At 44.0% G+C, this 576,716-nt stretch overlaps 2 protein-coding genes across 10 annotated transcripts; one reads left to right on the top strand and one right to left on the bottom strand.

Annotated features, from left to right (window-relative positions):
• Window positions 1-29,219: 29,219 nt before the first annotated feature.
• On the bottom strand, window positions 29,220-42,397 carry NIPA1 (NIPA magnesium transporter 1). Its single transcript, XM_068265274.1, has 5 exons — window positions 42,106-42,397; window positions 40,396-40,443; window positions 39,392-39,482; window positions 32,885-33,045; window positions 29,220-29,848 (listed from the first exon to the last, which is right to left on the bottom strand). The coding sequence occupies exons 1-5, from the start codon at window positions 42,221-42,223 to the stop codon at window positions 29,337-29,339; spliced, it is 930 nt and encodes a 309-aa protein (XP_068121375.1). The 5' UTR covers window positions 42,224-42,397; the 3' UTR covers window positions 29,220-29,336.
• Window positions 42,398-136,573: 94,176 nt separating this feature from the next.
• On the top strand, window positions 136,574-386,653 carry HERC2 (HECT and RLD domain containing E3 ubiquitin protein ligase 2). 9 transcript variants are annotated; one of them, XM_068268132.1, is made up of 93 exons: window positions 136,574-136,757; window positions 150,335-150,421; window positions 164,356-164,470; window positions 165,895-166,032; window positions 187,097-187,316; window positions 192,637-192,773; window positions 194,350-194,503; window positions 196,674-196,784; window positions 202,628-202,799; window positions 202,983-203,156; window positions 207,191-207,379; window positions 209,348-209,499; window positions 210,018-210,175; window positions 214,129-214,242; window positions 214,787-215,038; window positions 217,559-217,752; window positions 217,858-218,058; window positions 222,261-222,489; window positions 224,183-224,307; window positions 224,998-225,176; window positions 233,019-233,203; window positions 233,303-233,458; window positions 234,266-234,451; window positions 234,595-234,765; window positions 236,138-236,241; window positions 237,112-237,262; window positions 237,880-238,094; window positions 244,883-245,015; window positions 245,106-245,233; window positions 246,309-246,504; window positions 246,584-246,720; window positions 250,033-250,206; window positions 251,056-251,192; window positions 251,276-251,427; window positions 251,510-251,701; window positions 252,331-252,518; window positions 254,652-254,844; window positions 254,928-255,110; window positions 259,156-259,340; window positions 259,459-259,606; window positions 259,726-259,922; window positions 262,490-262,723; window positions 262,886-263,024; window positions 265,500-265,643; window positions 266,631-266,806; window positions 275,954-276,224; window positions 276,998-277,137; window positions 279,455-279,553; window positions 280,154-280,322; window positions 280,418-280,543; window positions 283,161-283,269; window positions 286,010-286,149; window positions 286,237-286,427; window positions 286,993-287,098; window positions 289,223-289,314; window positions 289,399-289,574; window positions 289,778-289,889; window positions 291,117-291,198; window positions 292,217-292,360; window positions 292,483-292,573; window positions 292,763-292,940; window positions 301,778-301,859; window positions 305,500-305,671; window positions 306,704-306,848; window positions 308,552-308,801; window positions 316,526-316,700; window positions 318,367-318,553; window positions 318,815-318,955; window positions 319,171-319,362; window positions 323,124-323,277; window positions 328,022-328,129; window positions 330,276-330,407; window positions 330,493-330,651; window positions 331,163-331,281; window positions 332,209-332,334; window positions 333,247-333,402; window positions 333,496-333,611; window positions 333,749-333,947; window positions 334,028-334,242; window positions 334,558-334,735; window positions 337,355-337,516; window positions 338,843-338,934; window positions 341,067-341,206; window positions 350,689-350,876; window positions 353,108-353,305; window positions 355,492-355,575; window positions 358,476-358,617; window positions 361,008-361,202; window positions 373,266-373,378; window positions 374,063-374,253; window positions 380,316-380,421; window positions 382,578-382,790; window positions 385,774-386,653. In XM_068268132.1, exons 2-93 carry the CDS (start codon window positions 150,350-150,352, stop codon window positions 386,044-386,046), a joined length of 14,619 nt encoding a protein of 4,872 aa, XP_068124233.1. In that variant the 5' UTR covers window positions 136,574-136,757; window positions 150,335-150,349; the 3' UTR covers window positions 386,047-386,653. The 9 variants fall into 9 exon arrangements, with proteins under 9 accessions (XP_068124233.1, XP_068124236.1, XP_068124234.1 ...); XM_068268135.1 differs by having other exon boundaries at window positions 308,552-308,777; XM_068268133.1 differs by having other exon boundaries at window positions 262,493-262,723.
• Window positions 386,654-576,716: the final 190,063 nt, after the last annotated feature.

The raw sequence follows: 576,716 nt of genomic DNA on the forward strand, positions 1-576,716 counted from the left end.
TATCCTTTAAACTTCCCCAGAACAGACCCGATGGACCTTCTGTTCCACTGATGCTGTCTCCAGCTGCGTGCGAGACAGCCCACCTCCAACCAGGCCAGAGGGATCAAGGACGCCATCTCGCTTTCTCCCTCCTCTTAAGGGAGCAAATACAAGGCAAGGTAAGAAACCTTGATGCTGCCAGACTGACCAACTCAGTCTCAGCAGCCCCCTACAAGGTTCCCCAGGCCCTACCTACCACAGACCTGGTTCACCTGAGGGAAAGAAACCTCCTTCTCGCGCAGGAAATATTTCAAACTGAGGGGAGATTCTCATGGCCTTTCTTTTATAGGGGAGGGATTGAAATATTTCCTGGAAGGGGCGTGGATCTCTCTCTCGGAGTCTTTTCCCAGAGGATCACTGGATAAAGAATGCCAAGAGTGTGCAAAGCAGTAATCAAAGCAAAAGGTGGCTACTTTGAAGAACCTAGAATATGACATATTTTCAGTTGTTTCACACTTTTTGGTTATGTACTATACTTCCACATGTGTTAATTCATAGTTTGTCTGTACTGTATGTCTACTTGATCGGGTATGTACCTATGTAGAGTCGCCATATGTGTGTACTGGTTTTTTTTTCATATGCAAAATTCAATAAAAAATCTGTTAAAAAAAAACAAAAACAAAAAAAAAAACAATGAAATTGTGCAGTGTTGCCAATATTACCCACACGATACGCTGCGCTATATTACCAATCTCATCCTCGAACAATATGTTCCTGATGCTGGAAATTACCGGTAAAATTTATGCTACTCAGAGTACCGAATATGAAGCTGCCTAATTCAGTTGCCCAATCCCAATCTGCTCTGGTATATAACCTTCCTCCTTGCAGACAGGGTAGCACAGTTGATGCAGCAGTCCCACACAGCTCTGGTCATACTCTAGCTCCAGGGAGCAGACACGACTGCCAGGCAGTCGTTTAGCTGACGGAACTCTTCTTTCTCCTGCAGCTGGCTGATGCGAGTGGGGGAAAGAAGGGTAGCAGCTCCCCAAGCTCGGGACTGGCCTACTGGAGGCAAAGGGGATTGATCTGGGAGCTCCCAATTTCGGCAGGCCTAGCGGAATTTGGCCACCTGATTTTGGCATGTCTGTGGAACACAGACACAACCGCTGCAGCAGCTCTTTCCAGCAGAATTTGGGCGTCTGATTTTGGCATGCACAGCCACAGCAGCTGTGTGTGTGATGAGAGTGCAGTGGCTATAGAGGCCTGCCAAAATCATACTTCCTGCGCCCAGATTACCCCCTTGACCCACTTGTATTTAGCACTGAAAGACTTCAGAATCTTGTCAGACTTCATTTGTAAGGCAGCCATTGAAATGATTTGCTGTGTTGCTCGTGTTATGCTTCATGCAGTGATTGCCAAGAGGGCATTGTGGCGAAGGGACACATCTATGTTCTTGGATATTTAACCTGTCATCACTACCTGAGGGGTTCCTCCTAGTCATAATGGACATGGAGAGTCTCTACACCTCCATCTCACATGATGGCAGTGCAAAGGCAGTGGAACACATCCTTATGACAGCTCCTGATCTTAGTAAGGCATAGGCTGACTTCATGTTTGAGCTTTTGACAATTGTGTTGGGTTCCAATTATTTAGATCAGTTTTATCTTCAGGTGAGAGATACGGTGATTAAATTGAATGTGGCCCCATCCTACACAAACATCATGAATGAGGCATGTGTACACAAATCAGTTGTTTACATAACATGCCCATTGTTGGCTACGCTACATAATGGTTTTTGCGTGTAGGTGGGGTCACAGTGCAGCAGTGTTCAGTGATTAAACTCACTGTATGTAGAGATGCTTCTTAAAGAGAAACTCCGACCAAGAATTTAACTTTATCCCAATCAGTAGCTGATACCCCTTTTTACATGAGAAATATATTCCTTTTCACAAACAGACCATCAGGGGGCTCTGTATGACTGATATTGTGGTGAAACCCCTCCCACAAGAAACTTGAGTACGTACTCCTGGCAGTTTCCTGTCTGGGAACCTTACTGCATTGTGGGAAATAGCTGTTTACATCTATTTCCAACTACCAAAAAAGCATGCAGCAGCTACATCACCTGCCAACAGTAAAAATGTCACCATGTAATAAATGTCAGAATGTAAATCAGGGATTTAAAAGATTTTACAATGGGCAAACACTGACTAAATCATTTATACATAATTATTGTAAAAATGAAGCACTTTTTTATTACATTATTTTCACTGGAGTTCCTCTTTACGTGAGCTTCCTTGATACAATGGTAAAATTGATTGATGGGCACTCGATTCCAACAGCTTTCAGCCACCTAGTAAAAACTGCCACTCTCCATTAGCCAATATCAGAAGGTGGCCAGAATAGTTTAGAATGAAGGCTACAGACTCAGGAGGCTAGAGGAGATGTAAATGAAATTTAGACAAAGGCACTATCAGGAGACTTTCTCAATAGAGGCAGAAACAGAGTTCGGGGAGCTTGTTCTGACAAACCGAAAAGGGGACGCAACAAGAGAATCCCATCTGTCAGCCATTTTATTGTGTATAGTGAAAGTAGAAGTATAGTCAAGATCATTAAAAAGTGTATCAATCTCCCTCAAGTCCAAGAGTTTCAGAGCCTCCCTTTAATGGCTTATAAAGGAGCACAGGCATTTTGTGATAAATTATTGTATGCAGGTTTTGGGTCATTTAGACCTAAATCTGTAGCTTCAATTGCAGGGACATTTCCCAACATGAATCGCGCACATTGTAACAGGATCATTAGGGGAGAAAAGTAGTTCATACCCATAAAGGTACTAAATTTCCAATTAAGGGCAGGCTTAGCTCTGACTCTAGTTTACTGCTATATGTCCTGAAGTGCCCCTGTGGCCTAATATATATATTTATTGTATTTATAAAGCGCCAACATATTAAGCAGCCCTGGACATTAGTTAAGGTCACAGTTTTGAGGGGTGGCATACAGCAATAAGACAATTCAGGAATACATGAAAACAGGGTCGGACTGGGACACCAAGGGCCCACCAAGGAAGTTTCAGCCTGGGGCCCGCCCGCCACCCTCTCCTCCTCCTCCAATCCCCCCCCCCATTTTGGGCTCACATACACATGTACTCTAGAAATTTTGCATGACTTTATGGTAGCAGTGTTTCTCAACATTTTATCGGTGTGTACCCCTTTTAAAACCCTATACTCACCAAGTACCCCCTAGCATAGTAAACATTATCACAAGTACCCCTTGACAAATATATATTTAATTGTAGTACATTATAATAGGTTCTAAACCATTTCCAAGCCTTTACTATTGCTTTTAATTAGCTAAAACACTAATTTGGGGTTGTTTAAAATAAGATTTATCATTTTCTAAAACTCTAAATTTGTTGTTCTTGGCTAAGTATATCAAGCCCGAGTACCCCCTGGAACCATTAGAAGTACCCCCTGGGGTACGCGTACCACACGTTGAGAACCTAGGTGGTAGGGAATAGATTGTGAGCAATTCTGAGGACAGTCTCCAATAGGGATATGTCTAAATGCGGCGCGCGCAGTGCGCCGCAGCGAAACTGAATGGGTGTCAGCACGCACTGGAACATCGGCATGGTCATGATGAGTCATGGGCAGACTTAAAAAAAAAATACAAAACACAAAATAAGTAGCGGTGTTATTCACAGAGATTAGGTCTAACCAGATACATTTTAGATAAAATATTTAAGTAGTTACATGCCTCATAATTCATCAAGTAGTCAAATGGAAGAAGATACCCCCACAAAATGCAATCAGGTTGGCTGCAGATACCCCCACAAAATGCAATCAGGTTGGCTGCAGATACCCCCACACAATGCAATCAGGTTGGTTGCAGATACCCCCACACAATGCAATCAGGTTGGTGGCAGATACCTCCACACAATGCAATCAGGTTGGCTGCAGATACTCCCACAAAATGCAAACAGGTTGGCTGCAGATATCCCCACAAAATGCAATCAGGTTGGCTGCAGATACCCCCACACAATGCAATCAGGTTGGCTGCAGATACCCCCACAAAATGCAAACAGGTTGGCTGCAGATACCCCCACAAAATGTAATCAGGTTGGCTGCAGATACCCCCACAAAATGTAATCAGGTTTGCTGCAGATACCCCTACACAATGCAATCAGGTTGGCTGCAGATACCCCCACAAAATATAATCAGGTTGGCTGCAGATACCCCCAGACAATGCAATCAGGTTGGCGGCAGATACCCCCACACAATGCAATCAGGTTGGCTGCAGATACCCCCACACAATGCAATCAGGTTGGTGGCAGATACCCCCACACAATGCAATCAGGTTGGCTGCAGATACCCCCACACAATGCAATCAGGTTGGCTGCAGATAACCCCACAAAATGCAAACAGGTTGGCTGCAGATACCCCCACAAAATGCAAACAGGTTGGCTGCAGATACCCCCACAAAATGTAATCAGATTGGCTGCAGATACCCCCACACAATGCAATCAGGTTGGTGGCAGATACCCCCACACAATGCAATCAGGTTGGCTGCAGATAACCCCACAAAATGCAAACAGGTTGGCTGCAGATACCCCCCCAAAATGTAATCAGGTTGGCTGCAGATACCCCCACAAAATGCAAACAGGTTGGCTGCAGATACCCCCACAAAATGTAATCAGGTTGGCTGCAGATACCCCCACAAAATGTAATCAGGTTGGCTGCAGATACCCCCACACAATGCAATCAGGTTGGTGGCAGATACCCCCACACAATACAATCAGGTTGGCTGCAGATACCCCCCCAAAATGTAATCAGGTTGACTGCAGATACCCCCACACAATGCAATCAGGTTGGTGGCAGATACCCCCCCCAAAATGTAATCAGGTTGGCTGCAGATACCCCCACACAATGCAATCAGGTTGGTGGCAGATACCCCCACACAATGCAATCAGGTTGGCTGCAGATACCCCCACACAATGCAATCAGGTTGGTGGCAGATACCCCACAAACTGTAATCAGGTTGGCTGCAGATACCCCCACACAATGCAATCAGGTTGGCTGCAGATACCCCCACAAAATGTGTGTGTGTGTGTGTGTGTGTGTATGTGTGTGTGTGTGTGTGTGTGTGTGTGTGTGTGTGTGTGTGTGTGTGTGTGTGTGTGTGTGTGTGTGTGTGTGTGTGTGTGTGTGTGTGTGTGTGTGTGTGTGTGTGTGTGTGTGTGTGTTATATTATATATACTGTATATATACACACACATGACCACCCAGAGATATTAGCCCACAAATATACTATCAGAAAGAATTTATTAGACCAAGTAGTACCCTTTCATTTATTTTAGGCCAATCAGTGAGTCAACTTAGATTTAAAATTTTGGAGGGAGTACTCCCATTGAGGAGAGGGGGTGATCGACACACAAAAAACTTTTGGATAGGGAAGCAGAATGGATACCCAAACTTGATACTCTCGAACCTAGGGACATGAACTGAGAATATGAAACGACCCCTTTTGTGTAACTGTAGTGCCTGCTTAGGATTTTTCTGTAGGGCTTTGCGTCTTATGAATGTCTTTACTGTACTTTGTGTCTTTACTGTAGTAATAATGTCTCTGTTTATATACACGTTGGCTCTCCCACTGTGTCACCCTGTTTATTCCATCTGTTGATCAGTCAGCATTGATGTTCATGTTACTCGGTTGCCTAGATTCAGACTTGAAGGCGGAGGGTGGATATTGTCACTGTCTGTTGATGTTTTAACATTTCACCACTGTATCCTACGCACAGCAATATTACCAGCAGTTAGTGCATCAACCACATCATGCTTTACGTGATGCAACACAGTAAAGTATACAGTATATGAAGAGTATGCTTCACTGTCCACTGTAAACACATTATTTGGTACCGTAAAAGCATGCATTGCCTTATTTTGATGTGTTCTGCTGCAGCTGCCCAGTTCAAAGACTGCATGTTAAAACAAACAAACACGATTAGTTAATCAGTTATAACATACAAATGAGGACCTGATGGGGAACCGGTCATTATATATGCAAAGGCCACCCACAAGTCTGTCCCAGCTATTCCCATAGATCAATAGTTGTTCTTGGCAATATTGCCAATACGACGAGAAAAAGCCAAAATGGGCAATCTAATAGTGGTCAAACCTTCACCTCCTAAGGGACTGAAAGCCTGCGGCAAAAAACGATTACGTCCGTCCACCCAAAAAACACAGAAACAACCCAATACGCCTCTGTAAACAAGGAACGGGTGCTCGACCCTGGTTTACCTCGGCAGTTCCCTGCACTTGACGTTTCAATTAAAGTCGTGATTAAACAGTGATGTTAATAGAGTCTCTTAGGCCACTTGGACACTGCAAATCACAAATCCGATTTGCGATTTACGATTCCAATTTTCCCAAATGCTATCAATGCAAGAAGAAAAATGCATCATGCAGAAGCGATTAAAAATCGGAGTAGATTAAAAAAAAAAATCGGAATACCATGTAAAATCGGGTTAAAATCGCAAGTAGTGTGCAAGAAGCTTTACTTGGACACAGTGGTTGTGAAGGTGTCCTGAAAAGAGGAACACAGAATGACCGCAGTTTGCAGCTAAAATGATAGAGACCAGGAATAAGGCGCAATAAAGGTGTTTATTGCCAAGGCACTATGGGTGAAAAACATGCATACAAAAACATCACCTGCAGTCACTCAATGCAAAATATATACAAAGAACCATCAGCCAAAGTAACACAACGTGCACACAGACCTCTGAAGCTAACTAAATAATCTAAAGTAATACAGTATATACAAAATATAAATCTACAACAGGCAGCAGTACAGGAGGGAACAGACAAGCTCACGGTCAGGACGAAATACGAGGTTCAGCAGCAGATTATCAGATACAGGCATGGTACAAGCATAAACAGAGACAAGGCAGATACAGGTTCGACTACAGGATCATCAGAAACAGAATCAGGTAACAGGTACAAGATCAGAATCAGGTTTTCAGGAGTGTCCAGAATACTCAGGCCTGGGAGCAACAAAGTTCTGCCAACTGGCAGTCTTTATATAGTCCAGGTAATTAGTGTGATTAGTAAACATTAGGATGCAGCTAGTGGAGTGAGTAGACGTGCTCCTGAAGCACCCGCAGGCTAGAACAGACACTGCAGTCCATGAGCACAATAGCAACAGGCCATGTGCTGGTGGATAGTGGAAGTCCAACTCAATACAACCACTAACAGGCAGGAAATGTCCGTACATGATTCCTAACAGAAGGAGAGTGGTAAGTTGGCTATGGATCTCTATAGGAAAGAAACGGATTGTAACTCAATTTTGCACTATAAGAGTTTTCATCCCTAACATATGATTTGCAACATCGCAGGTGTCCAGTTTTAGAGAATTGACAGGATAGCAAGTGAAGACTCAGTCCAGGAGTCTAGGCTTACTGAGACGGCAGATGGATTCAAGGCAAGGGGCTATCTTGGGGCAGTCCTTAATGAACAATTGGAAAGGAGGACTAGGAGGAAGAAAAATAAAAACGTTAGGGTGGCTTTTTGTCTACTTATAGTACTATTGGCCACAAGGTGGAGAAATGTGTAAGACGTAATTGGAGCCTGCCAGAATTCTAGCGGTTTTATTTATACAGGAAAAGCTGTCATATGTGTATGTTAAGTTTTAATGTGCTATGCAAAATTTCATTGTAAACTGTAAAGTTAGAGTACTTTTTTAAAATATTGCTATGTGACATCTCAGCATATTCCAAGCAGTGAAACTCATAATTGGATTATTCTAGTTACAAAAAGCCAGAACATTCTTGTTTATGTAAGTGTGTGGCCATGATATTTGAAAAATGTTTCTGTGTAAAGACTGGGAACAAGTTAAAATTCACATTACTGCAGTAATTATATATGCACATTCTTAATTATTACACATAGATATTATTAATCTAAATATTAATGATCAATACAGTCCTTCTAAAGAGATAATTATTGTTAAACCCTATATAATATAATTTAATACTTTGAAATACATTAGCTGTTTTCCACAAAGTTGTTTAGACTATAATTGTTCTTTGGAATGTCAATAATAAGCTCCAAGGTTTTTGTATTGTCCCGTATTTAGGACAAATGATGCCACCTGGCGGTTTCATAGTCTTATAAAATTAATATTAGTAATAGATTGTTATTCAAGATGAGATAGTGACATCTGCCGGTTGACATATTATATTTATTCATAAGAAAGGCAAATATATAGAACATGATTTTATATTATTAAGATTTTATATTATTAAGATTTAATATGCAATTATTTCTTATATGATTAATTGTTTTAAGAAGAATTATATAATAAGCTTTATATTTGAATAAGTATATTAGAAGCCCTGTATGTTTCAATAAGCCTTAAATTTCTGAAGGCTCTTACAGGTCTGTGTACAGTGTTATAGCGTCAACCTGACCTGTACAGACACATTCCAAAAACTAATTAGGAGAAGGGGAAATTATCAGAAATACATCATAAATGACATTGTTTAATGTTTTTGGAAGTCCATGTCTGGGGCAAAAAAGTCAGCCAGCAGACAAGATGGCTGGTGACGTCCATTTTTAATTAACTGCTTCAGAAATGACCTGATTAGAATGTGTAAACATTGCAAACCTACTGTACGTAGATTCTCTCAGTTAAGATAATTAAGGTATTCAAAACAAAAAAGTGTTATGGGTATTTTAAATGTCAAAGATAGCAAGCTACGCATGGAAGCTTTAGCCCATCAGAACCTGGGATTCAGGGAAATTCCAGATTAGGCAGCCATATTGCTTTCTATCCCTATAAAAAGGTAGGAGCTGAAAGCTCATAGTTAGCAGAAGCCCAACAATCTCCTGAGAAGACACATGAGACAGAAGCTACCTTCCCACATGTGGTTCTAGATGCTGAAGAGATGACAGAGAAGGGGTAATATGCTTAAAGTGGTTCTTTCGCGAAAAAAGTAGGCAGTTAAAAAATGTGACAGATGACAGGTTTTGGGCCAGTCCATCTTTTTATGGGGGATTCTCAGGGCTTTCTTTGTTTTCAACAGCATTTCCTAAACAACAGTTTAACTGCCAAAATAGCAAGATACCAGCCGGCCTCCCTAATCACTTGCACACTATTATGTCAGTTAAATTTTGCAACTGTTGTTCAGGAAATGCTGTTGAAAACAAAGAAACCCTGAGAATCCCCCTTAAAAAGATGGACTGGCCCAAAACCTGTCATCTGTCACATTTTTTAACTGCCTACTTTTTTCGCGAAAGAACTCCTTTAATATTCTGGTGATTTACTTTATTAATTTTTCAGCATTACGTTTTGTTAAGATGTTAGCAAGAGGTTTTTTAGAAGCTATTTTTTATGTTATTTCTTTAAGAAGATTACTATAAGTTTACACAGCTAATAGATACACAGCTATTGATACAGATGAGACTACTTTTGATCTTATTCTACATATGTAACGCAACGGTTATATTCTTTTTTGAATGTACTTGGAAGATTGATGATCGCTTGGCTATAAAGCCTTGATAAGATAGAATACTGTTAGAAGAAAACACTACTTGGAACTGTTCATATTTTGTATATATGCTGTATGATAAGCAAATACAATTTTTTATATAATATCATATACTGGAGTGCTCTGATTCATTTCAAGGTACACCGTCAATCTATAATTACTGTTATAGAGGGTTCAGACCCCGCTATGCCGGATTTATATGATAGCAATGCTTTAAAGTGAACCAAGCACCTTTTTTTCACTCAGGACATTTCTATAGCACATGAAAAATGTATGCCGACTATCTGTTTCATTATTAAAATAAACTTTAATTTTACCTTGTATTTTACATTCAAAGTTGTTAAATTGGCCTGTTTGAGCAGACCTGCCGACCGTCCCCATCCGCAGAAAGTTCAGTAACCTCTAATTGTTTTATTGCGCTAATTACCATGAGATAAACCATGCCTTTCATCAGCAAAGAGGGTGAATAATTAGGAGTGTGTTTTCAAAGCCATGCATTTTTCATGTGCTATAGAAATGTCCTGAGTGAAAAAAAGGTGCTCGGTTCACTTTAAGGGCTGGTCCTTTACTGAGTTAGCAATCATGAAAAAGGCAAGAACCGCTCAGGTTTTTGGCAAGCCTACTTGGTGATAGTGACTCACTTCCTCACATTAAAGGATACCACAACCGAATGGTTGTGGTAAAAATGATTGCTGCATTGTGTAGGGGGTGATGAGTGCATACCTGCATTTCCTCCCGCCCCCTCCGTCTGCCGCCGTTCATGCTCTATACACTCCGGTGTGTGGCGACTTGCTTGACCTCTGCCCCGGACATACTGCGCCCTGTGTGCGCAGTATGTCCTTCCCCCTTCGCTTCTGGCCAACGCATAGTGCCAGGCTCAGAAGCACGCTGTCCCCTTTTGCTGCGTGTGCGCTCCATTACACCGAGCGTCACATGCTAATCATGTGACGCTCGGTGTAATGGAGCGCACACGCAGCAAAAAGGGGACAGCGTGCTTCTGAGCCTGGCACTATGCGTTGGCCAGAAGCGAAGGGGGAAGGACATACTGCGCACACAGGGCGCAGTATGTCCGGGGCAGAGGTCAAGCAAGTCGCCGCACACCGGAGTGTATAGAGCATGAACGGCGGCAGACGGAGGGGGCGGGAGGAAATGCAGGTATGCGCTCATCACCCCCTACACAGTGCGGCAATCAATTTTACCACAACCATTCGGTTGTGGTATCCTTTAAGGAATACTCGCAGGCTCCACTTTTTAGCAACATAAGAGCATCTTTCCTTAGAATTAGACTATTTTCTGATTTTTGGGGTAAGAAACAACCAAAAGCATTGCAGGACATTCCCATGCCCAAGTTGCTACTTCTGCCATAACATCATTAACCACTTAACGACCACGGTCAGCCGATCGGCGGACCTAGGTGTTAAGTGAGTTTCCATGGAAAAGGCCACACGTACGAGCGGCCTTTCCATGTCAGTTCACGGAGGATGTCTCAGTGAACAGCCTGCGAGCCTCCGATCGCGGCTCGCAGGCGAAATGTAAACATGCAGGGAAGAAATCCCCGCTGTTTACATCGTACGGCGTTGCAGCCAGCTGCGCCGTAAAGCAGATCGGCGATCCCCGGCCTCTGATTGGCCGGGGATCGCCGGCATCTTATAGGCTGAACCTATCCTATAGTGAGAGGGAGGAAAAGGCAGAGGGCAGAAATCGCTCCAGAAGGGGGCTTTGAGGAGCCCCCCGCAGCACGCAGATAGCCGGCGGCGATCAGACCCCTCCAGCAGGGCATCCCCCTAGTGGGGAAAAAAAGGGGGGGGGGGAAGTCTGGTCGCCCTGCAGCAAACCTGATCTGTGCTGTGGGCTGGAGAGCCCACGCAGCACAGATCAGGTAAAAGGAGCCTGGTCCCTTAAGAAGTTAAGGGGGACACTTTTACGCAGCCTGCAACTGCTAAGAAGTAAGGTTATTGGCAGGTTTACACGTGAGCCAGTAGTGGACATGATTAAATGCCCTTGTGGCAAAATGTTACTTTGGTAAGACAACCCAGAAATTAAGGAACAGGCTGTCCTCACATAAATCTGCCATTTGTAATGGTAACATGGAACAGGCAGTTTCTGAGCATTTTGCAAAATATAGACATAATATGAGCCAGTTAAAGGTATGCGTGATTGGTGCGGTCCCCCTTAAAGTGAACCTGGTGTTTCTTTAACAGTTTCACAGCATCAGAACTTTGTTTCTCTTATACAAGCCTCATTTTTAGCTGCACAGAAGAAAACTGCCTGGGCATTTTTCCCCTGATGCTGTGCAAAGCATGATGGGATTTCTGATGTTGTTGCTCTCGTTCTGCTGTTTTTGTGCAATTTTTTTTTCTTAGATTTCGAATTTGACATTTGAAGCCTAGGGTGCGCAGCTGGGAGGGGTGATCAGGACACAGGACAGTTGGAACTGTGTCTCCTGCTCCCTGTCACCTCCTTTCAACCAAAAATATGGCTGCCCCCATGACAAAGATGGCAGCCCCCATGAATCACAAACATTTGCCTGTTCTTTTAAAACAGGGTAAGATATTATATTACCTATCTATTCTAATTAACATAACTAATGTAACTTAATGACAGTATGTTTGTTTAGGCTGAAGTTCCCCTTTAATAACGGGTGATGATAGCATGCACAATTACTTAAAACTGAATCAAGTTGGATTAGGGAGCTAGATACAATCAATAGTGGTTTAACCACCTTAGCGGTATGGACGAGCTCAGCTCGTCCATTACCGCCAGAGGGTGCCGCTCAGGCCCTGCTGGGCCGATTTTGATAAAATAAAAAGCAGCACACGCAGCCGGCACTTTGCCAGCCGCGTGTGCTACCTGATCGCCGCCGCTCTGCGGCAATCCGCCGCGTGCAGTGGCGAAAGAGGGTCCCCCCAGCCGCCCGAGCCCTGGCGCAGCCAGAACAAATAGTTCCGGCCAGCGCTAAGGGCTGGATCGGAGGCGGCTGACGTCAGGACATCGGCTGACGTCCATGACGTCACTCCGCTCGTCGCCATGGCGACGAGGAAAGCCAAACAAGGAAGGCTGCTCATTGCAGCCTTCCTTGTTACTTCTGATTGCCGGAGGCGATCAGAAGAATGCATTCGGAGCGCCCTCTAGTGGGATTTCCTGCAGCCAACTTTCAGTTGGCTGCATGAAATATTTTTTTTTTAATTTAAAAAAAACCCTCCCGCAGCCGCCCTGGCAATCTCAATAGAACGCCAGGGTGGTTAAATAAGGATTATGATGTTAATTTCAATTGGTAGTGCAGTCCCATTATCTGGGTGGATTGGGCTTTTTTGGAGGTATTTTGTGTATTTAGATTGCTATAATGGGTTTCTTTGTTTATATATTTTTATTTTCAACCAATTATGTGTTGCAGCGAGGGGTGTGATCTGTCTCTTAATGCAAACGGCGTGATGACGTGGTCGTATGGCAACAGATGGGCGTGAGTGTGCAAGCTACGTTGGTAGTAACAGGAGTGCTGATTGGTCGGCACCAGTTCCATTTCAAATTGACTTGTTTCTGCGATTGTTAGTGGACAGACCTAATCATTCTTTGGCTTTCAATCCCTTAGCAGGAAGAGAGAGAGAAAGAGAGAGAGAGAGAGTGTGTGTGTGTGTGTGTCCTGGTGGTTTTGGAGGGGATGGTTCTGTAACAGCGGCCCAATGAAAGAAGTTCGAAGTAACAACTGCCAGGGTCAGTGCAAGATCCTGGTGGCCCTGGTCATCATTCTGTAAGTATGGAGGATGTCCAAAGGTGGCAGGGGTGACCAGGTTATCTTCTCTGCAGCGTTGATTACCCTTTGGAGTTTGTTCCTGTCGCTTGTACTTGCACCTGTGTACCAGACAATAACAAAAGAGCAGAGGATGGATTAGATGGTGGTGGTGTAAAAACTGTTCAACAGATCTCACAGAAATTGAAACTTTTTTTAAGTTGATGCAGTAAGAACAACCTCTGCTGTGCCTTATGAATCTTGGTGGAATTTTGCCCCCATCTTAAGTCTTTAGTGATGGTGGTACAGAGGAAAAGGATGAATGGTACCCTGGTGATGAAGACCAGGTTGAGTGTGGGTGGGTGCTTTCTGAAGTCCAGTTTTACAATTTTAGCCGCGTTGAGGGTGAGCTTGTTGTCCTTCCACCAAATTGCAGATTCTCTAAGTCTCACTACAGTAAGCATGCTCTTTTTTTTCCAAATGTAATGACCTTGACAGAGTGTGGATGAGGTACAATTGTTGGTGTACACGGAGAAACAGGAACGGTGACAGTACACACCCTTTGGATGCATCTATGTTTGTGGTTCTTTCGCAGGAGCAGCAGCTGTCAAGCTTGACTTGTTGTGTCCTGTTGGAGAGAAAGTCCTTGATCCATGCACATAAAGTGGTGTCCACTCAGAGTTGCCCAAGGTTGTAAAGTCCAAGAACAGGATCCTGGCATGTCAGATCTATCAATGTGTTCTGTGATGTATGCCATACTGATGTTGATAGTGTCTTCTACAGACCTGTTTGCCATGTATGCAAATTGGTGTGGGTTTAGGAGTGTTGTTGGAGCGCCTCACATGGGCAAGAACCAGCCTTGCAAAGATCTTCATGATGGTGGGAGTTAGGATTATGGCCTGAAGTTATTGTATTCTGTGTTTCCTGGCTTTTTGGGAACTGGGATGATTGTAGACTTTTTAAGGCAGTAGGGTACTTTGCCTTCAGTTAGCAATCTAGTGCATATGGAGGTGAGGACAGGAGCCAGCTGCTTTGCACAGGTTCTCAAACAGATCGATGACACCCCATCTGGGCCTGAGGCTATCCCGGGGTTGAGTTTACAGAGGTGCCGTAGTATGTCCGCCTCCTGGACTGCTACCAGTGGTGGTGGGGGATGAGCTTCCTTTGGAGTGGTCACCTGGACCTTGAGCAGTGATATAATATAACTGTCACAGTAAACCTGTTTTTTGGTCCCTGCAGTATTTTGTATCCGCATATAGTGGAATGTGGGCAGGAGCATGCGTCATACATCATTCGGAGACCCATTAACCGTGGTCAAGCTGGCAGCCACTTGCCTGCTCGCTGTCTACACTACTCTGGGCCTGTGTGGGTCAATCTCAATTGTATGTATAATCAGTAAAGAAGAGTTATCGATTTTGAACTGGAAATCTGATATTTTCCTGCCACCACTCTCCAGATTGAAATGAGGTGGAGAGAGCTAAAAGGAAGTGGCTGGATAGTATAATGGTTAAGGGCTCTGCCTCTGACACAGGAGACCTGGGTTCAAATCTCGGCTTTGCCTGTTCAGTAAGCCAGCACCTATTCAGTAAGGAGTTTCTTGGGCAAGTCTCCCTAACACTGCTACTGCCTACTGAGTGCGCTCTAGTGGCTGCCTCGCAAGCGCTTTGAGTCCGACAGGAGAAAGGCGCTATACAAATACTGCAATTATTATTTGCAACCTAAATAGCAAACCAACAATTTATAAAGATAAATAATGCGGTAGTGTGTCTCTTCTGAGGACAGAGTTGTAGCATAGATTGGAATAATCAGGTAACATGGGCAAAAATTGTTTTATTATATAATCTATACACAAAAAATATACATTGAAACTGACAAATATATATAGCAGTTGAACAGATTGGTTTGATAGAAATACAGAAAAGTGAATGATGAAGAATTATCTGGAAAGTTCAAAATACTGCGTTTAGCTGTATCCAATAAGTGGTAATGTCTTTGTGCCGAGTAATCCTAAATATTGCATTTTGGCCAATGTCCAGCTGGCCCTTCAGTAGATGGGATTTGACAAATGATGAACAAAGGACACAGGGCTGAGTGGATCACTGGGTTTTACCCACTTTACTTGTCATAGTCACTCCCCAGCTGCAAAGTACAGCCTTTCTGCAATTGGAGCTGGGGCAGTCCTGCATCCAAGGATAGAGATCTTGCAGAATACCTGGTATGCGGATTGTATACAGTGGGTTGCAAAAGTATTCGGCCCCCTTGAAGTTTTCCACATTTTGTCACATTACTGCCACAAACATGCATCAATTTTATTGGAATTCCATGTGAAAGACCAATACAAAGTGGTGTACATGTGAGAAGTGGATCGAAAATCATACATCATTCCAAACATTTTTTTCAAATAAATAACTGCAAAGTGGGGTGTGCATAATTATTCGCCCCCCTAAGTCAATACTTTGTAGAACCACCTTTTGCTGCAATTACAGCTGCCAGTCTTTTAGGGTATGTCTCTACCAGCTTTGCACATCTAGAGACTGAAATCCTTGCCCATTCTTCTTTGCAAAACAGCTCCAGATCAGTCAGATTATATGGACAGCGTTTGTGAATAGCAGTTTTCAGATCTTACCACAGATTTTCGATTGGATTTAGATCTGGACTTTGACTGGGCCATTCTAACACATAGATATGTTTTGTTTTAAACCATTCCATTGTTGCCCTGGCTTTATGTTTAGGGTCATTGTCCTGCTGGAAGGTGAACCTCCGCCCCAGTCTCAAGTCTTTTGCAGTTTCCAAGAGGTTTTCTTCCACGTTTGCCCTGTATTTAGCTCCATCCATCTTCCCATCAACTCTGACCAGCTTCCCTGTCTCTGCTGAAGAGAAGCACCCCTCGAGCATGATGCTGCCACCACCATATTGGACAGTGGGGATGGTGTGTTCAGAGTGATGTGCAGTGTTAGTTTTCCGCCACACATAGCGTTTTGCATTTTGGCCAAAAAGTTCCATTTTGGTCTCATCTGACCAGAGCACCTTCTTCCACATGGTTGCTGTCCCCCACATGGCTTGTGGCAAACTGCCAACGGGACTTCTTATGCTTTCTGTTAACAATGCCTTTCTTCTTGCCACTATTCCATAAAGGACAAGTTTGTACAGTGCATGACTAATAGTTGTCCTTTGGACAGAGTCTCCCACCTGAGCTGTAGATCTCTGCAGCTCGTCCAGAGTCACCATGGGCCTCTTGACTGCAATTCTGATCAGTGCTCTCCTTGTTCGGCCTGCAAGTTTAGGTGGATGGCCTTGTCTTGGTACGTTAACAGTTGTGCCATACTCCTTCCATTTCTGAATGATCGCTTGAACAGTGCTCTGTGGGATGTACAAGGCTTTGGAAATCTTTTTGTAGCCTAAGCCTGCTTTAAATTTCTCAATAACTTGATCCCTGACCTGTTTGGTGTGTTCTTTGGACTTCACGGTGTTGTTGCTCCCAATATTCTCTTAGACAACCTCTGAGACCCTCACAGAGCAGCTGTATTTGTACTGACATTAGATTACACATAGGTGCACTCTAATAAGTCATTAGCACTCATCAGGCAATGTCTATAGGCAACTGACTGCACTCAGATCAAAGAGGGCTGAATAATTATGCACACTACACTTTGCAGTTATTTATTTGTAAAAAATGTTTGGAATCATGTATGATTTTCGTTCCACTTCTCACATGTACACCACTTTATGTTGGTCTTTCATGTGGAATTCCAATAAAATTGATTCATGTTTGTGGCAATAATATGACAAAATGTGGAAAACTTCAAGGAGGCCGAATACTTTTGCAACCCACTGTATTTGCATTCGGTAAGGCGTTACGAATTAAACTGTAAAGACTGGCTGTGAACTTGTACTGCACAGCAGCTGTATGTGCGATTTGTCTGGGAACTCCTCAGAATGTGTGTCAGACTGGCCTTCATAACACCGGTAAAGATGGGTTGGCTAGAATGCACTTAGGGCAGAGAAAAGCACGAATTATAAAAAAAATATGAATTTTCTGGGAGTTCACTTTCCCTTGTAAAAACAGCTATGTGGTGAAAACAGATAAGGATCTATTTGAGGCTTCTGACAAAAAAGTTTAGAGGTGTGAGGTTTGGAGACTATCAGGCTGGTAAGAGCCTTCTTTATGAGTTTCTGTCAGTGCCAACTCTGGGTTGATATCTTCTTAGTCAGCAGAAGGCTTGGAAGCCCAGGATGGCCTTTGATAAGAGCTGAGAGCTATTTAACTCTGCTGCTGTCTGTGATAGCTGTAAAGGTTCAACCCTATGCCAGCTGTGACACTGTGTAAGACTATATGAGGTTATGATGCATTTGATAAGAAATATAAGGAAAGGCGTCACAATCTGTGACTTGCTTGTGCATGACTGCAACACTGCAGTATCATCCAGGCTACACAGAAATATGGGCAGAGGAGCACAAAATAAGCACTGTACCTGCATTGACTGGTGAGACCTATGCAAGTTGTTTTATTATTCCATACAAATCCCTGCATATTAAGCATTTTGCTTACATGCTGTATGTGCTTGCTTGCTTAAGCATTGAAAAAGAAAAAAGGACTCCCAATTATTGACTAAATATAGATACAGTACTACAGCATACTTTGTGCTCGAGTATGACAATGTATGATATACAGTATTAAACTACTTTGCCTGGTCGCTTGGAGTTAACTATAAAAGTGATTCTCATGTATAAAACAAGTTTGTCCATGTTTATAAAACTGGTTTGTGGGGTTTCAGTTTCATGTTTGGCATGCAGTTGTAACCATGTTTGACTTATCGTAAATGCAGAATTGGCTGATTTGAAAGTTCATGAATACACCTTCCAGCTCAACACTGGTCTCTTTTGAATAACACCAAATGTTTTAACACCCCTTTCTGAAAATAGTACAATAAAAAAATGTGATAAAAAGCCTAGTCTGGCACTGGGGAGTGACATTGCACATCCTGCAACATAGGGCAAAATAGAACTTGCTGTATTGACTCTCGTCTATATAAAAATAGGTCAGATGTTCTAATTTTTCTGTGCTTTTATATTTTTTTTCCTAAGCACAAAAAACAAGGTAACACGTGTATAATCATCCCTCTAGCAAGTTTATACATAACAAAAAGGGACACAAATTACACAGAAGTCAAGAAAAAAAAGATTTATTCTACTAGTTTCCATCTTTAATATATTATCTAAAACTTGCATACAATTTGTGCAAAATATACAATGAAGCAATACTATTAAGTTTAAGATGCACAGCGAGATAGTATCTCCCTCTAAATGCATGCCATCAAGTATTACATATCTTAATATCTGTCTTTATATTATGGCTTCTCTAAAAACCTAGATTAGTGTTTAAAAATTCACAAAGCCACCGAGTCCTATTCTAGCTAAAGCTGACCAGTTTTTTTCCCCCTACAAGTTTGACTGTTACAATATCCTGACAAGTTGGGCCGGTCCTTCCATGGGGTCGAATTGGGCAATTGCCCAGAGCACCAAGATCCTTATGGCCCCACAAGTCAGAGGCTGTAGTGGTCACACATTTACTGTCAGTACAGTATGAAAATGTTAAGGGCCCCACATTTATTTTTGCCTCGGGCCCTATTTTCTCTAAAGCCATCCCTGAAAACAAGACAACTACATTGCCAGCCAAAATGTATACCATAATACAAGAAAGGTATAACAGAACTCTGCAACCTAGCGTACAGAAGCCTATCTCCAAACAAGTGCTTCATGTATGATTAGTGCTAGAAAGAAAACATATTGCCATACTTACCAATCAATTCTGTTTTGCTGGTTGCTAATAGTATGTCTTACACTTTACTTCTTCCATTTATATTAGGTTTCTGAAACTATAGTCTCTTGCTTAGCTTAAATATAAAATGGAAAATATACAGTGAATAGCCACTAGCTGACATGATGTTGTCAGCATTTTAACGTTGCTCCCAACGCTAGTGTCAGTGACCCGGGCAATAATCATGATGACAGCAAGGGACTCACCAACGTACGGTTTGTTCTTTCAGGATACCAAACTGTGTGCCCTACAGGTTATACCTGTGAATATTTTATCCCTGCTGGACTAAGGAAATGATTTAGCAGTTCTAATGTATATAACCATGACTGCATTCTGATGGGGACCTTAGGCCAGGGTTTCCAAAATCGGCCATAAAAGAGGAAAGAAGTTCATATTTTCTTGTTATATCAGATATGTACTTACAAAACAGGTCACTAATAAACACTATGTGTAGCAAAGTGTGAATAAAACTAATTTTGACATCTGAGGCATATATTTGATAACACTGCTTAAGGTAATATGCATATAGTACTGAGAACAAAACCAATATTCATTCATAATTAAAGGTACTTTTTATAACTTATAGGACCAACAGAGCACTGGCGGCCACTTGCTCACCACCTGACATCTTTCAGACATTTCTCACTAACCCCACCTCTGCCAGTAAACAATCCATCAGTGACACAGTCCATGTAATGGTGGGGAAGCCTCTCTAGTCATGGCCAGACAGTCAGAGAGTGCAACAGATCACATGGTCTTATTTTATTTAGGGGGGGGGGGGGGGCTCTAGCAAATGCAGCTTACATCCAATTAGCAAGTTACAACACCCATATCATTTAGGGAATGAAACTACAATCCTTGCCATAGCCACACCCCCTTAGTGACTGACGGCAAAGATTGTACCAGTCAGTAAATAGGCATGTATGCAGAAGGGGTTTATTTGTAAGAAGAGGCTGCAGAATGTCAGGTGGTGAGGAAGTGTCCACCAGTAATCCTGCAAGTTCACTGAGCTAGGTTTATAGAAGATCTGAAAAAGAAAATTAACTCATAGCATAGGGAGAATTAAGGCTAGGGGTGTAAAGTTACATGGCCAGATTAACCAGCTAGTCTACTGTGCTCCCCATAATATGAATAAAGGCATAAAGTGGGAAAAGTACACTGACCATAAACCATCCTAGTTGCAAGTTTTGGTCTGCAAACTCGGTAACCCACATTACCATAGCAACATGGGCGTTACCCTGGTAACATGGCTTGCAATAGTAGCCCGCTACACCCCTGGCATTGGTACAATTGCCAGGCATGTTGTGGCTTACAGACATATCGAGGCCTCTAGTTCCACCCATACATCTTGCACCAAGTGAGATTTGTAATTCACAGCACCAAAACTTAAAAATTTGGAATTACACACACATACACTTTTTTGAATAAAATTTCAAAAATAAGTGATAAAAATCAAAATTTTCAATAAATTAAATATGAAGGGACCCATTTATAACAACAGAGACAACAACCCATCCAACAATGATTACTATACACTCGTATACAGATTGCCATTTCAGAATCTGCTTCTTTTTTGGGGTGATGTTGGGTCTCTCTAGCCCATTAGGACAACTAGAACAAAAAAAAATTTAAATTTAAAATACAACCATATAAAGTGTAGATTTTTCTCAGAGTAAAATGCATTATAAATTGCCTTTTTCCCAGGTTACTGCATATTGCAGGGGTAGGGAACCTATGGCTTGGGAGCCAGAGCTCTTTTGATGGCTACATCTGGCTCACAGACAAATCAGTAGGGGTTGATTCACTAAGATACACTGCACAACCAGTGCAGCTTAGTGTGGCAGCGCAAGTCAAATTTTCAAAGTAGTGCATGCTACTGCTGCAGCATGCACTACCAACTTACTCGCGCTACCCCAAAATGAACAGCTGCTCCAATTGTCCCACTCTGGACCCTGTTAGTTCCAGTGACTTTGTAAAGCAAGATCTCAGCACTTTGATTTGCCCAATAGGCTGCCTGTCACTAGACATGCAGCCTATTGGGCCAAAGTGCGGGGATTTTGTCCTACAAAGTGAATCAAACCCCAAGTCATCTAGCAAATTGAACAAGCTGTTAGGGCTGGTGCACACCAAAACCCGCTAGCAGATCCGCAAAATGCTAGCAGATTTTTAAACGCTTTTTTTTATTTTTATGAGGCGTTTTGCGGATTGCTGCTGCGGTTTTCAGTATAGTAGATTTCATATATTGTTACAGTAAAGCTGTTACTGAACAGCTTCTGTAACAAAAACGCCTGCAAAACCGCTCTGAAGTGCCGTTTTTCAGAGCGGTTTGCGTTTTTCCTATACTTAACATTGAGGCAGAAACGCATCCGAAATCCAAAAAATGCCTCACCCAGGCATTTTTCGTTTCTGCAAAACGCCTGCCGCTCTGGTGTGCACCACCCCATTGAGATACATTGACCAAGCAGATCCGCAGCCGCAAGCGGATCTGAAAACGCCCAAAAAGCCGCTCGGTGTGCACCAGCCCTAAGTCGGTATTTTTCCTGTCTGGATCTCAGGGAAAGGTAGCGTATGCCTGCTCCCCTCATTTTTTTCCCTAAAAATTTCACCTCCTGTATCCTTTAAAGCCTTAGTTCAGCCTTGCATTGTTTAACATTCATTTGCATTAACAATTAGTGGTGTTGTGTGCATTGCACTTTTTGCAATAAGTGTATTAAAAATGATATGGCTGGTTGCATCCAGTAGCTCTATTTTCTGCTGAGGCAACAGTGCAATTTTACAGGCAAGAAGGTTGTCCAGACTCCACCCCTACCACATCATCATCCGCATGAGGCCATCAGGGAGGGGGCATAATCCAGTCTTCCCACGTCTGCACAGATCACATCCTCCCTCTGCTGGTAAGACCAGGGCCGGCCCGCTCATGAGGCGGGGTGAAACTTTTGCCTCAGGCGGCAAATTTCCAGGGGCGGCAGTGCGGCACCCGCCCGTCCGTGGGTGCGGGGAGCCGGCCCGCCGAGCTGGAGGGGTAGCTGGCAGGACGGGGGTATTGGGCCAGCGGCGGGGAGGGGGGTCGGACCCCCCCCTCCCTCGCCTGGGTCCCCGTCCTCCGCTCCCTTCTAGCCTAAATAGACGCAGCCGAAGTGTAAGAGGCACGGGCGGGGAGGACACTCACCTCCTCCTCGCTCCAGCGTGCGCTCCACTGACATCACTTCCTGCAGGACGCTGCAGGAAGTGACGTCAGTGGAGCGCACGCTAGGAAGAGGTGAGTGTCTTCCCCGCCCGTGCCTCTTACACTTCGGCTGCGTCTATTTAGGCTGGAAGGGAGCGGAGGACGGGGACCCAGGCGAGGGAGGGGGGGGGTCCGACCCCCCTCCCCGCCGCTGGCCCAATACCCCCGTCCTGCCAGCTACCCCTCCAGTTCGGCGGCCCCCCAGAGCGCGCCCCCCCCCCCTCTCGGGGGGGGGGGGGGGGAAGGGGCGGCGGTGGCAATTTTTTTAAAATTTGCCTCAGGCGGCAAAAAGTCTAGGGCCGGCCCTGGGTAAGACATTGTTTCCGGCCAGCTAGGCAGCTATAGCAAAGTCTCATGGGTGCTGGCCACAAACCAATTATTTGTAAGCAGCAGGAGGAGCAGTCATGGTAGCAGGCCATATACTCAATGGGGATGGTTAATGAGAAGTAATACATTCTGAGTTGATGTGGAATTATGCAATTTTTTTATGCAAATGTATGCAGCTTTAAAGTGGACCAATCAAATCACAACTTGTCTTCAAACTGTGCTGTTTCTGCCACTCTCTGCTGCAAACCTGGCTTGTAATTGCCAGTTTTAGGCAGTGTTTACAAACAAACTAACCAGCTTGTGATAGGCTCACATAAGCAGAGTGGGCGAGTCATACAGAGTGTAACGATTGTGGAACTTTCTCCGTGACCAGCGCACAACGCGTGCGCTGACACGGCGGAAATCCTCCACAAACGTATATTTGCAGGCACCCAGCAACAGGTGCTACGCACCTGTAGAGGGAAATTCCTGTTGGCAGATGGCGCTGGGGAGTGCAGAGGAACCAATCCTCTGTACCTTCACAAGTGCCAGACAGGAATTGTACGAAGCGCAGAACGCAATCGCAAGAGAGGCGATTGCGAATGAGATTGAGCAAAGGGATAGGTTGTATGTGTGTGCGCCAATCCAGTCGCCACCCCGCGACCGCGCACACACAACAGCAGATACGAAATAGGAACGCGATCGCGAGAGGTGCGATCGCCAGACGTGACACAAGGCAGAACAGAATAGAATACGAGGGTAGCAAAGGCACAGCAAATACAATAAGGAGATACGGAAAATAACAACCGCTAGCTAACCGCGAACACCGCACTCATTCGCAACAGTGCACGCGGTTATGCGCGATCTCAACGTGATAAGCACAATAGAGACAAGCACGCCTAACTAACCATAAACAGACAAACATGAAACAGAGGACGCGAGCGCTTGCTTAACGGTTACCTCACCGAGCCTGCAGCAAGCGTAGCGGACAAGACAGACACACGAAAACAGGGACAAACGAGAGATAGGATCCACAGCACTAGCGATAAGTGGCTAGCGTGATCCAGGTACAGAGTAGCAGAACAGAAGGATCCCCAGCGCTAGCGAAAAGTAGCTAGCGCGATCCCAGAAGACAGAACGGAAGGATCCCCAGCGCTAGCAAAAAGTAGCTAGCGCGATCCCAGGAGACAGAACAGAAGGATCCCCAGCGCTAGCAAAAAGTAGCTAGCGCGATCCCAGAAGACAGAACAGAGGAGATAGCTGGTAGCAACCGCTGCACCAGCTATACTCCAAGAACAGAGATCAGAACCATTTCCTGTCAACCACCATAGGGACAGGACAATGGCAAACAGGCAAGACAAGACAGAACAGGCAATACAGATAATGCAACCTGACTGGGCTAGAAGGGGAGCCAAAAGCAACCCCCAGGAATTAACTATACTAGATAGCAATGGCTGACACTCCAGCAGTGTCCATCAGGAACAGACCATGGAAAGGAAATGACCAGCGAAGCATTGTGGGAAAGACATAGTACTTATAGTACACGCCTCCAATGAATGTGGCCAGGCAATTTGCATGACAACGTATGCAAATTCCTCTGCAAGCACAAGCTGCAAAACTGACAGACGCTTCTTTCCAGAGTCCTGCAGCCTGCAAACCTACACAATGGTCAAAGGGCTGCCTGCCTGCACAGGCAGCTGAGCAAATCATCACACAGAGCCTGCAGGGGGCCTGGAGGGGGTGTGTATAGCTTCTACCAATCACAAGCAGCCCTGCACATTCCACACATTCCAGCCTTAGCCTGACTGTGCCGACAGAAGAAAACAGATTAGATCATATAACAGAGATAACACAGCCACTGTGCAATTAGGAAAAGCTGCAGTAAGCCAGAGCACATTAGAACAGGCAAAGGAACTTATAGGCTAGAAGAACTTAGGCTGAAAATGTTGTTACAGAGTCTCTTTAAGCGGCGTAAGAAATTGCATCAACTCAAGATTATTTGCATCTCATTGACCAAGCTTTTGTGAATGGTTGCTGGGTCGAGTGAATAAGTTTCCCACGGAATTTTCCTGGATTAGCTGCACCAAATTTGAAAAAAAAGAAGGAAAAAACCTTTACTGACATTTAAAAGTCTGGGATGGTGAACTAGGACTTACTGTAACATTTTAGTGAGTTACCAGTGATAGCAACATGTGGCTATCACAACAGACTAGCAACTCTAAAGTCTAGTACACACCTTCAATTACGATTGGCCAATCTCTGACCAATTTTACCATTTCCATGTAGTATGAGAGCTTACTTACTTATAGTAATCACAATCTGTTGACCCCATATTACAGGTAGGTGGTAAAATTGGCCAATCAAAATTGAAAGTGTTTATCAGACTTTTGGGATATCAAGCATGGTGAAATAAGCAAGTATCAGCTCATCTTCGTGAGAATAAAATAGAAGACTTCAAAGTATTATATTCTGTCCACTAAAATGACAGACTTTAGCAAGGCACAGTATAAAAGCTTATTGTATGATTAGATCCTCAGTTATAGTTCAGCCCTGCTGACAAGCTAAGAGCACCTGCTCTTAATATAGAACAGTTATACAGTACATAGCGGCAGTTTATTCCTAGATTACTACAATTCTATTGCAGGCTTCACGGTATCATCATGCTGAAGTCAACAGTGGAATTAGTCCATACTTCATTTATTATGTCCGTGCACAATTACTAACAAATTTCTTCATATTAAATACTTAATTTACCACTTAGAATACCATATATTATAAAGAAAATGAATACAGACTAGTTTACATAAATACTGAGTAGTTTTACATGTGTTACCTGAGAGTGGCTAATGTTGTACGACATTTCTCTCTTTCATAACAGTACAGTATATCACCCCTTTTAAAATGTACACTATACTAGCATTTAGAAAGTGGTCTTCCTTTTTATGCAAAAAAAGCCATTCCATGACAGACTTTTGCTTAAAGAAAACCTGAACTGAAAATAAACTTGTGAGATAATAAATTGTAAGTGTAGCAGCAACAGAGAAGAGAACCTTTCTGCAGTTTCATATTCCTGTCATTCATTTGAAGGATACCAGAGCTGAACGAAAAAAATAAAGTAAAAAGGGGGGGGGGGGGGGGGGGGTGTAGTGTTGGGGAAGCAGGCATGTCTATGAAGTAGTCCTCATGCCCACCGCCCCCCCATTCTCCTCCGCCCCCCTCATTTATCTGGCAAATGCCCCCCTGCAGCTACTTCCTTGTTGGCCAGATCGTGCATCAGTGCGCAGGAGCTAGCCCGTCTGCACGCTTCCTTGATTATGGGTCATGACTACATCATGCACAGAGCCGGGCCAGCACCTGCGCACTAATACCTGTCCGACCAGGAAGTGGCTGCGGGGGGCATTTACCAGGTAAAGGAGGGGGAGAAGAACCAAGGGGAAACGGTGGGCATGTAGACTACTTCATGAACATGCCTGCTCCCCCCCCCCCCCCCCATCTATACTTTTTCATTCAGCTCTTGTAACCTTTAAGGGGCTTTAATTTGAGTATATATCATAAACACACTGGGATAGTTCAGGGATCTCCCCTAGTTTCTAGAGTAGCTACTAGAGCTACTAAACTTTAACAAGGGGTTACATTTTAAGTCTGCACAGTAATTTTGTATGTATTTAAGCGACTTGAAATTCCTTGAAGAGATTTTATTGGTCCATTTTCAAGCTGCATATATTTGCATAATCCCACATCAACTCAGAATTGTTGAATCTAACTGATCACCCTTACTGCACAGCCGCCATTCCATTGTGTTACTAACACAAGGAAATAATGAAAATTTTTTGCTTTTCAGCTCCCTTTTGTTATAAGCAGTGTTTGCTCACCCAGGTAAAAATATTTTTTTTTGTTTACTCTGTGAAGTGCCTGTATTCGACTTGCTGTTGGACTGCTTCATGTGCATACAGATAACACTGCTTAATGATCTCTTTCAATGCAAAAAAATTAAATAGTGGATGTAACAGGCAAGTTCTGGAGTAGGAGGAGTAATATATACATATACACACACACACACACACACACACACACACACACACACACACACACACACACACACACACACACCACATTTATACTGCAAGAATGCTAATCTTAGGAAAAAAATAAAATAAGTGGTTCTGTAGACAAGGTACATCTGCTAATATACACTGAGACCAGGCCAAGCTATCATTCAAAGCTCAGTTAGTAATATGGTACGATTCATTACTGGAGTCATTTCAAATAACTTTTGGTGGACAGAATTACATTTAAAAACAAACATACAAACAAAAACAAAAAAACACAAAAAGGTTTTCACAACGAAACAGTATTCGCTGCATTTTCCTCACACCTGCATTTACTACCGGTATGAAATTTCCATTATACAGTACCACAGAAAAGGTCATAAACTAATGAATAGCATTCATAACACTGCATGAAGGCAGAACAATGAGAGTGCAGAAAAATACAGACTAGTACAGAGTGGATCCAGTGTTCTCCAAGACTTGAAGGGAACCGTAGCTTGCCAAGGGCTAATAAAGTATGGAACTATGGACCACATGAATTGACTTCATGGGGTTGTAGGCCGCCACAACAGTATTGTACAAAGTCACAGTAATACGGTGTGGCGTCAGAGGTACCGTAAGTTAAACATTACTCTATAAAAAATTAAAAATGAACCAACTCAGTTGCATTATGTCTTACAAGTGCTAAATTATATCAAATGTGCTATGTATATTGACTACTGGCTAAGTTTGAAGTGTAACTTAACCTGGTACTATGCCTAACCACAAAAACAATATTAAAAAGAAGAATACAGACAGTAAAAGGTCAAAACATAACATTCCTGAACACTTACAATATACTGTAGTTAATTTAATGACCTAGTTTGTTGGGCACTTCCAGGAGACCTCTAAGACAGTCACAATAACACTATCCCCCTAGTTATTGCACCTGATTTTGAAATATATATTATATATTGCTTATCCGATTTAATAGATTGCTATAAACAGGCTATCTTTTGCATAGCATGGTGTAAATGAACTCTAGGACGGCGTTTCAAATATCCTGCTTTGTTAAGTGATTCCGGGCAGCAGGCTCTGGCCCCGCAAGGACCAAAGCCTTTTTTAACGGTTTCTTTGTGATCACTGATTGGCTCATAGTGATCATCACAGGGTCAGGAGTGAATTTAAAGTCATCTGACAGCTGAGTGTAGCGGCGGCAGAAGCACGATTGCGTGTCAAGCGCATGGAGACGGGATATTAAAATTTGTGCCCTGGCAGAGATAAGAGGCTGAAAACAGGGCTTAGATTTAAATAATGTCCGTCCAGACCTGGTTAAAGGATACATCCGAGGAGCATAAAAATAAAACAATTGCACTTACCTGGAGCTTTCTCCAGCCCCTGGCAGACGTCCCGTGCCCTCGCCGCAGCTCCACTCCCCGCCAGTGGCCCAGAGTCCCTTACGGTACCAGAGACCTCCTTGCATCCCAACACTTGGCTTACGTCATCTGGACTGTACTGCGCAGGTGCAGTAGCTCTGCGCATTACAGTCCGGATGACATCAGTGGGACTCAGTGAGCCGCACGCTGAAGCGCAGGAGAAGCCGACCTGGCCAGGTCTGCTTTTCCACTGGAGGGGACCGGGAGCCACCGGAGCTGCGACAAGGGCACAGGACGGCTACCAGAGGCTGGAGGAAGCCCCAGGTAAGTGGATTTTTTATTTTTATACTTCTCTGACTAATAAGTAATAAGTAGCTGTAAACGTGTATCAAGGCTGCACAAAGGTCTTTTGTAATTTAAGGTTATTAAAATGACCTTCCACTTCAATCTGTGCCCAGTCATATTTCCAGGACTGCAAGCCTAAACTGCATACATGTTCTAGTCTAAAAGCTATACACAGTGTTGTTCTAGTTGTTAGTACATACAGCTTGTGTTTCTTCCCCTTCCTGAACCAATAATTAACAGAACAGGAACAATAGTTGCTGGTTTTCCATACCTGTGCAAACTGAGTTACTGACAGGAAGCTGTGACACTCCCTGCCCTGACAGTTTGTACAAACTGGTGTGGAGGAGCTGAGCATCTGAATATAAGCAATCTCGAATATGTGACATCAGTTCTAGCAATGTGTAAAGCTGAACTGCTCATTTATCAACAAAAATGGTACTTCACTCTAAAGATACAGTACACGTGCTACCATGGAGTTGATAGATAAGCAGCAACATGAGTCAGACAAAGGTAACTGCAGAACAGTACTAATACTGTTAGGCCATACCGTTTAACCACTTGCTTGTTTTTCAATACATTTATGCTCTCTGAAACATCATCTAAAGCCTCAGGGGCGTAAATATCACACAAGCTGGCAAGAGTGAACAGAAAATAAAATAATTACTGTCAAAAAATAAAGCTCAAAGAAAGTCTAGTTTGTCTTGAACTGTTCTGGTCCATAAGGTGAAAGTGGTTAAACAAAAACATTCTTACAAAAAGCTATAAATTACAAATATTATTCCTTTTTGATGCCCAAACCAATGTTACTTCTCAGAGTCAGAGATGCCCTCTAAGTGTAAAATGTGATCATGTCTACAATTGAAAGCTTCACAAAAATACTGACATACTGTATTTAATAAGTTTCTTTAGATTTTATGTGCAAGTTAGAGTATAATAGCTGCAGGTTATCTGACATGGAATAGCCAAGTCTGCAATATTTTTAGCCCATTTCGTTCACTCTTTTTTCTCTAGTGTCTTGTTCAGCTCTCGGAAACTGATATTAAACTCTTTAAACATCTGGATCAAAATAACTCCAGTGGACAAAGTGATAAAAGCACACAGTATGGCTAAGAAGTCCACTGCCCCTACATTAGTCCACTCCTGAAAGAGGATCGCTGTTGCCAGCAGTACCAGTGTTGTGAAAGTCACATAATAGATGGCACTAAATATGCAAGAGTCAAAGTCTTCCAGTGCTTTGTTTATATAGCGAAACTGAATGAGGATGCTACATCCCAATACCCCTAGTAGGCATAAGAAAACGTATGTAGCTCCTGGGCTGCTTGGATTGCTGGAGAAAGCATCTTGTGCAACCAGGCCAATGCCCTTAGTGCAAGGAACAGTGAATGTGCCCAACAGTGAGCACACACCAATGTAAACCATTATATTTTTCTTCCCATAAACTGGTGCTAACCAGAATATCAGCAAGATCAACATCAGGAGAACAACACAGAGGTAGCTCAGGAATACTGAAACAGAAAAAGGGGGAAAAAAAAAATGTGATTAATAATACTTTTCATAAGCGACTCCACTGTTATTCGGTTACATACATTCAAGGATTTTAAAGATATGTCATAAGACTGGTAATACTTGTCTTACTAAATATTTTGCCTAGGCATTCTCCACCACATTTACTGACAACATTAATCTTATGCTGGGCATACATGGTAAGTTTCTTGTTATCAATCGAGCCACCGATGCCTCGATTGATAATATCCGACGTGTCCGATCACCGCGGCCGATCAATTCTGTGCTCGATCTTCGCGGGCGGACAATAGAAAAAAAACGAGCGGCTGATAAGAAGCGGCTGATAAGAATCGATCCACGCACAGTGACGGAACATTTACCATGTATGCCCAGCATAAGGTTCCCATATATTGGCCAGGATGTAAGTCTGCTTGAATAATCATATCAAGTGTTTTCTTTTAAAGTAAGGACATTAGAACTACAAACTAAATATATTATTGACCAGAGAGGACTTGTAAAGCATTTTTAAAACCAAAGGACAGGATTGCAAATGCCAGGTGGCGCTTACAATTTCCTACCACTGCAATGAGAAAAGCTACCAGGCAGAGCCATAAAAAGAAACAATTTTGCGAAAAAGAAGCAATTTTGCTAATTTCCCCTCTTTTTCAGATGCTTTAGTTTTCTGGTCTGTAAGTTGCCACAAACTGAAATCCACTCAGGTTCTCTTTCACAGGCCTGCCGACCTGTTTATTGAAAGGTGTGGAGGTAGGAAGACTGCCATGTTAGCTGAACGTAAACTACAGCCCTGACGTTGTGCTGCCCTTTACAAAGTACACCAAACATTACCCCCATTCTAGTGTACATACACTTCAGAGCTTCAAGGCCTGGGTATTAGCCAAATGGCCACCATGCTACTTGGTATCGGTAACTGCATTAGCAGGAGTACTGTTAGGCTTCAGAAGTAAACTTTGATTAATGTTGTACACATTTTTTTGTGTCAGAGTCGGATCCACACAGATCTTAAAGGGAACCTAAATGGAGAGGGATATGGATGTTTCCTTTTAAACGATACCCGTTGCCAGGCAGTCCTTCTGATCTCTTTGGCTGCAGTAGTGGCTGAATCACACAGCTGAAATAACCATGCAGCTAATCCAGTCTGACTTCAGTCAGAACACCTGATCTGCATGCTTGTTCAGGGCTATGGCTAAAATTATTAGAGACACAGGATCAGCCGGAGAGTCAGGCGACTGGTATTATTTTAAAAGGAAAAATCCATATCCTTCTCAGTTTAGGTTCCCTTTAACAGTGTGGGGTGTATTCCAAAGATTGGAGAAGACTGGAGAGTATGACTGATCCAGCAAGTGTTTGCACTTAAGTGGGTCATATCAGGACTAGAAATGATCAATGACAGTCATTTTATCAGCATGATAGAAATTTCATTGCAGCTTGTCTGCAGACTTAAATTGTATAAATCTAAAAACGATAGCATCCGTATTTGATTTGTCCAGTGTCACTGCTGCATACAAACTGCACCACAATAAAAACTGTCGGTGAGTGGTGTGCTGTACTGGGACTTTAAAAACAGACCAGGTTTACTGGTACATTTACATTACCCTGAGTTCTCCAACCATAGTAAATCAACCCCCATAACTTGCAGCTACTGCATAGGTAAAGCCTGCTACACACATCTAATGTTGATTGACCAATGATTGGCCAATTTTTTACCTACACAATCTGCTCATAGTATTTAAAAATTGTTGGCCCCATGCTACCTGGAAGTAGTAAAATTGGTCAACGATTGCCCAATTAAAATTGCATGTGTGTATGCACCCTGAAGCTTGAATCTTTGTTTATACAATCACCTTAACCTACTTGGCAGAAAAAAGTACAGTTTTTAGGCCCTAAAATCAGGAAAGAACTACCACCAGGGAGGTTAACTACTTTACGACCGCGTCACGCCAATGGGCGTGACCGCGGTGGCAGCCCCAGGACCGCCTAATGCCAATTGGCGTCAAGTCCTGGGGCTGCAGTTTTCCAGGGAACGGCCGCGCGCATGCACGATCGTTCCTTGCCACTTCACGGAACGGAGTTCCGTGATTAGCCTGCTAGCCGCCGATCGCGGCTAGCAGGCTGCTTGTAAACGTAAGGGGAAATAAATCCCCTTTGTTTACAAGCGTACAGCGCTGCCAGGGGCTGCAGTGCTGTACAAGATCGGCGATCCCCGGCCTCTGATTGGCCAGGGGGCGGCCTCCTCTCATAGGCTGATGCCTATGAGAGGCGGAACAGGACAGATCGCCGTCCTGTTCCAATTCTTGTGGCGGAGGGGAGGAGGAAGGGGGACGGGGAGAGAGAGAGCCTCGCTGAGGCAAATGGAAAAAAATAAAAAAAGCCTGCAGCGATCGGACCCCCCCGGGGCATGTCCCCTTAGGGACAAAAAAAAGGAGGAGAGTCCAATCGCTGGGCTCCCAAGTTGGGCTGTGCAGAAGGCTGAAAAGCCTGCACAGCCCAGTACAGCATTAAATGGCCTGGTCTTTGGGGGGGGGGGGGGGGGGTACCACTGCGGTCATCAAGTGGTTAATTTCTCATAATCCCAGATTTACTCGAGCCTGGTAAACACATCCAATTTTTATTGGCCAATCACAGGCCAATTTTTCCACCTCCATGTAGTAAGAAGGGCAACAGTTTTTGCATGTTTTGAACAGATTATGTAGGCATGCCCTCATACTACATGAAAGTGGTCAAATTGGATGTGTGTACCAGGCTTTACAAGTCATTTCCAATAAAGCCTGGTACACACTTTCAATTACGATTGGCCAATCACTGACCAGTTTTACCACCTCCATGTAGAATGAGGGTTTCCCGCCACAATCTGCTCTTAGTATGCAATGTCTGTTGTCCATCATACTACATGGGCGGGGTAAAATTGGTTAATCATAAATTAAAGTATGTACCAGGCTTCAGTCCTTGGGATTCCAACCATCAGCCAGGAAAGCCATTCAGCTGGCTAAACATGGTTAGGCTATAGAAAAGCACTTTACCTGGGTTAGAAAGCTTTTCTTCAAATTCCGCCCTGGATGTCAGGTTTTCAGATTTAGGAGAATGAATAATTAGGATGATGGAGCCCACACAGCTGAGCAGACACCCCAGCTTGCCCAGGAAGTTCAGCCTTTCCTTCAGCACATATGAAGCTAAAATGGACCTTTAAAACAAAACAACATAACAAACATTAAGGCCTCTTTCACAGTGGGACGTTAAAGTTGCACGTTAGAAAAATGTTATAACGCAGACTAATGCACAGCACTACAAAGTCTGTGCGACATTCACAGTGCACACGTTGCATTGTGTGTAACGTGTAGCGATATTTAGAAAGTGCTGCATGCTGTGCGTTTAGCAATACAATTGCTGCGTTATGTGTCTTGCACATGCTCAGTAAGGTTTTTTTTTTTTTTAAAGTAACGCATGCGCCGTTTTCGTTCCATCAGTATGCGACGAAAACAGCGCACCGAGAGACACATAAGACAGTGCAAAATAACATCCAATTTCATAACCTACATGCCATGCGTTAGGGGCACGTTGTGCGACTTTAACGTCGCATCAAATGCAACGTCCCACTGTGAAAGAGGCCTAAAGGAACACTTTCAAACCAAGTGTCCTAAAAGGACAATGTTCAAATAATGTCTAAGTAGCTGTGTAAACATTTTCCTACTTTTCATGTTACATATCAGAGGCAAAAGCTGTAATTTATGGAGGGTAGGATTTAGCTATTATTGGGACAAATCAATTGCAGAAGGGGTGTCTGCTTCAATGCACAACCAGTGTTGCATTTCAGACTACAGCGTATTTTCCTCTGAAAGCAAAAAAAAAAAAAAAAAAAAAAAAGTATGAAAAGCTGTGGTGTCGCAATTACAAATGTTTCAAAAAAAAGTTGCATTTCCTCTGCTCTCTTCAGTCAGATACACAGGACACAGGCAGCTGCTGAGAGCTTTCGCTCTCAGGTCACGTTCACATCATGAAACGCAGATGGACGTGCGTTCGGAACGCAATGTGTACAACGAACGCCATCTGCGTTTGTATACGTTGTGTGGCTGATCCCATTCACTGAAAGTGAATGGGTCAGTCGTGCGTTTTGTTAAAACATGCATGCAGCATGCGTTCGCGGACCGCACTGGTTTGGAACGCATGCAGTGTGAACATCACAGTGCAGTCTATGTACTTTCTGATGTTGCACGTGTTTGCCTCCTGCACGCGTTGCTGAAATCCTGGTGGCAACGATTGTAGGGTGAACAGGGCCTAACACACAGGCTTAACAGATGAAGTGTGAGGGGAATTTCCCTCCCCTCATGGTTTATTCTGCCATCAGTTTTGGCGTCAGTAAAGTGTGAAAGTATTTTGATAACAGTAAACAAAGAGGTTGCCAGTGAAATGTATACACCTGTACTTAGCAGCACTTCCAAACAATTCCTATCACAATTTAAAAAAAAAAAAAACTTGGTAATCAATAGTGTTCCTTTAAATATACCCTCTTCATACAAAATACAATGAATCACTCCCTGGTCTGAGAGATCACAGCAGGGAAATGCTGGAAAGAACTTTCATTAACTACAGTATGTGGCCTCTCTAAAAACAGTGATGTGATGCTCTGGTGATGAAGATATGAAAGCTATAATTATTAGCCTTTGACAGGCTAGTTCTGCTGCTGAAGATACCGCTAATGATGAAGCAGTACATTGCTACTTTGCTAGCATACTATATTAGGAAAAACAAAAGTTTGCCTTCTTAAAATAGAAGGTATTTGCAATAATTCAGGTTGGAGTGAACATATGATGTCTCCCACGATGCATCACTGCTGAATATGCAAATCATTCTTTGTTGTCCCTGTAAGCTAACCACACCTGTGTCAGCTTGTTCAGAGCCACAATAATCCAACATGCATACAGACTGTTTCGGACTGGTTGATCCTCATCAGTGCATGCCGTGGACTAATGTGGCTCTATAAAGTAGGACTTGAAACACCCAGAGTTACAGACTATCACTACGTTAGCAAATAGAAGTTCATCCCTGCTATTCTATACCAAGTTTTCATGATCCTGATTTCCAGAGCTCTGCCTTCACTCCAATCAGAAGCGAAGGGAGGGGGTGGGCGAGGTGAGCACCATGCCCTCTCTCAGAAGTTAGAGATGAAGCCAGCCCTGTCTCCAGATGATGGCAACCTGTCTGTCATCTAATAAACTAAGGGGTTCCAGTGAAAACAGAGACCGTGTTGCCCCATTTACTGTTAGGAGAAGCTGGTCCCCAAAACCTTACCAATTTTACACGGCTTGTTGTTCCTTGATTTTAACCTTTCAGACAGTTGCTACATTACCAAAGTCAGAGCTTCCAGTCAGCAATAAAGCTGTACTTTGAACACTGATAAAATTGATTTTATACTGCGTGCGCAGATAATGGCTGACAAAAGGAGGATCATATTAGAAGCAAAAGTTGCCAGAGCCTCAGCAGAACTGAACTAATAAAAGCAAACAGACACACATCTACAGCCGAATTTCCAAGAGGGGAGGAGTGCTCATCTGAATAAAGATATTACAGCCGATGAAATAAGTAATGAACCCTGAGACCCCCAATCCTGCATCATTTAACCACTTAACGACCACGGTCAGCCGATCGGCGGACCTAGGTGTTAAGTGGTTTCCCATGGAAACGGCCTCTCGAGCGGCCTTTCCATGTCAGTTCACGGAGGGTGTCTCCGTGAACTGCCTGCGAGCTTCCAATTGTGGCTCGCAGGCGAAATGTAAACACGCGGGGAAGAAATCCCCGCTGTTTACATCAGCAGCGCCATAAAGGAGATCTGTAGCTGAAGCCTGTCAGAGGTGGTGCAGGACGGATCTCCGTTAGGGGGAGGAGGGGAGGGAGGGAAGGACAGGGAGGCCAAAAATCGATGCGGAGAGGGGCTTTGAGGAGCCCCCCACCCCCGCAAGGCAAAAATAGCCAGCGGCGATCAGACCCCCCCAGCAGGACATCCCCCTAGTGGGGAAAAAAAAGGGGGGGGGGGGAAGTCTGGTCGTCCTGGCTCTATCCTGATCTGTGCTGTGGGCTGGAAAGCCCACGCTTCACAGATCAGTCAAAAATGGCCTGGACCTTAAGTGGTTAGGTGGCCACACACTATACAACAAAATGATCCGATTTTACAGCAATTCGATAAAAACGATCTTATCTCCCAAAAAAACGAAAGCTTTTTTTAATTTCGACTGAAAAATCCAATCGGATTTCTCTATTTGTTTTTCGATTTATATTGATCCGGAATGCCAGATATTTCTTTTCAATTTTTTAAAGATTGTATGGTGTTTGTTGGATTGCTAATTTATTAATATACACACCTTAGCAATTTTCTCAGAGTTTCCAATCAGTTTTATCCTAATTGGGGAAAAATTTAACATAGGTGTGTGGTACATTGGTCAGATTTTTGAAATGTTACAATCAGTCAGAAAAATTGATTGCAATTCTTAAATTGAACAGATATTTTAAAAAAAATGTATGGTGTGTGTGTGGCCACCTTTGGACAGAGCCTGATATGACAGGTTCAATCTTTTATACTGGAGGGACCCCTTTCCAAGCTCAATTTATATCCTAGATGTTGCTCCCAGTAGTCATTTATCATATGAATAAATGTTATACAACATCTGCAAGTGCATTTCTTTTCACATATGCCGCACTATTGCCAAGTTGTTTTTCTCCATAAACAAACTGGTAGACTCCGTCAAAGTGTACGTATGTAGGCGTCGCCGGTAGTTGGCCGTCGGGAGAGCTAAATGACGGCGCTCTCCCTGTAAAATTCCCCCTATGAGTTGTCGCCACATGGAGGGAGATGTAATTCAGGGAGCGACAACCGCCGGAGCCCCGAATTACCCTTACATACCCCACGCAGCATTACATTGCTGCTATAGGGTGCCTGGTTTTGGTGCCTGTCGGTGAGAGCACTGCACCGAAACCATTTGCTTCACAGTCAAATACTCCCCCGAGTCTGCAGATCGAACCACTCCCAACCATTAACTTCAAGAGGAAGGCTGGGAGTACACATGTTTTGCCTCATAAGAGAAAAGGCATAGACTGTAGTGAAAGTCTATGGGCTGCACAGAAATTGCATGGATCCACGATTCACACTGCGATTTTAATTGAGAAGAAAGCCCTGCATACAGAGCTTACAAGTTGCAAGAGCTGGAGTGTAACAAACGTGGGTAGAAGCCTACGAGAAGGCACGTATATCTTAATGTGAGGCGGTTCTAGTCCGGGACAAAAATGGGGGGGGGGAGAATGTATTTGAAGTGGATGTAGTACAGTACAAAACTCACCCACTGCACATGGCCATGGCCCCTCTGCACTCCCTGCTGCTCAAAATATCAGAGCAAGGGCTTTGCCAATTCATGTTTGATCAACAAAACAATCCATCATTTGGGAGGGCCTTCATGTTTAAAGGGAACCCAAGGTGAGAGGGATATTGGCTGCCATGTTTATTTCCTTATAAACAATACTAGTGGCCTGGCAGCCATCCTGATCCTGTGTCTCTAATACTTTTAACCACCTATTCTTATAGGTTTTTACAGTAAAAAAAAAAACTTAACTTTGGCCCCTGAACAAGCATGCAGCAGATCAGGTGCTCTGACTCAGCTTTTACTAGATTAGCCATATGCTTGTTCCAGAGTTTTGACTCACACTACTTATGACAGACGTTTAACAGGGCTGCCAGGCAACTGGCATTGTGTACAAGGAAATAAATATGGCAGTCTTTATATCCCTCTCACCTCAGGTTCCCTTTAAGAGACAAGAAGAAGGGGAAAAGTTACTTCCAGCTTTGAGCAGTAAAGTAATTATGTTGAGGTGTATAGAAGGATGCCCTTCAGCAACCCCCCCTCCCCGGATGCCTAACCTTAAAAGATACCCCACCGACGCCTAACCTTAAAAGATACCCCACCGACTCCTGACCTTAAAGGGAAAATCCACGGAATTGTTTTAAAAAAAATAAAAATACTAATCCACTTACATGGGGCTTCTTCCACGTCCTGCCTGCCACAGACTGGAGGAAGCCCCAGGTAAGTGGATTAGTATTTTTATTTCTCCGTGAAGCCTCCCTTTAAAGGGGTTCTGTTGGGGGTGTTGAAGATAAAAACAGACACTAACCTGGGGCTTCAATCAGCTCCCTGTAGCAGTAATGTCCCACGCCGTCCTCCTCCGAATCCGCCGTTCCCCGCCGCACATGTCATCGGAAGCATACTGCGCCGACGCAGTACAAGGAAACTTTGTACTGCGCCTGTGCAGTAATCTTCGGATGACACGAGCGGGAGCGCGCATTATTCGTCTTGTTAGAAGAATAATTGCCCGGTGCTGGCGGCGGGGAATGGCGGATTGGAGGAGGACGGCGTGGGACATTACTGCTACAGGGGGCTGATAGAAGCCCCAGGTAAGTGTCTGTTTTTATCTTCAACATCCCCCCACAGAACCCTTTAAAAGATACCCCACCGATGCCTAACCTTAAAAGACACCTGATGCCTAACCTAAAATCTGAAGGCCCCCCTCCCCCCAAAACAAAACAGATACTCACCTATGGAAAGGATCTAGGTCCTATGGAGTATTCCCGTTCCTCTCATGGATCCCTCGTTCCAGCAATATCACCCGTTTGAATCCTCCGCCGTGAGAAACTTCTGAAGTCTTCAGGAGCCTGAGTGCTCCTAAAGATGGGTGACTCTGTACTGCTCCGCGCACGGGGCAGTCTTCAATCCATCGGTCAAAGACTGCTAATGGGGGAGACAGCGCTGGAACAAGGGGACCGTGAGAGGAACAGGGAGGCTCTATAGGACCCAGAACCCTCCCTCTCCATAGGTAAGTATCTGATTTCTATTTTAAAATCACTTCAGTGTTGCTTTAAAAGACACCCCACTGATGCCCAACCTTAAAAAACTGCCCCACGGATGCCTAACCTTATCCGCTCCTCCCGCACTGCAAACCACTAATATACGCACCACATAAAGATGAAAAATATTGGTTGCTGCAGAAGTTTGGGTGCCACTATAGGCACCCATAGATATTATGGCAATAGGGAAAAAATTTGAGCACCAGGGACACTTGCTATGCAAGATGCAGCTACAAATAGCGGATACAAGCTATTTTATTGGGTGCCTCCAGCCCAAATTTCCCCTACAGCCATAAGTTCTATGGTCTCCTATGGCGGCGCCCAGTCTTCTGCGGCAGATTACCTACCTGTGTGGACTTCCACAAAACATACACGGTTTGTAGGTGTGTGAGAGACAGGGTTGGGGAACGCTGCCCCACAGGGCTTCAAAGAAGAAACTTGGTAAAATATTAACTATACTGTCTAGGAGCCCTGTGACAGAGCCAAGAACCTTTTATCCATAGCAAAGGAATGTGTTCATTAAAACTTTACAGAGAGTCTTCTGAGAAGATCAAAGTTCTATTTAATGGCACTCTAATGTGCCTCCAGTTTAACACAAACAAAATCAAAATGTTTATGATAATGGTAGCAACATTGTGTTACTTACCCAAATGGAATGCCCAGAGCACCCAGAGGTGTTACAAGCACAGCTGGAGCAGCAGTATAAGCCAGGAAGTTTCCAATCTGCCCCAAAGCCACTGTAAAATATATATATATCACATATCAGTTATGAAGGTTATTATTATTTAGTATTTATATAGCGCCGCCATCTTCCACAGTGCTGTACTGAGTATGTTGTCTTGTCACTTAACTGTGGCTGGGAGGAGCTCACAATCTAATCCCAACCATAGTCATATGTCTATGTATGTATCGTAGCCTAGGGCTAATTTTACGGTGTAGGAGGAAACCGGAGTGCCCGGAGGAAACCCACACAGACATGAGAAGAGCATACAAACTCCGTGCACATAGTGCCCTGGCTGGGATTCAAGCTGGGGTCCCAGTGCTGCAAGGCGAGAGTGCTAAACACTACGCCACTGTCCTGCCATTTTTATTTGGGATTACTAAACCAGTTTTCCATCTATCAAGCAAAATATCCAAAACGTGTAGCTGAAAGTGTACCCAATGTGGTTTTGAAATGAAAAACATAACACAGGGGCATGTCCTTCAAATATGCCTCTGTGTGCCCTCCGCTCCGCTGTGCCCCGCTAGACATCCCCCCCCCCCCCCAAGAATTTGCAGATATGCAGGCAAAGTAATGGGGAAGGGCATCCCTCATAGGAGAGGAATTCCTACATAAAGCCCCTTCCCCATCTATCTAAGCCTTCTAACTGGCTCTCAGCTGCTTCCCCCCCCCCCCCCCCCCACCTACATGCCAGTAAGCGCTTTGTGCTCACGGAGGAGTAGAGAGTTGCTTCTGCAGCGTTGTGACGCTAAAGGTCACAGCAGAGAAAGTAAAGCATTGCAGGTGGGTAGAGGCAGCAATGGACGCTACTCAGGTAGCACGCTTTTTTTTTTACTTTAAACCTGGCTCGGGTTCTCTTTAAGGTTTCTACAAATAAAATATGAAAAAAATAATTTACTTAACTGTAAACCACAAAGTTTACCACTTACTTGTAATTGTGCCAATCCACCATATGAAGTCTGTAAGGTAAGATGTACCTGTAATAAACAGAAGATATGACCACACCACAAGCTATGATATGTCCATCGCCACAGAATTTGTTGGCACTTTATAAAATAATAATAACTAAAAAACAAATAGCTATGCAAGAAGCTCTAGAAATTATGTTAATGGAGCAGGAGGAGGATAATATCTGACCTAATATTACAAATACTTTAATGGCACTAGTGTTTAGAGCAATGAATACCCAGGATGACCATTATCTACTCAAATGCCATGGAAAAGTATGATTTCTCCCAAAAAGAGGGAGCACTGTATCATTTTTAATCTGTAATGCATACTGGTGCACTGTTCGTTACAGTGAAGCACACTTTGTATGCATTTAATATTCCACTGTATGCGCCATACACATAACACACAATTCCCAAGTGTAAAAATAGCCTTAGCAGGGGCTGAACCGGAAATTTGCACAGGGATAATTAAGGTGTGTACACACATCCAATTTTGATTGGCCAACAGATTTGATTCATTTGAACAAGCTCCCATACTCCATGGAAGTGGTAACATTGGCTAATCAAGATAGAAAGATCATAAAGATTCAATTAGGATGTCACTGACCAATTTTACCACCACCAAGTAGTATGAGGGTAAACAGATATTAAACACTATGGAGATTGTGGAGGTAAACTCTCATACTACATGGAGGTGGTAAATTGGTCGGTGATTGACCAATCATAATTGAAAGTATGTACCAGGCTTTAGACTCAGAAAGAGAATGAAGCTTTCCAAAATTTTTGGCAAGTTCCAGCTCAGCCATATTCTGGAAAACAAAATGGTACTTATCCGTTAGCCGGGCGCATCCGGCAGGTGGCGACAAAACTCCACCAGAGGTTACATCTTTCCCTACTATCCATGTCGGCCTGGAGGGGGAATAGTAATTAGCGCCACCTGCCGGATGCGCCCGGCTAATGATAAGTACCAACAAAATTAGCGGAGTAGTTAAATTTAAAATCACCTTCACCCCTGCAAATAGTATGGAGCTAGTCTAATTTAGGGGACACAATAGGAAACCTCATAGGGAACAGTTCTCTAAATCAGAGCATCGTGATTGGCTGAATAGTGTAGGTGTAGCTTACTACAACCTCCCTGAAACGTAGCATTTCGAGAGGCTGCCACCCATCCAATCACATTAGCGGAATGTCCCCATGAGGTTTCCTGCTGGGTCCCCTAAACTAGACTAGCCCATTTGTATTGTAATCTGTATTGAAACTGAAAATCTTCTCAGACTGCAACTCATAATGATGTGAATGATAATGCAAACCCAAATTCAAGCTTCTAAAACTACTGCACCCAAAACGAGGTCACTGAATAACAACAGCCACTGATGAACACTGTACATGAAAAAACGATGTTCATTATTATATTTACAGCAGCCTTCACACCAATCTGAGTCTTATATTAAATGTTTCCACTAGACTTTGTATTGACCAGATAATAAGCTCTCTGCTGTAAATGGCAGGCACAGCTGCTGCAGAATCTCTTAACCTGCTCTGCCAATGACATCAGTGCTAGTGATGCTGTGCCTGCGCAGGGTAGAAGTAGCACTGCACCAGTCTCAGGTTGCCAATAGCACTCCCAAGGTGCAGTCCATTGTGAGAGGCACATTAGTGCCAACCTGGCACCCTGCCCTCTTCCTTTACCTCGTGTGCGGGCTCGCAGGATGCCCTTCTTCTGCAGCACAAACGTGGAGCCATTGAGCAGGCTGGAGAAGACGGCAACACTCAGCCCCACAATAGGCAGCTCTGCCTGCATGTCCATCCTTCTTCACTCTGTATTGTGTCAGTCCCCAGCCGGCAGCCTTGTCATGCTCTCTCCCCTGCTGTCACCCTTTCCCGCAGACTGTCAATCTCCTTCCGGGATAATCGGTCCTCCTCCTGCTCTGGCAACCCGCTCTGAGCAACACAAACTCAGGCACATTGCAGGACTGGGCTGTGCTCATCAAGGTGCAATAGGGTTAAAAGTGTCTTTTTTTTCCTTTGTACAAACTTTATTATCAAGAAAACAAAGTGCTGCAAGACATTTGTACCAGGATAGCTGGCATGTTTGGGCATGCTATCACTTTCCTTCTTTTATGGTAAACGTGAAGCAAAAATAGCCTGATGAGATAAACATTTGTGTCTGTATAGTATTAGGTACACATTTGAAAATGTAGAAAACCATATTATTATTTTATATTTATTTAACACAGATATCTTCCTCATCAATGTACAAAGACTTTGGTCATGTCACTAGCTCCACGGTCTACATGTTCATCATGGTGCTGTTGCAATTGGCTGAACGGCATGATACGCATCCCGTGGGCACCTCAGTGCATGCAGCCCTGCTGTCAACAAGCCTGCAGCCATTGGAGGAGTGACGTTGTCCCATGTGCTCCTCAGTGAACGCAGCCCTGCGGTCCACAAGCCTACAGCCATGGGAGGCGTAACAATATCCGGTGTGCTCCTTAATGCATGCAGCCCTGCAGTCAACAAGCCTGCAGCTCCAGTAGGGTGATATCATACCGTGTGCCCCTAAGTGCACGCATCCCTACGTACAACAAGCCTGCAGCCCCGGGAGGGTGACATCATACCGTGTGCCCCTCAGTGCATGCAGCTCTGCGGTCAACAAGCCTGCAGCCCTGGGAGGGTGACATCATACCGTGTGCCCCTCAGTTCATGCAGGCCTGTGGTCAACAAGCCTGCAGACATGGGAGGATGACATCATACCATGTGCCCCTCAGTGAAAGCAGCCCTGCGGTCAACAAGTCTGCAGCTCTGGGAGGGGTGACGTAGATCACAAATTGTGGCAACCTGCAGAGCTGAACTCAGGGGTATATTTAAAATGATGTAAATATACCCCTAAGTATGGCCTCCTCCTCCCCTACAGCCACGCCAATCCTCTCCAAAAAAGTACAAACAAAGGATAAAAATCGCAAACCAAACAAAAATTCTGCAGGCTGACAATTGTGATTAGGGAAAACATGAATTACTCTAGTAATAAACCAGCACCACGGTCTACATGTTCATCATGGTGCTGTTGCAATTGGCTGAACGGCATGATACGCGTCCCGTAAGAACCTCAGTGCATGCAGCCCTGCTGTCAACAAGCCTGCAGCCATTGGAGGAGTGACGTCCCATGTGCTCCTCAGTGAACGCAGACCTGCGGTCCACAAGCCTACAGCCATGGGAGGGGTAAAGTCATCCTTTGTGCTCCTTAATGCATGCAGCCCTGCAGTCAACAAGCCTGCAGCTCCAGTAGGGTGATATCATACCGTGTGCCCCTAAGTGCACGCATCCCTACATACAACAAGCCGGCAGCCCTGGGAGGGTGACATCATACCGTGTGCCCCTCAGTGCATGCAGCTCTGCGGTCAACAAGCCTGCAGCCCTGGGAGGGTGACATCATACCGTGTGCCCCTCAGTTCATGCAGGCCTGTGGTCAACAAGCCTGCAGACATGGGAGGATGACATCATACTATGTGCCCCTCAGTGAAAGCAGCGCTGCGGTCAACAAGTCTGTGTCAGGCATAGACTCACCCCTCCGGCGGCTGGCAGTGTGGACGCCGCTCTCGGCTCTGACGTCACCGGATCCCCGAACTTCCGGCCCGCGTCAGCTGGCAGCGCCGGCGGTCGTTCCAGCCGCATGTCCTCATCTCAGGGCAGGGCAACGCGCTCACGCACGGAGCGTCAGGCCCTTTATGCCCTAAGGAGGAGGCTGCCTTGATCCGTCCTGCTGAGGCACTCCCCGCCCCTTGCTGACCTCATCTGGGGGGTGGGGGTTCCTGGACTGACAGTCTGCATTTAAGCAGCAGACTGCCAGTTCTCCTTGTCCGCTGTAGCGATCACACTCTGTGCTAGCTCTCGGATCCACAGTATACTTATATATTGGTTACGCCAATATATAAGTACTGGAAGAAATATACCATTGTATTTACCTGTGCCTTTGATCTTTTGCCTGTTCTCGACTCTGAGTTTGTCTAATCCTTTTGTACTGTTGCCTATCTGATTACCCGTTGCCTACCTTGCTGTGCCCTCGTTCACTCTCTTGCCTACCGTCTCTGTACCTCGTATCTCTGATCTCTGTTGCCGAACCCCGGCTAGCCCTCAAGACTCTGCCTCTGCCTCCTGATTCTGTACCTCGTATTTCTGATTACCTGTTGCCGACCCCTGCTTGTCGACCATCCCCGCCAGCGGGCCCTTGCCGCTGGACAATAGTCTGTGCTCTGTGGGCCCTCGCCACAGAGCAATACGCTATTTACTGTTTGCACCAATCATTACACTCCATTTTGGGTGGACAGAGGTTAGCATATATATCGGATTATCGGTGAGACTGCAGATCACTTATAATCAGGTATATCTGTATTTCTGGCGATACTGCAGATCTCCGGAGATCAGTCACTCTCTGTCCTCACTAGTTGTTACGGAACGTGACAGTACAGCGGACCAATTAACATGGAAGCCCTGGTCCAGCAGGTTAATACTCTGATGACGGTTGTTGCTCAATTGGATCAGACCATTAAAGACCAGCAGGTCCAGCTCAACCGATTAACAGAGATTGTGCAAAACTTGCAGGCGCCAGGTGTTCCCGCTCCTAAAGCACCTGTCGAACCTAAGATGCCGTTGCCCATACCGTTTTCAGGGGAACGTGCTGATTTCCGAAACTTTCGAGATCGCTGTCAGTCATATTTTTTGATGCGTCCCATTTCATCTGGTTCTGAATTACAAAAGGTCACGCTTATAAAGACCCTCCTACAGGGCAACTCACAGACCTGGGCCTATAGCTTACCCTTAGGTCATGAGGCCCTTACCTCTGTTGAGAAGTTTTTCGAAGCCATGGCGGTGGTATATGACGACCCAGATATTGCTGCCACGGCTGAAATGAAATTGAAAAGACTCAGACAGGGTCAGAACTCTGTTGAGACTTATGCTGCGGAGTTCCGCAAGTGGTCGTTCTCCACCAGGTGGGAGGCACAGTCTCTTCTAGATAGGTTTTTGACTGGGTTGGCTGACTCCGTATCTGAGTTGATGTTAAGTCATCCCGAACCCAGAACCCTGGATGAGGCCATAAGTCTTGCTATTAAGATCGATCGCAGGGTACGTTTTCACAAGTCATCTAGACAGCGACCCATTATGCGACTCCAGCCTCCCATGAGTCTTCCCAGTTCTCCTCCCTCTGACGAGCCCATGCAACTGGGTCACTCCAAACTATCGGAGACAGAAAAGTTAAGAAGGAGAAAAGAGGGTCTATGTCTTTATTGTGGGGAGAAAGGTCATATCGCGTCTGTTTGTTCCAGGAAGGCGGAAAACTTCTCCGCCTAGGGTTAGTCGGAGGTACTACCCTGGGCGAGAATTCTGTACCTCCCAGAGATAAGGTCCTATTACCCATTTCCATCTCCTGGAATAAACAAGACTATTTACTGCAGGCTTTTATTGACACAGGCGCTGCAGCCAATTTTATGGATTCTAACCTGGCTCTAAAGATGGGCATACCAGTCATTCCTTTAGAGAAGCATATCATAGTCACGGCCATTGACGATTCACCATTGCAGGATAGTTTGCCTGTCTCTGTCACACCTGAATTAACTTGTAATGTGGGGGTTCTACACTGTGAGAAGTTACGATTCTATCTCATTAGAATGCCATCCTGTCCTATTATTTTGGGCTTGCCATGGCTACGTCTGCATTCCCCACAGATTGATTGGGCCTCTGGGCAATTACTATCCTGGTCACCCTACTGTCAGGAGCATTGTATTTCCCAAATCCCGCTTCGTTCTACTCATTTAGTTCTTCAGGGCCTCCCTCAGCCTTATGTATCTTATGCCGATGTGTTTTGTCCACGGTCTGCTGATTCACTGCCACCTCACAGACCGTATGACTGCCCGATTGAACTCAGACCTGGAACCATGCCTCCCAGGGGTCACCTTTATAATCTCACTGGTCCCGAGAAAGTGGCCATGAGAGAATACATCCGGGAGAACTTGAAAAAGGGGTTCATTCGACCCTCTAGGTCACCCGCTGGGGCAGGGTTTTTTTTTGTGAAAAAAAAAGATGGTGGGCTACGTCCTTGTATTGACTACAGAGCTCTCAACGCAATCACGATTAAGAATCGTTACCCGCTTCCCCTGATCGACGATCTTTTTAATCAGGTCACCGGTGCCCAGATATTTACTAAGTTGGATCTTAGGGGAGCCTACAATTTGGTCAGAATTAGACAGGGGGACGAATGGAAGACGGCGTTCAACACTCAGGACGGGCATTACGAATATACGGTCATGCCTTTTGGCCTGTGTAATGCCCCTGCTGTCTTCCAGGAGCTGGTTAATGACATTTTCAGGGACGTTGTGGGGAGGTTTGTGGTCGTTTATTTAGATGACATTCTGATTTTTTCTCATGATATCAAGGAACATCGGTCACAGGTTCAGTATGTTTTGCTCAAATTACGTGAGAATTCATTATATGCCAAATTGGAAAAATGTTTGTTTGAGGTCACTGAGGTACCATTCTTAGGTTATATAATTTCTAGTTCCGGGTTATCAATGGATAACAGCAAGGTCACGGCTGTATTGAACTGGCCTCAACCGGTTGGGCTGAAGGCCTTACAACGGTTTTTGGGCTTTTCTAATTATTACAGAAAATTCATAAGAGGGTATGCCGCTTTGATAGCCCCTCTTACTGATATGACAAGAAAAGGGGCTAACACCGTCAATTGGTCTTCCGAGGCCATCTCCGCCTTTCAAAGCCTTAAGACAGCCTTCTGTTCCGCCCCCATTCTGCATCACGTCGATTCTTCCAGGCCGTTTATCGTGGAGGTGGACGCATCTGAGATTGGGGTTGGGGCAGTCTTATCACAATACACCGGGTCACAGGGAAGACTCCATCCTTGCGCTTTTTTTTCGAAAAATTTTTCTGAGGCAGAGAAAAATTATGATATCGGGAACAGGGAATTGCTTGCTGTGAAATTGGCTTTTGAGGAGTGGCGACACTGGCTTGAGGGGGCAGAACATGTGATCACAGTATATACGGATCATAAGAATTTAGAGTATCTGAAGGGGGCTAAGAGGTTAAATCCTAGACAGGCACGGTGGTCTTTATTTTTTTCCAGGTTTGATTTCATTATCACGTTTAAACCGGGAAGCAAAAATGTCAAAGCAGATGCTCTTTCCCGATGCTTTGACATAGAATCGGTATTGCCCTCTGAACCAGATCCAATTTTATCAGAGAAAGTGGTGTTGGCTTGTATAGACTCAAGGGAGGATCTGGCCTCTGTTCTTCTTCCTCATCAATCAGACAGTCCGGCAGGAAAACCTCCTGATCTGATGTTTGTTCCTTTACAGTTTAGGTTACAAGTGTTACAGCTGTTTCATTCATCCAAACTGGCAGGTCATCCTGGAGTAGCCAGAACCGGAGAATTGTTATCTAGAAGTGTCTGGTGGCCCAATTGGAGGAGGGATGTCGAGGAGTTTGTTGTCTCTTGTACAGTATGCTCACGGAGCAAACCCTCACATATATCTCCAGTAGGTACCCTCCAACCCCTACCCATACCCTCCGAGCCCTGGACTCACATATCCATGGATTTCGTAGGGGAATTACCTTCTTCAGATGGTAATACGGTGATTTGGGTTGTTGTCGATCGATTTTCTAAAATGGCTCATTTCGTGCCATTGAAAAAATTTCCTTCGGCCAAGGAACTGGCAGATCTGTTTGTGATCCACATCCTTCGCCTTCATGGGGTCCCGGAGAATATAGTGTCTGACAGGGGGGTGCAGTTTGTCTCGGAATTTTGGAAGGAATTTTGCAGAGTACTAGGAATCACGCTCTCATTTTCGTCTGGTTATCACCCTCAGACCAATGGTCAGACAGAGAGGGTGAACCAGTCACTGGAACAGTATCTCCGGTGTTATGTGGCAGACAATCAAACAGAATGGGTTCAATACTTACCATACTCCGAATTTGCCCACAACAATCTTCGGAGCTCTTCCTCAGGGTTTTCACCTTTTCAGATTGTTAATGGGAGATCTCCTAGGTTTTCCCCCCTTCCTGTCAGTTCCTCTCCTTTTCCTGCCCTGGAAACCTGGCAGGAGACGTTAAGATCTCGCTGGAGGGAAGTGAATGCCAATTTAAAGAAAACAGTTTCCCTCCAGAAACAACAGGCTGACCGAAAGCGTTCACCCGAGTGGGAGTTCTCTCCCGGGGATCTTGTCTGGATCTCCACTCGGCATATCGCTTTGCGGCAGCCATCAGCTAAACTTGGGCCTAAATTCGTAGGTCCATATCCGGTAGCTAAAAGAATCAATAAAGTATCTTATCAGATAACGTTACCCCAATCTATGCGTGGGGTAAGAACATTTCATGTGTCTTTATTGAAACCCGCGGTGCATGTGGACTCTGGCCCTCCTCCTGTTATTGTAGACGGTGAGCCTGAGTATGAGGTCGAGAGAATACTAGACTCTCGATTTGTTAGGAACTCTCTCCAGTATCTGGTTCATTGGAGAGGATACGGTCCTGAGGAGAGATCCTGGGTACCAGCACATCATTTCCATGCACAAGAACTCATACAGGAATTTCACGATTCCCATCCTGATAAACCTTCATTGGCGCGTTCGGAGACCACGCCTCAGGGGAGGGGTAATGTCAGGCATAGACTCACCCCTCCGGCGGCTGGCAGTGTGGATGCCGCTCTCGGCTCTGACGTCACCGGATCCCCGAACTTCCGGCCCGCGTCAGCTGGCAGCGCCGGCGGTCGTTCCAGCCGCATGTCCTCATCTCAGGGCAGGGCAACGCGCTCACGCACGGAGCGTCAGGCCCTTTATGCCCTAAGGAGGAGGCTGCCTTGATCCGTCCTGCTGAGGCACTCCCCGCCCCTTGCTGACCTCATCTGGGGGGTGGGGGTTCCTGGACTGACAGTCTGCATTTAAGCAGCAGACTGCCAGTTCTCCTTGTCCGCTGTAGCGATCACACTCTGTGCTAGCTCTCGGATCCACAGTATACTTATATATTGGTTACGCCAATATATAAGTACTGGAAGAAATATACCATTGTATTTACCTGTGCCTTTGATCTTTTGCCTGTTCTCGACTCTGAGTTTGTCTAATCCTTTTGTACTGTTGCCTATCTGATTACCCGTTGCCTACCTTGCTGTGCCCTCGTTCACTCTCTTGCCTACCGTCTCTGTACCTCGTATCTCTGATCTCTGTTGCCGAACCCCGGCTAGCCCTCAAGACTCTGCCTCTGCCTCCTGATTCTGTACCTCGTATTTCTGATTACCTGTTGCCGACCCCTGCTTGTCGACCATCCCCGCCAGCGGGCCCTTGCCGCTGGACAATAGTCTGTGCTCTGTGGGCCCTCGCCACAGAGCAATACGCTATTTACTGTTTGCACCAATCATTACACTCCATTTTGGGTGGACAGAGGTTAGCATATATATCGGATTATCGGTGAGACTGCAGATCACTTATAATCAGGTATATCTGTATTTCTGGCGATACTGCAGATCTCCGGAGATCAGTCACTCTCTGTCCTCACTAGTTGTTACGGAACGTGACAGTCTGCAGCTCTGGGAGGGGTGACTTAGATCACAAATTGTGGTACCCTGCAGAGCTGAACTCAGGAGTATATTTAAAATGATTTAAATATACTCCTAAGTATGGCCTCCTCCTCCCCTACAGCCATGCCAATCCTCTCCAAAAAAGTACAAAGGATAAAAATCGCAAACCAAACAAAAATTCTGCAGGCTGACAATTGTGATTAGGAAAAACATGAATTACTCTAGTAATAAACCAGCACCACGGTCTACATGTTCATCATGGTGCTGCTGCAATTGGCTGAACGGCATGATACGCGTCCCGTAAGCACCTCAGAGAAGCCTGCAGCCATTGGAGGAGTGACGTTGTCCCATGTGCTCCTCCGTGAACGCAGCCCTGCGGTCCACAAGCCTACAGCCATGGGAGGGGTAACGTTATCCCGTGTGCTCCTTAGAGCATGCAGCCCTGCGTTCAACAAGCCTGCAGCTCTGGGAGGGTGATATCATACCATGTGCCCCTAAGTGCACGCATCCCTGCGTTCAACAAGCCTGCAGCCCTTGGAAGGTGACATCATACCGTGTGCCTCTCAGTGCATGCAGCCCTGCGGTCAAAAAGCCTGCAGCCCTGGGAGGAGTAACATCATTTTTTGTGCCTCTCAGTGCATGCAGAAATGCGGTCAACATCATACCGTGTGCCCCTCAGTGGACGCAGCCCTGCGGTCAACAAGCCTGCTGGGAGGGTGACATCATACCGTGTTCCCATCATATCATGCAGGCCTGCGGTCAACAAGCCTGCCGACCTGGGAGGATGACATCATACCATGTGCTCCTCAGTGCATGCAGCCCTGCAGTCAATGTGCCTGCAGCCCTGGGAGGTGTAACGGCATCCTTTGTGACCCTCAGTGCATGCAGCTCTGTGGTTAACATCATACCGTGTGCCCCTTAGTGAATGCAGCACTACTGTCAACAAGCCTGCAGCCCTGGGAGGGTGAAATCATACCGTGTGCTCCTCAGTTCTTCCAGCCTTGTGGTCAACAAGCCGGCAGTCCTGGGAGGGTGAAATCATAAAGTGTGCCCCTCAGTGAACGCAGCCCTTCAGTCAACAAGCCTTCAGCACTGGGAGGATGTTATCATACCGTGTGCCCCTCAGTTCATGCAGGCCTGTGGTCAACAAGCCTGCAGACATGGGAGGATGACATCATACCATGTGCCCCTCAGTGAAAGCAGCCCTGCGGTCAACAAGTCTGCAGCTCTGGGAGGGTTGATGTAGATCACAAATTGTGGCAAAATGCAGGGCTGAACTCAGGGGTATATTTAAAATGATGTAAATATACCCCTAAGTATGGCCTCCTCCTCCCTTACAGCCATGCCAATCCTCTCCAAAAAAGTACAAAGGATAAAAATCGCAAACCAAACAAAAAATCTGCAGGCTGACAATTGTGATTAGGGAAAACATGAATTACTCTAGTAATAAACCAGCACCACGGTCTACGTGTTCATCATGGTGCTGTTGCAATTGGCTGAACGGCATGATACGCGTCCCGTGGGCACCTCAGTGTATGCAGCCCTGCTGTCAACAAGCCTGCAGCCATTGGAGGAGTGACGTTGTCCCATGTGCTCCTCAGTGAACGCAGCCCTGCGGTCCACAAGCCTACAGCCATGGAAGGGGTAAAGTCATCCTTTGTGCTCCTTAATGCATGCAGCCCTGCAGTCAACAAGCCTGCAGCTCCAGTAGGGGGATATCATACCGTGTGCCCCTAAGTGCACGCATCCCTACGTACAACAAGCCTGAAGCCCTGGGAGGGTGACATAATACCGTGTGCCCCTCAGTGCATGCAGCTCTGCGGTCAACAAGCCTGCAGCCCGGGGAGGGTGACATCATACCGTGTGCCCCTCAGTTCATGCAGGCCTGTGGTCAACAAGCCTGCAGACATGGGAGGATGACATCATACCATGTGCCCCTTAGTGAAAGCAGCACTGCGGTCAACAAGTCTGCAGCTCTGGGAGGGGTGACGTAGATCACAAATTGTGGCAACCTGCAGAGCTGAACTCAGGGGTATATTTAAAATGATTTAAATATACCCCTAAGTAAGGCCTCCTCCTCCCCTACAGCCATGCCAATCCTCTCCAAAAAAGTACAAAGGATAAAAATCGCAAACCAAACAAAAATTCTGCAGGCTGACAATTGTGATTAGAGAAAACATGAATTACTCTAGTAATAATCCAGCACCACGGTCTACATGTTCATCATGCTGCTGTTGCAATTGGCTGAACGGCATGATATGCGTCCCGTAAGCACCTCAGTGCATGCAGCCCTGCTGTCAACAAGCCTGCGGCAATTGGAGGAGTGACGTTGTCCCATGTGCTCCTCAGTGAACGCAGCCCTGCGATCCACAAGCCTACAGCCATGGGAGGGGTAAAGTCATCCTTTGTGCTCCTTACTGCATGCAGCCCTGCGGTCAACAAGCCTGCAGCTCCAGTAGGGTGATATCATGCCGTGTGCCCCTAAGTGCATGCATCCCTACATACAACAAGCCTGCAGCCCTGGGAGTGTGACATCATACCGTGTGCCCCTCAGTTCATGCAGCTCTGCGGTCAACAAGCCTGCAGCCCTGGGAGGGTGACATCATACCGTGTGCCCCTTAGTTCATGCAGGCCTGTGGTCAACAAGCCTGCAGACATGGGAGGATGACATCATACCATGTGCCCCTCAGTGAAAGCAGCGCTGCGGTCAACAAGTCTGCAGCTCTGGGAGAGGTGACGTAGATCACAAATTGTGGCAACCTGCAGAGCTGAACTCAGGAGTATATTTAAAGTGATTTAAATATAGCCCTAAGTAGGGCCTCCTCCCCTACAGCCATGCCAATCCTCTCCAAAAAAGTACAAAGGATAAAAATCGCAAACCAAACAAAAATTCTGCAGGCTGACAATTGTGATTAGAGAAAACATGAATTACTCTAGTAATAATCCAGCACCACGGTCTACATGTTCATCATGGTGCTGTTGCAATTGGCTGAACGGCATGATATGCGTCCCGTAAGCACCTCAGTGCATGCAGTCCTGCTGTCAACAAGCCTGCAGCAATTGGAGGAGTGACGTTGTCCCATGTGCTCCTCAGTGAACGCAGCCCTGCGATCCACAAGCCTACAGCCATGGGAGGGGTAAAGTCATCCTTTGTGCCCCTTAATGCATGCAGCCCTGCGGTCAACAAGCCTGCAGCTCCAGTAGGGTGATATCATACCGTGTGCCCCTAAGTGCACGCATCCCTACGTACAACAAGCCTGCAGTCCTGGGAGGGTGACATCATACCGTGTGCCCCTCAGTGCATGCAGCTCTGCGGTCAACAAGCCTGCAGCCCTGGGAGGGTGACATCATACCGTGTGCCCCTCAGTTCATGCAGGCCTGTGGTCAACAAGCCTGCAGACATGGGAGGATGACATCATACCATGTGCCCCTCAGTGAAAGCAGCGCTGCGGTCAACAAGTCTGCAGCTCTGGGAGGGGTGACGTAGATCACAAATTGTGGAAACCTGCAGAGCTGAACTCAGGGGTATATTTAAAATGATGTAAATATACCCCTAAGTATGGCCTCCTCCTCCCCTACAGCCATGCCAATCCTCTCCAAAAAAGTACAAACAAAGGATAAAAATCGCAAACCAAACAAAAATTCTGCAGGCTGACAATTGTGATTAGGGAAAACATGAATTACTCTAGTAATAAACCAGCACCACGGTCTACATGTTCATCATGGTGCTGTTGCAATTGGCTGAACGGCATGATACGCGTCCCGTAAGAACCTCAGTGCATGCAGCCCTGCTGTCAACAAGCCTGCAGCCATTGGAGGAGTGACGTTGTCCCATGTGCTCCTCAGTGAACGCAGACCTGCGGTCCACAAGCCTACAGCCATGGGAGGGGTAAAGTCATCCTTTGTGCTCCTTAATGCATGCAGCCCTGCAGTCAACAAGCCTGCAGCTCCAGTAGGGTGATATCATACCGTGTGCCCCTAAGTGCACGCATCCCTACATACAACAAGCCGGCAGCCCTGGGAGGGTGACATCATACCGTGTGCCCCTCAGTGCATGCAGCTCTGCGGTCAACAAGCCTGCAGCCCTGGGAGGGTGACATCATACCGTGTGCCCCTCAGTTCATGCAGGCCTGTGGTCAACAAGCCTGCAGACATGGGAGGATGACATCATACTATGTGCCCCTCAGTGAAAGCAGCGATGCGGTCAACAAGTCTGCAGCTCTGGGAGGGGTGACTTAGATCACAAATTGTGGTACCCTGCAGAGCTGAACTCAGGAGTATATTTAAAATGATTTAAATATACTCCTAAGTATGGCCTCCTCCTCCCCTACAGCCATGCCAATCCTCTCCAAAAAAGTACAAAGGATAAAAATCGCAAACCAAACAAAAATTCTGCAGGCTGACAATTGTGATTAGGAAAAACATGAATTACTCTAGTAATAAACCAGCACCACGGTCTACATGTTCATCATGGTGCTGCTGCAATTGGCTGAACGGCATGATACGCGTCCCGTAAGCACCTCAGAGAAGCCTGCAGCCATTGGAGGAGTGACGTTGTCCCATGTGCTCCTCCGTGAATGCAGCCCTGCGGTCCACAAGCCTACAGCCATGGGAGGGGTAACGTTATCCCGTGTGCTCCTTAGAGCATGCAGCCCTGCGTTCAACAAGCCTGCAGCTCTGGTAGGGTGATATCATACCATGTGCCCCTAAGTGCACGCATCCCTGCGTTCAACAAGCCTGCAGCCCTTGGAAGGTGACATCATACCGTGTGCCTCTCAGTGCATGCAGCCCTGCGGTCAAAAAGCCTGCAGCCCTGGGAGGAGTAACATCATTTTTTGTGCCTCTCAGTGCATGCAGAAATGCGGTCAACATCATACCGTGTGCCCCTCAGTGGACGCAGCCCTGCGGTCAACAAGCCTGCTGGGAGGGTGACATCATACCATGTGCTCCTCAGTGCATGCAGCCCTGCAGTCAATGTGCCTGCAGCCCTGGGAGGTGTAACGGCATCCTTTGTGACCCTCAGTGCATGCAGCTCTGTGGTTAACATCATACCGTGTGCCACTTAGTGAATGCAGCACTACTGTCAACAAGCCTGCAGCCCTGGGAGGGTGAAATCATACCGTGTGCTCCTCAGTTCTTCCAGCCTTGTGGTCAACAAGCCGGCAGTCCTGGGAGGGTGAAATCATAAAGTGTGCCCCTCAGTGAACGCAGCCCTTCAGTCAACAAGCCTTCAGCACTGGGAGGATGTTATCATACCGTGTGCCCCTCAGTTCATGCAGGCCTGTGGTCAACAAGCCTGCAGACATGGGAGGATGACATCATACCATGTGCCCCTCAGTGAAAGCAGCCCTGCGGTCAACAAGTCTGCAGCTCTGGGAGGGTTGATGTAGATCACAAATTGTGGCAAAATGCAGGGCTGAACTCAGGGGTATATTTAAAATGATGTAAATATACCCCTAAGTATGGCCTCCTCCTCCCTTACAGCCATGCCAATCCTCTCCAAAAAAGTACAAAGGATAAAAATCGCAAACCAAACAAAAATTCTGCAGGCTGACAATTGTGATTAGGGAAAACATGAATTACTCTAGTAATAAACCAGCACCACGGTCTACGTGTTCATCATGGTGCTGTTGCAATTGGCTGAACGGCATGATACGCGTCCCGTGGGCACCTCAGTGTATGCAGCCCTGCTGTCAACAAGCCTGCAGCCATTGGAGGAGTGACGTTGTCCCATGTGCTCCTCAGTGAACGCAGCCCTGCGGTCCACAAGCCTACAGCCATGGAAGGGGTAAAGTCATCCTTTGTGCTCCTTAATGCATGCAGCCCTGCAGTCAACAAGCCTGCAGCTCCAGTAGGGGGATATCATACCGTGTGCCCCTAAGTGCACGCATCCCTACGTACAACAAGCCTGAAGCCCTGGGAGGGTGACATCATACCGTGTGCCCCTTAGTTCATGCAGGCCTGTGGTCAACAAGCCTGCAGACATGGGAGGATGACATCATACCATGTGCCCCTCAGTGAAAGCAGCCCTGCGGTCAACAAGTCTGCAGCTCTGGGAGAGGTGACGTAGATCACAAATTGTGGCACCCTGCAGAGCTGAACTCAGGAGTATATTTAAAGTGATTTAAATATAGCCCTAAGTAGGGCCTCCTCCCCTACAGCCATGCCAATCCTCTCCAAAAAAGTACAAAGGATAAAAATCGCAAACCAAACAAAAATTCTGCAGGCTGACAATTGTGATTAGAGAAAACATGAATTACTCTAGTAATAAACCAGCACCACGGTCTACATGTTCATCATGGTGCTGTTGCAATTGGCTGAACGGCATGATATGCGTCCCGTAAGCACCTCAGTGCATACAGCCCTGCTGTCAACAAGCCTGCAGCAATTGGAGGCGTGACGTTGTCCCATGTGCTCCTCAGTGAACGCAGCCCTGTGATCCACAAGCCTACAGCCATGGGAGGGGTAAAATCATCCTTTGTGCCCCTTAATGCATGCAGCCCTGCGGTCAACAAGCCTGCAGCTCCAGTAGGGTGATATCATACCGTGTGCCCCTAAGTGCACGCATCCCTACGTACAACAAGCCTGCAGTCCTGGGAGGGTGACATCATACCGTGCGCCCCTCAGTGCATGCAGCTCTGCGGTCAACAAGCCTGCAGCCCTGGGAGGGTGACATCATACCGTGTGCCCCTCAGTTCATGCAGGCCTGTGGTCAACAAGCCTGCAGACATGGGAGGATGACATCATACCATGTGCCCCTCAGTGAAAGCAGCGCTGCGGTCAACAAGTCTGCAGCTCTGGGAGGGGTGACGTAGATCACAAATTGTGGCAACCCGCAGAGCTGAACTCAGGGGTATATTTAAAATGATTTAAATATACCCCTAAGTATGGTCTCCTCCTCCCCTATAGCCATGCCAATCCTCTCCAAAAAAGTAAGAAGGATAAAAATCGCAAACCAAACAAAAATTCTGCAGGCTGACAATTGTGATTAGGAAAAACATGAATTACTCTAGTAATAAACCAGCACCACGGTCTACATGTTCATCATGGTGCTGTTGCAATTGGCTGAACGGCATGATACGCATCCCGTAAGCACCTCAGTGAAGCCTGCAGCCATTGGAGGAGTGACGTTGTCCCATGTGCTCCTCCGTGAACGCAGCCCTGTGGTCCACAAGCCTACAGCCATGGGAGGGGTAACTTTATCCAGTGTGCTCCTTAGAGCATGCAGCCCTGCGTTCAACAAGCATGCAGCTCTGGGAGGGTGAAATCATAAAGTGTGCCCCTCAGTGAACGCAGCCCTGCAGTCAACAACCCTTCAGCACTGGGAGGATGTTATCATACCGTGTGCCCCTCAGTTCATGCAGGCCTGTGGTCAACAAGCCTGCAGACATGGGAGGATGACATCATACCATGTGCCCCTCAGTGAAAGCAGCGCTGCGGTCAACAAGTCTGCAGCTCTGGGAGGGGTGACGTAGATCACAAATTGTGGCAACCTGCAGAGCTGAACTCAGGGGTATGTTTAAAATGATGTAAATATACCCCTAAGTATGGCTTCCTCCTCCCCTACAGCCATGCCAATCCTCTCCAAAAAAGTACAAAGGATAAAAATCGCAAACCAAACAAAAATTCTGCAGGTTGACAATTGTGATTAGGGAAAACATGAATCCCGTGGGCACCTCAGTGCATGCAGCCCTGCTGTCAACAAGCCTGCAGCCATTGGAGGAGTGACGTTGTCCCATGTGCTCCTCAGTGAACGCAGCCCTGCGGTCCAGAAGTCTACAGCCATGGAAGGGGTAAAGTCATCCTTTGTGCTCCTTAATATAGCAAAGAAATGAACAGCGCTACTTAAAAACAGATGAATGCTTACCTGCAAAAAAGTGCAGACCCCACTCATGGGATACAAATACACAATGAGCACACATACAACCTGTCTACCACTTGGAGGATGTTAGTTTCCACTAACAGCTTGCATGCAATTTGTTAGGTACTTGTCCCTCCCACTGTCGAAGAAGTCTTTCCTCCATGGGAGGGGACCTAACACTAACTAAATCCTACCTGATGCGCTGATCCCACTTTTTTTGTGCTCCTTAATGCATGCAGCCCTGCGGTCAACAAGCCTGCAGCTCCAGTAGGGTGATATCATGCCGTGTGCCCCTAAGTGCATGCATCCCTACATACAACAAGCCTGCAGCCCTGGGAGTGTGACATCATACCGTGTGCCCCTCAGTTCATGCAGCTCTGCGGTCAACAAGCCTGCAGCCCTGGGAGGGTGACATCATACCGTGTGTGTAACGAAAAATCTGCAACGCCGGATGGATTGCGGAAATATGGTCGCATCCAGTCCGGCAAGCGGACCTTCCAACGCGGGATGCGGAAATTCGTCCGCATCCGCTGCGCACACCCGTCCGAGCACTCTGCTCCAAACTCACCAACATGCTGTTCACCAGGGTTCTGCCATCTTGCCTCTAGGGGGTGCGGCCGCACGCCAGACACGCCTTTATACTCTTAGAAAGCGTGTCAGCTGACCTGGAGGTCAGCTGACATTTTAGCCTGCTCTGATTGGTTGCTGCCTGGGGTGGAGACTTCTCTCCCAGGCAGTATATAAGGAAGTGCTTTTCAGTCACACTTCGTCTGTGTTTGCGATACCCTGTGTCAGCACTCAGACCTTAGACTAGATCCCAGGTGTTGAAACCAAGGACTTCACACCTAGACTAGGAGATTATTATTATTATTGTTATTGATTCTCTGTGTATGATTCTGTGCCTGTCTTGACTTCTCTTCTGCTTCCTGATTCTGTACTCTGCCAGCCCGTACCGTTAACGACTATTGGCTTGGTTCCTGACTATTCTCTCGTCTCACGTCTCTGTACTGTTGCCGCCTGTACTGTTGCCGAACCTCTTTCTGTCTGACCTTGCTCCCTTCAGTGGAACGTCTCCCACTGTTGGGTTATTATCTGAGGCTTGCCTCCCTGAGACGCCGGCCCTAGCAGACCGTTACTGCCAGAGGCCGAGATTCCTCCACTGCCACTTTGGGGGATCTCACACACGGGGATCCCATTCACAGGTAACCACACCTCTGAGGAATTGCCGTGTGGTGGATATTTCCACAACTTTGTGAATATTTACTGCTTTGTTTATTTCCATGTTGTTCGTGTGTCCACTGCTTTACATCTACCCGCATTATTAGCAATTCCGCAGATTGCTATATAATCGGGTCTATCCTTGTATTATTGGCGATACTGCGGATCCCCAATAATCAAGGTTCGGGGTGTGACACTGGTCTGAGAAGATCATTTCAGGCACTTACCGTGTTAGTGAGCCTTCCGCTGATTTACCATCAGGAAGATACTGACTATTTCACTCTAACATATCTGCATTAGTGGTGATTCTGTATATCACCACTTAATCAGATATTTGTGCCTCTTGCTGACACCAATCGTTACAGTGTGCCCCTTAGTTCATGCAGGCCTGTGGTCAACAAGCCTGCAGACATGGGAGGATGACATCATACCATGTGCCCCTCAGTGAAAGCAGCCCTGCGGTCAACAAGTCTGCAGCTCTGGGAGAGGTGACGTAGATCACAAATTGTGGCAACCTGCAGAGCTGAACTCAGGAGTATATTTAAAGTGATTTAAATATAGCCCTAAGTAGGGCCTCCTCCCCTACAGCCATGCCAATCCTCTCCAAAAAAGTACAAAGGATAAAAATCGCAAACCAAAAAAAAATTCTGCAGGCTGACAATTGTGATTAGAGAAAACATGAATTACTCTAGTAATAATCCAGCACCACGGTCTACATGTTCATCATGGTGCTGTTGCAATTGGCTGAACGGCATGATATGCATCCCGTAAGCACCTCAGTGCATGCAGCCCTGCTGTCAACAAGCCTGCAGCAATTGGAGGAGTGACGATGTCCCATGTGCTCCTCAGTGAACGCAGCCCTGCGGTCCACAAGCCTACAGCCATGGGAGGGGTAAAGTCATCCTTTGTGCTCCTTAATGCATGCAGCCCTGCGGTCAACAAGCCTGCAGCTCCAGTAGGGTGATATCATACCGTGTGCCCCTAAGTGCACGCATCCCTACGTACAACAAGCCTGCAGTCCTGGGAGGGTGACATCATACCGTGTGCCCCTCAGTGCATGCAGCTCTGCGGTCAACAAGCCTGCAGCCCTGGGAGGGTGACATCATACCGTGTGCCCCTCAGTTCATGCAGACCTGTGGTCAACAACCCTGCAGACATGGGAGGATGACATCATACCATGTGCCCCTCAGTGAAAGCAGCGCTGCGGTCAACAAGTCTGCAGCTCTGGGAGGGGTGACGTAGATCACAAATTGTGGCAACCTGCAGAGCTGAACTCAGGAGTATATTTAAAATGATTTAAATATACCCCTAAGTATGGCCTCCTCCTCCCCTATAGCCATGCCAATCCTCTCCAAAAAAGTAAGAAGGATAAAAATCGCAAACCAAACAAAAATTCTGCAGGCTGACAATTGTGATTAGGAAAAACATGAATTACTCTAGTAATAAACCAGCACCACGGTCTACATGTTCATCATGGTGCTGTTGCAATTGGCTGAACGGCATGATACGCATCCCGTAAGCACCTCAGCGAAGCCTGCAGCCATTGGAGGAGTGACGTTGTCCCATGTGCTCCTCCGTGAACGCAGCCCTGTGGTCCACAAGCCTACAGCCATGGGAGGGGTAACTTTATCCAGTGTGCTCCTTAGAGCATGCAGCCCTGCGTTCAACAAGCATGCAGCTCTGGGAGGGTGAAATCATAAAGTGTGCCCCTCAGTGAACGCAGCCCTGCAGTCAACAACCCTTCAGCACTGGGAGGATGTTATCATACCGTGTGCCCCTCAGTTCATGCAGGCCTGTGGTCAACAAGCCTGCAGACATGGGAGGATGACATCATACCATGTGCCCCTCAGTGAAAGCAGCGCTGCGGTCAACAAGTCTGCAGCTCTGGGAGGGGTGACGTAGATCACAAATTGTGGCAACCTGCAGAGCTGAACTCAGGGGTATGTTTAAAATGATTTAAATATACCCCTAAGTATGGCCTCCTCCTCCCCTACAGCCATGCCAATCCTCTCCAAAAAAGTACAAAGGATAAAAATCGCAAACCAAACAAAAATTCTGCAGGTTGACAATTGTGATTAGGGAAAACATGAATCCCGTGGGCACCTCAGTGCATGCAGCCCTGCTGTCAACAAGCCTGCAGCCATTGGAGGAGTGACGTTGTCCCATGTGCTCCTCAGTGAACGCAGCCCTGCGGTCCAGAAGTCTACAGCCATGGAAGGGGTAAAGTCATCTTTTGTGCTCCTTAATATAGCAAAGAAATGAACAGCGCTACTTAAAAACAGATGAATGCTTACCTGCAAAAAAGTGCAGACCCCACTCATGGGATACAAATACACAATGAGCACACATACAACCTGTCTACCACTTGGAGGATGTTAGTTTCCACCAACACCTTGCATGCAATTTGTTAGGTACTCGTCCCTCCCACTGTCGAAGAAGTCTTTCCTCCATGGGAGGGGACCTAACACTAACTAAATCCTACCTGATGCGCTGATCCCACTTTTTTTGTGCTCCTTAATGCATGCAGCCCTGCAGTCAACAAGCCTGCAGCTCCAGGTGGGTGATATCATACCGTGTGCCCCTAAGTGCACGCATCCCTACGTACAACAAGCCTGCAGCCCCGGGAGGGTGACATCATACCGTGTGCCCCTCAGTGCATGCAGCTCTGCGGTCAACAAGCCTGCAGCCCTGGGAGGGTGACATCATACCGTGTGCCCCTCAGTTCATGCAGGCCTGTGGTCAACAAGCCTGCAGACATGGGAGGATGACATCATACCATGTGCCCCTCAGTGAAAGCAGCCCTGCGGTCAACAAGTCTGCAGCTCTGGGAGGGGTGACGTAGATCACAAATTGTGGCAACCTGCAGAGCTGAACTCAGGGGTATATTTAAAATGATGTAAATATACCCCTAAGTATGGCCTCCTCCTCCCCTACAGCCATGCCAATCCTCTCCAAAAAAGTACAAAGGATAAAAATCGCAAACCAAACAAAAATGCTGCAGGCTGACAATTGTGATTAGGGAAAACATGAATTACTCTAGTAATAAACCAGCACCACGGTCTACATGTTCATCATGGTGCTGCTGCAATTGGCTGAACGGCATGATACGCGTCCCGTCAGCACCTCAGAGAAGCCTGCAGCCATTGGAGGAGTGACGTTGTCCCATGTGCTCCTCCGTGAACGCAGCCCTGCGGTCCACAAGCCTACAGCCATGGGAGGGGTAACGTTATCCCGTGTGCTCCTTAGAGCATGCAGCCCTGCGTTCAACAAGCCTGCAGCTCTGGGAGGGTGATATCATACCATGTGCCCCTAAGTGCACGCATCCCTGCGTTCAACAAGCCTGCAGCCCCTGGAAGGTGACATCATACCGTGTGCCTCTCAGTGCATGCAGCCCTGCGGTCAAAAAGCCTGCAGCCCTGGGAGGAGTAACATCATTTTTTGTGCCTCTCAGTGCATGCAGAAATGCGGTCAACATCATACCGTGTGCCCCTCAGTGGACGCAGCCCTGCGGTCAACAAGCCTGCTGAGAGGGAGACATCATACCGTGTTCCCATCATATCATGCAGGCCTGCGGTCAACAAGCCTGCCGACCTGGGAGGATGACATCATACCATGTGCTCCTCAGTGCATGCAGCCCTGCAGTCAATGTGCCTGCAGCCCTGGGAGGTGTAACGGCATCCTTTGTGACCCTCAGTGCATGCAGCTCTGTGGTTAACATCATACCGTGTGCCCCTTAGTGAATGCAGCACTACTGTCAACAAGCCTGCAGCCCTGGGAGGGTGAAATCATACCGTGTGCTCCTCAGTTCTTCCAGCCTTGTGGTCAACAAGCCGGCAGTCCTGGGAGGGTGAAATCATAAAGTGTGCCCCTTAGTGAACGCAGCCCTGCAGTCAACAAGCCTTCAGCACTTGGAGGATGTTATCATACCATGTGCCCCTCAGTTCATGCAGGCCTGTGGTCAACAAGCCTGCAGACATGGGAGGATGACATCATACCATGTGCCCCTCAGTGAAAGCAGCCCTGCGGTCAACAAGTCTGCAGCTCTGGGAGGGGTGATGTAGATCACAAATTGTGGCAAAATGCAGGGCTGAACTCAGGGGTATATTTAAAATGATGTAAATATACCCCTAAGTATGGCCTCCTCCTCCCCTACAGCCATGCCAATCCTCTCCAAAAAAGTACAAAGGATAAAAATCGCAAACCAAACAAAAATTCTGCAGGCTGACAATTGTGATTAGGAAAAACATGAATTACTCTAGTAATAAACCAGCACTACGGTCTACATGTTCATCATGGTGCTGCTGCAATTGGCTGAACGGCATGATACGCGTCCCGTAAGCACCTCAGAGAAGCCTGCAGCCATTGGAGGAGTGATGTTGTCCCATGTGCTCCTCCGTGAACGCAGCCCTGCGGTCCACAAGCCTACAGCCATGGGAGGGGTAACGTTATCCCGTGTGCTCCTTAGAGCATGCAGCCCTGCGTTCAACAAGCCTGCAGCTCTGGGAGGGTGATATCATACCATGTGCCCCTAAGTGCACGCATCCCTGCGTTCAACAAGCCTGCAGCCCTTGGAAGGTGACATCATACCGTGTGCCTCTCAGTGCATGCAGCCCTGCGGTCAAAAAGCCTGCAGCCCTGGGAGGAGTAACATCATTTTTTGTGCCTCTCAGTGCATGCAGAAATGCGGTCAACATCATACCGTGTGCCCCTCAGTGGACGCAGCCCTGCGGTCAACAAGCCTCCTGGGAGGGTGACATCATACCGTGTTCCCATCATATCATGCAGGCCTGCGGTCAACAAGCCTGCCGACCTGGGAGGATGACATCATACCATGTGCTCCTCAGTGCATGCAGCCCTGCAGTCAATGTGCCTGCAGCCCTGGGAGGTGTAACTGCATCCTTTGTGACCCTTAGTGCATGCAGCTCTGTGGTTACCATCATACCGTGTGCCCCTTAGTGAATGCAGCACTACTGTCAACAAGCCTGCAGCCCTGGGAGGGTGAAATCATACCGTGTGCTCCTCAGTTCTTCCAGCCTTGTGGTCAACAAGCCGGCAGTCCTGGGAGGGTGAAATCATAAAGTGTGCCCCTCAGTGAACGCAGCCCTGCAGTCAACAAGCCTTCAGCACTGGGAGGATGTTATTATCATACCGTGTGCCCCTCAGTTCATGCAGGCCTGTGGTCAAAAAGCCTGCAGACATGGGAGGATGACATCATACCATGTGCCCCTCAGTGAAAGCAGCCCTGCGGTCAACAAGTCTGCAGCTCTGGGAGGGGTGATGTAGATCACAAATTGTGGCAAAATGCAGGGCTAAACTCAGGGGTATATTTAAAATGATGTAAATATACCCCTAAGTATGGCCTCCTCCTCCCTTACAGCCATGCATATCCTCTCCAAAAAAGTACAAAGGATAAAAATCGCAAACCAAACAAAAATTCTGCAGGTTGACAATTGTGATTAGGGAAAACATGAATCCCGTGGGCACCTCAGTGCATGCAGCCCTGCTGTCAACAAGCCTGCAGCCATTGGAGGAGTGACGTTGTCCCATGTGCTCCTCAGTGAACGCAGCCCTGCGGTCCAAAAGTCTACAGCCATGGAAGGGGTAAAGTCATCCTTTGTGCTCCTTAATATAGCAAAGAAATGAACAGCGCTACTTAAAAACAGATGAATGCTTACCTGCAAAAAAGTGCAGACCCCACTCATGGGATACAAATACACAATGAGCACACATACAACCTGTCTACCACTTGGAGGATGTTAGTTTCCACCAACACCTTGCATGCAATTTGTTAGGTACTCGTCCCTCCCACTGTCGAAGAAGTCTTTCCTCCATGGGAGGGGACCTAACACTAACTAAATCCTACCTGATGCGCTGATCCCACTTTTTTTGTGCTCCTTAATGCATGCAGCCCTGCGGTCAACAAGCCTGCAGCTCCAGTAGGGTGATATCATGCCGTGTGCCCCTAAGTGCATGCATCCCTACATACAACAAGCCTGCAGCCCTGGGAGTGTGACATCATACCGTGTGACCCTCAGTTCATGCAGCTCTGCGGTCAACAAGCCTGCAGCCCTGGGAGGGTGACATCATACCGTGTGCCCCTTAGTTCATGCAGGCCTGTGGTCAACAAGCCTGCAGACATGGGAGGATGACATCATACCATGTGCCCCTCAGTGAAAGCAGCCCTGCGGTCAACAAGTCTGCAGCTCTGGGAGAGGTGACGTAGATCACAAATTGTGGCAACCTGCAGAGCTGAACTCAGGAGTATATTTAAAGTGATTTAAATATAGCCCTAAGTAGGGCCTCCTCCCCTACAGCCATGCCAATCCTCTCCAAAAAAGTACAAAGGATAAAAATCGCAAACCAAACAAAAATTCTGCAGGCTGACAATTGTGATTAGAGAAAACATGAATTACTCTAGTAATAATCCAGCACCACGGTCTACATGTTCATCATGGTGCTGTTGCAATTGGCTGAACGGCATGATATGCGTCCTGTAAGCACCTCAGTGCATGCAGCCCTGCTGTCAACAAGCCTGCAGCAATTGGAGGAGTGACGTTGTCCCATGTGCTCCTCAGTGAACGCAGCCCTGCGGTCCACAAGCCTACAGCCATGGGAGGGGTAAAGTAATCCGTTGTGCCCCTTAATGCATGCAGCCCTGCAGTCAACAAGCCTTCAGCACTGGGAGGATGTTATTATCATACCGTGTGCCCCTCAGTTCATGCAGGCCTGTGGTCAACAAGCCTGCAGACATGGGAGGATGACATCATACCATGTGCCCCTCAGTGAAAGCAGCCCTGCGGTCAACAAGTCTGCAACTCTGGGAGGGGTGATGTAGATCACAAATTGTGGCAAAATGCAGGGCTAAACTCAGGGGTATATTTAAAATGATGTAAATATACCCCTAAGTATGGCCTCCTCCTCCCCTACAGCCATGCATATCCTCTCCAAAAAAGTACAAAGGATAAAAATCGCAAACCAAACAAAAAATCTGCAGGCTGACATTTGTGATTAGGGAAAACATGAATTACTCTAGTAATAAACCAGCACCACGGTCTACATGTTCATCATGGTGCTGTTGCAATTGGCTGAACGGCATGATACGCGTCCCGTGGGCACCTCAGTGTATGCAGCCCTGCTGTCAACAAGCCTGCAGCCATTGGAGGAATGACGTTGTCCCATGTGCTCCTCAGTGAACGCAGCCCTGCGGTCCACAAGCCTACAGCCATGGAAGGGGTAAAGTCATCCTTTGTGCTCCTTAATGCATGCAGCCCTGCAGTCAACAAGCCTGCAGCTCCAGTAGGGGGATATCATACCGTGTGCCCCTAAGTGCACGCATCCCTACGTACAACAAGCCTGAAGCCCTGGGAGGGTGACATAATACCGTGTGCCCCTCAGTGCATGCAGCTCTGCGGTCAACAAGCCTGCAGCCCTGGGAGAGTGACATCATACCGTGTGACCCTCAGTTCATGCAGGCCTGTGGTCAACAAGCCTGCAGACATGGGAGGATGACATCATACCATGTGCCCCTCAGTGAAAGCAGCACTGCGGTCAACAAGTCTGCAGCTCTGGGAGGGGTGACGTAGATCACAAATTGTGGCAACCTGCAGAGCTGAACTCAGGAGTATATTTAAAATGATTTAAATATACCCCTAAGTAAGGCCTCCTCCTCCCCTACAGCCATGCCAATCCTCTCCAAAAAAGTAAGAAGGATAAAAATCGCAAACCAAACAAAAATTCTGCAGGCTGACAATTGTGATTAGAGAAAACATGAATTACTCTAGTAATAATCCAGCACCACGGTCTACATGTTCATCATGGTGCTGTTGCAATTGGCTGAACGGCATGATATGCGTCCCGTAAGCACCTCAGTGCATGCAGCCCTGCTGTCAACAAGCCTGCAGCAATTGGAGGAGTAACGTTGTCCCATGTGCTCCTCAGTGAACGCAGCCCTGCGATCCACAAGCCTACAGCCATGGGAGGGGTAAAGTCATCCTTTGTGCTCCTTAATGCATGCAGCCCTGTGGTCAACAAGCCTGCAGCTCCAGTAGGGTGATATCATGCCGTGTGCCCCTAAGTGCATGCATCCCTACATACAACAAGCCTGCAGCCCTGGGAGTGTGACATCATACCGTGTGCCCCTCAGTTCATGCAGCTCTGCGGTCAACAAGCCTGCAGCCCTGGGAGGGTGACATCATACCGTGTGCCCCTTAGTTCATGCAGGCCTGTGGTCAACAAGCCTGCAGACATGGGAGGATGACATCATACCATGTGCCCCTCAGTGAAAGCAGCGCTGCGGTCAACAAGTCTGCAGCTCTGGGAGAGGTGACGTAGATCACAAATTGTGGCAACCTGCAGAGCTGAACTCAGGAGTATATTTAAAGTGATTTAAATATAGCCCTAAGTAGGGCCTCCTCCCCTACAGCCATGCCAATCCTCTCCAAAAAAGTACAAAGGATAAAAATCGCAAACCAAACAAAAATTCTGCAGGCTGACAATTGTGATTAGGGAAAACATGAAATACTCTAGTAATAATCCAGCACCACGGTCTACATGTTCATCATGGTGCTGTTGCAATTGGCTGAACGGCATGATATGCGTCCTGTAAGCACCTCAGTGCATGCAGCCCTGCTGTCAACAAGCCTGCAGCAATTGGAGGAGTGACGTTGTCCCATGTGCTCCTCAGTGAACGCAGCCCTGCGGTCCACAAGCCTACAGCCATGGGAGGGGTAAAGTCATCCTTTGTGCCCCTTAATGCATGCAGCCCTGCGGTCAACAAGCCTGCAGCTCCAGTAGGGTGATATCATACCGTGTGCCCCTAAGTGCACGCATCCCTACGTACAACAAGCCTGCAGTCCTGGGAGGGTGACATCATACCGTGTGCCCCCTTAGTGCATGCAGCTCTGCGGTCAACAAGCCTGCAGCCCTGGGAGGGTGACATCATACCGTGTGCCCCTCAGTTCATGCAGGCCTGTGGTCAACAAGCCTGCAGACATGGGAGGATGACATCATACCATGTGCCCCTCAGTGAAAGCAGCACTGCGGTCAACAAGTCTGCAGCTCTGGGAGGGGTGACGTAGATCACAAATTGTGGCAACCTGCAGAGCTGAACTCAGGGGTATATTTAAAATGATTTAAATATACCTCTAAGTATGGCCTCCTCCTCCCCTATAGCCATGCCAATCCTCTCCAAAAAAGTAAGAAGGATAAAAATCGCAAACCAAACAAAAATGCTGCAGGCTGACATTTGTGATTAGGGAAAACATGAATTACTCTAGTAATAAACCAGCACCACGGTCTACATGTTCATCATGGTGCTGTTGCAATTGGCTGAACGGCATGATACGTGTCCCGTAAGCACCTCAGTGCATGCAGCCCTGCTGTCAACAAGCCTGCAGCAATTGGAGGAGTGACGTTGTCCCATGTGCTCCTCAGTGAACGCAGCCCTGCGATCCACAAGCCTACAGCCATGGGAGGGGTAAAGTCATCCTTTGTGCTCCTTAATGCATGCAGCCCTGTGGTCAACAAGCCTGCAGCTCCAGTAGGGTGATATCATGCCGTGTGCCCCTAAGTGCATGCATCCCTACATACAACAAGCCTGCAGCCCTGGGAGTGTGACATCGTACCGTGTGCCCCTCAGTTCATGCAGCTCTGCGGTCAACAAGCCTGCAGCCCTGAGAGGGTGACATCATACCGTGTGCCCCTTAGTTCATGCAGGCCTGTGGTCAACAAGCCTGCAGACATGGGAGGATGACATCATACCATGTGCCCCTCAGTGAAAGCAGCGCTGCGGTCAACAAGTCTGCAGCTCTGGGAGAGGTGACGTAGATCACAAATTGTGGCAACCTGCAGAGCTGAACTCAGGAGTATATTTAAAGTGATTTAAATATAGCCCTAAGTAGGGCCTCCTCCCCTACAGCCATGCCAATCCTCTCCAAAAAAGTACAAAGGATAAAAATCGCAAACCAAACAAAAATTCTGCAGGCTGACAATTGTGATTAGGGAAAACATGAAATACTCTAGTAATAATCCAGCACCACGGTCTACATGTTCATCATGGTGCTGTTGCAATTGGCTGAACGGCATGATATGCGTCCTGTAAGCACCTCAGTGCATGCAGCCCTGCTGTCAACAAGCCTGCAGCAATTGGAGGAGTGACGTTGTCCCATGTGCTCCTCAGTGAACGCAGCCCTGCGGTCCACAAGCCTACAGCCATGGGAGGGGTAAAGTCATCCTTTGTGCCCCTTAATGCATGCAGCCCTGCGGTCAACAAGCCTGCAGCTCCAGTAGGGTGATATCATACCGTGTGCCCCTAAGTGCACGCATCCCTACGTACAACAAGCCTGCAGTCCTGGGAGGGTGACATCATACCGTGTGCCCCCTTAGTGCATGCAGCTCTGCGGTCAACAAGCCTGCAGCCCTGGGAGGGTGACATCATACCGTGTGCCCCTCAGTTCATGCAGGCCTGTGGTCAACAAGCCTGCAGACATGGGAGGATGACATCATACCATGTGCCCCTCAGTGAAAGCAGCACTGCGGTCAACAAGTCTGCAGCTCTGGGAGGGGTGACGTAGATCACAAATTGTGGCAACCTGCAGAGCTGAACTCAGGGGTATATTTAAAATGATTTAAATATACCTCTAAGTATGGCCTCCTCCTCCCCTATAGCCATGCCAATCCTCTCCAAAAAAGTAAGAAGGATAAAAATCGCAAACCAAACAAAAATTCTGCAGGCTGACAATTGTGATTAGGAAAAACATGAATTACTCTAGTAATAAACCAGCACCACGGTCTACATGTTCATCATGGTGCTGTTGCAATTGGCTGAACGGCATGATATGCGTCCCGTAAGCACCTCAGTGCATGCAGCCCTGCTGTCAACAAGCCTGCAGCAATTGGAGGAGTGACGTTGTCCCATGTGCTCCTCAGTGAACGCAGCCCTGCGGTCCACAAGCCTACAGCCATGGGAGGGGTAAAGGCATCCTTTGTGCCCCTTAATGCATGCAGCCCTGCGGTAAACAAGCCTGCAGCTCCAGTAGGGTGATATCATACAATGTGCCCCTAAGTGCACGCATCCCTACGTACAACAAGCCTGCAGTCCTGGGAGGGTGACATCATACCGTGTGCCCCTCAGTGCATGCAGCTCTGCGGTCAACAAGCCTGCAGCCCTGGGAGGGTGACATCATACCGTGTGCCCCTCAGTTCATGCAGGCCTGTGGTCAACAAGCCTGCAGACATGGGAGGATGACATCATACCATGTGCCCCTCAGTGAAAGCAGCGCTGCGGTCAACAAGTCTGCAGCTCTGGGAGGGGTGACGTAGATCACAAATTGTGGCAACCTGCAGAGCTGAACTCAGGAGTATATTTAAAATGATTTAAATATACCCCTAAGTATGGCCTCCTCCTCCCCTATAGCCATGCCAATCCTCTCCTTTGCGCTCCTTAATGCATGCAGCCCTGCAGTCAACAAGCCTGCAGCTCCAGTAGGGGGATATCATACCGTGTGCCCCTAAGTGCACGCATCCCTACATACAACAAGCCTGCAGCCCTGGGAGGGTGACATCATACCGTGTGCACCTCAGTGCATGCAGCTCTGCGGTCAACAAGCCTGCAGCCCTGGGATGGTGACATCATACCGTGTGCCCCTCAGTTCATGCAGGCCTGTGGTCAACAAGCCTGCAGACATGGGAGGATGACATCATACTATGTGCCCCTCAGTGAAAGCAGCGCTGCGGTCAACAAGTCTGCAGCTCTGGGAGGGGTGACTTAGATCACAAATTGTGGTACCCTGCAGAGCTGAACTCAGGAGTATATTTAAAATGATTTAAATATACTCCTAAGTATGGCCTCCTCCTCCCCTACAGCCATGCCAATCCTCTCCAAAAAAGTACAAAGGATAAAAATCGCAAACCAAACAAAAATTCTGCAGGCTGACAATTGTGATTAGGAAAAACATGAATCCCGTGGGCACCTCAGTGCATGCAGCCCTGCTGTCAACAAGCCTGCAGCCATTGGAGGAGTGACGTTGTCCCATGTGCTCCTCAGTGAACGCAGCCCTGCGGTCCAGAAGTCTACAGCCATGGAAGGGGTAAAGTCATCCTTTGTGCTCCTTAATATAGCAAAGAAATGAACAGCGCTACTTAAAAACAGATGAATGCTTACCTGCAAAAAAGTGCAGACCCCACTCATGGGATACAAATACACAATGAGCACACATACAACCTGTCTACCACTTGGAGGATGTTAGTTTCCACCAACACCTTGCATGCAATTTGTTAGGTACTCGTCCCTCCCACTGTCGAAGAAGTCTTTCCTCCATGGGAGGGGACCTAACACTAACTAAATCCTACCTGATGCGCTGATCCCACTTTTTTTGTGCTCCTTAATGCATGCAGCCCTGCAGTCAACAAGCCTGCAGCTCCAGTAGGGGGATATCATACCATGTGCCCCTAAGTGCACGCATCCCTACGTACAACAAGCCTGAAGCCCTGGGAGGGTGACATAATACCGTGTGCCCCTCAGTGCATGCAGCTCTGCGGTCAACAAGCCTGCAGCCCTGGGAGGGTGACATCATACCGTGTGCCCCTCAGTTCATGCAGGCCTGTGGTCAACAAGCCTGCAGACATGGGAGGATGACATCATACCATGTGCCCCTTAGTGAAAGCAGCCCTGCGGTCAACAAGTCTGCAGCTCTGGGAGGGGTGACGTATATCACAAATTGTGGCAACCTGCAGAGCTGAACTCAGGGGTATATTTAAAATGATGTAAATATACCCCTAAGTATGGCCTCCTCCTCCCCTACAGCCATGCCAATCCTCTCCAAAAAAGTACAAAGGATAAAATCGCAAACCAAACAAAAATGCTGCAGGCTGACATTTGTGATTAGGGAAAACATAAATTACTCTAGTAATAAACCAGCACCACGGTCTACATGTTCATCATGGTGCTGTTGCAATTGGCTGAACGGCATGATACGTGTCCCGTAAGAATCTCAGTGCATGCAGCCCTGCTGTCAACAAGCCTGCAGCCATTGGAGGAGTGACGTTGTCCCATGTGCTCCTCAGTGAACGCAGCCCTGCGGTCCACAAGCCTACAGCCATGGGAGGGGTAAAGTCATCCTTTGTGCTCCTTAATGCATGCAGCCCTGCAGTCAACAAGCCTGCAGCTCCAGTAGGGGGATATCATACCGTGTGCCCCTAAGTGCACGCATCCCTACATACAACAAGCCTGCAGCCCTGGGAGGGTGACATCATACCGTGTGCCCCTAAGTTCATGCAGGCCTGTGGTCAACAAGCCTGCAGACATGGGAGGATGACATCATACTATGTGCCCCTCAGTGAAAGCAGCGCTGCGGTCAACAAGTCTGCAGCTCTGGGAGGGGTGACTTAGATCACAAATTGTGGTACCCTGCAGAGCTGAACTCAGGAGTATATTTAAAGTGATTTAAATATAGCCCTAAGTAAGGCCTCCTCCTCCCCTACAGCCATGCCAATCCTCTCCAAAAAAGTACAAAGGATAAAAATCGCAAACCAAACAAAAATTCTGCAGGCTGACAATTGTGATTAGAGAAAACATGAATTACTCTAGTAATAATCCAGCACCACGGTCTACATGTTCATCATGGTGCTGTTGCAATTGGCTGAACAGCATGATATGCGTCCCGTAAGCACCTCAGTGCATGCAGCCCTGCTGTCAACAAGCCTGCAGCAATTGGAGGAGTGACGTTGTCCCATGTGCTCCTCAGTGAACGCAGCCCTGCGGTCCACAAGCCTACAGCCATGGGAGGGGTAAAGTCATCCTTTGTGCTCCTTAATGCATGCAGCCCTGCGGTAAACAAGCCTGCAGCTCCAGTAGGGTGATATCATACAATGTGCCCCTAAGTGCACGCATCCCTACGTACAACAAGCCTGCAGTCCTGGGAGGGTGACATCATACCGTGTGCCCCTCAGTGCATGCAGCTCTGCGGTCAACAAGCCTGCAGCCCTGGGAGGGTGACATCATACCGTGTGCCCCTCAGTTCATGCAGGCCTGTGGTCAACAAGCCTGCAGACATGGGAGGATGACATCATACCATGTGCCCCTCAGTGAAAGCAGCGCTGCGGTCAACAAGTCTGCAGCTCTGGGAGGGGTGACGTAGATCACAAATTGTGGCAACCTGCAGAGCTGAACTCAGGAGTATATTTAAAATGATTTAAATATACCCCTAAGTATGGCCTCCTCCTCCCCTATAGCCATGCCAATCCTCTCCTTTGCGCTCCTTAATGCATGCAGCCCTGCAGTCAACAAGCCTGCAGCTCCAGTAGGGGGATATCATACCGTGTGCCCCTAAGTGCACGCATCCCTACATACAACAAGTCTGCAGCTCTGGGAGGGGTGACTTAGATCACAAATTGTGGTACCCTGCAGAGCTGAACTCAGGAGTATATTTAAAATGATTTAAATATACTCCTAAGTATGGCCTCCTCCTCCCCTACAGCCATGCCAATCCTCTCCAAAAAAGTACAAAGGATAAAAATCGCAAACCAAACAAAAATTCTGCAGGCTGACAATTGTGATTAGGAAAAACATGAATCCCGTGGGCACCTCAGTGCATGCAGCCCTGCTGTCAACAAGCCTGCAGCCATTGGAGGAGTGACGTTGTCCCATGTGCTCCTCAGTGAACGCAGCCCTGCGGTCCAGAAGTCTACAGCCATGGAAGGGGTAAAGTCATCCTTTGTGCTCCTTAATATAGCAAAGAAATGAACAGCGCTACTTAAAAACAGATGAATGCTTACCTGCAAAAAAGTGCAGACCCCACTCATGGGATACAAATACACAATGAGCACACATACAACCTGTCTACCACTTGGAGGATGTTAGTTTCCACCAACACCTTGCATGCAATTTGTTAGGTACTCGTCCCTCCCACTGTCGAAGAAGTCTTTCCTCCATGGGAGGGGACCTAACACTAACTAAATCCTACCTGATGCGCTGATCCCACTTTTTTTGTGCTCCTTAATGCATGCAGCCCTGCAGTCAACAAGCCTGCAGCTCCAGTAGGGTGATATCATACCGTGTGCCCCTAAGTGCACGCATCCCTACGTACAACAAGCCTGCAGCCCCGGGAGGGTGACATCATACCGTGTGCCCCTCAGTGCATGCAGCTCTGCGGTCAACAAGCCTGCAGCCCTGGGAGGGTGACATCATACCGTGTGCCCCTCAGTTCATGCAGGCCTGTGGTCAACAAGCCTGCAGACATGGGAGGATGACATCATACCATGTGCCCCTCAGTGAAAGCAGCCCTGCAGTCAACAAGTCTGCAGCTCTGGGAGGGGTGACGTATATCACAAATTGTGGCAACCTGCAGAGCTGAACTCAGGGGTATATTTAAAATGATGTAAATATACCCCTAAGTATGGCCTCCTCCTCCCCTACAGCCATGCCAATCCTCTCCAAAAAAGTACAAAGGATAAAATCGCAAACCAAACAAAAATGCTGCAGGCTGACATTTGTGATTAGGGAAAACATGAATTACTCTAGTAATAAACCAGCACCACGGTCTACATGTTCATCATGGTGCTGTTGCAATTGGCTGAACGGCATGATACGCGTCCCGTAAGAACCTCAGTGCATGCAGCCCTGCTGTCAACAAGCCTGCAGCCATTGGAGGAGTGACGTTGTCCCATGTGCTCCTCAGTGAACGCAGCCCTGCGGTCCACAAGCCTACAGCCATGGGAGGGGTAAAGTCATCCTTTGTGCTCCTTAATGCATGCAGCCCTGCAGTCAACAAGCCTGCAGCTCCAGTAGGGGGATATCATACCGTGTGCCCCTAAGTGCACGCATCCCTACATACAACAAGCCTGCAGCCCTGGGAGGGTGACATCATACCGTGTGCACCTCAGTGCATGCAGCTCTGCGGTCAACAAGCCTGCAGCCCTGGGAGGGTGACATCATACCGTGTGCCCCTCAGTTCATGCAGGCCTGCGGTTAACAAGCCTGCAGACATGGGAGGATGACATCGTACCATGTGCCCCTCAGTGAAAGCAGCGCTGCGGTCAACAAGTCTGCAGCTCTGGGAGGGGTGACGTAGATCACAAATTGTGGCAACCTGCAGAGCTGAACTCAGGGGTATATTTAAAATGATTTAAATATACCCCTAAGTATGGCCTCCTCCTCCCCTATAGCCATGCCAATCCTCTCCAAAAAAGTAAGAAGGATAAAAATTGCAAACCAAACAAAAATTCTGCAGGCTGACAATTGTGATTAGGAAAAACATGAATTACTCTAGTAATAAACCAGCACCACGGTCTACATGTTCATCATGGTGCTGTTGCAATTGGCTGAACGGCATGATACGCATCCCGTAAGCACCTCAGTGAAGCCTGCAGCCATTGGAGGAGTGACGTTGTCCCATGTGCTCCTCCGTGAACGCAGCCCTGTGGTCCACAAGCCTACAGCCATGGGAGGGGTAACTTTATCCTTTGTGCTCCTTAGAGCATGCAGCCCTGCGTTCAACAAGCCTGCAGCTCTGGGAGGGTGAAACCATAAAGTGTGCCCCTCAGTGAACGCAGCCCTGCAGTCAACAACCATTCAGCACTGGGAGGATGTTATCATACCGTGTGCCCCTCAGTTCATGCAGGCCTGTGGTCAACAAGCCTGCAGACATGGGAGGATGACATCATACCATGTGCCCCTCAGTGTATGCAGCCCTGCTGTCAACAAGCCTGCAGCCATTGGAGGAGTGACGTTGTCCCATGTGCTCCTCCGTGAACGCAGCCCTGCGGTCCACAAGCCTACAGCCATGGGAGGGGTAACGTTATCCCGTGTGCTCCTTAGAGCATGCAGCCCTGCGTTCAACAAGCCTGCAGCTCTGGGAGGGTGATATCATACCATGTGCCCCTAAGTGCACGCATCCCTGCGTTCAACAAGCCTGCAGCCCCTGGAAGATGACATCATACCGTGTGCCTCTCAGTGCATGCAGCCCTGCGGTCAAAAAGCCTGCAGCCCTGGGAGGAGTAACATCATTTTTTGTGCCTCTCAGTGCATGCAGAAATGCGGTCAACATCATACCGTGTGCCCCTCAGTGGACGCAGCCCTGCGGTCAACAAGCCTGCTGGGAGGGTGACATCATACCGTGTTCCCATCATATCATGCAGGCCTGCGATCAACAAGCCTGCCGACCTGGGAGGATGACATCATACCATGTGCTCCTCAGTGCATGCAGCCCTGCAGTCAATGTGCCTGCAGCCCCGGCATCCTTTGTGACCCTCAGTGCGTGCAGCTCTGTGGTTAACATCATACCGTGTGCCCCCTAATGAATGCAGCACTACTGTCAACAAGCCTGCAGCCCTGGGAGGGTGAAATCATACCGTGTGCTCCTTAGTTCTTCCAGCCTTGTGGTCAACAAGCCGGCAGTCGTGGGAGGGTGAAATCATAAAGTGTGCCCCTCAGTGAACGCAGCCCTGCAGTCAACAAGCCTTCAGCACTGGGAGGATGTTATTATACCGTGTGCCCCTCAGTTCATGCAGGCCTGTGGTCAACAAGCCTGTAGACATGGGAGGATGACATCATACCATGTGCCCCTCAGTGAAAGCAGCCCTGCGGTCAACAAGTCTGCAGCTCTGGGAGGGGTGATGTAGATCACAAATTGTGGCAAAATGCAGGGCTGAACTCAGGGGTATTTTTAAAATGATGTAAATATACCCCTAAGTATGGCCTCCTCCTCCCTTACAGCCATGCCAATCCTCTCCAAAAAAGTACAAAGGATAAAAATCGCAAACCAAAAAAAAAATCTGCAGGCTGACAATTGTGATTAGGGAAAACATGAATTACTCTAGTAATAAACCAGCACCACGGTCTACGTGTTCATCATGGTGCTGTTGCAATTGGCTGAATGGCATGATACGCGTCCCGTGGGAACCTCAGTGTATGCAGCCCTGCTGTCAACAAGCCTGCAGCCATTGGAGGAGTGACGTTGTCCCATGTGCTCCTCAGTGAACGCAGCCCTGCGGTCCACAAGCCTACAGCCATGGAAGGGGTAAAGTCATCCTTTGTGCTCCTTAATGCATGCAGCCCTGCAGTCAACAAGCCTGCAGCTCCAGTAGTAGGATATCATACCGTGTGCCCCTAAGTGCACTCATCCCTACGTACAACAAGCCTGAAGCCCTGGGAGGGTGACATCATACCGTGTGCCCCTCAGTGCATGCAGCTCTGCGGTCAACAAGCCTGCAGCCCTGGGAGGGTGACATCATACCGTGTGCCCCTTAGTTCATGCAGGCCTGTGGTCAACAAGCCTGCAGACATGGGAGGATGACATCATACCATGTGCCCCTCAGTGAAAGCAGCGCTGCGGTCAACAAGTCTGCAGCTCTGGGAGAGGTGACGTAGATCACAAATTGTGGCAACCTGCAGAGCTGAACTCAGGAGTATATTTAAAGTGATTTAAATATAGCCCTAAGTAGGGCCTCCTCCCCTACAGCCATGCCAATCCTCTCCAAAAAAGTACAAAGGATAAAAATCGCAAACCAAACAAAAATTCTGCAGGCTGACAATTGTGATTAGGGAAAACATGAAATACTCTAGTAATAATCCAGCACCACGGTCTACATGTTCATCATGGTGCTGTTGCAATTGGCTGAACGGCATGATATGCGTCCCGTAAGCACCTCAGTGCATGCAGCCCTGCTGTCAACAAGCCTGCAGCAATTGGAGGAGTGACGTTGTCCCATGTGCTCCTCAGTGAACGCAGCCCTGCGGTCCACAAGCCTACAGCCATGGGAGGGGTAAAGTCATCCTTTGTGCCCCTTAATGCATGCAGCCCTGCGGTCAACAAGCCTGCAGCTCCAGTAGGGTGATATCATACCGTGTGCCCCTCAGTGCATGCAGCTCTGCGGTCAACAAGCCTGCAGCCCTGGGAGGGTGACATCATACCGTGTGCCCCTCAGTTCATTCAGGCCTGTGGTCAACAAGCCTGCAGACATGGGAGGATGACATCATACCATGTGCCCCTCAGTGAAAGCAGCGCTGCGGTCAACAAGTCTGCAGCTCTGGGAGGGGTGACGTAGATCACAAATTGTGGCAACCTGCAGAGCTGAACTCAGGGGTATATTTAAAATGATGTGAATATACCCCTAAGTATGGCCTCCTCCTCCCCTACAGCCATGCCAATCCTCTCCAAAAAAGTACAAACAAAGGATAAAAATCGCAAACCAAACAAAAAAATCTGCAGGCTGACAATTGTGATTAGGGAAAACATGAATTACTCTAGTAATAAACCAGCACCACGGTCTACATGTTCATCATGGTGCTGTTGCAATTGGCTGAACGGCATGATACGCGTCCCGTAAGAACCTCAGTGCATGCAGCCCTGCTGTCAACAAGCCTGCAGCCATTGGAGGAGCGATGTTGTCCCATGTGCTCCTCAGTGAACGCAGCCCTGCGGTCCACAAGCCTACAGCCATGGGAGGGGTAAAGTCATCCTTTGTGCTCCTTAATGCATGCAGCCCTGCAGTCAACAAGCCTGCAGCTCCAGTAGGGGGATATCATACCGTGTGCCCCTAAGTGCACGCATCCCTACATACAACAAGCCTGCAGCCCTGGGAGTGTGACATCATACCGTGTGCCCCTCAGTTCATGCAGCACTGCGGTCAACAAGCCTGCAGCCCTGGGAGGGTGACATCATACCGTGTGCCCCTTAGTTCATGCAGGCCTGTGGTCAACAAGCCTGCAGACATGGGAGGATGACATCATACCATGTGCCCCTCAGTGAAAGCAGCGCTGCGGTCAACAAGTCTGCAGCTCTGGGAGAGGTGCCGTAGATCACAAATTGTGGCAAGTTGCAGAGCTGAACTCAGGAGTATATTTAAAGTGATTTAAATATAGCCCTAAGTAGGGCCTCCTCCCCTACAGCCATGCCAATCCTCTCCAAAAAAGTACAAAGGATAAAAATCGCAAACCAAACAAAAATTCTGCAGGCTGACAATTGTGATTAGGGAAAACATGAATTACTCTACTAATAAACCAGCACCACGGTCTACGTGTTCATCATGGTGCTGTTGCAATTGGCTGAACGGCATGATACGCGTCCCGTGGGCACCTCAGTGTATGCAGCCCTGCTGTCAACAAGCCTGCAGCCATTGGAGGAGTGACGTTGTCCCATGTGCTCCTCCGTGAACGCAGCCCTGCGGTCCACAAGCCTACAGCCATGGGAGGGGTAACGTTATCCCGTGTGCTCCTTAGAGCATGCAGCCCTGCGTTCAACAAGCCTGCAGCTCTGGGAGGGTGATATCATACCATGTGCCCCTAAGTGCACGCATCCCTGCGTTCAACAAGCCTGCAGCCCCTGGAAGGTGACATCATACCGTGTGCCTCTCAGTGCATGCAGCCCTGCGGTCAAAAAGCCTGCAGCCCTGGGAGGAGTAACATCATTTTTTGTGCCTCTCAGTGCATGCAGAAATGCGGTCAACATCATACCGTGTGCCCCTCAGTGGACGCAGCCCTGCGGTCAACAAGCCTGCTGGGAGGATGACATCATACCGTGTTCCCATCATATCATGCAGGCCTGCGATCAACAAGCCTGCCGACCTGGGAGGATGACATCATACCATGTGCTCCTCAGTGCATGCAGCCCTGCAGTCAATGTGCCTGCAGCCCCGGCATCCTTTGTGACCCTCAGTGCGTGCAGCTCTGTGGTTAACATCATACCGTGTGCCCCCTAGTGAATGCAGCACTACTGTCAACAAGCCTGCAGCCCTGGGAGGGTGAAATCATACCGTGTGCTCCTTAGTTCTTCCAGCCTTGTGGTCAACAAGCCGGCAGTCGTGGGAGGGTGAAATCATAAAGTGTGCCCCTCAGTGAACGCAGCCCTGCAGTCAACAAGCCTTCAGCACTGGGAGGATGTTATTATACCGTGTGCCCCTCAGTTCATGCAGGCCTGTGGTCAACAAGCCTGTAGACATGGGAGGATGACATCATACCATGTGCCCCTCAGTGAAAGCAGCCCTGCGGTCAACAAGTCTGCAGCTCTGGGAGGGGTGATGTAGATCACAAATTGTGGCAAAATGCAGGGCTGAACTCAGGGGTATATTTAAAATGATGTAAATATACCCCTAAGTATGGCCTCCTCCTCCCTTACAGCCATGCCAATCCTCTCCAAAAAAGTACAAAGGATAAAAATCGCAAACCAAAAAAAAAATCTGCAGGCTGACAATTGTGATTAGGGAAAACATGAATTACTCTAGTAATAAACCAGCACCACGGTCTACGTGTTCATCATGGTGCTGTTGCAATTGGCTGAATGGCATGATACGCGTCCCGTGGGAACCTCAGTGTATGCAGCCCTGCTGTCAACAAGCCTGCAGCCATTGGAGGAGTGACGTTGTCCCATGTGCTCCTCAGTGAACGCAGCCCTGCGGTCCACAAGCCTACAGCCATGGAAGGGGTAAAGTCATCCTTTGTGCTCCTTAATGCATGCAGCCCTGCAGTCAACAAGCCTGCAGCTCCAGTAGGGGGATATCATACCGTGTGCCCCTAAGTGCACTCATCCCTACGTACAACAAGCCTGAAGCCCTGGGAGGGTGACATCATACCGTGTGCCCCTCAGTGCATGCAGCTCTGCGGTCAACAAGCCTGCAGCCCTGGGAGGGTGACATCATACCGTGTGCCCCTTAGTTCATGCAGGCCTGTGGTCAACAAGCCTGCAGACATGGGAGGATGACATCATACCATGTGCCCCTCAGTGAAAGCAGCGCTGCGGTCAACAAGTCTGCAGCTCTGGGAGAGGTGACGTAGATCACAAATTGTGGCAACCTGCAGAGCTGAACTCAGGAGTATATTTAAAGTGATTTAAATATAGCCCTAAGTAGGGCCTCCTCCCCTACAGCCATGCCAATCCTCTCCAAAAAAGTACAAAGGATAAAAATCGCAAACCAAACAAAAATTCTGCAGGCTGACAATTGTGATTAGGGAAAACATGAAATACTCTAGTAATAATCCAGCACCACGGTCTACATGTTCATCATGGTGCTGTTGCAATTGGCTGAACGGCATGATATGCGTCCCGTAAGCACCTCAGTGCATGCAGCCCTGCTGTCAACAAGCCTGCAGCAATTGGAGGAGTGACGTTGTCCCATGTGCTCCTCAGTGAACGCAGCCCTGCGGTCCACAAGCCTACAGCCATGGGAGGGGTAAAGTCATCCTTTGTGCCCCTTAATGCATGCAGCCCTGCGGTCAACAAGCCTGCAGCTCCAGTAGGGTGATATCATACCGTGTGCCCCTCAGTGCATGCAGCTCTGCGGTCAACAAGCCTGCAGCCCTGGGAGGGTGACATCATACCGTGTGCCCCTCAGTTCATTCAGGCCTGTGGTCAACAAGCCTGCAGACATGGGAGGATGACATCATACCATGTGCCCCTCAGTGAAAGCAGCGCTGCGGTCAACAAGTCTGCAGCTCTGGGAGGGGTGACGTAGATCACAAATTGTGGCAACCTGCAGAGCTGAACTCAGGGGTATATTTAAAATGATTTAAATATACCCCTAAGTATGGCCTCCTCCTCCCCTATAGCCATGCCAATCCTCTCCAAAAAAGTAAGAAGGATAAAAATCGCAAACCAAACAAAAATTCTGCAGGCTGACAATTGTGATTAGAGAAAACATGAATTACTCTAGTAATAATCCAGCACCACGGTCTACATGTTCATCATGCTGCTGTTGCAATTGGCTGAACGGCATGATATGCGTCCCGTAAGCACCTCAGTGCATGCAGCCCTGCTGTCAACAAGCCTGCAGCAATTGGAGGAGTGACGTTGTCCCATGTGCTCCTTAGTGAACGCAGCCCTGCGGTCCACAAGCCTACAGCCATGGGAGGGGTAAAGTCATCCTTTTTGCCCCTTAATGCATGCAGCCCTGCGGTCAACAAGCCTGCAGCTCCAGTAGGGTGATATCATACCGTGTGCCCCTAAGTGCACGCATCCCTGCGTTCAACAAGCATGCAGCTCTGGGAGGGTGAAATCATAAAGTGTGCCCCTCAGTGAACGCAGCCCTGCAGTCAACAACCCTTCAGCACTGGGAGGATGTTATCATACCGTGTGCCCCTCAGTTCATGCAGGCCTGTGGTCAACAAGCCTGCAGACATGGGAGGATGACATCATACCATGTGCCCCTCAGTGAAAGCAGCGCTGCGGTCAACAAGTCTGCAGCTCTGGGAGGGGTGACGTAGATCACAAATTGTGGCAACCTGCAGAGCTGAACTCAGGGGTATGTTTAAAATGATTTAAATATACCCCTAAGTATGGCCTCCTCCTCCCCTACAGCCATGCCAATCCTCTCCAAAAAAAGTACAAAGGATAAAAATCGCAAACCAAACAAAAATTCTGCAGGTTGACAATTGTGATTAGGGAAAACATGAATCCCGTGGGCACCTCAGTGCATGCAGCCCTGCTGTCAACAAGCCTGCAGCCATTGGAGGAGTGACGTTGTCCCATGTGCTCCTCAGTGAACGCAGCCCTGCGGTCCAGAAGTCTACAGCCATGGAACGGGTAAAGTCATCCTTTGTGCTCCTTAATATAGCAAAGAAATGAACAGCGCTACTTAAAAACAGATGAATGCTTACCTGGAAAAAAGTGCAGACCCCACTCATGGGATACAAATACACAATGAGCACACATACAACCTGTCTACCACTTGGAGGATGTTAGTTTTCACCAACACCTTGCATGCAATTTGTTAGGTACTCGTCCCTCCCACTGTCGAAGAAGTCTTTCCTCCATGGGAGAGGACCTAACACTAACTAAATCCTACCTGATGCGCTGATCCCACTTTTTTTGTGCTCCTTAATGCATGCAGCCCTGCAGTCAACAAGCCTGCAGCTCCAGTAGGGTGATATCATACCGTGTGCCCCTAAGTGCACGCATCCCTACGTACAACAAGCCTGCAGCCTCGGGAGGGTGACATCATACCGTGTGCCCCTCAGTGCATGCAGCTCTGCGGTCAACAAGCCTGCAGCCCTGGGAGGGTGACATCATACCGTGTGCCCTTCAGTTCATGCAGGCCTGTGGTCAACAAGCCTGCAGACATGGGAGGATGACATCATACCATGTGCCCCTCAGTGAAAGCAGCCCTGCGGTCAACAAGTCTGCAGCTCTGGGAGGGGTGACGTAGATCACAAATTGTGGCAACCTGCAGAGCTGAACTCAGGGGTATATTTAAAATGATGTAAATATACCCCTAAGTATGGCCTCCTCCTCCCCTACAGCCATGCCAATCCTCTCCAAAAAAGTACAAACAAAGGATAAAAATCACAAACCAAACAAAAATTCTGCAGGCTGACAATTGTGATTAGGGAAAACATGAATTACTCTAGTAATAAACCAGCACCACAGTCTACATGTTCATCATGGTGCTGTTGCAATTGGCTGAACGGCATGATACGCGTCCCGTAAGAACCTCAGTGCAAGCAGCCCTGCTGTCAACAAGCCTGCAGCCATTGGAGGAGTGACGTTGTCCCATGTGCTCCTCAGTGAACGCAGCCCTGCGGTCCACAAGCCTACAGCCATGGGAGGGGTAAAGTCATCCTTTGTGCTCCTTAATGCATGCAGCCCTGCAGTCAACAAGCCTGCAGCTCCAGTAGGGGGATATCATACCGTGTGCCCCTAAGTGCACGCATCCCTATATACAACAAGCCTGCAGCCCTGGGAGGGTGACATCATACCGTGTGCCCCTCAGTGCATGCAGCTCTGCGGTCAACAAGCCTGCAGCCCTTGGAGGGTGACATCATACCGTGTGCCCCTCAGTTCATGCAGGCCTGTGGTCAACAAGCCTGCAGACATGGGAGGAAGACATCATACTATGTGCCCCTCAGTGAAAGCAGCGCTGCGGTCAACAAGTCTGCAGCTCTGGGAGGGGTGACTTAGATCACAAATTGTGGTACCCTGCAGAGCTGAACTCAGGAGTATATTTAAAATGATTTAAATATACTCCTAAGTATGGCCTCCTCCTCCCCTACAGCCATGCCAATCCTCTCCAAAAAAGTACAAAGGATAAAAATCGCAAACCAAACAAAAATTCTGCAGGCTGACAATTGTGATTAGGAAAAACATGAATTACTCTAGTAATAAACCAGCACTACGGTCTACATGTTCATCATGGTGCTGCTGCAATTGGCTGAACGGCATGATACGCGTCCCGTAAGCACCTCAGAGAAGCCTGCAGCCATTGGAGGAGTGACGTTGTCCCATGTGCTCCTCCGTGAACGCAGCCCTGCGGTCCACAAGCCTACAGCCATGGGAGGGGTAACGTTATCCCGTGTGCTCCTTAGAGCATGCAGCCCTGCGTTCAACAAGCCTGCAGCTCTGGGAGGGTGATATCATACCATGTGCCCCTAAGTGCACGCATCCCTGCGTTCAACAAGCCTGCAGCCCTTGGAAGGTGACATCATACCGTGTGCCTCTCAGTGCATACAGCCCTGCGGTCAAAAAGCCTGCAGCCCTGGGAGGAGTAACATCATTTTTTGTGCCTCTCAGTGCATGCAGAAATGCGGTCAACATCATACCGTGTGCCCCTCAGTGGACGCAGCCCTGCGGTCAACAAGCCTGCTGGGAGGGTGACATCATACCGTGTTCCCATCATATCATGCAGGCCTGCGGTCAACAAGCCTGCCGACCTGGGAGGATGACATCATACCATGTGCTCCTCAGTGCATACAGCCCTGCAGTCAATGTGCCTGCAGCCCTGGGAGGTGTAACGGCATCCTTTGTGACCCTCAGTGCATGCAGCTCTGTGGTTAACATCATACCGTGTGCCCCTCAGTGAATGCAGCACTACTGTCAACAAGCCTGCAGCCCTGGGAGGGTGAAATCATACCGTGTGCTCCTCAGTTCTTCCAGCCTTGAGGTCAACAAGCCGGCAGTCCTGGGAGGGTGACATCATAAAGTGTGCCCCTCAGTGAACGCAGCCCTGCAGTCAAAAAGCCTTCAGCACTGGGAGGATGTTATTATCATACCGTGTGCCCCTCAGTTCATGCAGGCCTGTGGTCAACAAGCCTGCAGACATGGGAGGATGACATCATACCATGTGCCCCTCAGTGAAAGCAGCCCTGCGGTCAACAAGTCTGCAGCTCTGGGAGGGGTGATGTAGATCACAAATTGTGGCAAAATGCAGGGTTGAACTCAGGGGTATATTTAAAATGATGTAAATATACCCCTAAGTATGGCCTCCTCCTCCCTTACAGCCATGCATATCCTCTCCAAAAAAGTACAAAGGATAAAAATCGCAAACCAAACAAAAAATCTGCAGGCTGACATTTGTGATTAGGGAAAACATGAATTACTCTAGTAATAAACCAGCACCATGGTCTACATGTTTATCATGGTGCTGTTGCAATTGGCTGAACGGCATGATACGCGTCCCGTGGGCACCTCAGTGTATGCAGCCCTGCTGTCAACAAGCCTGCAGCCATTGGAGGAGTGACGTTGTCCCATGTGCTCCTCAGTGAACGCAGCCCTGCGGTCCACAAGCCTACAGCCATGGAAGGGGTAAAGTCATCCTTTGTGCTCCTTAATGCATGCAGCCCTGCAGTCAACAAGCCTGCAGCTCCAGTAGGGGGATATCATACCGTGTGCCCCTAAGTGCACGCATCCCTACGTACAACAAGCCTGAAGCCCTGGGAGGGTGACATAATACCGTGTGCCCCTCAGTGCATGCAGCTCTGCGGTCAACAAGCCTGCAGCCCTGGGAGGGTGACATCATACCGTGTGCCCCTCAGTTCATACAGGCCTGTGGTCAACAAGCCTGCAGACATGGGAGGATGACATCATACCATGTGCCCCTCAGTGAAAGCAGCACTGCGGTCAACAAGTCTGCAGCTCTGGGAGGGGTGACGTAGATCACAAATTGTGGCAACCTGCAGAGCTGAACTCAGGGGTATATTTAAAATGATTTAAATATACCCCTAAGTAAGGCCTCCTCCTCCCCTACAGCCATGCCAATCCTCTCCAAAAAAAGTACAAAGGATAAAAATCGCAAACCAAACAAAAATTCTGCAGGCTGACAATTGTGATTAGAGAAAACATGAATTACTCTAGTAATAATCCAGCACCACGGTCTACATGTTCATCATGCTGCTGTTGCAATTGGCTGAACGGCATGATATGCGTCCCGTAAGCACCTCAGTGCATGCAGCCCTGCTGTCAACAAGCCTGCAGCAATTGGAGGAGTGACGTTGTCCCATGTGCTCCTCAGTGAACGCAGCCCTGCGACCCACAAGCCTACGGCCATGGGAGGCGAAAAGTCATCCTTTGTGCTCCTTAATGCATGCAGCCCTGCGGTCAACAAGCCTGCAGCTCCAGTAGGGTGATATCATGCCGTGTGCCCCTAAGTGCATGCATCCCTACATACAACAAGCCTGCAGCCCTGGGAGTGTGACATCATACCGTGTGCCCTTCAGTTCATGCAGCTCTGCGGTCAACAAGCCTGCAGCCCTGGGAGGGTGACATCATACCGTGTGCCCCTTAGTTCATGCAGGCCTGTGGTCAACAAGCCTGCAGACATGGGAGGATGACATCATACCATGTGCCCCTCAGTGAAAGCAGCGCTGCGGTCAACAAGTCTGCAGCTCTGGGAGAGGTGACGTAGATCACAAATTGTGGCAACATGCAGAGCTGAACTCAGGAGTATATTTAAAGTGATTTAAATATAGCCCTAAGTAGGGCCTCCTCCCCTACAGCCATGCCAATCCTCTCCAAAAAAGTACAAAGGATAAAAATCGCAAACCAAACAAAAATTCTGCAGGCTGACAATTGTGATTAGGGAAAACATGAAATACTCTAGTAATAATCCAGCACCACGGTCTACATGTTCATCATGGTGCTGTTGCAATTGGCTGAACGGCATGATATGCGTCCCGTAAGCACCTCAGTGCATGCAGCCCTGCTGTCAACAAGCCTGCAGCAATTGGAGGAGTGACATTGTCCCATGTGCTCCTCAGTGAACGCAGCCCAGCGGTCCACAAGCCTACAGCCATGGGAGGGGTAAAGTCATACTTTGTGCCCCTTAATGCATGCAGCCCTGCGGTCAACAAGCCTGCAGCTCCAGTAGGGTGATATCATACCGTGTGCCCCTAAGTGCACGCATTCCTACGTACAACAAGCCTGCAGTCCTGGGAGGGTGACATCATACCGTGTGCCCCTCAGTGCATGCAGCTCTGCGGTCAACAAGCCTGCAGCCCTGGGAGGGTGACATCATACCGTGTGCCCCTCAGTTCATGCAGGCCTGTGGTCAACAAGCCTGCAGACATGGGAGGATGACATCATACCATGTGCCCCTCAGTGAAAGCAGCGCTGCGGTCAACAAGTCTGCAGCTCTGGGAGGGGTGACGTAGATCACAAATTGTGGCAACCTGCAGAGCTGAACTCAGGGGTATATTTAAAATGATTTAAATATACCCCTAAGTATGGCCTCCTCCTCCCCTATAGCCATGCCAATCCTCTCCAAAAAAGTAAGAAGGATAAAAATCGCAAACCAAACAAAAATTCTGCAGGCTGACAATTGTGATTAGGAAAACATGAATTACTCTAGTAATAAACCAGCACCACGGTCTACATGTTCATCATGGTGCTGTTGCAATTGGCTGAACGGCATGATACGCATCCCGTAAGCACCTCAGTGAAGCCTGCAGCCATTGGAGGAGTGACGTTGTCCCATGTGCTCCTCCGTGAACGCAGCCCTGTGGTCCACAAGCCTACAGCCATGGGAGGGGTAACTTTATCCAGTGTGCTCCTTAGAGCATGCAGCCCTGCGTTCAACAAGCCTGCAGCTCTGGGAGGGTGAAATCATAAAGTGTGCCCCTCAGTGAACGCAGCCCTGCAGTCAACAACCCTTCAGCACTGGGAGGATGTTATCATACCGTGTGCCCCTCAGTTCATGCAGGCCTGTGGTCAACAAGCCTGCAGACATGGGAGGATGACATCATACCATGTGCCCTTCAGTGAAAGCAGCGCTGCGGTCAACAAGTCTGCAGCTCTGGGAGGGGTGACGTAGATCACAAATTGTGGCAACCTGCAGAGCTGAACTCAGGGGTATGTTTAAAATGATTTAAATATACCCCTAAGTATGGCCTCCTCCTCCCCTACAGCCATGCCAATCCTCTCCAAAAAAGTACAAAGGATAACAATCGCAAACCAAACAAAAATTCTGCAGGTTGACAATTGTGATTAGGGAAAACATGAATCCCGTGGGCACCTCAGTGCATGCAGCCCTGCTGTCAACAAGCCTGCAGCCATTGGAGGAGTGACGTTGTCCCATGTGCTCCTCAGTGAACGCAGCCCTGCGGTCCAGAAGTCTACAGCCATGGAAGGGGTAAAGTCATCCTTTGTGCTCCTTAATATAGCAAAGAAATGAACAGCGCTACTTTAAAACAGATGAATGCTTACCTGCAAAAAAGTGCAGACCCCACTCATGGGATAGAAATACACAATGAGCACACATACAACCTGTCTACCACTTGGAGGATGTTAGTTTCCACCAACACCTTGCATGCAATTTGTTAGGTACTCGTCCCTCCCACTGTCGAAGAAGTCTTTTCTCCATGGGAGGGGACCTAACACTAACTAAATCCTACCTGATGCGCTGATTCCACTTTTTTTGTGCTCCTTAATGCATGCAGCCCTGCAGTCAACAAGCCTGCAGCTCCAGTAGGGTGATATCATACCGTGTGCCCCTAAGTGCACGCATCCCTACGTACAACAAGCCTGCAGCCCCGGGAGGGTGACATCATACCGTGTGCCCCTCAGTGCATGCAGCTCTGCGGTCAACAAGCCTGCAGCCCTGGGAGGGTGACATCATACCGTGTGCCCCTCAGTTCATGCAGGCCTGTGGTCAACAAGCCTGCAGACATGGGAGGATGACATCATACCATGTGCCCCTCAGTGAAAGCAGCCCAGCGGTCAACAAGTCTGCAGCTCTGGGAGGGGTGACGTAGATCACAAATTGTGGCAACCTGCAGAGCTGAACTCAGGGGTATATTTAAAATGATGTAAATATACCCCTAAGTATGGCCTCCTCCTCCCCTACAGCCATGCCAATCCTCTCCAAAAAAGTACAAACAAAGGATAAAAATCGCAAACCAAACAAAAATTCTGCAGGCTGACAATTGAGATTAGGGAAAACATGAATTACTCTAGTAATAAACCAGCACCACGGTCTACATGTTCATCATGGTGCTGTTGCAATTGGCTGAACGGCATGATACGCGTCCCGTAAGAACCTCAGTGCATGCAGCCCTGCTGTCAACAAGCCTGCAGCCATTGGAGGACTGACGTTGTCCCATGTGCTCCTCCGTGAACGCAGCCCTGCGGTCCACAAGCCTACAGCCATGGGAGGGGTAACGTTATCCCGTGTGCTCCTTAGAGCATGCAGCCCTGCGTTCAACAAGCCTGCAGCTCTGGGAGGGTGATATCATACCATGTGCCCCTAAGTGCACGCATCCCTGCGTTCAACAAGCCTGCAGCCCTTGGAAGGTGACATCATACCGTGTGCCTCTCAGTGCATGCAGCCCTGCGGTCAAAAAGCCTGCAGCCCTGGGAGGAGTAACATCATTTTTTGTGCCTCTCAGTGCATGCAGAAATGCGGTCAACATCATACCGTGTGCCCCTCAGTGGACGAAGCCCTGCGGTCAACAAGCCTGCTGGGAGGGTGACATCATACCGTGTTCCCATCATATCATGCAGGCCTGCGGTCAACAAGCCTGCCGACCTGGGAGGATGACATCATACCATGTGCTCCTCAGTGCATACAGCCCTGCAGTCAATGTGCCTGCAGCCCTGGGAGGTGTAACGGCATCCTTTGTGACCCTCAGTGCATGCAGCTCTGTGGTTAACATCATACCGTGTGCCCCTCAGTGAATGCAGCACTACTGTCAACAAGCCTGCAGCCCTGGGAGGGTGAAATCATACCGTGTGCTCCTCAGTTCTTCCAGCCTTGAGGTCAACAAGCCGGCAGTCCTGGGAGGGTGACATCATAAAGTGTGCCCCTCAGTGAACGCAGCCCTGCAGTCAAAAAGCCTTCAGCACTGGGAGGATGTTATTATCATACCGTGTGCCCCTCAGTTCATGCAGGCCTGTGGTCAACAAGCCTGCAGACATGGGAGGATGACATCATACCATGTGCCCCTCAGTGAAAGCAGCCCTGCGGTCAACAAGTCTGCAGCTCTGGGAGGGGTGATGTAGATCACAAATTGTGGCAAAATGCAGGGTTGAACTCAGGGGTATATTTAAAATGATGTAAATATACCCCTAAGTATGGCCTCCTCCTCCCTTACAGCCATGCATATCCTCTCCAAAAAAGTACAAAGGATAAAAATCGCAAACCAAACAAAAAATCTGCAGGCTGACATTTGTGATTAGGGAAAACATGAATTACTCTAGTAATAAACCAGCACCATGGTCTACATGTTTATCATGGTGCTGTTGCAATTGGCTGAACGGCATGATACGCGTCCCGTGGGCACCTCAGTGTATGCAGCCCTGCTGTCAACAAGCCTGCAGCCATTGGAGGAGTGACGTTGTCCCATGTGCTCCTCAGTGAACGCAGCCCTGCGGTCCACAAGCCTACAGCCATGGAAGGGGTAAAGTCATCCTTTGTGCTCCTTAATGCATGCAGCCCTGCAGTCAACAAGCCTGCAGCTCCAGTAGGGGGATATCATACCGTGTGCCCCTAAGTGCACGCATCCCTACGTACAACAAGCCTGAAGCCCTGGGAGGGTGACATAATACCGTGTGCCCCTCAGTGCATGCAGCTCTGCGGTCAACAAGCCTGCAGCCCTGGGAGGGTGACATCATACCGTGTGCCCCTCAGTTCATACAGGCCTGTGGTCAACAAGCCTGCAGACATGGGAGGATGACATCATACCATGTGCCCCTCAGTGAAAGCAGCACTGCGGTCAACAAGTCTGCAGCTCTGGGAGGGGTGACGTAGATCACAAATTGTGGCAACCTGCAGAGCTGAACTCAGGGGTATATTTAAAATGATTTAAATATACCCCTAAGTAAGGCCTCCTCCTCCCCTACAGCCATGCCAATCCTCTCCAAAAAAAGTACAAAGGATAAAAATCGCAAACCAAACAAAAATTCTGCAGGCTGACAATTGTGATTAGAGAAAACATGAATTACTCTAGTAATAATCCAGCACCACGGTCTACATGTTCATCATGCTGCTGTTGCAATTGGCTGAACGGCATGATATGCGTCCCGTAAGCACCTCAGTGCATGCAGCCCTGCTGTCAACAAGCCTGCAGCAATTGGAGGAGTGACGTTGTCCCATGTGCTCCTCAGTGAACGCAGCCCTGCGACCCACAAGCCTACGGCCATGGGAGGCGAAAAGTCATCCTTTGTGCTCCTTAATGCATGCAGCCCTGCGGTCAACAAGCCTGCAGCTCCAGTAGGGTGATATCATGCCGTGTGCCCCTAAGTGCATGCATCCCTACATACAACAAGCCTGCAGCCCTGGGAGTGTGACATCATACCGTGTGCCCCTCAGTTCATGCAGCTCTGCGGTCAACAAGCCTGCAGCCCTGGGAGGGTGACATCATACTGTGTGCCCCTTAGTTCATGCAGGCCTGTGGTCAACAAGCCTGCAGACATCGGAGGATGACATCATACCATGTGCCCCTCAGTGAAAGCAGCGCTGCGGTCAACAAGTCTGCAGCTCTGGGAGAGGTGACGTAGATCACAAATTGTGGCAACATGCAGAGCTGAACTCAGGAGTATATTTAAAGTGATTTAAATATAGCCCTAAGTAGGGCCTCCTCCCCTACAGCCATGCCAATCCTCTCCAAAAAAGTACAAAGGATAAAAATCGCAAACCAAACAAAAATTCTGCAGGCTGACAATTGTGATTAGGGAAAACATGAAATACTCTAGTAATAATCCAGCACCACGGTCTACATGTTCATCATGGTGCTGTTGCAATTGGCTGAACGGCATGATATGCGTCCCGTAAGCACCTCAGTGCATGCAGCCCTGCTGTCAACAAGCCTGCAGCAATTGGAGGAGTGACGTTGTCCCATGTGCTCCTCAGTGAACGCAGCCCAGCGGTCCACAAGCCTACAGCCATGGGAGGGGTAAAGTCATACTTTGTGCCCCTTAATGCATGCAGCCCTGCGGTCAACAAGCCTGCAGCTCCAGTAGGGTGATATCATACCGTGTGCCCCTAAGTGCACGCATTCCTACGTACAACAAGCCTGCAGTCCTGGGAGGGTGACATCATACCGTGTGCCCCTCAGTGCATGCAGCTCTGCGGTCAACAAGCCTGCAGCCCTGGGAGGGTGACATCATACCGTGTGCCCCTCAGTTCATGCAGGCCTGTGGTCAACAAGCCTGCAGACATGGGAGGATGACATCATACCATGTGCCCCTCAGTGAAAGCAGCGCTGCGGTCAACAAGTCTGCAGCTCTGGGAGGGGTGACGTAGATCACAAATTGTGGCAACCTGCAGAGCTGAACTCAGGGGTATATTTAAAATGATTTAAATATACCCCTAAGTATGGCCTCCTCCTCCCCTATAGCCATGCCAATCCTCTCCAAAAAAGTAAGAAGGATAAAAATCGCAAACCAAACAAAAATTCTGCAGGCTGACAATTGTGATTAGGAAAACATGAATTACTCTAGTAATAAACCAGCACCACGGTCTACATGTTCATCATGGTGCTGTTGCAATTGGCTGAACGGCATGATACGCATCCCGTAAGCACCTCAGTGAAGCCTGCAGCCATTGGAGGAGTGACGTTGTCCCATGTGCTCCTCCGTGAACGCAGCCCTGTGGTCCACAAGCCTACAGCCATGGGAGGGGTAACTTTATCCAGTGTGCTCCTTAGAGCATGCAGCCCTGCGTTCAACAAGCCTGCAGCTCTGGGAGGGTGAAATCATAAAGTGTGCCCCTCAGTGAACGCAGCCCTGCAGTCAACAACCCTTCAGCACTGGGAGGATGTTATCATACCGTGTGCCCCTCAGTTCATGCAGGCCTGTGGTCAACAAGCCTGCAGACATGGGAGGATGACATCATACCATGTGCCCTTCAGTGAAAGCAGCGCTGCGGTCAACAAGTCTGCAGCTCTGGGAGGGGTGACGTAGATCACAAATTGTGGCAACCTGCAGAGCTGAACTCAGGGGTATGTTTAAAATGATTTAAATATACCCCTAAGTATGGCCTCCTCCTCCCCTACAGCCATGCCAATCCTCTCCAAAAAAGTACAAAGGATAACAATCGCAAACCAAACAAAAATTCTGCAGGTTGACAATTGTGATTAGGGAAAACATGAATCCCGTGGGCACCTCAGTGCATGCAGCCCTGCTGTCAACAAGCCTGCAGCCATTGGAGGAGTGACGTTGTCCCATGTGCTCCTCAGTGAACGCAGCCCTGCGGTCCAGAAGTCTACAGCCATGGAAGGGGTAAAGTCATCCTTTGTGCTCCTTAATATAGCAAAGAAATGAACAGCGCTACTTTAAAACAGATGAATGCTTACCTGCAAAAAAGTGCAGACCCCACTCATGGGATAGAAATACACAATGAGCACACATACAACCTGTCTACCACTTGGAGGATGTTAGTTTCCACCAACACCTTGCATGCAATTTGTTAGGTACTCGTCCCTCCCACTGTCGAAGAAGTCTTTCCTCCATGGGAGGGGACCTAACACTAACTAAATCCTACCTGATGCGCTGATTCCACTTTTTTTGTGCTCCTTAATGCATGCAGCCCTGCAGTCAACAAGCCTGCAGCTCCAGTAGGGTGATATCATACCGTGTGCCCCTAAGTGCACGCATCCCTACGTACAACAAGCCTGCAGCCCCGGGAGGGTGACATCATACCGTGTGCCCCTCAGTGCATGCAGCTCTGCGGTCAACAAGCCTGCAGCCCTGGGAGGGTGACATCATACCGTGTGCCCCTCAGTTCATGCAGGCCTGTGGTCAACAAGCCTGCAGACATGGGAGGATGACATCATACCATGTGCCCCTCAGTGAAAGCAGCCCAGCGGTCAACAAGTCTGCAGCTCTGGGAGGGGTGACGTAGATCACAAATTGTGGCAACCTGCAGAGCTGAACTCAGGGGTATATTTAAAATGATGTAAATATACCCCTAAGTATGGCCTCCTCCTCCCCTACAGCCATGCCAATCCTCTCCAAAAAAGTACAAACAAAGGATAAAAATCGCAAACCAAACAAAAATTCTGCAGGCTGACAATTGAGATTAGGGAAAACATGAATTACTCTAGTAATAAACCAGCACCACGGTCTACATGTTCATCATGGTGCTGTTGCAATTGGCTGAACGGCATGATACGCGTCCCGTAAGAACCTCAGTGCATGCAGCCCTGCTGTCAACAAGCCTGCAGCCATTGGAGGACTGACGTTGTCCCATGTGCTCCTCAGTGAACGCAGCCCTGCGGTCCACAAGCCTACAGCCATGGGAAGGGTAAAGTCATCCTTTGTGCTCCTTAATGCATGCAGCCCTGCAGTCAACAAGCCTGCAGCTCCAGTAGGGGGATATCATACCGTGTGCCCCTAAGTGCACGCATCCCTACATACAACAAGCCTGCAGCCCTGGCAGGGTGACATCATACCGTGTGCCCCTCAGCGCATGCAGCTCTGCGGTCAACAAGCCTGCAGCCCTGGGAGGGTGACATCATACCGTGTGCCCCTCAGTTCATGCAGGCCTGTGGTCAACAAGCCTGCAGACATGGGAGGATGACATCATACTATGTGCCTCTCAGTGAAAGCAGCGCTGCGGTCAACAAGTCTGCAGCTCTGGGAGGGGTGACTTAGATCACAAATTGCGGTACTCTGCAGAGCTGAACTCAGGAGTATATTTAAAATGATTTAAATATACTCCTAAGTATGGCCTCCTCCTCTCCTACAGCCATGCCAATCCTCTCCAAAAAAGTACAAAGGATAAAAATCGCAAACCAAACAAAAATTCTGCAGGCTGACAATTGTGATTAGGAAAAACATGAATTACTCTAGTAATAAACCAGCACTACGGTCTACATGTTCATCATGGTGCTGCTGCAATTGGCTGAACGGCATGATACGCGTCCCGTAAGCACCTCAGACAAGCCTGCAGCCATTGGAGGAGTGACGTTGTCCCATGTGCTCCTCCGTGAACGCAGCCCTGCGGTCCACAAGCCTACAGCCATGGGAGGGGTAACGTTATCCCGTGTGCTCCTTAGAGCATGCAGCCCTGCGTTCAACAAGCCTGCAGCTCTGGGAGGGTGAAATCATAAAGTGTGCCCCTCAGTGAACGCAGCCCTGCAGTCAACAACCCTTTAGCACTGGGAGGATGTTATCATACCGTGTGCCCCTCAGTTCATGCAGGCCTGTGGTCAACAAGCCTGCAGACATGGGAGGATGACATCATACCATGTGCCCCTCAGTGAAAGCAGCGCTGCGGTCAACAAGTCTGCAGCTCTGGGAGGGGTGACGTAGATCACAAATTGTGGCAACCTGCAGAGCTGAACTCAGGGGTATATTTAAAATGATTTAAATATACCCCTAAGTATGGCCTCCTCCTCCCCTACAGCCATGCCAATCCTCTCCAAAAAAGTACAAAGGATAAAAATCGCAAACCAAACAAAAATTCTGCAGGCTGACAATTGTGATTAGGGAAAACATGAATTACTCTAGTAATAATCCAGCACCACGGTCTACATGTTCATCATGGTGCTGTTGCAATTGGCTGAACGGCATGATACGCATCCCGTGGGCACCTCAGTGCATGCAGCCCTGCTGTCAACAAGCCTGCAGCCATTGGAGGAGTGACGTTGTCCCATGTGCTCCTCAGTGAACGCAGCCCTGCGGTCCACAAGCCTACAGCCATGGGAGGGGTAAAGTCATCCTTTGTGCTCCTTAATGCATGCAGCCCTGCAGTCAACAAGCCTGCAGCTCCAGTAGGGGGATATCATACCGTGTGCCCCTAAGTGCACGCATCCCTACATACAACAAGCCTGCAGCCCTGGGAGGGTGACATCATACCGTGTGCCCCTCAGTGCATGCAGCTCTGCGGTCAACAAGCCTGCAGCCCTGGGAGGGTGACATCATACCGTGTCCCCCTCAGTTCATGCAGGCCTGTGGTCAACAAGCCTGCAGACATGGGAGGATGACATCATACTATGTGCCCCTCAGTGAAAGCAGCGCTGCGGTCAACAAGTCTGCAGCTCTGGGAGGGGTGACGTAGATCACAAATTGTGGCAACCTGCAGAGCTGAACTCAGGGGTATATTTAAAATGATTTAAATATACCCCTAAGTATGGCCTCCTCCTCCCCTATAGCCATGCCAATCCTCTCCAAAAAAGTAAGAAGGATAAAAATCGCAAACCAAACAAAAATTCTGCAGGCTGACAATTGTGATTAGGAAAAACATGAATTACTCTAGTAATAAACCAGCACCACGGTCTACATGTTCATCATGGTGCTGTTGCAATTGGCTGAACGGCATGATACGCATCCCGTAAGCACCTCAGTGAAGCCTGCAGCCATTGGAGGAGTGACGTTGTCCCATGTGCTCCTCCGTGAACGCAGCCCTGTGGTCCACAAGCCTACAGCCATGGGAGGGGTAACTTTATCCAGTGTGCTCCTTAGAGCATGCAGCCCTGCGTTCAACAAGCATGCAGCTCTGGGAGGGTGAAATCATAAAGTGTGCCCCTCAGTGAACGCAGCCCTGCAGTCAACAACCCTTCAGCACTGGGAGGATGTTATCATACCGTGTGCCCCTCAGTTCATGCAGGCCTGTGGTCAACAAGCCTGCAGACATGGGAGGATGACATCATACCATGTGCCCCTCAGTGAAAGCAGCGCTGCGGTCAACAAGTCTGCAGCTCTGGGAGGGGTGACGTAGATCACAAATTGTGGCAACCTGCAGAGCTGAACTCAGGGGTATGTTTAAAATGATTTAAATATACCCCTAAGTATGGCCTCCTCCTCCCCTACAGCCATGCCAATCCTCTCCAAAAAAAGTACAAAGGATAAAAATCGCAAACCAAACAAAAATTCTGCAGGTTGACAATTGTGATTAGGGAAAACATGAATCCCGTGGGCACCTCAGTGCATGCAGCCCTGCTGTCAACAAGCCTGCAGCCATTGGAGGAGTGACGTTGTCCCATGTGCTCCTCAGTGAACGCAGCCCTGCGGTCCAGAAGTCTACAGCCATGGAACGGGTAAAGTCATCCTTTGTGCTCCTTAATATAGCAAAGAAATGAACAGCGCTACTTAAAAACAGATGAATGCTTACCTGCAAAAAAGTGCAGACCCCACTCATGGGATACAAATACACAATGAGCACACATACAACCTGTCTACCACTTGGAGGATGTTAGTTTTCACCAACACCTTGCATGCAATTTGTTAGGTACTCGGCCCTCCCACTGTCGAAGAAGTCTTTCCTCCATGGGAGAGGACCTAACACTAACTAAATCCTACCTGATGCGCTGATTCCACTTTTTTTGTGCTCCTTAATGCATGCAGCCCTGCAGTCAACAAGCCTGCAGCTCCAGTAGGGTGATATCATACCGTGTGCCCCTAAGTGCACGCATCCCTACGTACAACAAGCCTGCAGCCCCGGGAGGGTGACATCATACCGTGTGCCCCTCAGTGCATGCAGCTCTGCGGTCAACAAGCCTGCAGCCCTGGGAGGGTGACATCATACCGTGTGCCCCTCAGTTCATGCAGGCCTGTGGTCAACAAGCCTGCAGACATGGGAGGATGACATCATACCATGTGCCCCTCAGTGAAAGCAGCCCTGCGGTCAACAAGTCTGCAGCTCTGGGAGGGGTGACGTAGATCACAAATTGTGGCAACCTGCAGAGCTGTACTCAGGGGTATATTTAAAATGATGTAAATATACCCCTAAGTATGGCCTCCTCCTCCCCTACAGCCATGCCAATCCTCTCCAAAAAAGTACAAACAAAGGATAAAAATCACAAACCAAACAAAAATTCTGCAGGCTGACAATTGTGATTAGGGAAAAGATGAAATACTCTAGTAATAAACCAGCACCACAGTCTACATGTTCATCATGGTGCTGTTGCAATTGGCTGAACGGCATGATACGCGTCCCGTAAGAACCTCAGTGCAAGCAGCCCTGCTGTCAACAAGCCTGCAGCCATTGGAGGAGTGACGTTGTCCCATGTGCTCCTCAGTGAACGCAGCCCTGCGGTCCACAAGCCTACAGCCATGGGAGGGATAAAGTCATCCTTTGTGCTCCTTAATGCATGCAGCCCTGCAGTCAACAAGCCTGCAGCTCCAGTAGGGGGATATCATACCGTGTGCCCCTAAGTGCACGCATCCCTATATACAACAAGCCTGCAGCCCTGGGAGGGTGACATCATACCGTGTGCCCCTCAGTTCATGCAGGCCTGTGGTCAACAAGCCTGCAGACATGGGAGGATGACATCATACTATGTGCCCCTCAGTGAAAGCAGCGCTGCGGTCAACAAGTCTGCAGCTCTGGGAGGGGTGACTTAGATCACAAATTGTGGTACCCTGCAGAGCTGAACTCAGGAGTATATTTAAAATGATTTAAATATACTCCTAAGTATGGCCTCCTCCTCCCCTACAGCCATGCCAATCCTCTCCAAAAAAGTACAAAGGATAAAAATCGCAAACCAAACAAAAACTCTGCAGGCTGACAATTGTGATTAGGAAAAACATGAATTACTCTAGTAATAAACCAGCACTACGGTCTACATGTTCATCATGGTGCTGCTGCAATTGGCTGAACGGCATGATACGCGTCCCGTAAGCACCTCAGAGAAGCCTGCAGCCATTGGAGGAGTGACGTTGTCCCATGTGCTCCTCCGTGAACGCAGCCCTGTGGTCCACAAGCCTACAGCCATGGGAGGGGTAACGTTATCCCATGTGCTCCTTAGAGCATGCAGCCCTGCGTTCAACAAGCCTGCAGCTCTGGGAGGGTGATATCATACCATGTGCCCCTAAGTGCACGCATCCCTGCGTTTAACAAGCCTGCAGCCCTTGGAAGGTGACATCATACCGTGTGCCTCTCAGTGCATGCAGCCCTGCGGTCAAAAAGCCTGCAGCCCTGGGAGGAGTAACATCATTTTTTGTGCCTCTCAGTGCATGCAGAAATGCGGTCAACATCATACCGTGTGCCCCTCAGTGGACGCAGCCCTGCGGTCAACAAGCCTGCTGGGAGGTTGACATCATACCGTGTTCCCATCATATCATGCAGGCCTGCGGTCAACAAGCCTGCCGACCTGGGAGGATGACATCATACCATGTGCTCCTCAGTGCATACAGCCCTGCAGTCAATGTGCCTGCAGCCCTGGGAGGTGTAACGGCATCCTTTGTGACCCTCAGTGCATGCAGCTCTGTGGTTAACATCATACCGTGTGCCCCTCAGTGAATGCAGCACTACTGTCAACAAGCCTGCAGCCCTGGGAGGGTGAAATCATACCGTGTGCTCCTCAGTTCTTCCAGCCTTGAGGTCAACAAGCCGGCAGTCCTGGGAGGGTGACATCATAAAGTGTGCCCCTCAGTGAACGCAGCCCTGCAGTCAAAAAGCCTTCAGCACTGGGAGGATGTTATTATCATACCGTGTGCCCCTCAGTTCATGCAGGCCTGTGGTCAACAAGCCTGCAGACATGGGAGGATGACATCATACCATGTGCCCCTCAGTGAAAGCAGCCCTGCGGTCAACAAGTCTGCAGCTCTGGGAGGGGTGATGTAGATCACAAATTGTGGCAAAATGCAGGGTTGAACTCAGGGGTATATTTAAAATGATGTAAATATACCCCTAAGTATGGCCTCCTCCTCCCTTACAGCCATGCATATCCTCTCCAAAAAAGTACAAAGGATAAAAATCGCAAACCAAACAAAAAATCTGCAGGCTGACATTTGTGATTAGGGAAAACATGAATTACTCTAGTAATAAACCAGCACCATGGTCTACATGTTCATCATGGTGCTGTTGCAATTGGCTGAACGGCATGATACGCGTCCCGTGGGCACCTCAGTGTATGCAGCCCTGCTGTCAACAAGCCTGCAGCCATTGGAGGAGTGACGTTGTCCCATGTGCTCCTCAGTGAACGCAGCCCTGCGGTCCACAAGCCTACAGCCATGGAAGGGGTAAAGTCATCCTTTGTGCTCCTTAATGCATGCAGCCCTGCAGACAACAAGCCTGCAGCTCCAGTAGGGGGATATCATACCGTGTGCCCCTAAGTGCACGCATCCCTACGTACAACAAGCCTGAAGCCCTGGGAGGGTGACATAATACCGTGTGCCCCTCAGTGCATGCAGCTCTGCGGTCAACAAGCCTGCAGCCCTGGGAGGGTGACATCATACCGTGTGCCCCTCAGTTCATACAGGCCTGTGGTCAACAAGCCTGCAGACATGGGAGGATGACATCATACTATGTGCCCCTCAGTGAAAGCAGCGCTGCGGTCAACAAGTCTGCAGCTCTGGGAGGGGTGACTTAGATCACAAATTGCGGTACTCTGCAGAGCTGAACTCAGGAGTATATTTAAAATGATTTAAATATACTCCTAAGTATGGCCTCCTCCTCTCCTACAGCCATGCCAATCCTCTCCAAAAAAGTACAAAGGATAAAAATCGCAAACGAAACAAAAATTCTGCAGGCTGACAATTGTGATTAGGAAAAACATGAATTACTCTAGTAATAAACCAGCACTACGGTCTACATGTTCATCATGGTGCTGCTGCAATTGGCTGAACGGCATGATACGCGTCCCGTAAGCACCTCAGAGAAGCCTGCAGCCATTGAAGGAGTGACGTTGTCCCATGTGCTCCTCCGTGAACGCAGCCCTGCGGTCCACAAGCCTACAGCCATGGGAGGGGTAACGTTATCCCGTGTGCTCCTTAGAGCATGCAGCCCTGCGTTCAACAAGCCTGCAGCTCTGGGAGGGTGAAATCATAAAGTGTGCCCCTCAGTGAACGCAGCCCTGCAGTCAACAACCCTTTAGCACTGGGAGGATGTTATCATACCGTGTGCCCCTCAGTTCATGCAGGCCTGTGGTCAACAAGCCTGCAGACATGGGAGGATGACATCATACCATGTGCCCCTCAGTGAAAGCAGCGCTGCGGTCAACAAGTCTGCAGCTCTGGGAGGGGTGACGTAGATCACAAATTGTAGAAACCTGCAGAGCTGAACTCAGGGGTATATTTAAAATGATTTAAATATACCCCTAAGTATGGCCTCCTCCTCCCCTACAGCCATGCCAATCCTCTCCAAAAAAGTACAAAGGATAAAAATCGCAAACCAAACAAAAATTCTGCAGGCTGACAATTGTGATTAGGGAAAACATGAATTACTCTAGTAATAATCCAGCACCACGGTCTACATGTTCATCATGGTGCTGTTGCAATTGGCTGAACGGCATGATACGCATCCCGTGGGCACCTCAGTGCATGCAGCCCTGCTGTCAACAAGCCTGCAGCCATTGGAGGAGTGACGTTGTCCCATGTGCTCCTCAGTGAACGCAGCCCTGCGGTCCACAAGCCTACAGCCATGGGAGGGGTAAAGTCATCCTTTGTGCTCCTTAATGCATGCAGCCCTGCAGTCAACAAGCCTGCAGCTCCAGTAGGGGGATATCATACCGTGTGCCCCTAAGTGCACGCATCCCTACATACAACAAGCCTGCAGCCCTGGGAGGGTGACATCATACCGTGTGCCCCTCAGTGAAAGCAGCGCTGCGGTCAACAAGTCTGCAGCTCTGGGAGGGGTGACTTAGATCACAAATTGTGGTACCCTCCAGCGCTGAACTCAGGAGTATATTTAAAATGATTGAAAAATATACTCCTAAGTATGGCCTCCTCCTCCCCTATAGCCATGCCAATCCTCTCCAAAAAAGTAAGAAGGATAAAAATCGCAAACCAAAAAAAAATTCTGCAGGCTGACAATTGTGATTAGGAAAAACATGAATTACTCTAGTAATAAACCAGCACCACGGTCTACATGTTCATCATGGTGCTGTTGCAATTGGCTGAACGGCATGATACGCATCCCGTAAGTACCTCAGTGAAGCCTGCAGCCATTGGAGGAGTGACGTTGTCCCATGTGCTCCTCCGTGAACGCAGCCCTGTGGTCCACAAGCCTACAGCCATGGGAGGGGTAACTTTATCCAGTGTGCTCCTTAGAGCATGCAGCCCTGCGTTCAACAAGCCTGCAGCTCTGGGAGGGTGAAATCATAAAGTGTGCCCCTCAGTGAACGCAGCCCTGCAGTCAACAACCCTTCAGCACTGGGAGGATGTTATCATACCGTGTGCCCCTCAGTTCATGCAGGCCTGTGGTCAACAAGCCTGCAGACATGGGAGGATGACATCATACCATGTGCCCCTCAGTGAAAGCAGCGCTGCGGTCAACAAGTCTGCAGCTCTGGGAGGGGTGACGTAGATCACAAATTGTGGCAACCTGCAGAGCTGAACTCAGGGGTATATTTAAAATGATTTAAATATACCCCTAAGTATGGCCTCCTCCTCCCCTACAGCCATGCCAATCCTCTCCAAAAAAGTACAAAGGATAAAAATCACAAACCAAACAAAAATTCTGCAGGCTGACAAATGTGATTAGGGAAAACATGAATTACTCTAGTAATAAACCAGCACCATGGTCTACATGTTCATCATGGTGCTGTGGCAATTGGCTGAACGCCATGATATGCGTCCCATAAGCACCTCAGTGCATGCAGCCCTGCTGTCAACAAGCCTGCAGCCATTGGAGGAGTGACGTTGTCCCATGTGCTCCTCAGTGAACGCAGTCATGCGGTCCACAAGCCTACAGCCATGGGAGGGGTAAAGTCATCCTTTGTGCTCCTTAATGCATGCAGCCCTGCGGTCAACAAGCCTGCAGCTCCAGCAGGGTGATATCATACCGTGTGCCCCTAAGTGCATGCATCCCTACGTACAACAAGCCTGCAGCCCTGGGAGTGTGACATCATACCGTGTGCCCCTCAGTGCATGCAGCTCTGCGGTCAACAAGCCTGCAGCCCTGGGAGGAGTAACATCATTTTTTGTGCCTCTCAGTGCATGCAAAAATGCGGTCAACATCATACCGTGTGCCCCTCAGTGGACGCAGCCCTGCGGTCAACAAGCCTGCAGCCCTGGGAGGGTGACATCGTACCGTGTTCCCATCATATCATGCAGGCCTGCGGTCAACAAGCCTGCCGACCTGGGAGGATGACATCATACCATGTGCTCCTCAGTGCACGCAGCCCTGCAGTCAATGTGCCTGCAGCCCTGGGAGGTGTAACGGCATCCTTTGTGACCCTCAGTGCATGCAGCTCTGTGGTTAACATCATACCGTGTGCCCCTTAGTGAATGCAGCACTACTGTCAACAAGCCTGCAGCCCTGGGAGGGTGAAATCATACCGTGTGCTCCTCAGTTCTTCCAGCCTTCTGGTCAACAAGCCGGCAGTCCTGGGAGGGTGAAATCATAAAGTGTGCCCCTCAGTGAACGCAGCCCTGCAGTCAACAACCCTTCAGCACTGGTAGGATGTTATCATACCGTGTGCCCCTCAGTTCATGCAGGCCTGTGGTCAACAAGCCTGCAGACATGGGAGGATGACATCATACCATGTGCCCCTCAGTGAAAGCAGCCCTGCGGTCAACAAGTCTGCAGCTCTGGGAGTGGTGACGTAGATCACAAATTGTGGCAACCTGCAGAGCTGAACTCAGGGGTATATTTAAAATGATGTAAATATACCCCTAAGTATGGCCTCCTCCTCCCCTACAGCCATGCCAATCCTCTCCAAAAAAGTACAAAGGATAAAAATCACAAACCAAACAAAAATGCTGCAGGCTGACAATTGTGATTAGGGAAAACATGAATTACTCTAGTAATAATCCAGCACCACGGTCTACATGTTCATCATGGTGCTGTTGCAATTGGCTGAACGGCATGATATGCGTCCCGTAAGCACATCAGTGCATGCAGCCCTGCTGTCAACAAGCCTGAAGCAATTGGAGGAGTGACGTTGTCCTATGTGCTCCTCAGTGAACGCAGCCCTGCGGTCCACAAGCCTACAGCCATGGGAGGGGTAAAGTCATCCTTTGTGCTCCTTAATGCATGCAGCCCTGCGGTCAACAAGCCTGCAGCTCCAGTAGGGTGATATCATACCGTGTACCCCTAAGTGCACGCATCCCTACGTACAACAAGCCTGCAGCCCTGGGAGGGTGACATCATACCGTGTGCCCCTCAGTGCATGCAGCTCTGCGGTCAACAAGCCTGCAGCCCCGGGAGGGTGGCATCATACCGTGTGCCCCTCAGTTCATGCAGGCCTGTGGTCAACAAGCCTGCAGACATGGGAGAATGACATCATACCATGTGCCCCTCAGTGAAAGCAGCGCTGCGGTCAACAAGTCTGCAGCTCTGGGAGGGGTGATGTAGATCACAAATTGTGGCAACCTGCAGAGCTGAACTCAGGGGTATATTTAAAATGATTTAAATATACCCCTAAGTAGGGCCTCCTCCTCCCCTACAGCCATGCCAATCCTCTCCAAAAAAGTACAAAGGATAAAAATCGCAAACCAAACAAAAATTCTGCAGGCTGACAATTGTGATTAGGGAAAACATGAATTACTCAAGTAATAATCCAGCACCACGGTCCACATGTTCATCATGGTGCTGTTGCAATTGGCTGAACGGCATGATACGCGTCCCATAAGCAACTCAGTGCATGCAGCCCTGCTGTCAACAAGCCTGCAGCCATTGGAGGAGTGACGTTGTCCCATGTGCTCCTCAGTGAACGCAGCCCTGCGGTCCACAAGCCTACAGCCATGGGAGGGGTAAAGTCATCCTTTGTGCTCCTTAATGCATGCAGCCCTGTGGTCAACAAGCCTGCAGCTCCAGTAGGGTGATATCATTCCGTGTGCCCCTAAGTGCACGCATCCCTACGTACAACAAGCCTGCAGTCCTGGGAGGGTGACATCATACCGTGTGCCCCTCAGTTCATGCAGGCCTGTGGTCAACAAGCCTGCAGACATGGGAGGATGATATCATACCATGTGCCCCTCAGTGAAAGCAGCGCTGCGGTCAACAAGTCTGCAGCTCTGGGAGAGATGACGTAGATCACAAATTGTGGCAACCTGCAGAGCTGAACTCAGGGGTATATTTAAAATGATTTAAATATACCCCTACGTATTATGCAGCCATGCCAATCCTCTCCAAAAAAGTACAAAGGATAAAAATTGCAAACCAAACAAAAATTCTGCAGGCTGACAATTGTGATTAGGAAAAACATGAATTACTCTAGTAATAAACCAGCACCACGGTCTACATTTTCATCATGGTGCTGTTGCAATTGGCTGAACGGCATGATATGCGTCCCGTAAGCACCTCAGTGAAGCCTGCAGCCATTGGAGGAGTGACGTTGTCCCATGTGCTCCTCCGTGAACGCAGCCCTGCGGTCCACAAGCCTACAGACATGGGAGGGGTAACGTTATCCCGTGTGCGCCTTAGAGCATGCAGCCCTGCGTTCAACAAGTCTGCAGCTCTGGGAGGGTGATATCATACCATGTGCCCCTAAGTGCACGCATCCCTGCGTTCAACAAGCCTGCAGCCCTTGGAAGGTGACATCATACCGTGTGCCTCTCAGTGCATGCAGCCCTGCCACAGACGTGGCACAAGTGAAACAGACTTGACATGGGGACAAAAGAGGCCCACCGTGTGTATTTTGGGGAATACGTTGCCACATTATGTGTATTTGGGGGATACACAGTCGGATTGTGTGTATTTTGAGTGATACGCTGCTGCACAATGTGTGTTTTGGGGGATACACTGCTGGATTGTATTTTAGGGGATATGCTACTACACTATGTGTATTTTAGGGGATACACTGCCGGAGAAGTATTTGCTAGGGAAATACTGCCAAATTATTAGTATTTTGGTGAACTGCTTAACGCCGGGAGAATCCACTGTTTTTAACTATAGCCCATATAGAGTGCTGGGACTAACTCCGATCTCTTTGACAGCTCCCATCAAACTGCGCCAATATTGTGTCAATAGTTATATAGCACTGACATCTTCTACAGCGCTTTACAGAGCACATATAGTCATATCACTGATTGTCCCCAGAGTAGCTCCCAATCTAATCCTGCCATAGTCGAATGTCCTGCCATATTATTATTATGTATTTATATAGCACTGACAACTTCTTCAGCAATGGGGGCACCTACCTATATAACCTGTACTGGGGCACCCACTTATCTTGCCTATACTGGGGCACCTACCTATCCAACTTATACTGGGGGCACCTACCTATCTAGCCTATACTGGGGGCATCTAGCTATCTAACCTATGTTGCGGGCACCTACCTATCTAATCTATACTGGGGGCACCTACCTATTTAACCTATGCTGGTGGCAACTATTCTGGCTACCTATATTGGAGGCACCCACATAGCTAACCTGGCTGTACTGGGGGCACCTATCTAACCTACACCGGGGGCATCTGCCTATCTAACCTATACTGGGGCAACTATACTGGCTACCTATACTGGAGGCACCTACCTGGCTAACCTATACTGGGGGCAATTATACTGGGGCACTTATACCTGGCTACCTATACTGGGGGGACCTATAGCTGGCAACCTATACTGGCTACCAATTTTGAGTGCAACTAGACCTGGCTAAACTATACTGAGGGGGGCACCATTTTTACACGCTCGCCCTGGGTGCATTTTGGTCTAGAAACTGCCCTGATGTACACATATACTGTATCATTACATTACATTCATTTTATCAATATATTTGAAAGAGAATTGGTATAGGTGCGAGGCCCCGCCCCAAACCGTCACTGAGCTCCGCCCCCCAAACTCCACCCCCAGCCAAAGTACTTTATGTAATATAAACATGTACCATAACATTACATTCTTTATTTTCAATCTATTTGTAAGAGCTCTAAGACCAGTGCGAAGCCCAGCCCAAACCGCCTTTAAGCCCCGCCCCCAAATGGCATGAGGCCCCGCCTACAGCTCCCCTGGCCAAATGACTTTAGAATTGCCTATAGTATATATGGGGCATTTAGCTGTAATTTTCAGCAGTTCCCTGTTGCTGTGCAGCTCTGCATGCAGCCGCCCTATTCCCTTGTGTTCAGCAGCCTTATGTATGTAATTTCCCATAAGGCAGAAATAAGGCTGAGAATATCCGCTCACTGCTCATACCTCAATTGCCTCCCCGATATGTATTTCTATCTCCAGGGTATAAGACATTGTTACAGTAAGGTTACTTATCAGGTCCAGCAGGGGGCGCTCCGGCACAGCTAATGCCTCCTCTCTGCTGACATGCGGGATCCTGGCTGCTCCGTGAGGCCGCTGGCTGCTGCTCAGAGATGTCCCCTCCGCTGCAGCCACAGACACGTCCAGCTCCTTCGCCTGTCCCCGCGGAGGTTTGTTAACAGGAGACAGCTGCTCTACTATGACGTCACGCTGATGCCTCGAGCTTGTGATGTCACGCTGATGCCTCGAGCTTGTGGCATGATGGGAGCTGTGCAACCAGCCCCCCTGGCCAAAGTAATACATACACATACACACACATATACCATAGCATTACATGAATATATACTGTACCATAACACTGCATTCATTTTATTACCAATAGAGTTGAAAAAGCACTGGTGTAAAGCTCTTCTTCCCCCAAACCGTCACTAAGCCCCGCCCCCGGTTTCCCTGGCCAAAGTACTGTACTTTATGTAATATATACACAAATGCCATAACATTACATTAATATATACACATATACTGTATTATGACTTTACATTCATTTTATTATCAATACATTTGAAAGAGCATTGGTATGGTTGCGAGGCCCCGCCCCCAAACCGTCACTAAGCTCCGCCCCACCCCCAAACTCCACCCCAAGCCAAAGTACTTTATGTAATATAAACATGTACCATAACATTACATTCTTTATTTTCAATCTATTTGTAAGTGCTCTAAGACCAGTGCGAAGCCCCGCCCCAAACCGCCTTTAAGCCCCGCCCTTAATGGCACGAGACCCCGCCCACAGCTCCCCTGGCCAAATGACTTTAATATTGCCTATAGTATGTATGTGACATTTATTAGCTGTAATTTTCAGCAGTTCCCTGTTGCTGTGCAGCTCTGCATGCAGCCGCCCTATTCCCTTGTGTTCAGCAGCCTTATGTACGGAATTTCCCATAAGGCAGAAATAAGGCTGAGAATATCCGCTCACTGCTCATACCTCAATTGCCTTCCCGATATGTATTTCTATCTCCAGGGTATAAGACATTGTTACAGTAAGGTTACTTATCAGGTCCAGCAGGGGGCGCTCCGGCACAGCTAATGCCTCCTCTCTGCTGACATGCGGGCTCCTGGCTGCTCCGTGATGCCGCTGGCTGCTGCTCAGAGATGTCCCCTCCGCTGCAGCCACAAACACGTCCAGCTCCTTCGCCTGTCCCCGCTAGTGTCCCCGCGGAGGTTTGTTTACAGGGAGGCAGCTGCTCTACTATGACGTCACGCTGATGCCTCGAGCTTGTGACCTCACGCTGATGCCTCGAGCTTGTGGCATGATGGGAGCTGTGCAATCAGCCCCCCTGGCCAAAGTAATACATATATACACACACATATACCATAACATTACATGAATATATACTGTACCATAACACTGCATTCATTTTATTATCAATATATGTGAAAAAGCACTGTTGTAAAGCCCCGCCCCCAAACCGTCACTAAGCCCCGCCCCCAGTTTCCCTGGCCAAAGTACTGTACTTTATGTAATATATACACTAATACTATAACATTACATTAATATGTACACATATACTGTATCATTACATTACATTCATTTTATCAATATATTTGAAAGAGAATTGGTATAGGTGCGAGGCCCTGCCCTAAACCGTCACTAAGCTCCGCCCCCCAAACTCCACCCCCAGCCAAAGTACTTTATGTAATATAAACATGTACCATAACATTATTCTTTATTTTCTATCTATTTGTAAGAGCTCTAAGACCAGTGCGAAGCCCCGACCAAACTGCCTTTAAGCCCCGCCCCCAAATGGCACGAGACCCCGCCTACAGCTCCTCTGGCCAAATGACTTTAGAATTGCCTATAGCAGCGGTGGCGAACCTATGGCACGTGTGCTGGACCCGGCACGCGTAGCCTAATCTGCTGGCACGCCACCGCTGCTTATGAACTGGCCGCAGCGTCTACTAGACGCCGCCACGCCAGTTCATAGCCCGCAGCCCCGCAGTCTCCCGGGAAGCAGACCAGGGCTACGGCAAGATGGCTGCCGAAGCCCTGTACAGGAGACTATTTGTGTCTCCAGTGCAGGGCTTCGGGCGCCATCTTCCCGTAGCCCTGCACTCTGCCTGTCAGCGGCAGCGCGGGAGACTCAGCTGCAGAAGGAACGTCCGGGGCAGATGCGAGCCAGAGCCCAGCCGAAAGAGAAGACTTCTATCAGGTGAGTACATTACTTGTTTTTGCAGGTGAAATGCCGACCACTGTGTTATTTTCTGCTAAAATGTTTTGTCACATGTTTATGTCCTGTGAAATGCTTCCCACTGTGTTTGTTTTCTGGTGAAACTGCGTTTGTTTTCTGGTGAAATGTGGCCCGCTGCGTTTGTTTTCTGGTGAAATGTGGCCCGCTGCGTTTGTTTTCTGGTGAAATGTGGCCCACTGCGTTTGTTTTCTGATGAAATGTGGCCCACTGTGTTTGTTTTCTGATGAAATGTGGCGCACTGCGTTTGTTTTCTGGTGAAATGTGGCCCGCTGCGTTTGTTTTGTGGTGAAATGCGGCCCGCTGCGTTTGTTTTCTGATGAAATGTGGCCCGCTGCGTTTGTTTTCTGATGAAATGTGGCCCACTGCGTTTGTTTTCTGATGAAATGTGGCCCACTGCGTTTGTTTTCTGATGAAATGTGGCGCACTGCGTTTGTTTTCTGATGAAATGTGGCCCGCTGCGTTTGTTTTCTGGTGAAATGTGGCCCGCTGCGTTTGTTTTCTGGTGAAATGTGGCCCACTGCGTTTGTTTTCTGATGAAATGTGGCCCACTGCGTTTGTTTTCTGATGAAATGTGGTGCACTGCGTTTGTTTTCTGGTGAAATGTGGCCCGCTGCGTTTGTTTTCTGGTGAAATGTGGCCCACTGCGTTTGTTTTCTGATGAAATGTGGCCCACTGTGTTTGTTTTCTGATGAAATGTGGCGCACTGCGTTTGTTTTCTGGTGAAATGTGGCCCGCTGCGTTTGTTTTGTGGTGAAATGCGGCCCGCTGCGTTTGTTTTCTGATGAAATGTGGCCCGCTGCGTTTGTTTTCTGATGAAATGTGGCCCACTGCGTTTGTTTTCTGATGAAATGTGGCCCACTGCGTTTGTTTTCTGATGAAATGTGGCCCACTGCGTTTGTTTTCTGATGAAATGTGGCGCACTGCGTTTGTTTTCTGGTGAAATGTGGCGCACTGCGTTTGTTTTCTGGTGAAATGCGGCCCGCTGCGTTTGTTTTCTGATGAAATGTGGCCCACTGCGTTTGTTTTCTGATGAAATGTGGCCCACTGCGTTTGTTTTCTGATAAAATGTGGCGCACTGCGTTTGTTTTCTGGTGAAATGTGGCCCGCTGCGTTTGTTTTCTGGTGAAATGTGGCCCACTGCGTTTGTTTTCTGGTGAAATGCGGTCCGCTGCGTTTGTTTTCTGATGAAATGTGGTGCACTGCGTTTGTTTTCTGATGAAATGTGGCCCACTGCGTTTGTTTTCTGATGAAATGTGGCGCACTGCGTTTGTTTTCTGGTGAAATGTGGCCCACTGCGTTTGTTTTCTGATGAAATGTGGCCCACTGCGTTTGTTTTCTGATGAAATGTGTCGCACTGCGTTTGTTTTCTGGTGAAATGTGGCCCGCTGCGTTTGTTTTCTGGTGAAATGTGACCCACTGCGTTTGTTTTCTGGTGAAATGTGGCCCACATTGCATGATTTTCTGCTGAAATGTTGCACAAATTGCGTTTATTTTCTGGTGTCTGGGGTTACTGTTGCTGCATTTATTATTAAGGGCTCATTCACACTACAGAACGTATGCACGAATGCGATTTCATGCATGCGCTGCCAACGCACAGTGATCGCACTGAATGCACGTTGTGGTGCGCTAAATGTGGACGTCGGCAGCTGTACCCATCAGGGAAACGTATGCGTTGTGCGTTTAAATGTTCCCAGATGCGTTACACGCATGGGAACGCACACCTGTAGTGTGAATGGTAACATAGAAGTCTATTGACTCTTATGTTACCATATGAATCTTACATTATGTGCGTTGCGTCAAAACTGACAGCGCAGCACATAGTGTGAATGAGCCCTTAATGGTCATAGTTGGCTATATTTGCTGCTTGGGGGTTATGGTGGGTATAAATAGCATCATAGTTTCTGCACACTCATGATGCGAATCCTCGTTTCACCACATCATGGCGGAAACACTGCTTTCTTATGCCTCGCTGTTACATCATTACGTTAGCTCCGCCCATCCAATATCATGGCCACGCCCCCATTTTTCGCCGCAGCGCGCTAAGCGCGCCTCAACCCCCCCCCCCCCCCCATTGGCACTCGGAGATAAATAAGTCGATGTTTGGTCGCAATTTGGGCACTCGGCCTCTGAAAGGTTAGCCATCACTGGTCTATAGTATGTATGTGACATTTATTAGCTGTAATTTTCAGCAGTTCCCTGTTGCTGTGCAGCTCTGCATGCAGCCGCCCTATTCCCTTGTGTTCAGCAGCCTTATGTACGGAATTTCCCATAAGGCAGAAACAGGCCCGTTTCTTGGGCCGTGCGGCTGCCCTGAGCGCTGGGTGGGAGGGGCGCCGTGATGGAGGGGGAGCCGCAGCTGCACCCTCCCTCCCTGGTGTATATGGGACAAGTTGGGGTTGGCGGCCACGGGCGCAAAGGGGGGCGGAAAGGTGTTGGTGACGTACTGCTTAAGTGTCACTTATCCAGCGGCGAATCTCGCTGCTCTCCCCGCGCTGCCTGGGAGTCATCATGGTAAATCGATGCTAAGCGTTCAGTTACCATGGCGACTGTCACTGTTCCAGGCAGTGCAAGGAGAGCAGCGCAAGATTCGCCGCTGGCCTAGGGGACACGTGAGCAGTGTTCTCTCTCCCTCCCTGTTTCCCTCTAGTGTCGGCTTTTATTTATCGCGTCATTACGCGACCCCTTCAGGAAGCAGTGAGGGAGGGAGAGAGGTGAAGTGCTGCTGCTGCTCCCGGGCCCGGGGGGGCCGGAGGTACTAAAAATAGGGGGAACAGGCAGACCTACAAAGAGGACAGAGGTGACGCACCCGGTCAGCGAAACAGGTGGCACAAGGATGACCGAGGTGACACACAGGTGCAAACGTGTGACCAAGGTGACACACAGGGGAGCATATTGGAGGCATATAAACGACACAAGGAGGACAGAGGTGACACAGGGAAGAACAGGCACATAAGGGGAAAGAGGTGACACAGAGGCGGGACAGGTGGCACAAGAGGGGCACACAAGGGTGACCGAGGTGACACACACGGGAACACAGGCACACAAGGGGGACAGAGGTGACACACAGGGAAGAACAGGCACACAAGGGGGACAGAGGTGACACACAGGGAAGAACAGGCACATAAGGGGAAAGAGGTGACACAGAGGCGGGACAGGTGGCACAAGAGGGGCACACAAGGGTGACCGAGATGACACACACGGGAACACAGGCACACAAGGGGGACAGAGGTGACACACAGGGAAGAACAGGCACACAAGGGGGACAGAGGTGATACACAGGGAAGAACAGGCACATAAGGGGGACAGAGGTGACACACAGGGAAGAATAGGCACATAAGAGGGACAGAGGGGACACACAGGCAGGACAGGTGGCACAAGGGGGCACACAAGGGTGACCGAGGTGACACACACGGGAACACAGGCACATAAGGGGGACAGAGGTGACACACAGGGAAGAACAGGCACATAAGGGGGACAGAGGTGACACACAGGGAAGAACAGGCACATAAGGGGGACAGAGGTGACACACAGGCAGGACAGGTGGCACAAGGGGGCACACAAAGGTGACCGAGGTGACACACACAGAGAACACAGGCGCATAAGGGGGGCAGAGGTGACAGACAGGGAAGAACACGCACACAAGGGGGACTGAGGTGACACACAGGCGGGACAGGTGGCACAAGGGGGGCACACAAGGGTGACCGAGGTGACACACACGGGGAACACAGGCACACAAGGGGGACAGAGGTGACAGACAAGGGGGGGGGACAAGTACATAAGAGGGACATAGGTGATACACAAGGGAACACAGGCAGCACAAGGGTGACCGAGGTGACACATAGGGGGAAACACAGGCGGCACAAGGGAGACAGAGGTGATTCATGGGGGAACAGGGGAACAAGAGGGACAGAGGTGACACATGGGGGGGGAACAGACATACAAGGGGGACAGAGATGACACACGGGGAACAAAGGCGGCACAAGAAGGACATGGGTGACACAAAGAGGAGCATATGTGGCACAAGGGGGACAGAGTGACACAAAGGGAAACACAGGTCACAAAGGGGACAGAAGTCACACACAAGGGAAACAGAGGTGGCACACAGGGGTAACAGACGTGGCACAAGTGAAACAGACTTGACATGGGGACAATAGAGGCCCACCGTGTGTATTTTGGGGAATACGTTGCTACATTATGTGTATTTGGGGGATACACAGTCGGATTGTGTGTATTTTGAGTGATACGCTGCTGCACAATGTGTGTTTTGGGGGATACACTGCTGGATTGTATTTTAGGGGATATGCTACTACACTATGTGTATTTTAGGGGATACACTGCCAGAGAAGTATTTGCTAGGGAAATACTGCCAAATTATTAGTATTTTGGGGAACTGCTTAACGCCGGGAGAATCCACTGTTTTTAACTATAGCCCATATAGAGTGCTGGGACTAACTCCGATCTCTTTGACAGCTCCCATCAAACTGCGCCAATATTGTGTCAATAGTTATATAGCACTGACATCTTCTACAGCGCTTTACAGAGCACATATAGTCATATCACTGATTGTCCCCAGAGTAGCTCCCAATCTAATCCTGCCATAGTCGAATGTCCTGCCATATTATTATTATGTATTTATATAGCACTGACATCTTCTTCAGCAATGGGGGCACCTACCTATATAACCTGTACTGGGGCACCTACTTATCTTGCCTATACTGGGGCACCTACCTATCCAACTTATACTGGGGGCACCTACCTATCTAGCCTATACTGGGGGCATCTAGCTATCTAACCTATGTTGCGGGCACCTACCTATCTAATCTATACTGGGGGCACCTACCTATCTAACCTATGCTGGGGGCAACTATTCTGGCTACCTATATTGGAGGCACCCACATAGCTAACCTGGCTGTACTGGGGGCACCTACCTATCTAACCTACACCGGGGGCATCTGCCTATCTAACCTATACTGGGGCAACTATACTGGCTACCTATACTGGAGGCACCTACCTGGCTAACCTATACTGGGGGCAATTATACTGGGTCACCTATACCTGGCTACCTATACTGGGGGGACCTATAGCTGGCAACCTATACTGGCTACCAATTTTGAGTGCAACTAGACCTGGCTAAACTATACTGAGGGGGGGCACCATTTTTACACACTCGCCCTGGGTGCATTTTGGTCTAGAAACTGCCCTGCATGAATTACTCTAGTAATAAACCAGCACCACGGTCTACATGTTCATCATGGTGCTGTTGCAATCGGCTGAACGGCATGATACGCGTCCCATAAGCACCTCAGTGCATGCAGCCCTGCTGTCAACAAGCCTGCAGCCATTGGAGGAGTGACGTTGTCCCATGTGCTCCTCAGTGAACGCAGCCCTGCGGTCCACAAGCCTACAGCCATGGAAGGGGTAAAGTCATCCTTTGTGCTCCTTAATGCATGCAGCCCTGCAGTCAACAAGCCTGCAGCTCCAGTAGGGTGATATCATACCGTGTGCCCCTAAGTGCACGCATCCCTACATACAACAAGCCTGCAGCCCTGGGAGGGTGACATCATACCGTGTGCCCCTCAGTGCATGCAGCTCTGCGGTCAACAAGCCTGCAGCCCTGGGAGGGTGACATCATACCGTGTGCCCCTCAGTGCATGCAGCTCTGCGGTCAACAAGCCTGCAGCCCTGGGAGGGTGACATCATACCGTGTGCCCCTCAGTTCATGCAGGCCTGTGGTCAACAATAGGGCTGATCGGAACAGCTGAATTCCGATTTAATCGAAATTTCGTGTACCACATGCGAAAACCGAGTTTCGTGTTCTGAATTTTCGTGTTCCGAGTGCATTTCTATTGAATTAAATAGTGTAACTTCTGCGGTTAATTGTAAAGCCCCCGTACATGCTATCATTGCCAAATTTGCCATGTTTATTAACAATCCTGGCGGTTTGCAAAAAAATCGCCAGGGGGCAGCAAATCTTTTTTTTTTTAATTTTTTTTTTTTTTTTCATGTAGCGAGACAAAGTCTCGCTACATGATAGCCGCTCAGCGGCATCCCCCCAGCCCCTCCGATCGCCGCCGGCGATCGGAGATCCGGAGATCCCGTTCAAAGAACGGGATCTCCCGGAGGGCTTCCCCCGTCGCCATGGCGACGGGGCGGGATGACGTCATCGACGTCGTGACGTCAAAGGGGATTCCGATCCACCCCATAGAGCTGCCTGGCACTGATTGGCCAGGCAGCGCACGGGGTCTGGGGGGGGCGGCTGCGGCGCGACGGATAGCGGCGGATCGGCGGGTAGCGGCGGCGATCGGGCACTGCACGCAGCTAGCAAAAAAAAAATTATGCAAATCGGCCCAGCGGGGCCTGAGCGGTGCCTTCCGGCGGCTTACCCCGAGCTCAGCTCGGGCTTACCGCCAGGAAGGTTAAGCAGATGAGTAGGAACATGGTAAAAAATTTTTTTGTGAAAAGAGCTTACAGTGGAGGAAATAATTATTTGACCCCTCACTGATTTTGTAAGTTTGCCCTATGACAAAGAAATGAAAAGTCTCAGAACAGTATCATTTCAATGGTAGGTTTATTTTAACAGTGGCAGATAGCACATCAAAAGGAAAATCGAAAAAATAACCTTAAATAAAAGATAGCAACTGATTTGCATTTCATTGAGTGAAATAAGTTTTTGAACCCTCTAACAATAAAAGACTTAATACTTAGTGGAAAAACCCTTGTTTGCAAGCACAGAGGTCAAACGTTTCTTGTAATTGATGACCAAGTTTGCACACATTTTAGGAGGAATGTTGGTCCACTCCTCTGTGCAGATCATCTCTAAATCCCTAAGGTTTCGAGGCTGTCTCTGTGCAACTCTGAGCTTGAGCTCCCTCCATAGGTTTTCTATTGGATTAAGGTCCGGAGACTGACTAGGCCACTCCATGACCTTAATGTGCTTCTTCTTGAGCCACTCCTTTGTTGCCTTTGCTGTATGTTTTGGGTCATTGTCGTGCTGGGACACCCATCCACGACCCATTTTCAGTTTCCTGGCAGAGGGAAGGAGGTTGTCGTTCAGGATTTCACGATACATGGCTCCGTCCATTTTCCCGTTAATGCGATTAAGTTGTACTGTGCCCTTAGCAGAAAAACACCCCCAAAGCAAAATGTTTCCACCCCCATGCTTGACGGTGGGGACAGTGTTTTGGGGGTCATAGGCAGCATTTTTCTTCCTCCAAACACAGCGAGTTGAGTTAATGCCAAAGAGCTCTATTTTGGTCTCATCAGACCACAGCACCTTCTCCCAGTCACTCACAGAATCATTCAGGTGTTCATTGGCAAACTTCAGACGGGCCTGCACATGTGCCTTCTTGAGCAGGGGGACCTTGCGAGCCCTGCAGGATTTTAATCCATTGCGGTGTTATGTGTTTCCAATGGTTTTCTTGGTGACTGTGGTCCCTGCTAATTTGAGGTCATTCACTAACTCCTCCCGTGTAGTTCTAGGATGCTTTTTCACCTTTCTCAGAACCATTGACACCCCACGAGGTGAGATCTTGCGTGAAGCCCCAGAGCGAGGTCGATTAATGGTCATTTTGTGCTCCTTCCATTTTCGAACAATCGCACCAACAGTTGTCACCTTCTCTCCCAGCTTCTTGCTAATGGTTTTGTAGCCCATTCCAGCCTTGTGCAGGTCTACAATTTTGTCTCTGACATCCTTGGACAGCTCTTTGGTCTTTCCCATGTTGGAGAGTTTGGAGTCTGCTTGATTGATTGATTCTGTGGACAGGTGTCTTTTATACAGGTGACTAGTTAAGACAGGTGTCCTTAATGAGGGTGACTAATTGAGTAGAAGTGTCTAACCACTCTGTGGGAGCCAGAACTCTTAATGGTTGGTAGGGGTTCAAAAACTTATTTCACTCAATGAAATGCAAATCAGTTGCTATCTTTTATTTAAGGTTATTTTTTCGATTTTCCTTTTGATGTGCTATCTGCCACTGTTAAAATAAACCTACCATTGAAATTATACTGTTCTGAGACTTTTCATTTCTTTGTCATTGGACAAACTTAGAAAATCAGTGAAGGGTCAAATAATTATTTCCTCCACTGTATAGTTTTTGAGCAAATCGATTTCAAAGTTTCATAAGAAAAATGTTTTTTAAACTGTGTAAAATGACACTGCTGCAGAACAGGTTACTGCATTCCGAGTTCTGTATACATATTGTATACATTTCATGGAAACAGACAGCGTGGGGTCCCCCCTCCCAAGCCTCCTTAACCCCTTGTCCCCTATGCAGGCTGGGATAGCCAGAATGCGGAGTCCCGGCCACGTGGGGCTTCGCACCCTGTCGGGCGTTTTGTCAATGTTTGTATAACTTGTTTAAAAATAAATATAAAATCAAAAATGTAAATGTAACGCTCCTGGGAAAATAGGAGGAGCTAAAATACAAACATACGCCTAACTGTGTGAGCTTGTTTTCCGAGGTTTTACAGTACTGGTTTAAACATGCAAATAAATGTGGACCAATTTATAAAAATATCAATTTAATATCGAATAAATATTACAATATCAAAACAATATAATATTGCACTTTTGATATAAAACAAAACTCATAAGGTCATTCTTATAATAAGCAATGAGCTGGATAATAATTTCAGTAAAACATCAAAAGGTTATTATACTTATTCACCAATACAAAAGGCTTAAACCAATTAGCAGTCAACTCAAATACAGTGCGGAGTTATGACTCATCAAATATGGCCGTCGGCCCTGTTACTCAATTTACCACAGGGTCTCTGGAGACAAAATGGATGAATTGAACGACAACAAAATGGCTGTTATCAAAATCAAAATGGCTGCTATCAAAAACAAAATGGTGGCTATCAAAAACAAAATGGTGGCTATCAAAAACAAAATGGTGGCTATCAAAAATCAAAATTGCGCAGTCCAAAATCAAAAATGCGCTATCCAAAATAAACTGGCTGATGTCAGCTATACCATTCAATATAACAAATTTAGGATGACTCAGTGGATCTGACGACTGGGCGATGCCCCACAATCGCTATGCAATCAACTATAAATGACAGGAATTTTCCCTCTGTCTACACTTTAACCTCCGCTGGCCTGTGATACTACACAGAGCAAGCGGGTAAAATACATATAATTTTGGAATAAGATATCTATTGAGTCGTCCTAAATTTGGCTAGGTGTGGCTTGCACATGCTGCGGCAAAGTATCAAAATATCTAGAGGAGGTAGCTTGAAATATCTAGCGCTTTTATCCAAAACAAGTTATGGCATTCACAGTCAGCGATTCTTGAACGATTGATTGTGTTAATCTAAAGAAAAATATACCCACTGAATGGGTTTTATCAAATATGCGGAATGAGTAATTCCTGTGCACTGGAAGAACGCACTCCCTTTGGCTATAAATGACTATAAACTTAAGAAAGACAATGGTCAATAAATCAAACGTTCAGATATTTGTGCTGTGATAAGCCATATGCTTAAAAAGAAAAATCAGAACTGGTTTCAAATATAGTCACCAAGATGGCCTCTGGGCGTGTTCCTTTTAGGCGTGGCTGTGTTCAGATGGCATGAATCCTCTATGTCCTGGTCTGCTCAGATCTCCTGATGGTCTGATCCTCCTCATTGAATGACCCCTCTCATCTTATTCCCCTCACTACCTATGGTCCTGCCCAGGAGATTAAATCTTCTAGCCTATCACTGGGCAGTGGGAGTGATCAATGGGAGCTTCCTGTGACTAATCTTTAACCCAAGTGTAATACTGGCTTTCACCCTTTGTAGGTGCTGTTGGCTAACTAATCACAGACTTACTGGGATATTTGGCAAACTAAAGACAAAAATCATGTTTTATTATACCCCAACAGTGAATAAATCAATGTTATAAACATTTCATATCTTATGGATAGCTGATCTGGATGGGATCACTGGTTATTATTCAGGATACAGTGACCTTTTCTACCATATTTAAGATAGATTGGATTTTATCCAAAATCATAGTGGCATATTGAAAACCACCATGGACCTCCTTATATAAAACATTGTTTTTGTTAGCATGGTTTTATATCTCTAACATTATTGTTTAATATACAACACTGGTAACCATATAACATTTCTATACCATTCTGGATATATTCATTCAGGGAATCTTTATATTAACACGTATACATTTTCAATAACATTTTCATATTGTTACTGGTTTGCCCAGCTATAAGAAAAATAAAGGTATTTCCTAAGCCTTGTGTTTGTGTCTGGACTTTGGAAACACAAATATTGCATAGAAACCTTGCATGGGTTTTGGTTTCACATTCAATGTAGCCAGGTTTGAGCCATTGTATACAGATATTAGTCCATTTTTAAACACACTATTGTCACTCAGACTCCTCTTGTTTGCTATCTTGTCAAGTGTTTTGACCTAAAACAAAGAATGGTCTGATATCATTGTTCCCAGTAAGGTGAATGGGATTACCCATTGCAAATAGCACATCAGCTGACTGCCTGTTGTTCAACATCTGACCTTCCTTTAGAGACACATACAAGTCAGCCTTGCATGGCAATATTACATCGCCATATTAAAATATGCTCTGCCTTTCTCAATGATCAATGTATATGTTAACCTATAATCACCCTACATTAAGAAGTCTTTGTCTTCTGTAACCTAAGGAAAGGAAATTATTAGGTCTATGTGTATCTGATCATACACAGTTCAGTTTATTGGAAAAATGATATCCCGCCATATGGAAATCTCGACACATCCCCCTTTTCTTTTGGAATGTTCCAGGGTGTGACCATTTCAAAAGAACAACAAGGATTATTAAACGTTTTACGTTTTCTTCATTCCTGTGGGAACGCGTTGCGAACGAAGCTTTATGTTTTGTATTTGTAATCCAAGTACAGAGGGAAATGGACTTTAAAACATTGTCTTCATCATATTGAAGTTCATGTTTCATGCTTCAAGAAAAATAAACTTGGCAAATGATACTCCAGCTGTAAACAAACAGGTTTCCTCTTGTTGTAAAGGTAGCAAACAGCAACTGTAACAGCGATGAACTGCTTTGGCCTTTGGTTCAAATAAAAGGATTTTCCGGATCTGCTTCAAGATTTGAATAACTCACTCCTGTGAGCATCTGGTGTGCAACAGGTATCAGACTTGCATCTCCATCAAATGGACCTCGGATACATCAGCTCGTCATTTAACGACACATCGCGGGTTTAGGCTCATCTGGACCCTCTGGGATAGGAACGTCTATCTGGTCATGATGAACTCCGCGGTATCCGGTAACATCATGGATGCTGGACCTGGCACCACACTTGGCTCGGCACTCTTCCCCAAGATTAGGACTGCGTAAAGGATGGCAATCGTCAGGTGGGACATCTTTGCGCCGGATTGGAATCTTTGTGTCCATATGGATTCTAGTAGAGATTAACACATCATTAGGTATACCTGTCAGGAGAAAAATAATTTGTTAGCACACATTTCCAGATTGCTCAATTCTCCGCAACTGTGAGCTAGGGTGACATATACGCAACTGATTAATATGCACCCATTTTTCAACAAAGTCATCCCCCTTAGGGATCTTAACCTTATAAACCACAGGAGACAACTTATCAGTGATTGGATATGGGCCCTTCCATGAAGGGAGGAACTTCTTTTCCTTTACCTGGTCTCTGGCAAAATTATACAGATAAACCTTATCGTCAACCTGATACTCCTTTTGCGTAGTTTTGAGGTCATAGTACGTTTTCGTACTGACTGCGGCTTTTTCGATGTTTCTTTGAGCAAATGCAAAGGCATGCTGGAGGTGTTTGCGTAAGTTCTCCACGTATTGATGTGCGGTAGTTGCATTCATCAAGTTATGATCTGTGGTTTTGTAAAGCAAATGCTGGGGTAACACCATCTTTCTACCAGTGAGCATCTCAAATGGGGAAAGTTTGGTTGCTGCGCTTGGAGTAGCTCTAATAGCCATAAGAACTAGTGGCAGCTTGACATCCCAGTCTTTACCTGATTCGCTAACAAATTTTTTCAGGATATTTACAATGGATTGATTGTAACGCTCCACTCCACCACTAGAGGCTGGTCGGTAAGCTATGTGTAGCTTCCGTTTTACCCCTAGGATTTCCCACATTTTGGTCATTACTTCACTGGTGAAGTGACTTCCGCGATCGGATTCGATACGCTGGGGAAGACCAAATCGGGAGAAAATGTGGTTAATGAGCAGTGATGCGCACACACTAGAACTGCATGTTTTACTTGGTAGACATTCTACCCATTTAGTAAATAAACATGTTACAGTCAACATGTATCGATTTCCCTTTGAGGACGTTGTTACTGGACCAATAAAATCGATCTGGATATCTGACCATGGCATAGCTATGCCTCTTTTCATCAGCGGTGCCCTGTGAGTGGGACCTTGTGGCTGGAATTGAGGGCATACCAAGCACCCTTGACAATATGTCCTGACATCCTGTAACATGTGTGGCCAGTAAGCGTAGTCTCTTAATAACTCATACGTTATTTTCTCTCCTCGATGACCAGCTGTCGGGGCATCATGAGCATGTTGCAACATCAAACCCCGATATGCTGCGGGTACTACCCACTGCGTAATACCATTTTTCGAGGTTCGTATCAGCAATCCATCCTGTAATGAAAATTGTGACACACCTTTCATCAGAATACGTAATTCTTCGTTGTCACTGCAGTCTTCCACGGTGATGGGATAATCATGTGGACTTCCAATATGTTTATAAAACAAACCAATAACGGGATCCCCCTTTTGGCTCGCAATGAGATCCTCATTAGGAGAATCTTGACACCACATTGCCACACTGGGTTGAGACTCCTTTTGGGCCTGCCCCCTAGTGGTGACATTTACTTCGATAGTTCCCATGAGGTCATTGATATCGAAGATCTCACCATCAATGGCTGCTTTCTTAGCGAGGGAATCTGCTAAATCGTTCCCATCTTTATCAGCGCCAGGGTGTTTTGAATGACCCCTTACCTTTTTCCAATAAATGGTAAGACCGTGGGTATTAACAAGCTCATCGATTTTACAGAACAGTTTACCATGTTTGACTGGCTTTTTGTTACTCCTTGTCATGCTAGTTCTTTTCCAACTGGGAAAATATTCCACAAAACTGTTCCGAACATACTCAGAATCTGTTATCAAAACAAATTCCTTAAGGTCATGTTCGATAGCCATTTGTATAGCTTTATACACGGCAGCGAGTTCTGCGACCTGGCTACTTTTGGGACCAATTTTGTATCCCGCAGATATCTCTGGAAATATGTTATTCCATACGATACCGATACCTGCAACCAGCATCTTTTCATCTCCTTCTGTGTGAAAAGAACAGCCATCAACATATGCACATGGTAGTGACTTGCAGTACTCCTCTTCATAGGATTTATATGGAGATAAAGATTGCTCTTCCAGAAAATCGTTTTCTGGTGGCTCATCTTTACGTTCCACATGAGTGCAATCATGGAGTTCAGCTAATCCCTGAGCAACTGGATTTTTAGTATCCTGTTTATATTTGATTTCCAGTGGCCATCCCATTAGGGACATTGTCCATGCAGTTATCCTACTGTTTGACAGGTTACCTTCTTTTATTTGGTTACTTTGCAAATATTGTAGTGATTGGTGTGCAGTTTCTACAATGATCTTTTCCCCTTGAATAAAACTTCTGAAATATTGCAAAGCCCACACAGTTGCTAATAATGCCTTCTCACAATTATTAAATTTGATTTCAACTGGTGATAGTGATTTACTGGCATAAGCAATTATTTTATTCAGTCTTTCTTGCTTTTGGAAAATAACTGCACTTACACTCTTGTCGGTAAAACCTGTTTCAACATAGAAGGGTTTACCACCTTCTGGATAAGCAAGGCATGGGGCCTGTATGAGTTTTGTTTTAAGCTCAGATACAGCTTGTTCATGGCACTCATTCCATTCCCATTGTACTCCTTTCTTTAGCAGCTGCAATAGCGGCTTTGTAATCTCAGCATAGTTATCTATGAACTTGCGAGAATAATTCATCATCCCCAGGAATGATCTCAGTTCCTTGAGATTTGTGGGGGACTTCGTATTTTTGATTGCTTCCACTTTCTTTTTCTGTGGATTAATTCCTTCTGCAGTAATTTCATGTCCTAGGAAATTTACTTTAGATCGGCACCATTGAGCTTTCTGTAAGGAAAGTTTAACACCTGCTTCTCTTAGTTGATTCAATACATATCTCAACTCTGAAATATGTTCCTCAAAGATTGTACTTTTGATAAGGATATCATCGACATAAGTTAGGGTACCTCGTTCAGCTGCATCAGGCATTGCTTTGTGCATGAACACAGCAAATTCGTGGCCTGCGTTGATGTATCCGAAAGGCGTACGGGTCCACGCAAATTGTCTATTACCGAATGTGAAGGCTAGTTTGTATTGATCCCTTTCATCCACTTTAATTGTCCAATATCCTTGTGCGCAGTCAAGGGCTGTGAATATTTTAGACCCTTGGATTTGCGCCAAGCATTGGTCAATGTATGGTACAGGCCAACCCGACATGTAGACACGTTTGTTTAACTGTCTCAAGTCTGAGCATAGACGGAACTGACCATTCGGTTTGAGAACTCCGAGTACTGGATGATTGAAGGAACTGTGTACTGGGCGGATAATACCTTTCTTTTCCAGGTTCTTAACAATTTCCGATAATGACTCGTAGGCTGCTAGCGGAAGTCGATATTGTTTGATAAACACAGGGGGTGCATCTGGATCAGTCAGGATTCTCGTAACATGCAGGTTAGTTTCCCCACAGTCATAAGAGTCCTTGGCAAACATGTCCTGGAAATCCCAGAATAGTTGCCTTAGCTGCTGTCGTTCTGATTCATTAGAACATCCATCAGATATAGAGAGCTGTTCTTCCACCCGTTCCTGAAATTCTGGGAAAATCTCAGGTTGACCTACCTCATAAGCTTCTTCAAGCCTATTAGTTAAGTCATTTGGGGTGTAACATGCTTGATCCTTACCCTGCTGGAGTGTTTGATACTCACTTTCATTGATCTCATGGTTAAAAATCAATGATGTTCCCTCGACATGACATGTACCTTCCTCAGGACTGAAAGGATAAACAGAGTGTATGCTGAACAATCCTTCAGGTGTTGAGAAATATTGTTGGTCCACTATTTGTTCTTCTGTCAAATATTCATCAGGTATTATTCCAATGACTTCATTTTGGAATCCAAAAGTGTAATATTCTGAGTCAATGGCTAAGCCAATCATTGTATCCTCCTGTAACGTGATACTATGAGGGCTCATGTTTTGCATGACCATATATAATGGTTCCTGATGAATATTTATTAGGGGAATTGGTTTTACCTTCAACCCCAATTGTTGCATCCGATTGGATAAACAAATCAATGCATCTGCATTTCTCATCTTTTGACCCTTCTTTACTCGAATGGGTAAGAGAAATGATTTGCAACCTTCAGGGATTTTTACTTTCTCAGCGACAGTGATATCCACTGCATATGGTATTCGCTGTCCCCATCTCAAGGCTTGTTCTCTATCCTGGAATTCCTCTGGGTTTCCGGATAATTTGGACCACAGAACATTATTAACCAGATCAACCTGTATGGCAAATCGGTGAATAATGTCGTTTCCTAAGTACATTTGGTACTGTGGTTCCTTTAACACACTGAAGACATGTTTTGTAGATTTGTTTCCTAGAGACACAGATAAAATGCATTTTGCAATCACATTATGACTCTGGTTATCGTTATCCAGATCGTGTATCCATTCCTGTGTGGAAATAAATTTGATGACCTGAGGGTCTGTAACCTGCTTCAGCAGTCCTAGGCCTATGTAGCTGGCCTCAGATTTGAGGTCCAACTTGGCATATTTTACCCGAGCAATATCATCTACCTGCACGGGAACCAGCACAGTATCATTGATTTTCTTGATTTCAACCAATGCTTGTGTATGGCTGGTTATGCCTGCCACTTCCTGGTTTCCCCCTTTAAAGGAAATAGTTAACACATCCTCTTCAAGGACTATCTTTTCAATCTTATCCTTTCGGATATTTATGATGTGAAAAGCAGTGTTAGCATTTTCCTCGGGTTTACCGTTTTTCAGGATCGTGACTTCTGGTATCTGACTGTTCCGGAAATGGATTTCAACAGAGTTAGGCCTTTCCTCAATCATATGGCAGCTGCGTTGCAATTGTGCATGGCTGGAGCGCTCAAAATCAATTGGAGTATTGACTTGAGCCCATATTGCTTCATTTATGAAGTCAATTATGGAATTTAGTCGTTTGAGCAGATCAATTCCAATGATCAATCTATCATATGGAAGATCAACAATCAAAGTTGGATGTTTAATGATCTTTTTACCGATCTTATATGTCAGCCAGGATGTGCCTTTTACTTGTAAACTATTACCACCAACGCTTATCAGCGCACCGTCAAAGGCTTTTAATCTTGGCTTCCTTTGTGATGAATCCAAGATCTGCTGGTAATAGTTAAAAGACAGAATAGTAACCTGGGAACCGGTATCCAGTAAACCTGGGATCGGTCCGATACATCCATCTTGTAGATGGGTATCGATAAAATACCGGCCATCTACCTGTTCAAGATTGCAAAGAAAATTGGAATGTTTTTCCATTTTTTGCTTCAGAGAATGATTTCTCTGCAGTGCCAGGGTATTAGGAACTTGTTCCTCCTGATTCTGCCTGCAAGGCATTTGGGTTCCCATGGATTCTACCACTGGGACAATCTGAACAGAGGGTACTTCACGCTCTGGCTCAAATGACATAATATCACCCATTTGTGGTGGAATATCAAGAACATTAGACTTCCCTTCCTTGACCTGGGGTAGGTCGATACATTGCAAGTCATTTTCATTACTCGTATTTAGTATTGCCATATCCATTTCCGTATAGTGATTTGTCTCGGTTTCCTTTAATTGGCAGAGCTGGGCCCTGCCTCCCCAGCTAAAAAATCCTCATGCTGTCTTCCTGCAGATCCCTGAGCCAACTTACCCATCATGTCACTCAATTTGTTCACTTGATCAACAAGCTGATCAAACCTATTAGGTCGGCGAGGGTTCTGGTTCCTGGGATCATATCTGTTCCCTGCGGGTGATCCACTCCTAGGTGAGTTAGGTGGTGATCTACCCCTAGGTGAATTAGGTGGGTGCTGTCTCCTTTCCCACTGCTGCCTGGGTCGGTTATCCCATTGTCTATATCTTTGGGGACGTCTGTACCCCTGGGGTTCTCTATATCCCTGGTAACCTCTATACCTTTGACTACCCTGGTTTCCTTGGTAACCCTGGTATCCTTGATACCTGCGATTGAACCGAGGACGGTAGACCTGGTTCTCAGAACCTGAGCTATCCCTATCTGACCCTTTAGGATTTTGTGGTCTGTTTTGATTAGGGTTTTGTTGCTGTCTTTGGCCCTGCTGGATAGGTACTTTTGCAGGAGGTATTTTCTTCTGTTGGGATTCAAGGTTTAGGTCCGCTTTCACTTTGGTTTCTTCTACTCTGTGCTCTGGGTACTTTCTGTTGTTCCTCCCACTTACGTTGGAACTCCCACTGATGTTGAACAGCAGTGTCGCTGAGGTAACCATTTTCTCTAGGGAGTTTCCGAAGTCTAACTCATTGGCCATGCTTAACTTTATTTGGGTAGGCAATGCATCGTAATATGCCTGTTTAAAATCAAGAGACTCCCAGTTAGGATTCCGATATGCCAAACTGTAAGAGTTTTTTAGCACAGAAAGGAATTCTCGGGGGCTCTGATCGGGTCGACAAGTAAGTCGATACACATCTCGTTTTGCTTCTGAGATAGTGCGATACGGCCCAAACTCCAGCTTCACTTCGTGTGAAACTGCTTGCCATCTAATGATACCTCGCTCCTTAAATGAGGTGAAATGGTGGCGGTATCTGTCATCAAAAACCCATGGGAGAAATCTGATTTTGTCTGCTTCAGACAGATTTAAAGAGTCCATAGTGGATTCATACAACTCCATGTGGGATGCTATTTGCGCTGAACCCTTTTTAGTGAACTTTGGCACAGCGGTGTTTAAGAATTTTATGATGCTGGCCGAGCTCTGTTTTTCTTGGGGGTACTGATTATTTCCCCTATTTGACTCCCCCCTATACGTACCTTTCCCCCTTCTTGGGATAGGGCTGGATTCTCGCTTTCTCTCATCAGCCTCCAATTCATCTGAATCAATATCAGCAAGGGAGTCGTGACCTTTATGGGAATCATCATGCCTAGGGGCCCTCATTTGCATATCTCTCTCTGGAGAGGAATCCAAATGTTGATCTTTAGGGACCCTTGTACTGTCATCGATTATGGTATTCATAGTCTTACATACCGTCTCCATACGATCCAACATGCCTTGCCATTTTAGGTCATATGGAGTGAGTATTGGCGGGCAAGGGCTGGATGATCTATCGAGTCTACCTGCCTGTTGGATTTTGAAGTACTGCTGTTGTAGTTCTTCAAAATCCTGTTTAAGTCTGCGATGCGCTTCACGATTCCGTTCGGCGTCTCTTTCCAGACTTTTGATCGCTACCTCCCTGTCTGAAATATCAATCATTAATTGGTCTCTATCAGCCCTTATAATTTGAAGATCTGATTCCACATCCCGTAACTGGGAGTTCAATGATTGGACGTCTCCCTCTGTTCCTTGCAATTGGGATCTCAACTGTACAATCTCTTTTTTTCTAGACTGTGCAAGGATATCTACCTCTAATAACCCATATAGAACAGAGGGTAGGGCGCCTAACAACCTCTTCTTCAGTTCGGAATCCGAGGTTATTGTGGTCATACATGAAAGATAATGATCCACCAGACCCTTAGATTGAAATATATGATCAGCTTCCTGTTTTATACTTTTCCTCATTCCGCTTATCCATTCATCTACTTCCTCATTATATTTCAGTTGTATAAATATAAATTCCACAATTTTTCGGAACGTCTGTTCCAAATGCAGTTCTGAATCACTACCTGTAGCACTCATGATTCAATAGCCAATGCAATAAAACCAGCTCAATAAAACGTTTCTACACTGTTTAAACCAGTAATGGAAAGTAAACGGATCTCACTAGGGCCTCCAATTCTTATGTCGGGCGTTTTGTCAATGTTTGTATAACTTGTTTAAAAATAAATATAAAATCAAAAATGTAAATGTAACGCTCCTGGGAAAATAGGAGGAGCTAAAATACAAACATACGCCTAACTGTGTGAGCTTGTTTTCCGAGGTTTTACAGTACTGGTTTAAACATGCAAATAAATGTGGACCAATTTATAAAAATATCAATTTAATATCGAATAAATATTACAATATCAAAACAATATAATATTGCACTTTTGATATAAAACAAAACTCATAAGGTCATTCTTATAATAAGCAATGAGCTGGATAATAATTTCAGTAAAACATCAAAAGGTTATTATACTTATTCACCAATACAAAAGGCTTAAACCAATTAGCAGTCAACTCAAATACAGTGCGGAGTTATGACTCATCAAATATGGCCGTCGGCCCTGTTACTCAATTTACCACAGGGTCTCTGGAGACAAAATGGATGAATTGAACGACAACAAAATGGCTGTTATCAAAATCAAAATGGCTGCTATCAAAAACAAAATGGTGGCTATCAAAAACAAAATGGTGGCTATCAAAAACAAAATGGTGGCTATCAAAAATCAAAATTGCGCAGTCCAAAATCAAAAATGCGCTATCCAAAATAAACTGGCTGATGTCAGCTATACCATTCAATATAACAAATTTAGGATGACTCAGTGGATCTGACGACTGGGCGATGCCCCACAATCGCTATGCAATCAACTATAAATGACAGGAATTTTCCCTCTGTCTACACTTTAACCTCCGCTGGCCTGTGATACTACACAGAGCAAGCGGGTAAAATACATATAATTTTGGAATAAGATATCTATTGAGTCGTCCTAAATTTGGCTAGGTGTGGCTTGCACATGCTGCGGCAAAGTATCAAAATATCTAGAGGAGGTAGCTTGAAATATCTAGCGCTTTTATCCAAAACAAGTTATGGCATTCACAGTCAGCGATTCTTGAACGATTGATTGTGTTAATCTAAAGAAAAATATACCCACTGAATGGGTTTTATCAAATATGCGGAATGAGTAATTCCTGTGCACTGGAAGAACGCACTCCCTTTGGCTATAAATGACTATAAACTTAAGAAAGACAATGGTCAATAAATCAAACGTTCAGATATTTGTGCTGTGATAAGCCATATGCTTAAAAAGAAAAATCAGAACTGGTTTCAAATATAGTCACCAAGATGGCCTCTGGGCGTGTTCCTTTTAGGCGTGGCTGTGTTCAGATGGCATGAATCCTCTATGTCCTGGTCTGCTCAGATCTCCTGATGGTCTGATCCTCCTCATTGAATGACCCCTCTCATCTTATTCCCCTCACTACCTATGGTCCTGCCCAGGAGATTAAATCTTCTAGCCTATCACTGGGCAGTGGGAGTGATCAATGGGAGCTTCCTGTGACTAATCTTTAACCCAAGTGTAATACTGGCTTTCACCCTTTGTAGGTGCTGTTGGCTAACTAATCACAGACTTACTGGGATATTTGGCAAACTAAAGACAAAAATCATGTTTTATTATACCCCAACAGTGAATAAATCAATGTTATAAACATTTCATATCTTATGGATAGCTGATCTGGATGGGATCACTGGTTATTATTCAGGATACAGTGACCTTTTCTACCATATTTAAGATAGATTGGATTTTATCCAAAATCATAGTGGCATATTGAAAACCACCATGGACCTCCTTATATAAAACATTGTTTTTGTTAGCATGGTTTTATATCTCTAACATTATTGTTTAATATACAACACTGGTAACCATATAACATTTCTATACCATTCTGGATATATTCATTCAGGGAATCTTTATATTAACACGTATACATTTTCAATAACATTTTCATATTGTTACTGGTTTGCCCAGCTATAAGAAAAATAAAGGTATTTCCTAAGCCTTGTGTTTGTGTCTGGACTTTGGAAACACAAATATTGCATAGAAACCTTGCATGGGTTTTGGTTTCACATTCAATGTAGCCAGGTTTGAGCCATTGTATACAGATATTAGTCCATTTTTAAACACACTATTGTCACTCAGACTCCTCTTGTTTGCTATCTTGTCAAGTGTTTTGACCTAAAACAAAGAATGGTCTGATATCATTGTTCCCAGTAAGGTGAATGGGATTACCCATTGCAAATAGCACATCAGCTGACTGCCTGTTGTTCAACATCTGACCTTCCTTTAGAGACACATACAAGTCAGCCTTGCATGGCAATATTACATCGCCATATTAAAATATGCTCTGCCTTTCTCAATGATCAATGTATATGTTAACCTATAATCACCCTACATTAAGAAGTCTTTGTCTTCTGTAACCTAAGGAAAGGAAATTATTAGGTCTATGTGTATCTGATCATACACAGTTCAGTTTATTGGAAAAATGATATCCCGCCATATGGAAATCTCGACAACCCTGAGCTATACCAGCCCGCATGGTCCATGGTATGGGGTGGCTCTGGAGGAGAGGGGCGGCCAACCTCCCCCTCTCCTTTAGAGCCCTTGTCCAATCCATGGACAAGGGGCTCTTCCCCACCTCCGGTGCCCCAGGAGGAGGTGGGGGCCGCCGACGTCCATGGGGTTCATTATTGTTCTAAATTAACCAGGGATACTTACCTTGCGATAATCTCACGCCAGTAACCTCAGGAGTGGTCCCACGGCAGTATCCTCTTATGACATCCCACCTCCCTCCCACACTGACGAACTACCACCACTGAATGGTCACAGTCAGCCTCTGCATCTGTATAGCAGAGGCTGAGAACACGAAAATTTTGCCTTTAACCACTTGAGGACCCACCCTTTACCCCCCCTTAAGGACCAGCGCTGTTTGTTTGGATCTGTGCTGGGTGGGCTCTGCAGCCCCCAGCACAGATCCGCGGCCACACAGAGCGATCAGATCGCCCCCCTTTTTTCCCCCCTATGGGGATGATGTGCAGGGGGGGTCTGATCGCTCCTACTTGCAGGCATTTTGCGGGGGGGGCACCTCAAAGCCCCCCTCCGCGGCGACATTCTCCCCCCTCCCTCTCCTACCTTCTCCCCCGGGAGATCTGGGCTGCACAGGACGCTATCCGTCCTGTGCAGCCAGTGACAGGACGTCCCCTGTCACATGGCGGCGATCCCCGGCCGCTGATTGGCCGGGGATCGCCGATCTGCCTTACGGCGCTGCTGCGCAGCAGCGCCGTACAAATGTAAACAAAGCGGATTATTTCCGCTTGTGTTTACATTTAGCTTGCGAGCCGCCATCGGCGGCCCGCAGGCTATTCACGGAGCCCCCCGCCGTGATTTGACAGGAAGCAGCCGCTCGCACGAGCGGCTGCTTCCTGATTAATCAGCCTGCAGCTGGCGACGCAGTACTGCGTCGCTGGTCCTGCAGCTGCCACTTTGCCGACGCACGGTATAAGCGTGCGGTCGGCAAGTGGTTAAAACAAGAAATTTCGGCAAACAGTGATGCAATCAAAATGGCCACTGGGAAATCCCCGATCGCTGGAGGCCACACTAGAGTGGCGAAACCAGTGATTTTTCACATAGATGGTGGGTCCAGGTGACCAGAGCAGGAGGTGCCCTGATCCCCTGGACCCACCCATTCATGTGAAATAACGCGTATTCTGACACTCTGAGGTGGCCTCCGGGGAACGGGAATTCCCCAGCAGCCATTTTGGTTTATGACACTGTTTGCCGAAAATTCTTGTTTTAGCAAACAATTTTCGTGTTTCTAGCTTATGCAATACAGATTGCAGAGGCTGTCTACAGCCATTCATCCCCAGGAGTTCTGCAGGATCGGCAGGTGCGCGGGACCTCCTAAGAGGATAGAGGGGGGCACAGCGCAGGAAGGTGGGAAAGTGGGCACAGAGCGGCGGGGAGAGGGGGAAGCCTCCCCTCCCTCACCTAGGACCCCCCCTTGCGCACTCCCCCCCACCTCCAGAATTCCAGCCAGCCAGCGGAACGGCTTACCGAGAGCGATAACTCTGTGTGCCGCTGGTCTGGTATTCTGCACTGACACTGTCCAATCATTGGACAATGCAATGCAGGAGACCAGACCAGCAGCGGCACACAGAGCTCTTCTCTCGGTAAGTGACTCCCGCTCGCTGCTAGGTTTCCAAGTTTAGGTAGGCAGGTATATAGGTGTCCCCAGTATAGATATACCCAGGTCTATAGGTGTCCCCAGTTTAGGTAGGCAGGTCACCAGTTAGTGGGGGCCCCCATGCTGGAAGGGGGGGCAGTGGGCACAGAGTGGCGGGGAGGAGTGGAAGCCTTCCCCCCTCCCTCACCTAGGGTCCCCCTTCCGTGCTCCCCCTCCAAAATTGCAGCCAGCAGCGTCAGCGAGCGGGAATCACTTACCGAGAGAAGAGCTCTGTGTGCCGCTGCTGGTCTGGTCTCCTGCATTGCATTGTCCAATTACGCTCTCACAGGAAGTACTGCGAGAGCGTGATTGGACAGTGTCAGTGCAGAATACCAGACCAGCGGCACACAGAGCTATCGCTCTCGGTAAGCCGTTCCGCTGGCTGGCTGGAATTCTGGAGGTGATAGGGAGTGCGCAAGGGGGGGCCCTAGGTGAGGGAGGGGAGGCTTCCCCCCTCCCTGCCGCTCTGTGCCCACTTTCCCACCTTCCTGCGCTGTGCCCCCCTCTATCCTCTTAGGAGGTCCCGCGCACCTGCCGATCCTGCAGAACTCCTGGGGATGAATGGCTGTAGACAGCCTCTGCAATCTGTATTGCATAAGCTAGAAACACGAAAATTGTTTGCTAAAACAAGAATTTTCGGCAAACAGTGTCATAAACAAAATGGCTGCTGGGGAATTCCCGTTCCCCGGAGGCCACCTCAGAGTGTCAGAATACGCGTTATTTCACATGAATGGGTGGGTCCAGGGGATTAGGGAACCTCCTGCTCTGGTCACCTGGACCCACCATCTATGTGAAAAATCACTGGTTTCGCCACTCTAGTGTGGCCTCCAGCGATCGGGGATTTCCCAGTGGCCATTTTGATTGCATCACTGTTTGCCGAAATTTCTTGTTTTAAAGGCAAAATTTTCGTGTTCTCAGCCTCTGCTATACAGATGCAGAGGCTGACTGTGACCATTCAGTGGTGGTAGTTCGTCAGTGTGGGAGGGAGGTGGGATGTCATAAGAGGATACTGGCGTGGGACCACTCCTGAGGTTACTGGCGTGAGATTATCCCAAGGTAAGTATCCCTGGTTAATTTAGAACAATAAAGGACTTTTTTCGTTGTCGTGTTTTTATTTCTTTTTTTAACTCTGCTGAAATGGGTAAGGGGTACCGTGTACCCCTATACTGATTTCTCCTGGGGAGGGGGCGGCTTCCGGGGTCCGCTTGTTAAAAGGGAACCCCGGATGGCACCATGAACCCCCCAGGACGTCGGCGGCCCCCACCTCCTCCTGGGGCACCGGAGGTGGGGAAGAGCCCCTTGTCCATGGATTGGACAAGGGCTCTGGGGGAGAGGGGAAGGTTGGCCGCCCCTCTCCTCCAGAGCCCCCCCATACCATGGACCATGCGGGCTGGTATAGCTCACGGTGCAAAGCCCCACGTGGCCGGGACTCCGCATTCTGGCTATCCCAGCCTGCATCAGGGACAAGGGGTTAAGGAGGCTTGGGAGGGGGGACCCCACGCTGTCTGTTTTCATGAAAGGTATACAATATGTATACAGAACTCGGAATGCAGTAACCTGTTCTGCAGCAGTGTTATTTTACACAGTTTAAAAAACATTTTTCCTATGAAACTTTAAAATCGATTTTTTCAAAAACTATAAGGTCTTTTCACAATTTTTTTTAACCATGTTCCTACTCATCTGCTTAACATACAGCCAAATTTGGTGATGATAGCATGTAAGGGGGCTTTACAATTAACCATGGAATTTAGCACTATTGACTTCAATGTAAACGCGAATTCGGTACTCGGAATTGCCGAATTTTCGGGTTTCGAGAGCTTACTCGGAACTGCCAAATTCCGATGGCAAACTCGAAATTCGGAATCCGAGAGCTCAGCCCTACTGGCTACCCCCACAAAATATAAGACCTTCCTGAAAATAAGCCCTAGCACATATTTTGGAAGAAAAATTAATATCAGACTGTTATTTTCAGGGAAACACGGTAAGGGGCACTTGTAGCTAACTATGATGGACAAGTGAACTAAGGGAGAAGTGACAGCTAAGACAGCCAGCACACTTGTAGGTTCATGGAGGGCGAAGTCTAGGTTGCCAGCACATCTGTACAGACTGTGCCTATAAGCACCTGCTGAGGTAAATCCGGGCCTGGCAATATGTACACTACAGCTAGGGTTGCCAGGTCGGCTGATGGAGAAAACCGGACAGGGGGTGGAGTTAGGGGCGGAGTCAGAAGCGCACTTTTATGTAGAGTGGGGCTAAGCAATGGGCTTTTTAAAAAATGTTTTTTACAGTATTTATATCGCACTGACATCTTCTGCAGCACATTACAGAGTACATAGCCATGTCACTAACTGTCCTCACCAGTACATACAATACAATAATACAATAACATTTCTATAGCGCTTTTCTCCCATAGGACTCAAAGCGCTTAGGCTCTCTCACATTCAGTAATTAGTAGGATGAGGTATTCACATGCACATAAGAGACCATAAGAGACCACTTTTCACCAGTAAATGCACATAATAAGAGACCGCTTTTCACCAGTAAATGCACAAGCATTACACGTAGCAACGTCGGGAAGCGCGGGCTCGGGGCGGTACTTAAGCTGGCGTAACTTACGCCGCGTAAGCTGGCTGGCTGTGCCTTTGACTGACAGCCAGGCAGCGAATCAGCGGTCGCGCAGCGCTGGCGGACGGGTGGCGGGCCTGTTACCCAAAACTGTATTTCAATTGCTGTAATCGTGTTGAGAGACAGCAGTAACATAAGGTTTGACAAGCATGATGTGTGACAGCGTGCTGCTTCTATACAACACCCCCCCGAGCTTTGTGTCCCCATCTCTCACTATCTTCCTACCTGTTAGTGCTGGCCCCTGTAGCAGATCCGAAGTTGAACGCCATACTGCTGGTGACGAGTCCTGCACAGTTTTGCCGAATTACAAACTGCAGGAAAACCCCGCTCCCACCATCAGGAGACAGCCTCACTACAGACACTGCGCATGCGCACACAAATTAGCGCGGCATGTCGTACATCACCATGTCGCAACTTCGGAGCCGTACAGGCTGCCATGTTGGAGGCGGATCTCAGTATTGTGATGTGATGACAAACAGGGGCGGTGCCATATCCACAGTAGTGCTTCCCGAATCCCTATTGCTAATCGGGCAGAATGATCTCTGTGACTCCGAAACGGCTGATGAACGGATGTTTCGGAGTTACTGGCGGCAAGTGGCAAAAGGCATAAAACCGGACATCTTAATTGTCCGGTTTAACATGCCTTTTTGGACAGGACACAGCGGCCAAAAACCGGACTGTCCGGTCTAAAACCGGACACCTGGCAACCCTAACTACAGCCTCCAGGAATAAAACCTGTTTGCAAGGGTCCTCCTGTACTAATATTTGCTAGGCTAGCAAATATTAGTACACGAGGATCCTTACTTGCACACAGGAGGTTGTTTGTAAGTAAGATAAGAGTAGTATATATATTGCTATGCGTGGATGCTTGTCACTAGTAACAGCTGTATAAATTGTCATAAATCATGCGGCGAGGAAGCTAAACAGTAGACAAGCAGCAGTATAGTTCCTTTGCTAGTATGATGATTGTAGCTGTCCCCACATTGCTCTATAGCGCTGTCAGTATATGTTGGGGTGAACTGTTTACACCCCACCACCATCGTTTCCACTGCTCATTGCATCACGTGAGTCTTCCTTCTTGGCAGCATGTCACGTGACCGCGACCAGCTACTGACTCCGAGAGGCGGAGGCGGGACATCCCCTTTGCAGCTTTGGGAGGATGTCCCGCCCCTGCCTCTCCGTTATTGGTGGTCCTGCTTCTATCCTTATCTCCGATAGGCTATGCTGCTGTTGGCAGCGTCTTGTTCTTCCTGTGTTACCAATAGCGGTGCTTGATCCTCTCGGGTGAAGTAGGTAGCTGCGGTGGCATCCTGTGGATGTGACCCTCTGGGAGGTGATCCCTTTGCATAGGGGCCCCTGCATAGTCCCAGCAGGTGAGTTACGGTGGCCGACAGGGGAGTGAATTGCACATATAGTACAGGTACCGCTTTTGGCCCTATGTTGTGATGGGCTGCTCCTCAGTGCTCACCACCATCAGTGTTGTTCCCTGTGTGTCATCATCATCTGTATGTGATTCTTCTTCGCTGCAGATACATAGGCTACTACTAGTGATCATCAGGTGTACGTGCATGTTGCCAGAATCCTTCACCACTGCTTTTCATGTGGTCTGTGTGCAGATGGAAGCTTGTTATTACTATTCATATCTGCTAAACATTGCTTATTACAGTATATGAGCAGCGCACACCTTCAAGGGCCCCTTTGTCAAATACAAGTGATTGATTATGTATGGTTTAGCTCTACTATGATAATAGCCAAAAGGTCGTATGGGCACCCCTTTTTTGGGAGGTCACTTAGTAGAGAAAAGTTTTATACATTTTGTTGATAGGCATTATTATTATTTATTTATAAAGCACCAACCCATTCCGTGGTGCTGTGCAAAGTAAGAAACAAACATGGGGTACATAATACAGACAATGGTGTACTGTACACTAATGTACAAGATACATAATTAGTAATTAGGCATGTATGGCTTGATCTTTTAAAGACTCTATTTGCTGAACTTTGCCCAAGGGTGATCAGAAGTGAAGTATGTAAAAACGGATCAACATTTGTTTTGTCATCCTACTTTCTGCACACAATTTTATGATTTCAAATGATCCTGTACATAGATGTCATGGATCTTAGTGGTGGTTGTGTTTTTTGTTTTTTTTTCCTGTTTCATGTTGCATGCTTTGTTACATCGCTAAATTTTCATATCCTGGATTCCTCTCACATCTGAAAAATATACTGATGAATTGACTTTAATAAAAAAAAATAATTGGCCGATGGTAGTAGGAACATGAGGTCGAGAACTCCTGTAAAGGGCCATGACAATGGATTTTGCACAAAATGTCAAATGTCAGCACTATGGAAATGCATAATATTTGTGGTTATTTTAAGCTGTCAGGAGCAATTAGCATTATCATTCATTTATAAAGTTCCAGCAAATTCCGTGGCACTTTACAGAGTAATGCCTACCTGCAAAAGAGTGCAAGCCCCACTTGTGGGGTCGAATATACACCGAGCATACACATGACCTGTCTACCACTAGAGGAGGATGTTGGTTTCCATTAACAGCTTGCATGCAACCTATTAAGTACTCGTCCCTCCCACTGCGAAGAAGTCAATCCTCCATGGGAGGGGCCTAACACTAACTAAATCCTAACCTATGCATAGCCTGGGTGTGGCTAATTAAATAAAATTGAAAATTGCGCAAAAGTAGCAGCGCTACTTAAAAACATCCTCCCATGGAGGATTGACTTTTTCGCAGTGGGAGGGACGAGTACTTAATAGGTTGCATGCAAGTTGTTAATGGAAACCAACATCCTCCTCTAGTGGTAGACAGGTCATGTGTATGCTCGGTGTGTATTCGACCCCACAAGTGGGGCTTGCACTCTTTTGCAGGTAGGCACTAGTCTGTTTTTAAGTAGCGCTGCTCATTTCTTTGCTATGTACTAATGTAATTCGTTTTTGGTCAGCTGCTCCCACTTAACAGCCATGCTTTTGGTGTATATGCAGAGCTTCTGTTTGGGTTCAAGGTGCGTTTGTAGTTCCTGGGGGGGCTCAGCGCATCTCTGATGGAGGCCATTCGGAGGCGGCCTGGTGTTGCGCTGATCCACCTTTTGCGCACTTTACAGAGTAAGAAACAAACATGGGGTACATAATAATTCAGACAATAGTATACTCAAAATATTGACGTTGATACATAATATAGTATTAGTAGACATAGTAATTGCAGTGACAAGTGTAACATGATTATAAAACTGTATAGCAAATTCCAAAACACCAGAGTTAAGGTCTTGTTCTCACCTAGGGCATTTTTTTTTTTTTTTTTTTTTTGAGCGCTGTCAATTTTTTTTTTTTTTTTAAACACCCTGAAATCTCTAGTGCAATTAATTCTTGTGGGATAGTTCATATCAGTGCGTTTCGTCCACCTTCCGCTTAGCAAATGGCTGTATGTAAAATTTTAGGGGTGATTTTACTACAATGATATAGGAAAAACACAAAATGCTCACAAATCGCTTTAGCCGGCGATTGTGTTTGCGCTTTTATTAATAAATACATTGCATGTATTCATTTCTAGGTGAAAGAGTTCACTTCCTGACTGACGTTAGGAAGTGAGAAAACGGAATTGCATTGCAAAAAGTTTACAAAGTGCTTTGTACAAAATTGTAGCGCGCAGTGGAGTGGCCGGGAGGGGGAAAAAAAGGACGTGCAAAAAAATTGAAAATCGCTGGCGATTTCGATTTTAAATGAGAACAAAGCCTAAAAGTGCATACATATGCACTACTGCTGCCAACGTCTGGTCCGTCAGACGCTCTCGCTGGGTGGACGTTCATCTGTCAGTAGCACGTGTGCACACGCTGTCGGCAGACTGATAAGGCTGTTTCTCAGTGGATCTAGTGGTATTTACTTTCCCATGTAACTAAATGTAGCTGGTTCACATCTATGCGCTGCGCTGAGCAGCGTTACAGAAATGTAGGGTTGCATGCATTTCTGTGCGTTGAGCTGGAAAGCGCACATCAATGCAAGTGAATGGGTGCGCTATTTTAGCGCGTACAAGCGCATAGAAGCGCATGCGTTTTTTACCCCTAATTGGAGAAAAAAATACATTTACATACAAAAACAAAGTTTTATTGACAACTGCTGCTGGTACAACAAGCAAAACGTGCTTTAAAGAAGCGCAGTGCACAGAAACGCGCACTAAAGCGCGCACAAGCGCATGCGTTTTTTACCACGCGCTTTCACACGTTTTTCAGCGCAGCAGATGTGAACGAGGCCTTATACTACATGGAGGTGGTAAAATTGGCCAAGCATTTGCTAATTAAGATGGAATATATGTACCAGGCTTAAAGGGGTTCTGTGTTGGTCTGTAAAAACAAATTGTCACTTACCTGGGGCTTCTAACGGCCCCCTGCAGATATCCTGTCCCACACCGTCACTTTAGAATCCTCCGTTCCCCGCCGCGGGTCACCGTCCAATCATTCGTCTAACTAGACCAGTGGTTCCCAACCTTTTCCAGGTCGTGACACATCACGACAAACATTCAGATATCCGTGACACGTCACATCATGCCAAACATTCAGATATACATGACACGTCCCGTATGATAGAAAAGATTCAGTAACAATCTGCTGATGCTGCAGGCACAGTGAGGGGCTCAGTAACAATCTGCTGATGCTGCAGACACAGTGAGGGGCTCAGTAACAATCTGCTGATGCTGCAGGCACAATGAGAGGCTCAGTAACAATATGCTGATGCTGCAGGCACACTGAGGGGCTCAGTAACAATATGCTGATGCTGCAGGCACACTGAGGGGCTCAGTAACAATCTGCTGATGCTGCAGGCACACTGAGGGGCTCAGTAACAATCTGCTGATGCTGCAGGCACAATGAGGGGCTCAGTAACAATCTTCTGATGCTGCAGGCACAATGAGGGGCTCAGTAACAATCTTCTGATGCTGCAGGCACAATGAGGGGCTCAGTAACAATCTGATGATGCTGCAGGCACAATGAGGGGCTCAGTAACAATCTTCTGATGCTGCAGGCACAATGAGGGGCTCAGTAACAATCTTCTGATGCTGCAGGCACAGTGAGGGGCTCAGAAAATCTGCTGATGCTGCAGGCACAATGAGCGGCTCAGTAACAATCTGCTGATGCTGCAGGCACAATGAGGGGCTCAGTAACAATCTGCTGATGCTGCAGGCACACTGAGGGGCTCAGTAACAATCTGCTGATGCAGCAGGCACAATGAGGGGCTCAGTAACAATCTGCTGATGCCGCAGGCACAATGAGGGGCTCAGTAACAATCTTCTGATGCTGCAGGCACAATGAGGGGCTCAGTAACAATCTGATGATGCAGCAGGCACAATGAGGGGCTCAGTAACAATCTTCTGATGCTGCAGGCACAATGAGGGGCTCAGTAACAATCTGATGATGCTGCAGGCACAATGAGGGGCTCAGTAACAATCTGATGATGCTGCAGGCACAATGAGGGGTGCTCAGGTGTATAGTGGCCCCAGTATATGTACCCAGGTGTATAGTGGCCCCAGTATATGTACCCAGGTGTATAGTGGCCCCAGTATATGTACCCAGGTGTATAGTGGCCCCAGTATATGCAGCCAGGTGTATAGTGGCCCCAGTATATGCAGCCAGGTGTATAGTGGCCCCAGTATATGCAGCCAGGTGTATAGTGGCCCCAGTATATGCAGCCAGGTGTATAGTGGCCCCAGCATATGCAGCCAGGTGTATAGTGGCTCCAGTACATGCAGCCAGGTGTATAGTGGCCCCAGTACATGCAGCCAGGTGTATAGTGGCCCCAGTACATGCAGCCAGGTGTATAGTGGCCCCAGTACATGCAGCCAGGTGTATAGTGGCCCCAGTACATGCAGCCAGGTGTATAGTGGCCCCAGTACATGCAGCCAGGTGTATAGTGGCCCCAGTACATGCAGCCAGGTGTATAGTGGCCCCAGTACATGCAGCCAGGTGTATAGTGGCCCCAGTACATGCAGCCAGGTGTATAGTGGCCCCAGTACATGCAGCCAGGTGTATAGTGGCCCCAGTACATGCAGCCAGGTGTATAGTGGCCCCAGTACATGCAGCCAGGTGTATAGTGGCCCCAGTATATGCAGCCAGGTGTATAGTGGCCCCCCAGCTGGAGCGGAGCAGCGCAGCAGAGAGGAGCATTGGGTAGAGCAGCGGGGAAGGGCGGACGTTTTCCCCCCCCCCACTTCCCTCACCTTGGGGCTCCTCTCCCTGGCTCTCCCCTCCATAACATTGCGGCGGCGGTGGCTGGCAGCAACGGCGGTGGGCGGGACTTACCTCCTCCAGTGTTTCGGCGAGTGGACGCTGTGCCTATGCGTGCAGCTAGTCTGGTCTAGTGAAGACCAGACTAGCTGCAAGCACGCACGCACAGCGTCCACTCGCCGGTACACTGGAGGAGGTAAGTCCCGCCCACCGCCGCCGCCGCTGCCAGCCACCGCCGCAATGTTATGGAGGGGAGAGCCCAGACGAGCAGGGGGAGCAGAGAGCGGCGACACATAGCTGGTGCTGCCGCGACACATAAATGTGTCGCGGCACACCGGTTGGGAACCTCTGAACTAGACGAATGTTACTGTGGCTGCTCGCTGTGTCCTCACTCCCACTGACTTCACCGGTAGCATACTGCGCCTGTGCAGTACAGGCCCGTTGACGTCAGCGGGAGTGAGGACACGTCTGCAATGGGCGCAGTGGTTTTGCGACTTTAAAGTCATGAATTCCGGAAGTGAACCGGAGGTGGGGACCGGAGCATTGGTGACTGGCGGTGTGGGCACAGGATGTCTGTGGGGAACCATTAGAAGCCTTAGGTAAGTTCAACTCCTTGGACATTCAGCCTTGCTGTGATGTAACATCATGACCACAACAATGCTGAATGGCAGAGGGCAGAGCTTAAGTAAAGAGTCACAGGGGCTGAGTGAGGAGAGTAACTTACTGATCATATAGGCACTTGCTTTCTGCAATTTAAAAGTTAAAATGTCTGGGTGAGGGTGGGTTCCCGGACTGCAGGAAAAGGCAATGCTCATGGATTGGTGATGAGCTCTGTAGCCAACTGTTTTGAAATACTGCCCAATGGCACCTGGAGAAAAATGACGGATAATGCTGGTCTGGCTTCCTAAACAACCTGTTTTTATAGGTACTTTTGCAAGAATGACTATAATGAGTCTGGAGCTTAAAGAGACACTGAAGCGAAAAAAATATATATGATATAATGAATTGGTTGTGTACTATGAATAATTACTAGAAGATTAGCAGCAAAGAAAATCTTCTCATATTTTTATTTTCACGTATATAGTGTTTTTTCTAACATTGCATCATTCTATAATATGTGCAGATTACACAACACTCTGCATTCAAAATGATTCTTTCAGAGCAGTCTGTGAACTAATGACCTCTCCTCTGTCAGAGAAAAAGGAATTTGTTTAGTAACAGTTGAGATAATAAAAGTCAGATAACAGCCCTCTCCATGACTTTGAAAGTCGCAGAGATTAATGGCTTTTTTCCATAGAGATAACAACTGGAGTTTCTTAACTCTTCCTGTACTGGAAACAATTAGACTGATGCATCTGATCTTAATGTTTTATTTCTTAGCTGTACTACACATACAAATCCTACCATCATAATTTTTTTTTCGCTTCAGTGTCTCTTTAAGGCTGCTTCCACACAGGGACGTTACAGGTGCACGTTAGTGCAGCCGGTAACGCTCCCCCAACGCACAATAATGTAACACAAGTGGACTGTTCACACTGCCCACGTTGCGTTACATGTAACGCTGCACGTTCTTCAGAAAGTGCAGCATACTATAGCGTTACAACGGCTTAAGCCGCGTTAGACTGTCTGCACATGCTCAGTAATGTTGGGGAGGAGCGGAGAGCGGCCAGGCACATGGCTAATTAATATTCACTGCACGTTGTGACGTGCAGTGTTTACTTCCTGGAGCGGCCGCTCTGTGCGGCGATTGGCCGGCGGGACCACGTGATGCCGCATGCATCCAAGAGTGCGCATCACGGCATCACAGACGCCAGAGTGAGCTGCACAACGCGGCTCACTCTGACGTCCACATCGAAGAGCACCAGGCGTCGCGTTAGGTGCACGTTATGCGACCTTAACGTGGCACCTAACGCAACGTCTTAGTGTGCAAGTTGCCTAAAACAGATATGCAGATAAAAACTAGATAACAAAGCTGATGCTTGAACATATTTTGCCAACATTTGCCCCCCCCAACAGAAGTGAATTATCACTTTAAATATTTCCATGTATTATTCAGTCCATCAGTCAAATACGGTCAAATGTTGTTTATTCTTATCTTTTGAATGTTTGGAGGAGCTGCCTAAAGTACAGCAATCAATCCACACCAGTGTAAAGCCAGTGGATAAGAATACTTGGATGTCACTATTACTAAATATGTTTGTTCCTTTTTCTAATCAAAATGACACTGTACTAACTGTAAAAAGCCCTCCAAATACCTGTATTTTTATTTCAAGATGCACATCTCGTGATCTTCATGCCACTTCCTGCGAAGTGTTTATCTCAGTGAGTTAATTGTTGATTACCCGAACGCTTTGGTTAATCTAATTTTTTGAGATGCTGCACATTGCATCTAGTAATTGCTGCATCCACTGTTCCATATCCCCCTAGGACAGTGATGGCTAACCTTGGCACTCCAGCTGTGACAAAACTACAAATCCCATCATGCCTTTGCCTCCCTGAGTTATGCTTAGAGCTGTCAGAGTATTGCAATGCCTGATGGGACTTGTAGTTCCACCACAGCTGGAGTGCCAAGGTTAGCCATCACTACCCTAGGAGCTTCAAACGCAACATAACAAACAACTGGGGGAAACTATGTCAAACGCTTTTCTGAACCGTTAGCACAGAAGAGTTTGACATTGGCAAAACAAGCCACCGATAGCCACCCTTATGAACCGGCTTTAGTGGAGGTGGGGCAATTACCTCATGCCCCTTTCATTTTCACGGTTTACCACCTCCTATTCTATACTCCCCTGTTCACAGGAGGAGGTAAATGCCACTGTGGGATGCAGACGTGGAAATGGCTGTTAAAGGGGCACTATGGCGAAAAATTAAAAAGGTTTAAAATATGTGCAAACATATACAAATAAGAAGTACATTTTTTTTTTCCAGAGTAAAATGAGCCATAAATTACTTTACTTTACTCCTATGTTGGCTAAACAAAGGATTACAGGTAGATTTGAACAAATAGATTAGTTCAATAAATTGGCGATTAGTTGGAACCCTTGGACTTGTTTGTACAATTCTAGATTATTGTTTGATCTGACTGCACTACATTGGCAAGTGCAGTTGCCATCTAATGTCTGTGCATAGCTTTATGCTGGCTGTATCAATATTTAATATCTAACTGGGTTGGATAGTACTATTTTAATAACTATGATTGCAGTTCATTCTGTGTTCTTGTTTTGCTATTCCATGAATAACTTTGCGTCGGTGTTCCTATTTAGTGCCTGTTAGTCAGCTTACTGCTCTTTCGCAGCTGGTATATGAGCCTTTATGCATCTTCCTTTATTTAGCTGCAATTATTTCTGCCTAGACTTTTCTTCACAGCTCGCACCTTGGGATCTTGTGCTCAAATACAACTGCACTTACCGACCCTTTGCATAATGTAACAGATGCTTATGCCCTGGGATTTAAAGTTTACAAAGACAAAGTTTACAAAGAGTAGGCTCTTACAGTGTCTTCACTGACGTGATCTCTGTATTTGAGCTCTAAATCTAAAGCCTGGCACATGCTTTTAATTATAATTGGCCAATCGCTGAGCAATCTTACCATCTCCATGTAGTATGAGGGTTTGCCTACACAATCTGCTCATAGTAATCAATGCCTGCAGACCCTTCTACTGCATGGAAGGGGCAACATTTTTCAGTGATTGTCCAATCATAATTGAAAGCGTGTACCATTCTTAAGATCTAAAGAGAAGCCTTTTTTGGCTATGTATGCAAGTTAAGCACTCCAGTCAGTTCACTGGGGCAAGGTGGTAAGCGTAAAATCGGCACACTGTTGATAGCTGCTTACCAGCTGAGAGAAATGGTAATGATGGAGCAAAGCGTTCCAAACCTACTGAAATGTTTTGACTTCCAAGAAAATTTTGCCTAGTGGTGTCTGCAGATGGCCTACTATCATGTGGTTTTTACCTAGTCAAGTCAAAAAGTGCCAGACTGCAAACTGTCAATTCCCAGAGACCTTTGGGGCTGCCCAAATGCTACAAGCTTTGGACTATTAAGTGCCTACAGTCAGGGCTGTGGAGTCGGAGTGGGGGCAATTTTGAGGTATCGGGGTCGGGACAAAATGCACCGACTCCGACTCCTAATGAATTTAAACTGTAATTAAAATAGAAAATATGATAAAATGTTCTGTTTCTCAGATAAGTCATCATAAATCATTTATATATACAGTAATAGCTGTGCTTGGTCCCCAAAAATGAAATAAACCAATCAAAAAATAGTTACTTGTGCTGCTTCAATAAAGCAGTCCCCGTATTTTTAAAGTCAGATATAAATATCTGATTGTGACTGTATATATGATGTGTACACAGGAATCTCATATATACTAAATAACATCTATGCTGTAAGAATAAAGCCTGATGTGTAGCCGTGTCACGAATGGAGATGGAAATAATTCTGTGTTGATTCTGATTTATGCAAATGTACGCACTTTCTTTGCTCATGAAATCAAATAATTTGATATGTTGTTAAAATTTGGTTTGGTGACTACGAATTAAATGGTACCTGAGAGAGATGAAAAGAAAAGGTTTTTTTTTGTTTTTTTTTTATACATACCTGGGGCTTCTTCCAGCCCCCTTCAGGCTAATTAGTCCCTTGCTGTCCTCCTCCGCCACCTGGATCTTCTGCTATGAGTCCCGGTAAATCAGCCAGTCAGTGCAGTCCGGCCGCGTGCTGCTCCCACAGCCAGGAACATTCTGCACCTTAGCAACAGTGCTGCACAGGTGTAATACGCTCTCGGCGGCGGAGTGTGTGCATGCGCATTACGCCAGACTGGCTCAAGTACCTGGACTCATAGCAGAAGATCCAGGTGGCGGAGGAGGACAACGAGGGACTGATTAGCCTGAAGGGGGCTGGACTTTCATCTGTCTCAGGTTTACTTTGTTACACAGTAGTACTATACTCTACTTATGCCCTCTCCACAGAGCTGCAGGGAATCCACTGAGAATGTTGTGCACATTGAACACAGAGGTGTTGTCTATCACCCATAAACTTGGTTCAGATTGTGCATGAAGAATGTGTAATAGAGGAAGAATCACCTCATTCCCCTGCAGAATACCTGCACATCACTCTTACATGTACCCACGGTCACATTGCCTAGGGCCTGATAGATGTTCTTTGTTCCGGTCTTCTACAAGTACTCTTACAAAGGACTAGTTTTAGTCTATCACTAAAAGTATTACAGGCCGAAGATCAGCCGGCTAGCCAGGTAACTGGTATTGTTTAAAAGTGAATATGGCAGCCTCCATATCCCTCTCATTTTAGTTGTATTTTAAAATTCCTAAGTGTTGGCAGTTAAGAGATGCATTTCATGTTACATACTTTCAATCAACAAAATTGTAAAATGCTAATTAGAGAAGTCGTAGTTGAGGAGCCTGAGTCGGTGGAATCCTAACCTGGGGAGTCGGAGTTGGTGGATTTTTGAACCGACTCCACAGCCCTGCCTACAGTACTGTAAATTAGAATAAGCAGTGTTTTTTTTTGTTTTGTTTTGTTTTTGTTTAATTTTTTTTTTCAATGAATTGGGAAAGTAGGCAGACTATTTTTATAACCAATTCTCGTACTTGTTATATACTGGGGATCATTTGACTGTAGCAGAACCATTGCAAAGCCTCAGTTCAGTTGAAGGGAGTTCAGTTAGGAGTGTATCTCACTAATATAAATGCGAAAGTTTGGATGTTTGTTACTCAATCATGCAACAATGGCTGAACGGATGTGAATGAAATTTGGCACACACATACTACATTACCTGGAATAACATATAGGATACTTTTCCTCCCCATAATCAAAAAGTGGGTGGAGACAAATTTCGCTGGGAAAATGTAAACTGCAGCCATTCTAAAGGTGGCCACACACCATACAATTTTTTTTAAATATCTGTTCAATTTAAGAATTGCAATCAATTTTTCTGACTGATTGTAAAATTTCAAAAATATGACAAATGTACCAAACACCTAGGTTAAATTTTTCCACAATTATGATAAAAATATTTGGATACTCTGACAAAATTGCTAAGGTGTGAATATTAATAAATTGGCAAGCTAACATACACCATACAATCTTTAGAAGGATTGAAGAAAAATATCTGGCATTCCGGATCGATAAAAATTGAAGAAAACGGGAAATCCGATCGGATTTTTCAGTCGAATGAAAAAAAAAAGCTTTCACTTTTTTTCGGGAGATCCGATCATTTTTATCGAATTACCGTAAAATCGGATCGATTTATTGTATCATGTGTGGCCACCTTTACACTGTTAATGGTAGGGTGCTCAAACTTGGCACAGTTGTTCACTGGGTGACTGGGATTAATATTCAGAAAAGTGGGTGGAGTCTACAAAAGCTACGGTAATCAAAATTCACCTATTGATTTTCAAGGGGAATATTTTTTTGTTGTTGCCATTCTTGCACTGTTAATGGCACAAGCTTCAAACCTGGTACAGTTGGTCATTGGGTGACTGGGGTTCAAATTCAGGAAAGGGGGTGGAGCCACAGACAATTAGATTTGTTTCCTTATAAATGCAAATTATTGATGCTAAAGCCCGCAAAGCTCACAAACTAGATCATTGAGTAATTGGATAATTGTGTGTTAGGGTTAGAAAAAGTGGACAGAGCCAACACCAGCCAAATGCATCCCCCGGCAACGCCTGGCCATCAGCTAGTTCGGAGTAAACCCAGGATCAGTATACAAATGATGCCACAGCATTAGGTGATCCAACTTTTTAGGCATATAGAAGATGAAGGGCTCGTTTCCACTATTGCGGTGCGGAATCGCATGGATTCCACCGCTAATGTAATCGCATGCGGATGCGATTCCCCATGCGTTTTTTGCCGCAAATTCACATGCGAATTCGCATAGGTGAGGGTATATGCGATTTTAACCATGTCACTGCCTGTGTGAATTTACATTGGTACCTATGCGAATTCGCAGCAAAAAACGCATGGAGAAATCGCATGCGATTTCCCGGTTAAATACATTGCATGCGATTCGCATGCATTCCACTCGCAGGCGAATTCTGCGGCTCTTTTGCGCGTTTTTTCACAGCTGAAAAAAAGGCACCTCAACAACGCTACAGTGGAAACAGGCCCATCCACTTGCATTACATGTGCGAATCCGCATGCGTTGGACGCATGCGGATTCGCGATAGTGGAAACGAGCCCGAAGTCCACCTCCAGAGATCCCTCTTGTTAAAACTCCAAACCTGTTAGTGCAAGCTCAGCACAAAGAGATAAAGAGGGATTTTAAGAAGAGGGATCTCTGGAGGTAGACTGCATCTACTATATGCCTAAAAAGTTGGATCACCTAGAGCTGTGGCATCATTTGTATACTGCTTATGGCCAGAAACCCACTGGGAGCGCTTTGTAAGCGTGAGTGATTTGAAAAAGCTCTTGGTAATGCAATCCTATGGGGGATTTTTATAAAATCACATCACTCAAGTGGGATCACACCCATAGCATTACATTAGCTAGAGCTTTTCAAATCACAAAGCGCTCAGAAAAGCTCTCCTAGTGAGTTTCTAGCCTATTTGTGGATTTGAAGGATATTCCCTGACTTAGCAGTGGTGTTTCCCTTTCAGAGTTCAAAAGGTCTGTACTCTGGGGCGCCTCTACAATTACTGCATTATTGTAAACCCAGGATCAGGTCAAGTAGCAGGCAAGTTTAGTCTGTTATAGGCAAATTATTAGGGCTAGTGCAAGCTGGAGCTTTGAGAAAGGGTACAAAGGTAATACCTGTGTTATTCAGGCTTCTGGAAGAGAAAATTGGCTTCCCTTTAGCTAAGGTCAGTTATGCCCCTTCCCCACTTGTGTGCTGCTTGCAACACAGGTGGCCTTAGCAATGCACCATGAACTTTGCACAGTTCACGCAATGCAACAGAATGTGTCAGACGTATCCAAATCGCTGCAATGCCAATGCAAAGGCTGCAAGTGCGTTACCGTGCCTACCGCACAGATTATGCAGCAGTGCAAGTGTGCATGACAGGAGCACAGCGCGCATGCATGGACCGACTGGGAATGTTAGTTACTTATTCAGTGCCCTGTAGGGAGTACATGACTAGCCGGGGGTGGTGCTATACATATGGCTTATATACAATTAAGCCGCCAGGGAATTTCGGCATAGAGTAAAGCCGAAAAAATCTCACCCTGCTCCCTGCACAAGTCCCGGCGGCGCTAATTACTATTCCCCCTCCTGGGCGCCTTGGATAGTGGGGATAGTGATGTAACTTGGCTTCCAGCTATTGCTGGCGGCCAAATTACATCGTTTTTATTGTAATTTGTGCTCAGTCTTTTGATGACGCCCAAATTACTCACTGAGTGCCACAATAGCTGTAATTCTTATTATGGCCTATTTCAGCCCCGGTTGTGCCCAAATCTCCAGTGCTGTTTCTGCAGCGCTCCTGTCTGTGACCCTGACTCAGGGTCATATGAAGGTTGATTTCTGTGGTGCTTGCACCACATCACACCGCTACTATTAGATGTGCAACCGGCTTTAACCTCTTTCTCACTTCGGGTGTGCTTTAAGTACATCATCAAACATCATATGAAACCAGTTGGACATACTTTGCCTAATTGTCTTATGAGCATTTCTGTAATTGGAGTGTAATGTATAATAATATGAATTTACTATTGATTCGACTGTACTTTAAAGTCTGATTCTGAGTATGCTCTGTTTTTTTTTTTTTTCTTTAGGGAAGTACATACAAGATGTCTTCAGAAACATTCACACTGGTTGCACAATCAAGATTTGATTCAAAATGGTTAAAAACAGATCTACAGGTAAAGCTAGTTTTATTGCATGTACTGTTTAACCTATTTTAGTTCCTGGACGTAGTTTCTACGTCCAGGAACCATGCGCGCTCTCGCGCGCGTGCACGCGCGCTACCCGGTCCGCGGTTCGTTAGCCAGGCAATCAGTGAATCGGGCTATGGTGCCCGATCACTGATTCCTCTCCCCCGCTGAAAAAGCGACAGCTCCTCTCGGAAGCTGCGCTTTTTCAGGCTGTTCCCTTCCCCATGCGTCTCTCTAAGCGTATGTTACGCTTAGAGTGACGTCATGTAAACAAACTCATGGCCGCCATCTTGTGGCCAAAAAGTAAAACTACAACTAAAAGTAAAAAAAATAAAACTAAACACACATTTACATTATAAAACTATGGTTTACATCCCACCCTCCCAAAAATACCCAAATAAAATGTTTAATATAAAAAAAAAAAAAAAAAAAAAAAAAAAAAAAAATATTACAATAAAAAAAACAAAAAAAACCCCATGTAAATATTTACCTAAGGGTCTAAACTTTTTAAATATCAATGTAAAGATGAAATATTTCTATATTTTTTATTTTTTTTATTTTAAAGAGAACCCGAGGTGGGAATTACTTTTACTATTGGGGCACAGAGGCTGGTTGTGCGCACTAAGACCAGCCTCTGTTGCCCCATCGTGTGTCTCCATGTCCCCCCTGCTCGCCGCTATACCCCCCGCATTGCTGGCGACACGCAGCGTGTCGCCAGCTCAATGTTTACCTCGCGCTGTCAGTCAGCGCTGCTCCCCTGCCTCCTCCGCATCGGCGCACCCGCACGTGTCCCTTCCCTCCGGCTGATAGGAGGGAAGTGACGCGGCGGGTGGCGCCGAGGCGGAGGAGGCGGGGGAGCGGCGCTGACTGACAGCGCAAGGTAAACATTGAGCTGGCGACACAGCCAGCAATGCGGGGGGTATAGCGGCGAGCAGGGGGGACATGGAGGCACACGATGGGGCAACAGAGGCTGGTCTTAGTGCGCACAACCAGCCTCTGTGCCCCAATAGTAAAAGTAATTCCCACCTCGGGTTCTCTTTAAACTTGTAAATAGTGATAGATGGAAAACGGAAAAAATGCACCTTTATTTCCAAATAAAATATGGTTGCCATGCATTGTGATAGGGACATAATTTTAACGGTGTAATAACCGGGACATATGGGCAAATACAATACGTGAGTTTTAATTATGGAGGCATGTATTATTTTAAAACTATAATGGCTGAAAACTGAGAAATAATGAATTTTTCCGTTTTTTTTCTTATTCTTCCTGTTAAAATGCATTTACAGTAAAGTGGCTTTTAGCAAAATGTACCCCCCAAAGAAAGCCTAATTGGTGGTGGAAAAAAACAAGATCTAGATCAGTTCATTGTGATAAGTAGTGATAAAGTTATAGGCTAATCAATGGGAGGTGAACATTGCTCAAGTGAAAACGACGGAACGCAAATGGGTTAAAACCCTTTCTTAAGGTACACACGTGCAACTTAATGCACGACCAACCACAGGACTTGTTGTTTGCACGACCATTAGGTACACACGCACTGACCAATTAAACAACCAACTTATTGAAATACTGCACACGCAGCATACCCTGTATTCCCAAAACATTGTACACACGTGGCCAACCTGCCCTGTGACTGTATATTATATGGTAAGGGGTATGAATGTACCTCATTATCCTGTGTGTGTGTGTGTGTGTGTGTGTGTGTGTGTGTGTGTGTCAGTTACCTGGGTCCCCCCCTTTTGAAGCCCCCCGCTTGCAGATTTATTTATTTTTTTTGTTTAATTAAAAAGCAACTTTGATGTGTTGTAATGAATGTCATTCTCCACTTTCACGCTATTTGACAGTCTATAAAGAAGTGATTGGCTAATCTCTGCTTTGTATAGTTTACCAATCTTTGTATTGTGAAGTGGTCATCCTACAAACAGACAAACAATGATGATCAAGTGTGCTGATCACCAACTCTATACATAAACTCTTATGTCTTTGTCTTGTTATAGAAATGTTTTATTTGTTGCAGTCTGTCACTTTCATAGGAGGAAAGATAGGACAGCAAAGCAAACCTCTTTCTACACTATTCAAAGCCTAAAGCCTCATCTACACGCGTAGATGAGGCTCCGATGTTGCTTATCAATCGAGCCGCTTATGCGGCTCGATTGATGAGATCCGACAGGTCAGATCTTGCTACCGCCGATTCCCTGCTCGTTCCCCGCAAGGGGACAATGCCAGACAATCGAGCGGAAAATAAGCGGCATGGCGCGGGGACGAGTGGGTATCGAATCTGGCGCGGGGATGCGGCGGGGACGCGGAAGAGGTGATCCGGCGGCTAATCGAGCCGCCGGATCAGAGCCTCATCTACGCGTGTAGATGAGGCTTTAGGGTGCATACACACATCAGACCATAGTCTTTGGAAAATGAAAGATCACAGACCAATTTATCCCCCTTCCATGTAGTATGAGAGCCATACCTACTCAGTCTATTCTATTGAGCTTAACTCCCCATCAGATAGAAATCTTTCCACGATGCTGCACACAAAGATGCTGTACACATTCAAAAGATCAGTATCTGCAAAAGATCTGTTCCTGCAAAAGATTTGTTCCTGCAAAATGCATTCATAGTCTATATCTGCATATCCTCCTACACACCTTGTTTAACAGACATTCATTTGCAGATCAGACAATCATCTGCAGATCTGAAGATCCATCCTGGTGTATCTGATCTGCAGATGAATGTCTGTTAACCACCCTGGCGTTCAGTTTCCCCAGGATTTCCGTGCAGAAAGTGTTTCAATTAATTTCCAATAATTTGCAACCATATTTTTTTTGCAACCAATTTTTTTTTGTATTGAATTCAATACAGGTTATTGTATTGAATTCAATTAAAAAAAAAAAGTGTTTTCTGCAAGATGATGTTGACGCTGTGTGACCCTGGTGTCATCAACGGGGGACATGTGATCGCCGAGGGAGAAGCAAAATCCGTCAAGGGACATGGAAGAAGACACTGGGGAAGCTATCAGAGGGACGCGACGAGGGATCAGCATGCCAATGGTGAGTATAAGACCCAGATGTATAGGTAGAAGATGTGCAGCCAGGTATAGTTAGCCAGGTTTAGTTAGCCAGGTTTAGTTAGCCAGGTTTAGTTAGCCAGGTTTAGTTAGCCAGGTTTAGTTAGCCAGATGTATAGTTAGCCAGATGTATAGTTAGCCAGATGTATAGTTAGCCAGATGTGCAGCCATGTATAGTTAGCCAGATGTATAGTTAGCCAGATGTGCAGCCATGTATAGTTAGCCAGGTATAGTGAGCCAGATGTTTAGCCAGGTATAGAGTGAGCCAGGTGTGTAGCCAGGTATATAGTGAGCCAGGTATATAGTGAGCCAGATGTTTAGCCAGGTATATAGTGAGCCAGGTGTTTAGCCAGATTTATAGGTAGCCAGATGTCCCCCTCCCGATCCTTCCCCCCCCCCCCCCTCCTAGCACGCTGTGGGTAGCTATCTGTGCTACCCACAGCGTGCAGAACAAGCACACCCTAGGGAATCCCTGGGCAGCCAGCGGGGCAGAGAGCGTGCGGGGGTTCCCCCTTGTATGTGGAGGCTGTGCTGGCGGGGGATCCCCCTCTGTGCAGGCGGGGGGAACCCCTTTCTATGGTGGCTGTGCAGGCAGGGGATCCCCCTTTTGTGGCTGTTGCGGCAGGGGATCCCCCTCTGTGTGGGTGGGGGGATCCCCCTTCTATTGTGGCTGTTGCGGCAGGGGATCCCCCTCTGTGCGGGTGGGGGATCCCCCTTCTATTGTGGCTGGGTGGGGGATCCCCCTCTGTGTGGGTGGGGGGATCCCCCTTCTATTGTGGCTGTTGCGGCAGGGGATCCCCCTCTGTGCGGGTGGGGGATCCCCCTTCTATTGTGGCTGGGTGGGGGATCCCCCTCTGTGCGGGTGGGGGGATCCCCCATCTATTGTGGCTGTGCGGGTGGCCTATCCCCCTCCTCCCCCTCCCTCCCAATCTCCCCATCTCTCCCCCCCCCCCCCCTCCAAGCCCATTGAGTAAATAGATGTACTCACCCGAGGGCTTTCTCCAGCGATGGCAGCAGCACTTCCTCCTCCATCTCCGAAGTCTCGTTTTCTGTACAGTTACATCACGAGGCTTGGTGACGTCACCAAACCTTGTAATGTAACTGTACAGAGAACGAGACTTTGGAGATGGAGGAGGAAGTGCTGCTGCCATCGCTGGAGAAAACCCTCGGGTGAGTACATCTATTTACTCAACGGGCTTAGAGGGGGGGGGGGGGGAGATCGGGGGGGGGAGGAGGGGGATAGGCCACCCGCACAGCCACAATAGAAGGGGGATCCCCCCCACCCGCACAGAGAGGGACCCCCACCCAGCCACAATAGAAGGGGGATCCCCCACCCGCACAGCCACCATAGAAAGGGGTTCCCCCCGCCTGCACAAAGGGGGATCCCCTGCCAGCACAGCCTTCACATACAAGGGGGAACCCCCGCACATTCTCTGCCCCGCTGGCTGCTCAGGGATTCCCTAGGGTGGCTGGATGCTTGTTCTGCACGCTGTGGGTAGCACAGATCGCTACCCACAGCGTCCAGTCAGGCATCAAGCCATCCTGGGGAATCCCTCTGATGAGAAAAAAATGCAGCCGGCGGGGCAGAGAAACAGGAAATCTCCCAGTCGGCATGGACGAGCTCAGCTCGTCATTAACGTTTTTTTACAAGTTTTTACTGGACGAACTCAGCTCGTCCATACCGCCAGGGAGGTTAAACAAGGTGTGTATGAGGATCTGCAGATATCATAGACTATAAATGCATTTTGCCGGAACTGATCTTTTGCAGATACTGATCTCTTGCAGATACTGATCTCTTGCAGATACTGATCTCTTGCAGATACTGATCTCTTGCAGATACTGATCTCTTGCAGATACTGATCTCTTGCAGATACTGATCTCTTGCAGATACTGATCTTTTGAATGTGTACAGCATCTTTGTGTGCAGCATCTTGCAAAGATTTCTATCTGATGGGGAGTTCAGCTTAATAGAATACACTGTGTAGGTATGGTTCTCATACTACATGGAAGGGGGTAAAATTGGTCTGTGATCTTTCATTTTCCAAGGACTATAGTTTGATGTGTGTATGCACCCTTAGCTTCCCTTCCTACTTTAGGGTGTTTCATGACTGGTACACACCATGCAATTTCGTGTCAGATAAATGGTCGAATAGATAATTTCTGACAGGTCTGGTCTGATTTCCGATCATTTTTCTGATCGATTTTGTATAGAAGTGCTCGTAAAAGTAATCAGAAAAACTTTCGGAAATCAGATCAGACCTGTAGGAACTCTATTTGACCGTCTATCAGATGGAAAATTGCGTGTCGTGTACCAGGCATCATACCGAAGTGACCCGATAAAAGTTTGTGTTTTTGGAATACTTAGATTATCCATATGCTAATACAGTGCCTTTTTATAATTGTGTATTTAATTTTTTAGGGTATGTTGGCATGCATTTTTACTTTAAAGCACAACTGTAACGAGAGGGATATGGAGGCTGCCATATTTATTTCCTTTTAAAGCTGGCCCAAACCAAACATATTTTTTTTTTTAATTCAAAATATTTAGTTGCAGCACTCTGACACATACGAAGATAAATAAACACTCCTTCAAGCCTATGAGCATTTCAGTGCATGCTTTCCACCCTTCTCTTTTCATAACTAGGGTTATACAGGTGGCAGCCATTAGCAATTCCTCCTTTGCCGGACACCTACTCCACCAGTCTGCCGGATTCTGTCCCGGCAATATGAAAGGAAGGGAGGGGTTCCTCCAATAAATGTAAAGTATTTTATATTTGTCATCATGCAGCTGAAAAAGGCTGCTATTTATTATTATTATTATTATTATTATTATTATTATTATTATTATTATTATTATTATTATTATTATTATTATAATTTAGAAAATAGATTTTATTTCTGAAATCTTGTATTTTTAATTTGGGTCCACTTTAAAGGGAAGGTTCAGGGAGTGGGAAAAAAAATAAAATTTCATATCCACTTACCTGGGGCTTCCTCCAGCCTGTGACAGGCAGGAGGTGCCCTCGCCGCCGCTCCGGAGGCTCCCGGTCGTCTCCGGTGGCCGACCTGGCCAGGCCTGGCTGCCAGGTCGGGCTCTTCTGCGCTCCAATCTGCGCCTCACGGGGGCGCGCAGACGTCATCGGACGTCCTCGGGGCTGTACTGCGCAGGCGCAGTAGTTCTGCGCCTGCGCAGTACAGCCCAGAGGACGTCCGATGACGTCAGTGCGCCCGTGTGGAACGCAGAACAGCCCATTGTTGGAGCGCAGAAGAGTCCGACCTGGCCATGTCGGGTCGGCCACCGGAGACCACTGGTAGCCTGCGGAGCGGCGGCGAGGGCACCTCCTGCCTGCCACGGGCTGGAGGAATCCCCAGGTAAGTGGATATGGATTTTTTTTTTCATACTCCCTGAACCTTCCCTTTAAACAATACCAGTTGCCTGGCAGCCCTGCTGGTCTATTTGGCTGCAGTTTTTAACACTAGAATCAAGCATACAGCTAATCTTGTCAGATCTGGCAATGTAAGCAACACCTGATCTGCTGCATGCTTGTTCAGGGTTTATAGCTAAAAGTATTAGAGGTAGAGGATTAGCAAGATAGTCAGGCATCTGGTATTGCTTAAAATTAAATAAATATAGCAGCCTCCATATACCTCTTGTTACAGTTTAAGGGTGCCCATACTTCTTTTGATATTGTGGGTCTTTTCAAAACTGAAGTCAGTCACGCCGCAATATGGCTGCCCCAGTCGATATTTCAATCAGTTTCTGAAATTAGTCAAATGGATATTTCAGGAATGGTGGAAAATCTTGTCCACAAGGGCTCAATCACCAGTAACGTTTGATATCCCAACGATCTGCAGACCATCGACTGGTATCCCGACGACCGGCAGACCGTCGACCCCCCCCCCCCCCCCCCCCCCCTTCCTCAAGTGTATGTGTCCCCAACATGCCCACATGCAGTAGTAAAGGCTCACCTATCCTGGGCTCCAAAATAAACTGTTTAAAGAGACACTGAAGCGGAAAAAAAAATTTATGATCTGTATGTGTAGTACAGCTCAGAAATAAAACATTAGGAGCAGAGACATAAGCCTAATGTTGTTTCCAGTACAGGAAGAATTAAGAGACTCCAGTTGTTATCTATGCAAAAAAGCCATTGAGCTCGAATGTCGGGAATACACGGTGCGTTTCCGCGGGTTGACCGAGCCATTAGATGGCTCGATTGATAATTTCCGACGTGTCTGATCACCTGCCGGATCGATTCCGCTCTCGATATCACGGGCGGAACAATAGGAAAAGATAAGGAAAACTAGCAGAAGATAAGAGAATCACCCGCGGGGACGAGCGGGAATCGTTCCGGCGGCTTAATCGAGCCACGGAAAAGTCCCGTGTATTCCCGGCACAAGACTTTCAAAGTCGCAGGGAGCTCTGAGTTCTGAAGGTTGTTATCTGAGCAGTCGGGCAAGGATTTTCTTTTTCTCTGCCAGAGAACAGGTCTATAGTTCACAGCCTGCTCTGTAAAAAAACATTTAGAATGCTGAGTGTTGTGTAAACTGCACATATTAGAGAATGATGCAATGTTAGAAAAAACACTAACTGAAAATAAAAATATGAGAATATTTTCTTTGCTACTAATCTTCTAGTAATTATCCATACTACAGAACCAATTCATTATATCATAATTTTCTTTTTAGCTTCAGTGTCTCTTTAAAGGAAACCAGAGCTGACGTAACCTTAAAGTTTTATACATACCTGGGGCTTCCTCCAGCCCCATCTGCACGGATTGCTGCCACGCCGCCGTCCTCAGCCTTCTCCTGCGCCGGTACTGGGTCCCGTAACGTTCTCCAGTCGTGGCCAGTCTGAGGCAAGTGAAGTGCGCCATTTATGTATCTCTCCAGCAGCCACCGGAGAGATACGTAGAGAGCGCACTTCTCCTGCGTAGACTGGCCACAACTGGAGGAAGTAACGTGACCAGGTACAGTAGACGGAGAAGACTGAGGATGGCGGCGTGGGAGCGATCCGTACGGATGGGGCTGGAGGAAGCCCCAGGTATGTATAAAACTTTTAGGTTACGTCAGCTCTGGTACACTTTAAGAGGATCTCGGTTTTGTTATATTTTTGGCCCACAGGAAGACTGTTGGATACCGCCCTGATGTATTCTAGCTTTTCACTGACTTTATCCTATTTAGCATATATATACAGTATATAATATTATTTTGCCACCACAACCACTAAAAAGTTAATGGCAAACACAAACGAGATAGAAGAAGAGTGTTCCTCTGACCTAATACTTCCAAAGCTGTGGAAGAAAGAGTCAAAGAGAGCATGACAGAAGGCGTGTGTTCAGCAGTGTTTGGATCACAATTGCAAACACTGCACAAATGAAAACCAGTACATGTAATAGCATTTTAAAGCTGTACTGTTCCATTTATGTGACTGGAGAAGCACTTTTCTGTATAAAGGGCAAAAGATCTTTTAACTTTTTTTTTTTTTTTGTGTGTGCTCTCTAAGCTCAGTGTGTACACAGTACGTGCATATTTAAGTGACCGTGAGGTAGAATGCCCTTTCAGAGTCCTGTTAAGTATAAATGGATTTGGTATACCCAGGTCTGGAGGAAATTTTCCTTTGCTGTTGTTATGCTGGAAACGTATCCTGACAAATATCCTGTTAGAAGCTGTTGGATAACCTCTCTGCTACTGTAGACATTTCCATGTCTTTTATGAAAGTTTTATCCATTCCGTTCACTGGCTCTAGTCATACAATTCTGCCCAAAAACGAAAACTATGGCACCTTTGCATTACTTGAGCTTCATTTAGATTTGTATGATAGTGAAACAGTGTTTTATCTACTTTCATTGTGGATGTAAAACAAATTATATGGCACTAAATGGACCACTTTGGAGTGCTCTTATACACTTACTGTGTAGATCTTGTAAACTTGCCTCACAGCTGCCTAGCTACATTGCCATGTGTGGCCAACTTGGATTTCCCTGAAGATCCCCTTGCAGATTTTTAAAGTTCTGCTTAATTTCTCCTCTGTCATTGAGTAGATTTTGTGACTTATGAGAAAAAAAAAACGAATCTGTCCCAATGGAACTGTTTAGACATCAATTGGACAACACGGAAAATCTAGGTCAGTCTGGAGCGGGGCAGGAGCAGTAGTCGTACAGTGCAACCACTGTAATGCTGGGAATACACAGTTTGTTTCTGCCGTACGTTTTTGCTCTCGGTCGGTTTTGCCGCTCAATTTCAGCTCTCTGTTCAGCTTTCGATTCTTATCTTCCTCTCGTTTTTCGTATCTTTTTCCATTCACTTCTATCAGAAATCGAGCGGCAACACAACCGAAAGGGAGATCGGACATGTTGGAAATTATCTATCGAACCATCTAATCAGCTACAAAACAAACCGTGTATTCCCAGCATTACAGCATGTTGGGAGATTAGACCTGACCCCACTCACCCCAATCACCATATGATTAATATATGAACAGAGGCGCCAAAAGAAGAGTAAAAAGACTAAAGAGTAAAAAGCTTAAAATCAGTTTAAGAGCTTGTTCACACTACAAGAGCGTTTTAAGCGCTAGTGATTTTGAAAAGCTCTTCTTAATGCAATGCTATGGAGGATTTTTACAAAATCGCATCACTCCAGTGAGAACACACACACATAGGATAGCATTAGCAAGAGCTTTTAAAATCACAAAGTTCTTAGAAAAGAACTTGTAGTGTGAACAAGCCCTAAAAAGGGTGGCAGTGGTGTCTGGTTTAAGGTTATTTACACATGCCTTGGATGAGACAAGGCTCACCCTCCCAGCAGCATGTGTTCATGGGATATTGATGCTATATGCTGTATTGTCGCTTTATGTATGGTTTACATATCGTATGATCAAAATGCTGTATTGCTTTTTCTTCAATAAACCTGACATGTTTTTTTTAAGGACTTAAGGCTAGTACACACTAGCAATTTTGATTGACCAATGATTGCTCAATTTTACCACCTCCATGTAGTATGACCATTTACCTATATAATCTGCATAGAATTGAAAATCTGTTTGGCCCTCATACTACATGGAGGTGGTAAAATTGAGCAATCATTGGTCAATCAAAATTGCTAGTGTGTACTAGCCTTAAGTGGTGGACTTTCCTCCCCAAGTAGACTCGAAACAGTAAATTTTGCTGGCTCATTCTCTAACAATTGCTCTAGTTCATACATATCAAACTCTGGCCCGTGGGCCAAATCTGGCCCTCAGAGCCATTAAATATAGCCCCCAAGTGGTTTCCCCACTTTGCATTATGTTTGGCCCACTCTAGACCGCCAGGGAAGCTATATTGGATGTGAAGCCCTGGAACACCAGGGAAGCCATATGGGGGAGGTGGGGGAAAAGCACTTAACACTAGGGAACTGTATAGAAGAAGGTGGGGACCTCTAGACACCAGGGAACTGTTTAGGGGAAGGGAGGACAACTAGAGACAGAGGAACTGTAAATGGGTTAGAGGAGGGCAATTAGACACTAGGGAATTTTATAAGGGAGTAAGGTAACCAGTAGACATTGAAGTTGGCCCGCGACTAGGCTCCAGTGTACGTCGGCCCACTTTGTATTTGTTTGACACCACTGCTCTAGTTATAGCCTGAGGAAGCGGGCTTAGACCCGTGAAACACATTGGAAAAATTGGATTTACGAATAAAGTATTCTTGCTGACAATTGACCGTTTTGAGTCTACTTGGGGGAGGTAAGTCCAGCACTGCCTCCCTTTATTGTTTTTTTTTATATTTTTTTTTTTAACTGATTAAGCTATGCTTTTGGCAGCTCTTTTTCATATATTATTCAATAGTTGAAGAGTTCTCTGTGTGAGGACTGAGAAATGTTGTGTCTGTAGTGACACAAAAGAATGTCAGATACTTGCCTATAGAGAGGGAAGGCTGTGGATCCTATTGGGCCTTCTCTGTCCTCTCTAGGTCCCCTTTTTCCAGAGCTATATCTCGGTAAAGGTGAGCTTTGGTGAGCCCTCGGGGACACAAAGGCGGTCTGCTCCGTAATGCGTGTGCTCGCGCATGCGCAGTACAGATCCGCCCGGTAGTGCTTGTGTAAAGGCGTGATTCCGAAGCCTTCTGAGGGCTCACGGAGGAGTATTCCACCGGTTGGCCGAAAAGCTCTAACGGGGTTAACAGCACTGGAACGAAGGGCCATGAGGGACAGGAAAGGCTCAATATTATTCAGAGCCTTCCCTCTCTACAGGTGAATATCAAATTTAAAAAAAAAACTCACTTTAAACCTTCTGATTATGCCCATACATGGTACAATTTTTTTCCTTTTTGTTTTGTTAGATAATTTTGTTAGAATATTCCGTTAGATCGAACATAAAGTTTTATTTTATTTTTTTTTTGTTCCAAAACATGTCCAATTGGATTTTTATTGAAAATACATGGTAATCATTTCTTTTATTTACTTAGAACTGCATATTTTGTCAGATGGTAATAACTGTAACCCCAATTTGCTTTGCCTTCTAGTTATACATATCTACAGAGTATTGGCTGTGGTAGTTGTAATGCTATGTTTTTGTATATCGTTCTAACAGTAGTAGTACTAGTAAACAACTCAGCCCTGACTTGTTAAGGTATCTAGTGACTTGACCTGCTATTTCTTTCACAATATCGCATACAGCATGTCATGGGAGTTGCATGACATGTGTTGAAGTAATTTGTGGACTGATGGGGTTTCATTGCCTAAACTGGAAACAACTTGTGAAAGATCCATTCCAGTCAATCTTATAGTAGTAGTTTGTAGCAGTTACAATATAATTCCATAGATCTGCATTGGTGTAGCATAATTGGCAGAAAATCCATCAGTTAACTTTAGATATTTGCTCAAGGTATGTTGCTATACACACACAATACAAAAGTCTGTGGAAAGTCCAAACTACAGATTTAAAAACAAAAAAAACCAAACAAACAAAAAAACTACCCGCCGATATCTGGCATGTTGTTGTTCGATCCATCCAGTGGATCAACAACTCCTGACGAATGTTGGCAAATCTTGTGCAGTCAGCCATGTATGTTTCAGCGACGTTGTTTTAGAGAATGCCCGCATGTTGTGCGTAATGCCGCTTCCACTTGTGCGCAGGGTATTTAAATGACTTGTTTGTTTACAATATCTGTGTGCAGACAATGTAGTTGGAAAGACTCGTCATTTGTCATTGATGCTGGTAAAGTTGTTTCCGCGACATTGGTCATTTATTCGCAGCGACTTTTGTATAGCGTGTGTACGGACCTTTACTGTGAGTGCGAGACGAAGCCCAACTAAAATCTAAACTAGTGCTGGTTACACATGGAAATATTTTAATAAAGCATTTTTTGTAATTGTTTTTAGATGAAGAGAACCAAAGGTATTAATTTGAATATGCAAATTAATGTTTTTTATTTATTTATTTATTTTTAAGCCATGCCAACCACGTCTGAAAGTTATGACTGAATAGAATAGAATAGAATGCCATACTGCTAGAAAAGACCATTACTGCATCATATTTTTCACTGCATAACTAGGTTTAGAGGAGGAAAACAAGAAAATAAATTATTCTGAACCTGATCGTGGCTTTCCCTTTGCCGTATAGCTTCCCTGGTGTCTTATTGGTCCCTCCCCTAATAGCTTTCCTGGTGGTCTAGTGACCCCCCCTCCCCATATAACTTGCCTGGTGGTCAAGTGCCCCCCTCTCCTTATAGCTTTCCTGGTGGTCTAGTAGGCCTCCTCCACCATTTGGCTTCCTATGTGCCTTTCCCGCCCCTATATAGCTTCTCTAATGGTCTAGTGCCCCCTCCCCCTCCCTCCCCATTAGGGCTTCCCTGGTGGTCTAGTGGCCCTTCCCTCCCCCATATAGCTTACCTGATGGCCTAGTGGGCACCCTTCACCATATAGGTTTCATGGTATTTTAGTGGTCCTTCCTCTCCCCATTTAGGTTATCCGGTGGTTTAGTAGACCTCTCCCTCCCCCATATAGCTTTTCTGGTGGTCTAGAGGTCCCACTCCTTCCATGCATCCCCTAAAAGCGAGTACTGGCAGTGAAGGTGCTTCAAAACCCACTTGCCTGATCCAGGGCTGAACATTGCATCGTGTCTCACATTTGATTCATCCTCTAGCAACAGCTGGCTGTGTGTGCCTCGATCTCCTGCACCTCTTGTGTATGTGACATGGAGGAAAACCCTGGGAAGTAGAAAGTGCATTGTGACTGCTAGACAACGAATCGGAAAGGAGACCTAGTGCTGTCATCTGGCCCGGATCAGTTGAGAGCGTTCTTGGAGCACCTTAGCTGCGGCTACTCTGCTATTGGGGGATGCAGCAAAAGAAGGGGCACCTGGAGAGGAAGGGAGGAAGGAAAGCAGTTGGTTTCCTCCCCCCCCACTTTTTGTATATTCACTTTATAAGATGCACAGACCTTTCCGCCCACTTTTTTAGGGTAAAAAAAGTCTTATGGAGTAAAAGATAGTTTGCTGCTATTAATAATACTAATAATAAAAAAATGTATGTATTGTATTTGACAATGCTTTAGCATAATCATTTTTTATTTGAATCATGTAAAAAAAATGTATACATTAGGCTATGGCTTGCCCGCAAATTAGTGATAACTAGCTCTAAGTATTGACACAGTATCTAGGTAAGTGGTATATTTTAATAGAGAATAAAGGTGAGTTTTACTCTCATTATAGGTCTTCTTTTAGACAGATCTTCTTGACTTTTTTTGCAGAAAGTACAGTATTCTTTTGGGCTGTATGTGTGCTTGAAGGTTGATGAGAACCATATCAGTACCCACTTAGGACCATTGTTTGTACATCACAATTTTGAAGTCTTTCTTACAAAGGGTTCTTAATTGTTGTTTCAGCTTGCCTTTACCCGAGATGGTTTCTGCAGTTTGTGGAATGAAATGGTGAAAGATGGTGAGATAGTTTACACAGGAATAGAAAGCACCCCGAGTGGAGACCTACCATCCAGAAAAGGTGAGTTGTGTTTTTTCTTTTACATTTGTTTTAACCTTTTAATTAGGATATTAAAAAGTTACTAGCTCTGGCAGCCTCTTATCCATTATAGTAGTACAGTACTGGTTCTTTATAGCCCATTGAACTTAATTCTCATTTGATGTCTGTCAAGTATTATATAAATTTACTCAGTTATTTGAGTGACTCTGGCCCCAGTGTGAAGACTTCTAGGAAGACCTTTTTTTTCTTTTTTTCTTTTTTTGTACCGTAACAGATTTTGTAGGTTTTCTGTAAACTCCTTCCATTTCTGGACTTCCTGCTGTTTCAAAGAGGGCCTATAAACCTGTTTGCCAGAGAGTATTGTTCCCTATTTGTGATAATGTTATCCTTATGAAATTTTAGAGAGTCTAAGTTGTTTCAAAATCATAAGCTGACTTTGAGGAAAGCATTTAAGACTGAGGCTATAGTGGTTGAGAGAAATATTAGGGAAACCTCTCTTCATATGCCCTATTCTATAATATTGATGATGGCATATTGGCAAGTCTTCAAAGTCACGTTTGAAAGTCATAAGGTAATTTTAGGCAAAGATAGAGAGATCAAGCAAGAGGTAGTGGGAGGTTTTCCTAGAGAGACATCTTAGGGTTGTGTCCCTTAAAGGGACTCCGAGCAGTCGTATAATTAGTTATGCCCATACACTCATCCTGCTCTGTTTCAAGCTCTCTGCCCCCCCCCCCCCTGTTTCCGCGTCATAATTCGGGTTATGGCTCCAGGAACAGGAAACCAGCAGGTCCTCTCTATGCATGCGCAGGCTTCCTGGATTCTTCCTCCTCTGTTCCCCTCCGCCAAGCGTAGGAAGGAGGAGGAAGAATCCAGGAAGCCTGTGCATGTGCAGAGAGGACCCGCAGGTTCCGGGGGGCAAAGCCGACTATTGAGAGTCCTTGCTGTAATGCATTTTAAAACTGAAAAACCAGGAGGCAGAGAGCTTGAAACTGGGTAGGGTGAGTGTATGGGCTTAACTAATTATACTTGGGTATGCTTAAATGCATACCTAGGGCTACTGCTCGGGTCCCTTTAAACTGGGGAAAATCACCGTTGGTGGCACCTTAAATTACTGGATTTTCCTACAGAACTGCGATTTGGGAGAATTTGTATACTCCTTCAGCCACCGTGCTAGATAACAAAGGAAAAAAGTGTTTGTCAACTTTTTTGCATTCCTGTGAATGTTTTGTAAAAGACAATGTCCTAATTTAATTTTTAGCAGTGCAGCTCGTGGCACATGGGTAGAGTATGTGTGCAATAGCTGTGGTGGCATCCAGACATTGTTTGGATTTATACTACTAAGCAAAGGCTACAGAACATCCATAGTGTAAAACTGAGGTTTTATTTTTTGTTTTTCCTTTATTAACCTACCGGTAATAATGAAATATTGCACTAACCTGTTCTAGATGAAGTCAATGAGGCCCAAGGCTGCTCAAAGAAAGAAGATCAGAATGACAAAGAGAAAAAAGATGATGAGGATCTACCAGCACCGAACTACAAGGCCAAAACCATTATGGATAGCTGGGTTTGGGGCAGACAGCCAGGTAACCCGAACACTGTTATTGGCTAATAAATGGGCAAATATGCCACATAATATTAAGAATTGATGTCTGTGTTTTTGTTTTTCGTTTTTGTTTTTTTGTTTTTTATTTGAGAGTTGGGGGGTTGAATAGTAAATAGGAATTCAGATACAACGAAATACCTTTATATCTGCATTTATACTGTCTGCTGTAATGCTGAAGTTGCCGGTAATGAAGTACATAAGTGCTTGGGCAGCCTAAAGGTGGCCACACCATACAATTTTTTAAAATATTTTTTTCAATTAAAGAATTGCAATACATTTTTCTGACGGATTGTAACATTTCAGAAATCTGACCCGTGTACCACATACATGTTACATATTTTTTTTTCTCCAGCCAGGTGGCATGAAAAAGTAGCCTGGTGGGGTGCAAGGGGGGAGCGCAGGACCAGTGCAACTCTGAGGCCCGGTTCACATCTGCAAAATGAGCCAAAAGGATCCAATGAGCGGATTTAGTCTCCGCTTCACCGGATCCGGATGGCTCAGTCCGTGGCTCGGTTCACATATGAAAACGGATCTGATCAATGATTGATCAAATCCGTTTTCATTCAGCAAATACATACCTATTCTTCAGCAGCAGCCGGCAGTAGAGGGTTCCTCTTTTTCTGCTGTGACTACACAGCGCGTCATGTGACTAGTCACATGAAGCGTCATGTAGTCACATGACGCGGAAGAAGATGGTAGCCTCTACTGCCGTCTGCTACAGAAGATTAGGTATGTATAAGCCCTCCCTAGCCCACCCGCCCGGCTGCTGCACCCACCGCTCACCCTCCCGTCGCTAGATTTTCGTCGGCCCATGCACCCATCCCCTGTGGAACAAGTGTGAAGAAACGTTCCATTTCCCATTGCCTCAATGCTGCAGTATTTTGTCTGGATCCGTTCTGCTAAGCAGAACGGTCCAGAAAATTGGGGCCTGCAGCAATTTTTAGGTCCAGGGACCGGAAAGTATCCATACCAACGGACGCATGTGAATGGATCCATAGGTTAACATTTGATCCATTCACATCCGTTGCGTTTGTACAGTATACGTTCCGGTTATGTTCCAGAAAAAAACGCTAATGTGAACCGGGCCTACCAGCATAAGACGAGACTGAGGAGGCGTGCCGATGTACCTGCTAGGTACACACAATACAATTTTTTGACAGATTGACCATTTCCTGCATGTTCAATCTGATTTTCGATCAATTTTGTGTTCATGTCTATGGGAAATTGTTCGGAAATCAGGTTGGACATGTTGGAGTTGGAAATAGTTGATCTTACAGTAAATCTGTCAGAAAATAGCATCGTGTGTACCTAGCATTAAGGAGAGATTGTTCCAGATTATGGTTCTCAGGTCCCTTTAAAGCAGACCTGAACAAGGAACTTCCTCTCTGCTCTAAAAGATACACAACAACATAATAACCTTTTAAGAAAAACATTTCTTTGTTACAGCATATACAAATCCTACAATAAATCTGCACTGTTTCTACTTCCTGCTTTCATGGAAGCAGACATATGGTTAACCTCTGTGCTTTCAAATGAGTTTATCTACCTTGGCAGTCAGGTGGCATAGGAGAGAAATCAAATTACAAATTGTAATTAGATACAATGGGGAACTAGACGGGCTTAACTACCTAAATACATACAGGGTGCATTCACTTCTGTCCTGTGCAAGTGTTCAGGTCCACAGTGTGATTGTTGAAGGGGGAGCACTACAGACAGGATGCAAGCTGAGGGGAGACACAGACAACAGTAGCAGAGGAGATGTGACTTCAGAGCTCTGCATATAATTTTTTTTTACTTTCAGTTCTGGAGAGAGGAGAGACGAGTGCCCAGGAGGCTGCCTCGGAAACACCCTGCACTGTACATGCTGTACACTGCTGTGTCTCCTCTGCCCCCCTACTGAAAGTAAAAAAAAATTTAAAAAAAATGCAGAGCTCTGAAGTCACATCACCTCTCCGGCTGAGGCTCTCATCTCATAACTCCTGCAGGTTGCTGATGGGGATGTGTGGGTGTGCTTTTTTGGCTGTCTCTCTTTTCATTGGCAGGAGAGAGGTGTCGGCATAAAATAGTGCCTATTAGTCCTTGGAAGGCTGGAGGGAGAGACTGAGCAGGAGTTTCTGGTCAGCTGTAAGAGATCCAAGATGCAGTGCATGGTCCCGCCCCTTACAACCCGCCCAGCCAATCCCTGTTCCACCAGGAAGCGTGAGGTGACAGACAGAGGAGCACTCCTGTAGTGTACAGTGTCAGCTATTGTGCGAGAGCCGGGCGCTGATTGCTAGCAGGCAATGGAGCGCTCCTACCTGCAGTTTTTAAGTTTAAGTGCTGGGTTTTTCTAGCTAAGCGGGCGAATGACAACAGCTGGGCAGGGTTTCAAAACAACCAGGCGGCTCACCCACCTAATTAGTCCTGGGGAGAACACTGGGTCTGTACATCAAGTAATTGACAATCTACCACACACCATAACATTTTTAATAAAAATTGATCAGAAAAACACTTTAGATCTTCTTCTTTTATTGAATAAAAATGAGAAATTTGATCAGATTTCTCTAACAAAAAAGGTTGCTTTGTTTTTCGCGACAACCGATCATAATTGTCGAATTGGTGTAAAATTGGATATTTTCTTTGTATGGTGTATGTTCATATATCAAATGCTGGTTCTATATATTTTTTTCTTTTTTTACACAATGTGCACTCCTATTTAACTCAGAATAAATTTGTCATGAGAAAAAGAAAGTACTTCCTCTTCAGAGGTTCCAGAATTATTTGAATCTAATCTTTGGTGTTACACAACACTCAACATATCCCACTGTGTAATTTATCTGACAAAAATGAAGCCAAAGTTGAGAAACTCCATGAATAAGTGGCTTGTAGGACACATTCATCAGCAATAACTTGAAGTTTTCAGTTGATTTTATCAGTCTCTCAATTCGCTCTTCTTTACTTCATTTTTTCAGTAGGGATGATCAAAGAGATGCAAATTTGTATGAGTTGATGCAAATTTATGCAAATGTATGCCGTTTGAAAATGGTCCAATCAAGTTAAACCCAGGTTTAAATTGTTTGGTGCTCTTTCAAGCTGCATATATTTGCATAAAAATTGGCATAATTTTGGAAGTATTTGCATCTCATTGATCATCCCTTTTCTTCAGTTTATTGAGGTTAGCGGACATTCATTTATGAACAAGTCTCTTAAAGCGGAATGAGACCCATTTCAGCATATTATATACAACGAGTATTTTTTTTTTTTTTTTTTTTTTTTTGTACTAGAACAGCATTCAAAGGGTTACACACAGAACTTGTGTCAGGAATACACGGGACGTTTCTGCGGCTCAATTATGCCGCCGGATCGATTCCTGCTCGTCCCAGCGGGCGATTCTCTTATCTTCTAATCATTTTCCTTATCTTTTTCTATTTTCCCGCCTGCGGTATCGAGTGCGGAATCGATCCGGCGGGTGATCGGACACGTCGGAAATGATCAATCGAGCCATCTAATGGCTCGATCGTGCCGCAGAAACGCACCGTTTATTCCCGGCATTAGAAGTTCCCTGCCAGCAAAGCTGGAGGCTTCCGAAGTGCAGATAATGTTATCTTGTATTTAATTGTATCAAGTGAGGAATGTAAATAAACACTTCTCTGACACTGCAGGCTTTGCTGAACAAAGTCAGACAATCAGAAAGCATTTCTGCTTATGTTAGGACATGAAAAATGCAGTTATAAATAAAATGCAAAGTCAGCTCTCGGAGAAAAAAGTGTGTACTTTGGGAACGTATAATTTCTAAATGAATAAGAATACTTATGCACAAAAGCAAATATGATAACCGTATGGCATATAAATAATAGGAAAACAGGTTTTTATAGAATTGTATGTCAGGGTTTTATACCGCTTTAAGGTTCTGCCACGACATTCTGAGCGGGTAGCAGTCTGGACACCTATCAAGTCGTTGCTACACATTTTCTTTTTATGTTTGTCTTTTTTTAGCCATTCTCTTGTAGATTTGTGTTCTTGTGATCATGGTCCTGCTCCATAACACAACTTCTACAGAGCTTTAGTTATTGCACAGAGGGTCTCACATTTGACTCTAGAATCACTTTATATGGCTGAGTTCATAGTTTACTCAAGGACTGCATGGTGCCCATGTACTGAAGCATTGTTCACTGAGTCCTGATGCACAAAAACCTTGTTACTAAAATAAGTGATGTCTTTTTCTGCACAGCACAAATAATATTTTATTTCTGCTTAAAATGTCTGTTTGTTTGCCCATAGTTTATAATTACCTAAACAGTGAATCAATAGTTTTTCTTTAAACATGTGGTTATAATTATTATTATTATTATTAGTAGTATTATTATTCTGTATATAGCACTGACTTCTTCCACGACTGTTTACTGAGTACCGTATAAGTCCCTGTGACTTATACAGCAAAGGCAGGGATTCCCTGACTTGCAAACACCTGCCGATATGAACCGCCGCCACGTCGGGGATTCTCTGCCTTTGTGTGCCTGCTCCTCCCCCCCCCCCCCCCCTTGTGACTCCTGGTCCCTCGGGTGTAGTGTTAAAAGCAACTCACCTTCTCCATGCTCCTGCGATGATTAACGACGTCCACGCTCCCTCCGCTAGCCTGCGCTCCTTCCCCCTTGTGCCTCTGGTGTTGGAGTGAGCAGCGGCTGCTTACCTTCGCAATGTGCCCATGATGACTGCAGACATCCGTCTCCCCTGCACTTCTTGCTCTAACGATCGGCTTGAACTGATGACGCACAGTTCAAGCCGCTCGCTAAAGTGAGATTTGCAGGGGAGACGGATGTCTGCAGTCATCGTGGGCACATTGTGAAGGGGAAGGAGCGCAGGCTAGCAGGGGGAGCGTGGAGGTCTTTAATCATCACGGGAGCATGGAGAAGGTGAGTTGCTATTAACACTACACCCGGGGGGCCAGAAGTCACGAGGTGTGGGGTGGCGAGGGAGGGAGTAAGGATTGCAGAGAAGAGAAACCATGGGAGAGACATGGGGGATACATGAAAATACCTGGGTAGACGGGGGTGGGGGGGGGGGCACAGGACAACACATGGGGGACACAGGAGGACCAATGGGGGGGGACACAGGAAGACATATTGAGGATACACAAGGAGAAATGGGGGGACAGGAGGATACAGGAGGACCCATGGGAGACACAGGAAGACACATAGGTGATACATGAGGACACCATCTGAGAGAGAGCATGTGCAAGACTCTCCTGGAGCATGGGCGCACCATGTTTAGTATATATATTTGTTTTTCCCTGTTTTTTTCCTCTCTAAACCTGGTTGCGTCTTATATTCCTGGAGCGTCTTACTGTATACGACAGAAATACAGTACTTAGTCATGTCACAAACAAATATATCTATCTATCTTGGGTGGAGGAACCAATTAACTTAGTTTGTTTTTGCGAAGTTCTGTGATTATGATCATTAGTTAGAACATGTGAACAGAAAAATAAAACTCTGCATATTTACCTTTTGGAAACTGTTGTCCTGTAAGTGTTTTGTAGGGTCAGGACAAGCACATCTGATCAGGAATTTAACACCTCCTTTGGTGCTGGGTGATTAGAAATATGATCTTCTCAGAGATTCCAGCATCTAATCTGTGATTTCCAAGAACCACTTTGGTAATGGTTTAGTAGAACTTGTGAAATATGAGAACTGTCTTTCCAGCTGGAATTTTTTTATGCTTTATACATTTCACTATTGTATTTACGCTCCTTTGCTTCAGAATACACACAGGCTTTATATGGCTTTAATGCAGTTGAGGACATTTCTGAAAGAGTGTGACTTTTCAGTGTTAAAGAGAACCCGAGGTGAGCTTCTGACAATGCTATCTACACACAGAGGCTGGGTCTGCCTATACAGCCCGGCCTCTGTTGTTATCCAGATCCCCCCCTAAGCCCCCCCTGCGCTCTGCGATCACCCATAAATCACAGCCGCGCTGTGCGGGCTGTGTTTACCTCTGTATTGTCAGTCTCTGCTCTCCCCCCGCCTCCTGCATAGCTCCGATCCCCGCCCGCGTCCCTTCCCTCCAATCAGCGGGGAGGGAAGGGATGCAGGAGGCGGAGGAAGCAGCAGACTGACGCTATAGAGGTAAACACAGCCCGCAGCGACACGCTGCGTGTCGACAGCGCGGCTGTGATTTATGGGGGATAGCAGAGCGCAGGGGGGCTTAGGGGGGGATTGGGATAGCAACAGAGGCTGGGCTGTATAGGCAGACCCAGCCTCTGTGTGCAGCTAGCATTGTCAGAACCCCACCTCGGGTTCTCTTTAAGAAACTTTACATGGCCAAATTGTTTTCTTGGGCTTGGTTATTATATCTTAATACTTCCCTTGTATATTAGTCACTTGACATCTTAACTACTTTTAAAGATGATCAATATTTTGCCTTTGTGATGATGGCTATTTGGTATAATTAATGCCAACAGACCTCTTGTTTAGTAAAAGTAGCCTGTTACTAGTACAGTGAAACCTTATAGTCATAATTCGTTCTGGAAGCAGGCTTGTAATCCAAAGCACTCTTACATCAAAACAAATTTCCCCATAAGAATGAATGGAAACTGGATGACTCTGAGGCAGCATGGTGGCGTAGTGGTTAGCGCTCTTCCCTTGCAGCGCTGGGTCCCTTGTTCGAATCCCAGCCAGGTCAACCTCTGCAAGGAGTTTGTGTTCTCCCCGTGTCTGCATCGGTTTCCTCCAGGCACTCCGGTTTCCCCCCCACATCCCCAAAACATACAGATAAGTTAACTGGCTTCCTCCTAAATTAGACTAGGGACTAAATTGTGAGCCCCTCTTAGGGACAGTTAGTGACAAGACAATATACTCTGTACAGCGCTGCATAATATGTTGGCGCTATATAATAAATAAAATAAATGATTCACAATCCAAACCATTTATAGAAAAATGGATTGAAAAGAATTGTGGCTGAACGACAGGATGAGGATTATTGTGTAGGAAGTCTTTCACTATAACTAAGAGAATCATTGCTATCTGTTGCTGCACTTATCCAATGACAGTTGTTTTTGCCTCCTTATGAGGATTGCACAGTCACTGCACTCAGATTAAGTACAATCCTGCAGTGTCAGAGAGAAGAACAATCAATGCAGTTTGATGACTTGCCGTGCGTATGGATACTGAGATGTTCTAAAAATATTTGCTTGTCTTGCAAAGCGGTCCTAAACAAAGTTACTTGCAATCCAAGGTATTACAGTATCCTTGATTAGCGGAGCACACATCCAGTGAGAGTTGTTTTCAGTCGCAGGCATAGCCATAGTGGCCAGTGAAGCTTTCACCTGTGTTTACTGCCCGTGTTCATTACTCAGTATGGGATGTGCCACACCATAAACTTTTTTCTACCTTGCCACACATTTGTTGTACTTGTATTTCATGCACGGTGGTGTAGAGCACCCGACAATGACCTCTGTTGATAATAATCAGAGAGGGTAATGCTGACGAAGACTCAACCAATGACGATATGGACTTTGACTCATTAATGCTAGTGAGTGAAAAGGTAGCCGAAGGTAGAGAAGACTTGAGAAATTTCTTCTCTAACACTGCGGACTCTACACAGGCGAATAAGGAGGTGGGTGCTAAGGTTTTAGAGCTGAGATTGGGGAGACTCAGTGAACAGGAGACCAAACTCTTCTGGACGGTGGCCACACTTAAACGTTACAAAAGGGACGGTATAGTGGCAAGAGGCTTCAGGTCCTACAGAGAACCATCTGAATACAAAGAAGACCCAGACTTTGTGGAAATGAGTGGACAACAGCCTATCTAGATCTAGCAAAGACATTGCAGAATATTGTTTTGGCACGGTCTGTTAAAGAGTATAATAAAGTGTCAGACGAGCTTCAGGACACAAAAACGAGCTACAAGGCTTCAGTCAGCGAGGAAAAATACGCTGCAGTGACCACAAAAATAGAGACCAGAATTCTTAAAATCCAGGACGAAATTAAAACTCGCAAATTAAGAAAATTCTGTAGAGATAAAGAAGACTTTGACAGGAATAAAATCTTCAGCTGGGGGCCACCGCCGCCCCCCAATAGATTTCCAAAGGGCAAGGGCTATTGGACCACAGATTCGGGGTCAGATAGCGAAGATAAGGAGAAAGGGAGCAAAACACCTGTTAGAAAAAGGCACCCCAAAAAGAGTAACAACTCTAAATATAAAGATAAAAAGAAGGGAGTGAACAATCAAGAAAACAAGGGAGAATGTGCAGGTGCGACAGCCCCTTTAGAAGAAGGATCAGAAGAGGAGGAAGGAGAACTAGTAAGAAGGCTGAAAGCAGTCAGTTGGGAGGGATCCAGCATTTTGAAGCCAGTGAAAAAGAAACGGAAAGCAGAGAATTAAGAAATGAAGATTTGCAAGTTATAAATATTTCAGGGCTCGAGATCCCCCCAGAGTGTTATGCACTCCTGAAGAAGGGTCTCAATTTTTGTCCGACTCAGGAATTTGATTTTTGTTCTTTCACAGTGGACCTCTTTAAGTCAGTGCGAAAATTGGTGATCGCACAAAGATTTGAGTCTAAGGACCACTCTCCCCCATTAACCAACACGGGAGGTCTATGTACAGGACATAAACTCCAAACAATTTTGAAAGCCCCAGTGACAAATAGTGCCGATGTAGGAACGAGAGGGTCAAGCCCAAATCCCCTACAGGCACATATTGAGGGGCTATTCTCTAACCATGATTTTTCTCCCTTCACCACTCAAATGATGGGGGACATCAACATCAGCACTTTGGGGTTTTACCCCTGTGTGCGGTTGAACCCCACTGATGAGGAAATTCTACAGGTACTGGAGGATTTACTTTTAGAGACCGAACAAACAAATGAGCCGGTTATTAATGACCCCAAAACTTTATGTTTAGGTGATGTCAGTTCATTCAGGCCATGCAGATCGTTACAACCCTTTCCTACGACCCCAGGTTCCACATTAGAGCATTTTTTCGAGAACACCCTTAGAGATGTTAAGGCAGAGATTTATGACAACGTGGAGTCTAATTTGACCACGGAAGAGATAGGAGCTCTGAGGTGGCTTCGGAATAATCGCGAGGTGGTACTCAGAAAAGCAGACAAAGGGGGGAACCTTGTCATTATGTCTAATACCCAGTATAGAGATGAAGCGATGAGACAATTGAGCGATAAGGAAATTTACCGCCCCTTGCTTTCTGACCCCACCACGCGATATCTGAGTTCACTTCGCACCCTGTTATGCAGAGGGGTGGAAGATGGGTTTCTTTCAAATAAATTGGCCAGTGACTTACTTCCTCTCTATCCACGTCGCCCAGTCTGGCACCACATACCAAAAATCCATAAGTCCCTGACCGCACCGCCGGGACGACCCATAGTTTCCGGCTGTGGGTCCCTCACTGAGAGGTTGTCCAGGTTCCTGGACCACCTCCTGCGTCCCCTGTTGAGGGGAGTACCGTCCTACCTCAAGGATACTCTGGAGGTGTTGCGCCTGGTGGAGCATGCCACGTGGGTCCCCGGCGACAGGCTGGCCACGATCGACGTGGTCAGTCTGTATAGCCGGATCCCACATGGGTTGGGTATAGCTGCGGTCAGGCGATATCTATTACGCACCAATAAGGATGTGAAATATGTGGATTACATTCTTGAATGTCTTTCCTTTGTGTTGTCGCACAATGCGTTTTTGTTTGACCGCTGCTGGTACCACCAGGTGTCTGGGACAGCCATGGGGACCCCCGTGGCATGCTCCTACGCTAATTTGTTTTTGGGGGGGTGTGAGGAGTCTGCTGTACTTTCGGATCAGAATCCGTTCCGGGGGTGCATCAGACGCTGGTCCAGGTACGTGGACGACATCCTGGTGGTGTGGTCGGGGACTGAAGGGGAGTTTGCAGAGTTTATGCAGTACCTCAACAATAATGAGGTGAATATTAAATTCACCTATGAGATTAGTGAGCAAGAAATGTCCTTCCTGGATGTGAAAGTGGTGGTTGAAGGCGATTGTTTGTTTACAAGGGGATATAGAAAAGACACAGCCACCAATTCTATTTTACATGCACAAAGTTTCCATCCGGGAACGGTCATTGAAGCCATCCCCTATGGACAGTACCTACGACTGAGACGTAACAATGCCAGGGAGTGTGATTTCAAAACACAGGCCGACGAACTCACTGCTAGGTTTTTGAGAAGAGGGTATGATCCCGATCTCTTAAATAAATCTCGATTTAGAGCCAAGAATCAAGATAGGAGTGCCCTGCTAGCCCCCAAGGAGAGGTGTAATGAAGGCGTTGAGAAAACGACGTTCACTTTTGATTTTTCGCCGATGGCAGATCATATCAGGAGGACTATATACTCTAACTGGTCTATGATCAAAAGAGATCCAGATTTAATGACAATTGCACAAAAGGCCCTCAGAGTGGCTTTTAGACGCGCCCCCACACTTGGCAACATTTTAACTAGCAGTGAGTTCGTCTCGCCTAAAAATAAAAACAAAGATTGGCTGAATGCCTCTCTACCCAGTGGAAACCATAAATGTGGCTGTTGTAAATGGTGTGAAAGGCTGATTACCCAGAAAAGCATTCGAGTGGGGAAGGAATGGATACGTGTGAAGGAGTTCTTCACTTGTCAGACGGAGTTTGTTGTTTATGTTTTGATCTGTCCTTGTAGTCGATTCTACATTGGGCAGACAACTAGACCTATGAAAATAAGATTTGGAGAGCACATTGGTTCGATCAATCGTTTACAACCTTTTCCCGATTTGATCGACCATATGAGAAACGATCATAGCACTGAAAGATTTAATTTAAGGTTTGCAGCCCTGGAGAAACAAGATATACCCCGGAGAGGGGGTGACAGGGAGAGGTTACTACTGAGGAGGGAAACGAGATTAATCTTGAGAATGGAAGCAATGGGGCCATTAGGATTGAATGATAAAACTGAATTGTCCTGTATGCTAGATCCCTAAGAGAATTATATATTTATAGATAGTCTGTATGTGATGAGCTGCTATATGTCGAGTGGGTTCACTATGTAACAAGGAGATAAGATATTAATTGATGAATTATCAAATTGTCGGTTATCCATGTGGTAAGTGTGGGATGGGGAGACGCGTAATTTGTCTCCGCTAAGAAGTGACACTCTAGACGGTGGGAAAGGGAAAAAAAATTTTTTACGTGTCTGGTAGAGGTTAAAGGGAAGGTTCGGGGAGGGCTGTAAAAAAATAAAAATCAAAATCCACTTACCTGGGGCTTCCTCCAGCCCGTGGCAGGCAGGAGGTGCCCTCGCCGCCGCTCCGCAGGCTCCCGGTGGCCGACCCGACCTGGCCAGGCCGGCTGCCAGGTCGGGCTCTTCTGCGCTCCAAATGCCGGCACTTCTGCGTCCCACGTGGACGCGCTGACGTCATCGGACGTCCGCCGGGCTGTACTGCGCAGGCGCAGTAGTTCTGCGCCTGCGCAGTACAGCCCGGCGGACGTCCGATGACGTCAGCGCGTCCGCGTGGGACGCAGAAGTGCCGGCATTTGGAGCGCAGAAGAGCCCGACCTGGCAGCCGGCCTGGCCAGGTCGGGTCGGCCACCGGAGGCCACCGGGAGCCTGCGGAGCGGCGGCGAGGGCACCTCCTGCCTGCCACGGGCTGGAGGAAGCCCCAGGTAAGTGGATTTTGATTTTTATTTTTTTACAGCCCTCCCCGAACCTTCCCTTTAAGAATGGAGAAGAATTTTTGGCGCCGACATGAGCGGCCCCCTCCCCCTCTCTTTTTGTACTAGTCGCTTGCTCTTATTGGGGACATAGACGTGTACCCCATCCTACACGAATTAATAGCTCTGCCATTTGCCCACGTTGTTTGCTAAAAGGCCATAAAAATATATCCCCGTTATGTGATTTTAATGACACAGTCACTCAAAAGTCACGTTTGAGTCACCCTTCCCTGCTGCCTGGACGCATTGGCGCTTACTGGGGACCCTATTTGTCCACCCTGCCGTTTATTCGGCGGTTTTTGCGCGGCGAGTTAGTGATGTGGTGGCGCTGGGTAGCACAGGTGCCTTACTTGAGCACTGGCTTCCTTTGCCACCTGATACGCCGGTCTGTTTTTATGACGCGAGAGCGGGGATAAACCTTTGAGGGCGGACTTTAGGAGATGGGCGGAGTTTTTGTCGTCGCCCCGTTGTCCTCCCGATTTGGCGTCCATGTGTCCCAGGCAACGGGCTCTCAAGAGGAGAAAGTGATGTAACCGGAAGGGGCGGGGTCAGATCCCCGACTTAATCCCGGAAGCTCACGGAATCCTCTTTCAGTGGCACGTAGCGTGACCAAGCGTCAGGAGACGCGAAACGGCCGTCGCTCGCCACCTCTGTGCCTACCACCCACCTCCTTTCCACTGACCCACTACAGCATGGACAAGTAAGAACTGCCACAATGGTCCGTCACTTCATATTTGACTATGCATGTTGATGCGATTTGCTGCACATTGTTTTGTTGCACTGTCACCTATGTGGAAATAAAGCCTTGGATGGAAGGTGCACGCTCCTGTGATCTCTTTGAAACTGAGTATCCTTGATCTGTTATCTTTAAAGTGAATGGGAACCGGATTTTAAAAAAATGAGATAGATACTTACCCAAGGAGAGGGAAGGCTCTGGGTCCTATAGAGCCTTCCGGCTTCTCTCCTGGTCTCCTTGTTCCAGTGCTGGCTCGCCCGGTAGCAGTATTTGACTAAATTAGTCAAATACTGCTTTATCCGGCCGTAGGAGGCTTCAGAAGTTTTCAGGGAGCCTGAGTGCTCCTGAAGAAGGGCTGCCCTGTACTGCGCCTGCGCAAGCACGCTCTCTTGCACGCTCACGCCTGTGCAGTATGGAGACACACGTCTTCGGGAGGACACGGCTCCCGAAGACTTCCAAATACCCTTTTGATGGGGGAATGAAACTGGGGGGGGGGAGCCAGCACAGGATAGAGAGCACTGAGAGAGGAGAGTGAAGGCTCTATACGACCCAGAGCCTTCCCTCTCCTTAGGTAAGTATTTGCTTCATTTTTTTTTTTTTAAATGCGGTTCCCATTCACTTTAAAGCAGGCCTAAAATCTAACTTTAGGTCAACTTTCACACCTGTGTCTGAGTGAGGGTGAGGAATTTGTGTTTGTAGCTATGCAAAATGGTATTTAAGGTACCTATTAGGACGATGATGATGTGAACTGAATTTCCATCATTTTTCCTCCACTTTTCAAAATATGTACGGATTGGTGCCACAATGTTGGCAGCCCTTATTATGGCTGTTAATTTTTTAGGGAGTGGATATATGGTGGCACCACTAATTATCAGTTTGTTCAGGGGGTGAACAAACTGACAGCCATCGACCCAGTACATGAGGGAACTGGCCACGATGAACGTGGAGTCCCTGTACACGAACATCCCCCATGATGATGGCATTGCGGCCTGTCATAAATATCTTCCGGGTCGGGGCATTCATGTAAAGCCTTTTGCTGGACTGATGAAATTCATTCTCACCCATAATTATTTCACTTTTGGACAGGACCTCTATTTACAGCAGATGGGAGTGGCAATGAGTTCACGATTTGCACTACAGTATGCAAATCTCTTCATGGCCAGCGTAATATGTTGGTGCTTTATAAATACAATAAATAAATGGCCTAAATCGAAGAGGAATACCTCAATGCATGTTGCATAAAACCCATGACCTACTTCCGTTTCATTAATGATATTATAATCATCTGGTACGCGAGTAAGGATTATCTTCTCAAGTTCCACAGGAACTTCAATGCCTTCCATACTACAATCAAATTGAAACTTGCCTACTCTCACACGTAGATTAACTTTCTGGACACCACCATATACATCAGGGAAAACAACCTACAAACGTCTGTGTATTGCAAACCAACAGACTTCTCCCACATACCTAAGGTATGACAGTTTCCATCCCAAGCACATTAAGAACAATATAATTTACAGCCAAGCTATAATGTACAACCAGATTTGTTCTGACAGGATGGTCAGAGACAAGCACCGGCATTGCCTTAAAGGGACACTTAAGTCAAATAAAAAAAAATGAGTTTTACTCACCTGGGGCTTCCAATAGCCCCCTGCAGCTGTCTGGTGCCCTCGCCGTCTCCCTCCGATCCTCCTGGCCCCGCCGGCAGCCACTTCCTGTTTCGGTGACAGGAGCTGACAGGCTGGGGACGCGAGTGAGTCTTCGTGTTCCTGGCCACAATAGCTCCATCTATGCTGCTATAGCATATATCATATACCATATAGCAGCATAGAGGGTGCTAATGTGTCTGGGAACGCGAAGAATCACTCGTGTCCCCAGCCTGTCAGCTCCTGTCACCGAAACAGGAAGTGGCTGCCGGCGGGGCCAGGAGGATCGCAGGGAGACGGCGAGGGCAACGGACAGCTGCAGGGGGCTATTGGAAGCCCTAGGTGAGTAAAACTCATTTTTTTTGTTTGACTTAAGTGTCCCTTTAAGAACATTTTCATTAAACAAGGTTACAGCCCTCCTATGATCAGGAAAGCCAACATCATCCCCAGGAGTGAAATATAATCAAAACCAGAAAGAGGACCATGACCCAATGGTTGTCACCTACAACCCACACCATTAAGGAGGATTGCTAAGGAACTTCATGCAATTTTACACAAGGATTACAGAATGAGACGGATAATCCTTAAATCTCCCCTCCTGTCATATCGGCAACCACACAATCTAAAACATATTATTGTCAGGAGTTCTTTGAATAGGCCACAACAAAACGGAACATCACCCTGCCGACAAGGTGTGGGATCTGCAGACACGTTTATTTCACTGACATGTTAACAATACCAGGATCACAACAGGAGTACAGAGTACAAGGCACATTTTCCTGTGAATTCACCAATCTGGTATATCTGATCATATGTGCTAAATGCCCCAATGTTATGTATGTGGAAGAAACTGGACAAACCCTGCACAAACGTATAAATGGACACAAGCACACTATTAACAATCCAGAATCTGGACTCCCAGTTGCTACACACTTTTGTTCAAATGGACACAGCATGAATGATTTTCGGGTCACTGCCCTGAAGGGTGGCTTTAAATCGTAAAAAGATAGATTAACCTCCTGGGCGATAATCCCGAGCTGAGCTCGGGGTATATTGCGCTTGAGGATTTCTCAGGCCCTGGTGGGCCGATTTGCATAATTTTTTTTTTTGTTACACGCAGCTAGCACATTGCTAGCTGCGTGTAACTTCCGATCGCCGCCGATCCGCCGCTACCCGCTGTGCAGCCCCCCCAGACCCCTTGCGCAGCCTGGCCAATCAGTGCCAGGCAGCGCTAAGGGGTGGATCGGGACTCCCTCTGACGACGTCATCCCTTCTCGTCGCCATGGCGACCGGGGAAGCTCAGCAGGAAATCCCCGTTCTGAACGGGATTTCCTGCTTACTCTAATCGCCGAAGGCGATCGGAGTGGGTGGGGGGATGCCGCTGCGCAGTGGCTATCATGTAGCGAGCCCTGGGCTCGCTACATGATTTAAAAAATAAAAAATTAAAAAAAAAGTGCTGCGCCCCCTCCTGGGCGATGCAATTGTATCGCCCAGAGGGTTATTAGCAGAAACGAAATTTATAAATTGGTTCAAAGCTGTGGACAAAGGTTTGAATGAGCACAGTCGGTGACAGTCTGAGTCCCAAATCTGTGAGTATTGTGTAAACGAGGAGTCTTATCTCCGCTAACAGCCTCTCACCCCATTTAGATGTTCTCTTTCACTTAAAGGGAAGGTTCAGGGACACTAAAAAAAAAAAAAAAAAAATCCACTTACCTGGGGCTTCCTCCAGCCCGTGGCAGGCAGGAGGTGCCCTCGGCGCCGCTCCGCAGGCTCCCGGTGGCCGACCTGGCCAGACCGGCGGCCAGGTCGGGCTTCTTCTGCGCTCCATTATGCGTGTCACGCCGGCGCGCTGACGTCATCGGACGTCCTCCGGGCTGTACCGGAGGAGGTCCGATGAAGTCAGCGCGCCGGCGTGACACGCATAATGGAGCACAGAAGAAGCCCGGCCTGGCCAGGTCGGGTCGCCCACCGGGAGCCTGCGGAGCGGCGCCGAGGGCACCTCCTGCCTGCCACGGGCTGGAGGAAGCCCCAGGTAAGTGGATTTCGATCTCAAGGTCGTTTTTACTGCGCCTGTGTGAAGAGGCGCTGTCAATCATGGCCACGTTGTCCGCTGCGTACTGCGCAAGCATACTTTACACAGATTGTCAGGGAAGGTGAAATAATGAATGATGATTTTAGATGAGATAATGTCACAGCCATAGCTACAGAGACAATGCAGCAGTGCTTGAGAAGCAAAAATTTACTTTAAGGGCTCGTCTCCACTAGTGCGGCGTGCGTCTCGCAGACGCACGCCGCACTGAGCGGGTGGGCCGGATCGCAGGCGAATCATGGGATACGCAGCCTCCGCCGTCATCCTCTATGGCAGTTTCCCCGTGCGAATCATGTGCGGGGAAACTCTGCAGAATCGCCCTAGTGGAAACGGGCCCTAATGAATAAATGCAAGAAGTTTTGAATCGGGATGATACCATTTATTTGCCAATTTAAAAGAATAAGAGTAAGCAAGCTTTCGGATGTATAGCCTTCATCTGGATTCAATCCTATCTGCTCACAAGATGCTGGAACAGACATCTATATACATGCAACATCAAAAGGGGAAAAATAGATTTTTTTTTCAAGCATGTCATTAAGATGCCTTAAAGGCATCATTAGCGAAAACACCTAAAATCTGCTTTACTCACCTGGGGCTTTCTCTAGCCCCTTGCAGCCGACTGTCACGCTGACAGAAACATGCATCAAGTTTATTGGAATTCAACGTGAAAGACCAATACAAAAGTGGTGTACATGTGAGAAGTGGATCGAAAATCATACATCATTTCAAACATTTTTTACAAATAAACAACTGCAAAGTGGGGTGTGCGTAATTATTCGGCCCCCTGAGTCAATGCTTTGTAGAACCACCTTTTGCTGCAATTACAGCTACCAGTCTTTTAGAGTATGTCTCTACCAGCTTTGCACATCTAGAGACTGAAATCCTTGCCCATTCCTCTTTGCAAAACAGCTCCAGCTCAGTCAGATTAGATGGACAGCGTTTGTGAACAGCAGTTTTCAGCTCTTGCCACAGATTCTCGATTGGATTTAGATCTGGACTTTGACTGGGCCATTCTAACACATGGATATGTTTTGTTTTAAACCATTCCATTGTTGCCCTGGCTTTATGTTTAGGGTCATTGTCCTGCTGGAAGGTGAACCTCCGCCCCAGTCTCAAGTCTTTTGCAAGAGGTTACAGTTTGCCCTGTATTGGCTCCATCCATCTTCCCATCAACTCTGACCAGCTTCCCTGTCCCTGCTGAAGAGATGCACCCCCCGAGCATAATGCTGCCACCACCATATCTGACAGTGGGGATGGTGTGTTCAGAGTGATGTGCAGTGTTAGTTTTCCGCCACACATAGCGTTTTGCATTTTGGCCAAAAAGTTCCATTTTGGTCTCATCTGACCCGAGCACCTTCTTCCACATGGTTGCTGTGTCCCCCACATGGCTTGTGGCAAACTGCAAACGGGACTTCTTATGCTTTCTGTTAATAATGCCTTTCTTCTTGCCACTCTTCCATAAAGGCCAACTTAGTACAGTGCATGACTAATAGTTGTCCTATGGACAGAGTCTCCCACCTGAGCTGTAGATCTCTGCAGTTTGTCCAGAGTCACCATGGGCCTCTTGACTGCATTTCTGATCAGCGCTCTCCTTGTTCGGCCTGTGAGTTTAGGTGGATGGCCTTGTCTTGGTAAGTTTACAGTTGTGCCATACTCCTTCCATTTCTGAATGATCGCTTGAACAGTGCTCCGTGGGATGTTCAAGGCTTTGGAAATCTTTTTGTAGCCTAAGCCTGCTTTAAATTTCTCAATAACTTGATCCCTGACCTGTCTTGGACCTGTCTTGTGTGTTCTTTGTACTTCACGTTGTTGTTGCCGAATAATTATGCACACACCACTTTGCAGTTATTTATTTGTAAAAAATGTTTGGAATCATGTATGATTTTCGTTCCACTTCTCATGTGTACACCACTTTGTGTTGGTCTTTCATGTGGAATTCCAATAAAATGGATTTATGTTTGTGGCAGTAATATGACAAAATGTGGAAAACTTCAAGGGGGCTGAATACTTTTGCAACCCACTGTATATAGATGTCTGTCCCAACATCTTGTGAGCAGATAGGATTGAAGCCCGATGAAGGCTATACAACTGAAAGCTTGCTTACTCTTATTCTTTTAAGTTGGCCAATAAATGGTATCATCCTGATTTCAAAACTTCTAGCGTTTATTCATTAATGTAAATCTTTGCTTCTCCAGCACTGCTGCATTCTCTCTGTAGTTGTGGCAGCGTCTCATCTAAAATCATAATTTATTATTTTACCTTCGCCTGACAATCTGTCTAAAGTATGCTTCTCTTAGCTGCTGCTAAGAAAAAGGTCACCAGTGTTTCCCTCTAAGTATAATGTAATTTGAAATTTTGCCATAATACATTTAGCTTTGTTTATTGATGGCTTTTTGGTCTCTTTTTGGTTTTCCTTATAAGTAGTCTTCTTTAGCCTTATGCAGGTCAACAATTCTGAATCATAGGTCTTCTAAGAGCTCTTTTGTGCGAGGCATCATTCACATCACACAAGGTTTCTTGGGAAAAGCAAACCCAAAACTGGTGTGTGTTTTTTTTTTTTTTTTTTATGGGGCAAGGCAGCTATAACCAACATCTCCAATCTCATCTCCTCTAATTGATTGGTCTCCAGCTGGCTGAAGCCCCATCTACACGATAAGAGTCGTTGTGTGATTCAATTACGATTCTATTTACGATCCGATTAAATCCGACATGTCCAATCAGGTTTCGATTCAATTCGAATTGCCATTGTTTTGCAATGGCAAATGAAATTGAATCGAATCACGATCGGACATGTCGGATTTAATCAGATTGTAAATAGAATCGTAATTGAATCGCACAAAGAATTGTATCGTGTAGATTGGGCTTAACACCTCTCTCCAATTAGCTCTTTGAGATGTCATTAGCCTAGGGTTTCATATCCTTTTTTCCACCTGCACTGTGAATGTTTACATCATTGCATTTGAAGTATTGTCTCGCACTCAGTAATGGATCAAACCCATAGACTTTAAAGAGACTCTGAAGCGAGAATAAATTTCGCTTCAGAGCTTATATATAGCAGGGGCATGTGTGCCCCTGCTAAAACGCCGCTATCCCGCGGCAGAACAGGGGTCCCTTACCCCCCAAATCCCCCCTTGCAAAATCTACGACCAACTTGGTCGTAGATTTTGCTGCTGCTGGAGGCAGGGCTAATGGCTGCAGCCCTGCCTCTCAGCGCCGTCTATCAGCGGCGGATCGCCGCCTCTCCCCCGCCCCTCTCAGTGAAGGAAGACTGAGGGGCAGGGGAGAGGCGTAGATACGCGCTGACAGACGCGTGTGAGGGCAGGGCTGCGGCCATTAGCCCCGCCTCACCAGGAAGAGATCCCTGGGCACCACTGAGTGGATTTGTACTAATAGATGCGGTCAGCTAATCTTTAAATATTGGTGATCCACAAATAGAATAACCGTGCTGGCACCACCCATCCACATGGAAGCCAGAAGGCAATAATTTGCTAGTTTCCAATCAAATTCCACATCAGGTACACTGCTGTCCAATTGGACTTCAGGTTGTCACCTGGGTATGCTTCACTGTCTGGCCCGCAAAGACATCATTTTATGCATGCTCAGGCTCCCCAGCAGTCTGAAGTATGTTGACCCGCCCCTCGACCCAAAACGGTTGGGGATCCCTGGTTTTACACGGTGTTTTCAATAAAAACATGGAAACATAATTATTTGTGTAGTATTCGTTTAAGCAGACAGTGATTGTCTATTGTTGTTACTTAGAATAAGATCAGGTCACATTTTATCATCAATTTGTGCAGAAATCCATATAATTCTAAAGGGTTTGCATACTTTTTATTGCTACTGTACATAATTATACTAAAATGAAGTCAGCTGATCATTTTGTGACAGGGCCAAATATTGTGAAGAAGGTTTTTTTTTTTTTTTTTAATTCTAAGTGTAACTTTTGAGATTAATAAAGCAGAGAGAAGAGAGATGCATCTAATCACGCTCCATAATACTCTAAAAAATCATGTACATAGTCACCACAAAAACTGAAGCTGCAAATTCTGCAGAACGCAATTGTCCATATTCCTCTCACTTCAGTTGTCTGTGTTGCTGTGCTTGTAAACTTTGCTTATTATCATTAAAGGAAACATCAGGCGTTTAAAAAAAAAAAAAAGCTGATCCACTTACCTGGGGCTTCCTCCAGCCCCTGGCAGCTTATGTGTCCCTCGCCACAGCTCCCAGCCAGGATCCTGGGGTGTCCCCTGAAAGGTTGGCGGCTTCTGCTAGCTGCTTGCGTTTGCACTCATGTAGCCAGGAGTGTTCTGCGCAGGTTCAGAAGTACGCTCCCGGCCATGGGTCCGTGGCTGCAACAGACGTGACCCTGGGAGACCGGCCAGCAGTAGAGCTGCAGCGAGGGACACACAAAATGCCAGGGGCTGGAGGAAGCCCCAGGAAAGAAGATTTTTTCTTTCTTTTTCTCCTAAAACATCTGGTGTTTCCTTTAACTACCCACCAATAAACAATCTTTATTATTTGTCACAGAATCCTAATCGAGGTCCACGCTGTGCCACGCTGCAGAGCACTTTTCGACAGTCAGTGCTGCATGGTGTTTTTAGTTTCAAAGTGGTTTTATTGAACAAGTAAGCATTAATGACCATAGACCTCATCACAGGAGATCCCCCTGTGAGGTTTCTCTCCCCCCCCACCCCATACACACACAGGGGATCTACAAATGATATGACAGGTGACAAAGACAATGCAATCCCAGAAATACAAACAATGGTTCTTGTAAGGGTAAAGGGGATCAGGGAAAGTTGTAGTACTGTCTTACTCTATTAAGGTCATTATTTTTGTGCATTATTCTGTTACCAAAGACTAGTGAAGAATAGTAATTCTTAAACTTGCTTTCCTAGATGTAAATGAACTGAAGGAGTGCCTGTATGTACTTGTAAAGGAACAGCAAACTCTCGCAACACAGACTGCCACCACCACCCTCTCCGCCATGCGGCTGAAGCAGAGATTGGTCATACTAGAGCGCTACTTTATTGCACTTAACAGAACTGTTTTTCAGGAAAATGTTAAAGTAAAATGGAAATGTAGTACTGTTCCTCCCCCTGCTGCTGAAAAGAAAAGGTATGCCTTGTTTAAACACCTACTATTAATTCAAGTTACTATGTGCCATTCTAATGAATAGGATGTGAAAAGTTGATACATTATTTCAACCTGAGTAGTTAGAACACAGTTTACATTTACTGTGTTTAACCACTTAAGGACCAGGGGATTTTCTTCTGATCGGTGCTGCGTGGACTCTCCAGCCCGCAGCACCGATCAGGAAATAGCCAGGGCGATCAGACTTCCCCCCCCCCCCTTTTTTTTACCACTAGGGGGATGTCCTGCTGGGGGGGTCTGATCGCCGCCGGCTACCCGCACTTTCCGGTGGGGGGTTCTTCAAAGCCTTGTATGTTCTCATATGACCCATGCCAGGGTTGTAATCTTTAGCCACCTGGTATGAGCAATTGAAGGTAAAGAGGCGCCCTGGTTGAAATAAAAGCATCTAAAAACAGCTTAAAATCGAGGAAATATGAGATGGCTTACCTCCATAACGAAATCCTTGTATATGACAAAAGATTTTTTAGCACCGGCAACGTGTTTCGCGGGTCCAAGCCCGCTTCATCTGGCCAATAAAAGTGCCAAATGAACAAGTCGATATGGCAAAGTGCCAAATGAACAAGTCTATATGGCTCCCTTTGCCATATCGACTTGTTCATTTGGCACTTTTATTGGCCTGATGAAGCGGGCTTGGACCCGCGAAACGCGTTGCCTGTGCTAAATAAAAATCTTTTGGCATATACAAGGATTTCGTTATTGAGGTAAGCCACCTCATATTATTTCCTCGATTTTAAGCTGTTTTTAGATGCTTTTATTTCAACCAGGGCGCCTCTTTACCTTCAATTGTGCATAGCTATACCCCCAAACAATCTGTGTTTGAGGGGTGGTGACCGACCACCTGCGGGTGCCCCACAGTGGACACCTGTCCCTACTTTTTCAAGGAGAGCGACCACATCCAGGTCCCGGCTGGGACTACCCCGAGTGGAGTCGGGTTTATGGTCTCCACCTGCTTCCTACGGTTGGTTGCCCTTGCAACCTCCTTTTGTGAGTAGTAATATATTGAAATTCCTTTTTTCAATTGCATACTAACATACTACACTATTGGGCTCTCGTATTTGTCTCCTATATTTTTTTCCCTGCAAGGTGCTGAGACACCCCCACTACTCTACACCTGGTATGAGGCACTTTTTAAACCCTGCCCAGGTTTGCTAGACCAGATATGTTCTCCAGCGTCAACCATAGTAAATATACCTCAATATGTAGGGAATAAAACCCCATTTAGTTGCTTGTCCTGAATAAAAGAATTCCTAATTGTAAATCTGGGTTCTGAATGCTGTGAGAAAGCTTTTCTTAGCTTTACGTCTGTCCTTCAAAAATAAATGTTCTGAAAGGGACTACAACTGGATTCATTTTGATCATTTGTGCACTAAATGGTCACAGTATTAGCAGTAGTTGTTTCTGATGTCTGCTACTTTAAATGGAATGGAGGAGCAGAGCAATCTCGGTTTTGTAGGCAGATTATGTTGTGTGTATAAGCGAAGGAAGAAGTGGAGTGTACTAAGAAGTCTAAGCATTATCACACAGACGCACAGAGCTGCAGTTGTGACCCCAGCGCTCACGGCCATGTTCATTTATTTTTTATGTCAGTAATAGTTGATTGCGGGAGCAGTGGTAATTGCTCTACAAAAATGCCCACCTTGGTTTCTCTTTAAGGCCTAACTCAACCAAAAAACTGAAAAAGGTGAATTCTAGTAGCAGAATGACTAGCCAGTATATAAACAGTGTACAGAAGCAAAGTGCTGGACAGAATACGTTTCATGAGCCAATCGTGCTTGGCTCGATAATGACCAAAGACGAGCACATCTTTTTACTGTGGTCAGTTTTAATAGCTAAGACTGTGCTGTAGCTAAGTGCTTTCCTATTAAACACCTGCCAATAAAGACAACAGAAGGTGACTACCTTTGTGGGGCTAGGCCCTAGATTAACAGTTAGGTTTGTTTTAGGCACCAGAAAAGACTGAAAAATTGGGAGGGAGGAGGCTGGGGTTAGGCATTAGGAAGAATTTAAGACTAAGTAAATGGGACTAGGCTTAGGCATCATGAAGAAGTTTTCTTAAGGCTTGTACACACGTGCAAACCTCTGCTTAGCTGTTGTTTCAACTTGTGTGTTGGATGATAGGTTGGGTGTGTGTACAGGCAGTAAACGATTAGACAACCAGCTGGTAATGGGCGGTTTGCCCTATCCAACTGGTGGATCTACTGATCAGCTAACGTGCAGGTTAGCCATGTGTGTACAAGTTGTTTGAACGACTCACTGTTTTTTTGAATGTGGGCTATCTTCCGCACGTAGTATTTAAATGAGTTGGTTGTTTAGTTGCTCATGCAAACAAGTTGTGCGGTTGGTTGTTGGTCCGTTCATTCAGTTGCACATGCGTACTACCTTAAGGGGGAGGCTATGGTTAGGCATCTGGAAGAAGTTTTCTTACTGTAGGTCCAAGGTGATGTGCTGGGGAAAAAGTAAGGTAATGTGTTGTGTAGTAGTAATCTATAAACTGGGAGAAGCGCTACAAACCGTGAAGAAGTAAATGACATCAGGCTGCTTGTAGAATATTGGTAATGGCTCAGCTCAGTCAGTACCCAAATTAAATTAGAGCAGCATTAAACGTGTGGCTATAGAGCCAGTCTCAGATGCAATGAACGCTACTGAGAATATTCGTTGTAGACTTCTGTTCAATGTGACTTGCAGTTGTTCGCCATTTTCATTGCCAAGATTTTTGTGTAATAAATTCACAGAAAACTTGTTTGGCAGTAAATTTGTTTGAAAAAATGTTTTAAAGGGAGCCCAAACTGAGAAGGATCTGGATTTTTCCTTTTAAAGAGAACCCGAGGTGGCCTTGTATTACGTAAGTGGGGCACAGAGGCTGGTTGGGCACACTAACACCAGCCTCTGTTGCCCCATCGTGTGTGTCAAAGACCCCCCTGCTCGCCGCTAAACTCCCCGCAGTGCTGGCGACATGCAGCGCGTCGCCAGCACAATGTTTACTCTATCGCTGTCTGTCAGTGCCGCTCCCACGCTTCCTCCGCATCGCCGCTACCCGCCCTCGTCCCTTCCCTCCAATCAGCGGGAGGGATGGGACGAGGGCGGGTAGCGGCGATGCGGAGGAGGCGGCGGAGCGGCGCTGACAGACAGCGCTAGAGTAAACATTGTGCTGGCGACACGCTGCGTGTCGCCAGCTCTGCGGGGGTATAGCGGCGAGCAGGGGGGTCTTTGACACACACGATGGGGCAACAGAGGCTGGTGTTAGTGTGCCCAACCAGCCTCTGTGCCTCACTTACGTAATACAAGGCCACCTCGGGTTCTCTTTAAAATAATACCAGTTGCCTGACTCTACTGCTGATTCTAATGCTTTCAGCCACAGCCCCTGAACAAGCATGCAGATCAGGTGCTCTGACTGAAGTCAGACTGGATTAGCTGAATGCTTGTTTCAGGTCTGTGATTCAGCCACTACTGCAGCCAAAGAGATCAGCAGGACAGCCAGACAACTGGTATTGTTTAAAAGGTAACATCCATATCCCTCTCAGTTTAGGTTCCCTTTAACCACATAAGGACCGGCTGAGTTTTGTGTGATCTGTTCTGGGTGGGCTCTTCAGCCCCCAGCACAGATCGTGTGGCAGTCAGGGCGACCAGACTCCCCCCCCCCCCCCCCCCCCTTTTCCCCACTAGGGGGATGTCCTGCTGGAGGGGGGGGGGGGGGTCTGATCGCTGCCGGCTACTTGTGTGTAGCCCCCCTCCACAGCGATATTCCGCCTCCCTCTCCTTCCCTCTATGGGCGGCACAGGATGGCGATCCGTCCTGTACTGCCTCTGATAGGCTTCAGCCTATCAGATGCCAGCGATCCCCGGCCAATCAAAGGCCGGGGATCTCCGATCTCCTTTATGGCGCTGCTGTTACAGCAGCGCCGTGCGACGTAAACACCGGGGATTTCTTTCCCGGGTGTTTACATTTCGCCTGCGAGCCGCGATCGGAGGCTTGCAGGCTGTTCACGGAGACTCCCTCCGTGAACTGACAGGAAACTGCCGCTCCATGGAAACGCCACTGCGACCAGCTGCCGCCTATCGGCGTTGGCTGGTCGTTAATGGGAATGCATATGGTGCCTTCTGTCCATAGCCATATTGTAGCCCAGCTAAATCTTGGCTACAACTTTGCTGGCAGGGCTCTACTCCATAAAGTGTGTAAATAGTAAAGCAGGGTTTCTCTATCGGGCTAGTTTCACACTACATGCGATCTCCTGCATTTTACCATTGTGTGAAAACACATTAGAACTACTGTATATTGCAAAGTACAGTGAAGGGGAAGTGTGTTCAGAGCCAGGCCAGCTACTGCAGTAACAGTGGCTACCTCCCTGGTATAGAACTGTGCAGCTCCCATTCATTTGTGTTAGAATTTGTGCTTACGTAGACAGTGACTAGGAATAATTAATGAGATCAAAGGCTGGGAGTGCAGTAGTTCTAACAGACATCTGAATCACTGTGCTCCACAGTAAATTGCATCCTGCACTCAATCTTGCAGTGCAGTTCCAGTTATCATTGCAAACCTGGACATTATAGATCCATTCTGCAGATTCATGGCCAATATACAGATGGGAAAACTTTCCAACCCAAACATTTATGAGCAGGGTAATTCCAGCCATACACCAATGACACTTTAATACATTTTAAAGTTTAAAAAACAAGCAAACAAAATGAAGCCCATGGTGGGCTAGATTCCCTCTTTCTGGTGCCGCTTATTGTCCTCAGGATCTCCTGTTCCCCAATCTCCCCAGCCTTCTAGAAGTTCCTCCCAGCAGTGCTGAGCCATTCTGAACGGCGCAAGTATGAGGTTTGAACTGTACATGCGCAGATAAACAAAGCCCTCGTGAACAGGCGGTTTGGAACGCACACCCGCGCAGTTCTGAATCGATCGGCACTGCTCTGCTGGATTCCTGGAAAAGTATTCAATAGAGGGATCCAGTTTTGTACATAGGGGATCAGGAGGGATGAATGGAGGGACCCAAAAGATAAGGAGCAGCATCAGAAGTTTATGGAAAAGGTAATTTTCCAGGGTTTCTCAACTCAGACCTCAAGTAACATGCCCCCTCCCGATTCAGAGGTATTGTAGTCTATTTCTGTGTTTAATCAAAATGCCTGGATTTGCTTATAAATGTTACTCCTTGTGGAACTTTACTTGCTGCATATTGACCAGACTTTAATTTGTGTTTTATGTCACGTGTTAATATTTTGCTGCCTTGTTTGGTTTAATGTGTAGTCTGTCTTTGTTTCTGAATCCGTGGCTTCATCCCTTACAGTGAGGACAATTCTGAGCATAACTTTCATGTACACAGCTCCCGTCCTGTTGGCCAAGGGGTGGAAGGACTTGCCAGAGTGGGTTCCAGAGCAGCACTTTCTTTTGCATTTGCATTTCTACGTAGAGCCTGGAGATCTGGTAAGGAAAACCAATTTCACGTTTTAGGGGTGGACTGTGTTCAATTGTGCTGCACCTTTATGAGCATTTATCTTGTTTATTAATGCAGTCAAAAGTGCAGTGTTGGCATTTACAGTGGACTATTAAAACCGTTTCAGTTTTCTAAATTCAAATTGCTTTGAATTTCTTTGCTTAACGCTCTGTCAATTTGTCTTCCTTTTACAGGCAATTCTAAAGCTGTATTTTTCTTTCTTTTTTTGTTTTTTTTTGTTTTGCACCACTTAGAAATATGAACACGCCTTTATGCTGCTGAAAGTGCAGATCACTACTAGCATGCTTATCACGTCATTACAGCTGCTAATGGCATCTTATGTTATCATAGTTTTATTAGCAAGTCATACTAGCAGCATTCCCATCTCTCTCTATTTTTTTTCACTCTCGCTCATTTTGCAATATGCTACTTTGCATCCCTTTCCATTTTTATCTTTTATGCTGTCATGGTAACCTTTGCTAGTTTTGCATGATCTCAATCAGATTTTACAATACAGGTCTGGTTGTCCAGAACTTCAACCCCAGCTAGTGTTTTAGGGACTGCATATGACACACTCTTCTTTAATGTACCTTTCATTCAAAGGTCTGACGGTCATTATTTTCATGCCCATTGAAGGCATGTGTGTTTAGTGAAGGAAAATGTTTTCGTTTTTTTCCTTTTTCATTCACCCAGATAATGGTTTCACAAGGAGTTGGGTTCATAAAAAATTCAATTTATTTGAAAGAAGGAATTTGTGTAAACTAAAACTGATACCAGGTCATTATAACATCTATGAAGAGTGTTTATAAACCAATGACATTGCAACAGATTCACTATGCATAACACATAGGATTTGCTTCATACTTGCAGCTCTGCTGTGCTTATAATGAATAGATGTGGAAATGTGAATGATGGAGTCTTACAAAAGAACAGTTGTGTATCTTGGGTGTGCAGGTTTTGAAGAAAAGTAATGGAATACCTGGGGCCCACTGTAAATCGCAATCGCTGATCGCTTTTGGTAGCAATGTGTGCAGCACTTTCTGGGGTGATTTCTGGCACTTTTGAAGCGGTTTTATTTTAATGCTAACGATTTGTACAGTGATTGTGATTTCCATTTATTTATTTTTTGGGAGGGCTCTAGGTAGTAAAATCACTACAAAATTGCCGTATAGAAGCGATTGAGAAGTGAGTTTGCAGTGATGCCATACTTTGTGTTGGAGGGCAATCACTCCACAGACCCACGATTGCGATTCAGGCAATCAATCGCTCCCAAGGAATCGCCAGCATTGACTGTTATTATCCCAGTGAATCCAAAATCCTTGTGAAACTCCTGTGGGTCCCCGGCCTCAAAAGTGGGAGAGATGACTGTGGAAGGTGTTCTGTGGAATGGAAGGCCATTTCACTTTAATATTGCTGTGACAGCAAAAGACTTTGCCCTGCATAATACTTAAAAATGATGAGACAAATAGTTATTGACTCATTGATTAAATCAGTTAGTTTAAGTTGTGTGTAGATTATTTTTTTTTTCTTCCTTCTATCTTTACTGACATGGTTGTCTGCCTGCAGGTGAAGATGCAGATCTCTGTAGTGAGCTGTTACAAGAGTCACTGGATGCACTGCGAGCACTCCCAGAGGCCACCCTGTTTGATGAGGGCACCGTGTCATCTGTTTGGCTTGAAGTCGTGGAAAGGGCCACTAAATTTTTAAGGTCTGTTACAGGGTGAGTTTGCTGTGAGTCTTTTTATTAAAATGATTTAAATCCAACAGTTGATTGAGTTTGATAAAGATGAACAAGACATTGGATTAAAAACAAGATGCCGTTCTATTGACCCTTAGCCCTATTTAGTCACTGATTCCGCTTACCCACGCTCTGCCCGCCTGGGTGATATACACTCACCAACACATCTGGGCACTGTTGTCCATTTATGTGCTGTAAATGTATCTACATGCTGTGCTTATACCCATGCTTTGCTTATTCCTACCTGTGCTCTGCCATACACGCACTGTACACATTTCAATACTTTGCCCACCTGTGTGCTTTACATGTACCTGCATTGTGCCCACCCATGTGTACTCACCCTCTGCAGGTCCACATGCTGGACACATACCCATGCTCTCGTGTTGTATTTGTATCCACTCCCTGCCCACCCGTGCAATGAACTCCCACCATGGGTGCTGTAAATGTACCCATTCTCTGTTCATCTTTGTTGTGTATATATACTGGCACAAAGTTAACATACCAGTCATCTGCCCATCTATGCACTGTGCACATGCCCCTGCATAGCCCACCTATGTGCTGTGTACATACCCACATTCTGCCAACATGCGCATTAACACATGCTTTGCAAAAAAGTACACTCTACACATACCCAGACCTAGCCTACATCTGCTGTTTATATTTCAATGCCATGTACTGTATGCATGGGTGTCGTAGAGAGCTATGCTACACACTTGCCGATGCTGTACACCTACTCATTCATTGTACTGCCACACACTGTAAAAAACCTATGTGGTGTTTACTTACACCTATTCCCTGTACAATAACGCAACACGTTATACACATATGCAGTAGAGTTAACCATGTTCTGTACATACATGCTATAAGCTTGCCCATGCACTGTGCACTGTATCTGCGGGAGTACTGTGCAGTTGCTTATGTGCTGTTTACCTGCACTGTATACTTAGCAACATGCTGTACACCCATATGCTGTTCTTTTGCTCATTGATGCACATAGCTTGTTCGGGTTTTCAAAGTGCTGCTAACCAGGCTTTTACAGTGGTAACTGTGCATAGTCACACCAGGGTGATACAGGGTGCTAACAGCATGTCAATAAAATGGAATTTGTTGCTCCATAATGTAATATTACTAGTTCATGCCACACAGCAGTGCAGCTGGCAAATTGTAGCAACATGTGAATTGGTTTAGCTATGAACATGTTTTTAAATATTGGTTGATCTTTGCCAGAACTGATCAGTTGCTGTTTATCAATGATGGAGGACATCATTGGGAGTCCCTGAGGAAGGGCGGAAACAGCCTGAAACACAATTCTATACCTTTCACCATAAAACTATAAAATGTACATGTAATAAATACCTGAGAAAGAATATTAAGTTCAGGTATTGCTTCATGACTGATCTATGCAGCTGTAATAGATGTGTGTTCATGGACTTCCTGTGCAATAGCTATGCATCCTGCAACCGGCACAGTTTGAGGCACAATGTGTCTTTTTTTTATGGTTTTGCTATTTACAATATATTCATACGTCAAATAACTTTGGCACATCTGACACAAATCTAATATCTATCACTATTTTGACTCTGGTTTTCGTACTGGTGAGATTTTGACAATTATTTAGGTTATCTATATCAACCAGTATTCACACTCAAACGCGAAATCTGTTTATAACCAGGCAATTCCGGTTGGAGGCAACATTGTATGTCTACTCTAGATAAAGTAAATGCCAGTTTGCTTCTACTCACTGAAATAAACATGATGATTTAGCATCATATGCTGTAATTGCACTACATTAGCTTATTCACAAGAAAGATGTGGGCTATCATAAAATGCATTTACTTTAAAGAAGCTGCAGATGTACTCTTTGTGGTTTTTTTTTTTATAGCAACCAACTGATGGATTTAAATCTGAGAAGCCTTTGTAATATCAAATATATAAAAAACAGTTAGAGGCTTGTCACAAGAAATTGTCGTCATGTTGTGCAGACAAGCCATTTTTGTTTACTGATTCATTTATTGATAGAAAAGGCTTCCTGCAGATGTGTATTGTTTCTGTAATTAGAAAGGCCTTGATTAATGACCTCAGCCATCGTAATATTAGTCTAAACAAGAATGTTCTTTTAACAATATAATTGTGAAGGACTATTTTCTTGCAGTGATGTTCATGGTGCTCAGAGTCCCAGAGGTGCAGGACACATTCCACTACAAGACCAGCACCTAGCGCTTGCCATTTTGCTAGAGCTTGCTGTGCAGAGAGGCACCTTAAGGTCAGTATTTGTTGGAGATTCTCTTTCTTGTACGTTATATAAATCCATATAACATGGTTTGGTAAACCATAAAGCATCTTACAGACATTAGCCTTCTGTGACCATAATGGCAGCCCAGTGACAGTTGTGCTTGGTTCAGCTGAGCTGCATATACTGTCCTATGGAGAGGGGAAAGGGAGAGAAGCGGGAGGATTCTCACTCTAGGCCACAACTAAATCGCCAGCCAAAAAGAGTCCAAGCTAGCAGATTGCTGCTTACCCAGATTACTTCTTTCACAGAAGACAAGGTTGTCACAAAATCTCTCTCTATTGGGCTTAAAGGATACACAGGGTGAGAAGGACATGTGTATGTACAGTGCCAAGCACACAAATAACTAAGCTGTGTGCCCTTTTTTTTTTTTTTTCTTTCAATGCCTGAAAAAGTTAAACATCAGGACTGCAAGTGACTGTTTCTGTCTAGTCGGGACCTGGTCAGACTATAGCGTAACCCTCACTGATAAGAATTACTACTATAAAACACTTTCCTAGCAGAAAATGGCTTCTGCGAGCAGGAAAGAGATAAAAAGTGCCAGTAGTTGATAACATTTTAGCTCTGGCATACTTTAATGAATGTGTCATTGAGCAGAAACCATGAAACAGTAAAAACCTAAAAAGTAGATTTAAATTAAAACAAAAAAACGTTGTTGATGTGAACTTTTAGGAAAAGGAGGATAGATACAATTGTTTACCTCGTTTATGTTCACTTCGTGTTTCCTTTACGCTCATCTATTCTTTTGCATCTTTGTGTCTGATAATGGGTACTTTGATGGTGTTACTTGCCAGTCAGGTAGTTGACTTTTCCTCAACATCAAAGGGTTCATCATTAGCTGGACCTGCAGGTAACAGTTGTCTAAGTTGATTTGGCCAATGCAGGGACAGAAACAGAGTTCTTAAGTTTATGAGGTTCAAGACTGATCAGGACCCTGCTAACAAAATGCAGACAGAACTGGAAGCAGGATAACAACTGACTGAGTTCTCAGAGGTGCATACTATCTCTGCCAAGTTAATGGTGAAAGCAGCAAGGTAACAGACTGTGAACAATCTCTTGTTTGTATACTAACTGACCCACACCTATTGGCAACTGCCACAATCTAGTCTATTAAAAAAACCTTTCATGATGAGCACAATTCCATTCGTGCACAAGAATTCTTGTTCACACAACTTGTTAGGTTTTTTGAGCTCTGTTATGTGAATCACACAGGCAGCAATCTGGTGGACCCATCTTACCACAATTGTGTAGTTTGGAGGCACTGCACTGCCAACACTTTCAGTTTTTTTCAGTGTACTTTCATTGGTACACTTTTTATGGGTCTATGGTTTACATCATAACTTTGAATATTTTCTGTTTATTAGAATGTACGTGCTTCACATAGCACAATATCTAAAAGAACCAAAAAGAGAGAGAAAAACTACACTGGAGTAAATCCATAGAAAACAAATAGTAAATAAATAGTAAAGAAATAGTTTTGAAGTGCACCCCACCCTTCTCCTGCACTATGGGATGTGTGATCGACGAGTGTAACCTATTAAATATCATCCTAGTATTCAATTCTTTCCAATGGAACTGCACATATTCCTAGCAGTGTACATTATAGTGTGGGTTACAAGTTTCTTTTCTTAAAGCATAAGGGTTAGAAACTCGAGGGTTCCCCACAGCCAACTTTGTCTCCAAAATACATAATTCTATGCAGGTTAACAACTATTGTGCAGCCTGGGTAGGATGTTTATACAGTATAGTATACTGGTGCAATCTACATAAACCAAATATTTTGTCCTTGATCGCTCCTACATCCATACTTTCTACACTCATCCTACACACATCCACACAACCAAGCGTCCAAATGGGAACTTCTCTGATCCTAACGATTCCTAAAACATTTTTGTATTTATGCTACACTCTCTGTGGAAGATACCAATACTGGGATTATAGTGGTCCTGGCTGGTGTCTCCAGCAGGTGGAGCAGGGTACCAGTGGGTACAGCTTGGGGGTGATCTGTCACAAGGGTTTAAAGAAAACTTCCATAAGACTGAATGGCATTTGTAATTTGTACCATGAAAAGCTTTTCTTTCACACCAGAGCTTTTTTCCTGCGTTTCAACACAAAGGCAATTCTTTGCGTTAACCAGGGTAAAATGAAAGGCCATAGACTTTAATTTTACCTTTCACACCCAACGCTGCATTTCGGTGCGTTGCAGTTCGAGGCACCTAGGAGCCTTGAAACGCCGGGAATCGACATTTTCCCTTCAGGTTCAATTTATAGCTACCGCGCTGATTGCATCGTACCGCAGATTTCCAACGGCACGCTGCAGGCTATTCAACGCGTGCTGGAGAACGGCTCCTGCACGCGTTCTCGAATGTGAAAGAGGCCTAACAGTCCCAAGGTTTACAAAACTCACAGATCTGAAACTAGTTATCCAGAACAGCAGTAGTTAACCCCTCCTCACCCTGTTCATGACCTATTTTGATAATTTGGCCTCTAACAAAATGTATTTGAGCTAAAACCTCTTTTGAAAGTTACCGTAATGTCATCTCAGGTCAGTCTTTACTGGAACTAAAACAAAGGTATTTGCAATCTTTTAAATCCAATTTCCCGGACTCATCCTTCTTGCACATTCTGGCCCCCCTACCTAGCCTAATGTACAGTGGTTTGCAAAAGTATTCGGCCCCCTTGAAGTTTTCCACATTTTGTCATATTACTGCCACAAACATGAATCAATTTTATTGGAATTCCATGTGAAAAACCAATACAAAGTGGTGTACACGTGAGAAGTGGAACAAAAATCGTACACGATTCCAAACAATAAAAAAATAAACTGCAAAGTGGGGTGTGCGTAATTATTCAGCCCCCAAAGTCAATACTTTGTAGAACCACCTTTTGCTGCAATTACAGCTGCCAGTCTTTTAGGGTACATCTCTACCAGCTTTGCACATCTAGAGACTGAAATCCTTGCCCATTCTTCTTTGCAAAACAGCTCCAGCTCAGTCAGATTAGATGGACAGCGTTTGTGAACAGCAGTTTTCAGATCTTGCCACAGATTCTCAATTGGATTTAGATCTGGACTTTGACTGGGCCATTCTACCACATGGATATGTTTTGTTTTAAACCATTCTATTGTTGCCCTGGCTTTATGTTTAGGGTCGTTGTCCTGCTGGAAGGTGAACCTCCGCCCCAGTCTCAAGTCTTTTGCAGACTCCAAGAGGTTTTCTTCCAAGATTGCCCTGTATTTGGCTCCATACATCTTCCCATCAACTCTGACCAGCTTCCCTGTCCCCGCTGAAGAGAAGCACCCCCAGAGCAATGATGCTGCCACCACCATATTTGACAGTGGGGATAGTGTGTTCAGAGTGATGTGCGGTGTTAGTTTTCCGCCACACATAGCGTTTTGCATTTTGGCCCAAAAGTTTTATTTTGGTCTCATCTGACCAGAGCACCTTCTTCCACATGTTTGCTGTTTCCCTCACATGGCTTGTGGCAAACTGCAAACGGGACTTCTTATGCTTTCTGTTAACAATGGCTTTCTTCTTGTCACTCTTCCATAAGAGCCAACTTTGTGCAGTGCACGACTAATAGTTGTCCTATGGACAGATTCCCCCACCTGAGCTGTAGATCTCTGCAGCTCGTCCAGAGTCACCATGGGCCTCTTGACTGCATTTCTGATCAGCGATCTCCTTGTTCGGCCTGTGAGTTTAGGTGGATGGCCTTGTCTTGGTAGGTTTACAGTTGTGCCATACTCCTTCCATTTCTGAATGACGGCTTGAACAGTGCTCCGTGGGATGTTCAAGGCTTTGGAAATCTTTTTGAAGCCTAAGCCTGCTTTAAATTTCTCAATATCTTTATCCCTTACCTGTCTAGTGTGTTCTTTGCACTTCATGGTGTTGTTGCTCCCATTATTCTCTTAGGGCTGGTGCACACCAAAACCCGCTAGCAGATCCGCAAAATGCTAGCAGATTTTTAAACGCTTTTTTTTATTTTTATGAGGCGTTTTGCTAGCGTTTTGCGGATTGCTGCTGCGGTTTTCAGTATAGTAGATTTCATATATTGTTACAGTAAAGCTGTTACTGAACAGCTTCTGTAACAAAAACGCCTGCAAAACCGCTCTGAAGTGCCGTTTTTCAGAGCGGTTTGCGTTTTTCCTATACTTAACATTGAGGCAGAAACGCATCCGAAATCCAAAAAATGCCTCACCCAGGCATTTTTCGTTTCTGCAAAACGCCTGCCGCTCTGGTGTGCACCACCCCATTGAGATACATTGACCAAGCAGATCCGCAGCCGCAAGCGGATCTGAAAACGCCCAAAAAGCCGCTCGGTGTGCACCAGCCCTTAGACAAGCTCTGAGGCCGTCACAGAGCAGCTGTACACCACTTTGTATTGGTCTTTCATGTGGAATTCAAATAAAATTGATTCATGTTTGTGGCAGTAATATGACAAAATATGGAAACCTTCAAGGGGGCCAAATACTTTTGCAAACCACTGTATTAAATGAAAATCCTTCTGAGATTCCTATACTAATAGTAAATCCTAAAGGCCCGTACACCTGCTAGATTGTAATCGTCTGAGGTGACCGGTAATTACCGCCTCTGCCGATAATCTGGAATGTGTACAGCAACCCCCGACCAAAGATGCCCATCGAGCCAGTTTATCCACCTTGGCCCCTCCGTAACTGAGGATTACCATGTGCTCAAAGGAAAAGCAGCCTTTCTACCTCCTTTCATATGAGTAACAACCTTCATTACTTCCAGTTATGAGTTAAGCACTACTCACTGGGCTAACTGAGCAGTTGGGACAAAAGTAAAGGCTGCTGAAGCCCACTGCTGCGGTTTTAAAAACGCATGTGTTTTTCAAGCGTTTTTGAAACGCGTTTGAGGCGTTTCACGTGTTAAAATGCATGAAAATGGCTTAAAACGCATTTCGAACACTTGAAAAAAAACATGCGTTTTTAAAAATGCAGCAGTGGGCTCAGGCCCTAATAAGTACTGTATATTCTGGCGTATAAGACTAGTTTTTAAACCTTGAAAATCTTCTGAAAAGTCAGGGGTCGTCTTATATGCCGAGTGTCATTGATGTCTAGTGATACGTCCAATCCTGTTACCGACCCTCAGATCTCGCTGCTGAGGACTGTAGTGAAGCGGCGCAGGCGCACATGTGCGAGATCTGAGAGGCAGAGAAGGAGGTAAATAAGATACAAGGGTGAGCCAGAAGGGTGAAAGAGGCGTGTTTTATGGGCACAGCACGATCAGTTCTTCCATACTGCTCTGATAAACGGGGAGAGCTGACCAATCCACTTGGGTAGAGGGAAAGTTGACCAATCCAACCAGTCAATCCCCTATATACTGTTATATACTGTTATATACTGGGTACCACATACAGTACAGCACCAGTATCTGTTCATACATAGCACCAGTATATGTTTTTTTTTTTTTTATTTGGTGTGTGTTGGAAGAGAGGTAGTCTTATATGGTGAGTAAATCCCAAACTCTATATTTTAACTGGAAAAGTAGGGGGGTTGTCTTATACGCCAGAATATATGGTAAACAATAAAAAAAGAGCTTTAAAGCATTCATGAATTAGAGTTATTTTTTTGCAATAATCCTTTCCCTGTGCACACAATTGGTGTTGGTGAGTGGAGGGGAGAAGTCAAAGTGTGTCTGGTGACAAATCAAACTGGACAGAAAATGTCAGGATATGTAAAAGAAACACTGTCCGTTTGTTGGCATCTTGCAGTTTTACCTTTATTTATAAAAAATTTAAGTAACCGTTATGTTTTCTTTTTTTCTTTTTGGTATTTTCAATTTTACATGTGGTAGCCAAATGTTATCTGCCGCTATGCTGCTTCTTCAACTTTGGGAAAATGGAACAAGAGAAACGGACAATGAGAGGTCAGCCCAGGGAACCAGTGCACCTCTGCTTCCTTTATTACACAGGTTCCAGAGTATTGTGTGCAATAAAGATCTTCATAACATTGAAAAGGACATTCAGGTAAGTCTTGGTTCACATTAGCACATAGCAATGTGTCTCAATAACAAACACAATACCCCTGTATATGTATGTACATAGAATGTCATTTCATGTTTCTAATCGTAACCATCTTTACAGTGTTATGATAGGCACGCTTTGATTCTTTTTCAAAGTTTTTTTATTTTTTATTTGTTGTCTTTCTAGATGCTTCCTTGTCCTCTGAGCCCAAATGAAAACTTTTTGAGGTATCTAATCTTGCCTCAGGACAATGAACTCGCTATTGACTTGAGGCAAACTGCTGTTGTTATAATGGCTCATCTAGACCGACTAGCTACTCCTTGTATGCCTCCGCAGTGCAGCTCTCCAACATCTCATAAGGTTTGTTCCATCACATTGTTGCTTGCTTTATCTTCTGGTGATACTGCTTGGGAAATCTCATAAGGTTTGTTCCAATCTTCTAGTGATACTGCTGGGGAATGATTGCTGCTGGTTTCATTTAGATTAGAGCAAGCATAGGCACTCCATTTGGATCATACCTGCTGACATGTGTTTGCTATCTAAACATTGTATTGCTGCAATGTCTTTGTTTTGGATTAGTTTAGATGGCCTTTATACTGGTGATAGAGTGCTCTGCTTATTCGTAATATTGTCTAGTGGATTCTGACAAAGCTAAATGTTTGTGCAAGGCATGATGCGGCCAATATATACACAATGGCCGCTAAGTTCTACTGAAGCAGCAGATGGTGTGCACAGAAATCAATTGTTCATGTTGATTTTCCAATCTGTAACTGATTGACAGGAATGCCAAATGAACACACTCTCATGTGCAAAGTCTCTTCCTCCTTTTTTTTTTTCTTTGAAACCTGTTCTGCTTGCCTTGCATCAGTTGCTTGTTTCATACATGCACGCAGCATGGCGTGTGTACAGTCAGTTGATGCTTACCACAGACTCCCTGATCAGTGCTTTCTGATTGGGGTGTATTAGAGTTGACCTATGATTCTCAAACATTCAGATCATTTGGTAGGATTGTTGATCAGTTTAGAAATGGATATCAACCCATGCTCACTATGTCTTAATAGGCAATAGTACTCTTGCTTTGCAGCATAAGGGCTGGTTCACACAGCCATCTGCTGGTGTCTTGTCTAGCTGATGCTAAACGCATAGAGATACAGGCTTCCATTCATTTCACTGGAACGCGGTGGAGCCAGGTGCTAAAAGGCAGGGGGGGGTCTTTTTTAGTTCAAAGTTTTAATTTGTCAGGACAGTCCAGTGTTCTCCCCAGAATTTTTTTCCAGCCGGGTGGCATGAAATAGTAGCCGGGTGGCATGAAAAAGTAGCCGGGTGGGTTGAGATGAAAATGCAGGGCAACTCTGCTTACAGCATAGGAGGTGAGCCGATGACAGCCGGGTGGTCACCAAATCTAGCCAGGTGGAGCACCCGGCTAAAAGAGCCTGGGGAGAACACTGCAGTCTCTCCACGGGTGTGTTAAGTGGCAGTATGAGGGGGAGCGGCCACACATGCAGGGAATTCCGGACATGGCAGCAGGTTGGCGATTAATATCGGTGGGTATTCCCCGCCTTTGGCGTATAAGACGCAGGAACTTTTTCACCCCATTTTTTGGGGGGGAGAAAAAGTGCGGATCACTGCAGGAGGTGATCAGCTGGGGTCTGCTAGGTTGGAAATACTATGTGAGTGGCCCTATACAATGTGAAGCTCTGGCTAACCTCAGTGTTACACAGATTGCTTATGCACAGAAGTGTTTTCTCATACTCTCCAGAAACGGCAAAATTTACACTCAAGCTTACAACAACAATACACTGGTATGTAGATTACAAGCAATCAGGGGGTGCTTGATATTTACCTGATCTTGGCACACTATTGGCTCTACTCTTAGCCAGGTATAGCCTGCTGCACAGGGGTGCAGCTAAGGTTTTTGTGGCCCCAAGCGGACTGTAGGAAGTGACCCTAGGTGAAAAATGGGCGTGGCTATCCCCGCATAAGTGGGCGTGACCATGACATGTGGGTGGAGCTGGAGGGCGGATTGGGGCAGGGCTGTTTGTGGGGAAAATGGACGTGGGGGCGATTGAGGGGCGCGCAGCGCGCCGCGCCGAAAGATGGATTTGGCCATGACTTGGGCTATCATTCATAAAGCATTTCCGCATGCAGAAATGCTTAAAACAGCTGACTTTACCGACCACTCTGCAAAGTCAGCATTCATAAAACCTCTTTCCGCATGGAAAAATGACACTACCGAGCAGAGTGATAAATCACCGCCTTGTGCGATGATTATCGGTACAAATGTAGCAAAATGTTCATTCATAAAGATCACCGCAAGCGGTGTGAGGTCGGGAAGTTCCGCTCCCTCTGATGTGGCGATATCAATGTAAATGAATGGAGACACACAGACCTCCCAGGCAGCTGCAGCAGAGCGGAACACGGAGAAATGTATCAACTCGGCAGCTTCCGTGTCTCCGCAAGCCTACCGCCTGTCTACCACCAGCTTAGCTCGGGGAATCTCCGCACTGCTTCCGCACACGGATACATCTTTATGAATGCCCACCCAGAAGTTTAAAAATCCGCCAGCGGTGTTTTCCCGCACTGATTCTCTTTACCGACAGCCTGTTCATGAATGATAGCCATTGTATGGGCGGAGCTTAACCGTAGCACAGCAAATATAGCCAACTATGACCATTAAATAATAAATGCAGCAACAGTTACCCCAGACACCAGAAAATAAAAACGCAATTTGTACAACATTTCAGCAGAAAACAAACAGAATTTGGGCCACATTTCAGCAGAAATCAAACGCAATTATCGCACATTTTCAGCAGAAATCAAACGCAATTAGGGCCACATTTCAGCAGAAATCAAACGCAATTTGGGCACATTTTCAGCAGAAATCAAACGCAATTTGGGCACATTTTCAGCAGATATCAAACGCAATTAGGGCACATTTTCAGCAGAAATCAAACACAATTAGGGAACAGTTCAGCAGAAATCAAACACAATTAGGGCACAGTTCAGCAGAAATCAAACACAATTAGGGCACAGTTCAGCAGAAATCAAACACAATTAGGGCACAGTTCAGCAGAAATCAAACACAATTAGGGCACAGTTCAGCAGAAATCAAACACAATTAGGGCACAGTTCAGCAGAAATCAAACACAATTAGGGCACAGTTCAGCAGAAATCAAACACAATTAGGGCACAGTTCAGCAGAAATCAAACACAATTAGGGCACAGTTCAGCAGAAATCAAACACAATTAGGGCACAGTTCAGCAGAAATCAAACACAATTAGGGCACAGTTCAGCAGAAATCAAACACAATTGGGACACCGTTCAGCAGGAATCAAACACAATTAGGGCACAGTTCAGCAGAAATCAAACACAATTAGGGCACAGTTCAGCAGAAATCAAAGGCAATTAGGGCACATTTTCAGAGCTGCAAAAAGAAAAGAATGTACTCACCTGGCACTGGCAGAAGTCTTCTCTCCCCGTCTCCTCTCCTGGCCGGCTCCTCAGGCGCGCAGTTCCCACGGAGCTCCCTCCCTCCTCCAATCTCCCGCGCTGATTGAATCAGGGCTACGAGAAGATGGCCACCCGAAGCCCTGTACTGGAGGCATAGTCTCCAGAGCAGGGCTTCGGCGGCGGCCATCTTTCCGTAGCCCTGCCCTACTCTGCTCTGCCAGCCCCGCGGGGCTGCGGGAAAACAGTGACGTCACGCCGACGTCACTGAGCCGCCGAGGCCCCTACGATCTTGAGGCCCCAAGCGACCCCTTGGTTCGCTTTATGCCTCGCGGCGCCCCTGCTGCTGCAGCAGCCCTGCCCCAAGTTATTCTACACAAGATAACTTGTTCATGGCTGCTAATGGGTTAATTGAAAAGAAATATTACAAATTTGTATAGTGTGCGGAGTATTAATAGGCACCAGCAGCTCTGCCTAAATGTATAATGCCAAAATGGCTATTGCTGCACATATAACAGTGCTAGGTGATAAACTGCAGTCTGCTCAGGTGGAGACAATAGGTGCAAGGATTGAACAGATCACAAGGTGCAAAGGATTGAACCCATCTCAACCCCCATGGAATCTGCAAAATGTCTGTAAAATCTATTTAAAAAAATGATCATAATTAGGCTGGTTATTTGCAGACTTGATTGTTGAGAGTCCTTTCTGTATTTTTAATGTTCATATTGCGCCACTGATTGGTCGATCTACACCGTATAAGTAGCAAACAAGTCTTAGCAGGCTTTTTTGAAATCCAAAACCCAGACTGTTATAATTGTGTTTTTGTGCATTTTTCAGTATTCTTGTTTAAAATGCTCTTCTGTTTTCTCATATACTTGTACACACCAGTGTTTTGTATATGTGCAAAATAAAGCTCTTCATAAAATATTTTGTGCCTTGTCCCCAGGGCTCACTACAGGAGGTGATCAGCTGGGGTCTGCTAGGTTGGAAATACTATGCGAATGTGAGTGGCCCTATACAATGTGAAGCTCTGGCTAACCTCGGCGTTACACAGATTGCTTGTGCAGAGAAGTGTTTTCTCATACTCTCCAGAAACGGCAAAGTTTACACTCAAGCTTACAACAACAATACACTGGTATGTGATGTAGATTTTTTAAATGTGGCTTCTAAGTTGATTTGATTACAGTGGGCCTGATCCAGTTCATGTTTTCTACTTGGAGATATTTTTTCCACTTCGGTTTAAAACACATTTTCAAAACTCTGCTATTGAAGTAGTGCCAAAAAGTAAGTGAAAAAGTGCTGTCAGAGTTATTCTGAGTATCTTCTTGTCTGCTGGTGGCTTAAAAGGTGTTTTATTGAAAAGATGTGAACATTCACTTAGGAGAAAACGTAGCAGAAAAAGTGGATTGGATCATGCCCAATGTGAGTGTACAATATTCTCAGTGATAGTTCACTAAGATTCCCTATTCAGTCTGTGCGTGAGGGTGGTTTCCTTACAGTCCTAGCAATATCCTCCAGCTTTTTCCCTGCTTTGTAGTTTATCATTGCCACCATGGCCTCGATTCATCATTCTCTTTGAGATAACTTTTTCCAGTTTGTTAAATTACCGAATTCGAAGTTTAGCGATTTCTAGTTGTATTCATCAAGGTTTTTCCTCATTCGGTGTGAATTCGATAACAATCCGGGAAACCATTCGGTAACGTGTCGATATTTCCATTTTACAGTGGTACTTTAACACAAGGCCATAAGATTCCCATGGAATTGTGGGTAAAAGGCAGTCCTTTCAGCACTACGTAGCAACATTCTGAATAGGGCTTTACACCTGGACCAGGATTCTGAAAGTGGTTGGGACAATCCCACAATTTGATAGGAGCCTTTTCTAAAAAATTATAGTGCAGCTAGCAAATTAGTTAACCCTGACACTGCCTGTGTTCTCTTACAAGATGATTCAAGAGAAATGCAGATGTCGTGTTATAGCAAATAAATCTATTCTCTTACAAATTTATATGGTTGCAGACCTTATTCTTGCCCTTCTGCGCCTTTGAATCACTCTCAGCTGATACATAACCACTTCAAATGGCTCACTTCTCTGTCAGCAATGATCTGACAGGAATAACGACAGAGCAGTGAAGGAGATAACTAATCCTAAATGTAACGCTAAACCACGCCCACTTTCTTTTTCATGAATTGCACTTTATTCCGTTTTAGCGAATCGTTACCGAATGTTCGCTAACAGCTGTAGATAACTTTGATGAATCCTGAAATGAAGTTAACAAATTCGGTATTTTACCAAACTGTTGTTAACAAATTTGCTAAGTGTTGATGAATCGAGGCCCATATCCATAATGTTTTTTCTATCACGTCTTTCATTTGTTTTCATCTCTGCCTCATGCCTCCTGCCATTTAACTGTAAGGAGTGCTGTGGATCTCCTGCCTACCAGACTTGAGAGGACACTGGTACACACTGCAATTTTCACTTCGGATCCTATTTCTGATTGAGAAAATTATCGGATCTGGGGAAAAAATATACAGCCTAATTGCCAGCGACCAATCTGAAGCTCAAAATCAATTTGTTTCTCGAATGAAAGCATGCTGATAATGATGCTTGAAATACTGGCCATCGCTTAATGTGTGTGTGTCCTTTCGACTGATACCAAGTCGTAAAAATACATGGAGATGGGGGAAAAAATTACATATTCATGTACACTAGTTTTCTTCTATATCTGATCAATGTCAGATCTAAATCTGACCACTCACTGCAATCAGATCTGAAAATAGCATGGTGTGTACCTGGCTTTAAAGTATTTTTGTTTTTGTTTTGTTTTTTTCTGCCACAGGGGGTAATACCTGGCATTTAAATCAGGGCTACAAATTGCAAAGTCTGTTTTTGCTTTTTTTTTTTTGCTTTATTAAGATCATGAATACTTCAAAACTATTTATTGAGGTATACATATGCAATGCGAAGTGACTCTTTAATTTTGCTGCTCATTTTTAGTTTCTTCCTTGTTTTACATTGCTTTAGAAATATGTATGCTCTAATTTGTAATACAAGTTATGTAGCTGCATTGACTTTTATTAGTTTAACTTTTTTTTTTTCTTGTAGGGACCACAGCTTGTTCAGGGTCTGTCAGCTCGGAACATTGCGAAGATTGCTGCTCACTCCGATGGACAGCATTATCTAGCCTTATCTGCCACTGGTGAACTCTTTTCATGGGGATGTGGTGATGGTGGTAGACTAGGCCACGGAGACACTGTGTAAGAAACAAGTCGCTTTTTGCTTAGTAGCTCGTGTTGAAAATTAAGGGCCATATCACATAAGGGACATTGTTGCAGTTGCTAAGATGCTGAGCAATAGTGTTGTTCAAGGCATTTTTTTAAGAACTATGGCACATGACAGTGGTTAGCTGCTGTTGCTCTAGTTGTCATAGTGTATTGGATGGCCTCGGTAAAGGCTTCTTAAGTTACCCATATACTATACAATATTTTTGCCCAATTAGAACTTCAATTCGACAAAAATGTCTTATTGGGCAGAAATTGTAGTTGGCCACAGCATTGCAACTGTCCCATGGTCGACCCATAGACAATATTCCATGATTGGGATAGGCAGTTTTTGCCGTGATCTTTCTACAATCATAGTCGTAATGCTGATTTGCTTCAGGGTTGATTACTGTATGGGTTGCTATAGCATTATAGCAGCAACTAAATCTCTCCTGTGACCTGGTGCTAACCGTTTGGCAGTTCATTTTCATCCTGCTTTTCTTTTATTTCTTTAGTACATTAGAGGAACCAAAACTGATCTCTGCTCTGTGTGGGAAGCAGACTGGAAAACAAGTAGTTCACATTGCATGTGGAAGTACTTACAGCGCAGCGATCACTGCTGATGGGGAGCTGTATACATGGGGTCGCGGGAACTATGGAAGGCTGGGGCATGGTAGGTATCGACATTTGAAGTAATTGTCATGGTTCACTTGTCATTTACTTTTCATTGGGCTTGATGCATGTAACTATGGTAATATTGCTGTTCACAGACAGCACATCGCAATATTACCCTGAGGACCCTTTCACACTGGTGTTGTGGTGCTGTAATTTTACCGCAGCCTAATGAAAGTCTATGGGGTAGTTCATACTACCCACATTGCAGTACGCTGTGCCAGAAGTGCTCTATCTAATGCGAGCGTATATCAACGTTGCCATGCGGCGATCTGCATAATACTGCAAGTCATGTAAGTCTATGGTGATGCAGGTTTTATTTTAAATGTCAGCAGCGGCATTGCGGGCACATGGGCGAAAGCGTATTTTTTGCATTACGCTTCCGCGCACGTGATCGCATCAGCCACAGGAAGTGAGATTCTTTTCCTGCTGCGATAGATAATCCCTGGATCCCTGGTTTTGGTAGTACGGCTGAAACCGTCCTCACTTCGCCAGCATGTACTGCGAGTTATACTATAAGAGCAGCCTGCAGTACTTTAGTAGAGCAACCATTGCTACGGTAATGCACATTACTAACAAGCGTCGCTGTTAGTAACATTAGTTATCGCAACAACGGTCGCGCTTCTGGATTATTGTGGGTTGTGCTAACTGCATAATTTGCGGTTCTTGCTGGCGGAAGTAAGGGGCTAGTACACAATGATTAGTTAGTTGCGTTGCAGAATAATTCTGCATGTCAACACACTGCCCATACAATGCTATGAGGCTGTTCACAGTGCTGCATTGTAATGGCTGAATGCAGGCTTTGTATTAGTCTATGCCCAGTCTCTATTGCAGTTTAGACATTGCAACTGACCACTGTGAACAAAGCTTAGGGTAATGTTGCTGTGCGCTGTCTGTGTACAGCAATGTTACTGCAATTATATGCATCAGGCCTATTGTATCCTTTTTTAAATCTGTTAGTAATCATAATTTGTCTTGTTAATTTCTCTCAGCAGTATAAGTTTACAATGTGTTCAAAGTATTTTGAGGGTTCATCTCTCCTTTAAAGTTCATGGATTCATTGCAGCTTACCAGAGGAGTTGATCCTTTTCTGAGTGTATGCCTGTGTATCCTTAAAGTGGTCTGAAAGCCAGCATTTCTACTTTGCTCTAAAAGATTCCTCACAGCTTGAAAGCTACTATCCCAGATATTTTTTTATTTTTTTTTTAGTTTTTAGCAGAACATCACTGAAATTGCTAAACAAAAGCACTTTGTCCTGCTATTCAGCTTCAATCCGCATTCAAACTGTAGATAACAGTATCTTTGTTTACCTTCCAATGTTGTTACAATGGGCTTGATTCACAAAGCCGTGATAACTTTTATCATGGTCGTGCTAGCGTTAACACGGGTAACGTTTTTTGCATGTAAATTTGGGTGCGAAATCGCGTCCGTCTTCGCACGACCGTGATAAGTTATCACGGCTTTGTGAATCAAGCCCAATGTGTGTAAACGCAGTCTACTGCTGGGAATACACGGGTCGATTCTTTCGCTCGATTCTGCGCCTGATAGTTTTGCCCGCTCGATTCCTTTATCTTCCGCTCGTTTTTCTTATCTTTTTCCAATTAACGTCAATGGTGAATGGAGCAGCAAAACGATCGAACTGTGATTGGACATGTAGGAAATTATCTATCTAATCATCTAAATGGCTCAGAATCGAGCTGTGTATTCCCAGCATAACAAGTGAAAAGGAACTCTGTGCTTCAGACACACACACAATTCAGAAAAGCTCATTAAAAGTTGTTAATATATAATAAAAAGCAGTTTGCATAAAATGCAATGCCAGCTTTAAGGGCAAGATAAACTACACTTTGGAAACTTGTAATTTGTAGACAGACAATATTACGTGTGCACAAAAGCAAATATTACTGTAACCGTAATAAAAAAAAGTAGGAAAACACATTTTTATTGAATGTTATGTCGGAGTTTCAGACCACTTTAAAGTGCGCTTGTCAAAACCATTGATGACCTCTTTCTGTAAATGCTCGTTACCTGACTGTAGTACTGATCTTCTGGCAGGCAGGCAGGGGTCACACTTGTATTTCAGTTTTCTGAAAAGTGTAGAAAACTGAAAGACAAGTGTGACACCTGACAGGTTTTTTTCTGTATGCAGAAAAAAAAAGTTGTTTTTTTTTTTTCTCTTTTTACATCAGCTACTGTAATTGATAGACAAAACGTGCATAATTATGCTGCATCTGCATTTAAGTGTGGCCTAGCCCATTGCTTGACATGAGTTCCCAGTTGAAATCAGGGTGGTTTTTTTTTGTTTGCTTGTTTTTTTCACAAAACGCGCATGAAAGCCTGACGATTTTTTTTAGATTATTTCTCATGGAACAAACTTGGATCAGGAAAGTCAGAGCAGCTGATCTATCTTTATTCTTGTTCCATGAATGTAATAACAGACTGATTACTGGTTTTCAAGTTACTGGAAGGTTTAATATTCAAACTTCCATTTCACTCAGAAGTTAATTGATTGGATTGCTGTTGCTGTGGACAAAAGTACCAGATTGTGTTGAGCTGTATTTGCAGAGTAAACAAGGTGCAAAAGCTTCTGCTGTATCTAGGGAGGAAGCAGAGAATGTTTTAGCTTCATATCATCGTAAAGAGGTGCTGTAGTGACATATAATAGTGACATACAATGCAGTAAATTATTCAGGATAACCACTTTTACAGTGATTTTCCTGGTTTCATCATCAGAAAAACTTCCTACATCTATATATTGTTCATAGGAATGTAGCCCGCCCTCCTAGGAAGGTAACGTAGGTTGTTTTGATATGTGGAATTCAACTCCCAGAGCATTCTGGGAGACCAGGCATTCTTTTCACTGGCTTCAGAATTCTCAGAAAGAAATATTCTGCAGAGATGCACCTGACAGGACTAAAGATGTTACCACTTGTGATACATTTCAGAATGTAAATCTGGTGAGGAAAGATTTTACAATGGACAAACACTGACTAAATACTTAATAAATGAATATTGTATAAAAAAAGCAATTTCGTTAACGTTATTCTCTCTACAGTTCCTCTTTAAGAATCCAGGGCTTTAACTAATGGTTCCTCTGCATTGGGTCTTTACTGTAACTTAACTCTCACTGATATTAAATTAGAGGTCACGAATCTCTTGTGTGGCTGAAAAAAAAACACTTTTGAGAGCACTAAACAATACAAAGTTCAACCTAGTGCACCGACAGTGGCGGAGTGGGTAAAGACCACCAGTGCAGCGCTACCCTTATATAAACTTGCCTATCCTCAAAGAAACTGCCCTCTCAAGTTTAATAGGATTTGGGTTCCATGAATAGAACACCTTAAGGAGCAGGATATATATAGATAGTGAATCACAGAATTAGTTTGATCGAACACCTAAATCCTGAAACAGCTGATGCATCATTACAGGACATGACTGCGAGAGGATGTGGGGCGGGAAGTAGGACATATTGGACGGGGTGGATTCCTGTATTTTTGTGTGTTCCTTTTGCAAAACTGTTGAATAAACCTTTAAAGCGAGACAGTCAAAGCTTTAAACCTAGATTTTGAACCTTTAAATACAAAATAAGACCATGGGATTCCAATAAAGTCGTATGAAGGATTGGAGCTCCGGATAAAGTTTCTCCCATCAGTTTATTTTCACTTCAGGTTTGCTTTAAATACTGAACTTGTAACAATATCCATATTTACAAAAACTTAAATGTTGCCTCGTTGAAAAATTAATTTGAACATCCCAACCACTTCACACTGATCTTGTTGTCTACAGATTCCCTTCATGTGTTTTTTTTTTTTGTTTTTTTTATCCAGTTTGCTGTAGTGACAATCAGTGGGTTTGCAGGGGCTACATACAAGGACTCCTTTAACTGGACTTGCTGTTTTTGTATCCAATAAAAAGAGACCTAATTTTGAAACGTATTTTGCTTTCCTTCCATAGGTTCTAGTGAGGATCAAACAGTCCCCATGTTGGTGACTGGTCTTAAGGGGCTGAAAGTTGTTGATGTGTCCTGCGGAAGTGGAGATGCTCAGACTCTGGCAGTGACAGAGAATGGTTAGTTCGTTCTGTTTTTTACATCAGTGTACACCTGCCACGAAAGCAAGCAGGGACTCTAATTACTACTATGTTTCAGATGCCTGCTCTAATAATATCACTACTGTACAGTATAATCTATGATGTTACTACAGTCCATTAAAGGCAATGGTCTCGTTCATTTTTGACATGAAACAAATTCATAAGTATAGAAGGCCATTCACTGTTTTGAACCACTTCTCTAAGATGGAAACTGACCTAATTTATTGAATTGATCACATTTGAGATTAGAACTAAACTTGCCAGTCACTCTACCTAGAAATGTTGGTTTTGCTTCTTGAAAATGGAAAAGTCTTTAGTTAGAACGTTAAGTTGACTGCTAGAATACGCTGTTTGTAGGTCCAGCAGAGATTTTGCATTTGCTGGCTGTTTTTGAAGGCGGACTTGGAAGGTCTATTGCCTCCCTCTTTGCTCCACTTTCCAACTAGGTGATGAGTCATACTTCTGTTCTCTTCTTAAAGCACCTTTGTGTGACTTTGTCTTTTTTTCCCCCTTTACTTTATAGGCCAGGTCTGGTCTTGGGGTGATGGCGATTATGGAAAATTAGGTAGAGGAGGAAGCGATGGCTGTAAAACCCCCAAATTGATTGAAAAACTCCAAGACCTGGACATAGTGAAAGTACGCTGTGGCAGCCAGTTTTCAGTTGCTATCACCAAAGATGGCCAGGTGTACTCCTGGGGCAAAGGGGACAATCAGAGGCTTGGACATGGCACAGAAGAACATGTCAGATTTCCAAAGTTACTGGGATGTTTACAAGGTAAGAACAAAATACAAAAGATCTAAAGTCCTCAGTGATTCTCAATCTTACCACTTCTATGTAATTTAAAGGGAAGGTTCAGGGAGGGTGGTTAAAAAATAAAAATCAATTTCCACTTACCTGGGGCTTCCTCCAGCCCGTGGCAGGCAGGAGGTGCCCTCGCCGCCGCTCCGCAGGCTACCAGTGGTCTCCGGTGGCGCGCCCGACCTGGCCAGGCCGGCTGCCAGGTCGGGCTCTTCTGCGCTCCAAGGCCCGGCACTTCTGCGTCCCACGCCGGCGCGCTGACGTCATCGGACGTCCTCCGGGCTGTACTGCGCAGGCTCAGTAGTTCTGAGCCTGCGCAGTACAGCCCGGAGGAGGTCCGATGAAGTCAGCGCGCCGGTGTGACACGCATAATGGAGCGCAGAAGAAGCCTGGCCAGGTCGGGTCAGCCACCGGGAGCCTGCGGAGCGGCGCCGAGGGCACCTTCTGCCTGCCACGGGCTGGAGGAAGCCCCAGGTAAGTGGAAATGATTTTTATTTTTTAACCACCCTCCCTGAACCTTCCCTTTAAGGCACTAAGTATCAATTCAAAGATTATTCACTTGGTTTACCTTTCTGCTACATAGATTTGGTAAGATTGTATCCATGATGGGCACCTCAGTGTGTGATATTTTTTTTTTTTTTTCTGTAAAGACATAGGTTAACTTATTAGTAGAGATGGTCATTGAGGTGCTAATGCAGAAGTGTCTCGTTATCTGGCTTCCATGGGGATTTGTTTATGCCGGATAAATAGTTTCTGGTTGCTTGAGAGTTACTACTAAAAATAGGCCTAATACTGTACTATTCTTCATACGATGCTCAGACCGTAAACCATGTATTAATGTTGAAATACAATCATTAAAAACAAAGACAAACAGAACTTAAAGGATACCTGAGGTGACATGAGATGGACATGTATGTACAGTGCAGTAGTACTGTGCAGGCGTAAAACTCTCCTGACGGCGGGGTGCGCATCCGCAGTATGCCTGACTGGCCACGGAGAAAGGGGCTGCTACCAGATGATCCAGCAGGCTTTGGACGCTGATGTGGGAGCGATTTACGCGGAGGGGGCTGGAGGAAGCCCGAGGTATGAATAAAACTTTTCTATTCACTCTGTCTCAGGTTCTGTTTAAATTTGCATTCAGGCCTTTCCAGCAAAATTTGGCAAGATCAGGGGGATATAATGATCACTACGCAGTAATAGTTTAGCTAGTACAATGAACCAATGGGATTGTAACCTTTCAAGTCCCTGCCCTTTTTTATTTACAATCAGGAGGGGCTGTATTGTAATGTGAATATGTACTGCTCTAATGTAACAGCAGAACTTTGGGCCTGTCCTCATGGTTATATTATGGCAGGGGTGGCCACACTTTGCCCTCTCGCAAACTACTTTGGAGACATCTGAGTCAAGGCGATCACCCCCCGTCACCTGGCAAACCAGTTAATGTGCATGATTAACCGGTGTTGGCTGAAAGTAAGTAACATAGTGCCTGTTATGAAGTGGATTTTCTCCAACATGATTTTTCCTGCAGCACAGCCCTTATTCCTCCGCGGTGAAAGTATCTCCATTCCTCTGCAGCGTCTCCGGAATAGACTTCTCTTTCTTGCTGGGTTATTTTTCGTGTTGACTCAATCGCAGCCCTCGTTCGTGACATGTGAGCTGCTGGGAGGGGCCAAGGAGACTGACACTGAGCTTTTACGCTGTGATTGGCTGGTGCTGCATGCTGACAGTGCAGTACCAGCCAGTCACAGCATGAAAGCTCAGTGTCCGTCTCCGTGGCTTCCCTAATTGAGCGTCTGGCTGCGATCTACCTAGCAGTCCTTCACAATCTACTGGTAGATCGCAATCAACGCAGTGGGCACCCCTGTATTAGTGTAATTCTTGGAGAACTAAGGCCAGTTTTACACAGTAAACATGCGTTTTTGTTGCGATGCAATCACATCGTGTCGCAACATGAAAAACGGCCTTCAGGAATTACTGCGGCAATGTCTGGTAATCTCACTTCTGGCTGCAAGCCAAGCAAGAAGTGAAGCTTTCTGGTGCTCACTTCCTGTGGCGAAAATGTATTGTCAAAATATGCTTCTGTGCACGGGGACGCAAAGGGCAAGCCATTTAAAATATCTTCAGTGCCATAGACTTACATGACTTCCGGTTGTCACTGATAACCCGCTGTTGTTGTTGCAGTAAATTGGGTGCTTCCGGCGCATCGCACCACAGTAGGTCTGCTATGCCCCATAGGTTTTCATTGTTTTAGCTTTACCCTGCAGTAAAAAAAAGGGTAATGCACCGGAGTGTAAACGTCCCAGTGTGAAAGGGGCATCAGGAATGTTTATCATGTAAAATGTCTTTGGCTCACTTTGTGCATTGTATCATCGTTATTATTGGAAATTCAGTTAATTCAACCTTTTGGAAATCAGGTTTAATTGCATCACTAGCAATTGCAGGCAGTACTTGACATTTTAATACTTGGTAATTAGAGAAGTCTATCTGCTTCCCTAGGCAAGAAGGTGATCGATGTGGCTGTGGGCTCTACACACTGCCTGGCACTGACGGAAACTGGAGACGTATACAGCTGGGGAAGCAATGATCAGTGTCAGCACTTTGACACATTACGTATTGCAAAACCTGAGCCATCAGCCCTCCCGGGACTGGACTCTAAACATATAGTTGGAATTGCTTGTGGACCTGCTCAGGTATGAAGCACTTAAGTTATTCAAGTAAACCCAAATAATTTTATGTTTATTTTAAATTGTTACATTAAATTATTCTGTTGTATATGTCTAATTTTGTTTTTTTAGAGTTTTGCTTGGTCTTCTTGCTCGGAATGGTCCATTGGCCTGCGTGTGCCCTTTGTGGTGGATGTCTGTCCCATGACCTTTGAACAGCTTGACCTGCTGCTTCGCCAAGTTAGTGAAGGAATGGACGGCAGCTCAGACTGGCCACCTCCACAAGAAAAGGAATGCATGGCTGTAGCGACACTTAATCTGCTTCGATTACAGGTAATAACTGCACTAGTAGTGAAACAGTAAGTGTGTGTATAAATAAAGAGCATGTTCTGTTTTATGGAGAGGAAATGCAGGAGAACGAGAAAGTGGCAACCCAGGCAAGGCAATACAGTAGGATAACGACAATGGTCAGGCAAGGGTAATCCAACTTGCTTGACTGCTGAAGAGGTAGCCAGAGACAAGACTCCCTAACACTGCTACTGCCTACTGAGCGCACTCTAGTGGCTTAAGCTCAAGTGCTTTGAGTTCACCAGGAGAAAAGCACCATATAAATGTTCTGTTGTGTCCTGTCTGTCTATATGTTCCACCAAGACGATCACTAACAGATCTATACAGATTGTACATGTGTAGTTGGAGTCTACAAAGTAATAGATTGAGGCTAGGTCAACACTTGTCCCCTGCAGAACGGATCTGTTTTTGCAAACAAATTTTTTTCCTCTCCGTTTTGAGAGAAATAATTTTTTTTGCAAGGAAGTTTCCAGTCCGTGGAAACGTCCCCAGCCCTGGCCGTGGGTAGGGGGCTGCCATGCTGAAGGGGATAGCAGGCAGGAAGGGGGACAGCAATGGGGAAGGGGGTCCCCCTCCCTCACCTGGGTCCCTCCTTCCCCGCTCCCCCTCCAGCTAGTTTCAATAATTTAAGAATCATTTAAAATTAATATAATATAGCAGGTGGCGACTGGGGAACTTACTTTCTTGCGCTCCACCGCTCGCCGCGTCACTTCCTGTAATGCCGTCCAATGAATATCAGAGGGTGGCATTACAGGAAGTGACGTAGCGGTGGGATGCAAGGAAGTAAGTTCCCCGCTCGACGCCTGCTACATTATATTGATTTTAAATGATTTTTCAATGTGAAACTAGCTAGATGGAGTGCTGGAGGGAGACCGGGGAGCATCTTGCTTGCTACCCCTCCAGCATGGCGGCCTCCTCCCACCCACAGGCTGTGACACAGAAACTGATCCGTTTCTGTGTCCAAAACTGCCTGTGTAGAGCGGGATCCATTTTCCCATTCACTTTCACTACACCTCCGTGTATCCGGGGTCCGTGAAAATGCAGCAGATCCGGACCTTCCATTCAGGTTTTGAAAAAGGGTCCCCCTTAACGCATACTGATCTGTTTTTTTTTTTTATGGGTGAAGAGTGCTGCTATCTTTAACACTGGTATCCGTGGCTCCGGTTTTGACCCGGCCTGAAAAATGGAGCCACGGATACAGTGGTTTGCAAAAGTATTCGGCCCCCTTGAAGTTTTCCACATTTTGTCATATCACTGCCACAAACCTGAATCAATGTTATTGAACTTCCACGGGATAATCCAATACAAAGTGGTGTACACGTGAGAAGTGGAACGAAAATCATACATGATTCCAAACATTTTTTACAAATAAATAACTGCAAAGTGGAGTGTGCGTGATTATTCAGCTCTCTTTGGTCTGAATGCAGTCAGTTGCTCATAGACATTGCCTGATGAGTGCTAATGACTAAATAGAGTGCACCTGTGTGTAATCTAATGCCAGTACAAATACAGCTGCTCTGTGACGGCCTCTGGGGTTGTCTATGAGAATATTGGGAGCAAGAACACCATGAAGTCCAAAGAACACACCAGACAGGTCAGGGATAAAGTTATTGAGAAATTTAAAGCAGGCTTAGGCTACAAAAAGATTTCCAAAGCCTTGAACATCCCACGGAGCACTGTTCAAGTGATCATTAAGAAATGGAAGGAGTATGGCACAACTGTAAACCTACCAAGACAAGGCTGTGTACCTAAACTCACAGGCCGAACAAGGAGATTGCTGATCAGAAATGCAGTCAAGAGGCCCATGGTGACTCTAAAAGAGCTGCAGAGATCTACAGCTCAGGTGGGGGAATCTGTCCATAGGACAACTATTAGTTGTGCACTGCACAAAGTTGGCCTTTATGAAAGAGTGGTAAGAAGAAAGCCATTGTTAACAGAAAAGCATAAGAAGTCCCGTTTGCAGTTTGCCACAAGCCATGTGGGGGACACAGCAAACATGCGGAAGAATATGCTCTGGTCAGATGAGAACAAAATGGAACTTTTTGGCCAAAATGCAAAACGCTATGTGTGGCGGAAAACTAACACCACACATAACTCTGAACACACCATCCCCACTGTCAAATGTGGTGGTGGCAGCATCATGCTCTGGGTGTGCTTCTCTTCAGCAGGGATGGGGAAGCTGGTCAGGGTTGATGGGAAGATGGATGGAGCCAAATACAGGGAAATCTTGGAAGAATACCTCTTGGAGTCTGCAAAAGACTTGAGACTGGGTCGGAGGTTCACCTTCCAGCAGGACAACGACCCTAAACATAAAGCCAGGGCAACAATGGAATGGTTTAAAACAAAACATATCCATGTGTTAGAATGGCCCAGTCAAAGTCCAGATCTAAATCCATTCGAGAATCTGTGGCAAGATCTGAAAACTGCTGTTCACAAACGCTGTCCATCTAATCTGACTGAGCTGGAGCTGTTTTGCAAAGAATGGGCAAGGATTTCAGTCTCTAGATGTGCAAAGCTGGTAGAGACATACCCTAAAAGACTGGCAGCTGTAATTGCAGCAAAAGGTGGTTCTACAAAGTATTGACTCAGGGGGCTGAATAATTACGCACACCCCACTTTGCAGTTTTTTGTTTTGTTTTTGAAATGTTTGGAATCATGTATGATTTTCGTTCCACTTCTCACGTGTACACCACTTCGTGTTGGTCTTTCACACGGAATTCCAATAAAATTGATTTATGTTTGGCGCAGTAGTGTGACAAAATGTGGAAAACTTAAAGGGGGACGAATACTTTTGCAAACCACTATATGTTAACGGACCAAGTGTGAACCTATCCTGATTCACAGGAATTGGTGTTCTTTATAGAGTTATCTTATATGTGCATTACTGCAGTAAAACCAGACAGTTGCTAGTCATTTCAGCAGGTTTGAGGTCTGTGAATACATTTTAGATTTTAATTTGTGATGATGAATATTTTGCTGATTAAAAAAAAAAAGCAGTACAACTTAGTAGAGAAAACGGAAGATCACATTGATTGACAGTCGACTAAAATACTGTTTCAGTTCATCCAAGAAACCTGATATTTTATGTTACGTTTATCATTATGGTTATATCCATTAATTGAATCCTGTGCTGAGAGAAATATGGAGCCTATGTTTGCTGACTCCCTTCTGAAGCTTGCTGTTTGGCATTCTTGTGCCTTAAATATATTTTTAAGGAATTCACCCATATAAAGCAATCGAATAAGATGTTCTAGGTATGCAAGCACATAGAGCAACAATAAACTATACATTACCATGGATAAAAGCACACTATTATACAGAATAAACACTGCGCTGGTAGGATTAAAATATATACTACACACTATTGATCAAAAGAAAAGATATTCATATATCATGAATCGAAAGTCTGCAAACTCCATATAATGTGTAATAAAATAATCTTTATTGAACAGAGGTGTATCCATATTAAAATCAATTAAAAGCAAACAGCGTGTGGACAATAGCCATAGAGTCAGAAATAATGCGAATAGTGTGTGTGTGTATGTGTATGTGTGTGTGTGTGTGTGTGTGTGTGTATGTGTATGTGTATGTGTATGTGTATGTGTATGTGTATGTGTATGTGTATGTGTATGTGTGTGTGTGTGTGTGTGTGTGTGTGTGTGTGTGTGTGTGTGTGTGTGTGTGTGTGTGTGTGTGTGTGTGTTTAACCAGGTTGAGCATACAAATAAACCGCTCTGCACGTCATCACCTTGAGATGTTCTAATCTCTCCCTGACTTCAGTGGCAACAACTTGTTGCAACTTTGAGTTACATAAAATACTGAAATCAAGAGATCCATTGCAGTTGGATCAAGATGGATGTCTGAGTGCACCTTGTGACTGCCTATGTTCATTGTCTATATGTCAAGTGCACACTGTCTCAGTGATTGGCTCCGTTCATCCATCCATAGTTGTTCTAGATGCAAAGTTGGCATGGGAGGACAGAGTAGTGAGCGTAGAATTGTAGATGCATCCTGCCAGACATGCATAAGTTCTGTATTAAAACAAGAAAATCCCATCATGCAACCACTCGCTGCCAATCAAGAGATTTTTTAGAAATTTAGACTTGTACATGGTTTGTTCTAATTAGCTAATGTGTTAATATCATTGTTGAATTGAAATATTGTATATCTTTGTGTATTTTCTGTAGTTGCATGCTGCTATAAGCCACCAAGTAGATCCGGAGTGCCTAGGCCTGGGTTTTGGCAGCATATTACTGAACAGTCTGAAGCAGACAGTTGTTACACTGGCTAGTAATGCAGGAGTGCTCAACACTGTGCAGTCAGCTGCCCAAGCTGTGCTACAAAGTGGATGGTCTGTGCTACTGCCGACCGCTGAGGAGAGAGCCAGGGCCTTGTCAGCGCTCTTACCAAATGCAGGTAGGATACGACACACTCCTTTTCCTCTGTGCTATGCATTTCTGGCTTTGTATGAAAAACATAAGTTTCTTGTGTCTTAAAGATCTCTTGCCAGCTATTCTTTCCCTTCACTATTTTCTGATGTACAGTATAGAGATTTTACGTGCCCTAACAGATTACGTTGTCTTTAGACCAACTGGTTGTTCATTTAAAACTCGTCCTTCTATAAACAAACAAGTAAAAGATATATAATTTAAAATATCCTTTAGTATATGAACGTAGATCTGTTTTGTGTTGTCCTGTAGGTCCAGTGTTTCTCAACATTGTTACAGCATGTATCCTTTATTCCTTTGGGTAATGAAAAAATATTTATTCAGGCTTATTTCGGCATGGTTTATTAGTCCCAAGGTTCTTCCCCTTTTTCTCATCTGTAGGTTATCAGCCCCAACGTAGCAGTAGCAGGCACTGATTTGAAGCCGCCACTATGCCAGCAGCAGTTACAGCCACAGATTAGCAGCTGCCACTGTGCTAACTGCACATGGCATATGGGTTATTTCCAGTGGAAAGGTTTTATTTGACAACATTTCCCAGGCATAGTGTACCTAACTGCAATCGGCAAACATTGTGTTTAATTTTGCTAGATCACCCCCCCCAGCACGCTTAAGAACAGCGATATGGCCCTTGGCCTAAAAAGTTTGGACACCCCTGCTCTAGAAGTACCAAGGGCGGTTTTTCAGACAGTTAATTATTCAAACCATCCCGTTCCTGAAAATCTGGTATTGATCAGATGAGAATGCTATACTTATTCACAAACATGTAAGCATGCCTTTCCATCTAAGATTGCGAGCAAGTTCCTGCAGGTTCCTCTTCCTGTTTTGTAGCATTATTCATTTGCACATGTGCAGGTTGTGATATATTGTGAACAATTGCTCAGTGTTTACCAGTATATCATTTACTGGTTACAAGTAGTCTCCAGAGGATATACCATATATTCCGGCGTATAGGATGACCCCCCAACTTTTCCAATTAAAATATAGAGTTTGAGATATATTCACCGTATAAGATTACCCCTCTTCCAACAAACTCCAAATAAAAATTAAAAAAACATCATATGCTGGTGCTATGTATGAATAGGTACTGGTGCTGTACTGTATGCGGTACCCAATATATAACTGTATATAGACGATTGACTGGTTGGATTAGTCAAGTCTCCCTAAGTGTTTTGGTCATCTCTCCTTGTCTACCTGTTCATCAGAGCGGTATGGAAGAATAAAACACACCCCTTTCACCCTTCTGGCCCACCCTTATATCCTATTCACCTCCTTCTCTGCCTCTCAGATCTCGCACATGTGCGCCTGCGCCGCTTCACTACAGTCCTCAGCAGCGAGATCTGAGAGTCGGTAACAGGACAGGGCATATCACTCAGCATTAATGACACCCGGCGTATAAGACGACCCCTGACTTTTCTGAAGATTTTCATGGGTTAAAAAGTCTCATACGCCAGAATATACAGTACATCTATAAACAGTTAATTGGTTTTTTAACATGTGTTTTGACCAAGTAATGCAACCCATTAGGAAATAAATCATTCATGCTTGGTAGTGTCACACTCCAGGGAACTTGTTTGTCCACCTACAGGAGGTTTTGATTTTATTTTTATAGGGTAGTTTTATTAATTTATTGACCAAATAATGAATATGTATTGTTGTTCTAGCATCTGGGAATGAAATGACCATAAGTCCTGGCCGGCGCTTTATGATTGACCTGTTGGTAAGCAGTTTAATGGCTGATGGAGGATTAGAGTGCGCCCTGAACACCGCAATAACTGCAGAGATTCAGGTAGGACATGTATATGGTTTAATTGGGAATACCACAGTAGCGGATATCTTCTAATTTGAGTCTATCTTATGCTGCTCACAGGGCTTTTGAGGCAAGTCAGATGTGTGCACCTTGAGCATTATTATTGTTCTGTGCTTTTTTTTTTTTTTTTTTTTGCACGTTCCACAGCACAGTACAGAGTGCATAGCAGAGTGCCAGCATTGCTGCAGTCATACAACCACAGGCTTTCTAGAACTTACATTGACGCATATACACTGGAAACCTGCCCTTACATTTCTTTGCCTTAGGGTCTGTACATAATATGCAATGTGCTAGGTCATCAGATGCTACATATTAAGCAATGCCTGACCTTCATAACGCCGTGTTACAATATTGAATTCCAGCACACATTTCTGTGCACTGTGACTGACACAGCCCACCAACATCAAAGTGCATAAGAACATGTTTGGTAATGCAATGTTGTATGCATTGTTGATGTCACAAAAACACTTTTTTTGTGTGTTTTGATGTTGCCATGTATGCTTGGGTGCTTAACATGTTTTCTTATTCAACTGTGCATTTGTAATACTGTGTGTAGAGTATTTGTCTTTATTTACATTGGCCCTGTGTGTATCTATCCAGCGGTGTAATATCACAGAACATAACACTGCATAACTCCATAAGTAACACACATTCACATCTTTTGTATAGGACATTGAAGCAAAAAAAGAAGCCCAGAAAGAAAAAGAAATAGACGAGCAGGAAGCCAATGTGTCCTCACTGCACAGGAGCAGCACGCCGCTGGATAAAGATTTAATAAACACAGGCATCTATGAGTCTGCTGGAAAACAGACTTTGCCGTTAGTGCAGCTCATACAACAACTGTTGAGGTAATGATCACTTTGGGTCCTGTAGATAATCCGTGATAATCAGGGTTTAAAGAGACACTGAAGCGGAAAAAAAAATGATGATATTATGATTTGTATGTGTAGCACAGCTAAGAAATAAAACATTAAGATCAGATACATCAGTCTAATTGTTTCCAGTACAGGAAGAGTTGAGAAACTCCAGTTGTTATCTCTATGCAAAAAAGCCATTAAGCTCTCCGACTAAGTTAGTCGTGGAGAGGGCTGTTATCTGACTTTTATTATCTCAACTGTTCCTGGACTATTTACTTTTTCTCTGCTAGAGGAGAGGTCATTACTTCACAGACTGCTCTGAAAGACTCATTTTGAATGCTGAGTGTTGTGTAATCTGCACATATTATAGAATGATGCAATGTTATAAAAAACACTATATACCTGAAAATAAAAGTATGAAAATATTTTCTTTGCTGCTAATCTTCTAGTAATTATTCATAGTACACAACCAATTCACTATATCATATTTTTTTTTCGCTTCAGTGTCTCTTTAAATTGACAAACTGAATTAGGTTCATTATCACTTCTAAAGGAAATATACAGCAGGTTTGAATAAGCAATTTACCATTTCTGTTTTCTTTTTAAAATAATGGTACTTGCCACGATGTCTAAACCTCTGATAAAATGCTTTCTTAACCACTTGCCGACCGCCTACTTCATATTGGCGGCGGCAAAGTGGCAGCCCCAGGACCACGTAACGCAGATTGGCGTCAGGTCCTGGGGCACTCTCTGGCCGGGGATCGCGCGCTGGGATGCGCGCGCATCCACCGGCAATAGGCTCCGCCCACCCGCGACGTCAACCCGCCGGCCAATCGGAAGCGCCGGCGGGTTGTTAACCCGACGATCCCCGGATAGGAAGCGTATAATACGCTTTGTAATGTTTACAAAGTGTATTATACAGGCTGCCTCCTGCCCTGGTGGTCCCAGTGTCCGAGGGACCACCAGGGCAGGCTGCAGCCACCCTAGTCTGCACCCAAACACACTGATCTGCCCCCCCCTGCCCCCTGATCGCCCACAGTACCCCTCAGACCCCCCCCTGCCCACCCCCCAGACCACCATTTGCACACAATCACCCCCCTAATCACCCATCCATCACTCCCTGTCACTATCTGTCAACGCTATTTTTTTTTTTAGTCCCTAAACTGCCCCCTGCTCCCTCCTGATCACCCCCCCCACCCCTCAGATTCTCCCCAGACCCCCCCAGACCCTCCCCCCCCTGTGTACTGTATGCATCTATCCCCCCTGATCACCTGTCAATCACCCGTCAATCACCCATCAATCACCCGTCAATCACCCGTCAATCACCCCCTGTCACTGCCACCCATCAATCAGCCCCTAACCTGCCCCTTGCGGGCAATCTGATCACCCACCCACACCAATAGATCGCCCGCAGATCCGACATCAGATCACCTCCCAAATCCATCGTTTACATCTATTCTCTCCTCTAAACACCCACTAATTACCCATCAATCACCCATCAATCACCCCCTATCACCACCTGTCACTGTTACCCATCAGATTAGACCCTTGCGGGCACCCAATCGCCCGCCCACACGCTCAGATTGCCCTCAACCCCCCCCCCCCCCTTATCGATTCGCCAGTGCATTATTTACATCCGTTCTTCCCTGTACTAACCCACTGATCACCTGTCAATCACCCCCTGTCACTGCCACCCATCAATCACCCCCTGTCACTGCCACCCATCAATCAGCCCCTAACCTGCCCCTTGCGGGCAATCTGATCACCCACCCACACCAATAGATCGCCCGCAGATCCGACATCAGATCACCTCCCAAATCCATCGTTTACATCTATTCTCTCCTCTAAACACCCACTAATTACCCATCAATCACCCCCTATCACCACCTGTCACTGTTACCCATCAGATTAGACCCTAATCTGCCCCTTGCGGGCACCCAATCACCCGCCCACACGCTCAGATTGCCCTCAGACCCCCCCCTTATCAATTCGCCAGTGCAATATTTACATCTGTTATTCCCTGTAATAACCCACTGATCACCTGTCAATCACCCATCAATCACCCCCTGTCACTGCCACCCATCAATCACCCCCTGTCACTGCCACCCATCAATCAGCCCCTAACCTGCCCCTTGCGGGCAATCTGATCACCCACCCACACCAATAGATCGCCCGCAGATCCGACATCAGATCACCTCCCAAGTGCAGTGTTTACATCTCTTCTCTCCTCTAAACACCCACTAATTACCCATCAATCACCCCCTATCACCACCTGTCACTGTTACCCATCAGATTAGACCCTAATCTGCCCCTTGCGGGCACCCAATCACCCGCCCACACCTCAGAACGCCCTCAGACCCCAGCCCTGATCACCTCGCTAGTGCATTGCTTGCATCTATTTCCCCCCTCTAATCACACCTTGAGACACCCATAAATCACCTCCTGTCACCCCCTAGCACACCTACCCATCAGATCAGGCCCTAATTTGCCCCGTGTGGGCCCTGATCACTCGGCCAAACCCTCAGATCCCCCTCAGACCCCCTTCCGATCACCTCCCCAGTGCATTGATTGCATCTATTTTCCCCTCTAACCGCCCCCTGAGACACCCATCAATCACCTCCTGTCACCCCCCTAGCACTCCTATCCATCAGATCAGGCCCAATTCATCCTGTCATCTAAGAGGCCACCCTGCTTATGACCGTTTCCACAAAATTTGCCCCCTCATAGACCACCTGTCATCAAAATTTGCAGATGCTTATACCCCTGAACAGTCATTTTGAGAAATTTGGTTTCCAGACTACTCACAGTTTTGGGCCCGTAAAATGCCAGGGCAGTATAGGAACCCCACAAGTGACCCCATTTTAGAAAGAAGACACCCCAAGGTATTCTGTTAGGTGTATGATGAGTTCATAGAAGATTTTATTTTTTGTCAAAAGTTAGCGGAAATTGGATTTTTATTGTTTTTTTCACAAAGTGTCATTTTTCACTAACTTGTGACAAAAAATAAAATCTTCTATGAACTCACCATACCCCTAACGGAATACCTTGGGGTGTCGTCTTTCTAAAATGGGGTCACTTGTGGGGTTCCTATACTGCCCTGGCATTTTAGGGGCCCTAAACCGTAGGGAGTAGTCTAGAAAACAAATGCCTCAAAATGACCTGTGAATAGGACGTTGGGCCCCTTAGCGCACCTAGGCTGCAAAAAAGTGTCACACATGTAGTATCGCCATACTCAGGAGAAGTAGTATAATGTGTTTTGTGGTGTATTTTTACACATACCCATGCTGGGTGGGAGAAATCTCTCTGTAAATGGACAATTGTGTGTAAAAAAAATCAAAAATGTGTCATTTACAGAGATATTTCTCCCACCCAGCATGGTTATATGTAAAAATACACCACAAAACACATTATACTACTTCTTCTGAGTACGGCGATACCACGTGTGACACTTTTTTGCAGCCTAACTGTGCTAAGGGGCCCAAAGTCCAATGAGTACCTTTAGGATTTCACAGGTCATTTTGCGACATTTGGTTTCAAGACTACTCCTCACGGTTTAGGGCCCCTAAAATGCCAGGGCAGTATAGGAACCCCACAAATGACCCCATTTTAGAAAGAAGACACCCCAAGGTATTCCGTTAGGAGTATGGTGAGTTCATAGAAGATTTTATTTTTGTCACAAGTTAGCAGAAAATGACACTTTGTGAAAAAAAACAATTCAAATCAATTTCCGCTAACTTGTGACAAAAAAAAAAAATCTTCTATGAACTCACCATCCTCCTAATGGAATACCTTGGGGTGTCTTCTTTCTAAAATGTGGTAATTTGTGGGATTCCTATACTGTCCTGGCATTTTAGGGGCCCTAAACCGTGAGGAGCAGTCTTGAAACGAAATTTCTCAAAATGACCTGTGAAATCCTAAAGGTACTCATTGGACTTTGGGCCCCTTAGCGCAGTTAGGGTGCAAAAAAGTGCCACACATGTGGTATCGCCGTACTCAGGAGAAGTAGTATAATGTGTTTTGGGGTGTATTTTTCCACATACCCATGCTGAGTGGGAGAAATATCTCTATAAATTGACAATTGTGTGTAAAAAAAATAAAACAATTGTCATTTACGGAGATATTTCTCCCACCCAGCATGGGTATGTGTAAAAATACACCCCAAAACACATTATACTACTTCTCCTGAGTACGGCAATACCACATGTGTGGCACTTTTTTGCAGCCTAACTGCGCTAAGGGGCCCAAAGTCCAATGAGCATCTTTAGGCTTTACAGGGGTGCTTACAATTAGGCACCCCCCAAAATGCCAGGACAGTGAACACACCCCACAAATGACCCCATTTTGGAAAGTAGTCACTTCAAGGTATTCAGAGAGTAGCATAGTGAGTCCGTGGCAGATTTCATTTTTTTTTTGTCGCAAGTTAGAAGAAATGGAAACTTTTTTTGTTTTTGTTTTTTGTTACAAAGTGTCATTTTCCGCTAACTTGTGACAAAAAATAAAATCTTCTATGAACTCACCATGCCTCTCACTGAATACTTTGGGATGTCTTCTTTCCAAAATGGGGTCATTTGGGGGGGATTTGTACTATCCTGGAATTTTAGCCCCTCATGAAACCTGACAGGTGCGCAGAAAAGTCAGAGATGCTTGAAAATAGGAAAATTCACTTTTGGCACCATAGTTTGTAAACGCTATAACTTTTACCCAATCCAATAAATATACACTGAATGTTTTTTTTTTTTATCAAAGACATGTAGCAGAATAACTTTCGCGCTCAAATGTATAGGAAATTTTACTTTATTTGAAAAATGTCAGCACAGAAAGTTAAAAAAGTCATTTTTTTGACAAAATTCATGTCTTTTTTGATGAATATAATAAAAAGTAAAACTCGCAGCAGCAATCAAATAGCACCGAAAGAAAGCTGTATTAGTGACAAGAAAAGGAGGTAAAATTCATTTAGGTGGTAGGTTGTATGACTGAGCAATAAACCGTGAAAGCTGCAGTGGTCCGAATGGAAAAAAAGGCTCTGGTCCTTAAGGGGTTTTATGACTGCAGTCCTTAAGTGGTTAAGGTGGCCATACACTCATTGATTTTCTCATTTGATTCTTTGGAGATTCAATTCATCTGCTGGAAATTGATTCCCCAAAATGTCAGATCGATTTCTTTGACTGGTTTTGACTGAAAATTGATTGACTGAGAAATATCAATCGGACAGGATGGAAAATTTTAAACAATTGGGGATGGGGCAAGAGCTATTTTCAATAAAGTCCCAGCTGGAATCTGTTGGAAATTGATGTGCGGTGTATGGTAGGAATCGATTTCTTCTGAATTGATTCTTTTTAGAAAGAAATTTATTATTTTTGAACATTGGGTAGAAATCTATACGTGTATGGCCAGCTTTAGTCACTGAGTTCGTTTTTGCATGAGACCAGCAGAGACGGTCATCTAGAACAATGCTCAAGTGATGAAAAATCTTGCATCTATACATAGCATTGAAATAATTTTGTAGATCTGATGTACACTAGCTATCGCACTGTATGTGGAACTGGTGGTGGGTAGAAAATAAGATATCTCTATGGAGTAGCTGAATATATCTTTACTTAAAGAGAGCCCAAGGTGGGTTAAAAAAAAAAGTAGGCTACCTAATCTTCAGTGCTGAGCCGATCAGGTAGCCGCAAAAACCGTCGCTCCTGTGGGCCGCAATGGTCCACTTTCATTTGCGTGACCCCTGGGTCACAGCGCTGCACTGAGAGACTGTTTTCCAGTTTTATCAAAACATTACTGACAGTTTTTTCTTCTAAAACTGTTCTAACCAGCATAGAAACTGTTCTGCGTGATCGTAAGAAACTTCTCAAATCCTACGTAAAACCGGCAGTTTAGCGTGGATTTCTAGAGCTGCACTACAGTTAAGAAAAGTGCAAATCCATCCCTAAACTGCTGCAGATTGAGAAGTGCTTCATAGCAGTTCTCCAGATAGTGCAGGCTAGATGTGATTTGTGAATGGCTCCTCCCCCCTCACTTAGAGCCTGCTGACAGCAGATGTGTTGGTTACTTTAGCAACAGTAATTTCCCTCACACACTGCACTGCCTGAGAGATCTTCCTAACTCCTCCTATTCCTAACAGTTCCAAAAGGGGCCCATACACCTAACGATTTTCCCGCCGATATACAGGCGATTCGATCACAGTGATCGAATCGGCTGTGAAATCGGCGCGCACACCGCTGACAGAACGATCGATTTCCGTCCGAAATTGACCGTTCCCGTCGATCCGTCTGTACGGAAGATTCTTCTCGATCGCCGGCGGGTCGGGAGTGCGTCGATAGCGGTGTTTGAATGCCCGACAACCGACACAATACAGCGGTATACATTACCTGTTCCGGCCGGCGCGAGTCCCCTGGTCCCCGCTGTCTTCTTTCCGCACTGGGTTCCGGACCGACTGCAGCTACACAGAACTTCCTGTCCCGGGCAGGAAGTTTAAACAGTAGAGCGCCCTCTACTGTTTAAACTTCCCCTGTACAGGTAGTTCAGTAGCTGCAGGAACGGTCTGGAGCCCGGAGCGGAGAAGAAGACAGCGGGGACCAGGGCACACTCGCCGACCGGAACAGGTAATGTATGAGGGGGGGGGGGGGGGGGGCTTGCGGCAGCTCCACAGATTGTGATCGGTTTCAGGCTGAAATCGATTCACAATCTGTTTGCAGTAAAGGTGGCCATACGATCCCTCTCTGATCAGATTTGATCAGAGAGGGATCTATCTGTTGGTCGAATCTGATGGCAAATTGACCAGTGTATGGCCACCTTAAGAAGGAATCTGCACTATTTAGTGATTTCTTAGGATGTCTGAGACAGTTCTGCACAGATTTCTAAAAACCTACTAATATTTTGTCTGACACTCTTGATAAATGTCCCCCACAGTGTCTCTCATAGCGTGCAGGGAGGCGGGGGAGCCGCAGGAGGCGAGGCCAGGGAGAGCTGCCCAATGGCAGCTCAGGAAACCCTGCAGGAATGCCCCTGGTGGGCGGTTTAAACGGGGAATTCCTCTCCCCTGTTTTTACCTCCTGAGTTAGCTACAAATCTTGTTGCTAAACTCGGGGCTATGGCGCAGCGGTTGGATGACACAGCCATGTTTGGCAGAGGACATGGCTCTGTGTCCCATCTGCCCCCCGAAGATCCACCTCGGGTTCTCTTTAAGGACACTAGATCTATTTGTGAAGTCACAAGTAAGGCCAGTCATTCATATATTAGGTGTGGTTCAAGACTGTTAGCTACCTAGCTTTAGCCACAAGCTTTTTATTACATGCTGCAGTACAAAACTATGTAAACTTGCTCTTACACCGTTTATGGCCTCACCACGCTTTAGCCTGTTCGATCTCCTAGAGACCGCCATTTCTAAATCGGCATTTGACCTACAGAACAATCAGATAGCAATCAAGGGGGCTTTCGTTTTCTCATAGATTTTTGACAGATTCAGTTTGTTTAGTGTATGTATAGCAGATTGCATGTGTATGATTTTGCAGTGTATCTATAGAATGTGTATGGTGCAGTGTGTTGTGGAGCGTACATATAGCTACCTCTCCTTATCGGCCATCTTCCCGTCTCCCTTGCTGCTCTGTACTTGTTAGATCCAGGCTTCGGTGTCTTCTGGTCTGTGGGCAACCATCTTTCTGTCTTCATTGCAGCTTTGAACTTTCCGCTACCTTGGCTTCATTCGATGCATACCAGTTTGCATAATCCTTCATTAGCTCCAAATTATTTGAGTGTTCTTCTCATCTCTAATTACTGAAATGTAGCTCCAGGTATCTTGGCACAATTAATCATATGCCTGTTTAATGTTTGTAGGAACATTGCTTCGCAAACTATTGCTAAACTTAAAGACTTGGCCCGGCGGATCTCCTCCAGCATAGAGCAAGAACATTACAGTAAGGAGAGGTCAGCATCCATGGATCTTCTGCTACGCTTCCAGCGACTTCTCGTTAGCAAACTCTACCCAGGCAGCTCTGTGGACCAAATTGCAAACACTCATGGTACTTGAAAACTTTACTTTCTATTGCTTACAGACATATTTAAACTTCCTTCTGCTTCGATATTGATCTTTGATACTGTCATGTGTTCCTTCCACTTAGCTCCTGAACTCTTAGGTGTCGGCTCACTGTTGAAGAAATACATTGCTCTTTTGTGCACACACATTGGAGACATCCTTCCCGTGGCAACAAATATTGCTTCTACATCTCACAGGCACTTTGCAGAAGTATCCCGTGTCATGTCAGGAGATCTCACAGGTAAATGGCTCCTTCAACACGTTATGATGATCTAAGACTGAACAATGGATCTGTAAGAAAGGACAATCTATTCCTGAAAATGTTCATTTTGATTAGAAGTAGAATATTTAACATCGGTACTCCCTGCTGGTGAAATGTGTTCTTTACACTTTGATTGCTGCATGACTCTTAATACATCTCTTTGAATTATTTAAATGGAAAATATGAAAATGGAAAATAATTTTAAACCGTGTAAGAAGGGTTCTGCTGTTTTTATACTTTAACTTTTATTATGCATTAATTTTTTTTTTTTTTTTTTTTTATATACAAAAGTCTAGTTTTAAATAACTAGGTTGTAATATCCTTCAGATGATCAATGTACTGTGTATAGAAAACCCTTCATTTGCTCTGTTGTTGTTGGCTGATTCATGTGTTGTGGCGCAGTTTTGATTGAGGGTTCACAGATCGCTTTTCTCCTTCTGCCTTGCATTGCAAAGTACAGGATAGTAGAGATTAGGCAGGTCTTCCAATGAGCTCCGGTGATGTCTATCACAGTGAGGATGAGCTAGCTCAGTTTTGCGAGTCCCGAAACTGTACCTGCCCATGTCTGAGAAGGGGGCCGCTAATTTACATGGCTGACATCTCCTTTCTGCAGAGCTCCATGCTGCACTTCATCTTCCTGACACTTCCTGTTTCACAGCAGAAGTTCTGCATTGTTTAATGAGTGAATGATAGGCTGCTTGAGTTTGTTTTCATTTTGTAGTACTGCACTTCATTATTTTATTTTTTAAATCTCTTAATACGTTGTTTTATTCAACACACATCTAGGCGTTCTTCTTCCTGAACTGGTAGCCTCCACAATACTGCTGCTTTGTAAGAATGCATGGCTGATGCAGGAAGCTGGTGCTATTCCTCTCCTGGCCAGTCTTCTGGAACCACTGGATAGATTCAACCATCTTGCTCCAGGCAGAGAAAAAGATGACAATGAAGATTTGGCCTGGCCAGGCATCATGGGTAGGTGCCAGTAATTCAGTAGTGATTCATTTTATTTTCAATGATCTAATATCTGTGAGGCTGTTTTTTCTCAGCTTAGTGTGTGCACATATTAACCTTTCCTGCTCTCTCTCTCTTTTTTTTTTTTTTTTACCTCCCTAAAGGCTCATTTTTTAGCGGTCAGAGCTCCAGGAACAACGAAGAAGTCACTTTGATACGTAAAGCTGATTTGGAGAATCACAATAAGGATGGAGGTTTCTGGACTGTAATAGATGGGAAAGTCTATGACATCAAGGATTTCCAGGCTCAGTCCCTGCATGCAAATACTATACTTGGTATGAACCAGGGTTTTATCAACTATATCTGTGCAAAGGGACACTGTTATCAAATAATGAAAATCTATACAGCAATGTTAATGTATATTAAACGGAAGTGAAGTTTAACAGATATGCATTTTTGCACATGTCTGTACTGTAATTTTTAGTAAAGCAATTTAGTGCCCAAATACAGGAAATATATTTTGCTTTTTGATAGTGTGTAACATGATTTAAAACTCCTTTTGGGATTTTACTGCTCTCCCTGTTCCCATCATGTTTTTTTGTTGGACCCTGTATGGCTGTAGTATAAACCCTGGTGGTTCCAGTGACTGACAATGAGGGGCAACATTAAACATTTGATGATACAGTATTTAGAACTCTTCTTTACTTGTATTGCTTCCTGCGGTAGAGATGTACCCACTCCCCATATATACAGAAAGTGAGAGTAATTCTACCAGACGGGTCATTGACAGCAAGAAGAGTTCAACCCCTTTCCACACGTTAAAAAAAAAATGTTTTTCTTTGTAGTTGGGATTGAAGAATGTAATTCCACTGTTAGCCATTTGTGATCTCACTATTGGCCCGTAGTAAAGCAATAGCTAGATGTTTAATTTAGATATCAAGTCACTTTTGGAAGCCATCACTTCAATGTTGGCCATATGCAAGACACTGTATTGGGCATATCCATCATATTTGGTAATGCCTGTAAAGATTATAATTTGTTTCTTAGGTCATTGTCAAATTATCCTTGTGTGGCCTCTATAAAGCTGCTCTGGAAACATTTGCATTGGCTGACCCTGGTATTTTGTTCCTCACACCCCTGACTCTTCAAACAGAGCTGCTGCTGCAAAGCTCAAATACAGACTTAAATATACTGAGCAATGTAATCCAATTTTCAGACAGCTGTTCCAGGCTATTTGGTGGTCATCAGTACAAGTTGTGATTGTTCGTAGCTCTATGTTGGAAGATAGTGGAATTACAGTGTCACAAAGCAGCTTTAGAAAAACTGTCGATTTTAAGTGAATAGAGGCTGAAGGTGCAAAGAGGTCTCTATTAAACTCACTCTTAAATGCACTCACAAATGCACTCTTAAAAACAGAGGGTATAATTTTTAAGCTATATGATCATTTTCTGAAGTTACTCCCAAACCTTAATGCCATTGATATCCATATCTTGCACTGGCAATTACGGACTATCCTGAAACTGTATACAGGATGAATTCCATAAACCATGTCTGTATCTATGCTGAACACTACCTTATCTGGAATTTGGGTTTATTCTTGGTTAGTGATGCAGACTGTAATAAGGGCAGAAGGCCAGCAGATCAGACAGGCAGCTTACATTGTTAGCAAGGTTTATGTATTAATTCAACTTTTGTGTTCCCTTTTAGCCCACTTTGCTGGTGAAGACCCTTTGGTTGCTCTTGAGGCTGCCTTGCAATTTGATGACACCAGAGAGTCGATGAATGCCTTCTGTGTAGGTCACTACATGGAGGTAAGTGGTGTAGAGGAAAATGATTGTTCATACTGCTATGTTGCATTTGAAAAGCAAAGAAGATTTAAGTATAAATGCACAATTTCCATCAGTCCTACAAAAACTAGATTTCATCATTCTGCTAAAATCCAACAACCATGACAAATTTATTTTAGATGCCTGCATTTAAGCACTATGATGAGTATTTTGGTGTCCCTGTAGCTAGTGTAGTCTGTGACTGACAGTTGTCACTTAGCCTCAGTTATCAACATACAGTTATCAACTCCAGAGCGGAGTTTTTGTCCTGTGGTTGTACTAGTCAACTTCGCCATCAAAGTGGTTAGTGGTAAAGGTCCTGTGGAGGATTTAATCAAATAAGACACGAGTCTTAAAGTGGGTACGAAAAACAGAAACTGGTAAAAAAAAGGCGTTTGTTAAAAACAGTGATGCCATAGGTGGCAATGTAAAAAGCCATGATTAGCGGCTATAAATGGTATAGCGATATTAGTGGCTATAAACGGTAATTTGTAATCACTAGTTACCATTTACAGCCACTTACATCCGCTATTTACCTTCTATAGCTCATATAGCTCATTTTGGCATTCAACATTGGGGAAAAATATCTGGGGTTAGGGCTAGGAAGTGAGTTCTTAAGTGTTAAAAGTGTGTCTGTGTGGGGGTCCTTATGGTTTAAGGTTAGGCTTCACTGGGGGGTGGTGCCTAAACTAAAGTTGCGCTATACGCTAGAATGTCACGTGATAATTTTTTCACTTTTCATGCTGAGAGAAGTGATTTGTCTTTTATTTACTGATAACCCTTTACAGTATGTCCATGCTTAAACAATTTTCCTTTTTTATTTACAATGTCTGTTCTGTATGATTATACCCACAGCCTGATCAGGAAGTAATTACAGCACCAGATATCAGCAGTTTGTCTTCTCCTCTCATTGACACTGAAAGAAATTTGGGTCTGCTCCTTGGACTTCATGCCTCTTACCTATCATTAAGTACACCATTATCTCCTGTGGAGATTGAGTGTGCCAGTAAGCAATATTTACTATCACTATATACCGTAAAGCATACTGTACTTCTGTCATATGTGTGCTATATGTAAAATAACTTGTGAACAGTCTTCCTTATTTATTAACTTGTTAAGCTTCATTCAGTTTCTGATCTTATTTCATTGTACATTCTGGTATAATCATGCCACCTTGTAAAAATCAGTAAACCTAAAATATGTTTTTTCCACATTTTGTAGCTGAGTGCACTGCCTGAGTACAGAGAATTATCATTGTCCTGCCTCATTGACATTTTCCCTTATGGATATGGATATCCCCCATGATTAGTGCTACAGTAGATAGGAGAATCAACATTCCCGTGAACTGTTCTCCATTTTAGTGGGCATCACTCTGTCAGCTTTCAATGAGATCACCTAATAGCTATAGATATAGAGGTATTGCATTTCTCCTAAACAGTTGAGTCTCAAGGACATTTTTTTTAATAACTACAAACAGCAGTTTAGGGGAGGATGGACTTAAAATTTGGTTATAGGTCTGTTTACAGTAGCATGGAAATCATAGGTTGAAATAACCTTAGCCATAACTGAGCAATCGGAAATATCAGGATCTTTAATAGTTATATTAATGTAATTTTTTTGCAGAATGGCTCAAGTCTTCAATATTTTCTGGGGGTCTCCAGACAAGTCAGATCCATTACAGTTATAATGAAGAAAAAGATGAGGACCATTGCAGCTCTCCAGGAAACACTACACCCAACAAATCACGCCTGTATGGCCATCGCCTTTCTATGAGTGACCATTCCCAACCTTTCCTACAGGCCATAGCTGATAACAATATCCAGGACCACAATGTTAAGGTAAGATCAGAGGAGACGCCAGTAGTTTTTGTTTTCACGCAAGTGGGATCATTAACCAGCTGAGCGGTCTGGACGAGCTCAGCTCGTCCAACACCGCCAGCGGCTGCCGCTCAGGCCCTGCTGGGCCGATTTTAATGAAATAAAAAGCAGCACACGCAGCCGGCACTTTGCCAGCCGCGTGTGCTGCCTGATCGCCGCCGCTCTGCGGCGATTCGCCGCGAGCAGCGGCGAAAGAGGGTCCCCCCAGCCGCCTGAGCCCAGCGTAGCCGGAACAAAAAGTTCCGGCCAGCGCTAAGGGCTGGATCGGAGGCGGCTGACGTCACGACGTCGGCTGACGTCGATGACGTCACTCCGCTCGTCGCTATGGCGACGATATAAGCAAAACAAGGAAGGCCGCTCATTGCGGCCTTCCTTGTTTATTCTGGGCGCCGGAGGCGATCGGAAGATCGCCTCCGGAGCGCCCTCTAGTGGGCTTTCATGCAGCCAACTTTCAGTTGGCTGCATGAAATAGTTTTTTTTTTTATTTAAAAAAAACCCTCCCGCAGCCACCCTGGCGATTTAATCAGAACGCCAGGGTGGTTAATGAATCTAGGTTCCACTGATATTTAAGAGATTTGCCGTTACATAGTTATTTGAGCCAGAGGACATGAAAACCCCTAACAAGGCATGGTCCAATTAGCCCCAAAAGGGAAAAAATTCCTTCCTGACTCCAGGTGGCAATAAAATCCCTGGGTTAGCACCACTGGGAATTACCTATTAATTATAGCCATATATGTCTTTCAAACCAAGGGAAGCATCTAACCCTTAAACGCAGATAAAGAATTACTTTCTGTGACAATACTTTCCACATTTTAATCACTCTTACTGCATAGCTCCCAACTGTCCCTTTTTGGAAGCCCTGTACCTCTGTCCCTTTTTCCCTCTCATTTGTCCCTCTTTCAGGACTTTGTCCCTCTTTCTATATAAAATATATATATTTCTATACTAAAAATGTGTTTGATTGAATCTGAACTTTATTCACATCTTTTAAATTGATATATTACTAATTTTAAAATGTTGTTATAAAGGAAAATGAACCAGGACAGAAAGGACCAGTGTGGTTTGAATGATAAAACAACATATTTTTCTTATGAAATCTTTATGGTATGCGTGACTAGGGATGTGGTGGGGGGCGTGACCAGGGGCGTGGCTTAAGTGTCCCTTTTTCTCATCTCAAAAAGTTGGGAGGTATGCTTACTGTAAAGAGCCCTTTCCTAAATAAGTGGCTAAAACTTTTTCCCCCATGCGCAGATCATGTCCCCTAGTCCTTTGCAAAGCCGTAGGGACAAAAAGTTCATCTGCCAAGATTTTATATTGCCCTCTAAAGGTGGGTACACACATCAGATAAAAGTCTTTGGGAAATGAAAGATCACAGACCAATTTTACCCCCTTCCATGTAGTATGAGAGCCATACCTTCATAGTCTTTTCTATGGAGCTGAACTCCCCATCAGATAAAAATATTTGCAAGATGCTGCACACAAAGATGCTGTACACATGCAACAGATCAGTATCTGCAAAAGATCTGTTCCTGGAAAAGATCCGTTCCTGCAAAATGCATTCATAGTCTGATATCTGCAGATCCTCATACACACCTTGTTTAACGGACATTCATCTGCAGATCAGACAATTATCTGCTGATCTGAAGATCCATCCTGGTGGATCTGATCTGCAGATAATTGTCCTTTAAACATGGTGTGTACAAGATCTGCAGATATCAGACTATGAATGCATTTTGCAGGAACGGATCTTTTGCAGATACTGATCTTTTGCATGTGTACAGCATCTTTGTGTGCAGCATCTTGCAAAGATTTCTGTCTGATGGGGAGTTCAGCTTCATAGAATAGACTGTGTAGAGTATGGCTCTCATACTACATGGAAGGGGGTAAAATTGGTCTGTGATCTTTCATTTTCCAAAGACTTTTATCTGACGTGTGTACCCACCTTAAGGCCTGGAACACACTACAAAACGTTATTGCTATGCTCAATCGCTAGCGTTTTTAATGAGGGTTTTGTAAGCGATTTCATGAGCGATTTCTGACGATTTTGGTAGCGATTGTAAAAAATGTAAGCGTTTTGCCAGCGATTGTGTAGCGATTAGCTTTCCTAAATCTGATTGGTCCTTTCAAATTTTTTTTTTTTTTTTTTTTTTTACTGTGTGCAGTAATTTAAAAACGCTAGCAAAATCGCTCTGTGTAGGTTTTGATCGGCGATTGTGCCAGCGTTTATATACTTTATATTGCAGAAATGCTAACGCTAAACACTAAAAATGCTGCATGTCCTGCGTTTGCGATTTTGGTAATCGCAATCGCTCCAGTGGAATTTGGCCCATCCATTAACATTAGCTGAGCATTTAGGGAAATCACTAGCGTTTTGAATCGCTCCCTAAACGCTCAAAAATCGCTCTAGTGGGTTCCAGCCCTAAGGCGTCTCTTTCCTGGTAAATGAGACCTTCCATCCCTCTAATTTAATTTTGTTGCTAGTCTCTGCACCTGCTCTAAAACGGCAATATTCTGTAATGTGGTGCCCAGAACTAAATTCCACATTCCAGAAGCCACCTTACTAGAGATTTAAACGCGCAATATTATGCTAGCATCCCGAGTTTTTATTTCCCTTTTGAATGTATCTTTTTCAATCATCGAATACATAACATTTACATATGCCTTTTACTTGTATATTCAAGCATGGTAACAGCAAGCCAGTGTTTGATGAATGCTGTGAAGTATTTTTTTTGTACATGACTAAGTTGTGGTCTGATACAGGGTTGTATGAAATACATGACCACGCCACCTGATCTTTTTGTGACAGTGTGTGTGTGTGTGTGTGTGTGTGTGTGTGTGTGTGTGTGTGTGTGTGTGTGTGTTTGTGTGTGTGTAACAATTAACCAATTAATAGGGGTAGGGACTATGACAGTATATATAGCCATTGTGAGCCAGTATCAAGGTGCGTACACACATGCGACTATAGTCGTTTGTAACGATCGTTCCCCGATCTTTACTAACGACGATCGTTACAAAAAACGAACCACCGACTATTAAGGCAAACGACGAACGAGCCAAATCGCTACAAAAGAAAGTTCTGTCTCGGCGGATTTTAACCAACGACGCTCGTTTGCAAAAGTAGTACATCGTTGCAAACTGTCGTTCGTACTAGGCTTGACATGCGCATTTCACTATTTCTCCCTGAAACTTCTCATTTTTATGCGCAGGCGCAATAGTTGCTTTACGTGATGTAACGTTCGTTTTAACGATCAGATCGTTACACACATTTAAAAACTAACTTTACTCAGGTCGTTCTTTCATCAATTAAAAGCTCGTTCGTCGTTCTCAACGAACGATCGTTGTTGCATGTGTGTACGTAGCATTAGGATGGCTCTGACTTGGTCTGTTATGTCACTATCCATAGTCCTAGTCCTACTCTAACCGTGCAAAAATGCTAGTTTTTATTAGCGTTCTAGTCGGAAACATTCCAAAAAGTCCAAGAGTCAACTAAATGGGGAAAAAGGAAATAAAAAACACCTCACCTTCTTAATAGCTATTAACTGAACTCTGAGCTCTGTGAGCTCCTGAGCTCTGTGCTAGAGGTGGGTGTGGTTATGCACGCTCGTGGGAAAATAATATAAGCCGAGGGTTGAGCAGCACAAACCAAATTATTTGCAATTCTATGTAAAGCATGCACACAACACTGACAAGACAAATAACATTTATATTGCGCTTTTCTCCTTGCGGACTCAAAGCGCCAGAGCAGAGCAGCAGCCACTGGGGCGCGCTCTATTGGCAGTAGCAGTGTAAGGGAGACTTGCCAAAGGTCTCCTACTGAATTAGTGCTGGCTTACTGAACAGGCAGAGCCGAGATTCGAACACTGGTCTCCTGTGTCAGAGGCAGAGCCCTTAACCATTACACCATCAGCCAACACTGGAGATTCTGTTTCCATAAGAAATATAGAAATACAGAGGGGCTGCAGCACACAACAGGAAAACAGTGGCAGGGGCTCTTGGTTACGCTATAATGCGTTTAAGTTCACCAACTGCGGCAAAGTGTCCCCAATCTGGTGAGTCCTACTCTAACCATGCAAATTAGCATTTTTGCATGGTAGGACTCACCAGATTGGGGACACTTTGGCACAGTTGGTGAGCTCAAATGCATTAAAGCGTAACCAAAAGTCCCTGTCACTGTTATATGGGTATGTTCCTTTCCAAATCATTTCCAATCAGCTGAATTTACCACAGGTGGACTCCAATTGAGCTGAAGAAACATCTCGAGAATGATATGGGGAAACGGGATGCATCTGAGCTCAATGTTGAGCTTCATGGACAAGGCTGTGAATACTTAAGTACATGTGCTTTCTCAAATTTTTTTTTTCAACAAATTTGCAAAAATCTTAAACTTTTTCACGTTTTCATTATGGGGAGTTGTGTGTAGAATTCTGAAGATCAAATGAATGTAATCCCATTTGGAATAAGACTAATATAACAAAATGTGGAAAAAGTGAACACTGAACACTTTCCGGATGCACTGTATATTGAAATTACAGTATATAAGGTGATGGTATATACTCCCCATACTTTTTTACCTGCCTTCCTTATGTTTAAAAAATATATTGAATGGCTCAAGGTTATCAACCTGAAAAAGTATGACACAAACTGAAATAATGGTTAATTTGCATATATTCAGCAGTGATGCCCTGGGAGACATATCAAGCTCACTCCAACCTGAATTATCGCAAATTCTTTCTGTTTTAAGAAAGCAAACTTTTTTTTTTTTTTACAAACTGAAATACTTGGGGTAATTGGCGTGTAATTTTTTTTTTAGGAGAATATGTATGTATTGAAAAGGCCTATTGTGATATGATAATAATAGCGTGGGTTAAGGTTATTGCAAGTAGATTTTTTTTTTTTTTTTTTTTTAAATCTTTTCAACAGACCGTGTGTTCTGTATCTTTATATTTTTTCCCTACATGCTTTGATTGATAACCTTGTTTATGAAAGTACCTGTTATCCTTGCTGCAGACTGTTCTGGGTATTTGAACTGCACTGAAATGTCCTTGAAAAAAAAAACGTTATTCTGCTTCAATGACTTTATGTTCTTTTGTATTTTAATGCCATAGATTGGTTACTGGAGGTCATAGTGTTGTCAGTTATGCATTTAATACGTTTCTGTTACTGATTATATGGAGACGTCTGTGTCTAGTTCTTGTGAGCTGCATTCTTACTCTTATTCTTATTCTTACGTACTTCATATTACTACTTCTTCCTAATATGAAACGCTACACATGGCCTTATATACACAGGCAAAGAAAGGGAGAGAATTGGTGCTCATGAAAATGTTTTTTTATTTTTTTTATTTATGGAGCTCCTGTAATTTGTAAGTAAATATGTAATTAGTCAAATGTAATTTCCTGTTTCTCAGTGGAGAAGGGAGCTGTCCTATCACTGCATTCACATGACATGGCAAAGTAAGTCAAGTGCTAAGCCATTGTGTAAGGTCCCAACAGTGTCATCCAGATGTGCATGGAAAGATGCTGTAGTTTACTTTTGCAGTGTCTAAAGCTCCCTCCCAAACTCTGTAGTCTTCCAAGCATCAGTCAGTTCAGTCTGAATCTTATTTGGCCTTCCTTGTAATGGTTAGATGTGACACATGCAGGTACCAGGGATAGATCTACAATAGGGGCCCCCTAAACATCCCCTCACCCCTTCCCAGGAGGTATCTCCCCCCAGACCTCCAAGCCAGCTGCCTCCTCTCACCCCTTCCCCTAACTTAATTGTGCTCTTCGGGTCCCCTGCATAGTTTCTGCCAGCATAGCAACTCGCCTGTCCCGGCAGACGCACTGCTCCATTAGTCCATGCGTTTCAGGGATGCTTATTGTCAGTGACCTGGTGAATACTATTACGTAATAACTTGCCAGGTCACTGAGAAGATGCGGCCAGCGAGGATGAAGGCTTTGGAGGAGTGTGCCAGGTGGGACAAGTGAGCCACAATGCTGCCGAAAACCTTGCAGGAACAGAAGTAGGTGCTCAGCTAATTTCAGCGCTTTGGGCTCTGCCATAGCCCGTAATGAGAATTATGATCGAGCAGAACTCTGTGATTAATTTGGGTGGCGGAGCTCAAATTAGAAAAAAAAAAAAGAGGTGCCAGAATCACAAATTGTTGTGACTACTCGGAGTGGGAATAGCATTAAAGCCACCCAGGAGTTTGCTTGCAGCAGGTGAGCCGTCTTTTGGCTTCACCCTTTGCCAAAATTTGCTATGGCCATTAGGGATGGGCTCACGAGTAATCATGAGTCCGTAAGGATTCTAATTCGTAATTAAAATGAGCATTGGGACGATAGCCAGGGTATCCCTTATGGTAGCCCCGCCCCTGACAGGTACAGTAGCTCAGATAGCCGCTTTCTGCCTGTATTGTTCAGAGAGGAGTCTCAATTCACTTTTGAGAGCTGCATGAAAAATATTTGCTTTCATTTTTTAATTGCATCTTTCATGTTTCAGGTTCTCTTGGGTTACCTTTAGGTATCCATTTTGAAGGCAACAACCTGTATTGCAATTCAGTGAATGGAACTCTGTGAAAATAAATACTGTATATGTACAGTTTTGGTAGTTGCCCTTTTACTGGGAAATGACAGCTGCATAATGAAAATTTGGCGCATTTAAATTTGTCATAAATGTGCCATTATTTTCAAACCATATGACAGAGTTCTGTTTTTTGCAACGATACTTAGAAATCATAACCGGTATATTCTGCTTTGCTTCTTCAGGACTTTTTGTGTCAGATTGAGCGGTATTGTAAGCAGTGTCACCTGACTACGCCAATTACATTTCCTCCCGAGCACCCCGTGGAAGAAGTGGGCCGTTTGCTGCTCTGCTGTCTACTGAAACATGAAGATTTGGGTGTGTATGATTACTTTGTATTTGCTAAAGAATAATGTGCCGTATGTTTTCTTAGACTACAACAGTGCTACTCTTTTTCTCACCTCGCAGGTAATATTGCTCTATCTATGGTCCATCATGCTGCTCTGAATGTAGATCAAATGAAACATAAGACATTGCCGAAGTCTGTCGTTGATGTGTGTCGTGTTGTTTACCAAGCCAAGTGCTCACTTATTAAGGTAAGTAGCAGTAGAGTATATTAGCCATCAGTAAAAGCAACAAGTTTTGAATAGATGATACCATTTATTGACTAGCGTTAAAAAAAAATAAGTTTTCTGCTTCGTCAGACTCGAAACCTGTATGCTGACACAGGTGTATTTTAACAATTTGTCAGCATACAAGATTCGAGTCTGATGAAGGCGGAATAGCCTAAAGCTTACTCTTGTTCTTTTAAAGGAAACCTGAACAATCTTAAAAAAAAAAAAAAAAGAAGCAGACGACTTGTGCCCACGACGTTACCAAACGATCCTCTGGTCCCCTGCCGCAGCTCACTTTTGCTTTGTTGAGTCGATGTCCAACGCGTCTGCGCGGCCCTGGCCACGCGCGCCTTCGTTCACGCTCCCATTCCCGGTAGCGCACTGCACAGGCGCAGTAGAGATTTTCTTGTACTGCACCTGCACAGAACACTCTTAGCTACGGGTTGGCCACACATGCGCAGTGGAGGTCGACTTGCAAGTCTACGAGAGCGAAAGTGAGTCGCGGCAGGGGACCAGAGGATCGTTTGGTAATGTCACAGGCACAGGGCGACTGTAGGGGGCTGGCAGAAGCCCCAGGTAAGTGAAATGTTTTTTTTTTTTTTTTTTTCAGGTCCGCTTTAAGTTTAGGGATGTAGGCGAACCCCTATGGGCCGCTACTACTTCCGGGTTGCTATGACCCGGAGTAGTACGGCTGGGCTGGCAGTGCGCATCTTTGATCGTGCACCTGTTGCTGGCCACTCTCTGTGCATGAGTGTGACGTCACTCATGACGTCACGCACATGCGCAGAAAGTGCCCGGCCCAACGCAAGTGCCGTCCCAGCGCAGCCGTACTACTCCGGGTCATAGCAACCCGGAAGTAGTACAGGGTCAGATGTTTGCCGGCGAATGGTTCCCGAACCGTTCCCTGACATCTCTATTTAAGTTAGCCAATTAAAGGTATCCTTGTTAAGAACTTATTGTTATTAAGGTTAGTGTCTTATTCGATCGCATATAGTAAAAATAAAGACCTGTGTTTGCATGTAACAGGCCTGTTGCTTTAATAAATGTTCACTTTTAGACCCATCAGGAACAAGGACGTTCCTATAAGGAAGTGTGTGCACCTGTCATTGAACGCCTCCGCTTTCTTTTCAATGAGCTGCGACCTGCTGTCTGCAATGACTTGTCTATTGTATCCAAGCTAAAGCTTCTCAGCTCCGTACCTCGGTGGAGGAGAATAGTTCAGAGAATCATTAGAGAGAAGCGGAAAAAGAAAGGTATATGCATAGCCAGAGACGGTTTTTGCTGTGCTTTGTCCTGACTCTTTATATGAATGTGATTCATTCTGCTCCCTAGTGCCCAAAAAGTCTGAATCAGCCGATGCGGATGATACAAAGATCGGTATTGATGAAGGTGAACAAGAGGAGCCCTTTGTTGTTCCTTCAAGTCCTGTGTCAGTGGATAAAAAACCCATAGCAGTTAAGTCACCAAAAGTAAGTATATACAGTGTGTCTTAAACACAGCTTGCTATGAGATAAGTTTTGCATTTGGTTGTAATTCTCATATAGAACTTATTTGCAAAAGATTCCATTATTAGATTGTGTCATCCACAACCAGTAACTTTGAAACCATATTTTGCTCCTAATGAATTTTAAAGGGTTAATTTGTACTTGCACAGATCCAGTAAAACTATATAAACATAATTTTTCACCTGGATAACCATAAATGAGGTTGCAAATGGAATGGGGTGTATCATACAATACTTAAAGGACAACTGAAGTGAGAAGAATATGGAGGCTACCATATTTATTTCCTTTTAAACAATACTAGTTGTCTGGCAGCCCTGCTGATCTATTTGGCTGCAGTAGTGTCAGAATAACACCAGAAACAAGCATGCAGCTAATCTTAACAGATCTGACAATAATGTCAGAAACACCTGATCTGCATGTGTTTGTTCAGGGTCTGCAAATACTGTCTCCTTCGAGAGCTGTATGCGTGGACCCAGGCCGCGCACCTCCTTGATAGCACTTGCACAGTTTGCGCCGAATGCTCCAGGCTACAGGAGTGTGATCGAGGAGGCGCGTGGCCAGGGACACGCATGCACTGTGGCCCATGACTGGCTCAATCAGGCAGCTTTCAGAGGGGCACAGCTGCTGAACCGAACGGTGCAGAATGACAAGGTGGGACCGGAAGGACTACAGGGGGCTGGAAGAGGCTCCAGGTAAGTAAAATTGGACACCTTTGTTTCACTTTAGGTACCATTTAAAGTGGACCTGAACTCAGAACATCCTCTCTGCTCTAAAAGATACACAACAGCATAATAACCTTCAAACAAAAAGCATTTCTTTGTTACAGCTGATGTAAATCCTACAATAAATCTGCACAGTTTCTACTTCCTGATTCATGGAAGCAGACATATTATCACCCTGTGCTTTCAAATGAGCTTATCTGTCATCTCTGTCATTGGCAGTCATGTGACACAGGGAGAGGTCAGATTACAATTTGGGATTAGACACAGATGAGGGGTAATTAGATAGGCTAAACGCTTTAAACACATACAGGGTGCATTTCTCTGTTTTCCAGTCTGTCCTGTGCAAGAATACAGGTCCACTTTAAGGAAAGACTGGTTTAATTATGGCTAGGTTGAAGAGTGATTAGAGCTTCTGAGGTTTTTACTGCTGTTCGTTGTCTCTATTTGGGAGAATTTCCAAAATAGGAGATTTGAAAATTTCTCATTTTTTAGACTGATGAGGAAGTCATCAGTTTTTTTCATACTAAAGGACACCCGAGGCAAAAATAAACTAATAAAATAAACAATAGTATCTATCTTCCGTCTCCTAAAAATGACTTTTTAAAGCGGCATTGTTACCATAAAATGTTCAACAGCAACTTTTCTGGGTGTATTAAGTGATAACGATTCTAATCCTGCATTCAAAACTTGCAAAACTTTTTTTCTGCTGTTATGGTTTGGAGTTATCATATACTTCAGGAGCACTGGCCCTTTAGTAGTCAGTGCCAAACAGTTGAATGCTGGGAGTTCTTTTTATCTATAATGTATTCCTCCTCTTCCATTTATTTCCCTGCCTAGCTTCGTATCTGAAAGACTTTGTGTTGTTCTTTAAGATATTCCACAGTTTTATTTTATGTTTAAATATACTTTTTAGGCCTCTTTCACAGTAGGACATGGCGTTTTGATGCAACGTTAAGGTCGCAACGCAAATTACAACGTAACACCCCAAAAAAGTCACAATGCAACTTAATGCCATGTTATCGTTGCATACAGTAGAGTATACAGGCAATGAAAAGTATACTTCCAAGTCATTACTGAGCGTGTGCAAACAGTCTAACGCAGCTAATAACGCACAGCATGCAGCACTTTCTAATAACGCTACATGTTACACACAAACGCAACGTGTGCACTGTGAATGTCGCACAGACTTAGTATTTCTGTACGTTAGTCTGCGTTAAAACATTTTCTAACATGTGACTTTAACGTCGCATTGTGAAAGAGGCCTTAAGTTTTAACTGTTTTGTTTTTGCTCAATGACACATTCACTGACGTATGCCAGAGCTAAAATTTATAAATTATTGACCCTTTTTATCTCTTTTCTGCTCTCCAATTTCTGCTAGAAAAGTGCTTTATAGTTGGAATTTCTCATACGTGAGGGTCACACTGTAGTCACTTTCTGTCTGAGTCAGGACTGAATCAGCCACTTACATACCTGATATTTAACTCTTTCAGGAAGGTAAAGAAAAAAAAGAACACAGCATAGTTTTGTGTGCTAGTCACTGTACATATCCATGTCTATCTCATCATGTTACATGTCACCTTGGGTATCCTTTAAAGCCATGCAAGTATTATTACTCTAGGTGACAAAAAGTAAAAACGCCATTTAAGAAGACATGGTTCACTACGTGAAATGGTTGTGATGTGATCTTGAGAGAATGTTTTTGCAGTTATAGTAATACATGCAATGTAACAATTTGAATTTGTTTTTGTCAGTTGTGTTGTATTGCCGACACATTTCTTTAACAAATTCTAAAGCACCTGTTAACGTCAGGATCTTTTAATATCAGGACAGGAGACAAATATTTATTTTATTTTTTGTGGAAATATACTTTTCGATATAGTCACATCTGTGAGTATACTTTGGCCTGTAAGAAAGTTGTCCTTGGGCTTGGTCACTTGTATTGCTAATATGCAAAGACTTACTTGCCTAATTGTAAATCTTGATATTACTTCAAGATCCGCACCGTCAGTAGAAAAATAGCTTTATTTGAAGTTAAAACATCAACATGTTAAAAAGTATGGGTTTAGCCAGATGATGACGCACAGGCGTTTCGGACTCCTCTGGTCCTTTCTCAAATCCTCATGGACCCATACTCAGTACTCAGTATGGGTCCATGAGGATTTGAGAAAGGACCAGAGGAGTCCGAAACGCCTGTGCATCATCATCTGGCTAAACCCATACTTTTTAACATGTTGATGTTTTAACTTCAAATAAAGCTATTTTTCTACTGACGGTGCGGATCTTGAAGTAATATTATCATCCACTCTTGCTCCAGAGTTGATCCTGGCACGTCAATTTGTTGCATTGGTGCATGGACTTTTTCTAATAGAATAATTGTAAATCTTGTTCAGGTCATGTCTTCTATTTATCCTGATAAATAATATTGAATCCACATTGCTTTATTTGAAACAAAATGGATTTAGAAAGTGTTTCGGTAGTGAAACGTTAAAATTAGTATATCAAAATATTAGTTGTTTTCATCAGGATTTCTGTATGTACTATGTTGTTTTCCAGGATAAATGGCAGCCAATCCTGAGTTCTGTAGCAGGCGTCCACAAGTACAAATGGTTGAAACACAATGTGCAGGGCTCCTATCCCCAGTCTGCCCTACTCAACACCATTGTGGAGTTCGCATTGAAGGAGGAGCCTGTGGATGTAGAGAAAATGAGGAAATGTTTACTGAAACAGGTATAACACATTATGTTTTTATGCGACATTTCTAGCAAATTAACTTTTTTTTTTTTTTATCATTCTGGTTTTAATATGCTTTTATCCATATACATGACTGAAAACCTCATTTCTTTGTTGCAGTAAAGCTCATAGCCGCTCCTTTATGGAGATAAAGGCATATATAGATAAATTGTTATCCAGTTACCACCAGTTGTATGGGCCGTTGACATATCTAGTGAGGGGTGGGAAAACTATTTTTAGGTATGCTAAAAAAAAAGTGTAATAGTTGTGAACCACACTGTAAGGTACACCTCATTGAGAGTAGAAGACCCTGCGCCATTCCGCTGAGCACCACTAGACCCAGTACCTTGCAGCCTGACTAGGTATATGGCCTTTTATTTGTAGACAACATGCCATTTAATGTTAAATTATTATTTTATTTTATGTTTTGTTACAGATGTACCTCACTTATAATGAAACTGAGCAGTATTTTAGTTTAGGGTTAATGTTTGATACGTTTTTTTGAGGAGCAGGAGGTCTGCAGGGTTTGGCTGGTGAAGCCCATTTAGGAAAAGCTTTAGGCACCCTGTATTCAACAGCAAAGATGCGTGTCTGTTTTGGCAAAAGTAGAATCCCCTGTTTGGAGCAAAGAGAGATCTGGATTGGGGTCCTGCTATGGAGCAACAATCTTTTACTAAATCCAAAGCATTCGAATTGGTCTTTAGCTCACAAAGTGATTAACTGTGGCTTTATTAGAAACCTGGTGAATAATATCTTTCTTTTTACTGTTAAGAAGTTATTAGGCTAGCATGATATGGTGTGAACTGTTTAAGTTGGCTGATCTGATGGAAATCTATTTGCTCACAGTTGGAGAGAGCAGAGGTTCGTTTAGAGGGAATAGACACAATGCTGAAACTAGCTGCAAAGAGCTTTCTTCTTCCATCTGTGCAGTATGCAATGTTCTGCGGCTGGCAGAGACTTGTGCCTGAGGGAACCAATCTGAGGTAAGTTGTAGCTATTTTGTTGTATAACAGATCATGTGCACGTGACCTTATTTTTATTGTGGCTTAAACATCTTTTGTTACAGTGAACCTCTAACAGACTGTGTGAAGGATGTAGACCTTATTCCACCTTTTAACCGCATGTTACTAGAGGTCACTTATGGCAAGCTATATGCTTGGGCAATTCAGAATATTAGAAATACATTAATTGATGCCGCCACCAGATTCAAAGAAATGGGTGAGTAGCTTTATTGAAGATTAGCTCTGATGTTGTTTGGAAAGTATTTTAGAAGAATATTATATAGTTTCTTCTTCTTTAGGAATCCAGCCTGTTCCCTTGCAGACAATCACTAATGAGAATCCCTCAGGACCAAGCCTAGGGACCATTCCACAAGCAAGGTTTATGCTGGTCATGCTGAACATGCTGACTCGCCAGCATGGAGCCAACAGCCTCAATCTCCTACTCAATTCTGGCATGCTGGCCTTAACTCAGACCATCTTGCGGCTTGTTGGTATGTGCTTTTGTGTCAGGTGTTGGTTGTATTGGATATCCATGGTGAATGACAGTAGGATGTTGGAACTTAAGTAGTTTAGGTTATCAAGGGTTCTATGGTTCCATGCTTATTATCCAATTTATGATACCAGGAACCACATAACCATACTGTTAAAGCAAACCTGTGGGCAAATAAAATGTCAAATGCTTGCGAAGGTGTAGATGGAAGTCTCTGGATGATCCACAGGTTTCCTGAATCCTCAACCCTAATACTGATCACTGGAACCCTCTACATCTTTGTGGCCATGCTCCCCTCCGTTGACGAGACGGCCATGGGTCACGTAGGCACAGTGCAGCTGTGCTTTTACTTGGAGCGGAGCACAGTCATGGGGGCAATCACAATGTAGTTAAGCCCCTAGTGATGAGCTGGGATCTGTTTTTATTGGAGCAGGTCCTTCCACAACATAGTAGTGTCTACTGCCTACTTTGTCTTACAGTCTTCTATCATTAGTTACATTAATTACATAATTGTGATTAAAAAAAGTGCTGTGTAGAATGTAATGTTAAGTTTATGCTGCATTTTTAGTTAAAGGTTTCATTTACAGTTATATTAAAGTCTTCTTGTGCAATATTGCTTAATTTTTCAAGGTCCTAGTTCTGACAACACTGAAGAAGAATCGAGCACATGCATATTGGGAGCATCTGCCACTGTGTTGGAAGAGTCCAGAAAGGAAACTGCTCCAGTGCAGCTGCCTGCCTCTGGACCCGAGCTTGCTGCTATGATGAAAATTGGAACTAGGGTAATGAGAGGAGTGGACTGGAAATGGGGAGATCAGGTATGCATTTCTTACATAGAAGTATCACAAAAAGCGATTTGAGATCTAATGCACTGTATATGATACAGTTATTTTTTAACAGAGACATAGATGTTTTTGATAAACACATCTCATCCAGCAAATGTCGGTTAAAAATCGGGGCTTCAGATGATCAGCTATTAATAGTTAATTGGGACAGTTGGTGATTTTTATTGGTCACACCCAGGGAGTAGCTGCATAAAATCGACTACCACAAAGCTTTGTATTTCAATGATGAGTTCAAAGCAGATTTGTGTATAATTCTGATCAAACTCATCACTGCTTCCTTATCGATTTTGGGAAATTTTAGTAGAACATCTGTGAGAATTTTTATAACTTATTTTCTGACCAGAAGTGTGTGAAATTTGACAAAGACAAGAACAAATTAAGCATTTTTGCACAGTAAGGAAGAGTTTAGACACCCAGTTACTGTATTTTTTCATTTCTGTTTCTCATTTCTTGTCTCCGGGACCATAAAGGTTGCAATTACTACAAGGGAGGTGCATGAAGGTCCCAGGTACAGGAAGTTTAGATAATCTACCTAATTGGGAACACATACATCTTTGATATTGGCAGCTTTAGATCACAGACAGAATAACCCCTTTATACTAAAGCCCAAAATAAAATGTTTATTTTAGGATGTTAAACTTAGAGCAAATGGTGGTTTTGTGGACTAAGTTTGAATTCTAAGTATTTTTTGTTTGTTTTTGCATTGCATGAAGAGGTTTGAGAACCTCCTTAAAGTGAATCTGTACTGGCTGGGTAACAAAAAATTAGATGCTTAACCTAGGTAGAGGGAAGCAAGTAAGTCCAGAGCTTTCCCATGTCCTCCTCACCCCCACCGTTGCCGTGCTCGAACTATCTGCTCGGAACATATCCGACAACAGCTTGTCATATATGTTTTGCGGCTGGGTTCCCCGCTGTGTACAAGTGTGGCTGTATAGTCCAGGCACGAGTACGGGGATGCCTGCGAAGTAAGCTGAAGCCACTCGTCCATAAGCTGCTCCATGCTATTGCTCAGGCACGATTGTTTGCAGGTTCATTGCGGCCGCACTTAATCTCGAAGGGGAGCATGGCAGTGAAGTGTCAGATGGTACCAGTCAGTGGCGATGGTGTCAAGGAGGACACAGGAAGCCTCTGGACTATTCAGAGCATTCCCTCTACCTACGTAGCTATCTATCTTTTTGTTCCCCGGCCAGTACAGGTTTGCTTTAAGTTTTCACCGCTACTTTGTCTATTTTCCTCTAATTTACCCTCCCGTGACTTTGTTGTGAACTATATTTGTTTCATGTTTAGGAATGCATTGTCTACATTTTTCTGTAAGCCAGGGGTTCTCAAAGTGGGTGTCGCGGCACCCTGAGTTGCCTTGAGCAACTCTCAGGGGTTCGTTGCCATTCATCCTCACTTTTGTGTATTGCCATCAGATAAAGCAAATGCACATTGAGATACAATGGGCAGGTCAATGACCACTTGAAGGGAAAATGTGGCCTAATCTAGCATCACAAGCTACTTGAAGGGGTAATGTGGCAAAATAAGCATCACTAGCTACTTGGAGGGAAGGAAGTTACCTAATTAAGGGGGCTGTCGCAGACTACTTGAAGGGGGCATGATGACTAATAAACATCACTAGCTTTCTGGAGGGTGCTGTCTAATAACAGCATTTCTGTAGTTGTTTTTGCCCAGGGGTGCCTTAAAAATTTCAGTGCCATCAAGATGCCCTCACCCTAATAAGTTTGAGAACCACTGCTGTAATCAATTACTTAGAAAGGCACTGCTACTATCAACACTATGTAATGAATTATTCAGGCACTACTGTATACTGTATGGTGACTGTACTCCAGAGAGCGGGATTGTACTATATACACTGCACATCGATGTGCTGGATTTTCCCAGGGACTAAAGTGAGGGTAGCTGAAGTCTGTTTTTCAGTAGGTGTGTTCCAAGGTGTTGTATCCCTTCTATGGGTCCTGTAAACATTGCTTAAATTGCACATTTGTAGCTTGATTTTCCTCTCACGTTTGGTGGTATTAATGATGGATGTTAAGTCTCATGTATTATGTTTCTGTGTTAGCAGAAAGTGTTTAATATTTACCCTTTTTGGCTTATTTTCCGAAGGATGGCCCGCCACCTGGCCTAGGCCGTGTCATTGGGGAGTTAGGAGAGGATGGCTGGATCAGAGTTCAGTGGGATACCGGCAGCACAAATTCATACAGAATGGGTAAAGAAGGGAAGTATGATTTGAAGCTCACAGAACCTCCACCCACTGCTCAGCCCATGGCAGATGATTCTGATACAGAAGATGATTTGGGTTTGTGTTTATTTTTTATGAACTTTCTTTGCTTGATCCCTTGTCAACTGCAGGTGGAATTATGTTTGTTTCTCGTTTCTCAGAAGGAGAGCAGGCGGACAAAAATCTCCACCCGACCTCCATGATGCTGCTGAGTACCATAAACCTCCTACAGAGCTTATGTCTCTCTGCTGGGGTCAATGCTGAAGTCATGCAGAATGAAGCAACCAGAACACTGTGTGGTTTGATGCGCATGTTGGTGGAAAGTGGCACCACAGATAAAACAAGTGAGTGAAGCTTTTTTCAAGTTTTACATACTTAGTTACGCAAAGGGGTGGATTTTCTTTATTATGGGGGAAGTGAAGGAACATGCTACAATGCTTTAAAGTTGTCTTTATTTACATAAGCGATTATAGAGGCATTGGGAGCAGCCAGAAGGATGGTGATGCGACTCTGTGTGGAGCATTGACTTTACTACTGTACCTGTACATTAACAACTGGTTCACTTTCAAAAGATCACATAAGAGAGATGGGTACCACATAAAAAATATACTGAAAGTACGCCAGGAGCCCTGGAAAAAGAAAGATAACTAGTTTACTCATAAACCTGGGTTGCTATAGGAGCAACTACCGATAAAGGCGTGCGGGTAATCACCCTCCACCGGGCAATGGATACAGGGAGGAATGGGTGCTCAATAATGTTAAAATAACTACAAACCGCATAAAAAGAAAGGGAAATGTTGGCTTGCCTTTCTCCAATGTGATGACCAAACAGCAAGAATTGTAAACTTTTTGCTCAGCTTAAAGAGAATCTGTACTCTAATATTCTTACAATAAAAAGCATACCATTCTATTCATTATTTTCTCCTGGGCCCCTCTGTGCTGTTTCTGCCACTCTCTGCTGCAATCCTGGCTTGTAATTAACAGTTTTAGGCAGTGTTTACAAACAAACTAACCAGCTTCTAATAGGCTCAGCTAAGCATAGTGTGTGAGTCATTCAGAGTATGCAGGGGGCCTGCAGAGGGTGTGTATCGCTTCTACCAATCACAAGCAGCCCTGCACATTCCACACAATCAAGCTTTAGCCCGACAAACAGGACAGAGGAAAGATACATTGATTTATTACAGACACAGTGCAGTTAGGAAAGACTGCAGTAATCCAGAGCAGATTAGAACAGGCATAGGAACTTATAGGATAGAAGAACTAAGGCTGAAAAATTTGTTACAGAGTCTCTTTAACCACTTCTGGATTCTGCGTACGCTTAACTACGCCCCTGAATCCTGAAGTGGTTTCCATGGAAACGGAGCGGCCGTTCCATGTCAGTTCACAGAGGGTGTCTCCGTGAACACCCTGCGAGCCGCCGATCGCAGCTCGCAGGGTAAATGTAAACACGCGGGGAAGATCTTCCCCGGTGTTTACATATATACGGCGCTGCGCAGCAGCAGCGCCGTAGAGGAGATCGGCGATCCCCGGCCTCTGATTGGCCGGGGATCGCTGGCATCTGATAGGCTAAAGCCTATCCTATCCGGCGCAGGACGGCTTTCCGTCCTGCGCCGCACACAGGGGACGGGAGAGGGAGGGAAGGAGGCAGAGGGAGGACTAGTGCTGCGGAGGGGGGCTTTGAGGAGCCCCCCTGCTAGGCACAGCAGCGCGGCGGCGATCAGACCCCCCCAGCAGGACATCCCCCTAGTGGGGAAAAAAGGGGGGAGGTCTGATCGCCCTGCCTGATTTCTGATCTGTGCTGCGGGCTGAAGAGCCCCCGCAGCACAGATCAGCCAAACCACCCGGTATCCGGAAGTGGTTAAGTAAACAAAGCGTTTTGTGGGTGTGAACACTCTTGCTATGTAGAACTGTGCAGGTGCAGAATGCTCTAGGCGACAGGAGCCCGATGGGGGACGCAACCTGGCCACGGAATTGCAGTATGTTTCAGACCTAAGGACTTTCCAGACTGAATTGCAGAGGATCCAGATGACGCAGGAGGACGGTGAGGAAGTGATCAGCCTGGAAGGCGCTAGTGGAAGCCCCAGGTATGTATAATTTAAGAGTTTAAAATGGATCCTTGCTAATTGACAGCCAATAAGGAGCTTAGCAGAGAGGAGCAGCAGATGATGAGCGAGAAAAGAGATGAATGAGAAGAGCAGCCGAGTTCAGTACAGATTGGAGCTGTGCCAGTCGGTTAGTTTGTAGTCTAAAAGCAGTTTATTACAATAGTCCAAACAAGATATTATAAAAGCATGTACTAGACCAGCATTTCTTAAAGGGGTTCTTTCGCGAAAAAAGTAGGCAGTTAAAAAATGTGACATGACAGGTTTTGGGCCAGTCCATCTTTTTTAGGCTCCCTGCACACTGCAAATCCGTTTCCGATTCCGATTCCGTTTCCGATTCCGATTCCGTTTCCGATTTTCCTTGAATACATTCAACAGAAAAACGGATCAAAAAACGCAGCATGCAGTTAAGATTAAAAATCTGAATCGGAATCGGATGTAAAAACAGATTAAAAATCTGAATCTGAATCTGATTTGCTTGCAGTGTGCAAGAGGCCTAAGGGGGATTCTCAGGGCTTTCTTTGTTTTCAACAGCATTTCCTGAACAACAGTTGCAAAATCTAACTGACATAATAGTGTGCAAGTGATTAGGGAGGCCGGCTGGTATCTTGCTATTTTGGCAGTTAAACTGCTGTTCAGGAAATGCTGTTGAAAACAAAGAAAGCCCTGAGAATCCCCCTTAAAAAGATGGACTGGCCCAAAACCTGTCATCTGTCACATTTTTTAACTGCCTACTTTTTTCGCGAAAGAACACCTTTAAACCTGTTCTTGCGACTCCCTAACAGTGCATGTTTTGCAGGCATCCTCACCAATGCACAGGTGGGGTAATTAGTGTCTTAGCTACATGGATTCCACCATGCTGAGATTCTTATTACACCACCCATGCATAGGTGAAGTTGTCTGCAAATCATGCATCGTTGGGGAGTCATGAGGACAGGTTTGAGAAACACTGTACTAGACGCGTACGTTAAAAAGGGGCGCTGGGAAAAAAGGGCGCGGGGTTTTAAACGATAAGCATGGATAACGTTTAAAAATGTATTGTACTGTATTTCGTTTAAAATTAATGTTTTATAAAGTTATAAATCATTAAATAATGTGCATTAAATCGGCAATTGTAAAAACGTTAATCTTTCGTTTAAATAGTGAAACGTATAATAACGTTTTAAAAAAAAATATTACTAAGTAACCCTCCCTGTACCTACCCCTAACCCCTAGACCCCCCCTGTTGATGCCTAAACCTAAGACCCCCCCCCCCCCTGTTGGGGCCTAAACCTAAGACCCTCCTGTTGGTGCCTAAACCTAAGACCCCCCTGTTGGTGCCTAAACCTAAGACCCCCCTGTTGGTGCCTAAACCTAAGACCCCCCTGTTGGTGCCTAAACCTAAGACCCCCTGTTGGTGCCTAAACCTAAGACCCCCCTGTTGGTGCCTAAACCTAAGACCCCCCTGTTGGTGCCTAAACCTAAGACCCCCCTGTTGGTGCCTAAACCTAAGACACCCCTGTTGGTGCCTAAACCTAAGACACCCCTGTTGGTGCCTAAACCTAAGACCCTCCTTAGTGCTCACTGTATTGTGTGTAGAATAATGTTTTAAAAACAGTAAGGGATAAAATATATTACAATATACATTACGTACGGATCACTTAGTTTCGTGAATAATAATGTTTTACAAACAGTAAGGGATAACATTTAAAATAATGTTTTATTGAAATAAGAAACGTAAATATCACAAGCAGTTATAAAACATGAAAAATCTTCGGGCGCCGTTGGAAAACGTTATTATTCTCGGGCGCCCTTTTTTCCTGTTCGGCGCCCAGTAAACGATAATTATTATAGGAGTGAATGGCGGCGCCCGATTTGTCCACTAGCCTCCTGCGCCCTTTTTTACTGTTACCGTACTAGACTATGTTTTTGACTTCACTGATAATGCATACATGTTCCATGTGTGGGGCTCAGCCTGTTTGTTTAATGTTGCTGGCTAATCATATTTAATGCCAAGCAGTTGCAGCTAAAGCAAATACAATTTTGGGATGTATTAAATGGGAAATAAAAACTTGGCAAACGGGAATGGTGCAGGCTAGTGTTGTACCATATGTTTTGGTTGAACTCTATGGATAAATGTGTTATGTTTTTTCAACTACGGTATGTAACTGCTGAACATGCCAGCCTCTGCGCTAATTTTGTTATAATATGTTTGAAGCAAAATCATCCTTATCAAACTTTATTGGTCTATTTCTAGGCAACACTATAATGCAACAATTTTATTTTTACTATCTTTCATTTGTTTCAGTTGCCTGTTCAAATAAACTGGTACACAAGGAGCAACATAGATGTTGGTGCACACTGGGTTTCATCCGCAGCATAGCAATTATGCCACAGATGTGTAGTACGCTAAGTATGTCCCAGTGGATATCCTTACTAATGAAGATTGTGGAGGGACCAGAATCCTTCACTGCCGCCACATTGCAGAGACAGGTATTTAGTGTTTTATTCTAATTCAAGGTAGAGGGTTTTGTTTATTTTTGTTGCTTTTGTTTTTTTAAAGGACAGCCCTTCTTTTTTTGTGCCCTGATTTTCCTTTGCTGTTGAGTAGATCTTGGCAGTTCGTCTACTACAAGCTGTCCTTCCATCCTGGGACAAAAATGAAAGATCTGGAGATATGAAACTTCTTGTTGAAAAACTTTTCGGCTTTTTAGGCAGCTTGCTAAGCACTTGTTCCTCCGACATCCCTCTCCTGAGAGGTACGTGATGAGTATGAATGAACATCCATCTTTCTTTCTTGCTTGTGTATTATGGATATTTCGTATAGTATCTGCAATGATGTGTGTGTGTTTTTTTTTTTTTTTTTTTTTTTTTATAGAGTCTACCTTACGAAGAAGGAAGGCACGACCACAGGCATCTCTGACAGCTACTCACAGCAGCACACTAGCAGAAGAAATTGTAGCTCTTCTCCGTACTCTTCATTCACTGAACCAATGGAATGGCCTCATCAACAAGTACATTAATGTCCAGCTAAACTCAGTCACCAGTGTGTTTGAAGGCAAGCGCAGTGATATGGTAAGAAGTGGACAATAGTCATTTCATAGGTGGGCAGATTGCTTTGTACTGTTAAAGGCCTCTTGCACACTGCACGCAATTCCGATTCCGCTTTTTAATCAGTTTTTACATCCGATTCAGATTCTGATTTGCAGTTTGCTCCCTGCACACTGCAAATCGGAATCTGAATCGGATGTAAAAACTGATTAAAAAGCGGAATCGGAATCTCGTGCAGTGTGCAAGAGGCCAAAAGCAGGAATAGATATGAAACATGTAAAATGTGTATCATATGACCACAATAGTATGAAATCTGTAAGCCTGCTGAGAAATGCCTTTTGGATTGATATGACCATATGGATTGTTCATCATCCTACACCTACTAGTGTAGAATTACCCAGGAGCTAATATGCTGCTAATACAATGGTCATTTCGTGCATACAGCATGCATGATATTTGATGAACTGCACTATAGATTCTACGGAGTATACAGCACTGTATTTGTGGATAAATATTTTACCATTGTCTAAGCCACCTGAAGATGTATGCTGTGGTAATTACACAAATTCCAAGGCACACACCTTGCATGATTTTCAATCTACAACTAGCTTCATTCACTCATGGGACATTTATTACTGGATTGTCCTGAGGTGTTGAGTTTTCAGGGCATTTGTACATGCTCCACACAATACTCCCATGTATTATATGCATGACCGATTTGAATAGTTTGGAGATTTATAATTGTATATTCATGGCCGTGGCCACAATCATGAATAATTTTCGTTAGGAGATGGGAAGTGCACAACCATTAAAGTACTATAGTTATTCATAAATATGCTTTCTTATCATTTTATAATATCTTATTTACCTTATTTATTTCTAATTCATTAACTAAAGACCTCACGTCTAACCTTCGTTGAGTGACAGTTGATATTTGTACATGATACATTTTTCCTTCCCCATTTTTATTTTCCCACATAAAGTAATGAATCACTTAATTTGCAGTTAAGCCCAATGGTAGCGGAGTGGCTAGGGGGATGTGGGCTTTTCCTAATGAGTCAAAACCCAAAAGCTCTGCTTGTGCTGGGAACACATGATGCAATTTCCCATCCCATCGACAGGTGATTGGATGGGAAGTTGTACCCTGTGTACATGTCCAAACTGCTCCTGATTGATAAAGGAATTGATTTTCGGATAACTTTGCAAAATTGATTCCTTTCTCTCTTGATTGGAAACAGATCGGAGATGTCCGAAATAATCGCTCGATTCCCCCCGTCGATCGGACGTGAAATTGCATTGTGTTCCCAGCATCAGAGACCAGTTTTGTGGTTGAGCTTTATGATTCCACACTAAAACCTGTACCATTAAAAGCAGATGATGCCTTTTAAACGGGGCGTGAGGTGAGAATGATGCAGTGGCTGCTATATTTTTTTTTTCAAGCCCTCTTTTCCACGAGCAGCTGAAGGTAGTGAAGGTAGTGAAGCTGCTTCCGTACACCAGCCAGGCCCTTCCTAGCTAGTGGACCCCCAGTAGTTTCCATCTTTAGACGCAACACGAAACTTTATTTTTTCCCACTGCGTAATGCCAAACTTGACACGTGGTGTTACCAAACGCTGCTATTTTTCTACATGTAATTGCTGCTGAAAACCGCTTGTGAACTGCCCGACAAGTAAGCCGTTCAGCTGCCCATGGAAAAGAGTCCTAAGCAATATCCGTTGTCTGACAGTCCTGTTGATCTTACTGGCGTCAGTCTAAATCATGCACCAGAAACAAGCATGTGACTAATTCAGGCAGACTTCAGTCTGAACACCTGATCTGCATGCTTGTTCCGAGTGTGTCACATTGGTATTGTCTCGCACTCACTAATGGATCAGACCCATAGTCTTTAAAGAGAGTGCAACAGCTGAAAAGAGGGATGACTACCTCTGTGCAGTATTCAACAAGGAAAAAAGCTGGCATATCCATTTTTTTCCTTGTTGTGCCAGCTTTTTTTCCTTGTTGTTCCGAGTGTGTGAAAGTATTAGAGGCAGAGGATCTGCAGGACAGCCAAGGCAATCTGCATGGTTTAAAAGACAAGTGAAGTGAAAGGTATGTGTAGGCTGCCATATTTATTTCATTTTAAACAACACTAGTTCCCTGGCAGACCTGCTGATTTATTTGTCTGCAGTAGTGTCTGAATCACACCAGAAACAAGCAAGCAGCTAATCTTATCAGATCTGACAATAATGTCAGAAACCCCTGATCTGCTGCATGTTTGTTCAGGGTCTATGGCTAAAAGTATTAGAGGCAAAGGGTCAACAGGACAGTCAGGCAACTGGTATTGCTTAAAATGAAATAAATATGGTAGCCTCCATATACCTCTCACTTCAGTTGTTCTCTAAAGTGAAATAAAAGTTGCCCTCCATTACAATCTTACCTCCGTTTCCCTTTAAATAGCTCCTTCTCACAAACCGCATTACTTCAGTTAATAGGTGAGCTGTGTTCTTTTGACTAGATCAATAATCAAACAATCTAGGTATTTGGCTGCTTTCAACATTTTTTTTTTCCTCCAGCGCTTCTCTGGTCATCACCATTTTACTTTTATCCCCTAGCAGGCAGTATTGGAAGACTACTTTCCTGACTCTGAAAACCCTGAAGTGGGCAGCCTGATGGCAGTGCTGGCTGTTATCGGGGGAATAGACAGTCGCTTGCGTCTTGGGGGCCAGGTGGTACATGATGAATTCGGAGAAGGCACCGTAACGAGAATAACACCAAAAGGGAAAATCACAGTGCAGTTCCATGATGTGCGCACAAGCCGCATTTGCCCATTAAATCAGCTTACACCGGTAAGTGAGGCTCCGCTAGGCTTAAAGCCACATTGTTTACCTCTATAGACTGCTATGAGTTTGGCGTAGTGGAATGAGGATGTAATTGACTATATATCATTCAACATGAGTATGTATTTCTTTGTGTTCTTTCACTTACTTTCCATCTTTAATCTCTCTTAGATGCCTGTGGTGCCATTTTGTGTGAACAATTTGCCGTTTACGGATTGCATGATGTCTGTGTGGGCACAGCTGGTAAACTTGGCAGGGTGCAAGCTGGAAAAATACAGGCTGAAGAAGTCTCTCAGTCAGGGACTTACAGGTAAAGTCCACTTGACTTCCATAAATGGCTAGACCTAAGTGGTTGAAATGTGTAAACCACAGCATGGGTGAAATCATTACTGAACATCACTGAGCATTTTCTGGCTCTTTGTACTGGTAGGGAACACTGACTGCCTAGCCCCGTCTCTGCTATTAAATGTAAAGTATCTTGGTACACTCTAAGAATAGTAGTGATAATTGCAGTTTGAAAGTGATTATCCAGACGATAAAAGGAAGCTCAGGCACATCAGGAGGAGGATTATGTTGATTGTTGCCTTCACATGAGAGATATTATCACTCCGTACTGCTGTGTTTTCTGCTAGAGACAGAAATAGCCACTGTTTACAGCATTGAAAATGGCTTCATTCTTAAAGGCATTTGACCAAATGTGTTCTGTTTTTCTTTTCCAATTCCATTTTATTTGTTATATTTCCTATATTTTTTATACTGTTGGCCAGAGATGGCCATTGATATAATGAATAATTCTTGCTTGTAATGTAGGCAGATTGAAATGGAGACTGACAAATGCACTTCCTGATGATTTTGATTGGCCTAAGTCAAAGCTGCACACAATGTGCATTAAATGAACTTGGAAAACGGGTTTCTTATTATCTCTTTGACCAGCTCTACTGCTGATATTGCACATTGCGTATTACTTGCGGCTCCTCAACATTCTCTCAGTCTAATGCCTCTAATACAGTCACGGCCAGTGTGACATGAGCCAACCAATCTACCACTAGTTTTTTAGGCTGTGTAGGGTAGAGAACAGAAGCTTCTGGTGGAAACCCATGCAAAGACATGGAGATTGTACAAGCTTTATGGGGATGTTGTCCTTGGTGTGGGGCTCTGACCTGGGATCCTACAGCTGCTAACTACCTAATCACCACGATAATTCCTATATTCTGAGATTAGAGATCTTCCTCTCCACCAAGCATCTATCTTCCTAGAATGCCATATTGGAAATCAGTGGGTTTTGTGGGACGTTTTCATTTTTATTTTTTATTTTTCTTTAAAGGAGATCTCCAGAATGTGCTGAAAATGGTTATCTCTGGAGTTCTATCATTTTTAGCAGTTAAAGACAGCCGACAACGGCTTTCCACTATCACAGACACTGTAAGCCAGAGTTCCCCAACCTTGTCCTCAAGGCCCACCAACAGTGCATGTTTTGCAGAAAACCACCAACATGCACAGGTGAGGTAATTAGTGCCTCAGAAGAGCTGATTAACTACCTGTGTGGACTTCCACAAAACATGCACTGTTGGTGGGCCTTGAAGACAGGGTTGGGGAACAATGCTGTAAGCTATCCCTAGTGAGTGCCAAGTCTAGTGATTCTTTACGAAGCTCTTCTTTAATAAAGTCAAAATCCAGCCAAAATATTAAAAAGTAAAATATAGTAGTGAACTGACACTCTTTAGGTTCATCTGTAGACTTGAAGTTGAGTATTTCTCACAGGAATGGAGATACCAAATCCATATATAAATATGTATATTAGAAAGGAGAGCGTCTTTAAAGTAAATGTGAAATGACTTTAATACCAAAAATGGAGATATTTACCTATGGACAGGGAAGGCTCTGGATCATATAGAACCTTCCCTGTGCTCTCTTGTTCCCCTCGTTACAGCGCCATCACCCCATTTAAATATGCCGCCTCGGGGAGCTTTGGAAGCACTCTGCACTTATGCATGCGCAGTACAGATCCACTCGTGTTTGGAAGCACTTGGGGGCACAAGTGCTTCCAAAGCCTCCCAAGAGATCATGGATGTGTATTGGACAAGTTGGTTGAATACACACCATGAAGGTGACAACGCTGAAATGAGGGGAACAAAAGAGGACAGGGAAGGCTCTTTGGATCCAGAGCCTTCCCTCTTCATAGGTAAGTATCTGCCTTTTTTTATTTTACTAGAACAAGAAGTGAGAGCAGTTCTGCCAGTGGGATCAAAGACTGCAGTAACCACATGACAGAAGTTCTAAGATCCCACTCCATCCATAACTAAAAAAGAAAAAAAAAAGTTTTTGTGAGAGGTGATGAATGGAAAATTTTCTTATGCTTATCTCTGTTTTTCTGTTTACTCACAAAATGACAGCTGTACTAACAAAAGGAGGTCACTAGCTGGCAGCTGTATTAAGTAGCTGCCAACTAATTGGTAACTACTGGCTCGCACAGATTCTACTTTCTGAGTTGATGGACATATGCATGGAAGGACAGTTTTCTGCTCATCACTACTGAGTAACAGGTGGTATTGCAGTATATATGGTCTTGAGGTTTACGGTTAACTTGCACCAGAAACCTGTAATTTGCATGCAGCTTGGCATTAGGATTGTCAAATGCAGTTGCTACCAGTTTGAGTTGTCATAATTCCAAGCTGCATAGAAAATGTGCATCAACTTGGAAACAAGTATCTCAATTATTATCTCTATTCAGCAATTCGGAAAGCCTTTGTGAGTGATTTCTACTGTCTTACTTGATGTTTTACAGACCAAGTAGATCTAGACCACTTACGGTGTCAGCAGCTGAAGCTTTACATTCTAAAAGCTGGCTGGGCCCTTCTGTCTCATCAGGACAGACTAAGGCAGATCCTATCCCAGCCTTCAGTTCAAGAGACAGGATCAGTTCCAGCAGGTATGAACTTTTTTTCTCATCTCCTCCCTTAAGGCTTGTACACACACCTGACTAAAGTCATCTGATAACTACCACCTCAGCCAATAATCAGGCGTGTGTACACAGGCTCCCGACCCCCGACACCCAACCCGCAAGTGATCCGCCTGGTGTATATGCACCTTTAGAGTTACTTTAACTTTATACCAAAAAAAATTAAGAAATTCTTAAAGTACTTTTATTTTATAATTTTTAAAACCTTTAATGTAAAGCTCTGTCTCCCCTGTGCATGGGTTGGGGGCTGTCTGCGGCAGTAAATTACCTGCTGCCTGTAAATCATTTAGAGAATTCCAAAGGGTGGGGGCAGCTCTTGAGAAATCCAGCAGACATGCATGGTAGTGGGAAATGCGTGGGGTGGTGTATACCTGTGAACAAGCTCCCAGATGTAGGTAGGGCAGGTTTTGTGCACAGATTTTAGGACGAGCACAGAATCTTGAAACCTATCCTGAATCGGATAGGGAGCCAGTGCAGGGATTTAAAGAGGGGGAATGTTGACGTGGAGCGGTGAGAAGAATGGATGAGTCTGGCAGCTGCATTCATAACTGATTGAAGGGGGGGGGGGGCAATGCGGTTGAAGGGGAGGCAAGACAGAAAAGGGAGTTGCAGTAATCGAGGTGGGAGATGATGAGGGCATGGATGAGCAGCTTGGTAGTGTCCGGGGCCAGGAAGGGGTGGATTTTAGAGATCTTGCAGGCTTTTGTAACGTTTTGGATGTGAAGGATGAAGGAAAAAGCAGAATCCAGGGTGACGCCCAGGCAACGGGCCTGGGAGGCAGGGCGAACAGACATGTCGATTGTGAGGTTGATGTCCGGGAAGGATGCAGCAGCGCAGGTTGGAAAGATCAGGAGCTCAGTTTTGTTTACGTAGTATTGCGTAAACAAGAAAAATGTGTTTTAAACATGTTTTTTTTTTTCTTCCTGTCTGCAATTCCTCAATGGCGTTCCCCAAAAGAGAGGCAAAGTGTATGGTCTGTTTTCCCTTCAGAAGAAGGTGCCGCTGCATCTCCTGATATTGGTGACATGTCTCCAGAAGGCCCACAGCCACCAATGATACTTCTACAACAGCTACTGACTGCGGCCACTCAGCCTTCTCCAGTAAAAGCAATATTCGACAAGCAAGAGCTGGAGGTGGGCAAATCTGAGACTGTTTTTGTCTTTTTACTGTTCATGAGTGGGAAATTCCTTTGCAATGGTGTTTTTTTAACTGAATAATTCAAACAGCTGAGCATCTATGGACATTTAGGAGCTTCCCTCAGGCCTCTTTCACAGTGGGACGTTAAAGTCGCACGTTATAAAAAAATTATAACGCAGATTAACGCACAGCAATACAAAGTCAGTCCGACATTCACAGTGCACACTTTGCGTTGTGTGTAACGTGTAGCAATATTTAGAAAGTGCTGCATGCTGTGCGTTTAGCAATAAATTTGCTGCTTTATGTGTATTGCACATGCTCAGTAATGTTTTTTGTTTTTTTAAATGTAACGCATGCGCAGTTTTCATTCCATCAGTATGCAACGAAAACTGCGCACCGAGAGACACATAACGCAGTGCAAAATAACGTCCAATTTCATAACCTACATGCGCCGCGTTAGGGGCACGTTGTGCGACTTTAACGCCGCATCAAACTCAACGTTCCACTGTGAAAGAGGCCTTAAAGGACAACTGAAGTGAGAAGAATATGGAGGCTGCCATACTTATTTCCTTTTTAAACAATGCCAGTTGCCTGGCAGCCCTGCTCATCCCTTTGGCTGCAGTAGTGTCTGAAACACCTGATCTGCTGCATGCTTGTTCAGGGTCTATGGCTAAAAGCAGGAGAGGCAAAGGATCAGCAGGACAGCCGGGCAACTGGTGTTTAAAAAGAAATAAATATTGCAGCCTCCATATCACGTGGTTGTCTTTTAAGCTAAATATGAACCATAAGCCTTTGATAACTAGTATTGTGTAAACTCCTATATTAATAATTATAGAAGTAGAAAAAAATAAATATTCCATGTAAATAATACATGTATTTATTGTAAAGATGCATTCTTTTAACGGGGCACTATTGTAAAAAAGAATGTTTTTAACCACTTAACGACCGCCCCCAGCCGATGGGCGGCGGCAAAGTCCGGGCCCAAACGACCGCAATACGCCCATCGGCGGGGGCGGCTGCGGGAGTGGCTATGCGGCGATCGCGTCATTCGTGACGCGATCAGCCGCCGGGGACTGGCTCCGCCCCCCGTTCGCCGTAACCCGCCGGCCGTTCGGAAGCGCCGGCGGGTTACTGGCATCCGGATCGCCGCTGCAACAGTGTATAATAGGCTTTGTAATGTATACAAAGCCTATTATACTGGCTGCCTCCTGCCCTGGTGGTCCCAGTGTCCGAGGGACCACCAGGGCAGGCTGCAGCCACCCTAGTCTGCACCCAAGCACACTGATTTCCCCCCCCCTGCCCCCTGATCGCCCACAGCACCCCTCAGACCCCCCCCTGCCCACCCCCCAGACCACTGTTTGCACCCAGTCACCCTCCTAATCACCCATCAATCACTCCCTGTCACTATCTGTCAACGCTATTTTTTTTTTAAGTCCCTAATCTGCCCCCTACTCCCTCCTGATCACCCCCCCACCCCTCAGATTCTCCCCAGACCCCCCCCCAGACCCCCCCCCCCCGTGTACTGTATGCATCTATCCCCCCTGATCACCTGTCAATCACCTGTCAATCACCTGTCAATCACCCGTCAATCACCCCCTGTCACTGCCACCCATCAATCAGCCCCTGATCTGCCCCTTGCGGGCAATCTGATCACCCCCCCACACCAATAGATCGCCCGCAGATCCGACATCAGATCACCTCCCAAATCCATTGTTTACATCTATTCTCTCCTCTAAACACCCACTAATTACCCATCAATCACCCCCTATCACCACCTGTCACTGTTACCCATCAGATTAGACCCTAATCTGCCCCTTGCGGGCACCCAATCACCTGCCCACACGCTCAGATTGCCCTCAGACCCCCCCCTTATCAATTCGCCCGTGCAATATTTACATCTGTTCTCCCCTGTAATAACCCACTGATTACCTGTCAATCACCCATCAATCACCCCCTGTCACTGCCACCCATCAATCACCCCCTGTCACTGCCACCCATCAATCAGCCCCTAACCTGCCCCTTGCGGGCAATCTGATCACCCACCCACACCAATAGATCGCCCGCAGATCCGACATCAGATCACCTCCCAAATCCATTGTTTACATCTATTCTCTCCTCTAAACACCCACTAATTACCCATCAATCACCCCCTATCACCACCTGTCACTGTTACCCATCAGATTAGACCCTAATCTGCCCCTTGCGGGCACCCAATCACCTGCCCACACGCTCAGATTGCCCTCAGACCCCCCCCTTATCAATTCGCCCGTGCAATATTTACATCTGTTCTCCCCTGTAATAACCCACTGATTACCTGTCAATCACCCATCAATCACCCCCTGTCACTGCCACCCATCAATCACCCCCTGTCACTGCCACCCATCAATCAGCCCCTAACCTGCCCCTTGCGGGCAATCTGATCACCCACCCACACCAATAGATCGCCCGCAGATCCGACATCAGATCACCTCCCAAATCCATTGTTTACATCTATTCTCTCCTCTAAACACCCACTAATTACCCATCAATCACCCCCTATCACCACCTGTCACTGTTACCCATCAGATTAGACCCTAATCTGCCCCTTGCGGGCACCCAATCACCCGCCCACACCTCAGAACGCCCTCAGACCCCAGCCCTGATCACCTCGCCAGTGCATTGCTTGCATCTATTTCCCCCCTCTAATCACACCTTGAGACACCCATCAATCACCTCCTGTCACCCCCTAGCACACCTACCCATCAGATCAGGCCCTAATTTGCCCCGTGTGGGCTCCTGATCACTCGGCCAAACCCTCAGATCCCCCTCAGACCCCCTTCCGATCACCTCCCCAGTGCATTGATTGCATCTATTTTCCCCTCTAACCGCCCCCTGAGACACCCATCAATCACCTCCTGTCACCCCCCTAGCACTCCTATCCATCAGATCAGGCCCAATACATCCTGTCATCTAAGAGGCCACCCTGCTTATGACCGATTCCACAAAATTTGCCCCCTCATAGACCACCTGTCATCAAAATTTGCAGATGCTTATACCCCTGAACAGTCATTTTGAGAAATTTGGTTTCCAGACTACTCACAGTTTTGGGCCCGTAAAATGCCAGGGCAGTATAGGAACCCCACAAGTGACCCCATTTTAGAAAGAAGACACCCCAAGGTATTCTGTTAGGTGTATGATGAGTTCATAGAAGATTTTATTTTTTGTCAAAAGTTAGCGGAAATTGGATTGTTATTGTTTTTTTCACAAAGTGTCATTTTTCACTAACTTGTGAGAAAAAATAAAATCTTCTATGAACTCACCATACCCCTAACGGAATACCTTGGGGTGTCTTCTTTCTAAAATGGGGTCACTTGTGGGGTTCCTATACTGCCCTGGCATTTTAGGGGCCCTAAACCGTGAGGAGTAGTCTAGAAAACAAATGCCTCAAAATGACCTGTGAATAGGACGTTGGGCCCCTTAGCGCACCTAGGCTGCAAAAAAGTGTCACACATGTGGTATCGCCATACTCAGGAGAAGTAGTATAATGTGTTTTGTGGTGTATTTTTACACATACCCATGCTGGGTGGGAGAAATCTCTCTGTAAATGGACAATTGTGTGTAAAAAAAATCAAAAATGTGTCATTTACAGAGATATTTCTCCCACCCAGCATGGTTATATGTAAAAATACACCACAAAACACATTATACTACTTCTTCTGAGTACGGCGATACCACATGTGTGACACTTTTTTGCAGCCTAACTGTGCTAAGGGGCCCAAAGTCCAATGAGTACCTTTAGGATTTCACAGGTCATTTTGAGACATTTGGGTTCAAGACTACTCCTCACGGTTTAGGGCCCCTAAAATGCCAGGGCAGTATAGGAACCCCACAAGTGACCCCATTTTAGAAAGAAGACACCCCAAGGTATTCTTTTAGGTGTATGATGAGTTCATAGAAGATTTTATTTTTTGTCACAAGTTAGCGGAAATTGATATGTATTGTTTTTTTTTTCACAAAGTGTCATTTTCCGCTAACTTGTGACAAAAAAAAAATCTTCTATGAACTCACCATACTCCTAACAGAATACCTTGGGGTGTCTTCTTTCTAAAATGGGGTCACTTGTGGGGTTCCTATACTGCCCTGGCATTTTAGGGGCCCTAAACCGTGAGGAGTAGTCTAGAATCCAAATGCCTCAAAATGACCTGTGAATAGGACGTTAGGCCCCTTAGCGCACCTAGGTTGCAAAAAAGTGTCACACATGTGGTATCGCCGTACTCAGAAGAAGTAGTATAATGTGTTTTGGGGTGTATTTTTATACATACCCATGCTGGGTGGGAGAAATCTCTCTGTAAATGGACAATTGTGTGTAAAAAAAATCAAATAATTGTCATTTACAGAGATATTTCTCCCACCCAGCATGGGTATGTGTAAAAATACACCCCAAAACACATTATACTACTTCTCCTGAGTACGGCGGTACCACATGTGTGGCACTTTTTTGCACCCTAAGTGCGCTAAGGGGCCCAAAGTCCAATGAGTACCTTTAGGATTTCACAGGTCATTTTGCCACATTTGGTTTCAAGACTACTCCTCACGGTTTAGGGCCCCTAAAATGCCAGGGCAGTATAGGAACCCCACAAATGACTCCATTTTAGAAAGAAGACACCCCAAGGTATTCCGTTAGGAGAATGGCGAGTTCATAGAAGATTTTATTTTTTGTCACAAGTTAGCGGAAAATGACACTTTGTGAAAAAAAACAATTACAATCAATTTCCGCTAACTTGTGACAAAAAAAAAAAATCTTCTATGAACTCACCATACATCTAACGGAATACCTTGGGGTGTCTTCTTTCTAAAATGGGGTAATTTGTGGGGTTCCTATACTGTCCTGGCATTTTAGGGGCCCTAAACCGTGAGGAGTAGTCTTGAAACGAAATTTCTCAAAATGACCTGTGAAATCCTAAAGGTACTCATTGGACTTTGGGCCCCTTAGCGCAGTTAGGGTGCAAAAAAGTGCCACACATGTGGTATCGCCGTACTCAGGAGAAGTAGTATAATGTGTTTTGGGGTGTATTTTTCCACATACCCATGCTGAGTGGGAGAAATATCTCTATAAATAGACAATTGTGTGTAAAAAAAATAAAAAAATTGTCATTTACGGAGATATTTCTCCCACCCAGCATGTGTATGTGTAAAAATACACCCCAAAACACATTATACTACTTTTCCTGAGTACGGCAATACCACATGTGTGGCACTTTTTTGCGGCCTAACTGCGCTAAGGGGCCCAAAGTCCAATGAGCATCTTTAGGCTTTACAGGGGTGCTTACAATTAGGCACCCCCCAAATGCCAGGACAGTAAACACACCCCACAAATGACCCCATTCTGGAAAGTAGACACTTCAAGGTATTCAGAGAGGAGCATAGTGAGTCCGTGGCAGATTTCATTTTTTTTTGTCGCAAGTTAGAAGAAATGGAAACTTTTTTTTTTTTTTTTTTTTGTCACAAACTGTCATTTTCCGCTAACTTGTGACAAAAAATAAAATCTTCTATGAACTCACCATGCCTCTCACTGAATACTTTGGGATGTCTTCTTTCCAAAATGGGGTCATTTGGGGGGTATTTGTACTATCCTGGAATTTTAGCCCCTCATGAAACCTGACAGGTGCGCAGAAAAGTCAGAGATGCTTGAAAATGGGAAAATTCACTTTTGGCACCATAGTTTGTAAACGCTATAACTTTTACCCAATCCAATAAATATACACTGAATGTTTTTTTTTTTATCAAAGACATGTAGCAGAATAACTTTCGCGCTCAAATGTATAGGAAATTTTACTTTATTTGAAAAATGTCAGCACAGAAAGTTAAAAAAGTCATTTTTTTGACAAAATTCATGTCTTTTTTGATGAATATAATAAAAAGTAAAACTCGCAGCAGCAATCAAATAGCATCAAAAGAAAGCTGTATTAGTGACAAGAAAAGGAGGTAAAATTCATTTAGGTGGTAGGTTGTATGACCGAGCAATAAACCGTGAAAGCTGCAGTGGTCTGAATGGAGAAAAAGGCTCTGGTCCTTAAGGGGCGAAAAGACTGTGGTCCCGAAGTGGTTAAATAGTAAACATAATACATTTTTTTGTGTGTTATGAGCCTGAAAGCGATATAAAAATAATTGATGAAATGTTAAAAAATGAATCCCCTCATGTGAGCAAGAGCTTCCCCCAGCGGCTGGTGAGTATCTGGCGTGGCTGTAGAGCAGCTTACTCACTCGCTGGGGGACACAATGCAGCTGCCGTTCTGCCTATAAACTGTTCTCCCTGCAAGGCTGCGAAAGGAATTTTGGTACGTTCCAACCTTCCACAGCTACTTCGCCAACCCCTGGAGCATCACAAAATCTTTCATGAATATATTAGAGGCAGAAGGGGAGCTGCATTGTGTCCTCCAGCAAAGGAGGGAGCTGCTGTACAGCCACGTTGGATATTTACCAGCTTACGAGCTAAGCTCTTGCATATAGAAGCTAACCATGGAATGTGCGGAGATAATTATGAGGAGGGAATATTGACTGCTACCCCTTGTCATTGTATGCCAGTCTCTTCCTGTAGTGGATGAAACTCACACAGAGCTACCTATGTGGGTAATCTACTACATGTATTTATACATGTTTTTCTCCATATACTGACAGTATACTGATGTTGATGTATTTGGCAATGAGATGGATAGTACTATATTTGCTCACCCCATTTAATTACCATTAAATTTAGGTTGTAGCTCTGCATTATTTTTGTCATCTTGGCTATTGATCTGTACGCAAGAAGCGGAGATACACTAACTAAGAAGGGTTGACCTGTGACCTTGTGCTTGTATTTTATTTGGGACTTTGTTAGTCCATCTTAGCAGATACTCATGAATGTAAGTTGTAACATTCTGTTGGTATCTGATGCTTGCATTGTGAGATGGAGAATGATGGGGGTTGACCGAATAATACCTTTTCGTAGACCAAATTCACAGAACTATATATAGGTAGGTTTTTCTCTTTTCCACAGAGTCCCGACCCACCATTTTCACCCAGTTAAGACTTCTGATTATCAACAAAATGCCACCCAGAAAAAGGTTTACCATGACCTGAAATCATGAAAGCATTGTGGAGGCCACTATTTATGGCCACCTTTTTAAATGCTGGTCATCGGTTGTGATACAGATCTTTTAGCTATAATGTTTTCAATGTCAATGACTTAGAATACATTAAATCAAGTGGTTTGACTTTAAATTCAGCAATTCAATGATCTCAACCTCTCTTTTATGCAGTCTTATCTATCAGCTTTAATATTTTACTTGTGTTGACTGTAATTGAATATATGTAGGAAGGAGAAAATCCCACTACCATGATGTAACCGTTTATGTAGCACCTTAACTTTTAGGCTAACCATCCTTTGTAATAATACTGCTCATTCCTGTGAATTTTCATCTTTAGTTGCCATTGTTGAGCAAAATAAGAGCTGTGCTTGGAATCGGTATGAGACTGTAGGTCCTTTGTCTTGTCCAACCCAAATAACTGTTACTTTGGTTCAGACCTAAGGAGTACTGTACTAAAAGGTCTGATAAAAACAAATTCTCATCCCTATAACCACAGATCAATCCTGTCCTGTTATTTATAAAGTGGAAAGAAAAATAGGAAATATAAAGTGGAAAGAAAAAAATCATTTTAACTTACCTGGAGCTTCTTGCACCATCCTTCCAGCTTTGCGGGGGTCACCGCTGCTGGCCAGCCACTTGCCTCCTCACAGAGCTCCCGATCCTGGGAGCGTTCTGCATGTGCGCAGTAAGCGATAACGCGGCATATGCAGAGCCCTCCTGGCAGGCGAAGCGAGATCAGGGTACTCGGGGTCTGGCCAGCTTTGCCGGGGTGGTGGTTGCTTGATGGAGGGACTTGGAAGGATGGCGCAGGCACAGGATGACTCCAGGGGCCTGCAAGAAGCCCCAGGAAAGGTTAGAGCGGACCTGAACTCAAAATGTCCTCTCTGCTCTGAAAGATACGCAACAGCAAACAACAAAACAAAAATGTATTTTACAGCCGATACAAATCCTAAAATAAATTTGCACCGTTTCTACTTCCTGATGCATGGAAGCAGTCATATTGTTAACATCCTGTGCTTTCAAATGAGCTGATTTGTCATCTCTTCCATGGCAGTCATGTGACATGGGAAGAGATCAAATTACAACTTGTGATTAGAGACAAATGAGGAAGAATTAAACAGGCGAAACTCTAAATACATACAGGGTGTATTTGCTTTCCTTCTGTCCTGTGCTCTTAAGAGATCAGGTCCAGTTTCTGTTTTTTGTTTTTGTTTCTTTTAGCTTAAAGATAAACCGTGACCAAGAATTGAGTAGCTGATACCCCCTTTTACATGAGAAATGTATTCCTTTTCACAAATGGATCATCAGGGGGCACTGTATGACTGATCTTGTGGTGAAACCTCTCCCACAGGAAACTCTGAGGACCAGGGTCCTGACAGTTTCCTGTCTGTGAACCTTGTTGCATTTTGGGAAATGGCTGTTTACAGCTGTTTCCAACTGCCAAAAAAGCAAGCAGCAGCTAAATCACCTGCCAACAGTAAAAATGTCACTAGGTTGTAAATGTCAGAATGTAAATCATGGAGAGGAAAGCTTTTACAATGGGCAAGCAATGACTAAATCATTTATACATAATTATTGTAAAAATGAAGCACCTTTTTATTACATTATTTTCACTGGACTTCCTCTTTAAGTAACCCTTTAATGCCCTGTATCCTTTGTGGGGCTTAAACCCCAACATACCCTGTGGTCCTCTATACATGTAATGTAAAGTAAGGCATTTAAACCTAGGGTTTTAGTTGTGAGACATCGCCTGTGCCAGATTTATGTACAAGGCAGTGTTTATCAGTCATATTTAGAGTAATGCAAAGCAATCTGTTCATACATAATGTTGTTTCCTCTCTGTAATGCTTGGCATAATTCCTGCTCAGCCATTATCTTAATGCTCCATCTCATCTGCGTGGAATTACCAGGTGTAGCTTCACAGGTGGCAGGTGGTAGGTGCAAATATGCGTAATATGTTTCATAGCATTTTGATTAAGTTTCTGTTTAAGGGAAGAGTTGTCTGACATATTTTTAATTGTTGTTTCGTTGTAGGCTGCAGCGTTGGCTGTCTGTCAGTACCTGGCAGTGGAATCAACACATCCATCAACTCCTCTGTTTGAGGATTTCTGCAGTTCGAGTGAGGTTTCCTCGCCTGTAACAGTGCAGCAGATTTGCCCAGCTAAAGTGAAGAAACGCAAACAGTCACCCATCCCACCAATCCCAATTGTTGTACAACTAATGGAGATGGGCTTCCAGCGGAAAAACATCGAGTTTGCTCTTAAGTCGCTTTCTGGAGCATCTGGCACTGCTTCCAGCTCTCCAGGTATATGCTTCTATCCAGGCCCATTTAATTATTCATTACTGAATCATCATGTATTATTTACACAAACTGAGACGTAATATCTGGCAAGAGTTTATCCATGTAGGCACAGATGTAATTAGTAAAATCTGAACTGCAGTTTTATGAGTTGTACAGAGGGAAGAGCTAGAGGGAGGCGGGAGGGGGAGAGACAGCTAAGGAATAGTGATAAACTTAAAAGGTAGGGATAAAGTGGGAGAAGAGTAAAACTGGGAGAGAGTGAGACAGGAAGAGAGAATGAAAAAGTGTAAGCAGAGAAAGGGGGAAGTGGAAGAAAATGGAGACAGTTTGGTGTATAGAGTGATAGAGGTGACAAAGGTATGGTAAACCTTGTGCGTTTGTTGGTCAAAAGTTGTGTGAAACTTCTGACAATTTACAGATATTGCGGTATTGGACAACAATCCATATTAAAAATCTAGCCAAACATGATGTCGAGGAACGATATCTCGTATTGTGGCTGATCCAGCTGGCGGATCAATTCTGACGACTTTTGGGAAGATAATATGCTCTCCTCCAGACATAACTTGTGTAATATCACTGGCTCTCACCCCTTCCACTAATGTAGTATGGTAAGAATAAGGTGTTAGAAAAAAACCCCCACCAAAATACCCCAGTTTTTAGGCAGATGATTCTCACACATTAGTCAAAAGCAAAGAGATTGCTAAATGGATTCAGGTAACTGAAAGTCTCCTGCATTGCCTTGTGCAGCCTATGTTAATGTAGTAATGTATTCTCAGGTGTGGAGGCACTGGTTGGGTGGCTGCTTGATCATCCTGACATCCAAATCACAGAACTCTCAGATTTTGAGACCGCTTCTGAGGAATCTGATGAAGAGGTGGTGGAGGAAGTAGAAGAACTGGAAACCTCTTATCCTGATGTAAGAATTGTCTTCACTATACTTTGGAATGGGAGAAAATGTTGCCCTGTGTTTTTTGTTAGCTACTACTGGACCAGACGACTCTGGCCCCTTAAAGTGGTCTGACAGTCAGCATTTCTACTTTGCTCTGAAAGATTCCTCACAGCTTAAAACTACTATCCCAGACTTTTTTTTTTTTAGCAGAACATCACTGAAATGATTAAACAAAGCACTTTGTCCTGCTATTCAGCTTCAAATCCGCATCAAAACTGGAGATAATAGTATCTTTGTTTACATTCCAATGTTGATACATTTTTCTGTAAAGGTTCATACACACCTACCATCTATCTGTCCAACTATCTGCCAAACTTGTCTGGTAAGCCCCATTCACATGCTCAACAGCGGTCTTTTATGCAGCACAATTGTCAAACAGCTTTTGTTGTGAAACCAGTAGAAACAACTAAAAAAAAGTATTTTGCTATTATTCAAAAAACTGATAAGACCATTGGATTGACTTCTTATCAGTCTTATCAGCTGTTTGAACAATAGCAAAATACTTTTTTTTAGTTGTTTCAACTTGTTTCACAAAAAAAGTTGTATGGGGCTTAACAGACAAGTTTGGTAGGTAGTTGGACAGATAGTTGGTAGGTGTGTATGAAACTTAACAAGAGAAGTTGTCTCTGCTTCAGACACACACAGAGCTCATAACAACTCATTAGAAGATTTTAATGTTTAATAAAAAGCAGTTGGAATAAAATGCAATCACAGTTTTCAGGGCAAGAAAAACTACACTTTGGAAACTTGTAATTTGTAGACAGACAATATTACTTGTGCAGAAAAGCAAATATGATAACTGTATGAATAATACAAAGTGGAAAAAGACATTTTTATTGAATGTTGTGTCTGAGTTTTAGAGCACTTTAAGGAACAGAGCCATCCTTCCCCTTTATAAAAAAAAAATTACTGTGATTGGCTCACAGTCATCACGAGGTCGGGAGCCAATGAAATTGACTCCCGACAGAGATATGGAGCTCTTGTGTCAGCATGACAGCAGAGCAAGCAGGCTTCAGCGGTGGGGTATTGGTGCAGTCAACCGGAACAGAGGGCACATAGAATGTGGAAGTTGAAATCTATGCCCTGGCAGGCTTAGGCAGATGTAAACAGGGTGTAGATTTTAACTATAGCTGTCCACAACCGGGTTAAAGAAAATATTATGGATGTGAATTCAAATTGCATTTTAGTCTAGTTTTTTTTTTTTTTTTTGTCATTCTTGATGTAGATTTTTTTCCCCCTGAACCATGTTTTTAAGTTTGGTATTTCAGCTTCTTCTTACCATATATATTTATATGAGTGAAGTGCTCACATACACTTCAAGTAATAATTGCCTGTTTTTTGCTTTTTTTCATCCATATCGGACAAGTGCCTAATGACCATGACAAGTAATGTTTTTAAATACACAAAGTAGCTTGTACATTCTCTGCTGCCACCTCCCCACATATTCCCACTTTCCTTATGTAGTCATCTACAGATGCTCAGCAGCGCTAATCCTTCATGTTAACCTCATAATCATCCATCAGAAGCCCTTGAGGGTGGTCAGTTGTGCCTCTACAAGTGAAGTGAAGATGTCCATGGATGATAAAATGATTGATTGTACAATCTTATTACATCTATGTAGTAGACAGGTAACCTAAGTTAATATGCTTTGAATGGATACCTTATTAAGTAGATGTGGTAAGATTGTACAACCAAGATTGTGTCATCAATGGACACCTTAAGTATCATCATAAATTTTTAGCTCCTTAAATTGGATCTGTACTTAAAAAAAATGGCTCAAGGGATTCTGAACTCGGGAGGGGGAAGCCTCTGGGTCCTAACGAGGCTTCCCCCGTCCTCCTCTGTGCCTCCGCTAGCCTGCCCAGGTCCCCCAAGGTGCGGCGATGTAAATATTTACCTTTCGCAATCCTGCGCATGTTCACTAGCCGATCTTCCTTCGAATTAAGGCGGAAATAGCCGAACCCGATCGTTCGACGCGATCGGGCTCGGCTTTTTCCGCCTAGCCCGAATGAAGAACCGCTACTGTGCCTGTGCTGGATCCCAGCAAGGTAAATATATCATGGCTTGTCGGGGGAGGATTGCTGGAAGATACGAGGGAGCCAGTGCTGGATTACTTGCAGCTACAGGGATGGGGAAAGCCTCATTGGGGCCCTAAGTACCCCCCAGGGGAAGTTTTCTTTTTTCATACATAGTCTCTTTTTAACCTCATCCTACAATCAAAACCTCTTACTGTATATGTCTTTCATCCTCTCTGACATTGACTTGTGTTCTTTGAATTTCAAAGGCTGGTGGTGCTGTAGTGACAGAGAGCCAAACCTACAAGAAGAGGGCTGATTTCCTAAGCAATGACGATTATGCAGTATATGTGAGGGAGAACATTCAGGTAAGGAAATCTACACTTTCTTTTCGGTCATCCTTTTGCTTTTGAATTGCCTTATATCACCACGGACAGGCCGAATCTTGACTCCCAAATTTTGGGTGTAAAGTGGGGGTGGGCCTATCAGTGGGTGATATACTGCATTTGACATGTGTGGGGCACATCAGGTGATGTGTTTTTGAGTGTGCTGCAGAAAGTATAGCCACCTGTCCTCTCTCTGGTTTGCATCCTCTAGTGTCCTGTGCAGCTTCTGAAAATTCGCTGCTAGAGTTCCAGTGTCACTGCAGTCACAAGAAAGTGAGCTCTAGAGGCGAGTTCAGAAGCTGCACTGGGCACTTGAAGATGCAAGCCAGGGAGAAGACAGGTAGATATACCTTCTGCAGCACGCTCCAATGTGCACTCTGTACCCACCAACATGCTCCCAACATGCACTCTGCATTGGGAGCGACGGCGGCACATTGGGTTGTCAGCCAATCGTTGAGTCACAGCCTTTGTTCTAATTTTTTAGGACAAAGGTGTGGGGGATGGTGTATGTGTGGGATGTGTATACGGTATACTTCCTAATTTTCTCCTCACAGAAGTTAGCATTCGTATATCTTTTTACAGGTTGGCATGATGGTCCGTTGCTGTCGCACATATGAAGAGGTCTGTGAAGGGGATGTTGGTAAAGTCATTAAGCTGGACAGAGATGGCCTTCACGATCTGAATGTTCAGTGTGACTGGCAGCAGAAAGGTGGAACATACTGGGTGCGGTATATCCACGTGGAACTGCTAGGTTAGCCGACCTTTGCCTTATCTGTAGCTAGATGTAATCGTGCTGACTGCTTTCTTACTAATGTATGCACAACTGTTGTGTTACTAAATCTACAGGTTTTCCACCCCAGAGCTCCCACTCACACATTAAAATTGGTGACAAAGTGAGAGTGAAGGCATCAGTTACAACACCCAAATATAAATGGGGCTCAGTTACTCACAGAAGTGTGGGAGTTGTGAAAGGTATTGTACATTTCTCTCTATGGATGTGTTTTACACTTGCATTTGTGTACTTTTACAAGTTTAGGCTGTGGTCAGCGCTTGTTAGTGATTGAAGATGATTGACTGTGAGGCATGAATGTGGAGAGAAGGGGAAGGTGTGACTGGAAGGAAGAAAGTCATTCATAGGACTGCACTCTGACTGATTCCATTATTTAAAGGGTAATGTCACACATACAGAGGATAATAGCAGGAGCATATCTCTCGCAAAACACAAGGCATGCCAATGTTATACAATGGAGGTGCTGTAAAGCCCTATCCTATATAATAAAACCTCTGTCGCTGTGTCCGTGCCAGCTGCGCATGCATGGCAGGGCTTCGGGCAGCGGTCATGGGCATGCTCATGTGGACAGGAGTGCACACGCAGGGGTCGCAGTCGGGAGGGGGGCGGGGGTCACGGCCATTCTCGTGTGGGGTTCCCTAGCAGGCAGGGCTTGGGACTAGTAGATTCATATAATGCTAGTGGACCAAGTAACAATGGTAACAATGTAGGATCAGTTGGACCCACATCTCTGTTTTTATGTAGTATGATCTAAATCAACTGATCGAAAATGCAATCGTTCACTAAAAATTGTGCTTAAAGTTAGCAGGAACTCCATTGGATAATATTAGAGGCTGCTGTGCTAGAACTTTGCATATGCTTTTGCTATTAAAAGGAAGTATAAATGTGACATTGCTCTTTGTGTATTCACACTTAGTGGACCTAAAATGGTGCACTGTAATATACTTGCATTATTTTAAGTTACTGATATTTTATCTGAATATACAGTAAAAATGACTGTGCTTATATTGATAATACTGTGTGTTCTGACCCTTGCTTAAAAAAGGTGCTTCTAAAACGTTCCCACCGCTTCTGAAGTCTTCTCTTTTTTTTCTATCTTGTAAATTGTTTGTCTGCACTCATTTTCATCCCTGTGTCTTTTATCAGCACCTAGGCAAGCTAGGACTTTATGGGGTATTCAGACCAAATTTACTAAAATGATAGAAATTACAGTCTCTGTACCTGTATCTTAAAAAACAGGCATGCAAGCAATAATGCAAGTATATTATTAATCACAGCTTTGATGTTGTGTAAGTTTAACCTTAAGGGGGGGGGGGGGGGGGGTACAAAAGTGCATTACTTGATTTATAACAAAGCTAAGGATAGAATTTACATATGAAAAAGGTACATATGTTAGCTGAATACAAATGAATGCATACATCACACTTTAGCTTGGGAGTTCTGGGGTGTGCAAGAACATTTCACACATCTTTGTTAGTTGCTGATTAACTTTCCAGGGTTGTATTTACTATAACTACATTAATTGAGTTAATTTAGTTGTCATACCACCATGTCTCTGTTCAATAAACATACACATATGTATACACTTAGCAATAGTAGACCTGTATGTGAAATTGCTTACAGTATATCTATAGAAGACTGGAAAGGTTTGAATGACTCAGTGACACAAATAACCAGGACAAGAATACTGTACATTCTGCTCAGTGGTATTTTTCAGGCCAATGCACACTTGCAACGTAGGTTGCCCAAAACGATTATTTTTTTTTGTTCCCTTTGTTATAGATGTTCCTCAGCATTTGTTAAAGGATACCACAACTGACATGTGACATAATGAGATAGACATGGGTATGTACAGTGCCTAGCACACAAATAACTATGCTGTGTTCCTTTTTTTTTCTCTGCCTGAAAGAGGTAAATATCAGGTATGTAAGTGGCTGACTCAGTCCTGACTCAGACAGGAAGTGACTACAGTGTGACCCTCACTGATAAGAATTTCCCCCTTTTTTATCTCTTTCTTGCTCTCAGAAGCCATTTTCTTCTAGGAAAGTGTTTTATAGTTGGAATTTTTTATCAGTGAAGGTCACACTGTAGTCACTTCCTGTCTGAGTCAGGACTGAGTCAGCCACTTACATACCTGATATTTACCTCTTTCAGGCGGAGAAAGAAAAAAAGGAACACAGCATAGTTATTTGTGTGCTAGGCACTGTACATACCCATGTCTATCTCATTATGCCACATGTCAGTTGTGGTATCCTTTAAGAGCTCTCTAGTAATGGATATAATGCCCAATCGCTGCTGTTCCTTTCCGCTACAGGTGTTGGCAGCTTGTTCTAGCCCCCCCCCCCCCTTCCCATAGAACAGTACAATTTCTTAGGCCTGGAGCTACATATTTTTGTGTATGTATAGCGATCATTTCAAAAGTGCTCCTCAAAATAACTTCATAGGCCTGATAGGACACCTGAACTTAAAGGGATATAGAGGCTGCCATGTTTCCTTTTAACCAATACCGGTTTCCTGGCTGCCATGCTGATCCTCTGCCTCTAATGCTTTTAGCCATAGACAATGAACAACCATGCAGATCAGAAGTTTCTAACTAGATTAGCTGCATGCTGGTTTCATGTGGGTGATCCAGATACTATTGCTGCTAAATAGATCAGCAGGACTGCCGGGCAACTGGTTTGGTTTAAAAGGAAAGAAATATGGCAGCCTCCAGTTCAGGTATCTTTAAAGTCTTGCAATAACACTATGGATTCCCATCTGTGTATGTTCTTCTTATGCAATGTTTACTCTCCCCAATAGCTTTTAGTGCCAATGGAAAAGATGTGATTGTGGATTTCCCGCAGCAGTCACACTGGACAGGATTGCTGTCAGAGATGGAATTAGTTCCCAGTATACATCCTGGAGTAACGTATGTTCACTTTGTTTTTCCAAAAGTTGTTTTTATTCCTTTCACGTGCTATATTCTATACTCTATATGGCCATTTTAGTAATAGTTTAGTCATAAGTTTATTTCAGCTTTTATTTACCTTAGCTTGTTTGCTTGGCTTTTCCCATGGTATTAAGATTTGTCAGGAAGTGACTTTAAAGGAATACCGAGATGAAAATAAACTGATGAGATAACCAGTTGTATCTATCCTCATACTCCTAAAAATGACTTTTTTTTTTTTTTTTTTTTTTTACATATTCCAATTTTATTTTATATTTAAAGGGATACTGTAGGGGGGTCGGGGGAAAATGAGTTGAACTTACCCAGGGCTTCTAATGGTCCTCCGCAGGCATCCTGTGCCCGTGCAGCCTCTCACCGATGCTCCGGCCCCGCCTCCAGTTCACTTCTGTAATTTCAGACTTTAAAGTCTGAAAACCACTACGCCTGCGTTGCTGTGTCCTCGCTCCCGCTGATGTCACCAGGAGCGTACTACGCAGGCACAGACCATACTGGGCCTGTGCAGTAAGCTCCTGGTGACATCAGCGGGACCGAGGACATGGCAATGCAGGTGCAGTGGTTTTTAGACTTTAAAGCCTGAAATTCCAGAAGTGAACTGGAGGCGGGGCCAGAGCATCGGTGAGTGGCTGTGGGGGCACAGGATGTCTGCGGGGGACCATTAGAAGCCCCGGGTAACTTCAACTCATTTTCCCCAACCCCCCTACAGTATTCCTTTAAAGGGATACTGTAGGGGGGTCAGGGGAAAATGAGTTGAACGGTCCCCCGCAGACATCCTGTGTTGGCGCAGCCACTCACCGATGCTCCGGCCCCGCCTCCGGTTCACTTCTGGAATTTCAGACTTTAAAGTCTGAAAACCACTGCGCCTGCGTTGCCGTGTCCTCGATCCCGCTGATGTCATCAAGAGCGCACAGCGCAGGCCCAGTATGGTCTGTGTCTGCGCAGTACACTCCTGGTGACATCAGCGGGAGCGAGGACACGGGCGTGCAGGCGCAGTGGTTTTCTGACTTTAAAGTCAGAAATTCCAGAAGTGAACTGGAGGCGGGGCCAGAGCATCAGTGAGTGGCTGCGCCAACACAGGATGTCTGCGGGGGACCATTAGAAGCCCCGGGTAAGTTCAGATAATTTTCCTCCGACCCCCCCTACAGTATCCCTTTAAATCTACTTTTGAAGTTTTTGCTGTTTCATTGTCTCTGCTCTATGACTGTCTTTGAAGTATGCCGGAACTAAATTCTATGAACTATTGGCCCTTTCTATCTCTTTCCTGTTCTCAGAAGCCATTTTCTAATAGGGTAGTGTTTTATGGCTGTAATTCCTTATCAGGGATAGTTACTGTAGTCAGATCAGATCTTAACTGTCACTTGCATTCCTACAGTTTACCTTATTTTCTTCCTTTGCCTGATAAAGTTAAACGTAAAGTTATTTGTGTCCTTGGCACCAGGTTTGTCGCCAAGGTACAAGCAAGGCACACACTGCTTGGGACCTCACTTTGAATGAGCCTCGCTGTCCCTGGCAGGTCTTAAGCCGGGCTGCCCTGTGCTGTCTGCAGCCCCTTGGCTCCTGCCGTACTTGCATGGCCCTGACCCCGCACTGCATCTTGTCACTCTTCTGCCGGCCGCTTAGCTTCCTGTCACCATGGTTACTTCCAGCTGGCACCTCTGATGATATCAGAGGTGCCAGCCGGAAGGAATCATGGTGATCGGAGCTAAGCGGCTGGCAGGAGTGCGGTGAGATTCAGAGCTGGCTCGAGGTTATGAGAGTACGGCAGAAGGTGGTCGCGGACAGCATTGGAACTCACGGAGGGGAACGAAAATGCATGGGGGAAAAGAGGAGAGGTGATACAGAGGGGGACAAGATGCATTTTACAGAGATTTTTGGTCCATATTGGCATGAGTTGGCCCTGCCCACACCTTAGCAGCCCCCCTGCTTTGACGCTGTGCCTACACGTCTACCTCATCATGTCACATGTCACTTCGGTATTCCTTTAAGGAGAATTCCCAAATACAACCACAGGTGTACATTCCCATTTAATGCATAATTAAGACTATTCTGTGCCCACTACAAAGTTCAGCCTGGCTTTGAGTGCCTTAAAACCAAGATAACCAGGCGTCAGGCTTTGACTTGGCCTGTGGAAGTAGGTTTTCCTGAAAAAAGTCACGTCATAGTACAAATAAAAAATTGTTTTTAACAGATTGCTAACCTTGAAGTTTTATTGATTTTAGCTGTATTGTATCACATCTGGGGGCCTGTTTCCTCCCCACTATCGCTAGAAATTATATTCTACAACTTTTTACTTGTGAGGCAGTGACTATTCCTCTGTACTATATCTGCAGCCCTGGAGGCCAGAGTTGGCAGTGACCTTTAACTTTTTGAGTCATCACCCAGCTGATGACTCCATTGCTTAGTTACAGCTAAATGCTAGTTCTGACTCTGCACTCTAGTGGCAGCTTCTAATACAATTTATATTGAAAATTACATCATGTTTCTTTAAAATTACTGCCAACGGGGGTGCCAGAACAGTATCATTTTTGCAGTAGTGCCCATATAAATCATTATTTTTGAAGTATAACAATTCCAGAATTTTTTTCTGTATATGATTTTAATCTAATAAAGCAGTTTTTGTTTTGGTGCAAAAAAAAGACTAAAATCTGTAAGATGGCTTTTCTGTAAATGAATGTAGCTAATTTTGTTCCTTCTCTAATATTAGCTGCGATGGCTGCCAGATGTTTCCAATCCATGGCCCCCGACTTAAGTGTCGTAATTGTGATGATTTTGATTTCTGTGAAACCTGCTTTAAGAATCGGAAACACAATACAAGGCATACATTTGGAAGAATAAATGAGCCAGGTTTGTATACGCTCTCATATTATGTGACCTTAGTAGCTGAATGTATACATCTTGAGATGTTTACTATTTGATATTGATCTCTTGTAGGCCAATCACCAGTATTCTGTGGGCGTTCAGGCAAGCAGCTGAAACGGCGACATAGTGGGCAGAGGGGAATGTTGCTAGATGATTGGTCCAGGATTGTCAAAAATCTAAATGTCTCCTCCTCATCAAATCAAGCATCTCGTCTTATTGATGGCAGTGACCAGTGTTGGCAGTCATCTGGCTCACAAGGAAAGGCAAGTTAAATAATGTATACATTGAAGTGAAATGTAAATAGTATTTCTTGGTACGTAAGTGGATTTCTATATTATCAGATGTATTGATCTGAATTCAATAAAAGGTAATATTCATTGTGTGCTTTAGATCCTAGGTTCTCAACATGCGGTACGCGTACCCCAGGGAGTACTTCTGTTGGGTCCAGGGGGTACTTGGCTTGATGTATTTAAGTTTAATAAATGTATGGTTTCAAAAAATTACAAATCCTATTTAAACAACAGCCAAACTAGTAATTCAGCTAATTAAAAACAATAGCAAATGCTTAGAAACAATTATCAAGCACTACTATTCAGTGTATCTGTATCAAGGGGTACTTGAGATAGTTCTTACCATATCGGGGTACTTGGCCAGCACAGGTTTTCAAAAGGGGTACATACCCATGAAATGTTGAGAAACACTGCTTTAGATAACTACATTTTGCCCCTTGCATTATTTGAGTAAACCCACTTGCTATTAACCCTCAATAAAACAGTAAGTAATGCATTCCTAATCTATGTTCTTGTGATTATTATTATTTTTATTCAGCATTGGATCCGATTAGAGGTTTTTCCAGATGTTCTAGTGCACAGGCTGATGATGATTGTTGATCCAGCAGACAGCAGTTACATGCCTTCTCTTGTGGTTGTATCAGGTTTGTGAATACTCAGTTTGGAATAAAAGAAACTAAAAATCATTTATTTGTCTGGAAACTTATCCTGTAATACTGCAGATGGGTCTTCACTTCTTAAAGGTTCATTGTAAGCAACAATGGACCGTCTGGTAGTTTGCAGGACTAGGTAGACTATAGCCAGACGCTATGTGTGTACACTTTCACAATTCCTATCACCCGCACAATTAAAGTACGTACACACATACGATAATTGTCAGCCGAAGCAGTCGATGATGAGATGATTCACCAGTCCAGATGTCTCGCCTAAACACTCACGGCCGTCCGGTTCCACCTTACATGGTAGAGGCAAACTTTGCTAAGAATCATTTAGTGTGTGTACAAGCTTTCAGGCATATTGTAAATAAATAATTTAATGTTATGGGAGTTCTGCACTGGCACAGTTTCACCACCAGATGCCACTCCTTAATTTTGGAATACATGTAGAACCAGAAACCTAGTGTGTCAAAATAAGAAGTCTAGATCATGCCTTTTTGGAACTAGGGAAAAGTTTTCCTCCCGCTTTTAAGGTTCAATGCATCTCCATCTGGGCATGAAGCAGCAAATGCTACACAGAATATGAATTGGTCATAAAAGGTTTTATTTACACCACTATACAGCAGCATTCTATACAGCAGCATTTATTATTTTTACAAAAAAAGTATGTTACCGTAGCTATCCCTTGGTTAACAGCGGGAAACACCTCCCTCGTTTCACCAGGCTGTCTTGTCCTGAGAGAAGCTCTTTGAGTTCTTGCTTAGAGAGCTCAAAATGTAAACTAAAGATGATTTTTTTTTTTTTGGGGGGGGGGGGGGGGGAGTGAAATCAAAGAGTAAAGCTGGGTTCACAATGGTGCAATGTGGTGCAGCATAATCGCCACTCTGTAACTCTGCTTGCTGCATTGCAATGTACCACCTATGTGACGTTTACAGTACCGTGGTTGTGTTGTGGTATAATAGCTTGAGTTAACGCAAAACATGTGCACAGTGAACCATAGTTTTCATTACTGTATGCTTCACTGTATGCGACACAACACATGGATAAGATGTGGCACCACATTTCCATTCCGTTTTGTTCCTGCTTTAACTGGGAACACAATGCTCACTGTGAATCTAGCCTCGTTGTAGTTAGAAATGACCATTGAATTACAGTTTTTTTTCTGACTTAATGCAAATTTTGTTGAGGAATGCAAGAATTGGATAAGCCAAATGCAGTTGCAACTTACTTTGATTGTTTTGTTTTTGATCTGCATGCACACTAAAACAAATATGTGCATCGACTTCAGACAGTTAGCAATCTCATTAGTCCACTTTACCACTTAAGGACCACACTCTTTTTACCTGATCTGTGCTGCGTGGGCTCTCCAGCCCACAGCACAGTTCAGGTTTGCTGCAGGGCGACCAGACTTCCCCCCCCCCCTCCCCACCCCCTTTTTTCCCCACTAGGGGGATGTCCTGCTGGGGGGTCTGATCGCCGTTCTGTGTAGCTGAGCGCAGCATGATGTAAACAGCGGGGATTTCTTCCCCGCGTGTTTACATTTAGCCTGCGAGCCGCGATCGAAAGGCTCGCAGGCTGTTCACGGAGACACCTTCCGTGAACTGACATGGAACGTTTGAGCGGCCGTTTCCATGGTAACACCACTTCAACCTGCCGACGCCTATCGGCATTAGGCGGTCGTTAAGTGGGTAAGAGGGATATGGATGTTTCCTTTTAAACGATACCAGTTGCCTGACTATCCTGATGATCTATGTGGTTGCAGTAGTAGCTAAATGACACACCTGAAACAAGCATGCAGCTAATCCAGTCTGACTTCAGTCAGAGCACCTGACCTGCATGCTATTCAGGGGCTGTGGCTAAAAGTATTAGAGACACAGGATCAGCAGGAGAGTCAGGAAACTGGTATTACGGTATTTTAAAAGGAAAAATCCATATCCTTCTCAGTTGAGGTTCCCTTTAATTGCAAGCTTATGTGGTAGTCCAAATTTATTGGGCTGCACAACACTTTAGTACCGGTAGAACTGTAAACTAACTTTTTTTTTTTTTTTTGCTATTGGTTTCAACAATCTGTCTTTTTGCGTTGTTACTAAAAATAATCACATTGTTTTTAAGGTGGAAATTCCCTGAATAACCTCATAGAGTTAAAGACCATCAATATAAACCCTACAGATATGAGTGTATTGCTGCTGAGTGACTGTACAGAGGTGAGTATGCTTGGCTGCCACATTGTAACCATGTTTCAGATCCTTGTTTGAAATGCAAAAACTGTTACTTTTACTCCACTTTAGTATCACCGATATATTGAGATTGCCATAAAGCAGTGTCGGAGCTCTGGCATTGATTGTAAGATCCATGAGCTGAGCGTTATCGGACAGATTCGGGCAGAGGATGAGGATCTTGCAACTGTCCCATTTTTGGCTTCTGACAACGAGGAGGAGGATGATGATAAAACCAGTACTGGCAGGTAAGTAAATTCCGTAAGTAAAAAGATGTGTTTCTGATTCCAAAATGTCGAATCCTGGGTGGGATGTGTAGGTAACTGCTTACATACTAATTTTAACACAAAATCTAAAGCCAGGTTTTAAATGAAGCCGTTACGGATCTCCTTTTAAAACACTTCTTTATGGAGTTTATAACAATTAATGTGAACAATTTTTTACTTTTCAGTTTTGTAAGAAAGAAAGTAGCAGCTTCTGAATCTTCTGCAACTATCAGAACCAAGGTTTTTGTATGGGGGCTGAATGACAAGGATCAATTGGGAGGACTGAAGGGCTCCAAGGTAAGATTAGATGCCTTTTCCTTACTTGATTGCTCTAGATATTACTGAAGATCAGCTACAATGTGTGTACCTGTCAGCATGATGGCCGTGGTGAAGCTGTAATTTGGGTATCGCCATGCAAGGAGATGTAGACCCTTGTAGCTTAGATTTAGAGGGGAAATTGATCTTTAAATTCGTTTTCAGGCAAAATGTTTAAATCTATTAAAAATCTATGCCTAGTATGTGGTCAGATTTTATCTGATGGGATCTATCTGATGGTCAAATTTGTATGGCTACCTTAAAGACGTAGGTCTCTAAGATCTAGAGGGCATATAGTATTTTACATTATGGGGGATTGTCAAGACTCTTTATTTAGAGTAATGGGGAGGGGGGGTTGTATTTTGCAAGTAGGGGATATGGGTTATATTTTTGTAAATGTGTTCAACATAGAGAGATGATGTGGCATGTTATGTTGGTGAGGAGAAAGGATTTGTGTGGACAAGTATTTGTAGTGTGATTGGTGACTTTGCATTTGGAGGAAGGGATTCTAGGGCATGGAGTGAGGAGTAGTATTTTACCTTGGGGGTTACTAATTTGGCTAGAGTGGATAGCAAAAGTAATTGTTGGAAGTTGCCGACAAACATTGCACTGCATAGTTCTGACAACTCTTGAGCTAAATTTGATAGCAAGGAGCTGTCAGAGCCAAGCCATATATATGCATTCACCTGCACCAAGTAATGTTTTATCATCACAGGAGGGTGTCCATTTTCTTTTGTAATACTTGGTTACTGCAAAAGCAAAGACCCAGACTTATTCAATGATTACTATGCCTACCCCAGTACTACCTTTCCTATATCTTTTTTGTTTGATGCTGTGCCATATTGAACTGTCAGATATGCATTGACAAGTAAGAATTCTGATAAAGGTACTAAGTAGTAAGTATTTTGTGCTTTGATGCTTCAGCTTTCTCAGTTCTTACTGGGGGACAGAGGGGGGGGGGGGCAGCATTTTATGAGAGCTATGTGCAGAGACTGAAATAAAACAGGTCAGCTTCTGAAAGAGAGCTTTACATTCAGGACACAAGTGCCTTTTTTATTTAGCTGCTGTGCTATGAACTAACTGTGAATGCTGCTGCATTATAATTTCCTGTCTATAGAAAGAGTTGCACGTAGTTCTTCTGGTGTTCTTTCATACGACGTTCATATTTCCTGTACTGTAATGAAATAATAAATTGCCCTTGCCTTGCAGATCAAAGTTCCATCCTTTTCAGAGACTCTTTCAGCTCTCAACGTTGTACAAGTTGCTGGTGGATCTAAAAGCCTATTTGCAGGTACAACTTAAATTTTCTGTGCAGTTACCTATTTTGTTAATGAATGTAAGGAGAGTAGTTACTGGGGGCACCATCCGTAACAGAGCTTTTCAGTGTTAAGTGCTTTTGTGGCATGCTGGTCCGTGATCAGCCAGTGGCAGTTATCTATTATCTTGCTTTAGTACTCCAGTGGGCATACATGGAAAAAAGGCGACTGGAAAAAGGACGCATGGGATTGCCGCTAGTAGAATATTGCTACAATTAGCTGTATTCTACTGCTGCATTCCCATAGTAAAATATCGGTAATGTTTACCTATATTTTACAGTGGCTAAAACTAACCCTACTCTCACACAGAACCCTCCCTCTAACCCTAACCCCCCTGCTGGGGCCTAACCCTAAGACGCTCAGTGCACGCTATGCAATGCCGCAATTAGCATTTCCCTAAGCCCCCAGCGGCCTAATTAACGTTTAACGCCTCTAATTAGGCACCTACGGGCACAGAAGTTTACCTTGCTTCCCACACATCACGGCCACTATAAAGGTAAATTGAGATGTCCGATAATGGTAGCCGCAGTTCAGTCTTTCTCAGTAAATCACAGCTATGGCAGCACCGGGTTTTTTTTTTTAATTTTTTTTGTAAGGGCTCCTTTTTTTCCTGTTTCGCCCCAATGGTGAAACTCTCCTACACAAATGTTCTGCTGCCTATCACAAAAGAGTGATGGATCTGTTCCAATCATTTATTCCACACAGTTTTGAATTCCCTTGTTTTTTAGCCTCTTTTGTCTGGCTCTTATTATCACTGTTTATTGTTATGCCGTCTACCAGTATTATCTCATTGTGAAACTTGGATGTAATGTTGATATCAGCAAGAGCCAAAAACAGCTTCCGACCTTATTATTCTAGTCTTCAGGAACCATATTTCCATTCTACTTATAATTGCTTGTTTAACTTTCAGTTTGCATATCTTTTGTTTTGATATTATACAGTGTTAATATGAAGCTGTGCCCAGACTCTAATCACATTAATTCCTCTTCACAGTGACTGCTGAGGGTAAAGTGTATGCATGTGGAGAGGCCACTAATGGAAGACTAGGCTTAGGCATTTCAAGCGGCACTGTGCCCATTCCCAGACAAATGACAGCTCTCAGCAACTATGTGGTGAAGAAAGTAGCTGTTCATTCAGGTACAGCTGGCCAGAACTGCTTATTTCAAGAACAATGATTGGAATACAAAGTGTCCTGCTGCAGAATGTAATCTTTTTGCTGTGGTAGGATTTTCACTAACAAAACACATTGACGTTTTCAGGGGGAAGACACGCAATGGCTTTAACTGTGGATGGAAAGATTTTCTCCTGGGGAGAAGGGGACGATGGCAAGCTTGGCCATTTCAGCAGAATGTGAGCATACTGGGTTTTTTTTATCATTACCCCGCATTATGCCTGCATTTAGGCTGTTACTGTGGAATGCGAGAATAAATAGATATATATATAGATAGATATCTGTCTTTTTAGTGCTGAAATGTTTTTTGTTTTTCATGTATTCAGCATTACCTGGTGCTAACAATTTGCTGCTGGCTTTCTCTTCAGGAACTGTGACAAACCACGCTTAGTAGAGGCACTGAAGAGCAAGCGAATCCGAGATATAGCCTGCGGTAGCTCCCATAGTGCAGCCATTACCTCTAGCGGGGAGCTGTATACATGGGGACTGGGAGAATATGGTCGGCTGGGACATGGTGACAATACAACACAGTTAAAGCCTAAAATGGTGAGGATGAAAATGTTTGTTGTATGTGTAATGCAGATCCCTCCTTGTAGATTTCAGGATGTACGTTTACTTTAGGTCAGTGTTCTCCCCAGGCTCTGTTAGCCGGGAGGTCCACCCAGCTAGTTGTGGTGAGCACTCTTCGGCTGTCATCAGCTCACCTCCTCCTCTGCTGTAAGCAGAGTTGAGCAGAGAAGTGCCGGTCCTGCATTCTGTCATCTCGCCCCACCCAGCTACTTTTTCATGCCACCCGGCTACTTTTCCATGCCACCCGGTAGGAAATAAATTCTGGGGAGAACACTGTAGGTTTTCATATGGAGCATGATTGGGTTCAGATCATTCCTCAGGACTTCTATTTCAAAGCAAACCTTTGTCAAACCTGACTCTGTGCATTTTGTGAAGACTTACCACCCTCCTTGCAGGGCCAATTTTGAAAAACAAAACCTGCAGGGAAACTGCTAACAATGATTAGCTATTGCCGTATTTTTATCCGTATAAGACGCTCCGGAATATAAGACGCACCTACGTTTAGAGGGCAAAAACCAGGGAAAAAATGTATACTAAACCTGGTGTGTCTATATACTGGAGCGTCTTGTATATGTTCTCCCCCAATGAATGTCCCCATGTGCCCTCAGGTGTTCCCAGGGGTCCCCAGTGTGGTCCCCGTGTGTCCTTAGGTGTCCCCATGTGTCTCAGGTCTCCCCAGTGTGGTTTCCCTGTGACCTCAGGCGTCCGCAGTGTGGTCCTTAGGTGCCCCCCATGTGTCCATAGCTGTCCCTCATGTGTCCATAGCTGTCCCTCATGTGTCCGTGGCTGTCCCCCAATGTGTCCGTGGCTGTGCCCCAATGTGTCCGTGGCTGTGCCCCAATGTGTCCGTGGCTGTGCCCCAATGTGTCCGTGGCTGTGCCCCCATGTGTCCGTGGCTGTGCCCCCATGTGTCCGTGGCTGTGCCCCCATGTGTCCGTGGCTGTGCCCCCATGTGTACGTGGCTGTGCCCCATGTGTCCGTGGCTGTGCTCCATGTGTCCATAGGTGTCCCCGCTACATGTTTGGTCTGCTCTCGGTGTACGGTAATTTCTGTAGGGACATTCGTTTATGTGCTGCCCCTATGTGTTCCTGGCTCCCCCCGTGTGGTCCGCTGACTCGTTCCCCTGCCTGCTTGTTTGTTCCTGCATATGTGCTCTACCCTCCCCGCACGTTTCTGCCACCCTCCCCGCTTGTGTGTGCGCTGCCCCCATGTCAGCATAGCAGCCGCAGTCTTACTATACCAGTAGCTTCCGGGATCGCAGACCTGGTCTCCTGTCTTGTCGCTGTAGTGATGGCTTCTGCTGATGACGCGTATTGCAGAAGCCATCACTAGAGCAACAAGACAGGAGACCAGGTCTGCGATCCCAGGAGCCGCTGGTGTAGTAAGACTGCGGCTGCTATGCTGACATGGGGGCAGCGCACACATAAGCGGGGAGGGTGGCAGAAACAAGCGGGGAGGGTAGAGCACATATGCAGGAACGAACAAGCAGGCAGGGGAACGAGTCAGCGGACCACACGGGGGGAGCCAGGAACACATAGGGGCAGCACATACATACATGCCCCTACAGAAATTACCATACACGGAGAGCAGACCACACATGTAGCTAAATGCAGGAAATCCCTGTCATGGCGGCGGTTCTTATCGGCGGGTGTTCGTAAGTCAGGGATTCCCTGCATTTGCCGTATAAGACGCAGAGACTTTTTCTCCCCATTGTTGGGGGAGAAAAAGTATGTCTTATACGGCGGAAAATACGGTACATAAATTCAAGAATTATAGCATAGTAAAATGCCTATGTAGCCCATCACCTACTTGTACATGCATTTGCGACTTTCACTTATTAAAAATGGCCACATATAAATCGGTCCGACTTGAGCAGCAAGTCTAAACAGAAACATTTTTGGAAAAACAAAGAACATCTCCGTTTTAATATCTTTAGGCTCTTATTAGTCTCAAGTGGTAGTTCTAGTCAGCTGTTCTTTTACCCCTGGCACCCTAACTGTAAGGCTGCATGGGTGGGTTGAGTCGAACACAAGGAATCCAGTGCAGAAGATTTGGGCGCAGCCGGCGCAACTATAGACCGTAATAGGAATTACGGCTATAGCGGCGCACAGTGAGTAACTTTGGCGCCATCAGAAGACGGAGTGAAGTTACTTTTACAACACTGAAATTCAACTACCAGCAATAGCTGGAAACCGAATTGCATCATTCCCCATCATCCACGTGGACCTGGAGGGGGAATAGTAATGAACGCTGCCGGGAATTGTGCAGCAGCAGTATAAGCCATATATCGGCTGTATCCTGCGCCCAAGTCTCCCGGCAGCAATTTCTCTCGTACGCGGCTGCAATACCTACTGTATGACCCATGAAAAAAAATTCCATTAGCACCCTTTAGCGGTATCATTTTTGGGAACATGCAACCCACAATACACTTTTTGACCCATATCCTATTCGAGGTGATGAGTAGCTCACAGCATATGAGCTACATATCACCTGACATCACACAAGGATTACCGGCAAATCCAACTTGCTTCACTCATGCAATGGCCAACACTTTCTAACTACCCATAAAGCTCTTGACCTGTTAGAGATGCTTCACACAACAATAAGATTGACCCATTTCTGGTGTCACCGTGGAACTGGAAGGTGCGCAGACATTGCCAGTGGTATATTATCAACAGTGACTGGATACGGTTCCCCACTATCTATCATCTGGAAGTGTTTGCCTAGAGTTTGTAGTTATGACATTATTGCATGATCCAGTTGAAAATGGCCAGATAGGGTAACTGTTATCTGCAGATACTGTATCGTAACAATCCACAAAGCTTATATGAATTTTCAGAATATGATTTCCTGTGAAAGTGTGAGAATTTCAGGCAGAGGTAAGGGAGGAAATGACATCAGGATTGCCTTCAGTCAGACGCAGTAAAGATGGAAACTGCCTGGAACAGTTTTCTCTATTACTCTATAAAATTCACTGAAATCAAAATGGGAAACGTGCAGCACATATGTAAGCAGAACAAGTATTTATCTACGTATATATGTGTGTTTATTTTTCCTAGGATAGTATGGCTGACCCTCATTCTTTAACCACTTGAGGACCGCAGTATTAAACCCCCGTAAAGACCAGGCCATTTTTATAGAAATTGGCCACTGCAGCTTTAAGGCCAAGCTGCAGGGCCACACGACACAGCACACAAGTGATTTCCTGATTCCCCCCCTTCTCTCTCTGTTGGTGGGGTCTGATCGCCCCCCAGATGTTTATTTGTTGTTGTTTTTTAAGTAAAATTTTTTTTTTTATTTCTTGTTCTTGTGTGACACGGCTGTCCCCTCCAGAGGCACAGGGGTGATCGGCTGTCATAGGCTTCAGCCTATGACAGCTGATCACTGCTGTAGATCGCAGCGCTGTACCAGTAATTAGACGGCGAAACGGTCTAACAGTGGCGGCGAAGCTCCGTCCACCAAGCGGGAGATGTGCGTGCAGCCTGCGCGCAATCTCCTGCAGAACAGAGCCCCAGGACTTTACGCCGATCGGCATTAGGCGGTCCTGGGGCGGCCGCGCCCATCGGCGTGACGCGGTCAGCTAGAGGTTAAAGGTTTATTATGTTGCTTATCTTTTAAAGCAGTTCTGCGTTCAGGTCTGCTTTAATATAAATTAAGCAGGCAACATATACCTATAGCATAGCTCCCAATGATTAAAGAGAACCTAAACTGAAAATTAAAAGTCAAAATAAACATAAACACGTCCTACTTGCTTCCCATGTAGTCTACTCATCAATCTCTTTTTCCTCTCCTGCCTCCTGTTTGTCCACTGTGATCAATGGAATTCTCTGTCTTCCATTTTGAAAATGGCCATTACCCCATAACAGCTTCTTGGTCAGCACACTGTTAGACTGTAATATCACCCACATTACCTTGCACATTCAGTTGTAACTGACAGCTACTGATATATAACTGACAGCAAGTGGTATATTTCAGTTCTGACAAAATATTGTCAGAACTGGAAGGGATCACTGTAAGAAGAAAATGGTGAGCTTCTGAGAGGAACTGACAGTGAGGTTAGTATGTAATATTCATTTGCAGCTACGTCATGTGTTCAATAATTTTATTCAGTTGAGGTTCCCTTTAATAATGACATAGAAGTGCATTAATTTCTTCTTCCACTGATTTTATATTCTCTCAGCTGTACTCCACAAGTTTGTTGTATAATATGGAGAAATTATAAGGGGCTTATGATACCTTTTTGTCCTAGAATGTTTACTTTAAAGGAAACTGTCTTATATGGTTTCTGCTCTTGTGAGTTATACAAAGATGTATAAGAATACAGCATGACATGACTGAAATACAAGTTTAGGCTGGAGTTGGCCTTTAGCTATAGGAAGACGTTTGCTAGAACTAGTAGCTGGAAGTAGTACAGGTTTGCTTCTTTTCACTGTATGTGTGCTGGATTAAAAAGGTTACATGTTAATTTTCCCATCTTATTAGCAGTACTTAAGTTTAGGCAGCTTAAAACTCCCACATGAGTAGCTTTGGCTTCTGTCCCTGTAGCTGGCGAATGCTGATAGACTGTAATCCAGCTGTTTGGAAATGAATAATTCCTCATGTAATTGCTGTGTGTGGCTCTCCACAAAGTTTATACCTCACAAACAAGTCTCAAACAGTTCTTGTTAATATATATTGTGCTTAACGGAAGTTATGATTTTCTGCATATTTTCGATGTCTTAAATTAAGGCTTAATTTTATTCATGTACGAAACTCATTTTGGTTGTGGGCTTGTGTAATTTCTTACTTATGCACTTTATTAATTGGACCTAACCTTACATTATGCTTTTATTCACTTAAACCTTACTTTGATTGCCTGCTATGTAGTAATTTCCTTCAGCACATATTACCATATATCCCTACACATAAGCTGCCCTGCATTTAAGCACACTCATGGAGCATGCAGCAGGATGCATAACTTACTGTCCTAGCTCCAGCTTGCATCCACACATCTACCTGGCAACTTCTGAATAGTGATGATCAATGAGATGCAAATTCTTCCGAGTTGATGCAAATGTATGCACATTTTTATGCAAATATATGCAGCTTAAAAATGGACCAGTCATTTTAAACCTGGGTTTAAATTGATTGGTCCATTTTCAAACTGCATATATTTGCATACACATTTGCATTAACTTGGAAGTATTTGAATCTCTTTGATCATCCCCACTTCTGAACTGGACACTAGAGCTCCAGGCTCACTGCAGTTACATGTCAGTGAGCTTGGAGCTGTAGTGGGCAGTTCGGAAACTGCAGGGAGACGCAAGGTCCAGAGCTGGCGTGAGGACAGGTAGATATGCTTCTGTCAACCAGATCAAATGCACATCCTGCATCGTGGGTCCACATTGGGAAGGGGAGGGGGGCTGATTGGCGGGTCGCAACTTTTGACCTGAAAAAAAAAAACAGGTAAACTGTGACCAGTTGATGAAACTCTTTATACTGCAAGATTATTGATTGCTAGGCACTGGCTGTCCTCAAGAATCTCAATCCTACAAGAATGGAAGGCTCTGGAGGATAGGGGCCTACCTTACCAAATTTGATATACACCCATAAGGGGAAACCTCTAACATTTCTGAAAGTTTGGGAAACATGGCAAAACAAGGGCCCCCTTACTTGTCCAGCTTCCCCTGGTGTTCCTCACACTTGCCCTTTATTACTCTTAATGGCTCACTACCATTTTTTCCTTTAACCTCCAGGACAGGTCCACCACGAGAATGACAGGCTCCTCCCAGGAACAGGAAACGTCCAAATAGAGTACTCTATAAATCTTTGTCCAACCCCTCGATCCTCAGTTGACGTTTCCTGTTCCAGGGAAACAAGGAGTGCTCTTGTCGCTCGCCGGTCCGTCAGACCAGGTGTGTTTGGGACCCGGTTGGCGGCGAAAGGTGGACCTGCCTGGAGAGGTATGGTGGTCCGGAGGGGAGAAAGGGTAGTTTACCTTCTCCCATGGCTGTCCTGGCTGCCCGAGTTGCGGCGGATCCGGAGGACACGCGCGGAGTACCATTTTCATGCATGCCTGTGTGTAAAAATATGTTACCCAGCATGAAAATAAAGTTACCTTAATACTACTTTAAGAGAACCCGAGGTGGGGTTCTTACATCGCAATCCGCATACAGAGGCTGGGTCTGTCTATAGAGCCCAGCCTTTGTTGCTAGTTAGTTTCCTCCACTCTGCAATCCCTCATAAATCACAGCCACGCTGCTGACAAACAGCTTGTCAGAGCTGGCTGTGTTTATCTCTACAGTGTCAGTCTGCTGCTCTCCCCGCCTCCTGCAGAACTCCAGACTACGCCTGCATCCCCTCCCTCCCTGCTGATTGGAGGGAAGGGACAGGGGCAGGGACCGGAGCTATGCAGGAGGCGGGGGAGCAGCTGAGACTGACACTACAGATGTAAACACAGCCTCACAGCATGGCTGTGATTTATGAGGGATTGCAGAGTGCAGGGGGACCTTAGTGGGGTTTGGGATAGCAACAGAGGCTGGGCTGTATAGGCAGATCCAGCCTCTGTTTGCAGATAACATTCTTTAAACACACCTCGGGTTCTCTTTAAAGGAAAAAAAAAAGTTTCACTTACCTGGGGCTGCTGCCAACCCCCTGCAGCCGACCTATGCCCGCAAAGTTACTAAACAAGTCTCCATTCTCCCACCACGGCTTACTTTTGCTTGGTTACACTGTGACAACAGTTGCTGTTGGATTTAGAAGAAAACATAAGAGATAGAAGAAACACAAAATAACTGTTAAGGTGGCCATACACTGGTCGATTTGCCATCAGATCGACCAACAGATAGATCCCTCTCTGATCGAATCTGATCAGAGAGGGATCGTATGGCTGCCTTTACTGCAAACAGATTGTGAATCGATTTCAGCATGAAACCGATCCCAATCTGTGGAGCTGCCGCCGCCCCCCCGCCGGCTATACATTACCTGCTCCGGCCGGCGTGAGTCCCCCCCTGTCCCCGCTGCTCCTTCTCCTGCTGGGATCCGGCTGGCTTCACTTCTTTCTGTCCGGGGAAATTTAAACAGTAGAAGGTGCTCTACTGTTTAAACTTCCTGTCGAGACAGGAAGTAAGTGAAGCCAGCCGGATCCCAGCGGAGAAGGAGCAGCGGGGACAGAGGGGATAGGCACCGGCGGAGCAGGTAATGTATTGCCGCTAGCGTCTGTCGTTGGGCATCCGAACGCCGCTATTGACGAACTCCCGACCCGCCGGTGATCGAGCAAAATCTTCCGCATGGACCAATCGACGGGAACGATTGATTTCGGATGGAAATCGATCGCTCTGTCAGCGTTTGCGCAACAATTTCACAGCAGATTCGATCACAGTGATCGAATCTGCTGTATATCGGCGGGAAAATTGTTAGGTGTATGGTCCCCTTTAATCTCCCTTGGTCTGAGGCTTCATATAAGATCTCACCTGGTGGAGTTGTTACAATTATCTTGAGAATGGTGACGAAGCAGCCCAGAAACTTATCAGTGATCTCAGGGTAGCTGGGACCATAGTCACCAAGAAAACAATTGATAATACACTGCACTGTAAAGGACTTAAATCTTGCAGAGCCTTCATGGCCCCCCTTGCTCAAGACAGCACATGTACAGGCCTGTCTGCAGTTTGCCAGTGCACATCTGAATGATGCAGAGGACCACTGGTTAAATGTTGTGGTCAGATGAGACCAAAATTGAGCTATTTGGCATCAATTCAATTTGCCAAGTTTGGAGGAGGAGGAATGCTGCCTGCGACACCAAGAACACCATCCCCATTTTTAAACATGGAGGTGGTCACATTGTGTTTTGGGGGTGTTTTTCTGCTAAGTGGACAGGACACCCTCACTGCATTGAAAGCACAATGGACTGGCCATATACTATCAAATTTTGGGCAAGCACCTACTTCCCCAGCCAGGGCATTGAAAATGGGTCATGAATGAGTATTCCAGCATGACAATGATCCAAAACACATGGCCAAGGCACCAAAGGGAGTGGTTTAAGAAGCAGTATTTTAAGGTCCTGGAGCCAGTCTCCAGGCCCTAATCCAATAGGAAATCTGTGAAGGAAGCTGAAAGTTTGTATTGACAAATAGCCTGGGAACCTCACCGACTTGGAGAGGATCTGCAAAGAGGAGTGGGCGAAAATCCCCCCCCCCCCCCCCCCTGAGATGTGTGCAAACCTGGTGTTTGAACTCGCTGGACGCATGTCTTTTTTCAACCCAAATAACTATGTAACTACAAACACATTCTGACCTCTGTGATTGCCAACAAGGGTTTTGCCTCTAAGTGCTAAGTGAGCTTTTAATTGCAGATTAAATATTTATTAAACTCTTTACTATACACATCAAGCTCTGACTTTGGGGCACTGGGTTTTTGAGGGTTCGTTTGTTGCATGTGCTGTGTAGGAGCAGCTTTGTGCTACTGTGGAGACACAACCATGTTTACTCCATCATACAACTGCACTTATACATGAGGGGAGCGTTGCCACAAACAGGAAAAGGGTCCTGGCGAGCAGCAGTGGGGTCGAGGTGGACATGGAAGCTCTCCTGAGACTTCCCTCTACTGAGGTAAGCATCAAATTTTTTTGGCCCTTACAGGTTCACTTTAACTCTTGTTGCCTCTTGCCTTCCTGTAATGTGTTTGAGTAATAATGAGAAAGACCTACTTTAACATTTTTGTGTATTACTTTTCTATTGCAATGAGCAACTTATGTCTTTCGCTGCGTAGGGCACATATGGAGAAGTTGTTACAATACAAGGTATCTTGGTCTGCTGACTGTCACTTTATTTTTGCAGATAAAGGTACTGCTGGGCCATAGAGTCATCCAAGTGGCGTGTGGAAGCAGAGATGCTCAGACGCTGGCATTGACTGATGAAGGTATTGTAATACAGGGGATAGTCAGTACTTTCGCATTTTGAAACAGGAACCGCAGTTCTGGAGACAGTCCTGTAATTCAGCAGCACCAGTGTTTTGTACTTTACAGGCCATTAACTCTATGTAAAAACTATACAAAGGAAACTGGTAACAAAACCTAAACAAAAATATTGCCAGTGGATGGGCTATTAACTAAACTTAAACTCATCTGCATGGTACAAGCCTGCTTGTCTGGAACAAAATAACTTAAATAAACAAGCAGTCTTTACCAGCATAAACTTGCATTTTTTTTATTTTATTTATTTTTTTTAGCCCAGGACAGCGTTTGTGGTCTCCCTGACCTAGCCGATTTTAGGCTGAGACAAGACACAGAACATTTATCAAGCTTTTCTAAAGGCAGATACAAAGTGCTTCAGGGCGACCTGGATCATTAGGGAGCCTTTCCTAAACACTCCTTAATGTTTTACATACTGACTTGAGCCAGGATTTGAACTCTGGTCAAAGGCTCAAATCCTACATTAAGGCTAACAGCCATCACCAGTACGCTGTCCAGCTGACCGTGAGCTAATCTGCCTTTTATTTCCCACCTGATCACACATCTAAGGGAGAGCAGCAAATGTGTGAATCGCTTTACTCACCACGAGCTTTCACAAAATTTCAGAATTGATTAGAATAAAAATGCAAATGGAGAGAACACTGGGATCTCTCCCTCTCTCAGCAACTACCACAGTATACACATATCCTTTAGGCAGATAGAAATGTATAGAGGAATGTTGCCTTAGGTTTTAGTTGACAGAGTAGAGTTTAATCCCATAAGCGTTTGTACACACTAGTGCTGATACGTCACACAAGAGACTTCATTCCATCACAGACACTAAGATGCTAAGCAGTTGCTATGAATGGCTTCCAGTGCTTTACAAAGATCTAGGATCACTAGAACAGCAGCAACTACTTGTGTTTCACAGTTCGTAGCAACTACGTTGGACGTTATTAGTAGCAGCTACTTAACATCTTGGTACTATTGCAGTAAGTATCATCAAGTAAATCTCTTGTGTGATGTGGCCTTTACAAATTACGTGTGTTCGTACTTGGGAGAAACTGGTGGGACTGATGTATAAAGACAGGTGCACAAAAAACTGAAGGGACTGCCCAGGGCTCCTGATTTGGTTTTCATCTGTTAAATTAAAGAAGATTGCCCTGAGTGCTTGACTTTTGTTTTCATTGTCTCCGTCTCGCTGGGGCAGATTGTCTAATAGTGAATTATTACATTTTAAAGTGTATCTGAGGTGACATGATGACATGGACATGTGTATGTACAGTGCCAAGCACACAAATAACTAAGCTGTTTTTTCTTCTGCCTGAAAGCATTAACATTCAGGTACAAGCAAAAGGAGAGGATGGTCCGCTCTGATGATAAAAATTAACACGTTTTATTCAGGACATGTCCCAATATAGTAAAAGCAGTGCTGGCATGTTTCGACCTCAGTCCTTAATCATAGCAATTTTTACAGCTCTCAGCGTCTGGTTTTAAAGGATAGTGGCAATCAAAGGTTGGGGTGGACCATCCCTCCAAAAGGAGGAGTCAAACATGTACCACACCCCTCCTAGGTCGAAACCTACTAAAGGCATACAAATACAAGTAATGAATACAATTAAAACCACATAAAATCTGAAATGAGATAATAATCCAAGGAGCAATTGAGACAAAAAATGAGGTAACATTAATGACCCAAAATTAACTGGAAAGAAATACAAGAAGGTGGAGGGGACAAGGTAATGAACCACAAGATACACTATAAACATTTATCCTGTGACCAGAGCTAAATCCCACCTCGCATTCAGTCCATGGGGGGCTTCTAGTTCCCAGGCAGAAAATCCACAGTGCCTCCCTTCTACGAACCATGGCCTGTAGATCCCCTCCTTTTGGACAAGAAAACGTTCTCAATGCCCTGAAATGAAAAGCCAGACATATCACCCCCATGCAAGGTATGAAAGTGCTTAGCAACATTAGAGATGTTTGTGGTAGACCATCCTGCCCATAGATAATTCAGCTATTCTAACCTTTAAGTGGTCTTGTGGTGCAACCCACATACTGAAGAGAACACTTATTGCATGTTACCAAATAAATCACATTTTTAGAATTACAGTTTATAAAGTGTCTCATGGAGGACTAATAGCCATTAGTAAGTGATTCAACTATCTGAGTCCTACCATGTAGCGCACAATGACATGCAGGAGCTCCACATCTGTATGAACCTTTAGTGGACAGCCATGTGGAGGACCCAGACCCCGAACTAAACACGCTCGGAGACCGAATGCTCCCAAGTGTAGGTGCTTATCTGCTTGCAAAGCTAACGCCACCCCGGAGAAAGGGCTGTTATGTCCCCATCACCCTCCAAAATGGGCAAATACCTTTTAATAATATGTTTGACATCCTGGAATTCGGAACTATAGGTGCTGACAAAAACAGGTCTCTCTTTGAGGCTGCGGTCAGAGGCAGATCCCCGTATTAAGCGATTTCTGGGGACTGAAAGTGCCCGCCTCTTAACTTTTTCTATGGTCCACCTGGGGTACCCCCTCTCCAGCAAGCGTCTCTCCTCTCCTCCAGGTGCACAAAAAACTGAAAGGACTGCATTTGCTTTTCATCTGTTAAATTAAAGAAGGTTGCCCTGAGGCCCCGTTCACACTGCACGCGTTTCCAGCCGCGTTTTGGAAACGCGTGCAGGTGGCCGACACGCACGACATCAGACATTGCATAGAGTGCAATGTCTGATGTTCACACTGCATGCGTTCCGGACCTGTGCGGTCCGGGAACGCATGCTGCACGCATTTTTTGTAAAAACGCATGGCTGTCCCATTCACTTTTCAGTGATGGGATCACCCACGCAACGCATACGAACGCGGATGGCGTGCGTTCGTACGCGTTGCGTTCCGCATGCGTTGCGGTCTGCGTTCTGCAGTCTGAACGGGGCCGTACTGAGACTTTTGATTTCTTTGCCCTTGTCTCGCTGAGATTCTCGAATAGTGAATTATTACATTTTAAAGTGTATCTGAGGTGACATGATGACATGGACATGTGTATGTACAGTGCCAAGCACACAAATAACTAAGCTGTCTTTTTTTTTTTATTTTTATTTTTTTATTTTTTTGCCTGAAAGCACTAACATTCAGGTACGCAAGTGACAACTTTTCTCTAGTTGCAACCCACTTGGACTATAGCTAAACTTCACTGAATAACAGTCATAGAACTATTTTCTAGCAGAGATCAGCTTCTGAATGATGAGCATAGATTAATAATTCCAGCGCTGCGTAATATGTTGGCACTTTATAAATACAATAAATAATAAAAGTCATTATTAGAAGCATGGATCCAATTGTTGATCTGATCAGTGTATTTTCACCTCAGGTTCACTTTAAGTCTCGCATAACTCGGAACAAATCTTTCATTGCGGAAGTTACAATACAATGTATTATTTGAATGATTTAAAACCTAATAGTATAGGTACAGTAAGATGGTATAGATAACTATGGTTAATGATTACCTATTTTCTGCTAGTTGTAGTGCTATCATATGTCTTTATAGTTTTACCTATTGTTTCATTTATTGACAAATTTTCTTTCCCATTTTTGTTTCTTTTGGCAGGAATGGTGTTTTCTTGGGGTGATGGAGATTTTGGCAAGCTAGGCCGTGGAGGAAGTGAGGGCTGCAATGTTCCCCAAAACATAGAAAGATTGAACGGGCAGGGAGTGTGCCAGATTGAATGTGGAGCCCAATTTTCCCTGGCACTGACAAAGTCTGGAGTGGTGTGGACATGGTAATTCTGCTTAACAACAACGTTGAGTACTATGTAGTATCCATGTGTAGAGGCCTGAACCTCTCTGGATTATTCTGTTTCTAAATAATGCATTGCATTTGCAGATAAACTACTAACAACTGTTAGATCTGATGGTCTTTGGCCATTACACATATACGCGGTTAATAACTACACTATTTTACTCTTTTTCTACAAGAACAGCTTGAATGTTCACTTTTCCTTAACCTAGAACACATACATAACCAGTTGTTACCTGAAGTGGAAATTACATGTCAAAATAATCAGTAGTTGCAGATATAGGTCAGTGAAATACTGTGCAAATGTCCACTTCCCTTGTAAAAAGTATTAGACACCCTCTTTTTCTTCTGTCAGACCTCTCTGACAGCCCTTATTGTGATGGATGGCCTAATTGACATCTAGGGAAGTTTTGAGCTCAACTCTGATGTACTGTCAATTTTTTCAGATTTCATTAGTCTACATTTCTAGAACTGCTGAGTGTTTTGAAATGCAGTTTTTACAGACAATACATCTTAGCTTTATGGTTTTGATGTATGATACTTTATGATATGCATTGAGGTTTGCAGTCAGTCGTTTACACTGAATAAAGGTTAATACTGCAATACATTCATGCACTCCTATAGGTTTTTCTTTTGCTAGATTTTGTCCCTTTCTTTTGTTAGGCTGACACTTCAGCTGGATATTATTGTTTTGCTGTTAGGCAGTTGATGTTTAGTGTTTTTAGTATTCCCTTGCTTTACTGATGTCTTTTGATGCAAGTTATCACTGAGTTTATTATGGAGGATGGCGGTGGGGGATCGATCAGCACGTATGGGGCTGGAGGAAGCCCCAGGTTATGTATAAAATCTTTATTTTTTCATCTCTGGTTCCCTTTAAATTATTTTCTTTGAGCTGTCTTTATATTGTTCTAATCTCAAACATGACTGTGATATGATGACTAGGAGTATTTTATTGACTGTTGATTTTTTTATAAATAGATCTAGGAGAAGGATATACTCTGTTTTTCTATTTTAGGGGAAAAGGAGACTACTTCAGGCTAGGGCATGGAACTGATGTCCATGTAAGAAAACCACAAGTTGTGGAAGGGCTCAGAGGAAAGAAGATTGTCCATGTAGCTGTTGGAGCTCTGCACTGTCTTGCTGTGACTGAGACAGGACAGGTAAGTCGGATGTCCCCGTGTCTGTGTGGGTTTCCATCAGGCACTCCGGTTTCCACCCACATCCCAAAAAAATCAACATTCAAATAAGTTAAATGGTTTCCCCCTCAATTGGCCCTAGACAATGGACATATTTATAGTAGGGATTAGATTGTGAGCCCCTCTGAGGGGGATAGTTGGTGTCATGTCATGACTATATACAGTCAGTCAGGTCTATAAATATTGTGACATTGACACAAATCTAACATTTTTGTCTCTATACGCAACCACAATGGATTTGAAATGAAACAAACATGATTTCCCTTTAACTGCAGACTGTCAGCTTTAACTTGAGGGTATACATCCAAATCAGGTGAACGATGTAGGAATTACAACAGTTTGCATATGTGTTTCCCACTTGTTAAAGGGGTTCTTCCGCGAATGAGGAAAAAAATAAAACGTGGTTTATGCATGAACTATTAAACATCCTTCTAAAATAGTGTAACAAGTTTTTTTTTTTTTTTTTTTTTTTTTTTTTTTTTAAATGAATGGTTTCATCAATATAACATGTATTGTAAATAGTGACATATGAAGGACTGGGTAATGCTAATCCAAATGCTAATCCATTTGTTAGGGGTGTTTTTTTTTTACTTTCTTTTACAACCATAACTGCTGCCTACATAGTTTTCAGTGGTATAACCCACTTCTAGCAGGAATTGCCAATATAAACCCTGAGGGCCCTTTTCCACCAGCGCGTTTGCGCTGGCTGAATCGCAAAGTCGCAAACCGCTAGCGATTTTACAATCGCTACGGTTTGCTTTTTAACATAGGAATCGCGGTAGGTCATTTCCACTACCACGATTGGTTTTTTACGCGAACGAGCGGCCGAGCGATATTTGCCGCAATTTTGCTATGCAGTGCATAGCATAGCAAAATCGCGGCCGCAAAACGTCGGGGAATCGCCGGTTTTGCGATTCAGCAATCGCTAGCGTTCAGCGTGAACGCTAGCGACTGCAGGTGGAAAAGGGCCCTAACTGCTGAGCTCTGCTGAGCTTCTGAATATGTGTTTACTCTGTTGCTAGGCAACCAGACCCATGCTGAGACTCGTTTTGTGAAAAGAGTCATAAGCTGCAGGGAGAATCAGTCCCATCTACACCATATGATTCTTTGTCAGATACGTGCTCAGCTATTAGGGTTATAACGGCGATTCCTGCTAGAAGTGGGTTATACCACTGAAAACTATGTAGGCAGCAGTTATGGTTGTGAAAAGTATAAAAAAAAAACACCCCTAACAAATGGATTAGCCTCCCAGCCGTCATCCGTCACTATTTACAATACATGTTATATTGATGAAACCATTCATTTTTTTAAAAAATTTACACTATTTTACAAGGATGTTTAATAGTTTATGCATAAACCACTTTTTATTTTTTTCCTCATTCGTGAAAGAACTCCTTTAAGGGAGCAAAGGTAATGTAAGAATTGTGTCGATGTCCCAATATTTATGGACATGACTGTACTCTGTAAAGTGCTGAAGAAGATGTCAGTGCTATATAAATACTAAATAGTTATGATGTGCCTCCTACCTATCTTTACTAATTATTGATGAGGGCAACCCTTTAGGAAATCTTTCTCAAACTGAAAACATTATAAAAGCTAAACAGCGGCAGCTTTCTTCTTTACGTCACTGGTTGGTAAATGTGTGCATCACATCTGTGTCATTGCAGGTTTATGCATGGGGTGATAATGATCATGGGCAACAAGGTAATGGAACAACTACTGTGAACAGAAAACCAACTCTTGTCCATGGCTTGGAGGGTCAGAAGATCACTCGTGTGGCATGTGGGTCCTCTCACAGTGTTGCTTGGACAACAGTGGATGTAGCAACACCATCTGTACATGAGCCTGTTCTTTTCCAGACTGCCAGAGACCCCCTTGGAGCTTCCTATCTTGGTAGTAAACTTTGTAAATATTTCTGTGAGTTTTAGCACTGAAAATGAAACCTGTTTTGTGCTATATACTGGTTTTTGCTTATTTTTGGGGGCCAAGAAAATGTTATTTGCATGGTATTTTCACCTATTGGGCATCACTTGGGGTTATGAAAAGTGTAGTTCTGTATCCAACAGGCAGATGGTGCAGAGGCAGCATTGTCTGTACTGCTAGTGTATAGTGCAGTGAGGCTAAATCAGTATTGCCTTTAATGTTTTAAAATCTATGATAAAGTATCTGCAAGCTTTTAATTTTTTTCAAGTGGACTTAATCAGTTAAAGGTTAAACATGTGTATGGGTGACTTTTGGGAACCTGTAGAACAGTGTACAGTGTTTACTGCCCTTTGCATCGTGGCATGCTGTAATGGTTTCGGCATGTAGACATTGGGTCTTACTGACACTGCATGGCCTTGATTCACACTATCGCCCTTATGCTGTAGTCCTGAAAGACCAATCAAGACTCCAACTACAGGTGTACCAGTGCTATACGCATGTCTGCATTCATGCCACTGAACAGAAGTGTGGTAAGTGGTCAGGGCCGAAGCTACCATAGGAAAAAATGGGCGTTTGCCCCAGAGCCTGTAGGGGCCCCAAAGTTGTCCCTCCCCATCTTAGCTGTTGCTCCCCAGGGGCTCTGCAGAGTCTGTTAAGTTGGGAGGTGATTGGGGGAGGGTCAGCAGCCAGCTCAGGGGCCCAGGAGGGAAATTTGGCTGCAACAAAGGGCCTCTAATGACGCTTTTTGGTTCGGGGGGTGTCTGTTGGGGGGCCCCCAGGATAATTTTGCCCTGGGGCCCAATTGTTACTTGAACCGGCCCTGTAAGTGGTAACGAATAAGGGCTGTGCCACACAGGTTATAGACAGATTGTAACTTATTGCTCCCAATCTGCAATAGAAGCAACTGTTAAGCTTTTTTTTTTTTTTTTGCTACCTTTAGTTGCCTAGTGACTGAATGTTGTCAATGTGTTCGAACTGAATTAAGGTGATTTCGGGAAAGTCCCTTCTAATTCACATTATCTGTTAGAGTTTAGTCGTATTATCTAGCTATTGGTAGCCAGTGGCGTAGCTCAGGAGCTTGGGGCCCCAGTGCGAATTTTACATGGGGCCCCATGAAGCTGTCAGAGAGGTGTAATCAGAGTAAGGAAACTGTTAAGGATTACTCCAGGGACCACAGTGTGGTCGCAACTTCTGCATCCCTTATTGCTATGCCACTGATGCCAGCTATGACTTTTCACTGTGACTGGGTCACCCAAGTCTCCATAACATATTGCTTAGCACAGGGGTTTGCAAACTGGATGCCGTGGCACCCTGGTGCTCCTTGAGCACCTGCCAGGGGTGCCTCAGCGTTCATCCCCATCCTTTGGGAGGTGCTGCTGAATAAGGTTCATAACAGCATTTCAGTAGTTATTTTTGCTGAGGGGTGCCTTGAAAAAAAACTCAGAGCCATCAAGGGCACCCTCACCCCAAAAAGTTTGAGAACCACTGGCTTAGCAGATACAGGTAATGTAATCCAGTTCAGCTACTAACAGCTGTCACACTGCAACAACTTGGTGTTGCATAGATGAATTGCGTGAATGCACCATAGTTTTAGTCATTGCAATCTGCTAACATCAAAAACATTTAGAAACTTTTGACAGCTTCAAATTTTCATGAATGAAATCAACCTCACTATAAGTGGATTTCAAAACATTCATATGTTTTGAAATCCACTTTGTGAAGTTTAGAGGGGGTCGCAGCCAGCACGCAGTACACAGATGTATAAAACAAAGTCCGTTTATTGTGCAGTAGAAGAAAACGGCTTCAGTGCAGCAGTAATAATTGGAAAATAACAGTTCAGCTTACTTCAGCTTGGTAATATACAGTCCAGCAGGATCAAACAAAGTTCAGTTTTCATCAGGCCAACACCATACAAACAACAGACAGGGTATGGTTTGGCTTCCATCACATACTCCAATATTCCTTGTCAGGAGCTTCCATAGCATACATGCTACTCCTTCAACACCTCCTCAGACTGCCTCTGAGGCTGCTTCTTAAGCATAAATTTGCATCTCATCAATACCATAATTAGTGAGACTCTCGGCCTCACTGACAACCAGGTGTGTACCTAGGTGGGATGGGAAGGCCCGCCCTTCCTTCCCTCCCATCCCAGGAGTCCGGCCCTGAGAAGAAAAAAAACCAAGCAGCAACTGCTTGCTGCTAAAATCCGGACTCCCTTCCTAGGACCACACAGGGTTTTAAAGTGACCATAGTCCAAATACCGGGGAAATATACCTCCCATCTATTACCCAGCCCCGATGGCCCCTACATATCCCCCCCCTCTGCCTCAACCCCGAGGCGGTGGAGGCACATAGACCCACTAAACAGTGGACTCGGGAAAGGGCATCAGCGTTCTGGTGCACTTTACCCGGCCTATGTTCCACCACATAGTTGAACTCCTGGAGAGAGAGAAATCACCGGGACACTCTTGCATTCGTTCCTTTGTTTCTTTTCATCCATGCTAGCGGGGCATGGTCAGAGATCAACCTAAATTTTCTACCCAACAAATAGTAGCGCAGGGAGTCCAGGGCCCATTTTATGGCCAAGCATTCCCTCTCCACTACCGCATAGTTTCTCTCAGCGGCCGTCAGCTTCCGACTGAGAAAAACTATGGGATGTTCTTCTCCATTAATCACCTGTGACAGGACCCCCCCAACCCAACATCTGAGGCATCTGTCTGCACTACGAACTCTCGAGTGAAATCGGGGGCTACCAGGATAGGGTGACTACATAATGCCGATTTCAGCTCCACAAACGCTTTTTCTGTCTCTGCCGTCCACTGTATCATCACTGACTTCCGGCCCTTGGTCAAGTCAGTTAGGGGAGCTGCTAGGGTAGAAAAATTGGGGATGAACCGTCTATAGTATCCCACTATCCCTAAGAAAGCTCGAACCTGTTTCTTACTGATGGGGCGGGGCCATTCCTGGATTGCCTCAATTTTGTTAATTTGGGGTTTTACCAACCCCCTTCCGACAATGTACCCCAAGTACTTTGCTTCCTCCATACCTAGGGCACATTTCTCGGGGTTCACTGTAAAACCCGCCTTCTTTAACGCATCCAGGACTGCTTGCACCTTGGGAAGGTGGGACTCCCAGTCTGAACTGAAAATTACGATGTCGTCTAAATAGACCGACGCGTATCTTTGGTGTGGACGCAACATTCTGTCCATAACTCTCTGAAATGTGGCCGGGGCGGTCTGTAACCCAAACGGCATTCTTTTATACTGAAAATGGCCCTCAGGTGTAGAAAATGCCGTTTTCTCTCTGGCGTCTTTGGCCAAGGGTATTTGCCAATATCCTTTGGTCAGATCTAATGTGGTTATGTAGCGGGCTGGGCCTAACCTTTCTATCAATTCGTCCACACGGGGCATGGGATAACCGTCAAATTTGGAAATTTCGTTTAATTTCCGGAAATCGTTACAGAATCGCAGAGTTCCGTTTGGCTTGGGTACCAACACAATCGGGCTTGACCATTCACTCTGCGATTCTTCAATAACGTCCAATTCTAACATGCGCTTCACTTCCTCTGACACCGCCTTTCTGCGGGCCTCCGGGATGCGATAGGGCCTGACGAACACTTTAGCCCTGGGCTCAGTAACAATGTTGTGCTCCACCATACCCGTAAGTCCAGGCAAATCCGAAAATATCCCCTTGTTTCTCTGAAGAAACTCTTTTACTTGTTGGACCTGGGATTTGGAAAGAGTGGGGGCTATTTTCACATCCTCAATGCTGATTTGGGGTACAACACTCACACCTACCCTAACCGGCGTGGTCTCTCTCTCTTTCCAGGGTTTTAACAGATTGACGTGATACAGTTGATAGGGTTTCCGTCTCCCTGGCTGATGTACCTTATAATTCACTTCCCCCACTTTTTCAACGATCTCGAAGGGACCGTGCCACCTGGCCAAGAATTTACTCTCCACGGTTGGGATCAATACTGCCACTCTATCCCCCACCTGGAACTGCCTGATCTTTGCGGAGCGGTTGTATACCCGACTCTGCGCTTCTTGGGCTGCCAGTAAGTGTTCCTTGACCAGGGGCATCACCTTGGCAATGCGTTCTTGCAACTGGGAAACGTGTTCCACCACACTTTTGTGGGGACTGGACTCACTTTCCCAGGTTTCTTTGACCAAGTCAAGCAACCCTCGAGGTCTGCGCCCATAGACCAGTTCAAATGGTGAAAAACCTGTGGAGGCTTGAGGTACCTCCCGAACAGCAAACATCACTGCCGGCAATAAACAATCCCAATCTTTTCCGTCCCTTTGAACAACTCTTTTTAACATCATTTTTAAGGTTTTATTAAACCGTTCCACCAGGCCATCTGTCTGAGGGTGGTAAACAGAGGTTCTCATCTGCTTAATCTGGAACAGTTTACACACATCACCCATCACTTTAGACATAAACGGGGTTCCTTGGTCCGTAAGAATTTCCTTAGGAAAACCCGTCCGAGTGAACATATTAAACAATTCTCGGGCGATAGCTTTGGACGTGGGTTTTCTTAACGGAAAGGCTTCCGGGAAGCGAGTGGCATAGTCGAGTATGACAAGGATATATTGGTGCCCCCTGGCAGACTTTACCAGTGGCCCCACTATATCCATGGCAATGCGCTCGAATGGCACCTCGATGATTGGCAAGGGCACCAAAGGGCTTCGAAAATGGGACACTGGCGCGGTTAACTGACAGGTGGGGCAAGAAGCGCAGTAATTCTTTACTTCGGCCTTTAACCCAGGCCAGTAAAACCTGTCAGTTATCCGCGCCTCCGTTTTCTCGGCACCCAGGTGACCTCCCAATGCTTCATTGTGAGCCAAGTCTAGTACCATCCTCCGAAACTCCTGAGGCACTAGCAGCTGCTCAACAACCTCTTCTCTGACCTTGGCAACCCGATATAACATATCCCCATGAACTGAAAAATGAGGGAATCTCTCCTCTGCCCCAGGTTCCTGGGGAACTCCATTTACCACAGATACTTGTTCTCTCGCATGGGATAACGTTGGATCCCGCATCTGCGCAGTGATAAACAACCCTTTTGACACATCCAGGTCAGGGAGCATAGATTGGGGGGAAGATTCCTCATCATCCTCGCCCAACATAACTTGTAATGGGGAATCATCCCCCCCTCTGTAACCTGCTCAGGGTCCCGACAAGGATGGTCAGTCTCATTTTCATCCATTGGCAACATGACATCATCTTTTTGCAATAATACATGATCATTTTGCAATACATTTTCTGCAACATTTGTATCTAGACTTGGTACATCAAGTTCTCGGGTAGGGGGAGGAGGGGCTAAGTTATTATCAGAGTCCTTAAACAACTTCCCCTTGACATTCTCCCACAGTACCCAAAATAGTGGAAAGTCTCGACCCAATATAACTTGGCACATTAGGTTTCTTACCACTCCGACGTCGTGAGTAATTGTCCCACAGTCCGTTGAAATCGACACTGGCACCACAGGATAAGTCTTTGTGTCTCCGTGAATACACACCACCTTAAGCCGCTTTAGCACAGTGTCAATAGTTCCAATCAGATCAGCATGCACCATGGTTACCATACTGCCTGAGTCCAGCAAGGCTTTGGCAGGTACCTGGTTCACACTGACGGGACACACAAAACTCTCCTGGCACTCTGCCAGGCATACCTCCTGGGCAAAAAAGGACACCCTCCGTAGTACGTCACACTGCATGGGTTCCTCCTGCAGTGGACACTGGGCTCTGGTATGGCCCCAAGCAGAACATCTCCAACACTGGATCACACCTCCCTTCCGGGGTGTAGCCATAGCAGGTGGCAACCCCTGAGCAGCTTTTGGGAATACTTCCCTATTTCTGGTGATGCTGGTTGCGGGGTTCCGTGAAACACCCTTTCCAGAGTCAGGGAACCTTGCAACACGGGGTAAGATGGGGCCCGCCTGGCCCTTTGGAGAGAGTAGATCTTCCACTACGGTATATCTCTCCACCAACTCCACCAGCTGCTCCGCTTTTTTGGGGTCTGCATGACTGACCCATCGCTGTAGTCCCACTGGCAAGGCACGCAGAAAACGATCCAGCACGAATCGCTCCACCATCTCAGGCCCGGTAAGTACCTCTGGTTGCAGCCACTTTGTCGCCAGTTGGATAAGGTCATACATCTGCGATCTGGCTGGATGCTCCATCCGGTATTGCCAGCTGTACACCCTCTGTGCCCGGACCGCTGTTGTTACACCTAGTCGGGCCAGGATCTCTGCCTGTAGTCGATCATAGTCGAGGGCGTCTGCAGAGTTGAGATCGTAGTAGGCCTTCTGGGGTTCTCCCGTCAGGAACGGTGCAAGGATACCAGCCCATTTGTCTTTCGGCCATCCTTCCCGCTCTGCTGTCCTTTCGAACGTTTTCAGAAAGGCTTCCACATCATCTGTGGGGGTTAGTTTCTGCAAAAAGTGACTGGCTCTCACCATCGCCTGGTTGCTAGGGGCAGCTCCTGCTGTCTCTCTCCCCTGGGCCAGCTTCTGCACCGCCTCAAGCAGGATTTTGGCTTGCCCCTCTGAGGCCTCTCGCAGGGCTTCCGTGGCTTGCTGTTGAGACACCATACACGCCTGCTGAGCCACCATACTCTGCTGTAGCTGCACAGTTGCTAAGGCCATTTGTTTCAGCAATTCCTCCATCATGCATACAAGGAGACTGGCCCTTTAAATGTCACTTTTTAAACGGAACTTTTTCTTTTCCTGCAGTGCTGCGCTGCCCGCATCCGAGCACCAGTTGTGAAGTTTAGAGGGGGTCGCAGCCAGCACGCAGTACACAGATGTATAAAACAAAGTCCGTTTATTGTGCAGTAGAAGAAAACAGCTTCAATGCAGCAGTAATAATTGGAAAATAACAGTTCAGCTTACTTCAGCTTGGTAATATACAGTCCAGCAGGATCAAACAAAGTTCAGTTTTCATCAGGCCAACACCATACAAACAACAGACAGGGTATGGTTTGGCTTCCATCACATACTCCAATATTCCTTGTCAGGAGCTTCCATAGCATACATGCTTCTCCTTCAACACCTCCTCAGACTGCCTCTGAGGCTGCTTCTTAAGCATAAATTTGCATCTCATCAATACCATAATTAGTGAGACTCTCGGCCTCACTGACAACCAGGTGTGTACCTAGGTGGGATGGGAAGGCCCGCCCTTCCTTCCCTCCCATCCCAGGAGTCCGGCCCTGAGAAGAAAAAAAACCAAGCAGCAACTGCTTGCTGCTAAAATCCGGACTCCCTTCCTAGGACCACACAGGGTTTTAAAGTGACCATAGTCCAAATACCGGGGAAATATACCTCCCATCTATTACCCAGCCCCGATGGCCCCTACAACTTATAGTTTAAATCAAATAATGATTTCTGTACTGCACAAGTAAGGCTATATATTTAGTCTCTAACGCTAGGTACATATGATGCAATTTTTCTGACAGATTTACTGTCAGATCAATTATTTCCAACATGTCTGATCTGATTTCCGAGCGATTTTTTTTTTTATCGATTTTCCATTCATTTCTATGAAAATTTGTTTGAAAAATCGATCGGAAACCAGATCACACATGTTGGAAATCGATCTGACAGTAAATCTGTCAGAGAATTGCATCGTGTGTACCTAGCATTTATATATAGGATAGATTGTGTTTCACGCTTCTGTTACTGCACTGTGCCAATGTTTGTTCTGTTCCTTGTTACAGGTGTGCCTTCAGATCCAGAGTCTTCAGCTTCCTCCAGTAATAAAATTAGCGGCATGCATAACATGAAGCCAAACCGCCCATCGCTTGCAAAGATCCTGCTGTCTATTGATGGCAACCTAGCCAAGCAGCAAGCACTTTCTCACGTCCTGACTGCATTGCAGATTATGTATGCTAGGTAGGAAATATTTCAGGTCAACAGATTTTGCAGACTAATTTCTTTTCGTTGAACAAGTCTATAGAGAATGTTTGTATAAATGAATTTGCATTTAATTGAGCTTTTATTAGTGATCATGCGTTCCCAGACTCATTATTTTGTATCATAATTGTTGCCAGCTGCTTCTATACGCTGCAACAATTGCACCCTAAAGAAATCTGTTGAGGTTGTGATGTCTGTAATTCAGGAGGAGATGTAACTCCTAAAGAAGCAATTCTGTGTTGCTATTGCTGGGAATCCGATTAATAACAGACTTGAGAGTTAGATAGTTAAATCCAAATCAAACTGCCTACTGTTATGTTTAGGCTTTTGCAAGTATTTCATTTGGTACTGATCATTTTTTATTTCTTAGTAAACATGACTACACGCACATAAAAGGACCAACAGGGAGGCTTAAAAGGGCTAAAAGCGGTAGACCTTAATCCCGACGCTGCTACTTCGCATATCATTCTCCAGTGCTGATCTCTGGAAAATAAACCCTTTTTTTTCATGCAGTTTTTATTGAACACATCTAACCATGCACTTAAAGTGAACCTCAAGACTAAAAATCTTCTCAGCAGCACTGAAAAGAGCTGGTGTTTCTTTAACAGTTTCACAGCATCAGAACTTTGTTTTCCTTACCAAAGCCTTATATTTAGCTGTACAGAAGCTAAGCTGCGCCCCAACAAAGAAATCTGCCCAGGCATTTCTCCCGTGATGCTGTGCAAAGCATGATGGTATTTCTAATGTTGTTTTCGTTGCTTAGCAACTGGGAGCAGTGATCAGGACACAGTACAGTTGGAACTGTGTCTCATGCTCCCTGTCACCTCCTTTCAACCAAAAAAGATGGCTGCCCTCATGAAATCACAAACCTTTGCCTTTTCTTTTAAAACAGGGTGGGTAAGAGATTCTAATACCTATCTGTTTTAATTCACATACATAATGTAACTTAATGACGGTGTGTTTGTTTAGGCTGAAGTTCCTCTTTAATAATGATATGCTTTGTTTTTGTTGCTAAAGGTTACGTCGGTGTCACTTTACTTTTGGCAGGCACGCTACAGGTGTGCTTTATATGCTGCCAGTGAATTCACCTTAATTTTCATACCAGTTTAAAATGGAGGTACGACTGAAGGCTGCATTAGTAGAAAGCTGCCCTCAGCCTGTGCTTGACCGACATGATCTGCCAGTCTGATCACTCGCTGACAGATCAGGGGCTGCTGTACACTCGCTAGATTCTCAACCTTGCCTGAGAAGCAGCTGTGTGGACAAGGCCTACGCCTATCATTGCCTCGAGCTGTCAGGTGCCTGGGAGAGGAGGAGGCCACAGACCTACTATACACTACAGGGGAAAAATAATTTGTAGCAGATAGGACATGCAGGACAATGCTCAATGTATTTGCTCACTGCTACATTACTGTAACACTATAGAATCTGGGTCTGAGGAGTTAGTATACGTCAATTACCTTTTAAGCCAAATGTGCAATATACCTTACTCGGTTTGCTGTTACCACTGCATTATGTTGCAAGTATAATTGTGAGCCCTGCATATCGCAGCTTTTTGCTCTTCCATACTACAGACAAGCTATAGCTTTTAGAATTGTCCTATCACACTCCAGTATTTATTTTTAACCTATTTTCTTATCTGTAGGGATGCTGTGGCTGGAGCTTTAATGCCAGCCAGTATGATTGCTCCAGTCGAGTGCCCGTCTATATCCACCGCCCCGCCTTCGGATGTGTCTGGCACATCTAGCCCTATTAATGGAGATGATGCTGGCTTGACAATAGATTTGGAAGACCGATTGAGTCCCAGCCCTTGGCAAGACAGACGTGGAGAGGTATGGATAGAATTTGCAATTGTGGAGATTTTATTTATGCATCAGAAACCAGTCTTTTTATATTAATCCTAGAGGCACACAGCCAAACACTGGATTAGGGGCCTGCCCACAGAACATCAGACAATGACAAGAGATGTCTTTAATTTGTTATGACTACTGTATTTGCTGGTTATTAAGAACGCTGTATCCAAATGCCTAATATAATAATTCTTTTGCATTGTTCAATTAACATTCATAATTTCTTAATGTTTTGTTTTTAAGTCTGCCCCATCCGAAGATGCTGTCACGCCGTCTGCTGTTACTCCCTCCGCTTCCTCTGCCTCCTCCCGACCTTTTATCCCAGTTACAGATGATCCTGGGGCAGCTAGTATTATTGCAGAGACTATGACTAAAACCAAAGAGGTAGGCAGCCAAATCGGTAAAAAACATTTGAGATGTGTACAGGGCTGTGGAGTCGGAGTCTGAGTCGGAGCAATTTTGGGTACTTGGAGTCGGAGTTGGTTGTTTCATACACTGAGGAGTCGGATGATTTTTGTACCGACTCCATGTGTAAGCTGCCTTTATCTGCAACTGCTTGTTAATCCCAGCTGCACCTTAATGACCTGTACTCTGTTTAGGATGTGGAAAGCCAGAACAAAGTGTCAGGTCCTGAGCCCCAGTGCTTGGATGAATTCACCAGCTTACTTGTCCCTGACGATACAAGAGTCATGGTTGACCTCCTGAAACTGGCGGTCTCTAACAGAGCCGGAGAAAAGGGCAAGGATGTCCTGTCCGCTGTGTTGTCTGGCATGGGAACTGCCTACCCTCAGGTCAGTGTGATATTACTAGCGGTGTACATGCTTCTCCTGATCACTGCAGTAAAAGTTTTTATTTTAAAAAACAATGTCTAATTATTCTATAAATGGAAAAGCATAATTCGAGATAATCTTTAGTGTTATTTAGTGTGTTATGATGCACTGGGTTTCATCTTATTATTCTTTCCAGTTTTTTCAATTATGATTTAGAAGCATGATCACTTTTCAGTTACAATAAAACTGAAAGTTACGCTAATGTACATAAGTGACTAGTGTTTAAGTAGAACTTAAGGAAACAGCGGGTTTGTTTGTGTACATAAAGTTCCATACTTGCCTCCTCTATTGAAGGGAATGTGTAGGTATAGCCTGTAATTTCTCTAGATGGCCATAGACATGATATTTTAGTCTGTAGATGGTAGGCTGCCTTTTGTGGATGTCAGACCTAGCAGCCTAGTCCACAGACTTTGCAGGACAGTGTCTGCTTTAACAGCCTATTGGTCATGTTTCAGCTGAACATGCAGCAATGTTGTCATGAATAAAGCTAAAGGGAACCTGAAGTGAGAGGACTATGGAGGCATTCCCTTGTTCCACCATGTTCTCTCACTTCTGGTTCTGAGCAGCACGGTCAGTGAATTTAGTTATTGCCCTGGAAAGGTGGTTGGTTGAGTAATATAGGGGTCTTTTGAGCAGCAGAGTGTTGGGTCTATGATTCCATTTCATCTTATAGTAACACCACTCAGAGAAACCTAAGTAACAACTGCTTTTCTGAACCGAAGTACAGATACTTAATTTCGGCCACCTCAGATGATCTTAAAGCAATTGTTAAATTGACAGTTTGCAGAACAAGCACTTTATAGACCTGCTGCTAATCTGTTGCCAAGCAGCCTGCTCTGCTCTTGCAAAAGGAAAGTGGAAACGATCAGAAAACAAGTTACTGGTGCCTCACAATGGGAAAAAAATAATAGTAAACATTAGTACTTGTTTGTGATCGGTCCTGACACATTCTGGGACAGCTGTGTGGATGCTGTATTTTGACACATGCCTGTCATGAACATTTGTCTCTAATGGCACTGTGACAATGTATATGAAGCTTGAGGCTTCAGAGTGGGTGCACTGGTGACTAGAAGCAGAGATTTCTGTGTAAGGAAGGGGTTACACTAGCTAGATTTTGCGTGCGTTTTCCTGTAATGTGAAAACACACATAATGCTTCCCTATGGAGATTTGCAGTGAAGTGGGGTTAATGTGCGTTTTTCCGCATGTGATTCCCTGGTGCGGACAGTGGACAGCTGTCAGTTGGCTTTCTGACAATTCTTCAAAGAATCCTCCACTTTTGAGCGACACAGTCGTTTCCTGTGGACTCGAGTGTGACCCCTGCCTAACGTACCAGTCGCTGCCATCTTGCAGCGGTCTCTACACTTTGCTGGATGGAGCTTTGTATGAATAAAGCATGAAAAGACCGGTTTACACTGCATCTGCCACAGACAAAATAAGCACAAAACTTTGTTTCATTCACAATTCATTTCTTTTCTTCTTCATTCTACTTTAATTTCTTTGTATCTATACGTTATTAGGATGGAAAGCAATTTGCACTGGCAGAAACACACTTGCAAGGTAGCCTGACAAGGCCCATTGCAGCTGCCTCAGATTTTAATTTCCAAAAGATTGAGGAAGGATTTAGACCTGAGCACCCAGCTGAATGGTTAGGGGATCGGTGGTAGTAGTAAAAAATAAATACATAAAAAAGACAACTACACTGCACAAGGTAACATTTCAAATGTACTACCCCTTGAGTTTTCATTGTGGAGACGTACATTTTAAGTCTCTTTTATAAAATTGCTAGGAAACCCCAGAAATGTTTTATTCAGCTATTCATATTTTAACTTCCTTTTTCTAGGTTGCAGAATAGAAGCAAACCTCTAATTGGTTGCTAAGAGAAATATAAATCCCTTCCCCCTCTATCGGTTCCATTCACCTTTGTTCCCCATCGGGGATAGGTTGCTGTGTGCCCTTTCCTTCTGTCTCTCCTCCACCCGGTAGATCAATTTGTTGCTCTTAGTGTGCTGAGATTATCAAGGCAATGCAGCTGTGGCATCATGGGTTCTGTGTATGTGTGTGTCCTATTTTCTAAATTGTGACAGAAAGTGCAACATGCCAGATGACTCGTAAAGGTGTCAGCAGTTTCTGTTTAGTGGCAAAAAAACCTGCTGTATCATGCAATTATCCTGAGGAGTCTGTCAGATCTGAAGATTAATTGACCACCATAAGCATAGGTGACTAGGGAACGATTGCATGTGATTTTCTGTCGAAACAATGCTGCAAGGTAGCAGAAGATGGAACAAGGGGACTTTGTAAGCTAGGCTCTATTAGCGCAATATAATAGTGATGCTTTTTCAGGGAGTAATAGCTTACACTCCTGAAGGGAATGACAGTCTAAAAATCGATAGTCATGTTACATGAAAGTAAGATCTCATATATTGTCTTGCTGTCCTTGGAAAATGCACTTTGTTTAGCACTTGCCTGGCGGTGAGCCACACAGCCAGCAGTGGGTTTCAAAGCTACCCTGGAAGTTACAGTTAGAATCTCAAAATTGGCATCTAATTGGTTGCTGTGGGGCAATACAGAATGTTCTTGGTCCGGCACTTTGATACATATTGCAGTTTGTATCTCCGTACTTTGAAGTTTGTTTGAGGAAAGTAATATTCTAGCATAAGTGTTTCCCCCTCTTTCTTTTTTTAAGCATTAAAACCCTACCCCATACTAATAATAATAATAATAAGCTGACAAATATAAATATATTAAATATTATATTAAAATTGATTTTAAAAGCAGTAGGTACAAGTTGCTCAAGTGTAGATGTTTGGAAATGCTTCCAGCCCTATATATGTGTATATATACAGGTAGTCCCCGACTTACGAATGCTTGACTTACGTACGACCCGCCGATGCGAACGGCATGGATTCTCTGTTTCCATGGGAACAAGTAAAAAACATTTCAAATTGGACTTGTAGTTTTTGAGAAAATCGATGTAAAAAAAATCTAAGAGAATATGGCTTTTAATCTTGTATAAACAGGTACAAAGGGCAGAGGTGACACAGAGGCGGACACTGGAGGCACGGGGGGGGGGGGCACAAAGGAGGTACAGGGGACAGAGATGGCACAATGTTCCGACTTAAGAACAGATTCAGGTTAATAACAAACCTACAGTCCCTATCTCGTTCATTAACCGGGAACTACCTGTATATAAAAAGCCACTTAAAGGGACCCTGAACAGAACAAAAAAATACCATACTGAACTTACCTGGTGCTTTCTCCAGCCCCCCGTTGTCCATGAGGTCCCTCTGCATCCTCTGGGCTCCCTCCTTTTCTCCCGCTGGTGTCTCCGTTAGTGTGCGACTTGGCCAGGAATGTTGTGCAACTGCACATGCATGGCCCACGCACGTGCCCGTCTCACTCGCGCACCTGTCTCCTTGAGCATTCTGTGCACACACAGTTCACTCTTTCGAGAACTCAAGGGTGCGCATGACTCCTGGCCAAGTTACATACTAACAGAGCCTTTAGCTGGAGAACGGAGGGAGCCTAAAGGACGCTGAGGGACGGACTATAGGGGCTGGAGAAAGCCCAAGGTAAGTTCAGCATGGCATTTTTTTGTTCTGTTCAGGGTCCCTTTAAGTTGCTTTATATATGTTTGATTTTGTTGCTTTAATAAATATTGTCAAATGATATATGTACTTATGTGTGTCCTGTTGAGTAACGGTTAATGGTGTTTCACTGTTAGGTGGCGGACATGTTGCTTGAACTTTGTGTGACGGAATTGGAAGATGTGGCCACAGATTCGCAAAGTGGTCGCCTATCCTCACAGCCAGTTGTGGTAGAAAGTAGCCACCCTTATACCGATGACACCTCTACTAGTGGCACCGTTAAAATTCCAGGTGGGTATTAAACAAATCTTGTTCCTATTTAAAGGGGAACTGTAGTGAGCGGTATATGGAGGCTGCCATATGTATTTCCTTTTAAGCAATACCAGTTGCCTGGCAGCCCTGCTGATCCTCTGCCTCTAATACTATTAGCCATAGCCCCTGAACAAGCATGCAGCAGATCCGGTGTTTCAGACTTTAAAGTCAGATCTGACAAGACTAGCTGCATGCTTGTTTCTGGTGTTATTCAGATACTACTGCAGAGAAAAAGACCAACAGGGCTGCCAGGTAACTGGTATTGATTAAAAGGAAATAAATATGGCAGCCTCCGTATACCTCTTACTTCAGTTCCCCTTTAAAGTTCTACATGATCTGTCTGGATTAGGAATAATATTTTTCAAGATATTTAACAAAATAATGTATTTAGCTACCAGAGAACAACTAAAATGTCTGTCTGTTTCAGTATACACTGTATGCATATTCCTGTTGAAAATGAACAGAACTTGAAAACCATTGATGTACTATGTCGTTCTTTAATTATTGTCCCCATATTGAAAAATGGAATGTTTCCTAGTGTTAACATTGTGCACCATTTAATATTAGATCAGATGGGAATCTGTATTGACCACACTGCTGCTAGTGAGGATGGAATAGAGCACTTTTCTTTAGAATCAGTGGCTTTATAGGTACTTATTATGTAATCTATTTCAAATTTGATGTAGAGTATAGGCACCATGGCAATGTTGCCAGAACCTGTCTATGTATATTTCATCAAATAAAGGGATTTTTAGCATGGCTAACATGTTATAAACACTTTTTTTACTACTAGCATTAGCTCAGAAACCGTCCCTGCACAAAGCAGGAAATATCTAAGCACCTCTGTTCAAAACAGGGATTCTTAGTTCTGTTTACTGCAATAACCGTATATACTGACCAATGATCAACAGGAAATATAATCTGGCCTCCCAGAATGCTCTGGGGGAGAGAATTCCGCATTGCTAATCAGCCTAGGCTAAGCATCTCTGGGAGGATGGACTACTTACCAAATACGCAGCAATATGTAGATATAGGAAGTGTTGTGATGTTGAAACCAGGAAAATGACGGTAAGTGGGTATACGGAATAATTCACTTCTTTATACTATATGTCACTTTAGTGCCTCTTTAAATGACAACTAAAGCAAAAGGTATATGGAGGCTGCCATATTTCTTTTCTTTTATGTAATACCAGTTGCCTAGCTGTCCTGCTGATCCTCTGCATCTATTGCTTTTAGCCATACACCCTAAATAAGCATATGCAGATCAGTAATATTGTAAGATCTGACAAGATTACGTGCATGCTCGTTTCTGGGGTGATTCAGACACTACCGCAGGCAAATAAATTAGCAGAGCTGCCAGGCAATTGGTATTTTTTTAAATGATATAAATATGGCAGCCTCCATATTCTTCTCACCACTGTTGTCCTTTAACCACTTAACTATTTCAGCCTTCAGTCGTTTTCACTTTATGCATCTGAGCAATGTTCACCTCCCATTCATTAGCCTATAACTTTATCACTACTTATCACAATGAACTGATCTATATCTTGTTTTTTCCGCCACCAATTAGGCTTTCTTTGGGTGGTACATTTTGCTAAGAGCCACTTTACTGTAAATGCATTTTAACAGGAAGAATAAGAAAAAAACCGGAAAAAATCATTTTCTCAGTTTTCAGTCATTATAGTTTTAAAATAATACATGTCTCCATACTTAAAACTCATGTATTGCATTTGCCCATTTGCCCCGGTTATTATACAGTTTAAATTCTGTCCCTATCACAATGTATGGCGACAATATTTTATTTGGAAATAAAGGTGCATTTTTTCCGTTTTGCATCCATCACTTTTTACAAGTTTTAAATTAAAAAAAAAAAGGAATATTTCATCTTTACATTGATATTTAACCACTTTACCTCCAGCCGTACGGATATCTCTGCCCCTTTTTCAATCCTTTCACCCCCAGGGACGGAGATATCCGTACCTCTCGCGCTCCTGCTCGCTTGTGCGCGCACTCCCGCTCTCATGCATGCCGCCGCCCGCTCGCCCGGAGATCAATGAATGGGAAAAAACATTCCCGGTCGTTGATCTAAGCCCCGCAATGATCCGCTGCTTCTATGAGAAGCAGCACGATCATTGTGAAAAAAAAACAAAACATTCCCAGCCTCATAGCACTTCCTGCTTGCAGGTCGCATAAACTAAAAGTTACTGTAGCCATCTTGTGGCCAAATACTAAAACTACACCCTGAAGCATTTTTCATATTCAAATACATTAGTTGTACACATAAAATTAACTCATTACCTCCCACACTCCCCAATTTTTAATTTTTTTTTGTAATTAAAAAAAAAAATTACAATTAAAAAAAAAAATGCATAAAAAGTTACCTTAGGGACTGAACTTTTTAAATATTTATGTCAAGAGTGTATAACACTGTTACTTTATAAACTATGGGCTTGTAATTAGGGATGGACGCAAAACTGAAAAAAAGCACCTTTATTTCCAAATAAAATATTGGTGCCAAACATTGTGATGGGGACATAATTTAAACGGTTTTATAACCGGGACAAATTGGCAAATAAATTTCATGGGTTTTAATTACAGTAGCATGCATTATTTAAAAGCTATAATGGCCGAAAACTGAAAATAATGAATTTTTTCCCCACATTTTTTCCTATTTTACCCTTAAAACGTATTTAGAATAAAATAATTCTTGGCATAATGTCCCATCTAAAGAAAGCCTAATTGGTGGCGAAAAAAACAAGATATAGTTCATTTCATTGTGATAAGTAATTATAAAGTTAGACTAATGAATGTAAGGAGCGCTGAAAGGTGAAAATTGCTCTGGTGCTCAAGGGGTAAAACTCAGTGGTGAAGTGGTTAAAATGTTTAGACCCTTAGGTAAATATTTACATGTTTGTTTGTTTTTTATTGTAATGTTTTTTGTTTTTTTTTGTATATTAAACATTTTATTTGGGTATATTTTTCTTTCTGTATATATGTGTTGTTTTTTATTGTTTTTTACATTTAGTTGTAGTTTTACTTTTTGGCCACAAGATGGCAGCCATGAGTTTGTTTACATGACGTCACTCTAAGCGTAACATGTACGCTTAGAGGGACGCATGGGGACGCTAGAGGCAGAAAAAACGAAGAGAGAAGCTGTCGCCTTTTCTGCGGGAGAGAGGAATCGGTGATCGGGCACCATAGCCCGATTCACTGATTGCCTGGCTAACGAACTGCGGGCCGGGAGCGCGCGGACGCAAACATGGCCTCCTGGACGTAGCTAGTACGTCCAGGAGGCGAAAGTAGTTAAGGACCATGGGCTTAACACCCCTAGTGACCAGGCCATTTTTTTTTTTTTTTTTTTTTTTTACAAATTAGGCTACTGCAGTTTAACCTCCTTAGCAGTAATCCCGAGTCGAGACGGAATGCTGCTGTTTTTTTGGACTAAGGGCCCATTCACACTAGAGCGCGTTTCAGGTGATTTCTGCATCGCTGGAAATTGAGAGCGTTTTGAAAAGCGCTTGTGCAATGTAAAGTCTATGTGGCTGTTCTCTTTTAAGCATTTTGTGTTTTTCAGCGATTTGCTGAAACGCAAACTTGTAGCCTGCACCATTTCTGAGAGATTTTGAGCGATTAGCGCTTCAATGTTAAAGATAGGAGTGCTTCAAAATCGCCCTAAAAGCGCTGGGCTGTTCACAATCCTCAACGTTTTTCCAGCGCTTTTACTCAGTAAATAATGCAGATTACCCACAAGACAGAGCAGATTACCCATAAAACACCTCTGTGTCCTGTCTAGTGGCCATTTCCTGTATGGGAGAGGCAAAATCAAATCGCTGCAAAACACTGAAAAACACGATCTCATACAGTGAAAAAACGCTGAAAAACCTATGGAGGAAAACGCCAGAAAAAAGCTCAGCGTTTTCCTTAGCGTTCAGCGATTTATAGTGTGAATAGGGCCTTAAAGCTTGTAAAAAAAAAAAAAAAAAAAAATTGCACAGCTTTTAGACCCTGAATCTAGAAATAATCATACCGCCAGGATGGTGGCTCGCTGCAGGGCCATACAACTCAGCACACAAGTGATTTTCTCCCCCCCTTTTCTGTTGGCTGTGATCGCTCCCCAATGTTTCTTTTTTTACAAATATTTTTTGGTTTAATTTTACAATAAATTTAGCTTTTTTTAATAATTATTATTTTGCTCATCAGCAACGTTACTTCTAATTCACCAGATGGGAAAACTCCACTGCTGGACGATTCAAAGGTCCCAAATGCGTTACAACGTAACACTCTGGAAGATTTTGTTTAATGTGAAGGGTAACATGAAAGTCAATAGACATTCATGTTACCCCGCTTACCGCGTCCAAGGAGTGATCTGTCAAATCGCATGGATCAGCGCCTACTGCGAAAGAGCCCTTAAAAAGTATAGTGTTGTCAGCAGCAGTGCATTTTTTTTTAAATAATTGTTTTTCATAAGTACAGAATATGTTTGGAATTTTATAAATCAATATTAACAATGAGTAGTAAGAATGTTATGTAGTGTGTTCATGAATGAATTTGGACTTACAAAGGTAACATCTCATCCTCCCCTTCGCAGTGAAAAATATTTCAAGGATGTTTTTGCATTCTAATGCGTATTTTAGATCATATTTTTGTGCTGTCGTTTTGTATAGCTCTTAAGTGAAGTTTTTGTATGATTGTCATAATAAAATATTCTGTTGTGTATGTATAGGTGCAGAAGGCCTGAGAGTAGAATTTGATCGCCAATGTTCTACAGAGAGGCGCCATGACCCTCTAACAATAATGGATGGGGCCAACAGGATGGTGTCTGTTAGATCAGGTGATTATCATCGGTTTATATTGGTTTATGTAAGTTACATGGTTGCTTAAGCCTCATACACGTGTATGAAGCAGGGCTGAGACTGTACAGACTTTTCACTAGCCTACAGGCAAACCTGTTCTGCTCCTATACGGGGAAGAGAAGGGCCGATAGTCACAAACCGCCGGGCTAAACGCTGGCCAAGGCATTGGAGACCTTTTTTTTTTCCGATTGTGAGCACCAGAAGGTGTTAGGCCAGATGTGAACCATTAGTGTGCCTCTTTTGTCATGTTTAAACATTTATGATAGTAGTATACAAAAGAGGCTGTGGAGTAGTGGGTTATTTTATTTATTTATTTTTGTTTTGTGTTTGTGTACTTGAGTACATACTCAGGGCTGTGGAGTCGGTCCAAAAATACTCCGACTCCTCAGTTTAGGATTCCACCGACTCAGACTCCACGACTGCTCTAATTTGCATATTACAATTTTGTTGATTAAAAGTATGTAACATGAAATTCGTCTCTTAACTGCCAACGCTTAGGAATTTTACAAGACAACTGAAGTGAGAAGGATATGTAGACTACTATATTTATTCCCTTTAGACTAAAACTAGTCCTTGGTAAGAGTACTTGTAAAAGGTACAAACCGGAACAAAGAACATCTATCAGGCCCTAGGCAATGTAAGTGTGGGTACATGTAAGAATGATGTGCAGGTACTCTGCAGGGGAATGAGGAGATTGGAAACAGACAACACCTCTGTGTTCAATGTGCACAGCATTCTCAGTGGATTCCCTGCAGCTCTGTGGGGAGTGCATATGTAGAGTATAGTACTACTGTGTAACAAAGTAAACCTGAGACAGATGAAATTAAAGTTTTATACATACCTGGGGCTTCCTCCAGCCGCCTTCAGGATAATCAGTCCCTCGTTGTCCTCCTCCGCCACCTGGATCTTCTGCTATGAGTCCAGGTACTTGAGCCAGTCAGGCGTAGTGCGCATGCACACACTCTGCCGCCAGGAGCATACTACACCTGTGCAGCACTATTGCGCAGGTGCAGAATGTTCCTGGCTGTGGGAGCGGCATGCGGCCGGACAGCGCTGACTGGCTGAATTACCAGGACTCATAGCAGAAGATCCGGGTGGTGGAGGACAGCGAGGGGCTGATTAGCCTGAAGGGGGCTGGAGGAAGCCCTAGGTATGTATAAAACTTTACTTTTCATCCGTCTCAGTTACCCTTTAATTTGTAGTCCCCAAACCAAATTTTAACAACATATCAAATTATTTGATTTCATCAGCAAAGGGAGTGCATACATTTGCATAAATCCGCATCAATGCAGAATTATTTCCATCTCGTTGACAATCTCTATTAGTGACACAGCTACACATCAGGCTTTATTCTTACAGCATAATTGTTATTTAGTATATATAAGAGATTCCTGTGTACACATCATATATACAGTCACAATCAGATATGTATATCTGACCTTAAAAATACCGGGACTGCTTTATTGAAGCAGCACAAGTAACTAATTTTGATTGGTATATTTCATTTTTGTGGACTAAGCACAGCTATTACTGTATATATACTGTATATATACATTATTTTTAATGACTATTATCTGAGAAATAGAACATTTTATCATATTTTCTATTTTAATTACAGTTACAAATTCATTCGGAGTCGGAGCATTTTTTCCCGACTCCGACTCCAGGCACCCAAAATTGCACGACTCCGACTCCACGACTCCGACTCCACAGCCCTGTACATACTATAGATAAATGTTTATACAATAGGAAAAGTGTTTTCTTGTCTGGTAATCTGAGGGTATACAAAGTGATACCCTTATCCAGGGACAATATTACCTGTGTTCAGTTATTGCACGTAGCCCTTGTGACCTACATCAATTCTTGCTGGAGGAGTATCTGATATTTATAAAGCCCACTTGTGCATTTTGCACCATGGTATCTGAATTAGAGTTCTTATTGCCCCCCCCCCCTTTTTTTTAAATGCAGTTAATCTACCAGTTATCATTTTTAAATGAGAATGCATACAGTTATGTCAGTTCTTAAATAAGACACTTTTAAGTAGTTCTAAAGTGACTTGACCGCTTTCAAAATATGTGTCTTTACGTTTTCCTCTCCCTTATGTTACTGTCCTTTACTTGGCAGGTCGTGAGTGGTCTGATTGGTCCAGTGAATTGCGGATTCCAGGAGATGAGTTGAAATGGAAATTCATCAGTGATGGTTCAGTGAATGGTTGGGGTTGGCGGTTCACAGTTTATCCCATCATGCCTGCTGCCGGTAATTATCGCCCTTTCCATTTGGGGGGAGCGTATCTTGTATATTTGAAATGCCTAGCATGTTCCTTATTATACATTCCTTTTAGGTCCAAAAGATCTCCTGTCAGATCGATGCATCTTGTCCTGTCCTTCTATGGATCTAGTCACTTGTCTCCTGGATTTCCGGCTAAATTTTGCTTCTAATCGGGGGATAGTTCCGCGGCTGGCTGCATCCCTTGCAGCTTGTGCTCAACTCAGTGCTCTTGGTATGTACAAAAAACATTGTTTCCTCTGCATCAGCAATGAATTGTCTAAACTGTTGTGTATTTGTCAGTTTTGCATTAAACCCAATATTCGGACAATATTAAAGAATTGCCTATAGGAAGAAACCATAATACTCACCTCTCCAAGAAGGAACCCTCTGGTCCCCAATCCTCCTGTTCTGAGTTTATCAGATCCCATCCTTCTAGTTGTGTCAGTACAATCATTGGCAAATATTTGTTTCCTCTCGTTACTCCACCTTACAGGTTCCAACCATTGCAGTGGAAAGTGGGAGGTAGTGGCTCTGTCAGTCAAAATTTCCCACTTGCCTTGCCATACTTCTGTGGACTAAAAGGGCGGGACTAGTGGCTATCTTGGAAAACTCAAGTGCAGGATAGTCCTTGATGCAACGGTGGTGCCAAATAATAAAGAAAGAGGACAAGAGGGGGCCGCCTTTGTGTGGAAGTGCCCAAAGTGTTCCCCTTTAATACATTCTATTCTTTCATATCCATACAGCTGCTGGTCACAGGATGTGGGCATTGCAGAGGCTAAGAAAACTTCTGACTACTGAGTTTGGACAGTCCATTAACATCAATAGGCTTCTGGGAGAAGGAGACAGTGAAGCCCGTACAATGGTATGTTTCTATGTCTTTTTTTTGTCAGTGGTACATCCTGTAATACCAGGTGAGGAAATGTCTGATTTAATAGCCAACATCACTCAGTTAGTTAGTATGCAGTTTTGACACTTGTGTCTGTACTGTAAGAAATCCACTGCTGGGATCTCTCAGGCATCCTCAGATCTGTCCAACTTTTCCAGTCATTACAAAGTAGTATAGCATTATTAGTTGAGGTGTCTGGCATGTGAGAGAGAACTTTTCATATAAAGAGACTCTGAAGTCGTGTTTTTTTTTTTTTACCTTATTTTGTCATACAATCTTCTTCAGCATTAATGACCAAGTGGAATCGCTGCATCCACGCGGCAGATGAGTGATTCATTAGTGAGAAATAGCCCCGCAAAGTTCCAGGGTTCACAGGGCTTTACTTCCTAGAAGAGGCAGAGCTTTAGGCTGCAGCTCTGCCTCCTCCGCAATCAATCTCTGCTGATCGCCACCTCTCCCCGCCCCTCTCAGTCTTCGTTCACTGAGAGGGGCGGGGAGGAGTTGGAGATTGATTGTGGAGAGGCAGAGCTGCAGCTCAAAGCTCTGCCTCTCCAGGGCAAGCAAGATTCGCGACTTGCAAAGTCGTGGAACTTTGCAGGTCTATTTCTCACTAATAAATCACTCATCTGCTGTGGGGATGCAGCGATTCCACTTGGACATTAATGCTGAAGAAGATTTTATGACAAAATAAGGTAAAAAAAAGAGACTTCAGAGTCTCTAAGTTTACTTCTGTCTAACAAGATATTTTTCAGCACCCAGGCACCATCAATAATGTGGCTTTATGGAATTGTATTGTTTTAATGAGTGCTTGACATAATGCTTCAGTTTGATGCAGTCACTTAAAAGTCTAATGTATATTTGCTACACTTATGCATAATGTTGTCGACCCTTGTTTCTATACAGAGTTTTACTGGAAGTGCTTTAGCTGCTCTTGTAAAGGGTCTGCCTGAAGCTCTGCAAAGACAATTTGAATATGAAGACCCAATTGTAAGAGGAGGAAAACAATTGCTTCACAGTCCTTTCTTCAAGGTAATGTTCTGCTTTGTTTATTCTGTGCTTTAATGTGCCCATACATTTAAGATGTATGGGCAGATCAACCACGAGACAGATCTCTCTTTGATCCAATCTGATCAGAGAGACATCTGTTGGCTGCCCGTACACTGCAGGCCGATTCCCGATTAATTTCAGCATGAAATCTCTTAGAAATCTGCCTACTGGCGCCGCATCTACCGTTGTCCCTCCAAATGTCAATGTGCGTTCCCTATTGCCCACACATTAAAATCTCTCACCTATCCAGCTTCCTCTTGTGTCCAGCTACGTGGGACACTACTGGGTAAGCAGTAGCGGCTGGACACTTGCGGTAGCTGCACAGGTGAGAGATTTTAATGCATGGGGGCACATTGACGTTTGGGGGGCAGTGGCTGGGGGATCTGTTGAATTTGTTGGGCATTGGGATATTGTATGCAGTTACTGCTGCACACCCGATCAACCATGCCAGCCTGAAATTCTCCAGCTTACTCAGTCGATATATTCAACCAAGAAATTGGTCGATTTATCAATTGAGTATGCTTGTTACGGCACATATTTTCTTCCAATTCGATAATATTATTGAATAGGATGGTTGATTGGCCTACAAAATTGATAAATGTATGGCCACCTTACACATAAATGGTCCCAGGAATCTCATAGGTTATCTTCTAGGTTTGCTGGGATTTCATTTTCAAGCTTTTTTTATTCTAAGATTCACCTTTTAGATCAGAAAAAATGTTGAAACGTGTGAACTGATGCGTGTTATTTAGATATATATTCTTAAATCACGATTTTATATTTATTTTACATTTCTTGGACTATTAAATCACCCGTTAATTGATGTGATATTTTATTGTTTGCTATCTGGAGTTCTAACGCATGATGGGTAATTGTTAACCTGCATGTTTGTAGGTGTTGGTGGCCCTCGCTTGTGACCTGGAGTTAGATACTCTCCCGTGCTGTGCAGAGACTCACAAGTGGGCTTGGTTCAGAAGATACTGTATGGCTTCTAGAGTTGCTGTAGCTCTTGACAAGAGATCACCCCTACCAAGACTCTTCTTGGATGAGGTAAATGCCTTTGGGTAAGCCTTGAATGTGGGGGGATAGTGAGGATTAACTTGCTTTCTTAAACTTTTTTTGCACTTTTCTTATTCTTTAAAGGTTGCAAAAAAGATCCGAGAATTAATGGGAGATAATGAAAATATGAATAACCTCCATGAAAGCCATGATGTTTTCAGAAGAGAGCAAGATGAACAGCTTGTCCAGTGGATGAACAGGTTGGTGGTGTCATTTGTTCTTGTATCTATATCGATCACACCAACTTCATTTGACACATCCATTGTACGCATCACTGGCTTACACATCATTGGACACCAGTGTGGCTGTTCATGGAGTAAAAACACTCTCTTTCTAGACGACCTGATGATTGGACTCTGTCAGCTGGTGGGAGTGGAACCATCTATGGCTGGGGTCATAATCACAGAGGACAGCTCGGAGGGATAGAAGGTGCTAAAGTTAAAGTCCCAACTCCATGTGAAGCTTTGGCAACACTCAGACCAGTCCAGCTGATTGGAGGAGAACAAACATTGTTTGCCGTTACGGCTGATGGGAAGGTAGAAATGAGTTTTCCCATGATTTTACTATAGCTGAAGCCTTCATTCTTTTTGTGACTCTTAAATATGTTTTTCTTCAGCTATATGCTACAGGATATGGCGCAGGTGGTAGACTAGGCATCGGTGGTACAGAGTCTGTTTCAACACCCACACTGTTGGAATCCATCCAACACGTTTTTGTAAAGAAGGTGGCAGTAAATTCTGGTGGCAAACATTGCCTGGCCTTGTCCTCAGAAGGAGAAGTGTATTCCTGGGGAGAAGCAGAAGATGGAAAACTGGGCCACGGAAACAGAAGGTATAGTTTAGATCTTTGACTGGAGAAAAAATAGTTGAATTCCACTACCTTGCAGTCATTTTTAAAAGTTAACATTTTGCTCTTGTAAGATGACCATAGACCTTAGAGGAATTCTGGACGTGCAAGCCTGATCCCAGCCGTAATCTTTGGCAGCCAGGACTGCTGAAAACAGCAGGAGTTCAGGAGGAAGAGCTGCTGCAGCTGAGAAGAGGCTGTATTACAATCAATAATTAATGAGCGAAGCCTCTGCTGCAGATAATTTTTGCTTTTGTAATTTTGGGTAAGGTTTCAAAGTATGTCATTTTGTTCTTTCAGCCCGTGTGATCGTCCTCGTGTCATCGAATCTTTGCGTGGAACTGAAGTAATAGATATTGCTGCTGGGGGAGCACACAGTGCTTGTATCACTGCAGCTGGTGAACTCTACACTTGGGGAAAAGGAAGATATGGGCGTTTGGGACATGGTGACAGTGAGGATCAGTTGAAGCCCAAACTGGTGGGTCTGTTGTGCTATCTTCAATGCAGTTTAAATCTATTTTTTCTGTTATTTTTTAGGTTCAAATCCTTAAAGGGAACCTAAACTGAGAGGGATATGGATTTTTCCTTTTAAACAATACCAGTTGCCTGGCAGCCCTGCTGATCTCTTTAGGTGCAGAATTGACTGAATCACACACCTGAAACAAGCATGCAGCTTATCCAGTCTGACTTCAGTCAGAGCACCTGATCTGCATGCTTGTTGAAGGGCTGTGGTTGAAAGTATTAGAGACACAGGATCAGCAGGAGAGTCAGGCAACTGGTATTATTTCAAAAGGAAAATCCATAACCTTCTCAGTTTAGGTTTCCTTTAAAGTAAGCCTGAGATGAGCCCTCAAAAAAGTTTTTTATACATACGGTTTGCTTTCTCCAGCTCCCTCCAGGCTGATTAATCCTTTACCTTCCTCCTCCACCGCCTTTATCCTCCGCTATGGGTTCCGGTAATTTCCCAAGTTGGGGTTTATTGTGCTTGTGTGGCCCAGCCGCACCGCGCATGCCGCAGTTGCCCAAAAAATTCCTGCACATGCAGGAGTTATGCAGAACTCTACTGCACAGACGCAGAACACTCCCGGCCGCAGGAGCACAACGGAGGCGCATGCACGGCTTGACTGCGCCTTCACTGACTTGGGAAGTTGTTGGGACCCATAGCGGAGGATCCAGATGACGAAGGAGGATGGCAAGGGACGGATCAGCCTGAAGGGGGCTGGAGGAAGCCCCAGGTATGTAAAAACTTTTCTTTGGTTCATTTCAGGTACCCTTTAATTGTATCTTGTGTAGCAGTACAGTTAGTGTGCTTTTCTATTATACATTAAAGTTTTTTCAACATGCACTGACATTCGCTGAAAGATTTTTATTTTATTTTTTTATACCAAAAGTGCTGTTTTTCTATTTCTTTAGAGATGCACATGTTGGAAAAACTGTTCAGACTTCACATTCCTATACACCTTTTATAATCTATTAAAGGGCAGATAAGAATTCGGTAAACTCCTTAGGGCTCTGTGAAGCGTATTTACCTCCACGGTTTCCTTAACCTCAAAGGGTAAATTGATCGCTCAAGCCAGACAGTGTTGAGTCACGCTCGCCCCTTCCATACTGACATTCACCCAGCGGCTGGCTTTCAAGCTAGCACAGCTAATAGCTTCCTTAGTTGATTGTTTGAAATAGGCTGACATATGAGTGAATGACGTGGGAGAGGTGGACACAGCAAAGCCTTACTGAAGATACTTTTGTATGTTCTATCTGCAGAAAGCATAACCAACAAAAACCATAATGACTAAACTAAACAATCGGAAGGGATACATTTAAGAGACCGCTTCAATTTTGTTGTCTTGTAGTCTAAAACATATTTTGTATTAGGGATTTTGTTAGTGATTTTTCTCTTTTATGAGAGACCAGTAAACAGAGGCATCATGCGTTTACCAACAGCAAATTCCTGGCATATCTGTCAGTAATTGGCTTGCTTAATGCAGAGGGAGTTGCAGGACGGTGGTATAGTGTTTAGCTCTCTCGACTTGCAGCGCTGGGACCTGGGTTCGACTCTCAGCCAAGTAACTATCTGCAAGGAGCAAAGAAGGGAAGTCCCAATGCTCTAAACACCTACAAGCACATATCCACTGGTGCAGGATCTGGTCAGCCAAGCCATCTAGAACAACACAAGGGATCTACAGACCACAGTGAAGTAGATAAAAGCCGGTATTCTTAATTTGAAAAATTCCACAAAGGACAAATACATCCACAGGATCAACTGACGCTTGTCGGGCTCACAATCTGCCCTTAGTCATAGTTGCTAATGACTAAACTGAGTTTACATGTTCTCCCTGTGCCTGTGTGGGTTTCCTCCTCCTCCTGTGCCTGTGTGGGTTTCCTCCCACATCCCAAAAGCCTACAAATAAGTGAATTTGCTTCCCCCTTAATTGGCCCTAGCCTATGATACATACACTACATAATATAGACGTAAGACTATGGTAGGGATTGGATTGTGAGCTCCTCTTATGGACAGTAAAGTGGCAAGACAATATACTCTGTACAGCGCTGCGGATGATGTCAGTGTTATATAAATACTAAATAATTATAATAATAATAATAATAAAGGCACTAGGAAAGATATTGATAAGCCATCTGTCCATAGAACTGCTCTTGTGTCTGTTGGCACATCTGTGGGATCTACCTGTGCAATGCAGCTGGCTGTTAACCAAGATGGTGCCATTGTTATGTAGGGATATGTCATAAAGGAGGCAGCATCAATAATGCACTATATCTGTTTTAATCATCAGACTGTATGTAAATCATTTTGTGCACAGGGATTTATTCTTATGAACGGGCCACTACAACATAGGGAGTTAAAATACTCAGAGCATCATTTTCCGTGTTCTTATTTTACTTTAATCAATAAATGTCTCTTGCTCATAGTAATCAGTTAATCTATCATTCATTTTCTATGGACTTATGAAAAGGAGGCTGTAATTGTGTTACCCATAGGAGCTCATTCTTCTTTCAGATTTCTGATAAATGAGTTTCACTGTCTTTTAAGGTAAAGTACTTTCAGTTTAATTAAAACGTCTTTGTGTAAATCTATCCGCAGGTGGAAGCCCTGCAGGGATACCGTGTTATTGACATTGCCTGTGGCAGTGGGGATGCGCAAACTCTCTGCCTCACGGATGACGACACCGTCTGGTCTTGGGGAGATGGGGATTATGGGAAGCTTGGAAGAGGAGGCAGTGACGGCTGCAAAGTGCCCATGAAAGTATGTATTTGTTATAAACCTCTCGCAACGTCTTCACTAAGTTTTAAGTTGGCATTCTGGTCCACTAATATCTCAAACATTATAGAAAACCTACACAATTGTCAATTAAAATAACAACCAGAATTGTCAAGTCGTTGGCAGCATCTATTACATAGCCATGAACACTATACAGTTGACACTACATGGTACTACATTAATATAGGTCTAGATTCATGAGACACGTGAGTGAGGTTAGACTACACCTTTCTGCCATTTAAGGCTCAGAGGTGAACACAGGAAGCACTACTGTAGTTCACATCCAACTCCCCTCTCTATGTAGGAAAAGAATGCTTCTCAGGATTCTATGCAATGTTGATGGTAGAAGCAGATCTAGCTTCATAGTTCTGTATTTTGTGCTCTAAATTGCTCCAGGATTTTCGGTAGATGGCTTTCATTCAGGAGCGTAACAAGGGACACCCGGGTCCCTGGCAAACAGAAATAACCCTTGCCCTCACTACAGATTCCTTACTTCCCTCTCCTGGAAGTGGCAAGTGATACAGAGGCCCTCCAATCCCCACCCACCCAGTACTAGCGCAGCGGTGCTATGTGACTATATTTACCTGATCCTGAAGTCACATGTCTCCTCTTCCTCCTGGCAGCCACTCGCTCTGTGCTGCATACACTGCTTCCAGTGTCACATGATCCTCTGTATATGCACCACAGAGCGAATGGCTGCCGGGAGGAAGAGGAGATGTGAGGCAGTGGGATCAGATAAATCTAGTCACATACCCCTGCTGCTGTACTGATGCTGTGCAAGGTGGGTGGGAGGCGGAGCAAGGACACTGCAGGCGCTATTGTTACGCCCCTGCTTGCATTGGCATGCACTGAGGAGACTTAAGGTGCGTACACACGCACTACGGCCGCCAACGATTGGTCCGTCAGACCCTCCCGCTGGGTAGACTTTCAGGCGACAGTAGCGCGTGTGTACAGTCTGTAGGCGGACTGATAAGGCTGTTTCTGAGCGATCCGCCTAGCGAATCATTCAGAAACAGCCTTATCAGTCTGTCGACAGTGCATACACACGCGCTACTGTTGCCTGAAAGTCCGCACCAGCGGGAGGGTCTGACGGACCAGTCGTTGGCGGCCGTAGTGCGTGTGTACGCACCCTATATCCATGCTTTAGTTCAGTAAAGATGTTGTGCATTGGAGTATGAAGGAGTCTGCAGTGCTCATGACAGAGTGAGTGAATTAAAAAAAAAAACATTTTCTGGCAATCTGAAGAGTTTAAAAAGAAAAGTTCCATAGGCAGCTTTTTTCTGAAGTCTCTTCTCTGTTTTTTTTCTGCAGATTGATTCGCTGACTGGGCTTGGCGTTACTAAAGTGGAGTGTGGATCTCAGTTTTCTGTGGCCCTAACAAAATCTGGTGCCGTCTATACATGGTATGTCATCCTTCCTTACTCTGGGCTATTAGCACCATCAGCTGCTTGTTGGTACATGTATGAAAATAACCATCCCAGCTGCTCAGATGTTTAGTTGAAAAGTAAATACATATTACCCTTCCTTCTGGTCATGCCTGCACAGACCGCAAAGGAAGGCTCAGAACTGGGAAGAGCGGCAGAGTTGCTCTCGCAGATTGTATTTAAATAGTCCACACCACCCTACAAAGGATCCTGTAAACACCATAGATGTGTTTCTTATTAGCTAAATATCTGGCTCTTGATGGTGAAAAGGTTGTGTTGCCTAAGAACTACTTAAATAGCAAATTCCGCTTAGTTCCACACTTAGGCCCCTTGAACACACTGACATTGTGAACCTACATTCTTATCGCAAGGTGCCGCAATTGCAACGTAAGTCAGTGGAGCCTTGCAGAGTTAATGTGGTGCAGTGCATTGGAAGCATCTGATCTGACGTGAAATCTGCAGCGATTACCGCGCGGGTCATGCAGTAATGAAAGTCAATGGGTGACGCAGGCAGTGTGTACGACTGGGGCACGGCCCAACAGTAATCCCACACATACTTCCTAACCAGCAGAAAGTACGACACTAACTGAGGACAGGCATATGGCCCTGTCGCCGCGCTGTGGGTCATATGATGTCTCATTTCCAAGGTACTGTATAACTGTATGATGCTACACTGTACAGAGCAGAATGTAGAAAATAGCGTTAACCATAAATACTTACAAAGTTCACACACCCCTTTTATAAACACATTAGCACTTTAAGATGTAGTCTACAGGCAGGAATCTGGGCACTGCAGAGTGCAGCTCTCATGGGAACAATCAGACCCTGCACAGTACAGCCCATGTGGAGACGAGGCTACACTGCACATATAGTAACTGGCACTGCACACAGTTCTGCCCACATGAAGATGTAGATGCTGCAGTTCTATCCACACAGAGAAAAAGACACTTTTACCATTTCTGCCCCCATGAAGAAACAGACACGTTAAGGAACAAACTGATGCGCAACCATCCTAAAGGGGGCCACACACACTTTAATTGCTACCCAATGTGGCAAACAGATCAATCCCTCCCTGATCTGATCAGAGAGGGATCGAATCCCCACATACTGCACAGTCTTTCAATATTTTCACCATGAAATCCATTGAAAATCTAATCAAACTGCAGCATTTCACTGTTGGCTACAGTGCAGTGCTCTGGACCCTCTACCTACTGCTGCTTCCCTGCTGCATTCAATTAATTTACATTTGCCATCCAGACAATCATAATTTCAATTTATGCCACAAATCAGTAATTCCTATGACCGATGTGGCGCATTGCATCATAGATAACTGGCGTGTCTGATCAGAGTGATTGAATCTGCTGGTAAAAATCAAAGCATGTATGGCCAGCTTTAGGCTGCAATTGAGGCTGAATTGCCCAGTTCACTGCCGTCAAGAGATTATTGTACCTGTCCACATGACATGAGCAACGTTTCCTCTGGATGCTAATTTCTTTAAGGGCTGATTCACACTATGAGCGTGTTTTAAGTGCCAGTGATTTTAAAAGCTCTTGCTAGTGCAATGCTTCAGGAAATACTCCAAAATCGCATCACACACACACAGGATTACATTAGCAAGAGCTTTTAAAATCACAAGCGCTTAGAAAAGCTCTTGGAGTATGAACGTGAACATGTCATTAGTGGCAGGATGTTGTTTTCACCTCATTCTTTTTCACTGTGTGCAAAACTACAGAGGCATTATCCAGCAAGCAAAGGTGTCTGCCGCTCTCTGCATTAGCTAATGTTATTCTCGCATTTCCAGCTGAATTGGCCATTGCCTGACAAATTATCCACAGCAGAGTTAAAAGGGATAAACCCTGTTACAACCTATATACGTAAAGCTATTGTGATGATAGAAAAAATCGTATGTAGCAGCTAAGCATATGGTTTTTTTATGGCTGAATTTTTTTCTAAAACGCACACTTGGTTTCACTGGGAAAACATAATACCACTCATTGTAAACGCTTCACATCTGGTATGGCAGCAAATAATCTCTGTATTTACGAGAGCACCTCAACAAACACGATTATTGCCTTCTGATTCCACTGTCTGCAAACATTATTTATTTGCAGGGGAAAAGGTGACTACCATCGGCTGGGGCACGGATCAGATGATCATGTCAGGCGGCCGCGCCAAGTGCAAGGCCTGCAAGGGAAGAAAGTGATTGCCATTGCCACTGGCTCATTACACTGTGTTTGCTGCACAGAAGATGGTAAGCTTGTGTGTGTGTGTCTGTGTGTGTATTTGGCAGTGTGTGTGTGTGGGCTGGTTTGTTCACACTGTGTGTGTGGGCTGGTGTGTGTTGTATTCGGACGTGGTTTTGTCATTTTAAAATTAGCCTTTCTTTGATACTGAGCTTTATAGGCAATTTGGTGGTGGAAATGGTTAGTGTTATTACTTGTTCCCCTAGGATATAGTCGCTTTATTGGTGCTTGAGCCTCCTAATATTTTGTCAAGGTTTCTCTCTCTGTGTAATCTCCACCCTGCTTGTGAGGATCAGGCAGGACTATCCATCTGGCAGTATTGCCATTCTCTTCACTGAATTTCAAATGAGTGTTTGAAGACGTATCTCTGCTTTGATCCGCAAGATATTGGAGCCTTCTACATTACAGGACGCCATTTGAGCGACTCGCTGGCCATTGTCATACTTATATGTTTGGACATATTGCTTGTTTAGCATCTGCTACAGTGGAATTATTATTTACTGCGCTGCTCTTGATTGCTTAACAAAACATTGAATTAATAATAAACAGTTTATATAGTCCACTTCTGGGCATCATTGTGCATTCAAGAGTAGCACTATGGGCCAAACCTCAGGGTTTGTATATGTTCTCTGTGTTTGCTTTCGATTCCATATGGTGCCCCAGGAAAAATTAGACCTGGGCTGATTTTTTTTTTAGTAAAGAGTTGTCTACTGAGATCCCTTTTACACTTAATTGGTTACTTTCAGTTATAACTGAAAGAAAACTGATTTTTAAAGTAATGTTTCTCTATGGCACAGTTCCCACTATATATGTATTAACTGAAAGCTTTTTTACAGTGCACTGCTATGGAGAACAAACAACGCATATCAATGCATACTAACGCATACCAATGCATTAAAGTCCCAGTTCTGCACATTTTTAGAATATATATTTCAGATTAAATAGGCATACACAAGGCAAGGCATTCAGCCTTTTGGCAACTAGATCAAAGTCCATTGCTAAATTCTTGGTTAAAAGTGAGGCATGGACAGAACTAAAGCCTAAAAAAGCAGGGGAAGCTTTACTTTATCTGGAGATATGCATCGCAGTATTTTTTTAGCTCAAACTATAGCATTGCATCTCTAGTAAGGCAAGCAGGGAGAGGCAAGGAAGGATTAAATAGGGTTATTGGTTCGATGACTAGAAGTTAGGGGTGTGTGAAGAAGGGGTGCTAAAACTTTTAATCCAGGGGATGGACTAATGAATTCTGATCAGAGATGTAGTGAACTTGAATCACTTTTAGTTCCACTTCATAATACTGACATTTTATGAGCATTTTTGAGCATTTTTTTTTTCTATCAATCAAAGCTTTTTGGAACAGTGTACCACATTCTGTATGGAGAACAGTAAAACAAGAAATGGTAGAGCAGTCAAAGATTTGGCCACCAGAGTATAGGGAGAACCTGGAAAAATATAATTATATAACATATAACAGTCACACCATTAAAGGAAACCTACTCTGAAAATAAAAAGCAGTTTAACTTAACTGGGGCTTTTCCAGGTCCCTGTAGTCCTTCTGTGCTCTTGCTGTCATTCTGCAATCCCCTGGTCAGCTGCAGCGTCCGTCTGTCAGCTGCATGTGTGGCCCTGGGCTGCACTCCTCCTGATCGTGCTCCCTTGCATGGGAGGGCTCTGCACTTGCTCGGTACAGAAATATTGCTACTGCACATGTGCAGAAAGCTCCAGGTAACAGAAGCATGATTAGGAGGCAGTCGTCCCTGGGCTGTGCATACCCAGTGGCACACGACTGGCCAGCAAGGGATGCTGTGGCTGACTGTAGGGTGGCGGAATGACAGCAAGTGCACAGGGGGCTGGGAGAAGCCCTAGGCAAACTGCTCTCTGCTCATTCAGTCCAATCAATTAGATCTGAGTAGAGAGAAGACTGGGCTCCAGCAACTGTGACGGAGTAAGGCAGTTTACACTGTAACCAAGCTTTAATGCTCGCTACAGTGATAAGTACATGATATTTGGTTTTCAACCTTGCACATGCTTGGAAAGTGATGAACAGTTCAAGTTTCTGCAATAACTTATAGAACAAATAAGATCTGGTTGCTGCGGTCTGTTGCCCAAACTAGAGTGATCCCAAAGCACAGTAGTATTTTATGTTTGAAACAGAAGCGTGTAGAATAATACTGATTTTATTTTTTTCAAGCTTTGTGGATCAGTTGGATATTGGTTTTAGAAAAAAATGATATTGTGTACGTTTTTGAAGTAAGCCTCCAAACAGCATGGGTATAGATGCTAACTTCATTGTCACATTGTAACTTCATTGGAATTTATCCAATATATTTGCTTTGGTTCTAGCAGTTGCGATCAGATGCTTGAGTAAAAAGGGTCTGCCTATAGCACAAGGTACATCTGGACATTCCATGCATTCTTTGTAATGATAGTCTGACTCCTTTTCTAAATCCCAGGACAGCATGCATGTCTATTGTTTTGTTTCACCAAGGAAGGCTGTGGTAGGCTACAAAGGGTAAATGCTCCCCTCTACCATCTCTGCCCCTGGAATATTACCCTCCCTGAGTGCGCAGGTGATCATCTAACAGATGAATGCTGTTTATTTGGCTCACTTCTGATCGCTATCGCCACTGTAGGTGACTTGTTTTTGTATGGCCTTGTTATTCATGATGGCTAAAAGCCTATATTCGAACACAAAATGTAACAGCATGGGAAGAACTGCATAGCAAGACCTCCCTTCTGCCTCTAGAATAGGAGGATTAAATTAGATAAGGCACTTAAAGTGGACCTGAACTCTTGCACAGGGCAGAAGGAAAACAGAGAAATGCACCCTGTATGTATTTAGAGAGTTTAGCCTGTCTAATTTCCCCCTTATCTGTGCCTGATCACAAGTTGTAATTTGATCTCTCCCATGTCAGCTGACTGCCATGGCAGATACGCTCATTTGAAAGCACAGGATGTTAACAATATATCTGCTTCCATGAAAGCAGGAAATAGAAACACTGCAGATTTATTGCATTCTTTGTATCGGCTGTAACAAAGAAATGTTTTTCTTTAAAGATTACTATGCTGTTGCGTATCTTTTACAACAGAGAGGAAGTTTTCAGTTCAGGTCTGCTTTAACCACTTAAGGACCAGGGGTGGTTTGCCTGATCTGTGCTGCGTGGACTCTCCAGCCCGCAGCACAGATCAGGATAGAGCCAGGGCGATCAGACTTACCCCCTTTTTTCCCCACTAGGGTGATGTCCTCCTGGGGGGGTCTGATCGCCGCCGGCTTGCTGCGCTTTGCGGGGGGGGCTCTTCAAAGCCCCCCTCCGCAGCGTTTTCGGCGCTCCCTCCCTCTCCCTCCCCCTGTGAGCGGCGCAGGACGGATAGGCTTCAGCCTATCATATGTCGGCGATCCCCGGCCAATCAGAGGCCGGGGATCGCCGATCTGCCTTACGGCGCTGCTGCGCAGCAGCGCCGTATGATGTAAACAGCGGGGATTTCTTCCCCGCGTGTTTACATTTTGCCGGCGAGCCGCGGTCGGCGGCTCTCCAGCTGTTCACGGAGACACCCTCTGTGAACTAACATGGAAAGGCCGCTCCGTTTCCATGGTAACCCACTTAAGACCTGCTGACGCCTATGGGCGTTAGCTGGTCCTTAAGTAACTGCGTTTGCCTTTTAAAGCAGTTTGAAATTTGAAAACCTCAATGGGTTGTAACCATCATGGTGTTGCACAGATCTGCTTCTTGTTTAACACAGATTGGCAGGGAAAGGCTGGCACATGCCACTTCCCATAAGTGGCAGGAGTTAGTATAGGGCATTGTGGCGACATTTGATTTGGATTTGTTGTTCCTTATGGGAGCACATAAAAGGCGGATCAGTGCAGTCATGAGACTGCAAGAAACAACTGACAAAGGGTATTATGTCGCGTAGCAGGGAATAGAGAGCAAGCGCTGTAATAACAGCGCAGGAGATTTGGGCGCCACCATAGACCGTAATAGGAATTACGGCTGTGAGTAACTTCAGCGCCTTCAGAAGACTGAGCTAAAGTTGCTCTTAAAACACTATAATTCGGCCTCCAGCATAGCTGGAAGCCGAATTATATCACACGTGGACGTGGAGGGGGAATAGTATTTATGCCGCCGGGAACTTGTTCAGCAGCAGGATCATCCATATACCGGCTATGTCCTGCGCCAAGTCTCCCGGCGGCCAATTCATATGTACGCATAGAGAGATTTGGTATGGCTACATGTCTTTTAGAGCTTGACTTTAACTTCACAGTAAAATATTTTTGTTCAGTACTTTTTGAACATTTTCAATAGGCTTCACATTCATTAGCCTTTGCTGCAGTTTTTCCCAGGCTGAGTTCTCACGGATCAGTCGGCAGAACTGTCACGGATTTGTCACTCCTTGTCTCAGCTTCCTAATGGCTGCTAAGACAGTTGGAAAACAGTAGGGAAGAGCGGCGTTCCCTTCATTTCTGCTTTGAAATGTTTCTTAAGGAACAGACTTTACTATTTTTTTAGAAACAACTTGTTAGAAAGATGCATCTATAGTCTGACATTAAGACAAATCTGTCGGCGTTTTGTGAGAAGGCAGTTATGTTCTTAGGATTTGCCTTGAAGCACAGTATTAAAAACGCAACAGCACGCAAATAAACCAAAATGCCTTGTAATTCATTTGGCAAAGAATGTTTTGGTACATTTTAAATGCAAGTAGTACAAACCTTTATCTTGATATAAGTTAAATAGAATACCCTTTAGAGCAGGGGTGTTAAACGCTAATAAAAAATGTGGGCTGCAACTGAACGGCCAATGTCAATGTCTAGTGGCCCCCTGCCTCTTTTATAAGTACCCTGGTGTCTAATAGCCCCCCCCCCCCCCCCCGACACTCCCCTATACAGTTCTCTGGTGTCTAGTGCCCCCCCTCACTCCCCTATACAGTTTCCTGGTGTCTAATGGCCCACATAGTTACATAGTTATTTGGGTTGAAAAAAGGCATGCGTCCATTAAGTTCAACTAAAAGATAGTGCAACACCAGCCTGCTCCCTCACATATCCCTTTTGATCCAGAAGAAGGCGAAAAACCCTTACAAGGCATGGTCCAATTAGCCCCAAAAGGAAAAAAATTCCTTCCCGACTCCAGATGACAGTCAGATAAAATCCCTGGATTAACACTATTGGGCATTACCTCATTATCTAGTAACTAGAGCCATGGATGTCTTTCAACGCAAGGAAAGCATCTAAGCACCATTTAAATGCAGATATAGAATTTGTCATAACAACTTCCTTTGGTAATGCATTCCACATCCTCATCACTCTTACTGTAATGAACCCTTTCCTAAATAAATGGCTAAAACGTTTTCCTCCATGTGCATATCATGTCCCCTACAAAAAGCTCATCCGCCAAGCTTTTATATTGCCCTCTGACATATTTATACATGTTAATTAGATCTCCTCTAAGGCATTTTTTCTCCAGACTAAATAAACCCAGTTTATCTCCTTTTGTGTCCTACCTGATCATGCACCTCCATTACTGTACACCCATGCTATGCATTTGAGTGAACTTAACTTAATCTCCACGCTCCCATCCAGTGACTAAGCATTACCTTGTACTTCATACTGTGCTGCGTGATCTGGTTTTTCTTGCATTCCTGTATTGTCGTATTGCTGTATGTAACCCCTAAATATTGTCTGTAACCTTAAAGAGGAACTCCAGTGAAAATAATGTAATAAAAAAAGTGCTTCATTTTTACAATAATTATGTATACATGATTTAGTCAGTGTTTGCTCATTGTAAAATCTTTCCTCTCCCAGATTCACATTCTGACTTGTATTACATGGTGACATTGTTACTGTGGGCAGATTATGGAGCTGTTTCTAGCTGGTCTGGCTTTAACAGACAGCTATTTCCTGTCTGAACATTGTTACATTGTGACAGTTTGCCCAGAGTACCGTACGGTACCAGAGCCTCTTGTGGGAGGGGTTTCAGCACAAAATCAGTCATACAGCGCCCCCTGATGGTCTGTTTGTGAAAATCATTATTTTTCTCATGTAAAAGTGGGTATCAGCTACTGATTGGGATAAAGTTCAATTCTTGGTCGGAGTTTCTCTTTAAAGTGAACCTCCGGAATAAAAATCTACTCAGCAGAACTGAAAAGGCTTGGTGTTTAACCGTTTCACAGCACCAGAACTTTGTTTTTCTTACCAAAGCATCATTTTTAGCTACATTTTTAGCTAAGCTCCACCAATCAAAGAAAACTGCCTGGGCTTTTTTGCCTGATGCTGTGAAAAGCATGATGGGACTTCCTATGTTGTTGTTCACGTTGCCTAGCAACTGGGAGGGGTGATCAGCACACAGGACAGTTGGAACTGTGTCTCATGCTCCCTGTCACCTCCTTTTAACCAAAAAGATGGCTGCCCTCATGAAATCAAACATTTGCCTGTTCTTTTAAAACAGGGTGTGTAAGAGATTATATTACCTATCTATTTTAATGAACATAACTAATGTAACTTAATGACAGTATGTTTGTTTAGGATGAAGTTCCTCTTTCACTAATTTCCAGTGCTGCGTAATATGTTGGCACTTTATCCTACTAATATAATAAATGGGAAAGTTCGGATGTTTGGATGTTTGTTACTCGATCACGCAAAAATGGCTGAATGGATTTGAATGAAATTTGGCACACACATAGTACATTACCTGGAATAAAGTATAGGATACTTTTTATTCCCATAACCAAAAAGGGGGCGGAGACAAATACAAATTTCACTGGAAAATGTAAACTGCAGCCATTCTTACACTGTTAATGGTAGGGTTCTCAAACTTTGCACAGTTGGTTATTGGGTGACTGGGATTAATATTCAGAAAAGTGGGAGGAGTCTATAAAAGCCAATCAAAATTAACCTATTGATTTTCAAGGGGAATATTTGCATTGCTGCCATTATTGCACTGTTGATGGCACAAGCCTCAAACCTGGTACAGTTGATCATTGCGTGACTGGGGTTTACATTCATAAAACAGGGGGTGGAGCCACAAACAGCCAATTAGATTTGTCTCATTCCAAAGCAAATTATTGATGCCAAACACCGCATAGCTCACAAACTTGGTAATTGAGTAATTGATTAATTGTGCGTTAGGGTTAGAAAAGTGGTCACAGCCAACACCAGCCAAATACATAAGCGGGCAACGCCGGGTCATAAGTGGGCGGAGACAAATACAAATTTTACTGGGAAAAATGTAAACTGCAGCCATTCTTACACTGTTAATGGTAGGATTTTCAAACTTTGCACAGTTGGTTACTGGGTAACTGGGGTTAATATTCAGAAAAGTGGATGGAGCCTACAAAAGGCAATCAAAATTACCTATTGATTTTTCAGGGGAATATTTCATTGCTGCCATTCTTGCATTGTTAATGGCACAAGCCTCAAACCTGGTACAGTTGATCATTGTGTGACTGGGGTTTACATTCATAAAACAGGGTGGAGCCACACACAGCCAATATGATTTGTTTCATTTTAATGCAGGTTATTTATGCCAAAGACTGCAAAGCTCACAAACTTGGTCATTGAGTAATTGATTAATTGTGTGTTAGGGTTAGGAAAAGTGGGCGCACCGGCAAAATACATAATCGGGCAATGCCGGGTCATCAGTAGGCGGAGACAAATGCAAATTTCACTGAGAAAATGTAAACTGCAGCAATTCTTACACTTTTAATGGTAGGGTTCTCAAACTTTGCACAATTGGTCACTGGGTGACTGGGATTAATATTTAGAGAAGTGGGTGCAGCCTACAAAAGCCAATCAAAATTCACCTATTGATTTTCAAGGGGAATATGTAATTGCTACCATTCTTGCACTGTTATGGCACAAGCCTTAAACCTGGTACAGTTGGTCATTGGGTGACTGGGGTTCAAATTCAGAAAAAGGGGTGCAGCCACAAACAGCCAATCAGATGTATTTAATCTCAATGCAAATTATTGATGCCAAAGACCGCAAAGCTAACACACTTGGTTATTGAGTAATTGTGTGTTAGGGTTAGAAATAGTAGGCAGAGCCAACACCAGCCAAATACATACCTGAACAATGTTAGGAAATAAGTGGGTGGAGAAAAATACAAATTTTATTGCGCAAATGTAAACTGCAGCCATTCTTACACTGTTAATGGTAGGGTTTTCAAACTTTGCACAGTTGGTCACTGGGTGACTGGGATTAATATACAGAAAAGTGGGTGGAGCCTATAAAAGCCAATCAAAATCCACCTATTGATTTTTAAGGGGAATATTTAATTGCTGCCATTCTTGCACTGTTAATCACCTGTACCTGGTACAGTTGGCCATTGGGTGATTGGGGTTCAAATTCAGAAAAGGGGTGGAGCCACATCCAATCAGATTAATTTTATTTCATTGCAAACTATTGATGCCAAAGACCGCAAAGCTCACATACTTGGTCACTAAGTAATTGTGTGTTAGGGTTAGGAAAAGTGGGCAGAGCCAACACTAGCCAAATACATACCCGAGCAACGCCGGGCGTCCAGCTAGTAAATACAATAAATAAATAAAATATCTAACCTTTCTTGGTAAGATAAGGTGCTTTCCCCCTCCCTTCTTCATATAGCTTTCCGGTGACCTAGGTCTTCACCCCTCACTGTTGGTCTACAGTGGACCAGACATAATGCAAAGTGGGGAAACCACATGCGGGCTACATTTTATGGCTCTGTAGGCCAGATTTGGCCCACAGGTCAGAGTTTGACATGTATACTTATATAGGTTCTCAACATGTGGTATGCGTACCCAAGGGGGTACTTTTGAGGGTTCCAGGGTGTACTCGGGCTTGATATACATAACCAAGAGGAACAAATTAAGAGTTTTAGACGATTGATACATTTCATTTAAACAATACCAAATTTGTGTTTTAGCTAATTAAAAGCAATAGTAAATGCTTGGAAATTGTTTAGAACCAATTATCATATACTACGATTAAATATATATTTGTCAAGGGGTACTTGAGATAATGTTTACTATGCTAGGGGATACTTGGTAAGTGCAGGGTTTTAAAAGGGGTACATACCAATAAAATGCTGAGAAACACTGCTTAGAGGATGACTGTACTGTGAGCCAGCCAGACTGTACTTCATTGTACAGTGCTCTTGTCCAACAGTGTAAACGTTTCTTTGGGAGGGGAGAGAAGAATGACAACTTTGCTGCTATACCACACTACCAGTAAGTAAGCTGGGGAGTAGCTTTGCCAAGGCTGTGGTGGACAATTGGAGTTGTGAAGGTTGTGGGACAGACTTGGTTATGTTGCCTTTGGTGTATAACTTAGCTTCACAAATCATATAATAGCTGGACAGAATTATAAACTGTTTTGTCAGACATAGCAGTTCGTATGTCATTATTGGCTGTCTTTTGCAGCAAATAGCAATTCATGTGTACTGCAGTTTAGCTGTAAAATGCAGTACGTATTGCAAAGTAAATAAGGCGTGTTGAAGTAAATGTCTGTGTTATGTAGGTGAAGTGTACACGTGGGGAGATAATGATGAAGGACAGCTCGGTGATGGGACCACAAATGCAATCCAGCGACCTCGTCTTGTGGCTGCTCTTCAGGGCAAAAAAATCAACAGAGTAGCCTGTGGATCGGCTCACACACTGGCTTGGTCCACCAGTAAACCTGCTAATGCTGGCAAACTCCCTACACAGGTAATTTAATTCTTTACGTGCTGCATTCTTGTTTTATGATCTCAAAATGTGTATTAGTATGTATTTGCTGTACAACAGATCCTTACCTTTGTGCCCAGAGAAGCCCCACAGTCTAGGCCTGCAAAACACAGAAGACCAAACTTGTCTGACTTGGAGTTGCACCCCACCTTTTCCTACTCTCCAGCCCCCCGTGATGATTAGGTTAATTTTGAGATTTAGCTAGTGCTCTTTAAACTATAGGCCAAGCATTACTAAGTTGCTGGAATACTGCATTTGAAAAATACAAGCGCTATGCAGTAGTGAAGATTGAAAAAAAATCGACTTCGCAGAAAAGCCCTAGAGTTGCCTATTAGCGGTACTGTCTCCTGACGGATCGATCGGATCAGTCCTGATTGACAACAATGATCGTTTTATCGGATCGTTCCCTCAATCTAAATTTCAGAAATTTTTTTTTCATTCTGATCTAATTGCTTATATTTTTCCTCTCGGTTGATTGGCCCTTACGATTGTTTCCAATCGATCGTAATAATTTGACAGTCAATTGCTTGGGCAATTATATTAATGGCTTTCTTTTAGAGCCATTGGGAGGCCATACTTAAAGGATAACTGAAGTGAGAGGTAAATGGAGGCAAACCTGCTGATCTATTTGGCTGCAATAGTGTCTGAATCAAACCTTTTGCCCGATGAAAGGAGGATTTGCTTCCTGAAACGCGCGTAGCAAATAAACCTCCTTATACTACACGGCAGCCGCCATAGCCTTTCTTACATGCACTACTACATTGACAAGTGTTAATCACTACTTCCAATTGCCTGCTAGCTGTTTATAGAGTCACACAGAGCAACAGGGAGTTTGGGACATCCTCATTACTGCATAACACTTTGCACAAGTGCAACCTGATATAGCCTGTGTTGCTGCCGCATAGTGTGGAACTTGCACACAGTCCAGGCAGAGACCTGCAAAGATACAACCATGGATTCCAGCCCTGTCTTCCTACGGAGGAAAATCTGGACACTGCCAGAGGGAGACATGCGCAGCCGCTGGACAAACCTGTACAGGCTTGTCAGCAACTTTCTAAGGTGAGACTAATCCAGGTATCCCTGCCTTTTCTACCACTGGTTCTCTTCGTGTGCTCTATTTCTTGTCTTTATCCTAGATTTCACGGCCACTGAGGTGGATTCTTAAAAAGCAGCACCATTACACAAGCCTCACTGCTCGCTCCTTCTAGCCCTAGACGTACCTACCTATACCATTACACCAGAAACAAGCATGCAGTTAATCTTGTCACATCTGACAATAATGTCAGAAACACCTGATCTGCATATGCGTGTTCAGGGTCTGTGGCTAAAGTATTAGAGGCAGAGGATCAGCAGGATAGCCAGGCAAATGGTATTACTTAAAAGGAAATAAATATTGCAGGCTCCACATACCTCTCACTACACTTGTTTATTAAAGCAGCACGTGAATGGTCAGTGTCACTGTTATGTGGTCCAAAGGAACAACTGTGACATTTCTAAACGGAGTGTGTGCTGGCTAGAAAGTTCTGGTTCTGGAAGCAACATCTACTACCACCATTTTTTCATAGGAGATCATCAATGAGATACACTTTTTTTTTTTTTTTTTAACTTGAATGCAAATTAAATGCAAAATGCTTAACTGCAGCAAACCAGATGCAGTTGCTGCAGTTATGGATTATTCCATTAGGAAAAGTAAAATCTCATGGATCATTTCTATAGTTTATTACATAAGGCAGGGTTTTTGAATTAAACCACTGAAAGGGTAATGTAATAAAGGTTCATCCATCCTCTAAGACTTATCACTTGCTTACAAGTCTTTCTTATACTAGTATGTGCACTGGATGCCAAAGGTTGCTTAGCATGAAATCTTTTTTTATCAGCTTCATACATTCTCTAACAGTAGCTTAGTTTCTTAAGGCAGCATAGGAAGTTCAGACTTAAGGGTAGTGCGGATGAGAGGCTCTAGAGAAGTAATTACAGATTTAATGAAAAACAGAGCCTCACTCTTAGTGTAAGGCTTCAATGAACTATAGATTACATCCAAAGAATCAGAAATTGGTTGCACACAAGTTCAAGAAACAGACACTATTATTGCTTTCAAAAGTGATTCTTCACTTCTGATTGGACTTCCTCTTAGTATAAATAAGACTTCTTTTGTATGTGCATGAAGACACTTTCTTTATAGCAACTTATGTTCTTTAACATTCCATTTACAGGTTCCAATGGAATATAATCATCTTCAAGAAATAGCCATCATTGGATTGAGGAACAGATTGTTGTTACTCCATCACATCTCTGAGCTGTTTTGCCCATGTATACCTATGTTTGATCTGGAGGGGCGTCTTGATGAGACTGGCCATGGTCCTTCTGTTGGGTTTGACACTCTGCGTGGAATTCTTATTTCCCAAGGAAAGGTACATGTCAGGCCGTGCCTTTTGTATTCTTCCATCTTTAAATAATCTTGTTATTGCTATCACCACTCATACAACTACTTATCTGCAGCTTAGGGTTGCACAATTAGCTAGGGGAATATTATTCCAAAAGAGATTTGTTCAGTCACTTGGTGACAAATATTGTATTTCTAGCTTGCAGCCCTTCTGCCATTGAGGTAAGTTCATAAATCAGAGACTAAGGGTACATACACACATCAGACTAAAATGAAAGATCACAGACCAATCTTACCACCCTTCATGTAGTATGAGAGCCATACTCTACACAGTCTTTTCTATGGAGCTGAACTCAACATCAGAAAAAAATCTTTGCAAGATGCTGCACACAAAGATGCTGTACAGACACAAAAGATCAGTATCTGCAAAAGATCTGTTCCTGCCAAAAAATCCATTCCTGCAAATTGCAATGATAGTCTATGAGATCTGCAGATCATCATACACACATGATTTAACTGACATTCATCTGCAGATCAGATCCACCAGGGTGGATTTTCAGATTGCTTGATCTGCAGATGAATGTCAGTTAAATCATGTGTGTATGATGATCTGCAGATCTCATAGACTATCATTGCAATTTGCAGGAATGGATTTTTGGCAGGAACAGATCTTTTGCAGATACTGATCTTTTGTGTCTGTACAGCATCTGTGTGTGCAGCAACTTGCAAAGATTTTTTTTCTGATGTTGAGTTCAGCTCCATAGAAAAGACTGTGTAGAGTATGGCTTTCATACTACATGAAGGGTGGTAAGATTGGTCTGTGATCTTTCATTTTAGTCTGATGTGTGTATGTACCCTAAGCTTCTTTAATTAGGCAGAGCTGAATAGATCACTTAAAATAGCATGCATTTACACATTACTGACAGAGAAATCTTTCTAATGTTCTAAAACAAATCCTCATGGAGTAGCTTATTTAGTCATGGTTTAGTTTAAATCATAAATCGTTAGTCATTTTTTTCCCACTTCACTTGAAACGTTATGCAATTTAAACCATGTAAGCAGTATTCTAATATATTCAAACTAAAGTTTTCTATTGCAACCATTTAAAAAGAGAAACCTTCAGACCATCTCAAAGCTCAACTCTAGATATATTTCATATGCTCTGTGGGCGGAGCTACTGCCCACTTCAGCATCATCTTTTTTGTGTGACTGTAATGGAGGTGGGACATTTCTGAGTTGATTGCAGGCTGCAGCTATGGAGGTCAGGAAGAAATCCGGGTCTGGGCTCCTGACCAGTTACTTGACATTAGTAGATCCACAGATAAAAGGAGCTCTGTTTCTGACTGCCACACACTTTTATGAAACCATTTGTGCATGAAGTTTGACTTTAAAGTGTATCTGAGATGGATCCTAACAATAAAAGGTATATACTTCCCTAGGAAGAGGGAAGCCTCAGGATCCTCCAGAGGCTTCTTGTGTCCTCCTCGCCCCCACCATTGTCACTCGGGGACCCCTGGAACATATCCAACAAGTGCTTGGTGAATATTTATTCCCCTCCCTTCCATGTATGATTGTGCTGCGCTGCACCTACATGAGTACAGCTGTTGCTACGCAGTATGACGGAGCTACTCATCCACAAGTGGCTCAGTGGTAAAGGGGAGCACAGCTGCAAAATTTCAGTGGGTCCTGGGCAGCGGCAATGGTCTTAAAGAGGATATGAAAAGCCTTGGAAGGAGCCAGAGGGTTTCCTCATTCTAGGTAAGTATCTGTTTTATGTTAGGATCTGCCTTTGGTTTTCTTCAAGCTTAAAATAATCCCCAAAAAAGCAAACCTCAAAACCTTCTGTTTGGTGAATTTGGCTTTCCCCGTGTTGTCATAGGATACAGTAGAAGCAGTAGATTGTCAGCCCTTTAGAAGGAGCAGTATGCTTTCTCTAAAATACTGAGGAGAATGAGCCAGTGATGTATATTGTGAATGTGTTTAATGTTGTAATAGGTTTCCAGATGTACATGACATGTAACTAACCAATCATGGGCCACAGTAGATATGTGGAAATTAGATTGCAGATGTGAAATTTATTTTTTCACATAGTGCGGACCTTATTAATCTAGGCTTTACAGAGAACATGATAATAATGTGACCATCAGGTTTACAGAGGATTTGTCAGATCTATTTCTTTGATTGTAAGCTTGACTTTGCTATCTTAATCTGTAGGAGGCTGCATTTCGCAAAGTTGTTCAAGCCACAATGGTACGAGACCGCCAGCATGGGCCAGTGGTTGAACTGAACCGCATACAAGTAAGTTTTTCATTTTTATGGACAAAAACCATCAATAAAATATGTAACATTCTGTAAGTTCAGGTTTTTTGACATATGAAATTGTATCTCCATATATTTCATATGGCCGCAAAAAAAACATGAACTTTAGTGTCAGCTATTCATAGCATAACTAATGCCTCCTTTGTATGCTAAATTGATTTTTTTCCTTTAGCTTTCAGTTCAGAGAATTAATGCGTTCTTAGATTTGCCTCTGCGTGTTTTGTCTAAACAATTCCACTTCTTTCTACATGTGTATCTGATAAGTGCTGACCGTATCATAGATAGGCAATACATAGAAAGTAGCAATCAGAGAGAGAGGAGTCTGGCGACACAATGGAGAGCAGCTTATATATATTCATGCTAGGTGACACTGCTCCTCACCTTTGCAAGTCTGATGCACGATGTGCAGATTCAAAAAGTGAAAGATGTGCTTTCTCGAGTGCACTTTTTCAGCTTTAGAACAATGTTAACATACGTTGCACTGTTTTCAGTGAGGCCAGTGTAAATGCTAGCATGTGGAAGCTAACTCCAATTGACAACTAATAAAACTTGCCTGTCAGTTGCATGCAATAGCTGTGCTGCTTAGTGCCTGGTTAAGGTGTCTGCACCAAAAGTGCCAGGTAGTGACTTCTGCTAAAGTGCCAGTCACACGCAGGGCTTCCAATGTGAATGAGGTCTGATTTCCGAGGCTGACATTTCATTTATGAGGTGGGCTTTGTAAACGGTCAGACAGCATGGGTGAGGGATCATTTAGGATCCTAGAGCACTTAAAGGACCACTATCGCTAAAATGTAAAATACATGTAAACACATGCAAATGAGGAGTATGTTTCTTCCTGAGTAAAATGAACCATTAATTACTTTTTTCCTATTCTGCCATCACTTACAGTAGGTAATAGATATCTGACATTACCGACAGGTTTTGGACTAGTCCATGCAGGATTCTCAGCATGGCCTTTATTGTTTATAAAGACACTCTCTGCAAATGATTTATACAAAGATGCTGACCAGCCTCACTGCATACTTTTCTTTGGCAGTTGGACGGAGCAACTGCCATTTACTAAGTGCTTTTGAAAATAAAGAAAACCTTGAGAATCCCCTATGAGGAGATGGGCTAGTCCAAAATCTGTCACTTCTGTAAGATTTCTAGTACCTGCTGTAAGTGACAGGAACATAGGAAAACCGTAATTTATGGCTCATTTTACTTTGGGAGAAACGTACTTCTCATGTGTATGTGTTAACATGTATTTTACATTTTAGCATTTTTGAGATAGTGGTTCTTTAAGAGGATTAAGAAAACAAAACCGTTTAATTCCAGTAAAGGCTCTTACACACGTCCAACAAATCGCACGACAAACTCGACAACCTGACCAACTACACAACAACCCGTTGACCGTATTTCCATACAGCCAAACCAACTAAACGACCAACTCCTTAACATACTGCGTATGCAAGCGCAACGATGGAGTGGATGATACGGCAGCATTCAAAACAAGTAAAAGTTATTCAAACGACTCGTACACACGTGGGCAGCTGCACAAGATCAGCCCAACAGTCGTGTGAGTTGATCCGCCGAATGGATCGGGCAAACTGCATGTTATCAGTCGCTCGTCTAGTTGTTTGCCAAACCTACACACGCCCAACTATCGTCCAACAGATCAAGTAAATTAATATCTGACTGGTTCTCATTAAAGAGGGTCAGTGAGATGCTAATAATTACATGCAAATTTTATGAAACTTAAAACTAGACCATTCAGAGGCACTAAGGGCTCGTTTCCACTATCGCGAATCTCATGCGGATTCGCACATGTAATGCAAGTGGATGGGCCTGTTTCCACTGCAGCGTTGTTGAGGTGCGTTTTTTTCAGCGGTGAAAAAACGCACAAAAGAGCCGCAGAATTCGCCTGTGAGTGGAATGCATGCGAATCGCATGCAATGTATTTAATAGGGAAATCGCATGTGTTTTCCCCATGCGTTTTTGCAGCGAATTCGCATAGGTACCAATGTAAATTCACACAGGCAGTGACATGGTTAAAATCGCATATACCCTCAGCTATGCGAAATTGCATGCGAATTTGCGGCAAAAACCGCACGGGGAATTGCATCTGCATGCGATTTCATCAGCGGTGGAATCCAGGCGATTCTGCACCGCAATAGTGGAAACGAGCCCTTACTGCTGAACAGTATGGCATAGTTCCAAGCTGCATACAATCTGCGTGCCAACTGGAGTTATTTGCCATCAGCTGTTCTCATAAAAGCTGTACTAAACGCATGCAAGGAAGCTAGCCTAGCATGTAGCAAAAAGTATTTAGTTCAGGGGACTGTGTTGGCAATGGAAGCAGGTAAAATTCAAATTGATGTTCCTCAAACCAATTCGAGACCAAACAGGTGGTAAAGGCCAAAGACGGGAATCTTTTCCTATTTTTCTGTGATACCAAAGGCATTCATGATGGTCTCCTGCTGCTAAAGCCCTTTCTTCGCAAAGTCAGTCTTGTTAGGATATGCTTTGCGGTGCACTGACATTGTATTCAGCTTTAATTTGTCATGTTCTCTTCTGTTGCTGAGGACTATGTGTACTACTTGCCTTTTACCACTCTCGTTAACCAGCGTTCAACCAGAATAGTCTATCCCTTTTTTTCCCCTCAACTGCCCCTCTCTAAACACCCAAGATACTGTTGAGTTGTCATTTCAGTGATGCTAGCACCATTAACTTCTATGACAACTGTCATCCGTCGTCACTGTTGGACTGGTTTACTTTCAAATGTGGGATGTCTCTAATTTTTTGGCCACTTAGTGTACATGCTTTATTACACATTTAATTTCCTGGTTTTTCTGTAGTTAACATTTATTTTTTTTCTTGTTTTTATTTAATTTTCCTAGGTCAAACGTTCAAGGAGTAAAGGAGGTTTGGCTGGACCAGATGGTACCAAATCTGTCTTCGGCCAGATGTGCGCAAAAATGACTTCCTTTAGTCCTGACAGCCTTCTGCTACCTCATCGTGTTTGGAAAGTCAAATTCGTTGGTAATAATTCTTTATAAATTTCAAAAAGCATTTCTTATTAATTAGCATATAATGCAGGTGTGCTATTTTTAAGCTGCTTTTGAGAGTTTAACACGTATATAATGAAATTACTATTTAAAATGAAAATGTATTTTTTTTTCTGTTATACATTTTTCAATTACTTATAGGCTGAATTAAAATATATTAAAAACAAAATTAAGAACATATAAAAAATTGTTTGTTTGTGGGTATGTTTCGGGAAGTTATGAAATGTATTTTTGTTGTGGAGCTCCAGCTGCTGGAATGTCTAATGACGTGAGCAAATCTCCTATGTGCTAGTTAGCTTACCTAGGAGGTGGGCTTTTGGGATGGGAAATCACTAGTAATTGCCACAACTCCTGTTAGCTTTGGTGTGATAATTCCAGCTTCAGTCTTCTGAATATAGCAGATTGGTATATTAAGAAGGATTGTTTGCTTATTGCCGTATATACTCAAGTACAAGCCATCCCGAGTATATGCTGAACCCTCAAATTTAGTTCCTCAAAATACCTAACAATGTGTGATCAGATTATAAGCAGTACCTCCAATATCTCCCCCTAGCCTTCCCCATGTATGTGATGCAGAGAGTGCATTGGAAACCGTGGTTGTGCCTCTCCTCGTTCCTGGCAGCCACCTTTTCATTCTTACAGCTCTGTAGTTTCCGCTAGAGGTCCAGGATTGTCTTCTCATTCCAGACAGGTATCTTCCCATCTGTTGTGCAGCTCTCTTACTTGTCGCTAGAGGTCCAGGGATTCACGGTCTTCTCATTCTGTGCATCCATCTTCCCGTCTCTTGTGCAGCTCTGTTACTCGTCGCTTGAGGACCAGGGCTTCACTGTCTCTTCGGTCTGGGCAGCCATCTTTTAGGGCGCGTTTTCACTTGAGCGCAAACCGCCGCAAATCCGCAGAGTTTCCCCGCAGGCGAATAGTGGCTTTTCCATCCGAATCGACGCGGGAGGCTGCAGATCGTGTGCTTTCCCGAAGAGCCGGCGCGCGTCTCTCTAATGGAATCGCGCCCTGGGTCTACCATGAAGATCTATACTTGCTGCTGTCCACAAATGGCGAGTACAGATCTGCACGGTCGATTGAAAGATGGATGCACAGAATGAGAAGACTAAATCCTGGACCTCCCTCCACTTTTGGGACACTTTTTTTTTTGGTGTCAAAAATTGGACTTGTATTTGAGTGTGTACGGTACTACTTTTGAATTGGTGACTGCTTATTAGACCCTACTGAAACTGTGGACTCATCTTTACTACACAACAATTAAACGTTTACAAGATACAAAACCAGCAGATAAAGCTCTAGAAATATGCGTTGATTTTTTTTTTATATTTTGTATCTTGCCAAATAAAAAAAAGGAAAAACTAGAAACTTGATGTCAATACTAAACCTAATAGCATAGATTTTTTTTTAATAAATAACTTTATAGTTTATATAATTTTTTTTGATAGTTTATCTATAATTTTAGTGTGTATTGTAAAAACTGTGTAGTGTTGAACTGAACACATATGCATAGTATCAATGTGGAACAGATGGGTGTGAGTCTTGGACAGCTGATAAGATAACTGCAGTACAGAAACTTCTACTGAATGGGACCCAACTTGTCCAACATCCTACAGGTTTAAAGAGACACTTAAGCCAGAAAAAAAGTTTTACTCACCTGGGGCTTCTACCAGCCCCCTGCAGTAGTCCTGTGCCCTCGCAGCCACCCACTAATCCCCTGGTCCCCCGCTGTCAGCTAGTTTTGGTTTTGCCGACAGGACTGGCCACACGTAGCTTCCTCCGTATTCCCGACTGCAATTAGCGCTATTGCGGGCCGCAACGCGTACAAAAATACGCATTTCCGCATATCTATGTGTTGGTAACGCGGCAACGCGTATTTTTGTAGCGCTAATTGCAGTCAGGAATGCGGAGGAAGCTACGCTTGGCCAGTCCTGTTGGGCCTGTTGGCAAAAACGAAACTAGCTGGCAGCAGGGGATCAGAGGATTAGTAAGTGGCTGCGAGGGCACAGGACTGGTGCAGGGTGCTGGTAGAAGCCCCAGGTAAGTAAAACTCTCTTTTCTGGCTTAAGTGTCCCTTTAATGCAGGGTTTACATTGGCTGTAGCTAATGATTTGCAGGAAGTAGGCATCAATGGTGTCTTCTGGGGTCAAAGTCAATGGCTGTGCACCTACTAGCACTGACCCCACCTCTGTCTCCATCCATAAATATTTATATTTTGCAGGAAGTTAAAGTTATAGTGAATAGATCTAGCATTACTAGATCTATTTTAATGCTGTAGTTTAGTTTTTTTTTGTTGTTTTTTTTTTTTTTTTAATCTTTTTTGGATTGAAGGTATGTTCATCTGTAAATGATTATTCTTTATACCAGGTGAGTCTGTAGACGACTGTGGTGGTGGCTACAGTGAATCCATCGCAGAAATGTGTGAAGAGCTTCAGAATGGTCTTACTCCCCTTCTTATTGTAACTCCTAATGGCCGAGATGAGTCTGGGGCTAATCGAGACTGTTTCCTCCTAAATCCAGCAGCCAAAACCCCCCTCCATATGAACATGTTTAGATTTCTAGGTGAGTGCCATTCATTTATTTTGCTATTGGTTGTTATGTTCTGTATTTTCCTTAAAGTGTAACTCCAGACATGTAATGTGCATACAAAGCTTCCAGTGTAGCCAAACTGAAATCAGATAATATATTATGAAATGTATTTTGTTTTAATTAGCGCTGAAAGTACCCAGATGTTGGCTAATTATGCTGGTTTTATATTTGTGGCGAGCATTGCAGTTTGATGCACCAACCTCCTTGCATCACACCGCCGCACTGATTCTTGTAGGTTTGATGCGAGGGGTGCAAGCATCGCATCACAATCTCAAAAAATCAATTCATATGACCATGCGGCAGAGTGCGCTGACCGTGTCATATGCATAGTGCTGCCTTTCACCCAGTGACATACTCCATGCTGGACAGGAAGTATATCACAGGGATTCCTGGCTTCCCAGTTGTATATGCGGGGAAGCCAGGATAATATAGTTAAAGTTTTGCATCGACCATTGACTTACATGAATTCAGTCCGGCGGTAACGTGCTGTTGACTTTGCGGCGGGTCGGCCGTGATTTAGGTACTTCCAAAGCAGGTCATGGTTGGTAGGGATGATCAATGAGATGCAAATACTTCAGCGTTAAAGCAAATTTATGTAAATTTTTATACAAATATATGTAGCTTGAAAATGGACCAATCAAGTCAAACCCAGGTTTAAATTGATTGGTCCAATTTCAAGCTGCATATATTTGCATAAAAATGTACATACATTTGCATAAATTCTGAATATCATTAATCATCTCTAGTGATTAGTGTACTAGGCCTCATACACTTTGCCATTGCATTATTCTGCATGCAGAAAGGGTAACGCAAAAAAATAAAAAACGTGCCCAAGTTTGAAAAGGGCTCAAATAGCAGATCCTATTGCCTTAAAGGAATCTGGTGGTGAGGGAAATGTACCAAAAGTAAACACAGTTGCATGTAGAACACTGACTGTACTTCTATTTCGTTTTCTGCCATTACCTCCTTCTGCGCTTGAACTATCCCAGCATCAGGTTCTCAAATTAATCCTGCTTTCTCATTATTTGTCCAAAGTATTTCAGTTTCGGGATTGCTCATTCCAATGAACAGTCAGGAGTAATTTCTTTAACCATTGACTGATTGGATCTTCTTGCAATCCAAGGGACTCGCAAAAGTATTTTTCAGCACCACAATTCTTTGGTGCTTAGCCTTTCTTATGGTCCAAATCTCACAACCATACGTGCAATAATTTTTTAGTATGCAATTATTATATCTGGATGCAAACGGTGTGCAGATCTGGCCAGCTACCTGATTAGTTTTAGCACAGAGCAGAAGAAGTTTGATAATAGGGCCTCACAAGATTCCAAAAATACAAAAATTCTTTATTATGGATCTATTCACAGTATTCAACAAACAATTTTAAAATCACTTAAAATTGAGGATCCCAGGGTGCCTCAGTCCCCCCTCCCCACATACATCCGCATGCCACACTCAGACCACACTTATTATACTAATTGGATGCTGCAGCAGATCTAGAGATGGGAGTATTGCAACCAATAATTATAGATATCCTTTAGATCACAGCTAATAGCTTGAACGTGGGTTTTAACCTCATAGAAGAGGTAGGGGAATGTACATGAACCCGCAAGGTTACTGGATAGTTCAACCCTTGAGTGCACTCAAATTTATATTGTATGGCCAATGCAGGAGGAAAAAAACAAAAAGGTTCCTCATAAGAAAAAACATAGGTTGAGACCTCTTCCAGTCCTTAATCATAACACTCTCCTCCACACGAAGGAATATCTTGAGGTATCTTTTTATGTTGGAAGCAAGACTTAAATCACGGCTTACTTGTATTTCAGGTGGATCAGAGTGATGAATGTCACTACACCTTCGGATATCCGCAGGTCCCCGACACTCTGCGGTCCATGGTGGCTAGACGCTGATTCCCCCGGTTTGCCGTTCCCATAAATCCCGCTGTTACACCTCCTAAGACTGGCGTGGTCTAATCTGGCGGCGGCGGTGAGCGCGATCTACCCGCTTCCTGCTTAAAGTTGTGGCGTCACAGCGGGGATCGAGCGCTCCTGTGTTCCTGGTGGTGAACGAGGTCGACCTCCTGGGACTCCTCCCACTTACATGTTTCACCAATCAACTTGGCTTCCTCAGAGTGACGTCAGGGGGAGTGGTTAGACATCCAGATGGCTTTTTTATATTTTCCAGCTTCATCACATGACGATCCCACAGCGGCCATCTTTGTTTATGGAATCCTTTCCCACACCAGCGTTCATTCATATAATTGTCCCCTCCAGCTCAGAGATTCCCTAGATACATGATTTTCAAGGGGCTACTTAGACACATTGCTCAGATTTTCTAGAAGAATAATTCTTAGTCTCCATTTTTTCAACGTCTTACTTTCTGGAATCATAGTGGTAATAACCTTATTATTTCATCTCTTTCGTTTTTCAAACAGTCATGCCAGTCAGTTTTAGAGTTCAAGTGGGGCATAGAGCATATATAACTGACCCTACTTATAATCGTGGTCGTGGTTTCAGACATACGAACATACAGATAATTTTCTCCAGTAGGTATCATGCTCATATATCATGCATTACCCGTCAGTCATACTTGTATATGCACTCCTCCCAATTTTTTCCTCTCTAAAGGAGAACTCCACTATCACTAATTAGCTAGTTAGTTCAAAAATACGGAGAAATCCATCTCAGAATTTAGACCTAGCGGGGACAGAGTTCCCAGCTTATATATCCACATTGTCTCTATACGGCACAGTTCTTTTTCTAAATTGGTCTTTCTTGCCCCTTTCTTTTTAGAAACCAGAACCTTTACAAGACTTCCCCTAAAGGAGCCTCCATGAAATTGCTGGTAATGATCTCTCAGTGGACCTTTGCAGTTTTCATTTTTATTCCCAACATTGGAGATATGCTCCAAGATCCGAGCCTTAAAGGCTCGCGTGGTCATTCCGATATATTGCAGACCACAGGGGCAGGTAACCATGTACACTACCCCTGTGGTCTCACAATTCATGAATGCATTAATATTATATTCCTTTTCATGCTTAGAGTCCCAAAATGTTCCGGTTTTGTGTACAAAGGGGCAGACCTTGCATCTCCCACAGCGATGCATACCTTTTGGAGGGGGAGTGGCAGAAAGCCAGTTCTTCCTTTCTTCCTCTGCTCGTTTACTGCAAAATTCAGAACTCACCAAATGGTCTTTCAAATTACGTGCCCGTTTGGCTGTCATCGTGGGATACGGTCCCACAATTTCTGCTATATCGGGTGACGCCAATAAAATTGGCCATAATTTAGTCAAGCAGTCCCTCAAAGAGCTCCAGTGGGAGCCATATTGGGTCACTATTCCCACCTTTCTCTCAGTGCTCGATCCATCCCTTTCACTATCTGCAAGGAGAGATTCACGGTCCCGTTTTCTTGCTCTTTGAAGACATCTCCTCAGGGTTCTATGGGAATACCCCCGTTCCCTGAGGCGTCCATATAATTCACGGGCTTCAGAATTAAAATCCTCCTCAGTGGTACAGTTCCTCCTTAAACGGAGAAACTGACCATAAGGGATGTTTTTCACCAGGTGGCCGGGATGATGGCTGGCGGCGTGGAGGATGGTGTTACCGGCTGTTGGCTTTCTATACGTGGTACTTACTAAGCGTCCCTCCCTGACCGCAATTCTTAGGTCCAGAAAGGGTAGCTCTCCAGCATCACACGTATAGGTGAGTTTTATATTCTTGTCATTGGCATTTAAATTATCAATAAAGACCTCCAGCTCGGCTCTTCCACCCCTCCACACCACCAGCACATCGTCAATAAATCTTATCCAGAGGGCAACGTGGCGCCGGAACTGCTCCATAGTATAAACATCCCTCCTCTCCCAATACCCGAGATGGAGGCATGCATAGGCCGGCGCACACGCCGCCCCCATTGACGTCCCGGCCACCTGGTGATACGGCCTACCTTCAAAAAGAAAAAAGTTCTCAGTGAGTACCAGCTCTAACATATCAATCAAAAATTGGTTATGTTCAGGTATATCTGGGTAGGACTCTCCCAAAAAGAAGGAAACTGCTTTTAGGCCTGCTTGGTGGGGAATCGACGTATATAACGACTCTACGTCGATCCCCACCAGCAGGGCCTCAGGGGGAACATTGACACTTGAGATGACTCTCAGTACATCTCTCGTATCCTGCACATAGGATGGTAGGGCCTGAACGAGACCCCTTAGCTTCCTGTCCACAAACTGTCCAAGTTTTTCCGTTGGGCCCCCCATTCCAGACATAATCGGGCGACCCGGGGGTCTTTCCTTATTTTTGTGCAGCTTAGGAATAAGATAGAAGGTGGGTTTCACATATTCTACCACCTTCAAATATTCCAATTCAGTCCTTGTTATGAGGCCTTCCGAAACGGCTTCTTCCAATTTGTCATTAATTTTATTGACCAAAACGGGGAAAGGGTCTCCAGTGAGGCGATGATAAGTGGCCCCATCATTCAAATGACGGTATGCCTCCCTTAAGTAGTCCTCCTCCTTCCACAAGACCACGTTCCCCCCCTTGTCACTTGGCTTAATGACTATACCTTTTAGATCTTTTAATTCTTTTAAAGCTCGCTGTTCATCTTTGGACAGATTGTGTTCACCCAAGGGGGCCAGTTCAAGGGATCCCACCTCCTTAGCAAATGTTTCCAAGAACACTGACAAGTACTTGTTTGAACTAATTGGTGGCATGAAGCTTGATTTTTTCCGCAAGCCTGTTGTCGGGATATGACAATCAGTAGAGGCTGGGGGGGTCTCCTCTGTTCCCTCCCACGGTATTTCCACGCTGCCCTCATCCCATAATTGTTCCAGGGCCATAAGAGCTTCTCTCTCATCTAAATTCAGGCATTGATAATTGGCTCTCATATTGAAGTTCTCAATATGAGAAATTTGTTTATCTTTATACATTAATTTCAACAAAGTTCTTCTCAGAAATAATATAATATCCTTATAGACAGTGAATTCATCACCTTTTTGGATTGGGGCAAATGATAGCCCCCTTGATAGCAAAGAGATGTGACGTGCCTCAAGCCTGAATTCAGTGAGATTCACTACATTGACCCCTATTTCTCCCTGTTCTCCTTGTTCTGGCTGCGTCCCCTCCTTAGTTCCTCCCTCTGCTCTTTCTCCTTTGGTTCCCTTCCCTTCTGGTCCCTCCCTTTTGTTCCTTTCCCTGAACCTTTTCCTCTGTCCTGGTCGTTGTCTTCCTGTTCCTCTCCATCGTGCTCGTCTAAAAAATTAACCTGTCTGGGACTTATCCCCTCCTCTAATCCTTCAGAATTCTCCTCCCTATTCTGTTCCTCACCTCCTCTAGGTCCTGAAGCAGGCGGGCGTCGTGGTCGACTCCCACTGCCTCTCCTCCTTGATTTTGAACGTCCTCGCTTGGGTTTCAGGGATGGGTCGAACACTGTTTCCAGGTTCCATTCCAAGACATCCTTTTGGAATTTAGTTTGTTTCATCTTTTTAATAGTAAATTGAGCCTTTTCCATATGAATTTTTAAATTATTGTTTAGTTTCAGAAAGTCAGAGTTCTCTTTAAAGGCATCAAGTTCTACACTACTTTTCTCCACTGCCTCTGATAGTTCCTCCAATTGTAGTTTCTCCTCGTCTATAAACAGACTTAGAATGTGTAGACCTCTCCTCAAGCAGTCCTCTTGCCAGATCTTTTTGAATCTTTCAGTTTGCAAATTTTCAGCTGGCAGTATTCGTTCACGTATACCGTGAGGAATAATCTTCGCCTTATAATAGGACTGCAAGAAGGAGACGTTCCACCTCCTCTTAAGCTGCTTTTCCATTAAGTTTTTATGGTTCCGAAAGAGTTGCCACAAGGGCTCCTTTTCATTGCCTACATTGCTAGAACTCACTATGTCTGATTTAGAATTGGAAAAGGCTGTTTCTATTTCCTGTTCAAAAGTGTCTGGTATTCTATATGCCATCTTTTAACCTCCACACTCACCCCTAACTTTAATGCAATACACATATATACTAATTGAATATCTGGAATTCAACGGTCCACAATAAAGATTCCCCCCGTACATATAGGGGGTGAAATAAAAGAATGGGACTGCTAGAACTAATGGTTTCCAAAACCGTATGTCATGAACTAAGTAAAGCCAGGGGAGGCAGACCTCAGTAAATGGAATCAGAATTTGGGTATTTCATCAGAGGGCTATTTAAAGCTCCTCACGAAAAGAAACCCATACATTAATCTTTGGGCCCCGAGAAACTGAAATACATAACTATTTTAGCACAGAGCAGAAGAAGTTTGATAATAGGGCCTCACAAGATTCCAAAAATACAAAAATTCTTTATTATGGATCTATTCACAGTATTCAACAAACAATTTTAAAATCACTTAAAATTGAGGATCCCAGGGTGCCTCAGTCCCCCCTCCACACATACATCCGCATGCCACACTCAGACCACACTTATTATACTAATTGGATGCTGCAGCAGATCTAGAGATGGGAGTATTGCAACCAATAATTATAGATATCCTTTAGATCACAGCTAATAGCTTGAACGTGGGTTTTAACCTCATAGAAGAGGTAGGGGAATGTACATGAACCCGCAAGGTTACTGGATAGTTCAACCCTTGAGTGCACTCAAATTTATATTGTATGGCCAATGCAGGAGGAAAAAAACAAAAAGGTTCCTCATAAGAAAAAACATAGGTTGAGACCTCTTCCAGTCCTTAATCATAACACTCTCCTCCACACGAAGGAATATCTTGAGGTATCTTTTTATGTTGGAAGCAAGACTTAAATCACGGCTTACTTGTATTTCAGGTGGATCAGAGTGATGAATGTCACTACACCTTCGGATATCCGCAGGTCCCCGACACTCTGCGGTCCATGGTGGCTAGACGCTGATTCCCCCGGTTTGCCGTTCCCATAAATCCCGCTGTTACACCTCCTAAGACTGGCGTGGTCTAATCTGGCGGCGGCGGTGAGCGCGATCTACCCGCTTCCTGCTTAAAGTTGTGGCGTCACAGCGGGGATCGAGCGCTCCTGTGTTCCTGGTGGTGAACGAGGTCGACCTCCTGGGACTCCTCCCACTTACATGTTTCACCAATCAACTTGGCTTCCTCAGAGTGACGTCAGGGGGAGTGGTTAGACATCCAGATGGCTTTTTTATATTTTCCAGCTTCATCACATGACGATCCCACAGCGGCCATCTTTGTTTATGGAATCCTTTCCCACACCAGCGTTCATTCATATAATTGTCCCCTCCAGCTCAGAGATTCCCTAGATACATGATTTTCAAGGGGCTACTTAGACACATTGCTCAGATTTTCTAGAAGAATAATTCTTAGTCTCCATTTTTTCAACGTCTTACTTTCTGGAATCATAGTGGTAATAACCTTATTATTTCATCTCTTTCGTTTTTCAAACAGTCATGCCAGTCAGTTTTAGAGTTCAAGTGGGGCATAGAGCATATATAACTGACCCTACTTATAATCGTGGTCGTGGTTTCAGACATACGAACATACAGATAATTTTCTCCAGTAGGTATCATGCTCATATATCATGCATTACCCGTCAGTCATACTTGTATATGCACTCCTCCCAATTTTTTCCTCTCTAAAGGAGAACTCCACTATCACTAATTAGCTAGTTAGTTCAAAAATACGGAGAAATCCATCTCAGAATTTAGACCTAGCGGGGACAGAGTTCCCAGCTTATATATCCACATTGTCTCTATACGGCACAGTTCTTTTTCTAAATTGGTCTTTCTTGCCCCTTTCTTTTTAGAAACCAGAACCTTTACAAGACTTCCCCTAAAGGAGCCTCCATGAAATTGCTGGTAATGATCTCTCAGTGGACCTTTGCAGTTTTCATTTTTATTCCCAACATTGGAGATATGCTCCAAGATCCGAGCCTTAAAGGCTCGCGTGGTCATTCCGATATATTGCAGACCACAGGGGCAGGTAACCATGTACACTACCCCTGTGGTCTCACAATTCATGAATGCATTAATATTATATTCCTTTTCTACCTGACTAGCACAGATCTTAACCTGGATTTAGTGGCCTGTCCATCCCCCTGTTCGCACATTGTGATGTCTTTCTCCACCCACCCCAACCCCCGCCTGCACAAATGGATGTGCTAACAGCAGGGAAGGTTTTGTGCCAAAGGTGGGGTTGAGAGCAGCTGAATGGTTGACCATGACATAGATCAGAGGAGAACTTGTGGCAACACACAAAGCGATTGCTCTTTCTCAGTAACTGTTTTTCCGACAGATATAAAGATGGGCAGACAGCAGTTTATTATACTCTTTTATGCGAGGATAAAAACTGCTTTTAAAGTCACGATATTTGACTGCTTTGTCCGTTTAGTGTCACTTTGTGAATCTGTGTGCTATTTCTCCAGGACCCCTAGAGTTAGGTTTTCATTGTTCTGGGCCTTTCAAAGTGCTTTCCTATGATAGACTTTACACGCCATGTTCAGAATAGCTGCTTGGGGCTCGAAAGCCATAGATTATACTGCTTCTGTATCCTGAATGCCAGCTTTTGTAACTTTATTATTTTTATAATGCCATTGCTCATAACTGACCATATGAAGCATCAGGCTGTCTCCCTTGGGATAGCAATAAGGTAGTTATTAAGTAATTAAAGCTAAAAGTTGGAAACAATATAGCAGCTATTATACTCATTGATGTAATTACTATAGAGAAAAAGAGACTGGGTTAAATGGCGTAATCCTCTCACAGGTGCACTGTTACATGGTGGTGAGATGTTTTGTTACATTACTGTAAGGGCCCGTTCACACTGCACGCGTTTCCAGCCGCGTTTTGGAAACGCGTGCAGGTGGCCAAAACGCACGACATCAGACATTGCATAGAGTGCAATGTCTGATGTTCACACTGCATGCGTTCCGGACCTGTGCGGTCCGGGAACGCATGCTGCACGCAGATTTTGCAAAAACGCGTGGCTGTCCCATTCACTTTTCAGTGATGGGATCAGCCACGCAACGCACACAAACGCGGATGGCCATGCGTTCGTACGCGTTGCGGTCCGCACGCGTTCCGCACGCATAGCCATCCGCATTTCTGATCTGAACGGGCCCTAAGGGTCACTGCTGCTGGTTCATGGTATGTTCTACAACCTTTACATCTACAAAAAAGTGTTACTTTAATTACAAAAAACAATGCTCCTGCGAAACCTCAAACTCCTGTGATTTTATCATTTGAATCAGAGAAAAGTGCTTTCTGCCATTTCTGTGCTGTAATGCGGTAGCCCAGTTCTTGGTATATAGAAACTTGTATTTAATAAGAGTGAGCACCATAAGTTGAAAACGTTCCAGTGCTGCAGAGCTTTCTCTACGTACAACTGCTAAACTGGAAGCAATCCTTTGCTTCTACAAGCAGATCTATAGAATGCTGCATTGCAGCCACTATTGAAAATTACACCACCAACGGCACAAAATAGGAAAGCAAAATCTATTGTATCACAGATCTCTTATATGCCTTGGTTTTAGGCTTTGTGTATACTAGCCTTTATTGAAACACAGTATGATTGCAAAGTGTTCAGAGGGGCATTCGCATCGCATTTTATCGTAGCCAGCTAGCCACCCCCTGCATTAATCAATGAATCCTCTTTATGTAGTAGAATGACACAGGCAGCTTAAACCAAACACAACTTTGAAAGCATTTCAATTGCATTCAATATCCTCTATAAATTCAAACCCTGTGAGGGCCGGTTCACACTCGGCTCTTTGCCCGCGATCACGTTCGGCTCCGCAATCTCTATTTGTGGGCAAAATCTCACGATTCAGCACAATTTGCGCTTGTGATTCCCGTTCAATAGAATGGAAATCACAGAGCAATCTCCCCCAAAACGCTGCATGCAACGCATTTGCGATTAATCAAAATCGCAACTGCTGAAGTTTGAAGGTATCCATAGGTATACATTGTAGCAGCGCTTTGCTGATCGCCGGCGATCAGCAAAGCGTGGGAGAATCGCCCAAGTGTGAACCAGCTCTAAAAGGTACATTTTTAATACTTCTGGAACACACCTGAAAAGCAGATGTTTAACATCCATGTACTCTGGCTCCTATATCTTCTCACAGCCTCAGCCTACAGAGAACACACTTAGGGCCCTTTCACACCAGAGGGATTTTTCGGCGTTTTAACGCCACGGCCGAAGTTGGCGTTTTGCTAGGTAAAAGAAAGTCCATAGACTTTCATTTTACCTTTCACATCTAACTCGGCGTTTTGGAGCGTTGCCCAGGAGCTTTTTCAGGGCTGTTTACAGCCGAAGTTGGCTGTTGGCGTTTCAATGATAGTCAATGGAAAATGCCAACTTCAGCGTTTTCAAAGCGTTTTACAGCTGACTTGTTCACTTATTTTTATAGAAGAAAAAAAAAAGGACGTTTTCATATGAGCTGTAAAACTCTTTCAAAAGGCTTTGAAAACGCTTTGAAAACGCTATGTATTGGCGTTAAGCAAAAGGCTGACTTTCAGCCTTTTCTACCGCAGCCTCTAGTGTGAAAGAGCCCTTAGACCTTAGGCGAGGGGTACACCCAAGGTGTGCAAAATGGAAAAGTTTTGCCACAATACGTTTTCTTGCACACACAGGTGCAACACATCAAGTGACACATACAGCACCTACAAAGGAAAGTACTTCAATGCACCTGTTAAAGGAATACTATCGATTCACATATTTTTTTCAATTGACACAGGAATTGTTTGGGAAGTGCTGCTAAGTACTGGTGTATACATTTTATTAGCAACTTCTTTGTTTACTGTTAGCAAAATCCATTCAAACTTTATTGACGCCAAAACTGACGGCTGACTGAGCCATGAGGAGAGGGGAAATTCCCCTCACACTTGATCAGTTAACTCTATGTGTAGCTCTGTGTGTGACAGAGAGAGACAGGACACAGGAGCTGCAGCTGTTGGGAGCTCTGTTTCTGACGGAAGTGTCTGAAGAGAGCAGAGCAAATGTAACTAATTGCCACAGCTTTTCATACTGTTTTTGCTTTCAGAGTTTGATATGTTTGATATTTTCTTTCTGTAGTCTGATATTCAACTCTGGCTTTGCATTGAAGCAGACACCCCTTCTGCAATTGATTTGTCCCAATATAGCTAAATCCTACCCTCAATAAATTACAGTTTTTGCCTCTGATATTTAGCATAAAAAGTAGGAAAATGTTTACACAGCTACTTAGACATTATTTGTACACTGTCATTTTAGAACACTTGGGTATCGATAGTATTCCTTTAATGTTTGTATATGGATACCGCATTGCATGCACCACATTATACCAAAAGATTCCTCTGCACTCTTAACACGCCGAAATGCTCACTATGGCACCTAAGTGTGCACCCACCATTAATGGGCTAAGATAAAGAACTATGCCTTGTCTTGATTATAGACTTTATTGTCACCTTTATTGAAAAGGGACAGAAAGTCTGAGGCTAGTTGAATTTTGTAGCGCGATAGCTGTTGTCCCCCTTTTGCTAGCATCTTGTACAGTGATTTCCAGTGTTTTTTGTTGTGATTTTATTTCTATCGATTGCAATTCGCGTGGGGAGGGGTCAATTTTTATACAGCAATTTCAAATAAATTTATTAGCATAGCGCTTTTTTGGGATCACCAGTGTTTATCAGCAATCCAAAAACTCTGCTAAAATCACTCTAGTGGGCTGTAGCATGTTCCTGCTGGGCTCAGCTGAATGTGTGGACATGCATGCTGTGACATAAGGGTTCTTGTCTGTATTGCTTAAAAAAATATTCAACTGGAAAGCATAGTTAACATAACGTAAGATGCTTTCATTTTACTTTCCTGCAGTGTGTTCTGTCACATTGGAAGTAACATCATCTTTTATCTGTAGTAATTATAGTCTTATAAAGATCATCTGGAGTTATAAAATAGAGAACAGATTTCTAGACTTTGCATATTATCAGTTTCACATAATTAACCGTATACTCTTGTAGTGTGGCTTTATGGGTAAAAAATCCAGGGCTGGTAAATAGAAAGTGAGTCATAATCTATTAAACAGCGTGTTTTCGTTTTCTCTCTAGGTGTGCTTCTTGGAATTGCAATTCGAACGGGGAGTCCTCTAAGTCTTAATCTGGCTGAGCCAGTATGGAAACAACTAGCTGGGATGAATCTGACAATTGCTGACCTCAGTGAGGTAAGCTGAGATTTCAGCTCGTTATGTACATGAATACTGGAGAAGGGATGCTCGTTTGCAGAGTCAGGAATTGCTGATGTGGTCCGAGGAATCAGCCAGCACTTGACAGATAAGAATCAGTTCATTAGCTCTTTAGTGGTGTGGTCAGCATATAATGCTAAATGATCATTACATGGTGATGTCCAGGTGAGGAAATGAAAGGAGGCGGTTTTCCTTAAAGCGCACCTGAACTCAGAACTTCCAGAACTACCTGTACTCAGAACTAAAAGATAAGCAACAGCATAATAACTTTTAAAGATAAATATTTTTGTTACTGCTGATAGAAATCCTGCAATAAATATACAGTGTGTCTACTTCCTGCTTTCATGGAAGAAGCCATATGGTTAAAATCCTCTGTTTGCAAATTAGCTGCTCTGTGCAGGCAGCCAGCTGACACAGCTGAGAGATTAAACTACACGTGGTTAGTCACAGATGAGTGGGAATGTGACAGGCTAAACTCTCTAAATACATACAGGGTGCATTTCTCTATGGTTTCCTTCTGTCCTGTGCGAGAGTTTGGGTGCGCTTTAATAGTAACTGTATAAAATCCTGCTATATTCTGGTAATGTTATCTTTCCAGTATGAATGCATAAGAGCAGCGTAGTCTACATTTAGTTCTTAGAAATGCTGTTTCTGTGTTCTAAGGTGGATAAAGACTTCATTCCTGGACTCATGTACATACGGGACAATGAAGCTACCTCAGAGGAATTTGAAGCGATGATCCTCCCCTTTACTGTGCCAAGTGCAAGTGGTCAAGACATCCAACTGAGTTCAAAGCACACACACATCACACTCGACAATCGGGCAGAGTATGTGAGGCTCGCAATCGGCTACAGGTTTGTGTCCTGCCACTTCTGTTTTGCCTGTGATTATAGTATTTATTTAAAATCTGTTTTTTTTTTCTCTTGTTGCTTACTGTGAGGCTGTTAAATGTGTCCGTTTAATCAGTTATTCCTGGTCATCCCATCTTGTAGCCATTGTGGATCATTGTACAGGTGCAGCCATTTTGATCCTTATATCGCTCACAAACCTGTCTTAGATTTTTTTCATTTCTGTGGCAGAGAACATAGGCAGAGTAAGGTCATAACAAATACATATCTTGCAGCTTGATTTGCAGTTGTTTAGTGCCAAGTCTGTTTTAACCTTGCTTGATAAGTGTTGACCATGTATTTGATAGTGGTGAATGGTGTCCCAGTTAATCCCACTGACACAGATTGCCCAGCAAGCTCATGGTGATTCAGAACTCCTAGGAGTGTGTAAGGAGCTAAAACGGACCAGAAAGCCCTCTTACTAAAAACGCTATGCAAATCAGAAATGTACAGAAGGTCTTTCCGAACGCCATCTGAAAAGCCACCTGTTTAGTCTGGCATTTATGATCACATAACTTTATCCGCTGTCATCACTTCACTATGTACTAATCTGAGGCAAGTTTATGCGATTTGGGTTCTACAGGAGGCTTCTTTATTGAAGGTCAGAGAGGACACCGTTGCTTTTACTCCAGTTCCAGATAGTAGTGCTATCAGAAATCTCATGGTGCTCCTTGTATGCTTATTTTTCCAAATGAGCATTGAAGGGAGAATGGTAATGCTGCATAGATTGCAGCCTTATTATAAACAGGCACTGTTACCTTTGGCACAGATTATCTTTAAGTGATGCACTGTACCTATTTTGTCAATCAAAATAATTGGTTTGTGAAAGTTTTGCAGGGTCTTCACAGCAGCCTATGGCAGTTGTGCCCATTTAGCTCAGCTAAGCTGTCTTTACTGTCCTATGGAGTGGGTGAGAGAGGAGAAACAAGTTGGCTTTCAGCTATTGGCAAAATCAAAGCAAATGGCCAAGAAAATTCAACCGATTCCTTTTTTACCTCAGAAATACTACTTGCAGAATACTGGGGAAATGTGTACTGACAGAAGACTGAATGAATTGGAGGACACGTTAAATGTCCTTATAGCGTTGTACACTTATTATTCCATTTTGGTCTACTAAGTATTTAGAACTACTGCATATAGTGTTAATTGGTTATACTTGACTTGCATGTTTTTGCATTCATGTATTTATCCCTTTAAAGTACCAGAGCCCAAATCAATGAGAAACAGGGGGAAAGGGCATGTATGGTGAGCTGTCCTGATGCTCGCCGCTCCCCTCGTCGTTCTTTCTGCCCTGCCGATATTTCTGATTGCTTTAAGGCCCCATCTTCTTGGTTGGCCGGGTCGAGCATCACTGCGCCTGCATGAGCATCTCTGTGCAAGTACTACAGCGGCCTGGAGCGCTCTGTGCATGACGTCACAATTACGTCATGTGCAGAGCGTTCTGGGCCACAGTAGGACTTACGAGAACAGAAGCTCGCGCAGTGATGCTCAACCCGGTCGACCAAGAAGACTGGGCCAGAGAGTAATTCGAACTATGGGTGGGGCAGAAAGGGTTCTGGTATCCTTTAAATGTGGTGGATAGCCTTTTTGAGAGGGAAGTGGTTTTCTACTCCTTACCTTTAAAGACTCCCCCTGCGCACAGTGTTATTTTTGTATGATTTCAATAAAAGATGCCGGTTTTTGTACTCATCTGAGTCTGCCAATCCTTCATTTCTACTACACATCAGGACTTGGCTGACCTGATCCAGCACCTGTGAGTACTTTTGCATAGGGGGCTGAGTGTTTTGAACTTCTCCTGTATTAAGTATTTAGAACTGAAGTGAGTGGGAGTCTGACCTGAGACTTGTGTGAAGTTTGTCATCTATGTTATATTGTGAAATTGATGCATCTAGTGAGAGGGACATTTTGCAGAGAAAGAAAAGACTACCCATTTCAAAGAGGGAGCTTTTTTCAAACCTGTGCTATGCTGGACAATGAAAGCACAAGCTGCCTAGAAACATTTGGTACTTAAAGTGGACCCAAATTAAAAATACAAGATTTCAGAAATAAAATCTATTTTCTAAATTATAATAATAAATAGCAGCCTTTTTTTCAGCTGCATGATGACAAATATAAAATATTTTACATTTAATGGAGAAACCCCTCCCTTCCTTTCATATTGCCGGGACAGAATCCGGCAAACTGGTGGAGTAGAAGGTGTCCAGCAAAGGAGGAATTGCAAATGGCTGCCACCTGTATAACTCTAGTTATGCAAAGAGGAGGGTGAAAAGCATGCACTGAAATGCTCATAGGCTTGAAGGAGTGTTTATTTATCTTTGTATGTGTCAGAGTGGTGCCACTAAATATTTTGAATTAAAAAAAATGTTTGGTTTGGGTTCGCTTTAACCACATTTCTAACGAAAAATTTGGTGCTAGTAATTAATAAATGAACATCTGTACACAAAGCAATTTGGAAACTGCCCTCTAGTGGTTGGAGATGCAACCAGCTGCTGTAGATGGTCTGGAGAGAAACTTCTGCTGCCACCATTTTATAGACTGTCTACTGTAACTACTCTTTAAAATTACCTGTTGTCTCATCCCAAAATTTGTCCGTCCCTTTTGGAAGATGATTGATTAACATTTATACGTTTACAGCTTGCCATTAGCTCTGTCTCTGTATCATTTTAGATATTTGTATTGGTTGTTTTGATTTTTTTTTTTCTTCTCTTATGTTCTCAATAGACTATAAATAGTACCACTCATCTTGAATAGCAGTCATTTTCTCTTCCTGCTACAAAGTTTAGGCAGCTGAGCTAATTACTGTCGGATGTAAACAAATCCATCATTACATTTACCAACCCTAAGGCAAGGTTCACAGTGGTCAGTTGCATGACACACGCATTATAAGGAGTGTGAACAGCAGTGGAGACTGGCCATAGACTTTAACACACAGCCTGCATGCAGCGAGTTAGAATAATGCGATCAACTACAGCGCAGGACTGTGAACAAGCTCATAGAATTGTACAGGCAGTGAATTGACATGCAGAATTATTCTGCAATGCAGCAAAGCACTGTGAACCAGTCCTTAGGCTAGGTTCACACTATAGACATAAACATACCGTTTTCTGCAACGGATAATATGTTGAAGAATCCAATGTTATCTATAGGAGCTGTTCAGGCTTGTCCATTTTTAATGCATTAATTTGTTCTTGAAGACAAATTCGTGACCTTGCGTGACGTTCTTGTACTCCTGAGAAGCTGCAGATGCCTACAGAATGGTAACGGCCACCATTTTCTCACAAAATGCCCACAATGCAGCCAGCTAAAGTGTCTGGCCACCTTTATTGCATGCTGCAAGGGAACATTTAGCTAATCCTTTCTTTGCTAAAAATTATTCACTGTATTTTCCGACTATAAGAAGCTCCTGACCATACGATGCACCTAGATTTAGAGGACAAAACCCATGGGAAAAAATATATACTAAACCTGTTGCATCCATTGTAAAGGTGCATCTTGTGGATTATGACCCCTTGTGTCTCCCCGTGTCCTCCTCTGTCCCCCTTGTGTCCTCCTGCCCACCCCTCCATGTGTCTGCCTCGGTCCCCCTTGTGTCCTCCTCTATGCCCCTTGGTGTCCCTGTGTCCTCCTCTGCATGGGCACAGTATAGGCAGTCCCCAACATTGCAGCGGGTTGGAGGTTCGTATTGAAATGAGTTCACAAGTCAGGAACTCCCTGCATTTGGACTATAAAACACAGTGACTTTTTTTTCCCCCACATTTGGGGGAGAAGTAGTGAGTCATACAGTAGGTTTTTTTCTTCTTTTCCTGACAATGCTGCCTACATCTTTTATCATCTAGCATGAGCTATATGTTTTTATCAAACTGAGCTTCACACACTGATGTTGGCAACTAGCATCAGGATGAAAAGAGCTGCGCTGTAGTCCTGGGAAGCAAGTGAGACCATATGCATTTTAACAGCAATGCCATTTGCTGGAGACAAAAGTACATTAATGCTGTAGAGGCAGAGTAAGTGGTTTTCTTCTCTGAATTGCTCCAGGACATTTTCATTTTGAATTTTAAGAAAAGAAAGTTGTAGCTTTCACTGTTGTTAACACTTTTGGGCGTATTTTAATCAAGTCAATACACAAATTAAATCTTAATGAAGACAAATCACTTTGGCTTTGTATCATTAGCTCAGGGTTTGCCATTGTTAAGAGGTGCCAGTTAAAGGTGATATGTATCAGTTTTTGTATACTTTTTATTTAGATTGGTCTATACTACAACAATACCTTGTTTTATTTAACCCTAGTTTATATAAGAAACAAAAAATTGGTTTTATGCTAATAATGGCTTAATCGGTCTAAAGTACTTCTTGTGTGTTTTTTGATGATTTGGTGCACAACTATTCTACAGCGGTTTCTGTCTGTGGTGTCCTGTACATATAATTTATGCACCCCTTGTTAAAAGTTTTATAATAGACTAGCGGACCCGCGGCATAGCATACGCCGCATAAAAGGGTAGCGGGTAGGAAGGGGGTATTGGGCAGAGCGGCAGGGAGGGGGGTTGGACCCCTGCCCTCCCTCACCTGGGCCCCCATCTGCGCTCCCCCTCCAGCTTAAGCGGCGGAGAGGGGGGTCGGACCCCAACTCCCTCACCTGGGTCCCCCATCTGCGCTCCAGCTTAAGCGGTGGGGAGGGGGGGTCTGACCCCCTCCCTCACCTGGGTCCCCCATCTGCGCTTCCCCTTTAGCTTAACTTCAGCTGCAGCCTTATCTATCTAAGAAGTAGTAGTGCCCTGCCCCCAGAGCCGGTGCTAGACTCCCCCCCCCCCCCCCCCCCCCTACCCCCGGCCGCCGAGCTGTAGGGGGTAGTGTGCAGGAAAGGGGGTATCGGGCAGAGCGGCAGCTTAACTTCAGCTGCAGCCGCGCTATTACTAAGAGGCAGTGGGCGGGGATGACTCACCTCTTCCGCGTTCCAGCGTGCGTTCCACTGTCGTCACCTCCTGCAATGCCGCCCACTGTATTGTAAGTGGACGGCATTGCAGGAAGTGGCAACAGTGGAACGCGGAAGAGGTGAGTCATCCCCGCCCACTGCCTCTTAGTAATAGCGGCGGCTGCAGCTGAAGTTAAGCTAGAGGGGGAGCGCAGATGGGGGACCCAGGTGAGGGAGGGGGGTCCAACCCCCCCTCCCCGCCGCTCTGCCCAATACCCCCTTCCTGCACGCTACCCCCTCCAGCTCGGCGGCCCCCCACCCACAGATGGGCGGGGGGACGAAAAGTCTAGGAACGGCCCTGGGGGCAGGGCACTACCTCTTCTTCTCGCTTGAAGGTTAAAGCACGTAGTGTATTATATAGATGATAAATCATGTCCGTTTAATAAAACTTGCCAAACCATTATTGAAGTACATTGTGTTTGGTCTTTAATAATTGGCGGTTTACGTAACAGGTGAATTTTGCTTTTAAGCTTAAATTAATTTGTGTAAGCTATAATTTCAAAAATTACTCACCTCTGCACCACCTTCAGTTAGTACGGAATACAGCTGCAAGGCTGCTAACGAGCCAACCATGCCACTGCCACATAACACTGATCCTTTGCTCACTCCACTGGCTTTCCATATTAATGGAGAATTCTATTTAAGATTGGCTTATTGACATTCAAATCTTTGCACAATTTGCGCCCTGGATACCTGAAGGATTAGTTGCAACTGCATCACACCTCCCACAAACTTAGATTAAAAGGATCCAATAACTTGGTCACCCCCAAAGTCTATCTCAAAACCTTAAGAGCCAGATCCTTTTGTCATGCTGCCTCTACACTTTGGAACTCTCTGCCACACCCAATCAGGACATCTCCATCCCTGGAAGCAATGAAGTTCAAATGCCACCTGTTTAGTCTGGCATTTATGATCATCTGACTATTTCCTCTGTAACACAGTCCAGCCTGCAACATTGTATTGAGCTGAGACATATTTATGTGCTTTTGAGTCCTATGGGAGAAAAGAGCTTTAATAATGTTACTGTATTGTGTGATCTCCTATTGTTTCTCTCTTGCAGGTTGCACGAGTTTGATGAACAGGTTGCAGCTGTGCGCGAGGGGATGGCACGCGTTGTACCTGTACCCCTGCTCTCTTTGTTTACTGGCTATGAACTTGAAACTATGGTATGCAGTTTATTCTTATTTGTGATATTGCAGATGTAGTAATTCTCTTGAGTAGAGTAGCTGAAAGAAAACCTGTAATGAAAAAAACCTCCCCTGGGGGGTACTCACCTCGGGTGGGGGAAGCCTCCGGATCCTATTGAGGCTTCCCCCATCCTCCTCGTTCCCGCGGCAGCGGCGATAAAGCTCCCCGAACAGACCTTCCCGGCAGGCGCAGTACCGGCTCTACGCTCGGAGATAGGCGGAAATAGGATCCTACGGAGATTGGCTTTTTTCGCATATCTCCGTGCGGAGAGCCGCAACAGCGCCCCCGATGGAGCCAGGAAAGGTAAATAACTCAGCGCTTATCAACGCTTGTCAGGCTTGTCGAGGGAGGATTGCCGGACACTTCGGAGGAGCCAGCACTGGACTGCCTGCAGCTACAGGGGAGGGGGAAAGCCTCATTGGGACCCTGAGGCTTCCCCCTCCCAAAGTGAGTAGCCCCAGGGGAACTTTTTTTTGTTACAGGTTCTCTTTAAAGAGAATCTGTATTGTTAAAATCGCACAAAAGTAAACATACCAGTGCGTTAGGGGACATCTCCTATTACCCTCTGTCACAATTTCGCCGCTCCTCGCCGCATTAAAAGTGGTTAAGAACCGTTTTAAAAAGTTTGTTTGTAAACAAACAAAATGGCCACCAAAACAGGAAGTAGATTGATGTACAGTATGTCCACACATAGAAAATACATCCATACACAAGCAGGCTGTATACACCCTTCCTTTTGAATCTCAAGAGATCATTTGTGCGTTTCTTTCCCCCTGCAGTTCTCATGCACTGAAGTTTCAGGCTGCTCGTTTCTTCCTGCAAACAGCTTTGCCTTTGTCTGTAACTCCTCAGTATGTGAAAGCCCAGCCAGCTCAGAGGACGATTTATCCAGCTTGTAAAAGATAAGAGAGAAGAGAGAAGCTGCCCTAATCTAAATAATACACAGGCAGCGTGCATAGAGGGGCCTGGAAGGGGGAGTTCATAGCAGAACCACAACACTGAAGAACTTGGCAGCCTTCCAGACACAGGCTGACAAGTCTGACAGGGGAAAGATACATTGATTTATTACAGAGACTGTGATAGTAGAAAGTGCTGCAGTAAGCCAGAACACATTAGAATAGTTTTTGGAACTTGTAGGATGATAAACAGGATGCAATTTTTGTTGCGGAGTCTCTTTAAGCATGAAGGATTTTTGAAGTATACCACATGGCTATATGCTGCAGTTAAGACAGAAACATAAGATAATTATCACTTTTAGTTACAGTACCAAATGGTTAGGCTAGAAGATGGTTATTCACAAAGTTTGGGCAATACTGTCTCTTTTGTGTTGTTTTTTTGTTGTTTTTTTTAGACAGCCAGTCACACCACTGTTGTAAAATACAAAGACATGAACATTCACAGATTTCAGAAACCGTATATATGCACAATTGCTGCAACCTGCTGAGTTTTTGTACGTCATTGAACTCCAGGGAATAACGTCTGCATGGATTTTTACAAGGGATAAGGCTTTGCTGCCAATCTTAGGCCAATATGTCCTTCTTGAAAACCTACAAATGTATTAAAAGATTCCCTTTGAGTTTTCTTCAAGTGAAACCTATAAGGCACCTTACTAATTTTTAACAGTGACTGAAATGGAAAAGGAAATGATTTACTTCCTTGTATTAAGTCTGTGTGTGTATACGAGATTTCTGCTTTTGAAATGTCCTTTAGTCAAGCAGTGTTTTGTAGCTAGCACATGTGCTTTTTTTCTAGGGCACCAATAAATTTTACGTTTTAGAGGCCTATAGGTCAATGATTAACCACGTGTTTGTAATGCTGAACCCAGAAGGGTCATTTGGAAAGCATGGCAGCTGGCAACGTTTACACAGGAAAAAAAAATGGTAGCCTCCATGTTTTCTCACTGCAGAGTCACTTTGGGGATAAGTGTTTGAGGATATATAGCAAGTCTGATATTATCTAGCTATGTGCTGAATTTAAGGTTGAATTAGACATAGTCAGGTATTGGTGAAATGATTGTTTTAAATCTATAAATCCTTGTTTAAAAATGTATCACTCAATTTACAAGTCAGAAAGCAAAGTTTCCAATCTGTGCAATAAGAGGTACTACATTACAGAAACCTGTTTATTCTTCCAGGTTTGTGGCAGTCCAGATATTCCTCTCCACCTGCTGAAATCTGTGGCCACATACAAGGGCATTGAACCCACAGCTTCCCTCATCCAGTGGTTTTGGGAGGTGATGGAGTCCTTTTCCAACACAGAGCGCTCCCTGTTTCTTCGTTTTGTATGGGGCAGAACAAGACTGCCGAGGACGATAGCAGACTTCAGAGGCCGGGACTTTGTCATTCAGGTATTGCTGCTTATTTTTGTAATGCTACCTTTAGATTTCTGCTTGGTGCACATTTCTCTGTTCTCATTGCTGTGAGTCTGCTTGTATCTTTTATATTACTAAAGCAGAGACTGACCACAGGCACTTAGAATCTATGCTGCTGTCTTTGTCCAGTATGGCCATACAAAGCAGCTACAGTATCACAGTATAAAGACCACAGCAGTTCAGCTGGGTATGACCAATTCAAAATCCTACCTACGCTCCGGGTCATAATCATAAAAGCACAATTTTTATTCTTGCACAGAAATTAAAGCTTAGGTAGTCTAAATCTGTCACTTAGCCATCAGATGCTTTCTCCTCTCATCCTTGCATTTTCTTACTGTAATTTAATTGCAGCATTCATTGTGTGAGTTATGTTTTCATTCTTTATCAGTTTGCTCTCTCTTCCAGTAAATCTGGCACACCGCAGCAAGTCTGTTTAACCACTTGAGGACTGCAGTGGTAAACCTCTCTAAAGACCAGGGCAAATGTAACTAAATGGGCCACTACAGCTTTAAGGCATAGCTGCAGGCCCGTACAACTCAGCACACAAGTGATTTCCCCCCCTCCTCTCTGTTGGTGGGGTCTGATGCAGGGCTGTGGAGTCGGAGTCGTGGAGTCGGGCAATTTTGGGTGCCTGGAGTCGGAGTCGGGAAAAAATGCTCCGACTCCTAATGAATTTGTAACTGTAATTAAAATAGAAAATATGATAAAATGTTCTATTTCTCAGATAATAGTCATTAAAAATAATGTATACATACAGTAATAGCTGTGCTTAGTGCACAAAAATGAAATAAATCAATCAAAATTAGTTACTTGTGCTGCTTCAATAAAGCAGTCCCCGTATTTTTAAAGTCAGATCTACACATCTGATTGTGACTGTACAATATATATGATGTGTACACAGGAATCTCTTATATATACTAAATAACATCTATGCTGTAAGAATAACGCCTGATGTGTAGCTGTGTCACTAATAGAGATGGTCAATGAGATGGAAATAATTCTGCACTGATGCTGATTTATGCAAATGTCAGCACTCCCTTTGCTCATGATATCAAATAATTTGATATGTTGTTAAAATTTGGTTTGGTGACTACAAATTAAAGGGTACCTGAGACGGATGAAAAGTAACGTTTTATACATACCTGGGGCTTCCTCCATCCCCCTTCAGGCTAATCAGTCCCTCGCTGTCCTCCACCACCCGGATCTTCTGCTATGAGTCCTGGTAATTCAGCCAGTCAGCGCTGTCCGGCCGCATGCCGCTTCCACAGCCAGGAGCATTCTGCACCTGTGCAATAGTGCTGCGCAGGTGTAGTGCGCTCCCGGCAGCGGAGTGTGTGCATGCGCACTACACCAGACTGGCTCAAGTACCTGGACTCCTAGCAGAAGATCCAGGTGGCAGAGGAGGACAGCGAGGGACTGATTAGCCTGAAGGAGGCTGGAGGAAGCCCCAGGTATGTATAAAACTTTAATTTCATCTGTCTCAGGTTTACTGTGTTACACTGTAGTAATATACTCTACATATGCACTCCCCACAGAGCTGCAGGGAATCCACTGAGAATGTTGTGCACATTGAACACAGAGGTGTTGTCTGTCACCCATAAACCTTGTTCAGATTGTGCATAAAGAATGTGTAATAGAGGAAGAATCTCCTCATTCCCCTGCAGAGTACCTGCATATCACTCTTACATGTACCCACACTTACATTGCCTAGGGCCTGATAGATGTTCTTTGTTCTGGTTTGTACCTTTTACAAGTACTCTTACCAAGGACTAGTTTTAGTCTAAAGGGAATAAATATAGTAGTCTACATATCCTTCTCACTTCAGTTGTCTTGTAAAATTCCTAAGCGTTGGCAGTTAAGAGACGAATTTCATGTTACATACTTTTAATCAACAAAATTGTAATATGCAAATTAGAGGAGTCGGAGTCGGTGGAATCCTAAACTGAGGAGTCGGAGTCGGTGGATTTTTGGACTGACTCCACAGCCCTGGTCTGATGTTCCCGCCCCCGTGTTTAGTCTTTTTTTATATAAATATTTGTTGTTGGTTTTTTTATTAAAATATGCTGCGCTTGTATGTGCTGTCCCCCTGCTCCCTCCCTTCCCCCAGCCAGCCAATGACGCGATCGGCTGTCATAGGCTTCAGCCTATGAGAGCCAATCGCTCTCTTGTCCCCAGTACAGCGCTGCTGCTAATTGCTGCGCTGTACTAGCAAACAGTCTTCCGAGCGGCAATCGCCGCTCGGAGACTGAAGGCGGGCGGAGCTCCGCCCCCCAAGCAGAAGATGTGCGTGCAGCCTGCGCGCGATCTCCTGCAAACTGCAGCCCCAGGACTTGATGGCAATTGGCGCTAGGCGGTTCTGGGGCTGCCGCCGCGGCCACGCCCATGGGCGTTACGCGGACTTCAAGTAGTTACACGGACTTCAAGTAGTTAAATCCATAGTGGAAACAGCAGGTTTCATCATGTCATTTAAAGAGGACAAGGGTTGTAACATACAAAGCGTTGAATGTAAATCTCTGTGAAAGTTATGCAAGAATCGGTGAGTATCAGGGTAAGTAACTCGCCCATTTGTCCACAAATCAATATTCTTCTGAAACTCCACCCCCTCAGCAAAACTGTATTGGCAGTTTTTGCTCAAAGTGTTTCCAAAGCTCTTAGGTGATGCCCACCGGCGTTGCCGGGACCTGCCCCCAGCTTGGCAGCTTCAGCCTTACAGGTGACTGCCAAGGACAGCAGAGAGGTGGAGGTGGCCACATTGCTTCGGAAACACTTTGGGCAAGCCGAAGGTGGCAGAGTTTCAGAAAAACTAGGGTCGAGCGGGTGAGTGATTTACCCTTGCACCTGCCGATTCTTGCATAATTGTCAAACATTAAATATTACCTATATGACAATATTCTACTTTTCAAATCTTAAAAAAAAGAAGTTCATGCATTCACTAATTTTTATGTTCTTGTTCCTACAGGTTTTAGATAAGTACAACCCTCCAGATCATTTCCTTCCAGAGTCATACACCTGCTTCTTTCTGCTGAAGCTTCCAAGATATTCCTGCAAGCAGGTTCTTGAGGAGAAACTAAAATATGCTATTCACTTCTGCAAGTCCATAGACACGGACGACTATGCACGGATTGCACTAACTGGCGAGCCAGCCGCAGATGACAGCAGTGATGACTCAGATAATGAAGATGCAGATTCTTTTGCTTCAGACTCTACACAGGACTACCTAACCGGTCACTAAGGGGGAACATTACCCACCTCTCCTAATGCACTGAGACTCAATGGAACCGGAAAGCCCAAAGCTTAGCAGTAGTAGACCTTTATAAAAAATATGAAAAGAGACTTATTTGAACTTTAACTTTGTGAGTAGGTGCCTATTCCTAAATACACTGCACTTATATTGTGTTTTATCAAACGTGTTGTAAATGTTTATTACAAAAATTTAGTGCAGTGTCAAACATATGAGGCCATGGAGCCTTTTACACGTGAGTGCAATAGTTTTCTTTTTTTTTTCCTTTTTAGTGTTGTATTCCTGTGTACGTTCTTGATGGTTGTGGAGAACATGAAAGTATTAATCATTTTCATCTCCCTCTCCTAGCAACCTGCTTAATAAAATGTTTTCAGGAGCAACTGATCAGTATTCCATAGCGTTACATGTAAATTTAGACAACATAGGGACGTCCCTGCCTTTTCGTAACACTAGTTCTGTTTGTATATTGAAGCTCCTGCATTATGCATTCTGCAGACTCTTGCAGCAGTCATTACCTTTCATGACAAGTGTGTATATAACTGAGTAGTGCCACAACATATGCAAACTGTCTCCCTCTGAATAAATTATGTCACAACTACGTTGCCTTCATAACGTCTGAAATCATTGTAGTGATTGGCGTGTTCAAAGTACACTTCCATTTTATCTCTAATGATATCACAAGGCTGTTGTCTTTTAACCACCACACAGTCACTTATTCAGAAAGAAAGCCCCTTTCATTTGCTGATGTGCATTGTGATGCTGCCGATGGCCTTAATGAATGGGAGATTTTCAAGTGCACTGGGATAGACATTACAAAAGAATTGCTGCTTGGATAAATGATCTGACATTTTATCTTTGTGATTGCTGACAGACAACTTCACTGTTCTATTTTTTCCTGTTCCAGACACCTACCTTATTTCTCAGCCAGTTTTAAATGTTGGTGCTGATAAGATAAACTCTCTAAGATAAACTCCTATGCCTTGTGTAGTTCAGTGAAGGGTGAAGCATACGCTTTTTTTTATAATGCCTTGTCAACTGCTGTAAATTACAATTGATGGATCTTTCCCTTCTCCTCAAACGAAGATGAAACTGTGTACATGAGAAGCAGAGTTTAAAGTGGACCTATCACAAACTTCATGCAACACTTTTATTCGTAAAATTAACACCTAGCAGATGTTGAAAATTAAAGTAAACCTGGATTAAACTTTCATTTTGCCTTGTTCCATGTACAAAATCTTACAACAGTGAGTGCACCTTTCACATTTTTGTATATATTTTATATCTTTTCATTGGACCACATTTGAAGATATGACACTTTGATACAACTTGAATTAGTACCTTGAAAAGATATAACTAAATATTTACAAGAATGTTAGCAGTATACTCACTTTTGTGAGATGCTGTACCTAATAACATTGTTTTACTAAAGTACATTGTCACCTAACCTAGCTGGCCAGAGCGGCAAATGTGTCTCATGGGGGCTGCCATCTTGTTTTTGTTAAATTCTGAAAAATTACATTGCCTACATCTGCCACTTTTTTTTTTCGAACTCTACATTATTTCTGCTTCTAAAGCCCAGTACAAATACTAGATGGTTCTCAATAGAACTCGGGCGAACTTACAGTTTTGTACACAGAGAGGAATGGCAGCGCATTTAAACCAAGTTGCACCTGACTGACAATAGCTGCATGGAGCTGCAAGGCCTTTTAAAGACACAACTGTGCTCATTACAGCTGAGACAGGTGCTATACACCTACACTAATGGAGGATGTTCGCTTCCAAAATAATTTGCATGCAAAGGATTTCGTACTAGACTCTCCCACTGCGATGAGAAAAGAACCACTATTTAACCTCTGGCGGTAACCCCGACCTGAGCTCGGGGTAGGAAAAATGTGCCCAGAGTGGTAATCCCGAGCTCAGGTTGGGGTAGGGAATTCCTCTGTTACCTATGGGTTTTGAAGTCCCGCACATGATCTGCGCTTCCAAACTCCCTCCCCACTTGTCTGCGGCTTCTCTGGCCGCCGGGATCCCCTTATCCCTGCTCTTGTTCCGGGGACCCGGCGGCCAATCAGTGCGGTGGTGGTGCAGCGTCGTCATCGGGGGCAGGACTTGTTTTTAAAGTGGACACAGTAAAAGGAAGATATACATACATATGTATATACGTGTGTATATATATATATATATATATATATATATATATATATATATATGTGTATATATATATATGTATCTATATATATATATATATATATATATGTGTATGTATGTATGTATATATATATATATGTATATATATATATATATATATATATATATATATATATATATATATATATATATATATATATATATATATATACTGTAGCGTGGATCGGGGGGGTTGGCCCTAGAGCTGCGCAGCCGCACACGCTACAGGTGCAGACTGCGCAGCCGCGGCCAGCTCCGGCAGCCATATTGGCAGAGGCAGGAGAGCTCGACCCAGGCCCTGCGGTCGAGACAGGCCGGGGGGTCTATTGAGCGGCGGGGACCCGGCGGAATGACACGGAGGGCACGGATGTCGTCCTCTGTGTCTTTTAAAGAGATGCAGGTACTTCACTTTTTTAACTTTTTTTTTTAATAATTTGGCCTCGTAAGTCCTTTAAGAATTGGAGGTCTAAAATTCTTGAAAAAAATGTACTGCTTCTGACACATAATTCCAGACAGAAATACACCGCCATGGAGGTTAAAATGACCCAAAAACGGACATGCAAACTGAGTGTAAACCTCGGAGCAGCTAACCATTAAAATGGAAGGAAGGGGAGCAACATAGACCCACGCACACCCTTCCAGGTTTTTTACACAATACAGGTTTACACTCCTGTTGCCTCTCTACATACCCTCCTGTATTTACTCTGTACAGCAGTCTGTACCAGGCATCCTACAGCACTCTGCATGTGCTCTCTCAGAGAACACTGCAGAAGCTCCCACTACATTGCGTCCAGACCGTATCCCCCTGCTGCTGCTCAAAAGTATGTCAATGCAGTCCCCGCTCATCGGGTTACCTGAGTCTGGGGCAGATCTTGAAGTGTCCCACGTTGCTTCCTGCCAGTATCTTCCAGCTGCTGATCAAAGTCCCAGTCCAGCATGGCCCACTCAGTCGGTGCAGAGGCCAACATGCTGCTTCCAACACTCACTGCTGTCATGAGTGACCCCGGCTGGCAGGTCACGCAGTGAGAGTGCACCAGATCAGAGGACTGAGCGTGGCCGTCCATATCATGGCTGGAGACAGAGGAGGGGACTTGGAGTGCGCGGCCGGTTGATAGGTAAGGCTTCCGCTGCGCACTTAGCAATCTGAATTGTATAGCAAGAAAGCCTTATATGCAGACATTTACACGCACTGACCCCCCCCCCCCCCCCCTAATTTTGGAAGAGAAAAGGTGCGTCTTATAGTCAGAAAAATATGAGAGTTATATAATTATAGTTTTGCACTTAAAAATACCTTGGATGCTTTTATTAGGCTGCAGGACATTCACAGCTGTATTACTAAGCTGAGGATTATAATACCTTTACCTTGAACCAGTCAGGGAGATAGTGATCACTCTTGTAGCTTTTCCATCCTCTGGATCAGGAGGTTGAACTGCCTTTTGCTCAACTAGATTATTATATAACTAGCCTACAGATAAGATTAACATATACTTTTACAGCATTGGTTTCTGATGTTCCTAAAACACAACACTGTATGTGGCCTTTTCATTCTCTGACTAAGCCGCCCTCTATACTTAACACCAAAACAGCCAATCGGGCAGCTATGGCTGTAGTCATGCTACTTTTCTTTGCATTTCACACATTGAATATTTAACTTGCTGTGTGACGATTACAAGTATTTGTGATACATTCAGAAGTAGTCTTCTCATTTTAAAATGAGCCTGTCTTTGATGTGGATCTTGTAGCCAATTTCTCTGTGGAAATGGAGTGTTATTACTTGTTCCCCTGGGATATAGTTGCTTTATTGGTGCTTGAGCCTTCTTGTATTTTGTCAAGGTTTCTCTATCTATTTGGCAATATTAACATTCTTTCCCCTGAAGTTCAAATGAGTGTGTGAAGATGTATTATTTTCTTGATCTGTTAGATATTGTACAAATGTGTGCTACAGGAAGCTGCCCAAGTACCTTATTGTTGTTAGATGTAAAGTATTTGTTTTGATGCAGTTTGATGCAGTCTTCTTCAGTCACCTGTAACAGCATTGTATATTTTTTTCCATTTCTTACTGCTACGTCCTGAAACAACGAAACAATGCCTCCAAATTAAAGCACTACTGAAGCAAAAGGGATATGGCGTTTGCCATATTTATTTCCTCTTAAGCAATACCACTTGCCTGGCTATCCTGATGATTATCTGCCTCTTAATACTTTTAGCCATAGACCCTGAACAAGCATGCAGCAGATCAGATGTTTGTGACATTGTCAGACCTGACAAGATTAGCTGCATGCTTGTTTCTGATGTTAAGACACTACTGCAGCCAAATAGACCAGCAGAGCAGCCAGGCAATTGGTATTGTTTAACCACTTCACCTCCAAGGGCTTTTCCCCTTAGAAAAACAGAGCAAATTTCACCCGTCAGCGCTCCTTCTATTCATTCACCTATAACTTTATCACAACAAAACAATCTATATCTTGTTTTTTTTTTTGCCACCAATTATGCTTTCTTTGGTGGGTACTTTTTGCTAAGAACTATTTTATTCTAAAACTGTTTTAACAGGAAAAATAAGAAAAAAAATTCATTATTTCTCAGTTTTTAGCCATTATAGTTTTAAAATAATACATGCTAATGTAATAAAAACCCACACATTTTATTTGCCCATTTGTCCGGGTTATTGCAACATTTACAATTTTTCCCTAGTACAATGTATAGCGCCAATATTTTATTTGGAAATGTGGATTTTTTCAGTTATTCATCCACCCCTAATTACAAGCCCATAATTTATAGAGTAGTACTATACCCTCTTGACATACATATTCAAAAGGTTCAGTCCCTAAGGTAACTATTCATGTATTTTTTTTATTTGTAAATGTATTTATTTTTTTCCCCAAAAAAAAATGTTTGGGTAACTATTGGGGAGTGGGGGAGGTCAAGGGTTAATTTAAAATGTAAAAAATTCTAAATAAGTCCTTTATTGAAAAAAAAAAAAAACCCCTGTAGATGTAATTGTACTTTTTGGCCACAAGATGTCCTCACCGCTCACTTTCTCATGTGTAGTATTACTACGCATAGAGGAAGTGATGCGTGGACGGTTTCATGAATTACGGCGCCATTTCATTAGGCGGCTGCGGTCATTCACACTGGGACTTAGATCAGTGAATGAAATTGATCTAGCGGCTACCAATCGGTGGCGGTAATGGGGGGGGGGAGGGGGGATAGCTACGCCCCTGCAAGAAGTTATAGGAACTTGTAGGGACGTAGTTACTCGTCCCACGGGAGGGGAAGTGGTTAAACAGAAACTAATATGGCAGCCTTCATATTCTTCATAGTGGCACTTAGGGCCATATGCAATTCACTTTTTCTCCGAGGTTTTCTCCTAGGAGATAATTTTTCATCTTCCATTTAAACTAACTTTTTAGCACTTCGCAATGGAAAAAATAAAGAAAAAGTAGGTGATAAAGTACTGTCAAAATTATTTTGAGTATTTGTTTGCTTGCTGGGGGTGTAAAAGGCATTTTATTTACAAGTTGTGAAAATATCACCTAGGAGAAAACTCAGATGAAAAAGTGAATTGTATATGGGCCAAGGACTCTAATGATTATTTATTAAGTTTTTTCTAAAGCCTCTTACACACTTGAGATTACTGTTGGGACATGATCCCTTGGATGACAGTTTGTGACTGAGGCTGTACAGAAATGTGTCTAACCTGCACCCTGTTGCCATGGAGGGTGGTGGGGGGACATTGTTCATCACACGATAGATGGGATGGAGCGTTGGAGAAAACCATAGAATCAGGCTGCGCTCTGGTGAGATGATCTAGCATGCTGGATCTCTCGTCGACCTATCAGGGTTACTGTGTGGTCATTCGCGACAAAGTGTATACCAAACCTCAACTTTTTTTTTTTAGAGCTGAAAAGTTACATTTACTGGCATTGTATTGTTGACATTTTAACTTGTCCGTGCCTCAGCTGGAAATAAGTGGCATACATTGCCTTAAAGGGGTACTATGGCGAAAAATTGTAAAATTTAAAATATGTGCAAAGACAAATACAAATAAGAAGTCCATTTTTTCCTGAGTAAAATGAGCCATAAATTACTTTTCTCCTATGTTGCTGTCACTTACAGTAGTAGAAATCTGACAGAAGCGACAGGTTTTGGACTAGTCCATCTCCTTATAGGGTCCATCTCCTTATTCTTTGTTTAAATCCTTTTTAGGGATGATCTTTACAATGATGCTGGACAGCTTCCCGGCTCGCTGCACATTTTTTTGGCAGTTGGACAGTTGTTTTTGAAAATAATTAACCCTCTGGGCGATACAATTATATCGCCCAGGAGGTAGTGCAGCACTATTTTTTTTATTTTTTAATTTTTTAAATCATGTAGCGAGCCCAGGGCTCGCTACATGATAGCCGCAGCGCAGCGGCATCCCCCCACCCACTCCGATCGCCTTCGGCGATCAGAGTAAGCAGGAAATCCCGTTCAGAACGGGATTTCCTGCTGGGCTTCCCCGGTCGCCATGGCGATGGGGCAGTATGACGTCATGGACATCGGGACGCCACAGAGAATCCCGGGCCACCCCTCAGCGCTGCCTGGCCCTGATTGGCCAGGCTGCGCATGGGGTCTGCGCGACGTTGCGGATAGCGGCGGATCGACGGCGAGCGGCGGCGATCGGAAGTTACACGCAGCTAGCAAAGTGCTAGCTGCGTGTAACAAAAAAAAATTATGCAAATCGGCCCACCACGGCCTGAGAACTCCTCCTGCGCGACATACCCCGAGCTCAGCTCGGGATTATCGCTCAGGAGGTTAAATCCCTGAGAATCCCCTATGAAGAGATGGACTACTCCAAAACCTGTTGCTTCTGTCAGATTTCTCTACTACCTACTGTAAGTGACAGCAACATAGGAGAAAAGTAATTTATGGCTCCTTTTACTCTGGAAAAAAAACGTACTTCTTATTTGTCTATGTTTGCACATAGTCAAAATTTTACAATTTTTCGCCATAGTGCCCCTTTAACCATTTCCAATCCAATGTTGGCCTATGTCTAACATTAACCTTTTCCAACTTGGGTACAATGATAGTCCGACATAGAAAAAATGGCTGTAGCTAGATGGCACTGTTGCTGGATAAAATCCTGCAGTGTCAGCCCCTTTAAATTAGATTGTCGGATTAGGTCCGACACTTGGATTGTTACCGACCCCATCCTTTTCCGCTGAGCCACGTATTTTAAATATTACGTGAGAGCATCTTGGCTCATCACTGGGGTGCCTTTGGGGATCTAGTTTGGCATGGCATCACCCTATGTGGGTGAAAGTGTCGGAAGTCTGACACTTTGATCTCTGAAGCAATGGGGGCAGAGCTGCAGCACGTGCGGTGGCGCTGGCCCTTCTTCCTGAGGAGGTAGAGATCCTGATCCCCGCCACTACAGCACTCGCTGGATTACCCACACCCCCTCCCGCACACCAGAAAGTGCTGAGGAACATGGTTGATCCAGAATCTGAATTTGAAAAAGGTTAAGGTACTGTAATTTATCAATTTTGACCTTCAGATGTGAGCTGTCTTGCATACATGAACAACTGCTTTCTACCACCGGAGCTTCCAGGGTGGCCTTAAGACTAGTTTCAAGACAAACTGAATTTATCATTTTCATTTGTATATAAGGTAAGGTACAAACATTCACTGTGGTTCTAGCATGAATGAGCATGAGCCATAGTTACCCACAATAAGGTGTCTCCTTGCATGTCGTATTTTATATACTACATGGACACTCTCAGGTGCTGCTGTTGGCTCAGATGTTCCTAATAGAATATGGGCAGAGCATGGTGTTTCCTGTCTCACTTTTTTAACTCTTACTGTACATCTCATACCGTCCATCTTCCTTAGCCCTCCATTTCATGCCCTACTGTGGCTCCGGCTGGTTCCAACTCATTACTCTTCACCCCTTGCTTCTATCCCATCACCTTTGGTTCAATTCTCAGCCAAGACACTATCTGCATAGAGTTTCTATGTTTGCTTTTGTTTTCTCTGACACTTAGGTTTTAGCTGCTAACTTTTTTTGCTGGAGTGGTCCAGATATATGCAGAAACTTGACAGTTAAACTGCCATTCAGGAAATGCTTTGGAAAGCAAAGAAAACACTGAGAATCCCCCATGAGGAGATGGACTAGTCCAAAACTTGTTGGTTCTGTCAGATTTTAACTGCTTACTTTTATTTGCCTTAATGGTCCTTTTAAAAACATAAGTCAGTTACTTTCCCTCAACTAAAATAACCTTAGTATATGGTATGGAAATTAGAGGATGACTATGGTAAGAATTAGTTTGTGAACTCCGCTGAGGGGCAGTTAGTGACTGAATCTTTCAATCTACTCTGTAAAGTGTTGTTAAAAATGCCAGTGAGCTATAAAATGCATTGTAATAAGGTACACAATTTTGGCCCATTTCATGTTCTCCCCAGTAAATCCAATTTTAGTCGTAGGTTAACCTTCATCATTGTTTCAGCAAGAACCTGACAAAGCTTTATCCAGGACCAGAACTAAAAAAAAGCAGAAATTGCTCTTTAGACTACAAATGTCCAGTTTTTTTATGTATAATGTGACCTGCATTTTATGGGAGACGTCAGGCTGATGAAAGACCTGCACACTCCCCATGGATTGCCATTTTTATGTGCTTTGAGTTGGTCATGAAGTAGATCCATTTTTTGGCAGTTTCTTATGTTGAGAACAATATTATTTATAACTGCTGGCTAACCAGGCTCAGCGCAGTTTCATCACTAATAAACAGTGTTGTACGCCTGTATTTTACAGAAACTGAAGTGTAGGAAAAATAGCACAGTTCCCTACATTGATCAAGAAGACTTCTCTTATATTTATAGCTTGCCCCGGCCATATGCTTTGAACCTAAATGGTTACTATGAGCAACGCCTGCGCCTTCATACTGAACCCAGTTATAATTGCTTGCCTTTAGCGATAAATAAAAATCAATAACATTCTATGGATTCTTCATGATGTTTATCTTCTTCCTTCTGATGTAGTCTGAGAACTGGGACAAAAAAAATGTGCTAAGGTTATATTCATTTACTTGCACTGCATTTTGAAAGCTAAAAATTGTTTAAAAGGTTAATTTGTTCCAGGCAGATGTTCCTGAGATTTTCCTTTCAGCACAGGGAACATTTCAGAAGTAACTTGACCTACAATGTGTTTTTTTTTCTTACATTATATCATCATATATAATTTACAGGAACAACCTACATGATAAAATCTTCACTGAATGCTGAGTAATATCTTTCAGAGTAATGCAGGTGAGGTATGGCCTGGTGTTAGTCATGCAGCAGATACACCTTAAACCAACAAATGCTGATTGGGGCGATACCTTTAATTACAAACTACATTTTTTTTCTTGCAAGTTTTAGAAACTGTAAAAGTTTCTTCTTCAGGCATTATAAAGAACTGGTTTAGAACCCTTCCATGGTAAGGTTCTGATCCAGTTTGGGTATCATGCCGAAGAAGAAACTCTGTTTTTAAAGTAAACCCGTGGTGAAAATAAACTGATGGGATAAACTATTATTTATCTTCTTACTCCTAAAATTGTCCTTTTTTGATATACCAGCACGGTGGCGTAGTGGTTAGCGCTCTCGCCTTGCAGCGCTGGGCCCCTGGTTTGAAACCCAGCCAGGTCAACATCTGCAAGGAGTTTGTATGTTCTCCATGTGTCTGCATGGGTTTCCTCTGGGCACTCTGGTTTCCTCCCACATCCCAAAAACATACAGATAAGTTAATTGGCTTCCCCCTAGACTACGATACATACATGGACGCATGACTATGGTAGGGATTAGAGTGTGAGTTCCTCTGAGGAACAGTTAGTGACAAGACTATGTATACTCTGTACAGCGCTGCGGAAGATGTCGGCGCTATATAAATACTTAATAATAATTATTATTAAACATTTACAAAGTAGAATGAATGTTTTGTTGCCTCTGCTCAGTAGTAGCCTATTAAGTGCCCCAGAGTAAAATACATGAACTATTGATCTATTACTATCTCATTCTACTCTCAGAAGTTGTATTCTGACAGGAAAACGTTTATGGCTGTAATCTCCTTATCAGTGATGTTTACTACAGTCTCGACAAGATACCGACAAGACAGAAGCTGTCACTTCCATGTCTAAAAATTAACTATTTCAAGCAGCAAAATGAAAAGAAAAAAAAAAAAACAGCCTGGTTATTAATCACTGTACATACACGTTTGTCTCATCATGTCACATGTCACCTCCGGTACACATTTTAAAGCTTTCAAGAAAACTATGCACAGTTAGTCACAGAGTATTGAGAATTAATCTAAATGTTAAACAGTTAATCTTACATGGTCTTCCGGTAAGCGATATTCACTGGTAGTTCTACAAATTAAAGATATATTTCTTGGACAGATTCACTTTTTTTTTTTTTTACTTTTATCTAAAGTGTACAACCTATAACTATACATTCCTATCAAATGCTACTTACATGTATACATTGATGGTCATTGAGATGTTAATAATGTCAATAATTGTGAGATGTTAATACTGTAATTGTGACTTGCATGCAAAATGAATGCAAATCGTATGCAGCTTGGAACTCGGCCAATCAAATGCAGTTCCTGCTTTTTTTTTTTTTTTTCTTTCTTTTTTTTTTTTTTTTCTTTCTTTTTTTTTTTTTTGTGCATGGCCTACTTCAAAGCCGGGTGAAATCTGGGCCAGGACACTACCTGCATGAAGTTGATATGTTCTCCCTTTGATTTTTTGTGAGTTTCCTCCAGGCATTCCAGTTTCCCATCACAATCCAGCTGCCGGGAGCTCTATGCAGAGTATAGCGCGCAGCGGGCGGTTTTACTCACCTCCCGGGGGATCCAGATGTCTGTAGCCATTCTCCTTCCTCTGGGGCACCTTCAGTGATCTCACCATAGTTACAGTGCCAGCAGGAGGACAGAGGTAAAATTGCAGCACTGGAGCCCAAGGAGGTGAGTGAGTGCTGGGGCTGCTGCTGGATTTCTGGCAGCATGATTTTTTTCCCGATTTTAGGGCCTGATGCTGAAAAGACCCTAAAATCTTATAAAAGCTTTCTAATAGCTATGCCATGTGCCCCCTCCCCTTTTAGCTTCCCATTATTTATCCAGGGGAAAGTGTGAAGATAGCATCTGTGACTTCTCTAAGCTCTTTGAAGCACAGTGTCCTATGTACCACTCCCCCACCCCTGCTGGTGAAAGCTTTTGTTTGCTCTCTGCTAATGTGTCCAATAAAATAATTACATCAGTCCTTATGTGCCTGAAGTTTCTGGAGTTGGGCAGGCCTCAGAAGTAGGGCAATAAAGGCCTCTGCTAAACTTTTAGATGTAAAAAGAAAAGGTAAAATTGAACAAAAAGAATACATTAAATAATGAGCTACATTATTGGCATGTGGTTTTAATGTGCTATTGAGATGCGCTGACTGCTAAAAATTGGTGTTTGGTTCACTTTAATAAATTAATTGGTTTTAGACGATGATCATGACACTAGACTATCACTATAGCCTCACAGACAACTACAAAGCATGTTGCCTAGCGGTGTTCAGGACCCTCTCCCTCAGGTGACATTACAAGGCCGAGGCTGTACAGACGCGGTACTAGCCTGTCCGCTACTGACATGTTCTGCTGCTATGCAGGGGGGAGAGGCGGGTCATTGGCGTGGCGTGCAGGGGGAGGGAGGAGGATGATTCTCTTGCGCCAGGCTGGGCAATGCGTCTGGGAGCATCGAGGGCCGGTGTACATATGCTAGATCCTCAGCAGAGGAGGTTGTTATGGGCTGAGTTTTATCTAGTATGTGTACAAGGCTTATGGTAGGGGCTAGATTTTACGTTCCTCTAGCCTGTGTACTCAGCAATTACAGAGATAAAGGCTACTAAGTGAATATGCACATTTGTACCTTTCCTGTAGGAGTCGATCTTGTCCTCTCTTCCTCCTCCAAGACTGATGAAGTAGGTCATTCCCTTCACACACTGTATGTCTTCTGATTCTTGGAAAATAATGTAACTATTAAAGTACACCTGAACTGAGAAGGAGATGGAGGTTGCATTATTTATTTCCTTTTTAACAATACCAGTTGACCAGTTGTCCTGCTGATCTATTTCGTTTCTGTGATGTCTTAATCGCACATCAGTAACAAGCATGCAGCTAATCAGTCATAGCACCTGATCTGCATGCTTCTTCAGGGTCTATGGCTAAAAGTATTAAAGGTTAAGGATCGACAGGACTGCCAGGCAATCTGCATTGTTTGAAAGGAAATACATATGGCAGCCTCCACATTCATCTCTTTAGGTGTGCTTTAAATATTTATTGGAGAATTGGACTCAGAAGGTAAATACTTAAGCTAGGAGCACACTGGGCAAAATCGCATTTATGGGCTGCATAAAAATAGGCATACAGTATGTCTGTGTTACAGTGTGCGTTTTTCAAAACACACAACTTACTGAATATTTCTCAAACGCATGTAAAACACACAATGTATTTTAATGCAGATGCAGAGGACTGCATTTTTACATGTGTTTTTAAAGCGTTTTTAGTAAATAAATATGATTCTGTATTTTATTCCATTGAAAAATGCAGATGCACCAAAAATGCATGAAAAAACACACCCAAAGATGTAGAAACGCAAAATTCAAAAAATGCATGGGTTACTGCACTGCTAGTGTGCTCCTAGCCTTCTGTATACACAGCTTGCTCACCCATAAACTGCCCTTTTCCACTGCTAAGCCCGATCGCAATCGCACTGCATTGCGATCACACAAGTTTGAATTTCCACTTTTTGTGCCGCAGCCATCGGGGATAGAGCGTGATCATGCGAAGAACGCGCTAGCCAGCAATTGTGTTCTGGGGGAATACTAAGCACACGAGTGGAAAATAAGCACCACGAATTACATGTAAATTGGGTGCTCTTGCGAGCGGCAAGACTGCTGCGATCCACTTTTTATGGCTGGCTGGCTGGCGGGGCTCAAGGAGGGGAACTTGCGGCCGCAGCGTCAGGAGTGGGCGTGGTCATGACATCATGTGGGCGGGGCTAACTGTAATGTAGTTGTACCAGCTAATGTAGTTACATAAAAAATTTAAAATATGAAGTAAATGCACGTAATGACAGACAGCCTTTCAATAATAAATGCACGTAATGACAGACAGCCTTTCACCAGTAAATGCATGTAATGAGAGACAGTGTTTCACCAGTAAATGCACATAATGAGAGACAGCGTTTCCCCACTAAATGCACATAAGAGACAGCCTTTCACCAGTAAATACACATAATGAGAGACAGCGTTTCCCCACTAAATGCACATAAGAGACAGCCTTTCACCAGTAAATGCATGTATTGAGAGACAGCCTTTCACCAGTAAATGCACGTAATGAGAGACAGCCTTTCACCAGTAAATGCATGTAATGAGAGACAGTGTTTCACCAGTAAATGCACATAACAAGAGACAGCGTTTCCCCACTAAATGCACATAAGAGACAGCCTTTCACCAGTAAATGCACATAATGAGAGACAGCGTTTCCCCACTAAATGCACATAAGAGACAGCCTTTCACCAGTAAATGCATGTATTGAGAGACAGCCTTTCACCAGTAAATGCACGTAATGAGAGACAGCTTTTCCCCACTAAATGCACATTAGAGACAGCCTTTCCCTAGTAAATGCATGTAATGAGAGACAGCCTTTCACCAGTAAGTGCACATAATGAGAGACAGTGTTTCACCAGTTAATGCACATAATGGCAGACAGCGTTTCCCTAGTAAAAGCATGTAATGAGAGACAGCCTTTCACCAGTAAACGCATGTAATGAGAGACAGCCTTTCACCAGTAAATGCATGTAATGAAAGACAGCGTTTCACCACTAAATGCACATAAGAGACAGCCTTCTCCCCCCCTTCCCTCACCTTGGGGCTCCCACTCTCTGCCTCGCTCCCCCCTCAGATATCAGCAGCTGGCTGGTCAGAAGACTTCCTCTCTTCCCAGCGCGGGAGAGAGAGATCGATCTGTGCGCCGCTACTCTGGTCTAGACTAGAGCAGAGCGGCGCAAAGATCAGCCGCGCTGGGAAGAGAGTGAGTCTTCTGATGCCAGCCGCTTCTATCTGAGGGGGGAGCGAGGCAGAGAGTGGGAGCCCCAAGGTGAGGGAAGGGGGGGGAGACGGCCCCCTTCTCCGCCGCTGTCCACACGGCTTCCTCTTCTCTCCGCTTCCACCCCTCCTGCTGCTTGGCAGCCCTGCGGAGGGGGGGGGGGGGGGGGCTTTTGCAGGGGCTGACAGCTTGTCAGCTGGGGCTTAAGCCTGGGTAAGCCCCAGTGAAGCGCCGCCACTGGCGCTTTCTGAGAGCTTTTAAAAAAAACTTCAGTTGACTCCCATTAAAATCATGGAAAAATAGCACAATTTTACAGCGATTTTAATGCAAGTCAATGGGAGCAATTTTTAAAACGCTCCCAGAGAGTGTTGATGGCTAAAAAGCGCTCAGAAAAGTGCTTATAGTGTGTCTGAGCCCTTACTCTTCTTTTCCTCTCTATTCCTTTATATTGTAAGCTTACAAGTGCAGGGTCTTCTCAAGGTTTTCTTGTAACTTATATTTTTTGAGTTATTGTCTGTATTAGTCACTGTACTACCTATGTTAGTTTGAGATTATGGAATATGATGGCGCTATATAAACCAATAATAATTCTGAGGGAAGCTCTGGTTGTAGTTTAGCTCACTTTTTCTGGAACTACTGATCTTTCGGACATTCCATTTTTATTGAAGGTAACCTAAATTATGTATGTTCCTTCAGGTGCTCAGCTTCTGTTTCCCATTTTTATGACAGATTTACTTTAAAGGAACACTGTAGGTGGTGGGGGAAAAATAGTTGAACTTACCTGGGGCTTCTAACGGTCCCCCATAGACGTCCTGTGCCTGCGCAGCACTCACCAATGCTCCAGGCCCTGCCACCAGTTCACTTCTGGAATTTGTGACTTTAAAGTCAGAAAACAACTGTGCCTGCGCAGCCGCTTCCTCGCTCCCGCTGACATCACTGGGAGTGTACTGCGTAGGCCAAGTACAGTCTGCTCCTGCACAGTACGCTCCCGGTGACGTCAGTGAGAGCAAGGACGCGGCCACACAGGTGCAGTGGTTTTCCGACTTTAACGTTGCAAATTCCGGAAGTGAACCAGAGGCCCCGCCCACAGAGTCTGAAACTAACTGCTTCATCACATCTTCCAGTAATTTTGTGCTAATGTTAAAAGATACCAGAGCCAAAAGACCCAGAGTAAAAAGTTAAGGTGAAGTGGGTAGGGGGGTATAAGCAAATACTTACCCGCCACACGTCCCCCTCCTTTACTCGCTTTTCTCCTACACTCAGCCTTTTTATCCTCAGCGACAGGCCTGTTTCTAGGGGCCGTGCAGCCATGTGGCAGCCCTGAGCGCAGACAGCGAAAGGGCTCTGTGAACTCTCCCTCCCTCTCCCCAGGGGACTGCAGAGTAATTAGCTCAGGGAAGCACTGTATACAGCTACACTGACTGGCCAGGGGGGAAGGGGTGCAATCTCCCCCCAGGCCACCTTTCATTCAGTGATTTAGGGCAGGTCTGGGCAATGTGAAACTTGAGGCTAGCTGATAAAAGTGCAATCAGAGGACAGGCAAGCTGGTAAATATACACAGCATGATGCAGAGCTTGCCTGGAGGGTCTGTGAGCAAACATCTGTCTGGTCTCTCCCCATTGTTATTATGACTGCATGTGTGGATAAGGTGTTATGCAAATTGAAACGTTTTTGACAGTCCCTAGACTCCAGGAGGGCTACTTTCTGACTTGTGTGAGAGACTGGCAGGGATAGGAGTCCTATTACAGGCAAGTAGCCTCTGTGTGTTGTGCAATACAGATAATCTCTCTGCTCCATCTCAGGCTATTCTCAATTTCTCTCCACTCCTCTCTGGGCTAGTGCACGCCAAAATCGCAATAGCAATCACTAGCAATTTGTGAGTGTGATTTTGTGAAGTGATTTTCAGAGCTATTTTTTAATGAATTGCTCCAAAAAATGCTACATACTGCATGTAGCATTTTTTGGAGCAATTCATTAAAAAAAATCGCTTCACAAAATCACACTCACAAATTGCTAGCGATTGCTATTGCGATTTTAGCGTGCACTAGCCCAGAGAGAGGAGGAGTGGAAAAAAAATTGAGAATAGCCTGAGACGGAGCAAAGAGATTATCTGTATTGCACATCACACAGAGGCTACTGGAGTTTAGGGACTGTCAAAAACTTTAACTTGTACAACACATTATCCACACATGCAGTCATAATAACAATAGGAGGAGACCAGACAGATGTTTGACGGACCCTCCAGGCAAGCTCTGCATCATGCTGTGTATATTTACCAGCTTGCCTGTCCTCTGATTGCACTTTTATCAGCTAGCCTCAAGTTTCACATTGCCTTACAACAAACCTGAATACACCAGACACCAGACCTGCCCTAAATCACTGAATGAAAGGCGGCCTGGGGGGAGATTGCCCCCCTTCCCCCCTGGCCAGTCCGCCCCTGAACTATACTGGACACCTATACTGGAGGCACCTACCTGGCTAATCTATACTGGGGGCAATTATACTGGGGCACCTATGTCTGGCTACCTATACTGGGGGGACCTATAGCCCACTACCCATACTGAGTGCAACTAGATCTAGCTAACCTATACTGCAGGCACCTATAACTTGCTCCGGCACGGGGGGGCGCAATTTTTACACTCTCGCACTGAGTGCATTTTAGCCTAGAAACTGCCCTGCTCAGCGACTTCGAATCCAGACATACTGCGCTGCACATGCGTAGTATGTCCGTTCTGCTCCCCTGTAGCTGCGCAAAGTGATGTCACAGGACAGGAGCATGCTCTCCCCACTCTCCACTCAGCATGTGATGCTCACCGCAGTGCAGCGTGCACGCCAGGACGCTGGTGCAGGGGGATGTCCTGTGACATCACTGTGTGGCCACAGGGGACAAAAACACATACTGTGCATGGACAGTGTAGTATTGTTTGGAGTCGCTGAGGATAACGGGACTGAGTAAAGGGGAAAGGGAGGCGTGGTAGGTATTTACTTATACCCCCCACCCACTGCGCCTTAAGTTTTTGCCTCTGCTCTGGTAACCTTTAAGATTATTGGATGGTATATTTAGATCTGTGTCTAGAAATGGATGTTAAACATAGTGTGTATACAAGCATGCGCAGGAATATCTTGGAGTTAGAACTGCTCTCTAGTGTAGGATGCCCAATTAGAAACTAGTAACTCGCCTCCCAGAAAAAGTTCAAGAAAGAGACATTATTACTACTTCAAAAGAGATTCTTCCATTTGGAGATGCTCTGTATGAATAAAACATCTTATTATGAGCATCATGACACTTCATATGTAGCTATACAGGTATATATTTTCTTCTATTCACAGGCTGTCATAGAACGTAACCATCAAGAGGTTGCAATCACTGGATTGAGGAATAGATTGTTGTTACTCCAACACATCTCTGAGCTATTTTGTCTGTACATCTTCAGGTTTGATTTGAAGGGTCATATTGATGAGATTGCTCATCGTCCTTCTGTTGGGTCTTTATGGAGTTTTTCGTTCTTAAGAAAAGGTGTGCGGTAAGTTACACTGATCCTTTTGAATTTTTTGCGCTCTGAAATATTTCCTATTATTGGGGTTATCACTCTAAATACCACACAGGGCATTATTAATGTATGTATTGGAATTTTATTTGAGTAAATAGCTTACAGAACGAAATCTGCACAGTCCCATATAACCCCACCCCCCCACCGTAGTCTAGACTGAAGAAACCTCATAAATCGGAGCATGAGCTTTTACAATAGGGCACTACTAGATCCATCATGCAGAATCATATATTTCTATGCAAACCTTTAAAGAAGAATGTATATTTTGGTTTCTGAAGGTGTGAGATAAGGTTAGACCTTTTCTGCTTTCAGTCTTTATCCTTCTCTGGGAAATCTGCCATCGCTTCCTGGCTAACAGGCAGAACAAGACAAGGAAGTTTTTCCCATGAAAGAGGAAGCTTACAACAGAAGTCATAGTAGATGCCTTAACTGAAACAGTAACGACTATAAAGCATATCAGACACAACCATAAAGCACAATAGACATCAACACAAACTTTTCTCTATGCTATCAAAGCTAAATGAAATGTAGCCTGAGCTTCACTTTTTGGGCTTTTTCTCATAGACTGTTGAAATGCATAGTTGGTGTACAATTCATTGGATGATTTGCTGAAGAAGACTAACATTCAAATGCTGCATAACACAACCGAATGGCAGCATTCATAGCTGCAAAGTGTATCAGCAGATAGCTTGCAGTAACGGTGGTCATACATCTACCAATTTTGTGGCCTGATCCACCATCTGATTTGTTAATTGTATCAAATCGGAATGAAAATCGGTGCTGCAATATGTTTACCCGAACAAAGATTTGATTGATTTAGGCCAGAAATCGGTTGTATGTATTAATGGAGCATGCTGGAAATTGTCTATCTCAAGTGCTAGATTGGTCGTGTGGCATTTAACGGCATACAATATCACAATGACAGATGTTCGCAACTGATCGGCGGCCGCTGTCCCAAGTGTAAAATGTCTCCCCCACCACCCATGCTGTGTAATTTCTCACCTGTCCCACTGGTGCGACTCTCTGTGTCAAGTGCTGTCACACCCGTTACCGAGGGCCTGTACCATGTGGCACAAGATGCGTGTAAAGCTCATGGATGCTCTATATAATGTACGTAGGGGGCTTCTACTACTTCAAAGATATATGAGTGAGTCAAGCACTTTTGCACCACCGCCTATCTCAAATGCCTTCAGTCCACAGGAGCAGTTGGCAGACAGATAAGCAACTCCTTTCAACTGTCTGTGTGAATAAGCCCTCAACCAGTTAAAGTTGAACTCTTACGGTATTTGTGTACAGGACTGATGGGTTATGGAAGGCAGTGTTTATTTAAAAACAAAAAAAACATAAACCGCATGACAGTGTTTTCCCTTAGGGCCCTCTTAGTGTGCGTTAGTATGCGGTTTTTCTGTAGCAGCGCATTGTGAAAAAGATTTCAGGTAAAACGCGTATATAGTGTGAACTGTGCCATAGGAAAACATGGGCATTACTTTGAAAATTAGTTTTCTTTCAGTTATAACTGAGAGGAACTGAAGTGTTAAATGGGCCTAAGACTGGAATATAAACAATAAAGCAGGCTTCTTACTGTATTGATATGTCAGCATGGTCCAGGGTGTCCTCCTCAGGAGAGGTAATTTGGGCGTTGCGCAGCCTCTGATAATTTGGGCACAGCTATAGACCACAATGTTAATTGTAGGTACAGCGGAGCCTGGTGTACAATTTGAGACAATAAAGCTCAATCCCCACACCCTTGGTATATGCCAGGGAGTGATAAGTGGACTGCTTGAGCCAAAGGTTTTGGGGTGATTGTCAATACCCCTATAAGAGACTGGCACTTCCTCAAGAGGTAATTCTATCCATGTAGACACAAGCCAAAGTTTTAGGACACACGCGGACCCTTTCTTTAAGGCAGATAGGTCTTTTAAATATATCTAAACTGGGACAAAAGATATGGCCCCTTTGCCAATCCACTCGCTGACAAGTGATGTGGTCCATCTGGCGGCCCCACTCTACGAGTAGCTCCCTGCTACTGCACAGATGTGTCCGGACCTGTGCAGTACAGCCAGTCCATAGGGGAGCATAACCGTAAGTGAAAAAGAGGGTCCTGGGCAGTAGCGGTTCTCTAGGAGGACACAGAAAGCCTCTGGAGGATATAGCATCTTCCCTCGCCATAGGCAAGTATCTAATTTGTTTTTATTTTCATCCGCCTTGGGTTTGCTTTAAGGTTAGGCTTGGAGGCCAGCAGATTGCTGGGAGACTGAACTGCGTGAGTTCGTACAGGACCCAGATAGTTCTGTTGGCAGCCCTGAATGAATGTGACAGTATGAGTCATCTGTTTATATGATTGCAGGACAAACATAGTAGCTCTTTAATATTAATAACAATGCCCCAATGAAATTGGTCTGCTACATTTGATTAGCACTGATGTCATCTATCACTATCGCATGCATGTTACATGCTGCTTAGATATGTTCGCTGCATTAGATAATATTTGATTAGGAGGTTCTCTTTAATCATTTTAATACAATTTATGGAACGCCCTACTACATATTTTTTTATTAATTGTATTAAGCAATTCCCATGTTCAGCAGTAAACTAATGTGATTTTATCAGTTCAATCAGAGAAGAGTGCTTTCTATCATTTCTAAGCTTGTCCTGGTGCTGTGATACAGAAACCCAATCCTCGGTGTATAGGAGACATATATTTAATCAGTAGCAGGGAAAGCTGAACATATTGCGTGGCTGCAGGACAGGACATCAAGTACTTACATCTGGTAAACAACAGCTTGGAATCACTCTTGTGATTCTATGGGCAGCCGCATAGAGCGCTTGTATTGTAGCTGCTATGAAAGACTACAGCATGAACTGCACCGGAATCACGGAATCCACATGAAGCGCTGTATCAAATATCAAAACATTCTTCTAATATGGAAATGTCCAATGATTCAAGTAGGGGATTAAATTAAACAAACCGAGGCCTCTAGCTACTACTTATCTAACCTTCTGCCATGTAATTAAAGGACAGCTGCTGGATTTTATAAGCTAAATTTCTCCCTCTTCCTTGATTAGTGTAAATTTGTATGTTAAGACAATTATTTGCTCATGACTAAAGAGAAGCAATATCAGATGAAGGAAAGTCCTTTAACTGATCTCATAGGCTTACACCCCCCCCCCCCCCCCACCGAAGCTATGCAGTCTTCTATGCATGGACAGCACGGTGGCGTAGTGGTTAGCGCTCTCGCCTTGCAGCGCTGGGTCCTCGGTTCAAATCCCAGTTGGGCAACATCTGCAAGGAGTTTATATGTTCTCCCGGTGTCTGCGTGGGTTTCCTTGTGCATCCCAAAAACATACAGATAAGTTAATTGGCTTCCCACTAAATTGGCCCTAGTCTATAATGCATACACTACACAATACATACATAGACATATGACTATGGTAGGGATTAAATTGTGAGCCCCTCTGAGGGTCAGTTAAGTGACAAGATAATATACTCTGTACAGCGCTGCGGAAGATGTTGGCGCTATATAAATACTTAATAATAATGTACCTCAGTTTCATGCAGTTTCTGATATATTTACCGCTAGCTATCAGGAGGTGAAAGGTTGCTACCCTTAACTAAGCCACACATGGGTATATTCACTAAGAAGAATAACGTCACCCTATCATACAAATCTCTTTACAAGCTCTTACCTCCATACCTTTCCTCATTCATCTCAAGATATTATCCCACCCGGAACCTTCGCTCCTCCCAGGAGACCCTCTTGTCCTCTAGCTTGGTCGCCTCCTCTTACACCTGCATCCAGGACTTCTCATGAGCATCACCTATCTTTTGGAACTAGCCAACTTTTGGAATTATAGGCTAACTTTCAGACAAGCCTATAATTTGCATTGAAAGCTCATTGCCTCATCTACCAACCCCTGTCTTTTTCCCTAGTGTCCCTACCCCAATGGAAAGAAACGCAAAACGCCTCTGACGAAGCAAGGCTATTCATTGTGAAACAGCTGTCAGGCCTTTTTAAAATTCCACTACTGTATGCCACTCTAACCCATCCACAATAAAGGGATTTTTATCAAGTGGTGCCCGGCCTTCTTCTCCTTCTGCTGTAGTTAACTTAAAATTACGGTTATCTTGGGTATCTTCAATAATGTATTACATTCTAATATATGTCATTGTGGTGCCTGTTTAATGTTAATGGAGTCTATATATCATTGTGGTGCCTGTTAAATGTTAATGGAGTCAATGTATTTGTCTTCCTGGCCTGGGTCAGTGGAAATGTGAATGTTTGATATTTCGTGAAATGTGGGTCAAATAGTAAACGATTGAGGAAGGGTATGATATAAGCTAGGTTCTTATCTTAGACTCTTAGCCTGCCTGGCACAGTATGGAAATAACAAGCATGCAAGGATCTGACAGTTACTGACCTCAGTGAAGTAGCTGAAACTTCAGGACTGTTACAGGACCTGTACATTAATATTGGAGAAGGGATGCTCATTTGCAGTGTAATGGATTGTTGCTGTGGTCCGAGGAATCAGCCAGTACTTCACAGATAAGGCTCAGTTCATTAGCTCTTTAAACACACGGTCAGCATATAATGTGAAATAACCATTAGACGTACATGACCAAGCAGAGACAAAGGATTCAGTTTACCGTGCATATTTACAGAATCCTGTACATTCAGGTTAATAAAGGATAGCAATAATGCATTTTACATATGATTTGATGAAGTAAATGTGTTTCTTTCTGTGTTCTAAGGTAGATAAAGACCTTATTCCTGGATGTATGTACATACAGGACAATGAAAATACTTCACAGAAGAAGGGCCTAGTTGATGCTAAGTGGCTAGATGGTCTACTGGTCAAGGTCACCACCTTTGACATGGGTACCAGGGTTCGACTCCTGGCTAGGGTCAGTACCTATTCAGTAAGGAGTTCAAGGCAAGACTCTCTAGCACTATAGGGTGGCCTCTAGCAAATTAGTCACTGAGTGCTGCTGTAGCCATACATCCCATTACGGCTTATGTCGGTGCCCAAAAGTTTGGCGCAAATTAGCTGATTTTCAAGCTGCCATCACATCTGACCCTTGTCCTTTATCAGCTTACCAAAGACTATAATGGGGGAACAAAGCTATCTAGCATTTGTTATTAATAAACTTTTTAATGGAATGATATATATGTGGTTGTGGTGAATGGTTAAATTTTTTGGTTAGGTAACGTAGGAATAGCTGCATTTAATCTACTGTGTGTTAGAAGATCTCTTTGTACTCTTTGATGGGTGGAATATTCTGAAAGGCAGCACTGGAATTTGCTGGAAATGGTTTAAAGGATAATTTCTTGAATATTTGGAATTCCTCACAATTAATTCCGCTAATTGCATTACAGTTCTAAACATCTCTCAGGAGCAGAGTACAGGGGACAGCATACAAGTACTGTGTGTGTGTTTGTCTTTGTACACCTGCACTGATCCTGTTGCTATTGACAGGAACCTCGACTCTCAATCACAGTGGCGTAGCTAAGGAGCTATGGGCCCCGGTGCAAGTTTTACATGCCCCCCCCCCCCAAGCACTCTATACGTAACACTTGATACGGTGAAACAAAACCTGCCAAGGTCATCCACAATATTAGAGGTGCAAGAAGGGGATGGGGAACAGTTTAATGATAACTACTATTCAAAGCATCTATAGAAGTGATTATTACCACCACAGGACCAATAACCAGCTAATACTTTGGCTGAGAAAGGCCCCTCTGGCCCAAGGGCCCGAATGCGGTCGCTACCGCTGCAACCCCTATTGCTACGCCACTGCTCAATCATTAATTGGTTACTTTTCAGTGCAGAAAACATTGGTATGGTGATTTGGGTTATGAAACAAAATGTCTTATCTACAGCCTGGCCTAATCCTCCATGTTACCGGTAAGTAAAATAAGCTAGTGCTGAAAACATTTCCCTGTACTAAAGGGCGAAGCCCTGGGATCCACTATTAGTGGGTTAGCAGGGCTTTCTGCTCACCGGTGATCAGAAAAGTGCTGCAACAATGGAAACTTGTGTGGTGGTCCACAGCAGTGTCTGCAACATTTTTTTTTCCAAGATCCCAGAGTGATCAAGTGCAAGACGATTAGCAGCAAAGCGTGATCGCTCCAGGGATTGCCCTGAAAAAACTCTGTATTTCGAGATTCAGAATTTGTGATTTATGAATCTCAACCGTGGCTGCTAGTGGGCCACCAGCTTCATTCACATTGCAAGTTACTACAGTACTTGCCTTTAGTAGGGCTTTACAGCTAGTGTTGTGCACTACAAGTACGTAGTTACTCATAATCGAAATTTAAATTAGATAGCGCTGCCCGTGGCAGGGGGGGAGGGGGGGGGGTTACTTACCTATGCTGCTGCCTATAGCCAATGCGGTCCATGTAACTCAACTACTACCTTCTTCAAACCCAGAAGGAGGAAATAGTGGAGTTATGTGGATTGCAAGTGGATTGCAAATGGAACGCATCAGCTATAGGCGGTGGCATAGGCAAGTTAACCCCCTCTCTGCCGCAGGCAGTGGCATCTAATTAAAATTTTTGATTACGAGTAGCTACGTACTCGTACTGCACAACACTATTTACAGTTCTTGCAAAACACTATTGTTCCCAAATGAAGCCAATTGAAACTACAAGCTCTCCACTAGCCCTTTTATCAAAGACAGCTTACCACAGTTTTTGATGTAAATCCTGCTATAAGGGTTTCACTGGTGCTGGCTATTGATCTGAAAGGCATTGGAGTCAGTGAAAAATATATGTCTATATCAATAAAATTCTGAAAAATTAATAAACAGAGGTGCCAAGACAGATAAAATACATTAAAAACTGTTTAAAATGCCGTAGTGGTGGAATATGTTATACTACAATGTAAGGGTTGTAGTGAGATGTCAGATAATCAACAGGAGCCAAAATCCCTTTAGCTCGATAATTTTTTTTTTTTTTTTAATTATTGGTATTCAAAGTAAATTGCCAACTTAAATATGACATCGTATATTATCACATAATACATGCATTTAAAGAGAACCAGAGATGACGTAAGGAAAGGTATTATACATACCTGGGGCTTCCTCCAGCCCCATACGCACGGATCACTCCCACGCCGCCGTCCACCGCTTCCTGTTTCCGCTGGTACCGGCCAGTTTCGGCCAGTCGGCGGCAGCACGCGGCCAATTGTCCGCATCACAGGGGCTCCCTGCATACCCGTACGCGTGCGGCTCCTTACTGCGCAGCCGCATGCGTAAGGGTATGGAGGGAGCCCCTGTTCATGCGGACAATTGGCCGCGTCCGCCGGAACTGACGGGACCCGGTACCGCCGATACAGGAAGCAGAGGACGGCGGCGTGGGAGCGATCCAGGCTTATGGGGCTGGAAGAAGCCCCAGGTATGTATAAAAGTTTTTTTCATTTCCCTTGCTGGCCATCTCTGGTTCCCTTTAAGTCCTTACAAACACAAGGCCTCATCCATACAGACGAATCCCACAACATGCATACTCCTACCCTCTTGCATAATTGCCTGAAGCACTCTCATTGCCGTTTTATATAGTTACTAAAAATTAGCCCACCCGGGCAACAAATTATGCAGTGCTGGACAAAAAATGTTACAAGGTTACAGACTAGATAATAGGGGTGGCAGACAGCACAATACCGGTAATAATAAGCAGTTAGACACACAATGCCAGATGATCCATTGGAGTTTTAGTCCAACTCAAGTTCACACTGCACGATCAGGATGCACGATCAGGTATGATACACAAGGAGGGAGAGCCACACCAAAGGCTTACAATTTAGAGGGATGGGGGGGGGGGGGGGTGACATGATAGAAAGGGGGCTGCATCAAAAGGTTCTAAACAAAGTTAGGGCATCAGCAAATGGTGGGGTAGGCCATTTTGAAGAGTTTTGAGGGCTTGTTTGAAGGTACTGAAGAAGGGGACAAGTCTGATGGGCAGTTGGAGAGAGTTCCTTAGGATGGGGGTCCTTTAGTTGTGCTGGGAGTGCGAGATGCGCAGGTTGGTTAGGAGGAGCCATTAGTTTTAAGTCATCAGCCACAGTTAAAAAAAGAAACGTTTGCACTCTCCAAATTGGAATGTGCAAGCAGTATGCAGTCCATTCACAGTCCAGCTTATGCACTACACTTCTGATATTGCAATCTTGTATGTATAGATAAACAGGTGACTGTCACATAGGTCATCCAATTGGACCCTTAGAATCACACTGTAAAATACAACAATAACAATGGAGGCAAAGACAACTCCCAGTCGCAGTCACTTCAGTGAAGGACAACTAGAGTCCCGCTATGTGTAGTGCTGACACACTGGTATATGGCAAAGAACTGGGTAGATCTCACCCTTGGCTTGCCTGTTATCCAGCTTCAGAACCGATGGCTTACAATTGTGCTAAAGGGCAATGAGAGGGCTGTAAGCAATTGTGCAAGATGGGTGGCATATACATCCATTTCTATGGATGAGGTCTTGTGTTTGTGAGAACTTGAATGCATGTATTATGTGATTATACTATATGATGTTATATGTAAGCTGATGTTTTAACTTTGAATACCTATTAACACAAAACAAAACATTTTTTATTGAGCTAAAGGCATACAAATATATTTTACTGTGTAAAATAGACTATGAAATTTGAATGCACTGAAACTGTATTTGCATCTCATTGATTCTAGAGGAAATGAGTTACAAACTCAATAATTACACACAATTGTCAGCTTTGTACTTTCCTATAGTTTGTCATTTAAATTTTTTATTTCGATAATTGTTTCCATTGTGTGTTCGTACCATATTAATACAGTCCTAACTTCTTCGGTAGCAGTCATTTTTCTTCTTAACAGGAAGGTTTGACAGCTGAGCTCATTAAGAGTGGAAATAAGCAAATCCATTATTAGAAAAGAAACACATTAACATGGTTGTAATTTAACAATGTAGTCTGCGTAGGAGAATAATTCTGCTATATCTGTAGCTCCAGCAGAAGACTCTGCTCTTCATGTTTTACTCATGTCATCTGAAGAAGTCAGTTACAGTAAGTAGTTCAAGGCAAGACACCCTGGCAGCATAAGCTTGTGATCCTTAAGACAAGAAAATTGCACAAAATGTTTTTCTATTACAGGTCGACACTTTGTAATGATAGACTGGGGAATGCTCTACAAGTGAGAGGTTTATTGGCATGAATGCAGGAACTTACTCAGCCTTGTGAAAAGGACAAGGAAACAAGAGTTTATTTTAAATAGGTTTCCCAGAATATGTCTGTAGCCAGAAAGCTGTCATCATCGCTGTGTGCAGTGCTCGGCATTAGTTATATTGCAATGAAAGAGCCCCAGTGCCCCACTGTAGCGTAATGCGAGGGCTTTTTATATTACTGTATGATGTAGGGATAAATTCAGCAAATTCATTCCTTGTACTGTGGTAAACATCTGTGGATAATATCACTTTATTTTCTATCAATGCTGTCTACATATCTTAGCATTTAGCATGAACTGTCTGTTTTTGTCAAACTTTGCTACACAAACTAAAGTTGTGTTGATGTATTTATAAACCAATAGTTGTTTTAGGTACTATTCCGTTAGCCGGGTGCAACTGAGCTAAGTAATGTACCGATTCATGTTTTTTACTGGCCGTCTTGCTGCGGCCAAATGTATCAAAAGTGAGTTAATTGAATTAAATTAAGCCGGCGGCAATGTAACAGATGAAGCCGCCGGCCTCGGCTCTCTCTCCTCCCCCTGCCTCTCTCCTATACAATACTGGCAGCCGGGGACATGCGTGTCCCCACAGAGTCGGTTGTCACGGCTGCCGTTCGTTCTTGCAGAGCGGGTGCTGGCAGAAGCAATGTCTGCAGCCTCCCCGCTCTGCTTGTTTCTTGCGACGAACGACTCTCGGGGACATGCGTGTCCCCCGGCTGCCAGTGTTCTATAGGAGAGAGGCAGGGGGAGGAGAGGAGGCAGAGTCGAAGCCGGCGGCTTCATCTGTTACATTGCTGCTGGCTTCATTTAATTGAATTAACTCACTTTTGATACATTTGGCCGCAGCGAGACGGCCAGTAAAAACATGAATCGGTACATTACTTAGCTCAGTTGCGCCCGGCTAACAGAATAGTACCTAGTTTTATTATTAGCATATTGCTAGCAAGTAACAGCACACTGCTAGATGTCTACAAAAAAACTGCACCCCTCAGCACTCTCTGGTTAGTGACAACACACTGCTAGATGTCTACAGCACTGCACCCCTCAGCATGCTGCTAGATGTCCACAACACTGCATCCCTCAGCACTCTCTGGTGAGTAACCACTCCCCGCCAGATGTCCACAGCACTGCACCCCTCAAAACGCTGCTAGATGTCCACAACCCTGCAACCTCAGCACTCTCTAGTGAGTATCCATACACCGCTAGATGTCCACAACACTGCACCCCTCAGCACTATCTGGCTAGTGACAACACGCTGCTAGATGTCTACAGCACTGCACCCCTCAGCATGCTTCTAGATGTCCACAATACTGCATCCCTCAGCACTCTCTGGTGAGTAACCACACACTTCTAGATATCCACAGCAATGCACCCCTCAGAACGCTGCTAGATGTCCACAGCACTGCACCCCTCAGCACTCTCTGGTTAGTGACAAGTTGACAACACACTCCTAGATGTCTAAAGCACTGCACCCTTTAGCATGCTGTTAGATGCCCAAAACACTGCACCCCTTAGCACTCTCTGGTGAGTAACCACACACTGCTAGATGTCCACAACACTGCCCCCCTCAGCACTATCTGGTTAGTGACAACACACTGCTAGATGTCTACAGCACTGCACCCCTCAGCATGCTGCTAATGTCCACAGTACTGTATCCCTCAGCACTCTCTGGTGAGTAACCACACACCGCCAGATGTCCAAAGCACTTCACCCCTCAGAACGCTGCTAGATGTCCACAACCCTGCAACCTCAGCACTCTCTGGTGAGTAACCACAAACCGCTAGATGTCCACAGCACTTCACCCCTCAGAACGATGCTAGATCTCCACAACCCTGCAACCTCAGCATTCTCAGATGAGTAACCACACACCGCTAGATGTACACAACACTGCACCCCTCAGCACACTGCTAAATGTCCACAATTCTGAACCCCTCAACACGCTGCTAGATGTCCACAACATTGCACCTCTCAGCACTCTCTGGGCAGGGCCTAAACTAACTGTACTGCTATGCTCTGCAGGATTTAGCCAACACAAGATAGTTTGCATCTCAACAGCGGCACTGTCTGTGGGCCTCCTTATGCCCCTCCATCTGGAGAGTGACAACATACTGTGATGTGTCCACAACACTGCACCAATCAGAACACTCTGGTGGGTAATGGCACATTGCTATCTGCCACAACACTGCAATTCTCTTGGGTTAAGACAATTGCAAATCAGATTCATTTTGTGTCATTAGTAGGATATAGGAAAAGAAATTGGAGCTATCACAACATCATTTCCTATATAAATTAGTACAGAATTACACAAATCGGGCAGTGGCAGCATGGCATTCTGCACTTGAGCGGAACACTTTTTTTCATTCTGTTTAGTGTTGTATTCCTATCTTTGTTCTTGATGGTGGCAGAAAACACGAATGCATTAATCATTTTTACTTCCTTCTCCTAGCAACCTGGTTATTGAAATGTTTTCAAGAACAGCTGATCAGTATTCCATAGTGTTGCAAATTAGTAAGATAGGGCTGTTCCTGTATTTCCATTACTCTGGTTTAGTTTGTATATTGAAGCTTCTACATTATGCATTTAGCGGACATTTGCAGCAGTCATTACTTTCTCAAGGAGTGTGTATATAACTGAGCAGTGCTAATGCATAAGCAAACCTTCTGCCTCTGAATAAATTATCTCATAAATTCCTTGCGCTCATAAGGTCTGAATTGATTTTTACCTATTTGTTTGATCAGCGAAGAACACTTTAAACAGTTGTGCACTTTCAGTTTATCATGCTCTGTAAAGTTGGATGTAGTTTCTTATCTCCCACATAATCTCATACGCTCAACATCATTTACTTTTATTGTTAGCAAGCCTGCAGATGGGTTTCACAGATAGAAGACTAAGCCCTAATACAATTAACACAATTTTACCAGAAGCAAGAGCCTGCAATGGTTTAAATCTGGTGATTTTTCAGTTGCCTGATTCAATTAACACTGCATTGCCGGATGAATATTAACTTGCCCAGCAGTGTGAGAATGAACTTGCTTGGACTTTATTTTTTTTTCTCATTTTGAATTCTCCCTCCCAGCTTCAGTCAATAGTTTTAGATTTGGAGAAGCGAAGTTTCCCAGAAACGTGAAGTACAGATGAGTGGGAAATTGCATATCTCAAAGTGGTGCTTTTCTCTAGTGAGATGCTGAGTGTGGAGCTGTCTTCAGCACCATTGTTCACATCTTGGCTCTGTTTCATTTCTGAAACTATTTTAGTAAAATAAGGGAAAAATAAAGTGTGTCTGTGTTATCATCACTTGACACACTGTAATTACAGAGAGACCAGGACAGGACTTGTGTGATGCCGTGCCCTGCATCCTTCTGGAACTAACAACTAATTTTCAGCTGGGACCGAGAAGTATCTATCCACATCGGGGCAGCATGTGAAAATATAGTCCCCTTTCAGCCATCTGCCTCTGCACATGATGAATTGCAGCCTTTCACAGGGTGGTGGTAGGAGTTCAAATAATAAGATAAAAAAAGGCAGTCAGGACAAATCCCTCCCCCCCACCCCCGCCCCTGGGTACAGGCCTCATCATAGCAGTCGCAATGGCTATGCTACTGGGCTAGTACCTCCTATGGTTTTAGCATATCCAATAATCAACTTGTGTCTCTGAACATGAGGGAATAACTTCTCCAATTGTGGGCAATAAGACATCAGCCATTGGCGCAGCATGCCTATCTAACCAGAGTGTCTTCCATGCTGGTTAACTCTGGACACAAACTAACAAAGTCTAGAAGCACAAGATGCAGTTCAATATAAAAATCACTCTTTCTTCTGAGTATGTTTGAAAGTGAACAATAAATACTAGCTCAGCTTTTCTAATGATAAATTGTCTGGATATCTTCCCAGGTTACAGGGTCTACAGTCCTTCTGACAGCAGTTTCCAGCTTCAAGTCCAGGCGCTCAAATCTAATCTCTTGGGTCAACCCATATTTTATATTCTCACCCTAGCTTGGCTAGGCCAACACATATAATACTCTACAGAACATCATGTATAATAATCATTAAGCAGTAGCTGTGTAAAAGTTCTACATTATCCAAGCACTAAATTATGTATTGGGTGCATTCCCTGATTGACTCCAGGTTGGAGCAGTCTCTCAAAGGAGTAGTATCAGCTGGAACCTCACATGACTACTTTCCTTGCAAGTGTCAACTCTTGTGGCTCTCCACAGATTTAGAGACAGTAACCATCTCTCAGGGAAAGAAGATACTGTGGCTTGTATTTATCTAGCTACCAGAGCACTGACATATGCTTACTCTCTAGTCTTTGTAGTCTCTGTGCAGCTTTGGAGAACCTACATTGGCTCCAGCCATTCAGTGAAGGGTACATAGCAAAGAAATGAACAGCGCTACTTAAAAACAGATAAGTGCCTACCTGCAAGAGAGTGCAAGCCCCACTTGTGGGATAAAATACACACCTAGCATACGCCATGCACAGAGGTAGCGCTCTCAGGTATACGTGTGTTCAATCACAGGTCACAGTCCACATTTAATAATAAAGTCTCTCTTAATTCAAACAATGACAGTGTCTGCGATTGTTTTCAACTTCTATCTTCCACACATTGGTCAATTTCCTCCCTTGTACGATAGAGCAGCCTCCACCACACCCTCTTGTGCTTAACTCACCGTGCATCAAGACCCACCAATGGGTCATAAGTCGCCTTGGGACCGTTACCGGGTCGTCCCCCACCTCTCTGGCAATGCCTCAGACACACCAAGCAGGATCTCCTTCTTCCACTTTAAATCATCATAATGTTTCTAAAATCTCAATAAAATAGCCTCTCATAGTGAAAAAACATCTTTAAATTTATTGTATAAAAAACATATTGCACTCACATGTAGGTTGATAATAAACAGCGTTGAGTTTTTTCTTGTAAACGGGTTCTCCCCCGTATTGTTGGCCCTAGGCAGGCTGGTCTCTGTGGTTCTACCGGTTTTCGCCGCTCGTGCGCGCCCCTCACAGCCTCAATCCACGTGGAACGCCCACCGTACTGCTCGCCGCTAGTTCCTGGTGTTTGTGGTTAGACTCCGCCCGACATGTTTCGTCAAACAGCTATTTCCTGTCTGTGAACCTTGTTACATTGTAACAAACTGCCAAAAGTACCGCGGTCCTCAGTTTCTTGTGGGAGGGGTTTCAGCACAAAATCAGTCATACAGCGCCCCCCTGATGGTCTGTTTGTGAAAAGCATTATATTTCTCATGTAAAAGGGGGTATCAGCTACTGATTGGGATAAAGTTCAATTCTAGGTTGGAGTTTCTCTTTAAGTCTGCTAAAAAAAATTACATTTACTCACCTGCGGCTTCCCTCAGCCCCCTGCAGCCGATCGGTGCCCTCGCTGTGTCTCAGAGATCCTCCCTTCCTCGCCGGCGACCACCGGTTTGGCCGTCACCAGCCGACAGGCATGGGAACGCGAGTGATTCTTCGCGTTCCCAGCCATAATATCGCCCCCTATGCTCATATGTTACCTTTAAGTAGCGCTGTTCTTTTCTTTGCTATGTACTAATTTAATTCATTTTTGGTCAGCTGCTCCCACTTAGCAGCCTTGCTTTTGGTGTATATGCAGAGCTCCTGTTTGGGTTCAAGGTGCGTTTGCAGTTTCTGGGGGGCTCAGCACGCCTCTGATTGTAGGCCATTCGGAGGCGGCCTGGTGATGCGCTGATCCGCCTTTTGCGCAATTCAGTGAAGGGTGCTTCTTATTACAGGAGTCTTCATGAACATTAATTTAACTAATTTGGATCGTAGTTTTGAGGACATATTGGCCTCAATTCACTAAGATCATGCTGGAGATAATAAGGCAAGAGAAAACTTACCTCACACAGTGAGAGAGTTATCTTATCTCTTCATTCCTTACGTTACCTCCTCTGTAGTTAATTTACCTCTTCTGTAGTTAATTTACCTCATCTGTAGTTAATTTACCTCCTCTGTAGTTAATTTACCTCCTCTGTAGTTATTTTCACACGCAGTTAATTAACAGCCTGTCTTTAACTGTGGAGTTATTTTAAGGATTGGAGAGTTAACTTAAAGACAGAAGAGTTAACTTTAGGCTTGCCTGAGGCAGGGCCGGGCCAAGGCATAGGCTGGAGAGGCTCCAGCCTCAGGGCGCAGTGTAAGAGGGGGCGAAGAATTCATTCAGCTGTCATTCCTAATTGTGTTTGGAGCAGAAAGAGAAATAAGAAAAGGGGATACATGGCAGTGACTGCAAGCCAGATAACTACATATTAAGGTGTTGGGGAGGTTGGGGGCCATGTGGCGCCTCTTAGTCTAATAGCAATCAGTGTGTGACGCTGGAGTGGCAGGGATGGAGGGGCGCACTTTGGTGTCTCAGCCTTGGGTGCTGGAGGACCTTGTCCCAGCTCTGGCCTGAGGTAAAATGTTTCCTTAATACTACATGCCTTATCACCATGGTAACAACTCTAGAAGAGTTATTAAAGACAGGAGATAAACTTAGTGAATTGAGGCCATAGGCCTCAATTCACTAAGCTTTATCAAACACTTTACCGAACGTTTGATAATTTACCTCATGGATAAAATCTAATTTTGAATTAACTAAAGTGTTATATATTTATCAATTGTTTTATCGATAAAACATTCAAGAAATCTGTAACACTTTAGTGAATTCAAAATGAGATTTTACCCATGAAATAAATTATCAAATGTTCGGTAAAGTGTTTGATAAAGCTTAGTAAATTGAGGCCATTGTGTCCAAATAGGAAATTGTAGTTAACACGACCAACACATATACTGTATATGTGTGTAATGTATTCATTATATATATATATATCTGAGGAACCCCCATCATTTGTATGTTTGATAATATCACATTTTTACAGCATTATAAATTATCCAGGCTTTCTTACACTGTAAATAAACTGGTTTTGATGTGTCTTTTCCAATTTATTGCTCACATGTGTTAGTGATATGGAAACAGCCTCGTTGTCAAACTTTTGATGAATACTATGAGCTATTCAGTGCTGTAAGTATAGAAGACTGTGAAATAAATGGCTTTAAGAATATCTGGTCAGGATCTCCACAATCAGCAACTTCCTACATAAAATAGTTTGATATCTACATGCTACATTCTTCACATAAAGTTCAGTCTGGGCCACACCCCCTGTATTCTGATTAGCATGATGATTTTAAAGCGGATACGAGATGAAGAACTAACTATAACAAGTAACTTGTCTATATATCTTATCTAAAGTTTACTCAGCAAATCTAGCTGCAAACAGCTTCAACAGTTTATAATTATTTATTCCTGTGATACATTGAGGGCAGACATGTTCTGTTTGTCACATTACACACAGGCAAGCTGATCTCCATTTCCAGCCCTCAGCCTGTGAAAACTTCACTCCCCTCTCCTACTCCCTCCTCCCCTCTGCCTCTGAAATCTCTAGCTAGTAACCTTCGCCTCCTCCTGCCCAGACTGAGCTCCCATAAGCCCTTGCTACATGAGTCTGAGAGTCCCAAGGCTTTCTGGAGAAGCTGTAGGTGATGCTTGTTTAGTTTATAGGGAATTAGAGTATTAAAACAAAACAAAAAAAGTATTTGGCTGAGGAATGCCCTATAAACTATATGAAAGGAACACAATTATGGAATGAGTAAAAGTTTCTCTCGGATCCACTTTAAGACAAGCAATGGCCTAATCCATATAGTCTGTGATTGCCTGCTACAGACTGAAGTTTGGCCATGTGACTACTAGATATTTAAAATACATTTTTTTTGCTATAGAATCCTAATCTCACGTATTAATATGTGGCTACTATACACTACTAAGCTATCAGACGTGAGCCTGCAGCTGAGGTTTATGCAACTGAATGGGAACATTTTATACTCTAGCAACTGGATTATATGATAGAGTTCACTGATCATACAGCAGGTACAGCCTTAAAGCAAACCTGAACTGAAAATTAAAAGTCAAAATAAATATACACACGTCATACTTACCTCCCGTGTAGTCTACTGATCAATCTCTTTTTCCTCTCCTGCATCATTTGTCCACTATGATCAATGGAATTCTCTGTCCTCCATTTTAAAAATGGCCAATCCCCCATAACAGCTTCCTGGTTAACACACTGTTAAACTATATCCCTCACTTGATCCATATGGAAACATGAACATTACCTTGCTCATCAGTTGTTGTCTTTTCATATATAACTGACAGCAACTAATATATTTCAGTTCTGATAAAACCTTGTCAGAAATGGAAGGAATCATTGTAAGAAGAAAATGGTGAGCTTCTGAGAGGAACTGACATCAAGGTAAGTATGTAATTCATTTGCAGGTACATCATGTGTTTATATTAAATAATTTTACTCAGTTCAGGTTCACTTTAACACAGAGAATGCAATTCTTTTTCATTTGTGGTAGTAGATTTTTATTTTTTTTTACCTTCTTCAAGGCTTGTTTTTGAGAATTAGCACCTCTTGGCAAGCCTTTACTCAGCAATGGATTATGGTCAGTGGTGTGTGCTGATGTGCTAAAAGACTGAAAGCAGAAATACATTTATGGCACCAAGTGTTCAGCATTTTGATTGAATTAACAAAATGTATTGTCATTATGATCAAAGCTAGAATGAACCGTTGTTTGTAGTTGTGTGTATTTTTCCTGAGCCTTCCTGTTGCGGCAGTAACTGGGAAGAGGGAGGGGGACGGCCACAGGGTTAGTGAGACTGGACCAGTAAAAATATCAGCTGAGTAAGAAATTAGAATTCTTAATGGATGTTAAAGAGGACCCTGAAGTTTTATGTATGAAATCATAACTATGAACGTTCCATTCCAACTGCAGGTAATAAATATAAACAGACATTTGTTGGCAGAAAAATTTGAATATATGTTAAACCACACAATCAATATTTAAACAGTGTTTGCGATGGTAAAAGAACTAGATACATAAATATTATTTAGGAAGTGGATGTTTTACTGCATTGCACTGATACCACTTACACTTCAAAATGAAAAACTCTCAAAAAAGTGTAATAACACGTAGGAACTAGTGACATTTTATTTAAAGGATACCTGACCCGAGGCAGAGCTACCTAAGCTAAGCACAGAGGTATGTTCATGCTGCATCCACATATCTCTGTGCATTGTCAGTTTTTCTCCTCATTCCATTTGGTCTGCATAATCACCCCTTCAAAAATCTGAATTGTGGCTAAAGTCAAATTTTCAGACAGGAAGAGGCAGGTAGGTTGTCCCCTCCTATGACCCGCCCATTTCCTGCTATTAAGGGGGAGTGAATGAAATGGAGGGGGAGGAAGAGAGAAAGGGAGGGTGATAGAAGGGAACATTACAGCAAGCCTTCCTGTCTGAAAATTTGACTTTACCCAAAAGTCAGATTTTTCAAATAGTGATTACGGAGACCAGGTGGAATGAGTTGTTAGTTGTAAATGTAAAGTATAGTTCCTTCATGACATCTCAAGAATTTTAGAAAACCCTAAGTGCCTGACCCAGTACAGTAACCAATGTATAAATTACCTTTGGTCACTGAACCTTTCTGAAGCCTGCATTCAGGCTTCAGTCATTATATTAATGTGAGCTTTGGTCATGTGTGAGCAGGAGCTTTGTGACAAAGCCACACCATTCCATGGTGCTAAATGTTTTCAGTTCAATGAAAAGCCAGCAACAAATCAGCATGGTCACTCCTTCCGAAAGAGTAACATGCTCACCAGTAGAGGGTGTGAATCAAAGGGGTAATTTAGATGACCTCCCTTTTAATAACCATGTTCCCATGGTAAGAAGGAGGGCGATAGGAAATTGAGAGCGCTCTGTCTCTACCATTTGTAGCACATCTCTAGCTGAGAACAAAACTCCATACTTGGGTTGGTTCCTGATTATTGAAATCAGGTTTTATGGTGCAATCATATAGGCTTCCTCCCCCACTGGCAAATGTCTATAGGGATCTTGAGACCCCAATATACATTGTCTCAGAGTGCAAAAATTAGTCAATAAACACACTCTGGGATTATTATATTAAATTCTGAAGTCCTCAAGATTTTCTGGAACCCCAAAATGTCATCAGCAGCTCTATGGCAGTATTGTTGATAGAAGTTCCATCTATATTGCTTGCAGTCTCCTATCCTGCTTGAATAGTTTCTGCAGGGAGGTCCATCCTTTTCTATCTCTTCTGATCAACTTTCAGACTGTTGGTGGCTCCCCTCTCTTTATAGACTCATACTATATGTTAGATCATTTTTTTTCAGATAAAGTTTAATTGTCTTTAAAATTGTTGGTAGGTTAACTAATAAATTCACATTTTTGAGGAAAAATCTGTCAACATGTGTTGGTTGGACCTGGGCAGCATACTGGCTCAGTGGTCAAAGCTCTCACCTTGCAGCACTTGTTCAGCAGCACTGAGACTGAATACCATCTGCATGGAATTTTGTATGCTGTCCCCATTTTTACATGGATTTCACTTTGATGAGATTTTGAGCCCTACTGAGTGACATTTAGTGCCATAAATATTTTAATATTCTCTAAAAAGTGGTGCATGATATATGGCAGTGCTATATAAGTGTACCATATAATAACAACCTGTACCCAGGGCCGGGCAGAGGCGAGAGAGGCTCCAGCCTTGGGGCGCAGTGTAGGAGGGGGCGCACAGCTCACTCAGCTATCAGTCCCCTATTGTGTTTGAAGCAGAGAGAAATAAGAAAAGGGGATACATAGCAGTGACTTCAAGACAGATAACTAGAGATTAAGGTGTTGGGGGGTTGGGGGCCCTGGGGGGCCTCTTAGTCTAATAGCAATGTGTGTGTGACGGCTGGGGTGGGAGGGTTGGGGCGCCCTTTAGTGTCTCAGCCTTGGGTGCTGGAGGACCTTGTCCCGGCTCTGCCTGTACCCACAACCTACTCTTCAACATCATATCCCTAAAACTGACATGAGCTCACTTTTACTACTACTGTCCCTGGTTATAAAGGAATAACTGCCCACTGATGAGCTCTCTAGAACAGATGTGAGCACATCCGAAACATAGAACAGGTACATGAGATCCATTCTCTAAACCTGGAGTTGCAGAGAGTGAGTCAAGATGTGGAGTTGCTGGGTAATACGTTGAATCCAGCATATCTATGTATGATTGAGTACCTACCTTGTTAGACCTGGGATCCTGAACAATAACATAACCCCATAGGTTCTATGCATAGATCAATGTGACCTGTGATATTTTATGACCAAGCACAGGTAACGTATGTGAAAGTGTTACTGTGCCCAGTTTCACTTTCTCCAATGAGCCATGTGAAGGCGTGACAACATTCTCTGTGGCATGTTCTATAAATTAAGTGTACCTGAAAAAGACAGTGCTGGTTGAGTGATGAACTCAACCCATGATGGAGTTTGGTGGAACAGAAGTCCAAGACTACAACAGGTTTTAGGTTATTGTGGTTTCTTGAATCAATGGTTGAATCTACTATGCACTACTATGTTTTTGCCGCTTTGTACTATGCTCTATGCCGATGTGTACCACAAACAATTCCGAGTGTGGCAACTGCTGCACTTGGCGAAATAAATCTGATTCTGATTCTGATTCTGAATCTCTCTTTTCCAGTGTATCTCATAATGCCTAAAATGTACTTATTGATTTTTTTTATATTACAGTAGGGTTCCAGTTATCTGGACCTCAACTAACCAGCAGTCTCAGCCAACCAGCACATATTTTCGGTAGTACTCATAATGGTGAAGACCAACTTCTTACACGGTTTGTGGGCATTGCTGTGCTTAAAGGCTGGGTTTCAGGGCTCGCTCAAGGTTAATATACATTCAATGACTGTATTTAAATATATAGTATAGAGTTAATAGTATGTACCGTATACAGAGTGGTGTATAGTACTGTATTGGCTAGGCTAACTATTTTTAACATTTAGGCTAAAGCAACCAGAAAGAACACTTATCTGGCATCAGCCGATCCTCCTCTGTGCCATATAACCGACACTGTATCAGTAATACAAGAATAAAAATGCTACACAACACAAATAAGCCACATCAGGGAAAAAATGCATTTGTAGATTAAAGTAGTGCCAGCATTTTGTAGTATGAAGTTAGCTTTATGCTAGAAAGCTTTGCGTCTCACTGTACCATCATCATTCCAATGTAAAGTGTATTGAACTCTGAAACGTTTCCATATTTATATGTTAATACAAAACGATTTATATTATTGGTGACGAGTTTTTAACAAGACTGGTGTTGTGGTCTGTTTGAAAGCTCCTTGAATCATTCTAGGCTAGCCATGGGTTTCATTTGTTATCCTAGACACTTCCCTTCTGCAGACTGATGAAACATCTCATGATTTCTGTTCTAGATTAAATATTTTTACATAAGCAGCTGTTAGCATCAGACAGCTTTTACGTGACTGTTCAGCCATAATCAGATGCCTCCAAATGTTGTGCCAGTTTATGAAATCTTATTTAACATTTGAAAGCTTCCAGATAGTTTTAATGTTGCTGAGCAAAATCTATGAAACCATTGTAATGAATGAATATCTTCAGGAAATCACATCCTTTAGTTATAAACACAAGAGGAATTATAATGGAGGTAATCAGATACTTTTACACTAAGGAAACTATGGTGTATTGTACCATAAGTACCCTGCACATTGTATGAAGTGTGGACCAGGGACGTTTCTGACCCCAGGCAATGCAACCTCTCCCCCCTAAACTATTTTTCCTAATTTAGCCTGGCTACATTTATTTTCAAAGCAAGTCAATATTATTCTTCCTTTCAGCCATGGCAGTAGTCTATCATTTGGTAACAGGGACAGTCTCAGAATATACTATCATTTGGTAACTGGAACAGTCTCAGAAACTCATTACTACCATGCTAAAATATTTAGATTTTCGGCAGTGAGAATTTTATTTGTGCATGTGGTAGAGGTCTTGCTTAAAGCGGTATTGTCGCCATAAAAATCAAATTTCAACAGCAGCTGGTCTGAGTGTATTAAGTGATAAAGATGCTAATACTGCATTCAAAACTTGCAAAACTTTTTCTGCTGTTATGGTTTGTAGTTATCACATACTTTAGGAGCACTGACCCTTTAGTAGTCAGTGCCAAACAGTTGAATGCTGGGGGTTCTTTTTATCTATAATAATAATAATAAATGGTTTTTGACTAGTCCATCTGTTAATGGGGGATTCTCAGTATTTCATTTATTCTTCACAAAAACAATTCCTGGAAAGGATCTATACAAAGATGCAGACCACTCCCCCAAACTGTTGCATACTATTCTGGCAGTTGGACTGAGCAACTGCCTTAATTATGTATTTTGGAAAATGAAGAAAACCCTGAGAATCCCCCATTAAAAGATGTGCTAGTCCACAGGGGCGTCTCTAGCCATTTTGTCACTCCAGGCGAGAAATCCTGTGGCACCCCCCCCCCCCCCGTGATTGCCCCCAGTCCTATACCCCGCACCCCTCATGGTGAACACCACTCCTGTGGTGAACCCCACCCCCAAGACCCCCGAAAATCATAATGCAGCAGCGTTTCACCAGAAAATGTACTTATTGCGGCATGGGTTCACCAGAAAATAGTTGTTATGCAGCAGAGCGTTTCACCATAAAATATACTTATTGCGGCATGCACTCACACACACCACAGTACACACACACACACTATACACACACACACACAGTGTACACACACACACACACACACACACACAGTACACACACTGCACACAACATACACACTATACACAGTACACACACACACACACACACACACACACACACACACACTAGACATGCACAGCACAGTACACACACTATACACACACACACACACACACACACACACACACAGTACACACACTGCACACAACATACACACACACACACAGTACACACACTGCACACAACATACACACTATACACAGTACACACACACACACACACACACACACTAGACATGCACAGCACAGTACACACACTATACACACACACACAGTACACACACTGCACACAACATACACACACACACACAGTACACACACTGCACACAACATACACACTATACACAGTACACACACACACACACACTTTAGACACGCACAGCACAGTACACACACACACACACACACACACACACACACACACACACACACACACACACACACACACAGTACACACACTGCACACAACATACACACACACACACACACAGTACACACACTGCACACAACACACACACACACACACACACACACACACACACACACACACACACACACACACACACACACACACACACACACACACACACACACACAGAGCACACTGTACACAGCACACAGTAGACATACACTATACACATACAGAGATAGGAGGAGTGGAGTGAGACTGAGAATAGCCTGAGATGGAGCAGTTTATCTGTATTGCAGTCCCACATTACACAGAGACTAGTTGCTGGTAATAGGACTGCTGTCCCTGCTAATCTCTTACACAAGTCAGCAAGCAGCCCTCCTGGAGTCTAGGGACTGTCAAAACTTTTCAACCTGTTTAAGACCTTATCTGCACATGCAGTCATTATAACAATGGAGAGAGACCAGACAGATTTTTTTCCCACTGACCCTCCAGACGAGTTCTACATCATGCTGTGTATATTTACCAGCTAGCCTGCCCTCTAATTGCACTTTTATCAGCTAGCCTAGTATTTTACATTGCCTTACATCAACAAACCTGAATATAGCAGACACAGGACCAACCCTAAATCATTGAATGAAAGGCGGCCTGGGGGGAAGTCAATGCCTGGCTGCTACACAGTCTCTACATCCACGCAGTTAGCAGTAGCAGAGAGAGAGGGACTGAATTCTCAGGAGTTGGACTCAGGAGCTGATGATGCTGTACTCCTCGGATCCCTGACTAGGATGAGTGCCTTCTCTCACTGACTCATTCATTACTGTGGTTCTTTGAATCATTGAGCTGAAGTCCAGTCAGCCCCGCTGCTGCTGTGTAAACTGACACCTGAGTCAGCTGAGAGGCATTTCTTCTCTCACTACTCAGTGCAGAAGCGCCCTTGCCTCTTCCTGTCGCCTTAGGCGAAAATTTATAGCTGCCTAATGGCTCGGACGCCTGTGCTAGTCCAAAACCTGCCAGATTTCCACTACCTACTGTAAGTGACATAAGAGAAAAGTAAGCACGGTACAATGGGAGATATGTACTTTTTATCTATGTGTTTTCATGTATTTTAAAAGTTCCAAATTTTGGCGACAGTGGTCCTTTAATGGAATCAAGCCCCAGAGTTCCAGTTAGCAGGTCAGTGACCCTGTCCAATCGCACCCAGTTCCATCTTCCATCTTCCACAACTGAGCTAGACTCAGCAATAGAAAGAGGTAAACAGCTTTTATACTGACTAGATGTAATCATTTTCCCTTACGGTTTTACATTTTCAAACTTGGCTACGTTTTTAAAATATGTGCTTAATTTCAGTTCTATCACAGTAGGCTTTATGAAAACATTTGGAATATGCCTGGTTATTGAAAGCAAATGGAAGATGGTATTTTTGATAGATAAGATAAAACAGTAGGCTTGATTACATTTTTCAATTACCCTGCATAAATGTACATTATGAGGGCTGCCGGCAAGTAAAAACATATTACTAAAATGTTTTTCTTCAGGAAAATGACAATGACACATGTCTTCTGCTGCGATCTTCTGCATGTTCACCCACCGCAGTCATAACTGATGATAAGGCTACAGGAAGTGTAACTGGAAAGAATGTTCAGCAGGAGAGCATTAACACAGTCCACGAAGTTATGTTGTCATATAATATGTTAGTACAGGTAGAGTTGCTGGAGGATGCTCAACAAAATGAGAATTTCACTTACTAGAAATCCAATCTCTCTTCTACTCTAGGCAATAAATGGCTCCTGCTCATTACACGTATGCCTGTTTAGCTAGGTGATGAAATAGCGCAACTGCATTTTTATCATAGCACTTCCTGTAAGCCCTGAAACAGAAGAGATGCATAAATGATGCCTAAACCTGAGAATCTGGGAGAGGGGGTGGTACTAATGCATTATTTCTTGTCTGCAGATATGCTTTTGAGATATGTATAAGGCCCTTTTCTCATAGACAGCTGCAGGTGGTGAATCGCTCACGTCAGCTGTTCCAGTACACTCGCCAGGTGTTGGTAAGGACTCTATATTGGGAGGTGTCTTTTTTACTGGATGCACATCTGAGCATGGCCACAACCACACACAGACGTGACATGATACAGTTTTTGGCACCCAGCAGTACTAAATACTCAAAGTTATTAATAGAAGGTGTGTTATCATCTTTAAACAAACCTGGGCTATGAAATAAACAAAATAAGTTTACCTTATTTTGCTGTCCATAATAGAATTAGACAGAGAGAGGGCCTGACCCCAGAAATCTTGAATATGTTTACAAAACCACAGCGTATGATTTAAGTATGGAGTTTAGTACTGGACCTTTGGACAGGCCACGGAGTCCTCTTTGTTTTCATGCCTAAACGGACCCATAATTGGTATGTAAGCCCTAAAAACAATTTAAAGAAACATTTCTCTCCAGTCCTCTCCCTTCTTTACTGCAGCCCAGCCATCCTTTCCAAAATCCTGAATTTCCTCTCTAGTAATGCCAACTACTTCTGCCCACTTCTGAAGGTGTTGGAAGTACAGGTAGTCCAACGAGATAGGGACTGTAGGCTCGTTCTTAACCTGAATCTGTCCTTAAGTCAGAACGCTGTGCCTTCTCTGTCCCCTGTGCTTCCAGTGTCCCCCTCTGTGTCATCTCTGCCCCCCTCTGTGTTTCCTTGTGCCTCTCGTGACCCCTAATGCAGAGTATGCGCAGCAGAAGCCACTACAAGTCTCACCTCATCCATGGTGGCTCCGGGCCAATCAGAGGCGTCCTCCCTCCCTTCACCATTCCTCCCAGTGGCTTTACTAGTAGCATCGCGTAATGACGCAATCAGAAGGAGCCGCATGGGCTCTTTTTGATTGCGTCATAACGTGACGCTAGGGAAGCCACTGGGTGGAACATTGAGGAAAGAGAGGACGCCGCTGATTGGCCCGGAGCCACTGTGGAAGAGGTGAGACTTGTTGCGGCTTCCGTTGCGCATACTCTGCCTTAGGAAAAGGGGCACAAGAGGTAGTCTCCGGGCTGCGTGACTTCATCGCGGCGGGTCGGCGGGCGTTCGTATCAGCGGGTCGTTCATAAGTTAGGCGCTTGTAACCCGGGGACTACCTGTACTCCTTCTCATGTTTATGGTCTCCTTCATAAAGGAGTATAGCCAGGATAATGACTGTTTCCCTTCAGGGTCACTCAGCAAGTCATCAAAATGGATGATATTTCCATTAGGGGTCACAGCAGCGGAATTTGTGACAGTTCTGCAGGTTTTACAGATTCTGGAATGCCTATAATATGCAAATTGTTCTTGCATGTCCTATTTTCTAGGTCATCCAGTTTATCAAATAGGATAACTTGCCTGCTATTAGTGATTTGCGCCAGATTCGCAGTGTCCTCATGGTATGTAGCATGTACCGGTCCATTGTCACTGCCATCACTTGCTCTGAGATGGATTTTGGTGAGTTCCTCCAAACAATATATGTTCATACAGGGCAGAATAACTAGCATATCAGTGACCATCTCTATTATATATACGATAACTAATTGGGTTAGACTTGATCAGTAAATCTGATCTGCATACTTGTTCAGGGCAGGAACAGTTCTTCCATGAAGCAATGTGAATCACGTGTTTCAGGGTGACAACAATTAGAGGTTGGCAAGAGGCAGGTTCCCCTCCCCAAATGTCCTCCCTCATCGCACTCCCCGTCTCCCCTCCCTGGATGAACAGCGCCGCTTCACTCACTTGCTCTCATCGTTCTAGTGATGGGATCTCCATCCATCAGTCCAGCATCCTGCGGTGCTTCATGTGACATGTTATGTGCTGCTTGGTCACATGAGGCGCTATTGGCCCTGATTCAATGCTCTGCAAATTGCACAAATGTGCGGCAAAGCACTTACAGGTTATTTTTCAGCGATTCCTACAGATGCAAGTGTTATCCCTTCCTAAATATACAAGGCAGAGGATAAGCAGGACAGGCAGGCAATGTGCATTTTTTTAAAGGTAATACTTATGGCTGCCTCCATATCCCACTTGCTTCAGATTTCTTGTAAGGAGGTTGATAAAAACATTTATTAACAAAATATGACTGCAACAGATGTTAATTTCTTGGAATGCTTTGACATTTCTTGGGATACTGCAAATTATTTACTTTTCAAATGATGAAAAAAATGCAAGATTTGTTAAAAAAAAGGAAAAAAAAGAATAATCAAAGTAGATATATTGGTGGGGTAAAATGGGTAAATTGAAATGAGCTGCTCAACAACTCTCCACTGTGATGAAACAGAAAGACTTCCATTTACAGAAATAGACTAAAAAATAAATTGGCAATCACTCTTGTTTTGTGTAATAAAATCTGGACATATGATTTGGACATAAAGGTAATAACAATTTTTGAATGGCTTCTGCAAAACTGATTAATGCGCTGATATAAAAATGATGGTTTATGAGATTGGCGCAGCAGATTAGTTCTTGCCGTGCCAGGCTTCTCTTAGCTTGTAGGAGGTGAGATAGGAACACAGGGAAGCATCTAGTCTTATGTCTGCCCTGACATCCTGGAAGTTTCAGATGGGTTCCGAGAAGCAGGTAATGAGCTGGCGCAGAAGGCAATCTCTGCCATATACTAATAATTAGCCGGGAGACACAATCACTAGCACAAGACAATCACAGTGGAGAGTTAAAACATCATTTTTCTGATATGAATAGGAAATGGGGACAAGGAACTGACATGGATGGGGATTTGGACAGTAGCGAATACAAGTAAAGAGGCTTGTACTTCGAGTATCAGTACACAGTAATTCCATCATTATTATTCAGCCAGACTCACAGGAGCTAAATGAGCAGAACATAATGTATCACTGTAATGCTGTAATAAGTGAGCAGATTGACTCTGACAGCCACCTGCTTGCTGCTCAACCCTCAGCCCATACTAAATAAAAGGATGATGCAGCAGTTGTAGATTCATAGAGGGAATACGCAGTGTCACAGCTGACCCTTCCCAAATGGTATAAAGTGCTGACAAATGTAGTAAGCAGGGCAGAGTTATAATATGGTACATTTATTACATTCGTGGGCAGGAAATTAGATTCTGCAGGTGCCAGCACAGGATTTTCAAGGGGGGATTCCTGAAAGGTCTCCCTCAGCCACGCACAATACAGTATACTTATATGATAGGACATCATGCTGGGTACACATAATGCAATTTCCCGTCCGACTGACAGGATCTGACAATTTATTTCCTAAAGGTCCAATCTGCTCCTGATCGACAATGGGATCGATCAGGAGCAGTTTGGATACAGCTAATAATGAGGACCACAGCCGGCCTTTGACCTGAGCGACCGGAGCGGTCGCTCAGAGCGCCCGGCAGCCAAGGGGCGCACATGCGCAGGGCTTTCTATTCCCCGTGGCTCCCTCCCATCCCCAGCACTCACTGTCAGCCCTGTTAGTTCAGCCATGGGCTACCCGGCAGCAGTGAGGACAGAGGGAGCCCAGTGGTGGCGATGTGTACCTCAAATACAGGAAGTGCTTTCCTGAATGAGCACTTCCTGTATTTGAAGTATACAGCGGCTGCACTTGCTCTGTCATCGATGCTGCTGGGCCACCCACCTCTGAACTGCAGGGCTGGAAGTCTGAGTGCCGGGGATGGAGGGAGCCACGAGTGAGGGGAAGTTGTTTTGATGCAGTCCACAGGTCTGTCTGTGCAGGAGCACATCGCCCCAGCTCCCCCAGAGTGTCCAGTCTTTCTCTCCCCCCTCCACCCATCATCCATCCCTATCTGTCTCTCTCTCTCTCTCCCCTCCATCCATCCATCATCCATCCCTATCTGTCTATCTCTCTCTCTTCATCCATCCATCCCTATCAGTCTCTCTCTCTCCCCTCTCCATCCATCATCCATCCCTATCTGTCTCTCTCCCCTCCATCCATCATCCATCCCTATCTGTCTATCTATCCATCCATCCATCCATCCATCCCTATCTGTCTCTCTCCATCCATTTATCCATCCATCCATCCATCCCTATCTGTCTCTCTCCCCCCCCCCCATCCATCCCCATCAGTCTCTCTCTCCCCCCCCTCCATCCCATCCATCCATCCCTATCCGTCTCTTTCTCCCCTCCATCCATCCATCATCCATCAGTATCTGTCTCTCTTATCTCTCTCTCTCTCTCTCCATCCATCCCTATCTGTGTCTTTCTCGCTCTCTCTATGTATATATACCTGTCTGTCTGTCCATCCCTTTGTCTCTATTCATCCATCCCTATATTATCTATTCATCCCTCTGTCTATCCATTCATCCCTATATTGTGTGTGTGTGTGTGTGTGTGTGCTCTCTTGCTGGAATTATAAGGTGTGCTCATGCATGTGTGTGTCTTGGTTGAGATACTTTTTTCAGCGGCGGCTGGTGATAGTGGGCCTTGGGCGGCGAATAAAGTACAAATCCGGCCCCGTGTGTCACGGAGAACTGAGCAATTTCAAAAAGGTTAGGAAAGACTTTCCCAGGAGAAAATTGCATATGGGCCTGTGTGTGTGTATGCGAAGAGGATGAAGGGGGGCACCAAAATCAGGCTTCGCTCAGGGCGCTGTGAAACCTAAGGCCGGCCCTGATGAGGACAGCTGACATTGGTAATGAAGGGAAAAGTGAAGCACTCACACAGCAGGGCACAGGGCTGTGCTCATACCTGACTCTGTTAAGTTCACCAGAGCTGCTCCATGCTCTGTACACATGCTGCTGCTACATCCAAAGTCAACTGTAGTGGGGAAAGAAAGGGGGCAGTGCTGTGAGCTGCAGGATACCTGCAGAAATTCTGGTGTCTCAACTTGTGCCTGTCCCCCAGATACTGCATCTGCCCTGGTCTGAAGGGGGATTCTGGGCAGCTGTAATCCCCCCCCCCCCCCCTCCACATTTGCCTATGTTCTGGTTAGTCATGTTTGGAATATTCGAATTCGGAACCTTGTTCAAAATTTAAGAACCTGACACTTTGTACACGAGATAAACAGAGGAACCCCAATAGTGTAGTATGTATTGACAAAGGGGGTAATGACAAAGAGTAATAGTTGTTATACTCACAAACATGGGTCACCAATAGGCAACCACTGTAAAGGCAGGTGGGGAGATTATCCTGACCCCACTCAGGAATAAGAAGTCGCTCTCTGTAGATAGTAGAAAGGGTCGCAACCCTCCACCAAGGGTGGATACAATATTATATAAGAGAGAACAGAGGCGCCAAAAGGATAAAAGGGGTTTTAAAGGAGCTTAAAAGTCAAAACTTGGTAATTAGAGGAGGCAGTGGTGGACTTACCCCCTCCAAGCAGACACAACACGACTGTACATTCAGTCTATTTATTAACGAACTCCAGATAAAACAAAGCAACGCGTTTCACGGGTCAGCGCCTGCTTCCTCAGGCAATAGAAAAAGGAGTTACAGCATCTAGCAAAACAAACGACACTCAGCGCCTCTGCAAACCGATTGCAGAGGCGCTGAGTGTCGTTTGTTTTGCTAGATGCTGTAACTCCTTTTTCTATTGCCTGAGGAAGCAGGCGCTGACCCGTGAAACGCATTGCTTTGTTTTATCTGGAGTTCGTTAATAAAAAGACTGAATGTACAGTCGTGTTGTGTCTGCTTGGAGGGGGTAAGTCCACCACTGCCTCCTCTAATTACCAAGTTTTGGCTTTTAAGCTCCTTTAAAACCCCTTTTATCCTTTTGGCGCCTCTGTTCTCTCTTATATAATATTGCTGACACTTTGTACGTGCATCACAGCAGGGGGTGTTATCTCACTCTTGTCGCCACCTCTGGCAGCTGTGCTCCACATCGTGTTCCAGCTGGAGATATATTAAGAGGTAATTGGGCCCTAGGTAAGGCAGTAACTTTGGCTCCTCCTTTTTGTACTCTTGGTAATCTAAGTTTGGAAAAAGGTGAGAGAAAGTGGTAGTTAGGCCCCTGACACCTGTGGGCTCTAGGCACTTGCCTAGGTTGCCTTGTGGATGATCCTGCTCTGTTCCAGCCTTACTATACTTCCTTGTGAAGAGCTGGAATGTGATGTGGAGGGCAGCGCACAGAGATGGCGACAAGAGTGCAGTGCACATGTACGAAGATTACGGTTCTGATTGCAAGAATTCGGAATGAGGTTCCAAATTTAAATATTTTAAATATGCGAACAATAGTTCTGATAAAAGTCAGATTATTATTATTACAAATATATATGGCATTGACAAACATTACTTATTATTGTGCTACATGTATCGCAAACATTTTTATCGCAAGTGTGTATGTGTATATGTTTGGGTATCTATGTGTATGTATGATTGCAATCCCAGAACTGCTGTTTCACTGCCTTTGAGCACCCTTTGTTTATACAGTATGTCCCAGTTGAGGGTCGCACACTAGTCCTGCCTAGCTGCAAACAATTTGAATGCATTCAGGCCAGGTTTGCAGAATCACAAATGTTGTCCACTGCTCTCCAGCCTTGGAGAATCTGAAGCCAAGTGCACACATGCAATAATGGTCACCCATCGAAGATCGGGAAATAATCCCTTGGGCAACAAATCAAGGACTGATGTTGTAGAGACACATCACTATCCTTCTTGCTAGTGATGCATTCTGTAGCTATGGAGGGGGATGAAAGGATGACAATCAGCACATGACGAAGCAGGTGGGAAGAACATAAATAACATTATGATCAGGAATACTGGGGCACTGGGTGTTGTTAAGGACCCAACAGGTTGGATTCTTAAGCAAAGTTGTCTATAGGCTGTACACACATTAGAAGGATGGTGATAGTCAGACAAAGCAGTCATTAGCTGTTTTGTCCAACTTTTATCTCATGCACCTTTAGGCCTCTTTTTAACGGACGTCTGAACTTCTGCTCATTTGGTCATTTGGTCTGCCACCCATGACTGCCATTCAAGTGCAATTAGAATGCAGCCAAATTGCAGCGGTTATAACAGCACGGGTGTCAAGCGCTAACACATGGCATTGTTACCCGGTGCCAAAAAAATCTTATATCGTGTTTGAGCATTGCGATGCAACTCCATGGTCCACCGCCCATGCTGAGCTCCAGAAAGCCCAGCCGGTGGACGGGAGCTGCTGACAGATGGTGAATTCACCACTTCTCAGCTGCTCATGGAAAAGATGCCTGACTAGCTCAGGCCTAAAACCTTTTTGAGTAGGTACAGTGGCTTGCAAAAGTATTCGGCCCCCTTGAGGTTTTCCACATTTTGTCACATTACTGCCACAAACATGAATCAATTTTATTGGAATTCCACGTGAAAGACCAATACAAAGTGGTGTACATGTGAGAAGTGGATCGAAATCATACATGATTCCAAACATTTTTTTACAAATAAATAACTGCAAAGTGGGGTGTGCGTAATTATTCAGCCCCCCTGAGTCAATACTTTGTAGAACCACCTTTTGCTGCAATTACAGCTGTCAGTCTTTTAGGGTATGTCTCTACCAGCTTTGCGCATCTAGAAACTGCAATCCCTGGCCATTCATCTTTGCAAAACAGCTCCAGTTCAGTCAGATAAGATGGACAGAGTTTGTGAACAGCAGTTTTCAGATCTTGCCACAGATTTTTGATTGGATTTAGATCTGGACTTTGACTGGGCCATTCTAACACATGGATACATTTTGTTTTAAACCATTCCATTCTTGCCCTGGCTTTATGTTTAGGGTCGTTGTCCTGCTGGAAGGTGAACCTCTGCCCCAGTCTCAAGTCTTTTGCAGACTCCAAGAGGTTTTCTTCCAAGATTGCCCTGGATTTGGCTCCATCCATCTTCCCATCAACTCTGACCAGCTTCCCTGTCCCTACTGAAGAGAAGCACCCCCAGAGCATGATACTGCCACCACCATATTTGACTGTGGGGATGGTGTGTTCAGAGTGATGTGCAGTGTTAGTTTTCTGCCACACATAGCGTTTTGCATTTTGGCCAAAAAGTTCTGTTTTGGTCTCATCTGACCAAAGCACCTTCTTCCACATGTTTGCTGTGTCCCCCACATGGCTTGTGGCAAACTGCAAATGGGACTTCTTATGCTTTTCTGTTAACAATAGCTTTCTTCTTGCCACTCTTCCACAAAGACCAATTTTGTGCAGTGCATGACTAATACTTGTCCTATGGACAGATTTCCCCACCTGAGCTGTAGATCTCTGCAGTTCGTCCAGAGTCACCATGGGCCTCTTGACTGCATTTCTGATCAGCGCTCTCCTTGTTCGGCCTGTGAGTTTAGGTGTACGGTCTTGTCTTGGTAGGTTTACAGTTGTGCCATACTCCTTCCATTTCTGAATGATCGCTTGAACAGTGAGGATGTTCAAGGCTTTGGAAATCTTTTTGTAGCCTAAGCCTGCTTTAAATTTCTCAATAACTTTATCCCTGACCTGTATGGTGTGTTCTTTGGACTTCATGGTGTTGTTGTTCCCAATATTCTCTGAGGCCTGGAACACACCAGAGGAGTTTTTCTGAGCGTTTTGAGTTTTTAAATCTGCTGCTAATGTTATCCTATGTGTCTGTGCACACTGGAGCAATGAGGTTTTGTAAAAAAACCCATAGCATTACATTGGGAAGAGCTTTTGAAACCTCTAAAAGCTCTTCCCAATGTAATGCTATGAGGTTTTTTACAAAACCTCATTGCTCCAGTGTGCACAGACACATAGGATAACATTAGCAGCAGATTTAAAAACTCAAAATGCTCAGAAAAACTCATTTGGTGTGCACTAGGCCTTAGACAACCTCTGAGGTGGTCACAGAGCAGCTGCATTTGTACTGACATTAGATTACACACAGGTGCACTCTATTTAGTCATTAGCACTCATCAGGCAATGTCTATGGGCAACTGACTGCACTCAGACCAAAGGGGGCTGAATAATTATGCACACACACCAGTTTGCAGTTATTGATTTGTAAAAAATGTTTGGAATCATGTATGATTTTCGTTCCACTTCTCACGTGTACACCACTTTGTGTTGGTCTTTCACGTGGAATTCCAATAAAATTGATTCATGTTTTTGGCAGTAATGTGACAAAATGTGGAAAACTTCAAGGGTGCTCAATACTTTTGCAAGCCACTGTAGGTAGAAGCAAAAATGGAGGCACCATTCATCCATCCATGTATTGTTTTCATATTTATGTGCACTGTAAAAAAGCATTAACCAATCTGGGTTTATTTAAAAGCAAACAAATTTATAAAATACATACACCTTACTAATAAATTACCTAATCCCATCAAACACATGTATATCTAAAGCATGAAAAAGATTGATTTTCTTAAAAAATAAAGTAAAAACCGTCTCAAGCTGTAAGAGAACACAAGAGGGCACTGATTTTCTTTAGTCTCTCGCTAACTAGACTATTATTTAAAAAAAAAAAAAGAAAAACAGTAATAGACTGAATGAAATGTGTTATAGGGTTGCAGAGACAATTTGCTATTTCCTTTGTATATGGTAGAATGATGTCAAGCCTGAACAATTATTGGTCAAGGTGTCCTGCAAGATGACTAAATATATCAGCCTTGTTTTCCCAGATCATTATAATAAGTGATGACAATTCCTTTCAGCCCTAGGGAACAGCGAATGAATGACTATAATATAGCATGTGAATTGGAAATGGGTTATTTTTTTATATCAGAAAAATAATTTACTATGGACCTCTGCAATGACAACACAGTAAACTGCTACTTATGATGAGCCCTCACATTCAGGAGCGTTACAACCTTTTGCATTTTGTCTGTATGGTAAGCATGTCTGAATTTCAGCACATGGTATACTATGATGTTATCACAGCAGTCCAAGAAAATACATGGTATGCTGAGGGCAGGGCCGTTTTGGCGCACAGACATTACAGGCACTGGCCTAGAGTGCGGTTCAGTGAAGGAGCACTGTTTTGATCTGCCCCATAATAGCTGAGCAGCCAGTGCCACAGATATCATTACAGGCAGTGTACACAGCACTCCTGCTGCTTCCTGCTCTTGATGTAGCATCACGCCCCCCTGTCTTACAGGCTGCACAGCTGCAAGTTGTGGGGGAGTTGTGCTGGCCGTGTGCCTCTGTGAATCTGCATAGCAGCCAGCATGGTGAGTATAGAGATTAATAGCAGGGTGAGAGATCTGACTGCTGTGCTGCAGCTGGGAGCTCCTCTGGGACACTAGAAGAGAGAGGTGACAGTGGAACAGAGAGAGAAGAGCTGGATGATCAAGGTTAGCTTACTTGCTGGCTGCCTTTGATCTGTTATCTCTCATTCTCCCTTGCCCATGTCCCCCTGACCCCCTCCTACACCTTTTATGAGTCACACCCACTGCACATTAGCTTATTTTCTCCACATGTCCCTGCCAAACGGGACAGGTAAAGACTGTAGCCCTGGTGAGAAATCTCCCTTCCATTTCTCTCTACCCCCCCCCCCCCCACCCCTCAGCTCTCTGTATTTGCTTCTGCCTCTTTATCTCCTTCTCTTTCTTATGTCCCACTTTTCTCTTTCGAACATCTATCTCCCTCCTGATTGTCATGCCTCTCTCTCTTCCACACTGCAAACAATGCCGTATGCCGCCAAATGATACCCCAACGATTGATTTTCGAGTGCGCTGTACGGAAGATATCGCTTGATCGCCAACAGGTCAGAAGTGTAGAGGTAGCAGTGTTCAATTTCAAGTGGCACTAACCTGTCCTCCGGCGCACTTGCCGTGTTATCCCTCTACTATGGGGTGCTTCTCCCTCTTCTCACCCAGGGTGCCTGTGCAGCCTTGCTGAGAATCCCCTATGAAGAGATGGACTAGTCCAAAACCTGTCGCTTCTGTCAGATTTCTGCTACCTACTGTAAGTGACAGCAACATAGGAGAAAAGTCATTTATGGCTCATTTTACACTACAAAAAAACATACTTCTTATTTGTATATGTTTGCACATATTTTTAATTTTACAATTTTTCGCCATAGTCAGGGCCGTATCTCTTAAGAGGCACCCGTGGGCCGGTGCCATAGGCGGCCCCTTGGGGGGGGGGGCATCTAATGTTTATTTATTTAACTTTTTTTTTTTTATTTTAAAAAAATTATTGAAAAAAAAAGTGACCCGTGTGTGTGTGTGTGTGTGTGTTTGGGGGGGGGGGGGGTTGTCGACGGAGACGGGAGCGCACACACATGGAGGGGGACTTGCTCCCCCCTCCAGCAGATTTTCCGACGCTGGAGGAAGACTCTGCATGCCGCTGGCTGGTCTAAGCAGTGACGTCACTAGAGCAGGCAGTGGCATGCAGAGATGGATTCCCTCGCGCGCCGGGAAGAAGAGGTGGGATGTTCTCCGGCCGCTGCCCCTGGACTGGACTACTCGTCTCTGGCTGCACTGACTGGAAGGGGGAGCGGGAGCTTCAGGTGAGGGAGGCGACGTCCCTGCTTCCCCGCTACTCTGTGCCTGCTCCACCTTCCAGGCTACCTAAACTGGGGGACACTTATTATATCTACTTCCTAAACTGGGGGCATTTATATATTTACTTCCTAAACTGGGGGACACCTACATACCTACTTCCTAAACTGGGGGACACTTATATACCTACTTCCTAAACTGGGGGACACCTATATATATATATATATATATATATACTACCTAAACTGGGGGACACCTATATACCTACTTCCTAAACTGGGGGACACCTATATATATATATATACTACCTAAACTGGGGGACACCTATATACCTACTTCCTAAACTGGGGGACACCTATATATATATATATATACTACCTAAACTGGGGGACACCTATATACCTACTTCCTAAACTGGGGGACACCTATATATATATATATATATATATATATATATATATATATATATATATATATACTACCTAAACTGGGGGACACTTATATACCTACTTCCTAAACTGGGGGACACCTATATATATATATATACTACCTAAACTGGGGGACACCTATATACCTACTTTCTAAACTGGTGGTCACCTATATACCTACTTCTTAAACTGGGGGACACCTGTATACCTACTACCTAAACTGGAGGACACCTATATACCTATTTCTTAAACTGGGGGACACCTATATACCTACTTCTTAAACTGGGGGACACCTGTATACCTACTTCTTAAAGCGGAATATAACCCAGCATTTCAACTTTGCTCTAAAACATTATTTACAGCATATTATATGCAACCAGCATTTTTTTTTTTACTAGACCAGCATTGGAAGGGTTAAACACAGAGGTTTAAAGTTCTGTGGAGAGATATGCAGAAGTTCAGATAGATACATTTTAACTAAATAGAATGTAACAAGTTATAAGTGTTACACACGCTTTGGCTGTTCTCCAGCTCCTCAGTCAGAGAGATGAGTCACATTCAACACTTAGATACATTTATGTAAACAAAATGTACCTATGTCAGCTTGGGATGCGTCTGCAGAAATCTAAAGGAACTTTAGAGCAAAGTTGAAATGCAGGGTTATATTCTACTTTAAAGGGACACTTAAGCCAGAAAAAAATGAGTTTTACTCACCTGGGGCTTCTACCAGCCCCCTGCAGCAGTTCTGTGCCCTCGCAGCCACTCACTAATCCTCTGGTCCCCCGCTGCCAGCTAGTTTCGTTTTTGCCGACAGGCCCGACAGCAGTGGCTACACGTAGCTTTCTCCGCATTCCCCGACTGTAATTAGCACTATTGCGGGCCGCAACGCGTACAAAAATATGCGTTGCCGCATATCTATGCATAGGTAATGCGGCAACACCTAAACTGGGGGACACCTATATACCTACTTCCTAAACTGGGGGACACCTATATACCTACTACCTAAACTGGGGGACACCTACATACCTACTACCTAAACTGGGGGACACCTGTATACCTACTACCTAAACTGGGGGACACCTATATACCTACTTCTTAAACTGGGGGACACCGATATACCTACTACCTAAACTGGGGGACACCTGTATACCTACTATCTAAACTGGGGGACACCTGTATACCTACTACCTAAACTGGGGGACACCTATATACCAACTTCCTAAACTGGGGACACCTATTATTTTGTGGTTTTATGCAGCCCTCTGGGCGTTTTTTCTGCTGAAATGTTGCCCACGTTGCGATTATTTTCTGGTGAAATGCTGCCCACTGTATGACTATTTTGTGATTAAATGCTGCCCACTTTACGATTATTTTCTGGTGAAATGTTACCCAGGGTGCGATTATTTTCTGGGGAAATGCTGTCCACTGTACGATTATTTTCTGGTGAAATGCTGCCCACTTTACGATTATTATCTGGTGAAATGTTGCACTCATTGCAATTATTCTCTGGTGAAATGGTGCACTCATTGCGATTATTCTCTGGTGAAATGTTGCACTCATTGTGATTATTCTCTGGTGAAATGCTGCCCACTGTATGATTGTTATCTGGTGAAATATAGCACTCATTGCTGAAATGTTACACTCATTGCGATTATTCTCTGGTTAAACGTTGCACTCATTGCGATTATTCTCTGGTGAAATGCTGCACTCATTGCGATTATTCTCTGGTGAAATGCTGCACTCATTGCGATTATTCTCTGGTGAAATGTTGCACTCATTGCGATTATTCTCTGGTGAAATGCTGCCTACTGTATGATTGTTATCTGGTGAAATATAGCACTCATTGCTGAAATGTTGCACTCATTGCATTTATTTTCTGCTGAAATGTTGCACGCATTGCGTTTATTTTCTGCTGAAATGTTGCACTCATTGCGTTTATTCTCTGCTGAAATGTTGCACTCATTGCATTTATTTTCTGGTGAAATGTTGCCCACATTGCGGTTATTTTATGGTGAAACATTGCTGCATTATGATTATTTTATGGTGAAATGCTGCCCCATTACAATTATTATATAGTGAAACGCTGCCCCATTACGATTATTTGGCACCTATGGGGGGCCCCATCCAAATTTTCGCAAGGGGGCCCAGTGATTTCAAGTTACGCCCCAGACTACTACCTAAACTGGGGATACCTATAGACTTGGCTATCTATACTGGGGACACCTATAGTATGTCTATATTGGGGACACTTATAGACCTGGCTACTTTATACTGATACTAATTATTTATATAGCGCCAACATATTACGCAGCGCTGTACAGAGTATGTATTGTCTTGTCACTAACTGTCCCACAGAGGGGCTCACAATCTAATCCCTACCATAGTCATATGTGTATGTATGTATGTATTGTAGTCTAGGGCCAATTTTTAGGGGGAAGCCAATTAACTTATCTGTATCGTATGGTATTGGGATGTGGGAGGAAACCAGAGTGTCTGGAGGAAACCCGCGTAGAAACGGGGAGAACATACAAACTCCTTGCAGATGTTGACCTGGCTGGGATTCGAACCAAGAACCCAGTGCTGCAATGCAAGAGCACTAACCACCACGCCACCATGCTGCCATACTACTGTACCATATTGTACTGCCATCTTCAGCAGTACTTCACAGAGTACGTAGTCATGTCACTGACTATTTTCTGAGGCGCTTACAATCTAATCCTGCCATAGTCTAATGTCCTACCATATTATTATGTATTTATATAGCACTGGCATCTTCTGCAGCACTTTTCAGAGAACATAGTCATGTTATTGACTTTTCTCAGGGGAGCTCACATTCTAATACCTACCACTATTTTGTGCGAGAGAACACTGGCTAATGTGTGGGTTTTTTTGGGGAATATTTCATGCTTTTTTTTAGGGTCACTTTACTCATACCCGGGGAGAAAACATGGCCCTCACCGACTTTGGGCTGCACTCTTACTAGGAAATTTTAATTGGTCACACCCACTGTATGTTATGGACACACCCACTGCACTATGTGGCCACGCCCATTACCTACACCCTCGGGGGGGGGGGGCGCCATAGGTTTGGGGTGCCTAGGGGAGCCCAAACCCTAAATACAGCCCTGGCCATAGTGCCCCTTTAAGTACTGTGTTCTTATGGGGAGAGCTCATTCAAATCATCCATAGGTTGCCCTGTGTATGTGTGTTGTCCTCTAGGTTTTGCCCTCATTACAATTTTTCGCCATAGTGCCCCTTTAAATTGCCTCCTTTCCATTATCCTCCTCAATTTACTCCCATATCCTCTCCGCATAGAGAGGACATCGAGAGCAGGTGAGAGAGACTATATAATTGAACCTGTATGCTGTGCTCTGCAAATGGGGGGATGGGAGGTCGATGGAAAGGGAAGATGGAATGAATTCGGGCCCCCCTCCCAGCATCCACAGACTCCTCACCACATTGCCCAGCTGGCACTGCACTTCTGGCTGGGAGTCCCTCCCCACCATGGTGCAGCCCACACACTGCCCTCGGTACACCATTGTGTTCTGTTGCTATGCGGAGGCTTAGGGGAGCCAATGTAGTGGTGTTAGAGTGACATCACTAGGCAGGCAGGATAAGTGGAGGGAACAGAGCTGCCAAAGGGGGTCAGGGGCTGCTGTACACATGCTGGATTCTCTCTCATCTAATGTGTGTATGGGGCTTCAGACCAGTTAGGATCTTGAATTATTACCAAATGTTTTAACCCTTTGTTCCAGAGCTCTGCCAAAAGCTCTGACTTTCTTCTTGTCTAACTCACTGAAAACCATGCATGCACCAGGATGCAGGAACACTTTTTGTTTTTCTTTTCAAGTTATTATTCTGTTATGTATCTGATAAAGCATAAGAGACTTCCAGCACGATTGCAGCATGTTTCTTGGAGTAAATCAATCTGTTAAATCTTCAATACAAAGCAGCCAATATAAAATATGTCTCCATAGATGTGGAAAATAGTAAATTATAGCTCAATATAAAGCATTGTGGTAGTAGCGACATGCAACTGTTTCAGATATCAGAACACATCCATTTTCAAGTCATGAAGTGCACATATATGATATTAAGTAATAATCTTTTGCATGATATGTGCGTTTCACAGCTTGGGGATGGATATGAACTGATATCTGAGACAGCGGCTTGTTGCACCAGAGTGTTGTTATACCTGCAGTGCTGAATATTTACTGTCTTCCACATGTATGGAGACATATTTTTCTTGGCTGTGTTGTATTGAAGATTAAAATAATTAATTTTACCGTTTGTACTGGTGGCATGCAGCTTGATACCTTTGTAAATTACTGAAATCATTAGATAAACAAGAGTACCTGGACACTAAAAAAAAATTTCTTATCACATAACTTCATGAATGAACATTGTAAAATAAAAATGACTCTAACCTTAAAGCGGAACTGTAGATTCAAATTAAACACATTGTTTCACTTACCTGGGGCTTCCCCAAGCCCCCAGCAGCTGTCCTGTCCCGCGCCACTCCTCGACGAGCTTCCGTTCTCCCGTCGCCAGCTACTTTCGGTTTCACCACCGGGCCACTGCGCCTGCGCGGCTCTGGCCACGCGTATCTTTTCTTTGTGTTCCCTGCTATTGCAGAGGGGAAAGCGAAGAGAGGATACGCTTGGCAGGGCTGCGCTGGCATCGACTTATAAGTCGAGGGACAGAACGGAGCGGCGGCGGGGGACGGAGATTCGTGGAGACTCGGTGCGGGACAGGACAGCTGCTGGGGGCTTGCAGGCCTTAGGTATGTGAAACAATGTGTTTAATTTGAATCTACAGTTCCGCTTTAAAAGATCAAGTGATGAACATGATACTAACAGGGCCAGTTCTAAACTTTTTGCTGCTTGAGCATAATTGTAAGGTTAGCAACCCGATGTGGAATAATCACACAGCACCTGGCAATTTACTCTGCTTCATTTAATGTTCTAACACGACATGCTGCAGCTCAACACAGTAGCACACTGGCTGGCTGTAAGTCTGTGATAAATAAACTGCTGCTCACCCTCAGCCAGTCAGCTGTCTTCCATCCCTCCTCAGTCAGGACAGCAGTGCCACCCCCTTCCTTCTGCTGTGCAAGTCAAATGAAACACTGCTGCTCTCCTGCCTCCCCCCCCCCCCCCCCTCCTCACTCACTGTCAGACTCCTCACACAGCACAATAAGCTGCTTTTCTCCATTAATGACCTCTTCACGTCACTCTCTTCTGGCTTCTCCTTGTACTCTGACTGCATGCTGTTAGTGTAAACACAGTACAAACATGCTGCCCCTGTAATTTCTGTGCTTGATGCAAATGTTTCACCTTGCTTCATGAGAGCACCGGCCCTGGATACTAATAATCTTTAACATATATTGCCCCTAATAGTTTACCTTTGTGCTCTTATGGTGCATGTATATTTATTTAAGTTCCAAATAGCCTTGTCAATGAATACCTCATCATACTCACAATAATGTCCCTTATTGGACTTACTGCCCTTAGTGACCTCATCTCTGAAAATAAATAATTAAAAGCTTTCAGTCTGTAGAGTATGGGGAAACTGTTCTTTCATTATAGTGAATTAACTGTCCATATTTATCTTGTATTATTTCTACCCTCTGTTGGCCTGATAAGAGTAATACCACAACTGGTTCAATTAAGGCTTTTAAAAAACATTATGCTAAATATTTAATTATTAGCTAAAAGTGTTCCTAAAAGTGTAGCAAAAACATGAATGCCTTAGGATCACCACCATGAACCTTCACAATGTTATGTCATACACTATGCGATTTATGTTTTAATACTGTACACATGTTCTTTGAGCTGCTTTTTTAATATCCTACCCATGTGTAGTACCGGTAGGTATTGCAGGCCATACATATTGCATATTGTTCAGATGGACTGGCTGTTTTCCCCTTTGGCCGTTTGACTGTTGTACCATGACATTAATTTGTATATTCCTTGGATTTAAATACTGGCTTGGCGGGACTTTGAAGGGGAAATTTATCTAGGGTAGCATTATAGAGGGTCCTTGAAGCATATAGAAGTCAGGTCAGCAAATAAAATCTTCCTTTTTCACAGAGAATCCCTCATAGAGAAAAAGTGCCTGTTTTTTCAAAAAATTTTCTCCATACGTAAGATTTAGAGCCAAGACATTCGTTAATCTCTCATTGTATATTCCTTGAATGAATAATATGCACTCACTGAAAATACGCCGAATTACTTGTGAAATGTGTCTCATGTGTGCATGTCACTTAGCTATGGGCAACCAAGATGATTCTACTTCCCCAGGATAATTGATGTAAATGAAGTTCTTTATATGCCCCAGCCCTACACACTTTTCAAAGTATGTGTGTGTGTGTATCTGCGTGTGCATGCATGTTTATGCGTGTGTGTGTGTCTGTCTGTGTGTGCGTGCTGTGTATTTTTTACAGGGCAAGGAAAGTACAAAATCCAGAATGAGAGCACTGATACAGGTCCAGTTTGAAGTCCAGGAACACATATATCTGACTTCTCCGCATTAGGAATTTGCTTCCATTAGCCCTCTGGTCAAGCGATTGTTCTTTGTAATGTCATCTGACAAAGCATAAGCGTTTGCAGACTCCCAGCACATGATAGCAGCATGTTTCTTGGTGACAGATGAGCTTTTCAAATTGCCTGGCAGGTATGATACTTGTGAGTTTAACTTATCAGACTGTCTCTTCGTGGGCATCACATGAAATGAGATGAATGAAAGAATGGGTTGTCTGAAATACTTTCCGTTCCTGTCATTGTGAGCTTGAACTTACATAAAAGTAGCCCTTGGGCTAATTAAACTCTTCGTACAGATAACTGATTAATGTGGTATATGCGCTCCTCACCCCCTTCCAATACTCACACAGTGTACTTTACCAGTGCACCAATACACAAATTTACTTGTAATTCAATTGATTGCTGACATGTGGATCGCTGCACAACTGGGTGGGTATGACCACCCTGTAAACTAGTAAGAAGAATGAGCGTAGCGCTCTGCACCTGTCAGCGCTGCAATAATTAGACACAGATCTAAAAAGTATTACAGATCCTAGCTTAACAAATTAAACACCACAGTCCATGCACCGATGTCCCAATGTTGCAAACTATATACACAAGTCCATGTACTATTATCCTAACACAAGGGGATCCAATTTTCTTAGACAAATCCAGTTTACTGCATCAAATCCGGCTCACAGACAGCCCATAAGTAAGTATCACTCTCACCAGATAGGTAGGCTGATTGATTATAGTCAGCATATAACACATTGGATAGTACTTGGCCTCACGCTCCCGTGCTCTTCCTCCTATGTATTGCTCAGAGACATAAAAAGGTATATATAGCGTAATACTGTTATAGGTCACAGATAGTACATCCTCCACCACAGTGAAAGCACCAGAGTGTGATAAACGTGAGCCACACCACCACTCTGTGTATCCACAAACAGAAGAACTCAAAGCTCACCAAATGTAATGGCTGACCATGACAGTTCAGCTATAAGCGTTTGAATCAGGCTTCCTTATTCCTTAATGCACAGCTTCTCCCTTCAAGAACTCAGATACAAAGTGACATAGCGTAATTCCGTTTATTAAAAATGCTTCTAAAATAGTAGTGCACTCACATTTAAAAGAAGAATCATGCGCATGTAACATTTAAAACATCAGGACGTCCTCGCTGCCGCCGATCTAGCGTCTCCACACTTGCCACGAGACCACATACAGATAGTTCCCATCAACAGTTAAATATTCTGTCTGTGTAATTAATCTCTACCGGGGGCTAGTGCAAGATATATGGATATCTAAAAGGTCAGTAGCATTTCACTAAGGAGCATGACCATGTCCATTCCTGCTCAGTCCACTACTGCATCTTGAATAACCTACATTTATATGAACAACTTTCAACATGTTTAATGCACCACTAGTGAGATTTATACTGTAATTATTAGGTTATAGGTTTTATGGACTAAGTTGGGAGCCAAGAGAGTAAATGCTCTATCTACAAATGGACAGAATAGTATAAGATGCTGCCTGTTTAAAGGGAACCCGATAGGAGAGACATATGGAGGCTGACATATTTATTTCCTTTTAAACAATGCACATTGCCTGGCTGTCCTGCTGATCCTCTGCCTCTTAGCCATAGAGCCTGAACAAGCATGTAAACCGGATGTCTCTGACTCAAGAGTCTGGATTAGTTGCATGCCTGCTTCAGATGTGTGATTCAGTCACTACTGACCAGAAAGATGAGCAGGCAACTTGTATTGTTTAAAAGGAAATAAATATGGCAGCCTCCTTCTGCCTCTCATCTCAGGCTCCTTTTAAGTCCCTTTAACCACTTTAAGACGTGGCGGCAGCCCCAGGACCGCCAAACGCCGATTGGCGTAAGGTCCTTGGGGCGGAGTTTGCAGGGGATCGCTCCGCCTTCAGTCTCCCAGTGGCGATCACCGTCTAATTAACCTGTACAGCGCTGCGATCTAAGGCAGCGCTGTACTGGGGAAAGCCGTGTGACATGGCTGTCCTCTCTGTAGCTGTGGAAGCCAATGACAGCCGATCACGCTGATTGGCTGGCGGAGGGAGGGGGAACTATAAAAATACAAAAAAAAAAAGTAACATTTATAATGAAAATATAAATGTAAATATTTGAAAAAATAAATAAATATCTGGGGGGGGGGGGGGGGGGGGGGCGATCAGATACCACCAACAGAGAGCTCTGCTGGTGGGGAGAGATGGGGAATCACTTGTGTGCTGAGTTGGACGGCCCTGAAGCGAGGCCTTAAAGCTGCAGTGACCTATTTGATAAAAAATGGCCAGGTCTTTAGGAAGGTTTAACATTGCGGTCCTCAAGTGGTTAAAGGGGCATAACGTTAGCTCCCACCACTCCCACAATCGCGGGGGACCAGGGACTGTGGGGTCCCTCTTCTCTCTCCCCACCCACTTGCACAGTGGAGTTCTATGTACAGTAAGTATAGTCAAATGGCAAACAAAGGCACCCACACAGTAACACCACCTGGATGCTAAACTTTCCAGCTCACAGGGTCACTGCTGCCAAAGACCGGATGTATTCCCAAATCCAACAGTCAAATGCAAGTAGAGATCTATGGCGCTGTGTAGTTAAGCCAGTAACTAAGTTGCGTTCTCCAAAGCAGGCAACACCATCCACTTGCAGGGGCCTGTCTGCGGTGACAGCTTCCACCTGTAGGTACAATAAAGAGGATCCTAATCCACGTATGATCCTCCTCTGCTGATAGCGTTTCCCACCAGTATGGTACTAAGGAACCTCAAGCACTCTGCAGTCTGTCCTAGCTGCCCGCTCTCGTCCAGACAAGTTTTGGCTATCGCCGTCTTCAGGGGTTACCCCCGGAAGACGACGACAGCAGAAACTAGTCGGGATGACTAAGGTGGATGTGGTAACAACTGGCAGCTTTTGATGAGGAAGGAGATTATTCTAATGTTGGATTGGAGAGCACTTGTATACCACCACTACTACCACTACCACTTAACTTCCCTCACTTCAGGTGTCCTTTTATGGAACTAGCAGTGGTCTATAAGAATTCTGTAAAGCACAGTGTTCTTTTCACAGCTCTGTGATGTCCCTGCCTGCAGGTGTTACTCCAGGCATCTGCCTGGTTTACCTGCACCTAAAAACTGCATTGTCTAGATGTCTTTTAGTAAAGCAGTGGTAGAGTATTGTGCTGTGTCACCAGTTAACTTAGGGCTGGTTCACACAGATTCTTGGTGGCGTCAGGACACCCGGAAGCCGCATTGTCCTGTGACGTCTTGTTTGGGGGCGGCTTCCTGTCACGATCTGCGTTTTTGTCCCCACAAGGGGACATGAAGCTGTGGCGGCTAAACGACCTGGACGCCGCATGCGGCTTCTAGGGCCGGCTGAAACAATGCGGTAAATCGGGATCGGAACGCCGCATTTTCGTAATCGCTGGTAACCACGCGATGCAAAACGCTCCTATTCACTTGAATGGGAGCGTTTAGCTGAAGAGTCCCGAACGCTTGACGGTAAGCATCTATATGAACCAGCGCTTAAAGTAGAAAGTTTTGAAATTAGAATTATTCTAATTACTGGCAAACACTGAAAAGCTCAAAGAGGAAGCATTCAATACTTTCTTCAATCTCCTAATTGCTAATTAGTCAAGGCATTTGCTTAGTGTACCATTGTTAAGGAAAAATAATTTTAATGAGCACATTCCAGCATGTCTAGTTACTGTAGATCAGCACGGGCAGCATGGTGACCTAGGGGCCCCCCTTTATCCCCCCCCCACACCCCCATTTAGAATGATAGCACAGCACCGACAATTTGCACCACGCGTTATAGCCGCAGTGCGCCCACCCCAAAAAAACGCCCTCAGGCTCAGTATAGGTAGGTAGCCAGGTATAGGTGCCCCCAATATAGGATCTCATGTGTAGGTGCCCTCAATATAGGATGCCATGCATAGGTGCCCCCAGTATAGGAAGTCAGTTGAAGGGTCCATCCCCCCCCATAGGTAGCCAGGCATAGGGGCCCCTAGTATTGGTAGCCAGGTGTTGGTGCCCTCAGTAAAGGTAGCCAGCCATAGGCGCCCCCAGTATAGGAAATCAGGTGTAGCTGCCCTCAGTATAGGCAACCAGCTATAGGCGCCCCCTTGGAAGCCGGCACCCTGAGTGAACGCTCCGGTCGCTCAGTTCAAAGGCCGGCTATGGTCATAGTGATTAGCACTCTCGCCTTGCAGCACTGAATTCCCGGTTCAAATCCCAGTCAGGGCACTATCTGCATGGAGTTTGTATGTTTTCCCCGTGTCTGTGTGGGCTTCCTCTGGGCACTCTAGTTTCCTCCCACATCCCAAAAACATACAGATAAGTTAATTGGCTTCCCCCTAAGTTGGCCCTAGTCTATGATACATACACTACATAATATAGACATTGGACTATGGTAGAAATAAGATTGTACAGTGCTGCGGAAGATGTCAGTGCTATATAAATACTAAATAATAATAATAAAGTAGATCAAACTTATCCTCAGACTATTTATAACCTGCATAAATTGCATTTTCATTTCAAGATCATTATTTACTGCTGTGTCTAAAAATGCTTTAATCTGAGTGCAGCATGCTCAGCTTTATGAGGTTACATGTGTAGGCAGCTGACACAATATGAATAATGAGCTATGTCACTTTTTTGGCTGTGTTCAATGCTGAAACCTGCAGCCATTTTAATTATATTTGAGTAGCCAATTATGAGTCAGTTACAAAGGTTAATATAAAAACATCACCATGTTTCCGCCACAAAGCTGCCGTGTACCCGTAGCTCATATGACCGTCTAATATGTTGTACTTTTCTATAAATGTTAACACTTGCCTGAACTTTGATTGTTGTGTTCAGTGATCCATCTTAATACATTTCTTTCTTATAGCTATTGGTTGTTCAGCATGTCTTAAAATGAAAAGTAAGAAACTGAAAAACAAGAAGCAGTGTTGGGTAAAACAGTGAAATGGTGAATGAAAAAGTCATTTAAAAACCTGTGTCACCCATCCTTTATATATTTTTATCTACAGTATGATACATACGGTATGTAATCAGATCTGCCCTGTGTAAACTGGTCAACTGCATGTGATGTCAGAGTCCCATTGCCCCCTGCTGTCCACAATCTTAGAGTCCGTCCACACTGGTCAGGTTGCACTCAAAATGCGTTTTTCAAAATGTTGTGCTTTTGCAGTGTACGTTCCCAGTCCGTTTAAACACATGTTAAAAATGTGTCCTTCCTTCATGTGTGTTTCTATTGGATAAGAGGTCCACAAAGATGATTCTGAGAGGAGGAGCAGGCAGTAGGAAATCCGCTTTGGCATTTGTTTTGTGTGCAAAGTTCTGTGTGTGAAGGTAGATCTGTTTTTGTGTTGCCCTTTATTGCCTCTGTGGGGATCCAGGCTCCAGGAAAAATTGTAAAGTCCGGACTCTCCATTCAGTTTCATGCATGGATCCCATGGATCCGTTTTTTCACCAGAGAGAAGACAGTGTAACCCGTGTGAAACCGCTTGTACCAGGCTCCGGCTGAGTGGAATCCACCAGACAATGAAATTATCAAAGATTTATTCACAACTGAACAGTGGTCATGGATGGTAATTGTTATCAGACAAAAACACTTCAATGTCAACACACTCCTCCCTTGCACATCAAAGGTAAAAAATACACAAGATCTAGTCTTCACAGCCGGTGCACCGGTAAAAGCTGTAGAAGGAAATGGTTAGTTACACAGAAATTATAGTGAGCTACAATAGGTCTTCTTGTGCAACAAGCAACCAATTTACAGCATATACAGATCACAGTACCATTGTTGGGCTTGGGCTGGGGAAAGGGTTGGTCTACTGAGCAATTCAGTCCAGTACCTAATCAGTCCCTTGCAACCATGTCCAAGCTATATTGCTCAGCAAAACCTTGGGGGGGAAACTCGTGACAGTTCGCAATATGGTACTGAATAGATAGATGACAGTTCGTTGGTTGGTCCAATCAGGACATTCACCTTGCTCCAAGATCTTTTAGACTCTTTAGGTTGTATTTGTAGCACTCAATACACTTTGGTATTAATACCTCCCCTCTGGATTGCGCTCCCCAAAATAACAAAATCAAATATAAATCAAATAATCAAAAAGGGTTAAAGCAAAATAAAGACAAATAAAATATAAAGTGACCGATGCACCCCTCTATATCATCAACACCACCCTCCTACAATAGAACTTTCTTTAAAGAGACACTGAAGCGAAAAAAAAAAATTATGATATTATGATTTGTATGTGTAGTACAGATAAGAAATAAAACATTAAGCTCAGATACATCAGTCTAATTGTTTCCAGTACAGGAAGAGTTAAGAAACTCCAGTTGTTATCTCTATGCAAAAAAGCCATTAAGCTCTACGACTTTTAAAGTCGTGGAGAGGGCTGTCTTCTAACTTTTATTATCCCAAGTGTTAGTGAACAATTTTCTTTTTCTCTGCCAGAGGAGAGGTCATTAGTTCCCAGACTGCTCTGAAAGAATCATTTTGAATGCTGAATGTTGTGTAATCTGCATACATTATAGAATGATGCAATGTTAGAAAAAACACTATATACCTATTAATAAAAATATGAGAATATTCTCTTTGCTGCTAATCTTCTAGTAATTATTCATAGTGCACAACCAATTCATTATATCATATTTTTTTTTTCGCTTCAGTGTCTCTTTAAGTGCACTTTGACTTTGAGGGTGAATAAGCTCTGAATTAGAGACTGTACAGCACTCTTACATAGGCAGTCTTTAGCAGTACCACTCAGGGATACAATCTGAGTCTCTCCAGGTTCTAGTTTGATATAATCAGCAAGTGGACGCTGGCCATTGACTACTAACTGTACACACTTTATGGCTTAGATGTAGCTCTCAGGCCTATACTCAGCTGACTGCGAATGCCTTTAGGTCAAGGTTAATCCAGGTCTGCTGCTCCGGCCTCCGGTTAGTGTCCGGCCGACCGCCGCTGTCCTTACTGCATGGCCGCCGGGTCCCCCTAGCTTTCGGGCGACTGCTACGGCCTTTCTTTGCGCTGGTCTGGGCTCCCACCCTACTCCGCATCGCTTGCTCCTGCTCAAATCTTCTCTCCTCCAAGTACGTTCTCCAACTGACTCCAACTAATTCCTGCCGGTGACACCCTTCTAGACTCTGCCGCCTGCGCTGTAGCTTGCTGACAGGCTGCGCGGGGCTCAGGAAAGTCCCAGAAAATTCCCCTAATTTGCATACTGTAGTCGCTTGGCAACAGTCTATGCGACCCTTCCTTCACTTACTGGCCCTTCTCATGCGCCAATTTGGTTCTAGCAGCATGATACTTAGTCTTAAAGGCGCCACACCTATGAGAATGCTTAAGTAATCTGTAACCCTCTTTTGGGGGGTTACTACAGCCACTATTTTTAACATTAGGTTCCGTGGCTCTGTTTTTGTCCTCGTCAAAAAACGTACAACACGGATACTGTTCCTGAACAAGTGTGACATCCCTCTTCCTCCATACCCTTAGATAGTCACAACCCTAGACAATAAAAACCCACATTCACCACCCTTCCCTATATTTTCACACCACACAAGCCACCAACCACTCAAACAAACACAAATATCACACCCCTACATCTTGTACCTCTGCCTATTTTCTCTCTGCCTTACATATATTGCAATTATAATGTGACCATTAACTCTCAAACAGCTGCCCTGTACTCCCCTACACACTATAAGTTAAGCCAAAGCCCAATAAATTCATAAAGAAAAACACCAACAAGCAGGTCCACAATGATGAGTTTAACAATGTATCATTCATAACCTTCCTCACCTGTACTTATCTCACACCACCTATGCACCCCCGGCCCTAAGCACTAAACATGCTTTCATCTAAGCACTATACAGTACACCCTTAGACAAACACATCCTTATGTAACGTTGTACACCCTAAAAACATAATGCACACATTGATACCCAGCTGACCTTATAAAATTATGAGCATTTTGACATTCATGCAGTGAATTTAAGCACCAACCTTGTTCTCTATGTTAGACAATTGTTTGGAGACCATCTCACATATCATATAACCCTTGCTTCATCCTTGAATCTGACCTGCTTCTGACTAACTATCTCACTTGATGTTGTCTTCATCTATTTCAGTTGCACTTTGCTTGGTATACTTGACCCACTGTTGCTGAGTCTGACTCCTGTTTTACTTGTTTGGCTATGCCATGGTGTAACGATCGGTGTCAGCACGCAGAGAGAATCTGATTATTGGTGATCTGCAGTATCACCAAGAATACAGATATATACCCGATTATTGATGATCTGCAGAATCACCGATAATACAGATATATTACTAACCTCTGGACACCTATGTATATAAGAGTGTTTGTTGTAACAGTAATACTTTGAGAAACACTCCTGATGAGCAGGTGATCTTTAGGCAGTATAGGAAATACTGCTTTAGAGAGTACAGGAACCTTCCAGCAGCCTGAGACTCTCCAAGGGGTGGAGTCAGGCTGGAGGTAGGAAGGACCTGAGGGTGAGTGACACCGGAAGGTGGATGTCACTATCTGATCCGGAGACTATCTCTTAAGGGGAGAGATAGCTCTCGAGGTCGGGCAAGCCAGGTCGGCAACACACTGACAGACAAAGTACAAAGACAGAAAGCTGATTCGGTATCCAAGGCAAGCAGGGTTTGGCAATGGAATATCGGATATGCAAGGTACCGAATCAGTGATCAGAGGAATAGTCAGGAAGGCAATAAGTCATAACAGATATCAAACAATGCCTAGTCTGGGTGTGAGGTCCGTGGTCTCTACACCCTGGAACTAGTCTGATGTATAGCAAGTTCCCTAATCTGGGTGTGAGGTCTGTGGTCTCTACACCCTGGAACTAGTCTGATGTAAAGCAAGTTCTCTAATCTGGGTGTGAGGTCTGTGGTCTCTACACCCTGGAACTAGTCTGATGTATAACAGAATGATAACACAAGTTCCCTAGTCTGGGTGTGAGGTCCGTGGTCTCTTCACCCTGGACCTAGTCTGATGTATAACAGAATGATAACACAAGTTCCCTAGTCTGGGTGTGAGGTCCGTGGTCTCTACACCCTGGAACTAGTCTAACATTTAACAGAGCAATAATACAAGTTAACTGGCTCAGTGTGAATTCCCAGGTCCTCCTGGTTCAAGCACACTGTTGGATCTGACTAAGGTCTGAGTGCTTCCACGTAGTGTTCGCAACGGCAGACAACTTGTGACTGGGCAGCAGTAACTATATATGGAGTAGTGCTCTCTGGCACCGCCCCTAAGTGATCAACCAATAGTTACCAGCTCTGGGGTCAGCTGATCGGCTCGGTCAGCTGATCCCCCCTTGCCCATCATAAAAGTTATGCCTTTCAGTGCGCGCGCGCGTATTCCTAAGCCTGTGTGAACTAACAGACTCAGCCACACCAGACACACGCTGCTGCGTGCAAACCGCCTCGTTGGACGCGGAACCAGCCGCCTTGCTGTCAATACATGCGGTGGCTTTTCCGCGTTCTGTCATGTTACCAGATGCACGCTTCCGCGTGCAAACCGCCGCATTGGACGCGGAATCAGCCGCCTTGCTATCAACACACGCGGCGGCTTTTCCGCGTTCTCTCACACATGGGTTAGCTGATCATAACTCATTGGCTATTAAAGAGGAACTTCAGCCTAAACAAACATACTGTCATTAAGTTACATTAGTTATGTTAATTAAAATAGATAGGTAATATAATCTCTTACCCACCCGGTTTTAAAAGAACAGGCAGATGTTTGTGATTTCATGGGGGCAGCCATCCTTTTGGTTGAAAGGAAGTGACACGGAGCAATAAACACAGTTCCAATTCCCAGGTGCACGTGCTAGGCTTCACATCTCAAGTTCAAAATAAAAAATAAATTGCGCCAAAACAGCAGAACGAGAACAACAACATCAGAAATCCCATCATGCTTTGCACAGCATCAGGGGAAAAATGCCTGGGCAGATTTCTTTGATGGAGCGGAGCTTAGCTTCTGTGCAGCTAAAAATGAGGCTTGGGTAAGAAAAACAAATTTCTGATGCTGTGAAACTGGTAAAGTAACTCCAAGCCTTTTCAGTGCTGCTGAGTAGATTTTTAGTCTGGAGGTTCACTTCAACTACTGGCCTAACCGATAACAAATCTTTGGCTTTTGACTTTTGGCTTGACTGATGGCAACTCCCAGCCTCCATGGCTTATGTAGAACTATCCTCTGAGTTTAGTCGTACAAGTAAATGCAAGCTGTATTGGGCTGCGTGATTTATAAATCATACAAGTGGATATCTTATTTGGAGAGAAGCAGTATAATAACCTCTCTCAATCTAATACTTCTCATCTTCTGGCTAATAAATAACCAAATTCATTTTTATCATAGATCTATAAAGATGAAGCTTGGTCACTAGTATAAATGCAAAAAACATACACATTTTTATTAATTCAACACATAAAACCACGTTATAAAATCATGTAAGCAGCAGAGCTCTGTGCACGTATAGCTGGCAAACTTGAACAATGTACACCCCTCTTGCCACCATTCAAACCTCACTCAGCCTTATAAGAGTCTCTACGATCCTTAGCGATTGATGTGTGTATGGCCGATCAAAGGAGAATAGTATATTCTTAATACAGATGAAATCAATGCTCATCTAGGTAGTCCATATTAAATATGCAGATGTGTAGTTGACAAGTCTTTTATCGGTAAGTGTAGACGGCACCTGGCCACCAAGTTCATTTTGAAACGGCAATAGATGTAGATGATATCTATGATAGGTGTAGAGAAATGACTGTTTCCTCACAAAATAATATGAACACATGCAGCTGATATTCCTATGTAGCTCACTGTTATCTGGCAGGAATGAATTGCCCGTGAGACGGTATCAGCCGGCCTATATACTTGCGTGTCCAATAGTCCTCTATGTGGACATGTTGGGTTAAGTGCAAAGAGACAATTTCAAAGTGCCTCTAAGTATGTTTATAAATATGTTCAAAGCTGTGTAATACAAATTTTGTGTGCAGTTTCAAATTTAATCAATTAATAAATACAGCATGCCAAAGGCTGGATTTACCATAAGGCACTGTAGGCACGTGCCTACAGGCGCCTTATGATGAAAAGTAGAAGAAGAAGCTGCTCCACCTCATCACATATTGCTGTACTGTAAGGCTTCCTGCACACTGCAAATCCGTTTTGCGATTCCGTTTCCGATTTTCAATTCCGATTTTACCTGAATACATTCAACAGAAAAACGGCTAAAAAAATGCAGCATGCAGTAAAGATTAAAAATCGGAATCGGATGTAAAAACCGATTAAAAAACGGAATCGGAATCGCATGCAGTGTGCAGGGAGCCGTAGGGTGCATGAGATAGGAACACCATATGAAGCAAAGTTCTCCGCACTCCTTCATCGTATTAAGAATCTATATCTTTATTTGATCATCATCAATAAAAGGTACGACAGTGGTACATGGCACCACAAGAGCTGACGAGTTTCTGACCCTCCTGGGTCCTTAGTCGCCTTTATGGAAAGGCTACTCACTCCCCTCCACATGCACCTGCCTCTCTCCTTCTCTATGCAGAGTCCCGAGCAGAGCGTTAATGAGAGGTTACTCATCCAGCTCTTGGCATTCCAATGACAAGATCTCAATTCAGCTCAGCTTTGGGCATCACTAGCTACTTAACATTGGGGGTATCTCTGGCTACCTAATGCTAGGGGACACCTGTAGCTATGACGGGCAAGGGAAGTAAAAGAGAAGTGACAGCTGGGCCAGCCAGCACATTTATGGTGCAGTTCAGTGGAGGTTTGTAGGTTCATGGAGGGTGAAGTCTAGGGTACTAGGACATCTGTGCCTATAGGCCCCTGTGAGGTAAATCAGGGCCTGAGCATGCACATCCGACTCTTTTAACTCAGCTTCAGTTGAACAGGTCAACTTTCAACAGTTTTCTGGTGTCTCCACCTGTCTTCAGGTCTCAAGTTTTCAGTTGGCTTGGGCTGGTGCACACCAGAGCGGTTCTGGAGCGTTTTAAAAACGCTAGCTGTTTGAAAACCGCTTGGCTAATGAAAGTGAATGGGATGGTGCACACCAGAGCAGTTTGTTTTTCCCCCAAATGCAAACTTGGGGGCTGCAGCATGTTTTAGATTTCTGAGGCGTTTCTGCCTCCATGTTAAAGTATAGGAAAGTGGAAAACCGCTCTGAAAAACGCTAGATCAGAGCAGTTCTTGTTACAGAAGCTGTTCAGTAACAGCTTTACTGTAACAATATATGAAATCTGCTACACAAAAACGCTCCAAAAAACGCTAGGCAAGTTTAGAGAATCTCTCTAAATATGTCTAGAATCACTCTGAAAATATGCTTCAAAAACCTCTAGCGTTTTGCGGATCTGCTCGAGGTTTTTGGTGTGCACTGTCCTATTAATAGCATATTATTTTGTAATGATGGAACCAGGAATATTGACAGAGTTTCAACTATTAGCTTACCTTTAGTACTACTTTTGTATCCTACATAGGGCTCTATTCATAAAAGGTTACCGCAAGTTTTCCGCTCAAAACAGCGGATTTTCCCGTCCATTTAGCAAAGTGGGCATTCACAAAAGCTGTTCCCGCATGAAAATCTACAATCCCCCAGCAGAGCGAGAAATTTCCGCCTTCTCCAGTGTTTTTCTAGATTTATCTAGAAAAAAAGTAACAAAATGGCCATTCATAAAGTTTAGAGGAAGCGGTATGTGGACGGGAAATACCGCTTCCTCTGATTTTGCGGATTACATACAAGTGAATGGGACAGACCTCCCAGAGAGAGCAGTGCACGGAGGGACTCTGCCGGCTGAAGTGTTTCCGCATGCCTTCCGACAGCTTACCGCCAGCCTTCAGCGGGAGATCTCCGCACTTGCATCGCAGCTGGCAAGATTTTTATGAATTACCACCCAGAAGTCTAAAATACTGCTGCGGTATTTTCCCTCCAGGAGTTTTTTTGCCACAAATGTTTTATGAATAGAGCCCATACAGGGCTGTATTTATACATTTACTGCCCCTAGGACAGGTATGTTGAGGCTCCCTTTCCATATACAGCAGTGCAGCCCCCTTCTACCATGTGTATCATCCATGTATGTAGCCCCTCTCTTTTGAGTACAGCTCCCATAAGCACTAGCTTCCCTTTTTCATGTGTTGCTCCTCGTTTGCAGCTTTTTCTTTCATATGTAGCAACCACGTTTCATGTCCAGGTACCGCCTTGGGCTGTAGTCTCCCAAGGCCTGGGCCATTGTGGCCCTTCCAGAAATCCAGCCCTGCCTACGTGCAGGAAAGAAGCTTTTTCTGGTGACTTCTGCTCACGATATAGAGAAAAATGAAATTAAATAGTCATTGTTGGAAGCAATGAGAAACTTCAAATGGCCGTACAACATAAGTAAGAAGCATGAAATAAAGCATGATTGTTGGAATAATTTTTCAATCGGAAATTTGCACATATTTTTAGTTTTTAGCTAAAATAGAGAAAGGTGTAAGTTTAAAACAGCAGTTTATTTGAAGGTCCGGGCTTATCAATAAGCACAGCAGCTGCCCAGGCACTATGGATTTTCTGCTAGCAAGGCCTGCTTTTACAATAATAGACTATTTATTTCACTCTAGCTTCACATGAATGCTGATGTTAATAATCACTCATCCCTACTGTGAACTTATATCCTGCTCCATAAGAACTTATTAATTGATTCAAAGATTCAGTTTGACAGACCGAAGATGCATACTTTAAGTTAACTGTTGAGTAAGAAAATTAATGTCAATGTTTTTCCTACTTCTCATGTGGTAAGGCCTGATGGATCTGTGGTTGTTCCTGCTTTAAAGTTTTATACACGCACTATACCGGCACCATCTAAAAAGAACGAGGAGCTACTTGTCGCCTGGGTATCATTGAAGATAAAGAACGTGAAAAGACACTGACAAGCTCGATTATCGATCATGTAGACCGATCCACCGTGGCTGATCTGTTTGGATAATAATCAGTGTTAGTAGGAAACAGAAATAATAGAGAATGATGAACGATTGTTTGCTTTCAAACATTTGTTCATGGCTGCCTACATGGTTCTGGTTCCTCCGTTTTGAGCTCAGCCTAATAACCTCATCTGTGAACCACTGTTTACTTCAAATGTGCCATGTTGCTATCAGAAATTATTCCTTGCATTGTATTTAGCGATCAATACAAAGGAATAGTGCCAATGACTAGCAGTGGGTGACCGCAGCTAAGGGACAACAATGTCCAATGACCAAAAGTAATATAATCAGATCATAGGTGAGTATAAAATTCTATTCTATTCCTCTGTGCTTGACTTCTCAGAACATCAGGCAAATATAGTGAATCCCAGCACCCAAAAGGAAAAAGGCTTACCAGCCACATACAACCATTGTTATAAGGTTGTATAAACAGCTTGAAACTCCCAAGAGTCATGAGGATCCTCCAATCTTTAGTGTCATGGGGTCATCCTCCAGATAACATCAGTATAGTGGCAGAGATGTATCATAAAAAATAATAAGCAGCGATACTAAGTGTAGACTGCTTTATTAAAATATATTAGACTAAACAACATATAAAATCATAGAAGGAACACTTACATACGGGGCACAGAACATGGGTACCGCAAAATAAAAATGTGCATGTGTACTGTCCAGTGGTAGATTCAAGGGAATGAAAGGTGTCACCTGTCTCCTTCCCAAGTCTTGACTTCAGTGAGCGTTCAACTTCTAAATAATAAATTTACAGTACCCCTGCCGAGGAGTGTGGTGGGAAAGCATATGAGTCAACCCACTCCTCTCCCTCCTGCTCCTGCATTCCTTCTATTGGCACCCCTTCCTTTTTCAACATCCCTCTTCAAAATTAAGTTAAGGCTTTGCTGATGCCCTCCTGGGCCATACAGGCAATGTTGTGTGCGATAACGGGGCCAACCTTCTTGGCGCGCTGCACATGGGCAATATAGCTTATATGCCCTGTATTGTGCATATCTTGAACCTGGTGGTACAGCAATTTCTTCCCCGATTGGAGGACTTACTACGACAGGCTTGCTCCATCTGCAGCCATTTTGACCGAAGCCAGCACCTATTCAGTAAGGAGTTCTTGGGCAAGACTCTCTGCTACTGCCTACTGAGTGCGCTCCTGTGGCTGCCTCGCAAGCGCTTTGAGTCCGGCAGGAGTAAAGCGCTATACAAATATTGGAATTATTATTTGTATTACGTGAATGTAAGAATGCCCCAGCATTGTTTTATTAGTGACAGCAGAAATGTTTATTTGATGCTCTCTGTTTCCCTCGCTGTTTCCCGCGCTGCCCCTCTGTTTAAATGACAGCAGTGATTAGACTAATCGCTGGAAATGCAAAATCCAGAAATTACAACTACAACCCTCTAAAGTCTATAAATAGAAATGCAGAAGAAAAGAGACAATATGGAAGCGGAGTACTACTAGAGATGCTCTAAATTGGCTCTACGTACAAGATTGACGTCCTTCACATTTCCATGGTGACCCGACGTTTATGAAGGCTTTAATTATCTTTTTGTGAGCTCTTTCATGATAAGACAGCTTGTGATCTAGCCACAGGAAAATTGTATGGAAACAAGTGGAATACTGAAAATTCATTTGTCTTTGTGACAATACACGCTGCAAATGAGATTGAGTGTTTCCAAGGAATGTAATTGCATTGATGAGATGTTTGTTTGTTTGCGGGTCTCTTTCAAGTGTTTCTGCCACTAAGAAAATGACAGAAATATGTTGTCCTGAAGTTACTTCCGCTAATTGTTTCTTAACTGCCTCTCTTCCACATCGTCGATCTTGCGGGCAACGTAAAGCTTGCAAGTAATTATTACATTGTGAGGATAATAATATATGGACTGGCAGGTCTTATCTTAAATTGTGATAATTCAACAATTCTATCTAACCAATGTTCATCGACATGTTTACAGCTGTGTTTACTGCTCAAATGTGAGTCGTTTTTTCCTGCTCGATTCTCTGCTTGATCGATTTTACCGCTCGATCCACCAATCGATTCTCTTATCTTCCACTCGTTTTTCTTATCTTTTTCCATTCACCTCTATCAGGAATCGAGCTGCAAAACGATTGAATGGGAGATCAGAGATGTCGGAAAATATCTATCTAACCGTCTATCTGCCGTAGAAACGACCCTTGTATTCCCAGCGTTACATCCTGTGCTAGTTAGCAAATGATTTGCCTGATAAGCTCTGTGAACACAGAAGGATTTGCTGCATATTTAACAAGCAGATACGGCAGATACGGGTTAAGAGGAAATGGGGTCCGTGGCAAAAAAGTAGCTTCAGCTCCACCTTTTGGTCTTTTGGTGAACTGAGGTGCAAGAGGGATAATAATAGAAGGTAACAGCTGGGCCCCTTAACATCCACTAGGCCCCAGGTAACTGCCTAGGTTGCCTAGGCAAGTGTCTGGGGCCTCGCAGAAAATAACGGATGACAACAATCTTGAACAGATGAGCCAGCGTAAATGAAAAACAGATTTATTACAGCATCTGCCAATCCATTATAGTGGGAACAAAGTTGTGAAAGGGTTTATAAAAAGTAACCAAGAGAGCTTTTTAAGACAATCCTTCACAGATACAGTTTTTTTGTTTGCTGAAACCACAGTCAGACTTGCAAAATCAATAATATACGATTTTCAGACTCATTTTTTGTAGACACAGGGCCATATTAACCATATAAAAGGGGACAGTTGCCTTGGGCTCTCATTCTATCCCTCTGGTATGTCTGCTCTCCTTTTGCCTGCGTGAGTAATGGAGCAGTTATAGTGACCTGTCCTGCTTTCTTTGGTGGCAACAGACTTCTTTGGTTGTCACATCCGGAATCGCTGCTGTCTAGCATTGTGTCTCTGGCATGACTGGCACCATATAGATTATCTTACCTTAACCCTAGTGACTAGGCTAAGGGTTAGTTAAATTGGAGGTTTCATGAGAATAGGAATACAGCAGGCCAGGATAAGGCCCATTCTGTGGTTAGTTTTTAGAGACCTCGCTCACCACGATTTATGCTGTATTTATTAATATTTATATTTATTTAAGAAGCAAGTATTTTAAGAAAGAGTTTTTTGATAGTGCTGGTATCATTTTGTTTTTTAATTTTCACCTTCTGTAGGAATGTGTGAGGGGCTACAATGTACCCTTACACTCTTGGTTCTGGTGTGGATAGATATATGGGTGCTCCAATGATAAAGGGGACCTCCAGATTCAAAAGGATGGCCATATAGCACCATATGGAGCCTCATACTACTATTTTTACATCTACTTTGAAATATATGGTGGTGGGGAAGTATCTCAGGTACAGTACTTGACATTGGGTCCTTCTCGGAGAAGGTTTTTTTGTCTTCCCCCAGTTTATCATAATGGTAGAACCACTGAGGACTGGCATTGGTTGGGTGGAGCCTCACACTTGTTTTTTAATATGAACATAAAGCTTATTTGAGGATGCCGAGAGATAGTATAAACATTTTTTTCTGACAAATAGCAGCCAGAGGTCACTTGGTAAATTCTTACAGTGACTTTGCAGGTGGTGTGGGGTTGCATTAGTGGCCTGCAGTCATGAGTTATCCTTGATTGTGAGTTATTGCTTTGTAGTGTGGCACATAGCAATTTATCCCCAGTATTTTTTCTACAAATGTAACTAACAACCACATTAGACAAATATATATGTATGTTGCAAATAAACTTTTTTGAATTGTGACGCAGCATCCAAGGGTAGCTTCCTTAGGCCTCAAGAACTGTGAAACACAGTGCCCTTCTAGCAGTTGACAGATGGCCACTTTGAGCCTGCGTGAACCTGACAGTGAAAGTACAAATCAACATAGGATAATAAAATAAACTTTCGAGAATCTGTGGTTCAAAATGATACAGTAATGTTCTGCAGACTTATATTTTATTTATTTCATTAGGTAATATTTGGTATTCTATCACTATTGGGAATGTGCAGGCTTGCTTTAAGCCTGGTATACACCATCTAATATTAACTTCAGCCCGCGGCCCCCTCGGATGTATGGGGGCATTGGGAAGCCTCCCCGTGGCGCTCCTGGATAGTGCTAATGTAGCATGAACTAATTCCCGCAGGGCAACCGCTTTGCGGTATTGGTTTTAACCCTGCAAACTTTGGCATGCAAAATCAATTGCATATTTGCATGAGCTATGTCTCGTGAATAGCCAATTAGGCCAAATTTGCAAAGCCAGATTTGTCAGGTGTTACTTGGTTTGATGCACACATAAATTCTCTATAAAGTGTAATATTAACTTCAGATTGTACTCAAGCAAGAGATCCGATTGATATTCATATCCGACATCAATCAGATACAGAAGAAATCTAGCATACACAGGTATGTAGTTTTTCAAATTTTATTTATTTTTCCTATCATTTTTCTGATTGTTTTTCCAATTGGATATCGGTCAAAAGGGTATGCAAATGGAACAATGACCGGTATTTCTAGCCTGTCCGATCTGCTTCCAATAGACAATTGGATCTATCCTCCTACTCCTAGAAATTACTTCTTCTTTTTTTAGATATCGCAGTTTTATTTTTATTTACAAATTTAAAAAAGTAGATTTATTGTTTTATCTCTGCTCAAGGACATGGTGTTTCTGTGTCTCAGAGAGCTAAAATATATGAATTAGTGACATTTTTATCTATTACATGCTCTCAGGAGCTGTTCTTTGCTAGGAATGAGTGTTAGGGCTGTGCTTCCTTTTCAACAAAGTGCACTCCAGTCTAGACTGGGTCCCAAATGAAGAAAAACTGTCATTTGCATAGCTGAATGGTAACTCTTTCAGACAGAAAAAGGGAGAAAAGGGACACAGCGTAGTTATTGATATACTTGGCATGGTATATACACATGTCTATTTCAGCATGTCACTTGAGCTACACTTTAAGTGTACTTAGATAGATGTTGATTTGTTAAAGGAATCTTCATTCTGCTATTTAAGCAAGTTTAACTACTAGCCAACCGCGTCACGCTGAAGGGCGTGGCCGCGGCGGCAGCCCCAGGACCGCCTAACACCGATTGGCGTAAAGTCCTGGGGCTCTGTTTTGCAGGAGATCGCGCGCATCTCCTGCTTTTCAGTCTTTGAGCGGCGATCGCTCGGGAGACTGTTAGACGGCGAAACCCCCATCTAGTTACCGGTACAGCTTTGTGATCTACAGCAGCGCTGTACTGGGGACAGCCGTGTGACACGGCTGTCCCCTCCTGAGACACAGAGGTGATCGGCTGTCATAGGCTGAAGCCTATGACAGCTGAGTAATCACAGGGATTGGCTGGCGGGGGGAGGGAGGGAGTGGGGTTTACAATAGTAAAAGACAAAACACTTTTTTTTATTAAAAAAAGAACATACAAATAAACAAAAATAAATAAACAAACATCTAGGCTGCAATCTGACCCCACCAACAGAGAGCTCTGTTGGTGGGGAGAAAGCAGGGGGGGGGGGATCACTTGTGTGCTGTGTCGTGTGGCCTGGTATTTAGGGGGGTTTAACACTGCGGTCCTCAAGTGGTTAGCATGAAAGGGGGAGAATGTGGTGTCCCTTGTCTTATCTGTATTATAGGAAATACAGGGAGGATTACAGCTGCCCAGAATCCCCCCTCAGACCAGGGCCGGTGCAGTGTTTGGGGACAGGCACCAGTTGAGACACCAGAATATCTGCAGGCATCCTGCAGCTCACAGCACTGCCCCCTTTCTTTTCCAGCTACATTTGACTTTGGATGTAGCAGCAGCATGTGTACAGAGCATGGAGCAGCAGTGTGTACAGAGTATGGAGCAGCAGTGTGTGTACGTAGCATGTAGAGTGGGGCCGAACCTCCGATTTTAGGTTTGCGAACTGGGTTCGCGAACTTCCGTGTAAGGTTCGGTTCGCGTAAAAGTTTGCGAACCGCCATAGACTTCAATGGGGATGCGAACTTTGAAAAAAAAAAATTATGCGGGCCACAAAAGTGATGGAGAAGATGTTTCAAGGGGTCTAACACCTGGACGGGGGCATGGCGGAGTGGGATACATGCCAAAAGTCCCGGGGAAAAATCTGGATGTGACGCAAAGCAGCGTTTTAAGGGCAGGAATTGAATTGAATGCTAAATGACAGGCCTAAAGTGCTTTAAAACATCTTGCATGTGTATACATCAATCAGGTAGTGTAATTAAGGTACTGCTTCACACTGACACACCAAACTCACCGTGTAACGCACCGCAAACAGCTGTTTGTGTAGTGACGGCCGTGCTGGACTGGTGCGCACCATGGCGAGAACAGGTATGCAGTGGCGGGTTCACTGAACAGAACAGGTATGCAGTGGCGGGTTCACTGAACAGAACAGGTATACAGTGGCGGGTTCACAGAACAGGTATGCAGTGGCAGGTTCACTGAACAGGTATGCAGTGGTGGGTTCACTGAACAGGTGTGCAGTGGTGGGTTCTCTGAACAGGTATGCAGTGGTGAGTTCACAGTACAGGTATGCAGTGGTGGGTTCACTGAACAGGTATGCAGTGGTGGGTTCACAGAACAGGTATGCAGTGGTGAGTTCACAGTACAGGTATGCAGTGGTGGGTTCACAGAACAGGTATGCAGTGGTGGGTTCACTGAACAGGTATGCAGTGGTGGGTTCTCTGAACAGGTATGCAGTGGTGGGTTCACAGTACAGGTATGCAGTGGTGGGTTCACAGAACAGGTATGCAGTGGTGGGTTCACAGTACAGGTATGCAGTGGTGGGTTCACAGAACAGGTATGCAGTGGTGGGTTCACAGAACAGGTATGCAGTGGTGGGTTCACAGAACAGGTATGCAGTGGTGGGTTCACAGAACAGGTATGCAGTGGTGGGTGCACAGAACAGGTATGCAGTGGCAGGTTCACTGAACAGGTATGCAGTGGTGGGTTCACTGAACAGGTATGCAGTGGTGGGTTCACTGAACAGGTATGCAGTGGTGAGTTCACAGTACAGGTATGCAGTGGTGGGTTCACAGAACAGGTATGCAGTGGTGGGTTCACAGAACAGGTATGCAGTGGCAGGTTCACTGAACAGGTATGCAGGTACTGAACAGAACAGGTATGCAGCCAGGAACAAGCTAAGCCTAACTAATCTTTCCCTATGAGAGACAGTCTGCAGCAGCTCGCCCTACTCTCACTAACGCAGGCACACGAGTGAGCGTAATGGCCGCCGCTGCCTGCCTTGTATTAGGGGGGAGTGGCTCCAGGGGCTAGTGTAGCCTAATTGGCTACACTGGGCCTGCTGACTGTGATGTAGAGGGTCAAAGTTGACCCTCATGGTGCATTATGGGGCGAACCGAACTTCCACAAAAGTTCGCCTGCGGGACGCGAACGCGAACCACTTAAGTTCGCATGGAACCGTTCGTAGGCGAACCGTTCGGCCCAACTCTAGTAGCATGGAGCAGCTCTAGGGAACTTAACAGAGTCAGGTATGAGCACAGCCCTGTGCCCTGCTGTGTGAATGCTTCACTTTCCCCTTTATTACCAATGTCAGCTGTTATTATCTGTATCCAAAACTGCTCCTGATCGATCTAGTTGTCGGTTGGACAACCAGCATGATCTCCTACCATATCATTATACCGTATTGTGCGTAGCTGAGGGTGACCTTTCAGGAATACCCCTTAAAAATCCTGGGTTTGCCCCTGTGTATGTGAGATAGAGTCTGCAGCTGAAATAGGACACTGAAGAAGTGACAGAAGGCAAGTATAGCTTGGAGTCAGGGAAGGTGTTTAACATTGAAGCTGTAAAGGTTGTGCATCAGCTAAGCATTAAGGTAAAGGCGTTGATTGGGGTTTTAGGATTATGGAAATGGTTATGGCTAGGTAATTAATGAGGAAAATGCTCCAAAACACCAATAAAAACACTGACACAGACATGAAATAGTACGATATAGTTCAACATATTTTGGATACTCTGCTTATCAGGAGTTTATGGCCAACGTAACAGCTCTGAATCTGTACATTAAACTTATTTTACTATATAAATAAACTGAATAGCACCATGAGGACAATGTAAAACACTTTCGTCTATTTCTGAGAGTATTCAGATTGATTTTGAGAGCATTTCTAAAGAATTTGGTTAACGAGCATTTTGATAGAATTTCTATAATCCAATCCATCCTTGGATGTAAACCATTGTCTGTATTGATACTCTTTTCCAAAATATACTTTGCTACTGGTCTGTGTTCTGATCTACGTTGATGATGTCAGCTTCCTTCCTTTTCTAAAGTCCTTCTCCCTTTTGTACCCTGGCTCATTTAGTCGTTGCCATAGCGATGCTTGAACCTGTCATACACCATACAAATGGAACATTCATAACAAAAACCTGTTATTTCAACACCAATGCTAACCTTTTTTTATTGACTTGTTAAGTTGCAAATGTTGTCTTTACCTGCATACAAATAAAGTAGGAAACAAATATATATATTTTTTTTCTAAGCTAATTTATACAGCAATGATTTCTTTTGTTCTTTATCTTTTTGCTGTTTGTCCCCGTATTCTCTTGTCTCTCACTAAACTTCGGTTGACACCAATTCGTACTGAGCTCTGGATCAAAAATCCGTAGAAGTTGAGAAAAGCCACTATTATCTTGCCCCCTCCATTCATAAACATGAATTGCTCAGACTGTTCAAAGACTTCACAGTACAGTAGCTGCTATTAAATGTATTTATCAGAATGACAGGTGACAGCGTAAAGACAGAATTCCTGTATTGCTTTCCTACTTGCAAATAATGGCAGTTTTTTTTTCTTATTTCTTAGGAAGTTCTATTTTTGTAGACCTTTAGCACTTAATGCTTTATATCCTTTAAACTTGAGTCAAAAGAAGAATCATTTTGTTTTAGACCATTGCTGCACTTAAAACTAATAATAAACCACAGGATTTTATGGATTAGATAAACTACTGAATTTTTTGGTGCTAACAACCATAATACCATGATTCCCACTGTCGACTAGTTACTATAGACAAACTAATACTTGCTAAATATAAAATTTGCCTTCTTTAAACAGAAGGTATTTGCAAAAATGTTTCTTTAAAGAGAATCTGTACTATGAAAATCTTACATAAATAAACGTACCAGCCTGTTTATTGTCTTCTTCTAGCCCCCTCTGTGACATTTTCACAGCACCCGCTGCTTTCTTGGTGATAAAATCACTGTTTTATTCATTGCTTTTGTAAACAATGAAGATGGCCACCAAACAAGAAATACATCATCAGCGCAGGTGCCTGTTGGCAGTGGCTCCTCTCAAGCCTGACTTGACTGCTGGAATGTTACTCTCAGTGTTGCCTTAGCTGCTTGTCTGGGCTTTGAACTGATCTTTCTGCACTCACAGTTAAGTCTGATTAACATGTATAAATACATCAGAGGGCAATATATGATAGCTTGGCGGATGAGCTTTTTGTCCCTAGGCCTTCTCAAAGGACTAGAGGACATGATCTGCGCATGGAGGAAAAACGTTTTAGCCATTTATTTAGGAAAGGGTTCTTTACAGTAAGAGTGATTAAAATGTGGAAAGCATTGCCTCAGGAAGTCGTTATGGCAAACTCTATACCTGCATTTAAAGGGAGCTTAGATGCTTTCCTTGCGTTGAAAGACATCCATGTCTACAATTACTAGGTAATGCCTAATGATGTTGATCCAGGGATTTTATCTGATTGCCATCTGGAGTCGGGAAGGAATTTTTTCCTTTTCGGGCTAATTGGACCATGCCTTGTAAGGGTTTTTTCGACCCTCCTCTGGATCAACAGGGATATTTCAGGGAGCAGGCTGGTGTTGTACTTTATACTGGTTGAACTCGATGGACGTATGTGTCTTTTATCAACCAAAATAACTATGTAACAGTTGTTCACAAGGTCACAGCTCCGTGAGCCTCAGACAGGCTGGCTGTGAGCAGAGACCTTGCCTGTGACTCATACACACAGCACACTGTAGAGCAGAGGGGGGAGTGCATAACTTCTCCCTATCACAGCAGAGGCAGTGCATTCCTCTCTGAATTGACAAAGCTCGACAAAGAAAAAAAGATTAGATATATTAAAGAGACAGTGCAACTAGAAAAGGCTGCAGTAATCCAGACCACATTAGAACAGGTATAGGAACTTATAGGATAGAAGAAATAAGGTTGAAAATTTTGTTACAGAGTCTCTTTAAAGAGGAACTTCAGCTTAAACAAACATACTGTCATTAAGTTACATTAGTTATGTTCATTAAAATAGATAGGTAATATAATCTCTTACCCACCCTGTTATAAAAGAACAGGCAAATGTTTGATTTCATGAGTCATCTTTTTGGTTGAAAGGAGGTGACAGGGAGTATGAGACACAGTTCCAACTGTCCTGTGTGTTGATCACCCCTCCCAGTTGCTAGGCAACATGAATAACAACATAGGAAATCCCATCATGCTTTGCACAGCATCAGGGGAAAAAAGCCCGGGCAGTTTTTTTGTGATGGGTGGAGCTTAGCTAAAAATGTAGCTAAAAATGATGCTTTGGTAAGAAAAACAAAGTTTTGATGCTGTGAAACTGTTAAAGAAACACTAAGCCTTTTCAGTTCTGTTGAGTAGATTGTTAGTCTGGAGGTTCACTTTAAGTGAGCAAGTATGGTTTCCCATGATGCATCACTCACAAATATACAAATCATCTCTTTATGCCCCTGAAAGCCAGGCACACATCCAGAAGCATTGGTGCCTAGCTACACACTTGTACGCACATTTACAAACATCTAGGCAAACTTGATAATGATAAAAGAGTATTCTAAGCTGATGAAAAATGGTGCCAAGTGCCTCTCTCACTCTCACTGTTTCAAGGTGGTTGTTTCAAATTCACATGGACAACCTCTTTCACCCCTCTTACTTATAAACCACCCCACTATCCTTAAGAAGCACTCTTTCTCTTTGAGTAGTAGATACATTTTAGGGTCTTGACCTGCAGAGTTATCACTCTTATGTTGGGCCAATGGCTTACTCTGGGGTTGCTGAATGGTAATCACTCAATCCTGTGCTACTATATATGATCATTTTGCAGCAACAAGCAGGCAGGGAATTCAGCACTGGAAGATGTACCTGGTAGAGATGGCCTGAACGGTTCGCCGGCGAACGGTTCCCAGCAAACTTCCGGGGTTCGCGATCGTGGAGAACCGCAAACTTTACCAGAAGTTCGATCATAGTGCATCATGAGTGTCAACTTTGACCCTCTACATCACAGTCAGCAGGTACATTGTAGCCAATCAGGCTACACTCCCTCCTGGAGCCACTCCCCCCCCCTTATAAAAGGCAGGCAGCGTCAGCCATTTTACTCACTCGTGTGAGTTAGAGAAGGGAAAGCTGCTGCAGACTCTCATAGGGAAAGGTTAGTTAGGCTCTTGTAGGCTTCTTAGCTTGCTCCTTGCTGATTCTTATTGCTAAAAAAGCACCCCTCAACAGTTCTTTTGAGAGCTAATCTTGTTCTTGTGATCTTTGTGTGTGTGTGTGTGTGTGTGTGTGTGTGTGTGTGTGTGTGTGTGTGTGTGTCCCACTGACACTTGTGTTGCAAAGACAGCCTTGGTAATTCCTATTGTGTGTGCCACTGCCAGGCCCAGCACATTCAGTGACTACCTGTGTGTGTGCCAGGTGCACATTGTAATACCCATCACTGCATATACCTACCTACCTGTTGTTCACTGTGCACCCACCCACCTATGTGAGCGCATGTAGTGTCACTGTTCCTGTCCGGTACCTGTCTGTGTGTGACAGGTGCACATTGTAATACCCACTGCATATACCTACCTGTTGTTCACTGTGCACCCACCCACCTACGTGAGCGCACGTAGTGTCACTGTTCCTGTCCGGTACCTGTCTGTGTGTGACAGGTGCACATTGTAATACCCACTGCATATACCTACCTGTCTTTCACTGTGCACCCACCCACCTACGTGAGCGCACACAGTGTCACTGTGCCTGTCCGGTACCTGTTTGTGTGTGACCGGTGCACATTGTAATACCCACTGCATATATCTACCTGTTGTTCTCAGTGCACCTACCTACGTGAGCCGAGCGCACACAGTGTCACTGTGCCTGTCCGGTACCTGTCTTTGTGTGACCGGTGCACATTGTAATACCCACTGCATATACCTACCTGTTGTTCACTGTGCACCCACCCACCTACGTGAGTGCGCGCAGTGTCACTGTGCCTGTCTGGTACCTGTCTGTGTGTGACAGGTGCACATTGTAATACCCACTGCATATACCTACCTGCTGTTCACTGTGCACCCACCCAACTACATGAGCGCATACAGTGTGATATACCACTCTGTGCATACCTGTTAACTGCACCTGTGTGACTGCACATTGTATTAGTCAAGCCAGTGCATACCTTTCACTTCAACCCCCCCCCGATATGGACAAAACGGACAAAACAGGTAGAGGCAGACCCAGAGGAAGGCCACCCAGCAGGTCTGTGCGAGGTCGTGTTGATGTGATTTCGTGTGGCCCTGGCCCAAAGTACAGTGCTAAGAAGAAGGCACGAAAAAGGAGTGAGATCAGGCTCTGCTTCAATATCACTATAATGCTTTATTCAAAAATAGTGTCATACACTGTAAATCACTAATGTGTCATATTAAAAGCATAAAATCACACTGCAGGATGTTATTAGCACAGCCGACTGGGCTCACACATAAAAAGCACTTCATTCACTCTACAGGCACACCTGGGATCCCTTCATCCACCAACTGACTCTACACTATGTATAGTAATGCTGGCTGAATAGAAATGCTAGAGTTCTTCCATAAAAGCCGATTTGTCACCTTCAGCGAACTCCATTCAAAGCATAAGGAGATAAAGAATGTCACTGTTGCACATTGAACCTCATGCCACAACACATCTACTATTTCCAAGCTATAATGAATAGGTAGATATTCGCCTCACTGAGGCTCTCACCACTCAGCGGTCAGTTGTATGCCATCAGAGGTCCTGTATTGATAGATTCAGTATAGACATCCTTCACCCACTTCACACAGCAGCCATGGGCAAGTCCTCAGTGTTGCAGTGCTGGTATGGTCCCCAGAGTGACAGTCTGCCATTCAGAGCGTGCCAGTGTGTGACTCCAGGCGGCACTAAGTCAGCCACATCACCCCTCTCATGTACTGCCCATAAACTTGTCCGGCGCCCGACTCCAGGTTGGGCACAGGCAGGGCCTGAAGCTGGCGTGTGCAAGGCTGCAGTGTGAGCCTCCCTCACCACACGTATCGGCCGCTTCCGGCCTTAATCATGTGATCAGCTGATCTGCCGACGCATTTCACTCGCTCCTTGTGAGTTTTTTCAAGGTGTATAGGTGTGATTGAAATGAGAGCGCCCTCTTGTGGATATTAAATAGGCCTTTTCCTCATGCATATTCATGTTTACTCATAAGTTCTCTTCAGCACCATCTTGTGGATGCTTTGGTAACTTTTTTCCTTTTCTATTTCCCATCTAGGAGTATTATTTTTCCTTTTTGCACTAATCTAGCGCCATCCATTAAACTCCATTCAATATTTTTATAGTAATACCAATAAAATGCAATATTTTATATGGCCATCTACACTCTCTACACATCATCTCTGCCTGCACGCCGTGTGACTGCCTGTCCCAAGACTAAGTCGCTCCCCACACAGCACCTTTACCCGCAGGCCACTTGACTGCCTTCTCCGCCACCACCAACAGGGTCCAGGACTCCAGGCGGATTCCTGAATTTTTAAGGCCGCTGCTAGCAGCGGCCGCTATAATATTTTTTCGGGTGTGTGTACATGCCTGCCTAATTTTTCTGGCTGCACTGCAGCTGCAACAACAAAACAAAAGGCATCAGGGGCGTAGCAATAGGGGGTGCAGAGGTAGCGACCGCATCGGGGCCCTTGGGCCAAAGGGGCCCCGAAGGGCCCTCCCTCAATTACAGTATTAGCTCTCTTTTGGTCCTGTGACCATAATAATTACTTCTATAGATACTTTGAATAATGGTAATCATAAACCACCTTTTCCCCATCCCCTTCTTGCACCTCTGCCACTGTAGTTGCCATTGGAAGGTTTTGGTGCGCGGAATCAATTGTTATGTATAGAGTGCTTGGGGGGCCCCAATGTAAAACTTGCATCGGGGCCTGCAGCTCCTTAGCTACGCCACTGAAAGGCATGTACATGTGCCCATTCCCCGTCGTAATCATTACCTTGCCGCGGTGAAGGGGCTTGCGTATCACGATGAAGCAATGACCGCCGGCTATATGAGTGTCTCGGGGGAAGGGGGACACACCAAAGATAATAAGGTCGTTGCTTCATTGTGGACAGACCAAATTTGATCAGCTGGACAGTCACTGTTCTGTCATTCAGCTACCTCAGCCTGGCGACCATATGGGCTGGAAAGCCGCCATCACCTGCACTCGCGTCATGGTGCGCATCAGTCCAACACGGCCGTCACTACACAAACAGCTGTTTGCGGTGAAAGAAACATATGGCTAATCTTAAGGTAGGGGGCAAGAGGCACTCAAATGTGATAAAATTACGTTAAAACCAATAAAATAGAACAAAAGTGAGGTGGCTTACCCAATGATGACAAATTCATGTATTAGATGCATTTTTACTATGCACTGGCAACGCGTTTAGTGGGTACGTGCCCACTTCTTCTGCCCAAATAAAAAGTGCCAAAGGGTGCTAGTAGCCACGAGTTAGGCCCATTAGGTTTTGTCATACACACCTGATCTGCATGCTTGTTCAGGGTCTATGGATTGAATTTGAGGGGGATAATTAGCAGAACAGCCAAGTAATGTGCATTATTTAAAAGGAAACAAACATGGATCAACCAGGATATGTGCGGGTTCAGGATGGTGGTTTTTTTTTTTTCTGGTTGAACTTGATGAACAGATGTCTTTTTCAATCAAACTAACTGTAACTATGTCAGCCTCCATATTCTTCTCACCTGGCTTCCCTTTAAATACTTGCAAGCTGAAGCCTCTCCCCCATACCATTCTGCCAAGGCGAGGGATCTGGCAGGATGGAGTTGTATACTGGGACAACTACTACACAGGCTACCGATGTTACAAATGCAAACAAAATCACAGAAAAATGTCATGCATTTGCATATTTCAAGTAGCCCGAATTGGATGCAGCAACCCACTCATCCACTTATCACAGTGGATGAGGTGGAGCTAGATAGCATTGTGCTTTCTATTTATAAAGCTGTGGGTGACATATGTTTAAAGCTCTTTTTTAATTCAGTACCCATTTAACTTGCATGATGTGTCACATGCCTGCTGGCAGATTATTAGATCCCTCAATGTGGATGATCCTTTTGGTGGGCTCTAATGTCTGCACTAAGATTTAGTTACATCTACATCAGATGAGTAGCCAATGAGGATTGGGCTAGTAGTGGGTTAATATTAAAGAAATAGCATCAGTGATTAGTGGCAGACTAACATGACTACCGGGTCAACGCAGTTTGCTGCAACTTGCCGCAGCGTTAACGTAGTTCTTGACCTGCGTCGGGGATGCGGTGAAAATGTCAATTCCGTTGCATCGTGCCGTAAGGTACCAGTATGAAAGTCTCCTTAGACTTTCATTGCACGGCGGTGGGATGTGGCAAAAATACCGCACTGCCACGGTGTGAAAGGGCCTATAAGGAAGTCAGAAATGTCAGCGTTCCTACAGCTTTCCTCACATTACAACATTCTTTTAACACAGTGTATTTGAAAATGTGTTCCTCTTAAAATACTTCAAGTATGACCTTGGGAGAAAAGCCTCACAGAAAAGCACAAAGCATAAATTAGGATATGGACATCTGTTCCATTAGTTAAATTATTAATGCTCATTGCTTAACTACTTTACTGTGACAAGAGTGAATCCTGCAGCGACATCAACATTTCTCAAAGCACATTATGCATTGCTTACTCTAATAGACCAACAACAAGAACTTAGCACAAAAAATGACGATAGCTTGCCTTAAATGTTGTTTATTTTAGGTGAATGTAAAAAATGTTTTACCAGAGACAATTCAGTTATTATCAAGTTTTGCTCCCTGCTATTATACAGAGAACTATTAACTGTAAATTTACAATTAGCATTAACCAGCAGTCTAATTCAACAGTGGCACAAATCACTAAAAGCAGATTAAGGTAAATGACACAGAGCATTTTTATCTTGCATACATGCAAGAAGGGTGCCGGAAATTTGGGCACAGGGTGAAGTCGAAAAACCCTTCGGCGTTACCGTATTTTTTGGACCATAAGACACAACTAGGTTTAAGGACTGAGGACCAGAGCGCCATCCCTTGCCAATCACTGATCTACAGCAAGTGCAGTGATTGGCCAGTGATGGAACTCTGGTCCTGCCGGCTCCAGTTAGAACAGCAGGTTGCGCTGATTGGATGGTTCCCCTGCAGCACCCCCACCAGATTGGCTGCTAAGTCTTAAACAAGGACCCAGTAAGCTGGAGCCGAGCGGGCACAAGGAAGGAATCCCTGCATCGGCTCATCGCGAGACTCAGCGGCTGCCTTGGTAATTATGTCACCTGCTGGGGCCCAGTCACGGAAGACACAGGGGTTCCAAAGAGGCACTGGGGGACACGAAGGACACAGGGGGGACAAATGAGGCACCAGGGGACATGGAGGATAAGGACGGGGCCAAAAGAGGCACGGAGGACACAAGGAGACAAAAGAAGTGCTGAGGGACAGACACAGTGGGACAGATCACTAAAAGCAGATTTTGGTAAATGACACAGAGCATTTTTATCTTGCATACATGCAAGAAGGGTGCCGGAAATTTGGGCACAGGGTGAAGTCGAAAAACCCTTCGGCGTTACCGTATTTTTTGGACCATAAGACACAACTAGGTTTAAGGACTAAGGACCAGAGCGCCATCCCTTGCCAATCACTGATCTACAGCAAGTGCAGTGATTGGCCAGTGATGGAACTCTGGTCCTGCCGGCTCCAGTTAGAACAGCAGGTTGCGCTGATTGGATGGTTCCCCTGCAGCACCCCCACCAGATTGGCTGCTTAGTCTTAAACAAGGACCCAGTAAGCTGGAGCCGAGCGGGCACAAGGAAGGAATCCCTGCATCGGCTCATCGCGAGACTCAGCGGCTGCCTTGGTAATTATGTCACCTGCTGGGGCCCAGTCACGGAAGACACAGGGGTTCCAAAGAGGCACTGGGGGACACGAAGGACACAGGGGGGACAAATGAGGCACCAGGGGACATGGAGGATAAGGACGGGGACAAAAGAGGCACGGAGGACACAAGGAGACAAAAGAAGCGCTGAGGGACAGACACAGTGGGACAGAAGAGTCACCTTCGGACCATAAGATGCACTGGCTTTTCCCTGACACTTTTGGGGGAGAAAAAGTGCATCTTATTGCCTAAAAAAATATGGTAATTACTATTCCCCCCCTATAGGCTGCCATGGAGTCAGCTGTTTTTTTTATCATTTGGGCTCCATCTTTGGGCACCCAAATTACCTTCTGAGCACTGCTATAGTAGTAATTCACATACCACTCTTTTTTTTTTCTTTTCAGGCTCAGCCTCGCCACCAGGCTACTTCCTGATTAATTTAAGACATCCGCCTTAGATTCAGGTATTTCTTGCATCATTGCCTGAAAAAAGTGAATTTTACAGCCCAATGTAATCTCCATACCTGTGTAATAACTTTAATGAGTCTGTTCATTTTAATCACCCCCCACCCCCGCTTTATTCACATGCCCCACTAAAAAAAAAAAAGAAACACAAACAAATCCAGCCATACCACAGTCATACCATAACAGGCTATGCCGAAATCCTTCCTCACATCCAAATATAGTATAGATCCTGCCTTGCTATTATTTAGCTACCCTCCGGAGGGAGAGTATTCCGCATAGTACCCCATATTTCTCTAAAAAATCTATCTGCAGCTGAAGAGATCTCTGTGGGAACATAAGTGGCCCTGTCATACACAAATTCCATTTCTCTAAACCAATCACGGAAGTGGGGATTCCCCCCACCCTTCCAGTGTTTAGTGATTATTTTTTTCAAATACATTTACATTTAGAGAATCACTTTCTCTATTTTCCTTCAGTTCTATTATGCTAAATATTACGCTACTTATGGAAAGATCAAAGCTACTATCTGCCACTCTCTTACCAAATTCAATAAAATGCACCCACAGGGTGCAGATCGATGGACAGAACCGCCATATATGCAATTCCGATCCCCCTGTCCGCCCGCATCTCCAGCACGAGATATCCGATGATGGTCTAAATTTTCCTGCCCGTTTTGGTGTCAAATACCATCTTGTTATTACTCTATATTGCATCCATTGGATGTCCGGATCAGGGATATTCCACACTGCAGACCAAATTTTGGGCCATTTTTCAGACAGAGAGGTTTTCAAAATATACTCCAATTTTTGACAATATGGAGGAAGATCACATTGATCAAGGGATTGTAGGGATTCATACAGCAAGGACAGTATTTTTGGAGGCCTCTTATTCAAAATTAAGAGTTTTTCAAAAACGTTTAAATCCCTCTTAAATTATCCACTTTTATTTATATAACTCTGCAGTTAGATGAGACCCCAGGATACATTTCCTTGTGCTTTTTCCAAAATCCCTTTTATTCCCAAATCCCCGTTACCATTAACATGAATTAGACGGGTATCCAAGTCCAAGCCATTCCAGGAAAACCAAGAAGCCAAAGACGCGGGCGGAAAGTCTGGGATATTTCTCAGAGATGTCAGAGGAGACAGACCATCTCTTAACTGCCATCTTTTCATAAGCCCTACTAGAACACCTAAAGTTGGTTTTATCAGGGGGTGGGTTGACGTTGCCCATAGCTTGCGCACATGTACCCATTGCCAAGTAAATAGTATTTTGAGATTTAATTCCTCTTTCTCTAATACAGTCTATACTTTTTTTTCCTAAAGATGTACAATATTCTCCCTTCCAGTCTATTATCCTTACCAAATGTATACTTTTATAATAGACCAATATATCAGGTGCCGCCAACCCACCCCCATCTTACTTCTACTAATTGTCCTATAGCTTATTCTGCGTGGGGTCCTTGCCCAGATAAAATCTTGAAACAGTCTATTCCAACCCCTAAACCATGTGCTGGGGAGGGCAATCGGAACACACTGCATACAGAATAGAAATTTTGGTAAGATAAACACTTTGATTATTCACATACCACTCTATGCGGCGACCAAATGTCCTGTGCCCTTTTTGCCTGTCTCAGTTTAACTCATATCCCTTATGATCCTGTAGGATTCCTTCTGCTTCTCTAAAGTCTCCAGATTACATTGCTGGAGTTCAGCTGTCCACTCACCTCTCCACCGGGCACACTGCACTTGCAGTGGTGGGCAGAGTCACAGCACTGGCGGGATGATCGGGGCTATTTAAACGCTGGCCGAACAGTGTCCAGTATGCTTTTGTCTTTTTGTACTGGTAGTGTGTTGCCATGATGTTTAGACTGTTACAGTCCTTTTACGCCAGCCAGTCTTTTCTGTCAGTCTTCGTCAGTGGAGGACAGAACCCAAAGACTATTGGGGTCAACTACCTTAAAGAGAACCCGAGGTGGGAATTACTTTTACTATTGGGGCACAGAGGCTGGTTGTGCGCACTAAGACCAGCCTCTGTTGCCCCATCGTGTGCCTCCATGTCCCCCCTGCTCGCCGCTATACCCCCCGCATTGCTGGCTGTGTCGCCAGCTCAATGTTTACCTTGCGCTGTCAGTCAGCGCCGCTCCCCCGCCTCCTCCGCATCGGCGCCACCCGCCGCGTCACTTCCCTCCTATCAGCGGGAGGGAAGGGACACGGGCGGGTGCGCCGATGCGGAGGAGGCAGGGGAGCAGCGCTGACTGACAGCACAAGGTAAACATTGAGCTGGCGACACGCTGCGTGTCGCCAGCAATGCGGGGGGTATAGCGGCGAGCAGGGGGGACATGGAGACACACGATGGGGCAACAGAGGCTGGTCTTAGTGCGCACAACCAGCCTCTGTGCCCCAATAGTAAAAGTAATTCCCACCTCGGGTTCTCTTTAAAAGTATAATTATTAAAATAACGAGGGCTCAGGGGGTTTAGTGAACTTAAGTTTGCTGCCATAGATGCACCAAGGATAGTGTTTCACTCATACTGAATACACTTATCACATGTTCTGCCTGGACAGAAAGTGGTGAAAATGGTGAAATTCGGTAAAAAGTAAAAAAAAAGTACTAAATACATTTTTTTGCATTGAGCTAAACTTAAATCTTATTCATAAAATGTTTAGAGATATGGGACCTGATGCATGAAAGGTCAGTAATTTTACTGGTCATAACTACAGGGGAGCACCGTCTATTGTGCTATTAATGTCACATCTGTTACTGTGATGCTAATAAAGGAAGGGGCAGCGCTCCCCTGGCATTAGGACCGGTAAAATTGCTGTGTGCTGCCTGTGCACAGCAAAGTTACTGCCCTTTCATGCATCAGGCCATTGGTTTCTGCATTGATTCCCCATTTTTCATGCAATATTAGGAGACATTGCTAAGATATCCAGAGCTTCAGGAAACCTGCTGACAGTTGATGGCAGCACAAGAAAGGGGAGGCAAACTGTGGGCAAGGTGAAAATATGGTGGACATGTTTAGATAGAAACAGGAATGACTTTCTCTATATTCCATAGGCACAGTACTAACACAGCCGATGTGGTTTTCTCATTAAGTGCTTGTTCATACAGGCAATTGTTATGGTCAGTAAAGAGGAAGTAAAGGGGGCAACTACTAAGAGCTGCTGTTTCAAGTGAAGTTGATTTTAAACTAATATTGACTTTTTTATCTGAATATAAACATTTTTTTTTGAACATCATTTTTAGTTTTACTTCATTTGCCAATCACTCCTGAAGATGTAATTTGGTACAATTTAGAAGTTTATAGTTGCCTTCCATTACAAAGATCTAGAAGCCTTCAATTCTCAAATACTGACTTTTAAAGTAAATGTACATGTCTGATGGAAGGATTCAAGATAATAATTTTATTGGACACAGGAAAAGGCAATGCATTTCACGAAAACTGCCCACTTCCTTCGGTCTACAGTAGAGTGCATTATTTAGCTGCATACATGGATTGGGAGTGCCTATAGGCATCAGACACTGTACTATAGTTCTGAGGAAGCAGCCAGGTCCCATGAAAACGTGTCCAATAAAATTATCTTTAAACCTCCCATTACACACATTTACCCATTACATACTACATTCATGGCCGGCCTTTGACCTGAGCGACTGGAGCGGTCGCTCAGGGTGCCGGCTTCCAGGGGGGCGCATGTGCATTCATCTACCTTGTCTGGACTGGCCATGGCCGCATGTCTACCTGGCTGCAGGCTCTGGATCTGTCTGTGGCTGCTGCAAGTGGTAGCTCCGCCTCTGCCCACTGGTACCAATGGGGGCGAAGACTCCAAGAACCTGCTGCTGCCTCTTGCGGAGTGTGTGTGAGCCATATGTGCCGCACCTCACTCACAGCGATGTCTGATTGGATGGCTGCTTCAGAGGGTTGGATGCAGGCAGCTCCAGAGCTGCGCACTTCAAATCAGAGACTTGTCACTCCTGAATCCTGGAACTCCTGGCCATCTTCTGACCCCAGCTACACAGCAGACAATCAGAAAAGTAAGGTTCCCCAACTGCCTCCCGGTTGGGGAACTGTGTGTGTGTGTGTGTGTGTGTGTGTATTGGGGGAGGGGGGGGGTGTGAGGAAGGCTATATACGCTACATGGGGATCTGCCTATACATACTAAAGGGTGATCTGTCTGTGTACACTAAAAGGGGGGGGGGGGATCTGACTATGTACTCTAAAGGGGGAATCTACCTATACATACTAACGGGGGGATCTGCCTATGTACTAACTTTATTCTTGCTAAAACAAAAGTGAGTGGCCCATATGCAATTCACTTTTTCTCCTGAGTTTTCTCCTAGGTGATATTTTCACAACTTGTCATAAAATGCCTTTTAAACCACCAGCAAGCAAGAAAAAACAATAATTTTGTTCGCACTTTTCACCAACTTTTAGGTAATTTTTCAATTGTAAAATGCTGAAAAGTTACAGTACAGTATTTTAAAGCAAAGATGAAAATTATCTACTAGGAGATATCCCAGGAGAAAAGGTGAATTGCATATGGACCTGTGCGTGTTTGCGCGTGCGCATGCATGTGTGAAAAACATGAAGAGGGGGGGGCACCAAAATCTGGATTCGCTCAGGGCGCTGTGAAACCTAAGGCCGGCCCTGACTACATTGGGCCACCTAAATGCATTCTGTACACAATTTTCCCATCCCCCCAAGGGTGTTCCCTGTGATAATTATCCAGGGGTCCTTTTTCTGGAGTGCGACCCAACATGCGCAGAACACTACAGCCCACGTGCGTCCCGAGATGGGGTCCTCGGGCCGGCAGCTGGGAGCGGAGTAGATCTTGCCTAGCTTATATAGCCTGATGCTTCCTTTAAGAGGATACCCAATCCGCTTAGTGACAGAATTCTCCACCTGCCTGATACTCGGGTTGCCTATTAACAACCCAGGATTGAAAGTAGTATTTATTTCACACATTAATTCATTACCTGGAAATCCTATCTGGCACTCCTGGTGTTTTCTGTTTCCCTTTTCCTCTCCTGGTTCCTGCGGTTCCTCACCAGCGCCACCCCTCATTTACAAACTATGCCCTAGTAGTGAATGATAAATGCCAGTGGAACAATTATATCCATAAATGCTCCGTGCACCCTAGATATGAACTTAAAGGACACCCGAAGTGAAAATAAACGAATGAGATAAACAATTGTATCTATCCTCTCAGGGGCGTAACTACAAATCGTGGGGCCCCCAGCAAAGCCTTGATGGGCCCCCCAATGTTCACATCCTTCCCTTGCCTTCCCTCGATGACCATCACAGCCTGGTGGGTTCATCTTACAAGGGTCATAAAACAAGTGTGACCATCATAATCTGCACACTCATGACACTGTAGCCAGAAAAATACCTAATCTAGTGGATGGAACACTTTATCGGAGGAAGGGAAGGTTTGTAGTTGGTTCCCCGTCACTGCTCTGGTCCCACTGCGGTTGCAGGGGTTTCTCACCTCTACTTACGCCCCTGTATCCTCCTTCTCCTCAAATAACAGTTTTTTACATATCCCACGTCTTTATATATTTAAATCTACTTTTTAACTTATTACTGATTCATTGGGCTGATTCACAAACGGTGCTAACCCAGTTAAATACTTTAGGCGTGATAACCATTGCACCACGCTGGTGAAAAGCCAGTTTAGGCGTGATACGTTTAGGCGTGATACGTTTAGGCGTGATACGTTTGGATAAGTTTAGATCGCGCGCAAAGTCCCACACGCAAAGCAGCGCCATTAAACTCGATGCGAAGTGCACCAGACTTTGCTAGCGCAAAACTTTTGATCAGCTGAGCACTGCGGTGCTAACCCAGTTGGTGCTATAGTTATCACGCCTAAACTTATCATGCCTAAACATATCACACCTAAACTTATCACGCCTAAGCTGAGTTTAGGCATGATAAAGGGCTTTTCACCAGCGTGCTAACTGTTAGCACCGCTTCGTGAATCAAGCCCATTGTCTCTGCTCAATGATACATCTATTAAAGTATTCCAAAGCTAAAATGTATGAACTATTGATCATTTTTATCTCTTTCCTGCTCTCAGAAGTTATTTGGCTTTTGGCCATCATTCCTTATGAGGGTTACTATATAGTCAGGACCAGGTCCCGACTGCACAGAAACTGTCACTTGCATACCTAATGTTTAACGCTTTCAGGCAGAGAAAGAAAAGAAGCACAGCATAATTATTTGTGCATTTGGCTCTATGCATACACATGTCTATTGCATCATGTTACATGTAACTTTGGGTGTCTTTAAACATTGGATATGATGTTCAATGGTTAATTTCATATCTATGGTGCATGGAGCATTTATGGATATGAACATAGTGATAAAGAACCTCAAACTGACCTGGAGTAGTCCATCTCTTTAGAAACATTTTGAAAGGGTCTTACCTTCAACTTAAGCCTATAAACCTAGGTCAGGTTCTTTGCAGACATCCGTAACCCCTATGATTTTGTACCTCCTTGTGGGCACTTTATGACTGTTCTGTAGGGCTCTCTACAAACTGAACATAGCAAGGACTTGCATGGATTTTTATTTTCAAAAATAAACATCACTGGGAAAGCAGATTTTTTAAAAATGTTTTCAGGTGAAATGCTTATTTTTCTCCACTTTGATGGGATGAACTGTATGTGTATCTTGTTTAATTATCCATCCCAAATGTATACATTTATGGTAACTAAAAGCATATACTTAAAAGAAAATGTGTGAATAAGATCTTATAAGAAATAACGGTACTTTTCCGTTAGCTGGGCGCATCCACTAGGTGGCGTTAATTACTATTCCCCCTCCAGGCCGCCATGTATAGTAGGGAAAGATGTAATCCTGGTGGAGTTTTATCGCCACCTAGTGGATGCGCCCGCTAATGGAAAAGTACCAAAAATAACTAGTTCTGGTTAATTTTGATAGTCTTCATGTAAGCATAGTGTACAGCAAAATACTTGTTTCAACAAAAAACTAAATATATGATAAGAGATATATTGTGAAACATTATACAACACAGTGCTGTGCTAGACATTTGGGAAGTGCAGCATCTGTTTAACTGACCTTTTCATAAAATTTGAAGAGCAAATTATTGGTGAGGTGGTGCAGAAATAATGATATATCATTAAACAGTGATTATCTAGACAAGATTCAAGAAGACGCAGTGCTTGTAATCCCACATCTGTCACAATGACAATGATGATGGAATAAAAAAAACTTGTGCATGAAGAAATACGTTTCATTTTAGATGAGTACGATTGTATGTCTATGTTTGTTTATAATCTTCTCCTTATATGAGCAACAGCAATGTCTTTCTTATACTTAGATTTGAAAAAAGAAAATCAAATTGCCCTAGTGCACGATTAGAATGTGAATAACAGAGCCATTAGTATGAGGGCTTGTGGACATGAGAGTGTTCCACATCTGGCTGGGTTCCTGAAGCACTCTGAAAGGATTTAGAATACTGTGTTTGAATTTGAACGGTGTTAAGAAGCATCTTCTGCTTTTGTGGTTGATTCTGACAAGCTTTGCTTTGTACAGTTTTTTCACAGCATGTCTCATAAATGCTGACTTTCATGTGCTTTTCTGACGTATTGAAGTCAATGTATCCCTAATATAAATTCATAGAAATGCATCTTAAGTGTTTCTCAGATGCGTCTTAAATACCTCGTAACTTCATCATAAATGCGTCATAAAAAACAATGCCTTTACTGTGTTCAAGATTTCCTTTTGCTTTTTCCTCAGTCTGATTGATGTTGTAAAAACAAGGAACAACAAGAGCCCCAATAGTGTAATATGTACTGGTAAATGGTTACTAGATAGAGTAAATATTAATACTCACAAACCAGGGTTACCATTAGGCAACCACTGTAAAAGCAGGTGGGGAGATTTTCCTGACCCCACTCAGGAATAAGAAGTCGCTCTCTGTAGATGAGAAAAAAGGGCTTTAATCCTCCACCCAGGGTGGACTCAATGACAGAGGTGTCTGGCTCTTCTACTGACTACATATGCTATTGCTCTGTTGTTATTGCCTGATGAAGCGGGATCAAACCTGTGAAACGCGTTGCATATTTGGAGTTCAGAAATAAAATATATTGAAAGTCTTTACTACAGTCGTTGTGTGTCTACTTGGAGGAGGTAAGTCCACCACTACCTCCTCTATTTACCAAGAATTAGTTTTTTTAAGCTCATTTAGCTTCCTTTTATCCTTTTGGTGCCTCTGTTCTCCTGACTGATGTTGTAATCATGTTTTTTTCTGCCTCCTTACTTCCTGCTGCAGAGGCTCATGTTTTAATTTTGCAGTTGGTCATAGAGTTAGTATAGACAGCATTGACTGCATGTGTATATGTTTTAATTTGATTATCTGTGCCTATGAGCCAGGTGCACTTGCTTAGCAGCTGCACACTCTTTCTTTTAGTCTAAATGATGACTTTAATGGCAAACCTCTATTGTTGGGCAAACATGGTACAGTGCAGTTGTTGAGGCAAGTTGTAAACACACACCAGCCCGTATGCAAATGATTTCCCTAACATTGCCTGCTTTCTTAAGGGGCCCATGCAGTGGTCGATTTCAACCATCGATCGATTCAATAGATCGATCGATCTATTTTATCAAATTCCCCATTCGATCGATTTGCAGCTGTTTTCCATCAATTTCGATCGATTTGATCTATCTGACAGGATGGAAAATCTAGGTCGATCTGCTGCTGGTAACAGATTGATGGCCCATAGAGTTGCATTTGATCTAATGGTCCAATAATGCATTTGGATCAATTTCCAATAAATTTCACTCTGAAATCTATTGGAAATCTGTTCCTCGTGTGTGGCACACATCAGATAGATTCCTGCCAGATTGGATTTGACAGGCATCTGCCAGAAATCTATCTGATGGTTGAATCTGCTGCAAATCTATAAGTGTATGACCACCTTTACACTTAATCCCCCTGATGCCTAATTCTAATTGCCCTACATGTCAATCCCTTTACCGATGCCTAACCTTACGTTTTTAAGCCTAAAAAGCTAAACCAGACCTTACACTACCCTGTCTCCTACACTATCCTTCTAAAGAATACCTATCCCTAACTGATACTCAGATTTTTTTTTACTGCGATCCCTCATGTCAAATCCAAGAATGCTTGCCAATAGCAGAGTGGCGGTACCTAATCCGTATTTCCTCTGTCCAGGGCTGAACTTACTTCAGAATATATTGCCAAGAACTTCTTTCATAGAACAAAACCTCTTCACTGAGACCCTGCACAGACTACTGTAAACTCAATAAGATTACCAATAAGGAAAGTTACCACTTTCCACTGATTCCTAATCATTGAGGAAATGGAAAGCATTTTGTGAACCCATTTTTGGCATTTTAGGCACAGTTATGTATTTTTGACTCTTAAATGCTATAGCAAATTTTGAACAGTCTGTGATTAAAGTGTACCTGAGCTGTGACATGATGAGATAAACATGTGTATGCACTTTGCCAAACAAGTTAACAAGTTAATAACTAGGTTGTGTTTATTTTTTTTTATTTTCCTATTGCCTGGAAGAGTTAATCTTCAAGCATGCAAGTAACAGCTTCTCTCTTGATGGTACCTTGTTGGCAACACTCACTGAGAAGCAATTACAGCCATAAAATATTTCCTGTACAGAAAAACTTCTAAAGGCATAGATAAAAAAGGTCAATAGTTCATATATTTTTGCTCTGGGACTCTAGAGACACTGCCATAGAGCAAACACAATAAAACATTAAATCTATTTTGTAAATGCTTCTACATAAAATAAAATCATTCATTATCTAAAAAAAAAGTTATTTTAAGGAGTAGGAGGACAGATCTAATTGTTTATCTTATCAGGGTTTTTTTTCACTTTGGGTTTACTTTAACAGTGAATGGCATTAAACTATGAAAGAAGCAGTCCATCCCATGTTGATATTCACTGACCACAGAAACCTAGAATACCTATGTAGCATCAAATAGTTGAGGCCCAGACAAGCTAGATGGATTCTGTTCTAATTATGATTTTACTTTCACCTGACTTATTACCCTGACTGCAAAAATTCTATGACAGATTGCCTGTCTAGGATGTTCATAGTGCACATGTTTGGTTTACTCATATTAAGTCAGTTACTGACACAGTCTTGTCCCCAAAGAATTTATTGTTGATCCATGTCAACTGAAACTTTGGGTGTTGCTGAGACATAGTTTTGTATCTGCAAACCTACATGCCAACCTCCTTGCCAACCTGAATGGATGGATACGGGGTTGATGACAATCTAGAAAGGAAATTAGGCTGTGTGTTTTAACCACTTCAGGACCACAGTGCTAAACCCCCCTAAAGACCAGGCTATTTTTAGTTAAATTGGCCACTGCAGCTTTAAGGCCAAGCTGCAGGGCTGCACAACATAGTACACCAGTGATCCCCCTCCCCTTTTCTCCCCACCAACAGAGATGTCTGTTGGTGGGGTCTGATTGCCCCCCCCCGTCTTTATTTTTTTTTTAAATCAATATTTGTTACCTTTTTTTTAAATAAAAATGACTATTTTTTTTCTTTTTGCCCTGCTCCCTCCCTCCCCCCGCCAGCCAATCAGCGTGGTCAGCTGTCATAGGCTTCAGCCTATGTCATTGGCGTGAGGCGGTCCTGGGGGGGGGGTTAAAGAAAAGCATATATAAATACAATGTTTATTTAGGGTTGTAGTGAACAGTGTAGTGAACAGCATTGCTTATGAATTTTTGCCAATGTTATTTTATTTTATGCTATTTTCAATATCAAGAAATAATTTGCGAAAATACTTTGTACTTTTAATGTGGTCAAAGAAAACACATTTTTCTTTCTGATTCAAAAATTCACGGACAGCGTGAGAAATCTTTATTTTTACCAGAGGGGAGAATTCATATATTTTAGTGGGAAAAATGTGAAAAATCACAAACTTATTAAAAAATTATTTTGTCATTTTTGCACGAAACTCAAATTTTACATATGGTAATTTTTGCGAAAATTAATGTAAAAAGATTATCAGCATTTTCGCTCATCACTGGTAGTGAAGTTTATACAAAATCCATGGCTATAAAGCATCATCATCTACTATTTCCCAGGGTTCACTGCAGCCATTACCAAGGTCACTGGTTTGCCTGGGGGCAGGGTTTTTTCTTTTGAATAAATGTCACCATTTGGATGATTTCCTGATTGCAGGGCATTTCCGCTTACTCTGGCAATAGAAAATCAAACCCATAGACTTTGTTAAATCTCATATTTTGCCCATATTTTTCCTTCATTGTTATATTGCATTGAGGTCTGGTATACAATGCATTGTAACATCATGTACTGGTGCTAAAAGAGGTAATAATATCTGTCACACTATACTGTAAAGTGTTTTAACATCACTAAAATGTAATAGAAAAGAACATAGAGATATGTGGTGTGTAGTTTCACCTATTTGTTTTCTCATAAAAGCCAGAGAAAAACGCGTTCTCCTTTTATGTGTGAGTTCTATTGCTAGAAGAAATTTGTACACAAGGTAGATGACTGTGAGATATTGCCAATGGCATTTGATAAGCAGAAAATCTGCATTTTTTTTTCTTTGAAGGGGCTACAGCATCAGAAATTCCCAAGGACTAATTAAAGGTACCTGAACTGTCTACATTTGGCAGACCCTCTCCCTTCTTAATATTAAAGGAGTCACTGAGTAGCCTCCTTAGTTCTCAAAGTACCTCCTTTTGAAGCCACATGTAGATGTGTGCTGATGTCATGGGTGTAGAAAATGTTAGACTTCCAGGCTGTTCTGCACCTTTACTCTACCCTCTACAGCAATGTAAGAACAGGGAGGGGGAATTGATTGGGGACAGGCCAGGTACTCAGAGCAGGAGGAGCGACACAGACAGGGCAGAGCAACAGGGATGAATAGGCACTTCTGTGGTGGTGGCAGAAAGTAAGAAAAAGAGATGTTGTTAGCAGGTAAGTCTGCTTCTTACTGTATGAATGGAATAATACATTATTTCCCTCCAAGATGTCTCTCCACCACCCCATAGCAGTCCCTGCAACCCCTGCAGAAGAGAAAAGCACTGGAGCACACTCACCTCTTATTCGTTTTTTCCTCTAAACATAAATGCATCTTTTGGTCAGGTGGGTCTTATGGTGCGAAAAATATGGTTATTACTTTTTTCAACTATACTTTCTCTGTATCCTGGTCACCTCTCTTTCTCAACAGCTGTTTCCTTCTTTCTTCACGTCCGTTCTTTTGTAAACTTCATCATCTTATTTGGTATACTTTTTTCACCTTCTTGCTTTGCAAATCTTCATAAATTCATCTCTAGTTTGTCTTTTTCTTAAGTAAAGATGGCACTGCTAAGCCAAGGGATCATAATGTGCGATCTCTGAGCTTATTGCATTAGTCTCTTATTTGCGTATGTAGAATGTGGCAGAGATGGACTCAAGTAGGGAAAAGTTAAGTTCAAGTTTAGGTTTGTGTTACACTTTTAGAGCATATGTATAACAAAAAAGAAAATGAGGGCGATATTTCAGTTTCAATAACATGCAACTGTCTTCTTCCTATGTTTTTGTATTGCACATGACTGCAAGTTTTCCTACTTCAGTTTCTAAGGTGTTACATGCATGCAGTTAACTGCAATGGTTGATCATTACTATATCTATTTGTTCATCTATTATGTTTAGAATACACTGAAACATATGTTTTATTCCTGTATCTTTTCTATTTGGTGAGGTTGCTCTTGGATTAGAATAAGCTAGCAAAAGCTAGCTAAGAAGCTGAATAATTATGATTGCATTACTTACGGGAGAACAAGTAATGATTGTCTACAGGTATGTCTTTAGGCGGTGAAAAGAGATTTGAGGAAAATGTTCAATGAAAATGAAATTAATCAGTCAGGGGTTTCATTTAAATACCAATTAATGAAACAAATGCATGAAGTTGGCTTATTTCTAGCTGGTACAATGTGTATTTCCCCTGCTGAGATTTCATTTCCACATCTAAGCTGCATTGCAATGTGGAATTTCACCCCATCTCTCTTATCCTATCTGTAGCCTATCAAGTGAACTATTAACAGGGTTCTAATATTCTCATTGTAAGACTCTTATCACAGAGTGAAATTACTCTACTTCTAGTGATTTGTAAAAGCCTTAAGCCGCATCTACACGAGTAGATGCGGCCGCGATGCTCCTTATCAATCGAGCCGCTGATGCGGCTCGATTGATAAGATCCGACAGGACGGATCTCCGCACCGCCGATTCCCTGCTCGCTCCCCGCGAGGGGACAATGGCAGGGAATCGTGTGGGAGATAAGCGGCGCCGGCGGGGACGAGCGGGCACGAGCAGGGAATCGAATGCGGCGCAGGGAACGCGGAAGAGGCGATCCGGCGGCTAATCGAGCCGCCGGATCGCTGCAATGTCCCATGGTGTAGATGGGGCTTTAGAGTTGCTGCTGTGGTTTTTCCTATATAATAGCTCTATAAAGCTAAAGCATACTCTGATAGAGTTACATTGCCTTATATTGTGTGTTCTCTCTCATTATTTCCTCACACTGTAAGCTTGTATGGGCAGACACCTTTCTTTTATTGTGTTGGGTAATAGAGCACACTGCATTTGGTCTCCACTTCCTCAGAGGATGCTCTATGCTGCTCTGAGGCTCTTGATGTGGATGTGGGAGGCAGGACCAAAGAAAGGAGGGGCAACATGGACCCTCTCTCCCCTCCTAAAGTTCCATGCTCACTGCTGGTGGAAACAGGAGATCCTCGGACACCTATTTGCATGGTGAGATGCACAGTATTTAAAGGCAGGGTTTATGGTGCTGTTTTTTGCAAAGTCAAAGTGATCAGATAAGTATCCCTGCACTGGATAATGTGTACAGGGGTCTCCAAGTCTTCTTACACATTGGCCCCTGTTAGAAATCACCTTTTGCTCCGGCACCAGCAACTCATCAGCAAGAGTTGCAAACACAACTCATCACAGCAAGCAGGAGATAGACTTTCTTAGGCATCTTCAAAGTTGGATGGAGTTTATTAAGTCAACAGATATACAGACACTCATCTCTACATGTCGTTACATCTTAGCGAAGCAATCATTCTTTAAGTCCATTTGCGTTACAAGCTCTTGACTAACATTCCTCTTGAATGTTAGTCAGGTTATCTTCTTTCTATACTAAATTGCGTCTAACCTAAGTATATACAGCATACAAGATAAACCAACGAGACATAAATAAATATATATAAGTAAAGGGTTCCAGCCAGTAGATAGTGCCACCAACCTCACACTCCCAGCACACCTGACCCTCAATACCTTTCACCAACATTGTGCCATGAAATTTGTTTGCACCTGGCACTAGTGATCTATTCCCCCTTCCCTGCTTGGTCCATCTGTGCCAATCAGAGGGAAGTGGAAAAGGATCAGTAACTTTTTCTCCAAACATTAACATGCTTGGGCCTTGTGTTCTCATTAACCCCTTATTGTTCATGAGAATGTCCTCTCTTCGGTCTCCTAGGACGGAATGGCAGCCTAGGATCACCATCAGCACAGTACTCTTCATTATAAAAGCACCTCCTAGGGAAAGAAAAACATTAGCAATTTGCATTATACTTTGCTCAGTCAGTTTTTTTAGTCCCTTTCCGATCTCAGAAATCTCGCTGTTCTCCAAACTCAGATTGGCATCTGGAACCTTTTGCTTATCCGACTGACATCTCTGTCTCGGCTGCCAGCACCTCAGCTTTCTTGCTTCCATATTGTTAAACTCCTGAAATCGAAATACAAACAAATCAATTCTTATTAATGATTTGGGTTTCGCCCTGCTGCAGCTTGTACTCTGTACACTTTAAATTGATCAATATATACCATAATTGAACTCGTTGCTTTATGGTTTTCATGAACTCTGTTTGTTCTTTTTGGTAGACGGGAGCGAAACTCCTCTCCCCTACCTAAGTACTATCCTAAGTACTTACCTGTTTAAAATATGCTCCCGCAGACTTCACCTTTGGAAGCTCTCACCTCATTGCAAACTCTCCCCACATCCCCGTTCTGTACATACCCGGCCGTAGTATGCACAGATTACAGATGGCACACACCTGTTGCTGCTTTGCAGGTGAGCCTGCAATGCTCTTACTCATTTTCACATTGACTTACCTAGAACTTCATCGATCGCAGCCCTCTCTGCTCAATGTCCTGTTTAGTGTCCTCTCTGACCAATGTTTGCCAGGTAACCACACAGGGTTCAGGGCTGCGCATGCCTGCATACGAATCACTGAATGCCCACTTGGTAGGTAGTCCTATGGCAAACACCGTACTGAAACACTGTCACTCTATAAATGGCAATTCTTTGTGTCTTTGTAATTGCCCCATGAACTGCTTTCAGTTCTGTTCTATGCTAAACAGAATCAAAGCTGGAGAAAAGAAGAGAAAGAAAGAATATATGTATTTGACCAATCGGTGGGCGAGGAAAAACACGCTAACAGCCCAGCAATGACCTCTTTGTCAATCTCTGGTCCTGTCCCTGACCCAAAACCCCCCCCGAAAAAACGTTCTGCAGTCGCAGCGACGTACACCTGGATTGGTCAACTCCTTTCTTTCTCTCTTTTCCTTTCCCCCTCTCTGACTATGCACTGTCCCCCCTATCTCTATTGGGAACACATGCTGCACCGCACTTTAAGGTGTCTCACTTAAAGGAATAATCCTATAAGTAACCCTGTCCAGAAACCCCCCTGATCTGCTCTTGCAAATCACTCTCTGGGAAATATCTGACTTTTACGTGTCTCCATGCCCCTGGCTGTAAAACACTTCCTATCCGTGACCATGCAACTTGCTTGGCTCACATATGCAGACATTCCCTGTGCCCAGACTTCTTTTGACGAAATCATCTGGAAGCCGAGATACTCAGTGGAATCTCTCTGTCTCCACGCTGGACCCCCCCTCCCACCAGCTGCTTCCGTGCATGGCGCCGTGTGCACAGCTGTGACGTGGGACGTGGGATCCCCCCAGCACATCCTCCCCCCCTGCCATTGGGGCGTGCCTATCAGTGGGCGCTTCCCGCCCCCTCCCCTCCTAATACATCATGAAGGTGGGAGTGGCTTTCTCAGAAATGCGACTCCATTTTGAGTCATGGCATGCCAGCCAAGATGGCTGCTATGTAATCCCCCATAGCAACCTCTCAATCCTATACACTTATAGAAAAGAAAGATACATGCACACTATATATTTCAGCATATATAGACATTTCAGCATATATAAACATTTCAGCCTATATACACTCTCGGATGCCTGCAAAAAAACACATACAAAACAAATAGCACAGCAGTTTGTGAAGTTTCTTATCTCCTCCTCAGAAAAAAACTAAAATCATCTTGGACATGCAGATGGAGAAAAGAAACATGCACTCAACCCCATGTCATCACACCACTTCCCACAGAACTCCAAGCATAAACCTATGCCTGGAATGTGACAAAGAAAAAACTGAAACAAATCTTCCAGCTGTTAGCATATGTCTGCAGACCTAAACCTTAACCGTACTCCCCCCCCCCAATCTGTAGAGAGGGGGGTGGGTGCACTGTATTGCCCCCCCCCCCCCAACTAAACCTACGCTCTGCGATCCGTGAATATAAAAAAAAACACATGACACTAAACTGAAACCAGCTCTACTAGAAGTCCTGTACAGCTATCTAAACTCTGCTGTCCACTGACAACTAACTAACCTCGCAGCCCAGAAAAACATAGCAACTAACACACAAACAATTAATACAGCCGGCACTAACCGCTCAGTACTTTTTACGCTCCTGCTCTAACTTCTCTCTACCCAGTCCTCTCTCTCTCTCTCTCTCCATCTCTCTGGCCTCACTCACTCCCGTCTATTAACTGAAACCTGCAGACTGCCGCTCCCCCCTTAACTGCCGCGGGGGCTCACACACCTCTGGCATCCCTCACAGACTATCACTGTTAAACAAGGGAGAGAGAAAGAAAACCTGAAACTGCAGCCACTAGCATAACACAAGAGAAAACGAAAGGAAAACAGAGATGAAAAACAACACAGTCTCTGAGATAACAATGAAAGAAAAACAGCAAGAGAAACCTATGTACGCTGCTCACACTGAAACCGCAGCAGCTACTGCCGGCCCTGTCAGCCCCCTCCCTAAAAACCGACGGGAGGGAGAGAAAAATCCGCAGCTGCACATAACACACAAAATACATTATCAACTCCAAATACAATACATCGCTGTACAACCAAATAAACAAAACTTATCAAAGAATGTAAATTAAGCGGCGCTTTAGGGATTAACTAAGCTGCAGGTTCCAAACAGGGGGTTCCCCAAACCCCTAAAATAAAATACAGAAAATTATGAATCAAGGAACATGCGCTAATATTTGCTATTTTCTTTTATTCTAAATATACTTTCTTCCATAAAATGACAATAAAACAGTATAAAATTCATATAATCACCCTTACTAATTATGCATTATACACACTCTCATTCATACCATCCACATTCAAGAAATTCTCCAGATCTCAGAAACTTAACTAAAAAAGGATGAAGCGAATCCCAAATCTTATGCAAAACTTTCAGATCCACAGTCAATATTGTGATCAGAAGAAAAGGGGATTGATTCTCCAATATGCATAAAATTGATTGCAATCAATTGTGGGCGTAATCTAGGTTGCAAGACTCCCCACCGTTTAGTCTGTCACTGTGGTACCCGTCTTGTTAGTATACAACGGGTTTGGTGTAAGTCTTTTATACTTCTTCAAATAATAGTTTGGCACATTGTCTCATCAAGGGATACCTTTAAACAGTCTGGTGTCACTCCGTTTGTTCAGCTGCGTATACAGCTAAAAGACTTCTGAGCTCTGACTTTCCGTGTAGCTGTTCTGCAGTATCCGGGGGCATACGTCACTTCCTACTGCTAGTTCCAGGACGATGCTCGCTCTTCCGGATCTCACCGCTATCAGCTGCTTCTCGGTGACGTCACCTTAAAGATAGAGGAGCTTGTGTATATGTGATTGGCCGCTGAGCGCTTCCACAGCCTTCCACACTCCTTAAGATTAAGGAGTGTGGAAGGCTGTGGAAGCGCTCAGCGGCCAATCACATATACACAAGCTCCTCTATCTTTAAGGTGACGTCACCGAGAAGCAGCTGATGACGGTGAGATCTGGAAGAGCGAGCGTCATCCTGGAACTAGCAGTAGGAAGTGACGTATGCCCCCGGATACTGCAGAACAGCTACACGGAAAGCCAGAGCTCAGAAGTCTTTTAGCTGTATACGCAGCTGAACAAACGGAGTGACACCAGACTGTTTAACCACCCTGGCGTTCTATTAAGATCGCCAGGGCGGCTGCATGAGGGTTTTTTGTAAATAAAAAAAAACTATTTCATGCAGCCAACTGAAAGTTGGCTGCATGAAAGCCCACTAGATGGCGCTCCGGAGGCGTTCTTCTGATCGCCTCCGGCGGCCAAAAGTAACACGGAAGGCCGCAATGAGCAGCCTTCCGTGTTTGGCTTCTCCTGTCGCCATGGCGACGAGCGGAGTGACGTCATGGACGTCAGCCGACGTCCTGACGTCAGCCGTCTCCGATCCAGCCCTTAGCGCTGGCCGGAACTATTTGTTCCGGCTGCGCAGGGCTCAGGCGGCTGGGGGGACCCTCTTTGGATCGCCGCAGAGCGGCGGCGATCGGGCAGCACACGCGGCTGGCAAAGTGCCGGCTGCGTGTGCTGCTCATTATTTGATCCAAATCGGCCCAGCAGGGCCTGAGCGGCACCCTCTGGCGGTAATGGACGAGCTGAGCTCATCCATACCGCTAAGGTGGTTAAAGGTATCCTTTGATGAGACAATGTGCCAAACTATTATTTGAAGAAGTATAAAAGACTTACACCAAACCCGTTGTGTACTAACAAGACGGGTACCACAGTGACAGACTAAACAGTGGGGAGTCTTGCAACCGAGATTACGCCCACAATTGATTGCAATCAATTTTATGCATATTGGAGAATCAATCCCCTTTTCTTCTGATCACAATATTGACTGTGGATCTGAAAGTTTTGCATAAGATTTGGGATTCGCTTCATCCTTTTTTAGTTAATTTTCCGAGATCTGGAGAATTTCTTGAATGTGTATGGTATGAATGAGAGTGTGTATAATGCATAATTAGTAAGGGTGATTATATGAATTGTATACTGTTTTATTGTCATTTTATGGAAGAAAGTATATTTAGAATAAAAGAAAATAGCATATATTAGCGCATGTTCCTTGATTCATAATTTCCCAAATAAACAAAACTTTTATACTTGCCAGTTCCTTGAGACGTTCTCCACGAATGACCGTTCGTTAACAGCAGTGGTCAAGTTTTGCTCACAAAGCTCTGGACTCACTCGGGCTACTGATTCCTCTGCTCAGCAGATCGATTCCACTACGGCACTTGCCCCCAAGCTGTCACCGGGAAAGCCCACGATCTGTATTTTGGCATTAGGTGTGTGTACATCACACCTATATTATTCAGTCCACGAGCCTTCGCCGCTGTAATTACTGGAACGTCATTCCGTGCGCCCGGCTTGCTCGCAGCCTGGCAGCACCACTTATCTCTTCTCGATAAGTTTCCAGCGAGCGTCTCAGCGTCTCCTCCGCTTGTTACTGTGAAAGTCCTGGGAAAACTAGATAACAGACTGACATCTGGCCCGGTCCTTTTCTGTCTTGTCTGCTAGACAGCACTGGGTTCACGGCACCACTGTTAGAAATCACCTTTTGCCCCGGCACCAGCAACTCATCAGCAAGAGTTGCAAACACGACTCATCACAGCAAGCAGGAGATAGACTTTCTTAGGCGTCTTCAAAGTTGGATGGAGTTTATTAAGTCAACAGATATACAGATACTCATCTCTACATGTCGTTACATCTTAGCGAAGCAATCGTTCTTTAAGTCCATTTGCGTTACAAGCTCTTAACTAACACTCCTCTTGAATGTTAGTCAGGTTATCTTCTTTCTATACTAAGTTGCATCTAAACTAAGTATATACAGCATACAAGTTAAACCAACGAGACATAAATAAATACATATAAGTAAAGGGTTCCAGCCAGTAGATAGAGAGCGTGAAGGTAAGAGTAAGAGACCTCCGTTGGCTCGTCATTAACCTAAATATTGACCAGGAAAGAGTTAACTGTGTCATCATCTGAACCCTCCCTCTAAACCTAGGATTGGTGTAGATCCCTTGTGATGTCATGATACACACCTACTTGATTAATATTCTATGAACCCCTTGGCCTAGTTGCAAGGAATTTGATATTGATTAAACATGGCTGTGTTTACTGTTCTTGCAGTGTACATGTTGAGGTCAGTGAGACCTGTGGTCTTGTCCATAGAACAGCTTCTTGGTATGTCCTAGTTCTGCTGACAGTCAGAACTGTAGATTTTCTCTCTAAGAGAAAATCTCCTTAAAGGGCAAGTCTGCACCCCAAGCCTTTTTGACTAACTCAGTCCAAATCACTGAGGCCTACTTAAATTATAACAGCCCCAAGTGTGTAAATGCCAATAAAGACACTGTTTACGGCAATAAGTTGTAACTTGCTAGGAGTCTTGAGGAATCTTCTTTTGGGAATCCCTCTTGATCTGTTGCTTTGATAGCAGTCTGGCTTGAAGGCTTCTTTGTTTCTTCAAGAGTCTCTTATAGGGGTCCATTCTCTTTGAGCTCCTTTTCTCAACTAACTTTTAGCTCTGGTTCCACCTCTTTATATAGACTTGGCCAGGCCTTGCCGTAAGCTTCCATGACTGATGTAGCTGCTGGTAATGTCAGCGGAAGTGGGAAACTTAATAGGGCTTACTTGATTTTCATTTTAGGTCCTGATATTTACTCCATCATATTAATCTTCATTTTTGGTACAAATGTCTGAGTGTGCTGATTGCAGACATAGTAACCTGGCTTCATTTGGACCAATATTTAACTCTACATTAACCCTACCTTTTACGCTACCGTCACAATCACTAACACAGTTAACCAACACACATACACACACACATACACACACACACACACACACACACACACACACACACACACACACACACACACACACACACACACACACCAGGACAGGTTTAAATATTTATCTGGCAACATGACTTGGAACTAATCCCTGCAGCTAGGTCACAGAGATCTTATGGAGAGAGGGTGGGGATTAGTGGCAACATAGCTCCGTCACATTTATCAGAGCTTATGTGTACCAGGAGGATGATTTCAAATTGATAATCAATGGCTGCTGGAGGGAGAATGCACAATGTATTGTATGATGAGTACAAGACACTTTACTCTTGCAGTCCACCAATGACTCCCACCCCATGGTCACTTTCTTCCACAATCTGTGACTTACCAGTGTAAGTATAAAATTGATAGTTTGCAGGACAGAGGACACATTGCCCATCACTCTTGTGACACTGGTGGTCCTAACTGGCCCAGCATGTTACTGCGCTGTATTAAATACACTGTTAATGAATGCAGAATAAGTCACAGACATAATATGTTAGCATTCTTACTTCTCTGACAAAAAAAAAAAAACAAGCGGATCAGTTAAATACGATATTTAGGATTTATAGTTAGGGATGCTTATTTGGATTTTGTGGAATTGAAATTACCTAATTTCCGATCGGAAATCCATATTTCTGATCGGAACTCGGAAATAACGAGGAAATCGAATTTTGGTGGAAATACTGCATTACAGCAACTCGGTAATTTTGGACCAATCACAGAACTCTGAAGCATTGGACCAATCAGAGGGTGCAGAAACAACTTGGAAGTATTTAGCCAATCAGAGAATGAAAAAAATAACCCCCGGGAAAACAATCCGAAATCCACGTAATCAATATTTGCCATTTGTGGAAATCAGATTTTTTGCAGAATCAGATATTTGGCATTTCTGCCAATCTCTATATAGTTTATGTAATTATAAGAAATAAATAAAATGTGAGAACAGTATAATTAGCATTAGTAAAGCACTTAGCGGTGTCTAAGACATCTCTGGATGAGGAATAAGCATTATGATTTCTGCTCAGTGCTAGAATGATGGTTGATTGATACTAATGCAGGCACTGGCGATATATGAAGTAACTGATATAATCTAAAGTCATTTCAAAATAAATGCAGGCAAATAGACAATATTTTTCTTATTTCATTAACATACACAATCTATGTATTAAAACATCACATATAATCTGAATAGACTGTTCTATAAAGGTAGATCTTTCAAATCCCTCTCTCTCTGTGAACTGCTTGTTTTTCTATGAGTAACTAGAATGTAGTGAAGGGGGAAAGGAACTGCACATTGCAGCTGAAATAAACAGCCTCTTCAGCTTTTCTGTGCATCAGGATGATAGTGCATTATAGGATTATGGAGTAGCTTGGAGGACAGTTCTTGGAGATGGATCAGTAGAACCGCTTGGCCTGAAATCAGGTTATTTGTGAATGGACCACAACACAAAACTACCTGAAGGCAAGTTTCATGCTATGAACTACCGAAGCAATACAGGTATAGTGAAAATGACCTCATAGAGAACCCTGCAGTCAGTTATGAATGGAAGCACCCATCATTATTTCCTATTAAAAAATACTACATAGGTCAGTGTCATACTAAGCCTTTACCTGTTATAGTTTGCAAGTGACTGATGCAAAACAATTATGCAGATCCGGTGTTCTAATGTTTGACTTATCTCTGACTTTACTGGCTTTGTGCCAAGTACTGTATTTATCCATTAACCCCTGTATATAACTACGTTGTACTCTGTCTACATTCCTTGTGCAGCATCTTCCCTCGCTCATGTGTAGCAGCTCCTCCTCTTTATGTAGAATGATATTCCTCTTTCCTCTTCTATGTGCAGCATATATTCATTGGCCATATAATGCCGGCCACCTCTTCTATGTACAGCAACTACGTTGTGCAGCAGAAACCTTGCCAACTAACTCCCTTCTATCATATGTATGCACCTTCCTTCAAAATGCAGGATACTTTGTATACCAGTTTCACCCCTCCAAGTGTAATGGCAATTTTACATGTGCAACAGCTCCCTCTTCTATGAGCAGGCCTAGTCCAATATTTGATGCAGTATTCCTTGCAGACAGTGTCTTATTTGCAGGGCAGGATTTCTAGGAAGGCCACAAAGGCCATGGCCTTGGGTGGTAGAAAGCAGAAGGGTTTCACTACTTGAAGGGATAAAAGAACACCTATCAAAGTAAATAATTTCTCCTCCTCTGCAGAGCAGCCAACTTGCTTTGCTGTGCTGCTTGAATTCCAGAGATCCCTGCATTTTTCTCACTTCCTGGTGGGTGATTACAGACAGCATCTGCTGTCACCAGATGATCCCGTCCTCTGTATGATGAGTGAGACATACTAGCTGCTGTGAGAAGTGCCAGGGGTTTACAATAGAGAGCAGAACTCCTAAGTTTGACGAGTTTCCATGTACACATTCACATTCATGGACAGAATGATCAGCTCCCCTTCATTAATGAAAGTTCCCTCTCCCCTTCAGTACTGTCAAGCAGTTTATTACTAGACCCGAGACCTCTCACATTTATGGTTTGTTTTGTTGTTTTCCTAGGCAGCAGCAGTCTCTTTGTTACAGGTTAACTCTTTCCTGACTAACTTTATCAGCAGTAGAGCATTGTACTGTTAGCTATTAGAGAAAGCAGGAAGTTTTGAAACAGGGTGACATATGAGTGACATTTATATTTGCAAAACAAGCTATGCATCTCCTTCTGATGCTGAATGCTTATATAGCTGTGTGCTCTAACATCCTGTCAGTATACAGGAACAAAGTTTGAAGAAGGCTTATTAGCCAAAAGCTTATTCTTTTCGTGTAAAGTTAGCAAATATCCTGTTTCAAAACTTCTTGCTGACTCATTTTAATATCTGTCCTTCCTTGCCTTGTCTTTAACCTATTTTGGTTCCTGGACGTAGTTTCTACGTCCAGGAACCATGCGCGCTACCGCGCGCCCCCGCAGCCGATCGTGCGTGTGCACGCGCACTCCCGGCCGCGGATTCGGTAGCCAAGGAATCAATGTATCGGGCTATGGAGCCCGATCATTGATTCCTCTCCCCCGCTGAAAAAGCGACAGCTTCTCTCGGATGCGTCACTCTAAGCGCGTGCTACGCTTAGAGTGACGTCATGTAAACAAACTCATGGCCGCCATCTTGTGGCCAAAAAGTAATACTACACCTGAAAAAAACAAACAAAAAGAATTAACACACATTTACATTATAAATCTATTGTTTACCTCCCACCCTCCCAAAAGTATCCAAATAAAATGTTTAGTATAAAAAAAAACCATTACAATAAAAAAACAACAACATGTAAATATTTACCTAAAGGTCTAAACTTTTTAAATATCAATGTAAAGATGAAATATTTCTATATTTTTTTTATTTTAAACTTGTAAATAGTGATAGATGCAAAATGGAAAAAATGCACCTTTATTTCCAAATAAAATATTGTCGCCATACATTGTGATAGGGACATAATTTTAACGGTGTAATAACCGGGACATATGGACAAATACAATACGTGAGTTTTAATTATGGAGGCATGTATTATTTTAAAACTATAATGGCTGAAAACTGAGAAATAATGCATTTTTCCATTTTTTTCTTATTCTTCCTGTTAAAATGCATTTACGGTAAAGTGGCTCTTAGCAAAATGTACCCCCAAAGAAAGCCTAATTGGTGGCGGAAAAAACAAGATATAGATCAGTGCATTGTGATAAGTAGTGATAAAGTTATAGGCTAATGAATGGGAGGTGAACATTTCTCACGTGAAAACGACGGAACCTGAATGGGTTAAAGGAACAATATCAAACCAAGTGTTCTAAAATAACAATGTGCCGATAATGTCTAAGTAGCTGTGTAAACATGTTCCTACTTTTCATGTTAAATATCATAGGCAAAAGCTGTAATTCACTGTGTTTAGATTTTAGCTACGTTTGGAATTTCTAATTTGCATAGGTGAATCTCCGCAAGTCTGACATGCTAAGAACAGTTTAATATTGAAGCAGAGTTATATGAAAAGCCTGCCTGGTATTGGGTTTCACACACAATTATGAGTTGCACATAAGTTACATTTCCTCTGTTTTCTGCAGACAGCTCTCAGAGAGCTTTCTCTCACACAGGGTTAACAAATGAAGTGTGAGAGGATCCCCCCTCCTTTCATGGTTCACTGGCCCATCAGATTTGGCGACACTGAAGTGTGAAAGGAATTAGATAACAGTAAACAGTAAAGAGATAAGCATATAAAAGTATACTCCCGTACTTAACACTTCTTCCCAAACTATTCCTATCTCAATTGAAAAAAACATGTTAATCGACACTGTTCCTTTAACTGCTTGCCGACCGTGTCACGCCGATGGACGTGACCACGGTGGCAGCCCCAGGACCGCCTAACGCCGATCGGTGTAAAGTCCTGGGCAGCAGTTTGCAGGAGATGTTAATCGACACTGTTCCTTTAACTGCTTGCCGACCGTGTCACGCCGATGGACGTGACCACGGTGGCAGCCCCAGGACCGCCTAACGCCGATCGGTGTAAAGTCCTGGGCAGCAGTTTGCAGGAGATCTCCTGCTTGGTGGGCAGAGCGGTGCTCCGCCTTCAGTCTCCGAGCGGCTATCGCCGCTCGGAAGACTGTTGCATGGTGAAACCGCCGTGTATTTACATGTACAGTGCTGCGATCAGCAACAGCGCTGTACTGGGGACAGCCGTGTGACACGGCTGTCCCCCTGGGGAACAAGAGAGCGATCGGCTCTCATAGGCAGAAGCCTATGACAGCCGATCGCCGTGATTGGCTGGCTGGGGGGAGGGAGGGGTTGTAAAAAAAATAATAATACAAAAATAGTAATAAATATTTTTAAAAAAATATTTATTTTAAAAAAATAAACACAGAGGGGGCGATCAGACCCCACCAACAGAGAGCTCTGTTGGTGGGGGGAAAAGGGGGGGAATCACTTGAGTGCTGTGTTGTGCGGCCCTGCAGCTTGACCTTAAAGCCGCAGTGGCCAATTAGGTAGAAAATAGCCTGGTCACTAGGGGGGTTTAACACCATGGTCCTTAAGAGGTTAATCACTCCCTAAGTATCACTGTTTAAAGGACACCTAAGCTGACACTACATCTATACCAGCATGTGTAGTTTGAGGCCCTTTATTATAACTGTTCTCCATTTTAGATGGGCTTCTCTCCATAGCTCTGCCCTGTCCCCCGTTTGTGGCCCTGACTGCATTGAGTCACGCAGAGGACAAAGAAGCAGTGCATGCTCTGTCCAATCACACTCCCTGTAATTCCCTGCTCCTGTCCAGATGTGCACAGCAGCCAAGGCTGGGAGTGTTACGGGTATACGTACTTGACAAATGCTGCTCAAACATAAACGTCATTTCTGGGTGCGGTTGCTGACAGCCTTGGCCGCTGGAGAATACAAATCTGGCCCTGCTTATCTGGTCCCTGCAGAAATGCAACCCAGGTTATAAGATCAGCATGATGGACATGCAAATATCATGATCAACACGGAATACAGATTGTAGATTCCAACTTCCCAAGAAGACGTGATTTGCTGTGCTTGTTCCCATTGCTACAATTTTACAGGTAAATATTACTGCTTTACGTGTAAGTCAGGGTCAGTTAGAGTGTAAGAATCCTAGCTTGCTTGCAGATTCCATGCAACATGGAATTAGGCCAATTAAATCCACTCTTGTATGATTATGATTGGCCCAGTTCCAACCTGCATACAATTTACATTAAATTGGTATATGAGCTGGAATTATTTGCATCTCATTGACCATCTCTAATGTGTGGACACCGGTAGATCTCCACCAGACCACTTTTAATACTGTACATGTGTACGCATACTATACTTGTGCCCTGGTCATAAAAAAATAGAAGTTGCACTTTTGTACGAATGTAGAGTTATTCTTTCAGCAAAGTTCTTTATCCTTTTTATACTATAAACACTTCAGATAAATCTCATACATTTCAACAATCCTCAGGCTATTAAAATAAACAACTGGAAAAACTTTGAATCTGAATATACAAGCTGAAGTCGTATTTTTAATCTATCATTCACCCTCTCCAGATTTCAGTGTTATCTTTTGTTACCTTTCCCTACATTTATCTCTGCTGGCTCTGCAGGTAAATCTATATTTATTTCTTCTGTGCTGCGCTTGTGTTTTAGGGACCGAGGGAAACATCATTCTTAACGACTTAGTCAAAGCAATAATTTATTTTATCTGTTGAGTAAGTTAATATCCGGTACTGGGTTGCTGAGATATGATAACATCTAAAAAACACAATCAATAAACCAAGAGCGGCTTTCGACAGGTTTGTAAGAGTTACATCCACTGTATCTCCTCTTTCCTTTATTCAGCTAGTAGATCTCAGGAATGCATGTGTTATTTTTAGATTGTCAAAGTTCTGACATCCTATAAAAAGGAAATTTCCCTCCCCCTTTTTATTACATTCGTATTCTGAACTAATGTTGCTCTTTTCATTTGAGATGCGAAGTACAGTTCTCCACAGGTGTATTCACAGCTCATTGAGTTATGACTTCCTTTCTTATCTAAATGGAAAAACACCCAGGCCTGGAAAATGACACTAGCTCGATTATCTTGGGAACTCTTGCATTTAGGAATTGATGACTGTCACTGAGGAATGTGGAGACTACAATACCTTTCATGAGAAGGTGCACACTCACTTGAACCACTTTAAAACAATACATGTTTTAAAGGAGATTCACGAAAAAATAATGATATGGAAATGCCTGCGGGAGATTTGGACAGTCAATACTTTGCTTATTGCTACAAATGGCATAACAGAGCTATGCTAAAGGGTATTTCCAATTATTCTTTTTTCCAGTCACTTATTTCCAGAGACTTGGCATTTACCTACGCTGCTGATGATTTTCTAGCCTGATAGGGTCTTGCAAATAAATTCCTTTGAGGCACTCGCAAAATGTGAACTGGCCGCCAAAGGCTCCTTGCTATTAATAACAACTATCACCCATTTTTCATACAATATTGCAGTCTTGCGAATGTAAAAAAAAAATCTGCTAGATGCTGAGGCACTTAACATCCTATGATATTTATGTAAATCTAAGTAGCACTGTTCTGGTAATCACAAAAGGTACAGTTCCCTGTACAATCTAAAACTGTTATTATATACAGTACATGAATGCTAAGACCGTACATTTGTAAATTGATGTTATTTAAATTATGTTTTCATTTCACCTGTTTTGCAGCTAGGTATTTCTAAAGTGGCTAACAAGTATGTTTTCTTCTCTTGCTTGTCATAATGATTGTACTTGGTTTGGTGCTTGTGGTTGTGTACAGGACTGCCACAAATACCCATAGCCCTGTAGGTGTATTTAGTTACACAGGGCAAGAAGCTTTCATTCTCTCTTTGAAACTTGGCATTAATATAGAGATTATACCTGGGTGATAATCCTATCAGCAGTTTATGTTAGGAATTCTTCCCAACAACTAGTGTTCATAGGTCCTTTAAAGCGGGCCTGAACTCAGAATGTCCTCTCTGCTCTAAAATATACGCAACAGCGTAATAACCTTTAAACAAAAACATTTCTTTGTTACAGCTGATACAATTCCTGCAATAACTCTGCACTGTTTCCACTTCCTGATTCAGAAAGCTCAGACTAATCACTGTATGGATTTTTTTTGAATGGGGGGGGGGGGGGGGGGGTTCTGAGTTAACAAAAAAAAAATTACAACTCTGTAGCATGAAGGAGTTGAAAATTGACTGCTGCTGGGAGTATGGTAAACAATTTACTGAAGGTCATTAATGTTGTGCGAGATGTTAGAGAATATGTTAAAAAAACATTCTGTAGGTATTTACGTGATGTTCACTTCTATTTACTCTCTAACATCCACATGAGCTACACCTTAACGTGATGATATGATTGACTATAAACTATAGAATTACCAAACAAATAAAACAAATAGACTGCTTGCTTGCTTACATACTGTACATCCAAAAAGGGAGCCATGGTAATTTGGGTGCTGGGGGTAGCCACTAGTAGAATATCGGAACATTACCAATATTCTGCTTTTAGGCTCTAGCTAATTCTGTAAAACTAGTGGACCTAAGCCCGTTTAAAAATGGGCTAGGCTTGTCACTGCACATGCGCCCGCCGCGCATGCATATTTCCACCGCGCGCGCCCGCCACGCCCACTCACCGCGCGCCCGCCAGCCAGCCCGCCGCGTGTGCCACACCTGCCCAACACCGCCCGCCCCTTTGCCCGTCATCCCTTGCCGCGCGTCACTCTCCCTCAGTGTCTCTGCGTCCCTGCACATGCGCAGAGCGCAAATGGGACACACATAGGGACATAGGACGCAGAGACATTAGGGTTTTATTATAGAGGATATCAGAAATTTTTAACAATATTTTACTATCACCAAACCTGACCCTATTCTCACATGAAGTATCCCTCTAATGATGCCTAAACCTAACTTACACCCTGTGCTGCAATCTCAGCCAATATATAAGTGCCCCCTTTGCCAGTGAAAACTACCTCCGATGATATTCACACCACCTCATTACAATAATTATCAGGCACCTCTCGCACCCAAATGCAGTCAGTGTTGCACCAATTTTACCAGGCATCCGCAGACGCCCAAATTACCTTCTTTGGTTTGCTTTTGACAACAGAGACCCTATCTCAGCATTGGCGAACCTACGGCACGTGTGCCAGACCCAGCACTCGTAGCCTAATCTGCTGGCACGTCAACGCTGCTTATGAACTGGCCGCAGCGTCTACTAGACGCTGCCATGCTAGTTCATAGCCCGCAGCCCCGCAGTCTCCCGGGAGGCAGAGTAGGGCTACGGGAACATGGCATCCTTAGCCCTGTACTGGAGACTATTTGTGTCTCCAGTACAGAGCTTCGGGCGCCATCTTCCCATAGCCCTGCTCTCTGCCTGTCAGCACGGGAGACAGCAGGAGGATCGTCCGGGGGAGATGCGTGCCAGAGGCCGGCCGAGAGAGAAGACTTCTGTCAGGTGAGTACATTACTTTTTTTGCAGGTTAAGTGTGGCCCACGGTGTTATTTTCTGCTAAAATGTTTCCCACATTGCATTTATTTTCTGGTGAAATGTGGCCCTCTGCATTTATTTTCTGCTGAAATGTTTCCCACATTGCATTTATTTTCTGGTGAAATGTGGCCCTCTGCATTTATTTTCTGCTAAAATGTTTCCCACATTGCATTATTTTCTGGTGAAATGCGGCCCACTGCGTTTATTTTCTGGTGAAATGTGGCCCACTGCGTTTATTTTCTAGTGAAATGTTGCCCACTGCATCTATTTTCTGGTGAAATGTGGCCCCCTGCATCTATTTTCTGGTGAAATGTGGCCCACTGCGTTTATTTTCTGGTGAAATGTGGCCCACTGAGTTTATTTTCTGGTGAAATGTGGCCCACTGAGTTTATTTTCTGGTGAAATGTGGCCCACTGAGTTTATTTTCTGGTGAAATGTGGCCCACTGCGTTTATTTTCGGGTGAAATGTGGCCCACTGCGTTTATTTTCTGCTGAAATTCTACCCACTGCATTTATTTTCTGCTGAAATGCTGCCCACATTGCATGATATTCTGCTGAGGAGCTCACAATCGAATCCTACCATAGTCATAGTCTAATGTCCTACCATATTATTATGTATTTATTTATCACTGACATCTCCTGCAGCACATTACAGAGTACATAGTCATGTCACTGACTGTCCTCAGAGGAGCTCACAATCTAATCCTACCGTAGTCATAGTCTAATGTCCTACCATATTATTATTATGTATTTATATAGCACTGACATCTTCTGCAGCACTGTACAGAGTACATAATCATGTCACTGACTGTCCTCAGAGGAGCGCACAATCTAATCCTACCATAGTCATGTCCTACCATATTATTATTATGTATTTACTGTATAAAGCACTGACATCTTCTGCAGCACTGCACAGAGTACATAGTCATGTCACTGACTGTCTTTTGAACCCTGGCTTGGGTCAGTACCTATTCAGGAAGAAGTGCTTGGGCAAGACTCCCTAACACTGCAGGGTGGCCCCCTGAGTGCACCTTTAGTGGCTGCAGCTCTTGAGTGCTTTGAGTCCAATAGGAGAAAAGTTCCATAGAAATGTTACGATTATTTAGGCTGTGGCTGGATAGTTTAAGTCTTCTGTCTCATGACCACACCCACTCTACCTTTGCATGGCCACGCCCACTTTTTTGCCACAGCGCGCTAAGCACGGTGCACACATTTTCTCCCTTGGCGCCCAGAGGTGCCCCAGATCTCTCAGGATCCTAGGAACACCCCTGGTCATAGCAATGCCAATTGCCGCACAGTATATGAAGGTGGGCAAAAGTTTGTATATGACAGAGATGAAGAAACCCAAAATGAGAGGGCTAACTTTGCAGGCCAAGATTTTGCAGTCTACCTCCTCAGCAAGGAGAAAGGACACCCTCTTAAAAGGTACCTGAAGCCATGGAAAAAGTTAGTTACCTACCTCAATAGAATGAATGTAAGGTTAGCACGCCGTCGTCTCATTGCAGCGTCTTAGTTTATTGCATAAGTCAGCACAGACTTGACAATTGTTTTGGGGCCTTAGGGGGGTCCTCCTTCTTCAGAAAAGTGCAGACAAACAATTACACTATGTGAACAATCCTATGTATACTAAACTAGTGGATACCCACCCATGACAATGAGGGAGGGATCACGCCTCCTCCTGCGCCCGCATCATCGTCCCACAGAGGATGTAAACAAACACAAAACTTTACTGTTACTAAACATCCATGGACCTTGGATGTATATTACTGCACTGTAATGACAAATCTGCCTAGTGTACACATATATGTGTGCCCACCGTGCCCCACTGTACCTTCTCAGATAAAAAAATGATGCTAAAGATGTTATAATTGCAATGTGTGCAACTCTCTATCGACTTATTTCTTCATCTAATTCTTATTCTAAAAGAATATTACAACTGCAAAACAGAATACTGTGTGTACGTGTGGCCTGGCAAACATGGGGAAAACCACAGGTGCATTTAAAGTTCGCTTTAACACCATTTACCAACAACATACATTTTTATTATCATGTTTGCCTTAAAGTTTTCAGCACACAGCTTCAGGCAAATACTTACACAATCAACACTCATCTGCATAATAGTGTCCATTAGCTAGAGCATTGATGAAAGTAAGTGGATTAACTGTATTTTACATTCAGTCATTAGAAATGAAGAAATGGCTCCAGGCTTTGTAGAGGTGTCGAAACCTCTTTCATATCAGAAATGGTGTCCAGATGAAGCTACCTTTTTTAATCTGGCTAAATTGCATTTTTATTAGAGCTCTGTTTTAACATTTTTTTATATATATTTTAACATATTTTAATCACTTCTAAGTATAAGTGCACTTATACTGGGGCAGAAACGCACAGAATTTTTCCTGTTACATTGTTGCAGCAAGCATGTGTCTGGTAACCCAGTGGTCTGCTGAGATAGCCAATCACACAACAATAAAAAGCAGAGAAGTTCTATAAAATGTTTTATGATCATTAAGGGACAGGTTACAGCTGCTCTAAAATGCAGAACAAAAATGTGCAGTATTTCAAGTGGATGCTGGAACTGCTTAAATATTAGCAGCAATATAAAGTGAGCTTCTGTTAAACAGCCACACAAATATACTATATTAACCAGCGTTAAACAGACCATTATCATCACCATCTCACCCTGACCCGAGACTTTAAAAATAATTTACTGTTATTCTCTGTTAAGTGTTCTTCAAGCCACTTTTTTGGAAATCAGTGTAATTGTCTGTGTGTCATTATCCTCCCTTGCAATTTTTTTTAACTAAATTGCTTTTAGAAGAAAATTACCTTCCACAATAAATATATTTCAGTGATATCATAAACTCTTCCAGACGTTTTCTCAGAGGTATTTTCCTGATTTAGAGCATTTAGCAGAATTTCTTTTGCAACCAGTATAATGTCTTCTGATGTCTAGGTTTCCTATATCTATTAGTTGCCTATTTACAATATCTGTATAATATTGAGAAATACACAGAAGTGGTGATGAGACCTTGGTTGAACTGACTCAAGCTGGCTTTTATTAATGAAAGCAAACATACATTTATTAGAGGATTCATTGTATGTGTTTTACTGTCAGGGTTCTATTGATCTTGTCACCGGTTACAAGTGCGGGCAGTCCCAGGGCGTGGAGTCTAAGCGAGCACAGGTCTTTACCAGTGCACCCAGCAAGGGATGATGGGCCGGCACCCCTAATGGATGGTGGACTACTTTGCTGCCAGGAGCTCACCAGGTCACGACCTCAAATACTACCACACCAGTGACAAGAAGAACAGAAGGGGTACCTTGCCAATTTGGTAAGGAAAACTAAACAGGACTCACTAACGATAGGACTGGACAAACTAACTGGACAGGACCATGCGGACGGGATAGGGCAGTTGGGACAGGATGGACAGGATGGACTAGAGGGACGGACTAGACAGGACGGACAGAAGTGAGTGGATGGGGAGGACTGGACAAGATGGACGGGAGTGACTGGACAGGCAGGACTAGACAGGACTGACTGGAGGGGACAGGCTGGACAGAACAGGCTGAACAAGGACTAGCTGGATAAGTAATGGAGTACAGGGCAGTACCGAAGTACTGAAGTGCGTAGCCTGGAAGAGACAGCCTGGAGGGGACAGACTAGGCTGTACTGAAAGGGTTGTACTGACAGCACTGCATTGACAGGACTGTTCTGACGGGGTTGTACTGACGAGGCCGTATTGACATGGCTGTGTGGCTGTATTGATGGGACTGCACTGACAGATCTCAGACTGGCAGACAAGGCAAACGGGTGGTGAAAGGGACAAGTGACAGGACTGGAAAGAATAGGCCTAGCAAGACAGGACAAACTGACAGGACTCAAGACAGGCTTGACTGACAGGAGACTGGTGAGATAGACTGGACAGGCAAGGGGTGAGGAACTCATGTGACAGACTGACAGGGATTAGATAGGAAACAAACAGACTGGCAGGCAGACTAGCTACCATAACAGGCCAGAGAGGCAGGAGACAAGGATCAGGCTGGAGACAGCATGGACACATGCCGCAACAATGTAGCGTGTTGCAACAGGCTCTCATGCCACTGCTGTAGCCAGAAGCCCCCCCCCCCCTCCCCGCGTGCCTAGTGAGATGGGGACGCTGATCTCAGAAGTCCGCCGGGTCAGCTTCCTCCGGCTATTGAGGAGTTGCCGCTGGAACAGGTGGAAAGGTGAGTAGCATTACATTTACTAAAGGTAAATATAACATAGAACTGTGGGCCTGATCCAATTCACTTTTTCTTCTAAGTTTTCTCCTAGGTGATATTTTCACATTATAAATAGAATGCCTTATACACCACCAGCTAGAAAAAAAAACTGCATAATTTTCACAGTACCTTTTCACCTAGTTTTTGGTACTTTTTCAATTGCGGGGTGCAACATTTATTTTAACTACTTGACGACCTCTCCACGCGTTAACGTCCTTCTCTGGGGCTAGCAGGAGATCGCGCGCAGGCTGCGCGCATCTCCTGCTTGGAACGAGAAGCTCCACTCCGCCTTCAGTCTCCCAGCGGCGATTGCGATAGGAGACTGTTAGATGGAGAAACCGCCATCTAATTATGCTGTACAGCGCTGCGATCTGCAGCAGCGCTGTACTGAAGACAGCCGTGTGACATGGCTATCCTCTCTGGTGATGCAGAAGTGATCCGCTGTCATAGGCTGAAGCCTATGACAGCTGATCACGCTGATTGGCTGGCGGGGGGAGGGAGGGTTGTAAAAAAAAAAAGCAGCATTTTATTTAAAAATAAAAGAATTAAATATCTATAAAAAAAACATTGGGGGAGTGATCAGACCCCACCAACAGACAGCTCTGTTGGTGGGGAGAAAAGGGGGTGGGGTGAGGAATTACTTGTGTGCTGAGTTGTGCGGCCTTGCAGCTTGGCCTTAAAGCTGCAGTGGCCTATTTAACAAAAAATGGCCTGGTCTTTTTAGGGGGGTTTAACACTGCGGTCCTCGTGTGGTTAAACAGAAGATAAAAATGATCTATCAGAAAACTTAGAAGAAAAAGTGAATTGGATTGAGCCTTAAGTTTTTATGTTTATTTTAAGAGTTTCATTTTAAAGAGGAACTGTAACGACAAAACGGCCCCTGGGGGGTACTCACCTCGGGTGGGGGAAGCCTCAGGATCCTAATGAGGCTTCCCACGCCGTCCTGCGTCCCTCGGGGGTCTCGCTGTAGCCCTCCGTACAGCCGTGACGCAATATTTACCTTCCTGGCTCCTGCGCAGGCGCTCTGATGCCTCTCGGCGCCGAAGTAGACGGAAATACCCGATCTCCGTCGGGTCCGCTCTACTGCGCAGGCGCCGGAAACTTGCGCCTGCGCAGTAGAGCGGACCCGACGGAGATCGGGTATTTCCGTCTATTTCCGTGCCGAAAGTCGCCACAGCGCCCCCGCTGGAGCCAGCAAAGGTAAATATTGAACTGACAGTCGGCACAGTCGCCGGCTGTTCGGAGGGCTGCGGCGAGACCCCCGTGGGACAGAGGACGGCGTGGGAAGCCTCATTAGGATCCGGAGGCTTCCCCCACCCGAGGTGAGTACCCCCCAGGGGAGGTTTTTGTTGTTACAGAGTCTCTTTAAGACTTAATTCTAAACAAGATCTGTGACAAATCTGCCTTGCTGAGCTGGGTAAGGACCCTTTGAACTTTCAAACACTAAAACCTTATCAAAAAACCTTTTCTCACTCAGATGACACTCTTTAGGCTTCTGTGTACTTTTCAGGAAATTGACAAACTATTTGATAAACTCATTTACATAGATTTTTTTTTTTTTTTGTATGTGGTACAGAGGCGCCAGCAGGATAAAAATTCATAAAACTTTTAAAAAAATGCTTGGAGGAAGTGGTGGGCTTGCCTCCTAAAAGCAAACAAGACGTCCTGTTTTTATGTAAGTAAACACATTTATTATACGATACCCCAAAAGGAAATGCAACGCGTTTCCCAGGTCAAGCCTGCTTCATCAGGCAAACAAGGGGTTAACAGGAGATCTGTAGTAAAAAGAATAGCGCCTCAGTGAGGCGCTATTCTTTTTACTACAGATCTCCTGTTAACCCCTTGTTTGCCTGATGAAGCAGGCTTGACCTGCGAAACGCGTTGCATTTCCTTTTGGGGTATCGTATAATAAATGTGTTTACTTACATAAAAACAGGACGTCTTGTTTGCTTTTAGGAGGCAAGCCCACCACTTCCTCCAAGCATTTTTTAAAAGTTTTATGAATTTTTATCCTGCTGGCGCCTCTGTACCACATACAAATACATTGCGTCCACTCCTGGTGGATGGGAGTGCTATCTCCTTTTTCTCAATTTTACAGAGAGCGACTTCTTAGCCCTGAGTGAGGACAGGCTTTATCTCCTCACCTGCCTTTATAGTGATTACCTGGACGGTAACCCATGTTTGTGAGTATAATCATTCTCACCTTATCATTTTATCAATCATTCCTGACATACTACACTATATTGGGCTCTCGGTTTTCCGTTTTAGTTTCATTTACATAGATATCAACTACTGTATTTTTTAACACCTACTGTACTGGAAAACAGAAAGGGGCTTCAGACACTTAGTAGGAGTAGTACTACATGTGTCTATGTTATGTCACATGCCACTTCAGGTGTGCATTAATCCAGTGCAGAGGTATTGTATAATGACGCATCAAGTTTGACACGTAGCAGATCAATCATTATCAAATAGTGCATGTACTAACTAAGGAAAATGATGCCACACAAGATGCCGACTAAAACCTTTAACAGCTGAAAAGTGTTTATCAATTCATTACTATGTGGTTGTCTGCACAGAAACAAGTTATTTTGCTCTATTTGATTGGCTTCACAATCTAATTAGATTGTGGACTAATTAGGTGGACTAATTGTGGACTAATTAGGTCCACAGAATGATCTATTTCTGGCTGAAATTGATTGATTCAGTCTATTGTGCTGGATGAAAGATTTTGCTCGATTGTGGGCAGTTTGGATTTGGACCAATCAATGCAGCAGCGGAGCTACTCTCTCCTGCATGCTGGAGCTTCCTCCTGTGTCTTTTTGCCACCACCAGGGGCTTCTCCCTGTCTCTTCACTCCCAGGGAGCTGTATATCATGTGACAAAAACTACAGGCCAAATACTATAAGCCTCTAGTGGTCACATAAGGTATGTGCCATGGTGCCTCTAGTGTTTGGTCTCTAGCATTCAGTCACAGGACACACAGATCCCCAGGAGTGAAGAGACTTGGAGAAGCTCTGGTAGTGAAGAGAAGACATGGGAGAAAGAGCAAGAGGACAGGTGAGAGTGCTGTCCTACACATTGTACTGCCTGGGGGAGGGTGGAGACTGGGAGACCTGTGGACCTGACAAGCAGTACACACAGATACAGATTTTCAATGGATTTCATGTTGAAATCTATTAAAATTTTCAGTGTAGTGCGTGGACAGATTCAATCAGATAGATCCCTCTCTGATGACATAATGATCTTAGAGGGATCTATGTGATGGCCATATTGACCAGTTTATGGCCACCTTTAGAAAATCACATCTTTATGGGTAATAAAGAGTAAGTAAATAAATTCTGTGTAATGCCAAACTGTGACTGTTAAAAAAGAGAACAATGATAACCAAACTTGAAATGGTCCTGGAAATCTACCTAGCTTGGCCCATCTCTTGCTGTTTGAAAAAACAAACAAGCTGGGCTTTCTGTCTAAAGGCCTGTACACATGGGCTGACTGATGTTGCCCGTCAGGGATCTAGACCCAATCCCTCAGCGACATTGCTAGGCCAATTCAGTGCAGGCACAGAGTCCATTATACAGCTGACGAGGAGGCGGGAGGTGGAGGGCTGATGGAGCAGTACAGACATGATGTCATGTGGGGCGGAGTGAGTGGCGTGCACAAAGTAATTGGCCGTCACTCGCCTGTGGTGTGCAACTTTATGTTTTTTCATCAGAGGATCAACAATAAATAAAAGGTGGATGATGTTGAGCTCTGGCTCTTGCTGTGTTTTCAACCTCTATTTTAAGAAGGCAAACTGTATTTAGCAAAGCTTTTTTTTCTCTTTAAGTAACAAGGCTTGTTTGATCCTGTTAGTCACCTGCAAAATCCTAGAGGTTCTGGTTAACCATGACTTGACTAGATATTCTGTAAATAAACTTATTGTAGTGATCTATTATAGACCAAAAGCATCTAAAGTCATCTGAACACCTTATTCTAGCAGTAACAAGTTTTCTTAAAATGAACAAGCAAGAGACGAAAAAGGTTTTTTTCCTCATCAGAGAAGCACATGAGTGCCTGGAAGAAATTCATGAGTGCGTGTGACTGGTTCGGCAACACAGATCTCAGGGCGTTCTCTCTTTCATCTTTACGGATGGATCAGCCTTAAAGCTGTTAAGAGACCCGTGGGGATAATCTTTGCTTCGGTCCATCTGCTTTGCTGGTACTATTAGGCCCGCAGGAGAGTTTTTATACTGGAACACTTTCCCACTGACTTACAGTGTTTGCAGTTGTCAAACAAGGTTCATGCTCACTTCAATGATCACATAACAGCTTTTTGTAACACACTTCTGTTAGTGATCACACTGGCAGTGGTCCACTGTCTGTAGATTACGACAGGCTGACATTCTTTAATAGGTGCTCATGCTGTTTTCTTAATGTAATAATCATAGTTAGGCTGTGCTCTGTCGTTTTATCTCAGGAGTTTTTATTTTAGACTTTATTGTATAATTGTTAATCATCATGAGTTTAATTGATTAACATTTGTAAAAGAAGAAATTTTTACCCATAGCATCAGGGCCGGATTTACCCTCACAGGAGCCTGTAGGTGCAGATGCATTTGCTCCCTAGACTTCCTCATCCATGAACCTACAAACCTCCGCTGAACCGCACCGCAAGCGTGCTGGCTGGCCCAGCTGTCACTTGTTCCTTACTTCCCTTGCCCATCATAGGTTGCTGCAAGTGCCCCTAATATTAGGTAGCCAGAGCTATGCTCAGTATTAAGTAGCTAGAGGTGCCACCAGGTATTAGGTAGCTAGAGGTGCCCCAGACTGAAGGGAGATCTGGTCAGTGAAATGCAGCAGGGGCATAGCAATAGGGGTTGCAGAGATGGCGACCGCATCGGGGCCCCGAAGGGCCCTCCCCCAATTACAGTATTAGCTCTTTATTGGTCCTGTGCTCATAATAATCACTTCTATAGATGCTTTGAATAGTGGTAATCAATATCAAACTGTTCCCCATCCACTTCTTGCACCTCAGACACTGTACTTGCCATTGGCAGGTTTTGGTGCGCCGTATGAATTTATACGTATAGAGTGCTTGGGGGGCCCAATATAAAACTTTAATCGGGGCCCACAACTCCTTAGCTATGCCACTGGAATGCAGAGTAACCTCTCATTTACACTCCACTTGGGACTCTGCATAGGGAGGGAGGGAGGCAATTGGGGACGGGAGTAAGCCGCCTTTCCATCATCAGGTACCTGTAGGCATGTGCCTACAGTGCTTTATGGTAAATTTGGGCCTGTATAGCAGCCATTTGTATTCTTGCCTTCACTCACCCTTTCTAGGGGAATCCTTCATGGATTTCAATTTCAATATAGGTGCAAAGAGTAGAAAGATATAAGGAGGCTGGCATTTTTTTTTCACTCTTTGAAAATTTGAACGGCTTTTTAATTTTATTTATAAGATAGGAGTCATTCACTGTCAGGTTTAGCAATGAGCAGAGAACAGACAAACAATGTCTGTTTTCAACTCAACTGGGAACACAACTTAAAGAGGAACTTGAAAATAATGTAATAAAAAGTGCTTCATTTTTACAATAATTATGTCTAAATGATTTAGTCAGTGTTTGCCCATTGTAAAATCTTTCCTCTCCCTGATTTACATTCTGACATTTATCACACTTTGACATTTTTGTCTGCTGGCAGGTGATGTCAGTGGAAGGAGATGCTGCTTGTTTTTTTGTCAGTTTGAAACAGCTGTTATTTCCCAGGATGCAACAAGGCTCCCACAGTGTGATGTCAGAACCATGTCCTGACATCACACTGTGGGAGGGGTTTCACCACAATGTTAGCCATACAGAGCCCCCTGATGGTCCGTTTGAGAAAAGGTAAAGATTTCTCATGGAAAAGGGTGTAACCTGCTTTGACTCTTATTCTGGCCCGACTGAGAGGAATCCACTAGACACTGACGTAAATGCAAATATCAAGAATTTATTTGTGACCTAAACAAATGGTCAACTGGTAAGTATTCAACCTAAGGTAATAATTCACAATATATATATATCCCTTCACATTACATATCTATCAGCTAAATCTTCTTTTCTTCACAGCCGGTGCACTGGTAAAAGCTGAGGAAAGAAGTTCAGGTTATTTATGCAGAACTCTGACAAGTAAGTGTTCTACAACGGTCACATCTTTAAATTACATTCATCAACTATTACTCAAAATTACATTCATCTACCATAGTACCATATTCTCATTACTGCGGGCTTGGGTTGAAACAGGTCTACTGAGCAATTTCAGTTCTAAACAGTTTCTGTCCCTTGTTACCAAGTCCAAGCTATATTGCTCAGCAAAACCTTCTGTAGTAAATTATTTCTTTTTATGGTACTTGAATAACTGCCGCTCCTTGGAATTAAAGAATATCTCAGACTCTTTCTCTTGTGGCCTCAAAAAAAATAAAAAAAACTAACAAAATAAACAATAGCGAAATAAACAATAAAGGAATTAAATAAATCAAAAGAAATCAAAAGAAATAAATGAATTAAAGTAGAGAACCAATATTTAGCTCAGGTAACACAGGCTCCTCCTTTCTGTTACTTCCACTGATTTCACACCAGATGAAGTTCTGGCAGAAGTAAGTGTAACACTTGGATGTAAGTCTCTGATTGACTTCTCTCTATCAGATACTATTCTCCTTTAACTCCAGTTCCTTTTTCTTTTTACAGGATGCACAGTGACTCAGCTACAAAATCTTCTCTTCTGCTGGTAGGTTACCAGACCTGTTGTGTCTGACAAGTTTCCTTATTTTAAATGTTTTCTCTCTTTTTCTCTCCACAGGCCTTGCACTTTGGCAGAGCATCTATTACTTTATATATACTGTACTGTTGGGCTGATTTTAACATGGACTGAGGGACTAACACAGTCTGACAGGCAAATGTCTCAGAATCACAATAACAGTCGGCGCCTGAACTTACACATCAATTGAGGGGTTTCGTGGAGGCTATGCACTTTCTGGCAACATAGTTCAAGTTATGCTGGGGTGAAATCTAAATACAGTCTTAGTTTCTCAGACATAAACAATGCTGTACTGCAGAAATAAACTGTTCATCATGAAGAGGTTATTGCTTCTTTAACTTAATATCATACAGGCAGATCCTAATTCGCCACCCTAATCAGAGGAAACAATTCAATAATATTGCTGTTCACTCCCACTTTCTTTAGGCAATTAACACTGAATTCTTGCTCTTTTCGTCTTACTGACTACTACTTTGATCACTGACTGTAGCACGTTGAAGTTGCAATACTCATACTCATCTGTCTCATCAGACTCTCTGCTCTATGTTTAGATCTGGCTTGTTTGTCTCTTTCTCTGTTCCCTGCTGTCGCCATATCGTTTCTCTTTAAGGCAGTGTCTCTCTCTGCACCTGGATAGCTGCCTCTCTGTCATCCTGAGGTAGCTGCTACGGCTGGTGCACTGTGGGCCTCCTCTCCCCTCTCTCTCTGCCGCCTGACTGCGCAATTCCTCTGAGGAGAACTGGTTATAACCAGTTCTCCTATGCCTCTGCCGCGTGCCGCTCCCTCACGCTGTGCTCGCGCTGCCCCTTGCACGGTTTCCAGAAGTTTCCCTGCTTGTGTACCTGTTGCTAAGTGACTGGCAAAGTGCATGCAACGATATGCTCGCGCGCGCCCTCTCATGCGCCTATTTGGTTCTGCCGGCTGCTAAGTCTCATTTCAGCAAGGCGAAATTTCGCCACCCAAGCGAATATAGAATACAATTGTCAGCACACAACAAAAAACACTTTGTCCCCTGAAAAGGGCTACACAGCTACTGATTAGGATGAAGTTCAGTTCTTGGTTACAGTTTCTCTTTAAAGCGGATCCGAGATAAAAAACTAACTATAACAAGTAACTTGTCTATATATCTTATGTAAAGTTTAGATAGTTAAAACAGCAAATCTAGCTGCAAACAGCTTTAATAGAATATGATTATTTCTTCCTGTGATACAATGACAGCAGCCATGTTGTTTGTAAAAATTACACAGAAGCAGGCTTATCTGCACCATCAACACACCCTCCTCCCCTCTGCCTCTGAAATCTCTGGCTAGTAATACCTCCCCCTCCTCCTGCCCAAACTGAGCTCCCATGAGCCCTTGCTACTGCCAAGGCTCTCTGAAAAACTGTGGACGGGGCTTGTTTAGTTTATAGGGAATTAGAGTATTAAAACAAAAACAAAAAAGTATTTGGCTTGAGGAATGCCCTATAAACAATAGGAAAGGAACACAATTATGCAATAAGTAAAAGTTCATCTCGGATCCACTTTAAGTATTTGAACAGTTCCTGGAATGATTTACATATCTGCTTCACTGTCCAACTGACAAGATAACAGGAAAATTAGAATACTTACCTAACGGTAATTTTCCTTTCCTGGTGTTTCCTCATGGCAGCATACTAATGGGTAAAGCTCCGCCCCCCTTTACCCCATGTAGGACGTCCAAAGATGTTAAAAACCCTCCCCTTGCCTCCTTCAGCATTCTTACTGAATTAGAATGTGCCGAAAGTATAGGGTGGGCCCGTATGCTGCCATGGGGAAACACAAGGAAAGGAAAATTACCGTTAGGTGAGTATTCTAATTTTCCTGTTTCCCTGGTGTTTTCCATGGCAGCATACTAATGGGCCTTAACTAGACAAAGACAGGGGTGGGCTGAAAGTGCTGAACAAAACTGAAAATTTTAATATCACAAATACACCATAACAATATCGACAGTGAAATTAAACTGCAGAGGGCACAGTGGAGGAAATTACAGTCTTTCCAAATTCCTCTGAGGTCAGAGATGCTGGATCTATACAATAATGCTTTATAAATGTATGCCCTGAAGCCCAGTTTGCTGATTTACATATATTTTGTAAAGAAACTCTACCCAGGGAAGCCCAGGAAGACGATAAACTTCTCGTCGTATGGGCTCCAAAGTCCTGTGGTGGCTGCAAGCCTTTGGCTTTATATGCCATTTGAATCATATCCACCACCCATCTTGCCAAGGTTCTGGTGGAAGCTGTTTTCCCTTTTCTATACCCTGAAGGTGTAATAAACAAACATTCTGAGTCTCTGAATGATTCTGTTAATTGAAGATAGGACCTCACTGTAGCAGGAAGATCCAGAGGATGTACTATTGTCTTGTCATCATGCATTTTAAAACTTGGAAGTACCCACTCCTGAATTAAGTGAAGTAGCGAGGTAACTTTTGGTAGACATTTTTGCATTGGATATAGAACAATTCTGTCATTAAAAAATGTCAAATGTGGCTCTCTACATCCTAAGAAAACTGCTTTCTTAGAAAGGTTTTGCACAGAGATAGTTTCTGGTGACATTGAATGATGAAATGTTAGGAAGTCTAATACCATAGGTAGATCCCATTTAGGAAAGCGTGTTTTTAGAGGTGGTCTTAACTTAATGATTGCTTTGAAAAATTGTATTATTAAAGGATTAGAGGCCCATGAGGTTCCGGAAATAGAAGATATTGCTGAAACTTGACTCTTCAGAGTAGAGTAAGCTAATCCCATTTGGAGTCCTTTTTGAATAAAAGACAGTAACTGAGCTACTGTAAAGCTGTGTATCGAAAATTTTGAGTACTTTGCAAAGTTTGAAAAGGTTTTCCACACTCTACTGTATGCCATATTCGTAATATGCTTCTTTGAAGAAATTATTGTTTCCACCACTTCTTCCAAACATCCTACTGACCTTAGTCTAAGCTTTTCAAATTCCACCCCATCAAGTGAAGACGAAGAGAATTGTGATGTATCATTGACCCCTGTGATAATAGATTTGTCAACTGAGGAAGAGGAATCGGATCTTTCGTACTGAGTCGTAGTAGAAGCGGAAACCAGGGCCTCCTGGGCCAGAAAGGAAGAACTGCAAAGCAGGTGGTTTTCGTCAATCTCAACTTCCTCAGAAACCTGTATATTAGGGGAGTCGGGGGAAACGCATATATTAACCTGTACTCCCACAGCTGAATCAGAGCATCCACTGCGATTGCTTTCGGATCCGGATACCTGGAAAAGTATCTCTCTAGCTTGTGGTTCTTGTTGGAAGCAAAGAGATCCACTTCCGGATGACCCCATTTTTTCTATTAAGACTTTGAAGGCTGAGTGATGGAGCAACCACACTGTGTTGTGGAACCGATTCCTCGATAGGAAGTCCGCTTGAAAATTCTGAATGCATGGAAGATATATGGCTGAAACATTCAATAGGAATCTCTCCGCAATACCCTAATCTGATGCCCCTCGCGTGCCGAGATCATCGCCAACGCAGCGTAAGCCAGCATACCGCATCCGCCGCCAACGACCCAGATGAGACAAGCAGAAAAACAATACTATAACAAAAATATACAGCGCCATACTAAACTAAGCTGCACGGGGCCACCATACCAAGTATGTAGCGTGGAACACAGGACTATCCCCCAGGGGATTTTTTTTTTTTTTTACCCGGAGAGATGCTAGAGGGGTTCTGTACCTTGTCGGAGAGTTTATCAGCCTAAGGTACAGACTTCAGTAGGAGAGTGTTAATCTACTGGTCACCGCTGATGCGGAGGTAAGACATACGTGGGACATCTTAGGACATCTGTTTTTGAGGCGAGGAAAAAAATAAGAATGCTGAAGGAGGCAAGGGGGAGGGATTTTAACATCTTTGGATGTCCTACATGGGGTAAAGGGGGGCGGAGCTTTACCCATTAGTATGCTGCCATGGAAAACACCAGGGAAATTGTTCTATCTATCCAGCTTTTCAAGACCTATTTGAGGTGTCCCACAGTGCATCACTGCTGAATATGCACACACTAAATCACCTGATCTGATTTTGATCAACTTGAGTTTAATCTAGTATGTGTCACTGAGTCACTGATTAGCCCAGGCTTCTGGAACTATCAATGGCTTTGCTTTAAGTCAGATGCCAACTGAGAAGCAGATTACAACCAATAAGTCAACATTTCTTCTTTTTCTGTATGGCACCAGTTTTTCAGTAATGATGCCTATTTCTGCCAAAATGCAGCCTTTTTTGACTGAAGAACAGTTGACTCATATATTTTGTGTTTAAATAAGGCATATATCCCTATTCCCCTTATAAGAGTGTGCCTTGAGATAAACGACTGACATGTTTACCCCCTTTATTTCTATGTGATGTAGCGCATTAGAATAACTATTTGACAACACAGAGTGATGAAGCCCATAGCTCAAATGCACCTGATGGACGAGTTCAATTAGTTTAGAGCTGGGCTTCCTACCAAGTTTGGCAAGAATCTGGCAAAGTGAAAATAAAATATGTTGATGATGATGGCACTAAACAAGAACAGATGCACAGTCAGTGAATAAGTCTAACTGGATTGTAATGATGAATACACAACACCTGTCAGACTCCAGCAAGCTAAACTTTTCAATCAGTATGCTCATTAATCACTCAGACAAGAGTTATTATTAGAGGATATACATTCACCAATGCTTTAAGGAGAAATTCAACTTTAGCTAAGAGCAACTGGGAGCTTTCAGTTAAAAACTGTACTGCAAGTATTAATGGCAAATATTATTTCAGCCTGGTTACTATATTTTTATGTGCATAAAAATATTCTTACTTTAGTGTTTATAAAGTGGAGCAGTAAGCCATACTATTTTTTATGCAGTGTTAAGCCTGGTACACACATCCAATTTTGATTGGCCAATGACTGACCAACTTTACCACCCCGTTGTAGTATGATATAGTATGAGATCTTACCTAAACAATCTGTTCATAGTAGTCAAAAACTGTTATGTTACTACATGGATTTTGTAAAATTAACCAATCATTGGCCAATCAAAATTGGATGTGTGTCATAGGCTTATGTATTGTACAGAACCTCTATAAATGATGGTGCTACTGTATATAGATGCAGTAATAAATATAGGAACAATAACAGAAGAATTTTTGTAAAATTAATAATATTAAAAAATAATCTTTCCATTTCATTTGTAGCCAGCTTTGAAACTGACAGGCACACTTATTTGCATGCCTGGATTCTGTTCTCTCTTTGTGGAACACAGACGGCCTAGAAACTTTCCATCTTGGTACATGATCAATTAGCTGCACAGAGTAGAAACCTGTTACTCATTTGCTACAACTGAACCCATCCAGTGCCTGACAACAAACGTAAACACTCATATGTCATAGTCTCTGTTCGATGCCCTATGGAATAACTGAGTTTTACCTGTACATATTTTACTTGGTTTCATGTAAGCAAGGTGAAATGAGGACTGCCATTAATCCTGCAGTGTACAGAGCTAAACTTTGAAGTTTACCTGAGGAAACACAATTGTTATCAGTGTTGCTTACCTGTGTAATAAGTATAAGTTATCTAGAGACTGTGTGCCCCCCCAATTTTGCCCACCCTCCCCTCTGTGCTGCGGCTGGATACCCCGTTCAAAGCTCTTAATGGGGTGCATGTGCTGTCCAGTCCATGCAGCTTCAAGGATTGTGCATCTGAATGACTGTGCAGAGTAGTCATGGCCGAGAGAGTCCTGGATGTGCACATTTTTAAAACGGTCATAACTGTGCATGCCCAGTATGCTCCCAGGGGCATCTGCTAAATGCAGTAGTGCCCGAGTGTGTACAAAGAGTGCACATGGACTGAATAGGGGCTATAGTGACAGCTTGGAGAGGAGGCTGGGCAAAATAAGGGTCCATGCAGTCTTTGGACACCTTATACATTGCACAGGTATGTGTAACTTATAACAATTTTGTCACTTCAGGCTTACTTTAAATCTGAAGATTATACTGTATACTTGTTTAAAGAGACACTGAAGCAAAAAAAATGATGATATTATGATTTGTATGTGTAGTACAGCTAAGAAATAAAACATTAAGATCAGATACATCAGTCTAATTGTTTCCAGTACAGGAAGCGTTAAGAAACTCCAGTTGTTATCTCTATACAAAAAAGCCATTAATCTCTACGACTTTCAAGTCATGGAGAGGGCTGTTTTCTGACTTTTATTATCTCAACTGTTCCTTAACTATTTACTTTTTCTCTCTCTGGTAGATGAGAGGTCATTAGTTCACAGACTGCTCTGAAAGAATCATTTTGAATGCTGAGTGTTGTGTAATCTGCACATATTAGAGAATGATGCAATGTTAGAAAAAACACTATATACTTGAAAATAAAAATATGAGAATATTTTCTTTGCTGCTAATCTTCTAGTAATTATTCATAGTACACAACCAATTCATTATATCATATATTTTTTTCCGCTTCAGTGTCTCTTTAAAGGAAACCTGAGATGAAACAAGTTTTATACTTACCTGGGGCTTCCTCTATCCCCCTTGAAACTGCTCTGTTCCTCGCCGTCTGCCCAGGTCGCTCCGCTCCTCTGCTGCATGTCCCAGTAAATTTGTCTGAGTTGTGATTTGTTGCGTATATGCAGCCTGGTGGCGCTGCTGTCGGGAGTGCGACGGGGACATGCACGTGTGATGACGCATGACTCAGCCAGGTGGGAGGACTCTTTAACCAGTTTATGTGCTCTCCTTCTTTCTTGGAGTGCCTTTCCACCAATCAACAGTGTAATCAAAGTAACTTCACATATCAACATCATTGTTTTTTAGATTCCCTTTTTAGACAGGCCAAGGTGTCTATATGTAGATAGAGACTTCAAAACATGCAGAAAATACAACTTCCCCTCCTCAAATATCAGAATTTTAGAGAGTCTTATTTTTATTCTTATGTAGATGTATTATTACATAATGACTGATGAATGTGTAAAGTCAGATATCGGAATACCAAGATTTGACTTAATCCTCAACATAAGGCAGGAAGAAGCTAAAAGATAATTATCCTGCTTAAAATAAGTAGCATGGTGAACATGAGCATGACCTTGAAGTGTGTTGCTCAATGGACAGGACTTACTTTATTAAGTCAAGAGTGAATCAGCATTAATGAACTCCAAGGATACATTAAGGTACTCATGTGTATTATGTTGTCAAGCTGAAAATAATGAGCTTGGTAGATAGAGTCTTATGACCCTCTTTACGCTATGAGAAGGTTAATTAGGACATTCTGCTGGTGGGACGTAACGTGCCTGGGATTATTTCCTTCATGTGAAGAACAAAAACGATGGGCGTTCTTTAATTGGCTTGCTAAGCCTTTAAGATCCTTCTCAAATGTATCTTGAATTGCTTGTTTGACTTCCGGAAATGTTATACTTCTTATTGAAGGCAAAAGGAAAAACTCAACCCTTTCCATATTTAACCACTTAAGGACCAGCCTATGCTGGTCCGATCTGTGCTGCGTGGGCTCTCCAGCCCACAGCACAGATCACTTTGAAGCCAGGGCGACCAGACTTCCCCCTTTTTTCCCCACTAGGGGGATGTCCTGCCGGGGGGGGGGGTCTGATCGCCGCTGGCCATCTGCGTTTTGCGGGGGGGGGGGGGGGGCTCCTCAAAGCCCCCCTCCGCAGCCATTTCCGCCCTCACGTTCCTTACCTCCCTCTCCCTCTTCCTACGTAATGCGCAGGACGGAATTTCGTCCTGTGCATTGAAGGATAGACTTCCGCCTATCAGATGCCGGCGATCCCCGGCCAATCAGAGGCCGGGGATCGCCGATCGCTGATCCGCCGATCTGCTGCAGCAGCGCCGTATGATGTAAACAGCGGGGATTTCTTCCCCGCGTGTTTACATTTTGCCGGCGAGCTGCGATCGGCGGCTCTCCGGCTGTTCACGGAAACACCCTCCGTGAACTGACATGGAAAGGCCGCTCGATCGAGCGGCCGTTTCAATGGTAACCCACTTAAGATCTGCTGACGCCTATGGGCGTTAGCTGGTCGTTAAGTGTAATTTTAGGGATGCCATAAAACAAGTGAAGGATCAGTCTAAAGACAAAAGTTTGCAACTAAAACATAAGTCTCTTTTTGTCCACTACAGAATAGTTCATTCTTAATTTATTCTTGGTTATCCTCACAAGACCTATGCCACTTTGCCATCCGGTAGTATCCATTACACTGATGAGTGCAAGATAATGCTGTATGCGTATTGGCTGGAATAAATGGCTCTGTAAATGTAATTCTGTGTCAGTGGTACGAACCAGCAGATGTGTGTTTTCTGTTTGGCCAAGATGGGCATAAAGTCATGATTTGCGAGACTCTTTACTCCTCCCTTATAATACTGTATGATATGATAATGAAATGTAAACATCCGCACACATTAATAATGTACATGCTAGATAGGGGGCTTGGGTAGGAGGCACCTGGCAACATGTATGGGTTACACAGGAGAACCTGGCTCATGGATAAGCTGACCTTTATTTTAAGCACTAGTTTCCGGCTTAAAAATGTTTCACTTTTGTTATGCTTTATTGTAAGTTAATGGACTATATAGGTACTTTTTAACACTGCAGTGGCACTCGAAGTGAAATTTTAGTAGTACTAAAGATATTCATGATGAAATGCATTTGCACTTTACAACATCAAAAACTGCCACCCAAACTCTAGTTCCAAGGAAAGACATATTTTTATTTTCTTTCATCTGGAATAAATGTATTCAACTTGCTGTAAAACAAAGAGGAATTCTAACATATGAAATGAATACATTGGAGATTCTGACTCAAATCACGCAATTGAGATTTTACCAGAGAAATCCCTTTGTAGATCATGGAAGGGTACTAGTAAATAACATATGAAAAGCACTCCCTTATTCAGAGAGTAGCCACACACTGTCTAACTCTAACACAAGAAACAACATAGCTTGAAATCTGTGGCTACTAAATATTCAGTGTACCCAAGAATTCCACTGTAATTTCAATGCACTATTAAACTAAACATAACCATGATCTGCCCATGTCCATCAGCAAATCTCATTTTAAAAATGTGTTTACATTAATTTGCAATTTTCCATTATTGACTCATAATACAGCAAGCAAGGGGTGCGTAGTCCAGTGTTAGCCATGGAGAGAATCTAAAGACATAATAAGAAAAGTTATTTTGGTGATACCTTTAATGACTAATTGTACAAAATTTCTTAGCAAGCTTTCGAAACTTTAAGCTTCTTCAAGCATGATACAGAACTGGATCCGAACCCTATGGTTAGAAATCTAACTGTTAGGAATCTACCATCTGTTCTCTAGGTTTATGTTTCTTTCCAAATCTTGGTCAGGACTCAAGAGCTGTACCTGAATGTGACCTGTGTTGGTTTAGATAGGTCATGGTGAGAAAGGTGTGAGTACGGAAGTTACTTACAGCAAACCACAAGGGACTGTAATCCATAAAATTCTCTTCAATGCAGCTGTTAATGCTCTATCTTATTGCCATCCTTGCGTATAATACAAAATTATGTAGATTTAGCAGTGTTCAGCACAAATTGTACAGAAGGGTCTTGACAGGATGACTATATGGCGTATATGTCAGATTAAGTTTAACATTCTAAATGTAAGGTCATCCATTTAGCCATGCTAATGGCATAGAATTATCTTGATGAAATGGGTTAGATTTGGGGACATCAGAGTTAGAAAAGGATTTAGGAGTACCAGTTGACAAGAAAAATAAGCAAATGTGTTCATTTCCAAGCTGAAGCTGCTAATACATAGAGAAGTGTGAAAGGCATAAAAAGGGAAATAGAACATGTGATCCTGTATAATAATGCTGCTGTATACATATACAAATTTTAAAGCCACATAAATAGGCCTGGATATACATCACAGGAGCCTATAGGTACAGATGTCCTGGCATCATAGACTTTGCCCTCTGTGAACCTACAAACATCCGCCAAACTGCACCATAAGTGTGCTGGCTGGCCCAGTTGTCACTTCTCTCTTAGTTCTCTTGCCAGTCATAGGTAGCTACATGGGGCCCTTAGTATTAGGTAGCCAGAGCTGCTACATGTGACGCTTAGTGACGCTTAGTATTAGGGTGCCAGAGCTATACTCAGTATCAAGTAGCTAGAGGTGCCCCCCTTGTATTAGGTAGCTAGAGGTGCCCCAGACTGAAGGGAGATCTGGACAGTGGAATGCAGAGACCCAGGTGAGTAAACCCTCACTTACACTTCTCTCAGGACTCTGCATAGAGAAGGAGAGAAGGGGGCCCTTGGGGGAGAGGTGAGCCGCCTTTCCATTACCAGGACCTGTGGGCATGTGACTACAGTGCCTTATGGTAAATCTGACTCTGCACATAAGGCATATGAAATATACTTCTGGGCTATGCAATTCAGGAAAGTCATTAGCGTTGTAGAACGACAACAGACACTGGCTATTTAGTTCATTCAAAGGATGGAAGATGCATTTACAAAGAAAGGTTATATAAACCAGGCTTATTTTGCTTCGGAAAGAGATGAATTATTGAGACTCTAATTAGCTTGTATATTTTCATATCCAAAGGAGTTACAGTAGCTTGACTAATGGCCTTTGTCACTAGGTCTGTTGAAAAGACAGGAGGACATGATGAACTGCATATGGAAATTAGATTTTACCACCTATTTATAAAGGGGTCTTGGGTGGTTAAGATGTGGACTATCTTAAGCCCTATCTACACGATACGATTCTTTGTACGATTTGATTATGATTCTATTCACGATCCGATTAAATCCGACATGTCCGATTAGGATTCAAGTCTATTTGCCATTGCAAAACAATGGCAAATCGAATCGAATCCCGATCGGACATGTTGGATTTAATCGGACCGTAAATAGAATCGTAATCGAATCGTACAAAGAATCGTATCGTGTAGATGGGGCTTTACTACAAGAAGTGGTCATGGAAATTCTTCTCCTTAGTGGCTTGGATGTATTCCTTACATTGGACGCCACAGCTATAATTACAAGCTACTATCTTTTTAACTGAGTTGTTCTTGAAAATGGAAAAAGTCAAGCAACATTTTGCAATAGTATTACATAACAGGTTAATATGCATAGGATAATAGACAATGTGCATTAAAGCCAGTTTTGTGGCGTCACACTACACTGGCATGAGTACTTTTAGAGGTAACAAGAAATACATGAACTCTAATAGGCAAGTCCCAAGTCACTATCTCATACCTTAATCCAGCCATGGAGAAAATGTCACCCTTGTTACTTCTCTTGTTTGTGGATTGAAATGCAGAGCATCTTAAGAGGTTAAACTTGATGGCCTGAAAGTCTTTTTTTTCCAATCCAGTTAACTACATAACTTTTTAAATACTTGGAAACTGCCTCCCAAACTCTAGCCAATGCTTCTGTTCAAAAACCAGCTGTTTCTCAACCTCGCCACCCTGTGCTGAGCAATGTCTTTCATATTCAAACAACTGCACAGAAAAGATAGCAGACTGTTAGATCTGCACATTCAACACCTGCCAGCAGCATCCATGAGAATCCAACCTTACTGTATATGTTGGTAGCAACTGAGCATGTAGAGAAATCAGCATGTGCCACCACTGGTAACTTTATCACCTTCAGCATGCTGCCTGCGAACCAGATGGAATACTTCCTGCTACAATTTGTTGTTCTTTTACACGGTCATGGAACTGATCTAGTTACAGTATGATTACTTCCCAAAATCTGGCTTGAGTCTAATCATCAATTTTTTTTTAGAATTCTTCTTGATCACACAAAAATGTATTCATTTTAAAACTGTAGTGCATGCATGCATAAAGACTGGTTAAATGATGAAGTTCATGATATGCCACAACTTCTTCTGTTACACAAACTTTGCTTAGAATTATCCTTTGGTTTGAAAAGCCTGCATGCTGGACTTTGCAAAATAAGTTCTTTACACTTAAATGCACTCAGCAGAAAAAAAGAAAATTAGATCAAAGGATGAACTTTTTCCGTCCTGAACAATGTTATTAGTTGTTCCCTGCAGAAACTGTCTGCAATTCTCTCTGAAACTTTAAGAGAATCCACTTATTTCAAAAGCAAAAATCTTCAAAATACACTGGCAAGTATTAACCTTTGTAAGACACATTTTAATAATAAATGTACTGGTGTGTCTTACTTGAGTGTTCCTGGCAAGCCATATGTGGTATAAACAGAATTTGCAGTGGAAGGTGTTAGTCTTGGTACTCCCGATAGTGAGGTAGCACACATTGCTAGCTTAAAGGACAACTGTAGTGGGAGGTGTTTGGAGGCTGCTATATTTATTTCCTTCTAATCAATACCAGTTACCTGGCTACCTGTTGATCCTCTGCTTTACTACTTTTATCCATAGACTCTGAACAAGCATGCAGCAGATCAGGCATTTCTGACACTGTCAGATCTGATAAGCTTAGCTGCATGCTTGTTTCTGGTGTGATTCAGACACTACTGCAACCAAATAGACCAACAGGTTTGCCAGACATGTATTGTTTAAAAGGAAATAAATATGGCATATACCTCTCAAACTAAAGTTGTCCTTTAATAATGCGGGTCACACTAATAGCGTAATACATGCTACCTCACTGTCAGAAGTACCAGTAAAATTGCCATGCCCCTTTTGTGCACGGCAACTTTATTGTACTTTTGTGAATACACATCTATATGACTTAGTCATTAGCTAAAAATCAATGTTAGCTCGCTAACCAGTGAAATTGGAAAAGGACAGATCCTATTCTTGCTTGAAAAGGAGGGAGTTCCAGAGAAGTAGAGAGGCATTTGAGAAATCCAGTAAGTGGGAGTGGAAAGAGGTGAATAGGGCAGGTGAGAGCAGGAGATCATTAAAAGAGTGACTGTTGTGCAAAGGATAGTACCTAGAAGTTAGTGTAATGATATACAGAGGAGCTAGACTGGAGACAGCTTTGTAGGTAAAAGAAGCTTGAATTGGATTTTTAATGAGATAGAAAGGGCAACAACATAAAAGAGCCAATATATACCGTGGCACTGTACAGAGTTATGGTGACCATACATGGTACAATTTTTTCATCCAATCTTACCATTTCTATGTAGTATAAGGGTACAATAAGTGAATACACTGAAAGGATAATTTAGGCAGTTCCCTTTTATTACATAGAAATGGTAAGATTGGATGAAAAAAATTGTACCATGTATGGCCACCATAAAAAATAAACGTGGGGTACATAAAAATACAGACATTGGCATACACAAAATATAGATGTTAGTACATAATACAGAATTGGAGGACATCAGAGTAATTACAGTGACAAATGTGACAAAATGTATAGCAATTAAAATGGTGAGAGAACTCTGGCCTTGCTAGCTTACCATCTAAAAGAATAGGGAGGAAGCAAGACGTTATTATCCCATTCTTATCACATTTTGAAGACGTAGCAAACTCTTTTGGTATGGTTGACCTTCCTGGCGGTGAGCCGCGCAGGACGTTTTCTCAGGCCGATTTGAATAATTTGTTTTTTTGCTACACGCATGCGCGAGCATACCAATCACCACCGCTCCGCGCTGATTCGCCGCTACCGGCTGCACCGCCCCCCCTCAGACTCCTTGCGCAGCCTGGTCTATCAGCGCCAGGCAGCGCTGAGGGGTAGATCGGGACTCCCAATGACGTCGATGACGTCAGTGACATCATCCCGACCGTCGCCATGGCGACTGGGGAAGCCCTCCAGGAAATCCCGTTCTTTGAACGGGATTTCCTGATCGAAGCGGGTGGGGGGCCCTGGGCTCGCTACAGGATTTAAATTTTTTTTTTTAAAAAAACACTGCTGCGCTGCCCCCTGGAAGATTTTAATAGACCGCCAGGAGGGTTAAAACATCCTTGACTATGTTCATCGCCTTAAGGATTGATCGTTGATAAAGCGACCTGTGTGGCCATGAAGCATGCTATGTATACAATAAAACAGAACAGGCAATACACCAGTGCACTTATATCACATGGTGCCCTCTTTAACCTTTAGCTCCAGCCCCAGTGACTGCAAAACACTTTTTTTTGCAAAGTAATCCATCTAATGGGTCCAGCTCCAAATGCTGTGTGGCTTTTCTCTCGCTTTTTTTCCCTGCTGCTTTAGCAGTCATTAAAACATCCCTAACTCTGTGGCATGTGATCTGTCATGTTAGCCAGCATCTAACTGGTTTAGTCCAAGTAGTGGTGTCACTAAAAGACTTTTAAAAAGGCTCCATGAACCTTTAGACTGACCCTGATAACGCTGGAGTAATGTGCTCATTTCCTAAGAACGTGCTTCTATTGAACTAGCGGCTGGCAGTTAAAGAGTTATGTTCTTTCTCTTTTTTTCTCCAATCATTTTGTACAGAAAAGACCTTTCAGGAAGACAAAAAAGGGCATAAGTGCCTGTGTTCTTTTTTTATGAATGTAACCTACAGACTTATTTAAAGATAATTACTCAAACTTCATAATACAAAGCAGTGTGCTGTTCTGCTTGACAAGTCATGCAGCCCTTTCGTGGACTTTGCAAAGAAAATATGAAACAATACATTCATCCTATTATCTTAATAGCGTTGAATTAGTTTGAATGAGGAAATTGTGATTTGACCTATTCCAAGCTGAATGCCAGAATGCAAAGTGAAAAAATATGCTCAACAATGTGTTTTCTAGCATTATCTCACTTTATTATCAAAGTCCATTTTATTAAAAAAAAAAATACTCAGCTTGTCCCATATAGAACTCCATATGCTGTGATATGGTAAAGATCCCATTTATTGGCTAACTTAAAAAAGGATTAATAGAACAAGCTAAGGGCCCACACTTCACACTAAAAGCGTAAAACGGTAGCCCTTCCATTTTACCCGAGTGATTTTACTGTGATTAGCATGTTAAAATCACTGTACACTCTTTTATAAACACTGTATCGTGATCACTACAGAATCGAAAAAATGCTGCAGGAAACACGTTTTGCGATTGCTGTTAATAGCGAAACGCCCACGATCGGCACTCACAACCACTTTGCGTTGTGGTTCTTAAAATAAAATTATAGAATGCCACTTAATGAGCATATAGTTGTAAATAAGCATTAGTCTATACAGTTATAAAGGGGGACTGCCATTTCTTTACTGTGAATTTTCACTTACAAACTGTAACGTTTGCAGAATCGTTTTCGTGGTCAGCGCACGAGATGCGCACTGACACAGCGAAAACCTTCCACAAGCGTATAATTGGGTGAACACAGGCTAGGTGCAATGCACCAGCAGAGGGCAATTCCTACAGGCAGATGGCGCTGTGGAGTGCAGACGAGTACAATCGCTGCACGGCCACAGATGCCAGATGGGGATTGTACAGATCAAGACAATGTGGGGCTGAACAGCCCATAAAGAGAAAGAGCACAGGGACAGGACGAATGTGTGTTCACCAATCTAGTCGCGACCCTGCGACGGTGAACACACATCAGCAGAAACAAAAGTAGGTACGCGATTGCGAGAAAGGCGATCGCCAGACGTGACACAAGACAGACTAGAACAGAACACAAGAGAAGCAAAGGCACAGCAAATAATTCAATGAGAATGATAAAGAAAATAACAAACGCTAACTAAACGCGAACACCGCACTCATTCGCAACAGCGAACGCGTTTATAGCACGGTCTCCGCGTGTTAAGCACAACAGAGACAAGCATGCCTAACTAACCACCGACAGACAAACACGAAACAAAGAACGTGAACGCTTGCTTAATGGTTACCTCACCAAGCCTACAGCAAGCGCCCGTATCAGACAAGACAGACAAACGAAAAACAGGAACTAGGGAGAAAGGATCCACCGCTCTTCCGCCAGAGCAAGTGTGATCCAAGCAGGAACAAAGATCAGAAAGATCCACAGCCGCTAACGCTAGCGGCTAGTGTGATCTAAACAAGACAGATCCGATGAGGTAGCCGGAGCAACCGCAGCTCCAGCTTACACTCCAGAAACTAGATCAGAAGGATCCATAGCCACTAACGCTAGAGGCTATTGTGATCCAGGCAAGACAGATCAAAAGGGGCTACCAGTAACTACCGCAGTGCCGGTTAGAACCCCAGACAAACAGAACGATTTCCTGTCAAGCACCGCTGGGACAGGACAATCGCAACAGACAAACAAACAGATATGCAATCCTAACTGCACTAGGGAAACTGCCTATTGCAGTCCCAAGAATTACTCTAAGATAACTTTAACAAGAAGTAGCTTGGCTGACACTCTAGGAGTGTTTACTACAAACCCTGAAGGAATGACCAGCCAAGCATTCTGGGAGCAGAAAGCTCTTATAGTGCCAGTCATCAAAGGAGGCAGGTAGGGGATTTGCATAACGAATGTATGCAAATTCCTCAGCAGCAGAACAGACCAGAAATTTGCAATGGAAAGACAGGTCTCTCTTCCAGAGACCTGCAGCCCACAGACTAGAGGAATGGTCAACCAGCTGTCTGCCAGTGCAGCCAGCTGAGCGGATCATCACACAAACCCTGAAGCAGTGGCCCATATGCAATTGACTTTTTCTCCTGAGTTATCTCCCAGGAGATAATTTTCATATTCTCTGTAAAATAACTTTTAAGCATTTTACAATTGAAAAAGTACCCAAAAGTAGCAGAAAAAGTACTGTCAAAACTATTATGAGTATTTTCTTGCTTGGTGGTGGTTTAAAAATCACTTTATGACGAGGTGTGAAAATCTCACCTAGCAGAAAACTAAAGAGAAAAAGTTAATTGCATATGGGCCAGTGTGTGAAAGCAAGAAGAAAATACTGTACATCAATAGAGAGGGAGATATTAATTAGGTAACTTGTAACTGATTGGGTCAAAGAACACATTGTAATATGAGACTGTAATAGAAGTGAAGTAACTTTGTCTATGGTAAAGCACTAGGGATGCTCATTCGGATTCCGCGGAAATGCAATTTCCGAAATTCTGATTGGAAATTGCATTTCCGAATCGGAATGCGGAAATCGGTAATGCAAGTGCATTAGGCAGATTTCCACCGGAAATCGCAGAAATTCCGCCCGAATTTAACATCGATTTTCTCAAAAACTATAAGGTCTTTTTGAAAACTTTTTTTTTTGCATCTTGTTCAGGAGACTCTGTTTAAGAAACCCTGATAATTTGGTGTTTCTAGGACTTACGGGGGCTTTGCTATTAACCGCTAAAGTTGTCAGATTTTTACTGTAATGTAAAATGCAGAAAATCTGCATCTGCCTATTTTCTGCATTTACATTACAGTAAAAATCCGCCGACTTTAGCGGTTAATAGCAAAGCCCACGTAAGTCCTAGAAACACCAAATTATCAGGGTTTCTTAAACAGAATCTCCTGAACAAGATGCAAAAAAAGTTTTCAAAAAGACCTTATAGTTTTTGAGAACATCGATGTTAAAGTCGGGCGGAATTTCCGCGATTTCCGGCGGAAATTCCGCATCGGAATGCAGAAATTGGTAGCGGAAAGCTGAATCGGTATTTGGCAATGGCGGAATGCGAATTTACCGCGGAATCGGAAATTGGCATTTCCGACCATCCCTATAAAGCACACCTAAATTGGCTAAAAAGGTGGATTTTTACATAACTGGGGCTTCCAGTCCCTATAGTCTTTCAGGTTCCTTGGTGTCCTTTGGGTCCCCTTGGTTGTGCTGCTGCCCACTCTGAAAGATGTGCTTCTAGAGCTTTAGTCGCAGGCACTGCACATGGGAAGTCGTGTCCACACACCTTGTCAATCGCGTGTGCAGTACAATTAATTTGTGAACCTCCCAAGTGCAGATCACTCTCAGCTAACGGAGCGCAAACGAGGAGGCACACGGAAGGGACAGCGCATGCTGCGGCTGCGACTTGAGCTCTTGTCACAGGTCTTTCATAGTGGGCAACAGCACAACCAAGGGGACACAAGATGCTGAGAGACCCGACAGACTATGTGGGCCTGGAAAAAGCCCCAAGTATGTAAAAATTAACTTTTTGGCACATCAGGTGTGCTTTAAAAATAGCAGAGGTACAGGCAGACTGTACAGTGTGGAGTAGCAAACTGGAATGGCAAACCTTCATATGTGATGGAATTAATCTCTTTCTTTGATGTACTTGCATAGTTCTTGACACTGAAAAAAGTGTCACATTCTATCTCACACAGTCTATCCACACTGGAGAGATTTCTTCTCATTTGCTGCCTTGGTCATGGGTGTCACAGAGCAATGGAAGTCAGAGGACATCTACAAAGTCCATATGCCAAGAACTATTAATGCATACATTTACAAAGTTTACTCATTCTCAACTATGTGTAAATAGAAGCTGAAAGAGCTTTGCTACAAATGAGTTTATTCTTTACTATGACATTTTCTGAAGTATTCATAGTAATTTTAATCCACGTTAAGCTTTTCTTAAACAAATGTTTTTCAACTCAAGCTTCTGAATCTGAGGCTCTTAGTAAAGAATGTACAATAAGCAGTCTGTGCAGCCGGTGCACATGAGCAGCACGAGTACATATAAGTCACCTTGGGAAGGAACAATGTGTGAGGACTCGAACACTTGTGCAACCACATTCGCTCAGTATGACAATCAGTGTTATTTAACTGCTGGGTTACATAAGTTCAGCTTTTGTATCAAATGTTCTCACACTCCATTCATTTCTTACAACTAACTACAAATGTTCTCATTTTCATTGTATTTTGTATTTAAGGTTGTAGAAACAATAGGCAAGACTGAATTTGCTGAATCTCAGAAGTCTACAGGTACAACAATTTCTCTCTGCAACAACTAATATTCAGCATTCTACACATGTAGCTATTCAGATGAATTAATTAATTAATCTGGTCTTCCCCCTCCTTCCACACACACCTGCCTTTTTCTTTACGTTTGTCTAAAGTAGAGAAGAGTGAATATGACCATTTTCTTTTCACCATCATTTTTGAAAAAGTTTCACATTTCTGCACAGAGGAGAATATTGGTGATTTTGCACAGGTAACAATACTCATGAGAATATATAGGCATTGGAAAATACTGATGTAAAAATGTGGGCATGCAAAAACACTTTTTTTGCCACATGTACTGAAGTCCATGGGCATGAGAAAACATTTGAGCACAGGTGTGAATATCAGTGAAAAAAATTGGGTGCATGAAAACACATTTTCACCAAATGCATTGAAGTCAATGGGCATGAAAAAATGAAAGTTTTTATCTTTGTAAAAATGCATATCTTGTGAAAATTTAGTGTTTTTTTTAATTTTTAAAGGCACATCAATGACAATGATTATGTTAGAAAAACACTTTTAAAGTACCATCTCATGCCCAGTTTAATACAGTAGAAATATAGGCTCAATGAGCCTCATGACAGTACATGTACTGTACAATAGTCAGTCATTTCTTCCCTTTCTTGTGTAATAAGCACATATAAATGCAATATTCTCCCCCTTCTAAATATTCTTCCTACATGACATAAGATAAGTGTTAACACTGACTCCTGTACCAATAACTATAGTTCCCCAAATTCCTTTCTTAGAAGTAACATTTGATGTAGCTCTCTCATTTAAACCCCACTCTCAATTTAACCTCATCCTGTCATTTCCAACTAATACCCTTCTGTGTAAGTTCATTCCATCCTTATGCAGGATACAACTAAAATGCTTGTGCTCAAACCACTGGCCTACCAATAGTCCTTGTGACCCTTGCCTTCACAGGAGGCCCACTCTTGTGTTGACTTACATAGCAGCAGCAGTGGATCATAATACTTAACCTGCTTCAAGTGGCAGGACAGGTCCTCACTTCTCTTCCCAGTGCAGCCAGGCTCCATACAGCCTCCTTGCAACTCCTGCTGCATATCACATGACATGCATCAGGTTAATGCCCCTGGCTCACCCTCATCATATCCTGACTGAACTAATGCAATGCCTTTCTCAGTGATGGATTGCACCTCTCCTGTCCAGTGTCACCTCTGCTGCTTTTGATTTGGGAAAGGGGCAAACATAAGCAAAGCGATCACAGGCATCACAACCATGCAGTCAATGGGGGAGACCTATTTCACATTCCATGTCCCTGCTTATCCACTGCTGCTGACTGTCTGCTGCCAGGTCCAGGCATTATGGGATAGCAGACTGAATTTTCCCTTGACTATTGCAGCCGTTTGGCTCAACTTTTCTGGAACATGAACAGGAATGTTATAAGTGTTCAAAGTAATATTTGTGAATTATTTATAAAGATGTAAAAAATAAAAAGAAATGGAGTAGATTAACCACTTAAAGGACCTCTTTGCAAATGAGGAAAAAAATAAAAAGTGGTTTATGCATGAACTACTAAACATCCTTCTAAAACAGTGTAAAAAGTTTCTTTAAAAAAAAGAAATGGTTTCATCAATACAACATGTTGTCATGATCGCTGCTGCAGCAGGTATTGCTGGAAATAGTAGTGCTGCAGCTCAGGCAGTTCTGATCTCTTTCCATGCAAGCTGCATAGCTTTGTCTGTCTTTCCCTGCTGTCAGCTTGTGACTGATTATCATTCACCTGTGTGGGAATCTGCATGTCTGCTCCCATTGGATGACCTCAGTATAAAGATCTGCTTCCTGCAGGACTCCTCGGGTTTTCATAGCTTCAGTTTAAGCCTGCCTTGCTGTCGCTTCAGCCCCAGATCGTGTTTCTTGTTCTAAAGATACTTTGCTGGTTTTGCATCATATATTGGTTCATTGCCCATATATATGCATACCAGCACGTTTATTATTTTCCTTGTATTCGTGTTACGTTGATACATCAGTGACGCTGATATATACGTACACGAACTGTTTATATCCTGTGTTCAGTTAGTCAGTTCCAGCACGTTTTGGTGGTTGCGCGTATCGTGATCACCCGTGCTGAGCTAGTTATCCTGTTCCTGGTCCTGTTTGTGGATTGCGTTCATCTCTGCGAAGAGATAGCGAATCCTTCTGAATCCTGTCCTGTTTCCGTTTGTGGATTGCGTTCATCTCTGCGAAGAGATAGCGAATCCTTCTGAGTCCTGTTCCCTGTATTTATTTATTTATTTATTTATTGTATTTATAAAGCGCCAACATATTATGCAGCGCTGAACATTAATTTAGGTTACAGACAATATTTAGGGGTGACATACAGCAATATGACAATACAGGAATACAAGAAAACCAGATCACACAGCACAGTATTAGTACAAGGTAATGCTTAGTCAGTCACTGGATGAAGCATGGAGATTAGGCAAGTTAGGTTCACTCAAATGCATGGCATGGGTTCACAGTAATGGAGGTGCCAGATCAGGTAGGACACAAAAGGAGGAGGACCCTGCCCAAAGGCTTACAATCTAGAGGGAGAGGTAAGGACACGAATGGTAGTGGACCAGAGTTCAGCTGTAGGTTTAGAGCACTTGTGAGGGGTAGTAGGCCAGAGTGAAAAGGTGAGTTTTGAGGGCTTTCTTGAAGATGTTGAAGATGGGGGCTGCCCTAATGGGTGGAGGTAGGGAGTTCCATAGTGTTGGAGCAGCTCTTGAGAAGTCCTGGAGGCGTGCATGGGACTGGGTGATGCGGGGGGCGGTTAGGCGAAGTTCATTGGAAGAGCGGAGTGAGCGGCTAGGTGTGTACCTCTGAGTAAGATCGGAAATGTAGGTTGGACAGGTTTTGTGGACAGATTTGTAGGTCAGACACAGTATCTTGAATCTGATTCTGGACTGGATAGGAAGCCAGTGGAGGGATTCTAGGAGGGGATCTGCCGTGGTGGAGCGATGGGAGCAGTGGATAATTCTGGCTGCCGCATTCATGATGGACTGCAGTGGGGCTGTTCGGGTCATAGGGAGACCAGACAGCAGGGCATTGCAGTAGTCAAGGCAGGAAATTATGAGGGCATGGATGAGGAGTTTGGTGGTGGCAGAGGTCAGGAAAGGGCGAATCTTATTGCTCCAGTTCTAGTCAGTGTTCCTGCTTATGTCATATATCGGTTCATTGCCGATATATACATATGTTAGTCAGACGTTACAAATAGTTTCATTGATAGCTGTAATTGTAATACGCTAGGAAAACATACTTATTGTATATTTATCTGTGTTACGTTCATCTATCTTGATCCTGCTATTTCCTGACTATCCTGTCCTGTCTTTGTGAGGCACGCCATCGCTGCAAACGCATTGGCTGCCTCATTCCAGTCTGTCTTGTTGTGGACGCTTGCTGTCACTAAGTAGTGGCTAGTTAAGCAAGCGTTCATTCTGTCTACCTGTCCTGATCTCCTCAGTTCTGGTTTATGCGCTCAGCGCTACTTTGCGCTGAGACGTTATAGCGAAAGTATTGTTTGTGGCTGTCGGATCTGCACTGGCTCTGTGCGCCACAATCTCCTATTGGAGTCAGTCCTCCCCTCCACTATACTAGGGATAGCCTGTTTCCTTGTGCTAGTGTGTGTACCTCCTTCACGTCAGCTCATGCGTTGCATGCTGACTGTGGAGAATACACCACCAAGCCTTACACATGTAATGTAAACAGTGACAGATGACGGACTGTGAGACTGATCCATTTGTTAGGGGTGTTTTTTTTAATTTTCATTTCACAAATATAACTGCTGCCTACCTAGTTTTCATTGGTGTAATCCATTGCTACACGGGAGTCAAGATCTGACTCAAGGTTCCTACAAATGTACTCGAGTGGTGTCGTAGTTCACACCACCTTGTTGTCACAGGTCTACTAAAAGACTACTACATCCTTTATGTGCAATACTTATAGGTTTTAACCACTTAAGGACCAGGGGATTTTCTTCTGATCGGTGCTGCGTGGGCTATCCAGCCCGCAACACCGATCAGGAAATAGCCAGGGCGATCAGACTTACCCCCTTTTTTCCCCACTAGGGGGATGTTCTCCTGGGGGGGGGGGGTCTGATCGCCGCCGGCTTGCTGCACTTTGCAGGGGGGCTCTTCAAAGTCCCCCTCCGCAGCGTTTTTGGCGCTCCGTCCCTCTCCCTCCTTCTCCCTCTTCCTGTGAGCTGCGCAGGACGGATATCCGTCCTGCACATTGAAGGATAGGCTTCAGCCTATCATATGCCGGTGATCCCCGGCCAATCAGAGGCTCAAGTCAGAGGTCAGACTTGAGCCGTGTGATGCTGGGGGATACTTTGGTGGTGGTTGGGGGTTCTCTATTTATTATTTTTGCACTTTATCTAGCTCCTGATGAAATCTGTTTAAGATGAAACATGTCGAGCACTGTTAGCAGTGTATATATGTATTGTACTCCCTAATCCTTGTACTATTCCCCTGGCTTGTTTTCAGTAATTGTGTGAGGGAGACCTGCAGCGACTCTGTAGATGCAAAGAGCTGCCATATTTGAGCATTCTGGACAGCTTTTTTGCATATCTATTGCACTTGCATAAGCTGCTGCAGGGTGGTTCAATTGTACACCCCACACAATACTGTTTTGATTTTATAAAAGAAATAATAGTGCTTTGCAACCAAAGTCTTCAGGGTTAGCCACACCCCACAGCTTGTGCGCTCAGACCAGCTAACTGTTCGCACATTCTGACAGTGAACTGTGGGGGGGATAGGCAAAGACACCCGCTTTGGTCTGCAATCTATGCACCAACATATATTTTAAAACCTATAACTATTGCAAATAAAGGATGTAGTAGTCTTTTAGTAGACCTGTGACAACAAGGTGGTGTGAACTACGACACCACTCGAGTACATTTGTAGGAACCTTGAGTCAGATCTTGACTCCTGTGTTGCATGATTCACTTTTTCTGTACGAATACCGGCCTTGTTTATTGTAATCCATTGCTGGCAGGAATCGCTGTTACAGCTGTTATAATAACGGCTCCGTATGTGTTTACATTGTTGCCTGGCAACCAGACTCCTGGTCTGTGCAGAGAGTCGGTCTGTGCAGAGAGTCATCTGTTATCCGCTGCTGGGAGATTCAGCCAGAATCAGCCCCATCTACACTATACGATTCTTTGTCCGATTCGATTCAATTTGATTCGATTCCTTGATTTGATTCAATCTGACCTGTCCAATTCATGATTCAATTCAATTCCATTCAAATTAAATCGAATCATGAATCGGACATGTCAGATTGCATCAAATCGAATCAATGAATCAAATCAAATTGAATTGAATCAGACAAAGAATCGTATGGTGTAGATGGGGCTGATTCTGGCTGATTCTCCCAGCAGCTGATAACAGATGACTCTCTGCACAGATCGACTCTCTGCACAGACCAGGAGTCTGGTTGCCAGGCAACAATGTAAACACATACGGAGCCGTTATTATAACAGCTGTAGAGGCTATTCCTGCCAGCAATGGGTAACACCAATGAAAATTAGATAGGCAGCAGTTACAGTGGGTTGCAAAAGTATTCGGCCCACTTGAAGTTTTCCACATTTTGTCACATTACTGCCACAAACATGCATCAATTTTATTGGAATTCCACGTGAAAGACCAATAGAAAGTGGTGAACATGTGAGAAGTGGATCGAAAATCATACATCATTGTAAACATTTTTTACAAATAAATAACTGCAAAGTGGGGTGTGCGTAATTATTCGGCCCCCTGAGTCAATACTTTGTAGAATCACCTTTTGCTGCAATTACAGCTGTCAGTCTTTTAGGGTATGTCTCTACCAGCTTTCCACATCTAGAGACTGAAATCCTTGCCCATTCTTCTTTGCAAAACAGCTCCAGCTCAGTCAGATTAGATGGACAGCGTTTGTGAACAGCAGTTTTCAGATCTTGCCACAGATTCTCGATTGGATTTAGATCTGGACTTTGACTGGGCCATTCTAACACATAGATATGTTTTGTTTTAAACCATTCCATTGTTGCCCTGGCTTTATGTTTAGGGTCATTGTCCTGCTGGAAGGTGAACCTCCGCCCCAGTCTCAAGTCTTTTGCAGTCTCCAAGAGGTTTTCTTCCAAGTTTGCCCTGTATTTAGCTCCATCCATCTTCCCATCAACTCTGACCAGCTTCCCTGTCCCTGCTGAAGAGATGCACCCCCCCCGAGCATGATGCTGCCACCACCATATTTGACAGTGGGGATGGTGTGTTCAGAGTGATGTGCAGTGTTAGTTTTCCACCACACATAGCGTTTTGCATTTTGGCCAAAAAGTTCCATTTTGGTCTCATCTGACCAGAGCACCTTCTTCCACACGGTTGCTGTGTCCCCCACATGGCTTGTGGCAAACTGCAAATGGGACTTCTTATGCTTTCTGTTAACAATGCCTTTCTTCTTGCCACTCCATAAAGGCCAACTTCGTACAGTGCATGACTAATAGTTGTCCTATGGACAGAGTCTCCCACCTGAGCTGTAGATCTCTGCAGCTCGTCCAGAGTCACCATGGGCCTCTTGACTGCATTTCTGATCAGCGCTCTCCTTGTTCGGCCTGTGAGTTTAGGTGGATGGCCTTGTCTTGGTAGGTTTACAGTTGTGCCATACTCCTTCCATTTCTGAATGATCGCTTGAACAGTGCTCCGTGGGATGTTCAAGGCTTTGAAAATCTTTTTGTAGCCTAAGCCTGCTTTAAATTTCTCAATAACTTGATCCCTGACCTGCCTTGTGTGTTCTTTGGACTTCATGGTGTTTTTGCTCCCAATATTCTCTTAGACAACCTCTGAGGCCCTAACAGAACAGCTGTATTTGTACTGACATTAGATTACACACAGGTGCACTTTATTTAGTCATTAGCACTCACCAGGCAATGTCTATAGGCAACTGACTGCACTCAGATCAAAGGGGGCCGAATAATTATGCACACACCACTTTGCAGTTATTTATTTGTAAAAAATGTTTGGAATCATGTATGATTTTCGTTCCACTTCTCATGTGTACACCACTTTGTGTTGGTCTTTCACGTGGAATTCCAATAAAATTGATTCATGTTTGTGACAGTAATATGACAAAATGTGGAAAACTTCAAGGGAGCCGAATACTTTTGCAACCCACTGTATATTTGTGAAATGAAAGTAAAAAAACAACACCCCTAACAAATGGATCAGCCTCACATTCTGTCATCCGTCACTGTTTACATTACATGCTGTATTAATGAAACCATTCATTTTTAAAAAAAAAATACTTTTTACACTATTTTAGAAGGATGTTTAATAGTTTATGCATAAACCACTGTTTATTTTTTTCCTCATTCGCGAAAGAGGTCCTTTAGGTACCAGCGGTCTCTGCCCCCTTAAGGACCAGAGACTTCAGGTACAGAAACAGCGGAATACAGATGAACCGCCGCACATACCTGTCGCACCCGCCATCACCACCACACGTCGGGATCCTGGGCCACCCACTCTGCCGTCTCTATGACTGCAGAGTTCCTGTGGGCCGGTCAGGAGCCGGTTTCATTGGCTCCTGACCATGTCTTTCAATGTAAGCCAATGTGAGTTTCTTACATTGAAAGACATGACCAGGAGCCAACGAAATCGGCTCCTGACCGCTCACAGGGCTCTGCCGTCATAGAGACAGGCAGAACCAGTGAGCTGCGGCGAAATCGGCAAGAGTGATGGAAACGGCAGATGCGCTCAGCAGCGGCTAAATTAAATCTACACCCTGCCAGCCAGGTGACCACCAAAACAGGGCATAGATTTTAAATAGCTTGGTCCTTAAACAGGGTTCTGGGGGGGTTTGCTGAGGATAAAAACCACCACTTACCTGGGGCTTCTATCTGCCCCCTGTAGTAGTAATGTCCCACGCCGTCCTCCTCCAATCTGCCGTTCCCTGCCACTGGCACCGGGCATTATTCATCTGTCATAGTCGAATATTGCGCGCTGCTGTTCGTGTCATCGGGCGCTTACTGCGCAGGCACAGTATGAAGTTTTCTTGTACTTCGCCTGCGCAGTAAGCTTCTGATGAGGTGGGCGGGAGTTAACGCAGCCAAGCAGCCGCAGTTGGAAGGTGTGCCGTGCTCGCCCGGGACCGGCAGCCACCGTGAACGGTGGATCGGAGGAGGACGGCGTGGGACATTACTGCTACATGGGGCAGATAGAAGCCCCAGGTAAGTGGCGGTTTTAATTCTTAGCAGAACCCCCACATTACTCCTTTAAGTAGTTAAGAGGTCTTCTTTAGCAATTTTGAGTTCTTGCTTTATTTTCATAAAATGTTAAAAGAAACTTAATTAGTTGCAGATTGGTTGTTATAGCAACATCTTAACTTATGTTCTCCTCTTTATTCCACTTCTTTACTGTTAAATATGGTTCATAGACTGAATTGTTATTTATAGAATAAATTATTTGACTGGTAACAATTAAGAATTCCCCTTGGATAACAGTATTGATGAGCTAAGGTAATGAGAAGTGAGTTACGTGTTTTCACAATTCAGTGAAGCCTTCTTATAAGTAAGACAAAAGAAGTGCTTAGCTGGAAGGGTGCTATAAAATGTAATAGGATTGCTGACCAGGAAGAATCACTGACACCTTCATCTGAGGGAGTGAATGAGCAGACATACATCAAGCTTCCGACATATTCGATCTAAGAAGCACCATCTGTATCGTCTCTTGTTACACTTTCTTCTCTTATATGGAAGGACTGTTTCTAGTAATGAGATTTACTGCAGTATATATCACATTGGATGAACACTCCATCACTTTCTAAAGTCAGGGCAAATTATACGACATAGTCATTCTGGTCATAATCTCTTTGTTTCAGGTACAAACATACTTTTATCACTTGCCAAAATCTTAGTGATTGAAGGCAGGGCCGGCGCTACCATTAAGGCAAAGGAGGCAGCTGCTACAGGGCCACAGAGCTTGTAGGGGCCCCCAGTGACTACAAGAGGAAAAATTTTTTTGCAAATCGACCTTATAGTTCTTGAGAAAATCGATTTTAAAGTTTCAAAGGAAAATAAAATACACATTTAAAAACTAGCCGACTTTAATGGTTAATAGCAAATCCACCTTAAATTCTAGAAACCCTAAATTTGCAGGATATGTTAAGGAGATCATTGGGAATAAGAGGAAAAAACAATTTTTCAAAAAGACATTATAGTTTTTGAGAAAATCGATTTTAAAGTTTCGAAGGAATATGTTAAGAATCATAATTTATTGGCATTTTTGGAGGCCCCTACAACTCAGCTAATAGGGAATGGTACATCAATCCATAGGCTAGCGGTCAGGGTCTGGGTAGAGTCCAAACGTATCCATGGTATGGATGGCCTGCTTGGTGAAACTCCCCTATGGTCTAACACTAAGTTTCCCCATTTAGCTTCCTTTCATGGTGCCCTAGAGTGGCAGAAGGTTGGAGTCACTCTATTTAAACAAGTAGTAGACCAAGGCATCTTTAAGTCATTTGATCAGTTTAAAACCACCTATAACCGGCCTAACTCCTTTTTCTATAAATATCTACAATTACGTCATTGCTGGCACTCCCAATTTGGTAGTGCCGCTATTACCTTCTCAGAATTCCCTGTTATAGGTATACTCCGTACTCAAGGGATGGGCGGACTCATCTCCATGCTATACACTTCCCTTATCACAGCAATAGCAGACAAAGATACTGACCTTCTTAGGTCTAAGTGGGACTGCCTCCTTACTGATGTGGATGATGAGGAATGGGAGGATATTCTTGAATCACATGTATATGCCTCTATATCTGCAAATGGTAAACTAATACAGTTCTATCTTATTAGACAAGCATACTTCACTCCCTTACGATTATCCAAAATCAAGCCCAATTACTCTCCGGCCTGCCCCAAGTGTACATCTCCATCGGCTGATTTTTGGCATATGCTGTGGGAATGTCCCTCGATTAAATCCTATTGGCAACAAGTTGTACAGCTACTAGCTGAGATAGTAGGGAAACAAATAACTCTCTGCCCCAAGATTTGTTTATTTGGTGTCTTGCCACAACACCAGTACACTAAATTTGAATGCACCTTGCTCCGCGAATCCCTTTAGTATGCCCGAAGAGTTATCACAACTTGTTGGATATCACCACAAATCCCTTCTATTACTGAGTGGGTAAGTCAAGTTAACAAAATTTTGCCTTATATTAAGCTGGTTTATCAGCATAGAAACTGCCCTGGCAAATATGTTCAATTGTGGGGTAAATGGACTCTGTCACCTCTTACGGTCACTATGTAATGATGTTTGAATATACTATAGCTGCTGTAGATCTATATTCTATATTCTATGCATGATCTTTGTTTTTAAACAATGCCAGCCTAGGTTTTAAATAAGTTATATGTCATGTTGACATATTTCATTATTTTATGTTACTTATTACTTTGGCAAATGTACTAATGATCCTTAACTATATTGACACACTAATTCTCCTCTGTAATTGCAATTAGATTGGTTATATTTGTATTTACAATATTGACAATCCTTAAAATGTATATTTGTAAATCTTTTCAATAAAAACGTGTTTAAAAAAAGTTTCAAAGGAAAAAAGTATACTTTTAAATGCGGTAAATGTCACTTTTAGTAGCAAACCTAACGGTAGTGTAATTTTACATGCATCAGACGAAAGCGCAATACATTTCCTGATGGGGTTTCCAGGGGGTCCACACGCAGCCGCAGCACTTTCGCCAGGGATTGCTATACAGCCGCAATATGGCTGTATGAAGATCCCTGGCTTTTTTTCCTATTTTCCCAATTTTTTTTTGTATGTTTAGAGTGTGGGAATTTTTTTAAAAAAAATTGTGTGGGGTCCCCCCCCTGAAACTTTTTAACCCCTTGTCCCCCATGCAGGCTGGGGTAGCCAGAATGTGGAGCTCCGACCGATTGGGGCTTCAAACCCTGACTATACCAGCTACAAAAAAGGTCCCTTAATGCCAATTTTTGCTCCGGGGTATCTGTTGGGGGGGGGGGGGCAGGTTTATTTTGCCCTGGGGCCCAATTGTTGCTTAAACTGGCCCTGATTGAAGGTTATCATTAAAGTACACAACACACAGATGTAATATTGCCTTCACTTAGAAACATAAAAATGTTCATTACAAAATTTACTTTAGCAACTTAAAGAGGAACCGTAACCAAGGAATTGAACTTCATCTCACACAGAAGCTGATACCCCCTTTCCCACAAACAATCTTTTCCTTTTCTCGAATGGATCATCAGGGGGCTCTGTAGGGCTGATATTGTGGTGAAACCCTTCCCACAGTGTGATGTCAGCACCAGGGCGCTGACATCAAACTGTGGGAGCCTTGTTGTATTGTGGGAAATAACAGCTGTTTCCAACTGCCAAAAATGCATCATCTCTTTCCACAGACATCACCTGCCAGCAATAAAAATGTCACCATGAGATAAATTTCAGAATGTAAATCAGGGAGAGGAAAGATTTTACAATGGGCAAACACTGACTATATCATTTATAAATAATTATTGTAAAAATTAAGCACTTTTTTCATTACATTATTTTCACTGCAGTTCCTCTTTAAATGACCCAACTCTGCATTAAAGATTATCAATGGAATGCTTGTTGAGATGATGCATATTTGGGCTAATCCAGATCAGCAACATTTGCATCTAACTGATTCAACATCATCATGTAAATTTGACAAGAAATGCATCAAGCCAAAAAAATGATCATCTCTAGCATTGATTGTAATCCTATATAATAATCCTCCTGTGTCTCTGCGTCCCTGTCCCTATGTGTGTGTGTCCATGCGTTTGTGCTACTGCTCATGTGCAACACGGACAGGACGGGCCAGGGGGCCAGCCAGGTGGGCGGGTGTGTTGCACGCATGGCAGGCGGATGTTGGCGCATGCAGCCGGCGGGTGCGCGCGTGGCAGCGTGCGCACTGACAGGTGGCCACGGTGACAGACATAGAGGCCGTTTTTAAGCGGGCTTACGTCTCCTAGTCAGCAATAATGGTTTTACAAAATTTTGCATAATTTTCGTAATTCTGACTATAATTACAATTTTGTAGGAAATCTTGATTTCGCACAGTTGAAATTTTATGTAATTTTCACACAAATGGCATTAAATTCTATGAGGCATAGGAAAACTAATTTGCACATAGGATTAAACACATTTGTGTACAAATGTATTGAAATCTATGGCCCTTATTCAATTAACTTATTCTCCTGAGTTTTCTCCAAGGATACATTTTTCATCTTCACTTAAAATAACTTTTCTCTCTAAAAACAACTTTCAGCACTTTGCAATTGAAAAAGTGCAGAAAAGTAAGTGAAAAAAGTTCAATCAAACCCATATTGAATATTTTCTTACTTGCTGGTAGTGTAAAGGGCATTTTATTGACAAGGTGTGAAAATATCATTCAGGGGCAAAAGTTAATTGCATATGGGCCTATGAGGCATGAGAAATTTTTTTTTGCATATGAGAAAACACATTTCCCTATAAATGCTTTAAAGTCTATGGGCATAAGAAAGTTATATTTCTACAAAATGAGGCATCATTGCGAAACTATGGATCATAATTATGATTGCATGCGAAATTAATTTTGCAAAAGTCTGAAATGTTTGCATCGTAATTTCAAATTTCACTGCAAAATTACTACTATGCAAAAATCGAGCTCATTACTAATAATCTCATTGATTATTTCTACTCTGCAGTAAGAAAAAATGACAAGAGTGCAGTTCCTGATTAGATTGATAAATGGATCTCAAAGAAAACTACACTGAACAGGATTGTGTGCAGTCTTATCTCTGTTTGCTTTGGGATCAATTCATCAATCTGCAGGAAGTTATAGACTGAAAGCCTGCAACATCTCATATAGGCTTTTTCTTTGTGCTCTCCACACACTACAGGTTTTGACCAAGACCAGTTTAAAGAGGAACTGTAACCAAGGATTGAACTTCATCCCAATCTGTAGCTATTTACCTTTTCTCAAATAGATCATCAGGGGGGTCTGACATTGTGGTGAGCCCCCTCCCACAGTGTGATGTAAAGACCCAGGTCCTGACGGTTTCCTGTCCGGGAACCATGTTGTATTGTGGGAAATAGCTGTTTTTAACTGCCAAGCAACTAGTATCTCCCTCTGTGCAAATGTATATCTATAAAAATACAACCTTCTAGCTTATCACAATGTTAATAAGTGTGGTTATAAATAATGGCAGTTGGTGCTCTCTAGTTTTTCTTTCTTGTCTGCCAGTAGTAAAGATGATTTTGTGCAAGCTCATAGTGGATCAAACAACCTGAAAAACTTACATGGTGAATATCAATCATTTCTTGATCTGTCTTCTATTTTTTAACTTCTCACTTTACATTGTATTGATTTATATTTCCCCTTTTCACTAAAGTTCTTCTTTAATCATTTCATTTTGTGCTGTGAACTCATTTATTTTAACATAACATACTAAAATGTATATTGTTACCAATATTATCAGTAGTAGTACGCTAAGTGAAACATAACATTCATTATTGCTAAGGAAACATTAATTTAATGCTGCAATCCTCAGAGACTATTTACATATAGGCAATGCAAAGGCATGTTGCTCATCCTAATGCATTTTATTCAACACAATTGCTTGAATATAGGCAGAATTAAAATAAGGCCTCACTATTAGGGTTCAGGCACACTAAAAGCACTTTTCTGAGCACTTTTTGACCCCGAGAGATTTCTGAGAGCTTTTTAAAAAATGCTCCCATTGACTTACATTTAACCACTTTACTCCCACACGTACGTATTTCTCCGTCCCTTTTTCCATCCTTTCACCACCAGGGACGGAGAAATCCGTACTTTCCGCACTCCCGCCACTGCCCGCGCTCCCGCTCGCTCTAGCGCGCACTCCCGCTCGTAAACACGCCGCCGGTCGCTCGCCCGGAGATCAATGAATGGGAAAATCCATTCCCATTTGTTGATCTAAGCCCCGCATAGATCCGCTGCTTCTCTGATAAGCAGCGCGATCATTGTGAAAAAGAACAAACTTTCCCAGCCTCCTAGTACTTCCTGCAAGCGTCCGGAAGGACGCTTGCAGGTCGCATTAAACAAAAAGTTACTGTTGCCATCTTGTGGCCAAATAGTAAAACTACACCCTAAAGCATTTTTTACATACAAATAAATTAGTTTTACACAAAAAATTAACTCCTTACCTCCCACACTCCCCAATTATTTTTTTTTTGTAATTAAAAAAATAATAATTTTACGATAAAAAAGAATACATAAATAGTTACCTTAGGGACTGAACTTTTTAAATATTTATGTCAAGAGGGTATAACACTGTTACTTTATAAACTATGGGCTTGTAATTAGGGATGGACGCAAAACTGAAAAAAATGCACCTTTATTTCCAATTAAAATACTGGCGCCAAACATTGTGATAGGGACATAATTTAAACGGTTTTATAACCGGGACAAATGGGCAAATACATTTCATGGGTTTTAATTACAGTAGCATGCATTATTTAAAAACTATAAAGGCCGAAAACTGAAAAATAATAATTTTTTTCCCCACATTTTTTCCAATTTTCCCATTAAAACACATTTAGAATAAAACAATTCTTGGCATAATGTCCCACCTAAAGAAAGCCTAATTGGTGGCGAAAAAAAACAAGATATAGTTCATTTCATTGTGATAAGTAATGATAAAGTTATAGACGAATGAATGGAAGGAGCACTGAAAGGTGAAAATTGCTCTGGTGGTCAAGGGGTAAAACCCCTCAGTTGGGAAGTGGTTAAATTGCGGTAAAATTGTGATTGCGATAAAATCACACAATTTTATCGCGATTGCGATTTTACTGCAATTTTAACCACTTCTGTGGTGAAAATTGTCGTATATTCCGCTGATATGTGTATCTATGTCCCTGGAAACTTCACTTAACAGCCAGGGGCGTAGTAGATACACGTACCTGTTTGTTTATCCCTTACACGAACCTGTTTGTTTATCCCTTTATCTACCGATCACAGCCTTGCAGACTCACCAACGCACCACAATCTTGTTTTTCTGTGATCACGGAATGAAAACAGCTTGTTCTCAAACCTGATCACAGTGATTGTAATTGATGACAAGCTGCGGCAGTGAGACACAGCCTGTCAGACTTACAGACGCAATGTGACAGTGTCACAGAAGCATAACTTCAGTGTTTCTATTTTTAGAACAAGTTAAGTGTAGTGCCATCTTGTGGCCAAAAATTAAAATGCAGCCTAACACAGCATTACATTCACATAATACATTTACAGACACACATTTTTCATTAATTTTTAACCCCTTAAATCCCTACCATATAGTTACCCAAATAAAACACTTGTAAAATAAAAAATAAAAAATGGCGCAATCTAAAAAAAAACAACAAAAAACATAAATAGTTACCTTATGGACTTTTAAAGGGGAACTTCAGCCTAAACAGACATACTGTCATCAAGTTACATTAGTTATTTTAATTAGAATAGATAGGTAATATAATATCTTATCCACCCTGTTTTAAAAAAACAGGCAAATGTTTGTGATTCATGGGGGCTGCCATCTTTGTCATGGGGCAGCCATCTTTTTGGTTGAAAGGAGGTGACAAGGAGCAGGAGACACAATTCAAACTGTCCTGTGTCCTGATTACCCCTCCCAGCTGCACACGCTAGGTTTCAAATGTCAAATTCAACATGTAAAAAAAAAAAAAAAATTGCACCAAAACAGCAGAACGAGAATAAAATCAGAAATCCCATCATGCTCTGCACAGCATCAGGGGAAAAAAGCCCGGGCAGTTTTCTTCTGTGCAGCTCTAAAAATGAGGCTTGTATAAGAGAAACAAAGTTCTGATGCTGTGAAACTGTTAAAGAAACACCAAGCCTTTTCAGTGCTGCTGAGTCGATTTTTAGTCCGGAGGTTCACTTTAAATATATATGTGATGAGGGTATATTACTGTTAATTTTTCAAATAAAGGCTCATAATTATTGTTATGGTATTAAAATCACAAAACAGAAAAAATACACCTTTATTTCCAGATAAAATATTATCGCCATACATTGTACTAGGGGCACAATTTAAACGTTGTAATAACCGGGACAAATGGACCAAAAAATGTGGGGGTTTTATGTATCGAAGCACATTTTATTTTAAAACTAGAATGTCTGAAAACGTAGAAATTATGATTTTCTTCCCTTTTTTTCCTATTATTCCATTTAAAGGACTTACGGGGCCAAAAATCGAAAATTTGATCATTACCTGTTTAATATTTGAATCCATAGGGAAGTTCCTCCGCACCCTCCTTTCTATACCGCCGCAAAAGTACTCTTTTTATTGCCCCCAGGTTGCGACCCGACCCCACAGCACAGGTCGTCTCCTATGCCACACTCAAGATGGCCGCCGCAAAGATCCACGGCTGTGCATGGTGGAGAGTGCGGCTGCGCAGCTCTCCGCCCTCGCCCAGCTGTCACACTAGGAGGATGCTGACAGTGAGTACGCGGCTGGATATTCTGCATTCAACTCACTGCCCATATAATTCTATGGGCCTGTACACTGTACTGCATTGTAACTGATAGTGTTATTCTAACTCACTGCATGCTTGTTTTGTAATAAAGTTTATCTCCAGTCTCCATTGCACTTCATTATAATGCGCGCGTTATGCAACTGACCAGACCACTATGAATCCAGCCTCCACTATTTGACTTTGGTACATAGAAAAGCCCTCCACTATGTGTAGACAGCCTTCTCATTATTCACTACATGTGTGTAATTTAATAAATTGGTCTGGGGAAAACATGAGAGGAGAATCAATATCATTATACAGTGGAAACTTGGTTTACGAGCATTATTTGTTCCAGAAACATGCTTGTAATCCAAAGCACTCTTATATCAAAGCAAATTTCCCCATATGAATTAATGTAAATTGAAGGGATTTGTTCCACAATCCAAAAACCATTATAGAAAAATATTTAATACAAAGGACTGTACTGTATAAAGTAAAGGTTTAAACAAGACTTTCACTAGAACAGAATCATTGCTATCTGGTGGATCTCCCTAACCTTTTATTTGTGCGACTTTAACAAGGAACTTATCTAATGACAGTTACTGTTGATTACTTGTGAGGAATTCATGGAAATATGACTTTGTACAGTCCAGACACTCAGGTGTACAATCCTGCAGTGTCAAAGGGGGAAGAAGCCTCGGCTCAGTTGTAATGATGTGACGCGTGCATACGTTTTTTTTTGCTTGTATATCAAGTCAAAATTTCACACCAATTTTTACTTGTATTTTAAAGCGCTCTCAAACCGAGTTACTCTCAAACCGAGGTTCTACTGTGGTAAATATAATGCAATATGAAAAAACAGCATGCAGGACTTTTGTGATCATGCAAAATTGGATTGTAATTGGATTGCACTAGTGTAAAAGAATTCCTGCAACTTTCATTATTTCGCTGATGTCCTTGCGCTTTGCAATTACATGTGATTGGAAAAAGTAACAAAAATTGTCTGTAGTATAAGTATAATTGAGATTAGGGCCAATTTGCTGCAAAACCAAACATGATAATTTGCTCACTCATCCTAGCATAGCAGCAGCCTGACAAGAATCAAGTAAGGATGAAACTCACTGCTCTCCTGCTCTGACAAATTGTTATACCTTGGTCTGAATCATTGTAAATGATTACAAAGAGGTTAGCATCTTTCAATGGGCGTCAGAGGAGTCAGTGCTCCACCCCTTGTCATGATTCTTCAATTTAGCACTTACATTATTCATGTTCATGAAGGTCCTGGGATCAGGTGATCATTTTTGGCATCTCTAATTCTCTGTAACTCCATGTAGAACTTGTTCAGATGGCCCTAAATTATTTTACATTTTAGTGAACAAAGCACCTATTAAAGGATACATCCAGGCACAAAAAAAAAACAAAATTTAAAAGGTAGGTCCAGGCAAAATAAAAAAACAAAATCCACTTACCTGGGACTTCCTCCAGCCCCTGGCAGCCGTCCTGTGCCCTTGCCGCAGCTCCAGTTGCTCCAGGTGTCCTGCGCTTGCGCAGTACAATCCTGATGATGTCGGCCAGACCACGTGACCCGCGCGGTGGAATGCACAAGAAGCTTCTCCAGCACAGGACACTGGGAGCCACTGGAGCTGCGGCGAGGGCACAGGATGGCTGCCAGGGGCTGGAGGAAGCCCCAGGTAAGTGGATTTAGTTTTTTTATTTTGCCTGGACCTTCCTTTTAAATGCTTTGAAACACCAAAATAAAATTTTCTTAGCCTTGTGTCTACAAGAAAAGTATGTAGGTGGTTTAACAATGCAACATAAATGTTTAAAATAAATAATCTTCCTTTACAACAACTATACTGTTTAGACAAACATGTAAATAACTATTTAACTTTGTTCGACTGTGTAGTCAGATCAGCAAGAGGCATTCTGGGACATGGCTCAGAGGGTTGACCATGGCCAAGACAGTGATGTCTTGTGATCCTGAAATTGAGGACCTCCAAGACTACGGCATTCTCATCCCTGTAATGTTTGCTTCAGGCGGCAAATAATCCACAGTCCAGAACTGGCCCAGTAAATTAGTGGCAACTTTTCAGACAGGGAAACATTATTTGGATCTTATACATTTCAAGCCAGTATTGCACATGTGAACTTTCAAATAATAGCAAGGCGGATGTCTAGAGAGTCATAGAAAACACTGGTATTTTCCAAAAAAACAATTTAACCCAGGCCTCTTCTGAATAGTGTAAAAGCATGCAGATTATTTACTCTTCTTTTCTCTCTTTTATACTCTGACCTCTACACCAATTCAGTGGTCAGAGCACTTTCACATGGGTTGATGGGGCAACTAGGATAGCACAGCAGTATAGTAGTTAGCACTCTTGACACTTTCACTAGAGAGCTGACTTTTTTCCCAGCCTAGACACTGTCTGCGTATAGTTTGTATGTTCTGGCCCCTATGCAATTATCTTTTCTCCTGAGTTTTTTCCAATGAGATAATTTTTATCTTATTCACAAAATAACTTTTCAGCACCTAACAACTGAAAAAGCAATAAAAAGCGGGTAGAGTAATATCACATTTATTTTGAGTATTTCTATGCTTGTTTTGGGGCTTAAAATGTATTTGGTGTGAAAACATCTATGAAAAACTCAGGAGAAAATGTCTTTGAATAGGAGCCCATGTTTGGGTGTGTTTTCTCTGCACAGTCCAGTTTCCTCACATATCCCCAAAATATACTGATAGATTAATTGGTTTCCCCTCCAAACGGTCCTTAGACAATAGTAGGGATGTTTGATCATAACTATGGGATGAGTCTTAGTTCCTCTGAGGCAGTGATGGATTAATGGGGCCCTAGGCGAGATAGCAGATTTGGGGCCCCCTTGTGGTCCTTTTGGTAAGTTGAAGTGGAGAGAGGTCAGAGAAGGTGGCTGGTGGGTCTGTTGACACCCACTAGACCCCAGGCACCTGCCCAGGTTGCCTGGTGGATGATCCGGCTCTGCCCTGAGTGACATTTAGTAACACGACTTAAAATATATACTTTGTTAGGTCAGTGTCATATAAATACATATTGATAGGATTGCTGAAAACCTCTACTCCACAGTAGAAACCTGAAACCTGCTGGGGATCATAGGTTTGTGAAATGGACTTTACTTTGAGCTTCAAATAATAATTGTAAGTCAAAATGATGTGCTACTGACACACATATCTGCCACTTGGCTACAACCTCGCCTTCCCTCTCTTGTGCTAAAGAAGTAGAATCAATTATCCTGATGCTTTATTCTCAATCCCAGAAAATCTCCCGTCACTTGCTGTCTTCAGACGCTGAGAAAGCATTTTATAGGGTATTTGCCTTTTTATGTCTAATTCTTCCTGAAACATATTGGCAAAGATAGGTTATCTATCATGTTCTCCAAGATAATGGCTTTATATCCTAACCCTAAGGCAGAGGAAAAAGCAAACAGAATTCTCTCTGAGGACATCACTAGCATCAGCATAATCACTGGTATACATCAGAGATGTAGCTTGTCTTGCTTGCTTTCCATCTTAATGATAGAAAGGCTTACAGTAACAGTCCAGAAAAATCCAGATATAAAGGAAACAACAGTTTGTATTGAATAGTACAAATTATTAGGTTTTGTCAGCAAAACCAACACTGCTTCCATTCTCTATGAAAAACTCTTAGTAATCTTAAAAGAAATTAAACAGCAGGGATAATTTACCAAAGTTCAATAACCTGTGTGTTAATTACTGCACGGCACTTATTATTTATTTATTGAATTCTTATAGGACAACTGTAGCAAGAGGGCTATGAAGGCTCCCATATTTATTTCCTTTTAACCTCCCCGGCGTTCTATTGAGATCGCCAGGGAGGCTGCGGGAGGGTTTTTTTTTTAATTAAAAAAAAACTATTTCATGCAGCCAACTGAAAGTTGGCTGCATGAAAGCCCACTAGAGGGCGCTCCGGAGGCGTTCTTCCGATCGCCTCCGGCGCCCAGAATAAACAAGGAAGGCCGCAATGAGTAGCCTTCCTTGTTTGGCTTTCCTCGTCGCCATGGCGACGAGCGGAGTGACGTCATGGACGTCAGCCGACGTCCTGACGTCAGCCGCCTCCGATCCAGCCCTTAGCGCTGTCCGGAACTGATTGGTCCGGCTGCGCAGGGCTCGGGCGGCTGGGGGGACCCTCTTTCGCCGCTGCTCGCGGCGGATCGCCACAGAGCGGCGGCGATCAGGCAGCACACGCGGCTGGCAAAGTGCCGGCTGCGTGTGCTGCTTTTTATTTGAGGAAAATCGGCCCAGCAGGGCCTGAGCGGCAGCCTCCGGCGGTGATGGACGAGCTGAGCTCGTCCATACCACTCAGGAGGTTAAGCAATATCAGTTGCCTGGCAGCCCAGCTGGTCTATTTGGCTGCATAAGTGTCTGAATCACACCAGAAATAAGCATGCAGCTAATCTTGTCAGATCTGACAATAATGTCAGAAACACCTGATCTGCTGCATGCTTGTTCAGGGTAAAAGTAATAGAGGCAGAGGATCAGCAGGATATCCAGGCAACTGGCAACTGGTATTTCTTAAAAGTAAATAGATATGGCGGCCTCTGTAGCCCTCTTGCCACAGTTGTCCTTTAAGTCACAGATCAGTTTAGGAATTGATCAGGCAAAATTGATCTTTTTTATCACTCTGCACCTCTTGATATCATTTAGATTTCAGCAGAAACCTTTTTGAAGCTTATCCAGAACTATGGCATCCCTTGTTTGTACGAATCAATACAGTACAAAGCTATGCAACTATCTGTACCTTGTCACTTCTGCCTGTGCCCAACTGATTACAGTAACTGTCTGGACCATTATTTGTATGGAAATTGATGGAATGAGGCAATCATTTTTAATATTTGTTTTTACTTAGTTCAACATTTTATTGAGCCAGTTATCTAACAATTATCACAAAGCGATCTGTTGATTTACTGGTTCAAAGTTGGTGTGTTTATAAATAATGGCTAAACATTTTATTTCCATGTAGGATCCGGTATCTTGTCTCAGTTATAGGGATCCTCCTCCAGATTACCTCACTATAGGGCACCCACAATAGAGAGTGCCATGGTAGCTTTGCTATAGAGTTTCTTATTATGGATTCTCCATTTTAGAGCTTTTTGTTAAAGTACTACCCATTATAGTGAGCCGCTTAATATAGTGGCTTCTATTATAGATTTTTAGAGCTTATAGAGCAACCAACCATTCTGCCACCTCTCTTTTGTAAATTCTAGTGATGTGGACTGGGACATTGTGTGGTGGTTCTGATGTCTGGACAGAGAGAAACACAAAACACCAACATGTGTTGGCCAAGTCACTGGCATTAATAATCTTAATAATATGCATAGAGATAGTGGTGATTGCATATAGTTTACCTATTCAGCTGCATTATTTTACCTGACATAATGATGTAGAGAGAGCTTGTCGTCACAGGAAAGGGAACATTTGCCTTCAATAATTTCTCTCAGCAGTGACGTAGCTAGAGACCATGGGGCCCTATAGCAAATTGTTCATGGGGCCCTCAGATAGAGGCACTCTTAAGCAATGCCACCTGCCCCTACCCTATGGATATGAGTTAATTGGGCAATTTACATTATCATGCAATCAACACTGCACATAGTTAATGGGCACTGAGACAAAGTTAGAGGTTGGAGAAACACAAAAAAGTTAATGGTGAATAAATTAACTATCTCCTGGGCCCCCTATGCTCCATAGCATCTGCTATGGCTGTTGCTATGCCCCTGACTCTCAGCCTTGGGACTATGCAACAAGAAATGCCTATGTGTGCTTACAAATGTTTTTATTTTGCAAACAGCACCAAAAATGCTCTGAAAATCAACATCCTTGAAGTCCTCTGATTAAACAACACTCAGGGGGTTCAAAGTTCTTAGTTCTATTTACAATTTTATAGGTGACTGTCTGTTCTGTAAACTATTCAGGGCCCTTTTCCACCTGCAATCGCTAGCGTTCATGCTGAACGCTAGCGATTGCTGAATCGCAAAACCGGCGATTCCCCCGACGTTTGCGGCCGCGATTTTGCTATGCTATGCACTGCATAGCAAAATCGCGGCAATTATCGCTCCGCCGCGCGTTCGCGTTCCCGACAAAAGCGAATCGCGGTAGTGGAAATGACCTACCGCGATTCCTATGTTAAAAAGCAAACCGTAGCAATTGTAAAATCGCTAGCGGTTTGCGGTTTTGCGATTCAGCCAGCGCAAACGCGCTGGTGGAAAAGGGCCCTCAGGCTTTCCAGGGCTGGAGAATATTAAAGAACAGTAAAGAACCTAAGAGATCCATCAAATCTAGTGGGATTTTTTTTAAAGTATGTTATTAGGTGGCACATTTTCAGCCCTCCCCTGGGCTATTTCAACCTATGAAAAAGGTTTTGTAATAAACTTTGCACAACTATTTTAGAAAGCCTTATTGTGGCCTACTCCGATCCAGAAGATGTTTGCATACATTTTCTGGCTTATAGTGGCTTATTTATAGCGGATGCAGGTCCTTCACTGTTCTCCAACTGTTGAGATACGTAATAGTTCAGGGGCAATTTGTGGGGCCTTGAAGAAAATAAATAAATAAATGAAATGTAAACTTTTATAACACCCCACCACCCCTTCCCATGGGATGGGGTGACTATGTGTGTCTGCAGATGAGCTCATCAAACTGTGGGGGAATGGAAATCTGTAGTTATCCAGAAGCTCTTGTTAGTAAATAGTGATATTTATTATCTCATGTACCAGATATCCATTCAAAAAATCAAATGGAATGGAAATATGATGTCTTGGTTGCAAGTGAGCAAAGCTTGAATCTTCTGCAACTGCAATATATGGAAAACTATAGCTGGCTGGAATTTAGAATGATATTAATAAAATTACCGTAAATTACAAAATGACCGGTATAACCCTGATATGCTTTATATCAATTTTCCAACAAATGTTTAGCTTTCCGTTACAGACCATGATCTATAGGAGGGAATTCTACAGAGTCTCATTACCAACCAAGTATTCAGTCTTGGAAAGCACATTGTACAATATACGGTTTAAAACCTGAGGTGTTAGATGAATACCGTGAGAATCTATAGCAAAAACTGAAATAGTTCAGTTCATTTTATGTGTAGTAGGCAGACAAAGTAAAAACATATCCTTCTCAATGTTTTCATTAAGCTTTCCGGTCTATAAACAGTAATTATAGTAATTTTTCAGTGGATTAAAATCAATGACTTACTTTTCAAAGCAGCCTAGCAATTTCTCTGGAGTAACAATCTTTGACACTCTACAGCTTTATTCTTGGCTACACCTTGGAAATAAGGTTCATTAAATCATTTAAGGTACTCAGGGGATAAAGGTCTGCACAGGCAAATATTAACAATTTTTAAGCAGGTTCAATAAAGAAGTCATACATCCTGAACAACCACAGAAATATTTAAAGGAAACCTGCAGTGGGAGGGATATGAAGGTGCTATCGCTAGCCTGGTTTAAAGGAAAACATTTGCCTGTTATGCTGATCCTCTGCCTCTGATCATTTCTGAATTGCAGAGCCAAGATCAATATGCAGATTATGTGGATTGATCCGACCCAAATAAGAGTAGACAAACATATGTGGACACACTCCACCCAATACGAAGAAATTAGATAATTAATCAGCAGATGGTGCAATGTGCTTGGGACAAAACAATCTACAAAAAAACCCTGAAAGGAGCTCCAAGGCAGACACCAAATCCATTCACAAATGAGCTGACAAGGGAGAAAATGTTGTGTTATGGCCAACACATCTGAACCAATTTAAAGAGAGTCTGAAGCGAGAATAAATCTCGCTTCAGTCCTCATAGATAGCAGGGGCATGTGTGCCCCTGCTAAACCGCCGCTATCCCGCGGCCCAACGGGGGTCCCTTCACCCCCAAATCCCCTCCGTACAGCCGGGGAGCGCTTCCGCATTGGGGCAGGGCTAACCGCCGCAGCCCTGCCCCACGCGCGTCTGTCAGCACGTATCTCTCCGCCTCTCCCCCGCCCCTCTCAGTCTTCCTTCACTGAGAGGGGCGGGGGAGAGGCGGCGATGCGTCGCTGATAGACGCGACTGGAGGCAGGGCTGCAGCTGTTAGCCCTGCCTCCAGGAAGAAAAAATTCACGACCAAGTTTGCGACCAAGGTTTGCGGGGGTGGCTTTGGGGGTGAAGGGACCCCCGTTTAGCCGCGTGATAGCGGCGTTTTAGCAGGGGCACACATGCCCCTGCTAACTATGAGCTCTGAAGCGAGATTTATTCTCACTTCAGAGTCTCTTTAAGGGAACCCGCTAACTTGGTAATTCCAAATGTTATGCTAAATTGTCTAGTGATCCTACAATACCCTTTTATGAACAAACTTGATGTAATTTTGAAGATAGAAAAAGATAGTGAGATTAGACACCAACGTTGAAAGGGCTTTATGCAACCTGTGTAGTGAGTTACACAAATAGCGTAACTGGTACTACCCATATGTTGCCTGTCGTACAATATTTGTAGGCATTGCATGTAAAATGCAAGTTACACTATTTAAAAGACACCCCACATAATCTACATTGTGAATTACTCAAATAATGTAACTTACATTTCACATGCAATACCTATGTTGCTTGTAAAACAGGCAACATAAATGTTGCATTTTTTTCTGAAAATGTTCTTTTCTTCTAGGCTCTGACCCCCTTCTCTCTGACACTACCATGGCATTGGCTGAGATCTCAGCAAAAGTGTCTTCCAGTGTGCCTTTTAATGTGTGCAGCCAGCTACCTCCCCAACGTAATAGTTCCCGCCTCCCCCAATAGCTTAATGCACTGGTTTTGAAAAATACGCCCATAAATAGGTAATTTTGAAGATAGAAAAAGATAGTGAGATTAGACACCAACGTTGAAAGGGCTTTATGCAACCTGTGTAGTGAGTTACACAAATAGCGTAACTGGTACTACCCATATGTTGCCTGTCGTACAATATTTGTAGGCATTGCATGTAAAATGCAAGTTACACTATTTAAAAGACACCCCACATAATCTACATTGTGAATTACTCAAATAATGTAACTTACATTTCACATGCAATACCTATGTTGCTTGTAAAACAGGCAACATAAATGTTGCATTTTTTTCTGAAAATGTTCTTTTCTTCTAGGCTCTGACCCCCTTCTCTCTGACACTACCATGGCATTGGCTGAGATCTCAGCAAAAGTGTCTTCCAGTGTGCCTTTTAATGTGTGCAGCCAGCTACCTCCCCAACGTAATAGTTCCCGCCTCCCCCAATAGCTTAATGCACTGGTTTTGAAAAATACGCCCATAAATAGGTAATTTTGAAGATAGAAAAAGATAGTGAGATTAGACACCAACGTTGAAAGGGCTTTATGCAACCTGTGTAGTGAGTTACACAAATAGCGTAACTGGTACTACCCATATGTTGCCTGTCGTACAATATTTGTAGGCATTGCATGTAAAATGCAAGTTACACTATTTAAAAGACACCCCACATAATCTACATTGTGAATTACTCAAATAATGTAACTTACATTTCACATGCAATACCTATGTTGCTTGTAAAACAGGCAACATAAATGTTGCATTTTTTTCTGAAAATGTTCTTTTCTTCTAGGCTCTGACCCCCTTCTCTCTGACACTACCATGGCATTGGCTGAGATCTCAGCAAAAGTGTCTTCCAGTGTGCCTTTTAATGTGTGCAGCCAGCTACCTCCCCAACGTAATAGTTCCCGCCTCCCCCAATAGCTTAATGCACTGGTTTTGAAAAATACGCCCATAAATAGGTAATTTTGAAGATAGAAAAAGATAGTGAGATTAGACACCAACGTTGAAAGGGCTTTATGCAACCTGTGTAGTGAGTTACACAAATAGCGTAACTGGTACTACCCATATGTTGCCTGTCGTACAATATTTGTAGGCATTGCATGTAAAATGCAAGTTACACTATTTAAAAGACACCCCACATAATCTACATTGTGAATTACTCAAATAATGTAACTTACATTTCACATGCAATACCTATGTTGCTTGTAAAACAGGCAACATAAATGTTGCATTTTTTTCTGAAAATGTTCTTTTCTTCTAGGCTCTGACCCCCTTCTCTCTGACACTACCATGGCATTGGCTGAGATCTCAGCAAAAGTGTCTTCCAGTGTGCCTTTTAATGTGTGCAGCCAGCTACCTCCCCAACGTAATAGTTCCCGCCTCCCCCAATAGCTTAATGCACTGGTTTTGAAAAATACGCCCATAAATAGGTACTTGAGCTTTATTTTTTACGGTATGCCAAATATATTCAATATTTACCCAGTAGTAAGGGAGGGAGGTAGCAGAAGATAAAATAATTGTGAAGTTGTCCATTTATGTTGAGGTCAGGATTAAAGCAAACCTTAGCCAATTAATTTCATTAGCTTTAGACACTTGGAAAAGTTTTAGCGGTAATCCCGAGTCAGGCTCGGGAAAGAAAAAACTGCAGTCTAACTGCTGTAAAATAAAAATAAAATAATGTTAGTAGAATAAACATAACCTGACAATGCTTTCAGTAAAAGGAGCAAACTGTTAAGTAGACAAACTTGGTCAAAATGATAAAGCTACAGAAAATATTAACCATAACGTTGCCTAATAATTAAATTTAATTATAAAGTATAAAACAATTTTACAAAATCCCATGCTTCTGCTAAAAATAGGTTTTAGACAAGTCATTACAGCAAAATAACTGTAGCAATAAATAGAAGTAGAAACACATGCTTTAACATATTAAGGAAGGATGAATAAGCAAAGGAGGTAGCCAATTTATTTTATAAATTGTCATCCTGGGACCTTTGGCCATGGCAGAGTTCTGGCAATATTAAATCAGATACATATAATTAGCTGTTCAGTGAAATGTATTGCCTCTTTCAGTTCTGCAGCCCAGTTTATTGTTAGGATTACTGACTGTTACAATGGTAAGAGTTATTTTCAGGATTGGCTGTTAACCTCTTAAAAAAATCCTAATCCTTAGGCCCCATTTACACATAATCAGTTGCTTTCAGTTATAACTTAAAGGACAACTGATTTTCAAAGTAATGGCCATGTTTTTCTATGGCACCTTTCACACTTAAAGCGTTTTAACTGAAATCTTTTTCACAATGCACTGCTATGGAGAAGGAAAAAAACGTGTACCAACTGATTAAGTGTAAACGGGGCCTTACTATGTCATTGTTGGGTATGATGTTCTATGTTCCAGACTGGTATAGTAACAGCGCGATGTGTGTGTGGCCTTCTACACATGAGGCAAAGTGCCATAAATCAATTATGCAGTTTTATACACTAGCAGTAGAGTATTGTACCATACAAGGCAGCAGTTAAAGCAGGGAGTTTTTAATCAGGAATTATACAATTTATCGACTAACTTGAAAAAAATTCAAAAAGTAAGCTTTTGGACGCAATAGATAGGTCTTTTTAAAACTCTGCTTCCTTCATAAACATTTGCTTGAATAAGATCAATTTGTTCGGTCAAAAGAATACTTTATGATTTTTTTTAACGTTAGCAAATAAAAGGTGTCATCCTGATTACAAACAAACTAAACCTGCTGTGGTATATTTAAAACAAGGCAAGCAGTGATGACAAGACTAGCCCCAGTATTGTCAATATCATTTTATAACATTTTATATAATTTATCATTAATTTAGTACTGACATTTTTTTTGCAAGGTGTTATTGAAAATCATCATAATCATCTCAGGTACTCCTGAGGTATATAGTTATACTAGCCGACCCGCGGCGTAGCATACGCCGAGCTGAAGGAGGTAGCGGGCAGGAAGGGGGTATTGGGCACAGCAGCGGGGAGGGGGGGTCGGACCCCCCCTCCCTCACCTGGGTCCCCCATCTGCGCTTCCCCTCTTTCTTAAATTCAGCAGCAACTGCCGCTATTAGTAAGAGGCAGCGGGCGGGGATGACTCACCTCTTCTACGTTCCAGCGTGCGTTCCACCACTTCCTGCAACGCCGCCCACTGCATTGTAACGCATGAAAGAATAAAGTTACGTTAAAAACCAAGCACACCATTGTTTTTCTTGTAAAATTCCCAATCAGCTATGAATCATAAAAGTCCGAAACATGTCAGTGGGTGATGTGTGATAACTCTTGGATACGTCCATAATAAAGGAACCTGCTTTTAAGGACATTGTGCGGGCATATTCTCGTTCCCAATAAGTTTGATGTGTCACATGACCCTCTTCCTATTGAAAAAAACAAAAGTTGGATTCAAAATGGCCGACTTCAAAATGGCCGCCATGGTCACCACCCATCTTGAAAAGTTGTCACATATACTAATGTGCCACAAACAGGAAGTTAATATCACCAACCATTCCCATTTTATTAAGGAGTATCCATATAAATGTCCCACCCTGTGTGTGTGTATATATATATATATATATATATATATATATATGTATGTATATTGTCTTACATGTTATTTAACATTTTTTTTCATCTCAAAACTTACTATACTGAATTGATGGTTGCAACTTCAAGTACCTCCTGATTGCGACACAAGTAGGGTTCCCCATTCCAGGTGTTAAAAAACCTAGGCTTTAAAAAACCAGTCATTACTGTAAAAACCCAGTAAGGTACCTTTTAGGACACATTATAAGACAGGTTAGTAAGCATACCTATAAGCTATTTTATTTTTACAGATTTTATATATTAACCCATAAAGCCATGTAAACTTAATATTCAAAGCAATCATGGGTATAGTTGGATGCATCAGGTTGTACATAAAGTGTATCAGCCTGTGGCCCACTCTGTTGTTTCTGGTCCAATGTTGTTATCAATCTCATGAGCTTGGCGTTTATTTTCACTGCTTATTGAATCTCAGTTTGCACTGTATTGTTCATTTCTATTTAATGTTTGCTAGCTGACAAATGTTACTCACCACAAAAAAATAAGTGCATTTCATTGGCATGACGGAAGTGATGTATTGTTGCATACATTTATTTTCAAGTACTTTTCAGTTTATTTCATTAAATCTCTGAATGTTTATCATACATGAATTACAGGAGAGCTATGACTGACATGAAGGATATAAACTGCATAATTAATTCCTTCAGGTGTAAACTATGCCATTTAATTCTATCCTAGCAATGATTTAATGTGTAAATGGCATGAGATGTAGTTTAGGACAGAAGCTAAGTTGATCAATGGGGGGTAATTAAGTTGTGAGAAGTAAACAAGCTCCCCGTGGCGCTGTTGATCTGTTGGCTTTCATCTTTCTGCATGGTTACGGTAAATATATTGATTGACCTGGAGGGTTGTTTTTATTGAATATACTTCCTTTTCTGTTGCTACCTTTTATTACACCTAGTTAGATTGAATGCATTTATAATTGTCAGTAACTCTGAAGTCAATCTGAATATTCCTAATTATTTCACCGAGGGGTTGTATATTTCTAAAATTGGCTAATACACAGACCACAATACTAATAAAATCAAGGTGGGATCTAAAATGGCTCTGATGATTGACTAAGGAGCCACACCCACATCATTCTTGGTTATTTCTGTGTGTATTCTTGGATGCATGCATGCTATTCCTATGCTTGGAAAAAGGAAGTAAATGCTACCTAATTGCAGGCACTGAGCTCACAGGGAGCCCTCAAACTGCACAAACAATGACAGACTAACTTAACCTCCTTGGCAGTAACCCGGAGCTAGGGTCGGGGCGGAAAATCGCAACTCAGAGCGGTAAGCCCAACCTCTGCTCGGGGTAGCCGCCGGAGGCTCTATGCAGAGCAATGCGCACAGTGGGAGCGTTTCTACATACCTTCCAGGGATCCCGATGTCGGATGCCTTTCTTCTTCCTCTCCTCCGGGACTCTGTTTCCTCCTGGTGAGATCATACCACCAAGAGGGTTAAAGAGGAAATGTAAAGTGGAAATGATTTTGCCACCAGTGTGAAGCTATAGGCAGGTTTGTCAGGGAAAACCCAGGTCTTAGAGGGGTGAAAGTCCTTCAGCCAATAGAAATCCAGTTGAAAAATGAAAACCCCCGCCCACAGTGTAGGCCAATTGAAATTTGGCCCACTGATGCACAGCCTTGTAGGTAATAACTTAAAATGCAGCTCATTCCTGATTTTTATTTTATTTGTTTATTTAAGAATTTAAATATTATGCAGTGCTGTACAGCGTATATTGTCTTTTCACTAACTGTCCCTCAGAGGGACTTACAATCTAGTCCCTACCATAGACATATCTCTATGTATGTATCGTGTAGTGCATGTATCATAGTACAGGGCCAATTTTTAGGGGGAAGCCAATTAAAAGACAAACACTTATATTGCGCTTTTCTCCTGGCGGACTCAAAGTGCCAGAGCTGCAGCCACTAGGACGTGCTCTATAGGCAGTAGCAGTGTTAGGGAGACTTGCCTAAGGTCTCCTGCTGAATAGGAGATTCGAACCCTGGTCTCTGGTGTCAGAGGCAGAGCCCTTAACCAGTACACTATTCAGCCACCATAACTTATCTGTATGTTGTTGGGATAAAGAAGGGCCCCCCTCCAAACTACCTCTGTTCCAAATTACAGCCCCCCAGCCCAACCGGTTCACAGGATAGAGTTGATGTACCCTATCTCAGACCCCAATTTGGCACATAGGTAGGTTGGTGTTCCCTCCCTGCACAAAATTTGGAGTGAAAAGGAACTATAAGTGCTGATATATTGAGCTTTTAATAACAGTAGCATAATACACTACTGTATCAGACACAGCATCAGCATAGCAACCTAGTGGGGAGCAGGGAAATAGCAGCAGCAGTACAGGATCAGACACAGCACTGACACAGCAACCTAATGGAGAGCAGAGAAATAGCAGCAGCAGTACAGGATCAGACACAGCACTGACACAGCAACCTAGTGTAGAGCAGAGAAATAGCAGCAGCAGCACAGGATCAGACACAGCACTGACATAGCAGCCTAGTGGAGAGTAGAGGAATGGCAGCAGCAGTACAGGATCAGACACAGCACTGACACAGCAACCTAATGGAGAGCAGAGAAATAGCAGCAGCAGTACAGGATCAGACACAGCACTGACACAGCAACCTAATGGAGAGCAGAGAAATAGCAGCAGCAGTACAGGATCAGACACAGCACTGACACAGCAACCTAATGGAGAGCAGAGAAATAGCAGCAGCAGTACAGGATCAGACACAGCACTGACACAGCAACCTAATGGAAAGCAGAGAAATAGCAGCAGCAGTACAGGATCAGACACAGCACTGACACAACAACCTAATGGAGAGCAGAGAAATAGCAGCAGCAGTACAGGATCAGACACAGCACTGACACAGCAACCTAATGGAAAGCAGAGAAATAGCAGCAGCAGTACAGGATCAGACACAGCACTGACACAGCAACCTAATGGAGAGCAGAGAAATAGCAGCAGCAGTACAGGATCAGACACAGCACTGACACAGCAACCTAATGGAGAGCAGAGAAATAGCAGCAGCAGTACAGGATCAGACACAGCACTGACACAGCAACCTAATGGAAAGCAGAGAAATAGCAGCAGCAGTACAGGATCAGACACAGCACTGACACAGCAACCTAATGGAGAGCAGAGAAATAGCAGCAGCAGTACAGGATCAGACACAGCACTGACACAGCAACCTAATGGAGAGCAGAGAAATAGCAGCAGCAGTACAGGATCAGACACAGCACTGACACAGCAACCTAATGGAAAGCAGAGAAATAGCAGCAGCAGTACAGGATCAGACACAGCACTGACACAACAACCTAATGGAGAGCAGAGAAATAGCAGCAGCAGTACAGGATCAGACACAGCACTGACACAGCAACCTAATGGAGAGCAGAGAAATAGCAGCAGCAGTACAGGATCAGACACAGCACTGACACAACAACCTAATGGAGAGCAGAGAAATAGCAGCAGCAGTACAGGATCAGACACAGCACTGACATAGCAACCTTGTGGAGAGCAGAGAAATAGCAACAACAGTACAGGATCAGACACAGCACTGACATAGCAACCTAGTGTAGAGCACAGAGAAATAGCATAAAATAACAGTGTGAAAAGCAATCTGTTTCATACTGAAAACTTCAGTATCCATATAAGGAAAAGGGGTGTGTTTTCAACTAAGATAATAAAAAACCCCTCTAGCTCTGCGTGCCAGTAACAAACATGATTCCTCCTATGCTGTGTGAAGCACTTTTTCTATACCACACTGACAGGGTAAGAGGATTTTTCTTAACTCACTTTCTTGCTTTTCTATTCTTCTTTTCCTCTTAAAACACTCTATTTTCCTTTGTAAAAAAATCAACTCCTTACAGTTCCTCTTTAAAGCACTCCTGAAGTAGGAGGGCTATAGAGGCTGACAGAATTATTTATTTTCTTTTAAACAATACCAGTTGTCTGGCAGTCCTGCTGATCTCTTTGGCTGCAGTTGTGTCTGAATTAAATACCTGAAACAAGCATGCGGCTAATCCACTCAAGCTTCAAGAAACTCAGAAACATCTGATCTGCCTGCTTGTTCAGGGTTTATGGCTAAATGTATTGGAGGCAGAGGATCAGCAGGATAGCCAGGCAATTTGCATTGTTTAAATTGCTCCACTGGCTGCTGGGCCTTGTCAGCAAAGCAGTGAAAATGGGAACACAGCATGCCTGTTAATGTAAGCACTGCCATAGCCTACAATGCAATTTCCTGGCATGGTGGCACCAGGGTGCCAAATGCCTGATTACAGCTACAGCTACTGCGGCTGTCTTTCTGTGTTCGTATTTGGATGCTGCCTTCCTCCACCAGCTCCCAGCTCCTCCTCCATGCTGCCGTCGCTGTGGCTTTCACCTCAGGCAGGGAACATACTTGACTGTTTTCGTATGCGTTTTCTGCACAGAAAAACTGAGAACTCATGTTATTCAATGGGCTAGTTCACACTTAATGTGTTTTTCCCGTGCAGAAAAAAAACTGACATTCTGCATCATGGTTCTGCACATATTGTCAGTTTTCTCTATCAATTACATCAGCTGCTGTGAAAAAAACATGCACGATTTTCTGCATAGAAACTGTCAGGAACCTTGTGTTACCGCTTTCTGCCTGCTGGTGGCGACATGGAGCAGGATTTTTTATGGACTCCTATTATTCCACCAGCAGATGGCTATAAGGACTTTGCATTGTCCTGAAACTCCACCATCCACCAGCAGGGGGCCTGTTAATTGCATTGTAAGAACTTGCAGTTCTTTGTCTGACCTGTAGAGGCCTCTAAAGGAACTCTCAACACCAGCTGCATCCTGTGTTTGCCATCACATGGACTATTTAAGGACTATCTCTTCCCCCTGCTAATTGCCAGAACTTTGAGCTCCCAGGTCTGAGTTTCTGAACACCCTGGTTCCTGTTCCTTGCCCTGTATTCCGTGTATGCCTTTCTGTTGCCGAACTCTGTTACTTCTCTCTGAGACCTTTCTTTTGCCTAATCCCTGGTACCTTTTCTGATAACCTGTGCTGACCTTGCTCTCCTGCTGACTCTGATATTCTGCCTAATCCCTTTTGTACTGCGATTGTGTATATATTATTGTGCACTTAGTTAGATAGATAGTCAGGTGTTGTATATATTTGTCACTGCTTCCTGGGTTATTTGTATATATTGTGTGCTGTGCACATGTTTGTATGATATTTGCATTTACACTTGTATGTATGCTTGCGTTATTGCATTTGCAATAAATAATTATTTTTGCACCTTATTCCATGGTTCCAGTGTCTGTATACTGCAAAATGTGGTCAAACCCTGTTCCTCCATTCAGGCTTGTGACAGAAACACACTTGGTGTGCAGAAAGCGTACGCAGAAAAATGCGCAAAGAAATGTGTTCCCTACCTCCCTACTTCAGCACCTCCCTTTCCTTAATAACTTATTTACAGAGAATCTGTATTGTTAAAATCGCACAAAAGTAAACATACTAGTGCGTTAGGCGACATCTCCTATTACCCTCTGACACAATTTCGCCGCTCCTCGCCGCATTAAAAGTGGTTAAAACAGTTTTAAAAAGTTTGTTTATAAACAAACAAAATGGCCACCAAAACAGGAAGTAGGTTGATGTACAGTATGTCCACACATAGAAAATACATCCATACACAAGCAGGCTGTATACAGCATTCCTTTTGAATCTCAAGAGATCATTTGTGTGTTTCTTTCCCCGTTCTCATGCACTGAAGTGACAGGCTGCTTGTTTCTTCCTGCAAACAGCTTTGCCCTTGTCTGTAATTCTTCAGTATGTGAAAGCCCAGCCAGCTCAGAGGACGATTTATCCAGCTTGTAAAAGATAAGAGAGAAGCTGCTCTAATCCTAAATAACACACAGGCAGTGTGCAGAGAGGGGCCTGGAGGGGGGAGTTCATAGCAGAACCACAACACTGAAAAACTTGGCAGCCTTCCAGACACAGGCTGACAAGTCTGACAAGAGAGAGATAAGTTGATTTATTACAGAGACAGTGATAGTATAAAGTGCTGCAGTAAGCCAGAACACATTAGAATAGCTTTTTGAACTTGTAGGATGATAGAAAACAGGATGCAATTTTTGTTACGGAGTCTCTTTAACCTCCTTAGCGGTAACCCCGTGTGTGACACGGGGTAAGCCGCCGGAGGGTGCCGCTCAGGCCCTGCTGGGCCGATTTTAATAATTTTTTTTTTGCTGGACGCAGCTAGCACTTTGCTAGCTGCGCCAGCACTCTGATCGCCGCCGGCCCCTTTGCGATCGCCGCTATCTGCTGCGGCGCGGGCCCCCCCCCCCCTCCAGACCCCAGCGCTGCCTGGCCAATCAGTGCCAGGCAGCGCCGAGGGGTGGCCCGGGACTCCCAATGACGTCCCGACGTCAGTGACGTCGGTGACGTCATCCCGCCCCGTCGCCATGGCGACGGGGGAAGCCCTCCAGGAAATCCCGTTCTTTGAACGGGATTTCCTGATCGCCTATCGCCGGAGGCGATCGGCGGGGCTGGGGGGATGCCGCTGAGCAGCGGCTATCATGTAGCGAGCCCTCGGCTCGCTACATGATAAAAAAAAAAAAAAAAATAAAAAAAACTGTTGCGCTTCCCCCTGGCGGTATTTTTCATACCGCCAAGGGGGTTAATGTCCTGACTAGAGGCGAAGTGCCTGGATATAAGTATTTTTTCTTGTTACTGACCCCTGTGGCTAGGGTCTAATCCAGTGCACTCCCTCCTTCCCCTGTATGTGTTTGTCAGCATGCACACAGCTTATGCTGGTGTATGTGCATGGTGCACATGGATACATTACGTTAGCTCCCATGTGCGATTGGTAAGATGCACTATCTGTCCCAGGAGAGGACGTCAGGATGTGTGCTCCTAATCCATTGATAAGTTTGATGCAATGAATGTGTTTGCATGTCTGCACTATGCATGTTACAGGGCCAGAGTTAGGACACCTATGTTTACCTGGGTACTTCTGCGCAGTATAGGTGACTAAGCATAAGAATGCATTCTTCTGTGAACTAAAACCCCGGCTTTTAACTTAGCTGTAGGGATAACAGTTGTGCCTGGATGAGTGAATCTGTGAATGCATTTGTTTGAACATTTGCATGCGAGAGTGCGAAGGGTTAATAGATTTTTGCTGTTTTCTAGCCACACCCCCTTCAGCACCTCCCTTTCCTAATAACTTATTTAATGTCCTAACTAGAGACGATGTGCCCGGATATATGTTTTTTTTTTATTTTGTTCCCTACCTCAGACACTATGTAGAAGCTTTCCAGAGGCGCCAATAGAATAAAAGTCACTTAAACGAGCTTAAAACCGATGGGGCAGTGGTGGGCCTATCCCATCCATGCAGACAAAGCAAATTGCTTTGTCTGCATGGATGGGATAGGCCCACCACTGCCCCATCGGTTTTAAGCTCGTTTAAGTGACTTTTATTCTATTGGCGCCTCTGGAAAGCTTCTACATATTGCTAAGTCCACCCTTGGTGGAGGGTTGTACCCATCTTCTTCCCATCTACAGAGAGCGACTTTTAATCCTGAGTGGGGTCAGGTTACTCTCCCCACCTGCCTTCACAGTGGTTGCCTAATGGTAACCCTGGTTTGTGAGTATTAAATTGTTATATTACTCATTATTAATTATCATCTATACAATATCACACTATTGGGCTCTTGGTGTCCCCCCTCCCTCTACCTCAGACACTGCTCCTCCTGCTTCATATTTGGGCGCCAGCTTCACTCACACCCGCTGCTTGATTTTCTCTCGCCCATTTTAGCTAGTGCCCGTTTTCCATGTACTCCCTGCCAGCCATCCAAGTGGGACAAAGTGGAATTGCAACTGGAGGGAATTCTGTTCCTTATGTTTATTTGTAGCCCAGTGCACAGGAAAGTAACGCAAAACAAACACACCTGTTCTTTCTTTTAGAAAACGTATAATTTTCTCTCTGCAGCATTAGTGCAGTTGGGCCAAGCTGAGAGAAACTGCAAGGCAAATGAGGGAAGAGAGCAGCTGTAACTGAGACCAGGAAATTGTGGCTTGTTTTTACATCCTGCAGGATGTTTTCAATAGCATTGTTATCTGCATTTGAATTCTGATTTTCTTTCTGTCTGGCTTGTTTACCTCCTACAATACAGTGCATCTACTTCTGCAAAACATTCTAAATAAGATATATCCAACCAAGCTGCAAAAGCAAATATACAAAATGCAAAAAAGAAAAAGAAGATAAAAATAGAAAAATAGGAAGACTGCATGATTAGCTGACTTACTTATCAATCATCTGTGGTGTGAATTCTGGTGAGTCCAATTCATGTAGTTTCAGTGGATCTTTTGGGGCACACACAACATTCTGCAGAACAAATTTGGCTTTTATTTGGCTTTACCTGTGTACATGGATTTTTTGGCTTTAGTAGTCACACACCTGGACAGGGGCCTGACAATAAACCACGGGACCACCTACAAAATATTCAGCTCCCCCAGGCTTTATCTAGTCCCCCAACTATGAACAAGTTTGGCCAATGCCAACAAGTGGATTGTAGTGTTCAGGAAAGGAAGTAGTAGATTGGTAGATTTTAGTGGCCAGCAGGTAGTGATAGGCAGATAGTAGTGGCCAGCAGGTAGGTAGTGATAGGCAGATTGTAGTGGCTGGCAGGTAGTGATAGGCCGATAGTAGTGGCCAGCAGGTAGTGATAGACAGATAGATAGGTAGTGGCCAGCAGGTAGTGATAGGCAGATAGTAGTGGCCAGCAGGTAGTGATAGGCAGATTGTAGTGGACAGCATGTAGTGAGAGGAAGATAGTAGTGGCCAGCAGGTAGTGATAGGCATAATATAGTGGTCAGCAGGCAGT

The sequence above is a fragment of the Hyperolius riggenbachi genome, chromosome 2 (genome assembly GCF_040937935.1).
Source record: "Hyperolius riggenbachi isolate aHypRig1 chromosome 2, aHypRig1.pri, whole genome shotgun sequence".
In the NCBI taxonomy this organism is placed as follows: Eukaryota; Metazoa; Chordata; class Amphibia; order Anura; family Hyperoliidae; genus Hyperolius; species Hyperolius riggenbachi.

Excerpts from the sequence above, each read along its gene's own strand:
- HERC2 (XM_068268132.1), top strand. The coding sequence starts at position 150,350 with ATGTCTTCAGAAACATTCACACTGGTTGCACAATCAAGATTTGATTCA. Across the intron at positions 202,800-202,982 it reads ACATTGAAAAGGACATTCAG|ATGCTTCCTTGTCCTCTGAG; the intron begins GTAAGTCTTGGT and ends TTGTCTTTCTAG. Across the intron at positions 238,095-244,882 it reads TCCAGGACCACAATGTTAAG|GACTTTTTGTGTCAGATTGA; the intron begins GTAAGATCAGAG and ends TTGCTTCTTCAG.
- NIPA1 (XM_068265274.1), bottom strand. The coding sequence starts at position 42,223 with ATGGACATGCAGGCAGAGCTGCCTATTGTGGGGCTGAGTGTTGCCGTC. Across the intron at positions 39,483-40,395 it reads GTGGATTGGCACAATTACAA|TGGCTTTGGGGCAGATTGGA; the intron begins GTAAGTGGTAAA and ends TATATTTTACAG. Across the intron at positions 33,046-39,391 it reads GCTCTGGGCATTCCATTTGG|GTCCATTTTAGCTTCATATG; the intron begins GTAAGTAACACA and ends TTTGTTTTAAAG.